At 45.1% G+C, this 576,716-nt stretch overlaps 4 protein-coding genes, 1 long non-coding RNA gene and 3 pseudogenes across 12 annotated transcripts; 4 read left to right on the top strand and 4 right to left on the bottom strand.

The window, feature by feature from the left end:
* Positions 1–16,787: 16,787 nt before the first annotated feature.
* On the bottom strand, positions 16,788–28,154 carry GRM6 (glutamate metabotropic receptor 6). Of its 3 annotated transcripts, none has more exons than XM_036314116.1 (10): positions 27,642–28,154; positions 25,578–25,794; positions 25,142–25,277; positions 24,343–24,497; positions 23,125–23,265; positions 22,830–23,030; positions 21,049–21,194; positions 20,346–20,969; positions 17,779–18,090; positions 16,788–17,096 (listed from the first exon to the last, which is right to left on the bottom strand). In XM_036314116.1, exons 1-10 carry the CDS (start codon positions 28,152–28,154, stop codon positions 16,899–16,901), a joined length of 2,643 nt encoding a protein of 880 aa, XP_036170009.1. In that variant the 3' UTR covers positions 16,788–16,898. The 3 variants fall into 3 exon arrangements, with proteins under 3 accessions (XP_036170009.1, XP_036170010.1, XP_036170011.1); XM_036314117.1 differs by having other exon boundaries at positions 20,346–20,954; positions 21,034–21,194; positions 27,642–28,092; XM_036314118.1 differs by lacking the exon at positions 23,125–23,265 and having other exon boundaries at positions 27,642–28,092.
* A 7,605-nt stretch (positions 28,155–35,759) lies between these two features.
* On the top strand, positions 35,760–36,053 carry LOC118657999 (annotated as a pseudogene).
* A 47,087-nt stretch (positions 36,054–83,140) lies between these two features.
* LOC118659115 lies at positions 83,141–103,770 on the top strand. Its single transcript, XR_004968453.1, has 3 exons — positions 83,141–83,276; positions 85,149–85,173; positions 103,042–103,770. It is a non-coding gene; the product is annotated as an uncharacterized LOC118659115 (long non-coding RNA).
* On the top strand, positions 96,317–97,165 carry LOC118659114 (39S ribosomal protein L13, mitochondrial). Its single transcript, XM_036315178.1, has one exon. It carries the CDS (start codon positions 96,368–96,370, stop codon positions 96,902–96,904), a length of 537 nt encoding a protein of 178 aa, XP_036171071.1. The 5' UTR covers positions 96,317–96,367; the 3' UTR covers positions 96,905–97,165.
* Positions 103,771–118,172: 14,402 nt separating the features above from the next.
* Positions 118,173–119,544, bottom strand: LOC118659161 (annotated as a pseudogene).
* Positions 119,545–124,606: 5,062 nt separating this feature from the next.
* ADAMTS2 (ADAM metallopeptidase with thrombospondin type 1 motif 2) lies at positions 124,607–415,569 on the bottom strand. Of its 6 annotated transcripts, none has more exons than XM_036313181.1 (22): positions 415,309–415,564; positions 413,968–414,362; positions 324,622–324,781; positions 275,272–275,474; positions 241,828–241,911; positions 218,370–218,526; positions 205,117–205,222; positions 204,326–204,469; positions 203,805–203,937; positions 203,277–203,390; positions 183,085–183,230; positions 179,263–179,438; positions 177,945–178,078; positions 144,840–144,963; positions 144,297–144,377; positions 142,448–142,614; positions 140,957–141,116; positions 138,826–138,958; positions 137,824–138,031; positions 136,166–136,295; positions 135,263–135,352; positions 124,607–128,161 (listed from the first exon to the last, which is right to left on the bottom strand). In XM_036313181.1, the coding sequence occupies exons 1-22, from the start codon at positions 415,436–415,438 to the stop codon at positions 127,710–127,712; spliced, it is 3,627 nt and encodes a 1,208-aa protein (XP_036169074.1). In that variant the 5' UTR covers positions 415,439–415,564; the 3' UTR covers positions 124,607–127,709. The 6 variants fall into 6 exon arrangements, with proteins under 6 accessions (XP_036169074.1, XP_036169075.1, XP_036169076.1 ...); XM_036313183.1 differs by having other exon boundaries at positions 127,806–128,161; positions 135,282–135,352; positions 415,309–415,565; XM_036313182.1 differs by lacking the exon at positions 144,297–144,377 and having other exon boundaries at positions 415,309–415,565.
* Positions 170,746–172,933, bottom strand: LOC118658138 (annotated as a pseudogene).
* Positions 415,570–480,164: 64,595 nt separating the features above from the next.
* Positions 480,165–480,929, top strand: LOC118657718 (TCF3 fusion partner-like). Its single transcript, XM_036312142.1, has one exon. It carries the CDS (start codon positions 480,165–480,167, stop codon positions 480,927–480,929), a length of 765 nt encoding a protein of 254 aa, XP_036168035.1.
* The last annotated feature ends 95,787 nt before the right edge of the window (positions 480,930–576,716 follow it).

Here is a 576,716-nt window from a genome sequence, read left to right on the forward strand (position 1 = left end):
TTCTGTACTTTTTGAATTCTAAGTAGTATGGCTCTGCCTGGGCAGTCTGACCTACCCAAGCATCACTTTTTGGCTCATCCCTAGAAATGCATTTTCAAGAACTTTGAGGTAGAGTTACTCAGTTACCTTCTCTACCAACTGATTTGCAAAGTGTTAGACAAGATTTCAGCAATTATTGAGAAGGACTTTACCGTAGGGTTACTCCCTACACATTAGAGATTCCTAAGGACAGTTCATTCTGTACCTCACTTTTCTAGCCTTGCTGACTGGCCACATAGACTCTGATGGACAAAGGTGGGGACCACTGGGACCCACCCTTCGGGGTTACTGAGTCTGGGCTGGTGGTGTGCAGTTCTCAGTACATCCAGCCTATCCCCCACTACTTCCGGCCCCACATAGTTCAGAAGACTTCCCAGCACACCCGCGACTATGCCATTTCCAGATGATGAATATGTGCATGTGGCAGAGGAAGTGCTGGACTTATATGTGAGCCAATCTCCACACCCCATCACCTAGACTGTAGCTAAGCTATGAGCCAGAGAAATGGACCTTGGTCCACCTCTTACAGTACTCTCCTCATGTACTTTGAAGTTGCCAAGTGGGCAAACCCATTGGAAGTGCAAATTGCATTCGGCCTGGGTAACCATTTGAGTAGAGAAATAGCATCTAGACTTTATTACATTCTTCAGTGACTATGGACTCCCATGAACAGCCACTGAAATTGCCTGCTCTCAAGGAGAAAAAAAAATTACTCCAAGTTTCCCCTTTTAAATTCCTTTAATCCTTCTCTCTTGTTAGGTCTTAACTCATCTCCAGCTGACTGAGTTTGCACCTAGGTTCTCCCTGTCCACCTGAGTTTGCCTAACTTTGACAGTGGAATCTCTCTAAGATGTTACCTTCCTTCATATTCAGCAACTGCTTTTAAAATAGCACCCTGACCTTGCATCAGGCTTGGTTTCACAGGTTACTGTGCTTGAGCCCCAGAGTCTTGAAATAAAATAGCCCCAAACTGCATGCATGCCTTAAGTTAAGAAGACAATTCCCTTAAACATGAATTTAAGAATAGGTAGCCTCTAGCTGCCTAATTCTCCTTTCCTCTTTTCCTTTGCACTTGGTGCTTCCCTCCCTTAAAGCACTGGATTAGCCAGTAGGACAGTATGGAAACAAAATTCTCTCACCTGTAGTGGGAGGGTTCCCAGTTTCTTGGCTGATCTCAACTCCTGCTAAATATATTTGCAGTAATATTTTTACTTTTAATATTTTTATACCAGTTTGTGAAGGGAAAAGAAATACAAAGCTTGATTTTCCCCATCACTCAATAACTTCTCAGTTGTGCAAATGGCCCTTCTCCGCAAGTTCCAGGATTTGGTCATGCAGACATATCCTCCCTGTTTTATGTGCTACCCTGTACACCACATATCACTATTCTTAAAAATTGTTGCCATAAAAAGTATTTTTCAGTGTGTCTTTCTGAAAATAATGAGAAAAGTACACAGTGTTCTAAGATGTACAAGTTGCATTTGTGCTGCCTGCTTACCTAATCAGATCTAACTAAAACATGCCAGACTTGTGCTTCCAAGTGTTTTTATATTGTTATGACCAATCTGTACCTAGGTCCACACATGGACATCCAAACCTACCTGAGCACAGAAACCATAGTGTTCCAGCTACATTGCTGGGGAGAACAGTTAACATTTAAGGGCATACCTTGTGCCAGGTACTGTTGTAAGCACCCTGTGTATGAGGAGGAAACTGGTCTTGCAAAGCGTGTCAGGCCATAAAAACTGTGAACAATGCATTGCCCAGCGGCAGGCGGGGGGGGGGGGGGGGGGGGGGGAGGGGCCGGGGGTGTCATTATCACTGGCCTCAGGACAGATCATCGACACCTGGGGGCCTTCCTGTAAGCCACGAAAGGGGGCAGAACCACATCTGCAAGACAGTGACCCCAGAGAGTTATAAAAAGCGAAGCCTCTGCGTGTTACTTCACTCTAATTTGGAAATTATTCCCGGAGTCCACTAGTGTTAATAAATGGGTTCCTCCCTTTCTCCAGGAAGTGTGCTTGGTATTTCTTTGCTCTTCTGTAACATGTATAGTGAGTCACTTAATCCTCACAATTTATATGAGGCTGTTTCTATCATCCCCTCTTGAAGGTTTAAGGAAGGTTTTGTTGACTCGGAAAATAAATGTACCTGTTGAAAAGGGCTCCTAATGGCTAACTGGGCTCAAATTTATAAACAGACTGGCAGCTGTTGCTAAAAGGGGCCTTTCATGCAAGCCACACTTAAGGGAGAAGCCTGCGCTACACTACTTGCCTCTGGCACTAAGCTATTGATCTGCATTGTGTTCCTGTGAGGTGAGCCAACTCTTACAAAGGAGTTCCTGGAATCCTATTTCAACCAATAGACTACCTATCCAGTTGGACCTGTGCAGCTATATCCTCATTAGCATCTTCACCAACCAATTAGAGCAACTCTGTTTTGGCCAATCAGTGCTTTTTGGACCAATCAAATTGTGAGGATTTGGAGTTCGCATTTACATGAGAACAGTCCAATCGTGTGTAGATGTGTATGTTCCCCCACATCCTGCGTGGTTCAGGGTTCAGGATCTGGCAGAGGAGCCGCACACAAATGAAAGAGATGAGATAATTTGGAAATTGGGGGGCCAGGCGAGAGCCCATCCTAAGAGGATGGACTCCGCTTGTGCTCAGGCCTTGCCATCATTTTATTGAGTTTGGGATACACCCAAAGCCCTTAGGCAGGAAAGTTCCAGTAACAGAAAATCTTATCAGTAAGGATTTACATGACTATCTGGTGGGGAAGTTGCTTCAGCTATCATTGTCTCGACTAAACAGTGGGTGCATAGCCCTGACCTTTGCCAGGGCTTCAAGGGTCACCAGCATTCCAGGCTCCTTTGTCCACCCTTTCTGCTAGAGAAGACAATAGGCAGCTTCCCATATAATGGACTAGGGGAGGGGACTTCTCTCTATATGTCAGCTCCCCTTTGGTTTGTGTGTGCACTTTCCCTTTTCACAGAAAATGAAGACTGCATTTCCCTTTGCTGAAGACTAACCAGACTGGAGCAGAAGTGACAATAAGAATAGTAATTGATCAAATCAATCACACATGCTCTTTCAAGTCTGCTTTGCTGGGATTTTTCACAAGGAATCTTTAGATTGACCTTTAATCAGTTCCTCAGGACAAAGAAGCCACGCTACAGTTACCATCAGGTTTTGTCTGCGATACCTGTAGGTCTGTGTAAATTCCTCAAGTCCTTGAGGTTCCAAAAATGTCTTGAGGTTCCTTTCTTGCCATCTTTCAGGGAAGCAACCTTTGTTTCTTACCTGGAAATCACGTGACCAAGGAAGGTAATGGACCATTTCTGCTGTGGGGGCTTTGGAAGTCAATCTCAATCCCTTAAACTTTCTGCTGACATCCAGAGTCCATGCACGTCTATCTCAGACATAGCATTTTAGTTAAAGTCTTAATTAATATACCACAAGTGAAGACTGTTCTTATTGAATTTATGCAAAGAAACATATTGCCAGGATTCACTCATTAAGAACTGCCAAATTCTGGAGTGATAAGGTAGGGAGAAAAACTAAAAGTAAGCAATTAGCATTTCCTAGATTGGCAAACACATTCCTTAACTTCTAGAAACATATCATGTAACAAAAGTCACTGGTGTAGCAAGTCACAGGTGAACTAAGTTAAATTGATTGGCTTAGATAGCTCCTTCCAGAAATCTGCATTCCTAGAGATGGCTCAGATGCGGGTTCTTGGGGAGCAGGTATTAGCACTTTAAAGGCAGACAGCCCTTTTATTGAAAAAAAAAAAAAATCTAGAGTAAGCTTTTTGCCAGCTGAGTATTCACCCAAAGGAGTTTCTTTTGAGGTGCAGTGAATGAGGATTGTATTACCTATTATCTTCAGGGAGAAAAACCTAAAAACCTTTTATCCTCTTAATCAGAGGGAGATGAGGGAGAATGAGCATCCCTATTATTCCCTAGCTCTATCACAGTATAATTTGGGATTGCCTATGACCCCTTAGCCCCCAAGACATCCTATGGCAACCTTGCCTAAGCTGGCTGTGGAATTTGTCCACAGCTCAAAGTCTCTTCCCACGACGGGTCTTCCCTAACTGGAAGTGGTGACACAATTATCCAGGTAGTGTTATTGACCCTGATAGTTGGGTTCACAAAACTTTATGTGAGAGATTTTGATGGCCTCTGACCTTACTGGAGGTTTCCACCCTCCACTGTCAGGTAGAAAAACTCTGGCCTCTAATAGCTGGGCTAGTAACCTGTTTCTTTCCTCTTGTATTTCATGAGACTCAGACTTTCAAGAGGCCTAACAAAGTGAGAAGAAGAGAGAGCATTTCCTGTTAACTTGGCAAAACAGATTTAACACCTGGGCCCTGTGGTTAAATTGTTAGTCTTTTTGTAGGGATAGTAATAAATATTTAGTCAGTCTCCAAGATTAGTCACCAAAAACTTTTCATTTTTCTGAGCACCTGTACATTTGAAGCTTTTCTGTATTACTTATACCTGTGGAAGCATTAACAGGCCGTGGCCGTGTCTGCATGAGTCAAAATCACAGCAGCAGCTGTGAGCATCAGATGGGGCTTTGGCTGTGGTTTCTGTGGCTCCGCCCTCTAGCAATGAGGTTACGGGGAGTGGCAGTTGTGGTTCCCACCCCCTAGCAACATGAGTGGTTGCCAAGAGAATTATCCCGGGGAGCTGGCAGCTAACCGGTGCCTGTCCCCCTCCCCAGCACACAACCACAAGGTCCCAGCCTCATGCCCTAAACCCGCAGGGCTGGGGCGCCCCACGCAGGAATGCCCGAAGGGGGCAAATTTCCAAGCCTTCTGAGTGAGGTCTTAGTCACAGGAAGGTGAAGAGCAGGGAAAGGCACTGTAGTAAAATCCAAGCAGCACTGAGGGTGCACCTGCTCTCCGCTGGTGCTCTGCCGGTTTCAGGCTGCAGAGGCAGGAGTACCGCCAGGGTAGAGGCAGAGGGAAGTGAGAGTTTGGGGACCCTTGGTGCTGGGCTCGAACCATGCCCTAAGTATTCCCCCACCCCTCTCCCCGCTGGGCTTTAGCAGTGTGTGTCTGTGGCCCGCTGCACCCGGGAAGCTGTGAAAAAACTGGCAGGATGGAGGTGAGGAGTTGCAGAAGGGAAGCGGCTGGGCTCCGCAGCTGAAATAGGTTTCTGCTTCTGAGTGCAGTCGCTGTGAATAGAGAAAGGAGTCCGAGGAGCCCCCCCTTCCCCCCCCGCCCCCGCGCCAATGTCTTTCGCACCAGATATAGGACCCACGAAATTAGTACGGGGAGCACGTACACTTCCCTCCCGCCCAGCGGGAAACCACAGCCTCATCTGCCCAGGCAGTGGCACTGAGGGAGCACCGGCTCTGACTCCACTGCTTGCCAGGCCGCAGGCATCTGCAGCCGCAGCCCTGGCCTGGGGCACAGCTGTACACCCTACACCCACGACGTTAGTCCTGGTCCCGAGTCTGAAGGGGCAGTGATTGAGGTGACTGAGGGCAGAAAAAAGGAAGTGAAAAGCCCACACAGGAACCAGGAATGGAGAGAGAGACAGAAACGAATTATAAAACTCCCAGCATAGGATGGTAAGGTTCCATTTCTCACCATAATACAGGCCAGGATTTCCTTCTGCTGTTTCTCCGTCTGAGTACTGCAGCTTCAGAGATTATGAGAAGGGATGCTTTCCAGCTTTCTAGAGCCATTTCTTCTCCTATTGAATTCCCAGCTGAGTTGCAATCCGTTATTGGTGTGGTGTCCTCTATGTCCCCCACTGTTACTGGTGGAAGTGGGCTTCTTGGGGTGCCACTGGAACAATAATTTCCTGAGGCCCACATCAGAGGATCAGTTATCATTGAAAGCTTTATGGATGAGGTAACATTAAGAGACTTCCCTTCCAAAATACCATCTCCCTCCATCCCGCCATGAAAAAATCCAATGTTTTCTTCAGCAGAGGTAGGATTAAAGCTACTGCCAGAGTTGCCACTCCTCACAAAAGCACAGTCTGAGAGACCAGTCGGGAGCTGAAAACCAGGATTACAGGCTTTATTAGGGGAAAGAGACCTGCCAGGCTGTCTCGCAATGGGAGAACAGCAACCGGTGCAGAGGTGAGCACGTCTTTTGAGGGGAAGAATGGGAAGGTATTGGGGTTTAGTGTACTCGGCTCGCGCTGATTGGTGGCTTAATGTATGGTCCATATAGGAACAAGGGCTTAGGGTATTTGGCAGGTGTTGATTGGTGGCTCAATGTATAGTCCATAGAAGGTACATGGTTAGTCACTCAGGTATTTCCGGGCTGCAGGTTATGTCACACTCGGCCCACCAGTTGGGGGAAGGGAGGATCTATCACAGTCCAGTCCAGCTAGCTTAGCATGTGTTCCCAGCTGCAGTCCATTGTGTGTGGGGTCTGCACGACCATGGGCCATGAGGCTCTTTAAAATCACATGGCAGGCTAGCACAGGGGTCACAGAGCAAGCGAGAAACAGGAGCAAAAGAGCCAAGAGGAACAAGAGGGAGAGAATTCAATGGGGATTTTAATTAGGAGCTTATCCAATGAATCCTTCAGCGTTTTGAGAACTTGCAATAGCACACCCCCCCCCCCCCCAGCCAATTATCTTTTTCCCAGGTTCAACTGACCAGCAAGCACCTTCCTTCCATCATCCCAACTTTACGGCATGGGCATCCATCTCCCTCTTCGTTGGACCCCTTACCCCAGAGATTTGCAGGGAATGGACCAGTGGTTCCCTGGGGAGTGTAAAGTTGCAGCTTCCTGGTGAAGCTGCCTAGATGAACATGCTTATAATGTCTGGCCTTCCCTTTGCTTCCTACCTGTTAATTAACAGTAATAACTAGCTAGTTTTGATGGTTACAATTATTCCTTGGGAAGTCATGGTAATCATCAACTTTTCTTACTCGTTTTAGTGGTTTTTATTCCAATCATCATAGCATACTAGATATGTTCACATCATAGGTAATATCATGAGCACTTACTATCAGCCAGGCACTGTGCACTTTACCTACTTTATGCCTTGAAATTTAGACAAAAACCCCAGGTTTGTAGGGGTGGATGATTACCTATCAGCTAGATGTACTCACTTTATAGATGATGTATCTGTGACTTGGAGTAAAAAAAGGAATTTCTGTTTCTAGAAACCAAGTCCTTAAGTACTAAGCCATCCTGCCTTGGGCCTTAGAGAACTGGTCACCCTGGATGCCAGAGTTTTCACTCGCCTCTTCTCTCTCTTTTTATTCTCCTCCCAAAACATAAGGCAGCACCAAAAGGTGTTTCTGAGAATGCTGGCGCACCTATGATTAAGAGCAATATTATTTCAATGAATGAATGTGTTCATCACACTATCCTGCATGTAAAACACTGAAAACAAACACACGCACATAAGATATTTCTAAGATATTGTTGACTGTAATAAATAAAAGAACTATTTATTTTACCCACAATATGCATTTATTCAGGAAAAGCAAAGGAATTGCAATTTGGAACAAGCAAATTATGATGGGCCATAGGCAAGTCTGAAGAACAGAAGAGAGGCAAGGAGGAACCTGGGAAGGATCATTTTGAAGAGTTCAGTGTGGTAATGGCCTCTTATTGGCTGGGCTGTTGCTGGGCAAAGGGAAGTTCTTTCTTCTTCTTGAGTATGTAAAGTAAACATCCTCCTGTTTGGTGTCTGAGTGATAGTGTGTGCGTTCCCTCCTTCATTTTCTTTTTTTTTTTTTAAATAAATTTTTATTGATTTCAGAGAGGAAGGGAGAGGGAGAGATATAAACATCAATGGTGAGAAAGAATCATTGATTGGCTGCCTCCTGCACAACCCTCCACTCTCCCACTGGAGATCAAGCCCACAACCTGGGCATGTGTCCTGACTGGGAATTGAACCATGACCTCCTGGTTCATAGGTTGCACTCAACCACTGAATAATACCAGCCAGCCCCCTTCTTCATTTTAAATGAGGTTTCCTTTATTTATTTTCACAATATTCTCAATACAGTTACCAGAGTGGTCTTTTTAAACTTGTCAGACTATCTCACTGTTCTCTTAAAGTCCTCCAGTGTAACCCTCCAATGTCTCCTTATCTCACCTAGAATAATGGTCTGTGGGGCTCCATATGATATACCCCTGTTATTTCATGTTATAGTTTCTTGTATTTTCTTAGCCAGACCGTAGTCTGTAGTTATTCAATCAACCACTAACCAATGTGTTGCTATAAAGGTATTTTTTAGATATGGTTAGCAGTACAATCAGTTGACTTCAAGTAAAGAGAAGTAATTATCCTCAATAATGTGGGTGGGCCTCATCCAAGGCCTCAGGAGCAAAAATCCAGGTGTCCCAAAAGAGAAGTAATTCTGCCTCAAGACTATAGCATCAACTCTTACCTGAGCTTCCAGCCTGCCACCTGACTTACAGATTCTAGACTTGCCGGCTCACAGTATCATGGGAGCCAATTTCTTAAAATATATCCCTTAAATATATCTATATCTTTATCATATCTACATATATCTTTCTCTATCTCTATCTCTATCTCTATCTATCTCTATCTCTATCTCTATCTCTATCTCTATCTCTATCTCTATCTCTATCTATCATCTTTCCTGTTGGGTGTAGGACAGGTAGATATTATATAGATTATCTATCATTTTCTGTCTGCCTTTGTTTAATATATTATATACAAGACATCCCAAAAATGTATACATAGTTTGAATAATTATTAATTCCAATGGGTTAAATCAGAAAAGAAAGAAACATTAATTGAGCTATCAGCTGTAAAGTGTGTATACATTTTTTTGGGACACCCTGTATATATATTATATATGTACTAGAGACCCGGCGCATGAATTCATGAATGGGTACAGTCTCCAGGCCTGGCCTGTGATCAGAGCCATCTTCCCCAGCTTCCGGCAGCTCCCCCCCCCCCCCCACTGCCACCCACCCCCGTTCTTCATTCACCATCGGGCAATTGGAGCCTGCCGGCCAGGGGGAGGGACTGAGAGGTTGGTCATTCCCGCCCGCTTGGTGGCCCCACACCCACCATGGGTTTCCCTCAGTGTGTGGGGTGACTGGCAGGGTGGGGGCCTTGGCCTAATGCCATCCACGTTCCCCACCATCCACCCCTGGTTCCTCATTCTTCATTGGGCAATGGGAGCCTGCTGGCTGGGGGAAGAGACTGAGAGGTGGTCAGTGCGCCTCATAGTGACTGGTCCAGTGGTCGATCTGGTTGTTCCACCATTAGGGTCAATTTGCATATTACCCTTTTATTATATAGGACTAGAGGCCTGGTGCATGACATTTGTGCAGGGGGGGAGGGTTCCCTCAGCCCAGCCTATACTCTCTTCAACTGGGGACCCCTTGGGGGATGTCCGACTGCCAGGCCTAATCCGGCAGTCGGACATCCCTCTTGCAATCTGGGACCACTGGCTCCTAACCGCTCACCTGCCTGCCTGCCTGATTGCTCCTAACCTCTCTTCCTATCTGCCGGATCGCCCCTAACTGCCTCTGCCTGCCTGCCTGATTGCCCCTAACCACCTCTGCCTGCCAGCTTGATCACTCCTAACTGCTCCCCTGCCAGCCATATTGCTCCCAACTGCTTTCCCCTGCTGAACTGATTGCCCCTAACTGCTCTCCCCTGCCAACATGATCACCCCTAACGCCCCCCCCCCCACTGGCCTGGTCGCCCCCAACTCCTCCCACCCCCCGCCAGCCTGGTCTCCCCTAACTGCCCTCCCCTGCCAGCCTGGTCACCCCCAACTGCCTTCCCCTGCCGATCTGGTTGCCCCCAGTGGCGCTCCCTTGCCTGCCTGGTTGCTCCCAAAGGCCCTCCCTTGCCTGCCTGATCTTGCCCCCAACTCCCCTCCCCTGCCAGACTGATCTCGTCCCCAACTGCTCTCCCCTGCTGGACTGATCTTGCCCCCAACTCCCTTCCCCTGCTGGCCTGGTTGCCCCCAACTGCCCTCCCTTGCTGGCCTGATTGCCCTTAATCCCCTGCTGGCCTGATCTCACCCCCAACTGCCCTCCCCTGCCAGACTGATCACCCCTGACTGCCTCTGCCTCAGCCCCCACCACCATTGCTTTGTTTGGAAGGAAGTCGGACGTCCGGATGATGGCTGGTTGACCTGGTCCAATTAGCATATTACCCTTTTATTAGTATAGATAGATTATATAGAATAGGATTGCTTAAATTGGGGTGGGGGGAAGCCTTTTTCAGCAGGAGGAGATGCTCTTTGCAGACAAAAATACATAATCTCTATATCTGGACTGATAGCCAGCTACATGCCCTATACTACCAAACCAGTTATTAAAAAATTGAACTGCTTTCTTACACCTTACACCAAATAGCTGTTGCCCTTAAAACCCCTCCTCAGCCCCCACCTTAGGTTCTGCCTTTGCAGTTCACCAGATTTGGTTCTGATTGGTCGGTTTCTATGCCTGTTAGCCTCAAAAGCTCTGCCTCCTAGGCAACCATTGGCTTTTCTGGGAAATCCAGAATGGCTCCACTGACAGCTGTCTCTCTCTCTGGGCCTATCTCCAGGCCTTATCTGCAGTTTCCACGGCAGCTGGTGATCAGGACCTGCCTCTCTCTCTGGGCCTCTCTCTGGGTCTGATCCGCAGCAGCCACGGCAATGGCAAGGTCGTTAGGCCTCCGGCCAGGCCCCAGGCTGGAGGTTAATGACCTCACTGTGCCCATCTCACCCCCTGCACCTGCTGCCCTGCCCACCCACCTGCCACCAGCCTTGCTGTGATAGGAGCCTGTGGGCCGTGGGGGAGGGACCGAGAGGTGCTCCATGCACTTCCTGGTGACCGGTCGTCCATCTAGTCATTTAGGTCGTGACGGCCCTAGGCTATTATTAGTATAGATAATATCTGATAGAAGATCTATCTATCATCTATCTATCTATCTATCTATCTATCTATCTATCTATCTATCTATGATTGGGAGTTTCCAGAGAAACCAATATGTCCTGTTGATGCTGTTTCTGCAGAGAACCTTGACTGATACACCTTGTCTCCCTTTCTCATGTGGTTTCTTTCCCTCACCCTACTCCAACCACACAAACCTCATTAGTGGGTCTTCAAATATACCAGGAATGCCCCTGTTCTAGGGCTTCTGCACTGGCTGCTCTATCTGCTGGGCCCTCTATCCTCAGATAACCCCATGGGTCACTCCCAACCTCCTTCAAATGCCACCTTGTCAGTCATACACCTACACTGAACCCCTATATTTAAAATTGCAGCCCATATCCTCTGACCTTCCCCTTTTTTCTTTATTCAACTCTAATATTTTCTTTTTCCACAGTACTTGTCCTCTTCTAACATACTAAGTAATGTATTTTTGTGTTATATATTATTTATTGTTTGTATCCACCACTAGGATGTAAGTCCCGTGAAGGAAACAATTCTTGTCTGTTGTGTAGACTGATGTATCCCAGGTACTCAGCACAGAGAAAACTTCCAATGGTACTTGTTGGAACAAGAGTGAATGAGGAGTCCATGGGGGAGGAGAGTCAGTACATAGGGAGCCCATGGGTCTGAGATGGTGTCTTGGGATTGATCAGCTGAGAGTTTAGCTGAATGAATGGGGTCTGCATGGCAGTAATTGGTAGGACTGGGAGGATCAGTTGTAGGTAAATGGCATCAATGCTTTGGGCATCTCTGTGGGGATCATTAAGGAGACTCTGGCTGTCAGTAACTGTAAGAGAGGCTAATTATCTTGCCCAAGGTCACCCATATAGCAAGTGGCAGAGCTGGAATTGATTTTAAGAAGTCTTAACCTCAACATTGTACAATTTCATAATGTGAAAACTGAATGACAAAAGTATACAGTGTCAGGGGCAAGACAAAGTCTCTGGATCCTGGAAAATTTCCCTGTCTGCAAATCAGAATAGGAAAAAGAATTCAGAAATTGATACTGTGAGTCAGTTCAATATTCAATAGCTCTGGTAAAATAACCTAATGATACTTAATTTGCCAGATTATACCAGGGAACAGCATGTGGGGCCATAATACTCTAGACTGATGTACCCTTCCTGCTATTTGTTTCTGAGTTTGCAGGTAAATATGAGAGTAAATCACAGCCAGATGCAGGTGCTGGGACAGGGCATGGCCCATAGCAATGTTCCTTTAAATGTGGGGAACTGGTGCCCTGTAATGATACTTTTGATATTGGTGTGTAGGATGAAAGGGGAAATATATAGGAAACAGTATAACCAGTTAGTATTCTGCCATGGTGATCCATAAATGAAGCAATGAAGCTTAAAATGTCCAAATCCAGTTCCTTGACAAATCTCTCTCTCTACACCCTTGTCTTCCTTTTGCATCCAGTGATCCCACTCACTCACTTCCCTTTCAGAGCTTTATCCCATTTTGGTTCCTTCCCTTTATGCCACAGGTTGAAAGATCATCTCTGAAACACCCAATCTATTTGTCATCGCGGTCAGTACCCTGCTCTGTCTGTTTATACTGAAGCAGAGTTTCCCTTTCAAAGCCCAAGAGATGGGAAATATTTACACTTGGAAAATTTTCATATTTGGAAACAAAGGTGTCACTATAACAGAATATTCCTGATGAGGTTTCATTCTATAAAATGATGGTGGAAAGATTTGCTTAGAATTGTGCATTTATTCCATTTTCGGAGTCTTGCAAATTGAAAACTATATTTTAAAAAACAACAGAAATCCCAAGTCTAACTTTTGGGGAAATTTACAGCTTATTTAATAAAAGAGAAACATGCAAATCAACTGTACCTCTGTGACACCCACAAGCCATGCCCACAAGCCAATCAGGAGCGAGTATGCAAATAAACCCAACCAAGATGGTGGTGGCCATAGAGCTGGAGTGAACAGGAGGCTTGGGTTGCCCCTGATGATGGAGGAAGCCAAGCTTCCCACCTGCCCTGGCTGGCCATGGGCTCTGCTCAAGGTTACAAAGTTTCAATTATAGAAGATAAATAAATACCAAATACCTGCTTCCAGCTGCTGTGGCCTCTGCTCAAGGAGGGGCTGGGGAGCCTGAGTTTCCTGGGGCCGTGGCCAGCCAGCAAACAGCCATCAGCCTCTCACCGAGGCTTGCCATGCCCCCCAGTGGGAACCCCTACCCTGAGAGGGTGTGGCTAGCCTGAAAATGGCCCTCAGCCCCTCACCCAGGCTGGCCATATCCCCATGGGGTGAGGGTCCCCGCTGGAGGGCTTGGCCAGCCTACAAGCAGCCATCAGCCTCTCACCCTAGTGGGGACACCCACCCTGAATGGAGTGTGGCCAGCCTGCAAACAGCCCTCAGCCCCTCACCCAGGCTGGCCAGGCACCCAAGCAGGGATCCCCACCCTGACGGGGGTGTGGCCAGCCTGAAAACAGCCATCAGCCCCACACCCAGGCTGGCCACACCCTCATGGGGTGAGGGTCCCCATTGGGGGGCTTGGCCAGCCTACAAACAGCCTGCAGCCCCTCACCAAGCCTGGCCAGGCACCCCAGTGGGGACCCCCACCCTGAAAGGGGTGAGGCCAGCATGCAAACAGCCATTAGCCCCTCACCCAGGCTGGCCACGCCCCCCGCAGTGGGGACCCTCACCCCATGGGGGCGTGGTTGGTCTGCAAACTACCACAAGCCCCTCGCCCAGGCTACCCCATGCCCCAAGGGAACCCCCACCCTGATCTGGGACACCCTTCAGGGAAAACCAGGCAGCCCCCACTCATGCACCAGGCCTCTATCTATATTAATAAAACGGTAATATGCTAATTAGACTGGGAGACCTTCCAGGAGACCTTCTGGACATTCTTCTGGACAAAGTCATGGTGGTGGGGCCAAGATAGAGGCGGTTAGAGGCCAAGAGGGGAGGGCAGTTGTGGGTGATCAGGTTGTTGCGGGGCAGGGCTGTTGTGGGTAAGCAGACCAGCAGGGGGGCCAGTTGGGGGCAAGCAGGCCATTAGTGGGGGTCAGTTGGAGGTTATCAGGACAGCGGGGGGGCGGGCAGTTTCAAGTGAGCAGGCCAGCAGGGTGGCAGCTGGGGGCAAGCAGAGTAGTGGGGATGGAAGGTGGGGGCAAGGAGGCTGGCAACGGGGGGCAGTTGGGGGTGAGCAGGTCAGCAGGCAGAGTGGTTAGGGGCAATCAGGCAGGCAGGCAGGCAGGTGAGCAGTTAGGAGCCAGCAGTCCCGGATTGCAAGAGGGATGTCTGACTGCGTTTAGGCCCGATCCCTGTAAACTGGCAGTAGGACATCCTTCGAGGGGTCTCAGATTGGAGAGGGTGCAGGCCAGGCTGAGGAACACCCCCTTCCCCGTGCACAAATTTTGTGCACTGGGCCATTAGTTTATTTAATAAGAATCATTGAATAAAGTGAGAGGCAATGAGTGTAACAAATTTGGGGGAAATTTCTAAAGAACACAGAATGTAATAAATGTGATAAATGTGTCAAAGATTCACACTAATGAAAAGGCATAAGAATATAATTAGTATTAAAATGTGCCCCCTATAGAAGTCACAAAAACATTGCCTTACAAATGGGTGAGTAAAAGCCAAAATGGAATCTTATCCTCAAAGAACTCATATTGGAGAGAAATACTGTGATTATAGTGTAGAAAAGTCTTCAATCCAGATCCTATTTCCACTGGAACATATAATTCATACTGGGGAGAAATCATTAGAAGCCAATGAATGTGAGAGGGCCTACAAGTATAGCTTAGCTTTTATTCAACATAAAAGAAACTATGCAGGTAGAATACTTATAAATTCTAAAAATTTGAAAAATCTTTATTTAGGAGTTCAAATTGATTGATTGGATACCATACATTGTACATAGGGGAAAACCTTCAGGGAATTGTGAATTCCACTGAGCATCAAAGAAATGATCAAAGGGAGAGAACTTATGTAGACATGGAATGTGGGAAAGCCCTCTTCCAGAAGTCAAACCTTTGAATACATTGGAGAATTCAGAAAGGGACCACATAAGTGTACTAAATGTGATAATGCCTTTAGGAATAGAGGATGTCCACTGCACACAGAATGGCTCATGCTGTTGAATCATGGACAGTGGATTAATGTGAGAAGGTTGCATAGAAGAAGACAGAACTCACTGTGCATCAGGGAATTTATGTCAGAGACAGGTAGTAATGAATGTGGGGAGTGTGGAAGTTTTCAGCAGGAAGCCAGGACTCTACTTCACATCATAGATTATATAGGGAGAATTCCTTCAAATGTGGTAAAGCTTTTACTAAGAAATCATCTGAACTCTTGAGTCATAGAGTTCAGAATGGGGAAAACCATTCTCTGACACAAAAAAATGTAACAAATGTGGAAAAATTTTCAACTAGAAATCAAGATTTATAGCACACTAGAGAATTCAGACTGGGAGAAACACCAAGAAAATAGTACATGCAGGAAGACCTTCATTTGGAGATCAGAACTCATTGACTCTCTACAAGGTCATATAGGAGAAAAAAAAACTATAAAAGCACTACTATGGAAAAACCTTCAGCAAGAAAACACAATTCATTATACAAAAGAAAACCCACACAGGGAAGTAACCCTATGAAATAATAAATTTGGGAAATCATTCAGTAATATATAAAACTTCATAATTAACAATGCAGAGAAACAAACCCTGGGAATGCAACATGTGTGAGAAAGGAGAATCTGTATGCTTTGTATGTTACTCTGAGGCGACACCCTATTAATTTAAAGAATGCAGAAACACCTAGTCAAAACTTATATGCACCAGAGAGTATGTATAGGAAATAGTCTCTATGTCATATGAAGTGTGGTTGATCTTCAAATCATTTCCAGACATTAGATACTAGAGAATTCACACTAACAAAAAGAGTCAATTTTAAATTTAAATTCTACCCCAAGGAAATAAATTAAATCACTTAAACCACCCTTTTCCTAAAAAAAAATTACTGAGAAATAAACACCCATGCATCTGTAGTGCAAGCATCTTCCTCCCCATGCCTATGCTTGCCTTTCAAAGGGGACTTCCCAGTGAGTGTTGGAAAAGAAGCATTTTATATTCATTCTACATTATCCACTTGGAATTAATCTTCACTATGTATACAACTCTTTTTGTCACTGGTCCCACCCTGGAACTCCTGAAAACAATCCCTCAGGCATCAGAGGAGGGCAAATGCCATCCTTGTTAGTTTATTCTCACACCACTCACACCACATAAGTGCATCTATTAGAGGTCATTTAAGGAAGTACAGATGGGAAAGGAAAAAAACTGTACTCTGAGTGTGACACCCCTCAGATCCCAGGGGACAAGATTCCAAGGAAAATGCCCTCACACAAGTAACTTCATGGGGTGCACCTGGTACCTCTGCTCACCTCCCTGTCTCTGCAGGCCCATCCTCTCTCACAGGGATCTCACCCAAGGCTCCATCTGCCTGTGCCAAACCCAGGTTGCTCAGTCTAGTATACAGATCCACAGATCTGGTTTTGTGGAAACTGTTCCTCCCCAACTCCAACCCAGTATTTCACTCTGGGGCCTGCACATTCTCACACAGGGCCCAGTCCCTATGTTCTAGTGGTTGAAGAAGGAGTGGAAATATCACTCACAATGGCCAAACCCAGGAAGTCATTGTGATCTCTCAACTTCAAACCAGAGAGTGTAAGTTGAGTCTCTCTCTAGAAATAGAAGCCTTGCCATGGCCATTTCCCACCATGGGTAGAAAGTCTAGTCTGCAGTGAGGAAATATGCCAACATGCACAGAAAAAAAGGGATAACATTGGAATGTGGGCAGGTCTTTCTGGAGGCCAGCCTCAAGATAGGTCCTGCTGGGCATAGCCTCCGTGGACCCCTTCTCTGATTCACTGCATGCCTAGACTCCTCACAATTCCCACTGTGAAGCAAGGGAAAGAAAAGAAGGCTTCTCACTACTTGGGGGCCTCTGTGTCCTCACCCTTGGGTGGGGATGCTGCTGTGGAGGTTGCTTTGAGACTCCGCTTCCGCTTCTGTACGTTCTGCTCCGGGTGGAACAAGATGACATAGGTTTTGGGTGCATAGAGCATGCCGAGGGACACCGATGCGCTCAGGCTCAGGGACACAGTCAGTGTGGTGGTTTGAATGTATATCTGAGACATGGAAAAAGGGACCAGGTGGGACTCAGCCCTGTTTTCTCTTACCCCCACCTCCACATAGCCGTGGAATGAGCACTTAGAAAAGGACAACTGCATAAGCAAAGGCCCTGTGGCATGAAGAAGGGATAGTCACAGTGTGGCTCCAGTGTAGGCAGGATGGAGGGTGAGTGACATGGCACTGAGTGGACCAGCTTCTGAGGGAAGACAGTTTTATTCACAGAAAGTGACACCTGGGGAAATGGTCCATATGGCTAAAAAAGTCTAGAAGATATTAATGAATGAATGGACATGGTTTCAAATGTACAAATGAATGAACAAACTGAGATTGAATAAAGGTAAAAGTGAGCAAACATATAGATGAATAAACAAATGTTCTATACAAATGAATAGATGAGTGAATAATGATCAAACAAATAGATCAATGGATCAGTAGATAGAAAGTATATGAAGTAATAATTAAATGAAAGATTAATCAATGGTTAGAAGTATGGATGAATGAATGGCTGAATGAACAAGCAGAGGGCAATTGAACATGTATTTAATTACAGGAATAAATCAACCAACGAAGCCGGGTTCATATGTGTAACCCAGCTCTTGGGACAATTGAGCCCTTCCTTCTGTGGCAGAAGGTAGGAAACAAATGAGGTAGAGAAACCAAGAAAAGACCCCAAATTACCTTTTCAGCTGACTGTGCAGTGCCAAAGAAGATAGGCACAAAAGCCAGCCAGATGATGCAGGTGGTGTACATGGTGAAGCCAATGGGCTTGGCCTCGTTGAAGGTCTCAGGCACACCACGGGCCTTGATGGCATACACTGTGCATGTGACCATGAGTAGGAGGCTGTAACCCAGGCAGCCGATGAGAGATAGATCTGACATGTCGCACTTGAGCACCCCTCTGGCTTGCTCTGGGTCCACCGTCCGCTGCTCCTCATAGTCGATCACGCTGTGTGGAGGCTGGGCCCCTAGCCATGCCATCACTCCCACCACCTACAGGAGACAACATCATATCAGGGACACACTAAAACTCGCCACCTACTGAGGACTCTGGCAGGTTAGGGTCCCCTGGAGGCTCCTGACCTACTGTGAGGGGATGCTTGGGTCTGAGAGAACCACTATGGAGAGAAGAGGGCCTTCCAGGAGGGGAATACTCAGGCCTGTGACATGGTCCAGTAGAGAGAAGGGGCTGCAGTGGAGGTATGTGCTAACAATGTCAGGGCTGGTTGGGTAAGGGGCCCCTGGACATCCTCTTCCTATATTCCAGCCATTACCAATGTCATTTACTGATCCCTGCAAGGTGCAGTAACTGCAGACAGAATCTGTGGAATTTTGATCCTGAATGTCTTCTCTATCTATAGAATGGGAATCATCATAATCTGTTTTAAGAAAATGATGCCAGCTTGGAGGGGGAATGGTGTATGTACCACTGGTTAAGGGCTAGACCCAGCAGAGATGTTCTCTCCTCACAACCATCCAGTAGGCAGTATCACCTTCAGTCTGTAAATGTGAAACACTAGCTTGTTTCTATATAGCAGCATGGCAAACCTATTTCCTGAGGACCCCCTTTCTTCTCCAGATCCAGAGAACTGTTGAACAGGATGTAATGAAATAATGTGTGAATGCACAATGCAGCCTAAATTGAAGAGGCCCTTAATGGAGAATTGTAAGGATGTTAGGAGTTGATGCTGGGCAGCTGGGAGGTTACCAGAGTAAGACACCGGTCCTAACAATGAGGAAATGGAGCTTCAATTTCCTCAATGACAGGAGATATAACTTTGAGCTAAGGGCAGCTGGGGAGCAGGAAATAAAACACCTGCATAAAGTCAGGACCCTGAAAGGGCTGCCCATACGTTCATTCCCTGCACAAGTGTGTCTGATTTAGGGGGAGGGTATAGGGAGGTGAGGTAGGTCTGTGCACCTGGAGCAGGGCTGTGTGATCCTGGAGGAGGGGATGCTTTATAATAATTTGTACAACCAGAAGGAACATCTTTTTTGTGATCCTCCCAAAGGCAGCAGCTTCATGAACAAGAGACTAATAAAATGTCATCCACTGTTCAAAAGGCAGCATGGAGGCTTTTCTTAGAGCAAGACTCCAGGTGGGGGACAAATGTTTCCCATGAGTAACTAATACTCAAGGCCTGTGATACGCAGGAGTAGCAAGCAAAATGTAGCTCACTGATTTTGCATCCCCGTAATTGATAAAGAATTAGGATCCAACACATGTAACTAACTCCTACAAAATTACAGAAAATGATCAAAGTATAGGAATAGGCATGCCACAGAAGAGAACACTGCAAAGGCCATTGTACTAGCAACGAAGTGAGGCAAATTGAAACAACAGTGAGATACCATTGGACATCCATCATTTTGGTATATAACCTAGTAAAACTGAAAGTATGCCTCTTGGAAAGGGTCCAGGGTTTCTGGAAATGATGGCATAATGTGGGGAGCCCCTGGGTGAGCTGGAGGCACTGATGTATTCTAATAAGCATCTTTGTCTTGTGTCATGGGGTTTTCAGGCAGAGAGGCAGTGAGATGCCTTTTCAGGATGAGCTGGGCACTGAGATTTTGGCCCTGCCTGGTAGAGGAGGCTCAAGCCCTGCATGTGCAGGAAGTGTCTTCCAGCTGCGAACTGCATGGACCGAGGCCTGTGGGTAGGAATGAACATGATACATGCATGGTTGGGTAGGGAGAAGGGCTCACTTGGAATGGAGAGCATGCTGTCCACCTGGCCCTGAGAACTGGGCTAGCTCTACAGTGTCACACAATGTCATACACACCTTTCTCTTAGTACTTTTCTCTTAGTACCCTTTGCACAGAAAACATCCAGGGCTTTCCCAGCCACAGAATCATTTTCAAAGCTGTGGAAAGACCCATAGGAACTCTGCTTTTGCTGCCCATACATCATGAAATTTGGCCATTTATGGAACAAGATGCTCCACTCCACAGTTAGGTACATTACTGAGGCCCTGAGCCTGTCACCAGGGACTGGGCAGCAGTAACTCCCTTTATGGAAACAGATTCTTTGCTTGTGGAAAATGTATCAGATATTTCTTTGCTTTATTTTTTATATGGGAACCCATTTTCCTTCCAGGATGAAGTGGAGGAATGGCTGCTCTTAACTGAGTTCTCCTCATAGGAGAAGGGCAGGGCCCTCTCTCCCAAGGCTAAATGTTTTTCCAAAACAGAAGAGTGACTCTCTGAGTAGAGGTCAGCGCCTCCCCATCTGGAGTCTGGGGACCAACCTGCACGGAGGTGAGGCCGAAGGTGATGACCAGCTGCGAGGTGGGGCTGATGAAGGGCGGGGGCGTGACAGAGCGCTTCCCCTGTTCGAAGATACGGTAGATGCGGTTGGTCTTGGTGAACAGGGCAGAGTAGCTGAGGGTGGTGCCCAGGCCGAGGAAGAGCCTCCGAGCAGCGCAGACGGCCGCCCCAGGCTCGGCCACCATGAGGAAGGTGATGGCATAGATGAGGAAGATGCCGGTGAGCAGCACGTAGCTGAGCTCGCGGCCCGAGGCGCGGACAATGGGTGTGTTGTTGTGCCTTACGAAGGTGGCCACCACTGCGGTGGTGGCCGTGATGCCCAGCACCGCCAGGAGGAGCGGTGGGGCGGCCCAGGGAGAGGCCCAGGTGAGGCGCACCACCGGTGTGGGGCGGCAGCCGGTGTGGTTGCGAAGGGGCCGCATGTCCCCTGGGCAGACCTCGCAGGTGAACTCATCCACCTGGAAATGGTACCCGTCGCAGGCCTCGCAGTGCCAACAGCAGGGCACGCCCTTCACCATCTTCTTCCGCTCCCCAGGCCTACAGGGGAGGCTGCACTGAGATGCCGGCACTTCCCATGGGTCTCCTGACCACTGCAGGGCGTCCATCTGCAACATGGGACACAGGGCCTTTGCCCTCCGCTGCCAGGACTGGCGGGCCCGCCTCCCACACCCCGAGGTCACTCACGTCCAGCCTGAGCGTCTCCGCCCACTGGCCCACGCTCTGGTATCCGCCACTGCCTGCACTGCCGTTGGACGCCTGGTACTGGAAGATGTCATATCTCCCGGGTGCATCTCCGTTCTCATTGAACATTACTGGGGTTCCTGCACTGCCTGGAGGGAGAGCCTGGCATCCTCAGTGGTTCTCCAGCCCATCCCAGCCAGCCTCCTGGAGAGGCCAAAGGCCCCGCCAGGATAAAGGAAGAGCTCAACATGCACACGCAAAGATGCTCAACATCAGGGAAATGCCGAGCAAAACTACAGTGAGATACCACCCCCTGCCCAAATATTAGAAAATACCAAGGATCAGCCAGGACACAGAGAAACTGGAACCTTATGTGTTGCTGGTAGGAACCTTGTGCAGTCAGGTGGAAAACAGTTTGGTGGATCTCAAACAGTATGGTAGAATTACCACATGACCCAGCAATTCCACTTCTAGGTATAAACACAAAGGAACTAAACACAGGAACTCAAAGAGACACTTGAATACTCATGTTCATAGCAGCATTATTCACAACAGCCCAAAGGTGGAAGCGACCATGCGTCATTGGGAGTTGAATGGATAAACAAAAAGTGTTTATCCATACAATGGAATATTAGTCAGCCTTAAAAAAGGAAATTCAGACACATGTACAACATGAATGAACCTTGAGGACATTGTGCTAAGTGAAATAAGCCAGTCACAAAAAGACAAATCCTGCATGATTCCACCAATATGAGGTATCTAGAACAGTCAAATTAATAGAGACAGAAAGTAGAATGGTGGTTGCCATGGGAGGGGGAACTGGAAAGTTGTTTAACAGGATAACAGTTTCTGTTTTGCAAAATGAAAAGAGTTTTGGAGATTGGTTGCATAACAATGTATATGACTACACTGTACACTTAAAAGTAGTTAAGATGGTAAATATACTATATTAAGCTATATGTATGTTACCACAATTATAAAAGAAAATAGAAATCTTAACTGTTCAGGTGAAAGGATGAGTTCAGACTTGAATAAAGGTCTGAGTGTTGACATAAAGTTTGTACTAATTTGGTCAGCTTTAATTCTCTCAGAGGCTTGTTCTGTTAGCTTGTAAGGTTGGTCTGGAGTGAAATTCAGCTGTGCTATTTAGCAGAGAGCGTGGCAAAGAGAAGATTCTCAATATCAGGTGGACGAATAGTTTTAATTTTCTAAAGGACAGTTATTGTACAAGAATTGTATCTCTCCCCACAAACCACAAGCACAGCCATGTCCATTGGGCCTTTTCAGAGCCATGACCATGTGCCAGGCCCTCTGCTGGTACAAGGGGAAACATCAGACTGGTTCCCAGTGCTCAGGCAGTGCAGGAGCTAATTGGGGCAGCATTTGGAAGCTCGAGACTCACAGTGAGCAGCATGTCCGTGTCATAGGCAGTGCCTCTTCACTGTATGCACTGTGCCCTGAGAGACCAGATGCCTTCAAGCTCTGTGCAGTGAAGGGGAGAGTTGTGTGTGACCTGCTGAGGGTTTCAGGCAGAAGGAATCACAGAGAAATTCACCAACACCAACATTTTTCAAGTTGGGAAAGGGGGTGCTGAAGCCTGAGAAAGGAGGAGTGTTAAAAAGAGGTCCTCATAACTTGGCTCAAGTCCCCAGCTCAAAGGTGCAGGTGCTCCCTATACCATGCTGCCTCTCCCATCCCTTTGCTCCCCACTCATCCACGTCCCACAGAGAAATCCATCTCAGGGACTTCCCCTCTCTCACATAGGAGTTCTGGCATCCACTCACCATTGAAGCGGACTGCCCGAATATACTGCAACAGTGTCCGCCCATCGGTGGGCTCCATTGCTGGGCACAGGCCTGTATGCCCAGGACAGAGCGCCTGGTGCATGCTGTGTAGGGCATGGGCAATGGCGTACACTGCGTCGATCACAAACTGCACCTTCCCCTCCTGTTCGTAGGTAGAGTCCCGGCCGATGCGTTCCTCACCTGTCCTAGGGATGCCCAGAGGAAATGCGCCTGGCCCCCAGATACCTAAACTGGCCTCCCACCTTTTCCATCACCTTCCTTGCCACACTCTCACCTGTGCATTTGCGGGTGGATTTGTCTGACTGGGTACCTGAGCTGGTCAGTTTGCAGTTAAAATTCTCTTCCCAGAACTCTGCAAACCAGATGTTCCGGCGGTTGTTCTCCAGGGAGCGTGTCATGAAGTACTGGTCAAATCCTGAGAGGGAGGGGGAGAAGGGTGGTAACCATAGCCAGCACAGTCACCCTGTGTCCCTTCACCAATTGCTCATTTTGCAGCTAGGAAGCGCCATTGAACCAACTTCTGGCCTGTGAGTTCAAAGACATCTGGGGACTCCAGGATAAAATTTGCATCCTGATGTAAACCTGAGCCTCACTACATGAAATACTTTTATGCTGCACATTCTTTCCTGGTTAGGATGCTGCTGTGAACATGTAGTGGGTGGAGCTTCAGCAGCCACTTTGTAAATATGATGCCACAAGCATGAAGCCACAGAGGGTGGTGAAACAGAAGGGAGGACAGAGCTCAGGGCTTTGAGAACATCATTGACTCACTGCCCCAAACCTGAAGTCTTGTGATGAAATGCTTTCATTGCTGAGACTCTTCTGGTAAAGAGTCTAGTTTGCCACTTGCAACTGAATGCATTCTAAAAAAACGCCTGCGGAAAGGATGTGAGGGTGAATATATACCCCAAGAGGTATTAGTGTGGGAGGCAGGGCTCAGTGTTATGAGGGTCCACACTTTACATATAGCCCTGAAGTCTCTCATCAAGTTATCTGCAGTTCATTCAGCCTTTGGGAAAATGAGCAATACTGTTGTAAAGTGGACATCCCTGCTAGATTCTTCCAGATATTCACAGATGGGATAGTGGGAAGGAAAAAGGGAGGGGCGGCCTCATTACTTTGAGCAACAGGACAGTAAGTCCCATCTCCTTGGTTTCTCTCCCACCCGCACCCTAAAATCATAATGCCTTCGACAGAATGAGGAATACAGGTGTTGAATTAAAAAATAAAACAAAACAAAAAACACAAACTAAAAAACAATTTTTTTACCCTGTATGGTGGCTGTGCTTTTCCTTATTTGCCAACTCATTCAAACACTACTGGGAGGGATGTATTTACAGAATCTCAGAATCATAGAACTTGGGAATCTTAGAAGGGACCTGGATCACAGTATAATTTTACCAATGGGGTAAATGAGTGCCTCAAGAGGGATGGTGGAAAAGGATGGGGTGGGGGTAGGGGACAAAGTGGAGGAGGTCATCCCTACACTCACCATCAATGGAAGCTCTTTTGGGCAGGATAGTGATAGCCCCCACTGCTACGTCCTCCAGGTTCAGGATGGGTGAGATCTTGGCTCCCCAGCTGTCTGAGCCAACCCACAGGAAATGGCCAGTCAGGTTGGCCTGGCGTGCAGCCTCGAGGACCCTCCTGGTATAAACACGGCTGAGGGTGAATAAAGTTCTGAGATCTTCCTTCAACTTACCTCTAGTCAGTTCTCATTCTTCTCTCTCCATCTATCTCATTCCACATCACTCATCATATCCTCAATGATCAGGAAAATGGAGCATAGAGTGTTTAGAACACTTGCCCTGGGCTTCTGAGGTGGTCAGGGGTCCAACCAGGCCCTGGTCTGGGCTTGCCCTCTTGCTCCATGCACTATGATGCACTTCACACTGCCTGGAAGTAGGGCCACCTTTCTCTTACAGAGCCTCCTGCTGGCCCTGCCCCAGGGCTCCTTCCCTTTTGCTCATTTTCTGCACTTAGATCTGCCCACAGGTTTCCCCACTATGAATTATAAAAACAGGCATGTATTCTTGTGTGTTTTCCTGGCTAGACTTAGAGCATCTCCTCTTAGAACAGACCAGGCAGAGATTGCAGCAGGAAAAGTGTGTGTGTGTGTGTGTGTGTGTGTGTGTGTGTGTGTGTGTGTGTCGGGGGGTGGGGGTGGGGGGGCACAAGAAAGAAGGAAAGGGAGGAAGAGAGGATGTGCATGTGGGGATGAGTGAGAAGACAAGGCAGGGCCTTCAAGGAGAGTATCCAAAGAATAGTGACTGAGGTTCCATCCATCCCACCTGATGTCATCCTCGTTGGCAAAGATGATGATGCCCCGAGCGTTGGGAGTCTCCATGAGTCGTCTGATAACCTTGTTGAATTCTCCTGGCTTCGGTTCTCTAGGAATCTTGATGGACTGGGCAATACAGACTCCCCCTGAGTGTCCAGGATGTCAAAGTCAGCTTTCATCCATCCCACCACTCACTGGGGCTGCCAGAGTACATGACTCTGCAGTGTGATCACTCAGGAGTCTGGGCCAGGGTTCTTCAGGGGTAAAGCCTAGCCTATGCCCCATCTACCAGGCCATGAGGCAGGATTGAGTCTTCCAAAGGAAAGGGGCGCTGATAGAAGACACATCCAGGCTCCCCACTATGGCCCCAGTGCCCCTATTTCACAGCCCCTGGTTCTCCCCTCTGTAGGTTCCTTGGTGCCTCTGGCTCTCCTGTCCCAACTCACCTGCCTCTCGGGAGATCTGCACAAAAGCTTCAACCCCACTCTCTCCATAGTTGCCCTCAGAGGCCAGTGTGGATACATAGTTCCATCCCAATGCCCGCACGATGTCCACCATGGCCTGGGCCTGGTAGGAATCAGGAGGCACCACACGGGAGAAGAAGTCGTAGCGTGTGGAGTCGCTGAGCTCAGGGGCTGTGGAGGCATAGCTGATCTGGGGAATCTGGAGGGGGAAAGAACACCTAGGCTGTGGAGAGAGGTTCAGTGACCGCAGGAAGGGAGGGCAATGGGGACTCAGGATGCAGGTGGGGGCACAGAAGGTTTGGGGTAGGGAGCTAAGAACCACTGGGAGTGGCAGAAGGTGTGGGGAAAGACCTGCATCTTGTGAATAGGTCAGATGAAATAGGGGAGGTATGAGGGTCTAGGGGAGTGGGCAAGGGCCACCACATCCAGTTGTGCAGGGTGTGTCTGAGCAAAGGAGTGGTGGGTGCTCAAGCCCAGCCTGCAGCCAATCTCGCCTCTAGGCACAGGCTGTGTCTGCCCTGGAGAAGGACATCTTTATCAGTCCCAGAGGAGACAAGTTTTCCTACTTCACACTAAGGGGTGGTCTGTGTGGGTGGGGGCAGCCCCAGGAGGGGTCAGAACAGACAAGAGAGCTAGTGAGGGACACTTGATTCAGGGCTAGTGTCTAAAATCTGTGGTTTCAGCACCACCTCAGTTCTGGGCTGAGCTGGCAGCATTGGGCCCTGGGCTCACAGGGTCCTGCTCATTCAGCTACAGTTCTCACTTGGACCCTGAAGGCCCTTGAGTTTGAGATGCTGCACCTGACCTAGAAGGAGAGACAGAAACCAGAGCTGCAGGCAGGGAAGGAGACAGAGCCTGCCCACAAATGTGAACATACATGAACTGGTGAGACAAAGACACCTCCCCCCCCCCCCCCACAACACTCTCTCTTTCTCTCTCTCTCTCTCTCTCTCTCTCTCTCTCTCTCTCTCTCTCTCGGCAGCCACACAACCTCCCTTGGTGCCATGTAGAAGGTGCATCTGTATGCTCTGCACCAACATTGCCATCCAGCAGAAACTGAGGTATGAGGGATTAAGTGGGTGCAGACGATGGAAGGGTCCCTGAGAAAACCTCCACCTAGTGTCATGGAGACTCAGAGAAACTCAAGAAACAGAGGGCCCCTGCCTAGCCAGATGGAAGCAAAGCCTTCCTCTTTTCTCAGAAAGATAAAAGGTCAGAGATAACCCCCCTCATGGAACCCCAGTAAAACTGTCCCAGAAGCCCTACCCCCAAGTGAATGTACAGAAAATCACCAACTCTACTGTAAAGGCCCCCCAATCCCTGATCCCTATGGCTCCCCAAGTCACTGACCCTCAGATTGCAAGGAAGGTGCTGCCTCCCACAGAAGACGGTTAGCAAGAGATGAGGGCAGGGCGGGGCCTGCCCAAGCTTCTCCTACAGGACAGGGCACTGCAGACGAAAGGAGAGTCCTCTGTGGCCCCTTTCAGAGGCCCCTTAAGAGACCTTTAGAGACAGCCATTTTGATATTGAATTTAAATGATGATCAGAGTAGAGGATCCAAGTACAGGTCCTTACAGACCTACCCACCCCCAGAGCAGCCAGGAACTTGTGCGGCTTGCCACACCGTTAGGAGGGCCCTAATTCCGGGAAAAACTTGCTCCTTGTCACCCAGAGCTCTCCACCAGGGTCCAGGGTCAGGACCTCCATGTATGGTTGTGCAGCGTATGCCCCAAACTAGGACACCAGCGGTGAAGTGGGGTCTAAAGTCCAGGGCGCCCTGCTGTCAGCTAGGGGGTTGGTTTCCTTATTCACACAGCGGGCTGTGTGGGGGCGGCAGCCGCTGGAGGGCGCCAGAGCAGACAAGGGAGGTTGAAGTGGTGGGGACCTGGCTCAGGCTGTGTCTGGCTGGACCCATAGGCTTCTTTTGAAGCAGTTGTTTGTCTTTGTGAATTGGAGTGACTTCTGCAAGGAGACTACACCTCCGCCACCCCAAGGGAAAGGATTGGACGGAGGGGCTGGATACCGAACGCGGCCAGCGGCCCTCACCGCAAACAGACGCAGCACGTTGGCGACCATGATGGAGACTGAGCTGGCCGAAGCTCCCACAACAGCCACCACGCGCTCGGGGGGCGCGGCGCGCAGCGGGGGGACGCCGCCAGGGCAGCGCACGGCTGCCTCCCCGCCGTCGCTGCGGCCACGGATCAGCGCCTGCAGGAAGCTCAGTGCCTGCTCCAGCGCGTACGTGTCCCGGGAGCAAGTGTCGAGCAGCCGCGCCCCCAGACGCACACCTGGCAGCAGCTCGGGGTCTGCGTTGATGCGGTCCAGCGCGTACAGCATGGCCTCCAGCCGATGAATGCCCTGCTCCTTCTTCAGCGGCCCACACGCCCTGCCCGCCGCACCCCGCGCGTGCACCGGGAACAAGCCGCCCAGCGTGAGGCCGCCCGCCAGGCGCACCGAGCCCGCCGCAGCAGCCGAGCCCGCCTGCGCCAGCATCAGCACCAGGATCGGTGGCAGCAGCGCCTGCAGCGGTGGATCCAGGATGCTCCGGGGCCCGGCCATTGGTTCCCCCGCTGCGGGAGGAGACCGGATGGACGGGGAGAACACGGAATCGAAGAATGCTCCGAGTGCCTGCCTGGCCGGGGAGAACTGGGGAGCCCCGGGAGCTAGGGAGAGGGAGGCGCCCAATAAATCTTGGCCGAGCCTATCAGAGAAGAGGTGGGATATCAATTCGGCACTGTCCCAGCCCCGCCCCCGCTGCTCTCAACACCAGTGAGTCTGAACCTTATCACAGGGGCCCCTGCCCGACCATTATCTCCAGCGCGCAAATCCTTCCCCTTCCCGATAGCCCTGGGCCACTCTTCCTGGGGCCCATCCCCAGCGCACCCCCAGGCCCGCCGCCTCTGTAGCCACACTCACCTGTGCCAGCCTCTGCCGGGTCAGAACGCAGCTGTGGCAGATGTGGAGGAGAGAGAGAGAGAGAGAGAGAGAGAGAGAGAGAGAGAGAGAGAGAGAGAGAATATTTAAGGATTGTGGGGAAGGGATGAGAGGCTGTTCTGAGGGCAGAGACCCGTCCTGAGCAGGGATGTGCGAAGAACTGGATCTCTCCACATCTTTCCCTCCCTCTCCTATTCCCTGGGTCTGTTTCTTTCCTGTCTTTGGATGTGTGTTGTCTACCTGACTCTCTGACTGTCTTTCTCTCCGGCTGTCTCTGACACACACTGTCCTCTGTCTCTGGTCTCGTTGCTTCTCTATTTTGGTCTCTACTTTTCTGTCTCTCCCATTCTCTTTTCCCTTTCCGTCTCTCTGCCAATTTTTCTGTATCTTTCTTTGTCTCTCTCTGTCTCTTATCCTTTTTTCTATCTCTTTCTCCCTTTCTTTCCTGACCACCAGTCTTTTGACTCCAGCTGCCTAAGGTACTCCCCAACTTTCTCCTTGCAAAACCCTGCAGTAAACTCAGGAGTAGAAGAAAGGAGCACAGTGAGCTGAGTGGACCTGCACAGAAAGAGGGAGAATAGAGCTGGGCAGGAAGAAGCCATGAGCAAGCCAACCTTTAATATTTTTAAATTATGTTTTTATTGATTTCACAGAGAGGAAGGGAGAGGGAGAGAGAGATATAGAAACATCAGTGATGAGAAAGAATCATTGAGTGGCTGCTACCTGCACACCCCCTACCAGGGATGGAGCCCACAACCCAGACATGTGCCCTGACCTGGAATCTGGTTCATGGGTTGACACTCAACCACTGAGCCACACCAGCTGGGTACAAGCCAATCTTTAATATTAGCAGGGACTCTGCTTAACATACCCTCAACAACCTTGCAAAGAAGAGACTTTTACCATTAGCCCCATTTTGCAGATGAGAAAATAGAGACCTGAAAAAATTAAGTGACCTGCGCAAGGTCACACGGTTGGGGTGTGTCAGCAGCAGGATTTGCACCCAGCTTAGTGTGAAACCACCAGCCTGCAAGCCTCTGATGGAAGAAGGGGACAGGCCAGCTTGCCCTGCAGCTCACACTCCACCTTTTGCAGCTGATAAGGGAGCCCTAAGGAGTTGTTCTGTCATTTATAAAGCCTTCCTGTCTCTGGGAGCAGTGACTCACACCATATGAACTTGAGTTTCCCCATCTCATCTTTGAGGGCCAAAGGTGAGAGGGCTTGGTCAAAAGATACTTGTACCATCATCCCTGTCTGAGGTCCCAGATTTGGCTCTCTGAGGCCAAGAGGGCAAAGCATCCTGGAGACAGGTGGTGAGCTCTCAGCCCCAGAGATTAGCGGGCTCATCCTGCAGGGCCTGAGCTGGCTCGGGTTCCATTAGACAGTGTGGATTAGGGCGGCCACAGGGATTTGGTCAAAGCTGGCAGTGGGAGCAAGCAAAAGCCATGTCACCCTTCTCTCTTCCCCCAACACATATAGTATCTGTTTCCAGAGCTGTCCTGGCACCTCTCCCTGGAGGCCCAGATCAAGTGTGGCTTTACATATTTTAAAAGTTGGGAAGGATGGGGCATTTACTGTACAAATCTGGTGTTTGAGGTGTATGGGTTGGCAGCTGGGCTCGCACAGTCCTTTATAGCTTTTCCTGGCTCAGGACTTTTCAGACAGGGCCACAGCTGACATCACAGAGCACGTTCCGAACTCACAGGATCAGAACATCCCTGTGGCTCCTGAGTGAAGATGGAGCAAGCAGGGGCAGAATCCTTCACAATAGTGCAAGAAGAGGTTGAGAGGATCTGACCAGTATGCTGGAGGTAAAAGAAAGAGAAGTAAGTGGGTTCCTGGCATGGGAAGAAGTAGCTATGAGGCGAGGGAGAAGAAGGCACCATAGTTCAGCACCTGGGAGAAGGGGCAGCATCCCTGAGAATGTGGGGACCAGGACCTGGACAGGGCAGAACCATGAAGAGCAGAAACCAAGAGTTTTATTTTGGACACAGGAAAGCCTAGAATCTTATTTGAGATTTGAAGGGATATGTTAAGCCTATGGTTGGAGTTATGAGTCTGGAACTGAGGGAAGAGGCCAGGGTGGGAGATAAAGCTGAAGTAGCAACAGTGAGTGTGTGGGAGTTAAAGTGTTGGGATGAATAAGCTCACCTGTACAGAGGGTGTGGACAGAGGGTGAGGATGGAGCTCCAGGCATCCCAAGTCTCAACCAGGAGTTTGAACAAAGAGTGGCTACTGGAAGGGGTGGCCAAGGAGGTAGAGCTCCGATGGAGAGTGAGCGGCACAGTGGCCAAAAAACAGGATTGAGGAAGGGAGGAAATTTATCACAATTAATTCAGCCCCATGCAGTAGCAAATGATCATTGTTCACCTCACGCAGATGAGACAACTGAGGCAGAGAGGTGTGGCCACTCCCCCAAGGCCACACAGCACAAGGGGCATGGGACTGCTCAGACAACCTGAGGTTAAAAAAAACCAAAACCCTCAATAACCTTCACTGCTGAGTCTATGATTTCGGCTCTAGCTATTTCAATGGCCAAGATTCAATTAAATTAAAAGCCCAGGGCTGCTGCCTGCTGTATGCTTTCCACATTTCTAATCCCAGAGCTGGATGTTAAATATATATTTTTAGACTAGCCTCCAATTTAACAGCCACATGATTTTTATTACACAATTTGTTGGGGAGCACAAAAGACTTGGTTGGAAAGTTGTAAGGAGGACATTCTGCGAAAAGGGAAGTGTGTGGAAGGCCGCCTGCCCTGTTTATCAGAATTCTGACTTAGGGGAGATTTAGGGGAGTGTTGAAAGCGGCGCCCCTAATTATTCCTTGACCTTTCCAAACAAGCCTGTGCATAGGCAGACCCCGGGTGTTTACTGGAATCCTTATGCTTAACCCCTGGATGCCCTTGCCTAGAGGAAAATGTAAACACATGTGTCCTCCCAAGATTACTCACCTACTGATTGTATCTAAAGATAAAAATTCCAATAAAAGGCTAAGGAGGCAGGCAATCAGGCCATCCCTAAGCCTTCTCTTTCACAGTGAAACTATGTCCGAGTAATCTGTTCATCCATTATTCAGGGGCTGCTGGTCTGCCCAGGCAACAATTAACTGAAAACCACATGTTCTTGCGTTTATTTAATGGTGAGTTTCCAAACTCCTGGGCCCTGGATTGGGTTGTTATATACATTCCACCTACTCTTGTTTAGAGTCTGGGACAGTTTTGTGAGAGAATGGTGCACGTGGCATGGTTTCTGGCACAATGATGTTCAAAAGCATGGTATCAGTACCCGAGAATGTCTCTCACCCCTCCCTGAATGTCCTGCCTTTTGGACAAATGCAAGGCATGGGTGACTTAAGAAGCCTGCCACCCTCTTGCTGCCCTGCCACACCTGGTTCTCACTGGCGCCTTCACCTAACCACCCCCTACACCAGCCGTGGGCAAACTACGGCCAGCGGGCCGGATCCGGCCCGTTTGAAATGAATAAAACTAAAAAAAAAAAAGACCGTACCATTTTATGTAATGATGTTTACTTTGAATTTATATTAGTTCACACAAACACTCCATCCATGCTTTTGTTCCGGCCATCTGGTCCAGTTTAAGAACCCATTGTGGCCCTCTAGTCAAAAAGTTTGCCCACCCCTGCACACACACACACACACACACACACACACACACACACACTCCAGGAACACACCAACACACCCTCTGCTGATCCCAAGGTCTCCACAGCAACAGGATGCACCAGAGGGAGAAGACTGTCCCCAAGCCCCAACATCACCTCCCTCCATGCTTCCTGTTTGTCTCTGACCCCAAGGGATAGCTTCTCTCCTCCATGGGCCAGTGTGTCTCACCAAGCAGTCACTAGAAACCTGCAACTTGCTTATTTTGAACTTGTAGTTTTTGAGCTCCTAAGGATACCAACTCTGAATTCCTTTGGAAGCAAGTGTCTTTCAGCACGTATATGAGTCAGCTCCACTGCCATAATCAAGTGTCACAGACTGGGAAGCTTAAACACAGACATTTATTGTTTCACAGTTCTGGAGCCTAGAAGATGGGAATCAACATGCTGGCAGAGTTAGAACTCCTGTGAAAAAAGAATTTAGTCCGATACAGAAGTCCCAGAGACATATGAAAACATACTCAAAGTCACTAATCATCCCAGAGATGCAAATCAAAACAACAATGAGATACCATCTCACACCTATCAGAATGGCTACCATCAACAAATCAACAAACAAATGCTGGCGAGGATGTGGAGAAAAAGGAACCCTCCTGCACTGCTGGTGGGAATGCAGACTGGTGCAGCCACTGTGGAAAACAGTATGGAGTTTCCTCAAAAAACTAAAAATGGAACTCCCATTTGACCCAGTAATCCCACTTCTAGGACTATATCCCAAGAAACCAGAACATCGCTATGTTCATAGCAGCACAATTTACAATAGCTAAGATTTGGAAACAGCCTAAGTGCCCATCAGCAGAAGAGTGGATTAGAAAACTGTGGTACATCTACTCAATGGAATACTATGCCACTATAAAAAAGAAGAAACTTTTACCATTTGCGACATCATGGAGAGCATTATGCTAAGCGAAATAAGCTGGAGAAAGATAAATATCACATGATCTCACTCATATGTGGGATATAATGATCAACATAATTTGATGAACAAGAATAGACACAGAGACAAATGGTAGGAGGCGGGGGGTTAGAAAGCAACCAAAGGACTTGTATGCATGCATATTAGCATATCCAGTGGACACAGGCACTGGGGCAGTGGGGGCTTGCCTGGGGTGGGAATGGCTGGTGGGGGATGGCAGTCAATTGGGGAAAAAGAAGACATATGTAAAACTTTAGACAATAATAATAAAAAAAGAATTTAGTCCAGATCTCTCTCCTTAACTTGTAGATGACTGTTTTCTCCCTGTGTCTCCATATGGTTTCCCTCTCTGTACTTGTCTGTGTCCAAGTCTCCTTATATGGACACTAGTCATATTGGATTCAGGTCCACCCTAATGATGTAATCTTACCCTGATTATCTCTGTAAAGACCCTATCTCCAAATAAGGTCACATTCGGAGGTCTTACAGGTCAGCACTTCAACACACAAACCAGCCTATAACACCACATAAAAGCCAGTGAGCTTTTGCCCAAGACTGCTATGTTACCATAATAACTGGTCATGGTATGAGGTGACAGAGGTCAGAGCAAACACTGAGTGTGCACTCAGTCCACTCCAGTCTAGCTTGAGCCAACAGTCTGACCCTGGAAACTCTGGCACCACCAGAACAACCTGAATAGGTAGGGCCTATTCCTCTCCACTGACCACCAAATGCAAAGCATTGTTGAGATTGAAATATGAAGTATAATTGAAAGCAACTATTGCAAAATCCTGACGTTCATATTTGGTTAAGTAAGTGACACATAGAAATCTTTGGAACTTGTATTAAAATATGTCTCTCTTCCTGCCCTGGCTGAGTGGCTCAGTTGGTTGGAACATCGTCCAAAATGTTGCAGGTTCAATTCCAGTTCAGGGCACATACCTAGGTTGCAGGTTTGATCCCCAGTCAGGATGCCTGGGATGTGCAGGCAACCAATTGAAGTTTCTCTCTCACATTGATGTGTGTGTGTGTGTGTGTGTGTGTGTGTGTGTGTGTGTGTGTCCCAGTATCTCTCTCTCTAAAAAAAAATCAATAAACATATCCTTTATGCGTATTTTTTTAAAAATGTCCTCTTCCTAAATTACACATGGTACAGTTTTGCCTATTTGTGACATTATGTAAGTGGAGAGGGAGTATTTTCAAAAGGAAAAACTTAAAGTAAATTTGATTACATCTCCAATCTGGTGAGGATTTTTAAAAAAAGGCTTTTGGGATCAATAAATGACCCTGAATGTCCTGGTGGGCCCATGGAATCATAAGGGTCCTTATAAGAGAGAAGGTGATGTGAATATGTTAAATTCTGGTTTTGAAGATGCAGAAAGGAGCCACAAGTCAAGGAATACCACTCTAAAACCTGGAAGAGACAGGGAAATGGCTTCTAGAGTCTTCTAGAGTCTCCTAAGGGGGCACTGTCCCCAGTGAAACTGATTTCAGAACTTTGTAAGAGAATAAATGTGTGTTGTTCTAAACTAAGTTGGTGGCAATTTGCTATACCAGTAGTAAAAAGCGAATACAGGCCAGGCAGTAACATATTAGGCTTTGCAGACCTTATAGTGTCAGTTGTAACTATTTAACTCTGCTGCTGTGACATGAAAACGTTCACAGACAACCTCCAGGGCCAGACTCAGGGTCGTAGAGGAATTGAAACAAGCCACAGGTGGGTTGTGTGAGTGGGATTTCCATTCTTAGTATTAACTTAGGTCAGGAACCCCAACTACTACACCTAAATTGGGGCCTGGAGGGCATGCTGAAACCTCTGCAAAACTGAGGGGGTGGGGCGGAGAAAACTGGCATGGCAGGGCTGTGGGTAAAAGACAATTTTTTCAATAAATGATGTGGGAAAATTGGTTGTCCATACAAAAATGAATGGAACCTGAACTCTACTGATTCCATATGCCAAAACCAATTCTAGATGCATTATTGGCCTACATGGGAAATTCAGACCAATAAAATGGGTAAAAGATTATAAATGAGACTATTTCATCACCTTAGGGAAAGATGTGTTAAGATGATGCCCAGCCAGCAGGGCTCAGTGGTTGAGCGTCCACCTATGAACCAGGAGGTCACAGTTCATTCTGGTTGGGGCACATGTCCGGGGAGGGAGAGGTTTGCGAGGTCAATCCTTAGTAGGGGACATGCAGAAGGCAGTTCTATCTTTCTCTCCCTTCCTCTCTGAAATCAATAAAAAAATTTGAAAAGATGGCCCTAATCAGTTTGGCTCAGTGGATAGAGCATCAGCCTGTGGACGCAAGGTTCGATTCCAGTCAAGGGCATGTACCTTGGTTGCGGGCACATACCCAGTAGAGAGTGTGCAGGAGGCAGCTGATCGATGTTTCTCTCTCATTAATGTTTCTAACTCTCTATCCCTCTCCCTTCCTCTCTGTAAAAAACCAATAAAATATATTTTAAAAAATTTGAAAAGATGAACACAAAAACACTAACAATAAAAGAAAGAACTATAATTTGACAACTTTAAAATTAAGAGCTTTATCACAAGATAAGAGGGTGGGAGAAGCAGGTCAGGCAGCCCAGGTTCACAAAGGCTGTTGGTGCCCCATGGCCCGCAGGCACCAGATGCCCAAGGAGGTCAGCTTGCACAAGGGGGTCGTAAAAGAGGAGCCCAAGAGGAGACTGTCAGCTAAACCTGTTCCTGCAAAATGGGAATGAAGCCAAAAGAAGGTGCAAGAAAAGGATAAACCTGCAGACAAAGAGGTGCAAACAGAAGGGAAAAGGGGAACAAAGGACGAACAGGCCAAAGTGGCCAACCAGGAATCTAAAGAAGATCTACCTGCAGAAAATGGAGAAATTAAAAATGAGGAGAGTCCAGCTTCAGATGAAGCAGGAGAAAGAGAAGCCAAGTCTGATTAATGTCATATGCCATGTCTTACCAGTGGTCCTTGTCTCCCTTTTTGTACAATCCAGAGGAATATTTTTATCAACTATTTTGTACATGCTAAAATTTTAGTAGCTCTAGAAACATTTTTAAGAATGAGGAAATTCCACCTCATCCCATTTTTTTTTTTTAAAGGGTAAATTCTTTTTCTAAAGAGCTGAAATCATTTGCTGGTTGTTTATTTTTTGGTACAACCAGAAAATAGTGGGATATTGAATATGGGAAGTGTTGATTGTCCTGGGTATCAGTTTGATATTCATTCCACAGATGTGGGTAGTTTTTATATCCTATAATACAAAGCATACTAAATGGCAATTTGGAGTCAGTCGTGTATTTAACATGTCTTGAACATTTTAAATTACTTCTATTCCCATGTTTTTGGTAGAAGTGTTTCCTAAAGAAAACCACTCCTTGATCTTGGCTTTCCCTGTCAGAATTTTTTGCATCTGTGACATCTTTGGTGTGGTAGACCAGTTTTTCTAGTAACTTTACGTGCAGGGAAAGACTGAAAATTTGATTATGTAGCATATATGACATTAAATTGTGAATTAGTGGGGCTGATGTAACAGCATATCAACATTTGAAGTACTTACTACTCTATGAAGGAAAATTAGTCTCCAAATTTTAAGCTGGAAAGTCACTGGAATAACGGTTTAGAAAAGAATCACAACTACATGACTATATTTTTGATATGTATGTTAGGAATTGAAATCTCTGTGTACATATCCTCAAAACAAGCAATAAATCTCAATTATGAAAGGAAAAAAGATAACAAGAATAAAGTATTGATGATTATTGAAGCAAGATGATAGTTTTTATATTATTTTCTCCAGAAAATAAAACAAGAGGAGATAATAACAAAAAGAAAGTGAAAAGGCAAGCCACAGAGTGGGAGAAGATATGTATAACTCATATAAACAACAAAGAACTAGTTCCTAGAAGGTAGACAGTACCTCTATGAATCAATAATAAAAAGACAAATTACACATTAGAGAAATGAGCAAAAATATTTGATAATCATTTCACAAAACAAGATATCAAAATATTAATTATCATATGAAAATATAGTCAATCTCATTAAAAATTAAGGAAATTTAAATTAAAATCATAATGAGCAGTGAAGTTTCACTGGTATCCGAAGATTCCATATGTTAAAGCAGATGGGGAATAATAGGAATTCCACATGACTAGTAGAAGGGATAAATTGGTATAATCCTCACAGTGGTTCTCAACCTTCCTAATGCCGCAACCCTTTAATACAGTTCCTCATGTTATGGTGACCCCCAACCATAAAATTATTTTTGTTGCTACTTCATAACTGTAATTTTGCTACTGTTATGAATCGTAATGTAAATATCTGATATGCAGGATGTATTTTCATTGTTCGTGACCCACAGGTTGAGAACCCCTGCTCAAGAACATAGTTTTGCATTAGAACTGAAACTTGCATTATGTATAATATTGAAGATATACACACAGTATTTCTCAATAAATATATTCCATGGAGAAGTAAATGCATAGATGTATGCACAAGAATATTTAAAGTTCCATTATTCATTAGAGAGAGAAAATTAAAACAAATCAAAAGTGCATTAACAGTAGAATGAGTAAATAACTTTTGGTATACTTGTATATTTATGCATTGGAATGGAATATTATACGAAAAAGTGAGTGAACCAAAAACATACATAATGACACAGAGTAATCGTACATATTGTTGACACTGTGATTTCATTTTATACAGTACCCATAAACAGGCAAAGTAAATCTTAGTGTGTATACATGTATACTTCAGTGGTAAAACCACAAAGAAATGCAAGAAAAAATTGTCTTAGGGAAGTGGTTTGTTAGGATGCTTATGGGTTGTTGGAATTATACCAGTGTTTGATTTATACTAATGCATTAAACTTCATATTTATGATCTTGCATTTTAAAAATGTACGTGTTATGCCCTAGATTGTGTTGCTTAATGGTTGGAGCTTTGGCTTATGCACCAAAGGGTCTCAAGTTCAATTCCTAGTCAAGGGTATACACCTGGGTTGCAGGTTCAGTTACTGGCCCTGGTTGGGGTATGTGTGAGAGGCAACCAATTAATGTGTCTCTCTCACATCAATGTTTCTCTCTTACTCCCCCCCTCTCTCTCTTACTCCCTTCCACCGTTCCACTCTCTCTGGAAATCAAGGGAAAAAATATCCTCAGGTGAGGATTAACAACAACAAAAATGTATGTGCTATTTTTCACAATTAAAATATTTTAAAACATGAAAAAGGTAGAACAATTAGCAAAAGTAAGACATGAGATCTAAATTGGAATATGTTAGTAATTAAAATAAATGTAATTGGACTAAATGCTTCAGTTAAAAGACAAATTTTTCAGTTTGGGTAAAACAAAGTCCAGTTTTAAGATGCTTATAAGAGACACACATAAATATAAGGGTACAAAGCTGTCATTATTTGACCTATCTTGTGATTTCTTGGAAGACCCCACTTGAAAGAATTTCCTTTATTTTACCTGATTTAGTGCTTAACTAGTACTAAAAGTCCCTCCCCGGAGGGCATTTGTAAAAAAATCTGTAAGCTGACTAAGGGGATGGATAACAGTTGGTAGAAAAAAATAGACAACTGCAAAAACTTGAAAGAAAAAGCTGACAAATGAGATATCCACTGAAGTTTTGAAAGGCTTTGACAAACTCCGTGGACTCTAGAAGGCTAGACACATGCATAGCTTGTGCTTATACTCAGAAAAGATACAAGAAAGCCCTCTCTCACTCTGGCTGACCTTTAGGCTCTATAGAAGTAGGAAGTAAAGGGAATGGCACAGTTGTCAACTGCCTAACTGAGTGTTGAAGTCATGCCCCTTGGCAAGGACTGGAAGATTTATCAGTTCAAAGCCTCTAAATATCCAATCATCATCAGCTGGCCACTATGCTGGCCAACACACAACAAAGAATAAAGACTGCATAGAATTAGTAAAAAATAGTTATTAAATAAACAAACACAAACAAAAACATTTAGGAAGGAGAAAAATCTAATTCCAAATTATAATATGTTAAATATCAAATTTTTAACAAAAAATCATGAGGCATGCAAAGAAACAAGAAATGGCCCAGTTACAAGAGAAAAATAAAAGCAATTGACTGAATCTGTTTCTGAGAAGCACAGATACTGAAATTTCTAGACAAAAACTTTCTCAGTTATTTCAAATATGTTAAAAGAGCTAAAATAAACCATATATAAAAACTAAAGGCAAACATGACAATGACTGTCTCATTAAACAAAGAATGCCAATAGAGAGATCAAAATTATAAAAAAGGAAATAAATACAAAATCTGGAGCTGGAATGTACAATAATGAAAAGAAAATATTCACTAGAGGGACTCAAGAGCAGAGTTAAAGAAGTAGAAAAAAAGAATCAATAAACTTTCAGATAGGACCATTGAGATTACCCAATATGAAGAAAAAGAGAAAAATGAATAGAGCTCTAGAGATTTGTGTACCATGAAGTAGACCAACATGTAAGATAAATGAAAATACCACATACCAAACTTATGAGATGCAGAAAAAGTAGTGCTTAGGGTAAAACTTATTGTTATAAATAACAATTTAAGAAGAAGACAAGACTTCTGATCAAAATGGCAAAGTAGGTATATTCTGTGCTTGGCTCCTCCCATGACCACGTCAAAATAACAACTAAATTATAGAACCACCACCCTTGAAGACTAGGTGATCAGAATTCCTATAACTAATATATGAAGAAGAAGCCATGTTGAGACTGGTAAGGGGATGGAGACACAAAACAAACTGGTCCTATATCCACACATATAGCTCAGTTGGTTAGAGCATCATCTCAATATGCTAAGGTTGTAGGTTCGATCCTCAAACTGGCACATACAAGAATCAACCAATTAATGCACGAATAAGTGGAACAACAGATCTCTCTCTCTCTCTCTCTCTCTCTCTCTCTCTCTCTCTCTCTCTCTCATCAATAAAAAATTTGGGAGGAATATCTCAGTTGCAGAGATCTTTTTTTGAGGAGTCCCAGACCCACATGAGGCTCCCCAACCTGGACCACCAGTGCTGAGAAGAGCAGTCCCCCAAACATCTGGCTGTAAAAATCAGTGAAGATTCCATCCGGTGAGACAAAAGACTACTGGAGTCTCGGGAATTCTTTTTAAAGGGCCTGTGCATGGACTTACTTACTGATGAACTTACTGGCTCTGAGCTCCAGCACTAGGGTAGCAGCTTGAAAAGAGGAGAACATAAGAGGAGGAAATAAATTGTCTGGCTTTAGGGGAAGGGCTGGAGGGGCCACTCTGGCCAAGACAGAAGTGCTGCCTGGCACTATTGTTCCTTTGTTGACCTCCTCCCCCATCCAGCCTGCAGGCACAGGCAGCTGCCAAATTAGTGTTTCCATCAAACCTGCCCTACCCTGATGATTCCCTAAGAACCCACCTCACCAAACTTCTGCACAGGCTCTTTCAGCAGCTATTACACATAAGCAACCAGCCTCAGCTCACACTGTGGACCTCCCTAAAATGTCTAAAAGAAAATTACAGGGAGGCAGTGGATGGCTTCAACGTGCCCTGTACTCTTGCTAGTGGCCCCAGCCTGGCACTAATGGCAACTAGGCTCATTTCATAGTATGGCCTCTCCCAGGTACCTCCACGATCAGCACAGGCAGCTACCAAGTACAGATCACTTTGTGACTTCTACCAGATATCCCAGGGCTGAGCACAGGCAGCAGCTAACCTGGGCCTGCACTAGAGTCCCTAGCAAGAGACCCAATACCAGCTACATAAGGGTAGATTCAGCAAGCACTAGAGCTCCACTAAGGTGAATCCCATTTTGTGGGGTCAGTTCCCAAACAACAGATAGTCTGCTATAGTCATGGCCAGTCTTCACAGCCAGTCAGCTTGAGGATCAACCTCAGCCACTGTTGTGCCAATGGCTATTCAGTAGTGCTTACATGAGGGATACCCCTGGAGTATGCATCTCAGGGAGACTAAGCCACTGGGCCCCACAGAAAATCTACTATATAAGGCCACCCTGCCAAGGTGGCCTAAAATGTAGAAGCAAACACAGGGAGGCAGCTAAAAAGAAGGGATAAAGACACATTGACCAAATGAAAGAACAGGATAAAGCTCCAAAAAAAGATAACTAAAAAAAGAAAAAGAAAAGGATGCAATAAATCTATCAAATGCAGAGTTAAAAACACTGGTCATAAGGATGCTCAATGAACTTAAAGGAAGAATAGATGAACTTAGTGAGAACTTACACAAAGAAATAAAAACCATGAAAAAGAACCAGTCAGAAATTAAGAATACAATATTTCAATGATCAATAACTATGGAAGAAATTGAAGCAGTCATCAAAAAGCTTCCAACAAATAAAAGCCCGGGGCCATATGGCTTCACAGGGGAGTTTTACAAACATTCAAGGAAGAACTAAAACCTATCCTCCTCAGACTATTCCAACAAATTCAAGAGGAAGGAACACTTCCAAGCACATTCTATGAAGCCAGCATCACCCTAATACCAAAACCAGGTAAAGACAACAGAATGAAAGAGAATTACAGGCCAATATCCCTCATGAACATAGATGCCAAAATCCTCAACAAAATCTTAACAAATCGGATCCAGCAGTACATCAGAAAGATCATACACCATGACCAAGTAGGATTTATCCCAGGGATGCAAGGATGGTACAGTGTCCGCAAATCAATAAACGTGAAACATCACATAAACAAATTGAAAGAAAAAAACCACATGGTCATATCAATTGATGCAGAAAAAGCATTTGACAAAATCCAACACCCATTTTTGATAAAAACTCTCATCAAGGTGGGAATAGAAGGATCATACCTCAACATAATAAAAGCCATATATGGCAGGCCCACAGCCAACATCATACTCAACGGACAAAAACTAACACCATTTCCCCTAAGAACAGGAACAAGACAGGGATGCCCACTCTCACCACTCCTGTTCAACATAGTCCTGGAAGCATTAGCCATTGCAAGTAGACAAGAAGAAGAAATAAAAGGCATCCAAATTGGAAAAGAGGAAGTAAAACTGTCCTTATTTGCAGACGACATGATATTATACATACAAAACCCTAGAGACTCCATCAAAAAACTACTAGACTTATTAAATGAATTTGGCAATGTAGCAGGATATAAAATTAACCCCAAGAAATCGGAGGCATTTCTATACACCAATAGTGAACTTTCAGAAAGAGAGATTATAAAAACAATCCCATTTACCATCGCACCAAAAAAATTAAGCTACCTAGGAATAAACTTAACTAAAGAGGTAAAAGACCTCTACTCAGAAAACTACAGAACGTTGAAAAAAGAGGTAGAGGAAGAATTAAACAGATGGAAGAACATACCGTGTTCATGGATTGGTAGAATCAACATCATTAAAATGTCCATACTACCCAAAGCAATCTATAAATTCAACACACTTCCCATTAAAATACCAACGGCATACTTCAGAGATCTAGAACGAACTCTCCAAAAATTCATCTGAAATAAAAAAAGACCCCGAATAGCTGCAGCAATCCTGAGAAAGAACAAAGTAGGTGGGATCTCAATACCAGATATCAAGCTGTATTACAAAGCCACTATTCTCAAAACTGCCTGGTACTGGCACAAGAACAGACATATAGATCAATGGAATAGAATAGAGAGCCCAGAAATCGGCCCGAACCCATATGCTCAATTAATATTTGACAAAGGAGGCAAGAACATACAATGGAGCCAAGATAGTCTCTTCAATAAATGGTGTTGGGAAAATTGGACTTTGAATATTTCTTGCCACTCCCTTCTGTCCTGCATAGTTTCTATTGAGAAATCAGCTGAAAATCTTATGGGTACTCCCTTGTAGGTAACTAACTGTTTTTCTCTTGCTGCTTTTAAGATTCTCTCTTTGTCTTTTGCTCTTGGCATTTTAATTATGATGTGTCTTGGTGTGGTCTTCTTTGGATTCCTTTTGTTTGGGGTTCTCTGTGCTTCTTGGACTTGGACTTGCTTCTTTCACCAGGTGGGGGAAGTTTTCTGTCATTATTTCTTCAAATAGGTTTTCAATATCTTGCTCTCTCTCTTCTTCTGGAACCCCCATAATTCAGATGTTGGTACGCTTGAAGTTGTCCCAGAGGCTCTTTACACTATCCTCATATTTTTGGATTCTTTTTTCTTTTTGCTTTTCCGGTTGGGTGTTTTTTTGCTTCTTCGTATTTCAAATCTTTGACTTGATTCTTGCGATCCTCTAGTCTGCTGTTGGATCTCTGTATAATATTCTTTATTTCAGTCAGTGTATACTTAATTTCTAGTTGGTCCTTTTTCATATCCTCGAGGGTCTCACTAAATTTATCGGCAGTTTCTAGAAAATTCTTGAAAAACCTTATAACCATGGTTTTGAACTCCATATCCAGTAGTTTGCTTTCCTCCATTTCTTTCATTTGTGACCTGTTTCTTTGTCTCCGCATTTTGATTTCCCTGTGTTGATAGAGTGGCTTTCTGTGCTAGGTGTCCTATAGGGCCCAGTGGCTCAGCCTCCCCAATTACCTGAGGTAGACACTCTTGGTGAATCCCTTTTGTGGGCTTTATACACAGTCTTGTTGTAGTTAAGGATTGATTGTTGTAGGTATCACTGGGAGGAATTGACCTCCAGGCCAATTGGCTGTGAGAGTCAGCTGTGTCTACAGTGAGAGAACTTCTGTGCTGGAGGCACCTTTATGGGGCAAGACTTGCTTCAGTGAGGCTTTGGTGCTCACTGAGTCTGCCCCCTGAGTGTGTCCCTTATGGATCTGAGGAGTTGTAATCTGGATTGTCCTTTGGATGTTCTGGGTCTCTCTGAGCCAGCTGCAGTTTGTTAGGTAATTTTAGAGTGCAAAGAGCCAGGTCATTCATATGCAAAAGCCTCTGTGCCCAGCTTGGGTGGGGCGGGTTCTCAGGGAATCAACAGGGTGGAACAAACAGCTATTGCTGATCCTCAGTCCTGCCCTAAGAGGCCCCGGGTGTCAGTGTCCTGTGGTAATCGCCGTAAGCACCTCTGAGAGAAAGCCACCCTCGAGTTCCGCCAGATGCCAGACAGTCCAGTTTCTCCCCGTATTAGTCTGGGTCCCCAGAGACTAGCTCGGAACTGGAGTTTAGAGCAGGAGCTTGTGTCTCCCTCCCGATTGAAAACGATAACTGCGTCCTCGGTTGCCAGTCCTTTCCGCGTGCGCCTGTGTACCTCTGCACTTTACTTCCATACATCCTCTGGTCTCAGTGTGCTTTTCTCTTTCTTTCTAGTTGTAGAATTTCCACTCAGCCAGCCTTCCTGTGGTTGTGGATGATGTTCGTTTTGTCTTTTAGTTGTATTTTTGAAGTGGTTGTGCAAGGCAGCAATGTCAGGTGTTTACCTATGCCGCCATCTTGGTTTCTCCTAGACTATTTTCTTACACTGTACACATGAATAAACACAAAATGGATTAAATTTGTACATTCTTTAAGATTTATTATAAAGGATCATGTCTTCTATGAATAGAGATAGTTTTACTTTTTTCTTTCCAATTTGCATGTCTAGTTCAATATCTGCAAATCAGTTAATGTGATACATTATGTTTTACAATCCAGCTTTATGTAAAACCTGAAACCATAAAGCTCTGGGGAAAAACATAGACAGTAAACTCTCTGACATTGTTTGTAGCAGTATTTTTTTGAACGTATCTCCTTGGGCAAGGGAAACAAAAAATAAACAAATGGGACTACATCAAACTAAAAAGGTTTTGTATAATAAAGAAAGCTATCAACAAAATGAAAAGACAACCTATTCAATGAGAGAAGATATTCATCAATGATACATCAGATAAGGGATAAATATTCAAAATATATAAGAAAATCTTACAACTTCACACCAAAAAATAAACAATCTAATTAAAATGGGCAGAGGACTTGACTAGATGTTTCTCTAAAGAGGACATGCAAGTGGCCAATCCTATATAATAAAGAGGTAATATGCAAATTAACCCTCATGCCCTCACAAGACGGCTGCCTACAACCAGGCTGGCAGCGGGGGTTAGTGAGGGATGACCAAACGACCGAACAGCAGGCTGTGTGGGGCTACAGTCCGGCGGGGGTGTGGGGGGTTGGGGGAAAGTTGGGGGCGACCAGGATAGCAGGGGGGCAGTTGGGGGTGACCAGGCCAGCAGGGGGCAGTAAGAGGTGACCAGGCTGGTGGGGGGGGCAGTTAGGGTAACCAGGCTGGCAGCGGGGGGTGCAGTTGGGGGTGATTAGGCTGGCAGGGGGGCAGTGAGGGGCAACTAGGTTAGCGGGGGGGGGGCAGTTGGGGATGACCAGACCAGCAGTTAGGGGTGACCAGGCCAGCAGGAGGGGCAGTTGGGGGTAACCAGGCCGGCGGGGTGGGGTGTAGTTGGGGGCAACCAGGCTGGCAGGGGGACAGTTAGGAGCAATTAGGCTGGCAGGGGGGGCAGTGAGGGGTGACTAGGCTGGTGGGGGGAAGTTGGGGGTGACCAGGCTGGTGAGGGGGGGCAGTTAGGAATGACCAGGCTGGCAGGGAGGGGACAGTTGGGGGCGACCTGGCTGGCAGTGGGGGGCAGTTAGGGGTGGTCAGGCCAGCGGGGGGGAGGGGAAGTTAGGGGTGACCAGACAGGCAGGCAGGTGAGCGATTAGGAGCGAGTGGTCTAGGATTGTGAGAGGGATGTCTGACTGCTGGTTTAGGCCTGATCCCTGGGATTGGACCTAAACCAGCAGTTGGACATCCCCCAAGGTGTCCCAGATTGGAGAGGGTGCAGGCTGGGCTGAGGGGACCCCTCCTTCCCCCACCCCAATGCACAAATTTCATGCACCGGGCCTCTAGTAGATATATGAAAAGATGCTCAATATTACTAATCATCAGAAAAATGCAAATTAAAACCACCATGAAATATCACCTCACACCTGTCAGAATGGCTATCAATAGATCAACAAACAATGCTGATGAGGATGTGGAGAAAGGGAAAGCCCTGTGTACCGTTGGTGGGACTGCAGACTGGTGCAGCCACTATGGAAAACAGTATGGAGGTTCTTCAAAAAATTATAAATAGAACTACCTTATGACCCAGCAATCCCACTTCTGGGTATTTACTCAAAGAAACTAAAATATTCACCTAACATTATACTCAATAGTGAAAAATGAATTTTTTTCCAATAAAATCAAAAGTAATATATGTATGCCTGCTTTAACCACTGCTATTGGAAATTGTACTAGAAGTTCTAGCCAGAGCAATTAGGTAACAAAAAGAACTAGACTTGCAAATTGGAAAGAGAAAAGTAAAATCATCTCTATTCACAGAAGACATGATCCAATCTAATAAATCTTAAAGAATGTACAAAAAAACATAGTAGAGCTAACAGGTGAATTTATCAAATATTCAAAATAAAAATCAATACACACAAAAAACCAGTTGTGTTTCTATACACTAACAATGAATAATCTAAAAAAAAGAATTAAAAAATAATTCTGAGTAGACCTGGCCAGGTAGCTCAATTGGTAGAGCATTATCTAGATATGCCAAGGCTGTGGGTTCAATCCCTGGCCAGGGCACATACAAGAATCAACCAATGAATGCATAAATAAGTGGAACAACAACTCTCTTTCTCCCTCTCTCTTCCTTTCTCTCTAAAAATCAGAGCAGGCATCCTGTGTGTGTGTGTGTGTGTGTGTGTGTGTGTGTGTCCCCACTGGGGGTCTGCCCCCAGCCACATTGGAGGCTCAGAGCAGGCACTGTGTGTGTGTGTGTGTGTGTGTGTGTGTCTGCTGGGGGCCTGCCCCCAGCCACACCATGGAGGCTTGGAACAGGAGCCCCTCTGTGTTGATCTCTCAGGCTCCTGGCCTCCACTGCATGTTGTACTCTCCCTTGAGTTATGGCCAGGATGGGGGTGCTGCTTGCAAGCTGGGCTTTCTTGCTCCCGGATCTCCATGGCGACTGGGGAGCAGGCCCAGCTTGGAGCTGCCCACAGGCTGGGCTTGCTCTCCTGCTCCCGGATCCCCATGGCAACCGGGGAGCAGGCCCAGCTGGGGACTGCCGCAGGCCAGGCTTTCCTGCTCCCGTTTCAGGCCCAGCTTGGGGCTGCCCACAGGCCAGGCTTGCTTTCCTGCTCCCGAATCACCATGGCACCTGGGGAGCAGGCAAAGTTTGGGGCTGCCCACAGGCCAGGCTTGCTTTCCTGCTCCCGGATCAGGCCCAGCTGGGGGCTGCCTACAGGCTGCACTTTTCTACTTACCGATGGCCAGATCATCACAGCGACCCAGGGCCCAGTGGCACTTTCCTGCTCTCCAATAGTCATAGGGTCCCGGCTGGGGGCGGGGCTTAGCAGTGTGGGGCTTAGGCGGCATGGGTGTCCTGGCTGGGGGCTCAGATGGCACACAGGGGTCCCGACTGGGGGCGGGGCTTATGCCCCGCTGCCCAGGGCTGCACATGGGGCCCGGATGGCAGCTCATGCTGTCCTGCCCTGCCTGTATTATAGGATAGAGGCCTGGTGCATGGGTGGGGGCCGGCTGGTTTGCCCTGAAGGGTGTCCTGGATCAGGGTGGGGGGTCCCGCTTGGGCGCCTGGCCAGCCTGGATGAGGGGATGATGGCTATTTGCAGCTGGTCACACCCCCTTCAGGGTGGGGGTCCCCACTGGGGTGCCTTGCCAGTCTGGGTGAGGGCCTGAGAGCTGTTTTCAGGCTGGAGGGCAACTTAAGCACCCAGCCTCTCCTTTTTTTCTTTTTTTTAATTCTGGGATTTATTTACCTTCTATGGCTGTCACTGGAGCTGAGAGCTGGCTCCAGCTCTGAGGGCTGAAAGCAGGTTCTGGGTCTGTTTGGTTTCTATAGTGAAACTCTGTTGCCATCACAGCAGCTCTAAGCTCTGAGGCTGAAGCTGGCTGAAAGCAGGTTTCTAGGTTTGTTTGGCTTCTGTAATTGAAACTCTGTTGCCATCACTGCAGCTCTAAGCTCTGAGGCCCGGCTGGCTGAAAGCAGGTCTCTGAAGCTTGTTTAGCTTCTATAATTGCAACATAGTTGCTTAGAGTGCAGCTCAGAGCCCAGCAGCGGCAGGCCGGGAACGTTGGCTTCCTCTGTCACTGGAGCAAGCAAGCCTCCTGTTCGCTTCAGCTGCGTGGCTGCCAGCTGCCATCTTGGTTGGCAGTTAATTTGCATATCCTGCTGATTAGCCAATGGGAAGGGTGTCGGGTTATGGTCAATTTGCATGTTTCTCTTTTATTAGATAGGATATCAGCTATGCTATGCCCATGTGATCAGTTACAGCAATGAGGACTGAAATGATCATGATTTTATTTCTTTGTTATGAACATGTTTGTTTATATTGTTATTTTCTTTTATCTTTTATACCCTTATCATGCAATATAAGATGTATTGACTTTAGAGTACTTAAGTTTTTTTTTACTTTACATCATTGTATTTAAATTGAAATCAAAGAGAAGGGTAAACATCACATAAGGACTTTACCTCTTCTGGCGAAGAGATTAACACATTTTAAATTGTATGCAGGATAGTTGTATCATGTTAGGTGAAGTATGACCTTGTTATTGTCTTTACTTGGAGATTAAGTATGATTTAAGAAGATACATATGGATAATGTCAACTTGTCTATACCATGATGCCAGATATTTGTTCAACATTATTCTGGATGTTACTGTGAAGATGTTTTTGAATAAGATTAATATTCAAATTGAATAAAACAAATTGTCCTCCATAATGTGGGTGAGCTTTATTCACTCAACTGAATAGAACAAAAGACTGACCTTATCTGAGAAAGAGAGAATTCTGCCAGCAAACCACCTTCACATTTAAACTGCAACATTTACTCTCCCTGGATATCCAGCCTGCTGGCCCACCTTGCAGATTTTGGACTTGCCAGTCTCCATAATTGTATGAGCCAATTCATTAAAATCTCTCTCTGTTTCCGATCTCTCTCTCTCTCTCTCTCTCTCTCTCTCTCTCTCTCTCTCTGTTCTGTTTCTCGGAGAACCCTGACTAATACAATATGTTTTCCATTTTCTTGGGTATATACCTAGGAGTAGATTTGTTAGAGCACATGATAATTCTATATTTAACTTTTTAAGGAACTGTAAAACTTTTCTACAGTGTTTGAACCATTTCACACTCCTACCAGCAATGCACAAGGGTTCCAATTTCTCCACATCCTCACCAACACTTATTTCCCATTTTAAAAAAATATCTCCTTCCTATTGTGTGTAAAGTGCTATATTAGTGTGGTTTTCATTTGAATTTCCCTAATAACTAGTGATGTGTTGAGCATTTTTTTCATGTGCTTTTTCCCATTTGCATATCTTCTTTAAAGAAATGACTATTCAAGTACTTTGAAACTTTGTAAATTGGGCTTTTGCCTATGGTTGAATTGTAAGAGCTCTTTACATCTTCTGGATACTATGTTCTCATTTATACTAGTAAAAGGGTAATATACTAATTAGATTGGGAGACCTTCTGGGACACCTTCTGGACATCCTTCCAGACAAAGGCATGGTGGCAGGGCTGAGGCAGAGGCAGTTAGGGGCGATCAGGCCAGGAAGGGAGGGCAGTTGGGAGCGATCAGGCTGGTGTGTGGGTGTGTGTGTGGGGGGCAATTGGGGTTGAGCAGGTCGACAGGGGGGCCAGTTGAGGGTGAGCAGGCTGTCGGGAGGGGGGCAGTTGGGGGTGAGAAGGCCGGTGGCGGGGGGAAGTTGGGAGCAAGCAGGCTGGCATGCAGAGTGGTTAGGGATGATCAGGCTGTAGGCAGGTGAGCAGTTAGGAGCCAGTGGTCCCAGATTGTGAGGGGGTTTAGGCCCGATCCCTGTGGCCTAAAGCAGTAGTCAGACATCCCCCGAGGGGTCCCAGATTGGAGAGGGTGCAGGCTGGGCTGAGGGACACCCCCTCCCCAGTGCATGAATTTCATGCACTGGGCCACTAGTCTATATTATAAAAGGCCTGTGGCCCTAACATCGTAACAACCAAAGACCTGCGCAGGTGGGCGGTGCTGTGCTATTTCACGTGCTGGGCTTTTAGTTATATACATAATTTGCAAATATTTTGTCCCATTTAGTAAGTTTTCTTTCACTCTTTTGAAAATGTCCTTTGGTGCACAAAGGTTTTTCAATTTTGATAAAATCAAAATTATATATTTCCTGATATTTCTTGTGTTTTTGGTATCATTTCTAAGAATCTATTGCCAAATCTGAGATCATGAACATTTATATCTAGGTTTTATTGTCAAATTCTAATAGTTTTAGATTTCACATTTAGGCTTTTGATCCGTGTTGTTAATTTTTGTATATGATGTGTGGTGGGGGTCCAAATTCATACCTTTCACATGGATACCACTTGGATATATAGAAAACCTATATGGTAGGTAATATTTGGACAGAGACCTGACCGAAAAGTGTGATAAAGTAATGTTGATATTTACCAGGCAGAGGGGTCAGCAATTGAAGACTTTATGTACAGAGAAGTGGCACAAATTAATCAATGAATGAATACAAGTGTTTCTGCTGGACTACTGTATATTTATCCCTGAAAATTTTTGTGTTGAGTAAAAACACCAACAAAAATTACCAGGTGTAGCCCTAGTTGGTTTTTCTCAGTGGTTAGAGCATCACTGGAAGACTGGAAGGATCCCAGGTTCAATTCCGGTCAAGGACACAAACCTTGGTAGCATGCTTGATCCCCAGCCCTGGTCGGGGCATGTGCAGGAAGCAACCAATTGATGTGTCTCTCTAACATTAATGTTTCTCCCTCTGTGTCTCTCCCCCTCCTTTTACTCTTTCTAATAATCAATGGAAAATATCCTTGGGTGAGGATTAACAATAACAACAAAATAACTGTTATTATGGGAAGAATAGTGTTTGAATAGACCACTTAAATCATAGCATGTTTGGTACCAGAAAACTAATAAAAACCACTTTCTATTAAAAAATAATGGCATAATTAAAAAGATGTGGTAAATCATTAGATACATAAATACAAACCCAAGAGAAAGAAAGAGATAGAGATAACATCACCTATTAATAAAGGTGAAAGTACCTTGGAAAAAGAGACTGTGATGAAGGATTGATGCCACTGAGTTATGAAGACCACACAGAAGTGTCCTGCGCAAAGCAGGTGGCCACGCTAAGTTAAGAGAGAGATTGTGAGAGTTGAAGGGGTGTCAGGAACAGTCCTATTTTCGCCAGTTGTACTGCTCTCAGCTGTGTGGGCTCATCTGCTTTAAGACCCTTTTATATGGAGTGTAAAATTTAAGGTGGTGGGGAAAATCTTATAAAAACCATGAAATCTCCCAGATAAGATGGAATTAATCCACAATACAGAAGTATGTGTTGTAGCAGAACATATTTTTTCGCAAAAAACTTCAGAATAGGAAAAAGAATACTTTTAGCAATGCATTTTATGAGGCTAAATACATACCTAGAACAAGAAACAAAATTTTAGCCAAACTAAGAAACATAGATCCAAAAATTATGGTAAAACATTTGCAAAATGAATTACATAAAAACATTATGATTAAGCCTGGTTTGTCCCAGAAATGCACTTTAGCAGATGAATGACTTAGAAGATTTATGAATGTAATTTAATTCACCGCATTAACAGATTAAAGGAAGACATGATTATCTAAATGGATGCAGAAAAACATTTGATGACATTGAATGTCCATTCAATCTAGGGATCTTCTTTAATCTGATAAAGTCATCTACTAAAGCCTACAAAAAATATTATATTCACTGATGAGTCATTTCAAGTATTTATTTCCTTTAAAATCAGCATCTCTATCTGCAACTGGCACTTCAAGCACTCTTGGATCTACTCTACTGGCCCAGGTAGTGGAACAGCCTTCTCTTGTTCTGGGCTTCACTCAAAGCCAGCAACTTTTCTGGTCACTTGGTAAATGGTCACTATACATTGTACATCTTTTTTTTTTTTGGTTGTAGGAAAGGCCAGATGCAACAAGTTATTCTCAACATAGAAGGGATATATACAGGGTGTCCCCCCAAAATGTATACATACTTTAACAGCTGATAGCTCAATTTTGAAAAGGAAATGTAGTTTAATAAACACTGCCTTTATAACTATTCAAAGTGGGTGTATATATTTTTTAGGAATATATATTTATATCTCCCCTATCACTGAACTTCTAGAAAGTAGAAGGTCCTTGAATTTTTGTCAGATTTATTTGCCATTCATTACACACAAATATCTCACCAATACTTCTTGCTCCCTAATAGCATAATGTCATCAATGTAATGGAGCAGTGTGATATCTTGTGGAAGGAAAAAGTAATCAAGGTCCTTCCAAAGTAAATGATGATATAGGGCTTTAAGCCGGAGCTACAACAGTGAAGGTGTACTCTGGGCTTGCCAACTGAAAGCAAACTGCTTCTGGTGGGTCTTATTGACAGGGATGGAGTAAATGGCATTTGCCATATCAGTAGCTGCATATGAGGTACCAGGGGATGGGTTAGTTTGCTCAAGCAATGAAACCAAACCTGGTATAGAGGCTGCAGTTAGAGCCACCACCTGAATAAGCCCACAATAATCCACTGTTATTCTTCAAGGCCCACCTGACTTCTTCACAGGCCACATAGGTGAGTTAAATAGGGATGTGGTGGGAATCATCACCCCTCCAACTCTTCATGTTCCATTTTTCCTTTTTATTAGATTTATTGGGGTGACATTGGTTAATAAGATTATATAGATTTCAAATGTACATTTCTGTGATATATGATCTTCATATTGTATTGTGTGCTCACCAACAAAGTCAAATCATTTTATGTCACTATATATTTGACCCCCTTTAGTCTAGAGCTTTCATATTCTTGATGTTGGCACTTACCTCTGCAATGCCTTCAGGAATGTGGTATTTCTTTTTCTCCAAAATAATTACAATAACTTTAATCAACATTACTTATTGGTACAAGTTCTTCTAAAGCAGAGGTTCTCAACCTGTGGGTCGCAAACAATGAAAATACATCCTGCATATCAGATATTTACATTATGATTCATAACAGTAGCAAAATTACAGTTATGAAGTAGCAACGAAAATAATTTTATGGTTGGGGGTCACCACAACATGAGGAACTGTATTAAAGGGTCATGGCATTAGGAAGGTTGAGAACCACTGTAGGGGAGATCTTACTGACTTTAGCTTTGACAATTCCCATTACTCTTTACAAAAGAATAATTTCCTCCAAAATAAAACATATGGAAGCTATTAAAAACACTCAAAAACACTCTGAGACAATACTCAATAATTAATTTCAAATACCTAAAAACAGATATCACACATTTTAAAACAATTATGCTAATAAGAAAACGTAATGTGTCTTAACAGCTCCATTTTGGTTTTGAGATTAAGATTCAATTCACTCATATTTATTTACTTGAAAATAACTGTATTATTTGAAAATAACATTTTAGTAATTATTCAGTTACTACAATGATCCAGACTCACTACTTAGTATAGAATAATAAATAAAACAGATGCTATCTTTATGTAACTTCCAGTCCAATGATGGGACAGAAGTGAAAAACAAATTAAATTACAATTTGTGATATGAGCTAGGTGAAGAGAATACAATTAATACATTAAATAATAGAAAGTATTTAGGGGAGTTCCTGGCCTTTAGAAAATGTTCAGTAAAAGTTATCTATATCCTCAAGTGCACATGGAATAGTCTCAAAGATAGACCACATGTTAGGGCACAAAACAAGTTTATACAAAATCAAGAAGATTGATATAAAAACAAGCATCTTCTCAGATTACAATGGCATGAAGTTAGAATTCAAGTACAATAAAAAAAACTCAAAAACACTCAAATACATGGAAACTAGATGGCATGTTATTAAACAATGAATGGGTTACCAATGAGATCAAGGAAGAAATAAAAAACTTCCTAGAAATAAATGAAAATGAACACACAACCACCCAAAACCTATGGGACACAGCGAAAGCAGTCCTGAGAGGGAAGTTCATAGCGCTACAGGCCTAAATCAAGAAACAAGAAAAAGGACTACTAAACTATCTAACCCTATAACTAAATGAATTAAAGAGAAAGCAGTAAGAAAAGCCCAGAGAAAGTAGAAGGAAGGAAATAATAAAGATCAAAGGAAATAAATGACATAGAGACTAAAAAAACCCACACAGTACAAAAGATCAATAATTCCAAGAGCTGTTCTTTGAAAAGATAAACAAGACTGGTGAACCCCTAGCCAAGTTCATCAAGAAACAAAGAGAAAGGAACCAAGTAAATAAAATTAGAAATGAAAGAAGTGATATAATAATGGACACCACAAAAATACAAAGGAAATGCCATAGATTTTAAGCAAATATTATGAACAAACTGGCCAACCTGGGTGAAATGGACAAATTCCTAGAAATATACAATCTTCCAGAACTCAATCAGGAAGAATCAGAAAACCTGAGTAGGCCAGTAACAACTCATAATATTGAAGCATAATTTAAAAACTTCCAGCAAACAACAGGTGAATTTTTTTTATTATTGTTTAAAGTATTACAAATAGTAGTACATATATCTCCTTTTTTTTCCCCATTGACCTTCACCCAAACTCCCCTACCCCCTGTCGCATGCCCTCATCCCACCCCCACAGTGTCCTGTGTCCATTGGTTGTGCTTATATGCATGCTGACAAATCCTTCGGTTGATCTCTTTCCCCTCCTCCCCAACACTTCCCAGCCTTTCCGCTGTAATTTGACAGTCTGTTCAATGCTTTACTGCCTCTGTATCTATTTTTATTTTCATCAGGTTATAATGTTCTTTATTTTCCAAAAATGAGTGAGATCATGTGGTATTTTTCTTTCATTACCTGGCTTATTTCACTTAGCATAATGCTCTCTAGTTCCATTCATGCTGTTGCAAATGGCAAGAATTCCTTCTTTTTTACCTCAGCGTAGTATTCCATTGTGTAGATGTATCACAGTTTTTCAATCCACTCATCTGCTGATGGGCACTTAGGCTGTTTCCAAATCTTAGCTATGGTGAATTATGCTGCTATGAACATAGGGGTGCATATATCTTTTCTGATTGGTGTTTCTAGCTTCTTGGGATATATTCCTAGAAGTGAGATCACTGGGTCAAATGGGAGTTCCATTTTTAGTTTTTTGAGGAAACTCCATACTGTTCTCCACAGTGCCTGCACCATTCTGGATTCCCACCAGCAGTGCACGAGGGTTCCTTTTTCTCTGCATCCTCACCAGCACTTGTCGTTTGTTGATTCGTTGATGATAGCCATTCTGGCAGGTGTGAGATGATACCGCATTGTCATTTTGATTTGCATCTCTCGGATGATTAGTGACTTTGAGCATATTTTCATGTCTTTCAGCCTTCTGTATGTCCTCTTTTGAAACGTGTCTATTTAGGTCCTTTGCCCATTTTTTGATTCGATTGTTTATCTTCCTTTTGTTAAGTTGTATGAGTTCCCTGTAAATGTTGGAGATTAAACCCTTATTGGTGATAACATTGGCAAATATGTTCTCCCATGCAGTGGGCTTTCTTGTTGTTTTGTTGATGGTTTCTTTTGCTATGCAAAAGCTTTTTATTTTGATGTAGTCCCATTTGTTTATTTTCTCTTTAGTTTCCATTGCCCTAGGAGCGGTATCAGTGAAGAAATTTATTCTGCATATGTTTGCTATTTTGCTGCCTGTGGATTCCTCTAGCATTTTTATGGTTTCCCATCTTATGTTTAAGTCCTTTATCCATTTTGAGTTTATTTTCGTGTATGGTGTGAATTGGTGTCTAGTTTCATCTTTTTGCATGTATCTGTCCAATTTTCCCAACACCGTTTATTGAGGAGACTGTCTTGACTCCATTGTGTGCTCTTGCCTCCTTTGTTGAATATTAATTGGGCATAATGGTTTGGGTCAATTTCTGGGGTCTCTATTATATTCCATTGATCTATATGTCTGTTCTTATGCCAGTACCAGGCTGTTTTAAGAACAGTGGCTTTGTAATACAGCTTGATATCTGCTATTGAGATCTCTTCTACTTTGTTCTTCTTTCTCAGGATTGCTGCAGCTATTCGGGGTCTTTTTTTATTCCAGATGAATTTTTGGAATGTTCATTCTAGATCTGTGAAATATGCCGTTAGTATTTTAATGGGGATTGCATTGAATCGATAGATTGCTTTGGGTAGTATGGATGTTTTGATGATGTTGATTCTACCACTCCATGAACACGGTATGTTCTTCCATCTGTTAATGTCTTCTTCTATCTCTTTTTTCAGTTTCCTATAGTTTTCCGCATATAGGTCTTTTACCTCCTTAGTTAAGTTTTTTCCTAGGTATCTTAATTTTTTTTGGTGTGATGGTAAATGGGATTGCTTTTTTAGTTTCTCTTTCTGTAAGTTCACTGTTGGTGTAAAGAAATGCCATAGAGTTTTTGGTATTAATTTTGTATCCTGCAACATTGCCAAATTCATTTATTAAGTCTAATAATTTTTTGATGGAGTCTTTAGGGTTCTGTATGTACAGTATCATGTCATCTGCAAATAAGGACAGTTTTACTTCTCCTTTTCCAATTTGGATGACTTTTATTTCTTCTTCTTGTCTGATCGCAATGGCTAGTACTTCCAGTACTATGTCAAACAGGAGTGGTGAAAGTGGGTATCCCTGTCTTGTTTATGTTCTTAGGGGAAATGGTTTTAGTTTTTGACTGTTCAGTATGATGTTGGCTGTGGGTTTGTCATATATGGCCTTTATTATGTTGAGGTATGATCCTTCTATTCCTACCTTGCTGAGAGGTTTTTATTTTTTTATTTTTTTATTTTTTTTTTTTATCAAGGAAGTGTGTTGAATTTTGTCAAATGTTTTTTTCTGCATCAATTGATATGACTGTGATTTTTATCTCTCAATTTGTTTATGTGATGTATCACGTTTATTGATTTGCAGATATTGTACCATCCTTGCATCCCTGGGATAATGGTGTATGATCTTTCTGATGTATTGCTGGATCCGATTTGCTAGAATTTGGTTGAGTATTTTGGCATCTATGTTCATGAGGGATATTGGCCTGTAATTCTCTTTCATTGTGTTGTCTTTACCTGGTTTTGGTATTAGGGTGATGCTGGCTTCATAGAATGTGCTTGGAAGTGTTCCTTCCTCTTGAATTTTTTGGAATAGTCTGAGGATGACAGGTTTTAGTTCTTCCTAGACTGTTTGGTAAAACTCCCCTGTGAAGCTGTCTGGTCCCGGGCTTTTGTTTGCTGGAAGCTTTTTGATTACTGCTTCAATTACTTCCATAGTTATTGGCCTATTGAGATTTTTAGAATCTTCCTGATTGAGTTTTGGAAGGTTGTATTTTTCTAGGAATATGTCCATTTCCTTCAGGTTTTCTAGTTTGTTGGAGTAGAGTTGTTCATAGTATTTTTTTTTAACAATTCTTTGTATTTCTGTGGGGTCTGTTGTTATTTAGCCTCTTTCATTTCTGATTTTGTTTATTAGGGTCCTCTCTCTTTGCTTCTTGGTGAGCCTGGCTAGAGGTTCATAAATCTTTTTATCCTTTCAAAGAACCAGCTCTAGGTTTTGTTGATCTTTTGTATTGTTTTTTTTTTGTCTCTATGTCATTTGTCTCCGCTCTGATCTTTATTATTTCCTTCCTTCTGCTTACATTGGGCTTTTCTTGTTGCTCTCTTTCTAATTCTTTGAGTGGTAGGGTTAGGTAGTTTATTACCATTGTTTCTTGATTTTTGCAGTAGGCTTGTAGAGCTCTGAACTTCCCTCTCAAGACTGCTTTCACTGTGTCCCATAGATTTTGGATTGTTGTGTTTTCATTGTCGTTTGTTGCCATGATGTTTTTTATTTATTCTTTGATCTCTCTGGTATCCCAGTTATTTTTTAATAGCATGCTATTTCGTCTCCTTGTGTTTGAGTTTTTTGGATTGTTTTTATTGTAGTTGATTTCCAGTTTTATGCCATTGTGAAATGAGAAGATGTATGATTTCCATCTTTTTGAATTTAAAGAGACTTTGCCTGTGTCCCAATATATGGTCTATCTTTGAAATTGACCCTTTAGGAGAATGTATATTCTGTGGCTTTGAGGTGAAATGTTCTGAAAATGTCAATTAATTCCATCTGATCTAGTGATTCATTTAGGATTGATGTTTCTTTGCTGATTTTTTGTTTAGAGGATTTGTCCAGTGGTGTTAGTGGGGTATTAAAGTCCCCTACTATGATTGTATTGCTGTCAATCTCTCCCTTGATCTCCTCTGGAAGGTTTTTTTTTTATGTATTTGGGTGCTTCTGTATTGGGTGTGTATATGTTTACCAGAGTTATTTCTTCTTGTTAGGTTGCTCCCTTTAGTATTATGAAGTGGCCATCCTTATCTCTTTTTATGTCCTTCACTTTGAGATATAATTTGTCAGATATAAGTATTGCTACCTCCCCCAGCTTTTTTTTTCATTTTCATTCGCCTGAAAAACCCTTTTCCATCTCTTCACCATCAGTCTGTGTGTGTCTTTTTTTCTGAGGTGGGTTTCCTGTAGATATATGGGCATGTTTTCTTATCCACTCAGTTACCCCATGTCTTTTGATTGGGGCATTTAATCCATTTACATTTAAAGTTATTATTGATAGGTACTTGTTTGTTGCTATTTTTATTCTTTACCCCTGTTTATTTCTTTGTTTCCTGTTTCTTCTTTTTACAGCAGGCCTTTTAGCATTTCTTACATTGCTGGTTTGGTGGTAATAAACTCCCTTAGTCCTTTTTTGTCTGTGATGCTCCTGATTTCACCCTCAATTTTGATTGATAGCCTTGCTGGGTACAGTATTCTTGGATTCAGACCCTTCCTTTGCATGACTTTGTATATTTCATTCCATTCCCTTCTTGCCTGAAGTGTTTCTGTTGAGAAATCAGTCACTAGTCTGATGGGGGATCCTTTGTAGGTAACTTTCTGTCTCTCTCTGGTCGCTTTTAAGATTCTTGCTTTGTTGTTGGTGTTTGCCAATTTAATTATAATGTACCTTGACTTCGGTCTTTTGGGGTTCATTTAGTTTGGGAATCTGTGAGCTTCTTGGAGTTGTGTGAGTTTTTTCTTCCCTATATCAGGGAAGTTTTCTGTCATTAGTTCTTCAAACAGGTTTTCTATTCCTTGCTCAGTTTCCTCTCCTTCTGGCACCCCTATTATGCGGATGTTGTTTTGTTTTGTGTTGTCCCAAAATTCTCTTAGGCTCTCCTCCTGCTTTTTAGTTTTTTTTTCTAGAAGCTGCTCTGTTTGGGTATTTTTCCCTACCTTGTCTTCTAGCTCACTGATGTGGTCCTCTGCTTCTTCTGGTCTACTGCTGATGCTTTCTATTGAGTTCTTTATAGCAGTGATGTCATTTTTCATTTCTTCTTGGTTCTTCTTCATTTCCTCTTGGTTCTTACACATATTGTTGAATTTTTCTTCCATTCTTTTCATCTACCTTATGACCATTTCTCTGAATTCTTTCTCTGATAGGTTGCTTGCCTCCATTTCATTTACTTCCTTTTCTGGTGATGCCTGCTTTTCTTTCATATGCGGGTTGTTTCTTTGCCTCCCCATGATCTCTCTTCTTCAGGTGTCTGGTTATGTAGTTCTCTCTCTCATTTCTGTGAGGGGGTGCAAGCTCCTCTGAATCCGTGTGCTCACACTGCTTGGGGACCGGTGTTCCTGAGTTCGCAGCTATTCACTGGATGTTGTTGCTGTAGATTCCTGGGATTTTCAGGCTTTCAACAACATGCACTCTCCCCTTCAAGATGGCATAATCTCCACATCGGAGCTGGTCATTCTAGGAGGGATCCCAGCAGCAGCGGAGGCTGCCCAGTCAGGGGAACCCTCTCTGGCAACCCCCCACAGTCCCCTGGAGTATAGCTGTCCCTCAACTCATAAACAAACACTCCATGTGCGACCACACACTCTCCCTTCATTCTCTCACTCATGCACTATCTTGCAGTCTGCCTTCCCGTCAGCAGCCATCTTCCTCCTACAGGTGAATTTTACCAAACATTCAAAGAAGAACTAAAATCTCCTCAAACTATTTCAAAAGATTCAAGAGAAAGGAACACTTCCAAGCTTTTTATATAAAGCCAGCATTATCCTAATTCCAAAACCAGATGAAGGAACTACAGAGAAAGAAAATTACAGGCCAATATCTCCGATGAACGCAGATGCTAAAATACTCAACAAAATATTAGCAAATCAGATCCAGCAACATATTAAAAAGCTAATACACCATGACCATGTGGGATTTATTCCAGGGATGCAAGGATGATACAGTATTTGCAAATCAATAAATGTGATACATCACATAAACAAAATGAAGGCTAAAAATCACATGATCATATAAATAGATGTAGAAAAAGCATTCAACAAAACCCAGCACTCTTTTTTGATAAAAACTCTCAGTAAAGTGTGAATAGAGGGATCATACCTTGACATAATAAAGGCCATATATGACAAGCCTACAGCCATAATAAAGGTGAAGCTAGGTGAAGAGAATATAGCATTACATGCCTACCTCAAGAAAGAAGAAAATGTTTTGTACTGTGTTTGTTTGTTTGTTTGTCTCTATGTCATTTATTTCCATTCTGATCTTTATTATTTCCTTCCTTCTACTTTCTTTGGGATTTTCTTACTCTTTTCTCTTTAATTCATTTAGTTACAGGATCAGTTAGTTTGTTAGTCACTTTTCTTGTTTCTTGAGGTAGGCTTGTAGTGCTATATGGACAAAAACTCAATGGACAAAAACTAAAAGCGTTTCCCTTAAGAACAGGTAGAAGACACTGATGCCTGCTTTCACCACTCTTATTCAACATAGTACTGGAAGTCATAGACACATCAATCAGACAAAAAGAAGAGATAAAAGGAATCCAAATTGGAACAGAGGAAGTAAAACTGTCATTATTCGCAGATGACATGATATTGTACATAGGAAACCCTAAAGACTCCACCAGGAAACTATTAGACTTACTAAATGAATTCGGTAAGGTAGGCGGATACAAAATCAACATCCACAAATTGATGACATTTTTATACACCAACTTGAGGTCTAATGCACAAAATTCATGCAAGAGTAGGCCTTCCTTCCCCTGGCTGCTGACACCGGCTTCCCTCACAGCCCCAGCTTCATCCGGAAGGTCGTATGGAAGGATGTCCAGTCTAATTAGCATATTATGCTTTTATTATTATAGATAATGAACTCTCACAAAGAGAAACCAAAAAGCAATCCCATTTACCATTGCAACAACAACACAAATAAGATACCTAGGAATAAAATTAACTAAGGAGGTAAAAGACCTGTACTTGGAAAACTATAGGACATTAAAAAAATGAAATAGCAGAAGATACAAATGGAAGCATATATCATGTTCATGGATTAGAAGAATTAACATCATTACAATATCTATACTACCCAAAGCAATCTATAGATTCAATATAATCCCTATTAAAATACCAATGGCATAACTTCACAGAGCTAGAACAAACACTCCAAAAATTTATATGGAACCATGTAAGACCCTGAATAGCTGCAGCAATCTTGAGAAAGAAGAATGAAGTAGGAGGAATCACAATAACAGATATAAAACTATACTACAAAGCTATTGTAACCCAAACAGTCTGATCCTGGCACAAGAACAGGCATATAGAGTCTATATTATAGATCACTGGATCAAAACAGAGACCCCAGAAATTGACCAACGCCATTATAGTCAATTAATATTTGACAAAGGAGGCAAGAATATACAATGTAGTAAAGATAGTCTTTTTAACAAATGGTACTGGGAAAACTGGACACTCACATGCAAAAAGATAAACCTAGACCACCAATTTACATGATATACAAGAATAAACTCAAGGTGGATAAAAGGCTCAAAAGCAAGGCACGAAACCATACAAATCTTAGAGGAGAACACAGGCAGTAAAATCTCAAACATCTCATGTAGAAATACATTTATGGATACATCTCCTAGGGCAGTGGAAACTAAGGAGAAAATAAACAAATGGGACTACATCAAAATAAAAAGCTTCTGCACAGCAAAAGAAACCATCATCAAATTGAAAAGAGAACCCACTGAATGGGAGAACCTACTTGTCAATGATACATCTGAGAAGGGGTTAATATTGAAAATATATAAAGTACTCATACAACTCAACAAAAAGAGGACAAACAATCCAATTAAAAAACAGGCAAAAGACCTGAATAGACATTTCTCCAAAGAGGATATACAAATGGCCAAGAGACACATGAAAAAGTCACTAATCATCAGAGAAATACAAATTTAAACCACCTCACACCTGTCAGAATGGCTGTCATAAAAAAATCAACAAACAACCAGTGCTGGCAAGGATATGGATAAAAGGGAACCCTAATTCACTGCTGGTGGGAATGCAGATTGATGCAGCCACTATGGAAAACAGTATGGAGTTTCCTCAAAATTTAAAAATGGAACTTCCATTTGACCCAGTGATCCCATTTCTGGGAATGTATACTAAAAACTTCAAAACATCAATCAGAAAGAATATATGCACCCTTATGTTCATAGCAGTGTTATTTACAATAGCTAAGATTTGGAAACAGCCCAAGTTCCCATCAGTACATGAATGTATTAATATATAAAAGCTGTGGGACATTTACATATGCAATATTATGCATCTGTAAAAAAAGAGGGAACTCTTACCCTTTGGGGCAGCATGGATAGACCTGGAAAATATTATGCTAAGTGAAATAAGCCAAACTGAGAAAGACAAATATCACATGATCTCACTTACTTGTGGAATATAATGAAAAAATGAATTGACCAACAAAATAAGATATGAAGCAGTGGGGCATGGAACAAACTGACATACCTCAATGTGGGGTTTGGGAGATAAGAAGAGATAAACCAAAGAACTTATATACTTACTAGAGGCCCAGTGCATGAAATTCCTGCATGGGAGGGGGACTTCCCTTAGCCTGGCCTGCACCCTCTTGCAGTCCAGGACCCCTTGGGGAATGTCCAGCAGTCAGACATCCCTCTTGCAGTCTTCTCTCGATCCTTACCACCCGCCTGCTCTCTGCTCCTTACCCTTCAGCTCGATGCTCCTTAGGCTTTTGGCTGAGCACCAGGGGGCAGCTCCTGCGTGAAGCATCTGCCCCCGATGGTCAGTGCGGATCATAGCAACCAGTCATTCCACAGGTTGTTCTGCTGTTCAGTCAATTTGCATATTAGGGTTTTATTATCCTATATAATAAAAGGCTAATATGCAAATAGACCGAATGGTGGAACAACTGAACAACTGGTTGCTATGATGTGTGCTGACCACTAGGGGGAGCATGCGGAACATGGTGGGGTGTCGGCCACAGCGGGGGTGCCAGACCAAGGAAGGGCACTGGTCGCTATCATTGGGGAAAGCCTCTAGTGGTTACTGAAAATTCTTTGCTCCTGTGCGCCGCAGTCTAGCTTGGCACCCACTGCTGGTACTTGGCTCCAGCCATGATCACTCGGTGCTGTCAGCAGGTGAGTGGTGGCTGCTGGCCCTGATCACCCCTGAAGGCTTCTCCACCTCCCCCTAATCCTGAGGGGCGATCAGGGAAGCAGATGCCACTCGCACCTGCTGACGGCACCAGCCCTGCTCACACCTGCTGCTGGAGCCAGCCCCAATCGCTCCTCGCCATTAGAAAGTGTGAGCGGGGCCACCACCATCTGTGCTTGGGAGTGGTGACGGTGGGAGCGGGGCTGCTGGCAGATGGGACCTGGGGCCGTGGCAGGAGGGGCTGGGTGGGGGCATGGAGGATGGGCCAAGACCCATCCTTGTGCCCACCACAGCCTCGCGGCCCACAGTTCCTTTCAAGGTGCACGAATTTGTGCACTGGGCCCCTAGTATAGGATATGCATAGTCCATGGACACAGGCCATAGGGTAGTGAAGACCTGGGGGTGGGTGGGGGCTGGAAGGAGGGGAGGGAAGGAGGGGGAGAAATGGGAGATATCTGTAATAAAAATATATTTAAAAATGAAAAAAGTTATCTATAATAATTTATTATTCAAAATATGATTATAATTAATTGGTTTATTCACGTAAAAAAAAAATCCATCATCTTAAAGTTTCCTGCTCTCTAGTGGGGACTTTGAGTAGTAGCTACACAAACAACCCAGAAAGGTTGAATGTTGATATTTCAGCTGTTTAATGAGCTCTTGCTGATGGGGATACCTGCATGGTAATGGACCACTCAAGACTCTTTCCTACTATAAGGCTCATGTGCCCATAACTTCCTTCAGTGGGCTTCTATATTCATGCTTGGTGACACATGATCTCACCACCCTCCCTAAGCACCATGGATGGCTAATTAGTGGCCGTGAAGTGGCCTGAGTTGGAAACTACTAACTAGGGCTCCTCCTTCAGGAGAATGATAGGCCCAGCTAATCAGCCTTAAAAATAGCACAAGACAGTGCCAATTAACCCGCAAAGAAAATATATGGAAATTATTTGTATAATGATAGCGGAGCATCAGAGTGAAGAACGCCTAGGAACAATTTGATCCCTTGCTCCATATCTTTAAATTTTCCATTAATTAAATCATTGTGAATTTGATCATTGATTGAAAAGTCTTCCTGCAGTTCGGGCCTACATTCTGGAGGATTTTTTAATGTTTTAGCCATAGTCAAATTACTGCAGTATAAACTGATCCAGGGGTTCTCAATTCTGACCACACATTAAGAGGTACTTGAGTAATTTTGTGAAGTTATTTATGCTGGGTCTTTATCCCATACCAACTGCATCGAAATCTTAGAGGGGGAGGGGGGGTGGCATCAATACTTCAATACTTGCCAGAGTACAGTTAAGGCCAAGGATCAATGTAGTATTTCTTCTGGTTTACTAGAAGCAAGCCTAGTGGCTTTCATATGGCCTTTCCCACTATAATAACTCCACAAGTTGAGGAACTAATGTAGGGAGTCTGTCAGCTAGCTGGAGTATGTATTCCCATTATGCATTCTGGAACTTGGAAAATAACCACAAGATGAGTTGAGATGAGGCAAGAAAGTTAGAATAGGGAACAAAGGCCTCAAGCTCTACCCCTGCACTTTTTTCTCTTGGCTGGATCAATGCCATGTGACCTTTCCTGACCACCTGCTTTCCTCCCTTTCCTCTCCCATTTCCTGTAATTGAGAGGAGAAAGAAAGAAAGGGAGGAAGGAAGGGAGGGAGGAAGGGTGGAAGGAAGAAAGAAAGAAAGAAAGAAAGAAAGAAAGAAAGAAAGAAAGTCCTGGACAAGGACGAACCTCATCGATAGTCACCCCACCAGCGTCAGAAGCTGAGGACCATCCTATCCCACACCCCATGTTTAATGAAAACTTTCTACCAGATCCCATTGGTGCATCTCATTCTCTGAGGTTGCCTGCTCTCACTTCTTGAGTATACACTATATATAATAATATATATTATTAGTATAATATGCTAAATATGCTAAATAGACCGGACAGCCAAATGACCTTCTGGGCATCATTCCAGACATCCTTCCAGACAAAGCCACTGTGGCGGGGACTGAGGCAAAGGAGGTTAGGGGCGATCAGGCAGGCAGGCGAGTGGTTAGGGGCAATGAGGCAGGCAGGCAGAGTGGTTAGGAGCCAGTGGTCCTGGGTTGTGAGAGGGATGTCTGACTGGCCTAAATAAAACAGAGAGTGGGATCGGGCCTAAACTGGCAGTCGGACATCCCCTGAGGGGTCCTGGGTGTAGGCTGTGCTGAGGGATTCCCCTCTGTGCACAAATTTCATGCACCGGGTCTCTAGTTACTTTAATAAAGTTACTGTGCATTGCTAAATCTTTCTGTTTTGCTCTAGAATTCCTTTTTGTTCTGTGACAAGAACATGGATTGGGTTGAGGTCTCCCTTGGCCTCCTGGGGTACAGTCCAGTATCAGAAACCTACTGGACCCATTGTGAGGTAGACCTGAGCTAAAAATCCATTGGTCACCTGACAATGGACCACAATGATATTTTGAGTATTCTGGAATTAATATTAGTTCAGAGTCAGTGTACAGTAGTTCCCCAAATGACTGATTGTTTTTCTTCAATGCATAATATAGCCTAGGGAAAGATTAACAGTATACATTTTTGGTAGTGTATTAGGGTCCTTCCTCAAGGGGACTTAGCCTCTCTTTTATTCAAGGGATTCTATGCCTGTAAACTGGCTTAAGTCTGGGAATTGACAGAGGGGTTATTACTCTCTGTTTTATTTAGGCCAGGAGTCCTCAAACTACGGCCCAGCCCGAGGGCCACATGCGGCCCGCCGAAAACATTTATCCGGCCCACTGGATGTTTTTGCCACCACTGCCGGTTGCTTAGCAGCCGACTCCCCCCTTGCCACAGTGCGCATGTGTGGATTGTGCGCTGCACTCTCCGACTCCCCTCCTTCTCTCTGTCTCTCAACTCCTCCTCTCAGTTTCGGGTTCGGACAAATCACAAGCTTGCCTGTGCAGAACCTGCTGCTGCCTGAGGACCGAGGTAAGAACAAGTTAGGATTTTTTTTTTTTTTTTTCATGTTAGGAGGTCTATTTTTTTTTTTTTTTTTGAAGTTAGGAGAGCCTTTTTTTTTTTTTTTGAAGTTTTGTTTCTTTACTTCAAAATAAGATATGTGCAGTGTGCATAGGAATTTGTTCATAGTTTTTTTTAAACTATAGTCTGGCCCTCCAATGGTCTGAGGGACAGTGAACTGGCCCCCTGTTTAAAAAGTTTGAGGACCCCTGATTTAGGCCTTCAATTGATTGGATGAGGCCCACTCACATTAGGGAGGAAAATCTGCTTTACTCAGGTAATCCATTAAGATGTTAATCTCCTCCAGAAACACCCTCAGAGATACACTTAGAATAGTATTTGACCAAATGTCTGGGTATCCTATGACATGTCAAATTAACACATCAACATAAGAAACGTCCAAACCGGTAAGAATTCTTATGAGTTTATTTGAACCAAACTGATGACAGTTGCCGGGAAAATGCGCCAGAGAATGGCAGTTATGAACCTTATTTTATACATTACAATCCAAGGAGGAGTGTAAAGGGGTTACATGAAATTCATTGCTGAGAGATTAGGGAGGCAGGAGAAAACAAAGTGGAGAAAACTATGGGATTGGATAAAAAATAAAACCGATACATACTTCTTTTACATTTGTGGGTATAGGATAGTTAGCAGTCAACAAGTAACATGATAATAATAACAATGAGGGGACTTGTGGTCTTTGCTCTGGTGTTGGTTATGCTTTGAGGGGTTCAGAAAAAAAGAAATTACTTTGATGTATTATTGTAGACTCAAAAAAAAGACATTAGACAGGCTCAGTTAAGGTGAAGATTGACTTTTGTTAAGGAAAACTACCACCTTAGGACATGACTACCTGCCAGGAACTGCCATAAGTTAGAAAGTTTGAATTTCAGACCATCTTATCTATTATCTATCTATCTATCTATCTATCTATCTATCTATCTATCTATCTATCTATCATTTATTTATTTATTTATAATCCTTGCCTGAGTTTTTACTGATTTTTTAGAGAGAGAGGAAGGGAGAGAAAAAGAGAGAGAAACATCAACGTGAGATAGAAACACGGTTCAACTCCCTCCTGTACATGCCTCCACTGGGGATTGAACCTGCAACCTAGGTATATGCCCTGACCAGGAATTGAGCCTACAACATTTTTGGTGCATGGGATGATGCTCCAACTGACTGAATCACCTGGCTGGGGCCTATGTAGTTGCTATAGGTCTCTAAGTTTGTAAAGTCACCACGTAGGCCTCCCCTGAGCTTGTCAGGTTTAGAATATGGCCCCTTTTTTTGTCCACACATACAAATTAACTGTGACACTTACATAAAAGCATTTCAAAAATCATTTGCATTTCTACACATTAGGCACAAATAGTTGGCATATGTAACTTTAAAAGAGACACTCTAGCTGGTGGAAATTGGGTTCTTTCACAGTCACAAGGAAAGCATTCCAAGAGACCCACATATGGGAGGATGTGGTTTAACTGTATGATTTATTTAGATGGAATTAGAAGCCTGCCCCCAGGTTCCCAGTGTCCCATTTCTATCCCTGCCATGAAAAAAATCCAATCCAATCTTTTCTTCATCAGGCCCAGAAATAGGGCCATTGTTCAGAGATTTTAGCCATTTGTCTCCATTTGGCTAGCATAGTCTGTCCCCAGCTGCATCCTGGCTGGCAGTGTGCCCACTCTTTGCTGTGGGCCCCAGGCAGCTGTTAAGGCCACATGGCTGATGGAGAGAGAATGCATAAACAAACAGGGTGAACATTTGTTACTGAGAGAGAGTTCTTTTTTAAGTTGATTATATGACCTCGGGCTTGAGAAGGACCAGGTGCCCTTTCAAATGAACCAATCAACTTCTCAATCTTTCGCATGCTTCTGATACGTTCACCCCCTAACCAATCTATTTTCTAGATCTTCTGGGATTCTGTGTCCCTTATCCAATCTGATCCTTTCCCCAGACTAGACAGGCTGTATGGTCACCATTTTCGCTTCTATTGTTCATGCCGTAAAGTGGAAGAACCTCCCCTTGTGCCATCTTGACTTCTACTGGGCGTGCACTCAGCAGAGGAATTTCCCCTTTATTGTTTTTATTCCTCCCCTAATATGCCTGCTTCAGGGGACTAGGTCCTGAGGGAGGAGGGTACCCTGGGTAGTGTGTGAAGCTGTAACTTCTTAGTAAAGCAAGCAGGCTTATGCTCCTTAGTTTATTATGTTTAACAATGTCTGATTCCCTTGCTCTCTTCCTTTGTTAATATCTAGCTACCTATGCTGACAATACCATTTATTTATTTATTAAATATTTTATTTTTATTTTTTTTATTGCTTAAAGTATTACAAAGGGTATTACATATGTGTCCTTCCCCCCCCTCCCGCCCCCCCCCCCCGACCCTTGACAATCCCCTGGCCTCCCCTACCCCCCAGTGTCTTATGTCCATTGGTTATGCTTATATGCATACATACAAGTACTTCGGTTGATCTCTTACCCCCCTCCCTCCTACTCCCCAAACCTCCCGCTGCAGTTTGACAATCTGTTTGAGGCAGCTCTGCCTCTGTATCTATTATTGTTCAAAAGTTTATAATGGTCTCTATTACCCATGAATGAGTGAGATCATGTGGTATTTTTCCTTCATTGACTGGCTTATTTCACTTAGCATAAAGCTCTCCAGTTCCATCCATGCTGTTGCAAATGGTAAGAGTTCCTTCTTTTTTACAGCAGCATAGTATTCCATCCTGTAGATGTACCACAGTTTTCTAATCCATTCATCTGTTGATGGGCACTTAGGCTGTTTCCAGATCTTAGCTATGGTGAATAGTGCTGCTATGAACATATGGGTGCATATATCCTTTCTGATTGGTGTTTCTGGTTTCTTAGGCTATATTCCTAGAAGTGGGATCACAGGATCAAATGAGAGTTCCATTTTTAGTTTTTTGAGGATACTCCATACTGTCTTCCATAGTGGCTGCACCAGTCTGCATTCCCACCAGCAGTGCAGAAGGGTTCCTTTTCCTCCCCATCCTCTCCAGTACTTGTCATTTGTTGATTTGTTGATGATAGCCAATCTGACAGGTGTGAGATGGTACCTCATTGTTGTTTTGATTTGCATCTCTCGGATGATTAGTGACTTTGAATATGTTTTCATATGTCTGTTGGCTTTCTGAATGTCCTCTTTTGAAAGGTGTCTATTTAGGTCCTTTGCCCATGTTTTGATTGGATTGTTTATCTTCCTTTTGTTAAGTTGTATGAGTTCCCTATAAATTGTGGAGGTTAAGCCCTTATCAGATATGACATTGGCAAATATGTTTTCCCACGCAGTGGGTTGTTTTGTTGATGGTTTCTTTTGCTGTGCAGAAGCTTTTTATTTTGGTGTAGTCCCATTTGTTCATTTTCTCTTTAGTTTCAAGTGCCCTAGGAGCTGTATCAGTGAAGAAATTGCTTCAGCATATGTCTGAGATTTTGTTGCCTTTGGATTTTTCTAGAATTTTTATATGGTTTACCATCGAACATTTAAGTCCTTTATCCATTTTGAGTTTATTTTTGTGTATGGTGTAAGTTGGTGGTCTAGTTTCATTTTCTTGCATATATCTGTCCAATTTTCCCAACACCATTTATTGAAGAGACTATCTTGGCTCCATTGTATGTTCTTGCCTCCTTTGTCAAATATTAATTGAGCATATGGGTTCGGGCCGATTTCTGGGCTCTCTATTCTATTCCATTGATCTATATGTCTGTTCTTGTGCCAGTACCAGGTAGTTTTGAGAACAGTGGATTTGTAATACAACTTGATATCTGGTATTGAGATCCCACCTACTTTGTTTTTTTTCAGGATTGCTGCAGCTATTCGGGGTCTTTTTTTATTCCAGATGAATTTTTGGAGAGTTCATTCTAGATCTCTGAAGTATGCCGTTGGTATTTTAATGGGAAGTGTGTTGAATTTATAGATTGCTTTGGGTAGTATGGACATTTTAATGATGTTGATTCTACCAATCCATGAACACGGTATGTTCTTCCATCTGTTTATGTCTTCCTCTATCTCTTTTTTCAACGTTCTGTAGTTTTCTGAGTAGAGGTCTTTTACCTCTTTAGTTAAGTTTATTCCTAGGTAGCTTAATTTTTATGGTGCGATGGTAAATGGGATTGTTTTTATAATCTCTCTTTCTGAAAGTTCACTATTGGTGTATAGAAATGCCTCAGATTTCTTGAGGTTAATTTTGTATCCTGCTACATTGCCAAATTCATGTATTAAGTCTAGTAGTTTTTTGATGTCGTCTGCAAATAAGGACAGTTTTACTTCCTCTTTTCCAATTTGGATGCCTTTTATTTCTTCTTCTTGTCTAATTGCATTGGCTAATACTTTCAGAACTATGTTGAACAGTTGTGGTGAGAGTGGGCATCCCTGTCTTGTTCCTGTTCTTAGGAGAAATGGTGTTATTTTTTGTCCATTGAGTATGATGTTGGCTGTGGGCCTGTCATATATGGCTTTTATTATGTTGAGGTATGATCCTTCTACTCCCATCTTGCTGAGAGTTTTTATCAAAAATGGGTGTTGGATTTTGTCAAATGCTTTTTCTGCATCAATTGATATGACCATGTGGTTTTTTTCTTTCAATTTATGTGTTGTATCACGTTTATTGATTTGCACATATTGTACCATCCTTGCATCCCTGGGATAAATCCTACTTGGTCCTGGTGTATGATCTTTCTGATGTACTGCTGGATCCGATTTGTTAAGATTTTGTTGAGGATTTTGGCATCTATATTCATGAGGGATATTGGCCTGTAATTCTCTTTCATTGTGTTGTCTTTACCTGGTTTTGGTATTAGGGTGATGCTGGCTTCATAAAATGAGGTTGGAAGTGTTCCTTCCTCTTGAATTTTTTTGGAATAGTCTGAGGAGGATAGGTTTTAGTTCTTCCTTGAATGTTTGGTAAAACCCCCCTGTGAAGCCATCTGGTCCTGGGCTTTTGTTTGCTGGAAGCTTTTTGATGACTGCTTCAATTTCTTCCATAGTTATTGGCCTATTGAGATTTTTAGATTCTTCCTGATTGAGTTTTGGAAGGTTGTATTTTTCTAGGAATATGTCCATTTCCTCCAGGTTGTCTAGTTTGTTGGAGTAGAGCTGTCCATAGTATTTTTTAACAATCATTTGTATTTCTGTGGGGTCTGTTGTTATTTCGCCTCTATCGTTTCTGATTTTGTTCATTTGGGACCTCTCTCTTTGCTTCTTGGTGAGCCTGGCTAGATGTTCATCAATCTTGTTTATCCTTTCAAAGAACCAGCTCTTGGTTTCATTGATTTTCTGTATTGTTTTTTTTTGTTCTCTATGTCATTTATTTCTGCTCTAATCTTTATTATCTCCTTCCTTCTGCTCACTCTGGGGTTTTCTTGTTGCTCTCTTTCTAATTCTTTGAGTTGTAAAGTTAGATGATTTACTACCATTTTTTCTTGTTTTTTGAGATCGGCCTGTAGAGCTATAAACTTCCCTCTCAGGACTGCTTTCATTGTGTCCCATAGGTTTTGGATTGTTGTGTTTTCATTGTCATTAGTATTTATTTATTAAATATTTTTATTGATTTCAGAGAGGAAGGGAGAGGGAGAGAGAGAGAGAAACATCAATGATGAGAGAGAATCATTGATTGGCTGCCTCCTGCATGCCCCCTACTGGGGATCGAGCCCATAACCCAGGCATAGGCCCTTGTCTGGAATCAAACCAGAACTCTGCAGTTCAAAGGCTGACGCTCTATCCACTGAACCAAGCCGGCTAGGGCTAACAATACTATTTATAATAAATAGAAAAATATATAGAATAACTAGAAATTATCTAACCAAAGCCAAACAAAACCTTTAATGAGTCTATTATGACACTTTATTTAAAAAACAACCATAAAGAACTAAATAAATTGGGTGATAGAAAATGTTTATGGATAGGAAGACTCAATACTGTAAAGATCCCAGTGTTCCTCAAATTGATGTACAGATTCAATGTAATCTCAAACAATATCACAAAAGGATTTATATTGACTTCAACAAATGGATTCTAAAATTTATGTAGTAAGTCAAAGGGCTAAGAATAATCAAGTGCCTCTTTGTGGGATAAAACAAGGTGACCTATCAATATATCACAAAGCTATGATAATTAAGGAACGATAATGGTACAACTATAGATTAATAGGTGAGCTACATGGAATAAAGAGTCCTTAAAATGTTATATATATGTGGAAAATTCACATAAGGAAATCCACATATATTTCCATATTCGAGGTGCGGGTGGATGAGGATTTGACTCTGGGTCTCGTGGTGCGCCACAGACTCTGACAGGAGAGAGATTTTCATATACATTTTATTAATTTTCTTTCATCTCTGACACTTCTATTATAGAGAAAGAGCAAATAGCAATATTAAAATATTTCCTCTAATTAATTCCCTTTTAAAGTGCACAAATTTCATGCACTGGGCCACTAGTATTAAAATAAAACTTTACAAATGTTTGAATGTAATCTATGAAAACAGGTTCTTGCTCTAAGTATAGTGAAGGATTTGTTAAATATGATTAAAACCCTAATGATTCTTATTCCATTTCCAGTATGTGAGTTCTTTCCCCACACCTAGTAATTCTCTGACACCAGCTGGATGTCCTACAATTCGAGTCAATTCTGATGCTACCTACCTGGAGATAGGCTCAGACCCCATAGTTAAGCACTCACTCTTACAAGACTCTGCCACCTTCACTCAAATACCAATTATAAGTCCAGGTTGTTACCTGTGCTTTTGACCAACTACAGATTCCAATTGTTATCATAGGTAGCTAGATATTTTAAAAAATATATACTTTATTGCAGATTCAGGAAGATGGCGGCGGTATAGGCAGACGCGTCCCAGGTCGTGTCCCTGAGCAAATGGAGTGAGCAGCTGAAACTAGTAACATCCACCCCGAATTGGCGAAATTCCTCAGCTGGCGAGACGGTTTACATCCGGGAAGAGCAGAACTCCCCTGGAAAGGTAAAAAAACCAGGGATTTGGGCAGGAAAGTTTGCCAGACCTCTGAGCCCAGAGAGTCGGAGGGAGACCGCGTGGCAGACAGCCGCGTCCCTTGGGACAGGCACAGCCCCTAACAGGGGAAAGGAGAACCGCAGGATTCCTGGCGCTGCCGGGGGAATTGAGAGCTCGGTCTGTGATCACAGAGGACTGAGCCTAAAGGGGGCAGCCTGAAGAGCTGATCAGACCATGCAGTCCCGGTAAGAGAAGAAGCTTACAGAAACCAAGCCTTCCCCGTTTCCGCGGCCGGCGTTTGTTTGTTTGTTTTCACTGAATCCTGTTCATGGGACATTTCGGATACAGACACTCACCTGTGCTGAAGAGAGGGAGAGTGTGCGGAGGAGTGGAATCTGGGGAGAGACTGAGGAGAGAAGGGGGGCCGGGAGAGGTGGCAGCGAATTGAGGTGGCAGCCCACGTCTGACGCAGCCATTCTCTCCGGAGAGTGAGACTCCTCCCCCCAGCCCCCAGGCAAGGAGCACAGCCACACCCAGATTCCACCCTGTAGGAGATCAAGGATTAAAATAACCTGATCAGTCCCTGGGAGTTAACAGGGTCTGGCCTATAGAGGGATTTTCAATCCCAGCAACAACACAGCACTGGTAACTCTTACGCAGCCAGCTCTGGGCAGTGAACTTCCACTGGACAGAGAGGCCCTGTAGCCTCAGAGGCCAACCCCAGAACACTGCCACCCAGAGGCTGACCCACAAACTGACTCTTTGCTAAACACAAAATAAGGCAGTCTGGGAAACAAATGCGGCTTGCTTTAAAATAAGGACTGTGGTTTACAACACAGAGGAACAGTGTATCGCAGGGAAACTCAACACTCTCCTGAATACCGGGCAGGTCTAAGGCGAGCCACACTGAAGAATAGAAGAACCGAAGGACCTTCACTACTGCAATATTTTTTTTTTTTCTTTTTTCACCTTTTAACTAAGAAACCAATTTTTTTTTTTTTTTTTTCTTTTTTTTTTTTCTTTTCCTCTTCTTCTTTTTTTTTTTTTCTTCTTTTTTCCATCACCTGATTTTACCCTTTTAATTACTACCTTCTTATTTTTAACCAGTATTATTACTGCTACCATTTTACCATTTTTTTTAAAGTGCCATTTTATTTTCTCTTTATTTTATTTTGGGATTAGTGTTCTCCATTCTATTTTCATCGTTATATTATTGGTTGTTTCTAGTTTGCATTTATCTCCAGGGAGCTGTTGCTGGAATTTGTTGGGATTAATGGCTGTTCTATAGGAGCATTCTCCTCATATAAAAAGTCTCTTCCCCTCTTCCACTTCATTCTCTCTTTTCGCTCTTTTTTTTCTTTTCCTTTCTTTTCTCGCTTTTACTTTCCCCCCTCCTTTTTCCCACTTTCATTTTTGCACTCCTTTTTTTGGTCCCTAATTTTCTTTTCTTTTTTCTCTTTTCTCTTTTTCTCTTCCTTCTTCCTTATCCCCTAATTCTCTTAATTCAGGTGGTCACCTTTATTTGGGGTTATTAATATCGTGAATATATTTGTGTATAGTGCCTGGTACGTGGTGCCTTGTTGTGTTGTATTTTGTGCCTTTAAATCAACACAGCAGATCCAAGCAACAGCAACCTCCTGAGCACCACACCCTCTGCTGAGGAACAGCAGCTGTACGTGAAACCTCGCCCCACCAGCCAGAAGAGCCACCACAGCTGTGAACAGCACCCACCAGAGGAGTTGCTGCCAACTGAAGAGGAGCTGCTACCGCAACCGCCCGAAGAGCAACCGCAGACCAAGGAGTCACTGCCACCAAGGGAGCAGCCACTGAACGACTCAATGTCTAGATATGTCAGTGAGATCAAACATGGGTAGACAAAGAAACCCCCAAAGGAAAGAGAAGGAGGACTCTCCAGAAAAGCAGCTAAGTAATACAGAGGCATGCAACATGACAGAAAAAGAATTCAGAATAAGGGTCCTAGAGTGCATAAACCGGATGGAGGAAAAAATCGACAACCTCAGCAAGAAGCAAGAAGAAACAGATGAAAAAATCGATAACATATGGAAGAAGCTAGAAGAAACAGATGAAAAAATCGATAACATATGGAAGAAGCTAGAAGAAACAGATGAAAAAATCAACAACTTAAGTAAGACCCAAGAAGATATGAAGAGCGATATAGCTGCAATGAAAAACTCCATTGAAAGTATCAACAGTAGACTAGGAGAAGCGGAGGACCGAATTAGTGATTTAGAAGACAAGGAAGCAAAACACACCCAAAATGTACTGCAATTGGAGAAAAAAATGAAAAGACAGGAGGAGAGCCTAAGGGAGCTTTGGGACAACATGAAACGAAACAACATACGAATAATAGGGGTACCAGAACAACAGAAGGATGAACAAGGATTAGAAAACCTATTAGAAGAAATAATATCAGAAAACTTCCCTGAGGTGGGGAAGAAAAAAGTCACACAAGCCCAGAGAGTCCCAAACAAGGTGAACCCAAAAAGACCCACACCAAGACACATCATAATTACCATGGCAAATGTTCAGGACAAAGAGAGAATCTTACAGGCTGCAAGAGAGAGACGGAAAGTTACATACAAGGGATCTCCCATTAGATTGTCAAATGATTTCTCAACAGAAACACATCAGGCCAGAAAAGAATGGACGGAAATTTACAAAGTGATGCAAAGCAAAGGACTGAATCCAAGAATACTCTATCCAGCAAGGCTATCATTCAAACTTGAAGGGGAAATAAGAAGCTTCACAGACAAAAAAAGGCTAAGGGAGTTTATCACCACCAAGCCAGCAATGCAAGGAATGCTAAAGGGACTGGTATAAAAATAAGAAATAAAAAGCTCAGAAAGAAAACAGCCACACAAAAACAGAAATGCCTACAAACAAGTACCTTTCAATAATAACTTTAAACGTAAACGGACTAAATGCTCCAAACAAAAGACATCGAGTGGCTGAATGGATAAAAAAACATGACCCATACATCTGCTGTCTACAAGAAACCCACCTCATTAGAAGGGACTCACACAGACTGAAAGTGAAAGGATGGAAAAATATCTTTCAGGCAAATGGAAAGGAAAAGAAAGCTGGGGTAGCAATACTTATATCGGACAAAATAGACCTCAAAGTGAAGGCCATAACAAGAGATAAGGAAGGCCACTTCATAATACTAAAGGGATCAATACAACAAGAAGATATAATCCTGGTAAACATATATGCACCCAATGCAGGAGCACCCAAATTCATAAAAAAACTCCTGGAAGATATCAAAGGAGACATCGACAACAATACAATCATAGTAGGGGACTTTAATACACCACTGACAGCACTGGATAAGTCCTCTAGACAAATAATCAGCAAAGATACAGCAATCCTAAATGACTCACTAGATCAGATGGACTTAATAGACATCTTCAGAACACTTCACCCGAAAGCCAGGGAATATACATTCTACTCAAATGCTCATAGGACATATTCAAAAATAGACCATATATTGGGTCACAAGCAAAGTATCCCCAAATTCAAGAAAATTGAAATCATAAAAAGCGTCTTCGCAGACCACGATGGCATAATATTAGAAATAAACTACAATAAAAACAACCCAAAATACTCAAACACCTGGAAGCTGAATAGCATGCTATTAAATATTGATTGGGTTACCAATGAAATCAAAGAAGAAATTCGAAACATCCTGGAAACTAATGACAATGAAAACACAACAATCCAAAACCTATGGGACACAATGAAAGCAGTCCTGAGAGGGAAGTTTATAGCTCTACAGGCCTATCTCAAAAAACAAGAAAAAATGGTAGTAAATCATCTAACTCTACAACTCAAAGAATTAGAAAGAGAGCAACAAGAAAACCCCAGAGTGAGCAGAAGGAAGGAGATAATAAAGATTAGAGCAGAAATAAATGACATAGAGACCAAAAAAACAATACAGAAAATCAATGAAACCAAGAGCTGGTTCTTTGAAAGGATAAACAAGATTGACAAACCTCTAGCCAGACTCACCAAGAAGCAAAGAGAGAGGACCCAAATAAACAAAATCAGAAACGATAGAGGCGAAATAACAACAGACCCCACAGAAATACAAATGATTGTTAAAAAATACTATGGACAGCTCTACTCCAACAAACTAGACAACCTGGAGGAAATGGACAAATTCCTAGAAAAATACAACATTCCAAAACTCAATCAGGAAGAATCTAAAAATCTCAACAGGCCAATAACTATGGAAGAAATTGAAGCAGTCATCAAAAAGCTTCCAGCAAACAAAAGCCCAGGACCAGACGGCTTCACAGGGGAGTTTTACCAAACATTCAAGGAAGAACTAAAACCTATCCTCCTCAGACTACTACAAAAAATTCAAGAGGAAGGAACACTTCCAAGCTCATTCTATGAAGCCAGCATCACCCTAATACCAAAATCAGGTAAAGACAACACAATGAAAGAGAATTACAGGCCAATATCCCTCATGAACATAGATGCCAAAATCCTCAACAAAATCTTAGCAAATCGGATCCAGCAGTACATCAGAAAGATCATACACCATGACCAAGTAGGATTTATCCCAGGGATGCAAGGATGGTACAATATCCGCAAATCAATAAACGTGATACATCACATAAACAAATTGAAAGAAAAAAACCACATGGTCATATCAATTGATGCAGAAAAAGCATTTGACAAAATTCAACACCCATTTTTGATAAAAGCTCTCAGCAAGGTGGGAGTAGAAGGATCATACCTCAACATAATAAAAGCCATATATGACAGGCCCACAGCCAACATCATACTCAATGGACAAAAACTAACACCATTTCCCCTAAGAACAGGAACAAGACAGGGATGCCCCCTCTCACCACTCCTGTTCAACATAGTACTGGAAGTGTTAGCCATTGCAATTCGGCAAGAAGAAGAAATAAAAGGCATCCAAATTGGAAAAGAGGAAGTAAAACTGTCCTTATTTGCAGACGACATGATATTATACATACAAAACCCTAGAGACTCCATCCAAAAGCTACTGGACTTAATACATGAATTTGGCAATGTAGCAGGATACAAAATTAACCCCAAGAAATCCGAGGCATTTCTATACACCAATAGTGAACTTTCAGAAAGAGAGATTATAAAAACAATCCCGTTTACCATCGCACCAAAAAAATTAAGCTACCTAGGAATAAACTTAACTAAAGAGGTAAAAGACCTCTACTCAGAAAACTACAGGACGTTGAAAAAAGATATAGAGGAAGACATAAACAGATGGAAGAACATACCGTGTTCATGGATTGGTAGAATCAACATCATTAAAATGTCCATACTACCCAAAGCAATCTATAAATTCAACGCACTTCCCATTAAAATACCAACGGCATACTTCAGAGATCTAGAACGAACTCTCCAAAAATTCATCTGGAATAAAAAAAGACCTCGAATAGCTGCAGCAATCCTGAAAAAGACCAAAGTAGGTGGGATCTCAATACCAGATATCAAGATGTATTACAAAGCCACTGTTCTCAAAACTGCCTGGTACTGGCACAAGAATAGGCATATAGATCAATGGAATAGAATAGAGAGCCCAGAAATCGGCCCGAACCAATATGCTCAATTAATATTTGACAAAGGAGGCAAGAACATACAATGGAGCCAAGATAGTCTCTTCAATAAATGGTGCTGGGAAAATTGGACAGATATATGCAAGAAAATGAAACTAGACCACCAACTTACACCATACACAAAAATAAACTCAAAATGGATAAAGGACTTAAATGTACGACAGGAAACTATAAAAATTCTAGAAGAATCCAAAGGCAACAAAATCTCAGACATATGCCGAAGCAATTTCTTCACTGATACAGCTCCTAGGGCACTTGAAACGAAAGAGAAAATGAACAAATGGGACTACATCAAAATAAAAAGCTTCTGCACAGCAAAAGAAACCATCAACAAAACAACGAGAAAACCCACTGTGTGGGAAAACATATTTGCCAATGTCATATCCGATAAGGGCCTAATCTCCAAAATTTATAGGGAACTCATACAACTTAACAAAAGGAAGATAAACAATCCAATCAAAAAATGGGCAAAGGACCTAAATAGACACCTTTCAAAAGAGGACATTCAGAAAGCCAAGAGACATATGAAAACATGCTCAAAGTCACTAATCATCCGAGAGATGCAAATCAAAACAACAATGAGGTACCATCTCACACCTGTCAGACTGGCTATCATCAACAAATCAACAAACGACAAGTGCTGGAGAGGATGTGGAGAAAAAGGAACACTTGTGCACTGCTGGTGGGAATGCAGACTGGTGCAGCCACTATGGAAGACAGTATGGAGTTTCCTTAAAAAACTGAAAATGGAACTCCCATTTGACCCTGTGATCCCACTTCTAGGAATATATCCCAAGAAACCAGAAACACCAATCAGAAAGGATATATGCACCCCTATGTTCATAGCAGCACAATTCACCATAGCTAAGATCTGGAAACAGCCTAAGTGCCCATCAGTAGATGAATGGATTAGAAAACTGTGGTACATCTACACGATGGAATACTATGCTGCTCTAAAAAGGAAGGAACTCTTACCATTTGCAACGTCATGGATGGAACTGGAGAGCATTATGCTAAGTGAAATAAGCCAGTCAATGAAGGAAAAATACCACATGATCTCACTCATTCATGGATAATAGAGACCATTATAAACTTTTGAACAATAATAGATACAGAGGCAGAGCTGCCTCGAACAGATTGTCAAACTGCAGCAGGAAGGCCGGGGAGGGTTGCGGGGCAGGAGGTAGGGGGGTAAGAGATCAACTAAAGGACTTGTATGCATGCATAGAAGCATAACCAGTGGACATAAGACATTGGGGGATAGGGGAGGCTAGGGGACTGTCTAGGGCGGGGGGATAAAATGGACACATATGTAATACCCTTTGTAATACTTTAAGCAATAAAAAAAAAAAAAAAAAAATATATACTTTATTGATTTTTTTACAGAGAGGAAGGGGGAGGGATAGAGAGTTAGAAACATCGATGAGAGAGAAACATCGATCAGCTGCCTCCTGCATGCCCCCTATCAAGGATGTGCCCACAACCAAGATACATGCCCTTGACTGGAATCGAACCTGGGACCCTTGAGTCCACAGGCTGACGCTCTATCCACTGAGCAAAACCGGTCAGGGCAAGGTAGGTAGCTAGATATTAACAAAGAAAGAGAGCAAAGGGAATCAGACATTATTAAGCATAATAAACTAAGAAGCATAAGCCTGCTTGCTTTGCTAGGAAGTCACAACTTCACTCAGTCCCTAGGGAACCACTGGCCCCTTTCCCACAAATCACTGGGAGAAGGGATTTTTTTTTTGTAGAACTTTCCCACCCCCAGTTATTATGCTCAACACTTTGTATTCTATTTAATCTGAAGACCCAGATATTCTTCAGCTTGAATATGTTTTCTGCTGTATCTCTATCCAGATCTCAATATAATCCATTTGTAATTCTTTTCTCCTCTTCATCTTCTCTTTTCTTCTTCAGAATCTTTATATTAGATGGATTTTGGATATTAGGGCACAATGCTACACGCCTTCCGATATTTTTTCTCAATTTCTGGTGTTTTGATTATTTTTTTATAGGTATTTTCAATTTACTTCTTAGAAAATTATATATGTATTTGTTATTGTTATTTTAAGGAATATTAAGAGAAAAAGGGAGGTGATCATGTATTTAGTCTGCTACCTCATTTTTACTTCCTAAATCCCAACGCTATGTTTTTTTTGTCAATAATGGTTTGTAATTTTTTATATCTTTATTTTGTTTTGTTATTTTATCGTGATAAAATTCATGTGACATAGAATTTACCATTTTAACCATTTTAAGTGTACAGTTCAGTTGCATTAAGAACATACACATTGTGCAACCACCATCCATCTCCAGAACTTTTTCATTATTTCTTTTTTAAAAAAAATATATTTTTATTTATTTCAGAGAGGAAGGAAGAGGGAGAGAGAGAGAAACATGAATGGTGAGAGAGAATCATTGATTAGCTGCCTCCTGCATGCCCCCCACTGGGGATGCAGCCCACAACTTGGGCATGTGCCCTTGACTGGAATCAAACCCAGGACCCTTCAGACTGTAGGTTGATGCTCTATCCACTGGGCCAAACCGGTTTGGGCCTTTTTCATTATTTCAAACTGCAACTTTGTACCCATTAAACAAAAAATCATCATTTTCCTCTTCCTTGAGTTCCTGGTAACCATTATTCTATTTTTTGTCTATAAATCTGACTATTTTAGATACCTCAAATAAGTGGAATTATATAATATTTGTCTTTTTTGAGTCTGCTTTTTTTACTTAGCATGTCTTCAAGATTCATCCATATTTGTAGCATGTTTGAGAACTTCCTTCTTTATATGGCTAAATAATAGTACAGACCATATTTTGTTTATCCATTCATCTCTTCATTGACACGGGTTATTTCCACCTTTGGGCTATTGTGAATAATGCCACTATGTTTAAGCACCTGCATTCAATTCTTCTGGGAATATACCCATAAGTGGAATTGCTGAGTCACATAGTAATTCTATTTTTAATTTTTTGAGAAGCCACCATACTATTTTCCACAGTGGCTGCATCATTTTACACTAGATTTTAGCCAAAAGGCTGAGAAGTGATTGGTTGCATCATTTTATATTCCCACCAGCAAGGCACAAGGATTTCAATTTCTGCAGGTCTTCACCAACACTTGTTTTCTGTATTGCATTGATTTGTTTTCACAGCAACCACACTAATAGGTGTGAACTGATATCCTATTGTGATTTTGATTTGCATTTCTCTAATGGTTAGTAATGTGTAGCTTTTATCAATACAAAACACCTCGTGTCCAATTTAATTATTTTTACTCTGAAATGATGTCTTACTGCAACATTGTGATCCCAGATTTCTTTTTCAAATTATTTTTCTGACCTATTTAGTTAATCTCTTTATTTTCTACCTTCAAGTGCCCTTTATTCAACAGTATTGAGAACATATTATTCAGTACGTACGGTGCCAGTCACAGCGGATACAATTTGAAGAAGGGAACTATAATTAATGATGGAAGACAAGCTTTATGATTACAATGAACCATTTTAAAAGAATGAGTGTCATGAAAAGGAATTACTGGGTTTTTGTTTTTACCTAAACATGTGAATGTCCGATATAATATATCTTTAATAGGTTACAAAACTTGGACATAATTTAGACAAAAATTTGTAACAGATTGTAACACTTCTCTTACCAACCAAGAATAAGCCATCAGGGAGCACCTAATTTTCCACACTTTAAAATACATTATCACTTTTCCCTCTTATTATCATTGCCATTATAATTACGAATAAAAAGAGTGCACGAGAGGATGATAAGGGATTAGAGCTGATGTTCAAAGGAGGTTCAACCTTCTTTGGCTCCTAGCAAGGAGCGTTCTCAACCTCTCGCTACTGGCCCTTCTCGGCCACTGTAGCGGTACCTGCCGCGGCGACGTCAGGGAGGCAGAGTTCCAAAGGGAAAGCACTGCGCTGCGGGGGAGAGGAGAGGAGAGGGCGGCCCACGGCTCTCCGCGGCGCAGGCACGATTACGCCCGGCGGCCTGGCGGCTGTTGATGTTTCTACACTAGGTGTTCCGCTTGCCTGCGGTGAGGTCCGCTGCTTCGCGTGTCCTTCGCGGTGGGCCGGGTACTGACTGCCCGTGAGACAGGCCCCGGGGTGCCCCTCCTGCCGCGGCCCGGACCGCGAGCGCCCGCCCGGGGCGTCCGAGCCCCCGCGGCGCCCGCGGAGGGGGCGTTGCCCGGAGCGGTCCCCCGCGGGGGCCGGAAGTCGGAGCTGCAGCCCGGCCTCGGGCCCTCAGCCTGAGCCGGGCTCCGGGGAAATGGCCTCAGTGGAGGGATTGCAGAAAGCTGTCTTGTTTCAGGGTTCGTGAACCCTGTGGTGGTTTTCCGCTTGGAGCCTTTGTTGGTTCTGCCACTCCCCCAGAGTTATCAACGTTGGCATCGTTTTTTTTCTAGACTAGAGTGATTTAACTACATTATTATTATTTTTGTTTAAAGTAATTTTGTCCCCTTGTTAAATTACTTCCTTTTTTTCTCTTTTTAAACGTTCATTTATAGGCAGTGACGCTATTCCTTCTGTCTTGTATTTTTCGGGGTGGGGAAGGGAAGGTGGATAAGCAATGGTTCCTTTTACATTTAAGGAGCTATGATAACTCTTCTTCATAAAGGAAGCACAGCTTCCCAAAGGGAGTGGAAAGAGGAATTTGTGCTTAGCTAGTTCTTCAATTGACATTTGAAGAGTTAATATAATTATCGAAAGAAACTTCAAAGCCTTAAGAATTTATTTGAGCCAAGATTTTGAGCACAAGCCTGGAAGCAAGATCTCAGTGGATTGGGGAAAATGCCTTGGAGAATGGCAGTCTTAGGGCTCTTTTTATATATTTAGAATCAAAGGAGAACATGTAAGGAAGGTACTAGATTAAGGAGGTGGGAGAAAGCAAAGTGGGGAAATCTCCAGGAAGGATTGGGTAAAAAGTGAAATGGAGAGATGCATCCCAGCTAGTGTGCTCAGTGGTTGAGCATTGACCCATGCACCAAGAGGTCACTGGTTCTATTCCCCATCGGGGCACATGCCCGGGTTTCCTGCTGGATCCCCAGGAGGGGGCATGCAGGAGGCAGCCTAAGGACGTTTCTCTCTGATCCATATTTCTCTCTATCCCTCTCCTCTCTCTAATCAATAAAAACATTTAAAAAAACAACAAAAGGAAATGGAGTGATACATACTGCTTTTACTACAGTGGGCACAAGATAGTTAACATTTAACAGTTACAGGGAAGAGAGATGTTATGTGGGCAACAGGGTGACAACAGGGAGTTTCAGTGTTGTACTCTGCTGCTAGTGGGTCCTTTTGAAGAGTCTGGAAGCAAAAATTACTGACATGCCAAACACAGGTTCTGCTAGATATGCAAGAACAATAGACAGGGCTCCCTTAACATGAGATTAACCTTTTATGAAGGAAGCCATAGTTCTGGGACATGCTACTCACCATGATCTACCCAGTTAGGAGTTAATATTCAGACTATTCTCTTTGGTTACTTTTGGTCACTGGACTTGTCAGGTCTATGTAGCCCTCTTTTTATTTTCATAATTATTATAGATCAAAATATCAAAGTGCAGATATGTGGAATATTTATCATTTTTCATTAATTGTGAGCTCAGTGTGACTGCCCTTTACTCTGTTAATGCACTTCAGATAGTTCTAATCCCTTAATTTGATTCATCTTTATTCATAAAGCACTGGCTGAACAGTAGCAGGCCCAGTGACTGGAAGTATGCTTGCTGCCCACTCCTGGTTTGGTGACCAAGCTGAGGGGCCTTCTCATTTGAGTTTGCCTGGGCTATGCCAGGCTCCCTCTGCAGGGTGCTCAGTGTGGAGTTTGTAACCTGGTCTGGCCTAATGAGGGTGGGAGTGCTGACAGGATGGAGAGATGTCACAGCTTTTATTTTATTTTATTTCAGGTGCCTTCTCCAAGAGGGGCAGCAGGTAAGGAGAAATGGCCACGGTGTTGTTATCAGCTCAGGATCAGGTGAGGAAGGTTCTTGAACACTTTTTGGATTCAGAGGTTCAAGAACCTGCTTCATTCATTGTTGAGCTTACCGAGGCAGTAAGCCCACAGAGGGATCAGAGGGCCTGGCAGGTGAGGAATTGTGGAAGGCAGGTGTTTTCCTTGTCGCAGGGCCAGTCGCATTGTGAATTCTGCACTTAACAGTTACTTGTTGACTAGGAATTGAATGGGCCCTCAGTCCCATGCCACTGTCACACCCAGAGTTTTGTGAGGGACCCAGGGTGTTTTGCTCTATGGAGGGAGAAGACATGGAAGAGTCAGATAATTCCTTCACAACACCAGGGATTCACAGAGAAAAGGCATGGCATTTGCCTTTCCAGTCAACTCTAGCAGTATATAGTAAGGGTCCAGGTGATTTTCTAGGAAGATTTGGGAAAGAAGACCTCTGAGTCAGCAGGTATGGTCAGGGATATTCCTTAGTATTGGGCGATTTTGGACTGACAAGCAATACTGGGCTCATTTAGATGGTGAAAGGAAAAGAGGTCATAACTGTTAACGTAAAAACATTTAAACCTGTAAAGAATTTTTGTGAGTTTATTTGAACCAAACCTGTAAAGAATTTTTGTGAGTTTGAGTAGACAATTGCCGGGAAGCAGTATCTCAACAGGTTGGGATAATGCTCCAGAGAATGGCGGTTTCTTCATTTGTTTTTATACATTGCAATCAATGTATAAAGGAGGGGACCTAGGTGGGTTACGTGAAATCCATTGCTGATAGATTAGAGAAGTGGGAGAAAGCAAAGTGGGGAGACCTCTGATTGGATAAAAAGTAAAATGATAGATACATACTTAGGTGGGTGCAGGATAGCCAACAGTCAACAATTAACATGCTAACAGTGAAGGAATTTGTGGTATCTGTCCTGGTGCCCAGGCACATTAGGTTGTGCCCCAAGGGGTCTGGAAAAAGGAAAGTTACAAGTTACCCAGACATTTCAAGGATATATTATCATAGATGCAAAAAAACAATAGGCTCAGTCAAGGTAAAAATTGACCTCGTCAGGGAAAATATCGGCCTAGGACAGTGGTTGGCAAACTGCGGCTCGCGAGCCACATGTGGCTCTTTGGCCCCTTGAGTGTGGCTCTTCCACGAAATACCACGTGCTGGCACACACATACAGTGCAAAGTTGACTTAAAACTTTAAGTTTATTAAGTTAATTTTAGGGAACGTTGTGGAGTGAAAGAAGATGTAGTGTCGAGGTTTGAGAAAGGTATGTTGAGATGGTGTGGACATATAGAGAGGATGAACAAAGGAGATAGATGAAACAAGTATACAAGATGAGTGTGGATGGGAGAGTTGGAAGGGGTCGACCTCAGCGAACGTACCTCAATCAGATTGAGGACGTTTTTAGCAAAGGCCACCTTAGGAGTACCCTAATTAAGTTAATAACAACGTACCTACCTATATAGTTTAAGTTTAAAAAATTTGGCTCTCAAAAGAAATTTCAATCTTTGTACTGTTAATATTTGGCTTTGTTGACTAATGAGTTTGCCAACCACTGGCCTAGGACATGACTACCCACCATAACTGCTTTTAGTTAAAGTTTTAATTTCAGACCATCCTTTGTGGTTACTTTAGGTCTTTAAGTTTGCAAGACTGCCATGCAGGCCTTCCCTGAGCTTGTCAGGTTAGCTTGTGTCTTTTTTTTTCCTCATCCACACTTGTCCCTTCTGGTCATAAATTAACTTAAATGATGCATTGATGACCAACCTTTTGGTTTATAATGGAGTCTGGAGTCCCACGGTGCTAGGAAGGCTTATTCCTAGGATGACTCAATGTCAGCATTTGTCTTGCTGAATAGAGTGGACCACTGGGGATGGGGTAAGACCATAACCTTAGATGGCATTCAAAGTCAAATTGTTATTCAAATAAGAGGCAGGTAAATGGGAGGCAGTCAGGTCTACATGGTCCTTGTTAAAAAGTATTCTGGATCATTTCTAATTTTTGAGCCACCATGATCCGAGTCTTTTTTTTTTTCTTTTCTCTCTCTTTGAAATTTCTCTTTATTTTTTTTTAATTTATTTATTTATTTATTTATTTATTTATTTTAAATTTTGTTTTATTGCTTAAAGAATTACAAAGAGTATTACATATGTCTCCCTTTTTTTCCCCCCTTGACCTTCCCCCGGCCTCCACTACCCCCCAGTGTCTTGTGTCCATTGGTTATGTTTATATGAATGCATACAAGTCCTTCGGTTGATCTCTTTTTTTTTCCCTTTCTTATATTTATTTTCTTCAAAATGACTTTGTAGTAAATTCTTTTTTTTTCATTTTTTTATTGCTTAAAATATTACTGTTATGCCCAGATTTCAAGATCCCCAATAGACCAACAGGGAGCCAGCCGAGTCCAGTGCAAAAGCAGAGTCTTTATTATTTCAAACCTGGGTCTGGCTCCCCTACCCTCCTTACTGACACAGCAGCAAGTGGCAGAGAGAGAGAGCTAGCCCGGTGGGAAGAGGAGTTTTATAGGGGGGTGGAGTAAGGGGAGGAGAGGTGACTGTGGGCCCTGCCGATTGGCCAGGTGCAAGTCCAGGTGCAAGTCGGGTCTTGTTACACAGGATGTGGTCATATCTATGGTGCGCACCTCTCTTGATTTCTTGATTGTCATTGGTTAGTTTAAAGAAGTCCTGGGTGTGGCTAGCAGAGGCTTGGGCTTCTGGGAAGAAGCCTTGCCGAGCACAAGGCCAAGGTAAGATGGAGGGCGTAGCCCTTACCCTGGGGCAAGATGGAGGGCGTAGCCCTCGCCCTTTCAATTACAAAGAATAGTACATTTGTCTCCTTTTTTTTCCCCCTTGACTTTCCCCCAGCCTCCCCTATCCGCCAGTGTCTTGTGTCTATTGGTTATGCTTATATGCATACATGCATACAAGTCCTTTGGTTGATCTCTTATCCCCTCCCTCCCCAACCCTCCCCAACCTTCCTGCTATAGTTTGACAGTCTGGTTAATGTTGCTCTGTCTCTGTATCTATTTTTGTTCATCAGTTTATAATGCCCTTTATTATCAATAAATGAGTGAGATCATGTGGTATTTTTCTTTCACTGACTGGCTTATTTCACTTAGCATAATGCTCTCTAGTTCCATGCATGCTGTTGCAAATGGTAAGAATTCCTTCTTTTTGGAGCAGCATAGTATTCCATTGTGTATATGTACCACAGTTTTCTAATCCATTCATCTGTTGATGGACTGGATGTTTCCAAATCTTAGCATTGGTAAATTGTGCTGCTATGAACATAGGGATGCATATATCCTTTCTGATTGGTGTTTTCTGGTTTCTTGGGATATGTTCCTAGCAGTGGGATCACTGGGTCAAATGGGAGTTCCATTTTTAACTTTTTGAGGAAACTCCACACTGTCTTCCATAGTGGCTGCACCAGTCTGCATTCCCACCAGCAGTGCACGAGTGTTCCTTTTTCTCCGAATCCTCTCCAGCACTTGTTGTTTGTTGATTTGTTGATGATAGCTATTCTGACAGGTGTGAGATGGTACCTCATTGTTGTTTTGATTTGCATCTCTCGGATGATTAGTGACTTGGAGCATGTTTTCATGCTCTTGGCTTTCTGAGTGTCCTCTTTTAAAAAGTGTCTATTTAGATCCGTTGCCCATTTTTTGATTGGATTGTTTATCTTCCTTTTGTTAAGTTGTATGAGTTCCCTATAAATGTTGGGGATTAAACCTTTATCGGTGATAACATTCGCAAATATGTTCTCCTATGCAGTGGGTTTTCTCGTTGTTTTGTTGATGATTTCTTTTGCTGTGCAGAAGCTTTTTATTTTGATGTAGTTCCATTTGTTTATTTTCTCTTTAGTTTCCAATGCCCTAGGAGCTGTATCGGTGAAGAAATTGCTTCAGCATATGAATGAGATTTTGTTGCCTTTGGATTCCTCTAGTATTTTTATGGTTTCCCATCTTACATTTAAGTCCTTTATCCATTCTGAGTTTATTTTTGTGTATGGTGTAAGTGGGTGGTCTAGTTTCATTTTTTTGCATGTATCTGTCCAATTTTCCCAGCACCATTTATTGAAGAGACTGTCTTGACTCCATTGTATGTTCTTGCCTCCTTTGTCAAATATTAATTGAGCATATTGGTTCGGGTCGATTTTTGAGTTCTCTATTCTATTCCATTGATCTATATGTCTGTTCTTGTGCCAGTACCAGGCTGTTTTGAGAACAGTGCCTTTGTAATACAGCTTGATATCTGGTATTGAGATCCCACCTACTTTGTTCCTCTTTCTCAGGATCGCTGCAGCTATTTGGGGTCTTTTTTTATTCCAGATGAATTTTTGGAGAGTTCCTTCTAGGTCTGTGAAATATGTCGTTGGTATTTTAATGGGGAGTGCGTTGAATTTATAGATTGCTTTGGGTAGTATGGACATTTTAATGATGTTGATTCTACCATTCCATGAACATGGTATGTTCTTCCATCTGTTTATGTCTTCCTCTAGCTCTTTTTTCAACGTCCTTTAGTTTTCTGAGTAGAGGTCTTTTACCTCTTTAGTTAAGTTTATTCCTAGGTATCTTACTTTTTTTGGTGTGATGGTAAATGGGATTGCTTTTTTTTTTTTATTGCTTAAAGTATTACAAAGAGTATTACATATGTCTCCTTTTTTATCCCCTCCGCCCTTGACAATCCCCTGGCCTCCCCTACCCCCCAGTGTCTTATGTCCATTGGTTATGCTTATATGCATGCATACAAGTCCTTTGGTTGATCTCTTACCCACCCCCCTCCTGCCCTCCCACCCTCCCCGGCCTTCCTGCTGTAGTTTGACAGTCTGTTCGAGGCAGCTCTGCCTCTGTATCTATTTTTGTTCATAAGTTTATAATGGTCTTCATTATCCAGAAATGAGTTACATCATGTGGTATTTTTCCTTTATTGTCTGGCTTATTTCACTTAGCATAAAGCTCTCCAGTTCCATCCATGCTGTTGCAAATGGTACGAGTTCCTTCTTTTTTATAGCAGCATAGTATTTCATCATGTAGATGTACCACAGTTTTCTAATCCATTCATCTGTTGATGGGCACTTAGGCTGTTTCCAGAACTTAGCTATGGTGAATAGTGCTGCTATGAACATATGGGTGCATATATCCTTTCTTATTGGTGTTTCTGGTTTCCTGGGATATATTCCTAGAAGTGGGATCACAGGGTCAAATGGGAGTTCCATTTGTAGTTTTTTGAGGAAACTCCATACTGTCTTCCATAGTGGCTGCACCAGTCTGCATTCCCACCAGCAGTGCACAAGTGTTCCTTTTTCTCCACATCCTCTCCAGCACTTGTCGTTTGTTGATTTGTTGATGATAGCCATTCTGACAGGTGTGAGATGGTACCTCATTGTTGTTTTGATTTGCATCTCTCGGATGATTAGTGACTTTGAGCATGTTTTCATATGTCTCTTGGCTTTCTGAATGTCCTCTTTTGAAAGGTGTCTATTTAGATCCTTTGCCCATTTCTTGATTGGATTGTTTATCTTCCTTTTGTTAAGTTGTATGAGTTCCCTATAAATTGTTTAGATTAGGCCCTTATCAGATATGACACTGGCAAATATGTTTTCCCATGCAGTGGGTTTTCTTGTTGTTTTGTTGATGGTTTCTTTTGCTGTGCAGAAGCTTTTTATTTTGATGTAGTTCCATTTGTTTATTTTCTCTTTAGTTTCCAATGCCCTAGGAGCTGTATCGGTGAAGAAATTGCTTCGGCATATGTCTGAGATTTTGTTGCCTTTGGATTCTTCTAGTATTTGTATGGTTTCCCGTCGTATATTTAAGTCCTTTATCCATTTTGAGTTTATTTTTGTGTATGGTGTAAGTTGGTGGTCTAGTTTCATTTTCTTGGATGTATCTGTCCAGTTTCCCCAGCATCTTTTGTTGAAGACACTATCTTTACTCCATTGTATGTTCTTGCCTCCTTTGTCAAATATTAATTGAGCATATTGTTTTGGGCTGATTTCTGGGGTCTCTATTCTATTCCATTGATCTATATGTCTGTTCTTGTGCCAGTACCAGGCTGTTTTGAGAACAGTGCCTTTGTAATACAGCTTGATATCTGGTATTGAGATCCCACCTACTTTGTTCTTTCTCAGGATCACTGCAGATATTTGGGGTCTTTTTTTATTCCAGATGAATTTTTGGAGAGTACGTTCTAGGTCTGTGAAATATGCCATTGGTATTTTAATGGGAAGTGCGTTGAATTTATAGATTGCTTTGGTCAGTATGGACATTTTAATGATGTTGATTCTACCAATCCAAGAACATGGTATGTTCTTCCATTTCTTTATGTCTTCCTCTATCTCTTTTTTCAATGTCCTGTAGTTTTCTGAGAAGAGGTCTTTTACGTCTTTAGTTAAGTTTATTCCTAGGTAGGTTAATTTTTTTGGTGCGATGGTAAATGGGATTGCTTTTTTAGTCTCTCTTTCTGCACATTCACTATTGGTGTATAGAAATGCCATAGATTTCTTGGCGTTAATTTTGTATCCTGCTACATTGCCGAATTCTTTTATTAAGTCTAATAGTTTATTGATGGAGTCTTTAGGGTTTTTTAAGTATAGTATCATGTCATCTTCAAATAAGGACAGTTTTACTTCTTCTTTTCCAATTTGGATGCTTTTTATTTCTTCTTCTTATCTAATTGCAATGGCTAATACTTCCAGTACTATGTCGAACAGGACTGGTGAGAGTGGGCATCCCTGTCTTGTTCCTGTTCTTAGGGGAAATGGTGTTAGTTTTTGTCCGTTGAGTATGATGTTGGCTGTGGGCCTGCCATATATGGCTTTTATTATGTTGAGGTATGATCCTTCAATTCCCACCTTGCTTAGAGTTTTTATCAAAAATGGGTGTTGGATTTTGTCAAACGCTTTTTCTGCATCTATTGATATGACTATGTGGTTTTTTTCTTTCAATTTGTTTATGTGATGTATCACGTTTATTGATTTGCGGATATTGTACCATCCTTGCATCCCTGGGATGAATCCTACTTGGTCGTGGTGTATGATATTTCTGATGTACTGCTGGCTCTGATTTGCTAGGATTTTGTTGAGGATTTTGGCATCTGTGTTCATGAGGGATATTCGCCTATAATTCTCTTTCATTGTGTTGTCTTTACCTGGTTTTGGTATTAGGGTGGTGCTGGCTTCATAGAATGAGCTGGGAAGTGTTCTTCCTCTTGAATTGTTTGGAATAGTCTGAGGAAGATAGGTTTTAGTTCTTTCTTGAATGTTTGGTAAAACTCCCCTGTGAAGCCGTTTTGCCCCAGGCTTTTGTTTGCTGGGAGCTTTTGGATGACTGCTTCAATTTCTTCCATAGTTATTGGCCTATTGAGATTTTTAGAATCTTCCGGATTGAGTTTTGGAAGGTTGTATTTTTCTAGGAATATGTCCATTTCCTCTAGGTTGTCTAGTTTGTTAGAGTAGAGTTGTTTATAGTATTTTTTAACAATTCTTTGAATTTTTGTGGAGTCTGTTGTTATTTCGCCCCTTTCATTTCTGATTTTGTTTATTTGAGTCCTCTCTCTTTGCTTCTTGGTGAGCCTGGCTAGAGGTTCATCAATCTTGTTTATCCTTTCAAAGAACCAGCTCTTGGTTTCATTGATCTTTTGTATTGTGTTTTTGGTCTCTATGTCGTTTATTTCTGCTCTGATCTTTATTATCCCCTCCCTTCTGCTCACTCTGGGCTTTTCTTGTTGCTCTCTTTCTAATTCTTTGAGTTGTAGAGTTAGATGATTTACTATCATTTTTTCTTGTTTTTTTGAGGTAGGCCTGTAGTGCTATAAACTTCCCTCTCAGGACTGCTTTCATTGTGTCCCATAGATTTTGGATTGTTTTGTTTCCATTGTCATTAGCTTCCAGGGTGTTTTTAATTTCTTCTTTGATCTCATTGGTAACCCAATCATTATTTAGTAGCATGCTATTCAGCTTCCAAGTATTTGAGTTTTTTGGATTGTTTTTATTGTAGTTTATTTCTAATATTATGCTATGTGGTCTGAGAAGATGCTTGGTATGATTTCAATCTTCTTGAATTTGGCGATACTTTGCTTATGACCCAATATGTGGTCTATTTTTGAAAATGTCCCATGTGCACTTGAGAAGAACATATATTCCATGGCTTTGGGGTGAAATGTTCTGAGGATGTCAATTAAGTCCATCTGATCTAGTGAGTCATTTAGGCTTGCTGTTTCTTTGCTGATTTTTTTTCTAGAGAATTTATCCAGTGCTGTCAGTGGTGTGTTTAAGTCCCCTACTATGATTTTGTTGTTGCTGAACTCTCCCTTGTTTTTTTCCATGATGTTTTTTACATATTTGGGTGCTTCTGCATTGGGTGCATACATGTTTATCAGGGTTATATCCTCTTGTTGTATCGATCCCTTTTGTATTATGAAGTGGGCTTCCTTATCTCTTGTCATGCCTTCACTTTGAGGTCTATCTTGTCGGATATAAGTATTGCTACCCCAGCTTGTTTTCATTTCCATTTCCTGAAAGAGATTTTTCCATCCCATCACTTTCAGTCTGTGTGAGTCCCTTGTTCTGAAGTGGGTCTCTTGTAGACAGAATATATATGGGTCATGTCCGTTTATCCACTCAGCCACTCGATGTCTTTTGATTGGAGCATTTAGTCCGTTTACATCAAGTTATTATTGAAAGGTACTTATCTGTAGTCATTTCTATTTTTTGTGCCTGTGTTCTTTCTTACCTTTTTATTTCTTCTTTTTACAGCATTCCCTTTAGCATTTCTTGCATTGCTGGCTTGGTAGTGATAAACTCCCTTAGCCTTTTTTTGTTTACAAACTCCTGATTTCCCCTTCAATTTTGATTGATTGTCTTGCTGGATAGAGTATTCTTGGATTCAGTCCTTTGCTTTGCAACACTTTGTATATTTCCTTCCATTCCCTTCTAGCTTGATGTGTTTCTGTTGAGAAATCATTTGATAATCTGATGTGGGATCCTTTGTAGGTAACTCTCTGTCTCTCTCTGCACCCTTTAAGATTTGTTATGTACTCTCTTTGTCATGTACATTTGCCATAGTTATTATGACGTGTCTTGGTGTGGGTCTTTTGGGGTTCATCTTGCTTGGGACTCTCTGTACTTGTGTAACTTTTTTCTTCCCCATATTTGGGAAGTTTTCTGTCATTATTTCTTCAAATAGATTTTCTAATCTTTGCTGCTCTTCTTGTCCTTCTGGCAGCCCTATTATGCGTATGTTACTTTGTTTCATGTTGTCCCAATGCTCCTTAGGCTCTCCTCCTGCTTTTTAATTTTTTTCTCCAGTTGCTGTTCAGATTGAGCTTGTTTCTCTACCTTATCTTCTAACTCACTAATCCAGTCCTCTGCTTCTTCTAGTCTACTGTTGAAACCTTCCATGGTGTTTTTGATTGTAGCTATATCACTTTTTATTTCTTCCTGATTCTTGCATAGGTTGTTGATTTTCTCATCCATCCGGTGAATGAATTATACAACCATTTCTCTGAATTCTTTTTCTGTCATGTTGCATGCTTCAATTTCATTAATTTCCTTTCTTGGCGACTCCTCATTTTCTTTCCTCTTGGAGTTGTGTTGTCTCACCATTCTGACTATCTCCAGATGGTTCAAACATTGAGTTGCATGGGCGTGGACCATGTGCAGTGGGAGCTTCGCACCACCCTAGTGTCACTGGAGAGTTTTGACACTAAGATGTGCGGTTGTCGTGGGTTGGTGGAAACCAGGCTCGCTCAGAGTCAGAGTTACCAGTGCTCAATGTGGCCTCATGTGTGCACTTAGAATCAGGGACCCTGCCTGCACTGTGCTGGAACAGAGACCCCCCTGGAGTGTGTTGAACATCAGAGCACCCTAGTGTGCGCCAGGAGTCAGAGTTCCCCAAAAATACAGTATCAGAGTCTCTGTTGCTTCGTGTGGCCTCGCATTGAGAATCAGGGTCCCTGTGTGCATTGCACCAAGAATTGGAGTCACTGGCTCTTAGTGTGAATGCACAGGGAATCAGGGATCCCAGGCGCAGGTGATAAGAAACACAGTCAAGTCACTGGTGCTTGGTGCTGCCTCCTGCCCACTTAATCAGGGTCCCGGGGTCTGTGCTGCGCAGGACAAGTTCCTGGTGTTCATGCGTTAGCTCCCAGGCCAAGGCTCCTGCAGCCCCTGCTGTGCAGGACAAGTTCCCTGTATTCACGTGCGCGTAAGCTCCCAGGCCAAGGCTCCTATAGCAGCACTGAGGCCCAGGCAAGGGGTGGGTCTATCAGTTACTATGGAGCTGCCCTTGAGCCTGCGGGGAGGGGGATGGGCTCTGTTACTCACAGAGATCTGCCGCGGGTATGTCTGGATTCTTGGTGTCTCTAGGTCTGTAGCTATGGTTGCAGGTCTCTGTCCCCAGTGGCTGCAGGGTCCTGGTTTGCGTCTGAGACCAGACCGGGTGGTGCTGAGGCCAGGATCCTAGTCTCAAGCAGCCCTGTTTCTCAAGAAGGCGTGGTCTCTGTGCCCGCGCTGGCCCCCCAGGATTGTCCATGCTAGGAGCGGGGCTCCGCTGTCTAAGACTGCCCTGTTTAGCAGCCCTTAGAAGACCTGCAGAATCTAGCTGTCCCTAGCTCATACACACACACACACCACACACGTCCACACACTCCTCTATCACTCCCTCGCGCTCTCACACTCTCTCCCTCCCTACCTTCCTGCTGGTCACCATCTTCCTCTCTCCAACTACTGCTTTTGCAAGTTAATTTACAACTCTTGCCTCCCCCCCCCCCAGGCTGTGCCTGTTTCCTGAGCTCTCTGATCACCAGCCACTGGGACTAGGCTTATCCTCCCTGAAGTTAAAGTGAACAAAGTTACTTTTACCCCATCACATGGTACTCACTCACTGTGCTCTGCAGGCCACTTGAAAAAATCAGGCTCTAAGGTCAGATGCTTCTTTCTACAAAAATGGACTATTATATCCTTCAATAAGTTAGTATACTTAAGCATTTCTGAAATGTTAGTAATTTGAGCAGTTATGTCCCAACAGACTAGAATTATTGAACTTGACGGAGGCCAACATTATCTAGTTTTTCCCAGTTTATCAGGAATAGGAAGCACTCAAGGACTGAAATGTCCATTTGTTTAAAAAACACACACAGGAGACTGGAGGACGGCCCTGCGAGTCGGGTAGCATGTCGAGTTTCTCTAGGGCGCCCCAGCAATGGGCCACTTTTGCTCGAGTTTGGTATCTCTTAGATGGGAAAATGCAGCCCCCTGGCAAACTTGCTGCTGTGGCATCAATTAAACTTCAAGGATTGCATAAACCTGTGTATCATCAACTGAGTGACTGTGGTGATCATGTTGTCATAATGAACACAAGGCACATAGCATTTTCTGGAAACAAATGGGAACAAAAAGTATACTCCTCACATACTGGCTACCCAGGTGGATTCACACAAGTAACAGCTGCACAACTTCACCGAAAGGATCCAGTGGCAATTGTAAAACTAGCTATTTATGGCATGCTCCCAAAAAACCTTCACAGGAGGACCATGATGCAGAGACTGCATCTTTTCCCAGATGAGGATATACCAGAAGATATTCTTAAGAATTTAGTGGAAGAGCTTCCACAACCACGAAAAGTACCCAAACGTCTAGATGAGTACACACAAGAAGAAATAGAGGCTTTCCCAAGATTGTGGACTCCACCTGAAGATTACCGGCTATAAAGAAATGAAAATTGCAGAAAATCACAACGAGGTGATTGAAACTTCTTCCTGATGAGTTTCCCCTGACCTGCAGGGCCAAGTGAAGCGCTCCTGCATTGGGGTGGAAGCTGTTATGGGCGCTGAAAGGTGGTGGAGAAAGGTCAGGAAGGGATCTTCCTTCTACAGGAAATTGCAATAGAATACATTATTTTATAGAACTGCTGTCATGTAAATTGGATTTGAATGTTATCAGTAGTGATAAGAATAAAGTTGGCTAACTATTCCAAAAAAAAAAAAAAAAAAAAAAAAACACACACAGGAAAGCTATTGGGGGTAGAGTCTAAGCAAAGCAAAAATCATTGAATTCACTCTTTGCCTCCTGGGACTATTGAATATCATTGTTTTAGACTTGTGAGGAACAAACTTTTCTGAGTCATTTAATGCTCCACCTGCACCTTTTCCCACAACCATTCATTTCAATTCTCTAATTCTTGAGGAAATTTCTAGGAAAATATAACTTCCCTGTGTTAGTCTGTTTGAATTTCTGTAATGAAATATCACAGACTGGGTGGCTTATAAACAAATTTATTCTCACTGTTGAAGGCTGCCAGGTCCAAGATCAAGGCACTAGCATGGTTGTGTTCTGATGGAGACCCTCTATCAGCTTTAAAGCTAGTGCCTTGTGTTAACACATGATGGAAGGGATAATGGGGGACCTCTTAAAAGGACACTAATCACATTTATGAGGCTCCACCCTCATGATAATCACCTCCCAAAGGTTCCATTTTCTAATGCCGTAGCCTGGATTGCCCCTAATTGCTTCTGCTTGCCAGCCTGATCATCCCTAACTGATCCCCTGCTGGCTTGATTGCCCCTAACCATCTCTGCCTCAGCCCAGCACCCGGGACCCAGGATTCCCTCCTCCAGCTGACTATAGGCACCTGGAATCTGGGCTTCCCTCCTTCTGGTCAACCATAGGCACACAGGACCCTGGCTGGGTTTGCCCCCTGGTTGCAGGCGCAGGGGATGGTGGGCTGGTGGCTTCGCCCGGGCTGCAGCTGCAGGTGCTGGCACCTGGGACCACAGGGTGGGCGGCTTCTCTGTCTCCCAGGCCGCAGCCATCCACAGGCACTGGTGCCCGGGACTGCTGGCAGGCAGCTTCGCCTGGGCCCGGCTTTGTCAGGAAGGATGTGCGGGTGGTCGTCCAGAAGACATGTGGTCTAATTAGCATATTACCCTTTTATTAGAATAGATTATGATGTGTTTTTTCTTGCCATCATTAACCATAGTAACTGTTGCTTATGTATTAAAGTTCTGTTCCTGCTAAGTCTAGAAACAGCCTCAGAATCCTTCTCACCATTCATCTTAAGTCTGATGCTTAGTTGATCAGAATTAATACCTGAGGTGAAGCCTCTTACTGTAAATGTATCCCAGAATATATGGCATCCTCTCTGCTTTATGATCCAGCTAATAATACATTGCCTCAATCATGTTGATTGAGGTCATTTTTCCCCTTGCAGTTTCTAGTAGTAGATTACCATCTACTACCTAGGAAGTAAAATTGACTGTCTCCATGTAGATCACAAAATAAGGCATTTTTCCCATCAATAAAATTTCATTCTTTCAGCATGAGTAATTTTGTCAACAACGTTTTGAGGCAGTAACAGTTTATAACAAATTGAATGAATTATTGTTTCAGGTACTGTGCTGTGTCATACACAGATTTCATTTTATCTTTGCAACAACTCCATACAGTAGGTACTATAATGACACAGATGAGAACACTGAGGTATAGAGAGATCAGGTAACTTGACCAGTAAAACCTGAAAGTGGCTGAGTCTCATTTCAAATCCATGAGCCATGCCATTTAACCATTACGCTCCACTCAGTATTGTGCTAGAGCCTGCTCTTACTGGCTCACAAATTTTCAGGAATGTTGCAAGCTGGTTGTTAAACATGGTCATTATTAAAAATTAAATTATGTAATCTTAAAAGTGAATAAATTACATTAAAACCAAAGGTAATACATACTCTAAATTCATCACGCCTTAATTATTTACTATACTTTACTGTTCTGACTCTTGACATTATTTATATATTTTGGGTCTTTCTGGTAGAATATAATAGTGTATTACTGCATTTTTCTCCTCAGCTCTGCATTTAGTGGCATCATATTAGCAGCCAAAATCAGCCATGGAAGGAGAATTTATGCCACAGAAATTGGCCGATACTATAAATCAGGGTTTTGTTTTCTTTGATTGAGAGCCAGTTGTTAAACATTTATTGGCACAACACTGACCACATTGGTGGCGGTGGTCTTGTCAGAATGTGTAATATAATGCAGATGAAAATCTATTTAAACAGACTTGATGTAGATATTTTCAAAGATGGAAGAATTGTCCCTGTCAACTATTTTAGTTGATTCATATCTTCACTAATTGTCATCATTGCAAAGTTTTTAGTCCCCATATGGATTGCTGGATATAATATGTCATGCCCTGTCCCTGTCCCCTCCCTTTGTAGCCCTTGTTACCTTACGGACTCTAGTTTTCTATTTATATGTTTAAGTACCAACCTTACTGGCATAAAAATGTAAGCTTTTAAGACTGCTCTCTCTGTTCTGTATCCTTCAGATGAAAAGTGGAGTTGGGTTGCAGCACAGGAGAGAAGGGGAGTATTGAAGTAATGACTGCAGTAGGAGAAGAGGGAACTTATTTCTCGGGCCACAGGCGCTGGCGCCCTGGACTACAGGGCTGGCAGCTCTTCCAGGTGGCTACAGCCTGGGACCTGGGGGCAGGTGGCTTGTCTGTCTCCTGGGCCGCAGTCAACCACAGGCGCTGGCACCTGGACCGCAGGTGGGCGGCTTCTCTGTGTCCCCTGTGATGCAGTGTGGGCAGCTTCTCCGGCTGGCTGGAGCCTGAGATCACGGGCAGCTTCTCCGGCTGGCTGCAGCCTGGGCTTAAGGGGCAGGCAGCTTCTTTGTCTCCTAGGCTGCAGTCAGCCTCAGGTGCTGGGGCCCAGTTGCTCAGTCTTCCAGAGGACATGGGGTGGGCGGATGTGGGGCAGGCAGCTTCTCCAGCTTGCTGTGGTCTGAGATCCTGGGGCAGGCGGCTTCTTCGTCTCCCAGGCCACAGCCAGTCTCAGGCACTGGGTCCAGGTTCTCTGTCTCCCCTGGGATGCAGTGTGGATGGCTTTGGCTGGCTGTGGCCTGGGATCATGGGGTAGGCAGCTTCTTCATCTCCCAGGCCAAAGCTAGCCTCAGGCGCTAGAGCCGGACTTCTCTGTCTCCCCTGACTTTTGCGTCTCCAACAGGCCTGGAGGGGCCAGAGCCAGGATGTTTGCATGGTAGCTGTGGCTGCAAGCAAGTATCCCAGCTCTGCCCTCCGCCATCTTTGTTGGGTTAATGTGCATATCACTCTGGATTGGCTGGTGGGTGTGGCTGGTGGGCATGGCTTAGCATAGCAGAGGGATGGCTAATTTGCATGTTTATTATTATATAGGATCTCCTTAAAAATGTGAAGGTATTACTGATCTAAGAAATGTTAAGTATTTAACTTGCCACCTAAAATCTAAGGCTTCTAAAAGTTAAAAGTTCAAATTGAATTGGGAAAGATTATATAGTTACAATAATAAAATGCATAAAGTTTAGAAATTCATTTTCAAGAAAAACAATTCTTGTGTTTTCTCTGGAGAAATTAATAGTTCAAAATATATTGTAGTACTTATGTGTACTATGTGTGGTAAAATTACAACCTAGAATATAATATTTTATATGGCCTGATTAAAAAAGAGGATTAATTCTATAGTCTAAACCAAATTTTTAATATAAAAACCAGTTTAAATTTAATATCTTTTAGAATAATTACAAAAAGTGTATAATATAATTTTTGGGTTATATATGTTTGATAGTCTTTCCAAGTTAAATTTCAAGACTTTAACCAAAAAATAGTTTTGGGACTTTTCAAGGGCCCTGAAATGATTCAAGGATTTACTCTCTTCTTAAAAGAAATATCTTTGAACTAAATTAGGCCAATCTAATATACTTGAAATCACGTGGGAAGCTTTATCAAATAAAAATTAATAACTGTATTTTGTTTATATACATACTAGAGGCCCGGGGCAAGAAATTCCCTCAGCCCAGCCTACACCCTCTCACAATCTGGGACCGCTGGCTCCTAACCACTCACCTGCCTGCCTGCCTGATTGCCCTTAACCGCTTCTGCCTGCCAGCCTGATCGCCCCCTAACCACTCCCCTGCCAGCCTGATTGATGCCTAACTGCTCCCCTGCTGGCCTGATCACCCACAACTGCTCTCTCCTGCTGGCCTGATCGCACACAATTGCCCTCCCCTGCCGTGACCCACCGCCTCTGTTGGAACGCGCCTCCTCTGCGCGAGGTGGCGGAGACGCCATGACTGGCCTCCTCCGCGCAATAAGGAGCCACGGGACCCCCAGGCCTCACTGCGTGGAGCGGCTGTTGGGCCCCGCCTCGGCTGTGCACATGGCCTTCTTGTGGTGGCCATCTTGTGGTGGCCATCTTATGATGATGTTGTGCATGAGGGCCACCTAGGCTTTTATTAGTGTAGATATTTAAAATGTTATAAAAGTCTCAACCTCTAAGGGGAGGCAGGACAAAGTTGCTGAATACCTCTTAACCCAAACCAGATTATTTGGCAACAGAATTTTAAAATAAGAAGCCTCAGACAGCCTGCTCTTCAAATAGGCTAGGGGGATGGGGCAGCATCTGTACTTCATAGGTCAAATGTATAAGTTTGCTTACTTTGCTTTTTCAATAAAGATGCCTACTTTAGTTACTTAAATTAGCTTTTTACAATATAATCAATGTCTCATATAAACTCAGTTATATGAGAAGCCAATATTTTATAAGCAATTGATTCTACCAAAATCCAAAGTAAAAATTTGCATACATATGCAAATGAGCACTAGCCAAAAATAATGCTGTTTAAAAGTAAATTTAAAGCTTAATAAAAAGGAGAAATTTTAAAATCTTTCCCACTAATGTTTACAAAATAAACTAAAAGTTATTATTCAAGCATTAAATCTCACCAAAATAAGACACCATAAGTAAAAGAGAGTTACTTTTACTTGATATGTATGCATACCTCTCTCCTATTGGTATTTCTGAAAAGCAACCAAGTTTATTGGTCTGTATAAAAGAAAGAAAAAGGTTTTTAAAAGAAACTCCCTAAGTGTGGCCTAGAAGTTACTCTGGGAGAAAAAACAGGAGATTCCCTTTATATATCTAGAAAACTGTAATTAAAAATCAATGTATTAGGCCTCAAAAAGAAAAGTAAATAATTTACATTTTGCTTCTTTAAACAAAGCTTATGTCAATATTCTCAAGGACTGATAGCAGGAATCCAATTTGTGTCATTAACTGTCCACACCCAAGGACAAATGAAGTTAGAAAATAAGCCTTATTTTAGACTGATTTAAATTGGCCAATTGAAATAAGTGAATATTCAGGGGAACATATTTGTACTAGGCAGGAACCTATTCCTGGAGCATTAGCTATTTTTTACTGATGGCTTCTTTAATGGCAAAGCTGCTTATCATATAATGGATTCACACCAAGTCATCCATACTAGTCACACTTTTATACAAAAAATCGAATTAGAAGCTATCAGGCTGCGCTGCACGATTTATGCTGCTGGCCTGGTAAACAGAATTACAACTGCTCAATTAAAATGGCTCAGTGAACAAAGTCTATTTATACTATTTAAACAAGTCCTGGTCCTTTAACAAAAGGAAATGACTTTATTAAAACAGGCCACAGAATCGCATCAGCTTTTACATCAGCCTACCAAAATATTGTACAGCAGGCAAAACAAATTATCAAAAAAAAAAAAAAATGTCCCCCTTGTATGTTACATCTGCCTCAAGGGCCTGTAAAATCCCAACTTGAAAAACAAAAAAGGGGGAATAGTAGAGAAATCTCCTGTAAGTAAACTACATCAAGCTTTAATTACTTTAAAATTTTTCACTTGTAATGCTGATGGCAAGACACCAATGGAATCACACTGGTGTCAGAATAAGCCAAAGGAAAATGGTCTGGTTAAATGGAAAGATCCTGAGTCTGGGTTATGGAAGGGTCCTTTTTATTAACCTTTGATTGAGGATATACTTGTGTATTTCCAGAAAACTCCAAGCCCATGTGAAAACTTCAACAATGGATCCGAGAGAGGAACTGACCAGACTACTCCAACCACAGATAGCAGTAGCCCCAAGCAACACACTGACGAGACAGAGGAGAAACAGTCCAGAGATGGGGGATGGTAAAGACTCCTTGCCATGTTACCAGTCATCAGCTGTGCGTTGATGCAGGTTGCCCTGGACAAAGCCAAAGAAAGTCAGACCTGCATGCTATTGCCAACTGTTTGTCCATCATCCAGAACTCGAATATCATTGCAGTCATGTCACAGGGGACAGTGATTGGGAAGGGGACTCAAAGAACTGATGGCCCAGAAAGGAGCCTACTACAAACTAATTCCTTAAATGCCTGACAGCAATTTAAAAGGACATGAAAGAACTCAATCCTTTTCATTGAATATTTCTAGTCTGCAGATATGGAATGAAAAGTCTTAAAAGGACTCAAGCCCTGTAAATGGCATACACCTTTCTAAATTTATTAAGAAAACAAAAAGGGGGAAATGCTGGAGGCAAAAAAGAACAGTAGTTAACATATAAATGGAGAAGTCCGCTGGAAGGCTATTGGACTTTGATATTCAACTGAAAAATCAGCATTATATTATCCTGTTGTTGGCTGAATGGCTGAAGGCAATCCCCTAACCCAGTGGTTGGCAAACTGCGGCTCAGCAAACCACGGCTCTCCAGCCACATGCAGCTCTTTGGCCCCTTGAGTGTGGCTCTTCCACAAAATACCGACTTCTGTGCATGGGTCATGAAGTTTTAATTGCACTGTATGTGCGCACCCCCATGTGGTATTTTGTAGAAGAGCCACACTCAAGGGGCCAAGAGCCACAGGTGGCTTGCGAGCCGTGGTTTGCCGACCATGGCCCTAATCTGATAATCCTTTTACTGTTTACCAAACTTTACCTTTGATATGTCTGTTTGCATTCCTAAAGGGCAAATGTGTATTCAAGTAAATAAAAGATGATGGGTCTGGGGTTTCAGCAAGCTTCTCTGCTAGAGGGAAGTTATCCACCTGGCTCCCCATGCCTTCTAAATTTATATTTCTTGTCTAGTGTATCCATATGTGCATCAGCCCTTTCTCCAGACCTTGAACCTTAGCCATGCTGGTTGCAGCTTTAAGCACTTCTCTCTTCTGTCTACACTTGCTCTTCCCATTCATCTCCCTAGATCACCAGAGGAAGAGACTTTTGGCTCCCATCACAAGTAAGGAAACACGAAACCAAAATATGTGTATCATAAGAGAAAGTAGACAAAGTAGACAAAGATGTAACAATCATTAAGTTGTTAACAGATTTTCTTTGTCTAATTTCTCTTATTTTCAAAGAGACTTGTTCAGAATCTAGGCAAAAGAGGAAGATGTACATTTTCATAGTTTCTTAATAGTCCATTTTCAAAGCAACATGAAAAAGAAAAATATAATTTAACTTATAATACTAGTGGCCCGGTGCACAAAATTTGTGCACAGGGGCGGGGGGGTCCCCTCAGTCCAGCCTGCACCCTCTCCAATTGGGGACATCCCTTTCGCAATCTGGGGCCATTGGCTCCTAACTGCTCACCTGCCTGCCTGCCTGATCACCCCTAACTGCCTCTGCCTGATTGCCCCAACCCCTCTGCCTTCCTGCCTAATTGCCCCTAACCTCTCTGCCTGCCTGCCTGATCTCCCCTAACTGCCTCTGCCTGCCTGCCTGATCGCCCCCAAGTGTTCTCCCCTGATAGCCTGATCTCGCCCCCAACTGCCTCTGCCTGTCTGATCACCCTTAACTGCCCTCCCCTGCCAGCCTGATCTCACCCCCAACTGCCCTGCCCTGCCGGCCTGATCTCACCCAGTCTCTGTCTCTCTTTGTTTTTCTCAGCAGTCCTCCAGGCCTCCCTGCCTCCCTGTCTCCCTCTTCCTCTTTCCTGGCTGGGAGGGGGTGGGGCCAGTGGGGGCCACTCCACCCTCTGCTTGCCCTCCCTTCCATCCAGGCCTCTTCAGGCCCAGTCTGTTTTGTTTTCATCTCTCCATCCCAGTCTCTGTCTCTCTTTGTTTTTCTCAGCAGTCCTCCAGGCCTCCCTCCCTGCCTCCCTTTTCCTCTTTCCCAGCTGGGATAGGGCAGGGCCAGTGGTCGCTAGGCAGGTGCTAACTCTGTTGGTGGGGTCCTCCCAGGCCCTCAGCACACAGGGAGCTGGTCTGCCTGCCTTGAAGCCTGTGGTGCCGCCCGCTTCCTCCAGAGCCAGGTGCGCTCGGAGGGTGGGATCTTCACAGAGGCCTCTCCAGAAACAGGTCAGGGAGGGTGCCTCAGGGCCGATGGGACTGAGGGAAGTGTGGCGAGCTGGCAAGCGTGCCCCACAGAGAGCAAACAGCAGGACCTGCTTGCAGGTTGCCGCGGTGACCAGGCGAGCAGGCAAATGGGCCCTACTGTCTGGTCTCTGCAAGGCCGCTGACAGGACCGCTGATAGGCAGGGTTGACAGGACCGGGGGACTCCAGCGGGGCTGAGGGGACGGGGTGCCGCCATCTTGTGGCTTTGGGCACCACCATAGCCCCTCCTTTTTTTTCCCAGCTCCTTGAGCGGAGGCCAGGGCGGGCTGGAAGCCTGGGTTGCCCCCGGCGACCCAAGCCCTAAGCCCCTCCTTGAGCGGAGACCAGGGCAGGCTTCCAGTCACTCCTTGAACAGAGTCCAGGGCCGGTGGGAAGCTTGGCTCCCTCTGTGGCAGGGAGCAACCCAAGCCTCCTGCTCACTCCAGTTCCATGGCCGCCACTGTCTTCAGTCTTCAGTCTTCGCTCAGCGCCTGTGTGTGCAAATTAACCGCCATCTTTGTTGGGTTAATTTGTATAGTCGCTTTGATTGGCTGGTGTGTGTAGTGGAGTGGCGGAGTGACGGAGTGACGGAGTGATGGTTAATTTGCAGATTTCTCTTTTATTAGTGTAGACTAGAGGCCCGGTGCAGGAATTCATGCATGGATGGACTCCCTTGGCCTACCTGGCAATCAGGGCCTATTGGGGCCAATCAGGCCTGCTGGCCAGGGAGAGGAACCATGAGAGGTTGGCTAGCCATGGGAGGTTGGCTGTGGGAGTGCACTGACCACCAGGGGGCAGCTCCTGCATTGACTGTCTGCCCCCTGGTGGTCAGTGTGTGTCATAGCTACCGGCCAGTTGTCCAGTCATAAAGGTCATTTAGGCTTTTATGTGTATAGAAGGCTTTTATCTATAAAGATATAGATGGGCTATGTGTCTGATATATTTACAGTATTTCAAAGTCATTAAGTTATTTGAAATGTATATTTTGTATATTTATCTCTTCAGGTGATTTGGGCTGTTATCTCATTGGTTATCCTATATAATAAAGAGGGAATATGCAAATTGCCCATCACTCCGCCACAAGATGGTGGCGCCTACAGCGGAGGCAGGGGGTTTACATAACACAAGATGGCTGCACCCATAGTAGAGGCCGAGTTCCTGTAACGGGCCTTAACAAGCAATCAGCAGGGACCTGAGGCTGCACACCGCCCCCCCCCCCCCATGGGGCTTGACAAGGGACCTTAGGCCACACTGCCTGCATTGGCACCAGGCTAGGGGACCTCAGGCTGTGCCTCCCACCCAGTGGGGCTTGACAGGGGACCTCAGGCCACGTCCCCCACCCCGGCACCGGGCCAGGGGACCTGAGGCTACGCCCCCCCGCACAGCAGGGCTTGACGGGGTACCTCATGGTGTGCCCCCTGCCCCAGTGATGGGCAGGGCGACCTCAGGCTGCTCCCCCTGCCCCGGTGCCAGGCCAGGAGACCTCAGGCCGAGCCCCCTGCCCCAGCACCCGGCCAGGGAACCTGAGGCCACACCCCCTGCCCTGGCGCTGGGCCGGGGGACCTAAGGCTGTGCTCCCCACCTGGTGGGGTTTGACAGGGGACCTCAGGTCACACCCCCCACCCAGTGGGGCTTGACGGGGGACCTGAGGCTGTGCCCCCTCCCAGCACCAGGCCAGGGGACCTGAGGCTGCGCCCCCCACCCAGCAGGGCTTGACAGGGCATCTCAGGCCGTGTCCCCCACCCGGTAGGGCTTGATGGGGGACCTCAAGTTGTGCCATCCGCCCCCGCCTGAGAAAATCAAATTAAATTGCATGTGCATGGAAACCCACATACATGAGAAAGTCAGAGATGCTGCAAACATGAGAGATTCAGAGACAAACAGGGAAAATGAGGTATATATGGCGTTCTGAGCTAAAGATGAGGCTTGAGGGCTTTAGAGGGAGAAAGGTTATTTCAGGACAATAAGAAGAGCAGATGTTCAGTAATTAGTAATTTGCCTGCCATATAGATAGGTAAAAAAAGGTTAGATCTGATTTCTTTTTATTATGGGCAAAAACCCTAATTTAAATTTTTCTACATAGTTAAAGGGGAGGAGGCAAATGTTTCTCTTGAGCCCACAGGGTCTCTATTGTTTTTAGCCTCAAAATAACCCACATATGGCAGAGACACTTTTATTTATTTATTTATTTATTTATTTATTTATTTATTTATTTATTTATTTATTTTAATCTTTATTGTTAAAAGTATGACATATGTTCCCCTTTATTCCCCATTGACCTCTTCTAGCCTGCCCACTACTCCAGGCTTTCACCACCCTATTCTCTTTGTACATGAGTTATGCACATATGCATACAAGTTCTTTGGTTGATTGTTTCCCACCCACCCACCCTCCCCGCCTTCCCTCTGAAATTTGATAGTCTGTTCCATGCTTTTATGCCTTTGTATCTATTTTGTTCATCAGTTTATTTTGTTCATTAGATTCCACTTATGAGTGAGATCATGTGATACTTATCTGTCTCTGACTGACTTATTTTGCTTAGCATAATATTCTCCAGGCCCATCTATGCTGTTGCAAATAGTAAGAATTTTTTTTTTTTCACAGCACATAGTATTCCATTATGTAAATGTAACACAGCTTTTTAATCTGCTCATCTGCTGATGGACATTTGGTCTGTTTCCAAATCTTAGCTATTACAAATTGTGCTACTGTGAACATAGGGGTGCATATATTCTTTCTGATTGGTGTTTCAGGATTCTTAGGATATATTCCCAAGAGTAGGATTACTGGGTCAAATAGGAATTCCATTTTTAATTTTTTGAGAAAACTCCATACTGTTTTCCACAGGCTGCACCAGTCTGCATTCCCACAAGCAGTGTACTAGGATTCCCTTTTCTCTTCATCTTCACCAACACTTGTCATTTGTTGATGATAGCCATTCCAACAAGTTTAGGATGATACCTCATTGTAGTTTTAATTTGCATGTCTCAGACATGACTGAATTTTTTTTATATGTCTCTTTTTAACATGTCCACTTTGGAGAGTGTCTATTTAGGTCCTTTGCCCATATTTTAATTGGATTTTTTTCTCTCCCTTTTGTTAAGTTGCATGAGTTCCCTATATACTAGTATTTAGGAAATTAACCCCTTATCGGATGAGTAATTGGCAAATATGTTCTCCCATGCTACCTTTTCATTTTGTTGATGGTTTCTTTTGCCATGCAGATGCTTTTGATTTTGGTGTAGTCTCATTTGTTTACTTTTCTCCATAGTTTCCTTTGCTCTAGGAGATGTATTGGTAAACATATTGCTATGAGAGATGTGTGAGATTTTGCTGCCTATAGTTTCTTCTAAGATTTTTATGGTTTCTCGGCTTACATTTAAGTCTTTTATCCACTTTGAGTTTATTTTGTGTATGGTGTAAGTTGGTGGTCTAGGTTCATTTTTTTTGCATGTTCCTGCCCAATTTTCCTAACACCATTTATTGAAGAGATTGTCTTTACTCCATTGTATGCTCTTGCCTCCTTTGTCAGATACTAATTGAGCATAATGGCTCCTTGTCTGTTTCTGGGTTTTCTCTTCTGTCCCATGATCTATATGCCTGTTCTTGTGCCAGTACCAGGTTGTTCTGAATACGGTGGCTTTGTAGTATAACTTGATAGATTGTAATCTGATTCCTCCAACTTTGTTCTTTCTCAAGATTGCTGCAACTATTCATTTTTTTTTTGTTGTTGTTGTTAGTTTGTTTGTTTTTGGTTCCCTAGAAATTTTTGAGTGTTTGTTTTAGATCTGTGAAATATGCCATTCGTATTTTAATAGGGATTGCGTTGAATCTATAGATTGCTAAATGATGTTAAATCTACTAATCCATGAACATGGTATATTCTTCCAATTGTTTATATCTTCCTCTATCTCTTTTTTCAAAGTCCTGTAGTTTTCGGAATGTGGGTCTTTTACCTCCTTGGATAAGTTTATTTCTAAGTATGTTAATTTTTTTGTTGGAATGGTAAATGGAATTTTTAAAGAAAATTTCTCTTTCTGAGAGTTCATTATTGGTATATAAAAATGCCATAGATTTCTGGGTGTTAATTGTGTATCCTGCTACGTTTCCGAATTCATTTATTAAATCTAGTGGTTTTTTGATGGAGTCTTATGGGTTTCTATGTACAATATCATGTCATCTGCAAATAATGACAATTTTACTTCCTCATTTCCAATTTGTATGCCTTTTATTTATTTTTTTTCTTGTCTGATTACTATGGCTAGAAATTTCAATACTATGTTGAACAAGAGTGGTGCAAGTGGTGCCTGTCTTGTTGCTGGTCTTAGGGGAAATGGTTTTAGTACACTCCCATTGAGTATGATGTTGGCTGTAGGTTTGTCATATAAGGCTTTATTATGTTGAGGTATAATCCCTCTATTCCCACTTTGCTGAGAGTTTTTATAAAAAAATGGGTGTTGGATTTTTGTCAAATTATTTTCCTGCATCTATTGATATGATCATGTGATCTTTGTCTTGCAATCTACTTATATAATGTATCACATTTATTGATTTGAAAATATTGTACCAGCCTTGCATCCCTGGAATGAATCCCACTTGGTCATAGTGTATGATCTTTTTAATATATTGCTGGATCTGAGTTGCTAATATTTTGTTGAGGATTTCAGCATCTTTGTTCATCAGGGATATTGGCCTTTAATTCTCTCTTTTTTTGTAGCATCTTTATCTGGTTTTGGAATTAGGGTAATCCTAAGAATGAGCTTGGAAGGGTCCCTTCCTCTTGGATTTTTTGGAATAGTTTGAGGAGGATAGTTGTTAGTTCTTCTTTGAATCTTTCATAAAACTCCCCTGTCAAGTTGTCTAAACCAAGGCTTTTGTTTACTGGAAGTTTTTTATTATTATTATTATTACTGGTTCAATTTCTTCAGTAGTTATCTGCCTATTCAGGTTTTCTGATTCTTCCTAATTGGTTTGCAAGATTGTATTTTTCTAGGAACATGTCCATTTCATCCAGGTTGTCCAGTTTGTTGGAATATAGTTGTTCAGAGTACTTTTTAATGATACTTCATATTTCTATGGGGTCATTTATTACTTCACCTCTTTTGTTTCTGATTTTGTTTATTTGGGTCCTCTCTTCTTTGTTTCTTGATGAGTCTGGCTAGATGTTCATCAATCTTGTTTATCTTTTCAAAGAACCAGCTCTTGGTTTTATTGATTTTTTCTGTCTCTATGTCATTTATTTCCACTCTGATCTTTATTATTTCCTTCATTCTCCTTGCTCTGGATTTTTCTTGTTCTCTTTCTAATTCGTTAAGTTGTAGGGTAAGACAACTTATGAAAAGTTTTTCTTGGTTTTTGAGGTAGGCCTATAGTGCTATGAACTTCCTTCTTAGGACTGCTTTCACTGAGCAGTGTCCCATAATTTTGGGTTGTTGCATGTTCATTTTCACCTGTTTTCAGGATGATTTTTTAAAATTTCTTCTTTGATCTCTTTGGTAACCCATTCATTGTTTAATAGCATGCTATTTAGTCTCCATGTGTTTGAATATTTTTGAGTGTTTTTATTGTAATTGTTTTCTAATTTCATTTAATTGTGATCTGAGAAGATGCTTGGTATGATTTCAATCTTCTTGAACTTTTAGAACTTGTTTTGTGTCCTAACATGTAGTCTACCTTTGAAAATGTTTCTTGTGCACTTGAGAAGAATATATAATCTGTAGCTTTGGGGTGAAATATTCTGAAAATGTCAATTCCATCTGATCTAGTCTGTTGTTTAGGATTTCTGTTTCTTTGGTGATTTCTTTTTGTCTAGATGGTCTATCCAGTGATGTCAGTAGGGTGTTAAAATTCCATACTATGATTGTATTGCTGTTGATCTTTCCCTTAAAATCCTCTAGAAGTTTTTTTTTACATATACTTAGATGCTCCTGTATTGAGTACATATAGGTTTACCAGAGTTATATCCTCTTGTATCCATCCCTATAGTATTAAGAAGTGGCCCTCCTTATTCTTGTTATGACCTTCACTTTGAGTTCTATTTTGTCAGATATAAGTATTGCTACCCAAGCTTTTTTTTCATTCCCATTTTCCTGGAAATTTTTTTCTATCCCTTTACTTTCATTCTGTGTGAATCCTTTGTTCTGAGGTGGGTCTGTACACAGCATATATGTGGGTCATGTTTTCTTATCCATTCAGCTACCCTATGTCTTTTGATTGGTGCATTTAATCTGTTTATATTTAGGGTTATTATTAATAGGTACTTATTTATTGCCATTCTTATTCTTTATGCCTGTGTTCTTCTCTTTCTATTTATTCTTCTTACATCAGTCCCTTTAGCATTTCTTGCAGTGCTAGTTTTGTGGTAATAAATTCTTTTAGACTTTTTTTTTTGTCTGCAAAGCTCTTTATTTCACCTTTAATTTTGAATGATAGCCTTACTGGATAGAGTAGTCTGGGTTCAGTCCCTTGGTTTTCATTTCCTTGCATTCTTCATGCCATTCCCTTCTGGCCTGAAGTGTTTTTATTGTGAAGTCAGCTGACAGTCTAATGGAAGCTCCCTTGTAGGTAACTTCTATCTCCGTCTTGCAGCCTTTAAGATTCTTTCTTTGTCTTTAATGTTTGCCATTTAATTAATATGTGCCTAGGTGTGGGTCTTTTGGGGTTCATTTTAATTGGGACTTTCTGTATTTCCTGAATTTGAGTGACTTTTCCTTCATCAGGTTTGGAAAATTTTCTGCTATTATTTCTTTAAACTGGTTTTCTATTTCTTTCTCAGATTCTGCTCCTTCTGGAACACCTATAATGTGAATGTTGTTACGTTTCATGTTGTCTGAAAGCTCCCTTAAACTTGCCCCCTGGTTTAAAATTTTTTTCCATGTGTTGCTCTGATTGGGTGTTTTTTCTACCTTGTCTCATTTCCAATTGATTCTCGTTTTTTGTTTCAAGATCTCTTTTCATGTTGGTGTAGCTCTCATTGAGACTCTTATAATTCTCATTAGGTTGCTTGTAGTTCTCACTGAATTTTTTGAGCACCCTTATTACCATTACTCTGTATTCTTTATCTGACAAATTGTTTACCTCCATTTCATTTAGTTCATTTTCTGGTGGTTCCTCCTTTTCTTTCATTTGGGGGTTGTTTCTTTGTCTCCCCCTTTTTGCTGTCCCTTTGTTTTTTTGTCTCTCTGTATTAGATCAAACTGCCATGCCTCCCAGATTTTTTGAAGGGTGGTATTATATAGTAGGTGTTTTGTGGGACCCAGTGGTGCAGTCTTATAGATCTCCTGAGCTGGGTGCTCTAGCAGAGTCCCTTACTTGAGTTATTTGTGTTCTATTGCTATAGTTCGGTCTTGAATGTTATTGTTCTATTTTGGGTGGAATCTCCTCTCAGGCCGACTATATGACTCACCACTGACTACGTCATGTGAGCTGTTGTGGAGAGCTGACCGAATAGAACAAAATATAACAAAACAAAACACTAAACAGAAGAAACAAAACCAAAATGTACACAAGATCATACAGCACCAACAAAAAAGAACCACAAGAGGAGAAAGAATAAGGAAAGAAAAAAGAGAGCAAGAATGATAGAAAAAAAAGAAAGAAAAAATATGAGGAGAAAAGAAAACAAAACAAACAAAAAACACAAAAGACAACAAGAAACGGAGGGAAGCATATGTAGATACAGAGCTGAATTAAAGAAAATAAGAATGAAGAATTAGAAGAATATGGGAAGGAAAATGGTTTAAAATAAAGGAGGGAGAAAATAATTGAAAAGATAAGAAACAAATTGAAAAGGAAAATAGAGGAGAAAGCAGATAGACTTAAAATAAGGAAAATAAAAAATATGAGAAATCAGGATTAAAAGAAAAGAGAAAAAACTGGGTAGTGTAAAAAAGAAAAAAAATGAGTAGGAAAATGAAAGAGGAAAATTAGTTATGAAACAACAGAGACCATAATAATAATAATTTAATAAAGCAGATAAAGAAGATAAATTTAAAAAGGTAAGAAAAAGAAAAGAGAAAAAAGAGAAGAAAAAATGGAGAAAAGGGAGAAACCAAGATGGCGGCATAGGTAAACACCTGAAATTGCTGCCTCACACAACCACTTCAAAAATACAACTAAAAGACAAAATGGACATCATACAGAACTACAGGAAGGCTAGCTGAGTGGAAATTGTACAAATAGAAGAAAAGAGAAAAGCACACTGAGTCTCAGAGGAGGTGCAGAAGTAAAGTGCAGAGGTACGGAGGCACACGCGAAAAGGGCTGACAACTGAGGACTCGGTTGTCTTTTTCAATTGGGAGGGAGACACAAGTTCCCGACAGCCCTGTCTCCAGTTCCGGGCAAGTCTCTGGGGACCCAGACTCATATGGGGAGAAACTGGACTGTCTGGCAGTGGTTGGAACTCGAGGGCGGCTTTCTCTCAGAGGTGCTGGCAGCGAATACCGTGGGACACTGAGACCCAGGACCTCTTAAGGCAGGACTGAGGATCAGCCATAGCTGTTTGCTCCACCCTGTTGGTTCCCTGAGAACCCGCCCTACCCAAGCTGTGCACAGAGGCTTTTGCATATGAATGACCTGGCTCTTTGCAATCTAAAATTACCTAACAAACTGCAGCTGGCTCAGAGACACCCAGAACATCCAAAAGAAAGCCCAAGGCCCCACAGCAGCTTGCAGTGCTTCACAGCTGGGCCTCATCTGGGCACCTCCAAACCCCAAACAAAGAAGAGGAATCTGCAGATCTCTCCGTGGCTCCTGCTGGGTAGCCTCAGGCAGAGGCTAAATTAGCACCTCCTTAGAGATCCAAGTGCCAGTGTACCCAGTGGTCAGAGTGGAACCATCCAGATTACCACTCCTCAGACCCATAAGGGACACACTTAGGGGGCAGACTCAGTGAGCACCAAAGCCCCACTGAAGCAAGACACAGCTGATTCACACAGCCAATTGTCCTGGAGGTCAATTCCTCTCAGTGACACCAACAACAATCAAGGCTTAACTATCACAACATTGTGAACACAACCCACAAAGGGGTGCACCAAGAGTGTCCACCTCAGCCAAACCAGTTTGGCTCAGTGGATAGAGCATTGGCCTGCGGACTGAAGGGTCCCGGGTTCGATTCCAGTCAAGGACATGTACCTTGGTTGCTGACACATCCCCAGTAGGAGGTGTGCAGGAGGCAGCTGGTCAATGTTTCTCTCTCATCGATGTTTCTGACTCTCTATCCCTCTCCCTTCCTCTCTGTAAAAAATCAATAAAATATATTTAAAAAAAATAAAAAAAGAGTGTCCACCTCAGGTAATTGGGGAGGCTGAGCCACGGGCCCTTTAGGACATCTGGCATAGAAAGCCACTCTATCAACACAGGGAAGCATAAAAAATGCGGAGACAAAGAAACAGGTCACAAATGACAGAAATAGAGGAAAGCAAACTACTGGATATAGAGTTCAAAACCATGGTTATAAGGTTTTTCAAGAATTTTCTAGAAACCGCCGATAAATTTAGTAAGACCCTCAATAAGTCTAGTGAGACCCTCAAGGATATGAAAAAGGACAAACTAGAAATTAAGCATACACTGACTGAAATAAAGAATATTATACAGAGATCCAACAGCAGACTAGAGGATCGAAGAATCAAGTCAAAGATTTGAAGTACAAAGAAGGAAAAAACACCCAACCGGAAAAGCAAAAAGAAAAAAGAATCCAAAAATATGAGTATAGTGTAAGGAGTCTCTGGGACAACTTCAAGTGTACCAACATCTGAATTATGGGGGTGCCAGAAGAAGAGAGAGAGCAAGATATTGAAAACCTAGTTGAAGAAATAATGACAGAAAACTTCCCCTACCTGGTGAAAGAAATAGACTTACAAGTCCTGGAAGCACAGAGAACCCCAAACAAAAGGAATCCAAAGAGGACCACACCAAGACACATCATAATTAAAATGCCAAGAGCAAAAGACAAAGAGAGAATCTTAAAAGCAGCAAGAGAAAAACAGTTAGTTACCTACAAGGGAGTACCCATATGATTGTCAGTTGATTTCTCAACAGAAACTATGCAAGCCAGTAGGGAGTGGCAAGAAATATTCAAAGTGATGAATAGCAAGAACCTACAACCAAGATTGCTTTACCTAGCAAAGCTATCACTCAGAATTGAAGGTCAGATAAAGAGCTTCACAGATAAGGAAAAGCTAAAGGAGTTCATCACCACCAAACCAGTATTATATGAAATGCTGAAAGGTGTTCTTTAAGAAGAGGAAGAAGAAGAAAAAGGTAAAGATAAAAATTATGAGCAACAAATACATATCTATGAACAAGTGAATCTAAAAATCAAGTGAATAAAAAATCTGATGAACAGAATAAACTGGTGAATATAATAGAATCGGGGGTATAGAAAGGGAGTGGACTGACAATTCTCGGTGGGAAAGGGGTGTGGGGGTGCGGGAAGAGACTTGACAAAAATGGTACATCTATGGATGAAGACAGTGGGGGGGGGTAAGGGCAGAGGGTGGAGTTGGAACTGGGTTGAGGGGAGCTATGGGGGATAAAAGAGGAACAACTATAATAATCTGAACAATAAAGATTAAAAAAATAAAAAAAATGGAGAAAAAGAAAAGAAAAGTAAAAACAAAAGTGAAGTGGTGTTTGTTTCAGCTGAGTTTAGTATCCCAGGGGAGCTTGCTTTGGCTCCCACTCTTCTGTCTGTCAATTCTGGGCTCCCTATTAAGTATTTAGATGCTAACCACTGTTAGGCACTATCTTTTGGCTTTCAGCAACCTGCTTGAATCTCCAAGAAATGCACCAACTCCACCATATATGTTTTTCTCTATAGTCCTTTGTTGAAAGCAGGAAGGGCGAATCTGCCCTTAGAGTAGGTTTGTTAGCAGCAAGGAGCCCAGGGCTGTGTCAGCACACTTCCCGTGGTTCTCCAGGCTCTGTCTCTTTCCACCTTTGCCTGCTAGCCAGCTATCAATCATACTCAATAGTCTGTTTCTGAAAGTGCTTTAGAGGGGGAGGTGTTATTTAGCTTTCAGGAAATATGGTGGGTGTGTTTCCATGTGCCAGAGCTATTCCTCTGCAAGTGGCCCAAAATATTACTCTGCCCTTGGCTGGACAGATACCAAGGAGATCGGCTGGAAACCTGAAGTTTTTTAGTACTCCTGAGTGGGGAAAACATCAGTCTGGTTCCCAGGATATTGGGACAGTTGGCCCCTCCCCCAATCCAGTCACTGAGGGCTCCTGGAGACTGTTTAAACCCATAAGCTTGGCCTCTGCTTTTGTTTCTTCAGAAAAGCTCAAAATGCAGGGTGTGGCATTCAGGGCACCTGTGGGTAGGGTAGGCTGTATCACCTATGGCAGTTTTTTTTTCTTTTACCTGCCCTCTGGCTGCTGGGAGAGGCTAGTTCCTCTCAAGAAAAATGGCTATTTTGGTTTGGGGCCTATGACCTAACTAGAGGCCTGATGCATGAAATCATGCACAGGTGGGGTCCCTCGGCCTGGCTGGCAGTTGGGACTGATCGGGAGGGCTAGCTGGCCAGGTGGAGGGACTGCTGGAGGTTGGCTGGCCATGGGCGGTTGGCTGTTGGAGTGTACTGACCACCAGGGAGTAGCTCCTGCATTGAGCGTTTGCCCTCTGGTGGTCAGTGCACGTCATAGCAACTGATCAACTGGTCATTTAGTCGCTTAGGCTTTTATATACATAGATGTTCCTGGCTGATGTTCCACTGAGTCTCCCACGATGCTTCCCAGGCCTTTTGAGTCCACTTCTTCCTCCCTGCATCATAGCTTCAGGTGAGTAGTTGCAAATGAAAACTCCTGGTCTCTGGGTTTAGACGTGGAAAAAAGAAAAAAAACACACACATAAAAACCCAAAACTGCCACTTTCTCTCCAACTGGCTCCAGTCTATAGGCTCCAGGCTCTGCTGCAGCCAGCAGCCCTGCTGCCTTTCATGGCTAGATGATAAGGGTGCTGCGAGTCTTGGCTTTGGTGCTTTGGGCTGTGGAGCCCAGCCTGGGTTCCTGGCCTCTATCTTCTGAGGAAAGAGACTCTCCTGTAGTGAGGAGTTCCCTCCTCCCTCTCATCCCACTGGCCTGCCGCCCCTGGTTGCTGGGTCAGCTCCTCTCATGACCTCACCCTTCTTTGTGGTCTCCAAGTGTTTTCTGTCCTTCCTTGATATAATTCTCCCCCTCAGCTGGACCTCAGTTGGTAATTCCAGGTGAATGTTTTCCAATTTAGTTGTATTTCCAGTGTGGCTCCGGGACGAGGCGAACGACAGGTCTGCCTATTCGGCCGCCATGTTTTGGTCTCTATAGTATTTTCTTAGAATCTTTTGCAAATATATGGTGTTGTCACTTTTCCACTTTCATTTCTGATTTTATTTACTTGGGTCTTCTCTATTTTTTTCTTGATAACTCTGGTTAAAATTTTATCAATTTTGTTTATCTTTCCAAAGTCCCAGGTCTTGCTTTCATTGATCTTTGGTATTTTTTTTAATTAATTAATTTATTTTTTAAATTTTAATTTCCAAGGTACTTTATTGTTAAAAAGGTCACAACACTAAGCCTCGGGCTGGTTCTGCCAACACACAAGCTACAAATGCTTGCTTGGCAGCTGAGGGGCGATCTGCGGTAGCATGTTTGAGAATTGAATAAAAATCCATATAAAATAAATATTCAAATAGTTTCCATAGGAACACGTAAGTGTGACCCCGTCGCCTAGGCCTTCCACCTTGTTCCATCTGTGCCACCCCCACTTACAAAGACATTCCAAACTAGCAATCATTAAGTTAAGTGGTCCCCCCAAATCCCTTAAGTCAAGCTACACTCGCGTAACAGCTTCAGGAATGGCGTCTACACGTTCACTCGGGCTGATGAGCAGGCTGCTGGGAAGAGCTCCACCCCGCTCTCCCAGGCACAGGACACAGGCAGGGCGCCAGCGTCCTCCTCCGCCTCGGGTGGGAAGTTGCGGTTCTGGATTTGCTGCATCAGTTGCCATGTCGGCCCTGACATCACGTAATAGATCGTTGGCCTCTGGAACCCATTGAAAGTAGAAGCAGCAGCCACGGTATAAGCACCCATGTTTTCAAAGAGCATCCAGTCCCCCACGTGCATCTCGGGCAAGCCGCAGCGCTCCACGATGCGATCGAGGCCGTCACAGGTCGGTCCCAGATGCTGGATGAGTAGTACTTCTCATCTGGTTTGGGCCTCTTCTACAGCAGGGGCTTCACGTGGGCATGATCGTAGAGGATGCAGTTAAATGACCCGTACACTCCGTCGTTCAGAGCCCGTTTGTCCCTTCAAGACCAGCTTTTTGGCAATGATATTAACCGCAAGTGTGAAAGCCGATGCAACATAGTATCTGCCCGGCTCAGCTATGAGTGTCACTCCCGAGTCTGATGGAAAATACTTGTCCAGGGCTGGGTTGATGACACTGGTGATCTCCTCAAATTTAAGCTTTGCATCCTCAGATCCAGGAAAGCCACCGCCAATGTCCAGCAGGTACATGTTGAAACCAACCTCAGCCCCCATGTCTAAGACACAGCGGGCATCAGAGATGGCTTGCACAAAGGTCTCAGTGTCAGTACAGCCACGGCCCACGTGAAAGCTGACACCGATGTCATCGATGTTGAGCTCCCTGGCCCGCTCCAAAAGCAGCCTGCTGGTCTTGAGTGTGGCACCAAATTTAACACTGAGACGACAGACTGCTTTGGAGTCATCGGTGGCAATGCGCAACACCAGCTTTGCCTTTGGATGTGCCCTGGCAACTTTCATCAGCTCGACTTCGCTATCGAAAGTCATCATCTGGACTCCATTATTGGCAGCGTATTTAATCTGAGACACTTGTTTACAAGGGTTTGCATAGATGATCCTCTCTGGAGGAACCCCAAGACTCTGCACCAACTGTATTTCAGTCTTGCTGGCGCAGTCAAACCCCGTCCCGATGGCAGCCAGGGTCTTCACTATGGTCCTGCTGTCATTGCATTTGACTGCATAAAAGAGGGTAACCCGAAGAAGAGCTTTTAGCCACCGCAGATGTTTCTTTAGAATGTCTCCCAGGTCCGCAACATAGAGGCATCCTTGTCGTCTGAAGAAGAGACTTCATTAATTTTCTGGTCCAGGATGTCCTTGGCAGTAAAGCCCTCATCGAGGAAATGGCAGTCAAACTCTTCATCACTAACGTTGTTCATGTTCATGGTTTCTGGATGTTCCGAAACGCAACACAAAGGAAAATGAAGAGACGGGACTTAGGAAGTTATCGCCAGCTGTTCAGAGGCGGCTCTCCAGGAACTCCCAGTCCACTGGACACGGGTCCTCTCTGTGCAGCAGTGGGAATGCCTCGGAGCGCCGGACGCCTCACGCCGACCCCATGGAGCCGCCTCGCGCGCAGGACCGCCGGCGGCCCCAGTCAGCAGCCCACCTGGCCGCCCGCCGCCTCGCTCCCTCCCGCGGAGACCACCTGCCCGAGTGGCGCGGGAGCGCTGGCAGAGGGGCAGCGGCGGCAGAGGCTGAGGGGACTGACCGGTATTTTTTTTTTTAAAGACTATTTTATTTCTTCTCTGATCTTTATCATTACCTTCTTTCTACTCACTTTGGACTTTGTTTGTGCTTCTTTTTATACTTCAGGTGTAAAGGTAGATTGAGAATTTTCTTATTTCTTGAGATACGCCTTATGTTGCTATGAAATTCCTTCCCTCTTAGACCTATCTTTGCTGCATCCTATAAATTTGGAGTCATTGTATTTTCATTATCATTTGTCTCAAGGTATTGTTTGATTTTTTTCCCCTTAATCTCATTGTTAACCCATTAAGGGTTTAGTAGCCTCTGTGGTTATTTAGCCTCCATGTTTTGTGTGTTTCAGTTTTATTCCTGCAGTTGATTTCTAGTTTTTACCATTGGGATCAGAGAAGATGCTTGATGTGATTTCAGTCTTCTTAAACTGATTGAGACTTGTTTTGTGGCCTAACATGTGATCTATCCTGGCAAATGATCCATATGCACTTGAAAAGAATGTATATTCTGCTACCTTGGATGAAAGATTCTAAAAATATCAATTAAATCCATTTGATCTAATGTATCATTTAAGGCCACTGCTTCCTTGTTGAATTTATGTCTGGGTATGCTGTCTTTTGTGGTCAATGGGTTGTTAAAGTCCCCTACTATGATGGTATTATTGTCAATCACTCCCTTAATGTTCATCAGTATTTGCTTTATATATTTAGGTGCTCCTACGTTGGGTGTGTAAATGTTTACAAGGGTTACATACCCTGTTGAGTTGATCATTATAACATGTACGGTGTATATACATATACAATCTATCTATATATAAAAGCCTAAGCGACCAGCTGACTGGTCAACTGGCCAGTAGCTATGACATGCGCTGACCACCAGGGGGCAGACGCTCAACGTAGGCGCTGCTGAGCTGTGGTCACTTGGCATTGTCAGTTCTCCAGTGACACACTCAGAACCAGAGAGAAGAGAGCCTGATTCCGGGGTTCATCACCCGAGAACTGCCCTCTCGCAATCCGGGACCCCTCAGGGGATGTTGGAGAGCTGGTTTCAGCCCGATCCCCACAGGCCAGGCCGAGGGAGCACACGGATTCGTGCATGGGGCCTCTAGTGTGTATATAAATATATACATATTTCAAACATGCCAAATTTTGCACTTACATATGTGCAGTTTATTGTATGTCAGTTATACCTTAAAACTATTTTTAAAATTGAGTGTGTATTTTGTATCTTTGCTTTTTGATTTAATTTTCTATTCCTTTATATTTTATTAGTCCACAGTGAAATAAAAACATTAAAATTTTATCTTTTGTGAGCACTGTTCTAAGGATTTGCATTGGTGAAAAGATGGAGTCATAATATAGGGTGTCCCCCCAAAATATATACATACTTAACAGCTGATATCTCACTTAATTTTGAAAATGAACTATATGTTAATAAATACTGACTTTATAATCATTTAAAGTGTATATACATTTTTTGGGGGGATGCCCTGTAGATTTGATAAGTTAAAAATGCATGTAGTAAAAAAAAAAAAATAAATGCATGTTGCCGAGCTGGAGTGGCTCAATTGGTTGAGCATCGTCCTGTACACTAAAGGGTGGCTGATTTGACTCCTGGTCAGGGCACATGCCTGGGTTGTGGGTTTGATCCCCTGTTGGGGCACATAGGGAAGGCAACTGATCAGTGTTTCTCTTTCACATGGGTCTCTCTCTCTCTCTCTCTCTCTCTCTCTCTCTCTCTCTCTCTCTCTCTTAGCATGTCCTCAGGTGAGAATTAAAAAAAAAAATGCATGTTGAAATTTCTTGAATAATCATTAAAAAAAGAAAAAGCAGTATATATCTTGAAAACTAACCAAGGGCTAAAATGGAACAGTGAAAAAACACTCAATCCAAAAAAAGGCAAGGAAAAAACACACAAACTAGTCAAGACAAATAGCACACAAGAACACTGGTGTCAGTGATGGCAGTAAATGTAAAGGACTAAATAGTCTAATCAAAATTTTATACATGTTAGGCCATATTAAAATATGTTTACAAAGTAAAAATAGAGCACATAGGATATAGAAAATTTTGAAAGTAAAAGAATAGAATTATATTATGCAGCTACTAAACAAAAGGAAGCTGATATAGCTATATTAATGGGGGAGATGTTTCAAGACTGACATTATTTATGGAAATAACATTGATCAATTAATTTAGATAAAGAGATAATGTTACCAAGAATGAAATAATTAGAAATTTGTGTATTCCCATTAATGTGGCCTCAAAATAGTAAAACGATAGGCAAAATACGATAAAACTGCAAGGAGAAATAGAAACATATACAATCGATGCGAGGTATTAAAACTACTTTCTACCATCCTGGTTGATTTGGCTCAGTGGTTATAGTGTTGGCCCATGGACTGAAGGGTTGTGTGTTTGATTTCTGGTCAAGGGCACATTCCTTGGTTGCAGGTTCCCAGTCCCAGTAGGGCGTGTGTGTGGGAGGCAACTAATTGAAGTGTTTCTCTCACGATGATGTTTCTCTCTCTCTCTCTCTCTTTCTCCCCCTCTTCCCTCCCTTCTACTCTCTCTAGAAATCAATGGAAAAAATATCCTTAGGTGAGGATTTAAAAAAACACAAAACTACTTTCTATCAAATTCATAGACCAAGAAGACAACAAAATCAAGATATAAAAGATATGAATAAAAATATAACAAATTTGACATAATGGACATATGTAAGATACTATATCCAACAATTGTCAATTACATATTCTTTTTGAACAAAGTACAATAGTTACAACAATTGACCATATCCTGGGACATAAAGCCAGCTTCAACAAATTTCAAAGGGTAGAAACCTTTCAGAAAATGTTTTCTGACCACAAGAAAATAAGCTAGAAATTTGTAATATTCCATAACTAGACAATTTCCCAATGTTTGGAAAGTAAGCAACATGCTTTAAAATAACACTAGGCCTAAAAGGAAGTCACAACAAAAGTAATAAAATATTTGGAATGGAATGGTAATAAATGTATGAAATATCAAAATTTTAGGGGTACAGCTTAAGCAGTGCTTACAGGGAAATTTATAGCTATAAATGCATAGAATTAAAAAGAAAGGTTGAAAATCAGTAATCTAAGTGTTCATTTAAAGATACTAGAAGAATGTTAGCTGAACTAAAGCATTGGTAACTTTCATGCACTGTGGGGCAGTCACACCCTGTCTTGGTATATTTTTATGTGTACTTGAGGTTGGACTGTCTTGGGGCAGCCTCCACATGACACAGTGTGGAAGTCTCACTCTGACAGGCCCTGGACCCTGCCTGTATAGTCTCCACTTGGTCATGAATGGATGTGAAAGCTTATACATAGGAGAGTTGAGGAGGTAAGCAAAGACCGCCTAGGACAGTGGTTCTCAACCTTCCTAATGCCGCGACCCTTTAATACAATTCCTCATGTTGTGGTGACCCCCAATTTCATTGTTACAAATTGAACATAATTAAAGCATAGTGATTAATCACAAAACAATATGTAATTATATATATATGTTTTCCTATGGTCTTAGGTGACCCCTGTGAAAGGGTCGTTCGACCCCCAGAGGGGTCGCGACCCACAGGTTGAGAACTGCTGGTCTAGGACATGTATAATTTGGGGTGTGCATACAAATATTTGGATATAAAATCATGGGAGTATGGATTATGAGTAATATCACAAGACTGAAGAAAGAACTCTGTGGAACCATGAGGTATAGAGGGTAAGTTACTGGCCACGTGGCCTCTAAGGCTTAGCTGCTCTGTGCCTGTGAGTCAGGGACTTACACAGTGCACAGAGGAGGGGGTGGTGGCCAGAACTTCTGCAATCAAATAATTTAGCTCCTCTTAACCATCTGTCCACATCTTCAGAAAGCACAGATTGGGTTTTCCTTACCACTTCCTGTGTAACCCAGACCTGTTTTCTAAAAGAACTTCTCTGAGCTATCTGGTTATGAATAACCTTTGTAAACATTTCATCTCAGCCACTTCTGCTTACTCAACTGACCTTCCTCCCCTACTCCGAATACACACACACACACACACACACACACACACACACACACTTCCTGTTCCCTGGTGTAAAGGACAACTGTACTATGAAAACAGAGTCCAAACAAATTACAATGAACAAGATGAGAAATCTTGTGCATCCCAAAGCCACCTGCAGCCCCTGTCCAAACTAGTATGATTTCTTGGTACATGTCGTTGGCCTCCTCCTTGGCTGGGGAATTTTGCACCCTTCAGTCTTCCTTCTCCCCAACACCTGTATCAAAGAGGGCCAGAGCGAATGGACTTGTCTTTTATAGGTAGGGTTACCAAATTACAACACAGGATTCTCAGTTAAATTTGAATTTCAGAGAAACAACAAAAAATTTCTAGTATAAAAATGGAACATATACTAAACATTATTTGTTATTCTCTGAAATTCAAGTTTAACACAACATCTAGTATTTTTCCAGGAAGCCCTAACTATAGCAGAGAAGACGATATAATTGGGGAGGAGGAAGTGTCTGGAGAGTCTTCATCTCCTCTTTGAACTAAAGGATTCCTTGGGAGCTGTGGGCTTACTCAAGTCACCTGGAGAGCTGCCTCCATGCACAGCTGGGAGAGGGATGGGTCCCTCTGGCTGCCTCTCACCCTTCACTGGTCCCCTCCTCACCTCTTGGCTTTTTGAGGGCAGCACATCCTTCCATCTGCTCAAGTCCAAGCTGGGAATGGGGACAAGTGTCATCGAGGTAAGAAACAACACAAGCACGGTGTGCAAAAACACAGACGTTTTGACTTTAATAAGTTATAAAATCAAAGAACCAAATTTTACTATACAGAAAACAGATGTATTGTTTGCTGTGATCAGTAAGATAAAATATGATTGGAGTTCAGCACCGTGATGATTTTTTTGTGCTGGCTGCCTGTCACACAGGAGTACACAGTCACCTGATAGACTTTACTATTGAGCACCAATACACTCCAAACAAAGAAACAAGCAAAAAAACAAAAACAAAAAACAAAACTTAAAATACAAATGAAATGCTTATATGTGAAATTCCATGGGTTTTCCAAAAGCAATATATCAGAGAGCCAGGTCCCAAAATGCTAGCACAAGTCTCCCTGTGAACATAAAGTGATCCTCGAGTCCCTCAGCTGGTTTTTTTAGAATTGTGGACAGAGAACATCTGAATCACCTATGGTGTTATGAAACTCAGCTAGAATAGCTGTGTGGCCTTCCCCACGAGGCAGGAGCTTTGAACACAGGGCTGGCCGGCTGGCCGGCCGGCCGGCCAGCCGGACACTGGCTCTGGAAACTCAGCACTGTTGCTAAGCCTGCTCTCCAACTGTCCCAAGCTCAGTGATTTTCAGTTTTTCAGAGCTGCATGGACTGCATTCCTTGGGGAGAGACCTCTGAGGACTGCTTACTTCTGGAGAACTCCGGATATATGGTCCAAGGCACTGAGTATGGCATGTTAGGACATAGCCTTGCTGGCATACAGCTTCCAGAGCACATCTCTCTCCCGCTAGCCAAAGATAGGTACCATGGCAATGTCCCAGCTAGGGGCTCTCCAAAGACTTCCAGCCCCAAGATATGTAGTCCCACTTTGCCAGGATCTGGGAGTAGACCGTTCTGATTCTGAGGCCCCAGGCTGGGTAAACTGAGTAATACTCTCTGGACAGGGTTAATCACCCCAAACTTTCTTTACATCATTCCAAGACAGACCCAAGCAAGAACTGCCCAGTCTTTCAGGCCGTGACTAATACCAGCTGCCATGAGAGAAAGCAGAGGGACCCATTTCCTAATTATAATGACAGGATTGTGAAAGTACTGTATACCACACCTTACTAAAGAAGAAGTGATACTATGAAAGATGTTCAAAACGTTTTCTCCAGTTTAGTTCTTAGGAGTCAGCAAACTCCTTTAGACATTGCACAGTGTCTGAGCATGTGTGGGGCATGGTGGCAGAAAGAGAGGGCAGCTATGCCAGGGGACGAAAAGGCTGGTCATCACTCAGTTGGACAATTAAGTATCATCCCAGATACGGTTCTCACCATGTCCTATACCCTTTCTTTGTCCCTTAGGCTACCCACACAGACACACTCACACACATGCACAGATTCACACACACAGACTGAGCACCTCAAAACTCAATATAAAGTTGCTGTCATGGTGCTTTCTTGAGCCTCAGTATTATTGTCCATATAATGGGGACTTAAACAAAAAAGAGTTCTCTAAGACCTGACTGGCAGGAATAAAAAGGCTCTAGAACTCTTGTGGGTATGAAAAGCCTAAGAATTATGTGTTAAAGGAGGCCCAGCTAAGGAGCTAATGTGCCCCCCAGGTCTTATAATTTTGGGAAATTTAAGCTGCATGTTAATATCTATGCAGGGAGAGGTAAAAATTAGCCATTGTTGTCCCACCCATCCTCACCCACTCCCTTCTTATTTCTCGCTCATTCACATCTTGCTCACAAAGCACCATTCTGCCGAAATAAAAACTGTTACTGTTTGGAAAGAGCAAAAGATACATCGGGCTCTCCCCACCTCCCACCCAATGCCTCCCATCAGAGGACAGATCTGGCAGTTCCTTATTGAAACTTCTAAGGGATGAAAGTGGGGGCAGGGCTGGGGGGCTGGAAGGCTCCAATAGGGCAGGCTTATCCCCCACAAACAAGACTGGTGTTCAGAAGCATACCCAAGACTAAAAAGTCCATTGTAGGTCCCTCAGGCACTCCCACCCCTCTGGGAGAGAGACAGCCTTGACCACTCACTGGACTTCCCAGCACAGTGCATGCCTATCAGCCTTCCCAACTCTTGTGGAAGGGGAGAGCCCCTCTGAGCTGCAGGGCCGAGGCCAGGGTGGCCAGATGGGATAAGCAAGGCCAGGGTTCATGGAGAGGAGAGAGACCTGGGAGTGCACCCCACTGGCCTATCTCGCAGAAAACGTGACCCCCATTTTAGATCAATCCTCAAGCCAGAGTTAAAGGATTCCTGGGACTTTCCCAGGAAGAAATGGGCAGTGTCACAGCTCAGAAATAGCTGAGATAGCACAGCTGGTGAGCACCAAGTGGGTCAGATGGCTTCCCCTAAGTCCTTAATTGGCCAGGCTATGTCAGGCCATGCCTGAGACCAGAGGCTGCAGCCTGGCGGCCCTACACCCTGACAGACTCCTAGCCTCCTCAGAGTATTTTGAGCTGATCTTCAGACAGAATTTTCACATGAAATCTAGACTTCTAGTGAAAAAGCATGCTATCTGGCAGCAGGCCAGTTCTCACAGAGGCAGTAATGCTAGACACTCAGCAGCTCTCAGGTTGGTCCTGGTCCCCAGCTGCCACCACACTCATCCTTACCACCTGCCTGGCATTGAAGGCACTGGAGTCCACAGCCTCAACCTCAATGTGCTCATCTTAGTAACTGGGAAGTTAGTGAATAAATCATTGTTTCCTAAGAGTCCCCATGGGGCTTGTGTCTAGGCCTGGGGATTAGAAGGACATGTCCTGTGTTTCTAGAAGGGTTGTCACTACTGGTTACTGCTCAGAAACTTGAGGCAAATGTCTTCTTTCTCCAAGTTATCCTCCCTCACTGACAAAGGCTGTAGGCTCCACATTCCTCTCTACCCCAGTCCCATAGTTCAGGATTTGGAACATTCTGGGGCTGGGACACCCATGTGCTCTCCTTGTTGCCACATGTTCACAACCATATATATAATACACACATATCTATTTTTATGTGATTCTCCCTCTGTTACCTCAAAACTTTTGGGACTCAGGAATTGTGACTTAATCACCATGACACAGGATTTGCCATCCCATGGAATATCTCTATAAGCAAGAAAAAAAATGCTATTGATGCTACCTTTCCATTTTATTAGAACTATCCGAGGATCTCTTTCTTCCTCATCTCATCAATGAGCTCTTGGATCCTTTGGTTTCTGGTCTTCTCATATGGACTTGGCCGTCGAGGGATTAGGTTGGGTGGCTGGACTTCATTGTTCAGACCATTGATTTTGTAGGGCACGTCAACAGCATTGGTTTCTGGGTGATCCTTAGTGGCATTGGTGCTGGAGGCATTGAGAGGCACCTCCAAGGGCGTGCCTGGCGCAGGCTGCACCTCCATGACTAGAGTGGGGACTGGAAGGGTGGGCATGAGCTCCTCAATGTCATTATGCTTCCCAGGCGGTGGCCTTGCCCTGTCATCCACATCAGTGAGGTTGTCATGCAGGTTACAGGACTTGCAGCACAGCTTGTTGTAGCCTGGGATGGAGCAATAACGAGACAGAACTTCCATCCTACAGAACATTGACTTGTCGCCTTGGCAGTGGCCCTCTGAAAGAGAAAAGTGGGACAAATAACCGAAGGACAAGATAAGGGAAATGTTGTGTTCCTATAGGGAGCAGCTTGCTGCAGGAGACATTTGAAAGAGCCCAGAGACAGTGCACAGGCAAGAGAGCTCACAAGGAAAGTCTATGTGGTTTCCATGTCAGAGGAGTGCCTGCCCTGCCCTGGAGTGCAGCCAACATGCTGTGAGCAATGGTCCCCTCCTCCAAGCAGGCCCCAGCTGAGTCTATATTTTTCACTATCCCTTAGAGTTTGAGACAAAAATGAGACCTGTCTGTTCTTAGGGGGCGGGTGGAGTGATTCCAACTCATTTTAAAGAGTGGGACTTCACCAGATCTTGGAAAGCAGCTATGTTAACCACTATACCACCAACGCCCCTACACCAGATCTTTACATGTGACATCCCTGTGGTAATGGTTGACTCTACAATAATCTATATTCAGTAACTATAACAAAATTAAACCCCAAAGAACCAATTCTAAAACCTGATAGAGCAAACCCAGAGCCTTGGCTGTAACCTCACCACACTCCTCACATTTGTTCCAATCCTCACCAAACTCCCCAGATGATCATTGTTTCTGAAAAGTGCCTAAAGGGAAATTTAAAATGTGGTTTTTCTTCCATTTGCTTTAACTTACCTGAGAGCTTCGTGTCCTGCTCCATCCACCCCATTGCCCTGCTGCACTGCATTTCTAGCCATTTCTCAAGCAACCGGGTCCATAACTTGATGCCTCCACATATGCAAATCCTTCTGCCCAGTACATCCTTCCCTGTCCTTCCTGCCAGGACACTGGTCATCCATAGTCCAGCTTGCATGGGGAGCCTGACCCTTTCCTCGGAGGCCACGTTGTCTCTCTTTCCCCATGCGGCTGCCTTCTCCCTAGCCTAGCTCCAACTCTGTCTGCACCTAGATTAAGTCAACCCATCCAACTCCTCTTGTTTTCATGCCTCCCTCACTCTCTGTGTTCTTTCTAAATTCCCATTTCTCTTCCTTTCCCCCTACCACTGCATTTCACATACAACACAAATACTAAGATGATTTACAAAAATTCATTCAATATGAAGGAATGAGTAATATCACAGGGGGCATTTGATCTTATAAATTCTTGATTACTAACTTCAATGGGCCCCACTATGCCTACTTGTTTCTCTGCTCAGACACTCTGCTTTCCACAGTGAGGCCCCCAACCTTTCCCATACAAACCTCTGCTGTGACCTCTCTTCCCTCACTCTCCTTAGTTGACCTCATCTCCTACTGAGAGGGAGGAAGGAGGCCAGGAAGGGCAGCCATGGGATGGGAACCACATCTACAGTTTCACTCTGTGCACCAATATACAGATTATCTACACCTATATCTGCAGCTATGCCAGCCCATCCAAACTTTCTGCCATAGCAGACAGGCAGGCCCCTCCATTCAGGACTCCTGGTTCTGACATTCACCTGCTGTGTGGCCACTGCTCAAGCCTGTAATTTTCCCTATAGGTGGTGACCACTTAGTTGGACACTAACCCCAAACTCTCCAAGGTTTAGATTCATGGATACAACTTCCTACTAGACATCCCCTAACCCCAACAGTCCCTAAGCTGCCTGAGAATTCACACATGCAGCCCAAACCCACAGCCTTTGCTGGTGCCATCTGTCTCAGAGAATGTCTTTCAGGCACACACCCCATCCAGCCATTTCCAAGTTCATCAGCATTTCCTCCTACACCCTCTCGGATATGTGCATGCTCTCTCCCCTCTCACCTCCACACACTGTGGCCACACTGTGGTTAGAGACACCTTTCTGCCTGCTTATCTACAATCAGAATGTTTTTCAACTGCAAATGTGACAATGTCATTGTCCTGAGTGAAGCCCCTGCTTTGCCCCTTGTTTTCTGAGTGAAGAGCTGTCCCCAACACCTCTCTGGTTTCCCTCAGGCCTTGGACCTCCTTCTCTGTTTGGGGCTCCTTCTGGCCACAAAGCCTTTGCACATACTGAGCCTCTCGCCTCCAGCTGCCCTCTTCTTCTCCTCTAGTCTCAGATGAAACACATCTTCCTCAGACAAGTATCGCCTACCTCCCTTAGGAGGTTAAATCCCACTTGTGTGCGGTCTCCTGGTGCCACAAGTCTCCCCTTCCCAGCACTTCATCCCAGTTGGTAAGCTCACATTTAATTGTCAGGTAAAGTGACTAATGTGTGACTTGTTCATTATCCTGTAAGCACCAAATGGCAGAGGCCCAAGCTATAGTTGAATGCCCCTTTTATCCCAGAGCCTAGAAGAGTGAATGAAAGAAGGAGTAAAGGTACAAATGTAAGCAATACAAATGTGAATAACGGAGGAAGTCCAGAACAGGAAATTTATGCATTTTATAATAGCAACTTTACAGGCAAGAACACATAGAGGCACCTACTAACCAGAGGTGGAACCAATTTGGGTCCTGAGCATCTAAGTGGCCAAACTAGGGAGGAAGCATGACTGGCTTCAGGACCCACAGTGTGAAGAGATAAACACAGATCGGCTGGTCAAGAACAGCCCTGGTCTTCCTAACCTTGAGATTGAGCAACAGGCTCACAACGTGGAGGGGGAAAGACAGACAGGTGGTTGAGGGCCGAGGGTTGATTCCAGAAATCAAGTTAGAAGATCCAGAGATGTTGCTTTCAGGTTTTAAAATTGATAGATGAAATCGTACACAGATGTCCAAAATATGAGACAGATGAAATCAGAGTAGTCTTGTTTGAAACCCACTGGATGGGAGGGGCTCAGAGTCCCTCTCCCTTCCTTCCCCCTCCCTGGCCACTGCCCCTTTTTGGCAGGTGAACTGTGTGAAAAACACTGGTCACAGGCCTCAGGGAGACCCAGTGGTCAGCTGGGGACTGGGGAGGGGCAGAGGCACTGATGAGGAGGGAGCCTGGCCTGGCAGCACTGCTGGGAGTGGGGCCACTCCTGCCACACAACATGCCTTCTCCTGTCACTAGAGCCTTTTTCTTCACTCCTAGCAAGGTTGGTATTAAGCATCTTCCCTCACTTGTCTCCCACTAGGCTGGAATCCTAAGAAGCAGGCATCACATCAGTCTAAGCCAGGGGTTGGCTAACTACATCCTTGGGCCAAGTCAGTCCCTCCAATTGGTTTGGTAAATAAGGTTTTACTGGAATAGGCATGCCATTCACTTATTATCTACAGCTGCTTTCTCACTTCAAAGGCAGAGTTGAGTAGTTGTGGGGGAGACCACATGTCCCCCAATGTTATCTGGCCATTTAGAGTAAAAGTTTGCTGACTTCTGGTCAAGTGCTTGGCAGTGTCCTTAGTGTCCGGGTCAGAGCTTGACACAGAAAGCACTTGGCAACTGTTGCTGAGTGAATGGACACATTGGGATGAGCCGTCCATTTCCCTGACACAAATAGGCTGATGACAGCAGGGGCCAGGCTCCCCCCAGGGTGCCCCCCTTCTACCTGGCTTACATATTGGACTTCTGGGTCTGATTTCCTTTGAATACTTGGCTGCATTGCTTTAAGTTTTTAAAAATTAAAATAAGTCAATGAATGTATAAATAATTGAGAAAGCTACTGGCCAAGAGCTTGGCTATGCTAATATCAGCCTAGATTAATTTCAAAAGAATCATTACCCATCACCCTTAAAAGGATATGAATGGTTGTGGATTTTTAAGTAGCATCTCTGAGCACTGAGACGAAGAAGAGGAAATTATACCACCGAAGGCTGAGCGACATGTACTGAGGCACTGACTGGCCCAGGATTATAACTTCAGTTTCCCAACACTCCATCCTCAGCCATTTCCAGCAGCAGCAATGCACGGCAAGACCTACTGCCTTCCAGTGAACAAACTGGTGAGAATAAACCCATTGTCACAAGTTGAAGTCTGTGTGCCATTCCCACAGCCTTGGCTGTATCTGAATTAATAACCTGTGTGATTATTTGCTTAGTAGTTTTCTCCTTTAAATTACCTCATTTTTCAACTTAAATTTTATTTTAGAAGAAAATTTTACACTACTATTCATGTCAAACTATTGTGGTAAATAAGGTACAAAGAGAAGTTTTAGGTCTTCTTAAGTCAATGTATAAGTCTAATTTTTAATTCTTCAAATTCCAGGGAGAGATTGACCAACCCTGTTATAAGTGAAGGCAAAGGCTCAGGTGACAGGAGAGGGCATTGCTGTGTGGCCTGAGTTGGAAAGAAATGAGCAAGCGTGAGAGATGTCCCCGAGGTGGTCGTGGAGGACAATGAGGACGCTGCGCGTGTACTCAGGCCACATTTACAGGCAACCCGAATCACCTTTGTCCCCCACACTTGGGAAAAGCCTGGGGTGGAAAAAGCTTTGTTTTCTTTTCTCTGCACCATTTCACCTTTCAAAAGATTGTGTGACAAATTAAAGAAGTGGCAGGCATCCCTCGTCTGCCCACACCTCCATCACCTTGGCTGTCCCCAAGCATACAGCACTCTGGGGGTTTCTCCCGATTTGTCCGGAAAGCAGACTGAGTGAATGCAGTTCTGTTAGACAGAGTTGCCTTGATCTCCTTGTCTCTCTTGAGCTGGAATTCCTTTCCATGGCCAGAGCACTGGGCAGGCAGGACTCAAGCCACAACTACCATGACCCCCACCCTGCAAATTGACACCTGGGGCTTGGCACTGTGCCCTGAAAGCCCATATCCATGACTTACGGTAACCCCACATCAAACTTTCTCATTGTTTTCCTCCTCCCTGCCTGGGACCCTTCATAGGAAAGGGAGAAGAGAGATACCTACCCACAGCCAGGGCACCACTCAGGCCCCAGATGCGAGGTCCCTGTGAGACCCTACCCTTCTGTCTGGTCCTTGTTAGCAAGCTGAATAAATGCACAGGCCCTGTGGCTTCTAAGGGCAGGCGTGGCTGAGCACACACAATCGTGACTATTATAGGCCAGATGTCTAGAGCCACCACTACCTTGCCCTTCTCCTGACTCAGACTCTCCTGGGCCCGATGGGCACCTCTCCTTTCCTGAACAGAGAGCTGAGAGATGAAAGCTGCCCTGGGGGCCAGAGTGGTGGCCTGATGGTGGACCAGCACTGTCTTGGATCCTGACCTCACATTTTCACTGCATGGCTCCGATCCCCTCCAAGTGGGGACTGTAAGAGCGCCAACCAGGAGGAGAACACAGGTGTTACTGGAGGTGCTTGTTTAGCACGAATGACTCAGAACTCAAAGTCACAGTGGTGTATCTTCACAGGGGAGGGGTGTGTCTCCACAGTAGAGGAAACTTAAACACCTCATTTGGCAAAGGAAAGGTCAGTAAAGTCCATTGAATCAGAAACCAAGGAACTAATGGGACAGAAGGGCACTCACAGCTCCATGTGCCGTCAGCCATGGAGAGGACGAGAAGGAGCCAGCCAACAGTGTGCCGAACCCAAGTACCCAGTTTCACTGAAATTTTTATTGAGTTTATTTGTGGGCTGCATGACAGGAAGTCCTTCCAGCGTTAGTAAGAATAAAAGGTCATTTTCACAGTCACTTTGGCACACACTCACATGGTCTCATTAAAGAAAAAAAAACACTGGAAAGCAACGACAATGGAACCTATATAATATGCCATAAATACATACAAAACACTAGTAAAATATCCCTGATAAACCAAAGTGCATGTAGACAGAGAGAACAATGCCCAGGAGTGTACGGCACCTTCCCAGAGTCACTCGTGTCACTCGCATGGCCTAGTCAAAGTTGGAAGTTAACAGTCGTGAGAATTAGTACACACCGAGTATTTACATAACAGTAACCAGTGCCAGGAGGCTGGTGTTGGTGGGGATGCTATTATATTCACAGGGGGACAGCGCTGGGGTGTGCAGTGGGAGTGATGGCAGGAATGCTACACGGGTTACTTGAAGGGCCAAGAATGTTGCCCTCTGGAGTAAGGCAGAGCTGTGGGAGTGCCCACAGGGCTCCAGCAACAGTCGGCGCCACTGGCCAGTGGGTGTCCTTCCTATACAGGTGGCCTGAGAGTGCGTGGGTCCCTGCACAGGCCAAGGGGAACAGAGAGCCAGGCCACCTGATTAAGAAACCTTATTCTTGGCCAAAGATGGATAACTTAGACCACCTCCCGCTGGACCTGCCTCCTACCTGGATCATGTCCCCCTCTGAAGCTGGAGTTAGCAGCCAATTCTGTTACCTTTCAACTTTAAGGCATTTTCTACATAGTTTTGTCTAAGCAAAAAAGCAATAAAAATTGAGGTAATTCTGTAGTTGTTCACACTGGCAGGTGGCCGCATCCGCATCAGTCTCTCACTCTCTCATGCTCTCACCCCTGATGGGGCCATGTGTGCATGATAAGGAAAGGCCATTGGAGCTAATGGACCAAGAATGGGAGTGGCAGTGTGTCCCTATGTCCCACTGGAGGGACACATACCAGGCCTCCTCCGTTTGACCTGAACCTGCCTGAGGAGACAGGGCATGGGGGCAAGGGCTGTGTGAGTTGGACACAAAGGCCACAGGAAACAGGCCACAGTCACATGAGTCAGGAGGACACACTCAGCACAGGGTCAGCAGCAGCAGCAGCAGCAGCAGCAGCAGCAGCAGCAGCAGCAGAAGAGGCAGCCGGGAAGCCCCCAGTATAACACTAGACCCTTAGGGCCGGGCTACCCAGCATGGCAGCACAAACTGCAGACCTCAAGAGCCCCAGTCTCTGGGTGGTGGGTGCATTTGAAAGGGGACGGGCAGGCTTCCCCTTGACTTCCCACCTACAGCTCCAGCTTGGAGGATGTGGCCCCACGACGTGGTCACTTAGTGGTCACATTCTCACTTTGGCTGCTGGCCCCACCAGCACCATGACAGATCTTTGACCCTTTACAAGCCATCACCAACCAGGTCCCGGACCCCTCCACAAGAGGCCAGTGCCAGGGCCTTGCCTCTGTAAGGCTGGCCCTCCCGGCCAGGTGGCCAGCAGCTCTGAAGGAGATGGTCGAGCACAGAGGCCCAGGAGAAAACAGAGTCAACCGAGAGCACTCAGCAAGAGTCAGGGGAGTTTTCCATAGAAAGAGAGGAGGGGAGCCCACGGCAAGCTCCACAAGGCGCAGGGCATGCACTGGAGGGCAGAGGCAGAGTTATAAACGGGCCGGTTACTTGACGAAGACTTCTGGACCTGCGAGTCGGGGTCCGGTCGGGACAGCCACTGAACCACATAGCTCTTCTTAGAGGGGTCAGAGATGTTTCCTAGAGGGAAGAGAAAGGGACTGTGGCTGCTGGGGCACCAGCCAGGGCTTCCCAGCCCCCTGCTCCATAGACCCTGGCATCCTTGGGAAGGGCAATGAGGGCATTCAAGGCATACCCTTATAACAGATGGGACTGTGTCTCTCTCCCCAACGCCCTTGCATCCTGGTCTCAGCTATGGAGTAGCTATAGCACACAGGCACTGCTGGCCTCCTGACCTGTGTACTGCTCCTCCACACCCAGTCCTGCTCCCCAGCTGAGCACAAACTGCGTGCTTCAGGAATGCAGGGACCCAGTGAATCAGGATCTACCACCTTTGCCCCCAGCTGGGGTGGGCACACCTGACCCCCCTGAGCTCCCTTCTCTGTAGACAGAACTTGTATAGGGTCTACATCTTGAGCTGTTTCAGGGACCAAAAGAGGTCCCATGTCGAGCATTTGCCAATGTGTCTGTAAGTAGCCGGTATTCTGGTTGTTGTCTGTGCAAGGTACAGGGCATTTGTCTTGTTGAGCCCTGCTGTGTAGTCACTGTGAGTCTGGTTCTATTTCCCAGACCAATAGGGAGTGTCAGGAAGGCAGGAATGGGCTGAGTCGGTTCCATCCTTCGTCAGGGTCTGGCCTGGCCTGAAGATGAGCTGTTCCTTATATTGCCCACTATGGAAAGGGCCCAGCCCTAGCCTGGGAGGCCTCAACTTCTATTTTAAGGTCAGGGACACTGAGTACAGGCCACTTGTGGGAAGAGCATTTGCCTGGACCAACCCCCTGGCCTTGGGGCTTGCACACTGGGGCCCAGGGAACAGTGCAACAGAGGGCTTACTTGGGCAGGGGCCCAGCCTGCAGGTCCTTGCTGTCTCAGGTCGCTCCTCCCGGCAGATCCCAAAGCTGTCGTCTGCTGTCCGGCAGAGTACCGGCCGCTCCTGGGTGCCATTGCCACAGGTCACAGAGCACTGTAGGTGGAGAATCACCAGTCAGGGGCCACCTCCCATGCTGCGGTCCGGAAGAGCCCCTCACGCATGTGACCCCATAACTCGTTTGAGGTGGTGAGGGGCAGCGGGAGAGTGTGGACTAGAGACTGGCCCTGTCTCACCCCAGCCTCGGGTGGCTGCCTCAGTCTTGTTGGGCTCGTAAGAGGGGACACACATACTTATGTCTCAAGTTATTATGAGTTAAAGAGAGCGACTATGCAGGGCCTGGCATAGGGATACCCTGGCATAGGGATACTCTGGCTATGGGATACCCAAGACCCAGAAAAACCTGCTATGCACTGGGGACCACTGGGAAAGCTCTGAGTCCTGGAGGTTTTGGCAGAGGACCATCCCCCTGACCTTTCTCCCCCCAGGCGCCCCCAGGCTCTATACTACCAGCACCCTCAATGGCCCCTCCAGCCCCTGTCCCCTTCTGCCTTCTCCATGGGAGGGGCTAGCAGGAGCAGTCACATCCAGCCTCCTGGCTCGGCTCACAGCTGGCCCAGCCGTGAGCAAGGATAATTCTCAAGTCCTTGCCCTGTGTGTGAGAAAGGGTTGACTCAGCAGACATGGTTGCTTAAACCCTACACAGTCCTAAGAAAGGCCATTTGCAGGGACTGGCCCATGGGCAGCTCCAGGGAACCAAGTCCATGGAATGCTCTGTCTAGTGAGTGTTTTGCATGCCTGAGGCCTTGAATAGCACTGCACCAACAATGTGATTTCTGCTGAGCACCCACTTTGCTGCTGGGGTCTAGAGCTTCGGTAATTGATATGATCACACACACAGGCACCGTTTGCTTATGTGACTACTCCCTAGTGAAAACCCTGGGCACCCAGGCTTGGGTGGGTTGCCTGATTGGCAGTACTTTGTGTGTGTTGCTGCATGTCACTGCTAGGAGAATTAGGTGCATCCGTGGTGAATCCACTGGAAGAAACACCTAGAGGCATGTGCTGGTTTCCTCAGGCTTTGGCCATCCCTTCTTCCCTTCCCGAATTGTGCTCTGAGCATTCCTTGTAATAACCCATAACCATGAGTGCACCAACCTCTGAGTCCTGTGATCCTCCTTGTGAATTATGGACCTTGAGGCTGATCTTGGCTGAGAGCTGGAGGTCAGTGCTTACATCAGCTCTGCCCTCAGAACTGCTCCTCAGTCCCCAAGACCATCCGTATTACTCTTTGCAGCCCAAGTGTAAGCCCTCCTTGGTTTGTGTGCCCTCCTGCCAGCTTAGCTGACCTTCTAGACCACACATCCACCTTCAGAGATAAGAACCTGGAGCCCAGGCTGCCCTCAGCCTCCTGGGAGCCCAGGCTGCCCTGAAGACACACATTCCACTGGGTTTCTGAACAGAGCACTGATTACATGGCACCACTGGTATCCTGAGACCTATGGGATGTGGCCCAGGGCATGAACTGAGTCCAGACAAAGGTGGTATGCCCCAGCCACCTCAGTCCTGCCCAAGCTTGGTTTGGGAATTGAGAACCCAGGACAGGGCCAGGAGACCTACTTACCTGGGACCAGGGTCCGGCCCGCCACTGTCCAGGACAGAGCTCACGATTGCAGGCCCGGCGGCCCTCGGGCCGTGCATCATTGCAGTGCTTGGTGTGCACGGTGCGAGTGGTGTTGTTGTGCAGTGGCTGAATGCAGCGCACGGAGCGGACCTGCATGCCTGTCCGCCCACAGCTCTGACTGCACGGCTCCCATTCGCCCATGACCCATCTGCGAGGGCAGAGTGGCACATGGTCAGTCCCCTGTGGCCATGGTGGATAGAGGGAAGGCCTCCTGCTCTCTGAGGTATGGCCTTCCTTAGTCCCACAAAGGTGCCCCATTAAGTTTGCTGCACCCTTGCCCGAGGTCTTGCAAATAATGAACCCCACACATGCCCACTGATGGGAGCCCTGGTGTGGGTGGCCATGGATCGCCCAGGCCTGAAGGACCCTGTCAGTCTTTGTCCCTTCTGTGGCTCTGGCTCTGCCCTTCGACTTCAGCTTCTGCTGACATCACTGACCCTTCTGGAAGCAGTAGCAAGGCTCTTAGCACCCAACCCCACATGCCCTCACCTAGTACCAACTGTCTTCCCTGCTCAGGACCCAGATATGAAGCCCTGCCAGACCCTGGGCCTGGAGGTCAAGGTTGCAACCACTGCTATGGGCTGCCTTGGAAACATCTCCCTGAGCCTGTTTCCCCCACCTGAGCATTACCACTTGCCATCTCTAAGACGCACAGTAGTGTTTTAGCTTTGCAAATCTGAAGCAGGTGCAGCCTCTTAGACTCCACAAAACATGGTGAGTGACAATGAACCCATACACACCTCAGGAAATATGAAGTCCAGACTACCCCCCATTCCCCCTCCCGCCCCCCCCTCCCATGGACACAGATCCCATACCTCCCTCCACTGCAGCCCCGGGGCGGGGGGGTGGGGGTGCGAGGGAGTTGGGGGGGATCTGTCCTCTACTCCCTCTAGTGGGACCCAGAGACTGCAGCCAGGGAGTTGGGCAACCCCAGGCACTCACACGGGCTGGGAGCACTCCTGTGGGTTGCAAGCCCGGCGGATGGCTTTGGGCTTCGGGAGGGCGTCGCAGAAACTGCGGTGCACCATCTTGAGGTCCAGCCTCCGGCGGCAGCCATACTTGGTGAACTGGGACCCTGAAGATGAGAGCTCAAGGAGGCTCAATGGGGCAGTGTGGCCCCTCTATGGGGTGCAAAGGGGCAGATTCACCTGCATCTTCAGCTGTTCTTCCCAACTTTCTGACGGGGTGGGGTAGTGTGCCTGAGCCAGGCCTTGGAGATGTCTAGCCTGGTGTCCTCCCAGCACCCTAGGCGTGGTCGGCAAATGGAGGCTCGCGAGCCACATGCAGCTTTTTGGCCCCTTGAGTGTGGCTCTTCCTAAGCCTTAGGAGTACTCTAATTAAGTTAATAACAATGTACCTACCTATATAGTTTAAGTTTAAAAATTTGGCTCTCAAAAGAAATTTCAATCCTTGTACTGTTGATATTTGGCTCTGTTGACTAATGAGTTTGCTGACCACTGCCCTTGGGCAAGTGAGGGTGAGAGGCCTGGGAGAGCGACCACCTTCTCCCTGGCCCCTTGATAGCCAAGACAAGAGGGAAGGATTCATTTCCTCTCCCGTTGCTTAGCCATTTGCTCCACATTAAATTAATATGCACCGAGGACCTGGCATGAACCAGGAGTTGGCTAAACATGGGAACATGTCCTAGAGTCTCCTCCCACCACAGTCTAGTGCAGCAGTTCTCAAATGGGGCTGATTTTGCACATGAGAACATCTGGAAATGTCTGGAATACTTAGTTGTTACAACTGGGGGAGTGTTGCTCAACATCCTACAATGCATAGGACAGCCTTCACAATAAAGAATTATAGAGACAGGTATCAGCAGTGCCACGGTCACAGAACTCCAGCTTAGTGGGCAAGACATGAGGGAATATGGTGGGGCAGCCTGATCCAGTCTGGGCATCTGGATATATCACAGGAAGTAGAGGAGGAAGGAAGGGGAGGGGCTCCCAGGGGAGGAGACAGCCTGTGCAAAGGGACTGAGGCAGGAGCATGGCATGTCCAGGAGAAGCATCTAAAGCCAGGGTGAGCAGTGGAGAGGTTTGCAAGCTGCCTGGACCTCAGGAGCCATGAGGAGAATTGTTTTTTATCCTCAGAGCAGAGGGAGCTGCTGAAGGCTATGACACCAGGAGGGACATGGTCTGATCTGCCTCTTTAATAGGTTACTCTGGGGGCAAGTGAACACACAGGGCCAGGGAGGGAGCGAGGGGGTGCCAGGGCTTGGAAGATGGGAATAGCAGATGGGTCTGAGAGATATGTAGAAGCAAGAATCAACAGGACACGCAGAGGAAATCCACAGGGGTTGGGGAGGCTGGGGACACCATTACCCAGGTGGAAGCACTGGGAAGAGAAACCTTTTATCTGTCAGTGACAGGGAGTGGGTGACGAGCCCCTCAGCAAACACCCTTTTGGCATCTGAGGGCAATCTGTCCTGGCCCTGCTTCTGCAGGCTGAGCTGTCATCTCCTGCTTCTGATCTTGTTCACCCCCCAGAAACATTGACCACTCTGGGCAAATCAGAACTTCCTGTATGCCTGCATGTCCTACCCAACTGTGGGCTCCTTGAGGTATGGGGCAGGAGGGACCCCTCTGCACCCAGCACTGCTGGGGAAGGTCTGGGAGGCTTTTCTGAATGAACACAGGGAGAGACCCCTGCAGAGGGGCCTTTCTACCTATCTCCAGCACAGCCTACATCTCCCCTGTGCCCTGCCTCGTGATGCCATAATAGCCCATCCAACCCACTCTCACAACAACTCCCGCCAGGCCAGCTTCTGCCTCCCGCACTGATTTAGGTTCATGTTGGCATCGACCAGACCCCACACATGCCCTCTGGCTGCTGCCCTGAACACCTCCCTCCTGCTCACCCTCTGCTCCCTCCCAGGAAGGGCTAGGCCCTTGTCACCCAGACACAGATCACTGCCTCAACCTCCTTGGGACCCGTCTTCTCATGCCTGGCACATGCCTCTGGCCTGGCAGTCAGCAGGGCACTGGGGGTTCCAGAAGCCCCTCCCCTAGAAGACCCTTCTTATTCAGGCCCCGGCTTTCTCGGGGCCCCACCCTGAGAAGCCTCTCACCTCCACCGCAGGGCTTGGAGCACAGGGACCACTTCTTCAAGGCCCACTCGTAGCCCACCGAGTCCTCTTCCAGGACCTGGTTGTCATCCACATTGAGCGAGTCCTCATGGATCATGTACTTGTACGTCAGCGAGATCCGGGTGTCTCCCTGCGGGATGACCTGTGCCCCCACACGGCCATGAATGTGTCTGCCCAGCTCTCTACCTCCTCGAAACCAGTTTAGAAATGTCAGTCGAGGTAACTTATAGCCCAGTCTTGGTATTCGCTGCAGGTCATTATGGTCTACAAAGTCCCCAACACTGAACCACTGCTCACAGGGAGTTAGGGTCCTGCGAGATTCTGGCCATGGCATTCTCATCTACTATCAACATGTAACCTTATATTTTACGCGTTTTCTATTTAAGGACCTGTACTTAATATATGTTGCTAATTCCCTGCCATCTGACTCCGGGCCAGCGCTCTGTAATGCAGGCCTGCAAGAAGCTCCCCTATGCTGCATGGGCTCCATGGGGCACCCCACAGCTGCTCACCTTGGGGAACTGCACAGAGCCCTTCAGCACTATGCCTGGGGGCCATTTTAAACAGTGAAATCATCCCATTAAAGCACAAAAATGTGGAAAATGTGGCACTAAATACACTGTGAAAAGGACACTGGTTTATAGTAGGAGCTAAAACAAGAAGCAGGGGGTCACCTGGCTCCCCCTCAGCTGGAACATGCATGTCATTGCTCTGCATTTGTCTGTAGATGTCTGTGGAAATCACGCTGAGTTTTTATTTGGGGATTACAGATACATTTTAGCAAGTAGATGAATTTATCAACGCAGAAACTGCAGGTCCCGAGGCCTGCCTGCACCTGCACTGGCAGGCGGGTCCCCAACAGCATCTGGGGGTGAAAGTCCCTGTAGGGGAAGCAATCAGAGGGTATGCCCAGGGATGAGGTGCTGGGGTCTGGGTACCTACCCCCCACCACAGTGAACTCACCTTAGCTTTATCTGTAGTGGTTTGATTGTTTTTACAGATAGAATATAATACTTACATAATTAAAATTGATTTTAAAAAAGTGATTAGAAAATCAAGCCCCTCCTCTGTACTCCCATAACCAGGAGCGGTCCACGCTCATGAACTCAGGAGACCTGGGGTCCAGTAATGCTCAGGGACAAAGTCCAGTGGTCTGGTGGTGTAACATCCTGAGCCCTGTCCGGTACTCCCAGGTGTGGTACAACTGGGATTTGATGGCAGACATGAAGGAGCATGACTAAAGGTGGCTATAGATGTCATTCAGCAGGGAAACCAAAACCCTTATAAGGGAGAGTGCCTGAGGTCACTGGGTGCGATGTAGGGCCCAGAGCCCCACCTGGCAGCTCCATGCTTGTCCCCCACTCTGACACAAGGATGGACTGGCCAGAGAGGCCATTCCAAGCATGGCCTGAAGGATGCAGGAGGCTCCATCCCTTACCCAGTGGCCACTTGCCCCCTGGCCTGGGGACTTACCAGCACAGCGATGGTGCCATGAAGGGGGCCCATGGTCTGCAGCGTCTCACGGCCATCTTCATCCCGGTACTCCCACTCCACACCCATGGCGATGAATGATTTGGAATTGGGATCTATGTCGTTCTCTTCATTTAAAATGAACTTGCCTGTCTCTAAGTTCTTGACAGCTGAAAACAGCAAAAGGGGAGCCCCCACCAAGATTATCAGGGGCAAGATCCAGGCACGCTGAAGGGAGGCCGAGATGGGGGTGGGGTGGTGTGGGGCACACTAGTTTGGGCAGGTGCAGGGAGTGTCCTTGCCAGACAGCCCAATCACCTGAGAGCCTGGCTCCTCCTTTGCCACTTGGCCAGAACTGATGCCTTTCTGCCAGGCCCAGGGTCTTTTCTCGGACCTGCCCCCACAGACCCTGGGTGAGCAGGGGCTCTGCCCAGAAGTGGAAAGGCTCGCTCCCTACAGTCAGCAGGCACTCAGAGCCCCCGCCTGCCGCCTCAACCCCCAGGGTGCAGGGTATCTGCTGGACACTAGGGCACAATGGTGGGGCTTCCTGCCATGGGGTGAGCATATGTCCAGCTGAAAATCAGGGTCTCCCCACCCCATTTGTAATAGTGGCCCTGCCTGGGGTCCCACCAGTTCCCCATACCTCCTGAAGAGGCTTGCCCTGACTAGGGGACCACTCAAGCCATTGCAAAAATGTCTAGGAGCTGAGGACTCAGCTGGCCAGGAAGCCTCACACTTCGCATAGTGTGGAAGGAGTACTGGGGAGCTGCTGGGTAACTTTAGGGAGCCCAGACAGAGCACAGAGTGAGGAAATAACTCCGTACACAAGTCTCTTATAACTCTCTGTCTACATCACAAAGTGAACCTCAGTAGTTGTTATGGGTCCTCAACTTGTCACTAACTCTGTCTTCTCTCCTGCAGAGACAGAGGACCTGGGACCTGGAGTCTTTAGCAGTCTCTTTTGGCAGGGGGGGGGGGGGCACTGACTTTTATATCTGCCTTCTGTTTAAGGCAAGTGGTACTAGTTTTGCATTTTGGGTAACAATATAAATTTTCTTCTTAAAGTAACAACAGAAAAAAAATGACTATTAAAAGAAAATGGACTCTGTCATGTCTTAGCAGGGATGCTGGATGGTGAGGCCCTGAACCAATCTGATCCTGCGGGACACGGAAGAAGGTGGGCCCCAAATTGGGGGAACTTGTCCAGGATCTCCCAGGGGCCCCCTGCATCACTTTTGGGCCTCATGACTACCCAGGAGGTTGGGCACAGATGCCTTTCTGGGGAGTGGGTGAGGATGGGTGGAGCCCCAGCGAAGAGTCCCAGGCAGCTTCAGTGAGCAGAGTCCCTCCCGCAAGGGTTGTCACGTGGGAAGGGGCATCCAGAGTTGTTGGAACATCTGACATTTCAAGAGTGGCCAGAGATCTCTACTCTAGATAGAATCTCAGGAATTTAAAAGTACACTAATGGAAAAATATGCAAATACACTGTGGGAGGCCATCCTCCAGCTCAGACGCTCTGGGTAGTGTGTGTGGGGAGGCTACTCAGGACTCTCCTGCTTGGAGACCTGCCTGCCTTCCAGTGGGTGGGGAGCAGCTCCCATTAGCCTTGAGATGGGGAGTCATTATTGTGGGCTGGGGGTGTGTGACACATATCCCTCCACAGCTGCTGCCAGGAGCCCTCTGATCCAAACACACTGTTTCTCTACCAAAAGGTGAATCCAGAAAAGGTCCACGACATGGGCTGAGCCAGGGACAGGGAGTCTCTCCAATCGAGTTTCCCACCCCAGGGGCTCTGCCCATACCCGGTAAAGCCAGCTGTAGATATGCTGCCTTCCTGGGCTGTGGGACTCACCCAGGTGATGGCTGGTAATGTATGCCTCCTGGATGAGCAGGTGCCTGGCTCCTGTGGGGATCTCAAACATCTTAATGTAACCTTTGTTGGGATGTGGGGAGACAAAGACAAATGAAAGGAGAGGAATCACTGGGGTGCAGACAAGGCACGGAGGGCCTTGCCCTCAAAGATAGTTCCAGAGGCCCCAGTGTTTTGACTGTCCACCCAGAAAGGCAGCTAAGGGACAGGGAGCAAGGGACCCACAGCTGCCTCACAGCCCTAAAAGGCAGGAGAGGGGTGGCCTCAGCAAGCCCCTGCCCTCAAATAGACATCTGAGACCCACCGTATGTACCTATATTTTGGCATCTTCTGCCCTGAACCCTCACCTGGGCCCCCACCCACCCTGGAACTTGGCTCAAGCTGTCCTGTTTAGGTTCTCCCACCACCTCACCCTTCCAGAAGAGTCATGAACCCAGACAGAGCCCCAAGGACAAGCATCCCATGTCCACTGAGCAGGTGCTGTAGACATTCAGGCCCCAGGGCCAGAGGGAGGGGCTCACTCACCCAGCTTCTTAGGTGAGCGTGTGAACATGCCTTTGACCACTTTGCAATGGCTGTTGTCCCCTCCACACACACCGCACTTGTCCTCTTGCTTGTTGGAGCCGATCACTCCATCACAACCCACCTTCTGTGAGGGGGAAGGGGGGTTGCAGTGTACACCAAGGCCCTCCCCACTTGGGCTCTGGCTTGACTGTGCCCCCTGGGCATTAACACCTGTTCCCTGGGTATCCTCTTTTTAGCAGTTCCCAATGCAGAGGAAGGAGACAGGGCTTTGGAGAAAGACAGACCCCATGTGCCCACCTGAGGAACAGTCCTTTCCTCTCACTCATTCACTCATCTAGACAGTATGACTTCAGAGGGCTTGGCACAGCCTAAATAAGGCCACATCCTGAGACTGTCCTGATTTGGCAAGCTGGCCTCAAAATAAACATTCCTGCCCTGAGGGCTATAACTCAGACCTGGTCTCTGTCCCTTGCCCAGGGCCACACAGCAAGGCCCTCCAGCAGCCACTCCAGGGCACCCAACCACAGCTTAGGCCTGGATGCCCCAGCCTTCACATTGCCCACAGGAACACAATGCACTCTTTAGTCTATCTTCAGGTGTCTAGACAGGAGGTGACAAAAGTTGGTAAGAAAACTTTTGCCTTCATTCTCTTGTGGCAGGAGAGTAAGAAGCTAGGGAAATTCCTTGGCAAGTGGAATAAGGGAAATTGAGACAAAATAATTAAATAAGGCCAAATGATTTGAGCAATTTATAGCCAGCTAATGAATCACATGTTTTATCTTCCCTAATCAAAGACACTTAAGAACAATGGTTTACACATTCTAGACTATCCTGGGACAGAACAGCCTTAGTCCTGGTTCCTCTCCAATGATGTTCTTTAAAACTAACTAGATAACCCTGACCCCTCTATACATACATTGTGATGAATGAACACATTCAAGGACACATCTGAAAAGCTAATGAATATTCTGTTAAGACCCTCCCCTAGGATTACAGCCAACTAAAGGAAGATAAGACGTCTCAAGACAAAGGAATCAGAGTCACCCACACCTTGTACCTCTGTTCCTTTTCTCCTAAACTCTAAGGCAGTGGTTCTCAACCTTCGTAATGCTGCGACCCTTTAATACAGTTCCTCATGTTGTGGTGACCCCCAATTTCATTGTTACAAATTGTACATAATTAAAGCATAGTGATTAATCACAAAAACAATATGTAATTACATATGTGTTTTCAGATGGTCTTAGGTGACCCCTGTGAAAGGGTCATTCGACCCCAAAGGGGTCGCGACCCACATGTTGAGAACCACTGCTCTAAGGGACCTCGTGAGACTTGCAACCAGGGTAGTTGTGGGCAGCAGCAGCTCATCCCAGGCTTACTCCCTGAATCTGTCTCCAAGGCCCCCTTTTTCTCTGACTTTCTCCTGTTGCTTCTCCTACCTTAAGCCTTTGTTTCATTGTCCCCAGTTTTAATAAACATACTTTTGAAAACACCTGGACTCATGTTCTGAAATCTTTCCCATAGGAAGTCAAGAACCCATACACTATCAGCAGGCCTGAGGCAGACCTGCTCCAGGTCCAGACCTCATGTGGTAACTCAACAAATACTCTCAACACTGCTCACTCCAGTGGCAAAAATTATTTCACACTGAGTGGGGACCTTCCTTTTCTCAGGGTCACCTGGTAGAGGCAGTAATAAATTCAGGTTCTTTTACTCTCTAAAGCCCTGGCAGCACACCATTCCACAGAAGCTAGAAAAGGAGCAGCCCTTGCATGTTCATGGCTTGACACCATTTTTATACCAATATCCACATCCACAGCTTTTCTAGCTTAGCAGGGACAATGACCTAGAGTGTGCCATAGCATTGCATGTTTTCCCTGGTTGCCAGGAAGCTCGGAGCCAATTCTCCTCTACCACCACCTCTGAAGAGACCCTCTTCCTCCAGCTTTGGTCTTCCATTTCTGACTTTTGTCTCACAAGGACCTTTGAGGACAGGGACTCTAACCCATAAAGGGGCTACAGAGCAGCGGTTCATGCATCTGAATAGAACTTAACAAGTTTTGGTTTTATTGATTTATATGATCATAAGCCTTTTGAATTAATTTTGGAAGTGAGCAAGGTGAAAACAAATAAATAAAACGAACATGCTTATTTTCATTTTAATGATTTATGAGGGAAAAAATTAACAAAGGAAGGGAACAGGATAAATTGGGGGGGGGGGAAATTGATCTTTTAAGGCAGCAGTTCTCAACCTGTGGGTCGCGACCCCTTTGAGGGTCGAATGACCCTTTCACAGGGGTCACCTAAGACCATTGGAAAACACATATATAATTACATAGTTTTTGTTATTAATCACTATGCTTTAATTATGTACAATTTGTAACAATGAAATTGGGGGTCACCACAACATGAGGAACTGTATTAAAGTGTCGCGGCATTAGGAAGGTTGAGAACCACTGTTTTAAGGCATAGAAGTCTGAGCTGAAACCATTAGATCTGTCACTTCCTGGCTATGCAGTCTTAGAGGAACTCTGAGTTTGTTTTCACATCTGTAGCATGGAGTCAGAGCAGCCCACCCTGTCAGGGATATTGTCAGGGTGAGAGGAGATAATTCTTGTAAACAGTCATATGGTGCCTGGCTCAGAGTATGACCTCAGTAAGGGATGGAGGTGATGCTGAGGGGGACAATGGAGAGGAGGAGGATGGGAGAAAACCCCTGTTCAGGCTAGGGCAGTTGTGACATTGTGATCTATACTAATAAAAGAGTAGTATGCTAATTAGACCGGATGTCTTCTGGACGACCATCCAGATGTCCTTCCTGACAAAGCCGGCCAGGCGAAGCCACCCTCCAGCGGTCCTGGGTGCCAGCGCCTGCGGCTGGCTGTGGCCAGGGAGATGGAGAAGCCACCTGCCCCGAGGTCCCAGGCCGCAGCCAGCTGGAGAAGCCACCAGACCTGTGGTCTAGGGCGCCAGCACCTGCGGCCCAGGAGATAGGTTCCCTCTTCCCCCACTGCAGTCATTACTCCAACATTCCCCTTTGAATTTCTCTCTGCTGCCCCGACCCAACTCCACTTTTCATCTGAAGGATGAGGAACAGAGAGAGCAATGTTAAAAAGCTTACATTTTTAAGCAGGTAAGGTTGGTACTTAAACATATAAATGGAAAGCCAGAGTCCTTAAGGTAACAAAGGCTAGAAAGGGAGGGGACAAGGACAGGGCAAGACATATTATATCCCAGCAATCCATGTGGGGACTGAAAACTTTGCAATGATGACAATCAGTGAAGATATGAATCAACTAAAATAGTTGACAGGGACAATTCTTCCATCTTTGAAAGTATCTATATCAAGTCTGTTTAAATAGAATTTCATCTGCATCATATAACACATTCTGACAAGACCACCACCACCAATGTGGTCAGTGTTGTGCTGGTAAATGTTTAACAACTGCTCTCAATCAAAGAAAACAAAACCCTGATTTATAGTATCGGCCAATTTCTGTGGCATAAATTCTCCTTCCATGGCTGATTTTGGCTGCTAATGTGATGCCACTAAATGCAGAGCTGAGGAGAAACATGCAGTAATACATTATTATATTCCACCAGAAAGACCCAAAATATATAAATAATGTCAAGAGTCAGAACAGTAAAGTATAGTAAATAATTAAGGCATGATGAATTTAGAGTATGTATTACCTTTGGTTTTAATGTAATTTATTCACTTTTAAGATTACATAATTTAATTTTTAATAATGACCATGTTTAACAACCAGCTTGCAACATTCCTGAAAATTTGTGAGCCAGTAAGAGCAGGCTCTAGCACAATACTGAGTGGAGCGTAATGGTTAAATGGCATGACTCATGGATTTGAAATGAGACTCAGCCACTTTCAGGTTTTACTGGTCAAGTTACCTGATCTCTCTATACCTCAGTGTTCTCATCTGTGTCATTATAGTACCTACTGTATGGAGTTGTTGCAAAGATAAAATGAAATCTGTGTATGACACAGCACAGTACCTGAAATAATAATTCACTCAATTTGTTATAAACTGTTACTACCTCAATACATTGACAAAATTACTCTACTCATGCTGAAAGAATGAAATTTTATTGATGAGAAAAATATCTTATTTTGTGATCTACATGGAGACAATCAATTTTGCTTCCTAGACAATAGATGGTAATCTACTACTAGAAACTGCAAGGGGAAAAATGACCTCAATCAACATGATTGAGGCAATGTATTATTAGCTGGATCATAAAGCAGAGAGGATGCCATACATTCTGGGATACATTTGCAGTAAGAGGCTTCACCTCAGGTATTAATTCCTTTTTTTTTTTTAAGAGACGGGGTCTCGCATTGTTGCCCAGGCTGGAGTGCAGTGGCTATTCACGGGCGCGATCACACTACTGATCAGCACGGGAGCTTTGACCTGCTCCGTCTCCGACCTGGGCCGGTTCACCCCTCCTTAGGCAACCTGGTGGCCCCCCACTCCCGGGAGGTCACCATATTGATGCCGAACTTAGTGCAGACACCCGATCGGCATAGCGCACTACAGCCCAGAACTCCTGGGCTCAAGCGATCCTCCAGCCTCAGCCTCCTGAGTAGCTGGGACTACAGGCGCGCGCCACCGCGCCCGGCTCAGGTATTAATTCTGATCAACTAAGCATCAGACTTAAGATGAATGGTGAGAAGGATTCTGAGGCTGCTTCTAGACTTAATAGGAATAGAACTTTAATACATAAGCAACAGTTACTATGGTTAATGATGGTGAGAAAAAACACACCATGATACTAATAAAAGGGTAATATGCTAATTAGATCTGCCATCTTCCGGACGACCACCTGCACATCCTTCCTGACAAAGCCAGGCCCAGGCGAAGCCGCCTGCCGGTGGTCCCGGGCACCAGTGCCTGTGGCTGGCTGTGGCCTGGGTGATGGAGAAGCTGCTCACCCCACAGTCTCAGGTGCCAGCACCTGCAGCTGGTTGCGCCTGAGAGACAGAGAAGCTGTCCGCCCTATGGTCCCAGGCCACAGCCAGCCGGAGAAGCTGCCCGCCCCATGGTCCCAGCACCAGCACCTGCAGCCTGGGCAAAATCACCTGCCCACCATCCCCTGTGGCTGCAGCCAGCCCGGGAGAAGCCGGCCTGGGTCCCAGTGCCTATGGCTGGCCAGAGGGAGGGAAGCCCGGGTGCCTGCGGCCGGCTGGAGGAGAAAATCCTGGGTCCTGGGTTTGGGGCCAAGGCAGAGGTGGTTAGGGGCAGACAAGCCAGCAGGGGAGCAGTTAGGGGCGATCAGGCTGGTAGGCAGAAGTGGTTAGGGGCAATCAGGCAGGCAGGCAGGTGAGCAGTTAGGAGCCAGCAGTCCTGGATTTTGAGAGGGATTGGGCTTAAACCAGCAGTTGGACATCCCTCGAGGGGTCCCAGATTGGAGAGGTTGCAGGCCAGGCTGAGGGACACCCGCCCCCCCCCCCCCAAATTTTGTGCACCAGGCCACTAGTTTATAATAAATACATATTTGGTCTTTAGCCATTTCTGGCACAGAGCTAAACTGCTAGGAATTCCCTGTGCTGAGAGCTTCAAAGGTGCGGTTTGTTATGTTAATGAGGTGGCTTTTGGCCCATTTGAGGATGGGGAGCCAGCTACTCAGAGAACCAATCATGTGATGGGGGATGTAAGTTTCATTCCCACTCCTGACCTGCAGGGAGGAGCTGGAGATTGAACCAATCACCAATGGCCAATGATATAATCAACCATATTTTAAAAATATAATAAATGGAGCTATTTTAAAATGGAGCTACAGCTGCCACTCCATGGATACTGTCTTGTAGGTCTTCTTCCTCAAATCTCTGGAATGTTAACATAGGGCAGAATAACTGTGTCCCAGAGAACTGCTCGCAAAGCTAACAAGAAAGCAATTATTATGACTACCAGACTGATGACTATTAGACTGAAAATTAAAAGCACTGTTTAGAATTAACATCACTATTATGTTATCTGTATTAATATAAATGTCTTCCTTCTATTGGTGCAATTGTTCCCCCTCCTTATCTCATAAATACCCTTTGCCTTTGTCTTCTAATTGAAACACTATTGGGTTTCTGCTTGAATCAGTGATTCCAGAATAGCTATTTCTTGATGCTTATTGCCTCTTACATTGAAAGACTTTTTATTTTTAGGTTAGCATATCTGGAATCACAAACAGGATTAAAATAGGTCTCACCTGCGTGATCCAGCATACCTAGAACCAAGTACGATACCAACAAAGTCTCTTTTGGGCTCACTGCTTCCTTGGACTGTGAAGCCTTCTTAGGTTCAGACCGCCCTTGTTTTTTGGTTGAGGTCAAATGTCTTTCTCTGAGACAAGGTTTTTCCTTCAAGGGTGGAGGTGATAGCCCCAGGTACTGGCATGTGGTGTGATACCTCAGGAGTAAAGGGATGCTGTTTCCCTCAATACATTGGCATCATTTAATTGTTCTCCCCTGTTTCCTTTTCTTGTCTCTGTTTGTTATGTTGTTTGTCATAAGAACAATCCTATATAATAAAAGGCTAATATGCAAATTTCTCCCTTGACCGGGAGTTTGACTAGGAGTTCAACCAGGAGTTTGACCAGGGGCCAGGGCCAGCTGGCCAACTGCCTGTGGCGCCTCCCCCCGGCCAGCCTAGCCAGATCAGCCCAGATTGTGGTGGGCAGGCTGGACCTAACCTGTGCACAAATTCGTGCACTGGGCCTCTAGTCTATATAATAAAAGCCTAAGTAACCATTAGGGCAGAACGACCAGTATGACTGGTCATTATGATGCACACTGACCACCAGGGGGCAGATGCTCAATGCAGGAGCTGCCCCCTGGTGGTCAGTGCACTCCCACAGGGGGAGCGCCACTCAGTCAGAAGACGGTACATGGCTGGTGAGCACAGTGGCGTGGCGGGAGCCTCTCCCACCTCCATGGCAGCACTAAGGAGCAGCGAGCCAAGTGGTAAGGAGCAGTGAGCAGGCAGGTGGTAAGGAGCGAGGGGTCCCGGACATCCCCTGAGGGGCCCTGGACTGCGAGAATGTGCAGGTCAGGCTGAGGGATCCCTCCCCTCCAGTGCACGAATTTCGTGCACTGGGCCTCCAGAATTTCCTAAAAGAAGAGGAATACTAACCACTCTGGGACAGTGAAATACATTTAGTTAATTAATAAGTGAAATACATTTAGTTAATTAATAAGTAAAACTGTCTAAATAACTTCTAAGTGAATCATAAAAGAAACTTTTGCCATCTGAGCAGATACTTTAAATTTTCTTATTGTTTGTCCTGCCTAAAATCTGAAAAGATAGTTCAAAGAATCTAATAACTTTATGATCAGAAATTTGGCAAAATTAGAGCCTAATAGAATTTTTTTGAAGTCTTCTCAGTAACTTCCAAAGTCTTCCTGCCGATATCAGAAACGTAAACACAGCCTACAACTGCCTGAAACTAAACAAACCAAAGGGGAAAAAATGGGAAAGAGAGCTTTTAAAAACACAAGAAGCTAGGTTTTCAAGATGGTGGTGTAGTAGGTGAATCTTTCTTAAAACTCCTCCGAGGGCCAAACTGGAAATAAAACTAAATTGGGGAACATTCACCTGGAATTACCAACTATGGACTAGCTGAAGAGGAGACTTTAATAAGGAAGGGCAAAAACCACCTGGACTAGCAGGAAGGGAAGGGTTGCGAGAAGGGCTGGCCCAGCTTCCATGGCAATGGACCAAGGGTGAGGAGGGATCTCTCGGCTGCGGAGATATCCCTGGGGTCCAGGCCCAGATCCCAGGCAGGCTTGCCAGTCCAGAACACCAGAGCCGAGAACAGCAGCCCACGTAACATCCAGCCGTAAAAGGCAGCAAGGCTTCTGGTCACCAGGGAGACCAGAGCAGGTGGGAGATAAAGCCTCATTTTTTTTTCTTCCTTAAAAAAATTAAATAAAAATCCCAGAACACGGGATTTTCATTTAAGGCTTTGGCGGAGGGAGGGCAGTGAGGACTAGAGTTGCCTGAGGAGAGGCTGGGATGGGAAGCATTGTGGGGAGATGTGAAAAAGCAGCAGCCCGGAGACCTGCAATTGGTTGTCCCCCACCCTATACCACAACAGCCATTTTTCTGAGAGGAGCAGGCTCCTCCCAGCCAGCAACATCTTGGGAAAGGGCAGATACCCTACCCTTGGGATGCCGCTCACCCCACCCTCAGGACTCCCACTTGCCCCACCTTGCATCTTGACCCTGTGGAGGAGACAGCAGCAACAGCCAAGCCTATGGGTTTGAAAAGACTCAGGGGGCATCAGTGATTGGTTTTGGGGTGGGGCCATTTCCCCCACTATCACTGGAGAGCTAATAGAAATTCCTGGCTTCCAGCAGGCCCACTGGACTGCATATGAGGGGCTCCACCCTGCCAAGGTCAGAGAACTATTCTGGAACAGTCTCAGATGAGTGACTATGAGAAATGTGAATGGCACCTCCCCCTCATGAGAGAGCCAGAGGTCTCATACTCTAGATTCCACCAAAAGCCTTTCAGAAACAGCCTTTACAGTGACTGGAAGGCAGAGGTGGATGGAGGCAGAGCCCAAGGAGCCTTGGGATGTTTGCTGACCCATCCCTGGACCCTATACTGCTAATCCAGCCCTAGAATGCAACTTGGCCCCATGTTCAGCTAAGCCCTGTGGGGACTTCCATGAACTGTGGATCACTTGAAGCTTTGAACAGGTTGCTGAGAGCCTGGACAGCTTCTGACAGTGGCTAGCACCAAAGTACCACCTGGGAGGCACAGAAACATCAGACAAAAACAGCCTCAGTCAGCATAAGAACAAGCTCCCAAGGGAGCTACCAGGAGGCACTAAACTCTGCTGAGACAGACTCCACTTCACTTTCTTTTTTTTGCATTTATTTTTTTTATTGCTTTGTTATTATTTTTGTTTCTCCCTTTTCTTTCATATCTCTTATTTTTCTCTTTCCTTTTCTAACTCTTTTTTCTTCTTTCTCCTTTTTGCTCTTTATTCCTTTCATTGTTTTTTTTCTTTCTTCTTTCTCTTCTTTTTTCCTTTTCATTCACAATTTTTCCACCCTCTTTTCTTTCATACTATTTTCCTATTCTTCATTCTTATTTTTTCTCTCCATTCTTTCCTTTCATATTTCTTTTTCTTCTACTCTTTTTTCTTCTCATATTTTAAATTTTCTTTTCTTTATTATTCTGTTCTCTTTTCTTTTGTGGTTGTTTTATTTGTTGTAGGGGTCTTTTTGTATGTTTCTGTTTTGTTGTGTTTTATTTTGTTTTGTTCTGTCAGCACTTGTATAACAGGTCGCACAATGTGGTTAGGGTTGAGCCTTACAGTCAGCCAGCCTGAGGGGAGATCCCACTCATGAATGGGACAACAGCAATCAAGACCCAGTTACAACAGGAAAGCCCAAATAACACACACAAGGGACATTCCTAGAGCATCCAGTTCAAGAGATCAAAGAGATTGCACCACTGGGTCCCACAGGACACTTACTGCATAAGGCCACCCATGAAGGCTGGGAGGCATAGCAGATCTAGCTAATACATAGAAACAAATACAAAAGGATAGCAAAAATATTGAGACAAGAAACAACCCCAAATGAAAGAAAAGGAAAAAACTCCAGAAAAAGAGCTAACTGAAATGGAGGCAAGCAATTGATCAGATATAGAGTTCAAAATAATGGTTATAAGGATGCTCAAAGAACTTAGTGAGAATTATAGGGAACAAAGTAGGAACCACAACAGCATAAAAAATAGAAACCATAAATAAGAACCAGTCAGAAATGAAGACTATCATACCTGAAATTAAGTATACACTGGAAGAAGCTTTGGCTGGTGTTGATCAGTGGTTAGGACATCAGCACAAACACCAAAAGATTGCAGGTTCAATTCCCAAACAAGGGCATATACCTGGGTTGCAGGTTCAACTCCCTGCCCCAGGTGAGGTGAGTTCAGGAAGCAACCGGTTGCTGTGTCTCTCTCACAACTCCTCCCTCCCTCCCTCCCTCCATACCACCCTCCCTCCCTTCCTTTATCTCCTTCCCTCCCTCCCTCCATCCCACCCTCACTCCCTTTCTCTCTCTCCTTCCCTCTATTCCACTCTTTCTCAAAATCAATGGAAAAAATATCCTCTGGTGAAGATGAACAACAACAAAAAAGAATACATTGGAAGGAATTAAAAGTAGATTCACTGAAGCACAGGATCATATCAGTGATTTGAAAGACAAGGAAGAACCCCCCCTCCCCCCCAATTAGAGAAGCAAAAAGAAAATTAAAAAGCAGAAGGATAGTTTAAGGGAACTTTGGGATGACATCTGCATCATAGGGGTGCCAGAAAGAGAAGAAAAAAGTCACACAAGTTCAGGAAGCACAGAAGAGTCCCAATAAAGATGAACTGAAAGAGAACCACTCTAAGACATCATAATTATAATGGCAAAGGTTAAAGACAAGAAAGGATCTTAAAGGTAGCAAGAGAGAGACAGAAAGTTACCTACAAGGGAGATCCCATTAATCTGTCAGCTAGTTTCTCAACAGAAACACTTAAGGCCAGAGGGATTGGCATAAAGTACTCAAAAGCAAGGACCTGAATAAAAGACTACTCATTTATAATTGAAGGTGAAATAAAGAGCTCCCCAGACAAAAAAGGCTAAAAGACTACATTACCACCAAACAAACATTGCAAGAAATGTTAAAGGGACTGCTTTAAGAAGAAAGAGAATTAGAGAGAGGAACATAGGTATAAAGAAAAATATGGCAATAAATAAACACCTATCAATAATAACATTAAATGTAAATGGACTAAGTGCTCCAACCTAAAGACATAGAGTAGCTGAATGGATAAGAAAACATGACACTTATATATATATAGTGTTTGCAAGGGACCTACCTCAGAACAAAAGACTCACACAGACTGAAAGTGAAGGGATGGAAAAAATATTACATGCAAATGGATATCTTAAAAAAGCTGGGGTAGGTCTAACCGGTTTGGCTCAGTGGATAGAGCGTCGTCCTGCTGACTGAAGGGTCCCAGGTTTGATCCCAGTCAAGGGCATGTACCTTGGTTGTGGGCACATCTCCAGTAGGGAGTGTGCAGGAGGCAGCTGATCGATGTTTCTCATTCATCAATGTTTCTAACCCTCTATTCCTCTCCCTTCCTCTCTGTAAAAAAAATCAATAAAATATATATTTTTTAAAAAAGCTGGGGTAGTAATAGTCATATCTGACAAAATAGACTTCAAAACAAGAGACAAAGAAGGTCACTATATAATACTAAAGGGATCCATACAACAAGAAATGTAATCTTTGTAAACATATATGCACCAACATTGAAATACCAAAATATATAAAAAAAACTCAAGCAAGACTTTAAGGGAGAGATCAATAGCAATGCAGTCATAGTAGGGGAGTTCAAAACCCCACTCATAGCCCTAACCGGTTTGGTTCAGTGGATAGAGCATCGGCTGCGGACTGAAAGGTCCCAGGTTCGATTCTGGTCAGGGGCGTGTACCTTGGTTGCGGGCACATCCCCAGTGGGAGGTGTGCAGGAGGCAGCTGATCAATGTCTCTCTCCCTCTCATCGATGTTTCTAACTCTCTGTCCCTCTCCCTTCCTCTCTGTAAAAAATCAATAAAATATATATTTAGAAAAGAAACAAACAAACAAAAAACCCCACTCATAGCACTGGAAAGAGCCTCCTGACAAAAAATCAACAAGGAAACAGTGATCTTAAATGGCACACTAGGATCAGATTATTTTAATTGATATTAATGAACATTTTATTCCAAAGCGGCAGAATGTACATTCTTCTCAAGTGCACATGGAGCATTCTCAAAGACAGACCACATGTTAGGACACAAGTAAGTCTTAAAAAATTCAAGAAGATTGAAATCATATCAAGCATCTTCTCAAATCACAATTGCTTGACACTAGAAATCAAATACATTAAAAAAATACAAAAATATTCAAACACATGGAATACAACTAGCATATTATTAAATAAGCAATGAATGGGTTACCAATGAGATCAAGGAAGCAATCAAACACTATCTGGAAACAAATGAAAATGAACACACAACAACTCCAAATCTATGGGATACAGCAAAAGCAGTCCTGAGAGGGAAGTTCATAGCATTACAGGCCTACATCAAGAAATAAAAAAAATCTCAAATAAACAATCTAACCCTACAACTAAAAGAATTAGCAATAGAGGAGCATGAAGATCCCAGAGTAAATAGAAGGAAATAAATAATAAAGATCAGAGAAAAAAATAAATGAAATAGCGACAAAAAACAAAAAACAAAACAAAAGAAAACACCAAAACCACACAAAAAAATACAAAAGATCAAAGAAACCAAGATCTGTCCTTTGAGAAGCTAAACAAGATTAATGAGCCTTTTCCCAGACTTATCAAGAAACAAAGATAAAAAAAATAAATAAAATCTGAAATGAAAGAGGCAAAGTAACAACTGAATTACAGAAATACAAAGGATTGTAAGCAAATACTATGAACAACGATATGCTAACAAACTGGACAATCTGGGTGAAATGGAAAAATTCCTGGAAACATGCAATTTTCCAAAAGTCAATCAGGAAGAATCAGGAAACCTGAAAAGACTGATAAAAACTAATGAAATAGAAGCAGTAAAAAAACCACAAACCTACCAACAAATAAAAGACCTGGACCAATTGACTTCACTGATGAGTTTTACCAAACATTCAAAGAAAAACTAACCTAACCTCCTCAAACTATTAGAAAAAATTCAAGTGGAAGGAAGTCTTTCAAGCTCTTTTTACAAAGCTAGCATTATCCTCATTCCAAAACCAGATAAAGACACTACAAAGAAAGAAAATTACAGGCAAATATCCCTGATGAATATAGATGCTAAAATCCTCAACAAAATATTGCAAATTGTATCCAACAATACATTAAAAAGATCATACATCATGACCAAGCCAGATTTATACCAGGGATCAAAGGTTGGTTCAATATTCCCAAATCAATAAATGTGATACTTCACATAAACAAAATAAAGGATAAAATTACATGATCATTAACAATAGATGCAGAAAAAGCATTTGACAAAATCCAGTACCCTTTTATGATAAAAACTTTCAGCAAGGTGGGAATAGAGGGATCATAATTCAACATAATAAAGGCCATATATGAAAAAACCTATAGCCACATCATACTAAATGGGCAAAAACTAAAAGTGTTTCCTTTAAGACATGTATGTCTGCTTTCACCACTCTTACTCAACATAGTACTGGAAATCCTAGCCACAGTGATCAGAAAAGAAAAAAAAGGCATCCAAATTAAGAAGGAGGAAGTAAAACTGTCGTAGATCACATGATACTGTACACAGATAATCCTAAAGCCTTTACCAAAAACTGCTATGTTTAATAAGTTAATTTGCCTAAGTAGCAGAATACAAAATCAACATCTAAAAATTAATGGCATTTTTATATACCAATAATGAACTCTCAGAAAGAAAAACTAAAAAACCCCACACAATCCATTTACCATTGCAACAAAAAGTAATTAGATAGCTGAGAATAAACTTAACCAAGGAGGAAAAAGACCTGTACTGGAAAACTGTAGGACATTGAAAAAGGAAATAGAGGAAGATACCAACAAGTGAAGCATATACTGTGTTCATGGACTGGAAGAATTAACATCCTTAAACTGTCCTCACTACCCAAAGCAATCTATAGATTCAATGCAATTCCTATCAACCAAAGGACTTGTATGCATGCATATAAGCATAACCAACAGACACAAGACACTGGGGGGTAGGGGAGCTGGGGGAAGGAGACAAATGTGCTACTCTTTGTAATATTTTAAGCAATAAAATAAATAAATAAATAAATATCAACGGCATATTTCACAGATCTAGAACAAATATTCCAAAAATTTATATGGAACCAAAAAGACCCCAAATAGCTTCAGCAATCTTGAGAAAGAAGAACAAGCTTGGAAGGATCACAATACCAGATATCAAAATATATTATAAAGCCATTATAATCAAAACAGCCTGGTACTGGCACCAGAACAGTCATATAGATTAATAGGATAGAACAGAGAGCCCAGGAATGAACACACACCCTTATGGTCAATTAATATTTGATAAAGGAGGCAAGAATATACAATGGAGTAAAGACAGTCTCTTCAATAGATTGTGTTGGGATAATTGGGAAGGTACATGCAAAAAAAAAATAAAGAAACTAGACGACCAGCTTACAACATACACAAGAATAAACTTAAAATGGATAAAAGACTTAAATGTAAATCACAAAACAATAAAAATCATCGAAGAAAACAGGCAGTAAAATCTTAGACATCTCACAGCAGTATTTTCGCAGATACACCTCCTAAGGCAAGGGAAGCAAAGGAAAAATTAAACAAATGGGACTACATCAAACTAAAAAGTTTCTGCACAGCAAAATAAACCATCAACAAAATAAAAGGGGTCCCACTGAATGGGAGAACATATTTGCCAATGATACATGTGATAATCGGTTAATTTTCAAAATATATGAAGCACTCATACAATTCAACAGCAGGAAGACAAACAATCCAATTAAAAAATGGGCAAAGGACCTGAACAGATATTTCTACAAAGAGGACTTACAGATGGCCAATAGACATATGAAAAAAATGCTCACTATCGCTAGAGATACAAATTAAAACTACAATGAAGTATCACCTAACAGGTGCCAGAATGGCTACCTTCAATAAATTAATACATAGCAAGTGCTGGTGAGGATATGGAGAAAAGGGAACTCTAGTGCAATGCTGGTGGGAATGTAGACTGGTACAGCCACTGTGGAAAACAGAATAGAGTTTCCTCAAAAAATGAAAAATGAAACTGGCATTTGACCCAGCAATACCACTTCTTGGAATACATCCTAAGGGTCCTTAAACATCAATCAGAAAGAATATATGCAGCCCTATGTTCGTTGCAGCATTATCTATATACTAGTGGCCAGGTGCACAAAATTCATGCATGGGTAGGTCCCTAGGCCTGGCTGGCAATCAGGACCAATCTGTGGGATCACCGGTGGGGCGATCAGGGGGCCCCCACATGCACCTGCCTTGGCTGGCCTGATGTCACCCACTTGCTGGCCCCACCCCCATCTGCCGCTGGTTGGGGTTGTGGGTTGGGGGCAGCTCCTGTGTTGAGTGTCTTCCCCCTGGTGGTCAGTGCACATCATAGCAACCAGCTGTTTGGTTGATTTGCATATTAGGGTTTTATCCACACTAATAAAAGGCAAAGATGCTAATTGACCATACCTTCACTATGCCCTAAGCCACGCCCACCAGCCAATCAGAGTGACTGTATGCAAATTTACCCAACCAAGATGGCAGCTGGTAGCCATGGAGCTGGAGCAAGCAGGAGGCTTGGTTGCCTGGGCAATGGAGAAAGCCAAGCTTCCCACCTGCTCTGAGCCGGCTGTGGCCTCTGCTAATGCAACAAAGTTTCAATTATAGAAGATAAATAAATCCCAGGTACCTGCTTCCAGCCAGCCTCCACTGGGAGCTTGGGTGGTTGGGGGTTGTGGCCAGCCTGCAAATAGCCATCAGCCCCTAACCCAGGATGGCCACACCCTCGTGGGGTGAGAGTCCCCGCTGGGGGGCTTAGCCAGCCTGAAAACGGCCCTCAGCCCCTCACCCAGACTGGTCAGGCACCCCAGCAAGACCCTCCACCCTGTAGGGGCTGTGGCCAACCTGCAAATGGCCCTCAGCCCCTCACCCAGGATGGCTAGGCACTCCAGGGGGGACCCCCACCCTGAAGGGGCTGTGGCCAGCCTGCAAACAGCCATCAGCCCCTCACCCAGGCTGGACAGGCACTCCTATATAATAAAAGGGTAATATGCAAATTGACCCTAACAGCAGAAAGACTGGGAATGACTGGTCACTATGACACACACTGACCACCAGATGGCAAATGCTCAATGCAGGAGCTGCCCCCTGGTGGTCAGAGCGCTCCCACAGGGGGAGCTTTGCTCAGCCACAAGCCAGGCTGCCGGCTGCCAGTACAGCAGTGGTGGTGGGAGCCTCTCCTGCCTCCTCATCAGCACTAAGGATGTCCAACTGCAGCTTAGGCCTGCTTCCTGCTGGCAAGTGGACATCCCCCGAGGGCTCCCGGACTGCCAGAGGGATGTCTGACTGCCAGCTTAGGTCCATTCCTCCCAGGGAGTGGGCCTAAGCCAGCAGGTGGTCATCCCTTGAGGGGTCCCAGACTGAGAGAGGGCACAGCCTGGGCTGAGGGACCCCCCCCTGAGTGCACAAAGTTTTGTGCACCGGGCCTCTAGTACAGATATAAAACCCTAAGCAACCTTTACGACCAAATGACCAGAATGACTTCAATGACCTGTTGACCAATCGCTATGATGCTCACTGACCACCAGGGGGCAGACGTGGGGCATGGCTACAGTGTTTTGGCCAGGTTCAAGCCTCGGACTAATGAAAGGACAGGGTCCTCTCATTGCCACATGCAAGTCCCAGCTGGAAGGGCAGGGCCCTCCCAGGACAATCATAGCCAACGGCTGTGGTTGTAAGCTTGAACCTATGGTCCGAACACGTGGCCTCACGTGCCTTGTGCTAGAGTTCAGGTGCATGTAGTTGAGTAGGGTTGAAAATCACGAGAATGCTGTAAACAACTTGATCACGCCCCTATTTGCCTCGTGGCATTTGCTATAAAACAAAGACATGGCTTTTGGGCGCTGGCGCTGTCTCCTCATCAGGGAGCAGTGTCCCACCGAGACCCAGCTTTCATTCTCTTGTCTGTCTTTTCTCAATCCTTTCACCCCCCCCCCCTCCCCTCAGGACCACCTTTGGCTGTAACAGCTCAATGCAGGAGCTGCCCCCTGGTGGTCAGTGTGCTCCCACAGCCAACCTCCTGCAGCCCTGATGGGGAAGTTGGCTGGCCAACCTCCCGTGGCCCCTGCCTCCTGCCGGCCAGCCTCCAATGGTCCCTCTCCCTGGCTGGCTGGCCAACCTTTGATAGTCCCTCCCCCCTGCTGGCCAGCCAACCTCCCAGGGTCCCTTCCCCTGGCCATCTGGCCCCCTAATAGGCCTTGATCACCAGCCAAGCCGAGGGACCCCCACACGGGCATGAATCTGTGCACTGGGCCTCTAGTTTACAATAACTAAGATCTGGAAAGAGCCCAAGTGCTCATTAGTAGATGAGTGGATAAAAAAGGTGTGGTATGCCCTAGCCAGTTTGGCTCAGTGGATAGAGCGTCGGCCTGCAGACTGAAGGGTCCCAGGTTCGATTCTGGTCAAGGGCATGTACCTTGGTTGTGGGCACATCCCCAGTAGGAGGTATGCAGGAGGCAGCTGACCGATGTTTCTTTCCCATCAATGTTTCTAACTCTCTATCCCTCTCCCTTCCTCTCTGTAAAAAATCAATAAAATATTTTTTTTAAAAAGCTGTGGTATATTTGCACAATGGAATATTATGTGACTGTAAAAAGGGAGATCTTACCCTTTGCAACAGCATGGATGGACCTGGAGATTATTGTTAAGTGAAATAAGCCAGTTATCGAAAGACAAATATCACATGATCTCACTTATATGTGGAATCTAATAAACAAAATAAAATGACAAACAAAATAAGTCTAGAAGCATGGATGCATGGAATAGAATGACAGATCTCAGTGGGGGAAGGTTGGGGGTGATGAGAAGAGATTAACCAAAGAATATATATGAATCCTAGGGGCCCAGTGTATGAATCGTGCACCTTGAAAGGAAATGTGGGCCATGAGGCTTTGGTGGGCACAGGGGCAGGTCTCAGCAATCCTCTGCACCCCAGCCCACCCCCTCCTGCCACAGCCCCCGGTCCCCTGTCTGCCGGCAGCCCTGCTCCCACCGCTGCTGCTACCACATGCTGACACGGGCTTGTACCCGCTGATGGCGTGGAGCGATTGGGGCCGGCGCCAGTAGCAGGTGTGAGTGGGGCTGGCGCCAGCAGTGGGTGCAAGTGGTGGCTGCTGCCCCGATCACCCCTTAGGAGCAGGGGGAGGTGAAGAAGCCCTCAGGGGCGATCAGGGCCGGCAGCCTCTGCTCACACCCACTGACAGTGCTGAGTGATTGGGACCAGTGCCGGGTGCCGGCAGCAGGTATGAGCGGCGGCTCTGGTGCCAGCTGCGGGTATGAGCGGGGCCATTGCCAGCAGCAGCTGCAAGAGGTGGCTGCCAGCCCCGATCACCCCTCAGGAGCAGGGGGAGGTAGAGAAGCCCTGAGGGTCAATCGGGGCCGGCAGCTGCTGCTCGCACCTGCTGATGGGTGCGAGTGGCGGCTCTGGTGCTGGCAGTGGGTGCAAGCGGGGCCAGCACTGGCAGCAGGTGTGAGTGCCTGGTGGGACCGTGGCACGTGGGAGCAAAGAGTTTTCAGTAACTACCAGAGGCTCGCCCCAATGACAGTGACTGGTGCCCTGCCTTGGTCTGGCATCCTCGCTCACCTGCTCCACCATCCTGCCAAGGCCAATGTCCACCATGTTCTGTGCTCTGTTGCCTGCTGCCAACACCTGCCATGTTCCATGCCTGCCCTCTGGTGGTCAGTGCACGTCATAGCAACTGGTTTTTCAGTCCTTCCGTTGTTCATTCTATTTGCATATTAGGGATATATATATACTAGAGGCCTGGTGCACAAAAATTTGTGCACTCAGTGGGGAGGGGGCAGTCGCTCAGCTGGGCCTGTGCCATCTCGCAGTCTGGGACCCCTTGGGAGATAACGCCCTGCTGGCTTAGGCCTGCTCCTGGGTGGCAGAGGGCAGGCCCAATCCCTAGGTGCAGCCCCTGGTCGGGCTCAGAGCAGGGCCGACTGGGGAGTTGGGGCGCCTTCCCCTGTCATGCACAGAGCAGGGCAGATTGGGAGGTTGCAATGCCACCCTCAGTCACACTCAGGGTAGGGCTGATTGGGGGGTTGGGGCACCGCCCCCTGTCACACTCAAGGCAGGGTCGATGGGGAGGTTGCGGCACCACCCCCTGTCACGCACAGAGCAGGGCCTATCGGGGGGTTGGGGAGCTCCCCCCTGTCACGCACAGAGCAGGGCCGATCAGGGGGTTGAGGAGCTCCCCCCTGTCACTTTCAGAGTAGGGCCGATAGGGGAGTTGGGGCACCGCCCCCTGTCACACTCAGGGCAGGGTGGATCAGGGGGTTGGGGCACCGCCCTCTATCACCCACAGAGCAGGGCCGATCAGAGGGTTGGGGCACCCCCACTGTCACACTCAGGGCAGGGCCGATGGGGAGGTTACGGCTCTACCCCATCACACACAGAGCAGGGCCCGTGGGGTGGGGGGGGGTTGGGGCGCTGCCCTCTATCACCCACAGAGCAGGGCCGATCAGGTGGTTGGGGCACCGCCACTCTCACACTCAGGGCAGGGCCGATGGGGAGGTTGTGGCTCTACCCTGTCACACACAAAGCAGGGCGATCAGGGGGTTGGGGAGCTCCCCCCTATCAGGCACAGAGCAGGGCTGATTAGGGGGTTGGGGCTCCTTCCCCTGTCATGAACAGAGCAGGGCCGATAGGGAGGTTGTGGCCCCACCCCCTGTCACACACAGAGCCGCAGGGCGATCAGGGGGTTTGGGCGCTGCCCCCTGTCACGCTGATCCCGGTGCCGGGAGGCCTTGCGGCTCCGCTGATCCCGGTGCTGGGAGGCATATTACCCTTTTACTATATAGGATAGAGGCCTGGTGCATGGGTGGGGCTGGCTGGTTTGCCCTGAAGGGTGTCCTGGATCAGGGTGGGGGTCCCCAATGGGGTGCCTGGCCAGCCTGGGTGAGGGGATGAGGGCTGTTTTTAGGCCGACTGAAGCTCCCAACTGCTCCTTTTTTTCTTTTTTTTTATTCTGGGCCAGCTTTAGCTCTGGCTCCAGCTCTGAGGCTCCAGCTCTGAGGCCTCTGGTTTGTTTCAGTTCTATAATCGAAACAATGTATAACTCCAGCTCTGAGATCCCGGGCTCACTGAAAGAAGGTTTCTGGGGTTTTGTTTAGCTTCTATATTTGTTACAATGTTTCTTAAGCTGCAAGCTCAGAGGCCGGCAAGGCAGGCGGGGAATGTTGTAGTCCTCCATCACTGAAGCAAGCAATCCTCATGTTAGTTTCAAGCTGCCTGGCTGCCGGCTGCCATCTTGGCTGGCAGTTAATTTGTATATCTCGCTAATTAGCCAATGGGAAGGGTAGCAGTTGTACGCCAATTACCATGTTTCTCTTTTATTAGATAGGAGATTATATATATATATATTTATTAACCCTTTGTGTCCAATTTTATTTTTGGAATTCAAACAGTCTGGTCCAAATTAATTGACAGGATTGAATGTTGAACCGGTTTGCGGTGTTGACCTCAGCCTCGACATTGGACCTGCTCCTAGCACCTGGCCTGTCGAGTCAGCCTCGACGTTGGATCTGCTACTAGTGCCTGGTCTGTTGAGTCAGCCTCAACATTGGACTGAAAAGGGTTAATACATAATCCATGGACACAGATAATAGTATGGGGAAGGCCTGGGTTGGGGCAGGGGCTGGGTGGAGGGTGGTAAAAGGTAGGAAAATGGAGACATCTGTAATACAAGAAAATCTGTCAACAATAAAAAACCCCCACAAGTAGCTATATGGGCTCCTTTGCTAAGCAGCCCCATTCTTTAAAAACTGTAATCAAATCTTAAAGCTTTAGCCATTTGAATGAACAAAGAACTTATTCCAACTATTATAAATTAACTAGAGGCCCAGTGCATGAATTCTAGGTCTGGCCAGCAATCAGGGCCAATTGGGGCCAGGCCAATCAGGGCCAGACTGATTGGGGCCTGCTGGCCTGGGGGAGAGGAGTGGGGAGGGACTATGGGAGGTTGGCTGTCAGCCCCGAGGAGGGAGCTGGCCCCCTGGCCCCCCTGGGAAAGGGGCCGCATCCACTGCCACCCACCCTCGGGGCCCGAAGGCCCCAGTGGGGTTGGGAGAGGAGGCGACAGTTGCTGGGCTGGGCATGGAAGGGACAGATGCTAGATGCTGATGCCGCTGTTGGCGCCCTGCCACCACACGGTTCCCCACCTCCCCCTTCCTCCTTCCTTCACCACTGCACCATCACTGCAGTGGGTGGGCAGCCCCTGGGGAAGGGAGAAGATGGGAGTGAGACAAACCCTTGTGTCAAGGGCTGACTTTCAATAGATTGCAGCGAGGGAGCTGCTCTGCTATGTACAAAACTCTGACCCAGAAGCAGGTCATCTATGAATGGTTTAGCACCAGGGGCAATGGGGGCTGGCTGGCCAGGGGGAGGGACTGTGGGTGGTTGGCTGGCCACGGGAAGTTGGCTGTGGGAGTGCACTGACCACCAGGGGACAGCTCCTGCGTTGAGCGTCTTCCCCCTGGTGGTTAGTGCACGTCATAGCGACTGGTCGACTGGTTGACCTATTGTTCCAGTCATTTGGGTCATTTGTCATAATGGTTGCTTAGGCTTTTATATATGTAGATGGTATTTACTATACCTGTCTCATGGTTAAAAACTTTTTTTAAATGAAGTGATCAGATCTCTGATTATGTCTATGTATATATGTGTATGTAGAGGACATTAATAAAAATTGGTTTATATAAAAAGCTTTGTTTAATTGGCTTAAAGAGCTTAACCACTTATATAAATTAAATATAACAGAAACTAACAAAGCTTTTCAGGATCACGTGATTTGGGAAAAGATTTAATATCAAAATAGATTTAAGTTTGTTGGTTTAATTAAAACAACAATGTTATTAAAGTTAGCAATGTTTAATATAAAATTATATTTTATCTGGGTTTACTAAAAAATAAGTTCACGCTATCTGTTATAGGGTTAGTCAACAGGAAAATAGTTTGGGATAATAATTAAGTGTATCTAATGTCTCATAAAATGTTTGACTAATCTAAATATAATTATTTAAATTTAGTAAATTAAATAGATGTAAATAAAAGTTTTTTTGGTGAAACTTTTCAATAATTGCTTTATGGTATATGTACTTAAAAATTGTTACCCAAAATCTTTTGGTAACTTGAAACTTTACATTTCTATTAAGTTAAATTAAAAGATACAAATAATTGGCCCTGGCCAGTATCACTCAGTGGTTAGAGCATCCTCCCATGCACTGAAGAATTTCAGATTTTATTCTGAGTCAGAGCACATACCTGGGTTGTGGGTTTGATCCCTGGTCAGAGTGTGTGCATAAGGCAACCGATCAATGTTTCTCTCTCACATCAATGTTTCTCTCTCTCCATCTCCTCTCCTCTATTCCTCTCTAAAATCAATGAAAAACATTTCCTCGAATAAGGATTAAAAAAATTAAAAGGCGAAATTGAGACAGAATGTGAGAAGTTAGGAAAATCCCTGGGCAAGTAGAATGGGGAAACTGAGACAAGGAAATTAAACAAGGCCAAACAATTTGAACTGTTTTACAGCCAGCTGGTGAATCCCAAGACTTTATTGCCCATAAACCAAGGACACTCAAGAGAGAGTGTTTTATACTTCTCCTCCCTAACCAGAGAATGCATAGCTTGAATCACCTTGGCCTGGGAAAATAGAGAACAAAGACCCAACTAATGTCATTTGTGCCTGCTAACCCAAGGACAGATGAAGTCAGGAAACAATAGCAAAACCTCGTTAAAAGCTAGACAGACCTTAGATAAAAGTAAAACAGTAAAGCAGATCAAATATTAAAACACATCAGCATATTAAAAATTGCATCTGGAAAGCTGATGAATATTTTGCTGAAACTCTCCCCTAAGATTTTCACCTGCAGAAGAGAGATAAACCCCCCAAACTAAGGATATTAGCGTGGGTTCACTCTAGAGCACACCCATGCTCCTTCCCAAACATGAATTTTTCTTCTTCTTTCTAAACTCTAAGGGTCCCCACGAGACTTGCAGCCGGGGGAGCAGTGGGCAGGGCAGCTTGACCTGGGCTCACTCCCTGATCCTGTCTCCAAGGTCCCCTTTTTCTCTGACCTCCCAGTGAGCCAAGCAGCCCCGCCTTGGCTACTTCTGTGACTGTGACCTTCCCTTCCCAGTGGGCTAACAGCAGCCCCGCCTTGGCTGCCTGCTTTCCTATAACGTTCCAGGGAGCCAAAGCAGAGCCCCACTGAGGCTTCCCCTGCTGCTGCTCCCACACTAAGTGCTTCCTTTGTTTCCCTTCCCCAGCTTCACTAAACACACTCTCAAACCCTCTGGACCCCTCTTGTGAAATCCTTCCAACACGAAGTCAAGGCCCCACACACTACAGGCCGGCCCAAGGCAGACCCGCTCTGGGCCTGTCCCTGTCTGGTAACAAAGTGATTGAATATATAGATCATTTCCAAATTAAGTAAAATACTGAAACATTAATTGCTAAATGAATTTAAATTTATGTACTTTTGGCTTCCTAATACAGAAAAACTAAAGATATTTGGGTCATTTAATAAAATTATTTTTGCTAGGTTAAGGAAACATGTTTCTAAAAATTATAAAATATATTTACTAGTGAAAGAATCTGTATTTCTAGAGATTTTAAAATGTATTCATAAATTTGCTAATCTAATGAATAATAATTGCTTATTAGTTGTCACTAAAATTAAGATTTCTAAGGGTTAAAGATTCTAAATAATGTAGAAGAAATTAATATGTGTTTTCAATAAAAGGTGGTATAAGGTATGGAGATATGTTTTCATTAAGGAAAAGGAAAGTAATTTTGTCCTGTTTATTTCAGAATGGAAAAAGAGAAAGATTTTTAACTCTTATAATTAAACTGGCTAATGTTAAGTTGTTATTATAAAGGTTTTTAAAAGATTAACTAAGCTTTAATATCATTGGTATGCTTATGTAAAGCTAAAATTTAATGTTATTTCTCTACTAAAAGAACAAAATTTTCCTATATTATTGGTATGCTGTTAGTAAGAAATTATAAAGGAAAACAAAGATTTTCTATTTTATTTAGATGGTTTCCTGGACTCTGTATCATCAGGTCTTTAATTGCTTAAGTAAATTGAGACTTCTTAATATTAAAAGAGCTAAATTTGCTTATAACTATTTAACTTTCTGTATTTGCCTGCAAAGCTTTTGTTGCCATGATTAGATTAGTAACTTAAGTATTGTTCTACAATAGCCTATGATCCTATTTGACCAAATGTTTTTAAATTGTTGCTATGTTTGACAAACTTTCCAAGATCAGATTCTAAATTAAATCTTTTGACCTGGGAGTACTATTCCAGAGGGCCCTTGAGCACTTCAGAGATTTGTTCTCTCTCTTTATAAAGGAAAATGTTAAACTAATTAGGCTTATTTGGTATGTCAAATTATATGGGAAGCATTGTGAAATAGATAATGCTAAACATTTCATTATACTTACTTAGATATATTAGTAATAAGTTATAAAAATTATGTAAAATTCTTAAAATGCTAACATATCCTGGTAAAGTTATGTCTCTTATCATGTCTTTAAAATGTAAACATTCATGCCTGGCCAGTGTGGCTTAGTGGTTGAGCATTGACCTATGAACCAGGAGGTCATGGCTCAATTCCTGGTCAGGGCACATGCCTGGGTTTCAGGCTCGATCCCCAGTAGCGGGTGTGCAGGAAGCAGTCAATCAATGATTCTCTCTCATCATTGATGTTTCTATCTCTCCCTCTCCTTTCCTTTCTGAAATCAACAAAAAAAAATATATTTAAAATGTAAACATTCAGGAGCTAACCCAGAAATTGCCTATAGACACTGAAGAGAAAAGAAATGGCCCTTTAAAAGCACAAACCGCTGTGTAAATTACCATGCCAAAATTAATTTATAAAAGAGCTGTGGTTATTTATTTTACAAAACTACTAAAAAAGAATAAGGATAAAATGACTGTATATAGAAAACAAGACATGTTTTCAGTAGAAGGTATAAAGCATGGAGATGCACTTTTGTTGATGAAAAGGAGAATAAAATGTGTTTTTTGGATAAGGAAGACTATAAAGAACATGGGTATTTTTTATGGCAAAGAAAGAAAAAGAAAAAAGAAACTTTGTCCTAAAATAAAATGATTGTCTAAAGAAAAGGGTGGAATGTAAACTGGGATGTTGCAGAAGGTTTGTGGAAGAGGGATCTTGAGAGAAGTTTATATATAGTCAATCTAAGATTAGAATATATAACTAATCAATTACATTCTTTACATGTATGTATGTGAACTAACCAGATCTTTAACCCAGGCCCTTTTTAAGCCTTTTGCCATTTGCATACAATTACTGTTTTACTCTGATGTTTTGGCAAAAAAATATTCCTACCAATGTGTTTCATCTTCAAAGAGATTATAACTGAAAATGTAACACTGAACTGGAAGGAGATTTACAGAACTCTAAGGAAAAACTGGATTCCTAAAACTGCTCACAGGAGGATCAAGATCAGTAAGGATTGATTAATAACATGGGAATGAGTGAATTGCTAAGGATGATTATAATTTTTATGACTTTTGATATGAGATACTCATTTTTTTATCCTTATTCTTCAGATATAAGAATTTTTTCCCTTGCCACATATGTCCTATAGCAATTTGGTAACTTTTACCTTTATAAGCAAAATTAAAACATCATTTATCTTTTCCTTCCCACAAATCCCTTCAAAATTTCAAGTCTTCTTTTTTTGGTGTTGTTCCACTTGTTTTTTAGTTCCTTCAAATCTCACAAATAATATGCGAGACCAAACACTCACTACAATAATTATTGTTTTCTTTTCCCCCCTTAATATCTATCTGGGAAGATAACTCAACATTGGACATCATCACCCTCCCCACCCCCCCGCCCCACAGTCTGTGCAACTTTTATTTCAATCAGAAGTAATCAAATCTATGTACAGTCTAAAAATAGCAAAAAGATGAGTAAAAAGGCCCTGTAGTCCTTCTGGAAGGGGGATGGAAGATGGACTGGGCAAGCATTATACCTGGAGTGTAGAGAGAGGGTATGGGCACTATCCTGGCAGCAATGATGACAGAACCAGACAGAGAGAGACCTGTTGGGTGCAGGATCAGGAGGGCATGCCTGGCCTGGTGAGCCTGCCCACCTATCCCCAAAAGGGCAGGCAAAGACCCTGAGACCAACCTGTCTTGGATAGGCCTAGGGTGGGCCCAGAAGAAGCCAAGACCTGGCCTGGATTCTGTCAACAAGTCCAAACCTTCACAGTGCTGTCCACAGGCCCTGAGAAGAGCCGGCCCTGGGGCACAGCCAGTGTAGTTATACCGCTCTGGTGACACACCAGGATCTGTGTGCAGATCATGTTGTCCATACTCCAGACCCTGGGAGACTGATCATAGGACACGCTGAAGACTGGTCTGGTCTGGTGTTGAGATGACCGCTAGGGCATACATGGTGCCAACATGGCCTGTCAGGGTCTGTACCTGCTCCTTGGACTCGATGTCTCACACATGTATGAGGTTCTCATAGGTGCCACAGACAATGTGGTGATTTGTCATGGCAATAGAGTACGCACTGCCACCAGATGTCTATAGGACATGGATGCAGTTGAGGGTCTGGATATCCCAGATCTTGATTATTTGGTAGGAATCACTGTACAAGTAGCTCTGGGCAGCCACCAAGGCCTGCACCCAGTGGTTTAGGCCTGTTAGCTTCTTCTTCAGCTTCAGATCAGTGCCCAAGGTCCCAGACCTTGATGGCTTTCAGGGAGCCACTAAAGAGCATGTTGTGCGAGGAGACCAGTGTGCACATGGTTGTCATGGGCCCGGATTGTGTTCACCTTATGCAGCTACTGGATATCTCACACAATGATGGTGCAGTCGCTGAGCTGCTGTAGAGCTTGCACCCCTGGATGCAGACTGACAGCACAATGCCATCATGGCCCTCCAGTGTCTTCTGGCACTTGTATGTAGTACACGTGTCCCATACCTTGATGTTCTTGTCAGAGGAGCCACTGGAGTAGACACAGAGACATCAGATGGGGCCCTGGTGGCCCCAAAGTTTCCTTTGTACTTGAAGATCTGCTGTGGGTCATAGGATCCTAGGATGCCCATGTCCAGCCATGAATTGATGTGGGATAAATCATTGTTCAACATGGATGTGTCCCTCCGGAACTCCATGAGGTCCTTGCTCAACTTGCTCTGGTTTTCATCCAGGACATTGAACTTGAACTCTAGGCTCTTCTCCAGCTGGTCAATCTTCTCTGAGAGCTTGCCCAGCATGGAGCACAGGAAGGTGATCTCCTGGTCCTTCTGGGCCCACACCACGTGCATCTCATGGAAGCAGTCATCCATCTCCTGGAGGAACTCCTTCAGGCCCTCAAAGTGGCAGGTCTCCAGATGGGTCTCATACATGTTGTGGTTCCCAATGAACGTGCATGTGTACTTGGAATGGGGACACTTGATGTGCTCACACTCCTTGAGGTGGCTCTCCAGGTTCATCTTGAGAAGGAGCGGGCAGTTGGGGTTGTTGGGACACTGCACAGGCCTGTAGTCACAGCTGTTCTCATGGTCCTTCCAGGCACTGAGCTTAATAATGAAGGGGCACCCTTGGGGGTCCACCTCAAAGATGATGGGCTTCCCGATCCCTGCTGCCTGACAGCATGCTTGCAGTGGATGGAGAGCTCCCCAGGGTTGCTTGGCCATGGCAATGTTGTTCACCACCACTGCAGCTTGGCATTGTTCACAGGACACTTCTCTGACTTCAAGGCACATCTTCGACAGAATGTATGCCCACACATGGTGATCACAGAGTCCTTAAACACACTGTAGCAGAGCTGGCAGCACAGCTTCACTGAGAGCTGCTCAGCAAAGACCAGTGGCTCCAGCTCCTCATTCTCCTCAGGCAGCGAGAACATGGACCATAGTAGTGAATGGAGTGCAGGGAGCGAATGGATATGGCCAAGCCAGAGTGGTGTGGGGTGCTCATGGGGGGCATGTTGTCCTTCTCATCCTGAGGGGAGTAGGCAAGGGTGCTGGAGGAGGAGGTGTCCTGCGGTGCTGTTTGTATGTGCTGGTCCCATCCGCTTTGGTGATAATGGTGACAGCTGAAAAGGCAGGCCAAAGGTCGTTTCCATTCTGGTCCTGGTGATGATGTCTGAGGTGGGAAGATTGGTAGGTCTCCCAGAGAAGCGGTTTTACCAGGCGCTTTTGCCCAAGCTCATGATCTAGAGAAGCATCTAGGGTCCTCCGGTAGCATTCCCCCACCCGCCACCACCCAGGAGTGGCAACACCCTCCCCCTTCAATGTGCCCCTATGGCTGCCGGCCTGAAAAAAGATGGGCATCATCTTTAAACCTATTTTTCATGTCAAAACATGCAACTAGTCACACACATAGTCAAGGATATTCATGCCCGTGATGTCAACCTTAGGGAAGTTACCAGATTTGGAAAACCCCTTTTTCCTTGGGCAACTATTGCAATAACCACCATGGCAATAGCCAATCAGACAAATCTTTAAATTCCTTTGCATGAGTTATATTAGAAAATAAAATTCCTTTTGACCATATCCTAGTTAAGCAAGGTGGTTTGCTCTGTTGTTAATACCTCTTACACTTTGATAAGACACCTGTGGTAAAATAGAGACAAAACTAGATAGAATCAGGGCATAAACCAAATGATTCAATATAGTGTCCACTGACAGCTCATGGTTCTTGAATATCTTGGTTCTTTAACACCTGACTACTCACAGCTTTACTGAGGGTATAAATCCTGGTTCAGATTTATTCTTCAAATTGGACTTGGTATTTTGTTTGTTATTATAGGAAATTTTGCTGTTATAAAACTTTGTTTTGCATAGCTCAGTGTTAAAATGATACCACCCCAATAATGGTTGCTCAACATTTTGAGATGAAGTCTTAGATGAGAAACCTCCAGATGTTGCCTTTAGAGAAACATCATGGTACAGCCTTCCCCTGTTCCAGTGCTCTTGCTGCTCAAATGTGGCCCAGTGTTCCTTTAGGAAAAAGAAACCACTTTCCCTTCTACGCAGGACATGACATACTGGGAATGAGCTTTCCTGGTGACAAGGGACTGGCAATGGCATGATATACTGATAATGAACCTTCCTGACAATGGAGGACCATTGCTTTTAATAACTTATCAGTGCTGCTTTCTGGTAATTGATCAGTGATGTTTTCAAGGAATAATATTCATCAAAATGGGAAAAATGTAACAAAAATAAGGAGCCACTTTAAAATGCAGCTGGAGCTGCTACCCCACAGGAACTGCCTTGCACATCTTATGCCTCAAACCTTGGAATGCTAGAACAGGGCAGAATCACCTTGGGACTGGGCCTAAAGCAACACTGTGCCCCAAGAACTGTTTGCAAAGATAATAAGAAAGCAGTTATTACGACCACTGGACTGAAAATTAAAAAGTTGTTTAGAATTAACATCATTATGTTATGTTACTGGCATCAAAGAAATGCCTTCCTTTTATGGATGTAATTCTTCCCTTTCCCCTTCTCATAAATACCCGTTGCCTTTGTCAGAACACTATTTGGGTTTCTGTCTGAATCAGTTATTCCTGAATAGTTATGCTTTGATCTCAAATAAACGCTTGTTGCCTCTCACTTTGGAAGGTATTTTATCTATAGGTTAACAATACCTATGTAAATGCAACCTCCACAACAACCCCAAAGGGTGAGGCTTGGAGAGTTTGTGGGTTAGTGAACAGGTGAAGTTTTGGAGAGTGGTGCACCTGGACAGGGCATGGAAGCTCCTTGCCTCTTCCCCATACCTGGTCCTATGTTTCTCTTCCATTTGGCTGTTCCTGAGTTATATCCTTTTATCATAAACTAGTGATCAAGTAAGTGAAATAATTCTATGAGTTCTGTGAGGCACTTTACCAAATTAATCAAACCCAAAGAGGGGGTTGTGGGAATCTCCAATCTATAGCCAGTTGGTCAGAAGCACAGGTGACAACTGAACTTTTGATGGCAGTCTGAAGGGGTGGGGGTGGTATTGTAAGACTGAGCCCTTAACCTGTGGGATCTGACATTATCTTCAGGAAGATAGTGTCAGAACTAAGTTGAATTGTAGGACACCCAGCTGTTGTCAGAGAATTGCTTGCTGGTATAGGGAAAAGCCCCCACACTGGAATTGGGTGCGGAAAGTTAGCAGTGTATTCCCTGGAAGGGTTGCTCCAGCCTCTCATTTGAGGGGGATCAATGCTTAGGTTTCTTACAGAATAACTAGAAGTGAAAAGACTCAGAGCTGTAGAGGCAAGTGGATGCCAACGCAGATGTGCACAGAGACCAGTGAAGGACATGGCATCAGGAGGGCACCGTCTCAGACTCTGAAGCCTGACTGACAGGAGCCACCAACAGAGATTGCATGCCTTCGGTGAGAGCAGCTCTTAGGAGTTCTCCATGGACTCCTGTGTTCCCTCTAAAAAGGCTTGCAGCCCATGTACAAAGACAGTATGTGGAAGTCCCACCTGGTTGGATGAGAAGAAGGGTATCTGGACAAGAGAAAATGAAGCAGCATGATGTTTGAGAACAGTTGCTCTGAGCTTTTGTTCTGTGAATCACAGATGATTAACAAAAAAACCCCAGAGTGAATGAACGACTTGATCTGTCAAACTTTGAGAGATATTAAAATATCCTGTCATAATTTCTCCTCCGTTCTAAGACACATTTCATTTCACCTTTTATTGTTTCTGAAATCAGGATGTCTAATAATCACAGTCAAAAGGACCCTCCCTGCTACCTAGAAGAGTGACTCAGCAGATTCTTGCCTGGGCAGCTGCTGGCCAGCTCATCTCAGGTGGTGTGACCATCCAGGTGCAGGCAAGCACCTGGCTCAGGGAACACCTATTTGTCTTTGGTAAGTGTCTACAGACCTTCAGGAGACATAGTGGTCTGAACTGAACTAGGTGGAAATGACTAACCAAGTACAAGAGGCCAGTGAAGCACAGGGTCCTTCTACTGGCCTGAAATCTCACTTTAGATTCTAAAGGGTTAATGGGGCCAATGATAGCTCAGGTTGGGGATGGCCATGTGTCCCTGATTTGCTCTGCATGGCTGCTGTGACCAGGGGAGGCTCACAGCTTGATTCCATTTCAGTTCCAGCCAAGGGGGGAGCTGCTGGTAGTGATAGTGGGTGTCTGTCACATGGCAAGGGGCACAGAACTAAAAGGAGCTGCTTTCCTCCCTTCCCATCTGTTAGGAAATCCTATCAGTGAGCTATCATATCAGATATATGCCAGCTTATTTCAGTTTCTCCTTTTTCATAGCAGTTTTTAAGTGATATATTTGATAGCATGTTATTACTTTATCAAGGTAGTGGATGGTGCCCTTTATCAAAACAAAATGCCCCTATGAGATTCATTTTATTCGTTCTCTTTTGATTCCTTGCGGTGTATGTATGCTACAGGTGCACATATCTTTCATTCTCTGGAACCCTCTTTTAATGTCATTTCACTTTTAACCTTCCCAAGTCATTGTGTTTTGATATTCTCTAATTGACAACATCCATTGGATAATATTTTTTGACCTAGAATTAGATTCTTTTAAAATAAGAATCTCACATTCACCTGTAGTGTTAGGAGTTATATAGTTCATCTTACTACTACCCCATGTCTTTTGTGTTTTCAATCTTTCCTTTTTATCTCCTCTGCTTTCTAAATTTTGCAATATGAGCTTATATAAATGTAAGTATATGCTTGTTCTAATTATGTAAAAATTATCAGCTTGCTGTTACCATTTAAAACCACCATTAATTAATGAAATACTTAACCTCTTCTTAAATTGTCAATGTCAGGAGTGAAGCTGGCTGCTCCCACTAAGATGGTAAGTTAATGCTCTGACTTCTCCGTTATTTTTGCAAGCATTTAGAAGCTGCCATTCAAAGCTTCTTCTACTAAATCTTTCCCATGCTTACTGCCTGTATCAGTCACGTATATGTATTTTTAATTTTATGTGTCTTATGATGTCCTAGGACTAGCCATTCTTAGAGATGGTAAGGGCTGGGGAGCACACCTTTAAGATGCAAATCTGCCTTATCTGTCACAGATCAGAACAATATTTTCCCTGCCCCAAATTGTCCCAGGGCTAGGCAGCAGGCAAATAGAGACCAGCCCTAGAGCTGAAGCCTGCTAGAGTTCCTCAGACTGGCCAGTTATAACCTGCTTCCCCTGTCCTGCTCCCCTTTCCACCAGGAACCCCAATGAAAGCTCTGGCCTAGTCTTCTGCCCCTTTCTGCCCCCCAAACACCTGGTGCTTCCCCATGTGGACCTGCAAGGCATGGCACGCCCTTCTCTTGGAAAATGTAAGTAATAAATTCTTCTTTCAATGGCATTGGCCTCTCTGTGTCCTCACTGTCACCTCCATAAATCAAAGCCCTGTAGGTACAGAGGAGACACTGCTGCCTTCATCGCTGAGGATTTGGTTCCACTGTCTGAGCAGACCGTGTGGCCTGGTCTCCCTGCAAGGTTCAGACTCAGCCAGCCTCCTCCTATCCTAGAGGACGCAGCTCAGGCCATGGTCCTACCTGAGTGGAGGGGCTGACCAACATCCCCACCTTGTGCTTCCAGCCTCATTCCCTCCGCTAGGGGTGACAGCATTCTGGCAGTTTTTCTGAGAGACTCCTTAGGAGAGTCAGTCTGCATGGCACATACACTCAGTCCTGTCTACACAAACTACAGAGTCTTCCAGTTGTTTCAGGGAATCTGGCAGGAGGCAAGTCTGAGTTCAATTATTACTGTATGCTGAGGTTACCCCGCAGTGGTTTCCTGTGTCAGCCTATGATTGAAGCCAAAGACATAATAATGACAACAGAAAACACAGCAGGCATTTCCACAAAGAACCAAACAATGAGAACCCTGGTGGGCCACCCTAGTCAAGAGAAAGCTGTCCAGTGCCCATCAGAGTGCCAGGATGTGGCAGGGTCACTAAGGACTGTGTGTGTTGAAATCACTTGGAGGCTCATAAAAATGCTGCTTTTGGGTCCCAGCCTCAACCTAGGAATTAGAATCTCTCAGGAGGAGCCTCAAGTTCCCCATGTTGCTCTGAGGCATACTAAATGCTGAGAGCCTCCAGCACAGAGGAGGGGCAGGCCCTCATTTGCTGGGGGTCTGCCCTGCTCCAAGTGCTGTGTCTAACACTCTGCATGAGTCCTCTCAAAACTCCCTGAAGCAGAGATCCTGAACTCCACGCTGGCACCGGGGCACTCACCCTGCAGTCCCCTCGCACACAGAGGCTGAAGGCATCCTTGTAGGAGCATCGTGTCCCATCATGCACCATGCGCTTCATGGACACTACCTCCCCGGTTTCCTTGGACTCACAGTAGAGGTGGCACCTCTCTTTGGCTGAAAGGGAAGAGGGGTGTTAGGGAAAAGTGTGGGCTGCTCTGTTCACCTTCTTTCCCAAGTCCACTCATGAGAAATTCCCATGAGGGTCTTCTTAAGACTTACTCCCCTCCTGCACCCTCCTCCTTCCCTCCTCCTTCCCTCCTCCCCCTGCCCCCCCCCCCCCATGCACCTGCCCTGGGGCAGGAAAAGGAAAGGGGCCAGGAGACTGCAACCCCCTTTGAGTTTCTGTCTCAGGGACTTGGGAAGAGCTTTTCCCAGATGAACCAGGATGTTGTTGGAGCAGCCCAGGCCTCAGGCCCCTAAGGCCCTGACACCCAGGGGAAGATAAATGGCTATTTGCCAGCTTTTCAACTGAAGACCCTCTTCAATTAACCTTCTCTAAAACCCCAAATAAGGCTAGACACCACTTGATTCAGTCTTGGGTCCCTGGCATCTTCCCTTCTCAGTATTTCTCTCAGAAGTCACTAAAACACTGGGTCGTTATTTGATGGCTATCCACCCTGCCTGCCAGGCTGCAGCCCACCTCCAGGGGGCCTGTGTCTGTGCTGGCTCCCCTGCCTCCAGGGCACTCTGCTGGTATATCACAGGCAGGATGATGGAGATGGGCCCATTCTGGGAGCCTGCCCCTGCCCAATGCCTGGAAGGAACAAAAACTGCATGTTTAAAATTCCACCATGAGGTAGGGGAACCAAACAGAATACAAACAGGATCATGCCTGAAGCTGGCAGGCATTTTAGTTCCTAGGAGCCAATAAATACCTTTGAGCACATAAAGTAGTTCATGTTACCTTTTCTGACACTTGACTGAGTTCTGACTGTCATCTGAAATATGAGAAGGCTAGAGGTAGCCTGGCTCCTTGGCAAGGTCCACTCAGCTCCTTCCCCACCTCCATCCCTGAGTGGGTTTAATAACACACCTACAGCATCCTCCAACGGATGGAGGCAGCAGAGCCTGGCACTTGCTGAGCCTCCTGGTCTCTCCCGTGCATCCTGGGCCAGGCCCAGTGTTCTGGCCCCTCTGGGACTGTAGTCCTGCCTCAAGCCCCAGCCTCAGTTGTGGAGTGGGCCCCAGTAGCCCATGGCTGACAGCCTTGCTCACACAGACTCACAGGAAGCGCGGTCTCCAGTCTACCCACCCTGATCTGTCCTGAGCCTCACTCTGCCCTCCACTCAGAGCCTCACCATCCCGGTGCTCATGGGGTAGCCAGTGGTGCTGGGCATCACCATGCTCGAAGTACAGGTCCCACTGCCGGCACTGTTCCTCACGGAAGTCGGCCAGTGTGTCAGGACAATCCTGGGAGTTGCAGAGCTGAAAATCGTAGCCAAGACCTGAACAGGTGCGGCCCCCGTTGGCTGGGCTGGAAGAGAAAGCAAAGGACTTGCAGCTCGGTGCCACCAGGAAGATGCCAGTACTTAGCGCTCCACTTGTAGAATTTGGGGGATCCTTGAGTCTCAGGTGTAGGGTTAGCTCTGCTGACTGACGGGACCCAGGCCTGCCCTGTCCTGTCCTGGATACAACACCAAGGCAGAACCACAGCCTCCCAGGCCCCAGAGCATCAGATATAGAGGGCTGGTAATCCTCCCTTAGGGCCCTGTGGTGTCTCCTCTACATTGAGGTCTGTGCCTGTGCCTGACACAGGGTGGGCACTCAAAGAGCAGTTCTGAAATAGCAGAATCCCACTGCACAGGTTCTTCCCAAGTGTGGGGCACACAGTGGACACTCCACCCACCTTCCTCCACCTCAGCGAATTTGGGCTGTTTCTGTAATTCCCTCACTTCACTGAGAACAATCCACAGCAAACTAGCCCCACAGAAAAGGCACTGGCTCTGGTTGGCAGGTGCTTCTGTAAGGTGAAGGATGGGCTGCGGCAGGCCAGAAACTGGGAGGAACTGGGGGGCAATAGTGCTGCCATATGCCAATTATGGTAGAGCCAGACAGAACCCAAGGCCTCACCTGAGACTTGAGCAAGTCATGCTCTGCGTGCAACAAGAAGGGTGAATGCCATGTAGCACAGTAAAGTGGACAAGAAAGAGCTGCCTCTGTGAGGCCGCTCCCATGGCACTGTGTTCTCCAGGGGGTCAGTGGGAATAATATCAGAAAAACTTGTGGATGAACCAAGAGGCCTCAGTGTTCGATAGGAGATTGAAAGAAAGGATAACTCTGAGATTGATGCCAGAGTCACTGATAATATCATAGACCAATGACAATACCAACAAGGTTGTCACCAGGAGAAGGGGGTACAGGCCTGGTTGTAGGTGTGGGAAGCCAGGGCGGCAGCAGCAACCGTGGGGGAAGCAGGAAGGGTCTGCTGTTGCTGGAATCCCTGGCCAGCCCAGGCAGGAGGCATAGTGATTGGAACTGAAATCCATATTGACTCCAAAATAGAGTGAGCTAGAGAATTTGGGGAGTGGAAAAGCAAGTGAAATACTAGAGACTGGATTGTTTGCAGTTTTATAATCACAAGGGTATGAGCAGCGAGAACAGTGGGAACTCAATCCTGCAAGCAGGGTCTAGCAGAGCTGCATGGGAGTCTTCACACTAGTCCCAGTGTCATAGGAAGAACTGGGGACTCACACAGGGAGTATAATAACTAAACTGGGCAGCATGAAGTCCAGCAGTTGTCCCCTGGACAATGAATGAAAGGGTGGCACGTTTTACATTTCTGACAAAGAGGCTGTGTGGAGCCCTTGAGCTCAGAAATGCTCTGGGCTGCAGCTGTGCGTGTCTCCCACAGATGTGCGTGAGGCCCGCGTAAATAAACAGTCGCCATAGCTGCATGCTGTCTGACAGGGAATGCAGGCATTGGGCAGGGCTTGGCTATTCTCTGGGACTGATGGCTTTCAAGAACAGATGGGCTCACAGGCTGTCCTGACAGCTTTGCTCCCATCACTTGCCCTTGTCCCCTGCTGCCATCAAGGAATCTGGGCAAGCCCGAGGGGTAAATTCCTAGAGTGTGCGAGTGAAAAAGGTCAGAATGTGTTCCTCTTCTCCACTGAACCAGGCCAGGGGGTGAGTCTGCTGGAGCCCGAGAACCCAGCATCAGGCAGGAGGAATCAGGGCCTGGATGCCCATGGAGAGTGGGGAAGTCAGGCCGAACCTGCTCTCTCAACTGCACTCTGGGCCCAAGTTACTCCATCAGCATGTGAAGGGGGCAGCTGAGACATTTATTGAGTGCTTGCTGCATGCCAGGCATGCACCACAAGCCGGGAACCCCACAGTCCTTACCCAGAATTCCATGGCCTCTGCAGTTCTAACTTCCTGTCTGGTCAATCTCATCCTGAGGCAAGCATCCCAGGGTTGCATGAGGGGAGTCAGGGGCAGGGCACTTTGGGCCCCTTCCTGCCTCTGCTCCTAGTCAGGATGGAAGCCTAGAGCCCCGGGCAGGAGGTAGTCAGAAATTGGAGGAGAAGGCCCCAGCAGGAGCTGGGGTGACCAGCCCGAGGCACAAGTGACCTTGAGGGACAGGCTCTCCCACTGCTGCAGCCCAGGACACCCGTCCCTTCTTGGCCAACATGGACTTGATTCCTCTACCCAGAGCTATTACTGCTGAGCCCCTTTGGTTCCCTGGTGGCTAGTTCAGGGCATGGCCAGAGAAAATGCAGCAGCCTGGCCGAGCAGAACAGGGGAGCTGCTGCAAAGGCAGAGATGTGGGTGGGCTTAAATTTGGGGGCACAGATTCCTCTGAGAAGTTGATGTGAAGCTAGAGACCTGCTCCCCCAGAAAAATGTTCATACACAGAAAGTCATAATACAATTTTGGATGAGGCCATAGCAGGGTCCAAAGAAGGGTGATGAGGCTTAGGGTCTAGGCACCCCAACTCAAATATCTAGGGGTTCAGGTGGGCAGAGGAGGTGAGTGAAGATGGCTGTGGGGAGGGGGGGGGGCAACCTGAGTTGCCCATTAACCTGTATTGCTATGGTGCCCAATTTGGAAACTAGAAATCTGTTTTCTTTATGTGAAATTCCAAATTTTTAACATTTTCATGTAAATTAAAATCTTTAAAACTCTGGCCAAAGAGAGAAAGACAGAAGCCACATGTCTCCCAGGAGCTGAGGGCTGCTAATGGGCAGGTGGAAGACCAGTGAGTTGACATCTGTGGGGAGTTTTCCTGCACCCAGGTCCTGTTCACATTACTGTATGTGCACTAACAATCACTCCATGAGCAGGCTGCCTGAGGCCCAGGGGGAGGGGCCTAAGTGACCCACCCTGACTTACATGGGGCTGCAGGGGCCCGGGACCCAGGCATTCTGGCTCCACATGGCTCTTTCCATGGGCACTGCCCTGGTGGAGGCCCAGGCTAAGGGTTCAGACAGGAAGAGTGGCCTGGGCATGAATAAGTAAGTAGCTATGGGCCGAGGAGGGGGCATGCACCAGAAAGCCTTTTATAAGGTGGAGTGGGTGGGGGGATGAGAGGGACGGGGAGGGGCTAGGGAGGACAGCACAGCAGGCCCCAAACCTGGGAAGCAGGAAGGGAAGCATGGTTGGCAATAGGAGTCCAGTGGGCATGGGGGCAGACTCTCCAGGTTATCTCTTTCCTGGGTAGCTGGGTTCAGGCAGCATGTTGCTGGCCCTGCCCCTTGCCTGACTACAAATAGTTGCTCCCCCTGCTCAGGTTCCTAGCATCCTGGGGACCAAGAGAGCCCTCCTCCTTCTTATTCTTAATTCCTGTTCTCTGTCCCACCTTATGTCCTTGATACACTTGACCAAGAAGGAGAGAGCAAGCCAGTGTCTAGAGGAGGGTCAAAGCCTGTGGGGGGATGGATAGCAGGCCAGGAGACCAGGTTTTCAGGGCTCCAGGGCTGGCTCTGCTCCCAGCAGGCTGCGCAACCAGGGCCATGAGGCTTCCCTCTCTGAGTCTCACCTTCCTCCCAGCGAACAGGATGCCAGCCCTTGCACCCTCTCCAGAACTGGCATGCAGCAATAGGGACCGTGCAGGATAGGAAGGGGCCTCAGGAACCACAGCTGCCACCCAGGAGAGCTGGGAAACATCAGGGTCAACTTACTGTGGGTTGTCGCACTGGCGGGTCCTGAACTTAACACCTGTACCACAGGTGCGCGAGCAGGAGCCAAATGGACTCCAGGTGCCCCAGTTGCCATCTCGTTTGAGGATGTCAGGCGTCAGCCAGATGCAGTGTCCTTTAAAGCAGTGCTGAAAGACAGGTCATTCCCTTGACCCATGGCCTCCTGCCCTCCCTTCAACTTGCTGTGTCCGTGAGGACTGCCTAGCCCTGGAGGCAAATGGGGAGGCAGACCTACTCACTCATAGAAGCTCGAAGCCCCGCAGGAGACCTAGTGAGATGTTGGCCCACCCAGCTTCCCCCACTATTGCCCTGCCCTCCTACCATCCTCAGCACCTTGTCTAGTCAGAGTCTGCCCTACACCATGTCCCTAGGGTGAAGCCACTGGCATGCCCACACAGGAAACACTAAAAAAATGCAAGTAGCTCATCAAGCCTGGGATTCCAGAGACATATAAGATCTACTGCTTAAATTTTTAAAAAGCCAATTTAAAGAAAATATGGAAGCAGGTCAGGTGGTATGCTGATGTGATAAAAATTTATGAATATAGTCAGGATACACTGGCAAGCAGGGAACACAGTTCCATAACTTGAATCTGATCACACTATCCCACCTCCTCCCATGGGAGGAAGCTTACACAATCTAGGGGCCCATTTTAAGGAAAAAATTTTAAAGTTAAAAATACTAAATTAGGTATAAAATGAAATATTAAATTAGAATAAGAAAATACATCACAAAAAATTAAAAATTGAAAAACTGACTAATATCACAACCAAAAGTAAGTAGAAAGAAGGAAATAATAAAGATCAGAGCAGAAGTAAATGAGATACAATCTAAGAACAATACAAAAGATCAAAGAAACCAAGCACTCTTTGAAAAGACTAACAAGATTGACAAACTGTTAACCAGACTCATCAAGAAAAAAACAGAGAGGACCCAAATAAAGAAAATCAGAAATGAAAGAGGAGAAGTGATAACTGACACCACAGAAATACAAAGGATTATAAGAAAACATATAAAAAATTATACTCTAGCAAATTGGACAAGCTGGAAGAAATGGATAAATTCCTAGAAACAATCTTTTAAGACCAAATCAAGAAGAAACAGAAAATTGGTTCAGACCAATTACTGCCAATGAAATCGAATCAGTAAGTGTCCTGGACCGGATAGCTTCACAGGTAAATTTAAGTATTATAAAAAGAAATAATACCTCTCCTCAAATTATTCCAAAAAATTCAAGAGGAGAGAAGACTCGCAAGTTCATTTTATGAGACCAGCATAATGCTGATTCCAAAACCAACAAATATATTATGAAAAAGAAAATTATAGGCAAATATCCATGATTACATAGATGCAACTATCCTCAACAAAATATTAGCAAACCAAATTCAGCCATACATGAAAAAGGTCACACACCATGATCAAGTGGGGTTTATTCCTGGGATGCAAGGTTAGTTCAATATCTGCAAATCAATTAACATGTTAGACCACATAAACAATATGAAGGATAAAAAACATGTGGTAATATTAATAGATACAGAAGAAGCATGTGACAAAATCCAGCATAATGATAAAAACTCTCAACAATGTGAGAATAGAGGGTATATACCTCAACATAATAAAAAGACATATATATATATATATATATATGACAAACCCATAGCAACTGTCATAATCAATGGAAAACAGCTAAAAGCATTTTCTTAAAATCAGGAATAAGAGAAGGTTGTTTACTTTCACTGAAGTCCTACTCACAACAATCAGACAGGAAATAGAAATTAAAGTCATCCTGATTAGAAAGGAAGAAGTAAAACTGTCATTACTTGCAGATGATGTAATTTTATATAGAGAGAACCCTAAAGAATTCACCAAACAACTATTAGAAATGATAAATGAGTTCAGTAAAATAGCAGGATACAAAATTAATATTCAGAAATCGATTGCAGCCCTGGCCGGTGTGGCTCAGTTGGTTGAATGTTGAATGCACCAGAAGATTGCCAGTTTGATTCCAGGTCAGAGCACATGCCCAGGTTGTGGGCTTGATCCCTGGTAGGGGGGCTTGCAGGGGGAAGCCGGTCAATGTTTGACTCTTACATTGATGTTTTTCTTTTCTTTTCTGAACTACTGTGCTCTTTTATTCCAACTTCCTTTCCCAATCATATGCATTAATACTATATTTCTTAAGAGTATCTGAGAATATTGGCAATCTAGAAAGAAACTGTTCATATATAATTCTTGGTGTATTTAAATACAAAACAGGAAGCTTATGTAAATTTTCTAAGTAGATTCCTTTTTCGTTTTTCATAATCTCATAGTAATTTCTGGCTTCTTTTTGAAATCTAGACAAGCTCCTATAATATATATAGAGAGAACCAGTAGGTCGTTGTTATCTTGTTGCCATTGAATTATTATTATTATTATCATTATTATTATTATTATTATTATTATTATTTTGGCTGGCTGTGTCACAGGTTGCATAATGTAATTTCCAAATAATCTTTTATTTCTCTGAATAAACAAGAGTCTCTATAGTGCTGGTATCTGTGGATGGGTGGTAAGACTTTTTACACAACTTCTCAAGCCAAACTACTGGAAATCTTAGTTCCTTCCTTGTATTTTTTTTCTCAGTTTTTTTTAAAATTAAATCTTTATTGTTCAGATTATTACAGTTGTTCCTCTTTTTCCCCCCTAGCTCCCCTCCACCACGTTCCCACCCCACCCTCTGCCCTTACCGCCCCCCCACCACTGTCCTCACCCATAGGTGTATGATTTTTTTCCAGTCTCTTCCCACACCCCCACACCCCTTCCCCCCGAGAACAGTCAGTCCACTCCCTTTCTATGCCCCTGATTCTATTATATTCACCAGTTTATTCTGTTCATCAGATTTTTTATTCACTTGATTTTTAGATTCACTTGTTGATAGATATGTATTTGTTGTTCATAATTTGTATCTTTACCTTTTTCTTCTTCTTCCTCTTCTTAAAGGTTACCTTTCTTTTTTTTTTTTTTTAAATATATTTTATTGATTTTTTACAGAGAGGAAGGGAGAGAGACAGAGAGTTAGAAACATCGATGAGAGAGAAACATCGATCAGCTGCCTCCTGCACACCTCCTACTGGGGATGTGCCTGCAACCCAGGTACATGCCCTTGACCGGAATCGAACCTAAGACCTTTCAGTCCGCAGGCCGACGCTCTATCCACTGAGCCAAACCGGTTTTGGCTTAAAGGTTACCTTTCAGCATTTCATATAATACTGGTTTGGTGGTGATGAACCCCTTTAGCTTTTCCTTATCTGTGAAGCTCTTTATCTGACCTTCAATTCTGAATGATAGCTTTGCTGGGTAAAGTAATCTTGGTTGTAGGTTCTTGGTATTCATCACTTTGAATATTTCTTGCCACTCCCTTCTGGCCTACATAGTTTCTGTTGAGAAATCAGCTGACAGTAGTATGGGTACTCCCTTGTAGGTAACTGACTTTCTTTCTCTTGCTTTTAAGATTCTCTCTTTGTCTTTTGCTCTTGGCATTTTAATTATGATGTGTCTTGGTGTGGTCCTCTTTGGATTCCTCTTGTTTGGGATTCTCTGCGCTTCCTGGACTTGTAAGTCTATTTCTTTCACCAGGTGGGGGGAAGTTTTCTGTCATTATTTCTTCAAATAGGTTTTCAGTATCTTGCTCTCTCTCTTCTTCTGGCACCCCTATAATTCAGATATGCTTGAAGTTGTCCCAGAGGCTCCTTACACTATCTTCATATTTTTGGATTCTTTTTTTTTTTTTGCTTTTCCGGTTGGGTGTTTTTTACTTATTCGTATTTCAAATCTTTGACTTGATTCTTGCAATCCTCTAGTCTGCTGTTGGATCTCTGTATAATATTTTTTATTTCAGTCAGTGTATGCTTAATTTCTAGTTGGTCCTTTTTCATAACCTCGAGGGTCTCACTAGATTTATTGAGGGTTTCACTAAATTTATCAATGGTTACTAGAAAATTCTTGAAAAACCTTATAACCATGGTTTTGAACTCTATATCCAGTAGTTTGCTTTCCTCTATTTCTGTCATTTGTGACCTGTTTCTTTGTCTCTGCATTTTGGCTGCTTCCCTGTGTTGATAGAGTGGCTTTCTGTGCTAGGTGTCCTATAGGGCCCAGTGGCTCAGCCTCTCCAATTACCTGAGGTGGACACTCTTGGCGCACTCCTTTGTGGGATGTGTGCACAGTCTTGTTGTAGTTAAGCCTTGATTATAGTTGGTATCACTGAGAGGAATTGACCTCCAGGCCAATTGGCTGTGTGAATCAGCTGTGTCTATGGTAGAAGAACTTCTGTGCTGGAGACACCCTTATGGGGCAAGACTTGCTTCAGTGGGGCTTTGGTGCTCACTGAGTCTGCCCCCTGAGTGTGTCCCTTATGGGTCTGAGGAGTTGTAATCTGGATGGTCCCACTCTGACCACTGGGTACACTGGCACTTGGATCTCTAAGGAGGTGCTAATTTAGCCTCTGCCTGAGGCTACCCAGCAGGAGCTACGGAGAGATCTGCAGATTCCTCTTCTTTGTTTGGGGTTTGGAGGTGCCCAGATGAGGCCCAGCTGTGAAGCACTGCAAGCTGCTGTGGGGCCTTGGGCCTTCTTTTGGATGTTCTGGGTGTTTCTCACCCAGCTGCAGTTTGTTAGGTAATTTTAGATTGCAAAGGGCCAGGCCATTCATATGCAAAAGCCTCTGCACACAGCTTGGGTGGAGCGTGGTCTCAGGGAATCAACAGGGTGAGCAAACAACTATGGCTGATCCTTAGTCCTGCCCTAAGAGTCCCCGGGTGTCAGTGTCCTGCGGTAATCACTGCAAGCACCTCTGAGAGAAAGCCGCCCTCGAGTTCCGCCCACTGCCAGACAGTCCAGTTTCTCCCCTTACGAGTCTGGGTCCTCAGAGACTTGCCCGGAGTTGGAGTTCAGAGCGGGAGTTTGTGTCTCCCTCCCGATTGAAAAAGATAACCACGCCCTCTGTTGCCAGCCCTTTCTGCGTGGGCCTCCATACCTCTGCACTTTACTTCTGCACCTCCTCTGAGTCTCAGTGTGCTTTTTATTTCATTCTAGTTGTAGAATTTCCACTCAGCCAGCCTTCCTGTGGTTGTGGATGATGTCCATTTTGTCTTTTAGTTGTATTTTTGAAGTGGTTGTGCGAGGCAGCAATTTCAGGTGTTTACCTATGCCGCCATCTTGGTTTCTCCTTTTCTCTGTTTTTTAAATTTTATTTCAAGAGAAACAATTTTAAATATGATAATGTTACATGCAATAAACAGCAATTATTCAAGAAAAATGACCTTACATATAATAACATTACATGCAATAAAAATTAATATTTCAAGAATAAAAGGATTTTAAGTATAATAATATTACCAAAACTGTATTAACATAGTTGTAGGAAATATTAATAATCTGCAAATAACAGGATTACTTCTATTATATTCTAGAATATTTATTTTCCTCTGGCTTATTTTTGTTTATCAGTTTTATGTTATTCATTATATTCCACAAAAGAGTGAGATCATATGATATTTATCTTTCTCTGACTTGCTTATTTCACTTAGCATGATACTTTTAAAGTCTATTTTGTTGAATATGAGTATTGCCACTCCAGTTTTTTTTTCTTTTCCATTTGCATGGAAATTTTTTTTCCATCCCTTCACTTTCATCCTGTGTGTGTCTTTTGTTTTGAGGTGGGTCTCTTGTAGACAACATATAGTTGGGTTATGTTTTTGTATCCATTCAGCTACCCTACACCTTTTGATTGAAGCATTTAATCCATTACCTTTAGGGTTATTATTGAGAGGTACTAATTTATAGCCATTTTAATTCTGTATGGCTAGGTTTCTCTCTCTGTTTCTTCTTCTCAGCAATCCCTTACAGCAATCCCTTTAGCATTTCTTGTAATGCTGGTATGGTGGTGATAAACTCCTTTTTTTGGTCTGGGAAGTTCTTTATTTGACCATCTATTTTGAATGATAGCCTTGCTGGATATAGTAATCTTGGTCTCAGATCCTTGCTTTCAATTACCTTGAGTACTTCATGCCATTCCCTTCTGGCCTGTAGAGTTCCTGATGAGAAATCAGGTGTCAGCCTTATGGAAACTCCTTTGTAGGTAACAGTTTTCTTTTCTCTTGCTGCCTTTAAGATTCTCTCTTTATCTTCAATTTTTTTGCATTTTAATTATGATGTATCTGGGCAAGGGTCTGTTTGGGTTCTTCTTGTTTGGGGTTCTCTGTGCCTCCTAAACTTGTGTGACTTTTTCATTTACCAGGTTAAGGAAGTTTTCTACCATTATTTCTTCAAACACCTACCTTATTCCTTTCTCCCTTTCTGCCTCTTCTGGCACACCTACTATTCTAATACTAGAGGCTCGATGCATGAAATTCATGTGCGGGTATGGTCCCTAGGTGTGGCCTGTGATCAGGACCATCTTCCCCGGCTGCCCGCAGCTGGCCCTGTATCCCACTGACATGCACCCCTGGTTTCTCATTCACCATCTGTGGGTGCCTGGCCAGCCCTTTCATGCCTCTGCTCCTCCTACCAGTCTCTATGCGGTCTCCACCTTCGGTCCTCCTTGGGTATCAGGGTTCTTTCCTGTGAGGTTTCCATTGATTATTCAGGAAGCTTTTCCATATTTCAGTTGTAATTCCAGCTTGCTCCTGGGAGCATGCCCATGCAGTATCCTCCTACTCTCACATCGATGTTTTTCTCTCTCTCCCTCTCCCTTCCTTTCTCTCTAAATAAAATCAATAAAAAGATTTTAAAAAAGAAATCAATAGCATTTTTATACACCAATAGGAAACTATCAGAAAGAAAAATTTTAAAAAATCCCAGTTACAATTGCATAAAGAATATCTAGGAATAAATTTAACAAAGGAGGTGGAAGACCCATACTAGAAAAATTAAGACACTGAAGAAAGAAATTGAAGATACAAAAAATGGAAGCACATTCCATGCTCATGTATAGGAAGAATGAACATGATTAAAATGTCTATATTACCCAAAGCAATCTATAGATTCAATGCAACCCCTCTCAAAATTGGAGTGACAAAAATGTTCTAAAATTTGATGGCTGTGATGGTAATACAATATCAGATGTATCATTAGCTAATATGTTCTCCCATACAGTGGATTTCCTTTTCATTATGATGGTGGTTTCTTTTGCTGGGCAGAAGTTTTTTATATTGATGTAGTCCCATTTGTTTATTTTCTTCTTAGTTTCCTTTGTCCAAGGAGATGTATCCATACACATATTGCTACGTGAGATGCCTGAGATTTTACTACCTATGTTTTCCTCTAAGATTTTTATAGTTTTATGACTTTCATTTAAGTCTTTTATCCACCTTGAGTTTATTCTTGTGTATGGTATAAGTTGGTAGTCTAGTTTCATCTTTTTGCTTGTGTCTGTCCAGTTTCCCCAGCATCTTTTGTTGAAGAGATTGTCTTTACTCCATTGTATGTTCATGCCTCCTTTGTCAGATATTAATTGACTATAATGGTGTGGTTCAATTTCTGGGATCTCTGTTCTGATTCACTGGTCTATATGCCTGTTTTTGTGCCAGTACCAGGCTGTTTTGGTTATAATGGGTTTGTAGTATAGTTTGATATCCAGTATTGTGATTCCCTCCTACTTTGTTCTCTCTCAAGATTGCTGCAGCTATTCAGGGTCTTTTATGGGTCTATATGCAGTTTTGGAGTATTTGTTCTAGCTCTGTGAAGTATGCTATTGGTATTTTAATAGGGATTGCCTTGGATCTGTAGATTGCTTTGGGTAGTATAGACATTTTAATGATGTTCCTTCTTCCAATCCATGTACATGATATATACTTTCATTTGTTTGTATCTTTCTCTATTTCTTTTTTCAATGTCCTATAGTTTTCCAAGTACAGGTCTTTTACCTCCTTGGTTAAATTTATTCCTAGTTATCCTATTTTTGTTGTTGTTGTAATGGTAAATGAGATTGTTTTTTTAGTTTCTGTTTCTGAAAGTTCATTATTGGTGTATAAAAATGCCATTGATTTCTGGATGTGGATACTGCTACCTTGCTGAATTCACTTAAGTCTAGTAGTTTCCTGGTGGTTTTTTATGTACAAAATCATGTCATCTGTGATTGACAGTTTTACTTCCTCCTTTCCTATTTAGATGCCTTTTTTTTTTTTTTTTTTTTTTTTTAGGACATTACCTGTAAAAAAATTATGTTTATTTTGGCAAATAGTACAGAAAGACATCCCAAGAAGATATATTCTTAGTGTGAGGTTTAAAAACTGAGGTTGGATAAAGAAGAGAGAGTGACATTGGTAGGCAGTCTTTAATCAGTAAAATATCCTTTAAGTAGATGAAAAAAAAATCTATATTGTACATTGGCCAAAAAGTTTCCACTGATTACAAACATATTCCCATTAATAAAAGTGTATGTGTGTGTACATTTTTCTTTTTTTATTGTTTAAAGTATTACAAATAGTAGTACATATGTCTCCTTTTTTCCCCAATTAACCTTCCCCCAGCCTCCCCTACACCCTGGAACATGCCTTCACCCCCCTCCCAGTGTCTTGTGTCCATTGGTTATGCTTATATACATGCATATAAGTCCTTTGGTTGATCTCTTACCTCTTCCTGCCCCCCAACCCTCCCCAGCCTTCCTGCTGTCGTTTGTCAGTCTGTTCGATGCTTCTCTGCCTCTGTATCTATTTTTGTTCATCAGTTTATAATGTTCTTTATTATCCATAAATAAGTGAGATCATGTGGTGTTTTTCTTTCTTGACTGGCTTAATACACTTAGCATAATGCTCTCCACTCTTCTTGTCTGATTGCTGTGCCCATTGCTTTTGCCCATTTAGTATTATGTTGACTGTAGGTTTGTCATATGTGGCCTTTATTGTGCTGAAGTATGATCCCTCTTTTCTGCTGTACTGAGAGGTTTTTATCAAAAAAGGGTTATGGATTTTGTCAAATGCCTTTTCTGCATCAATTGATATGATCATGCAGTTTTTATTTTTCAATTTGTTTATGTGATGCATCACATTTATTGATTTGCAAATATTGTACCAGCCTTGCATCTCTGGTTTTTAAAGCCCGTAGTTATGGGGATTTCTTTTCCCAGCTCTGGAACCCTGGGCTGGGTGTCTGATGTGGGGCTGGGACCCCTTTTTTCAAATGGGCAGCCTCTGCAGGGACGATCTCCCTCCTGATTAAAAAGGCAGTACATGTGGGTGCTAGCCCAGCCCATTCTGCACCTCTGCCCCTTCTACCAGTCTCAATGTGCTTTCTTCTTTACTTCTATAATTTTGAACTTCCATTCAGTCAGCTTTAAGGTGGTTCTGAATGATGGTTTTTCTGTATTTGAGCTGTTTAACCAATTTTGATATGGTTATGGGAGGCGGTGAGTACAGGTGTTTACCTACACCACCATCTTGGTTCCTCCTCTCCTTTTCTTCTTCTTAGTCTCTTTAACATTTCTTGCATTTCTGGTTTGGTGGTAATGAACTCCTTTAACCCTTTTTTTTTGGTCTGGAAAGCTTTATTTCACCTTCAATTTTAAATGATAGCCTTGCTGGATATGGTAATCTTGGATTTAGGCCCTAGCTTTTCATTACTTCAAGTACTTCATGCCACACCCTTCTGGCCTGAAGTATTTTTATTGAAAAGTCAACTGACATTCTAATGGGAACTCCTTTGTAGGTAATTTTCTATTTCTCTCTTGCTGCCTTTAAGATTCTTTCTTAGTCTTTAGTATTTGCCATTTTAATTATAATGTATCTAGGTGTGGGTCTCTTTGTGGTCCTCTTGATTGAGACCTTCTGTACCTCCTGAACTTGTGTGACATTTTCCTTAACCAGGATGGGGAAGTTTTCTGTCACTATTTCTTTAAACAGGTTCTCTGTTCCTTGCTCACCCTCTTCTCCTTCTGGTATTCCTGTAATGCAGATGTTGTTATGTTTCATGTTATTCCAGAGTTCCTTTAAGCTATCTTTCTGATTTTTAATTCTTTTTTCTATTGGCTGCTTTAATTGGTTATTTATTTTTACCTTGTCTTACAAATCACTGATTCGATCCTCTGTTGCATTCAATCTATTTTTAATATCTTCCAATGTGTTCTTGAGACCCAAACTGCTGTTTCTGACTAATTAGAGCAGGCAAATACTCAAAGCCTCCAGAGACCCACTTCTGCCTGAAGACTGATTGGATTCAGTCTGGAATAGCCTCAAGCAATCATCCAGAGGTGGAGTGAGAGGTTTTCTAACAGGGTGGGGCAATTGCTTCTGCCTGGAGGCTGTTACTCTCAATCTCTTAATGGGCCTTAGAAACTCCATAGGGTGGGTTAAGGGCTTTTCCAATATGGTGGGTCAACTATATTCCCTCCAGGCAAAAACTGCCTGGATAGCAAAGATTTGCCTGAGTAAGATGACCTCTGCAATGCGAGAGAATGACTTGGCACAGGAAACAGGGGCGTCTTCCTTCTGAGATCTAACCCCAGATCCCCCCAACCCTTGCTTATGCTTATACAGCTCCAGTCAACTCTGCCCTCCCTTTGCCAGAGCCCAAGGTGAGTGGCTGCACTTGAAATTTTATGTATTGGCCCTTGAAGAGGGTGCCTGCATTTCCAGCCATCTCTCCCTGGCAGACAGCAAACCTGCTACTTTTCACAGCCAAATGTTATGTGGGCACCTTTCTCAGTTCTCATACTCTTTGCTGGGCCTCAGCTTGGTGACTAGATCCCAGAGTTCTCAATGGCCCCCCATACCCGCTGAAGAGCTGAGATATCCCTCTAGAACTTCAGCTGCTATATGTGGGAGCCTAGCCAGCCCTTTTGTGCCTCCGCCCTTCCTACCAGTCTCTATGCACTCTCTACTTTCTGTCACTGGTTATCAGGGTTCTCTCTAGCTAGTCTTTAGTTGATTATTCAGGGTGGTTGTTTTGTACCTTAGTTGTAATTCCAGTTTGGTCCTGGGAGCATATCTGTGAGCTTCCACTTACTCTGCTGCTTTTTTAAATCTTCCGATGTCAACATTTCAGTTAAGACATTTAAATGCTTTTCCAATGTGATCACCAGATTCACTCCTCTTCAATAACTGGATTGTCAAGTGTTTTAAGAGCCTGTATGTTACTTTCCTCCCATAATTACCTCATCTTCCTCCTAATGAATGACTGCTTTTGATCTGAAACCTTTTTCTGTTATAATTAAATTTGTTAAGTCAGATATTTCTATCGACTTCTTTACTCATTTGTCACCTTTTAAAATTTTCCCTTAAATTTTATCTGAAATTTTTAATACATAAATTAAGAAAATGTTAAAAGAGGGTGTGTGTGTGTGTGTATATATATATATATATATATATATATATATCCATCAGCTAATAAAAATGATGAAAGAGGATATATATATATATATATATATACACACACACACACACACATATATATATAATATATATTAGAAGTTTGTAGTTTCTTTACTTTATTATAGCATTCCAAAACAACTTTCAAAATGGTAGTGAAACTAGTGTGTTAAAGCTTTATCAACATTTTGAATAAACTTTTTACATTTCACATGCATTCAGGTTTCCCTTATTTTTTTTGTAACAGGTATGAATGCTTGACAGCTTTGAGACAGGTGCAGCATCTTGTTACACCTTTCTAAAGAAATATCCAAGTTGGGTCTGTGTTTAAAATGTCCCATCTACAAGACAAACTCCAAAAGTAAACAAAAACTGTTGCAAATATAGAAGCAGTCACAACCTCAGGTACAGTTGAGGCAGCTTTTCTCCATTGAGTTGAGGAGAATGGGCTGCACACGGCATGTATCCTGCAATAGCCGTGGGTGAGTTGGCATAATGGCCATAGTTTTTCTGGAAGTTATTCTTACATCTGGACAGATATAGTAATTTAATGACACTTGAGAGATACTGAGGACCATGTAAATAAGCCAATAAATACATCCCAATCTAATTTATCCTGAGCCAAACCCACAAGGCACCCATATGCCAGGCCGCATAGAAGTGTTTCAGAGAGGAAGGTAGAGTGAAAATAGAAGTGATCTTAATTGATTATGTTTAAAATATCTTACCTTCGAATTTATGAAAATATACAACCATGTGAACATATTGTGAGGCCCCTCCCAGGACCTTGAAAGGGGCCCAGGCAAGTGAGGTGCCCCAAAGCTTATCACAAGCTTCACCGTAAATCCAGTTCTGTTCTCCTCAACCCTTCTGTGGGCTCCCCTGCTGCAGAATGAAGATTAAACCCTGGGCCACAGGTAAAGGCTCTGCATGACTTGCTCTACCTCCCACCACCAGGCCAGGCACTGGCAGACTGCCATTTCTTTTCTCCCTCCCTCTGAGTGCCTTTCCTCAGGAGACATCCTGAGCTCCACTTCCTTCCCCCACCCTTGCTGAAGTGGATGCTGTGATGAGACCCTTGCACAGGTCAAGGCTCTTTCTCTTCCAGCGGCCAAGTGTGTTGGTTGCTGGTGGATGGCAGTTGAATCATCACTCTTCTGGACATGCCCTCAGTCAGAGGGCTGCCTAGCCCAGGGTCATGTCCCTTTCCTGGGGACAGTCATGGCCAATGACTCATCAAGTTTGGGAACAACTCTGAAAGGCCAGCCCAGCCCAGCCCAGGGCTCCTGGTGTCAGCTGAGCCCCATGTTATGACCACATGGCTGTTCAATGTCTCACTCTCCTGCAGGTGTTGATCCACATTGTCCCCAGGAAAGTCCCTGCCTGTGGATCTCTGTCTCAGAGTCGATTTCCAGGAGAGCTGTGCTGCCTTCTCCATGCCCAAGTCATCCCCAGGCATCCCTCCTGGTTCTTATCTCTCAGGCAGGCCCTTCCTTGACTCCCTACTTTTGAGCACATGTCTGCATGGAGGCCATCTCTCCTCTTCCTTCCTGACACAGTAGCACTTCCAAGCCTGCCTGACAGACTGTGCCCATTGAAGGCCCTGCAGAAGCTGCCACTCTCAGGGTTCTCCTCCCCAGACTCCAGATAAGTGCTCAAGGGCTCCATCTGGGCACATGGCCAGCAAGCATAGTCACAAACAATCTGGGGTCAGGCAGGCTTAACTGCAGGCCACCAGTGATGCTGGACATGTTCTTCCTGTACATTGGGGACCTCATCGCTCACTCAACCATGGAAGGGAAGGGAAGATCCCACAGAAATGCTGGCTGGTGTCCTCCTCAGCTGAGGGAGCAGGGTGAAGCTGGCAGGCAAGAGAGAGAGCCCAGGTAGGGGAAGGCTGTGAACTGAATATTTGTATCATCCCATAATGCATATGTTGGAGACTGATCCCCACTGAGATGATATTAGAATGTGGGCCTTTGGAAGGTGATTAATGCATGAGGGTGAAGCCCTTAGGAATGATATTAATGCGTTTATAATAAGACATTAGAGAGATGCCTTTTCTTTCCAAAATGTGAGAAGACAGAAAGACAATGGCAGCCTGCAACCTTCACCAGAGCCTGACTATGTGGGCACCCTGATGTCAGGCTTCAAGCCTCCAGAACTGTGAGGAGATATGTGTTGTTTTAAACCCCAGCATTTTTGTTAGAATAGACCAAGCCAACGCAGACGAAGTGAGGGAGTACTCCTGGTACCTCTGAAGGCTATGACTGTGGTTGGGCCTCTAAGTTACTGGTGGCCACGGGAATCAAAGGCCAAGACAATGGAAGAGGCTACACAGTGGTCCCCTTGTTCCCACTGGACACATTGGTGCCAGCATGTAAATGGGGAACTGGGCCCCACAAAACTCAGGATACCACCCAGTCCCATAGTTCAATGGACCAGCTCCCTGTAGACCTGGGTCCAAATGACCAGAGGCAATGCAGGTGCATCAAACAGAAAAATGACAACTCAGCAAAAGTTGAGAAAGAAAGGAAAACACCATGACTCCACCACACAGAACCTGCTCCTCTACACTTTTGGTTTATTTCCTCCTGGACGACTATGAGTACTAAACAGAGGGAAGTTACCCTGAATGAACATGCTTCTACTTTGATACCTCAGTGCTATTATGGGAGAAAGAGTTTAATGTTATTAAAAGGCTATATAACATGTTTAAATGCTTACAAATATTTCATCCAGTAGAGATAGTTAAATATTTAAAAGCACAATTTCACATGTCCTGAGTGAATTTGGAGCTTATCACAGAACCCCGGGACAACCTGACTGGGCTGTGTCATGGGCTAGGTCAGTGGTCAGCAAACTGCGGCTTGGCAAACTGAGGCTTGCGAGTCACAGGCGGCTCTTTGACCCCTTCAGTGCAGCTCTTCCACAAAATACCGACTTCTGTGCATGGGTCACAAAGTTTCAATCTCACTGTACGTGTGCGCCCGCACGTGGTATTTTGTGGAAGAGCCACACTGAAGGGGCCAAAGAGCCGCATGTGGCTCGTGAGCTGTGGTTTGCCGACCACGGTTCTAGGTACTCCGGACAGCGCTGACATACCTAGCAGGCCAGGAACACTGCCTGGTGGGTCTGGAAGCCTGAATGGCAGGCTTTCTGTTTCAGGAAGGGATTATTTAGCATTTCTGAACTGTTGAGGCCCTAGGTCTCCATTCTTCATCCATCAGCATGTCCCCAGTGGATACCATGTGCCAGGAGCTTGGGATGTGAGGATAAGCAAGTTGGGCACTTAGCTGACTCGCCCTAGGAAAGAATGGCACCAGGTCACATGGCGAGGAAGGAGGGACCCAGGGCTTGAACTCTGGGTATCCCTGTCACTATGCCTGTCTGCCAATTCTCAGCTATACAGGAAACATAAGCACAATACAGAAGCATCATGAGGCCTTTGCATCAGGCATGTATCTCTGAAACAGTCCTCAGAAGTTCATGAAAATTAGGGTGGCTGATGCTTCCCCAGGGTGCTTCATGTGGACACAAGAGCACATAGAGGAAGGACCCTTTCCTGCCGAGACACACTGAGGCAGAAGCACCTGGCTGGGCCTGTCTTCCTCCTGTTGCCTTGACCCTGGCTCTGGCAGGGAGGGCAAGGTGAAGCCACCAGCCTGGCCTGTGGGGCATATCCACCTGGGAGGACCCTTTGTACTTTGGCCTGGCCTTGCCTCCCCAGTACATGCATATATGCTTCATGGCTGAAAGCCAAGCCCATCAGAGAGCAGATCTGAGCCAGGTCTCCAGTACACTGGACAGGGCAGCACACCAAGCAGGCACAGGAAACACTTAGATCAGTTAGTCCTTCCCTCTCTCCCACAATCACCCAACCTTCCTGGGAGCCACATGTGTTAACCATGCCTTTTATTTTCTGGACTAGAAGCCCATTGCAGGAGGATTCCTACAATAATAGGGCTTCCGCGGGCCGATCGCACTGCCAAGCCCCGCTGCCCAGGGCCGCTCATGGGGGTCCCATGGGGCTTAGGTGGCTCATTCGCTCTGCCAGGCCCCGCTGCCCAGGGCTGCTCATGGGGGTCCCGCGAGCTTAGGCGGCTCGCCGCACACGGGGGTCCCAGCTGGCGGTGGGGTTTAGGCGGCACACAGGGGCCCGGATGGCGGCTCGCACTGGCCCACCCTGCCTGCAGTATGCAAATTAGCCGCCATCTTTATTGGCAGTTAATTTGCATATTGTGCTGATTAGCCAATGGGAGGCATGGCAAAGGTATGGTCAATTACCATGTTTGTCTATTATTAGATAGGCTTCTGATACTGTGACATCTGGGGTCTTGCTGATTCTGGAGGGGCTGTCCCTCCTGGGGTTGGCTAGTTCCTAGAGATAGTGAACTACTAACCTGAGAACATGCCTTCATATGCAAACCACCTAATCCAGAGCTCCCACCCCAACCACCTCCTCTGCAGGCTCTCACACTCTGGACCACTTGTCCTTATCACCCAGAGACAAGTGCCAGAGGGCTACGGGCAGCTCCTATGCCCCAGTGCCCATTGACATGTTCACACTAGCCAATCCTAAGCCTGCTTACCCGGCTTCAGTGTCCACTGTTTCTTCCTGTGGAAACCACAGTTCCCACGTCCCTCTGCTTCCTGACCCACCCTGCTGCTTTCTGGTGTCTTCCCCCTCTTCCCTGTGTGGCACGCTAGGGGATGGGGGTGGGACACTCCTTTTGAGATCTGTGAGGAAAAACTCCTTTTTCAATAACAATCATCTCCTGCTGGCTTTCCTCTACCTGAGTTTTCAATTAATATACTAACTTTCAAATACCATGCTCTTCTTATCTGCCATGCTCTCCTCAGCACAGTCCACTAAACACACGCTCTCTGCCTGGAGTGCTGCTCCCACTTCTCTACACCCTTGGGCTTCAGCGGGGGTCACTGACTGAGTGTCTCTCTGAGCTCCCTGACAGGCCCCTCCTCATCCCTGTCTTCACTATCATGTCACCACTGCTTCTTCATATTCATGGCCGATGCCCACAGACAACAGGTACCATGGAGGTGGAGCAGGCCTGATACATGGAATGAATGAGCGAATGAATTAATAAATGGATGGGTGTATATGGAGTTGAGGGACATCTAGCTTCTTCAGCCTAATCCTCAGGTGCATTGTCCACTTCCTTGTCCAAGGGCAACATGTTCATATCTCCCTTCTATCCACACCTGCCCACCCATGAGAAAGCTGCACACCCACTGGCCCTGGTTCCTAAGCACCTGACCCTTTCAGCCTTACCTGCCTAAGCACATGGTTCTGAACCACCACAGTGTGCAACTCGGGGCAAACAATGAGTGGACCATGAAACTAAAGGCTTATCTGCTGCTTCTCTACAGATCAAATCTATGTAGAGAACAGAGAGTGTTCTGTTTCTTAGTAATGGTGAACACACAGAACTGTGTGAGCAGGGGTATAATGTGACAGTGAAGGTTGAGAGGGGAGAATGTGCTTGGGATGGTCCACTGGGGAATTTGGACAATGAGGATCCCATCCCAGGCAGTGACCAGAGCCTGAATGCTGGGTGACCCTTGCTGAGGAGCTTGAGGGAAGGGTGGAACAAAGAGGGACAGGAGGGACAGCCCAAGATGATCTGCTATTTCTCCATCCTGGCCAGACTTCACCCCTGCTTCCTCCCCACTCCCTTTCTTCTTGCCCTGGTGGCTTTTCTTGAAGGTAAGAAGTGACTAACTTCCAAATATAAAATTACATTGCAATAACAATTAAAGTATTGAACTTATAAATGCACACAGGTGGAGGATTCTGATAGGCCCCAGGAGGTGCCCACCCCCCTCCTCTCTCCCTTTGCTCCTCCAGCCTCACCCCACACAACAAGAATCCCTGGTTTAGGTCAGATTTCAAACTTTGCTCTTGTGAACCATGCAGGCTGAGTTGAGCCCCAACTCTGGCCCTTCAATCAGCATAGCTCTGTTTTTGTTTTGTTTTTTAATACAAAATGACAATTTTATTTACTGGGCTAAATTAACAAAGGGTCCTACTACCAAAATGAGTGAAGGGCCATGGCTGGGTCAGTCGTTTCTGTGAGGATGGGGCTTTTTGGCCACATCTGCCCATCTTCCTCACCATACTCCACCATCCCACAGGAGAAGGGAGCCAATCAGTTGGGGGTGTAAGCATCCTTTGACCCACATTCTCCCAGTGGCCAGGTGACTGTGGGTGAAGACCAGCCACACACTCCAGGTGAGCACACCTGGGAAGGGCTTGCCTCCTGCTCTATCCACCGTCTCTCTGCCCACTGTGGATTGGGAAGGGTGGCTGGGGGAGGAAGCCATGCTGAGGTAGTCTCATCCTCCAGCTCAGAGTGTACTGAGGCCCTCACTGGGGTAATGGCAAATGCTTCAGGGCCCTGTTCCCTTTGTCAAGCTCCTGTGGGGTTAGAGGGCTATGTGGTTAGTACTGATATCATTAGGTTCCTGGCATTTATTACCAACTAGCGGCCCAGTGCATAAATTCGTGCACCAGTGGGGTCCCTTGGCCTGGCCTTTGGGATTGGGCTGAAACCAGCTCTTCGGCATCCCCTGAGGGGTCCCAGACTTCGAGAGGGTGCAGGCCAGGCCGAGGGACCCCACTGGTGCATGATCGGGTCCGGAGGGGGACACAGGAAGTTGGCCAGCAAGGGAGGGGACCATAGGAGGGCTCCAGGGCATGTCCAGCCTGTATTGCTCAGTGTCAATTGGCTGGATCCCAGCAGCAAGGTAACCTACCGGTCAGAGTGTCTGCCCCCTGGTGGTTAGTACACATCATAGCGAGCGGTTGAGCGGCCTTAGATTATCATTAGCATATTATGCTTTGATTGGTTGAACGGCCCACTGGCCTACTGGACACTTAGCATATTAGGCTTTTATTATATAGGATATCCCACCTCCAACTTCTAAGAATTCATTAAGTCTGGGGGCACAGCCAAATCACCTGGGCATCTCTTAAAAATACCAAGTCCTAGGTCAGTGATGGCGAACCTTTTGAGCTCGGCGTGTCAGCATTTTGAAAAACCCTAACTTAACTCTGGTGCTGTGTCACATATAGAAATTTTTTTATATTTGCAACCATAGTAAAACAAAGATGTATATTTTTGATATTTATTTTATATATTTAAATGCCATTTAACAAAGAAAAATCAACCAAAAAAATGAGTTCACGTGTCACCTCTGACACGCGTGTCATGGGTTCGCCATCACTGTCCTAGGTCTTCAAACAAAATATGCTCGTGAATGTCCACAGCAGCACATTCACAAATGCCAGAAGATGGAATCAACGCAAATGCTCACTAATGGACAAACATCCACAGAATGTGGTCCATTTAGACAGTGGGACATTACACAGCCACAACAAGTTATGAAGCACTGACACAGGCCACAACATGGAACCTTGGACACGTTATGCTGAGTGAAAGACGACGTATATACTAGTAAAAGGCCACATAATATATGATTCCAGTTATAGGAAATTCCAGAACAGGCAAATACACAGAGACTGAGAGTATATCAGTGGTTGCCAGGGGCTGGAGAGAGGAAGGAAATGGAGACTCAATGCTTAATGGGGTCTTCTTTTGGGGTGGTGAAAAAGTTCTGGAACTCTAAAGTAGTGATGTAACTAAACATCTCTGAATTGTATACTTTAAAGTGGTTAAAACAGCACGTTTTATGTTACTTAGATTTCACCATAATTTAAAAAATAGCAAAAACAATTCCCGATCCTTATTGCAAACCAAAACCTGCAGAGGGGTGGGCCTGAGAATCTGTAGATTTAAGAAGCTCCACCACAAACAAAATAAAATTAAGCAGAATTTAAGACCCACCTGGAAGAACCTCAGGCCCAGTCTATCTGGGGACTTTTCAGGCCTGGGTTGGGGGAACCTGCATTGGAGTCCACGACCCTCCCCCACAGAGTAGGTATACACAGCCTCAGTGGGTTGAGCCCTGGGGGGCTGTGACCCAGGTTTAGGCACATCTGCAAAAGCCAGCCCCGTTGCAAGTTACTGGCTGAGAGGTAGGTATGAGACTTCATCGGAGCCGATGAAAATTAGGCTGGGGGTTAGGAGAAAAGTACTGGGAGAGAAAAGCTTGTTTTTCTGGCAATTTGCTGGAGGTGAGAAGTGGGCCTGGGATAGCCATGGGCAAACTATGGCCCGTTTGAAATGAATAAAACTAAAAAAAAAAAAAAAGACTGTACCCTTTTATGTAATGATGTTTACTTTGAATTTATATTAGTTCACTCAAACACTCCATCCATGCTTTTGTTCTGGCCCTCTGGTCCAGTTTAAGAACCCATTGTGGACCTCGAGTCAAAAAGTTTGCCCACCCCTAGCCTGGGAGGATGGCAGGTGATGGTGGGTGACTACTGAGCAACCTCAAGGGACAAGTTGGCCCTCTAAGGGGCAAACACCAAATTCTAGAGTCTAAGCCTGAAGCTAGGCCTGGGGACCCAGCAGCCACCTGACTCCACTGTTGGCCTCAAGGTGAAGTGACCCAGTCACGCACAGTGTGCAGGGGGGACTGAGTCTGCTGGAATCCCCCAGCTGCTCCTCAGAGGAGGGAGTTCTCTAGGCAGAGGGTTGAAGCATAGACAGGTGCTCTGAGACATCAGGTTTGCTCTGAAAATAAAAAACAGTGTGTGGGAAGCACAAGGGCAGAAGCTTGGAGAGTGGGGATTATTAGAAAGGAGGCAGGAAAAGCCCCCAGCTCCACCCCAAGGGCTCTGAAGGGACTGTCCCTGGATATCTGAGAGTGTCATGGGGCCTGCCGTCTGCCCTGACTCACCTTGCCAGGTGCACACATGGTCCCATCCAGTGGGGGGCCCTTCTTGGTCTTGCAAAAGTAGGGATTGTCAGGGTGGCTGCACCACAGCTGCTTGCAGGGATCGAAGGTCCGGAACTGGAAGAGAACACCAGCCACTGGTCAGGGTGCTTCCCACTGTGGGGACCCTATTGCCCAGAGACCTCTTGGACAGCTGTGCAACTGGCACAGCTTGACTGCCTGTGATAGGCTTGTGTGGCCAGTGGGTGCCCTGAGTACCATGTGATTCTGAGGCCATAATTTCTGCCTTCTGGAATGCCCTGTCCTCCCATTCAACCTTTACACCTTGCTTCTTCCTAGGGAAGCCCTCTTGAATTCTGCAGACCACGCAGGGGCCACACCATGCCCACACCATCCCTTGATGCTCCCCAGATTACAGCCCTTGTCAGCTGTGTGCTCCCTGCCCAGGACCAAGTCTAGATGGGCAGGGTGGGCACTGTGTGACTGGGTGCAGAGGGAGATGCTGCCCCAGGTGCCGGCTCCGACACTCACCGCGGTGCACATCATGTAGCCCAGGCCGAAGTCGAAGCGGCACTGCTCGTTCATGGAGTAGTGCAGCCCAGGAAGCTGGGGCAGCGCCGGCCAGTCGTGGGCGAAGGGGTCATCCCGCAGGCAGTCATAGGAGCTGTGAGGGGACACGTGGGCACTGCAAGCTGCCTTCAGCCGGACTGGCCATCCAGTCTGTGGGGCTGCTGAGGCCCCTTCTGGAGCTGTGATGATGGGCCTGTCTGCACACCCCAGCTCTCAGCTGGGCTGCCTCAGTTTCCCTGCTGCATCTCTGTTTCTTTGTGTGAACTACCCAGGACCTGATTTGCCCAGATCCCAAGTGTCCTTTAAAGGTGCTCCCCAACAGTGGGATCCCCCACACTGACCTGCACTGCTCTTTCCCTCTCACCTCCCCTGTACCTCAAATTGGAGGACCCAAGGTCTGGGGATTTGCATTGGGCCCAGGAACACTGGGACACGCACCCCAGGGTTTCAGGTTGTCCTTGGGGGACATGGGTGGTACTCACTGCAGGTAGCGGCTCAGCTCTTGCTGGCTGCAGCGGGACCAGTGGAAGCGGTGGAAGGCTGCCTGCACCAGGGGTGCCATGATGCTGCCCAGCCGTACCTCGTCGCCACAGCGGTTGCCCTGCCCATCGTGCTCCATGCCTAGCCTGTTCAGGGAGCCAAGACAGCCTCACTGGACCCTCACCTGGCTTTACTAACCTGTCAGCTCTACCCCACCCAAATGTTGGGAGGGCCCCCCAACCTCCCTCCACTGGGCCCTCCTGGACCTTTGCTGTTTTGGTCTGCCCTAAGCCAGGTGATACCAAATTTCCATTGGTAGAATCTGAAAGGCAGGGGCACACTGGGGAGATGGCATCCAGCAGCATGCCTCTCAGTGTCCTGTCCCCAAGGCAGGGGGCTGTGACATGAGATTGCAGTGGAGCCCAGCTCTTCAGGTATCTTCTTGGCACACTCCCCACACAGGCCCAGCGGCCCTGTGGTGCTTCCCATCAGTATCTGTCCAGCCTGGAGATTTAGGTGGTGCCTGGGGCATGTTCCAGGGCCAGGGTCCCTCAAAGCCTCAGTTACTCATCTGTAAAGTGGGGTAATCCAGGGAAGATCCCCAGCACCCACTTGGCTCTTTCTTTGTTATGCTTCCTCAATAGAAAGTGAACCTTGGGTCTGCCCTATGCAGTGCTGGGAGGACAGGCCATCATATCTTTTTCATATGGGTCTGTGCCTCTCAGGGTTCAGAGAAGTGGGGTCCCTCAAACCCCAACCTTCTCCAGACAACCAGGACTGTGAGGCCACTTACACGTGGCCGGTCTCGTGGGCTACCACAAATGCCGAGGAGAAGCCGTCCTCATGGTTCAGGGTGCAACTGCGAACAGGGTGGCACATCCCGGTGACAGGAGCATAGCCTAGGAGGAGACAAAGGGTGGCTCCAGCTCCCAGTGACCTCACCATCCCCAAATGAGCAGAGTTGACTGCTCCAGGCTGGCACAGCTCAGAAGACTCTCACCCTAGGCAGCAGGCCTCAGTTCTGCCCCTCAGTTTCCCAAGCCCAGATCTCACCTGGGAGAACTATCTGCCACCTGGGCACCCTCCCACTTGCCATTCTCTTGCACACAACCTCCCACCTCCCAACTCTGCTGGGTGACCTGTAAGACTCCAGCTAGACCTACTTTCATAAGACACAGAGGGCTGCGGCGAGGGTGGTCCTCAAAGCTGCTCAGAGGCAGAGCCAGGCAATGAATACTAATTAATGTTCCACCCTGCCCTGCTGGCCACAGAGGGGATGAGCCAAGTAGTCTGAGGGCACGCAGCTATTACTCAGCTAACTCTGAGCTTTGGCTGAGAAGATTCTGAGCCACATTCCTACCAAAGGGTCTCTTCCATCAGGAGTTTAAGGGAAAGGTGCACCCAGAGATGGAAGGCAGAGAGTAGGAGGGGTGGTGGTAGCAGGGCACATCCCCCCCTGACATTGATGCACAGTGACCCTCCAGCCACCCCACCCAGTCAAACGGCTTTGAAAGACACTGAATTCACAGAAAACAGGGAGGAGATGCAGTGCATTTTGCCAGTCTATTGACACTGTGTGGCCCTGTGGAGACCCACAGAAAGCAAGGCAGGGCTGAGGAACAAGGAGGGTGGGAAAGCCTGCAGAGGAGGACTGAGCCCTGCTGGGTTGAGCCTAATCACTGGGTTTCTTCAGAAGTCCCAGGGAAGCCTCCAGAACCAACTGCACAACCACTGACAGGAAGGGGGTGGGTGGGACGCCCTACCCCATCTAAAACAGCAAAACCAGAAAATGGGACCTGCCATTTGGCCCTGGGCAAGATAAAGAAGTGCATGCAGAGCTGCCTGTGCCAAGTGGGGCCTCTGCTATGATACCTGGGGGTTTGAGAGGCCCACAAAGCCAGGGGCCCCAGCTCTAGGAGCCCCGATCTAGTCTCACTCCCCTAACTCCCATGGGGAGATACCAGGACAAGTTTTCCAAAGAGAAAAGTTGAGAAGAAGGAGAAAAAGTGTGATTTTAAACTTGTCTGTACAAGTACAGAAATCTTTTTCACTTGGAATAAACAAGAAAATCTGTATCTTCAAGTATTTTTTGCTCTGTGGATTTTGAGATGATTGTTCTTGAATCAGGGTGCCAGAGCAAAACTTGGGAGATCTTCCCTCTGTCCTTTGTATACAAACCTTGCCTATGAATGTGCCTTGTGCAAGTATTTCTCACTCACCCTGCTTAGCATTATGTGAGTCTTTATGATCTGGAGATTTGAAAAAGTATCTTTATCTTTATATTCTTCCCTTTTATTTTATTTAGCTGCTGTTCTCTCTTTCTGGAAATCTTAGATACATATTGGACATCCTGAATTATCTACATCTCCTAACTTTTCTCTCATATTTTAATATTTTTGGATGCTCTTGACTTTTTACTTCAGCTTTTGAATTTTCTATTTTACCCATCACATCTTTAATTTCATAAAAACTCTTCTTCATTTTCTAATTCTTCTTAGCAACCTGTTCTGGGCTTATGGGCAAATTTTTCTAAACATTCTTGAAATATTACTTTTTAAAAAGTTCTTTTTCATTTTCTAAATTGTCTGTTTCCTCTGGAGTCAGTTTTCTGATTTTGTTTTTCAATGTGGTCCATTTTTTTTAATGTCTAATAATCCTTAGCTGTCCTTTCACATTTTTTATTTATTTATTTATTTATTTATTTATTTATTTATTTATTTATTTGGGGGACTAATTTTATTGTATGATAATTATTAAAACAAATGAAAATAAAAACACATACAGAATCTTCTGGGGTGGGGGGTGGGTGGGTGGTGGGGTTCTGGCTACAGATGTTTATGGCTTCCCATAGAGGGTGAAGGGAAGAGAAGGAAAAGGTTTGCTTTGTAAAGACCAGCCTGCTTATAAGTCCTTTATGTGCTTCTCAGATGTTGTTCAGACAAACTGACCCTCCACTTCCTTTAGTCACTCCAAACTGTTGATCCTTTCACATATTTATTTTATTTTTAAAATATATTTTTATTGATTTCAGAAAGAAAGGGAGAAGGAGATCAAGCCCTCAGGAATCTAACTGTGACCTCCTGGTTCATAGGTTGATGCTCAACCACTGAGCCACACCAGCTGGGCTCCTTTCACTTTTTTTTTTATCCTCATCCAAGGATATTTTTTCTATTGATTTTTAGAAAGAGTGGAAGAGAAAGGGAGAGACAGAGAGAAACATTGATGTGAGAGAGAGACACCAATTGGTTGCCTCCTGCATGCCCCTACCAGGGCCAGGATACTGCAACCGAGATATGTGCCCTTGACTGGAATCGAACCGAGGACCCTTCAGTCCGCAGGCCAACACTCTATCCACTGAACCAAACCATCTAGGGCTTCTTTCATATTTTTAAATGAAGGATGAGGTCACTTAATATAAAAGCTTCCTCTTCTATGGGACAGTTTCCTCTCCTGTGGAACAGTTCTGCTTCCCATTAGCGCTCTTGCCTGGACAACAAGACTGACAGAGTGCTCTATTAGTCAGCTGTAGACCTTGAAGGGGTGAGAGCAACCCTTTGATCTGTGCTGAATGGGCTGGAGTCACATTCCCTGTTCCAACCTGCGTCCCATTGTGGTGCTGAAAGGGAGCCACTCTAGTGTCAGAGATAGTTTATTAACATAAATGAATCTTAGCCTGACCAGCATCACTGGAGAAGTCTCCCTAGTAATGCAAATATGGGCAAGTGGTCAGCACAGAGAGTGGAATGAGAAGCAGAGAAGTGCATGTAATAATTCAGGGAAGAAAGTGGTGAGAGGAATAAGTATAAATATGCTTGTGTTTATAAGAAGGATTACTGGAATGATCAACCAGAAACTAATAAAAATGACTATCCATAGAGGATGAGGTGGGTGAAAGGAGTCCACTCCTCTGAATAATTATCCTATATAATAAAAGCCTAATATGCTAAGTGTCTGGTCAACTGGTCGGTCATTCAACCAATCAAAGTGTAATATGCTAGTGATATGCTAAGGCCGCTCAACCACTTGCTATGATGTGCACTGACCACCAGGGGCCAGACAGTCTACCGGTTGAGCAGTCGCTATGACATGCACTGACCACCAGGAAACAGACTCTCTGACCAGTAGGTTAGCTTGTTGCTGGGGCCTGGACACGCCCTGGAGCCCTCCTGCGGTCCCTCGCTGGATGGCTAACCTCCTGCATCCCTCCCTGGCCCCGACCATGCTCCAGTGGGGTCCCTTGACCTGGCCTGTGCCCTCTTGTAATCCGGGACCCCTTGGGGATGTTGGAGAGCCAGTTTTGGCCTGATCCTGCAGGCCAGGACAAGGGACCCCACTGGTGCACAAATTTATGCACTGGGCCTCTAGTTTCTATATAGATTGCTCAAGTTCTTTCTTTTGAAGTGCAACAAATGTCCATAAAAATGCACAAGTAATAAGGATACAACTAGAGAATTATCACAAAGTGATCACACCCACATGGACACCTACCTGGTCATGAAATAAAACTGTACTTACAATGCAGAAGCCCCTTCTTGGGACTCCCCTCCTTCCCTAACTTTTAACAACACAGATCAGTTTTGCTCACTTACAAAGCCGAAGTAAATGGAATCCTAAGTATATATTCTTCTCTGTCAAGCTTTTCACTCAGCATTCCATGTGTGAGATTCATCTCCAGTGTGGTATGTACCTGTAGTTCTGATTACTGTGTTAATATATCTTCATCTGCTCCCTGTTGATGGATTTAAGTAACTCTGTGTTTAAGAATTATTGTAAGTAATGCTGCCCTGAATGTTCCTGCATCATCTTTCGGTGCACATGTGTGTGCACTTCTGGTGGGAGCATATCTGGGAGTGTCACTGCAGGGTGGGTTTTTGTTCAGCTTTAAATAATACTGCTGAACAGTTTTCCAAAGTAGCTGTACCAATTTATATTCCTACCAGAGGAGTATGAAAATGCATATCCCCATCCTCAGCAAGATGAGGGGTTTTCAGTCTTTTTTATTTTAGCCATTCTATTAGGCGTGGTCTGGATTTTGATTGTGGTTTTGATTGAATTTCCCTAATGTTAACTGAGGCTGAACATCTTTTCATATATTTATGAATCATTCATGTTCTGTTAAGAGCCTGAGAAAGTCTCTTGCCAATGTTCCACTAGGTTGTTTGATTATTATTATCATTGACATTGTCTTATTGATTTGTCAGAGTTCATATATTTCAGATATAAGTTCTTTATTAGATACAGGATATGTATTATGAATATTTTCCCTCAATAGATTAATGATGTCATTTTTTTAGTGTAGAGATTCATTTGTATTTTATTTATTTATTTAATTTTTATTTAATTTTTATTCTTGAACGCACACATGGACTGGAATTCGTACATTCCATTCATAACTTTCTTGCCAGCAGGAGAAGAGAGGACAAAGCCAGAGAGTTAGTGACTAAAAGTGAAGAAGAAAGAGTCTGCTTGTAGCTGTGACTTCCAATGGCCAGATGCATGAGCACATGAGCAATTCACCCAGCAGCCTGGTGGCTGTCTGCATAGGACTGGGGTGATGCCAGAGCCTTGAGGTTGCTCCCTCTCACAGGAGACCTTTATGGTTGTGTGTGGCTGGAAAAGGTGCCATGGAGCAGTGAGAGTCAGAGACAGCCAGGGTATCTTTGGGCAACAGAAGCACCCCATAGGTTGCTTGTGTAGTAGGTTTTTAATTTTTTTTTAAAATTTTATTTATTATTATTTTTTTATTGTTTAAAGTATTACATATAGTATTACATATGTCTCTTTTTCCTCCCATTGACTTCCCCCCAGTCACCTCCACCTCCCAGCACATGCCCTCACCCCCTTAGTGTCTGTGTCCATTAGTTATGCTTATGTGCATGCATACAAGTCCTTTGGTTGATCTCTAAATCCCCGCCCGCACCTTCCCACTGAAGTTTGAAAGTCTGTTCAATGCTTCTCTGTCTCTGTATCTATTTTTGTTCATCAGTTTATGATGTTCATTATATTCTGCAAATGAATGAGATCATGTGATATTTATCTTTCTCTGACTGGCTTATTTTGCTTAGCATAATGCTCTCCAGGTCCATCCATGCTGTTGGGAATGGTAAAAGTTCTTTCTTTTTAACAGCAGCATAGTATTCCATTGTGTAGATGTACCATAGTTTTTTTTAATACAAAGGTGAAATTTTATTTTGCCAAACTAACACATATCAATAACTACTTGGTTTTTTATTTCATTATATATTTATTTTTATGTTTTAATTTTTTTAATTAAATCTTTATTGTTCAGATTATTACAGTTGTCCCTCTTTCCCCTCCCCCCCCATAGCTCCCCTCCACCTGGTTCCCACCCCACCCTCTGCCCTTACCCCCCCTCCACTGTCCTCATCCATAGGTGTACGATTTTTGTCAAGTCTCTTCCTGCAGCCCCACACCCCTTTCCCCCGAGAATTGTCAGTCCACTCCCTTTCTATACCCCTGATTCTATTATATTCACCAGTTTATTCTGTTCATCAGATTTTTTATTCACTTGATTTTTAGATTCACTTGTTGATAGATATGTATTTGTTGTTCATAATTTGTATCTTTACCTTTTTCTTCTTCTTCCTCTTCTTAAAGAACACCTTTCAGCATTTCATATAATATTGGTTTGGTGGTGATGAACTCCTTTAGCTTTTTCTTATCTGTGAAGCTCTTTATCTGACCTTCAATTCTGAATGATAGCTTTGCTGGGTAAAGTAATCTTGGTTGTAGGTTCTTGGTATTCATCACTTTGAATATTTCTTGCCACTCCCTTCTGGCCTACATAGTTTCTGTTGAGAAATCAGCTGACAGTCGTATGGGTACTCCCTTGTAGGTAACTGACTGTTTTTCTCTTGCTGCTTTTAAGATTCTCTCTTTGTCTTTTGCTCTTGGCATTTTAATTATGATGTGTCTTGGTGTGGTCCTCTTTGGATTCCTTTTGTTTGAGTCTCTCTGCACTTCCTGGACTTGTAAGTCTATTTCTTTCACCAGGTAGGGGAAGTTTTCTGTCATTATTTCTTAGCCCCATAATTCAGATGTTGATACGCTTGAAGTTGTCCCAGAGGCTCCTTACACTATCTTCATATTCTTGGATTCTTTTTTCTTTTTGCTTTTCTAGTTGGGTGTTTTTTGCTTCTTCGTATTTCAAATCTTTGACCTGATTCTTGCGATCCTCTAGTCTGCTGTTGGATCTCTGTATAATATTCTTTATTTCAGTCAGTGTATGCCTAATTTCTAGTTGGTCCTTGTTCATATCCTCGAGGGTCTCACTAGATTTATCGAGGGTCTCACTAAATTTATCGGCGGTTTCTAGAAAATTCTTGAAAAACCTTATAACCGTGGTTTTGAACTCTATATCCAGTAGTTTGCTTTCCTCCATTTCTGTCATTTGTGACCTGTTTCTTTGTCTCTGCATTTTGGCTGCTTCCCTGTGTTGATAGAGTGGCTTTCTGTGCTAGGTGTCCTATAGGGCCCAGTGGCTCAGCCTCTCCAATTACCTGAGGTGGACACTCTTGGTGCACCCCTTTGTGGGCTTTGTGCACAGTACTGTTGTAATTAAGCCTTGATTGTTGTAGGTATCACTGGGAGGAATTGACCTCCAGGCCAATTGGCTGTGTGAATCAGCTGTGTCTATGGTAGAAGAACTTCTGTGCTGGAGACACCCTTATGGGGCAAGACTTGCTTCAGTGGGGCTTTGGTGCTCAACTGAGTCTGCCCCTGAGTCTGTCCCTTATGGATCTGAGGAGTTGTAATCTGGATGGTCCCACTCTGACCACTGGGTACACTGGCACTTGGATCTCTAAGGAGGTGCTAATTTAGCCTCTGCCTGAGGCTACCCAGCAAGAGTTACGGAGAGATCTGCAGATTCCTCTTCTTTGTTTGGGGTTTGGAGGTGCCCAGATGAGGCCCAGCTGTGAAGCAATACAAGCCGCTGTGGGGCCTTGAGCCTTCTTTTGTATGTTCTGGGTGTCTCTGACCCAGCTGCAGTTTGTTAGGTAATTTTAGGTTGCAAAGGGCCAGGCCATTCATATGCAAAAGCCTCTGCACACAGCTTGGGTGGGGCGGGGTCTCAGGGAATCAATAGGGCAGAGCAAACAGCTATGGTTGATCCTCAGTCCTGCCCTAAGAGGTCCTGGGTCTCAGTGTCCTGTGGTAATCGCTGCAAGCACCTCTGAGAGAAAGCTGTCCTCGAGTTCCCCTGGATGCCAGACAGTCCAATTTCTCCCCGTATGAGTCTGTGTCCCCAGAGACTCACCCAGAACTGGAGTTCAGAAAAAAAAAACCGCGTCCCCAGTTGACAGCCCTTTCTGCGTGCACCTCCGTACCTCTGCACTTTATTTCCGCACCTCCTCTGAATCTCAGTGTGCTTTTCCCTTTCCTTCCAGTTGTAGAATTTCCACTCTGCCAGCCTTCCTGTGGTTGTGGATGATGTCCATTTTGTCTTTTAGTTGTATTTTTGAAGTGGTTGTACGAGGCAGCAATTTCCGGTGTTTACCTATGCCGCCATCTTGGTTTCTCTCGTACCACAGTTTTTTAATCCACTCATCTACTGATGGGCACTTAGGTTGTTTCCAAATCTTAGCTATTGTAAATTGTGCTGCTATGAACATACGGGTGCATATGTCCTTTCTGATTGGTGTTTCTGATCTCTTGGGATATATTCCTAGAAGTGGGATTACTGGGTCAAGTGGAAGTTCCATTTTTAGTTTTTTTTAAGGAACCTCCATACTGTTTTCCACCATGGCTGCACCATTCTGAATTCCCACCAGCTTTGCAAGAGGGTTCCTTTTTCTCTGCTTCCTCACCAGCACTTGCCATTTATTGATTTGTTGATGACAGCCATTCTGAAGGTGTGAGATGGTATCTCATTGTCATTTTGATTTGCATCTCTTGGATGATTAGTGACTTAGAGCATGTTTTCATATATCTCTTGCCCTTCTGTATGTAAACTTTTGCAAGGTGTCTATTTACATCCTTTGCCCATTTTTTGATTGGATTGTTTATCTTCGTTTCGGTAAGATGTATGAGTTACCTATGAATTTTGGAGATTATAACATTGGCAAATGTGTTTTTCCATGCAGTGGGCTTTCTTGTTCTTTTGTTGATTGTTTCTTTTGCTGTGCAGAAGCTTTCTATTTTGATGTAGTCCCATTTGTTTATTTTCTCCTTAGTTTCCATTATCATAGGAGCTGTATCGGTAAACTATCGCTATGACATACGTCTGATATTTTGCTGCCTGTGGATGCTCCTAAGATTTTATGGTTTCCCATCTTACATTTAAGTCCTTTATCCATTTTGAATTTATTTTTGTGTATGGTGTAAGTTGGTGGTCTAGTTTCATTTTTTTTTTGCAAGTATGTGTCCAATTTTCCCAACACCATTTATTGAAGAGTCTTTCTTGACTGCATTGTATGCTCTTGCCTCCTTTGTCAAATATTAATTGAGCATAATGGCTGGGGTCAATTTCTGGGATCTCTGTTTTGTTCTATTGGTCTATATGCCCGTTCTTATGGCAGTACAAGGCAGTTTTGAGAACAGTGGCTTTGTAATATAGCTTAATATCTGGTATTGTGATCCCTCCAACTTTGTTCTTCTTTCTCAAGATTGCTGTGACTATTTGGGGTCTTTTAAAAAAAATTCCATATGAACTTTTGGAGAGTTCATTCTAGGTCTGTGAAATATTCCATTGGCATCTTAATGGGTATTGCACTGAATCTATAGATTGCTTTGGGTAGTGTGGACATTTTAATGATGTTGATTCTATCAATCCATGAACACGGTATATTCTTCCATTTGTCTATATCTTCCTCTATCTCTTTTTTCAATTTCCTGTAGTTTTCTGAGTACAGGTCTTTTACTTCCTTAGTTAAGTTTATTCCTAGGTATCTTTAATGATATCTTTAATGAACTAAAGTTTTTAATGTTAATGTGGTACTAGTTATATATTCCATTGTGTTTGGTGCTTTTTTATCTCTTTTTAAAGAAATCTGCTCTTACTCCAAAAATATGGAAATATTCTATATTATTTTCTATAAGTATTATTATTTCACCTTTCATATGTAGATCTAAAATCCACTAAGATCTAGAATATCCACAAATATGATGTTTGTATACAAAGAAGGTGTGTCAGCTTAATTTTTCCTCCAATTTGGATAGTCAATTGACCTAATACCATTTGTTAAAAGACCATCATTCTCATCTACCTTGCAGTGCCACCTTTGCAATAAAGCAAGTGTTTGTGCTTAAGTTCAACTCTCCACTCTGTTCTGTTCTAATGACATATTTGTCAATCCTTGCATCAAACTTACAGTCTTTAACTAATTTATTCTTATAAGTATTGAGTACTTTGATCATCTTCTTCAATTGTTCTCGACCCACTGCATTTCTGTATGAACACAAGAATCAACTTTTCAATACCCTCAAAATATCCTGCTGGAACTGAGCACAGCAGCATCAACCTATAGAGCAATTTGGAGAAATTCATATCTGTACAATAGTGAGTCTCCCCATCCATAAGCACGGTATACCCCTTTATTGATTTAATCTTTTATAATATCTGTCAACATGTCTTTCAGTTTTATGGTCGAGGTCTTGGACATATTTTCTTAAGACATAATCCTAGGTATTTGCTGCTTTTATTCTATTGTAAGTGGTACTAACTTTTAATTTGTTTGTTGTTAGAATACAGACATTCAATTGATTTTTATATAGTGACACTAGAGGCCCGGTGCACGAAATTTGTGCACGGGGGTGTGTGTCACTCAGCCCAGCCTGCACCCTCTCCAATCTGGGACCCCTCTGGGATCGGGCCTAAATGGGCAGTCGGACATCCCTCTCACAATCCAGGACTGCAGGCTCCCAACTGCTCACCTGTCTGCCTGATTGCCCCTAACTGCTTCTGCCTGCCAGCCTGATCACCCCCTAACCACTCCCCTGCCAGCCTGATAGATGCCTACCTGCTCCCCTTCCAGCCCAATTGCCGCTAACTGCCCTCCCCTGCTGGACTGGTTGCCCCCAACTGCCCTCCCTTGCCGGCCTGGTCAGCCTTAACTTCCCTCCCTTGCTGGCCCAATTGCCCCTAACTGGCCTCCCCTGCAGGCCCGATTGCCTCTAACTGGCCTCCCCTGTTGGCCTGGTCACCCCCAACTGCTTTCCCCTGCTGGCCATCTTGGGTTGACCATCTTGTGTCCATATGGGGGCAGCCATCTTTGACCACATGGGGCGGCCATCTTGTGTGTTGGAGTGATGGTCAATTTGCATATTACTCTTTTATTAGATAGGATGTTACAAAAATTAGTTAATAATTTTAATAATTTATTTGTATATTCTTTTGGAATTTCTGTGCACACAAGTATATTATTTTCAAATAAGAGTCTGTGATTTTTTTCCTTTCTGACACTGATATTTTTATTTTTTTCATTGTCTTATTTCAGTGCTTTGGACCTCCACTACAACGTTGAAGAAAAGTGGTGATAGCAGGCATTCTTGACCTTTCTCAATCTAGGAAAAATGTTTTCAACATGTCACCATTATATATGATGCTTATTATAATTTTTTTTTGAGGGGGGAATATCCATTACCACATTAAGAAAGTTCTTCTAGTCCTAATTCAAAAGGACATTTGATCATAAATGGATCTTTATTTTTGTCAAATACTTTTTCTGGATCAATTGAGATTATCCTATAAATTTTTCTCCTTTATTCTGTTAATGTGATAAATTACAATGATTGATTTTCAAATGTTAAACCAACATTACATTTCTAGAATACATTGAAATTTGTAACATACAACTTTTTTAAAATATAGCACCAAATTTGTTTTGCTAATATTTTGTTTGAGATTTTGTATCTATATTCATGAGAGAGACTGACCTATACTTTTGTTCTTAGAATGTCCTTAGATTTTGGTTTCAGTGTTAGCAGGCCTCCTAGAAGTTGGAACAATGCACCTTCTTTTTTCATTGTGTGGGAGTTTGTATATGATTGGTATGATTCTTCATTAGAACTTATAAAGAATTCTTGGGTCAAGCTATCAAATCCAGGAGTTAACATCTTTAATTGACATGAGTATTCATATTTTCTATTTTTTTTCTCAGATTTTTTTTGTCAAGTAATTTGTACCATTTATCTAAATTGACAAATTTATTGATACAAAGCTGTTCAAAATACCTTCTCATTATCTTTTTAAAGTAAAATTTATAATGCTGTCCTTTTACATTTGTGATTTTAGTAAATTTTAATTTTTTTCTTTTTAAAAATTAGTATTGATAAAGGCTCTTCTGTTTTTTTTTTAAATAAGAATTTTTTCCCTTTATTGAATAAGATATTACAAATGTGTCCTTATCCCCCCAATGTCCCCTCATCCCCCCAATCCTGCCCTCACCCTCACCCCCTGTTGTCCACATCCATCACTTATGCTTATATGCATGCATACAAGTCCTTTGGTTGATCTCTCCCCCTTACCCCCACTCTCCCCAGCTTTCCCTCCAAGTTTTGAGCATCTGATCGATGCTTCTCTTTCTCTACATCTGTTTTGGTTCATTGGTTTACGTTGTTCATTATAATCCACAAATAAGTGAGAGCATGTGATATTTATCTTTCTCTGACTGGCTTATTTCACTTAGCATAATGCTCTCCAGCTCCATCCATGCTGTTGCAAATGGTAGGAGTTCCTTCCTTTTTACAGCAGCATAGTATTCCATTGTGTAGATGTGCCAAAGTTTTTTAATCCATTCATCTGCTGATGGGCACTTAGGCTGATTCCAAATCTTAGCTATTGTAAATTGTGCTGCTGTGAACATAGGGGTGCATATATCCTTTCTGATTGGTGTTTCTGGTTTCTTGGGATGTATTCCTAGAAGTGGGATCACTGGGTCAAATGGAAGTCCCATTTTTAATTTTTTGAGGAAACTCCATACTGTTCTCCACAGTGGCTGCAAGGGCTCGTCTGTTTTAATCCATGCTTTTCAAAGAAGCAAATTTTGGTTTTATTTATTTTCTCTACTGCACTATTGTTTTTAATTTTAACTCTTTATAATTTGTGGAGTTTAGCTTGATGTTCTTTTTCAAATTTCTTGATATAAATATTTCTATGATTAATTTTTCAGCCTTTTTCTTCTAATAAACTCCTTAAGGCTACAAACATCAATCTAATAATTGTTAGTTACATCCACAAGTTTTCATGTCAGATTGTCATTACCATTCAGTTTAAAAATATATTCTAATTTCTACCGTTACTTCTTTGAACTATGAATTATTTATGAGTATGTTATTTAATTTCCAGGCATGCATAAGTTTTCAAGTTATCTTTCTTTTCCAGTCTCATCAGGGAACATATTCTGTGTGATTTCGATCTTTTGCATTTTGTTGAGACTGTCCTATGACCCAGCATAGCCTGTTTGGATCTGTTTTCATGTGTGCTCATACAGATTGGGTATTCTCAAGTAGTTTGGTGCAGTTTTCTATATATATATCAACTAGGTCCACTTTTTTAATTCAAATCTTCTGTATCCTTAGTAATTTTCTTATCTGTTGTTTTTTCTATTACTAAGTAAAATACATTAAAATCTTTGACTATGATGGTAGACTTGTCAATTTCTTCTTTTAGATCTGTCAGTTTTACATAGTTTGAATTTTAAAGTAAAATCTGTAAAATTGCAATGGTTGAAATCTTATTCAAAAAATTTTTTTTTTAAATGGGGGCAACCAACAACTCTGAAACTCAGTCTCAGATCCTACCTGATGTCTCAGGTGCCAGCCCTAGACTCTGCCCACTTCACCAACTCTGATCTTCAGTGTTTCCCCTGGGCATGAGGTTTCCTGGGGGGAAATGGCAGAGGCCCTGGTGGTTTTTGAGAGCCAGGGCTCATCAGCCCTGACCTATGTTCTTCTAGGGAAGAAGTGGCCACAGCCCCCTGCCCTGACACCCTTTCCTGGCCTGGCCAAGGCTTCCAGGACCCCTGTAGGGCCAGTGGCTCATACTCAGCCTCCTTCCTTTCTGAACCATTGTACGAGAAACCTCACCTTGCATGCCTGAAGGCCCAAAGTCTTGCCGTGTGAGGAAGATGGCGTGATCATGGTATTCATCGTGGTCTGTGTCCGGCTTCTGCTGGAGGTAAGCCCACCGGCAGACATTCTCCAGGCTTTGAGAAGGGTTTCCAATCTCAATAAGGCTCATGGACTGTAGGGAAGGAGAGATGAAAGAGGGGTTAGTGTTTTGTGGACTAACTGGGGGGCTGGGAAGGCCATAGTGTTGACAGACTCCTTCCATTGGGGGTCTGGTCCAGGTGGCACAGTGGTCCCTGCCCAGTCCTCTCAGGACTTGCTTTCCACTTGATTCAATTCTTGGCTCCCCAGTGAGTTTCCACACAAAGTCACTGTGCAGTTTTCAGGTGAGATGTGAGTTTTCAGGGCCTCAAATAGGTCCATTCAGCCCACCCCATTTACAGAGCTCCCTGCATTCTATCAGGCACGAACTGTGTGCAGGCCTTGGACAGGAGGTCAACTTGGGAAGGGTTCAGGGTAGGGGGGAAAGGAATTCCAATGTGGTGTGCCAGCCCATAGAAGGGGAGAGAACCCTATGTTTGAAGACATTTACAGAAAATGACACAATAGAGGGGGAAAGCTACAGCAGATTACAGCAAAGGAGCCCCATAAAGAACAGGGGCACAGAGCCGATTCCCTTAGGAGCCACAGAGAAGAGCAGTCACATGCCGTTTATGTGGTGCCCATGGCTAGCCACACTCTGCACGGTGGCATTGCCATTCAGGCTTCACAGTCAGCCTGAGAAGAGGAAACTGCGGCTGGGAGAAGTCAAGTAACTTCCCTCAGGTCACACAGCTAGAAAGCAGAGTTGAGATCCCAACCCAGGAAGCCTAAATCCAAAGTCTGTGTTCAATCCCCTGGCCTAGACTGCTTCCCTAAGAAAAATGCACAGCCTCTCAGAAGGGAGGCTACTACAGGCAGCATGCTGCCCTTGCTCTCTCAGTCCTCATGGCATTTCCGTTTCTGCTTCCACCACACACTCCCATCACCACAGTGCTTTCCTCCAAGAGAAGAGTCCTGGACATGTTCTTTTCCTCTTCTTTTTAAAAAAGATTTGTTGATTGATTTTAGAGAGAGGGAAGGGGGAAGAGGGAGAGAGAAACGTTGGTTTGTTGTTCCACTTATTTATGCATTCATTGGTTGCTTCTTATATGTGCGCTGGCCATGTATCAAACCCACAACCTTGGCGTCCTGGGACAAAGTTCTAACCAAGTGAGCTATTTGGCCAGGGCTGCTTCATCTCTCTTTAAATACATCTGTCTGTAAAGTAGAGTGATATGCACTCCTTGCTGGACATGTGCTGGCATTCTGTTTCTTTTCTCCCATAAATATGTCCATCAAGCATAGCCACACATCTCTCCTTGTGTGGATGAGGCCTAGGGTATTGCTGATAAGTCAGGATGTTTCACAGAAGAAAGAACAATCCAGGGCCAGGGAGGGGCTGGTCATTGCCAGGAATCTCATGTGTCATCTAAGTCAGTGACTTACAAGATGGCAGAACAGTTCCCAGGTCCCATGCACAGAGCCAAATGTGCCTGGAGATGAAACTGTTATAAAAAGCTATATTAGATCCTAGTGAAGTAAGTCACTGACCGGAGTAGTGCAAGAACAAGAAGGAAGTTTTCTGGCAATGGGGTCTTTGCGGGAGGCATGGGGGGAGGACCGAAAACTAGCAGGGTAGGTATGGGGTTTGCAGTGCCGAGGGACACAGTAATGGGATGGTCTTTTTGGGCCCAGCTTGCTCGCTCAGGAGGAGCTTTATTTTGTGGAGCTCTCCCACTTCTCGGGAGGCAGCTTATGGGTGATCAGTCCAGGTGCTCTGTCCACTCCTTCTCAGAGCTGGCCTGAGACTCAAGTTAGGTCAGTGGAGCAGAGGTTCAAAAGGCTCAAGTAGCTTTGCCTAGCCTGGTGGCAGTCCCCAAACAAAAACCCATGAGATCCTGCCTCCTGTAGCCCAGGCCCTACTTTTCTTTGACCTACTTGTCCCACTTCCGGAACACCACTCCCTGATCTTCTCACATGCTTCAAAGGCTCCTCACAGAGGTGTCCAGAGACAGGGGGCAGCCGGGCAGGCCTGGGGCCCAGGAGGGAGGTCTAAACTACATGGGTCACTTGGGCTATAGTGCCCCGACCCAACCTTCTTCAAGTTCTTCTGCGACCTGCTTGCGCCCATGCAGCCCTCAGATGGGCCACCCTCTCTGGGGTACCTCAGGTCCTGCCATTCTGTGCCCTTGCCAGGTATCACAGCATATGAGCAGTGGCTCTCCTCTGAGCCAGGATAGGAGACTCATCTATTTCTCCTTCAGAAATGACAGAGAGGCTGAGGGATCTGCTTGTGGCAGCTGCATTTATCTTTGCCCAATGGCCTCTGTCTTCTGGCTGCTTGCTCCTCTCTACTCTACATGGGCTCTAAGAAAGCTTCTCTGAGAGACTGAGCCTATTCCCACTTGTGCTGGGCTGGGGACCATGTGTGAGCTCAGCAAGGGGATGGCCAAGGAATCATCATGGAACTCATAGACCACCAGCCCTCCCCAGAGGGAGCCAAGGCACAGCTGTCCAGTGGATGGGATATGTCTGCATCCTGGGCTGGGGGCGGCTGTGGGGTCCTGTACCAGGGTCACTATGAGCTGATTACAGGGTTCCAAGTTTACATGCATCCTCTAATTTAAACCATAAAACTGTCATAATATATAGGTGCTGTCATTTTCCTGTTTTCAGGATGAGGAACCATGTCTCAGACAATTGAACTGCCCCGCCCAACCACTAGAAAGGGGTAGATAGTGGGTCACAGGAGAGGCAGGGCAGCCCTAAGGCAGTCACAAGGTGGCGCTGCTGCCTAAGTCTGCAAGGCCAGGCTGGGCTGGCCGTGGAGCCCCAGGCTTGGGCTGCAGCTCTGAGCCTAGTTGGCACCCAGCAGCGGGAACTTCAGAAGCTGGAGACAGCCTCTGGGGTCCCACACTGGAAAAGCCAATTAAAACCTGCCCTAAATGCTCTGTTGCAATCACTGCACTCTGACATTTCCATTGTTTGCTCCAGACTGAGCTGAGTTATTTAAGCTCTTCCCTCCTTCAGTCCAGGAGATGGAGACAAACCTGCAGTCTCCGCCCCCACCTGCTCCAGGCCAGGGACAGCTCTGCCTAAGAGTCCCTAAGCCCTTCCAGCAGTTCACCAGGGCACCCGCAGGTGACAGGTGGGGGCTCATCTGGGTAGCATGAGAGCACTGGGATGTGAGACTTGCTCATCCTTTATCTGCTTCATGTTCTTAGACAAGTTACCTCACTGTCCCGAGCTTGCCATCTGAAAAATGGATACAATCCAGTGCAGAGGCAGGAGTATAGTGGCTTCTGACCATAACCATCAATGCCTACAAATATTCCTTGTCCTGTCACTGTCATGACAAAATGATGATAAAGATGGAGGTATGATTCCAGTCCCTGGAGGAGCCAGTGTACCCAAAGGGGTCGCCTGAAGCTCTGGAGGCTCATGCCCTAGACCAGTGGTTCTCAACCTTCTGGCCCTTTAAATACAGTTCCTCATGTTGTGACCCAACCATAACATTATTTTCGTTGCTACTTCATAACTGTAATGTTACTACTGTTATGAATCGTAATGTAAATATCTGATCTGCAGGATGGTCTTAGGAGACCTCTGTGAAAGGGTCGTTCAACCGCCAAAGAAGTCGTGACCCACAGGTTGAGAACCACTGCCCTAGAGGGTTGGCTTCAGTCTGCCAAAGCCTTTCAACTGCTCTGGCCCTACCCTCTAAAACACACAGGAAATGAGACAGCTTGCACAGAGCCCAGGCCTGGTAACAGGGAGGGCTCACTGAGTTCAGGAAAGCAGAGGCTACCCCACCTCTGCTCTGCTGACAGCTGGGCCAGGACTTCTCTGTTGGGCGGATTATCCTGTGCACTCTAGGGTGTGAAACAGCATTCCAGTCTCTACCTATCAGATGCCATTAGCATCCCCTTTGGGAGGTAGCAAAACTGCCCTCCGTGGGGACCACCAGCATGCAGGAACTCTTAAGGGGAACAAGGCACAAGCAGCCTGGAGCTCACTCTCCCCAGCCTTTGGAGTAACCGTGTCTGGCCCCTCCTTCCCAGAGCAAAGTGGCTTGCTAATGGGTGACTCTGGCAGGTCACTCTGCCTCTTGGTGCCAGAGTCCTCACTGTCAGGTGGGCCTGATGGTGTGACTATCCCATAGAGCTGATGTTTTGGGAAATGAAGTCACCTAAGGGGTAACAGACAGGGCCTTCCCCCAAGGGGACACTGCAGACAGCAACTCACATGAACCTCCTCCTTGCTGCTATAGTTGCTAGTATGTGCTCATCTTACTTACACTTACGCTCAATGGTGGTACATAACTTGCTGAAGGATCAACATGGGCAAAAATCACACTGCAACCCTGCTGGGGCAGCGTGGGCTCCCCTGAGGCTGGGGGTCTTCTCCCTGCAGCTCCAGCTTCTGGGAGCTCAGATATCAAGTGACACCAGAAGGTGAGCTCCTCATTTCTCTGCTGGGACTCCATGTCATTAGGGCATGTTTTAGAAATCCTTCTTTCCCAAGGCTGGGAGTCTATTGCCAGAGACAGCCAAGCACAGGGGTCTCAGCAAGACCCTTCCCAGGCTTAGCCACAGCTGGCCTCCCAGAGTAGGGTCCAGTGCAATATGCCCTCATCCCTCTCTGCACCCTGGCAGGTCCAGCTCACCAGGGAGCTGGCATGACCAGGGCCTCCCACCAGCAGGTTGGGGGTTGGGCCCAGACTCTGGGGAGAACAGGGGGCTATCCCGGGGTTGCTCTGAAATCCTACACTGCCCCTCACACAGGTAAAGAAGTGGAGGTCCAGAGCAGGCGGGTGGTGGTCAGGACACAGTACGAGGACAGTGGCACTGAGCCCTTGGACACTGTGGCTCTGGGCATGCCGAGTCCTCACCCCCAGAACTCTGTTCTCTTGCCTTCCACCAAGAGACTCAGAAAGAATTTATTCGACCTTTCCTTTCCAATGCTGAAAATTTCCTAGGAGTGTTCGTCTTGACCTGGTCTTTCATGGCAGGAAACCTGTTGTTCTCTGATTGTCCCCAAGTCTCTAGTTCCCATTTGCTTTGATTTTCATCATCCTAGGAAATATTTAAAGTGAGAACAGTTCAGTACTTTGGTGACTTCTCAAAAAATCAATCGAAAAGCAGTTGCTATGCAACCCTCAAGTGTGGATGTTCTGCTCCCTGGCTGATGGCATATTGTATAAAATAAGCTTATGTTTTTCTTCTGCTTTTTTTTTTTTTTTTTTTTAAGAAATGAAGAAAAACGTTGTTTTAGGAAAAACTTGAGATAACTCACGAGCTTCTCATAAGCTGGAAGACAAACATGTCTTAGACAAAAGTGCTACCAATTTTATCTCCACTGGAGCTGGTGGGTGGGTTGAGTGGGGACTGGACTGGGGATAGGCATGGGGGAGATGGTCTGTTTCTGTTACGAATTGGAATGAATAATGGGATATTCTGAACACCTGAGTCACTTTCTGCTCCAAGTCTGGGTCTCAGCCTCACAGCAACCCATAGTCCCCATGGACCTTGGGAGGATGCAGTGCAGGCACCTCTCCTCATCGGGGTCCTGGCTACAGTCTCCTTGGCTTTACCAAGTTTAAACCCTTTCAGGATGGAGGCATCTGCTCTGAACAGAATACATTTTCACAGACCTCCATTGCTGTGCCTCTAGCCCAGGGGTCCTCAAACTTTTTAAACAGGGGGCCAGTTCACTGTCCCTCAGACCGTTGGAGGGCCAGACTATAGTTTAAAAAAAAAAACTATGAACAAATTCCTATGCACACTGCACATATCTTATTTTGAAGTAAAAAAACAAAACGGGAACAAATACAATATTTGTATTTGCATGTGGCCCACGGGCCGTAGTTTGAGGACCCCTGCCTAGCCCCTCAGAGCCCGGCTGGGCTGCACCTGCCTGGGTGACCCACTCCACCAGGTCACCCTCACCAGCTCTGTTTCCTTCCTGGTGCCTACTCTGAAATTATCTTGTTTACTCGTGACTTCACAGGGCCTTGTGCTCCACTCCTGGGGAGCAGGTAGGTCCCAGGATCAGTCTGGATGGGCCTGGAGCAGGTGCTTGGGACACATCTCCTCCTGCTTCCCAGGACATAGGTCCCTCAGAGACCTGTACACAGGGCTTTGCCTGGGTGCTGTGCAAAGTGGAGTCTGTGGCCGGTGGACAAAAACTGTTACAGCCCACAACAATACAAACAGACAATAAGAAACGTTTCTAGCAATTTGATGGGGAGGCTTTATGGAATTTAATAATAAAAAGTCAAGGCTGGGTTTTTTGCAGACCTCCTAACTCTAGTATCCTCTGTTTACACTTCTGCAGCCTGCCTTCCTTAAGGAAACTGACACACACCCAGGATTTCACCTCGCCTTCACAATTCAGTGACTCTGCAAAGGAGAACAGAGCATCAGTCTGGCCCTATAACGTTCTAGAATCTCCTGGGACAAAGAGGCCTGATGGGTGTCAGACTTCCCCAGGGACCTACCACGGCCTCATGGGGCCTGACATGGGCCATGGGCTTCCAGGAGAAAGTGGGCAGAGCAGGGAATGAACTTTGCTACAAGAGATCAGTCAGCCGGCTGTATCCCCAGGGCTGGCAGAGGGGCCAGCAGCATGATGTCCCTTCTGGCCAGGTTGAAGAGACCAGGGATGACATGGGGCCGGCATACCCACAGTCTGGTACATCTTCTATTCTGATTCCTCCGAGGCCATCAGCAGAGGTCTGCCTGGGGTGCAGTGGGCACTGTCTGGATTTAGCCCTGGAAGCATTCATCTAGCCCGTTTTCCCTTTCAGTCTCCTTGCCATCATAGATTTCCAAATCTCTCCCAGTGGGAAGACAGAGAGGTGAGGAGGATGTTGGTCCCTTTCTGCCCACTCATTTCTCACTGTACTGGTCCTGCTCTCACCGAAGCTATCCCACTGCCCAAGTGCCCTTGGCCACCTCCTTGCTGACTATGGGCTCCAGGCAGCCCCATGGTCGTGCAGGTCCCCATACTGTCTCCAACTCCCGGGGAGTAGGCTGTACCCTGACAAAACGGTCCATGCTCACTCCCCTCTTCCCCACTCTCTATAGGTAACTTGGGGTAGGGTACAAATGTGGCCCATAGAAAGCACAACCCTTCCCCAAGAAGAGCACATAGGGACAGTACCATGGCCATGGCTGTGAGGGATGTACCTGCACACCTGGATGATGCGGCCTCACTTTGATCAAATGTTCCCCATGCATACAGGTGCCAGAGTCTCCAGGCTGGGACACAGGAAAGGTAAGACGGTGCCTGCAGGGCAGAAGAACCCCTCCCCATCCATTCCCAAACTTCCACAGAGATGAGGTGCCAGGAGAAAGCATGAAGTCCCTTCTGTGTCCTCCTTCAAGTGAGAAATAAAATGTTGGTCATGACAGAGCCGGGTGGCCTGCCACTGGAGACCCTCTTTAGGTGCTGTCATTAAGTTAAACAGCATTACTTGAACTCCACCATTTTTAAAAGTTTTTTTTTTTAATTTAAACTATTCTTCATAATTAAAAATACACTGTTTTGTTATAAAAGAAACATGCTTATCATGATAAATTAAGGAAAGTCAATAAAGAATAAATAAATTAAAAATCAATGACCTACTTCCTACTGTTTTATTTTATGCCAGTCCCTCAATAAATATATTTGTATGTAAAATTAAGATCACACTGTAATTTGTATCCTTTTTTTAAAAAACAACAATAACCATGAACAAACTCACTTGCCATATGTTGTAATCCTTTCCCAGTGCCCTTCAACAGACTTTGAAATGGGTCCTGCTGGTCACCGAGTCTCCCACAGATGCACTGTACTGACCTAACTAGACTCCACCATGGGCCAATCTGGATCATTTCCAATTGCTTATACTTTATTTTTATTTTTTAAAAACATATATTTATTAATTTCAGAGAGTTAGGGAGAGGGAGAGAGATAGAAACATCAATGATGAGAGAGAATCATTGATCGGCTGCCTCCTGCATGCCCCCCACTGGGGGATCAAGCCCGTCACCCGGGCATGTGCCCTTGACTGGAATGGAACCTGGGACCCTTCAGTCCGCAGGCCGATGCTCTCTATCTACTGAACCAAACCAGCTAGGGCCCAGTTGTTTATACTTTAGCATCAAACAACGTGACCACTGATTTGGTGCTAAAACTTCATCCACAGCTCTGATAACTGCTTTGGGATAGAGGTGGAGAAATGAATGAAATCATGAAGGACCTTGGAGGACAGTGACAAATACTGTCACAGTTCCTTCTAGAAATGTGTACACATTTATCCTCAGGCCAAAGAGCATACTGTCTTATTCACCCAAACAGCAGTAAATCCCGCTTCTTAATCTTAATACAGTTAACACTTTTCAAATGGTCAATTGTCTTATTTCCTTGATTAACAGTGAAGTTAAGTATTTTTCCCTTTTTAGGCCACTTGTATTTTTTCTTCTGCTACCTGTTTATTTCCATTGCCAATTATGTTTTCCTATAATTTAGAAGAGCTCTTCATATATTAAGATATTTTCACCATATTGCAAATGTTTTTCCTGCTTAGGTTTGTCTTTCCATTGTGTTTTTTGACAGAAGTTGTATATTTTAAGTACTTAAATATAGTTATCTCCTCTTTAAAATTCCCTTCTACTGTATTTATGCTTAAGAAGCCCTTGATAACCAATACTACTTTCTTGGATTGTATGGTTTAAATAGTTGTTTTTTTCTCTTAGCCTATATTTATATGACATATTTAATTCACTATATGTGAAATTTATATTGATGATATATTTATTTATAAGCCTTAACTATACTATTTATATTTATCACATGTTAAGTTATTCATATGAAGGGTGTTTTGAGAGCTATATATTTTATTCAATTGATCTGTTAATACTTATCCAAATACAGTATGCTTTAATTTTTATTTATTTATTTATTTATTTATTTATTTATTTATTTATTTTTATTGTCTAAAGTTTTACATATGTTTCCTTTTTCCCCAATTGACCCCCCTCTCCCCCCAGCCATTACCACCCTGGGCAAGCCCTCACAGTATGCTTTTAAATATTTTCACTTTACAAAGCTTTTGAAGCAAATCCCTTTTTATTTGATTGGCTTTCAAGGCTTTCTCAGCCATTCTTGACTGTTTCTAGGTGAACCTTAGAGTTATTTCATCAAATTTCCAATTATTAATCTGGAAAAAATCCACATCTCTACTATGTTGCCAGTCTTCCTGGAAGGAATAGCAGATGTCTCTTCCTTTACTTTTATTTTTTCCCTATCAACAATGTGAAATTTTCATCCCATGGGCCCTGTGTCTATCTTATTAGGTCAATTCTAGGTATTTTATATTTTGGTTACTATGGTAAAGGGAACTTTACTTTCCCTATTACCCCTACTACCAGGGCATTGTGGGCTTAGACAGAAATTACTAATTTTTGTATAATTGTCTTATATTTGACCATGCCACAAAAATCCTTTATTAACTCTAAAAACTTTACAATGGATTCCTTTGGGTTTTCCAGGCACATAATTATCAGCAAATAATTGTAATTTTATCTGCTCTTTTCCAACATTGGTTTCATGTCATTTGACATTGTCTAGAATTTCCAAAACATCAGTAACAAAGTTATGTGTCTCTCTATTGCTTCCAATTTTACTGTGACTGCCTCAAGGGCAGCATTTCCCAAAGCAAGTTATGTAGAAAGCTGATTATATGAGAAAAAGGGTTCTGTTGAGAAATAGGTTTGAGAAACTGCGTGCTGATCCAGTTCTTGGAGCTTCACCGTGCACATTTCCATAGTGAAGTCTCTGAGAAATTTTGCTGCCAGGAATACCTGTTTTACTTTGTTTTGCAAACATTTTTCAGATGTAAGCAATTGATCATGGAACCCCTCTATTTCCTGTGTTAATATCTATGAACATCTAAGAATGAGCTATGCAGAACATTTTTAGAGACATTTGATTCTTTTTCTACCTTTAAACATCTTGGTTGTCATGTTACCATCTGTTACCATCTGTGCACAAAGTCCCCAACTAGTCCCTAATGGGCTTCATAGCGACTAGTTTTCAGATTTTTAAAAAATCAAGAGATACCTTCTTAGCTCCTATTGAGCATTCAGGCCCCTTGCTCTGCCTGTGCCTTCTGTGCCCAGGGCTATCTCAGACTCCCCCCACTTGGCATGCCTCCCTTACAGTACTCCAATGTCTTCGAAAACAGCGCTCACCTCTGACACAGGGCTGCAGACCCCTATGTCAGCCTCTCCTAGCCATCCCCCCTGGGATGGCACCCAACCATTTCCAGCTGAACTCGCCTTCTTCCCCGCACCCTGTTTCTCATGGTCCGCATCACCATCTACTTGGTGGCCCAAGGCAGAGACTCAGTGCCTCTCCACTTTCATCCACTTACCACCCACACTTCTCTGATTTTGCCCCCGAAGTTCTCTTTTGTCTGCCCTCCTTCTCCATCCCTGTGGCCATGGTCCCAGCACAGGCCACCATAGTCCTCCTTTCAATGGTGCCCATACTCTCCTAAGCCACAGCCCCCCACCTACCAGTTCTGAACACAGGAGAAATGCAAATCAGGGTGCATATATTTTTACAAATTAGTGGTTTTTGTCTCCCCCGCCCCCAGATAAATATGCAGAAATGGGATTGCTGGGTCATATGGTAATTCTATTTTTAGTTTTTTGAGGAATTTCCCTTCTGTTTTCCACAGTGGCTGCACCAGTCTGCAGTCCCACAACAGTGCACAGGGACTCCCTTTTCTCAGCATCCTCACCATATTATACTGAGATAAGTCAGACAGAGAAAGACACTGTATGGTTTCATTTATATGGAATATAAAAAACAACAAAAACCAAAACCAAACAAAAAGAGACTCATACAGAGACCAAAGGGATGGCTACCAGAAGGGAGATGTTAAAATAGCGAGGCTTTGTGACCAATACTGTGAAGGACTCAGACACTTTCAAGCCGAGTAAGAGCCAACACAATGCCAGTACAGTTAGCAAGGAGCCTTGTGCAATTCCCAGGTTCTCTCTTACATCAATATGGGAGCAACCTGGGAAACATCATCTGTCACCAGTGCCCACACCAATGAATGCTTCTTCTCCCCTTTCTACTCCCAGGACCCCAAGTTTCCCATTTTTTGTCTCCAGTGGTAGAAAGAAATAGGGAGGGGATAGAACTATGCCAATCCCTCATTCTAAAATCCAGAGAATTCCTCAGACACAGGAGGGTTGTGGGGAGGGGCCCCAGGCTGGAAGGGATGGAAGGACCAGACCTGGGGAGAGGAAGGAATCAGGGGAAGAGGGAACATGTTGATGGCTACTCCACAAGGGATAAGGGAAAGTCCAGAAGGACATTCCAAAGACCCCTGCCTGTGAATAGAGGCTAGACTGGATTGCCAGGCATGGGCCTCCCCAGGCTTCCCTTCCCTGAATCTGTGTGTCTAGAGTACACAGCCACTGGCCTTAATACCAGGCTGAGTACCTGTAGCAGCTCTCCTGGCCAGTCAACTGGTGAAGGAAGGTGTGCACAACGTCCCCAACTAGTCCCTAATGGGCTTCATAGTGACCAGGTGGGAGAAGAGCCAGGTGGAGCTCTCTCAGAGCTGCCCGTGCCCATAGCTCCTGTGCTTCCTCTTCTGCCCACAAAAGCACCCAGGTGCAGGTTACATGATAACACACACACTTAGCTTGGCTTCCTCTCTTTTGTTTCTAGATTAAATATGCTAGAGGTTTGTTTTTCACAAGGCTCTCTATTTTTTTTTTCAGTAACATACAAACCTCACAGCCTACTAACTGGGTATTATTATTATTATTGCATTTTCTTTTATTTTTTTAAAATTTCTTTATTGATTAAGGTATTCCAAATGTGCCCTTATCCTCCCATTGCGCGCCCCCCCCCCCATCCCACACTCATGCCCTCACTCCCCTGTTGTCTCTGCCCATTGGTTAGGCTTATATGCATGCATATAAGTTCTTTGGTTGATCTCTCCCCTTTACCCCCACCCTTTCCTACCTTCCCTCTGAGGTTTGATGGTGTGATCATTGCTTCTCTGACTCTGGATCTGTTTATGTTCATCAGTTTATGTTGTTCATTATATTCTATAAATGAGATCATATGATATTTATCTTTCTCTGACTGGCTTATTTCACTTAGTATAATGCTCTCCAGTTCCATCCATGCTGTTGCAAATGGTAAGAATTCCTCCTTTTTTATCGCAGTGTAGTATTTCATTGTGTAGATGTACCACAGTTTTTTAATCCATTCATCTGCTGATGGGCACTTAGGCTATTTCCAAATCTTAGCTATGGTGAATTGTGCTACTATGAACATAGGGGTGCATATATCCTTTCTGATTGGTGTTTCTGATTTCTTAGGATATATTCCTAGAAGTGGGATCACTGGGTCAAATGGGAGTTCCATTTTTAGTTTTTTGAGGAAACTCCATACTGTTCTCCACAGTGCCTGCACCATTCTGGATTTCCACCAGCAGTGCATGAGAGGGTTCCTTTTTCTCTGCATCCTCACCAGCACTTGTCGTTTGTTGATTTGTTGATGATAGCCATTCTGACAGGTGTGAGATGGTACCATATTGTCGTTTTGATTTGCATCTCTCAGATAGTGACTTTGAGCATGTTTTCATATGTCTCTTGGCCTTCCTTCTGTCTTCCTTTGAAAAGTATCTATTTAGGTCTGTTGCCCATTTTTTTATTGGGTTGTTTATGTTCCTTTTGTTAAGTTGTATGAGTTCCCTGTAAATGTTGGAGAGTAAACCCTTATTGGTGATAACGTTGGCAAATATGTTCTCCCATGCAGTGGGCTTTCTTGTTGTTTTGTTGATAGTTTCCTTTGTTGTGCAAAAGCTTTTTGTTTTGATGTAGTCCCATTTGTTTATTTTCTCTTTAGTTTCCATTGCCCTAGGAGCAGTATAGGTGAGGAAATTGCTTTGGCATATGTCTGAGATTTTGCTGCGTGTGGATTCCTCTAGTATTTTTATGATTTCCTGTCTTATGTTTAAATCTTTTATCCATTTTGAGTTTATTTTTGTGTATGGTGTAAGTGGGTGGTCTAATTCATTTTTTTTTTTGCATGTATCTGTCCAATTTTTCCAATACCATGTATTGAAGAGACTGTCTTGGCTCCATTGTATGCTCTTGCCTCCTTTGTCAAATATTAATTGAGCATAGTGGTTTGGGTCGATTTCTGGGTTCTCTATTCTATTCCATTGATTGATATGTCTCTTCTTGTGCCAGTACCAGGCTGTTTTGAGAACAGTGGCTTTGTAATACAGCTTGATATCTGGTATTGAGATCCCACCTACTTTGTTCTTCTTTCTCAGGATTGCTGCAGCTATTTGGGGTCTTTTTTTATTCCAGATGAATTTTTGGAAAGTTCATTCTAGGTCTGTGTAATATGCCATTGGTATTTTAATGGGGAGTGCATTGAATCTGTAGGTTGCTTTGGGTAGTATGGACATTTTATTTATTTATTTATTTATTTACTTACTTATTTATTTTACTTTTTAAAAATATATTGTATTGATTTTTTTTTTACAGAGAAGAAGGGAGAGGAATAGAGAGTTAGAAATATCGATGAGAGAGGAATATTGATCAGCTGCCTCCTGCACACCCCTTATTGGGAATGTGCCCGCAACCAAAGTACCTGCCCCTGACCGGAATCTGAGCCAAACCGTTTAGGGCTAGTATGGACATTTTAATGATGTTGATTCTACCAATCCATGAACACGGTATGTTCTTCCATCTGTTTATGTCTTCCTCTATCTCTTTTTTCAGTGTCCTGTAGTTTTCCGTGTATAGGTCTTTTATCTCCTTAGTTAAGTTTATTCCTAGGTATCTTAATTTTTTTGGTGCAATGGTAAATGGGATTGCTTTTTAGTCTCTCTTTCTGTAAGTTTACTATTGGTGTATAGAAACGACATAGATTTCTTGGTGTTAATTTTGGATCCTGCTACATTGCCGAATTCATTTATTAAGTCTAATAGTTTTTTGGTGGAGTCTTTAGGGTTTTCTATGTACAGTATCATGTCATCTATGAATAAGGACAGTTTTTTATATTTTATTGATTTTTTTACAGAGAGGACGGGACAGGAATAGTTAGAAACATCGATGAGAGAGAAACATCAATCAGCTGCCTCCTGCACACCCCCTGCTGGGTATGTGCCTGCAACCAAGGTACATGCCCTTGACTGGAATCGAACCCAGGACCTTTCAGTCTGTAGGCCGACGCTCTATCCACTGAGCCAAATCGGTTAGGGTGAATAAGGACAGTTTTACTTCTTTTCCAATTTGGATGCCTTTTATTTCTTCTTCTTGTCTAATCGCAATGGCTAGTATTTCCAGTACTATATCGAACAGGAGTGGTGAGAGTGGGCATCCTTGTCTTGTTCCCGTTCTTAGGGGAAATGGTTTAAGTTTTTTTCCCATTGAGTATGATGTTGGCTGTGGGTTTGCTATATATGGCTTTTATTCCCACTTTGCTGAGAGTTTTTATCAAGAAAGGGTGTTGGATTTTGTCAAATGTTTTTTATGCATCAGTTGACATGACACTAATTTTTATCTCTCAATTTGTTTATGTGATGCGGATATTGTACCATCCTTGCATCTCCAGGATAAATCCTACTTGGTCATGGTGTATGATCTTTCTGATGTACTGCTGGATCCAATTTGCTAAGATTTTGTGGAGGATTTTGGCATCTATGTTCATGAGGGATATTGGCCTATAATTCTCTTTCATTGTGTTGTATTTATCTGGTTTTGGTATTAGGGTGATGCTGGCTTCACAGAATGAGCTTGGAAGTGTTCCTTCCTCTTGAATTTTTTGGAATAGTTTGAGGAGGATAGGTTTTAGTTCTTCCTTGAATGTTTGGTAAAACTCCCCCGTGAAGCCATCTGGCCCCCGGCTTTTGTTTGCTGGAAGCTTTTTTTTTTTTTTTTTTTTTTTTATTGCTTAAAGTATTACAAAGGGTATTACATATGTGTCCATTTTCCCCCCCACCCTAGACAGTCCCCTAGCCTCCCCTATCCCCCAGTGTCTTATGTCCATTGGTTATGCTTATATGCATGCACACAAGTCCTTTAGTTGAACTCTAACCCCCCTACCTCATGCCCCGCAACCCTCCCCGGCCTTCCCGCTGCAGTTTGACAATCTGTTTGAGGCAGCTCTGCCTCTGTATCTATTATTGTTCAAAAGTTTATAATGGTCTCTATTATCCATGAATGAGTGAGATCATGTGGTATTTTTCCTTCATTGACTGGCTTATTTCACTTAGCATAATGCTCTCCAGTTCCATCCATGACGTTGCAAATGGTAAGAGTTCCTTCCTTTTTAGAGCAGCATAGTATTCCATCGTGCAGATGTACCACAGTTTTCCAATCCATTCATCTACTGATGGGAACTTAGGCTGTTTCCAGATCTTAGCTATGGTGAATTGTGCTGCTAGAAACATAGGGGTGCATATATCCTTTCTGATTGGTATTTCTGGTTTCTTGGGATATATTCCTAGAAGTGGGATCACAGGGTCAAATGGGAGTTCCATTTTCAGTTTTTTAAGGAAACTCCATACTGTCTTCCATAGTGGCTGCACCAGTCTGCATTCCCACCAGCAGTGCACAAGTGTTCCTTTTTCTCCACATCCTCTCCAGCACTTGTCGTTTGTTGATTTGTTGATGATAGCCAGTCTGACAGGTGTGAGATGGTACCTCATTGTTGTTTTGATTTGCATCTCTCGGATGATTAGTGACTTTGAGCATGTTTTCATATGTCTCTTGGCTTTCTGAATGTCTTCTTTTGAAAGGTGTCTATTTAGGTCCTTTGCCCATTTTTTGATTGGATTGTTTATGTTCCTTTTGTTAAGTTGTATGAGTTCCCTATAAATTTTGGAGATTAGGCCCTTATCAGATATGACATTGGCAAATATGTTTTCCCACACAGTGGGTTTTCTTGTTGTTTTGTTGATGGTTTCTTTTGCTGTGCAGAAGCTTTTTATTTTGATGTAGTCCCATTTGTTCATTTTTTCTTTAGTTTCAAGTGCCCTAGGAGCTGTATCAGTGAAGAAATTGCTTCGGCATATGTCTGAGATTTTGTTGCTTTTGGATTCTTCTAGAATTTTTATGGTTTCCTGTCATACCTTTAAGTCCTTTATCCATTTTGAGTTTATTTTTGTGTATGGTGTAAGTTGGTGGTCTAGTTTCATTTTCTTGCATATATCTGTCCAATTTTCCCAACACCATTTATTGAAGAGACTATCTTGGCTCCATTGTATGTTCGTGCCTCCTTTGTCAAATATTAACTGAGCATATTGGTTCGGGCCGATTTCTGGGCTCTCTATTCTATTCCATTGATCTATATGCCTATTCTTGTGCCAGTACCAGGCAGTTTTGAGAACAGTGGCTTTGTAATACAACTTGATATCTGGTATTGAGATCCCACCTACTTTGTTTTTTTTTCAGGATTGCTGCAGCTATTCAGGGTCTTTTTTTATTCCAGATGAATTTTTGGAGAGTTCATTCTGTGAAGTATGCCATTGGTATTTTAATGGGAAGTGTGTTGAATTTATAGATTGCTTTGGGTAGTATGGACATTTTAATGATGTTGAGTCTACCAATCCATGAACACGGTATGTTCTTCCATCTGTTTATGTCTTCCTCTATATCTTTTTTCAACGTCCTGTAGTTTTCTGAGTAGAGGTCTTTTACCTCTTTAGTTAAGTTTATTCCTAGGTAGCTTAATTTTTTTGGTGCGATGGTAAACGGGATTGTTTTTATAATCTCTCTTTCTGAAAGTTCACTATTGGTGTATAGAAATGCCTCAGATTTCTTGGGGTTAATTTTGTATCCTGCTACATTGCCAAATTCATGTATTAAGTCTAGTAGCTTTTTGATGGAGTCTCTAGGGTTTTGTATGTATAATATCATGTCGTCTGCAAATAAGGACAGTTTTACTTCCTCTTTTCCAATTTGGATGCCTTTTATTTCTTCTTCTTGCCGAATTGCAATGGCTAACACTTCCAGTACTATGTTGAACAGGAGTGGTGAGAGGGGGCATCCCTGTCTTGTTCCTGTTCTTAGGGGAAATGGTGTTAGTTTTTGTCCATTGAGTATGATGTTGGCTGTGGGCCTGTCATATATGGCTTTTATTATGTTGAGGTATGATACTTCTACTCCCGCCTTACTGAGAGTTTTTATCAAAAATGGGTGTTGAATTTTGTCAAATGCTTTTTCTGCATCAATTGATATGACCATGTGGTTTTTTTCTTTCAATTTGTTTATGTGATGTATCATGTTTATTGATTTTCGGATATTGTACCATCCTTGCATCCCTGGGATAAATCCTACTTGGTCATGGTGTATGATCTTTCTGATGTACTGCTGGATCCGATTTGCTAAGATTTTGTTGAGGATTTTGGCATCTATGTTCATGAGGGATATTGGTCTGTAATTCTCTTTCATTGTGTTGTCTTTACCTGGTTTTGGTATTAGGGTGATGCTGGCTTCATAGAATGAGCTTGGAAGTGTTCCTTCCTCTTGAATTTTTTGTAGTAGTCTGAGGAGGATAGGTTTTAGTTCTTCCTTGAATGTTTGGTAAAACTCCCCTGTGAAGCCGTCTGGTCCTGGGCTTTTGTTTGATGGAAGCTTTTTGATGACTGCTTCAATTTCTTCCATAGTTATTGGCCTGTTGAGATTTTTAGATTCTTCCTGATTGAGTTTTGGAATGTTGTATTTTTCTAGGAATTTGTCCATTTCCTCCATGTTGTCTAGTTTGTTGGGGTAGAGCTGTCCATAGTATTTTTTAACAATCATTTGTATTTCTGTGGGGTCTGTTGTTATTTCGCTTCTATCATTTCTGATTTTGTTTATTTGGGTCCTCTCTCTTTGCTTCTTGGTGAGTCTGGCTAGAGGTTTGTCAATCTTGTTTATCCTTTCAAAGAACCAGCTCTTGGTTTCATTGATTTTCTGTATTGTTTTTTTGGTCTCTATTTATTTCTGCTCTAATCTTTATTATCTCCTTCCTTCTGATCACTCTGGGGTTTTCTTGTTGCTCTCTTTCTAATTCTTTAAGTTGTAGAGTTAGATGATTTAGTACCATTTTTTCTTGTTTTTTTGAGGTAGGCCTGTAGAGCTATAAACTTCCCTCTCAGGACTGCTTTCATTGTGTCCCATAGATTTTGGATTGTTGTGTTTTTATTTTTATTATTTTTCAGGATGTTTTTAATTTCTTTTTTGATCTCTTTGGTAACACAATCATTGTTTAATAGCATGCTATTCTGCTTCCAAGTGTTTGAATTTTTTGGATTGTTTTTATTATAGTTTATTTCTAATATTATGCCATTGTGGTCTGAGAAGATGCTTGATATGATTTCAATCTTCTTGAATTTGGGGAGACTTTGCTTGTGACCCAAAATGTGGTCTATTTTTGAAAATGTCCCATGTGCACTTGAGAAGAACGTATATTCCATGGCTTTGGGGTGAAATGTTCTGAAGATGTCAGTTAAGTCCATCTGATCTAGTGAGACATTTAGGATTGCTGTTTCTTTCCTGATTTTTTTGTCTATAGGATTTATCCAGTGATGTCAGTGGTGTATTAAAGTCCCCTACTATGATTGTATTGTTGTCAATCTCTCTCTTGATATCTTCCAGGAGTGTTTTATTTTATTTATTTATTTATTTTTTTATGTGTTTGGGTGTTCCAGCATTGGGTGCATATATGTTTATCAGTGTTATATCCTCTTGTTGTTTCGATCCCTTTAGTAGTATGAAGTGGCTTTCCTTATCTCTTGCTATGGCCTTCACTTTGAGGTCTATTTTGTCAGGTTTAAGTATTGCTACTCCAGCCTTTTTTCATTTCCATTTGTCTGAAAGATTTTTCCATCCCTTCACTTTCAGTCTGTGTGAATCCCTTGTTCTGAGGTGGGTCTCTTATAGACAGCATATATATGGGTCATGTTTTTTCATCCATTCAGCCACTTGATATCTTTTTATTGGAGCATTTAGTCCATTTATGTTTAAAGTTATTATTTATTAGAGTCCCAGTTCACAAAATTTGTGCACGGGGGTGGGGCGGTACCCTCAGTTCAGCCTGCATCCTCTTCAATCTGGGACCCCTTGGGGGATGTCTGACTACTGTTTTAGGCGCCATCTCCATGACCACTCACAATTCTGGACTGCTGCCTCCTAATCGCTTACCTGCCTGCCTGCCTGGTTGTCTCTCACTGTTTCTGCGTGTCTGCCTGAATGCCCCTAACTGCCACCCTGCTGCCAGCCAATTTGCCCACAACTGCCCCATCCCTGACAGCCTGGTTGCCTCCAACTCCCCGCTCCCCCGCCACTGGCCTGGTCACTCCCAACTGCCTCCCCTCCTGGCCTGGTCTCCCCTCATGGCCCCCCCGCTGGCCTGGTTGCCCCATGCAGCCTGCTTGTTTAGTCATTTGGTTGTCTCTCACTAATCCCCCTGCCGGTCTGGTCATAGGCACCCATCTTGTGAGGGTGTGAGGGTTAATTTGCATATCACCTCTTTATTATATAGGATAGGTACTTGTTTGTAGCCATTTTCAATTTTTGTGCCTTTGTTCCTTCTTACCTTTTCATTTCTTCTTTTTACACCAGTCTCTTAGCATTTCTTGCATTGCTGGCTTGGTAGTGATAAACTCCCTTAGCCTTTTTTTGTCTGTGAAGCTCCTTATTTCCTCTTTAATTTTGAATGATAGCCTTGCTAGACAGAGTATTCTTGGATGCAGTCCCTTGCTTTGCATAACTTTGTAAATTTCCTTCCATTCTCTTCTGGCCTGATGTGTTTCTGTTGAGAAATCACTTGCTAATCTAATGGAAGATCCCTTGTACATAACTTTCTGTCTCTCTCTTGTAGCTTTTAAGATTCTCTTTTTGTCCTGAATATTTGCCAATGTAATTATGATGTGTCTTGGTGTGGGTCTTTTCGGGTTCATCTTATTTGGGACTCTCTGTGCTTGTGTGACTTTTTTCTTCCCCACATCAGGGAAGTTTTCTGACATTATTTTTTCAAATAGGTTTTCTAACCCTTGCTCCTCTTCCTGTTGTTCTGGCACCCCTATTATTTGTATGTTCCTTTGTTTCATGTTGTCCCATAGCTCCCTTAAGCTCTCCTCCTGTCTTTTAATTTTTTCTCCAATTGCAGTTCAGTTTGGGTGTGTTTTGCTTCCCTGTCTTCTAATTCGCTAATTCAGTCCTCCACTTCTTCTAGTCTACTGTTGAAACTTTCCATGGTGTTTTTTATTGCAGCTATATCATTCTTTATTTGTTCTTGATTCTTACATAAGTTGTTGATTTTTTCATCCATCTGGTTTATGAACTGTATGACCCTTATTCTGAATTGTTTTTCTGACATATTGCATGCCTCTGTTTCACTTTAGCCGCTTTTCTGGCAATTCCTCCTTTTATTTTCTTTGGGGGTTTTGTTGTCTACCCATTTTTTATCTCACTGAGGAATCTAGATGTTGAGTCATGCAGGGGATGCTCCTTGGGTGGCAGTGGCTCCTCAGGGTGCGGTTGCTACTTGGGCGGTCACGGCAGCAGCTGCTCCTCATTTGGCAGTGGATCCTCTGTTGGGTGCTGTTCGCAGCAGTGGTGGCTCCTCTGGCTGTGGGGGGAGGCTGCTCGCACAGCTGCTGCTCCTCAGATTGAGGTGCACTGATCACGAGGCTTCTGCTCCTCGGATGGGATTGGGTTGTGTGCAGGTGCTGCTTCTTGGACAGGGGTGGGCTGCTCATGTGGCTGCTGCTCCTCAGATGGGGTTGGACTGCTCATGTGGCTGCTGCTCCTTGGATGGGGGCTGCCTGCTTGTGGCTGCTGCTCCTCAGACGGGGCGGGCTGCTCACGTGGTCGCAGTGCCCTGGGCTTTCTCCAGGTGTCCTCTGCCCTTCCTGGTTGCAAATTGTCTCACCAGCTGAGTCTCCTTCACCAATTCAGGGTGGATGTTACTCGTTTCAGCTGCTCATTCTATCTGTTCTGGGATAAGGCTCGGGAGACATCTGTCTATTCCACTGCCATTTTCTCCATAGTTTCTTTGGGTCAGGAGTTCAGGAGAAGCTCAGCTGATTCTTGTTCAATTTCATGAGATTGCAGTCCAGATATCAGCTCAGGCTTTAGTCATCTGAAGGCCTGATTGGGGCTAGAATATCCACCTCCAAAATTGCTTCCTTACCTAGCTACTGGAAGGAGGCTGTGGTTCCTTGATTATGGACCTCCCCATAGAGCTGCTTAATGGTCCTCACAGCATGGCAGCTGGCTTCTCCAAGACTGAGTGATCCACAAGGCTCTCTTCTTGATTGATTCTATAATTTATTTCTATTTTCTAATTTATTGATACCTGCTTTTTCTGAATGATGTCTTTGGTTTTGCTTTCTTTAGGTTGTGGTTTGGGTTGTTCACATGTGTTCAAACTTACCTTGCATTCCTTCTCTCCTGTTCATCTTGGAAAGCACCTATGCAGGTGCCTGTGATCTGTAGTGCATGGTTCTTCTTTCTCCAAATACTCTCATTCTTCTTCCTAAGAGCTGTTTTGATTTTCAAAGGAGTTGAATCTTCCATTTATGCACCATTCTTCTTCCTCATTTTGGGGCATTGAGTCAGAGTCTAGAGGCAGGCAGTTTTTTGCTATATAAAAGTTGCCAAAATTTTCTTTATGACCTAAAGTACTTTTGTAATTTTAAAGTGTCCTATGATACCTCAAAAAAACAGCACAGCTTCTTTCTGTAGGGCAAAGGAAAATTATATAACTACTAATTTAACTTTATTCATTCTATCACTTGAAACTTTTATGCTTATTAAAATGTAACGTGTTAAAGGTCTTGATAAGGCATGAAAGAAGACTGCAGGTAGGTTTTCACCAATATCCTTGTTTTGATGGATGCTCTGGCAGATTCTATGCTCTCTGTGGGTCTGTGGCTGGTGTCCTTACAGTGTCTACTTCCCTCACTTTAGAGAAACATGCTTCCCAGGGTAAGGAGGGTGGGTTCAAGTGCCCTATTTCTGGAATTCACTACACCAAATGAGCCCTTCATTGTCATTTTGATACTGATCACCTTGTAAGTTGTGTGAAGTGGAATTTTATTTTTTGAGGCAGAGACTCTCTGTCTTCAAGTGGAGGAGTTAACAACCCTTCACCTAATGACTACACCTGAGGAGCCTGATCTTATTACAATTTTATTTTCAACACACTGAGTAAGGTTGACAAGGGACTCCAGAATTCAGTTGCCAGAATCGGAAGCCCAACTTCCCAGGAGTCAAATGCCTTTGGCCACTCACCTGGCACATCACTGTACTGCATTAAGCCTCAGTGTGCTTCTCTGTGAAATGGGGATCATCATAGCTCCCGCTCCCATCTGTCCTGGCATTGAGTTAACGTGTATAAAGTGTTTCTGAGATGCCTGGTGTAGGCTCATGCTCAGTCCCAGCTGGCAGGCACTACAGGCACTTTCTTTCCTCACATCTCTCCTTATCTTCCATCTCAGCTATCTGCGGTGGGGCTTTCTCTTCCAATGCACAACACATGCATAGACCCATGCACATTGCTGGGAAAAGTAGATCCAAGTTTTACAGTGAGAGGAGGTAGAGAGGGCAGGACAGCCCAATTGGGGCATAGGGTGTGCAGTATGAGAAGAGGAGGGCACATGTTGAAGATATGGATAGGCATCAAAATGAGTTATGTGTTAACTGTGTTTCTGATGCTCTGATATCAGGGCCTTGCTGACCCTGGTGGAACTGCCCTCCTAGGGTGAGCCATGTCCTAGAGATAATCAAGGACTCACTATGGAGTGTGCTTCTCAAATGCAAACCAAGCAAGCAATCCAGGGTCCAGCCCAAGCACCTCCTCCTCAGGGTTTCACATTCTGGGCCACTATCCCCGGCCCTGATCAACCCAGGGTGAGGAACCACACAAATAGAAACAGCCCTATACTGCACAGCTTGATGAAATTATTCAAATCAGTCAATCCTATACCTGACTCGCCCATTCCTTCCTACAGAAACCAGTGAAGGCTCTCATCCATGTTTTTCCCTCCCTCCACCTACCTCCTGACTGACCCAGGTGCTTCCCTGTGTGACCCTGCATGGCGGGGTCTGTGGGTAATAAACCATCTTTTCCATGGCAGTCACCACACTAGAATAATAACAAAACCTACATTTGAAAATGAGGGGTGAGGGTGAAAGGGGAGCAGGACAATGGGATGGCTCACAAGCTCCTTGTTTCTTACAGAAAGTACAGGGCAGCCAGGAGAGGCAGACTTGTTGGGCAGACATATACACTTTTAAAGAAGCCCGTGTCTCACTGGGGAGCCCACCATCCCCCAGCACATGGGGTTCTGGCCTGGGTGCTCACTTACCTTCCCATAGCTGAGCAGGATTATCCGCACCAGAACCACATTGATGTGGGCCCCCAAGGACTCGTCATGGTAGATTTCATTGACCTGAAAGACAACCAGGGAGATGTCATCAGCACGCATCTCAGGCCCAAGGACAAGCCCTGGCTTTGCAAATGACAACACCAGCCCCCAGGCCAGAACATGTGTACCCGCCACACTCCTTTCTCTTTCCCACAGTTTATACCCCAGCATCACCTCAACTCTGAATCCAGCCCTTCCTTCTGTGCCACATGCCTTGCAGCCACTGTCCCTACCTGGATTGTGGCCACCCCCTCCTCAGTGCTTCCTCCTGCCAGCACAGGCATTCTCCTCCTGGAGCCTGAACTTGGGCACTGACCCCTCTATTCGCACTAGCCTCTAACTGCATGTGGCCTTTCCTTCAAGGGTGACCATAGGCTACAAACTCCAGAGGCATGGACAGTGCCAGGGCTGTCACCAGTAGAAATCACTCTACAGTTGCTGCTGCTGGTTATGAAAAGTCCTCTGTGTTCATCACTATTTGGAAGGGGGTCAGTGTAGACCATTCACCTGGTCTTATTTAATGTGTTGATAAAGAACAGACACTACCCTGTTACAAAGGTGCTTTATTGCCATAGTTAGCTAAATAGTAATAAGAAGGAAGAGAGCAAGGTAAGTCAGACATTGTTAAGAACAGTCAGCAGGGGACACTGAGCCTGTCTGCTTCACCAGGAAGCTACAGCCTCACACACACTGCAGGGGATCCCAGCATTGCTCCCCAAGGATTAACACCCCCCTTTCCCTCTTCTGGTATTAGTACTGGATTGTCTGGGAAGCAAAAGGAGATAAGGATAATCACAATAGAAGTCAAAAGGTGCGGGCGGAAGAACTTGACCAAGAGGACTGTCAGTCTAATCTGGGAAAGGGATCATTGACTAGGGGTAGACCCATCAGAAGTCTGTGAAAGCTTGGGAAGTTGATTGGTTATTTTGACAAAGCTCCTGGTTCTGTGAATACATAATCTCAGGTGAAGAATCTCCTTCCCTCCCTCCCTTTCTCTCACTCTTTACAACTCACACTCCCCCCTTTCATTCATTCTCTCCCTCCAGAACCATGCAACCATGCAGATCTAGTGGTCACTTGGGACCCATAGAAGACTGCACAGTCTCCAGAGGAATATGAAGCAGAAACTCTGGACACTGGCCTTTGTCTTGCTGAAGACAAGATTGGACTTCTCCATGGCGGAGTGGAGGAGAATGGGATATTGAATATCCAGTGGATGAAATGGGGCCACATGCTAACTTGACTAGCTCAGGGAAGGCCTGTGTGGCAGCCTTGCAAACTCAGACCACAAAGGATGGTCTGAAATTAAAACTTTAACTAAAAACAGTTTATGGTGAGTAGTCATGTCTTAGGCTGGTATCTTCCCTGACAAAGGTTAATCTTTACCTTAACCGACCCTGCCTATTGACTTTTGCATCTATGATAACATATCCTTGGAATGTCAAAGTAATTTTCCTTTTTCCAGACCCTTTCACAGGCACCATGCTGCAAAAATCACAAATTCCCTCATTGTCACGGAGTTAACTGTTGACTGTTAACTACCCTGCACCCACCTAAGTGAAAAAGTATGTGTCTATAATTTTACTTTTTATCCAATTCCAGAGGTTTTCCCACTTTGTTTTCTCCCACCTCCCTAATCTATCACCAATGAATTTCATTTAACCCACTTATGTCTCCTCTTTTGATTGTACCGTATAAACCAAGGTGCAAAACTGCCATTCTCCGGAGCATTATCTCAATCCATCAAGATTCTGTTTCCCAGCAATTGTCAACAGTTTGGCTCAAATAAACTCACAAAAATTCTTCACAGGTTTGAATGTTTCTTACATTAACACCTGGAGGGGCACTCCTTTGATTTGCATCACGAATAAACCCAGCCACACCTCAATCACCTGTGCATGGATCCTTGCAATGCTTTTCTTGTGATCTGGGGAAGAGCCTGATTCCCACCACTACCACCACTTTTTGTGCTCTGTTTTGATACCAGTGGCTCATATCATTGGCTTCTTTTGTATTTTATCACTGGTTTATTCACATTTTGTTTTTTTGCATTTAAAAACATTACTCCAAACAGGTGCCCATGGGCTTCACCAGATGGCACAAGAAGGTGAGGGGATCCCACTCCCCACAGCACAGTGAGTATGACCTTCTGGAAATGCTAATCAGGTTATCCCAGGTTCAGAGCTGACAGAGCCTTCCTTCCCCTTGGCCCCACCCCACACACTCTCAATATTATGCCTGAAATGGCTCCTCACTGCCACCTCTTTTGCTGGCTGAACAAACCCTCTCCTCCAGGCAGCCCAACCCCTGGTCACTTTCTCTCAGAAGGGCCTCCCCGGGTCTGATCTGCTTCTCAGCAAGTACACATGTGTGGCAAGCCAGCACAGCCATGGCATACTCAGCCCCAGGGCACCTTATGTGCCATGCCAGCTCAGCCTCGTTTAGTGACCCTGAGAGGGGGCGGTGAAGGACTTAGAAATGACAGACAAGAGAATGAAAGCTGGGTCTCGATGGGACACTGCTCCTGGATGGAGAGACAGCGCCAACAACCACAAGCCGTGTCTTTTTTTTTTTACAGCAGATGCCATGAAGCAACATAAGGGTGTGATCAAGATGTTTACAACATTCTCATGGGTTTCAATCCTACTCAACTACATGCACCTGAACTGTATCACTTAGGCACATGGGGCCATGTGTTCAGACCATAGGTTCAAGCTTACAACTATAGCTGTTGGCTATAATTGTGCTGGGAGGGCTCTGCCCTCCAAACTGGGACTTGCATGTGGCCACGAGAGGACTGTGCCTTCTCATCAGTCTAAGACTTGAACCTGTCCAAAACATGTATCTGTGCCCCACATATCCCCCTTTTCTTTTGTTTTTAAACACATCTATTTACATTATCAAAAACTCTAAACAAATTATTCAGCATAATCAAAACATCAAAACAAACATCTGGCTATTAACAAAATCATAAACACAGCAATGTCAATACAGCAACAAGAGAACAAAACTCTGGCTATTAATAACACAATAACAAAATATTGCCAATGCAAAACTAAACTACAAACATGTTAACGTTTTCAGGATATCTTATTCAGAGTCCTTAGATTTAGCTCCTCAAGATTTTACAGAAAACTGGCAGTTCACCAACGCTAGCATAGCTTCCACTTGCTTTTCTAACACCTGCTTGGGCTCAGTCGCCATCTTCTTCAGCTGACTCCATGTTGATACCTTGGTCACTTGCGTAGTAAGATGCCGCCGATGCAAAGATGTCGTTGATGCAAAACTAGTCCCCTGGATCAGGCTGTCTGGATGGTTGGCCTTGACACTGAGTCAGCACCAGTCCTAGTCAAATCAGCCCCGTCCGCACCAGTGGAAGTTTGGTCCCTTCTCAGCTTCTTTCTTTAGACGCAGCTGCATGGAAACGAGCAGCCCTCGGTCTTGCAGAGCTGGAGACCTCCAACTCTGAGTCTGGGGTCTCACACAGACCCAAAGTCCCAGGGAGCTATCAGGTCACACAAGCAAAGATAACCAAAGCCCAGAAACAATGCAACTGCTGCAAGAGTTTACAGTCTAGGTCAGAAATAAAAGTTACTTCCTTAATATCAACCACAGCCATTTTTTGCTTTATAGTGGCTTAAACAAACCCTAGGAGATTTCTACCTTATTTGTATGTATTTACTTCTTTCTACCTACTATTTCTACCACTTTCTACCACTTGTTTTCTACCGCTTATTTCTACCGCTTATTTCCTACTGCTTATTTCTTCTTATTTCTCTATTTCTACAGCTTATTTCCTATCACTTAGTTTCTAATGTCTACCGCTTACTTTCTACCGCTTACTTCTCTATTCTACTGCTTATTTCTACTTATTTTCTACCTCTATCTGTGAACTATAGGTAGGCTTGGCTTCCCCTGCCCAAACCTTCCTGGGTTACAACCCCCATAAATTCCACATCTTAACTGAACCCGCAAAACCCCACGAGGTCCAGTGCCTATGAGCAAATAAGGAAAATCTTACTTGTACTATCTTCTACTTCTTGTTTTCCACTTAATCTGTATCTATCTTATTTTCTATTTTCTATATTCCATTTTCTGCTTATTTTCTCCTTAAGAAATTTAAAAATGCTTCAGTAAGCATTGTTTTTAGGGATTCCCTTCCTAGGATCCTGAATTTCCCAAGTTTTACACCGAGCTATTACCACACCTCGGTTCCCTACCTTACTTTCTGCACACGCCTCAAGGGAGCCTCCTTTCACCTGACCACTGCAGTTCCCCCAAACTCAGGTCCTAGTTCTCATAACTCAGCCCCCAGTCCCAGAACTCAGTCCCTGGTTGCAGAACTCAGTTTCTGGTCGGGTGCCATATGTGGCGAGCTGGCATGGCCATGGCATACTCAGCCCAGGGTGCCTTATGTGCCATGCCAGCTCAGCCTGGTTCAATGACCCTGAGAGAGGGCCACAAAGGACTTAGAAATGACAGACAAGAGAATGAAAGCTGGGTCTTGGTGGGACGCTGCTTCTCTGATGGAGAGACAGCACCAACACCCACAACCTGTGTCTTTATTTTATAGCAGATGCCACGAGGCAACGTAAGGGTGTGATCAAGATGTTTACAACATTCTCATGGGTTTCAATCCTACTCAACTACATGCACCTGAACTGTATCACTCAGGCACGTGGGGCCATGTGTTCAGACTATAGGTTCAAGCTTACAACTATAGCTCTTGGCTATAATTGTGCTGGGAGGGAGGGCTCTACCCTCCAAGCTGGGACTTGCACATGGCCACGAGAGGGCTGTGCCTTCTCATCAGTCCAAGGCTTGAACCTATCCAAAACACTGTGGCCACGCCCCACACCCATGTCCATTACTTCTTGAGCTCTGTGTCCCCCACAGCTGTGAGCTGCACAGGAACCTTTATTTTCCCTGCATGTCCCCAGCAGCACACAGCAGGTGCTCAGAACTGTGAAGGAGTCAATCCATTCAGGCCGTCACTCAGTGGAAGGGCATGACCTGGCGGTATACCCCTCTCTGGGTGCACTACAAGCCCAGGGGCTGCTGATGGCCCTCTGTGAGGGCAGATCTACTCCACCGTCTCAGGCCAGCACTATACTGGCTCTGAACCCCAACTTTTACAGTCTCTATCTGAGCAATGATAATTGCTACCTATGAGTAGAAAAATCCTTTGAGAAATCTGAGAGTTAACAAGGAAAATCAAATACTAATGGATCAAATACTTTCCTTCAGGGAAAGGGCAACTGATAGACCTGCAGGAGAATATATGTCACCAGAACACGAGTCTGGAGAGGGTGGCTTGGTAGGTAGAGCCCTGTAGGCTCTGCCAACTCATCCACACTTTGTCATCACCTCTGTAAAACAAGGGTAAGAGTCCCTACCTCACAGAGCTTCTGAGGACTGCATTTCCACACATGAGAGAAGAAATGATTGTGAAAATGGAAAACTGCTGTTTTGTCACTGCCGGTAGCTCATATTGCCCTGCAGGACCCCCGAGGTTCAGAGGCAGGGTACACAGCCCTAAAACACAGACATCCTTGCCCAGCATAGAGGGTCAAACTAGATATTTCAGTCCATAGAAAGACAATAGCCCTAAAAGCCAAGTTTTTCTTAAGAGAGAAAATGTTTTTTGTTTTTTTTTCTTCTTCTTCAAAGCAGTTGCTTTATCCATTACCAGCAAAACTGGCCAATTTGGCTCCTAGAGTTAGACTGAGAGGCGTGGTGTAAAAATATAGAAGGCAGTGATACAGGGAGGTCCCTCTGCAGCTGGAGGGACAGAAAGGGGGTGGGGGTAGGGAGAGGTCAGGATGGTATAAAAACAGCCTTGATAGTTGAGGAAATGATAGGAGGAAGAGCTTGAACCTCCGTCCCTGCCTGCTGGCTGGAATCTGGAGGACAGGTTCAAATTTTGGGGTGGCTTCAGAGAGCAGAAATGGAGTAATGAGCAACTTCAGCAGCAAGAAGCCTGCAAGGGCAGCCAAGCTCCCAGATATGTGCAGGGGATCCAGGGACAGTGAGCAGAATACCTGGGGGACACAGCTAGGCCTCAAAGAGAGCCCAGGGTGCTGGATTGTAGGAGGGGAGGATAGACCTCCTTGCAGAGAGAGAATAAACTCTGAGGTGTGAAGCCTGGAGGGCCACTGCCCAGAGCAGAGCATGCTGGGACAGATGTGTGCAGATGCAGGGCAGCCATGCCATGCACACACACCTTCCCAGAGGGAGGAGAGACAAGTGATGAACTCATAGTTGAAACCCAACCCCAATGTAATGGTGTGAGGAAATGGGGCCTTTTGGAGGTGATTAGGATTAAATGAGGTCATGAGGGGGAGGACTCCTATGATGGGACTTTGGCAGTGAAAATGGGGCTCTTTCAAGGGTTTGCAAGGAAAGCACTCCGGGAAACCCACATCTAGGAGGTTGAGGCTTCATGGTGAGACTTATTGTAGAAGCAAAATCAAAGGACTGCCCCTGAGTTCCCTGTCTGCCCCACCAGGGAAAAAGTCCAATCTTGTCTTCGTCAGCCCCAGAAATAGGGCCAATGCCCAGAGATTTTTGTGCCATTTGTTCAGTCCATGTCTGCCCCCATTTGGCTAGCATAGTCTGCTTTCAGTTGTGAGCCACCTGATGGGGCCACAGGCCTCAGGTGGCTGCTAGGGCCACATGGCTGCTTTGCAGAAAGAACATGCTAATGAATGGGGCACACATGTAGGAGAGAGAGAGAGAGAGAGAGAGAGAGAGAGAGAGAGAGAGAGAGAGAGAGAATATTCTTCGTTAGGCTGATTATCTCAGACCTGGGAAGGACCACTTTTTAAAAATAACCAATCAACTTTCCAAGCTTTTGCAGGCTTGCACTGGGCCTTCCCTCTAACAAATCCATTTCCTAGCTCTTCCAAGGTTTCGTGTCCCTTATCCAATTTGATCCCTTTCCCAGGCTAGATTAATAGGCCTTTATGGTCTACATCTTGGGTTCTACCACACATGCCTCAGAGTAGAAGCATCTCCCCCTGTGCCATTTTGACTTCTCCTGCTGTTTTTCATTCCTCCCTTGGTAATCTGGGACTTAGAGGTCCCCTGAGAAGTCTGTGAAGCTGTAGCTTCCTAGTGGAGCAAGCAGGCTCCATATCCCATTTAGCTCCCCAGTTTATTAGGCTTAACAATGTTGGATTCCCTTTGCTTCCTTCCTTTATTAATATTTAATTACCTCCACTAACAGGATTAGTGCCATTATAAGAAGAGATGCTAGAAAGCTGTCTCTCTTCCTTTTTCTCTCTCTGCAATGTCTGCAAGCCAGGATGAGCGCTCTCACCAGGAACTGAATTAGTTGGCTTTCAAACTCCAAACTGTATGATGTAATTGGGTGTTGGTTAAGCCACTCAGTCTATGGTATTTTGTTACAGTGGTCAGAGCTGACTATGACAAGCACAGAGTCGAAGCTTCATTTCTGATCTGAGTCATACCCCTAACAGCTTTTAAATAGGAAAAGCCTAAGCCATCTCTCACAGGCTAGGTTACACTTTTCTTTCTATCCTATGATGAGGGCAGCATCAGTCACAAGAACTAAAGAAAGTTGCACTTTTCCACATGTTTGAGCTTTGGTGTGTAAATGTCCATCCCACCATACACATAACCGCCCAGCCCAATGACAGGCCTGTCATAGGTTCTTAGTGGAAGTCTCAAACTTAAGTACACATGGCGTCTCTCTCAGAGCTCATCCACCGGGGTCCAGAATTGCATGGCCTGGCCTCCCCTTCTCCACAGTCCTTGGCAAGCAGAGAGCTGTTGGCCCTGCTGTATGCCTGGCACAGTGTTACCACTGAGGATTCAGCAGTGAATCAGCATGGCCCTCTGTCAGTAGGTGGAAAGGAAAACTTGAAAGTAACAAAAACAGCTCCATGAGCATGATGACATTGAGGGCTACAAGGAAAAGGTGGAGAACTAGAAGGTATATTAATGGGGACTCTGCCCTGTGGGTGAGATTTTTGGGCCTCCTAGGGACATGGCATTTCATTTCAGAGCTGAGAAATAAAAATGAGTAAGCTCAGCAAAGCAGGGATGGTGCTCCTGACAGAGGGAACAGTATGTGCAAATGTCCTGGGTCAGAAGCAGTGAAGGTGTTGCTAGCAGAGGGGACTAGTAGGGGAAGAGACCCAGGAGAGAAGGTGGGAGAAGGCTCCTAGGCCATTCAGGAGGTTTCCAACTCTACTCAAGGAGCAATGGACAATACCGGGGCCAAGACACTGCATTTTACAAAGATTACTCTGGCTCCTTTATGGAAAGTAGATTGAAGTGCCCAGTGCCACGGTTGAGATGTAGGAGTGTGGGGTTGGATTTGGGATTAGTGGAGAGAAGGGACAGACATGAGGAGTAACTTGGATTGGAATGGGGGAGGCACCTCCCCCACAGCCCTGTGATACTCAGGGTACACTCAGCCCTGTCACCTCACTGAAAAAGCGAGGCAGTTCACCTTTGTTTTGCATGGAGCGGGGGAGGGAGAAAGGTCCTGGTGTTATCGCTCAGAGCCTCCCCAGAAAATGAGGGGCTTGGGGTTCCTTCAACACCCTGACAGCACTCTGAAGCCCATGCTCTGACTATACTTATCAGAGCTAGTCTGGGGTGAACCTTGAGGGCTCCTGCCCCTGGTATGCACGATGAGGCTCTGAGCCCATGTTCACAATCCCTCTGGAAGACAGAAAGCCCGCTTTGTTATCTGGAAGGAATCCAGGGTTGAGTGTCTGGAATTATCTCATGTTATGCTCTCAACAGCCCTCGAGGCCAGGAGTAGAGGTGGTCAGCCCACCTGAGTGATGGAGAAGCTGAGGCTGGTCCCCACAGGGAGGGAGGAGATGTAGGGCTGGCCCTTCTAGTTCTTGGTCCAGACAGACCCTGCCCATCAGGGCCTAGGACCCTCCTATTCTCCTGGCCCTGCCACTGAGCCTTAGGGTGGCCACTCTCATCTCACGTCCTTCTTGGACACTGGGCAGGTCTGACCCTGACTCCTGACTCAGAGCAGGAGGTAACCAGAACCCTAGGAACCCCCTGTTCAGTTTAAAGCTCCTGAGGGCAGAGACCCACATCCAGCTGGAGGTGGGGCAAGGTCACCAGAGCCCAAGGAGTCAGGCTGTTGAGTGAGGGTCCAGCCTGGGAGGCTCTGTCTTTAGGGCTGCCCATCAGATGCCAGTTCCCATCAGCTGAGCTGGGTGCCCTGACTCTGACCTTGGAGATGAACTGGGCCTCCTTGGGCTGCCGAGGAGCTAGATAGGGCACATTCAGAGTGTCCAGCAGAAAACCAGGGAGGCCAGGCCTAGGTCAGGCTGGCAGCCAAGCCTGCTCTCAAGACCCCCTCAGCCCTGCCCACCCAGGTAGGACTGCACTGTGGGGCTCCTTTCATTGATTTCTGCCATAGGAAGCCTCTGTCTCTTCTACATGGGGACACAGCCAGCTATGCCTTGGCCTCACTCTGTGACATTCCCAGTGGCTGCTGGGCCTTTGGGGTGGCCCCCAACCTGATATCCATGTGGCCCCTGAGGTCAGGCCCCAGCAGCCCCCTCCCAGAGAGTGGGACCCCCATAGTGACCACTGGCCTGGGCAGAGTTCTTGCTCATTGGTGTGTTGTGACAGAGGCCCCAAACTGGCAAAGAGGTTCCCTTTTGGTGCTAACTCCCAGTCCCCACACTGTGCTAAGTAGAGGGCCCACCACCCTTGTCCTTCACTGGCCTGAGGCATGGCTCTGCCCTGACCGCCAGAGCCATGCCAACTTTCTAGGGGGCTGTGAAATTGCCAGCCGACTCCCTCCCCCCACAGGATGCTGCTGAGATGCTGTTGTGAAGCAGGAAGCCTGTGGTGCCCAAGTGGGCATGTACCACTGGGAATAATGTGTAAAATCCTCAGTAAAACACTCACATCCTTAATAGGGACACAGCTACAACATTTCTGCTGAGCAAAGAGCTGATAGATATGGCAAAAGGAGAAACCAAAGACAGGGGTTGGTCTCCAAACAGCTCTTTCACATCTTTCCTCCTCCCTGTACCTCCACCTAATCTCCAAGATAGGCATGCAGGTGGCAGGGCTCCGGAGTGCCTTCCAACCTCCTGTCTTGCTCACATCACCCACACACCATTCTTCACCACTCAGTCACCACTTAGAGCAGATTTGACCTCCTTTCTCTGCCTGAAACCCTCAAGGGCTCCCCAGTGCCTCCAGGAACAGGCTCTTGAGGGCCCCTGCTAGGCTGGCCTGGCTGGCTTCTCTGTGATCCACTTCAGCTACCTTATTCCATCAACTCTCAGTCCCAATAGCTCTGCCTTCTTGAAGCCTGGCTGCCTCTCCTGCTGCTTGTGCAAATGCTCAGGCCTGGAATTCCTTCCCCTCTCCTCCAGCCCCTGAATTCTTGAAATATCTGAAGAGCATTTAAAGAAACAAAGTCAAAGTAATAAATGCATTTCAAAGGAGCGGGGCAGTTACTCCCCTGTTTAACCTCATACCCCGAACCCAAGGCCCTCCCATTGCAACTGGAATGAAGTCAAACCCTGATGCCTCTTCTCAGATTGGCCCGGTCTGGCCTAGGTTTCTTGCACAGGAAGCTCAACCCCACCTCAGAGCCGTGGCACTTGCTGTGCCCTCTGGCTTTTCATGTTCTTTCCCCAGCACTAACTGTCTCCTGCTCAAAGCAAGCCCCTAAAACACCCGCTAAAGTAGTTGCTCTCCTGTATTATTTGATACAGGAGACACCTTTCTTCCTTGCTCACTGCTCTTTCCCCAGTAGAATCAAGCACATAGTGAGTGGGCAGTAAAGAGTGTTAAATAAATGAATGAGCAGATAACTTTAGAGAATGTAGACTAATAGGAGATGGGTAGAATGTGTGACAGCAATGAGCCCATGATGCCCTGTAGTGACATAGGCCTCAAGTAAGTGCCCAAATGCCCACCCCCACCCTGCCTTCCTTGAGGCCCCTGTGCTAGGTTCTCCTCAGCCCAGAGCGCAGGGGGCAGGGAAGCTGGAACATGTCCTTGAGTCCTGTCTGAGAAATTGATCCAGGAATCTTTAAACATTGGGGGAAAATGTTCAAAGCGGCAGCCTTTCTCTGCATGGAGAGAGGCCAAAGACTCTCTTGTTGGGGAAAATACATTGTAATGCACCTTTTGCTTATTGAAAGACACAGCCCAGTTTCTGTTCTGGAATAAGCAATAAGGAAGGACTGGCTCTGCATGACAATGTGAAAGTTTGCCTTCTTTGTGGAAGAGTTATACCCTGGGCAGCTGTCAGCCCTGGCTCCCTGACCAGAGCTCTGGACCCAGCTTGGAGGGAGGCCCCTCCCAGGGAGACCACAGGCATTCTCCTCTCCCCCACCAGTCTCAGAGCCTGTGGGCACGATCTCCACCCCTGAGAGATGATCTGTCACCTGTGTCCAACAGGACACAACGATGTCATTGAAAAAAGTGATTTTTCATTCCTCTTGTAATTCTTATTTTTCTTCTGTCCTACTACCATTTCCACCCAAGGAAAGAGAGACAGGCAATGACATCATGATGGCGGGAGCCATGGCTCATGAGAAGTCCCCAGGGACAGGAGTAGGGTAGAGAAAACATCCTGGTTGACCAAGGAGGTCTGAGGAGGTGGCAGAGCAGAGGCAGGAAGTTAGACCCAGAGTTATGGCCCCCACCCCTGCTGTTGCTCCCCACACACCATTAAGGTCAAACAGACCCCGAGGGCTATGGGCCCTGCTTCCCACTTGGACCCTAAGATGAGACTACACATCAAGAGCAGGGTCCACTCCCTATGTAGCGCTATGTGGAGGTGAGAAAGGGATGGGCTCCTGTCAGTGAACAGACCCAGTAGCAGCCAGGCTCCCAGGCCCAGAGGGGTTGGGTGGGGTGGGGTCCAGAAGCTACCAGCTGTACTGGTTGGGGGTGGAGGTAACTAGCCTGGGACAGGGTGAGGCTGTGGACAGATAGCCATGGCACTAGACCTGAACTTGGACCAGCCAGCACACCTGAGCAGCCCAGGAAAAGAGCTGAAGCTAGACCTGCTTACCTCCACCCCTTGCAAAAATGGTGAGGATTCAGGCCAGCCATCCCACTTGCCACCAGGGCCCCAGGGGTCCCCAAATGATGAGGAGACCCTGCCCAGAAGGTGTATGCCCCGAAAAGAATGAGGAAACCATGACAGATTGTTACTTGTGCCCTCGCACAGGCAGGAGGCTCAATTCGGGGCTCCCAGCAAAATTCAGAAGCCTCTGTGCAGCCCTACTTGCAGCTCACTACCCAGACTCTGCTGTGAGCATATCCCTTCCGGAGTGAAAGCATGTAGTGGACACAGTAGAAAATGGGTTAGTCCTTCCATACCAGCCACGTGACCAGCTCAGAACAGGCATCTGAAGTGTGGAGCAAGGGGACAAATGCAGAGGAGAAGATGGGCGAGCGTACTGCTGCAAAGGGAGCCCAGACCAAAGGGAGAGGGGCTGAGCTCATGGAGGCACAAGACTCCTGCAGATCATTTCTGGGTATGAAAAGCCACAGGGAGCCCATAGGCCCTCGTCAGAACCAGGCTGCTGTGTCCTGAGTATGGGGACATTCTCAGGGACTCACTATGCTAACACAGATGCTGCTCCCTCCAGGCCATCCCTCTGCCATGCCAGCCAGTCTCAAGTCTTTTCATTTGTTAGATTGTTACCTGCCCCTCCTTCCACCACACCTGTGCTCCTGTGAACTAGGGCCTTTCTGCATCCTCAGTGCCGAGACTCTGGCTGGCCCCCAAAGCACCCCACCCACTCACCCCATCTGGTCAGCCTGGTCCCTCAGAGGTCTCCCTGCCCCAAATCCATGAGCCTGCCACACTCCAGGCCTCCCACTCCAGGGACCTGCTGAGGGTGTGACAGCTCTGCATGGAATGGCACCAAGTCTGCTGTCAAAACCAGCTTGGGCTCGCCTCTGCTGTCACCTGCTCCCCGCCCAGCATAGGCAATGGCCACGGGGCTACTACAGCTCTTATCCTTGCTGCCCTAAGGCAGGCAAATGTGTCCTCATGAGAGCCATGCTTCTCGGTCCAAGAGCTGGCTGACTGGGCAAATGTCACAGACACAAAGGAATGACTGTAGCACATCACCAGTCAATCCGACCTTGCCAGACCTGTGCCAGGCATCTCCCCATGTCTTTAACTGTCACCTCCTACATCCTGCCAGGGAGCATTATGACACCTGTTTCACCAGTGAGGAAACCTGACTCAGTAGAATTGAGAAGCTTGCTCATATGAGCATGAGTGGAAATCGGGACAAAGGCTTTCGAAGGCAATTTGGGAAACCAGCTGAGATTACAGTCATTTGCCCTGTGACTCAGCTTTTCAAACATCCAGCATCTGTGATGCAGAAAAGCCTTGGGCATAAGAAAGAAAGGAAAAGGGACACTCAGGCTTCTGGGACTTCTTTTCCATGGGCAGGTGGAGTCTATTTTTTCATGGCAGTCTCTGGGGCCATATCACTTTATGGGAATTAATTTACTCACTTATTCATTCAAAAGATGTTTAATCAATACCTACTATGTGCTGGGCCTTTGGCCAGGTAGTAAACATGCATATCAGCTAAGTGGACTCCTAGAACCTCACATTGAACTTGGGGCTCCTTGTGTGAATCCCTAACCCTTCCAAGACACACTGGCAAGCCCCCCCCCCCTCCAGCAGGGGAGCAGGACCCCAGGTTGCTGGATTGCACCTGAGCACTGGGTGCAGGAGGAGTGACAGCCCACACCAGCCCAGACTACAGCCCCGGGCTGTGACACACTCTCTGCTTTTCTGGATCAGCTGTCACTGCCTTGCTGGAGTCTGCATGAGACAAGCTCTGCAGCTGCCTCAAGCTGTCACTGAGGAGTGTGGACACCTCGCCCTCCTGGTCCAAATACTTTGTAACAAATACTTTGACAGCCAACAGATCCCCCAGGGAATCCAAGGACAGGCTGCTCTGAGGCTTCCTTATCAGGAGGCCTCCCCCAGGGGGCAGGGAGGTGGGGGGAATGGAGGGAGGTAGAGGCAGAGACAAGCACAGCCCTGGCACCCACCTCAGGACCTTCTCCATCTTCATTGTCATCAATGGTGGGTTATGGTTGACCCTATCACTACTGGAATGGGCTGCATTCAGGCAGGACCCTAGGCTCACTCACCACCACATTTCTAGCACCTATATACTGTCTAGCACGTAGTAAGTGCTCTATAGACATATGCTGAATGAACAAGGGACAGAGTGGGTGAGTAAACCTTAGAACGGGAAGACAGCATGGGTGGATAAGCCAAGGAGAAAACCAGAAGAGTCATAGAACCAGCTAGAAAGGAAACTGGGATGTGGGCCAGTGTCATCAAATGCTGTTGGGGAGGTCAGAGAGGTTAAGGTGAGAACACACTTTAGAGCAGGCTTCCGCAGGGATTCAGGGGTGCTTGTTCTTCAGGCTGGACCAGTGGGGAGAGGATGTCACCTGGGCCAGGTCCCTGAGGAGGATCTGCCTTTCCACAGGGACAGAAATTCCAACTACCATGCCCGAGTCATGCCATCACCCTCTCTGAGCCTCGATGATCTTGTGCAGGAAAGGGACTCTCGTGGGGCTACTGGGACAACATAGATACATCACACAAATGCCTCCTTGCACAGAGCCAGCATGTGTGAACTCAGGCCCCTCAGGCTCTGGGCAGAGGCATTTCTGATAATAGAAGGCATAAACCCCAAACTCCTAAAGACAGATGTTTCTCTTCTGAGATGCAAAACCAACCTTATCACTCCCTTGTAATATTGCAGTGGATCCTAGGCCCCTTAGTCTGGCACAGAAGGCTTTGTCAATCTCATGTCCTGCCTTTCCTCTAGCACCCTACACTCCAGCAGGGGTCAAGCATGCCCAGTGATGTAGTGATGCCACTGGGCCTTTGCACGTGCCGTTCTTCCACCTGCAGCAGCACCAACACACTCCAAGCTCTTCCCCAGGCTAGCCCCTGCCTCTATGTTAGGGGCACTCTTCCCTGTCACCCCGTAGTGCCCTATATTTATTGTGATTAGTATGCGTGTTAACCAGGGTATAATTACTCACTCCTTGCCCTGCTCCCCAATCCTCCCATGCTCCAAGCTCTCTGAGCACAGAGACACGACTGTTCAGTTCTATACCCAGAGTCCCGAATGGGGCCAATTTAGACCAGGTATTCAGAGTGCGCTCATGAACTGATATGTGAGCAGGGATGGCCCACATTTGTGGGACACCCCACATGCGCCCAGCATTCTGGTTAGCATTTTTTCTGCTGTTTAACTTGAGTCATGCTCACAACAGCCCTGGGGGGTACATAATTGCCCCATCACAGGACACAGCTAGGCAGGCAATTGCCTCCTTTCTCCTAAGCCACTCACTGACTGGCCAGACTTGCCTACAGTTGTGTTCTGATTCACTTGTATAGTGTGAGGCCTTAATTTCAATTACCTGACATTAACAAATAATTAGATTTCCTATAAAAGTTGGATTTCCAGCCTCCCATGGGAAAAAGAGCTGACAACATGGGGCCTGCTTATCCTATATAATAAAAGCCTAATATGCTAAGTGTCTGGTCATCCAGTCATCCGTTCAACCAATCAAAGCGTAATATGCTAATGATATGCTAAGGCCACTCAACCACTCGCTATGACGTGCACTCAGCACCAAGGGGCAGACATTCAATGCAGGAGCTGCCCCCTGGTGGTCAGTGTGCTCCCACAGGGGGAGCACCACTCAGCCAGAAGCCGGGCTCACGGCTGGTGAGCACAGCAGTGGTGGCGTGAGACTGTCCTACCTCTGCAGCAGTGCTAAGGATGTCCGACTGATGGCTTAGGCCTGCTCCCTGCTATCAGCTGGACATCCCGCGAGGGCTCCCAGACTGCGAGAGGGCATAGGCAGGGTTGAGGGACCCCTCCAAGTGCACAAATTTTGTGCACTGGGCCTCTAGTTCCTACGTAAGTGAGTGGGACACAGGAAGGGATCTCCAGACATAGTGTCTCCAGTCACCCCAACCCCCATCACTCTGTATTGCCCACAGCCACCCTGGCCCCTGACTATGCCTCCTGCCTGATTCCCACCAAGATCTGAGAGTGCTCCCCTTTTATAAGCAGTGTAGCAATCTCACACTCTGGCCTTGCCAGCCCTATCTCCTGGTGGCACACAGGGACAGGCACAAGGAGCAGGGACAGTGCTAGCACACCTTGTTAGGGACCATGGTACCAGCAGACCCTGGGACCTGGGGCACTGTGTGTGGCAATGGAACTTCTGCTCCCTGTCCTCTCCTCCTGTGCCGTGGCCAGGCCCAAACTCAAGTATGTCCCCTTGTCCAGGAGCTTTGTCTGATTCCCTTCAACTTAAGGGAACCAAGGGTTAGTGTCCAGATTCAGAGATGTTTTCTCTTTACCAAGATCCAGAGGCAGAGACACGTGAATAGGACTTGGGATTGTGCCTCCCTCTGGCTTGTTTGGAGCTCTGTGGCCATTTCCGAGATATGCCCCTCCCCAGGACCAGCAGAAAACATTCCTGCTCCCCACCCCCACCCTGGCTGCTCTCCACCATCACCACATGGCCCCAACATTCCTGGAAGCTGGCGAGAAATGGAGCCCATATGTCTCTGATTGTTTGCAAACTCTGGCAAAGCTTTGGTAAACCCAGGCCAACTGCTGGATTAAATTGGAAAAGAAAAGAGGAAAAAAATCTGAATACTGGCACAGAGAGAAACCATTCATTCAACAAACACTGTTTAAGAACATACTGTACAGAGGACTGTTTCCATGCTCAGAGGAGTCTGAGGGTATAGCCTCGATTCCGAAAACTCAGGCTCTTGGGATCCCATGTTCTTCATGGGCCTAAGGAGCATCTACCCTCAGCAGGAGAAATGTCTTGGGGGCTCGGGGGTTAACACAGCTGGGAGAGAGAGCTCTCCTGCCCAGAAATCTGCTTCTCCTGTTCCATTGTTTAAAAATGGATATTAAGATCAGCTCATTCAATTGCTTTGAAAAGAATCCTCAAAGTGACCTCACATGTGCACTAAGTTGGTAAGGCTGAGGTGGAGGTGGGTTGGGCTGGGGTCTGAGCAGGGAGAGGGTGAAGCTTGGCTCAGGTGCAAGGTCCCTGAAATGGCCTGAGGAAGGGCTGCTCCAGCTGCAGGGGCTGGGAAGAGCTGAAGAGGCAAAAGGAAGCTTGTTTCCTGGGACCACCTCTTGTCAGGGACTATGCCAGCCTTTATGGACCCTCAGAGTGTTTGGGAGGTATTGAGGAAGCCAAGTTCAGGGCAAGGCAGGAACTTTGCCAGGTGGGTAAAAGCCAAGATTAGCTGCTTCTGACTTTAAAGCTGGTCCTCAAGCTATGCCCAGTGCTCTCTTAACATGAATACCCAAGGGCACTGATGAAATGGGATGAAATGCAATTCAAGGAGGACACTAAGCAAGTAGATATCTTCAGAGCCTGATAGCAAATATTTCTTTAACATCAGGTAGTGACTACTTTTAGCTTTATTGGCCACATTGTTCCTGTCCCAGCCATTCCATTCCACCCCACATGAATGAGCTAAGACATGAATGAGTGGGCGTGGCTGCATGCCAATAAAAGTTTATTTATGCAAACAGGTGGTGGGCCAGATTTCGCCCTTGGGCTGTAGTTTTGGCGACCCTGTTTTCAAATCTCCAGTGTATCTGGAAAAATACATGTGGATAGTGACATGTCCAAGTTTACTTTACTATAACATTGATGTTTTAAAATGCTTGCTGTCTAAAAGGAGTGGCACTTTGAGGAAGGCACCTCATCTCTGTTCTTTGACCTCAGTGGCCTCTAGCACGCCTCCTGAGAGTATGAGATCCAAGGAGCAAAGGACAATCACAGGCCACCTTCAAGGGTGGGCTTCCGTCTACAAGCACCAACATATATAAGAAGAGGAAATTAAGAATGATATAGCTACAATAAAAAACACAATGGAATGTTCCAACAGTAGACTAGAAGAAGCAAAGGACCAAATCAGCTAGTTAGAAGACAGGGTAGAAAAACACCTAATCTGAACAGCAATTGAGAAAAAAAATGAGAAAGCAGGAGAAGAGCTCAAGGGAGCTTTGGGATAACATGAAACGAAGTAATATCTGTATAATAGGGGTTCCAGAAGGACAAGAAGAGGAGCAAGGATTAGAAAACCTATATAAGAAATAATGACAGAAAATTTCCCTGCCTTGGGGAAGAAAAAAGTCACACAAACAGGGAGTCCCAAACAAGATGAACCAAAAGATGCACAATAAGACATGTCATAATAACAATGGCAAACATTAACGACAAAGAGAGAATCTTAAAGGCTGCAAGAGAGAGACAGAGAGTTACTTACAAAGGCTCTACCATTAGATTATCAAATGATTTCTCAACAGAAACAAATCAGGCCAGAAGAGAATGGAATGAAATATACAAAGTGATGCAAAGCAAGGGACTGAATCCAAGAATACTCTGTCTAGAAGGCTATTATTCAAAATTGAAGGGGAAATAAGGAGCTTCACAGACAAAAAGAGGCTAAGGGGGTTTATTGCTACCAAGCCAGTAATACAAGAAATGCTAAAGCAGTGGTTCTTAACCTTCTGGCCCTTTAAATACAGTTCCTCATGTTGTGACCCAACCATAAAATTATTTTCGTTGCTACTTCATAACTGTAATGTTGCTACTGTTATGAATCGTAATGTAAATATCTGATATGCAGGATGGTCTTAGGCGACCCCTGTGAAAGGGTCGTTTGACCGCCAAAGGGGTCGTGACCCACAGGTTGAGAACTACTGTGCTAAAGGGACTGTAATAAAAAGAAGAAATAGAAAGGGAAGAAGGAATACAGGCATAAAGAATAAAAATGGCTATAAATGGGTACTTATCAATAATAACCTTAATCATAAATGGACTAAATGCTCCAATCAAAAGACATCAGGTGGCTGAATAGATAAGAAAACATGACCCATATATATGCTGTTTACAAGAGACCCACCTCAGAACAAGGGACTCACACAGATGAAAGCGAAGGGATTAAAAAAAATGTTTTTTTTTCAGGCAGAAGGAAATGAAGAAAAAGCTGGGGTGGCAATATTTATATCTGACAAAATAGACCTCAAAGTGAAGGCCATAACAAGAGATAATGAAGGCCACTTCATGATACTAAAGTGATCAATACAACAAGAGGATATAACTCTGGTAAACGTATATGCACCAAATGTAGGAGCACCCAAATACATAAAAAACTGCTGGAAGATATCAAGGGAGAGATTAACAGCAATAAAATCATAGTAGGAGACTTTGTTACCCCATTGATATCACTGGATAAATCCTCTAGACAAAAAATCAAAGAAACAGCAATCTTAAATGACTCACTAGATCAGATGGAATTAATTGACATCTTCAGAACATTTCACCCCAAAGCTACAGAATGTACATTCTTCTGAGGTGCACAGGGGACATTTTCAAAGTTAGACCACATATTAGGACACAGGCTAAGTTGATAAATTCAAGAAGATTAAAAGACTACCAAGCATCTTCTCAGATCACAATGGCATAGAATTAGAAATCAACTGCAATAAAAACAAAAAAAATCAAACACTTGGAGGCTAAATAGCATGCTATTAAACAGTGACTGGGTTACCAGAGAGATCAAAGAAGAAATAAAAAACATCCTGGAAATGAATGACAATAAAAACACAACAATCCCAGATCAATGGGACACAGTGAAAGCAGTCCTAGAGGGAAGTTTATAGGCCTACTTAAAAAAACACCAAGAAAAATTGGTAATAAATTATTTAACCCTGCAACTTAAAAATTAGAAAGAGAGCAACAAAAAAAGCCCAGAGAGAGCAGAAGGAAGGAAATAATAAAGATCCGAGCAGAAAAAAATGACATAGAAACCAAAAAAAGAAAACAGTCCAAAAGATCAAAAAATCAAGAGCTGGTACTTTGAAAAGTTAAACAAGATTGATGAACCTCTAGCCAGGCTCACCAAGAATCAGAGAGGACCCAAATAAACAAAATCAGAAATGAAAAAGGTGAAGTAACAACCACTATAAACTTACTTTGTAAAAAAATACTATGAACAATGCTATTCCAACAAACTGAACAAGCTAGATGAAATGGATATATTCCTAGAAAAATACAATCTTCCAAAACTCAAACAGGAAGAATAAAAAAATCTGAATAGGTCGATAATTATAGAGGAAATTGATGCAGTAATAAAAAATACTTCTAGTCAACAAAAGTCCTGCACTGGATGGCTTCACAGGGGAGTTTTACCAAACATTCAAAGGAGATTTAAAACCTATCCTCCTCAGAATATTCCAAAAAATTCAAGAGGAAGGAACACTTCAAAGCTTTTTCTATGAAGCCAGCATTACCCTAATCTCCAAACCAGATAAAGGCACTACAAAGAAAGAGAATTACAGGCCAGTATCCCTGATGAACATAGATGCTAAAATCTTCAACAAAATATTAGCAAATAGGATCCAGCATTACATTAGAAAGATCATACATCATGACCAAGTGGAATTTATTCTGGGGATGCAAGGGTGATATGATATCTGCAAATTAATAAACGTGATACATCACATAAACAAATTGAGACAAAAATCACATAATCATATCAATTGATGCAGAAAAAGCATTTGACAAAATCCAACACCCTTGCCTGATAAAAACTCTCATCAAAGTGGGAACAGAGGGTTTATACCTCAACACGATAAAGGCCATATATGACATGCCTACAGCCAACATCATACTCAATGGGCAAAAACTAAAACAATTTCCCCTAAGAACAGGAACAAGATAAGAATGCCCACTTTCACCACTCCTGTTTGACATAGTACTGGAAGAGCTAGCCATAGTTATCAGTCAAGAAAAAGAAGTAAAAGGCATCCAAATTGGAAAAGAAGAAGTAAAACCGTTGTTATTTGCAGATGACATGATATTGCACATAGAAAACCCTAAAGACTCCATCAAAAAACTACTAAACTTAATAAATGAATTTGGCAATGTAGCAGGGTAGAAAATTAACACTCAGAAATCTATGGCTTTTTTCCTACATCAATAATAAACTCACAGAAAAAGAAACTAAAATAACAATCCCATTTATCATTGCAACAAAAAATTAAGATACCTAGGAATAAACTTAACTTAGGAGGTAAACAACCTATACTTGGAAAACTACAGGACGTTGAAAAAAAGAGATAGAGGAAGACATAAACAAATGGAAGAATATACTGTGCTCATGGATTGGTAGAATCAACATCATTAAAATGTCTATACTCCCCAAAGCAATCTATAGATTCAATGCAAGCCCTTTTAAAATACCAATGGCATATTTCACAGACCTAGAACAAACTCTCTAAAAATTCATCCTATATAGTAAAAGGCTAATATGCAAATAGAACAAATGGCGGAACAACCGAACAACCGGCCACTATGACGTGTGCTAACCACCAGGGGATGTGCACGGAACATGGTGGCATCAGCAGCAGGCGGCAGAGCGCAAAACATGGCAGGTATCAGCTGCAGCAGAATGGTGGAGCAGGTGAGCCTGGACGCCAGATCAAGGCAGGGAGCCGGTTGCTGTCATTGGGGCAAGTTTCTGGTGGTTACTGAAAATTCTTAGCTCCCGCGCACTGCGGTCCTGCCCGGCGCTTGCATCTGCTGCTGGCACCAGAGCTGCAGCTCACACCTGCAGCCACCACTGAGCGCCAGCAGCCCCGCTCCCACCCGCTGCTGGCACCAGGCCCAATTGCTCCATGCCATCAGTGGATGGGAGCGGGGCCAGCACTGTCATTGCATGGGAGCAGCAGTGGTGGGAGAGGGGCTGCTAGCAGACAGGGGGCCAGGGGCGGTGGTGGGAGTGGCCAGGCAGGGTGCGGAGGATGGACCGAGACCCGCCTATGTGCTCATTGCAGCCTTGTGGCCCAGAGTTCCTTTCAAGGTGCATGAATTCGTACACTGCGCCCCTAGTGTGGAATAAAAAAAGACCCTGAATAGCTGCAGCAATTCTGAGAAAGAAGAACAAAATTGCAGGGAACCACAATACGAGATATCAAGCTATTTTACAAAGCCACTTTTCTCAAAACTGCCTGGTACTGGCACAAGGACAGATATATAGATAAATGGAACAGAACAGAGATCCCAGAAATCGACCCAAGCCATTATGCTCAATTAATATTTGACAACAGAGGCAAGAGCATACAATGCAGTCAAGACAGTCTCTTCAATAAATGGTGTTGGGAAAATTGGAGAGATAAATGCAAAAAAAAAAAAAAAAGAAAAGAAACTAGACCACCAACTTACACCATATACAAAAATAAACTCAAAATGTATAAAGGACTTAAATGTAAGACGGAAAACATAAAAATCTTAGGAGAATCCATAGGCAGCAAAATATCAGACATATGTCATAGCAATATCTTTACCAATAGAGCTCCTAGGACAATGGAAACTAAGGAGAAAATAAACAAATGGGACTACATCAAAATAAAAAGCTTCTGCACAGCAAAAGAAACCATCAACAGAATAACAAGAAAGCCCACTGCATGGGAGAACATATTTGCCAATGTTATCACCGATAAGGCTTTAATCTCCAACATTTATAAGGAACTCATACAACTTAACAAAAGGAAGATAAACAATCCAATCAAAAAATGGGCAAAGGACCTAAATAGACACCTTTCAAAAGAGGACATTCAGAAAGCCAAGAGACATATGAAAACATGCTCAAAGTCACTAATCATCTGAGAGATGCAAATCAAAATAACAATGAGGTACCATCTCACACCTGTCAGAATGGCTATCATCAACAAATCAACAAATGACAAGTGCTGGAGAGGATGTGGAGAAAAAGGAACACTCGTGCACTGCTGGTGGGAATGCATTGGTGCAGCCACTATGGAAGACAGTATGGAGTTTCCTCAAAAAACTAAAAATGGAAATCCCATTTGACCCCATGATCCCACTTCTAGGACTATATCCCAAGAAACCAGAAATACCAATCAGAAAGGATATATGCACCCCTATGTTCATAGCAGCACAATTCACCATAGCTAAGATCTGGAAACAGCCTAAGTGCCCATCATAGATGAATGGATTAGAAAACTGTGGTACATCTACACGATGGAATACTATGCTGCTGTAAAAAAGAAGGAACTCTTACCATTTGCAACAGCATGGATGGAGCTGGAGAGCATTATGCTAAGCGAAATAAGCCAGTCAGTGAAGGAAAAATACCATATGATCTCACTCATTTATGGATAATAAAGACCATTATCCTATCTAATAAAAGAGAAACATGGTAATTGGCGTACGGCCGCTACCCTTCCTATTGGCTAATCAGTGAGATATGCAAATTAACTGCCAGCCAAGATGGCGGCCGGCAGCCAGGCAGCTTGAAACTAACATGAGGCTTGCTTGCTTCAGTGACGGAGGACTCCAACATTCCCCGCCTGCCTTGCTGGCCTCTGAGCCTGCAGTTTAAGAAACACTGTAACAAATATAGAAGCTAAACAAAACCCCAGAAACCAGCTTTCAGCAAGCTGGGATCTCAGAGCTGGAGTTATACATTGTTTCGATTATAGAACCTAAACAAACCAGATACCTTCTTTCAGCAGCAGAGGCCTCAGAGCTGGAGCCAGAACTAAAGCTGGCCCAGAATAAAAAAGAAAAAAGAAAAAAGAAAAAAAGGAGCAGTTGGGAGCTTCAGTCCCAGCCTGAAAACAGCCCTCAGCCCCTCACCCAGACTGGCCAGGCACCCCAGTGGGGACCCCCACGCTGAAGGGTGTGTGACCAGCTGCAAACAGCCATCATCCTCTCATCCAGGCTGGCCAGGCACCCCAGGGGGACCCCCACTCTGATCCAGGGCACCCTTTAGGGCAAACCAGCCAGCCCCCACCCATGCACCAGGCCTCTATTCTATATAGTAAAAGGGTAATATGCCTCCCAGCACCGGGATCAGTGGAGCCGCGAGGTTTCCTGGCACCGGCACCGGGATCAGCATGACGGGGGCAGCGTTCAAACCCCCTGATCGCCCTGTGGCTCTGTGTGTGACAGGGGGCGGGGCCACAACCTCCCTATCGGCCCTGCTCTGTTCCTGACAGGGGAAGGCGCCCCAACCCCCTGATCGGCCCTGCTCTGTACCTGATAGAGGGGAGCTCCCCAACCCTCTGATCGCCCTGCGACTCTGTGTGTGACAGGGTGCGGTGCCCCCCCCCCCTCCTCCACGGGCCCTGCTCTGAGTGTGACAGGGTGCGGCGCCCCAACCCCCCTTCCCCATGGGCCCTGCTCTGTGTGTGACAGGGTAGAGCCATAACCTCCCCATCGACCCTGCCCTGAGTGTGACAGTGACAGCGCCCCAACCCCCTGATTGGCCCTGCTCTGTGTGTGACAGGGGGCGGTGCCCCAACTCCCCTATCGGCCCTACTCTGTGAGTGACAGGGGGGAGCTCCTCAACCCCCTGATGGTCCCTGCTCTGTGCATGATGGGGGGAGCTCCCCAACCCCCTGATTGACCCTGCTCTGTGCATGACAGGGGGGAGCTCCCCAACCCCCTGATCGGCCCTGCTCTGTGCGTGACAGGGGGCAGCACCCCAACCCCCTGATTGCCCCTGCTCTGTGTGTGACAGGGGGTGGTGCTGCAACCTCCCCATCAACCCTGCCTTGAGTGTGACAGGGGGCGGTGCCCCAACCCCCCAATCGGCCCTACCCTGAGCGTGACTGAGGGTGGCATCGCAACCTCCCAATCCGCCCTGCTCTGTGCATGACAGGGGGCGGCGCCCCAACTCCCCAGTCAGCCCTGCTCTGAGCCCGACCAGGGGCTGCACCCAGGGATTAGGCCTGCCCTCTGCCACCAGGGAGCAGACCTAAGCCAGCAGGTCGTTATCTCCCAAGGGGTCCCAGACTGCGCGAGGGCACAGGCCAGGCTGAGGGACCGCCCCCCTACCCCCCGAGTGCACAAATTTTTGTGCATCAGGCCTCTAGTAAACTTATAAACAAAAATAGATACAGAGGCAGAGCAGCCTCGAACAGGCTGTCAAACTACAGTGGGAAGGCCGGGGAGGGTTGGGGGGCAGGAGGGGAGGGTAAGAGATCAATCGAAGGACTTGTATGCATGCATATAAGCATAACCAATGGACATAGACACTGGGGGGTAGGGGAGGCCAGGAGATTGTCAAGGGCGAGAAAATAAGGAGATATATGTAATACTCTTTGTAATACTTTAAGCAATAAAACAATTAAAAAAATAAAGTCACTAATCATCTGAGAGATGCAAATCAAAACGACAATTAGGTACCATCTCACACATGTCAGAATGGCTATCATCAACAAATCAACAATCGACAAGTGCTGGCGAGGATGTGGAGAAAAAGGAACCCTTGTGCACCGCTGGTGGGAATGCAGACTGGTGCATGGAACTCCCAAGTGACCTAGTAATCCCACTTCTAGGTATATATCCCAAGAAATCAGAAACACCAATCAGAAAGGATATACACACCCCTATGTTCATAGCTACACAATTTACAATAGCTAAGATTTGGAAACAGCCTAAGTATCCATCAGCAGATGAATGAATTAAAAACCTGTGGTATATCTACACAATGGAATACTACGCTGCTATAAAAAAGAAGGAACTCTTAACAGCATAGATGGATCTGGAGAGTATTATGCTAAGCGAAATAAGCCAGTCGAAGAAAGATAAATATCACACGACCTCACTTATTTGTGTAATATAATGAACAAGATAAACTTCTGAATAAAAATAGATCCAGAGACAGAGAAGCATCAAAAAGACCATCCAACCTCAGAGGGAAGGCATGAGAGGGTAGGAGGGGTGGTAAGAGATCAACCGAAGGACTTGTATGCATGCACATAAGCATAACCAATGGACACAGTCAGTAGGGGTGGGTAAGGGCATGTAGTGAAGGGTTGGAGTCTGGGTAGAGGTCAACGGGGGAAACAGGAGGCATACGTAATACTTTAAACAATAAAGATTTAAAAATAATTGCTCCGGTTTCCCCTAGAGCAGCGGTTCTCAACCTGTGGGTCGTGACCCCTTTGGGAGTTGAACAACTTTCACAGGGGTTGCCTAAGACCATCAGAAAACACATATATAATTACATATTGCTTTTGTGATTAATCACTATGCTTTAATTATGTTCAATTTGTAACAATGAAATTGGGGGTCACCACAACATGAGGAACTGTATTAAGGGGTCGCGGCCTTAGGAAGGTTGAGAACCACTGCCCTAGAGCATGTATCCATACCTGGCTTCACAGGAACCTGAGCTGGGGGAGCAGAGCCACCATCCATGCCTGATCATCCAAGGTAACCAGAGATGCCACGAGCACAGGGGATGCATCTCAGCCAACCTTCTTGGGAGCTGCCACAGCAGAGAGCTCGTGAGCAGACGGCAGCTCAGGTGCTGGCACAGAAAGTCTGAAAAATGGTAATTCCCTAAGCATAGGTCAGCAGCAGGTGTGTTCAGGAGTGTTGGCTGCATCCTATCCTAGGAAGACCATACACAGCAGTGAGCATTTTTCCAAGGAGGAACAGTGAAACAGGACAGTGGCTCCCAGCACACAGAGGAGCCAGGCAGAGGTGAGCTCCTGGTCCTTAGGGCTAGGCCTGATGGAGGCCAGAAGAGACTGTGGAAGGTTGGGAGGAGCAGGCGCAGGGTGACAGCAGAAGGAAGCCAGCTATGCAGAGCCATGTGGGAGCAGGGAGTCCAAGAGAAGCCCAGAACAAGTGTGGGGGCCAGGCCTGGAGATCCAGCAGGGCTGGATGGATTACACATCAAACAGGTGGTTGAGGCTATCTGGCAGCCTTCCCTGGAGTCCTAGCCTCTTTGAGCAGGTTAAGGGCCCCTGGGCCAAGGGGACCAAGCTCAGAGTGGGGGCAGCTTTAAGAGGAGTCTCTGGATGGGCAAGGATGGGAAAGAGCCCTGGAGAATGGGCCTTAGGCAGATAGTGCAGGGAATGTGGTGCTGGAGTTGATGGCAGGGTCCAGTGCAGGACTGATGGTCCTGGGTTTATGGGAAATAAGCCAGCCTGTGCTCAGAAGGACCCCACTTTTAGGACTTAATACTGGGCACTTGCCAGTCTTGAAATTCTTCATTTTACACTTTGAAGTAAGTCAAGGTGGATGGGACAGGAAAGCCTTGGCTCATATGCCTAGGACAGGTTCTTGGCTACCTGCTCTCTACCCTGTAACCACTGCTGACCTCTGCCCCTGGCAGGGGCCTGGATGCAGTTGCCCAAAGGGTCAAGGTGGGTGCATGTGCCACATAGCATTTCAAGCCAGGGCATGGCTGTGGCCATCTCAGCCTTGGCAGCAACCCCACACAAGTCTCAGAGGAAGTGAGATCCAGGTGCTGAGGTGTGAAGAGCCTTGGCCATCTGCCCTGGATTGAAGCACTGGGCCCATGGGAAGGGGAGCTGGCAGGCTCACTGTCCCCAGACCCTCTGGGCAGGGCACAGAGCCATGGGTTCCTCCAGTGGTGCCTGTCAACCCAGACAGGACAGCTGTCAGGTCCCAGGAGTCCCGAAACTGCCCAAGGCCCATGTGGGAATCTGTGCCCAGGGGAGCACTCCCTCTGTGGGCTCTGTCCCTGGGGCTCCCATCTTCTTCCTTCCACTTCCTGAGTCTGGCTTGTGCTTTGCCTGAAGTTCTGGCCACCTTGAGGCACCCTCTGCCATTAACCACAAAATACTTTGATGATTCTCCATACAAGTTAAATACTCTAATATGTGCATTTAAAACAGACTTTGTATAAAGATAAATGGTAAAATTCATGCTAATAATTTAACATTCTAATTGTTCTTTACTTACAGTCAATAAAGAGAAAACTTTAAAATCTTGACAAGTTGAGAGAGAGACTGCAGGAAAAAGAAAAAGGATTTAATATGTACATTTTATGGTACTCTTTCCTGCTTTTTGAATAAGAGAATCACATTTTCATTTTGGCCCTGAAGTTTTGTGCCAGGAGACCTTCTGGGTGTGGTTCTGCTGGGGCTGGCCAGTGTGACAAGAATGGCCAGGTAGTCTGTGAGGGCTGAGGTTTGTTTGGGGAATGATGCTGCTGACAATAGGCCTGGGGGGAAGGGGGGAAGGGGGGAAGGGGGGAGGGAGGGGAAGGGAGGTCACTGTTGGGGCGACCAGAGTAAAATCCCAGAAGATTGAGTTCCAGGGAGGCATGGAGTGCCGAACACAGCACCCAAAGTAAAACTGGGGAGCCCAAGGCCTCAGAACATGACTACACACAAATATGCGAGCCATCAAAAAACAATCCCACACAAAACAAAACAATGGCAAACCACAAAACTGGGAAGACTATTTCCCACCCAGGCAACAGCCAAAAAGTTAAGCTATCTATACTAATAAAAGGGTAATATGCTAATTAGACCAGATTGACTGGATGTCTTCTGGACGTCCGACTTCCTCCCTCACAAAGCCACGGTGGTAGGGGGTGAGGCAGAGGCAGTTAGGCATGGTGGCAGGGGCCAAGGCAGAGGTGGTTAGGGGCAATCAGGCCAGCAGGGGTGCAAGCAGTTAGGGTTTAGATCAGGAGAGACCAGGCTGGCAGGGGACCAGTTAGGGGGCGATCAGGCAGGCAGGTAGAGTGGTTAGGGGTGATCAGGCAGGCAGGCAGGTGAGTGGTTAGGAGCCAGCAGTCCTGGATTGTGAGAGGGATGTCCGACTGCGGGTTTAGACCCGACCCCTGTGGGATTAGGCCTAAACTGGCAGTCGGACATCCCCTGAGGGGTCCCGGATTGGAGAGGATGCAGGCTAGGCTGAGGGACTGCCCCCCCCCCCATGCACGAATTTTGTGCACTGGGCCTTTAGTCCAATATAATAAAAGCCTAACATGATATGTGTCTGACTGTTCGACCATTCGACCAGTCGCTATGACGTGCACTGACCACCAGGGGGTAGATGCTCCGACTGGTAGTGTAGCTTGCTTCTGGGGTCCAGCCGATTGGGACTGGGTGAGATGTGCCGGACACGCCCTGGAGCCCTCCTGCAGTCCCTTTCTGGCCCTGATTGTGCCTGTGCCCTGTGCCCTCTTGCAATTCGGGACCCCTCGGGGGATGTTGGAGAGCCGGTTTTGGCCCGGTCAGGCCGCGGGACCCCACTGGTGCACGAATCCATGCACTGGGCCTCTAGTTTAAATATAAAACTTCTTCAAAGTAACAAGAAAGAAATTCAACTCCCAGTAAAATAAAGGACATAAGTTAGCCAATCATAAAACTATAAGATAATCACTGTTTTAAAATATACATATTTTTTTAAGTGCAACCTCATTACTATCAAATAAATATAACTTACAACAAAAGCCTATCCTGGTTGTGGCTCTCAATGTACCACAGTTAAGAAGGACTTGGTGCTATGAGCAGTTAGGAGTTAGGCAATGGATCCAAGGAGCATGAATAGGTGAAATAACAGAGAACATTCTAGCACTGAGAGCTTTAAAATGCACATATTGTTAACCAGGGATTGAACTTTTGAAATTCAGCTTAAGGAAAAAGTAAAGGAAGAGGAGGAGAGGATATGCCGGTTCTTAACTGCCTCGGCCAGAAGGTGACACATGTCAATTCCTGGCACACAGCCCCAAATTAAGTGCACAGTAGGCTGGGAAACAGAAGGGAAAAGGGGAGCACATGGATATTTGATGAACCTAAAATGTCTATGTCACATGAAGACACACATTGCAGCCTGGGCTCTGCCACAGAGAGATCCCAATGGGAGCCTTATAGGAAGGAGCACCTTGAGCGACAGAAGAAACCAAAGGAACTGAGAGCTGCCAAGGTCCAGCCACACCTGTGTCCAGCTCACTTGGGCCTTTCCTCCTCTTTGCACCATCCATTCCTAGATCCCTTACCCTAGGGGCCCCTACCATAGGGATCCATACCACGGCATCCTACTCCCAGGGTGGGCCTCCATGGCCTTTCTCAGGGGACAAACTGGGTCCACCCAGGCCTGGTCCCACAGTCTTGATGCTGGGAGCACTTTGCCCTGGCCTTGGCTGTCCTCACAGCTGACCAAATGCCTCACTTGGAATGCAGTATGGGCTGGCTGCTACCACATCTGTCCCCCATGTCATTGACTTTGGATCCAACACAGCCCAGTAACCAGCTCACTTATAAGAAGAGGGAGATGTGCCCTGGCCAGGCCTCCTCAAGTTACTCAGGACTCTGGTTGCAGCCTCAGGTGAGCCAGCACCTTCATGGGTCCAGGCCCCACACGGAGGCTTCCCACACTGCTGTTTAGCACCATAGGCCTGGTCAAGTTCAGAGGAAGGGGACAGCAGGCAGTCCCCTTGTGCACAACTCTTTTGGGATTGCATTAAATCACCAGTCTGCATATGGAAGCCTCTAGCCACATGGGTGATTTAAATGCTAATTCAAATTAATTACAAATATTAACTTACCCATTAGGATGGCTGTTATCACAGATAACAAGTGTTGGTGGGAATGTGGAGATGTGGGAACACTTGGGCCCTATTGGTAGGAATGTAAAATGATGCAGGTACTGTGGAAAAAAGTATAGAGGGTCCTCAAAAAATTAAAAACAGAATTGCTTTATGTTCCAGCAATTCCACTTTTGGGTATAGACACAAAAGAACTAAAAGCAGGAACAAGAACAGACAGACACTGTACACCCAGGTGCACAGCAGCATATTTACAACAGCCAGAAGGTAGAAGCAATCCAAGTGTCCATCAATAGATAAATGGGTACACAGAATGTGGTCTGTCTAAACAATGGAATCTTATTCAGCCTTAAAAAGGACAGAAATCCTGACACCTACTACAATACGCATGAACCTTGAAGACACGTGCTAAGTGAAAGAAGCCAGTCACAAAAGGACATATACTGTATAATATGTTCCACTTATATGGGGTCCCTAGAGCAGTAAAATTCATAGAGACAGGCAGCAGAGTAGTGTTTCCTAGGGACTTGGGGGAGAAGAGAATGGGGACAGAATTTCAGTTTTGCAAGATGAAAAGAGTCCTGGGCATGGATGGTGGTGATGGTTGCATAACAATATAAATGTACTAAACACCACTAAACTGTGTATACTTAAAAATGGTGAAGATAGTAAGGTTTATGTTACATGTATTTTACCAGAATTTTAAAAAACTTTAAATTAAAAAAAATTCTATTGAAAAAAATTTAATATTTCAATTCTGCCATCACACCAACCACATTTCAAGTGTTCAAGGGTGGGGGTCGCTGGTGGCTGTTGAATGGATGGCAGAATTAGAGCATCTCCTGGACTGCAGAAAGCTCTATTAGACAGTCTTGCTCTGGAAGGTCCTTTCTCACATATTCACTTTTCCTCTATCCCCTCCTCCCCAAGAGGACTCTGTGTGTCTTAGATCAACCCACAGGACTCTCTCCTGGGTGAGCAGCCCTAAATGAGGATACAGAGCCCAGAGGGTATTAATTGTCAGGGTAACACATGCCTCAAGAACCCATCTCATCTCCTTCCACCATACTGCACTCAAGGTGGGAGGCAGAGCTCAGATCCCTCCATTGCCCTGTGCCTTGGACAAGCATGTGTCCAATGGACACTTGAAACAGGGAAAAAGACACAGCCCAACTACTCTTTCTTATAGCTCCTTGAATTATCTCCTAAAATCCTTTTTTGTTATGATAAAATTTGTTTCAATTTAAGAATTTTTACATTTCTTATGCTTTTCAAGAAATGAACCCAACCATCCCATTATTTAAAATTGAGGTACAGTTGGATCATGAGGTACAGTTGGATCAGTAAATAAATAAACTGAAGTTAACTGGCAAAACCAAGAGAAAGTTCTAGACTTCCTCCTACAGGCTTCTGCTGCAGCAGGTGTATGTGACAGAGGGACCCACTACACCAAGGCGAATTCGTTCCACCAGCCTCAGGAAGATTTCATCTGGGATACTCCCAACTTCCAAGTCCTTGGCATACTTCTCAAGGATAATTCCAGATGTGCTGCTGATGAATTAAGTACTGTTACCATCATGATAGCAAAACCACATTTTATTTAGTAGCTGAACTGTTCACCTCCCATTTAATCTTCACTCTGAAATGGAAATTATCAATCCATTTTTTAAAAAATATATATTTTATTGATTTTTTACAGAGAGGAAGAGAGAGGGATAGAGAGTTAGAAACATCGATGAGAGAGAAACATTGATCAGCTGCCTCTTGCACACCTCCTACTGGGGATGTGCCCGCAACCAAGGTACATGCCCTTGGCCGGAATAGAACCTGGGACCCTTCAGTCCACAGGCCGATGCTCTATCCACTGAGCCAAACCAGCTAGGGCTATCAATCCATTTTAAAGATGAGAAAACCAAGGCTCATAAGACTGGGGTACACAGCCCCACTGCTTTCCAATTCCCCAGCTTTGGGCTTCCCTGCCCACCTCCCCCCTGCAAAGGCCTACTCCTTTCACAAATCTGTACTTCCCACCAAGGTCCTACACACAGGATGAACCCTGCTCCTCCCTCCCACCCTAGCTCTCAGGACTGGGCTCAGCTGAGCTTAACGCTGCCCCTAGTGCTTGCACTTTGGATACTGGATGCCTCACATCCTCAAGGTGACCCTGACCAAGCATCAAGCAATGAGGGGGAAGGCTCTCCATACCACACAGGGAAGAGGTAGGACTGCGCCCTCTGCTGGCCAATTAGGCAGCATCCCCATGCCTCCTGGGGTGGGGTGTGGGGACTGTAATGTGGAGACAACTCCTTAATCTCTCCTGTTGGGTAAACAAGGGGGTGACACCTTAATCTCTCCGCATTGGGTAGACAAGGGGCAAGTGCCTCATCATGCCCGAGAAGGCACGTGTGGCACACAAATACCCCATTACATAGCACAGCTTCGCAGGGAGAAATGGATCCCCTCTTCAAGCTTCCATTCCTCTGCCTACTCCAGGAGAAGCCTGGATGGGTGTTAGTCTGTCTGTCCCCTTGGGGGACACACACCAATATCTCTTTTTTATTGCGTTACGTTTTACTTTTAGGTTACCTTTATGTAAAGTGAGCTTTCCTTTGTAAATAATTTTAAGTTTTAAAAAGTCAGTTCATTTATAGGAAAATACACAGTCCAGGCACAATACAGTATGGCAAAAATAAAGAAAACTGAGACAAATGACTGGAGTTTGGGGAAATGGCCTCAGTGTGTAAACAGCCTTGCCAAGTCAGAATATGCCCCATTTACAGATGAGAAAACTCAGGTTCAGTTTGGCTGATGGGAAGTTTACATTTTCTCACCTGTGGACCCAGAGAACTTCCCTGTAGCCACATAACTCATCCCTAGATCCACTAGGAAACCACAGAAAGCACAGGTGCCCACCTGCACCTCCTTCACCCCGCCCCACTTACAATGTTCATGAGTGTGAGCAGGTACTTCTGCACGTGTTCCTTCCCGTGGAACTGGACCACAGAATCATCCACACCCAGCAGGACCTCAATGTTGTAGTCGTCATCGGCAGCATGTCTGCGTGCCCTGCGCCTTGAACTGTTGATCCGTTCCTCCAGGATGCCCAGGGTATGGCTGAGGCTGTCCAGGCTGCCAAGGGAGGCCCCTGAAAAACAGAGGGCATAGTGTGCAGCTGCAGCCGGGCTCACCAGGGACACATCAGCAGCAGGACAAACTCGGCACCAGCCCGGCACCAGCTTGGCCATCACCATGTTGCAAACTTACATTCTTGTCCCATTTTACAAAATCACAAACTGCATTTCAGAGATAGCAGTATGTGTGCCAAGTCAGCTCAAACCCAGCAGTGTACAAATCTACTCCTTGGCCATTGCATAGCCCTGGTCTGGCACCCAGTGACAAACAGAGGCCAGGAAGCTGGGCTGCCCAGCCAGGAGTAGGTTCAGGGTGGCAGAGCCAGATTCTTTCACCCATTCACACACTCAAAACTTGAGAAGGGTTGCCCAGGTGCCAAAGGACTGGTCTCCCAAGTGTGGCCACCCTTGTTATTTTTTAAAATATGTTTTATTGATTTTAGAGAGAGGAAGATGAGAAGGAGAGAGCTAGAAACATCAATGATGAGAGAGAGTCATTGGTGAGCTGCCTCCTGCACACCCCCCTACTAGGGATTAAACCCTAACCCGGGCATGTGCTCAACCTGGAATCGAACTAGTGACCTCTTGGTTCATGGGCTAACCCTCAACCATTGAGCCACACTGGCTGGGCAAGGCCCCCCTGGAGAAACTGAGGCCCAGTCCAGGTGGTGTATGTTCACAGTATCTTCTCAGGAAGCTCCCTTTCAGAACTGCCTGCTCAGTCCTCCACTGAAGCAAGGCCCCTCACTCTGGGCCAGGTCTACCCATCCCACTCCATGGTCAAGACCTCCCATAAGCACCTTCCCCAGGTGAACAGTGTATGGCTGGTCCCAAGCCAAGTAGAGGGGTGGTTGCCTGAATGAACTGTGCAGGGACCAGGACAAGACCTCATGACAGCTCCCTCACAGTCTTCTGGGCCAAGGTCTCGCCTCCAGCCCCCACAGGTTTGACACCTGGCCTGGGTTGGGGGAGTAGGGCCTAAGGGGCCTCAGCTGAGAGGTCCAGGGCCCCAGAATGTTATTTCAGCATCTGAACAGCTGTAGCTGCCACCTCAGTTCCTATGTTGGTGCTCTTGTCCCATCATCAAGAAGGGTTCAGGAATCTAGAGAAGGCTGTGCGTAGATGTTAAATAAGAGTCCGGAGACGAGATATAATTTTGAAAGGCATTTGGGGGTCAGAGGAGTTTAGCTAAAGGAGCTAAGTTCTAAGGTCTTATGTCTAAGGTCTTAGGTTCTCAGGTCTTAGGTTCTCCTTTGCCCCAGGACCCCATGCTTTTTTTTAACACAACTTGTCCTGAGGTAAGGCAGAGATATACACTTCAAAGGGTGTACAGAAACATTGTTAGAATGGGGGAATTAGCCTACGGCTGTTCAGGTGTTTGGACAGTAGGAGGCAATAACATGTAGATTAAGATGCCTTTCAGCTGTCTGGCAGCCAATAAATCAATTTAATGTATCCTATTCAGGTTTGGGGAAATGCCTTTAGCCATTCCCAGATGCAGCCCTGTTGTCATGCTGGAATTGGTCTCCGGCAAGTTCCCTTCTCCTTTCCCACTGGGCTCGGATCCGCCCTGGACTGTTCCCTGACCCCAGGGTCCTGCTTCTTGGCATTCCCTGAGTGTGAGGGAAGCGTTTTCAGAGACTCCTGCCTTTGGAAGGACCTTGGACCTCAGGTCATCGTGACATCAACAACCAAGGGGGTGGTGTCCAGGCCCTGTGGCCCATGAAGGTGAAGGTGGTGCTGAGAACCCAGATCAGCTTTCAGTACCTCTGAATAGCACCCCTCTTAAGAGTCTTCCAGCAAAGTCTTCTCACTTCGCCCCAAAGCCTTTCGTCTGCTGCCTCCTCCATGCGGGGACAGGACTCCCCGCATGTCACAGTGCTGCATGACAGGGCTTCTGAAAACAGTATGGCCACTCATGGACAGGTTGGGCAGCCTGCCACTGGGTGGGTCCTGCTCCACCACTCAGCCCTGCACAGATGTCACTCACACAGTACAGGCAACAGGCATTTTTGGTGTGCATAATTGTCCCCATTTTATAGACAGGAGGACTGATGGAACCCCCAGCATGGCTGACTCGTAGCCAGGAGCTTTCTCCTTTACACCTGCTGTCTGTTAGCTTTGAGGCGCAAATCTGCAACTAGGTCACAGCACAGAGACCAAGCAGAGAAAGTAGACTCCATGGTGCTCTAAGAAAAAGTGGGATGTGGGAGTTACAGGAGAAGCAGAGTGTGGAGAAACAGAGAAGAGGAATCAGTTGGGTCAGGACTGAGTAGCATCTTGCATTCCTGTATGTCCTGGGGTTCTTGTGTTCCCCCTCCCCGCCCTGCAGTCCCCTGCGCACTGAGTATGTGTGCACACACGTGCATGCGGCCAGGGCAGCTCTGGGGAGGCAGGTGTGCAGCATCCCCTGAAGAGCCAGTGCCCTGCTGGGCTTCTTGGAGATGATTCAGGAACATCCTTGTTGCTCCCAGAGGACAGATCGGTGACTTAAATCTGATGGGGGTTTGAGGAATTGCTATTCTATTTTTACACATTTATTTCTTTGCATTTCTAACAAGCAGGGACAGCTCACCTTCAGAACCACCTTGGTAAGCACAAAAATAGTAATAATCCATGAAACTCTTCCCTGGGGAAGAGGCTAGATATCGTCTGCCCCTGAGGAGCCAGGGGTCACTGATGGGTGGTCCTTGGGCAAAACCAGCCCAGAAAGGCACTTGTTAGGGCCATGCAGTATTTTAAAAATACCTTACTTTGTTGACAGTATTTAAAAATTGGGAAACATATTGTTAAACAAAATATAGCCAGTTTCTCTGGGGAATTAGAAGATGGGATCATGGGATATGTGGGTGGTTATCATGTCAACACTAGGCTGTGGAGTGATGATCACACCTGGAGACAGGACACACAGGACCATGTCTCCAGGCCACCTGGCTTGATGCCCTCCTGGTCCCCTAACCCAAAGAGTCACATATAGGTCAGTGACCGCTGGGGGAGGGGGTCGAGGGGGTGGGCAATGGGGCTGCCATTGGGGCAGAGCTGTCTGGGCCAGACCTTATAGCTGCTTTTGCCAAGCAAGTACGGTTTTTAATTATGTTACAGTTCAATAAAAAACAATGCTTTCTAAATATTCATTAGATGTTAAATTATTATTTTAGTAATGATTATTTGGGGGGTAAATTGAACCTAGTGTTCTAGAACACTCCAATCCCCAAAGGCCCAGCCCCTGTAGAGATGCCTCAAAGTGGAGGTCAAGGTACAGACCAGGAAAGGAAGACAGGGTCCCTCAGGCCTCCTGACAAGTGATAACCCCGTCCTGCCACCCAGTCCCTGGAAGCCCCAGTGGTATGCAGACCTGGAAGGGTATAGGGAGTAGTCCCAATGTGATTAATGTCTGCCAAGCGAACGGCCACGGGAGCACTGATGGAACCCATCAGCTGTCAATCTTGAATGCCTCTTTAGTTTCCCTATCGTGGGATTGATCCTGAAGCTTAAGCCATGCAGAGATCCCAACCACACCCTGATCCTAGGAGGCCTGTCCCTCAAGCTGAGTCCTACTGCAAGGAACTTGAGCCAGGGGCAGGCTCCTGCCCAGGCCTGGGTGGGAGACCATGGGATTCCCTGACACCAACTCCGTCCTTCGAGGCCACCTACCTGTACTGATAGCCTACCTGATCTAAAGGCCTCTGCTCCTCCTGGTCCCTGGGGGCCCGGGGAGGGCTCTCATCCACTCTTCCCTCCTCCCTGTAGCTCCTGTAGCTCATAGGCAGCCTGCTAAGCAGGTGGCATGCGCTCACCCAGCCCTTTGACTCCAGCCCTCATTACTGGCCCAGGCCCAGATAATAAGCTGTCAGTATTGCCCATCTCTTGTTGTCCCTGTGCATAGCCTCCCCCTGCCATGAGGAGAAGTCACTAGTCCTTCCAGCCGTTCGAGGCAGATGGAGAAGACTTGGCCCCTGAGCAGAGGCTCCCCTACCTTTCCAGTGGGTAACCATGGGATTTAATTTCCTGGCATTCCCTGTTTTGAGTGACCCTCCTGATAGGCAGCTGAAACTATTTTTCCTCATGTGTCAGGAGGCAGTCCCTGTTTTTTTTTTTTTTTTTTTAAATATATATTTTTAAAAATTTATTTCAGTGAGGAAGGGAGAGGGAGAGAGATATAGAAACATCAATGACGAGAGATTATCATTAATTGTCTGCTTCCTGCACGCCCCCCACACTGGGGATTGAGCCCGAAACTCAGGCATGAGCCCTTGACCGGAATTGAACCCGAGACCCTTCAGTCCCAGGCCGATGCTCTATCCACTGAGCCAAACCCCACTGAGCCAAACCGGCTAGGGCTGTCCCCGGTTGTACTCTCTAGAAATCGAACAGCGTCCTCAAAGAGTCGATTGACATGGTAGAGAGAATGGGATGAGGGAGTAGAACTGTGTTAAGGGAAGCTACAGCGGGTCCGCAGTGGTCGGCAAACTGAGGCTTGGCAAACTGAGGCTTGGCAAACTGCGGCTCGTGAGCCACATGCGGCTCTTTGGCCCCTTGAGTGTGGCTCTTCCACAAAATACTGGCTCTTCCACAAAATACTGACTTCTGCACATGGGCCACGAAGTTTCAATTGCAGTTTATGTGCGCACCTGCACGTGGTATTTTGTGGAAGAGCCACACTGAAGGGGCCAAAGAGCCGCATGTGGCTCGAGAGCCACGGTTTGCTGACCACGGCTCTAGGGGAATGAGCAGGTCACAGTGGACAAGTTCATCCACAGCCCCTGGAGCAGAGCGCTCTGCTTGCCCTGTTCCCCTGCATCTGGGGTTGGTAGGGCATGTGCATAGCCCTTCACAATAACAAAGCTCTGTCACCCCCAGTAGCCATCTGACCCCATTTTAGCATCAGGGAACCCCAGCAGCAGGAAGGTTAAGTGACTGGGACAAGTCACATGGCAGAGGAGAAGCAGGGACCCAGGCTGGGTCCTGGGATCCAAAAGTGTTAACATGGCCAAGCGGGTCCTGTACACCAGCACCGAGATAGAGTTTGAAAAAAACCTAAACTGGTAGAAACAGCATGTTTAGCCTGAAGAAGAGAAACCCTGCTGTTCTGAGTCTTCAGGGTTCAGGCCACCAGGTTTGCTAACCCCATGCAAACTGTATGTCCAGGCCTTTACTGGGCTGGCCTCTTCACCTACGGTGCCTTTTCTGCTGCTGCTGCTGTTCCTGCCCAGATTTAACACCCCTACCAGGCCCAGCAGGAGCCTCCCAAAAGGCCCAGAAGGAAGGGACTCCACAATCCTTGGTGTGCCACTGCCTCCTGCACTGAATTTAGAGGCAACTCTGGTCCTTGTTTGTCTCCCCCATAGAGTCAGCTGCACACCTGGGGAAGGGGTACATATAGCCTTGAGAAGCCACTGTGCAGTCGCAGGGGGAGACTGCTGTCCCTGGTCCAAGGAACTACTTCCCTCTCATCCTTCAGGTGTCAGCTGAAAAGTCATCTCCTCAGGAAACTTGCCTATTTCACCCTAAATTAAAACAGGCTCTCCCTCTCCCAGTGTCTCCTTGACAGCAACCCATTTTCTTCCTTCATGGAATATACCACCATCTTAAGTTCTAGTCTCACCTCTGAAAGTGTTTCAGTATTAACTATCTTTCCCTCTTTGTTTTTTTAAAATATATTTTTAAAATATATTTTTATTGATTTTAGAGAGGAAGTGAGAGGGAGAGAGAGATAGAAACATCAATGATGAGAGAGAATCATTGATCGACTGCCTCCTGCACACACCCCACAACAAGAGATGGGCAACACTGACAGCTCATTATCTGGTTGCATATGCAACCCAGGCTATGCCCTGACCAGGAATCGAACCATGACCTCCTGGTTCATAGGTTGATGCTCAACCACTGAGCCACACCAGCCGGGCTCTCTTTCCCACTTTGGATGGGGTCTTGCATGCCTCAGTTTCCTCAGTGCCTCACAGATAATTAACTGCAGGGCTATGAGGAGCCAGGTAAAGAGGCAATAAGAGAAAACACAGAACCCAGCAAGGAGAGTCAGGTTGTCCCCTTGGGAGCTGAGAGCTGGGCTGGAAGGAGAGGTAGGTGAGCAGGGCCACTGGGTGGGAGAGCAGAAGCTAACCTGAGGTAACTGGAAGAAGAGCAGAAGCCAGCGCCAAAGCCAGCTGTAAGTCACTCACAGACATAACTAAAGCCCTGTCTGGTTTGGCTCAGAGGATAGAGCATTGGCCTTTGGACTGAAGAGTCTTGGATTCGATTCCAGTCAGGGGCATATTTCTGTGTTGTGGGCTCGATCCCCTGTGGGGAGTGTGTAGGAGGCAGCCGATCCATGATGCTCTCTCATCATTGATGTTTCTATCTCTCTCTCCCTCTCCCTTCCTCTCTGAAATCAATAAATATATATATTTTAAAAAGGTCACTCACAGACATAACTAAAAGAAAATGATGCAGGAGGAGTTAACACAAATGGTGTGATGAGAGATACCATTAACTGCCAATAAAAAGAAAACCAGGTGTAACAACATTTATAAGATAAAATATAATCCAAGGTATTAAAGGGACCAACTGATAAATAATTCATTGAGAAGATGTAAAAATTACAAAACAATGCACCTGGTGGAGCATCAATCTGATACAAGGAGAAATAGACATGCCAGAGTTCTATGTGCATTTTAATACATCTATTCCAGAAAACAACAGATCAATTAGATGAAAGATGAGGTGGGGCTGGAGAGGATATGAATTACTAAAATTAATTAATGTTTAAGCCCAACAATCAGAAAACATGCCCTTTTCAAGTACACACGGAAAAAAGCCCCAAGTTCTACACATTAGGACAAAAAGAAAACTTAAGAATTGTATCTTCAGTCACTACCAGGACAAAATCAGAGAAAAGAAGGAAAGCCCTCAAACCCTAAACAACATAAATTAAAAACAGACTTCTAACAAGCCTAGACCAAATAAATAGAAAATATAAATTCTAATCATTGGCTCAAGTACAAAACCTGAATAAACCTCAGAAGAAATTCCAAAAGTAGTAAAAAAAAAAAAAAAAAAAAAAAAAAAAAGCCCAGGTTTTATGGGAGAGTTTTTCTAAAGCCACAAGGAATCAACATTTCTCATCATACACACAACATTTCCTGGTATATATTTTCATGTATATAGCAATAACCATCTAGGAAACAAAATGGAAAAAAGGGCTTATCAATTATAGCAACAAAGCCCACAAAATATCTAGAAAGAAACAAAATGAATGAAAGTACAAAGACCACACAAAGAGTAACATAGCACAGGCTAAAACTCTCCAAAAAACACACATGGAGACACACACACTCTGCTGGATCACAAGCTGATTCTCCTCCAAATTAATCTATACATTTAACACAATCTTCATCAAAGAACTGCTGAAACCTAAAAAAGTAATTCCAAAATTCAACAGGAGGACGACATATAATACAATAGCCAGAGATATACTGAAAAAGGACAGAGATGAGGGGGTACTTACCTTGCAAACAGAACATATTACAAAATAACATTAATTAGAAACTAGTGGCACTGTGCCATGGAAGACAGGGCAATGGAACTGAATGCAAAGTCCAAAAACAAAGTTTAAGCATAAGAGAAGCTTCTGAGTACAAATGATTAGATTGAACACAGACATCCAATTCCGCTCCCTCTTGGCACCCTATGACACCTTTAGTAAAGGGATTTTAAAAAAAAATCACAAGCCTACAAGGACATAGAAATCAAGAGAAGAAAATGACAGTTAGAGGTTGGACAGCACATGACCATGTGGCCATAGACTTCATATATCTGAGAAAGTTGGACCCCAACCTGGCCATGAACAGAGCCAGGACTTTACACAGTAGAATCCTCAAAAAAGCACCAAGTTCTGCCAAACCGGTTTGGCTCAGTGGATAGAGCATAGGCCTGTAGACTCAGGGGTCCCAGGTTCGATTCCGGTCAAGGGCATGTTCCTTGGTTGCGGGCACATCCCCACTGGAGGGTGTGCAGGAGGCAGCTGATCGATCTCTCTCATTGATGTTTCTGGCTCTCTATCCCTCTCCCTTCTTCTCTGTAAAAAATCAATAAAATATATATTTTTTTAAAAAAGCACCAAGTTCTGCAAGTGGGAGTGAAGGGAAGATTGGCATAAGTAAGACTAGTTGATAGCTATCCCCCCACCACACATATCCTGTGCCCCAGTGACAGCCGCAATAATAACACTGGATTGTTCTGGAAGCTCATTCTCTCTTGAAAATGTGAGAGAGAGGAATCTCTGGGCTGCTTAGAGACCTGTACGAGCATGCCCACACAGGGGAGTCTCTCAGGCACCAGTTGTAGTTGAGAGCATAGGTACAATGCTACAAACAGGAGGACTGAAAGAAGGCTGAGACACTAGTCTGCTTCCACCATTCAACCCCCACAATGCTGGTCCTCAGGCCTTTACCCCTCAGACAGGAGGTTGGGAAGGGTCTTGTCTAGTGAATCTGACTAACCAAAGACCAAAAGGCAGTATCAGCGTCCATGGTTCCCCAACCGACAAGAGGCACCTTTTCTGCTGCCCAACATTATGCATGAGCAGCCCATCAAGCATCACCAACTTTCAGGGGGGAGCCCCAGGCTTGGCATATGGAGAACAAGTTAAAGCAAAATAGCTAAAAAGAGGAAAATGGAAGAAATCAAGTGCACAGGAAGGTGGCGGAAACCTGTCATTAGTAAGCTCTGAAAGTATTACATCCATTAAACAAGAGCAGAATGAGGACAATGAAAAGGCTGCTTGGAAACTAGAAGAGCTCCAGTAGAAATGGTAAACTCAGTGGAAGGACTGGGATGATAAAGAGGAAAAAAACCCCAGAAAGTAAAAAGTAAGACAAAGACCTGAACAATCAGGAAAGAAGATAAGAAAATTAGAAGATCAGATCCGAGGTGTATCATCCATTTAATAGAAGCTCCATAAAGACAGGAAGAAAAAAACAGAAAGGAATTAATAAAATAATTCCGAAAAGTTTCACACAACTGGAAAGTGTTCCCAGACTAAATGGCCCAGCTAGTACCCTATATAGTAGATAAAAACAGACCCACACCATGGCACATCATCATGAAATTTCAAAACACAGAGAATATTCTATAGACTTTCACAGAGAATAAGATGGGGCTGAGGAAGGCAGTTACTGAAAAGGTCACAAAGGATTAGCAGTGATTCTCTACCTTCTGGCCCTTTAAATACAGTTCCTCATGTTGTGAACCAACCATAAAATTATTTTCGTTGCTACTTCATAACTGTAATGTTGCTACTGTTATGAATCATAATGTAAATATCTGATATGCAGGATGATCTTAGGCGACCACTGTTAAAGGGTCGTTTGACTGCCAAAGGGGTCGCAACCCACAGGTTTAGAACCGCTGGATTAGAGTCAGCATGCTTCAGACTTCCCCAAAAAAGACCTCAAAATTCTAAAGGAAAACTTTCTCAATTGGAAAGCTATATCCCAACAAAGTTTCAGTCAAGTATGAAAGTGGAATAAAGACATTGACAGACATAAAAGTTCTCAAAAGTTTTACCTGTCTAGCACTGTTTCTGAAGAAGCTACTGAAGGATGTACACCTTCAAAACAAAAGAGGCAACCAAGAAAGTAGAAGAACAGAGAGACAGAAAGCAGGAGACCAACATGAGTGGAGGAGGACCCCTTGGTGGAGGGTGAAAGGTGAACCCAGGATTTCAGCCCTGCACCAGATTGGAGGGCAACTGACCACACTGCAGCAGTGTTACCTCAGAGATAGACCATCACCACCAGAACCCCCACTTCCATTGGGTCAGCTTCTCAACCTGAGGACAGATGCCCAGGAGAACCTGGCCCTGATTCTCAGCAGTACTTGGTTTGTGATCATGTGCTGACAAGAGTCTCTCTCCTTGTGCTGTGCTGAGGACACACGTCACTCACAGAAGTTCTCAACTCTCCCTGGGAGCTGGGCCAGTGTAGGTGCAGGAGCAGGGAGTACAGAGAAGCCCACTCCCTCTGACGACCCTCCTGCTGCATGTCAAGTGCCTGGTCCACATGGCTATGTGCCCGATGATGGAGAAACGTGTTCCCCAAGACTCACTCATGACCTTGCTCACGACTTCCCCAGATGTGGCTTGTCACTTCCCAGAGAAGTGGAAGCGGACTACAACTCCGCTCACCTCCTCCTGTAGCTTCTGTCCAGTGGGAACAGTGCTGCCCTCTCCTTGCACTGCTGGTGTGTGCCTGCCCTCTGTTTTAATATTAATGTCCTTTGATATTAATTTATATGTAAACTAGAGGGCCGGTGCACTAAAATTTGTGCACTGGGGCGGGGGGTCCCTGAGCCGGGCCTGTGCCCTCTCGAAGTCTGGTACCCCTCAGGGGATGACCACCTGCTGGCTTAGTCCCGCTCCCCAGGGGATTGTGCCTAAGCTGGCAATCAGACATCCCTCTGGCAGCCCTCGGGGGATGTCCACTTGCCAGCGGGGAGCAGACCTAAGTTGCAGTCGGACATCCTTAGCGCTGCTGAGGAGGCGGGAGAGGCTCCCAACACCACTGCCACCGCTGTACTGGCAGCTGTCAGCCTGGCTTATGGCTGAGCAGAGCTCCCCCTGTGGGAGCGCACTGACCACCAGGGGGCAGCTCCTGCATTGAGCATCTGCCCCCTGGTGGTCAGTGTGTGTCATAGTGACCAGTCATTCCCAGTCTTTGCATATTAACCTTTTATTATATAGGATTTTAAATAGCTGATCAAATAATAAAAATAGTAAATAAAGTTGGTAAATGATAAGGTAGCAATTCAAAATCGGGCGATTTGGCGAATAGTAGAAGTGGAGCAGGTATGGACATTGGGGTGAGCTGACAGTACTTAATTATGTGCAGGAGCACATGATAGCCCAGCATTTCCACTTTTGGATCTAGGTCCTAAAGACATAGGATGCTTATAAGCTCTCCTAGTCTCCTCCTCAAACCGACCTTGCTTTGTGAGCCATTTCTGCTCCTCTGGATGGGGTGTGCAGATGGGTATGCTCCTACAGGTCTCAAAGCAGCTGCTGCTTATGGCAGCATGGCTTGGATAGGTTGAGGGAGCTGGAGGTAACCTGGGTGTCATTAGTAGGGGAGCAGAGAGGCTAAATTCGGTGGGTGCATGCCACACAATGTTAGGAAGAGGTTAAAAGGGTGACACACACATAGATGAGTGGATCTTAAAAACAGAGTGCTGAGTACAAAAAGTAAGAAACATCATGAGATATAAAATGCAGCACAGGTTATGTCAATTAAAAACACACACTCAAGAAGCAATGCTGGTTTTGCAAAAATATACACTGATAAAAGGATACACCTCAAAATGGTTATTCACTGCAGGAGAAAGGGGAGGAGAGAAAGTGGGTGGTAGAGATTAAGTGGTTTCTTCTTCTTTTTGGTAATACTCACCCAAGGATATGTTTTAATTGATTTTAGAGAGAGGAAGGGAGAGGGAGAGAGAGAAAAACATCTATGTTAGAGAGAAACATCAATCATTTTCCTTCCATAGATGCCCCGACTGGGGATCTCCCGGGGATGGAACCCCCAACCTGGGTATGTGCCCTCACTGGGAATTGAACTCATGACTCTTTGATGTACAGGATGATGATCCAACCAACCGAGCCACCCTGGCCATGGCAAGTGGTTTCTTCTTTTAATGGTGTAGGTCAACTGCTTAGATGGAGAAGGCAATGATCAAATCCTGTCTCACATCTTAAGCAAAAACAAATTCTAGGTACATTGGGGGCCTGGGATGATGAAATGAAATCATATAAGTGCTTTTTTATGATCGCAGTGTTGGGCAGGCTTTGGACTTCAAGGCCAATGTACCTTCTGCTCCCCCCCCCCCCACAAGCCCCCATAACTACTCCCTGCCAGTGTTTCATTCTGCAAGAGCTATGATCTGCTGCCCCCCTGCCATCAAGCATGTGGATGACCACACATCGTCCCCTCTCCCCCCCATGCTCAGACTCAAAAGCTTAAATCCCTATAACCACTCTGTGCAGAAGGGAGCGTGAGACTCAGGGAACTAGACTGAGGCCATGAGGAAAGAGCACCAGTCAAGCTCTCCTACAACCTCTGCAGGCCCTTGCAAAGTAGCAGGCCATACCTCAGGTGTATTATCCATTTAACAGAAGCGCCAGGGAGACCTAAATCCTAGGCGCCAGAAGCCTTGAGGAGCATGCTGCACCCCCAGACTGGGGAGGTAATCTGGAGGAAAGCCATCCCTCCATTTGTTAACGACCAGGAGACAATCCCTCTGTGACTGCAAATTCCCCTAAAGATGATCATTAAGATAAAATATGTTTATGTAAAAGCATAATCAGGACATGGCAGAAGCCCTTTTTGGAGGCAGGCAGGCTCTTAGGCTCTGGGAAACAGAAAGCAGACTCAGCCCCGTGGGGGCCATCACCACAGGCCCCTTTGGTGAGCTTTATTAAAAGAAGCTCATTAGGTTTATTTCATTTAGCCCTTTATAACTTTATTATAGAATTGGAATTACTTTTTACAGTGCAGACAGGCATAGCTCATCCAGTGTGGGAGTGGAGTGAGGGAATTGGGAGAGGGCTCTTTGGGCCACATATGTAACAGTTGTACTGAATCTCAGACAAGAGCTAGGGAGGCCATATTACCTTGATTCCCAAGCCTGCTTATTATTCCAGCACTTCGGGCTCTGATATTCTCACAACCCCAGACACATCCCTGGGAAGTAAGGGGATCTATGTGATGCCACTGTGGCCCAGCAGGTGTTGAGGTCACTGACATTGGGCCCAGGCAGCTGGGCCGTGCTGAATAACCAGGGTTCTCATGGTCTCTCCTGGGCTCCATGCATCAGGGTTTGGAACCGGTAGTCCGCAGCCCTTACACAGCATCCCAACACCCTACCCTGCTGCCCTGCCCTCCGACAGCAGCCAAATGGCCTAGAATCCTCTCCACCTTTCCACTCTCCCCAACTCCTTATACCCCCTCTGCTGGCTTCTGAAGACCACCCCAGGAAGAGCTCCTTCAGCAACCAGGTCTCTTGGGGTTTGGACAGGGGGGTTTAGACACAAAGAACAGTAGGCAATGGGCCATCTGTCCTGTCAGAGCTCTCTTCCCCTCAGAACTTCCTATCCTCCTGCAAGGTCCACAGCACAGTTTGAGGTGGAAGGGCCCATGCATGTGTACCCCCAGAGCATGCATGTACTTGCAGAGGCCATGTGAAGGTCACCCCATCCCTGGAGCTATGCAGGGCACCATAGTGCAGAGTGCCTCTGGGGTGGGCCGGAGATATCTGGAGGGGCAGGCACCTTAGATGAGCCCAGAGAACAGCTCCACATGCTTGTCCCTTCCCAGGTCCTCTTACCTGAGTCCTGCTGGCCCAGGAACCTACCCCAAGAGGTGAGTCTGGCTCAGGCAAACTCCTAGCCAATGCAGGGCAGGTGACTGAGGCCAGGCAGCCTGCAAGGCACCTCTGTGGCCATCAGCAGGAAAGATGTGCTGGTCTCCAGTTACCTCCTCACTGCTGCTCCCCAGCACGCAGCAGCCAGATGGCTGGATACAATGTGAGACTGGCAGATTGTTTAATGCAAATATTTACTGTGAACTTCACAACAAAACACAGACACCTAATGGTCCCAACAGAAGGTAGGATTCCCTAGGATTTCATTTTGGAGGTAGGAGACGTGGGAAGCTGCCACTGGGTAATGACAGCTAACGTCCATGCACAGGTGGTACCTGCATGCCAGGCCAGGATTCCCATCACCAACCCTGAACACACACTGGAGCCCTAGATTTGGACATCCAGCAGCCTCCTTAGCATTGGTCCCCACTGAGTTGATGTGGAAGGCCCTCAGGCACCCCATAGTCAGAATTAAGGACTGAATGTCTCCTCTGCCCAAGCCTAAACCTACAACTATACCATCCATCTTGGGGCCTGGCATCTGTGTCCACCCCAGGAGTAGGGCCTGCTTCTCCCCCAACCACAATGTCGGCATGCCCCTCACCATTAGGGTCTCTGAACCTGTCCCCCATCCTCTCTGCCTTTGCCCTAGATCAGTGATGGCGAACCTATGACATGCGTGTCAGAGGTGACACGCGAACTCATATTTTTGGTTGATTTTTCTTTGTTAAATGGCATTTAAATATATAAAATAAATATCAAAAATATAAGTCTTTGTTTTACTATGGTTGCAAATATCAAAAAATTTCTCTATGCGACACAGCACCAAAGTTAAGTTAGGGTTTTTCAAAATGCTGACACGCCGAGCTCAAAAGGTTCACCATCACTGCCCTAGATCAAGCTCCACCAGAAACCAGATCCTATGAATCCACATTCCAAGGTATTTCTCTCCAGTTTCCAGCCTCAGTTTCACCTATTGGCCCTTCATGTTCTCAGATGTTGAGCAGTGCAGCATACCAGGTGGGCAAGAGCACTGTAGGATATGGGTCCTGTGCTTTGGGCTAATGCTAATAAATGCAGGAGGTAGGGGATGCTGCTCAGCCCTGCACAAGGCCCTCCCTTGCTAGGCCATACAAGACGTACAGATGCTCAGCAGCCTGCCTGCGCTCCCAACCCTAGCCTAGAGCTGGACTGTCCCCAGTTTCCCCCAAACTTCCTGCATCCTTTCCGACGCCACCCAGAGCCTGGACACAGAGGTGCTGGAGCCAGGACACATGTCTCCTCTGGGCTGATGCTGGGACTCAGAGTGGCACTGTAGCACAGGCAACACTGTCCTACCAAGCCGCCTTCCCTGAAGGGAGAATTCTAGACCTCCTCCTTACCAGCAAGAGAGGAAAAAGCACCCTCTGTTGACAATAAAGATGACCTTGGCAACATGGGGTGTGGGGCTTTACAGATTTCCCAGGGAACAGGAATGGACTCCCCCTAATGCAGATGGAGAGATGAGCCCCAGAAGGTCCCTCTCTGCCCAGGTCTTCCCAGCAGCCAGGCAGTAAGGTGTCTGCCTCTGGAACCCAGCTGTGCCTAATGCACCTGAGCCCCTGAGTCTCCAACAAGCTAAGGCCGTGGTTGGCAAACTGTGGCTCGCGAGCCACATGTGGCTCTTTGGCCCCTTGAGTGTGGCTCTTCCTAAGCCTTAGGAGTACCCTAATTAAGTTAATAATAATGTACCTACCTAAATAGTTTAATTTTAAAAAATTTGGCTCTCAAAATAAATTTCAGTCATACTGTTGATATTTGGCTCTGTTGACTAATGAGTTTGCCGACCACTGAGCTAGGGCAAGGACAGAGAGGAGAAGCAGGAAGAGTTTGTGGCAGCATTAAGAAGCCTGAGCTTCTTGGCACCCTGAAGGGCCTCTTGACTTGTATTGTTGGTGGCTTGCTATGAACTGGACTTTTCAGATGCTCTAAATGGCATGTGTGCTGCACTATAGGAGGGGGACCTCAGGGGCCATTTTCAGGGTCACTGTGCACCACGTTGCCCTGCATAGCTCCAGGGATGGGGTGACCTTCACATGGCCTCTGCAAGTACATGCATGCTCTGGGGGTACACATGCATGGGCCCTTCCACCTCAAACCGTGCTGTGGACCTTGCAGGAGGATAGGAATATCCCAAAGTTCTGAGGGGAAGAGAGCTCTGACAGGACAGATGCCCCATTGCCTACTGTTCTTTGTGTCTATCCCTGTCCAAAGCCAGACCAAGGAGCAGAAGTGACCAGGACTGTCCCTATCCCCCATGCCTGGGATCAGAAGGGCAGAGGGGTGACCCTGGGGCACTGGAGTCTTTTGACTGACAGTTGGGGACACCCATGGGACTCTCATATGCCCCACTGCCTCTGGGGTGGGTGGGAGACATCTGGAGGGGCAGGCACCTTAGATGAGCCCAGAGAACAGCTCCACATGCTTGTCCCTTCCCAGGTCCTCTTACTTGAGTCCTGCTGGCCCAGGAACTTGACAAGTGTCAGAAACACGCTGACCCTCCCAGGTCCTTCCTGTCGGGCACAGGAGTGTATGCTGAGCTTCTCCTCTCAGACCCACCTCTCCTAGGGTTAAAGCCCACAGTGCAGATGGGGGCAGTGCTGGGAGGCCATGGCCATAGCATCCAGTCCTGAAGGCATGGCTTATCTTCTGGTGTGAGCTCAGTGGCTTCAGAAGCTGTGGGGGAAGGGAGGAGGGAGGGCGGGGAGCACTGATTAGCCCTGATGGACCTCACAATCCCTCTTCATGATGTTTCCTGCCTTAGAAAGACCACACCTGCAGTCACTGAAGAGGAAGTGAGGGGACCTCCTGCTCTCGAGAGACTGGAGCAGCCAGGCTTCCACAGCGGTCACCGAGACAGACACGCTGTGCTCCCCACACAGCATCCAGCCTCCTGTCAGACCATGGTGCTGATGGGGTTTAATTGGATCAGCTCCATTTTGAGAAGGGAGGAAATGAAAAATCAGAGCAAATGCTGAATTCTTATAAATTTAATCCAAGAGGCCACATCACACGGGCTTTTCCTATCAGGATGGGGTGGTTGTGGGGCGAGAAATGCACTCCACACTTGGATCTCTTGGCCACCAAGGGCAGTCCTTGCAGAAAGGATGGTGCAGGGCCAGGTCCCCAGGCCCCTAGCTGCCCTGGACACTGCAAGGGCTCCAGGGGACAGGACGGGTAGCTGATTGGGCAGAGACTATAAGCTTCATATCATACTCTCCTTTAAAGGCCTGGGTTTCATTCCTGGTTAGAAGTAGATGCACCCTAGTCAGGTAGGTCTCTGCTCATCAGCTCCTGGACTACAGTGCTCCTGCCTTGGCCCTGCAAGGGTGCCAGGCCACCAGCGCAATGAGTGTTGTGGATCATACAGCAGGACTCACTCAGAGGCACCTCAAGGACTTTGGGGACTGCTGCGCCCAGCTCCCGCAGTGCCAAATGGGGTGGGAAGGCCCTGCATGCCCCAGCCTTGCTCACTGCCCACCTTGCCTGCTGACTTGTTCCAGCCCTGAAGCTCACACAGGCAGCTCCTCGAGGTAGGAACACACTACTCAGGGTGCCCGACCTGGCTACTGCTGTCTGCCTGGCCACCTGCCTCCCCAAGACCTTCACCAGGCCAAGTTTGTGACTCCTTCCTGGGCTCCCAAAACCTTCACTTCATTTGTTCTTCCATTAGTCAAATTTTCCAGTACCTACTCTCTTCCAAACCCCATACAACACAATCTCCATTATAGCACCGTCACACATTTGCTGATTTGCTCTAATTTGTCCCCCCCCACCACACACACTCCCACGTGCATGCACAAAAACACTCACACACATACATGTACAAGCGCATACATGCTTACCACTCACATATACACAAGTTCCCCCACTCACACACATGCTCATATACATGCACACATGCTTATTCACACACACACTCAGCAGTGAATTCATGAAAGATGGAGGTCCCTTTTAAGCCTCTCCAGGTGCCCAAGACACCTGTGAGGGCCTTGGCAAAAATAAATCAGTAAACTGGGGCCAAAACTGCCTCCGGGATGTATGGACACCACTGTTACCCTCAGGGTACTTATGAGCAAACCGAGGTTGGGAGGGCAGGGAGCGGCTGCCGGTGTGGAAGCAGCCACAGTGAACACTTGCTGGGCATAAACAGTCCTGAGCAGCATGTGGAGGTGCATGTGCTTCTTTCCAGGCTGTTGTCTAGGGGGTGGAGGATGGGGCAGCCAAGCCCAGGTGGCTGTGAGGGTGGGGCAGGTGGGTATTGCACATTCGTGCCAGCCTGGCGTGTGGTGGGTGCTTCTTTCTGCTACTGACCTTCTCCCTCCTCCTGGAAGAGCCGTTGCCATGGCTCCCAGCACATCCTGGCAATCTGCAGATACCGCCTGACAACATGCTGCTGGCCCAAGCCACAGGCTATACATCATCATGCTAAAGTGACCCTCATGAGGGTATCCCTGATCCTTGGGTTCCCTGCTATGCCAGCCACAGGATTCAGTGCCTGCAGGGCTGGTGTGTAGTTGACAGGATATGTTTCACCATGACCCCTTTTCTTTCTTTGACCCAAACACACCTTGTTTACTATTAAACACAGAAAAATGGTATTTTCAAAAAGAAATATGCTCTCTCATTTTTCCTTGAAACATGGGCTACTCTTGGCTTATCTTTTATTTTTTACTCTTAACTGAGAAATAGTTTTCTCCCATAAGAAAAGTCATATGGAAGTGGGTTGGGGGGCTAGGGGTTACCAGGGAGAGCTGGAGCCTAAGGTGGGCAGCAGTGATGTGGAGGGTGGACAGGCCCATGTGGCGGGGCCTTATCTTTGCAAAGAAGTCTGAAATCTGGATTGCATGTGAGGTCTCTGATCTTTAGATATCAGAAAGCAATCTTTAAATAATGTAAACACAGTGCTTCCTGAGGGAACGAGCCAAAGGTGAGCTCCTGGGTCAGTCTGCCTCAGTGCCATACCACTCTACTCATTGTCCTGACGCCCTCTTCCGACCCATGGGGGAACCTGTGGAATGGCAGGTTCTCAGGAACAAGGGAGAGCTGCCTCATAGCCTGCAGCCCCACAATGGCTGAACCTTTCCTGACTGAAGCTCATGCCCACTGTTTACTGACTCCCTTTCTTCTGAAGCTAGCATACATGAGACCCCAGTGAATGCCTGCTGGTTATCCACACCACCACACTCAGTGTGCTCCAGGCTTCTTCTCTCTCAGGAGTCTCTACTTAGCCCCACATGCTGCCAAGGGGCTCACCCAACATCTGTGCAGTTATACACAGATGGTTGTTCCGTCAATATGCAAAGCCTCCTTCAAATCAATAAGATACAACCCAGCAATCAGAAAAAAAAGTAGGGAAACTGGTATAATGGACAGTTTTCAGAAAAGAAAAATCAAACAACTAATATATGAAAAGATGCTTGATTTTCCCCTTAATAAAAGAAATACCTGTATTAGATTATAAACATGAAAATGTACTGGTCAGGGCACGTGTGGGTAGAAGTCTATCAGGGTGTGGTGAGAAATGTAAGCAGGGTGTGATACAGAGCGCTGAGGAGGGCAGAGGCAACAGCCTGGCCTAGTATGTTCTCAAGCAGCCCCAGTTTCTTTGAGGAGGTGGGATGGGGTGGCAGGTGTGCCCAATGCAGCAAGTGACAATCACACAGAGGGCTGAAGAGCAGCATCATAGTTGTGATGTGATGCAGGGAGTGGAAGCTGAGCTGGGCCACCCTCTACCCAGGAAGCCCCTTGCTATAGGGGGACCTTGGTTGTGATCCCCTGGAGGAGGGGAGTCCAGTGGGGCATGTTGAGGCAAGTTGGGCCTAAGCCTCCTGTAGGGACCCCAAAGATAGATGTCCACACTACCCTCTCTACTCTAGCCAATCAGCCCCTCCCTCACCAAACACAAGTCTTGAGCCAGGCAGTCAGGAGAGGGAAAGGCTGTGGGTCATCAATACATTCACAGCTGTCTAGCCCTTCCTGCTGCCAGAACCCCTAGAGACCTGGCTTCCAGGTCCTTCCCCAGACCGGCCTCTGCCTTCCCCGAAGCTCTGTGGATGTCTACTCTTCTCCCAGTTACTTTGCCCTGGTTTAGGGCAGCCAGGCTCCACTCATGCTATCTACTAGCACAGGCCCTCCCTGACACAGGGCAACCCCCACAGGCACCCAGGGACATCACCATCCCAGGCCCAGGCACTACAGGGCTTGATCCTTATTCTGCAAAAATTCTGGCTGCCCTGAGTCACATTGTTAGGTGTGACTTTCATAGCACCCTGCACCTTCTTCTGTTAAAATACATTTTATAGAATTGTAAATACACAAGTTTCCAAAGGATGTTTTGGATTCATCTCTAGGCCAACAGTCCTGGCAGAGCGGAGGATCTCAGTGAAGGCTTATGATGATGGGATCCAGGGATACCACAAAATGCTCAGATAACATCTTTTGCATCTATGGAACCCCGTGCACAATTATCTATGTAAGTCTGAGTTCTGCCAACTTCAACTGGCCAGATGAAGCAGAAGTCAGGTGGACCCCAAAGAGAGTAAGCTGGGGAGGCTTAAAGACACACACTGGCCTGGCCGGTATGGCTCAGTTGGTTGAAGCATCATTCTATGCATGGATAGGTTACTGGTTCCATTCCGTCAGGGCACATACCTAGGTTGTGGGTTCTATCCCCAGTGGGGGCATGTAAGGGAGGCAACCGATCAATTTTTCTCATACATCGCTGTTTCTCTCTCCCTCTCCCTCCCTCTTTCTCTAAAACCAGTAATACATATTTTCAGGCACAGATAAAAAAAAACAACACTCACATGACCCCTTTGTCTCAGGTTCTAGGAGTCGGTGCTACAGAAAAGTTCAAATAATGGGGAGAGGGCCTTGTTCCCATTCTGGCCCCAGGCATCTGGACGGGGCCAGAGAAAGGGTTCATGGGAGAGGAAAGGGAGAGAGGTGGCAGGTGGGAAGGAGAGGGCCTCTTCCCAGACCAAAGATAGTATCCTATACAGACACCCACCAATTTGGTCCTCTTTGTTGGGAGGCCTCCACATGAGCCCAACACATAACTCTTAGTGGGTCTTGGGGGAAACCTTTGACTAGGGTTGCTCCAACATCCCTCCCCTAACTCCAGGGCATAGGTTGCCCCCTTATCTGGCTTAGACATCTTTTAGTTCCACCCTGCCTCCGGCCCCCCCTGTGTTCACTGGGCTTAGTCTTGGTCCCAGATACCCTCCTGTTTCAGCTGTCCTGGCCCTGAAACAGGGCTCAGCTGCACAGTCCCCTGCCACATCCCTGCTTGCTGAAAGATGTTGACCTGTCAGGTGACTGCATCCTGCCCAGCCCTCTGCCCACTGTTGTGGATCCCCTGGTAGGGTAGGGGCTGCCCCAGGGTAGGAGACAGGCATCTACTCTCTGTGTGGGTTTGGAGCCTCTGACACTCATCAGTCATCACAACCAAGAACCACAAACGCTGCCCCTCTTTGAGCACAGAAAGAGAAAACATTATCTCATTGGACTCAGGGAAGAGGGACATCATGCCTGATGGATCCAGCTGGCCCCCAGGGACAAAAACAGGGTCTAACCAAAACCAACCTCTAGGCCCTGTGACCCCAACAAGAAATATAGAGACAAAATGTGAGGTGTCAGTGGAAACAATAGAAGGGCCTTCAAAGACCTCTGACATAAGGCTTTGCAAAAAAGGCTTTCCCTTTTGGAGATCCATCAGTTACCTTGAAGAAAGTCTTCCTACATCTGTACCCAGTTATGTCAGTGAAGTGTTGCCTCACAAGAGTAGGGCAATGTGGGTGCTGCTGTGTGAGGCCCAGCGATGGACGATCATAAGCCACCCCATTAGAACATCTGAGTTGCATGCATATCCTGCTAATGGACTTGAAGAAGATGGAACGTGATAAGGGGCTTCTGGGCCTCTCCCTCTGTCCTGTGGGTCTGATTTGATTTGCAAAATGTTAAGGAAAGGAGGCATCTCAGAGCAGGGGTGTCCCCTGGTTTTGCCTCCTACCTGAATGCATCAGGACACAAGAGCCCAGTGCATCTCATCCTGCAAGGTGTTGACAAAGGTGGCTGCTATCATGAGAGTGTTGATGATAAAAGATGGTTACTTAATCAAAACTTGGAGCTGTTTCCCAATGAAAGCCTTGAACATCCTACAACAGACAGTCCTTGGTGAAGCTGTCGGTTCTGGAAACAACCAAGCTGCTCATTGGCTCGGAAGACACAAGAAGTTTCATCATCTCTGGGGCAGGGAGGCGCCTCCTGAAGCAGAAGGGGAGCTGCGGCTGTTCTCTAAACAGCAGGTGAACAACTGGCACTTCTTTCTGGAGCCGAGTCCTGGCTTTTACCTGCTACTGTGCACCCCCAGCTACTGAAGATCTTGCTGAAAGGAAACATATGAGCAAAGACTTGAATGAGATGGTGGAGGGGGTCCTGGAGAGACCAGGTGAGGAGAGAGCATCAGGCAGCAGAAAGGGCCCATGCAGAACCAGGAGGTCAGAGTGATTAGGCAGAAACAACAAGCAGCAGGTAAAGGGCCAGGGAGGGTCTCTAGACTGTAGGGATGCTGCCTCTTAGGCTGAGTGCAGTGGTGTCCACTGTGGGGTTCTGAGCAGAGGATAGACATGATTTCACTGAAGACATTAAAGAATCATGAATGAGGACCACACAGTGTCAGATTCCATTTACACAAAATGCTCAGAATGGGCAAACACACAGACAGGAGAAAATTGGCTGATGCCTAGAGATGGGAGAAGGAGAAATGAGGTTGACACTTAAGGAGTGTGGGGTCTTCTGGATATGATGGAGTATTCTAAATTGATTGTGCTCATAGTTGCAACTCTGTGGATATTTCAAAGCCACTTTGAATATTCCAAAAGCCACTGAATCATACACTTAAAGGGTGAATTGTATGATGTGTGAATTCAATCTCAATTAAGCTGTCCCTGATGCTGCACTGAGGCTAATTTGGCGTGCAGGGAGATCCTGAAGAGGCTACTGCAGCCATCCAAGCAGAGGAGGGGTCTTGGCCCAAGTTAGGGCCATTGGAAGTAGTGAAAGTTAGTCAGGTTCTGGTGAATTTTGAAAGTGAAGCCTGCAGATATTCTGACAGTCTGCATGCAGTCTGAGAGAAAGAGAGGAGACAGTGGTAACTCAAGCCCTTGGCTATGCACATGGAGAAACCTGAGCCACTGCCACCTGGCTAAACCACTACAGTGAGGCTTATTTCCCCAGCAGTATGAAGCCTCTGATACTCATCTTCAGAGGGCACAGCCTTGGGCATGTGCACAGACACTCTGATCTTTAAGCTATCTGCTTCTTTGGTATCACACCCAGCTGTTAATCTCTATTAATTCATGGCTGATTGATCTTTAATTTTTAACAATGCCATGGAGCATAAATTGCTACATAGTCTGATCCAACTGAATTTCTGCAAAGATAATTTTTGAGGCCAGCCTGAGATTTGTTCTACCCAGAGGAGGAGACTTCATAACTGTCTATTTTCCTGGCTCTGACTAGTAAATTAGCTGGCCTAGCTCTATAGCTTGTTGCTCTCAGAGAGCCACCAGCCTCTTGGTAAATGCTTACCATCGAAACCTTTATTGGTTTTGAGAGCATGCTTAGGCTTGAACTTGTCCACATCCTGACTCAAAAAATCAATCTTTTGGGAAGTGTTTCATCATTCTCTGTTCTTAGGGATTGCTTCTCTCCATAGGAAAAATCTGAGCCACTGCTGTAAGTCCTGGGCAGGGAAGGGAGCCTCTGATCTTTTTGGCTTGCCTTTCCTAGCCTGGAACCCTTTTTCTGTAAATAGGCTGGAGTGAGTGTGATTGTCTCACCCCAGTAGTCTCACCTTGCTGCACCTGGGGTAGAGCCTCTGCCCTATGCATGGGGGCTGGGTGGAGGAAGGGGCCACTGACTTGTCAGTCATCAGGAGTTTCCCTCTGCAACTTGGAGTTGGAGAGGATAAGTGCTGACAGTAAGCCTATCCCAGAGAGATCCTGTGTCCCTTGATTGGAGAGGGAGCCCTCATTTTCTTGGCTACACCCACCCCTCTTTGAACTGGTAGGAATGGGGTGGGGATGGAGAAGCAAGTTATGGTTTAAGTGCCTCAGACTCTCGTTGATCTTACTTTTTTTTAAATCAAGATTTAGTAGATTTTATTTTTGAATAAATTATGCTTCTTCATTTGCTGTATGCCCTTAGGACAATTTCCACAGACTGAATTATTGTTGTTGGTTTTCTCTTAATTACTTTCACTAGTTTTGGTTGTTTTGCTGGAGAATGGGCCCATGGGGTTCCTCATGCCACCATTCCAGAAGTGAATCTCTTGGGACAGGTCATTTTATTTATTTTTTATTTTTTAATCCTCACCTGAGGACATGCTGAGAGAGAGAGAGAGAGAGAGAGAGAGAGAGAGAGAGAGAGAGAGATGAGAGAAACAGCAATCAGTTGTCTTATATATGCTTCCTGACTGGGGATGGAACCCACAACCCATGCCATGTGCCCTTGATCCAGAATCAAACTGGCAACCTTTCAGTACATTAAGATGACGCTTAAATAACCGAGCCACTCTGGCCAGGCAGGGGCAGGCCATTTTAAAACTTACTGTAGGGCCATAGCAGTGACAAAGGTAGAGGACCCTGTATCTGTCAGGGTACTTCAAATTATAAGAGATGGAGACACAAACCTAATTAATCCCCCCCCCAAAAAAAATGTTTTGGTACAGATGCAGCTGCCCAGGCTCTATCTCTCCATCCCTATCCAACTTGGCTGCACCTGGGTAGAGCCTCTGCCCTATGCATAGGGGCTGCACAGACATCCCTGTCCACCTTGGATCAGGGTCACATAGAAAGGCTGCCTGAGACAGGGGAGTGTCCACCTGTCCTGCGGGGTTTCCAGGTGTTTGCACACTGTCTTGGCTGACATAGAGACGTGACTTCATTGCTCAGCCCTGCCTACAGGGGCCTGGCCCCGGCTCTGAAAAGTTCACCCCTCTCTTCTCACACTGCAGTTTTTTCTCAGCCAAAGGACACCACTGTTCTCCACCAGCTTCCACAAGGGGCCTGGGTTTACCTCATCCATGAGGCTAAACCCATCAGTGAAATCAAAACTCAAGCTAAAGCCTTCCATCAAATTTTCCTGAGAGTTGGGTCCCCTCCTCTCTTACCAACCCCCAAGATCCTCTCCTGACTGGCTGAGCTCATCAAAGTTGTCCTCCGGGAGGTTCATTCAGCTCTGCCAGGAGAGTCCAACTCCTAGTTCTATGCCCCTTTCTTGACAAGACCACCAGAAGAGGTAAGACTTAAGGACTTAAAATATACAGATAAAGAGATAAGAAAATAATCAAAACAATACATTAGAAAAAAAACCCAAACACAAAAGAAGGCAGTATTGGAGGAATTGAGTAAAAAATATATGACATAGAAAACAAATGGCAAGTGGCAGAAGTAAGTTCTTTCTTATCAATAATTACTTTAAGTGTAAATGGATTAAATTGAAAAGCAGAGATTGGCAGAATGGATTTTTCAAAAACACATGATCCAACTCTATACTGTCTATAAGAGACCCAATTAGATCCCCAAACACAACTGGGTTGAAAGTAAAAGGATGTAAAAAGAAATTCTGTGCAAAGAGTAAGCAAAAGAGATCTCTAATAGTCATACTAATATCAGACAAAAGAGTTTAACTAAAAAAATTATAACAGAGAAACATTATACATTGAAGAGTCATTAAGAAGATATAACAATTATAAACATATATATATGGACCTATTAGAGAGTCCCAAAATATTTAAAGCAAAAACACAATTGAAGGGAGAAATAGAGTTCTAAAATAATAGTGGGAAACTTCAATACTCCACTTTCAATAATAGATAGATCAACCAGCCAAGAAATCAATAAGGAAGCAGAGAACTTGAATACCATCTAAAGTAACTAGATTTAACAGACATATATAGGACACCCCACCCCAAAACAACAGAATGTACATTTTTCTCATGTACAATGAAACATTCTCTAAGGTAGACCATATATTAGGCTAGAAACGAGTCTCAATAAAGTCTGAAAGACTGAAATTAAAAGAAATTTCTTCTCTAATCACAATAGACTAAAACTAGAATCAATATCAGAAAAAAACTGGAATATTTACAAATATGTGGAAACTAAACGACCGTCTTATAAATTTTTTTCAATTACAGTTTACATTCAATATTATTTTTTTATCAGTTTCAGGTGTACAGCATAGTGGTTAGACAATCACATGCTTTACAAAGTGCTCAACACTTCCCCCCCCAATATTTCCTGTAACCACCTGGAACCATACATAGTTATTACAATATTTATTGACTACATTTCCAGTGCTGTACTTTTACATCACCATGGCAATTTTGTAACTACCAATCTGTACTTCTTAATACCTTCACCTTTTTCACTCCATCCACCAACCCCCCTCTCCTATGGCAACCACCAGTCTGCTCTCTATGAATTTGTTTCTGTTTCCTTTGTTCATTTATATTGTTCTTTAGGTTCCACAAGTAAGTGAAATCATATGGTAGTTGTCTTTTTCTGATGGACTTCTTTCACTTAGCAAAATACCCTCTAGGTCAGTGATGGCGAACCTATGACACGCTGTCAGAGGTGACACGCGAACTCATTTTTTTGGTTGATTTTTCTTTGTTAAATAGCATTTAAATATATAAAATAAATATCAAAAATATAAGTCTTTGTTTTACTATGGTTGCAAATATCAAAAAATTTCTATATGTGACACGGCACCAGAGTTAAGTTAGGGTTTTTAAAAATGCTGACACGCCGAGCTCAAAAGGTTTGCCATCACTGCTCTAGGTCCATCCACCCTGTCACAAATGGTAAGATTACATTTGTTTTTATGACCAAGTAATATTCCATTGTATATGTGTACCACAGCTTTATCTATTCTCCTGTTTATGGGTACTTGTATTGCTTCCATATCTTGGCTATTGTAAATAATGCTATGATGAATACATTCTTTTGAATTAGTGTTCTGAGTTCCTTCAGATATATATTCTGAAGTGAAATCACTGGGTCATAAGGCAGTTACATTTTTACCTTGTTTTGTTTGTTAATCCTCACTGAAGGATTTTTTTTTCATTAAATATTTTTTTTAGAGGGAGTGGAGGGAGAGAGGAGGGGAAGAGAAAGAGAGAAACATTGATGTGAGACAGACACATCAATTGGTTGCCTCCTGCATGAACCCCATCTGGGGCCTGGGATTGACCCTGCAACCTAGGTACGTGCCCTTGACCAGGAATTGAACCTGAGACCCTTCAGTTTGCTGGATGATGCACTTAGCAACTCCAACCAAGGCCATTTTTTAATTTTTTGAGGTAACTCATACTGTTTTCCACAGTGGCTGCACCAATATGCATTCATACCAAGAGTACATGATGGTTCCCTTTTCTCCACATCCTCACCAACACTGGTTGTTTGTTGATTTATTGATGATAGCCATTCTGATGGGTATGTTGATATATCACTGTGGTTTACTTTGCATTTCTCTGGTATTCAGTGATGTTGAGCAACTTCTCACATATCTATTGGCCATCTGTATGTCTTCTTTGAAGAAGTGTCTATTCAGGTCCTTTGACCATTTTAAAATTGGACTGTTGTGTTTTTTGGTGTTGAGTTTTATGAGTTCTTTATAAATTTTGGATATTAACCCCTTACCAGATACATCATTAGTGAATATGTTCTCCCATTTAGTAGATTATCTTTTCATTTTGTTGATGATTTCCTTTGCTGTGCAAAAACTCTTTTAGTTTGATGTGGTCTCATTTGTTTATTTTTCCTTTGTTTCCCTTGCCCAAGAAGATAAACCAGAAGAATATATTACTAAGAGAAATGTCTGAGATTTTCCTGCCTATTATTTCTTCTATAATTTTTATGGTTTCGAGTCTTACATTTAAGTCTTTAAACCATTTTGAGTTTATTCTTGTATATGGTGTAAAAACGTGGTCTAGTTTTATTTTATTGCAGGTATCTGTCCAATTATCCCAACACCATTTATAGACTGTCTTTACCCCATCATATATTTTTGCTTCCTTTGTCAAATATTAATGACTATCCTGTGGATTTATTCTGGGCGCTCTATTCTGTTCCACTGACCTATATGTCCACTTTCATGCCAGTACTATGCATTTTTTTTTATTGCTATAGCCTTGTAGTATAGTTTGATATTAGGTAGTGTGATATTTCCAACTTTGTTATTCTTTCTCAAGATTGCTGTGGCTATTTGGGGTCTTTTGCGGTTCCATATAAATTTTTGGATTATTTGTTCTAGTTCTGTGAAGTATGCCATTGCTATTTTGATAGAAATTGCATTGAATATCTATAGATTGCTTTGGGTAGTATGGACATTTTAGCAATGTTAATTCTTCGTATCCATGAGCATGGTATATAATTTCATTTATTGTATCTTCTTTCATTTCTTTCTTCAATATCCTATCATTTTCTAAGTACAGGTCGTTTATTCCTAGGTATATACATACATACATACATACATACATACATACATACATAAATAAATAATTTTTTTTTGTTAATCTTGACCTGAGGATATTTTTTCCCAATGATTTTTAGAGGTAGTGGGAGACAGGGCAGGGGATTGGGGTTGGGGGGAGAGAAAGAGAGAGAGAGAGAGAGAGAGAGAGAGAGAGAGAGAGAGAGAGAGAGAGAGAGAGAGAGAGACATCGATGTGAGAGAGACACATCAACTGGTTGACTTCAGCTTGCACTCTGACTGAGGCCTGGGATCAAACCTGCAACCCAGGTAGGTGCCCTTGACCAGGAATCGAACCTGTGATCTTTTGGTGCATTGGCCAACACTCTAGCCACTGAGCAGCACCAGCCAGATTAGTATTTTATTTTTGATGCAATTGTAAATTAGATTGTTGTCTTATACTTTCTGGTGGTTCATTATTGGTGTATATAAATGCAACTGATTTCTGGACATTTATTTGGCATCCTGCTACTTTTATCAGTTCTAGTAGTTTTTAGGAAATTCATAAATATGTGAATACTAAATAACATAGCCTTAAATAATCAACAGGTCAAAGAAGAAATTACAAGAAAAATTAGAAAATTTCTTGAAAGAAATGAAAGCTAAAACACAGCATACCCAAAGCTATGGGATGTAGCAAAAGCAGGGCTCAAAGAAAAATTTATAGCTGTTAACCCCTACATTAAAAAAGAAGAAAGCTCTCAAATCAATAATCCAACTTACATCTTTGGAATCTAGAAGAAGAGAAACAATACCCAAAGCTAGCAGAAGAAAGGATATAATAGAGATTAGTGCAGATAAACAAAACAGAGAAAAGAAAATAGGGAAAGTCAACAAAACCAAAAGTTGGTTCTTTATAAGATCAACAAAACGGACAAACACTTAGCTAGACTGACCAAGATAAAAAGAAAGAAGGTTCAAATTACTAAAATCAGAAACAAAAGTGGGAAATTAGGATTGAGTTTACAGAAATAAAAAAGGACGATAATACTATGAACAATTATATGCTAACAAATTAGATCATCTAGATGAAATGAAAAAAAATCCCGGAAACAGACAAAAATCTTGGAAACAGACAAACTTCCAAAATTTAGTCAAGGATTAATAGAACATTTGAACAGACCTATAATAAGTAAAGAGATTAAATCAGTAATCAAAATCTCCAAGTAAAGAAAAACCAAGGACCAGATGCCTTTACTACTAAATTCTACCAAACATATCTATTCTTCTCAAACTCTTCCAAAAATGTAAAGAGGAGAGGACACTTCTTAGCTCATTCTATGAGGCTCACATTACCCTGATACCAAAGCTAGACAAAGGCACATTAAGAAAACTATAGATCAATACTGCTTATAAATGTAGACACAAAAATTCTCAACAATATACTAGCAAACCAAACTCAGCAGCAGATTAAAAGCCTGTACACAATGACCAGGTAAGATGTATTCCAGATGGTCCAACCTTTGAAAATCAATCAATATAATACAACACATTAACAGAATGAAGGAAAATAAACCACGTGATCATCTCAACTGATACAGAAAAAGCATTTGGCAAAATCCAACACCCTTCTTGATAAAAGCACTCAATAGACTAGGAATAGAAGGGAACTTCCTCAACATGATAAAAGGTTTTTCTGAAAAACCCACTGTAATGTCATACTCCATGTGAATGACAGAAATCTTTTCCTCCAAGATCACGAACAAGACAAGGAAGCCTGCTTTTGCCAGTGTTGCTCAACATAATACTGGAATTTCTAGCCAGAGCAATTAGGCAAGAAAAGGAAATAAAAGGCATCAAACTGGAAAGGAAACAGTAAATCTCTTGAGGGGAATGAGGAATGAGCGCTCATGAGCATGAGGTTTCTCTTTGGGCCGATGAAAATGTTCAGAGTTGATTATGATGATGGTTGCCCAACTCTGTGACTGTATTATAAAACTAGAACTGTGTACTTAGAATGGGTAAATTAGATCATATGAATGATATCTCAATCAATCTATTATAAAGAAAAAAAAAAGAATGATCTGACCTTGACTTCACATTTCTCAGAGCCATTCCCAGCCAGGCCAGTTCCCAGGTGACACTTGGTGGTAACCCACATGAATGTCACACTTTAAGCGCCAGTTAACAGGGCCTCTTGGTCCTGCTTTGTGGCTGCCAGTGTGGCAGAGTGCAAGGCCCTGCAAGACCACTGGGTTAGTGGTGTTCTCATAAAGAAGGGGAGTGACTCCCCTGGTGAGGGACAAGTATACTCATCCTTGCTCCACTAACTCTATTGTGGCCAATAGCCACAAAAATCAGCCCCTGAGTGCCTTCCACTCTGCCCTCTGAGGTAGCCTCTGCCAGCCGGGTCCTGGCTGACTGTTCCCCCAGGGGCAGGAGCAAAGGCTTTATCAGCTTGTCCTCTTGTTCATTCCATGGGGGCTTAGGAAGCACCTGAAGCTCAAGTAGCAGGAAGAGCCCACATCCTGCATCAGACAGGCCAGAGTTTGAGTCTCAGCTCCTTCATTTTCTAATTTTGCCATCTTTGGGCTTTCCACTTTTGATCCATCAATGGGGCTCTTTCCACCCCTCTAGGCCCTTGTGAGAATATCTGTATGTGAGAATGACATCCACATGACACTGAACGTAAATCTGTGAAAAGGCTCAGTGGCCAGAGGGGGTTTGAGCTTGCTACCCCAGAAAAGCCACAGGGATTGTATTTCTGTCAAGGAGGGATGCACTCTAGCAAAGACCTAATGTAGAGATCATTCTCTAGTCAAAAGAAGCAGAGCTCAACTCCCCTTCCACTACCTCTTCATTTTCTGGATAAAACCAAAAGTAGGGGCCTAAGAACATGGAGTCCTCAGTTGAGAGACAGAAACCAGCAGGACTCTCCCCCATCCCGCTACACACACAGCAAGAGGCCAGTTCTTGCTCATGACGACAAGCAGCAGGCCTTCTTCGGTGTTGCACTGGAGCCTGAGGATGGAGTGTGAGAACTCACAGCTAGTTGCACACAAGACATCCACAGAGCTGGGACTGTTCTGTGATGGTAACCATCCAGGGGTAGTGGACACCATGCTCAGGACAGTGTGGTATTTCTTCAAAAGGTTAAACATAGAGTTACCATGTGACCCATCAATTCTTCTAGTTGCATACTTAATGAAACCACATGTCCATAAAAAAACACATATGTGGATGCTCATGGAGAAGTCACATCCCAGAAGCAGCACTGGGAGCAAAGCAGCCATTTTCCTCCTGTCACCCCAGTTACATTGGGAGGTGAGCACTGTGTCAGCTGTTAAGAGAAGGCATACCTCCATAAAGACAAGCACAGGCCAAATTCAGCCAACACACATTTTGTTTCCCACATCGCATTTTTTTTCATGCAAAAATTCTTTGTGGAATTACAAATTTCTGACTTCGCTTGAAAATCTTAAGAGCAACAGTGATCAGAACTGAGAGGTTTTCAGTTTCATTGATTTCAGATCTTATTTTTATTATCTTTTTCTTTTCTTTTACATCCTTAGGGGAATTTTGCTTTTTCTGACCTTTAGAAATTTATTTACTACACAGTCTTTTTCTTTTCTAATATAAATTTCCACCCAAGTTTTGGTATTTAGTGATTTTATTATCATTCACTTTTAAGTATTTTTAAAGTTTCATTTTATAAATTACTTAAAAGTTTTTTTTAAATTTTCAAATAATGGGAATATTTATTTTGGGTATTATTAATTTCTACCTTAAAGGCATGATGGTGCAGGAATAGGATCTGCATCATAACTATTCTTTTAATTTTTGTGAAACTTGCACTAAATTGATACATTTTTTCCATGAGCATCACATACGTGCTTGAGAAGAATGAGGGACCTCTAACTGTCAAAACAAAATTTATCTACAACTATTACATGAAGCCCATTATTTATGTTATTCTGAACTTCCCTTTCTTGCTGATTTCTTCATCTACTTAATCTAACACTAACTGAAAAAGAATAGCTGAAATCTTCCCAAAATGATGATAGATTTGTCAGTTTCTCTATTTCTAACAAAGTTTACATCAAATACATTGAGGCTGCTTTATTGAGTAAATGGAACTTTTTGGAACTGCTCTGTCATCTGGGAAAATGACCTGCTCTCATTAGATGGTGATCCATCTTTCCCTGGCAAGACCTGGAGTCTATTGAATTTGAGATTGATACAAACAGCAGCTGCCTTTGGCTGCCTGGTATTTCTGTTTCCATACTTTTCCTTTCAACCTTCTCTTATCTTTACACTTTGGTTGTATATCTGGAAATAGCACATAGCTGGATTTTGGATTTAGGTTTGATTTGGTTAATCTACTATGACAACAACTGTCCACTGGTGAGTTTTTCCTCTCCCATCTTACTCTATTATTTTAATTTTGGTTTCACTGTTCTCTTTCTAACTTTTCTTATAACACATCTTCTCATGGCTCTGCTGGCCAACCTGGCCCCAGCTGCTGCCCATGGACATGTGCACACATGTGTTCACACAGACACGCACAGCCACACCAGTTCCAGATCTGCACATAAGCACTAGGTCAGTTTCTGCAGGTGGTTCTCATGGTTTTGCTTTTTCCTTTTGGAGTGGCGGTAAGGTGGAGGTATGTGTTACTTCTCATATTCCACATTTTAATTTTAGAGCTCCTCCAGAGTTGGTCAACACCCAGGATAGCATGCCACCTTGGGGGAACCTGAAGTGCCATCTCAGTCAACACTGAGCTCATTTCAGGAGTGAAGAGTACCCCTTTGGTGGGAGAATGTGCTAGATGTTTTGTACCACAGTCCCCACTGCTCCCTATTGTATTATGCCCCTGGGCTTCACAAAAGCAAGTTGCTGCCTATTTTAAGCATGTGAAATGAAAAGATGAATAAAAGCCTCTTCATCCCTGTTTCTGGAGGGGACCTAAAGCTAGTAGAGAAGTGGCCATGGTCACAGACAAGTCGGAAGAGGAGGCCAGGAGGTCAGGAGACAAGGCCATGGCCCCTGCCAGGAGTCTGAAGAATGGCCAGTGGCACAGGCATGCACAACAAGGCCAGAGCTCCACAGAGTGAGAGCACAGGAGAGAGTCTCAGAGGACAAGATGGGGCTGGCATGGGCATGGGGGAACTGTATGCGGAACCATGAGCCTGCACACCAGCAAGAAAGATCACCTTAAAAGATCAGGGGCAAAGCCAGATCCAGAAGGCCACATAGTGTAAGATCCCATTTCTAATAAATATCCAGAACAGGCAGAACCATGGAGATAGGAAGTAGATTACTAGCTGCCAGGGGCTGGGGAGGGAGAATGGGAGTGACTGCTAAAGGTACAGTTTCTGTTTGAGAGGATGAAGTGTTCCAGGACTAAACTGTACTGATGGTTGCAACAGCATTGTGAATACTATTCTAGAACCACTGGATTATACATTTTTAAATGGTTAAAATGGCAAATCTTATGTTAAATGAACTATATGTAAAAAAAAAGTGGGCCAAGGGTAGCACCTCAAATGCTTATAGGAACCATGGGGAGACAAATGAGTGATGCCAGTGAGGGGTTTCAAATTAAATGCTAAGAATACTCTATGCCACCAGGTCACACATATTCTCCCTCTCAAAGGCCCTCTCTGCCTGGCTGTCCTGTATCAGCTGGTGATAGTGTCAAGAACACAGAGAAATATATTTCGGCTGAAAGAAAGACAACAGAGCACAACAATGAAGGATCTCAGGCTGGGGGGTCAGTGGAGATGGTGGGACTGGGAAGGAATGCATGTACCCTACTCAGGGCCCCTTGGAATCCACCCAAGGAGGCCCTATAGGTCTCAGAGCTACCAGAGGTTCCGATTTCTCACAGAGCTATAAATCCTCTTAAGTATTAGCTCAATTTGTTCTGCAATAGTGTGTGGAAAAGCAACATATCACGGTGTCTGACAAAGCCTCTGTCTGGTAGTTCTGATCTTCCACTCAGCTTATGCAAGTCCCAGATACACAGTAGCCTCTGTGAGGTGGCTCTGTACCCCTGTCTCTCAGGACCACCCAGTACCACTCTTTCCAGGATGCCTGTCTTGGTTCACCAGGCTGAGTTGATGACCCCCAGGGTTCCTGCAGGTCCTTATTGCCCCGCTACCTCAGGCCCTATCACCCATGCTATACTCGCTTCCCATGCTGGACCTGGCAAGGCAGGAGGGCACACTGGTCTGGTCCACAACTGCCCCATCCTGAGACCATCTGAGATGAGCACCAACAGTAGCCCAACAAACATCTGCTGAAGAAGAGTGATGTGGGCAGCAACCTGTGGGAAGGAGCCTGACTGTCTAGTAGCAGTAGCTGAAGGTGGGCTTTCCACACTTGTGCTCAGGACACCACTGTGTTACTTAGCACACACCAGGCCCACAGTGGGCTCTTCATAAGTCTGATGAGGCCTAATCCTCCCCACAACCCTACCAGGTGGAAATTCCTTATCTCCATTTTTCTGATGAGGAAACAGAGGCACAAAGAGTGAGGGAGAAGCCAACACCTCAGAATGTGTGCTTGGAGCCAGTACACTCTGGCCTTGTCCCTGGAGTTCCCCCACAGCCACTCAGCCTTGGGACCTGGCAACGCCATTGTGATGAGCCTCCTGGAGTTCATCTTGACCAGGGCAATGTCAGCTGCCTCAGTCCTTTCTAGGGTGTTAGCCGCATGTGTTACTGTCAGTCCCCTTATCTGTATCTCCCCCCAACCAGGATTCCTCAGTGGCAGAGACCACAATGTGCATGCTCAACACCCAGAACAAGCCTTGCAAACACTTGTTGGATGGATGGATGGATGAATGAATGAATGAAATAATGAATGAATTAATGAATGGACCCTGACACTGGACAGTGAATCCATCATGTACATGGCAACTGAGCCAGGCAAAAAAGTTAGGGACGAGAATGGTGGCAATGCCTTCTCTAGGTAATTTAGGGGTAGAATTGGTCAGACTTGTCCACAGATGAGCTTGAGAGAGTGAAGGAGAGCTGAACGTAACAGCCCAGATTTCTGTGCCATACACTTCAAGGATTTTAAAACTAAGGCCAGTCACTAAAGCAGGACAGAAGCTCACCTATAAGGGAGGGGATTAAAACTTGAATTAAGCTGGCTGGTATCCACTCTATAGCAGCCCTGAAGACCCCTCTCTCCCTGAATTTGAATCCACAGCAACTCACAGCAGCAAGGCAGGCCACCACCACAGCCTGAGGAGGGAGCAGGGGACTATTCAATGGCTCAGAATCAGGGTTTGGATTGAGATGGGGTGTCTGACCCAAGGTTAGAGTACTCCTGACACCTGTGAAATCCTCCAGGAGGGTGTCAGGGAGTGGGACTGAAGCTGGGGGGAGGGGACAGGGCAGGACAATGGACTGGATTTATAGCCCCCATCTTCCTTCTGTCCCTTCACCAGTGAGGTCAGACACTTCCCACCATTCAGCCTCTGGGTCCCCACCATGTCTGTTTCATCTCCTGAGAGCCAGTTAGTGCCTGGCTTAAAGATGCATCAGCAAGGCTGGAGGAAAGGCCAACTCCCAAGACTTTGGCACTGGAGCTTACCCCACCTCCTTTTGAGGGGCACCAGGTAGGAAAACCACCATGTTCCCCCAGGATTGGTCCTCAGCCACTGTTGGAGACACACTTGATACAAATGCTCCATCGGTCCTGTTATCAGCATCTGTAGGGTTCTATAGGAGTGGATGTGGGGACAGGCTGCCAGGGCCTGGATGCAGAATGCAGCCGTGGAATGAATGAGCACACTCATTTTCCACCTGCCAGGTAACTGCCCCACTGAGCCCCTTTGCACAGATGAGGCAGGTCTGGGAACTGGCTCCTATTCCATCAGTCAATCTGGGTTCTGGGTGCTGCCTCTACCCTGCACCTGGGCTTTGGCAAGTTGTCCACCAGCTTTTTATCCACTGTCCCCCAGTCTCCCCCACAGCATGGTGAGTGCTCTCTGAAGCTGTCTTCTTCCCCAGAGCACTGTGGCCCTGAGACCCCTGCAGGTGGGAGAAGAAGTGCCTCTCGCCCAGGTCCCAGGTGTCTGGTCTTGTGACTCCTCACTTGGACAACAGGTTCCCAAAGGGGAAGGGTCCTGGTACCTACTGATAAAGACCACAGTGTCAGAGGGTCTATGAACCAAGGCCCAGAGGCAGGACTATCAAAAGCCTGTTCAGAGCTTTGCTCAGCTAGGGGAAATGCCTCAGGATCCCACAGCTCATTCCAAGAAGATGTAAATATGCCTGCTCTGTAACACATATGCATGTGTACATGTGTGTGCACGTGTGAGAGAGACAGAAACAGAGGCAGAGAACATTAGTAACTATCTCCGGAGGTAATCTTTGGCCCAGAGACTCCCTCCATGGCCAAGCGGGGCCAGCAGGAACAGAGTGAGTGGGTGACCAGATGAGAAACAGTGAGGAGAGGGCCTGTGGATGCCCATCTAGAAGAGGCGTGGTACCTCCCACTAAATATTGCTTGCAGGAACAGGCCCTTCTGATATTTCTGAGAAACTGAAAATTGAAATTTTAATGTGAAACCTTGTGATTCTTAATTGTAAATTCACAGTTTTGGAAGACATGGTGCAAGTCAAATAAAACATGTGTGGGGTGGTTGTGGGGACACAGCCTGGGAATCACTGGGTAAGGCCTGGCTTTAGTCCAACACCCTCACTTTTACAAATGGGGAAACTGAGGCCAGAGCAGGGACCAGCAAGCCAGGGTCATGCAAAGACCCCAGCTCCCTTGCCCTTTCCTGGGCTACCTAGTCCTTAGGGAGCACCCACACTTTCCAGGCACCAAGGACACCGAGAGAGAGAGATGTGAGCCCTGGAGTCTCCATCACTAAGTGCCCAAACTGAGTTTTCAGAAGTGGCCCAAGATGGTCCTGCAGGGCTGGCCTCTTCTCCACATGTGAAGACCCTGTGCCCCTCCCAGCCCATGTCTCAGAACAATACGTGCCCCATTTTGTCCTACTGATGATGAAGGCCAAGAATGTAAGTAGCTCCTGAGGCATCACTTAGATAAAGGAGCTCAGCTATCTGACCAGTTCCTCTTGCACCTACATTTGATCATTTTCTCCCTAAGCTGCAGGGACTCTGAAAATGGCAGAGTATGCCAGGGAAGCAGAGCCTCAAGGCCCTGGCACCTGGTGCCAGACACAACAGCTACAGGTTCTGCACAATTCAGCCTGTCCGGCCTGGACAATGAGGTGGGGCCATCCCAGTGGTTTGTGGGCAGGGGGCCATTTCCAGGGGTCTAGGGGCTAATCCCACCCAAACAGCCACCCCACCCAGGTTATGTCTGGAGGCCTGGAAAGAGCCTCCCCCCACCCTGTCCTGCTAATGCTCTACAGATGCGCTTCCCCACTGGCTTCCAAGAAAAACATGATCACCACAGATCTCTCCTCACAAAAACGAAGCTGCTGGGAAGCTCTCTGTGATATTCCCGAAATGAAAATAAAAATTCCTCTGAAGTACATTTCCACTCCAGGCAGTGCTGGCCACATCCAGAGGCTTGTCTGGCCATTGTGTTTCTCCTGGGCAGTGGAGCCACCTATGACCCTCTCACTCTCACTGCCACCCAGGGTCTGCTTGGCCCATATGTGGTTTTTGAAAAAATTGAATTAGCTACCAACATTTGAAAATGAAGAGGTTTTACTTAAAATAACAATTTCCAGCTTCTCTTGAGAAATCAGAAGTCTTCCTGCCACTGACCCCACGTTGGCCTGCATCCCACAGATGATGGCATCAGACACCTTGCAGAGATGTGCCCCTCACTGCCCTCCATGGACACCTGACCATCAGGCTCTGGGCAAGGTTACACAGATACAAGCTCCCATCCTTTGGGGCTCTAACCCATCAGGGATCTCTCCTGAGCCTGGGCACTGGGCACAGGCCCACTTATGCACACCCTCCAGCCTGTGGCCACCGACAATTGTGGATCTGGGTTGGGTGGGCAAGGTCAATCAGGCCATCATTGCCTTTGTCCTCAGTCTGAGACCCCTGGAATCCTCAAATCAAACTACCTGTACTGAACTTTGGTCACTCAGCCCCCTGAATCCCACTCCCTACAGCCCACTGTGTGCTCGAGCCTGTGGTCTTGGGATCTTGGGTGGCCCTTGTTCCTTCACCTTGTTGAACATCACCTGGTCAGACTTGCCTGGCGCCTCAACTCTGTTCAGCTAAGGTGACTCAATCACCTGCTTAGCTTACTTGTCCCCACAAGTTTGGCCATCCCAGCCCAACCCTGGCTCATAACTGTCAAAGCACTGAGAATAAAGAGGATGATACCAGCCCCTGTGACACACCCCAGAGTCCCTGAAGTTGTTCAAAGAAAGGCTCCAAGCCCCAGGCAGCATTTTTCTCTACTAAGAATCTGATCTTGGACACCTGATCTTGGACATGCTAGCGCCCTCATCCTGTATCCCTGCCTCTGACCCTCTATACCCGCTCCACGAAAACCAGGCCACATTGCTGCTTCTCCACTTACAGCAGGGTGCTGGCCCAGTCCTAAGACTGAGACCACCGTACCCACTTTGATCTGCCCTTTGGGCCCCTCTTGCTGGACCCCCAAACAGACCAAGTCTATTCCTCTCAGGATTCTCCTTCCTGTTGCTCCCAGCTCGTCCTCTCTCCAAATGAACTGCAATCCATAGTTCAGATCTCCACTTCGACCTTCAGTTACTGTGCTTACTTAGTAGCATTTTTCACAATTCTAACTGCAGGTACTTGTGGGCCTACAGTTACCATGAGCTATACAAGGTTGGGGTGCTATGTCTGTCTTGTTTCCGGGGTTGCAAAGCTTGGCCCCGTGCAGGGACCTCTGTAGGCAATAGGTGAACATCTGGTGAAGGATTTGATAAAACAAGAACTAAGTGAACAAAGGGTATAGTTTTCAAGGGCATTTTATATTCAAAGATAATGCTCAGTGACCAGCAGTGAGAGGGCATTGGGAGCAGTTAGGCTGGTCTTCCTAGTTTCCGGTGACTGCTGCCTAGACTGTCCCCCCACTTCAGCTATAAAGGCCCCAGGGGGCCATGGACCCAGCAACGTCCCATGTCCCATCTGCATGAAACCCAAGAATTGCAGCCAGCAGTGTAGGAGCTATTGCAACAATAAAAGTGGGCTTCGGTGGTAAGCCCTCCAACACCTACCAAAAACAACTGCTTCTCCAGGAAGGAGGTCCATCTGGCTAGGCTTCCTAGGTAAGCAGCATTCATTCTTTCTTTTCATGGATATTTACTAGTAAGTACCAACTGTGGCCAGGCACTGTACCCAATGCTGGCAATTCCATAGCAAAAGATTTTCTCTACAGCTGGTGTGCTGAGTGACTTGAGACTCTTCCTCACACCCTTGCTGGGCCTCAGTTTCTGAATCTAGTAAGCAGAACCTCGATGCTTAGGAGGTCCCCTGTGTTCTAAGGACCGGCAGCCTATAGGAGGGTCCAAGACTGCTAGCCTCGTCAGCCCAGGCTGTGGGCATGGACAGTCAGCTCTGCACAGGAGGCTGTTCACCCTGTGTTCTAGCTTGCTCCTTCCTGCCTCAATAAGGGTTGGTGGCTTCAGTTGTGGCTCTACAACTTACAGGCTGTGCGCCCACCTGCACCTCAGTTTCCTCATCTATAAAGTGGGCACAATGATAGCACCAACCATGTCCATGGGGTTCCTACAAGAACTCAAGGGTGGTGTGCCTGCCATGCTCTGGGGAGTGCCTGCGGGGTGAGCTCTCCTCCAGTGCTGCTCTCTCTTCCATGCACTCTCAGGACTGCCTGGGCAGCAGTGCTCTGAGGCCAAGATTCTCTGCAGGCTGATTAAAGGACACATGGAGGCAGATACCGTCCTTGTGTAGACCCTCACTAAACGTGCTGTCCCTGAGCAGCTCCAGGGGCAGGAGAAGAATCATCCACAGACTGGGCTACAGAAAGGCTGGCTTTTATGCAACAAAAATGAACAAAACTGAAAAGGAAAGGGGAACTATAGCCTGGGGAAAGGCTGGCATGAAACATGACAGAAAGTCAATATCTAAAACAGATAAAGGGCTTATCTCAATATATGAGACACCAGGAGATGAATGGGCAAAGGACTTAAATGGGGAGAGGAGATATACAAAGTAATCAAATGCTGGCAGATCATTTATTCTCTTCAGCAATCAAAGAAGCACAAATTAAAGCAAAAAGTAGCAATGCTCCACTGCAGGAACAGCTAAATATCAGCTGGCAAACCCCCTTGCTGGTGAGGATTTGAAGACTCTGGGAGCTCCAGTGCAAAGCTGGTCTGGCTCTGGCCCAGAGATGTTTGTCCTGCACTGGGATCCCAACATTCTCCTATTCTCTCAGGAAGTGCTCCCTTGCAGCTGCTCAGACATGAGGCTCCAGGGCTGGCTCAGGCCAAGGCCTGCAAGGTCAACACCAGAAGAAGAACCCAAGGTCTCCTGCCAGGAGATCCCCAAGCCCAAATTCCAAGAGAGGCTGCACTAGAGGTGGACAGCCCACACCCTGCATGCTATCACAAGTTTCCATCCATTCTACCAGGTTTGGGCCCCTCCCCAAAGTGACTGGGGAAGGAGGACCTGGCCTGTCAGAGAGGCATGGACATATCCATGTCTGCAGGAACCCTGGATGTCACACTGCACGTCATACTGTCCCCAAAAACTCTGACTCACAGAGCAGGGCCTCTGTCTCTCAGGGCGAGAGGAACTGCAGTGCACCCTAGAGCCTGTTTACCTGGGAGGCCATGTCTGAAGTCTGTGCCCTCCATCCCAAGAGTCTGGAAGCCAATGGGCTTGCTGGGGCCAACACAATCTCTCCTGGGAAATCCTGTCCTCTGAGCCAGGGTAGCAAGGAACAGGGGAAGGGCTGAGCTCTGAAGCCAGAAGAAAGACCCCAATTCTGGCTTTGGTACTTGGTCAGGCTACCTGGCCTCCACCAGCATCCTTCCCTCAGTCTTCGTCGCAGCCATCCACCATATTCCCAGGTGCTCAGGCCTTTCAAAAGCCAGGAGCCATCCTTGATTCCTTTCCTCACACCCATGTCCTGGGAGCTCCACCTCCAAATACATATGAACCCACCTACTAAGACCACTAGGGTCCTTCATGGCCTCCCTGCTTCTACTCCTTCCACTGAGAGTCCTCCCACTGCTGGAAGAACAACACCCTGCCTCACACAAGAACTCCATGTGAACTAGGTTTTCCCATCTCTCTGGCCCAGCGGCCGTCCCCTCGATCTGGAGCACATTTCCCAGGTCTGGGTCTTCCCACAAGCTAGATTCATATCATTTCCAACCTGAAGCAGCTCCTCCTTTACTTGATTTCTCACTCCACCCTTTTCCCAGCCTTTGCTTTGTTCATGTATTTACCCCTCTCTGCAGCATCTGCTCATGTGTCTCCACCAGTTGCCAGTGAGCTCTGAAAGATTCCATCTGGCTCATTCCCTGTTGTATCCCCAACCCAATCCAGCCCAAGGCAAAGGTGGACACATAGGAAGAATGTGTTGAATAAATGAATGATAGAACGAATGAATGAGAGAAGAAAGGTGCTCACTCTGAGCCTGTGTCCCATCTCAGCATACAATGGTTATTTGTATTACTCCCCCATTATTGGGGAGCATCACCAGGCACCTGGTCCCTTCCAGCCCAGATCAGCACCATCCCCCACCCTACACAGGACCAGCTCCCAGGCCACCTCCTCTGCCAGGTCCCAACTCCAGACACCTCAGATCCCTGCTGTCCTGAAAGTTCTCCCCTGAGCCCTGATCTGGTCTCAAGTGCACCATCTCCCTGCCTGGACATCTTTTGAGAGGCACTCCAGCTGGACCCCAGTGCCAGGTTCTCTCATCAAATCCAGACATATTCCCCGAGGCTTTGCCTAGGGCCAACCCACAGCCCAGGCCAATGTGGACACGTCCAGAGCTCTGAGAGAGACACAGCAACTCAGAATGTGCACATGCTCGTGTGTGTGTGTGTGTATGTGTGTGTGTGAGAGAGAGAGAGATATAGAGAGAGAGAGAGAGAGAGAGAGAGAGAGAGAGAGAGAGAGAGAGAGAGAGATTGAGAGAGAGAAATGGAGGGAGATAAAAAGCCTGAGAGCCAGAGAAAGAGTGAGCAGACACTAACATTTCCACTTAATGTGGCACCTTTACCCAGCTGAGCATTCCTGCAGGGCCAAGTGCACAGCGCTGCTTGGTATTAATTTCAAAGAAAAATGGGTCAAGGAAAATTGGAAATTTTCATAGAAAACGCTCCAGGCTTGGATCTAGCTGAAGTGTTTGCTGACCTGCAGAACATTCTGAGAGGAGATGGGGCCTCTACCTAGTACAAATTGGCAGAGTCTGAACCTCAGGCCTAAATCCAGTTTCTGCTTCTGAAGAAGAGCCTTTTGTCTCCTTCAGACGTCCTTGGAGCTGTCTCGGGAGCTCCATTCCTCTGAGGCTGGGACCCTGCACTTCTCACCTGCCATCAGGACACTCTGCATCCTCAGGAGGCCTCTGTGTGGGTACGGGCTGTGGGAAATCTGTCCTTCTGATCCATCATGTAGACACAGCATTCAGAGGATGCCTGGGTTGTGGAGGCAGGGTTCATGGAGTCCCCATGGATATGCAGGCCAGCTGCTCCTGCCCTGACAGGCCAGCTGACACATGTGAAGCACAAATGCCACAGATGTGTTAAGCAGCCCCTGTTTGCTGCATATCTCTCCCAGAAACATCCCAGTCTGTTGTGCTGGGGAACCCCAAAGAGCAGTACTTGGAGCCCATGGCCAACAAGGCAACCAGGCACACTGCTCTTGCTAATTAAACATCAGAAGCACCAAAGTACCACATGTTACCTGAAGACATGTGTGGGTACTGCATGCCAACAGAAAGCTCTTTGGGGTACATTCACAGCACAAGTCCAAGGGAAGGAAAGACAGAGCATTAGGTTAACTGTCTGTAGAAGAGAGAGCCATGCCAAGTCAGACCTGATAACTCTGGGCCTCAGAGAATGGGCAGGGGACCCTCCCAAATGAGCCCACGTCACCACACTGGCATCTCCAACCACTGTCTAGGTGGCCAGCCAAAGAGTGGTGGAGCACTGAGGCCCCTGCCAAGGGTGCACACAGTTTGAAACAGGCCTCCGGAGCCAGCCAGCAGCCTCAGGTTTCACAAATGCTTCTCCATGGGATTCCTCTGGTCCCAAGCTGCAGGCACCAGGCAAAATGAGGAGGAGGAGCTGAGAGCACCCAGGGAATCAAACCCTGAGGCACCCAGGCCTTTAGCTGAAACTCAGTGAGCTGGCAGCTGCCAGCTGTGCTGGGCTGGGCAGGACACTGGCCAAATCTAGTGCAAGAGCCCCAGTCACCACCCGAGTGGGCCAGGCCAGGCCCCAGAGCTTCACTGAGAGGCTCAGAAATGCCTGGGCTAAGGACACAGAGAGAGGTCCCTGCTCTGAGACACTGGCCAGGCTTGGGGCTCTGTGTGCAAAGGCAGCCAAGCGCTTCTCTCTCCCCGACTCCAGGTCCTCAGGCTTCAACCATTAGATAACGGGCAGGCTGAATCATGGCCCCAGAACGTCCATGGCCTCATCCCCAGGACCTGTGTTATCTTACAAGGCAAAAGCAACTTTGCAGCTGTAAGTTAAGAATGCTGAGATGGAAAATTATGCTGATTATCCCAGAAAGGAAAATGTAATCATAAGGATCCTTGTAAGAAGGGGCCAGAAGGAGGCTTGACTGGGGAGGAAAGTGAGTCATGTGAACACAAAGCAGAGGTCAGAGTGACATGGCCATGAGCCAAGGGACTCCAGTAGCCACCAGAAGCTGAGAGAGGTGAGGAAGGGATTCTTCCCTTGAGCCTCCAGGGGAAACCAGCTCTACTGATACCTTAAATTTAGCCTCTTAAGATCCATTTTGGATTTCCAACCTCCAGAACTCTAAAAGAACAAACCTGAGTTATTTAAAGCCACTAAGTTTGTGGCAACTTGTTACAGGGGCCAACAAACTGACATCAACTGCTTCAGGGCCAAGAGCTTCCCTGACCTGGCCTACTCCACACATACTCCATGATTGCCCCCTCACCCCTACCAGGCCTTGGCAGGGCCCCCTTTGTCACCCATTACATCACTGCATCTCTGAAGCCTAATGATTTGTCTGTCCTTACAGGGCTCCATTCTCTCCCACCCACAGCTCTGGCCTCCTTGCCTCCAGCCTGGACCAGAGCAGCTGGCTATAATGCAGCCCTAGCTGCCAGGCCCCTTTCTCTTGGAGGCTGCTCACTGCCTGCAGGAAGCCATCCTGTCTCGGCTCTAACATTCCAGGAGGTAGCCCCTGGGAGCCACCAGCATTATTAGCTCCAGTCATCTGGTTCCTGGCCTTGCTCACCTACCACAAGCTTCACTCCCAAGGCAGCACCTCAGAAACCTGGAAAACCTGCAGCAGGTGAGCAGGGGAGGAAGAACTGGGGGCTGCTGGGTGAAAACTCCAGTGCTAACGCTGTTCTCTCTCTCTCTCACAGGCTTTCCTTGGCAGTGGCAGGGAAAGCACTCCTCAGGGCAGGTGACATTCCAACTCTGCCCACCAGGGAGGACGCCACAGTCTGATGGCAGTGGGCAGAGGCTTGGCACTGGCTGCTTCCAGGAGGAGTCAGCCAAGGTCAAGGGCACTGAGCTGTCTGACTGCTCTTCCTTCAGCCAGAGCTCAGGGTAAGGTGGAGTGGGAGGGTACAGTGGCCCAGAGTCAGTTCTAGGAACCCATAGCCACCTGTCTAGAAGGAGCTGACAGCCCCTCCTCTGTTCCAAGGCTCAGAAGAGCAACCCCAGGGGGTTCAGAGGACACTTTGCTGCAGTATCTCACAAGCACAGGTGTCCAATGGGGGGCTGTGTTTTATTGGGCCCATATGATACTTTTCATAAATTTGAAGCAACATTTGAAAATCTGGAGAGTTCACATAAAATTTTAATGTCTAGATTCTCTTGGCAGTAAGAGGATCACTGCCCCAAGCCCACACTCCCACCAGGTCACCCTCAGAAGCCAAGTAAGGGTCTCTGCTCTGCCCTGCACCCTCAGTGAGGCCGGGCAGAGGCCATGTGCTGCTGCATTCCCATTTCTGTTCCTCTTTTAGCAGAGACATATTCTGTGTCCACATCTATGTCAAAAGCAGGGAAACAAAATCCAGGCCAAGGGTGGTGTAATTATTTTTTTGGCCCCTGGGGCCATCCTCATTGGCACTGCCTGCTGGGCCCTGCAGGCTTCTGAACTTGCAGCCCTTGTCTTGGGATGGCAAGATTTTCCAGAAAGTCACTGTGTACCTGACAGAGAGACCACATGCCCAGCACAGAACCCAGGGATCTTTCCCTCCCCGAGTTCAAAGCCCCTCCCACTTAACAGCCAGGCATTTGGAGGAACACTCTACTCTGTGCACTTGGCCTTGAGATCAGCCTAACCACAGCACAACCCAGTCACAGCACAGCCCAGCCTCTCAGGGCCCCACAGCCTGGATGAGGGTCCAGCAGAGGCAGAAGGTTAAGGGGCTTGCCTGGGCTATGCCTGAACATTATCCCGAGAAGTGAGCGAGGCCTCAAGCATCACTCCTGACAGATGTGAACCCTTCACTGCATAGCCACCCTACAGGGGAGTACTGATTCACTCCCTGTATAAGCTGAATGGTGGCCCTCCAAGATACAGGGTCCTAAGTCTTGGGACCTATGAATGTTACCATATATGACAAAAAAGGACTTTGAAGATATAATTAGATTATGGATCTTGTGATGGGGGATATCGCCATGTATGATCTGGGTGGATGCAATCACATGCATTCTGACAGCAGGGAGACTCACACACACAGAAAAGAGGAGGAGGCAATGTGGCCACAGAGACAGAGATCAGGGTGATGTGGCCACAAGCCAAGGGATGCCAGCAGCCACCAGGAGCTGGGAATGGTGAGGAATGGATTCCTCCACAGGGCCTCTGGAAGGAGCATGGCCCTGCCAACACCTTGATTTCAGCCCAGTAATATTCATTTCAAACTTCTGCCCTTCAGAACTGTGAGAGAATAAACTGATGTTGTTTGGAACTACCCAGTTGGTGGTGGTATGTTGAAGTAGCCTGAGACTAGGAGGGGAGTGATATGCCAGGATCAATAGGCTAGGGTTTCTCTTCCCACCTACCAGCCCATGGCTTCCCTTCAAAAACCTCAGACAATGGGTTGACAGATGGCAACTGGGGCAGGGCTCAGGCAAGAGCGCAGAACTTGGAGTGGGGCCCTGTGCAAGTATGTGGGCAGGTGCAAACACATACACACACACACACACACACACACACACACACACACACACACACCAGAGATGCCACTATCACACAGTACCCGTATCCCCAACATACTGCCCTGGGGGCACAGGGCTGGTTCTAGGGGAGACAGAGAATGGGACTTTCGGTGCCTGAGAGAGGCCTCTCCCCTAAAGGCCACCCTAGCTCCCTAGCCTCCGAGTTCTGCCCTCCTACCCTGGCTAGGCTCCTGGACTCAGCAGAGTATAGCAGAGCAGCTTTTGCCACACCTGCAAGGCCAGTGAGGAGGGAGGAGTCCTTTCCCTTTCCCTGTTCACCCTATACCCTACCTTTCAGGCCCCCAAAATGACACTGGTGGCACTAAGCTGCTAAGTGCACACTCGGTGTTGGCCGAGTCCTTGAAGATATGTTAAAACCTTCATTTTCCACCTGTTTCTGTGGGCAATCCGAAACCCTGCAACTAACCTCAGGTGATGGAGACTATTAGTAAGGCCTTGAGACACTCCAGGAAGCCTGCTGGCTGCTCAGGGCAAACAGGGAAATGTATCTCAGCATGCTGGAGTAGCCATGGGAAACATACCCACCCCACCCCACCTCCAGCCAGACCAGCAGGGCAAGGGACCCATCACACTCACTGCCCATAAATAAATGGCTGAGGGCAGCGTTCAAATGTGCTTCCAGGAGTAGGTAAGAGGAATGGGGACGGGGGAGGTTGGAAGCTTCCTGCCTGCTTTAGCCAGAGCTACATTGATGTCAGGGTCCCCATCAGAATTCACCAGGAAAAAGGATCCCCTACCACGCACGTACACAGAGGTCCTGGGCTCCATATTCTCTTGCAGGAAAGGGCAAGGAGCAAATGTACCCAGCCAAAGACACTACTTTCCCATTTGTCCCAGCTGTACTGTGGGCCCTAACTGGGCCCAGGCTGATGGTGAATGGGTCCAAACCATCTGATGTCACCTTGGGCTCTTAGCCTAGCCCAATATAACGTGCATCTGAACTCCTCCAGCCAGTGAATAGGCCTCAGCTCTAGGCCAAGTGTGAACAATTAAGCACATTCAGGAAGAAATATGCTTTCTGTGAGTGAAGTCACCCACACAGGGTCGTGCTGACACTGGGCAGGCCCATAAAGGAAAGGGGACTTGGCCCTAGACCTGTGGCCTAGATCCTACACACTCACAGCCCAGGGCTGAGGCCCAGAGCTCAGCCTGGGACAGGCTCCCCTTTCCCTCTTCCAGCATAGCCTCAGCCCCCAAATGGTGTAATTGGCCTTTCCCAGTATCTTCGAAGCCAGTGGTTTCTGGGCTTAGTCTGAGTTTGAAATTTCTTAAGTTCTGAATTCCAAGCTCTCACCAAAGTAGGTGGATAAGGGAGAGGGAAAGGGGAAGATTTAACAGAAGATGCCCAAAGACTAACAGAAGCACAGCTAATAATGCAAGGCCAGCCAGGCCATGGTGGAGGGCTGTCATGTTTAGGACAAGCACCACATGGAATGTGGGATTGGAAACTCACCTAAGGTATCTGGCAGCCCCTCACCCAGCATAAGCCAGACTCCAGGCACCACCAGTAGAGGCTAGCCCAGAAGCCCCAGGTCCAAAGCACAAAGTTCCAGGCCCTCAGTTCTTTGAGATACAGGCTTTTCTAGCCCCACTGGACAGATGAGAGGACAGAGGCCCAAACTTGCCCAAGAGCAACAGGCCATCAAGGAACAAGGCCAGGGTCTTGGTCTGAGGTACTTCCCCTGCCCCATTATCACTCACAGCCACACCCTATGGGGTTACCCTTCATTCCTTCCCCTGCAGAGAAGCTCAAGGGTGGGAAAGAGGCAGGAGGGGCTGAGGCTGGGGGAAGTGGGGCAGCGAGGCACTGCTGTTCACAGCCCAGGCAGACAGCAATTTATCACCTGGACCAAGGGACCACCAGAGTACTGATCAGCTCCAGACAGTGCTAGGCTTCCTGAGGGAGCAATTCCTTTGTAAAGATATGTGACACCGCTCCTTGAAATTAGAATGGTGCCCTGCCAGGCTGCACCCAATTTATCTGTCAAGCTGGGATGTCACAGATCTAAGATAAATGAGCCAGGATTGCTCAGGGTGAGGAGAGAGTCTCTGCAAATCACAGCCCAGGTGGGCTAGCCCAGTGGGGCCTCTGGGGCTCACTTAAACATGCAGATGTGCCTGACCCAAGGCCCAGGCCTCTGTGCCTGCTGCCACCTGCCACTAGCCAGGGATCTAGGACCTCAGGCTGAGGCCTGGCCTCACTGTAATCCACGACCTGAGATCATGAAAATGCTGGAGAGGTTTGGGATGGTCAGTGAGTCTGGCCTCCTGGAAGGCTCTGAGGGGCTGTCATCATGCCGTCCCACAGTTCCTTCCACACTCCTGGGCCCAGAAGGCACTTTGGTTCTAAGTTGAAAAAGACAAAACGATGTAAATCTGCACAGGCTGTTGAGGCTGCTGGGAGAAGCCCCGGGCCTTCGTGGTGCACTTCCTTCTCCTCTCAGAGTACTCAGGGGCTTTCTCTGAAACCAGCCAAGAGGAGCAGTCACCCTGGCAGGGAAAGGGGGCAGCAAACAGGTGGGGGACAGAGGCTGTTTGGGGGCAGCAGGCATCTTCAGAGGCACAGGGTCACAGACATGGGTTCAGGACTTGGGCCTCCTTTGCTTCCCGACACATGCAAGCCCTTGGGCAGAGAAAGGAGGACTCTGAGGCAGCTTTTACTGTCCTCTATGGAGGCCCCAGACTTGCAGGTTGTGGCCCACATACACCCAGAGCAGTGGCCCCTTCCCCTGTACCCACACTGTGCTATGTCGTCCACAAGGGCAGGGCTCAGGCTCAGCCTAGGACCAGGCCTGCAGAAGGGGTGCCTTGGGTCCCACAGGGTGGACATCCAGGGCTTACCACACAGCCTGCCCACCTGCAGCAGCCTTACCTGTGTCCAGGGCCTGTGGCACCCCGAGAGAAGGGAGCCTGGAGTTAGATGGCCGGCGATATACCACATGCACACGACCCTGCTCAGCTTCCTTCGCTGCCAGCCCCTTCTCCAGGGGCTCGATAAAGAACTCCTCCTCCTCCATACGAATCAGGCCAGCCTGCAGGGCAAAGATGAGATGGTTCAGATGCCCAGAGCACAACAGACAAGGTGAGGGAGCAGTGAGGAGGGTCCCAGAGGGCAGAATCTCCCACTTGGCAGAGCGAGGTGCTGGGCTGAAAGGTCATGGACGGGCCTTCGGGGCACCATCTGCCCAGAGTCTTCAATTCTAGTCACTAAGGCCAGAGCCGCTGGACTATGCTGAGCCCTGGCTAGGGAAGGGACTCTGCCTGTCATTCCCACCCCCATCTTCCAACCCGGGGCTTGTGAGGCCAAACTGTCGAAAATAGCCTGAAGGAACTGAAGTACACTGAGCGTCTGTGTGGCCCCCAGGGGGACACCAAGATACACCAAATATGGACCAATGTCACCCCACCCTCAGGAGTCCTAAGTCCAGGGCAAAGATAAAAACTGTCAGCCAGGGCTGAATCTGCCCACAGAAATGCTCAGTTTACCCCAAACAGTGTTTTCAAGTTGTGAACCCAATACTCAAAATGATCAGATTTCATGTTTCAAAATTGGAATTTCAGCTTTCCTTGGAAAATGCATGCTCAAACCACAGTGGGCTTCACATTGCCTGGCAGGGGTACCATAGATGGAACCTGTACCCCTGCATCCTTTATCCACATTGGTCACCAGCCCAACTGAACTGCTGCCTCCTTTTTTTTTTTTAAATATATTTTATTGATTTTTTACAGAGAGGAAGGGAGAGAGATAGAGAGTTAGAAACATCGATGAGAGAGAAACATCGATCAGCTGCCTCCGGCACATCTCCTACTGGGGATGTGCCCGCAACCCAGGTACATGCCCTTGACCAGAATCGAACCTGGGACCTTTCAGTCCGCAGGCCGATGCTCTATCCACTGAGCCAAACCGGTTTTGGCTGAACTGCTGCCTCTTTATAGGACCACCCCGGTGCTTCTTTCTGAACCCGTCTCCATCAGAATTCAAGCTGCACTGCACTCCGACATCCAAGGCTCTCTGCCTGCCTTCCCTGGCCCCAGCTCACACATGTTACACCAGACTCTGGGACAGCCTGGCCTTCCTACATGGGGTGCACAGCCAGGCCTCCCTGCCCCTGAATTGACCTAACCCTCAGCTTGGCTATCAGGTAAACTCTGATTCTCCCCTCAATAACTGGCTCAGGACCCCCCCAACTACCACCTCCATATGGCCCTTCCCTTCCCTTGACCATGCGTGGTCACAGCCCCATCGTCCAGCTCCCACACTTTGGTTTTTTGCTCCAGTATCTATAAACCAGTGGTTTCACACTGGGGACCCCACTGTGTCAACCTGCAGATATATTTCCTTTAGATCACATACCTAAGACTCATTCAGGGATGTATTTCGCTGTTTAAAAACTACTTTATTGAGGTATTATCAACATGTGAAAAGCTGCACATGTTTAATGTATATAATTCCATGAATTTGGGAATCAGTATACACTTGTGAAACCATCACCACAATCAAAAGCATGTCTATTACATCTCAAAGTTTCCTCCCATCCCCTTTATTATTACCATTAAAAAAAATCTTCACCCAAGGAAATTTTTTCCATTGCTTTTTAGAGAGTGGAAGGAAGGCAGGGAGGGAGGCAGAGAGAGAGAGAGAGATTGGTTGCCTCCTGCACACACCCCAACCAGGATTGGGGGGGAGGGCAGTTAGGGGTGACCAGGCTGGCAGGGAGGGCAGTTAGGGGTGACCAGGCCTACAGGGGATGGCAGTTAGGGGGCGACCAGGCCGGCAGGGGAGGGCAATTAGGGGTAACCAGGGCAGCAGGAGAGGACAGTTGGGGGGGACCCAGCCTGCAGGGGAGGGCAGTGAGGGGCAACCAGGCTGGCAGGGGAGGGAAGTTGGGGTGATCAGGCTGACAGGAGGGGGCAATTGGGGTGATCGGGCCGGCAGGGGAGCAGTTAGGCATCCATCAGGCTGGCAGGGGAGTGGTTCGGGGGTGATCAGGCTGGCAGGCAGAAGCGGTTAGGGGCAATCACGCAGGCAGGCAGGCGAGCGGTTGGGAGCCAGCAGTCCCAGATTGTGAGAGGGATGTCTAACTGCTGATTTAGGCCCGATCCCACAGGGATCCTAAACCGGCAGTCAGACATCCTCTGAGGGGTCCCAGATTGGAGAGGGCACAGGCTGGGCTGAGGGACACCCTCCCACCTCCCAGTGCACAAATTTTGTGCACCGGGCCTCTAGTATCCTATCTAATAAAAGAGAAACATGGTAATTAGCTGTACCTCCGCTACCCTTCCCATTGGCTAATCAGGGCGATATGCAAATTAACTGCCAGCCAAGATGGCGGCCGGCAGCCAGGCAGCTTGAAGCGAACATGAGGCTTGCTTGCTTCAGTGATGGAGGACTCCAACATTCCCGCCTACTGCTGCCGGCCTCTGAGCTTGCAGTTTGAAACACTGTTACAAATATAGAAGCAAAACAAAACCCTAGAAACCTGCTTTCAGCCAGCCCGGGATCTCAGAGCTGGAGTTGAAACAGTGTTTCGATTATAGAACCAAAACAAACCAGATACCTGCTTTCAGCAGCCGAGGTCTAAGAGCTGGAGCCAAGCCTCAGAGCTAAAGCTGGCCCAGAATAAAAAAGAAAAGAAAAAAGGAGCAGTTAGGAGCTTCAGTTACCCGCCAGCCTGAAAACAGCCCTCAGCCCCTCACCCAGACTGGCCAGGCAGCCCAGTGGGGACCCCCACCCTGATCCAGGACACCCTTCAGGGCAAACCAGCCGGCCCCCACCCGTGCACCAGGCCTCTATCCTATATAGTAAAAGGGTACTATGCCTCCCAGCACCGGGATCAGCGGAGCCACGAGGCCTCCCAGCACCGGGATCAGTGTGACAGAGGGCAGTGCCCAAACGCCCTGATCGCCCTGCAGCTCTGTGTGTGACAGGGGGCGGGGCCACAACCTCCCTATCCACCCTGCTCTGTTCGTGACAGGGGAAGGCGCCCCAACCCCCTGATCAGCCCTGCTCTGTGCCTGATGGGGGGAGCTCCCCAACCCTCTGATCGCCCTGCGGCTCTGTGTGTTACAGGGTGCGGCACCCCAACCCCCTGATCGGCCCTGCTCTGTGTGTAACAGGGTGCGGCGCCCCAACCCCCCCCACGGGCTCTGCTCTGTGTGTGACGGGGTCGAGCCATAACCTCCCCATCGGCCCTGCCCTGAGTGTGACAGTGGCAGCACCCCAACCCCCTGATCTGCCCTGCTCTGTGTGTGACAGGGGGCAGTGCCCCAACTCGCCTATCGGCCGTACTCTGTGAGTGACAGGGGGAGCTCCTCAACCCCCAGATCGGCCCTGCTCTGTGCGTGACAGGGGGGAGCTCCCCAACCCTCTGATCGACCCTGCTCTGTGCGTGACAGGGTACGGAGCCCGAACCCCCCTGATGGGCCCTTCTTTGTGAGTGACAGGGGGCAGCACCCCGACCCCCTGATCGGCCCTGCTCTGTGCGTGACAGGGGGCAGTGCCCCAACCCCCTGATCAGCTGGCTCTGTATGTGACAGGGGTGGCACCACAAACCCCTGATGGGCCCTGCTCTTTGCGTGACAGGGGATGGCGCCACAACCTCCCCATCGACCCTGCCTTGAGTGTGACGGGGTATCGCCCCAACCCCCCAATCAGACCTACCCTGAGCGTGACTGAAGGTGGCATCACAACCTCCTGATCCCCCCTGCTCTGTGCATGACAGGGGGCGGCGCCCCAACTCCCCAATCGGCCCTGCTCTGAGCCCAACCAGGAGCTGTGGGGCAGGCACCTAGGGATTGGGCCTGCCCTCTGCCACCCGGGAGAGGGCCTAAGCCAGCAGGTTGTTATCTCCCGAGGGGTCCCAGACTGTGAGAGGGCACAAGTGGGGCTGAGGGACACTCCCCCCGCCAGTGCACAAATTTTTGTGCACCGGGCCTCTAGTTATTTACATATATATATATATTAGAGGTCCGGTGCACAAGTTTGTGCACCAGTGGGGTGCCTCAGCCTGGCCTGCGGGATTGGGCTGAAACTGGCTCTCCGACATACCCCAAGGGGTCCTGGATTGCAAGAGGGTGTGGGACAGGCTGAGGGACCCCACCGGTGCACGATCAGGGCCAGGGAGGGATGCGGGAGGTTGGCCAGCCAGGGAGGGACTGTGGGAGGGCTCCAGGGTGAGTCTGGCCCTTCTTGCTCAGTCCCAATTGGCCGGACCCCAGCAGCAAGCTAACTTACTGGTCAGAGCATCTGCCCCCTGGTGGTCAGTGCACATCATAGCGAGTGGTTGAGCGGCCTTAGCATATCATTAGCATATTATGCTTTGATTGGTTGAACAGCTGACCGGTCAACCAGACACTTAACATATTAGGCTTTTATTATATAGGACTAGAGGCCCGGTGCACAAAAATTTGTGCACTCGGGGGGGAGAGGGGTCCCTCAGCCTGGCCTGTGCCCTCTCGCAGTCTGCAACCCCTCAGGAGATAACGACCTGCTGGCTTAGGCCTGCTCCCGGGTGGCAGAGGGCAGGCCCAAACCCTAGGTGCAGCCCCTGGTCAGGCTCAGAGCAGGGCAGATTGGAAGTTGTGATGCCACCCTCAGTCACGCTCAGGGTAGGGCTGATTGGGGAGTTGGGGCACCGCCCCCTGTCACACTCAAGGCAGGTTCGATGGGGAGGTTGCAGCGCCACCCTGTCACGCACAGAGCAGGGCCCATCAGGGGGTTGGGGTGCTGCCCCCTGTCACACACAGAGCAGGGCCGATCAGGGGGTAGGATAGCTCCCCCCTGTCACGCACAGAGCAGGGTCAATCAGGGGGTTGGGGAGCTCCCCCCTGTCATGCACAGAGCAGGGACCATCAGGGGGTTGAGGAGCTCCCCCCTGTCACTCACAGAGTAGGGCCGATAGGGGAGTTGGGGCACCGCCCCCTGTCACACTCAGGGCAGGGCGGATCAGGGGGTTGGGGCGCTGCCCTCTATCACCCACAGAGCAGGGCCGATCAGGTGGTTTGGGCACCACCACTGTCACACTCAGGGCAGGGCCGATGGGGAGGTTATGGCTCGACCCCGTCACACACAGAGCAGGGCCCGTGGTGGTGGGGGTTATGCGCTGCACCCTGTGACACACAGAGCAGGGCCGATCAGGGGGTTGGGGCGCCACACCCTGTCACACACAGAGCCGCAGGGCAATCAGGGGGTTGGGGAGCTCCCCCATATCAGGCACAGAGCAGGGCCGATCAGGGGGTTGGGGCCCCTTCCCCTGTCACGAACAGAGCAGGGCGGATAGGGAGGTTGTGGCCCTGCCCCCTGTCACACACAGAGCCGCAGGGCGATCAGGGGGTTTGGGCGCTGCCCCCTGTCATGCTGATCCTGGTGCCGGGAGGCCTCGCGGCTCCTCTGATCCCGGTGCTTGGAGGCCTCGCGGCTCTGCTGATCCCGGTGCTGGGAGGCATATTACCCTTTTACTATATAGGATAGAGGCCTGGTGCATGGTTGAGGCTGGCTGGTTTGCCCTGAAGGGTGTCCTGGATCAGGGTGGGGGTCCCCACTGGGCTGCCTGTCCAGCCTGGGTGAGGGGATGATGGCTGTTTGCAGCTGGTCACACACCCTTCATGGTGGGAGTCCCCACTGGGGTGCCTGGCCAGTCTGGGTGAGGGGCTGAGGGCTGTTTTCAGGCTGATTCCAACTGTTCCTTTTTTTCTTTTTTTTTTTCTTTTTTATTCTGGGCCAAGTTTAGCTCTGGCTTCAGCTCTGAGGATTCCGCTGCTGAAAGCAGGTATCTGGTTTGTTTCGGTTCTATAATCAAAACATTGTATAACTCCAGCTCCGAGATCCCGGCTCGCTGAAAGCAGGTTTCTGGGGTTTTGTTTAGCTTCTATATTCATTACAATGTTTCTTAAACTGCAGGCTCAGAGGCCAGCAAGGCAGGCGGGGAACGTTGGAGTCCTCTGTCACTGAAGCAAGCAAGCCTCATGTTAGTTTCAAGCTGCCTGGCTGCCGGCCGCCATCTTGGCTGGCAGTTAATTTGCATATCTCACTGATTAGCCAATGGGAAGGGTAGCGGTCGTACGCCAATTACCATGTTTCTCTTTTATTAGATAGGATAAGTGAGGTCATGCTGTATTTGTCTTTCTGTGTCTGGCTTATTTCACTTAGCATAATGTTCCTCAGTTTCCTCCATTTTGTCACAAATGATAGGAATTCCTTTTTTGTAAAGTCTGAATAATATTCCATTGTACATATGTACCATATTTCTTTATCAATTAGTTGTCCAAAGATGTACATGTAGGTTGCTTCCATGTCCATTGTGAAAAATGCTAAAATGAACATGAGAATGCAAGTATCTCTTTGATCTCTTTCATTTTCTTTGGCTATAAACCCAGGAGGACTGCTGAGTCATATGGTAGCTCTATTTTTAATTTTTTAAGGAACTTCCATACTATTTTCCATAGTGACTTAACCAATTCACATTTCTACCAACAGTGCACAAGCGTTCCCTTATCTCCTCATCCTTGCCAACATTGTTAACTTTATGATAATGGCCATTCTAACAGGTGTGAACTGACATCTCGTTGTGGTTTTGATTTGCATTTCCCTGATGATTAGTGACATTGAGCCATTCATATGCCTTTGGAAAAAATGTCTATTCATATCTTTTGCCCATTCTAAATCTAATTATTTGTTTTATCAGCTATTGAGTTGAATGAGTTTTTTAAAGATTTTGAATATTAACTACTTGTCCAGTATATGTCTTGAAATTATTTCTTCCAATCTATAGGTTTCCTTTTAATTTTATTTCTTTTGCTGTGCAGAAACTTTTAAATTTAATATAGTCCCATTTGTTGATTTTTGTTTTTGTTGCCTGTGCAATTGGTTTAATGGTTTCAGGCCTTATTTTAAGACCTTAATCCAATTCAAGTGAAATTTCATGAGGTACAGAATAGGGGTCCAATTTCATTCTTCTGCATGTGAATGTTCAGTTTATCCAACACCAAATATTTTTTAAAATGTATCTTTATTGTTGAAAATATTACAGATGTCCCTTTTATTTCCCCATTGATGCCCCTCCTCCCCACTCCTGTCCCTTCCAAAAACTACCCTTTCCTCTTTAAGTATTCTTGGCTCCCTTATAAAATACACAGTGACCACATATGTGCATGGGTTTATTTCTGGGCTCTCAATTCTGTTTCAGTAAATGTCTGTTTTTATTTCAGTACCTTACTGTTTTGATTAATATAGCTTTGTAACATAATTAAAATTAAAATGTGTGATGTCTCCAGATTTGTTCTCTCTCAAGATTGCTTAGGCTATTCATGGTCTTAAATATGTTAGGATTGTTTTTTATTCTTTTGGATTGCATTGAGTCTATAGATGGCTTTGGGTAGTATGAACATTTGAATAATATTATCTCCTCTATTCCATGAACAAAGTATATCTTTCTATTTATTTGTGCTTTCTTTAATTTCTTTCACCAATATCTTATAATTGAAATATTTCAATTCCTTGGATAAATTAATTGCTAAGTATTTTAGTATTTTAGATGCAATTATAAATGAGCTTGTTTTCATTATTTCTTTTTCAGATAGTTTACAGAAATGTAACTGATTTCTGTATGTTGATTTTGGATTCTTTTGGACTTTTTATATACCAGATCTGTCATCGGGAAACAGAGACAATTTTATTTCTTCCTTTCCAATTCTGATGCCTTTCATTTCTTTTTCTTGCCTGATTGCTCTGGCTAGGACTTCCAATACTATCCTATATAATAAAAGGCTAATATGCAAATTGTCCCCTCCTCAACCAGGAGTTTGACCAGGGAGTGGGGACAGCTGGCCAACTGTCTTGTGGCCCTTCCCCCCAGCCGGCCCTGTCAGATCAGCCCCGATTGATTGGGGCAGGCCAGCCAGACCCCACCTGTGCACAAATTCATGCACTGGGCCTCTAGTGTTGAATAAGAGTGGTGAGGGTGGGCACACTTGGCTTGTTCCTGATCTTAGGGGGAAAGTTTTCAACCTTTCACCATTAAGTATGATGTTAGCTGTGGGATTATCATGTATGGATTTTATTATCATGAGGTATGTTCTTTCTATATCCAATTTGTTGAGAGTTATTATTATGAAAGGAGGTTGAATTTATCAAATACTTTTCTGCATCTATTGAGATTATCATATGATTTTTATCTTTCATTCTATTAATGAAATGTATCACACTTATTAATTTGCATGTGTTGACTCATCCTTGGATCCAAAGGGTAAATCCCTCTTGATCATAGTGTATGATCTCTTTTATGTACAGTGGGGCCTTGACTTACGAGTGTCCCGACTAACGAGATTTTCCGAGATACGAACCATCTCTCAGCCGATTTTTTGCTTTGAGTTGCGAGATAAAATTCGGGTTACGAGCCAGCTTCAGATACCCCACTGCTAGTTGGCGCAGCGAACGTCACAGTGAACACCACAACATCAGCCCAGCATCACATGTCTCACTCATTCACTTTTTGATTTGACATACGAGTAATTTGAGTTACGAGCTCCGTCACAGAATGAATTAAACTCGTAAGTCAAGGCCCCACTGTACTGTTGGATTAAATTTGGTCATTTTTATTGGAATATTTGCATCTATATCCATCAAGGATGTGGGCCTTAGTTTTCATTTCGTGTATCCTTATCTGGCTTTGGTATCAGGGTAATGCTGGCCTTGTAGAATGAATTTGGAAGGGTTCCCTCCTCTTCAATTATTTGGAAGAGTTTGAGGAGGATAGGAGTTAATTCTTCTTTAAATGTTTCATAAAATTCACTAGTAAAGCCATCTGCTCCTGGGCTTTTCTTTGTTAGGAGACTGATTACTGATTTAATTCCCTTACTTGTTATTGGTCTATTCGGCTTTTCTATTTCTTCAAGATTTAGTCTTGGTAGGTTGCATGATTCAAGAATTTACCCATTTCTTCTAGGTTGTCCAATTTGTTAGTGTATAATTGTTATAGTAGTTTCTTACGATCCTTTGTATTTCTGTGATTTCAAGTACAGTATCTCCTTTTTGATTTATAATTTTATTTGAGTCCTCTCTCTTCTTGGTAAGTCTACTAAATGATTTGTCAATTTTGTTTACCTTTAAAAAATACCCAGCTCTTAATATCATTGATCTTTTGTCTTTCTGGTTTCTATTTCATTTATTTCTGCTCTGATTTTTGTTATCTCCCTCCATCTTCTAATTTTGCACATAATCTATTCTTTTTTCTAGCTTCTTTAGGTGTAATGTTAGATTGTTTATTTGAAATATCTCTTTTTAATTGTAGACATTTATCACTATAAATTTTTCTGTTAGAATTGCTTTTGCAGTATCTCATAAGTTTTGGTGTACTGTTTCAATTTTAGTTTGTTTTAAGATATTTTTTATTTCCCTTTTGATTTCTTCTTTGGCCCATAGGTTGTTTAGGAGTGTGTTAATTTCCACATATTTGTAAATTTTTGGTTTTCCTCCTGCTATTGATTTCTAATTTCATACCATTGTAGTAAAAAAAGATAACTGGTATGATTTTATTCTTTTACATTTGCTACTACTTTTTTTTTTTTACTTACCATATACACTTGAGGAGAATGTGTATTCTGCTGCTATTAGATGGAATACTCTTTTAGGGTAATTTGGGGTAAAGCTCAGTTCAAATCCAATGTTTCCTTATTGATTATCTATCTGAATGATCTATCTACTGTTAAAAGTGGGGCACTGAAGTCTCCCACTGTTATTGTATTCTTGTTTCTCTCTTCAGGTCTGTTAGTATTTGATTAATGTATTTAGGTGCTCTGATGTTGGGTGCATATATATTTACAATTGTTACTATTCTCTTTATTAATTGACCTCTTTATGATTGCATAATGACTTTATGGCATCTTGCTACAGATTTTGACTTAAAGTTAATTTTGTTTGACATAAGTTTAGCTACCCCTATTCTCTTTTGGTTCCCATTTAGGTGGAATACTTTTTCCATCCCTTCACGTTGAGTCCATGTGTATCCTTAAAGCTGAAGTGAATGTCTTATATGCAGCATATAGTTAGAGCTTGTGTTTTTATTCATTCAGTCATTCTATACCTTTGACTGAAAAATTTAACCCATTTACATTTAAAGCAATTGCATTGGTAAGGACTTACTTATGCCATTGTGTTGTTTTATGACTATTTGATAGTTCCTTTGCTCCTTTATTTTTCTCTTGATGATTTTCTACAGTGGCATAATACAATTCCCTTCTCTTTATCTTGTATGTATCTATATACAATAGATTTTTTTTTGGTGGTACCTTGAGGCTAACTTGAACTATATTATAGATATAACAATCTGTTTTTAGTTGATAACAACTTAACTATGATCTCATACAAAAACTTTATCCTTTTATTCTCACACATTTTATGTTTTTGATGTCACAATCATATATTTTTTAAAAATATGTTTTTATTGATTTTTAGAGAGAGAGGAAGAGAGAGGGATAGAGAGAAACATCGATGAGAAAAAAACATCATCGATCAGCTGCCTCCTGCACATCCCCCACTGGGGATCAAGCCCACAACCTGAGCGTGTGTCCTGATCAGAAATTGAACAGTGACCTCTTGGTTTCCTGGGTTGATGCTCAACCACTCAGCCACACTGGTCAGGCACAATCACATCTTTTTATTTTGTGTAGCCATTAACATATTATTGTAGCAATAGCTATTTTTATACTTTTGTCTTTAACTTGTATACTAGAGTTAAGTGGTTAACACACAATGTTACAATATTCAAATATTCTGAACTTGACCATGTACTTACCTTTACAGTGTTTTGTATATTTCACATTTTCATGTTACTGATTAGCATTTTTATGTCTCAGCATGAAGAACCCATTTTATCAATTCTTGTAAGGCAGTTCTAATGGTGATGAACTCTCAGCTTTTGTTTGTTTGGAAAATTCCTTATCTCATTCTCATTTCTGAAGGAAAATTTTGCCAGGTAAAGTATTCTTGGTTAGTAATTTTTTCTTCAGACTTTGAATAAATCATTTCACTCTCCTAGCTTACAAGGTTTCTGCTGAGAAAAAGACAGATATTCTTTCCCTCGTATAAGAAAAATGTATTCTTTTTACTGATTTTTAAATTATCTCTTTGCTTTAATTTTAGATAGTTTTATTATGTGTCTTAGAGAAGATCATTGGATTAATATCTGGGGGTAATCTATTGGCTTCATAAACTTGGATGTTAAAATCTCTCCCAGGTTTGAGAAATTCTCAACCATTATTTCTTTAAATATGCTCTCTGCTTCTTTCTCCCTTTCTTCTCCTGGGATTCCAAAAATAATGCATAGATTATTTCTCTTTAACGCTGTCTTATAAGTTCCATGGACTTTCTTCACTCTTTTTCATTCTTTTTATTCCTCTTACTGCATAATTTCAAATTATGTCTTTGAGTTCATTGATTTATTCTGCTTGGTCCAGTTTGCTGTTGAAGATCTCTATTGAAGTCTTTATTTCAGTCATTGTATTCTTTAGCTCCAAATTTTGTTTGGTTCTTTTTTATTTTCTATCTCTGTTGAACATTTTATACTTTTCCTGATTTTGTTAAATTCTAGCTCTCTCGGCATCTTTGGAATAATTATTTTGAATTCTTTGTCAGGCAATTAATGTATTTCCATTTCTTTGGAGTTGTTCTGAAAGTTTACTATGTTCCTTTAGTGGTGTCATGTTCCCCTGATTCTTCATGATCCTGGTAGTCTTGAGTAGATGTCTGCACATTTACTAACTTCAGTAAGAAAAGACCCTCACCTGCCAGTGGAGTGAATGCTGTGACCTGGATCTAGTGGTGTAGGGTACCAAGTGTGGGGTGTGTGGCAGCTCTGGGTCTGGGTTGAGGAGAAACATGATGGTTTATTGGCTCAGGCTGGTAGGGTCTATGATATTAATAACTCCATGGTCCTTGTAGGTTGCTATAGGAGTTCCACAGTGGCTACAAGGGCTGTTTGGGCCTTTAGCAATATTTCCAGATCCAGTGGCTAAGTACCAAGGCAAGCAGTAGTGGTGGCCAGACCTAGTGGTGTAATACACTTGCTGCAGGTGCCTGTGTGGTGGCAGGGACCGGTTGCTAATATTGATGTAGTGAGGAGGAACAGGGTCAGCAGTCAGAACTCGGACCAACTGTGGGTACACAAGTGGTCACAGGGCTGTGGCTGTCAGTGTGTACTCCCAGGGGGGCAAGGTCTCACAATAGGTATGCACATGGCAGTGGAGGCTGATGACAGGAGTCAGGTTGGTGGCACCTGTGCACAGCTGGAGAAGCGAGCTCTGAGCACTTGCACAGTGGTAGGGTTCAGCTACAGGGGTCTAAGCTAGTATTATGTACTCACACAGTCACAGAGGTCAGGAAGTGAGGACAAGGGATGGAGGAAGAGGAATTCAGGCATCTGGTATCTATGAATATGAAAATCTATGAGAAGAAAACCTCAGCAATGAAATCTTTAGGATTGTGGTGGCTGTGATGGTCAATGGGGTTTTTAGCAGTAAAAGCTGCTAGGGTCCTCTGTAAGAACAGATCATGGGAAAGCACAGTCATACCCTCTGTGTGTCTGATACTGGCGGCCCATCCCCTCGTTCCTTGTTCCCAACCATCTCTATACATCTCAGCTTTGCCTATTCCTGAGTGGAGTGAAACTGAAGCAGGTCCTTTGTGTGGTGCCCCAAAAGTCTGGGAAAGCTGGTAACTCACCCCACTCTCTTCCTTTCTCAGTGAGAACGCTTTCTGGACAGGGAGCTCCCTCTTGATGTTGAGCAGTATCATTCTGGGGGCTGGGATGATGCTGGCAAAATGGAGTTGTTCTTCCTTCCTGTTTGTGAGATTATTCTCAGGTATTTTGTTCCACTGCATTGCTGGACTCCTGAGCTCTCCAGAGCTGTTTTGTTTATGGGTAGCTGCCTAATTGTTGATCCTTGCTGAGGGACAGGCTCTTCTACTCTGCAAACTTGATGACCTCACTCAGGAGCTTTTAAAAGACCAGAGCTGTGCGTGGTGAGGAGCTCTCTACAAGGAAAGAGGGGTTCATTTTGTCTTTTGATTTTCAATTATTTTAGTAAGCATCCCAGGAATAATCTGTCTAAAAATCTGAAAAAAAATTTTTTTTGACAAGAAAACAAGGCATAGATTGTGGGCTATGTTTTGCTGACTTTTTTTTCTAGGAATCTTATTTTCCTGCTACCAGCAGCATGTGTATCTGTTTGTGCATATAATTTTTATTAATAAGAACCAGTTTCCTCTCCCAACTCTATAAATATTAAAGAAATCCCTGAAGTACACTGTTCTAAAGGGATTCAGTCAAGAGTGCTGAACAGCCTGGTGCTCCGTGGAGGGGGACTCTGTGACTGTCTGCCCAACCCCACAAGAAGAGAGGCTCAGGGAGTATAGAGAGGTTGTCCCTGATCTTCTGTAGCCACTGCAGGGGCTCAGAACCTGGTAGTTCTCTGGTCATCAGATCAAATCACCAGTTTCAGATCTTGGTAAATTATAAGATACCTATCTACCTCTCTTCTATTGTGCCCTGTCCTTTTGCTGTTTGGTTTAGGATGAAATAGTCACTAGAAGTGGAAATAAAAAGTTAAAATTTTTTTTAAAAATCCAAAGGCTTAACAGCTATTCTGTTACTTTGAATTTTAAAGTGTTCAAAACATTGACACTCTCAGAGTTGGTGTGTCACAGGAAAGCAAGTGAGCATTCTGCCCCCATCTGTAGGTGCCCAGTTTGCTGAGCTCACTGGCTTCTTCCATGGAAGCCACAGGCTACAGCATGTGGCAGCCTCCCACTAGTTCATAACCCGCACCAGATCTGTCACTCAGTGTTGTCATTTTTGCAACCTCTGGCACTAAGACTGTGAGGTGCCTGTCAAGGTAGCAGTGGTAACAATCAGAATAAAAAGAAAACAGGAAGCTGATCCAAAAACAGAAGGATCCAGACTTTGACAGAGGACAGTAGCATGCATCTGCATTAGCTCACTGTCTCCAAACTTGACCTTGCTCTGAAACACACACGTGCACTTGCCACAGGAATCCCCAAACATGCTGGCATCTGGTAAAATTCCAGTTCCTTGAGCTATTTAGCTCTGAGAGCAATGTATCCTTTCATCCCTTCTTTTTTTTTTATTTTACAGATCCTGCCTCAGGTTTATTTGTACAAATAGCACAGGAGGACACCAGCCACATGCAGATAGCAGCCCCGGGTCACACCAGTCCTTCCGTCCTCACATCAGCAGACAAAGGCCTCTACTCTAGAGCCTTCATGAGGGCCTGGGCAACTTTGGGAGCCGGAGCCTGAGGTGTAGCCTGAGCCCCGGAGCTGTAGTGCAGCCTGGGTCTTGGACTTGGTCCCACAGAGCCTGACATCCTTGGTGATGTGGGCATCAGCACATTTCCCAAGCTTGGAGTGAGTGATGTAGGGAAGTTGGTCAAGCTTGTGGCTGCCACCCCTTGGGATTGGGCTTGACCTCCTTGGGCTTTGCGTGGGCCTTGATAGCCTCAGCACATGCTTTCATGGCCTTGGCATTGTTGGCCAGCACCTTTTTTAGACCTTTCTTATTGTTTCTTGGGAAAGCGCATGTTTCTCAGGAACTTTGGGTCCACCCCCTTAAGAGATTTGTATCTTTGTGATCTGGGTTTCTTGATGCCATCTTTGTGCCATTTTTGGGACTAGTTGTGTGTGGTGTGGTTATTGTACTTGGCCATGTCTGCACCAAAGCCTGTGGCTCCTGAAATGCCTGGGATCAGAAGAGAAAGCCATCCCTTCTTCCTTTTGGAAAAGGATCTGTAAGATTCCGTTGGGCTACAGGGCAAAGGCATCAGCCTGCCCTGGCCTGGTCTAATGATGGTCTAGTACAGTGGTCGCCAACTGGTGGTCCGAGGACCACTGGTGGTCCGTGAGGTCCGAAAGGTTGGCAATCGCTGGTTTAGTGGGTGCATTGCCAAAACCAGGTCTGCCACTTAAGAGCATCTCCCAACAGCCTGGGGAGACCAAGGCAACCCTGGAAGTTTTACAGGGAGGAGCCTGATCCAATCGCTTAAGTCACAGGTGTAAGAACTAAAGTCTCTTCAGATTGAAGCCAATTTGTCCTAACCAGGCTCCTTCACAGCTCAGCATCAATCACAGAGGATGTTTTGCATGTTGCTTTTTCCACTTTTCCAAAAGGAACAGCAACCTTCAGTGGGGAAACTGGCCACCAGCAAATGAGAACAATCCTGTGGGTTAGGAAGCATCTGTTCTCTCCCCTGCATCTCCATCTGCTTCTGCTCCATGATTTCCAGAATACTCTCTTTTGGAGGGGTCTCTCTGTGGACACCTTATGGCAGAGTCCCTGTCTCCCTTAATCTCTGCCTCATTCAGGTGGACACAGGTTGTCTTCATGTGCCATCCACACCCGTCCTTTTTCTTGGGGAGCTGCCTCTCCCACTGGTATGCAAAGCTTGTCCTCCCAGATCAGAGGGGAGGCTGTGGCCAGAACTGAGGGACCATAGACAGGGTTGTCTCTGAGTACCATAGAGCCCCCATGAGTTCACCTCGCAGGCCCTGCCCCTACTTGGGCCTGGTTTCAGGCCCTCTAGGTCCTTTGCTTCAAAAAGTCCCCTTTTTGCCCTAAGCTATCCAGAGTCAATTTCTGAGGCTTGAGACCACGATGCCCCAATGGACATGTGCCCCCAGTGCTGAGCCCCATGCCGAGCCATGTGCTAAAGAAAGCTGGACCCCACTTTGATGAGCAGGTGGATAAAGAGACCTCAGAGGGAACAAGCTTGGATGCAGAGACAAAAGGCCTGGTTTCAAGTTCTGGTCTTGGGCCAGTCCTGTTCCCTTTGCAGCCCCGTTCCCTCACCTGAGAAGTGAGGAGTTAGGCAGGTAACCTATGAATTAGGTACCAGTTATCCTTCTGTAATTCCAATAGGATCAACCCTGGAAGTTTTACAGGGAGGGGCCTGAGAGCAAACTACAAGCAAGAAATCTGTTCCTCTCCTAGACCATCGTCTCTGCCTGCAAAATAAAGGCCAAGGTCTCCTTGGGGCCACAGCATCCCACTGTCTGCATCCAGCTCCCTTTGCACATCTCCCATAGCATCTGGACTTCATTCCTAAGAGACCTGTGGCACCTGAAGAAGCCCCAGGTTTGAGTCCCCATTTTTAGCTAGGTGTGATGTATGGGGCTTCAAATTCAAATTCCCTCAAAATTCTACACGGCAGAATTCTCCATCTCCAGACTTTAAGGCACAAAGAAGTTAAGCTAATAGCTCAGATTTTTCAGCAGACAGTAGAAGGCTTAGGAATATAGCCCTTCCCAACCCCTATAACCCTGACACCGGCCCCCAGGAGATTCAGCATGGGGTAACCAACTCCAGCACTTCTTCACCACTATCACAGTTTTGCCTTATGTAGTTTTGGTAAATTCTAGTTGGATACTCCTGTCTGCTAAGATGCTGTACCTGATTCCTAACCTCTCTGTTATAAAAAATTATACAGGTATTAAAGATCTATTAGCATCAAATTGAGACTCCTTGACTCAGTCAGAAAGTTTAAAATAGGATCAAAAGGAAAATAGTTTTCTCACTATGAGATTCATGTGTTTTTTTTTTAATGGCTAATAGCTTATCTGAGCTATAATTCACATATCATACAATTCACCCACTCACAGTGTCACAGTGTACAGTTCACTCATTACCAAAATCAACCTTAAAACATCATCACCCCGAAATGAAACCCATAGACATTAGCAGTCCTCCTCATTTCCTCCCAACCGCCTACATACATACCAGCCCTTGGAAACCACCAATCATCTTTCTGTTTTCATGGATTTGCTTATTCTGGACATTTCATAGATAGAATCATACAGTATGTAATCTTTTATGACTGATTTCATTAACCTAGTAAAGTGTTTTCAAGATGCTTATGTTGTAGAATATGTCAGTACCCAAATTCCTTTTTTGTTGTCAAATAATATTTCATTGAACAGATATACCACTTTTTATTTATCCATTCACTGCTTAATAGACATTTATGAATAATATCTTATGAATAATGCTGCTTTGAAGATTCATGCACAATTTTTTTGTGTGTGAACATATATGTCTTCATTTCTATTGGGTACCTCCCTAGGAGTAAAATTGCTGGTTCCTAAGTTAACCCAATGCCAGACTTTCCCAGAGCAGCTGCATCATTTTATGTTCCCGCCAATATTGTGTGTGAGAGTTGCAATTTCTGTGTGGAAAGTTTCTCCACATTCTCACCAATGCTTATCTTTTTTCTTCTAGCCATCTTCATGTATGTTGAGTGGTATTGCATTGTGGTTTTGTTTTAATTTCTCTGATGACTAAGGATGTTGAGCATCTTTTCACATGCTCATTTATCATTTCTCTTCTTTGGAAAATGACTATTCAAACTCGTTGCTCACTTTTAATTACATTATTTTCATTTTTACTGAGTTGTAAGAGTTCTTTATGTATTCTAGATATAAGTCATATTAGATATTTGAATTGCAAACAATTTCTCTCATTCTGTAGGCTGCCTTTTCACTTTCTTGATGGTGTTCTTTGATGTTATAAAAAACTTTCTATTTTTGTTTTTGCCATTTGTACTTTTGGTGTCATATCTAAGGCTTTGCCTAACCCAAAGTAACCCCTATATTTTTAAATAGTGTTAGAGTTTTAGTACTTATATTCAGATATATTATCCACATTGAGTTAATATTTTATCTGGTGTGAGGAAAGGGTCCAACATCATTCTTTTACATGTGGATATCTAGTTGTCCAGCACCATTTGTTGAAAAGACTGTTCTTTCCTCTATTGAATTGTTTTAGCATTCTTGTAAAAAATCAGTGTAAGGACTTATTTCTGGATCCTGAGTTCTGTTTCGTTGATCTATCTGTCTGTCCTTCTGTCAGTACACACAATACGATTTCTGTACCTTTGGATTAAGCCTTGAAATCAGAAGGTGTGAGTTCTCTAATTTGGTTCTTCTTTTTTCAATATTGCTTTGTCTATTATGGGTCTCTTTTATTTCCATATAAATTTTAAAATCAGCTTGTCGGTTTTTGCCAATAAAGCCAGCTGGGATTTTTTTAGGATCCAATGTTTTAATGCAATGTTTGGTGCCATACTAAGTTACCTTTTATGCCAACCCTCAGGGAACAAGAGATTAGAATGAGAGCCCAGACTGCATAACCAGGTGTGTGACCTTGAGCAAGTCAGAGCCTTGAAGAGTGGAGAAGCAGAGAGGCACGGTATCCAGCTCTGCTGCTAAAGGGAATCCTTTCAACAGCACCTGCCTCAGTTCTGCTTCATGTCTCTCTCCATCATTCCCCACCTGCCATTTATGTAGCCCAGATCTGATTTCAAAACCAAATCCCCACAAGTGGGGAAATAAAAAATTGAAAGTACCAGAATTGACCTCTGTATCCATTCCATTGTGATCATTATAATTACTAACAAAGCCATTTGCCATATATTCTAGAAAGGAAAGCTATGCAATGTAAAAATAATTCATAACTAAACTCTAATAAATTGGGGCAAAATTGTTAATAAAAATTAAAGAGAGGATAGAGGAAGAACAAAATAAGTAGTTTAACTGTATTCATTTCTTAATCTTCCATAGAAGGACAGCAGTTTTTGATAAGCTGCTAAAGTTGATAGATATAAGTTTAAGAATACTATTTGAATTTATAAAAGCCAGAACTAATAAAAGTAATATATACTTTCCAAATAACTGAAGGTGGATAGACCATATAGTAAATATGGAAGACTAGAAAAACAGCAAAAAAGGATAAAAACAAACATAAATAAGATGACAGAAGTAACAATAAATATAACAAAAAACAAATGGTCAGATTGTTTTCAAATATTTCTATGACTTGGAAACAAATGTTGAAATTTTTGCAAGGCCAGAAGAATTTTATAGACAAGACTTTCCATTATTTAAGGAAAAAACATGTCCACAACATTACAGACTAAGGAAGGTAGGCCTAGCCCCAGTATGATGCCCTGATGTAAAGTGATGTATGTCTCTGTGCCAAATGTCAACAGAGCCTAGCCATTAATAGCATGGCCCCCAGGTTACTCTGCTTCTGTTGTCACTCTGAGCACCGGCTGTGTGGACTCTCTGTTCCTGTGTTAAATGAGGATGAGAACAGCATGTGCATAGTTATTGTGAGGTTTAAACATTTTCAAGCACCTGGAATCATTTCTAATAAACTAGGTCGTTATTATCAGTATCATTATTAGTAACATGAAATGCGGCTTATCTAGAAACATCTGTAATAAACAGTTAACAGACGGTTTCAAGATGGAGGCAGAGTAGGAGAAAGCTACCCTCACTTGGAATTACAACCAAATTAAAAAACAATCATCCTGAATAAACAACTGAAGACTAGTTGAAGAGGAGTCTTATAACCAAGGATTTACAGAAGAAGCCACATCAAGATTGAAAAAAGAGAGGGGATGCAAAGGGCTGGCTCTGCTCCCACAAGTGGCGGCTGAGGTTCTGGACAGATATCTCAGCTGTGGGAGTTTCCCCTGAGAAGTGTGGTGCCCAAACCCCAAGCCAGGCTCCCCAGCCCAGAGCACCAGAGCCAGGAAGGGGTGCCCATATAACATCCAGTTGTGAAAAGCAGTAGGATTTGTGTCCACCATGGAGAGATGGAGTCCACTGGGGACAAAGGCACCCCCTTAAAGGGCCAACACACAAAATTTCATTCACAATCACTCATCCTGGACTCTGGTGAAAGGAAGATGGAGTGAACTAGGATTGCGTGAGAAGGGACAGGGGTTTGTGGATCTGGGGAGGAAGATGGTGGGATAGCCACCAGGATGCCTGTGCTGAGTCATTCTCTGATATTGCAGTTACCATCTTTATCGGGTGGAACACTCCCCTCCTTTTGGCATCTGTATGAGGGAAAGCAATTGCCCCACATTCTTGCATCACCTTGGGGAGCTGATGCCATGCTGAGGAGTCAGCTGCCTTGGCCAGGGCATAGAGTTCTAGAAAAACTCAGGAGGTGTCAGTGACTAAGATTTTTGGCTTTGGGGCAGGGACCATTTACCCCATTTTCTAGTGAATCGGACTGGCACTTCCCCCTCACAGAAGATCTGATAGGACAATTGCCCCGAGCTTCCAAAGGACCCAACCTCCAGGCCCTGGAGGCCCTGCCAAACAGAGTCAAAACCATGACAGTCTGAGTTGTGTGGCTCTGTGGCAGGGACACACCCAGCCTAAACAGCACCTCTCCCTCACAGAAGATCCACTAGCCCCATCATCCCAACTTTTTTAGAGGCTCTTTCAGCGACTGAGCCTCACAGGGAGCTTGCAGGCAAAGGCAGATTTCAAGGTGCCTTGGACTTTTGCTGACCTGTACCCAGCCCCAGGGCTAATTAAAGCTGGCCTTTGTGTGTAGCTTGGTTCTGCCCAGGTGCACCCAAGCACAGCAGAGGCAGCCACAGACTGTTGATTGCTTGTAGCTCCAAACAGGTTGCCGAGGGCCAGGCACAGAGAGTATCTGACATTGCGCTGCACTAGAGTCCCTCCCAAGAGACTGAGAACCAATGCACCCAGTGGCCACGTTCAGACAACATCAGAGCAGGATCCAATAAGTTTCACAAACAGCATACACAAAGGGAACTCTCAGCAGGCACTAAAGCCTGCTGAAGGGAATTCTGCTTCGTGTGTCAGCATCTGCATAGTAGCTAGCACTCCGTGGTCAGAGTTGAGCCTCACAGTCAGCCTGAAGGTTGATCCCATGCATGAATAGGCCAATAGTAATCAAGACTCACAACAGGAGGGCCCACATAACCCACACAAAGGACATTCCCAGAGCACTCAGCTCAGGTGATCAAGGAGACTGTGCCACTGGGTACCACAGGACGCCTACTGCATAAGGCCACCTCACAAAGACTGGGAGTCAGAGCCAATCTATTTAATACATAGAAACAAACACAAAGAAGCAGCCAAAATGAGGAGACAAAGAAACAGGCCTCAAATGAAAGACAGGAGAAATTTCCAGAAAATAGCTAAAGAAAATGAAGATAATCAATTTATCAGATATAGAATTAAAAGTAACGGTTATAATGATGCTCAAGGAACTTAGTGAAACAAAATGAAAAAGGAGATTAAAAAACACATAAAAAAGAACCGGACATAAATAAAGAATACCATATTAGACATCAAGAATACACTGGAAGGGAGAACATATTCGCCAATGATACATCTAATATCTAAAATGTATAAGTAACTTATAAAACTCAATATCAAAAAACAAACAATCCAATTAAGGAATGGATAAAGGACCTGAATTGACACTTCTCCAAAGAGGACATATAGATGGCCAATAGACATATGAAAAGATACTCATCATCCCTAATTATCAGAACAATGCAAGTTAAAATCACAATGAGATACTACCTCACACCTGTCAGAGTGGCTACCACCAATAAATCAACAAACAATAAGTGCTGGCAAGGATGTGGAAAAAAGAGAACCCTAGTACACTGCTGGTGGGAATGCAGACTGGTGCAGCCACTGTGGAAAACAGTATGGAGTTACCTCAAAAAATTACAAATGGAACTGCCATTTGACCCAGCAAACCCACTTTTGGGAATATATCCAAAGAAACCCGAAACACTAATTCTAAAGAATATATGCACCCCTATGTTCATTGCAGTGTTATTTATAATAGGCAAGATCTGGAAGCAACCCAAGTGCCCATCAGTAGATGAGTGGTGGTACATTTACACGATAATAAAAGATAAAAAAGTGGTGGTTCCATTTACACGATGGAATACTATACGGTTTTAAAAAAGAAGGAAATCTTACCTTTTGTGACAGCATGGCTATCCACCTGGAGAGTATTATGTTAAATGAACCAGTCAGAGAAAGACAAAGACCATATGATTTCACTCCTATGTAGAATGTAATGAACAAAATAAACTAATAAACAAAGTGGAGCCAGACTCATAAATATAGAGAATAGACTGATAGCTGTCGGGGGTGGGGGTTGGGAGCTGGGTGAGAAGGGTGTAGGGATTAAGCAAATAAAAAAAAGAAAGACTCATGGACACAGACAACAGTATGGTGATTGCCAGAGGAAGGGTGCATGGAAGGAGGTAGAAGATGGTAAAGGGGGGATACATAGTGATGGAAGGAGACTTGACTTGGGGTGGTAAACACATAATACAACATCCAGATAATGTATTGTAGAATTGTATACCTGAAACCTGTATAATTTTATTAAACTATGCCACCACAATAAATTCAATAGAAAGAGTTAATAGAGGTAAAGTTTGGGTGAGTTGCTTTGTTAGTGTTTTCTGTATTTCTGAGATTTTTGCAAAGGGCAATATATCAATCAAAACAGACAATTTGGAGAAGAGACTAGTAGACCAGGGAAGGGGTTATGGGAAGAAAGAGAAGAATAAAGAGAGGAAAATGAAATAAACCAGGTTCCCACAAGAGTGCCTTGGGGGTTATGTAGGGGCTGGGCTGACAGTCCTCCCACTAAGTTGGGCAGCACCAGGGTGGCTCTTGCAGGAGTTAGCCTCTTCAGCCTGTCCTATGCTCAGCCCCTGAGCACCCCAGCACTGGGAAGTCCTCCAGGAAATACAGCTAGCCTCTCAGCCAGGACAGAGGGGTCAGCAGGTCAGGCCCAGACCCTGAGGCCATGATGAGCCTGCTCATCTGTCACAAAAACTGACACTCACTCCTATCACATGTGCCTGCTGACATTTTCCAGGGCTTGCTCCGCACAAAGACTGCGTTGGTGAATGTCCCCAGTCACAAATTAACATTCACATAAATAACAGGGCGATCTCCACTAAAGAAGAAAAATGACTCTTATTGCAGGAACACTTGCCAAAATGGCAAAAAATGGAATTTTTGTTTCTGAGCTCCTAAATCTCACTAGCTGGGTGCCAGCATACTGTGGCCTTGAGATGTGAGGTAGAGGAGAGATCAGAGAATAAAGTCCAAGTTTCTCATTCAAGGTCCTACTGACAGCCCCTTCCCTGGGCTGGCACTCAGCCCTGGGGCAGCCCAGCCTGCAGAGCACACATGCCAGCTGGAACCCAAAACCTTTGTGCTCTATTCCCAGCAGGCCACCCTGCCTGCCAGAGGCCATGCACACCCCGCCCTTCCTCCCATCGTCTGATGTGGCTAGGCCAGCGTGCCTGAGCTACACCACATTAGCCTGTCCAGACAGAACATGTATAATTTGGTCAGGGGGCTGGTGTGGCAGGGGCACTAATCTAGGAGTGCCGTGTATGCTTTTCCCCTCGATGTGTGTTATTTGAGGTGCTGAGGACAATTATGAGGGGATAATACCCCCATAACCAATGTCATTTGTATCAGGGTCCTTGGGTCAAGGTGTCACCAGTCACCTGCACCGCAAAGCCCCAGGTCTCATAGACATTGCCACTTAGCCACCCCAGAGCCCCAGGAGACTCACACTAGTGACAAAGTCCCCAGTGTCCTGCTGCGAGGCCCACAGGCCTGGAGACTCCATGCCTTCCCTCAGCATTCACACAGCTTTACCCCACTTCTGCTGGCTTTGATGCTTCGAGAGGAAGCTGCCAAAACATCTACCCACACGAGGCTGGGCCAGTGCCTTCTCCAGGCCTGTCCTAGTCCACTGAGTCATCATAACAAAGTTCCACAGACTGGGGGCTTCACCAATACACAATTATTTCCTTGCAGTCCTGGAGATCGGAGGTTCTAGATCAAGGCATCGACAAAGTTGGTTCCTTCTGAGGCCTCTCTTCTCAGCTTGGAGAGGCCACATTCTGTGTCCTCACATGGTCCACCCCTCTTACATGTCTAAGTTTTAATCTCTTCTTATAAGGGCATCAGTCACAGTGGATTAGTGTCTCACTCTTATGACCTCATTTTAAGCTAACCTCTGGAAAGACCCACCTCCAAATACAGTCCCATTTGGAGGTACTAAGAGACAGGATTTGGACATATACATGGAGAAGGCATAATTTACGCCAGAACAGCCACTGTGCTTCTACATCACCTGGATTTGGAGCTGCCTACAGCAGAGTGCCAGATGGTCCTTGGGCCCAGAATGATAGAACTGGGTGAGGCTGCTGTGGAGAGAGCATCTCTGGACTATAGGAAGGAGGGGAACTTAGCAGGCTAGAATTAGGCAGGAGAAAGGTTGGGACTCCAATAATGGAGCAAACCCAGGCTGGCATGTGGGACTCTCCATGCTCCCTGATTCTACAGTGGGCATTCCCACTCTTAGGACAGCAATGAGTGCAGGAGATAAAAATGCTGCACAGCAGCCAATGAGGAGCAGGCATGAGGACCTGCCTTCCAACTGAAACCCCTGTCTGGGGACCAAGGGGAGCCCCGCTCCAGAGCCCCACCGGTGGCTGCTCCAGGCTTATGTCATTCCTCCACTCCTAGGGAGAGACTGGATATATAATCGAGATCAGTTAGGGCTCCTGCCAAGGGCTCCCCACATGCCCACAACATCCTAGAATTTTCTGGGGATCCTAAGGCTGAGCCTCTACAGCTGCTGGAAAACAGGAGTTGCAATTCTACAACCGCCCTATCCCGAAACAAAGCCTGGTCTGGATGCCCAGGAGGCCGTGTCCTGCTCCCCACGTGGGATGTTCCTCCAGGACAGCACAGAAGGCCAGAGGGGAGACACCAGCTCAACCAGGACAGGTGGGCAGGATTGCTAACCAGAGAGCTGAGGAGCAACTTGACCTGGAACACCCTTAACCCAGGCCTGTTCAATATAGGGACAGGGCAAGGACAATCAAAGGCCACAGCAGAAAGCGACATTGGAACCCTGGTGAGAAAAGTGACATCAGAGCCCTGGCCGGTTTGGCTCAGTAGATAGAGCATTGGTCTGTGAACTGAAGGGTCCCCAATTTGATTTCAGTCAAGAGCACATGCCTGGGTTGTAGGCCTGATCCCCAGTAGTGGGCATGCAGGAGGCAGTCAATGGATGTTCTCTCTCATCATTGATGTTTCTATCCCTTTCTTCCTCTCCCTTCTTCTCTGAAATCAATAAAAATATATTTTAAAAAAATGGGGATGCCAGGCCATGCTGACAGCTGTGAAGGGAAGGTGTTCTGCCCAGTGGATATGTCCTTCAGAGGCATGGCAGAAACAAACATCCTGATGGGGGACACCACGCAGACCATGCCAGTGCAAGTTCTGTGATTCCCTGTGCAACACTGGCTCAGCCTTCCTCTCCCTAAGCCTTAGTTTCACCAAAGGCAGAATGATGTATTGGGAGGTTAAGACTTGGGGGACTATGGGTGGGCACGGGGGAAGGGGAGGGTGTTCCATGTCTGCATGTGCTGGGCTCAGGTCTGGAAATTTCAAGGCAAAGGAGCCTGGCTTTCACCTCTTACCATGGGCCTCACTGCCCTGGGTCCCTGGGCCACCACTCCACTCTCAGCAGCTCAGGCTAAGCTGCCCTGCCTTACTTTGTTTTCTTTCAAATCTGGCTTCTTTTTCTGCTCCGATCTCTGGGGCCCTCTGTAGTATCCGGGGCAGGCTGACCGCCGATTGTCCTCTGCCCAGCAGGCAGCCATGCCAGGGCCCAAGGCCCTCTGCTGCCCCTTCTTATCCAGATTTCCTAAACAAAAATCAGGCCACACCATCTGACAAAGGATCTCGTCTAGTTTATTTTTGGGAAGAGAGAGCATTAAGGGCCAGGTTCTCTGGGCCTTGGCCAGGCTGCTCCACAGGCCTTCAGACACTGCCCCTGCTGTGTCCTCACTTGTCGAGCATTGATCCAGGGTGAGGGGCTGGGCCCCAGCGCCAATGACCTTGGAATGGTTATTAATTCTAGAAATGGGATGGCAGCCCACATAGCCCTGGGCCCCTGTATGAGCCATCAGAGCCCAGACAGGGAGCCCGAGAAGCAAGGCCAGCAATAACTAAAAGCACAGAATAAATGTAGGCTCAGTGGGTCCATAGTCACCAGACACTGCAGGGAATTCTGGTGCTCCCCTCCCCCTCGGGATCCTTCAAATCTGGCTTCCTACAAGAGACTGGGTCACCAGGCATCACACTGGGAGACAGTGCCAGAGTCTCAGGGTGAGGAAAGTGACATCAGGCAGATGTCCAGCACGCTTCCATACTCCAAATGCCCCCACAGACATCCAAGGCACAGCATGGCATCCATGCATGGCAACACAGTGCACTCGCCAACAGTGCTGAGACTGGAAGCCAAGCAACTACCAACCCCATGCACCTAGGCTATCCCTGAGAGAGGCTACTTCTATGCTGGCTCTCACCACCATGGACTGCCTCTCTCCTTTAAAACTCCCTTGCAAGCAATGCACCCTCCTCCGAGGCAGCTTACCTTACCACACCATGTGAAATGGAGCTGCCATTCTGGAAAAACAGTGTGGAGGTTCCTCAAAAATTAAAACCAGAATTCCCATATGACCCAGCAATTCCATTTTTGGGTATATACCCCAAAGAACTGAAAGCAGGGTCTCAAAGAGATATTTGTACACTCCTGTTCACAGTAGAATTATTCACAATAGCATGGAAGTAACCCAAGTGTCTATCAGCAAATAAATGGATGAGCAAAATGTGGTATATCATATAATGGAATATCATTCAGCCTTAAAAAGAAAGAAAATTCTGTGGGTGTCATAAGTCAGTCACAAAAGGAGAAATACTGCATAATTCCACTTATATGAGGTAACTAGAGTAGTCAAATTCATGAAGACACAAAGTATAATGAAGGTTCCCAGGGACTGGTGGAGTAAGAGGGGGAGTTGGTGTTTAATGGGTACAGAGTGTCAGTTTTATAAGATGAAAAGAATTTTCAGGATGGATGCTGGTGATGGTTGAACAATGATGTGAATGTATTCAATACCACTGAACTGTTCACTCAGAAATGGGTAAGATGGTAAATTTTATGTAAAATATATTTACCACAATTAAAGATAAATTTTTAATAAACATTCAAGCAAAGCATTTAACTTGAATGTGTCCTTGTTGGCCAAATCTGGGATAATTTGAACAAAATAATAAATAATGATAATAAGGGATTATAACCCATAGATTAAGTAAATATACAGAATGTGCACTGGTATAAATACATAAACTATAATAATAAAAGCATAATATGTTAATTGGACCAGACTTTGTTCCGGACGCCCTTCCAGACGACCTTCTGGACAAAGCCAGGGTTGTGAGGGAAGCCCGAGAAGCCCAGTCCTGGGTGCCTGCTGGCAGCCGGAAGGAAGCCCAGGTCCTGGATGCCTACCAGCAGCCAGAGGGAAGCCTGGATTCCAGGTGCCAGAGGGAAGCCAGTGCCAGCAGCCAGGGGAAGGAAGGCCTACTCTTGCATGAATTTCGTGCATTGGGCCTCTAGTAGAATAATAAATGGGGCAGTAGGAACAGCTCTTCCTCAAAGTGGGTTTCAGTTGATATGTGTAGAAGAAATGATGGAAAGTGAAAACTGCCAAGATAAATATCACAGTAAGGATTATAGCAGATAAGGCTCATCTATGGAATATAAAACCAGTGGGCAAAAGTATGACAAGAAACAGAATGCTTGCATAATCTGAAAGTGTCTCCCAAGACATTTATGAATTAGAATATATATATATATATATATATATATATATATATATATATATATATATATGCCTGGAAAGACAGACTGAGGAGCTTCTCTCTGACTGGAGGACACTGAATAGACACAACAATTAAATGCCATGTTGGAGCCTGCATGGGATCCTGAATCAGAAAAAATGACAGGAGTTGGAAAATGGGCAAAATTTAGATGCAGTCTGGAGTCTAAGGCGACTCTCCTAATGTCAATCACTGCTCCAAGTTACACAGGATGTTAATACCAGCAGAAGCTGAGTGAGGGGTGTACAGGAAATCTCTATGTTGTTCTTACAACTTTACTCTAGGTCTAAAGTTATTTTAAGATAAAAAGTTTAAACATACAAGATTAAAACTTCACCCCAGGCTGCTCTTGGCACCCTCTGGCCAGTTTATTCTTCACCGTGCACTGGTTCCCTGCTGGGCATGGGTTGGCTGCCTTCTCCTGGAACAAACGCAATGAACAGGATTTTTTGGGGGCATCCCCATGTCTAGGGTCAGCCCTGAATGAACAGGAGTTCTAGGGGATATAGCAGCAAGTACGAAGGCCAGAGGAGGAAGTGAGTCCAGAAAATTCCAGAAACACCAAGGGAAGTAGTGTGGCCAAGGCAGCAATCTTAGGCAGAGGCCAGGCCTGACCAGACCATGTGAGCCCTGTTGCTGCCTTCTGGACATTCTCTAACCCTCCACACTGCACTACAGACCAACAGGTGCCCGAGGGCTCCAGGACTCATGCTATGAGGTTGTTCCAGGGTCCTGGGCAAGCAAGCCATTCCTGCTGGCCGAAGGGATGTTTTCTTTTGTGGACATGCATGGAATTAAGCCACCAAAGCTATGGTGACACCTTGGTTTTGGGGGACTCTCACTCACATCTGACAGAATGAGTTCAAGCCCTGGGCTCTGATGCCCACAGCTGGGTCTTGAGCTTGACGGGCATGTGTACGCCTGTGAGTTGGCTCGTGTTCTCCCATGCTCCAAGTGCAGTGCCACCCTGACTACAACACTCGGTGCTGAGCGGATGAGAGCAGGACTGCTTTGTCCTTTGCACCCAGGGCAGTGGCCCCACCCATACACTCAAGGCTCCAGGCCACCAAAGGGTACCCCTTAGCTCTGAAGGTTTTCTCAGAAATGTTGCTCTGTTCTCTTTTGCCTCCAAGCAATGCTAAATGTCATGTTTCTCCAGGCTGGTCTACTGAGAGATGGCACAAATGGAGCCACTCCTCTCACCTGCCTGCAGGTGGTAGTGTGAAGGCAGGAGGAGATCATGTTCTAGGACAGTGATGGGCAAACTTTTTGACTCAAGGGCCACAATGGGTTCTTAAACTGGACCGGAGGACCGGGACAAAAGCATGGATGGAGTGTTTGTATGAACTAATATAAATTCAAAGTAAACATCATTACATAAAAGGGTACGGTCTTTTTTTTTTTAGTTTTATTCATTTCAAACGGGCCGGATTCGGCCCGCGGGCCATAGTTTGCCCATGGCTGTTCTAGGAGTACAGTCTAAGGACTGCAAAAAATATAGCTGGAAGGTGTGTTATTCTTCACTAACACCAAAAAGTTCTAAACAGTCAACTTAACATGACTAGAGATGAACCGTGGCTCACAGTTTTCTGCATACAGATCTGCATGATCTCGTGGTCATCATCAACAAAGCACTCGTGACCTGATAGGATCCAGGCCAGGACATGCTCTGGAATTGGCCTTCTAAGGTGGTCTTTGTTTTGTTATTTTTGGTGCATCCTGATCTCTCAGGTTAATGCCTGGGACCTGGTAGCCTGCAGCCAGAGCTAACAGTCAATTAATTTAAACTGATGCCCTTTCCTTAGAAATTTGATCCCACGAACAGGGATGACATGAGCCTGTGGCTAGATGCTCCATCTGGATACTGAGTGCTGTCTCAGCAGGCCCATGCTTGGTGCTGAGCCTAGCCTGACCTAGGGGCTGCCAAGCAGTCCCAGGCACGGCCTCAGCATGGTCTTGGGTGTACATCTGTGGAGTCAGGAGTGGTGACCTTGAGATCCCCACCTTCAGTACCACATGCTCTGGGAAGTGGCAGGCTTCCTCAGACCCTGGCTCTGTCCACACCCAAAGCATTGCTGCAGGGCTCCATCAAACGCACAGCATGGCCTCTGCATAACATTCCAGCTCCAGGGCCAAGTGGGAAAGGGCCAGCTAGAGTCTGCAGGAAATGTCAAGATTATGCCTGAAAATCCCTCATTTCTCTATCAAGTCGAGTAGCTATGGGTTTTGTGGACATCTAATACCATAACTCTTTTCCACACCAAATGTGGAGGCCCAGCAAGGTGGTCTAAAGAAGGAAGAACAAAATGCCCACATGCAAACATCAGTGCTGAGAAACTTTCTGTCTTCCTATCACTGTTGCCTCCTGTGCAAGTGGGGCAGGAGTGGGCAGCCTGGAAGACTCCTGCTGCACAGCCCATTGGTTTCGGCTCCATAACTAGGCCCCTAGCACCCTCTTGGAGGCTGCTGGTTGAGTCACCCTCATGATTTGACAAGACCCAGCACAAGGCCCAGCATGTACAAGAGTTGAATAAATAGACTCAGGTTTGGGAAGGAACACTGGCTTTGAAAAGACACAGATAATTGCAGCCTCTGCTCTCTCCCTTCCGGATGACACTCAGTGCTGGTTGCTTTCCAGTCCCCTTCACCTCTGTTCTGCCTTGCACCAGAGGCTGGCTGGACTGGCAGCCCCTCCCTGGCTCTCAGCAAAGGGAGGCACCAACAAGAAGTCAGAGGCTGCAGAGAGAGAGAGGCTTTTCCAGGGGTTGTCCCCAAGTCCCACCCACCCCCGTGGGTTCCCTTATCCTGCATGCATCTTAATAAGACATGCCTTAGCCCTGACCGGTTTGGCTCAGTGGATAGAGCGTTGGCCTGCGGACTGGGGGGTCCCGGGTTCAATTCCAGTCAAGGGCATGCACCTTGGTTGCGGGCACATCCCTATTGGGGTGGGGGGCAGGGTGCAGGAGGCAGCTGGTCGATGTTTCTCTCTCATCGATGTTTCTAATTCTCTATCCCTCTCCCTTCCTCTCTGTAAAAAATCAATAAAATATATTTTTTTTTCAAAATAAGACATGTCTTCATTCCACTCCCTTCCAATGGAATATCCAAATGGACCCTGGGTCCTCCAGGTCTCTGATTGATGGGGGTTGTCCACTGAGCAGTGCCCAACTTCATGGTGATGATCCCATCTGTTGGGTCTTGGATGAGACCTCCACACTCCAGTCTAATTCTCACTCTGTAGCCCACAGGGTTAGCTTGCTCTAACCACCTCTCAGGCAGACAAAATCCAAGACCTGCCTAGAACATTCTGAGCCAGGTACACAAGCTCCTCTTACTGCAGTTGGCCATCCTGAACAGGAGTAAAGAGTCAATGTAGACAGTAGGCAGGATGTTCTGGAAGGACTTTAGGAACAGTTCACTGAGATACACCCTAACTTCCCTTCCAACTGAAACAAGTCTATCGGTCTATGTTGTGAATGAGGGGATATATAGGCCACAGACCTTGGAAACAGGCTGCCATGTAGGGGGTAAGACCCTCCAACCCAGGAAACCCCATCTGGGAGGGAATACCCTCTGGGCCAGTGTAGGGACTACCATATGCATGTATACCACAGGCCTACTGAGGCCCCCTCTGCTAAGGGTATTATACCAGGCAGAGAAGGTTGCTGGCCTTACTATGCAAGCTGGTACCTCACCACTGGGAAGGCCCCTACCAGCTGGGGGAGGAAAGAGAATGAGGAGAATATAGACAAGGAAGGCTCAGGCCAGAGTAATGACAGCAAACAGCTGCCCTGGACCAGTTAGGTCTAAGTCATCCTGAACATGGTTATGAAACTTAATAGAAAAATCAAAGCCAGCTCTTGAAAAAGACGACATTTTTAAAAATATAGTAGTGATAACAAGTGATAAGAAGCCTGAATTCTATCACAATAAAATCTGTTAGGTATAGCCCTGGCCTATGTGGCTAAGTGGTTAGAGTGTCAGCCCACACACCAAAGGGTTCCAGGTTCTCCCAGTCAAGGGCTCGTAGTTGGGTTACAGGTTTGATCCCCAGCCATAGTTGGGACACATGCGGGAGTCAAGCAATTAATGTGCCTCTCTCACTTTTTCCCTCCTCTCTCTCTCTTTTTCCACTCTCTCTAAAAGTCAATGGAAAAAAATATCCTCAGATGAGTATTAACAAAAAAAAATTCTGTTTGGTGTATATATGATTGAGCGTAAGATGCTCCAATCCTCTTGAATAGACGTGGTCCATGGATATTGGTTGTTTTCTGGCTGATTCTTAAAGAAACAAGTTTTAAAACTGAAAGGTAATAGCTAACAAGATAAAAATAGAGTACATCTTCTAAATTACTGCAGGGAAAAAAACACATGTAGAAAACAGTCTAGGTAGCAAAATACAAGAAAATTTCTTTAAATTATTAATTAAGCAGGTTTTTGTTGAGATGGAAGGAAGAAGTCAGAGGTGTGAAGTCTTCAGGAAGTGGGGAGTGGTGGGAGGGCTGATGGGTGGTCCTCTGAGTGATGGCAGCCACCAGAGTGCTTTGAGGAGAGGAGGGAGTGGTCTGACCCTGCTTCAAGAAACCCTTCTGAGGCAGCATGAGGAGACTTGCAAAGGACCAGGAGGGGCAAGGAGGGTGGAGATCAAGACCAGGGCCAAGCTCCCTAGAGCACTGCCCTGCATGAGGGATACCCTTTATCAAGATGATGAAAGCTCCAAGCTTGGAGGCAGAACTGAGGTCCTGTTTGGTTTTGATTTGGGGGCTGGGTGGGAGTCAAGAGCTGGATGGAGTTGTTGGCTTTGAGACAGTCAGGAGTGGGCTGAAAGACAAGTCTAGATCACAGGGAAAGGCTGCCAAGCCATCAAGAGCTGGATGGTCATCAAGGTTCCTGGACTTCCATCATGTCCAGGTGGGTAGAAAAAGACACAGTGGAGGGAGACAAAAACCAGGAAAATAGAGAGGAAGCATGTGAGGTCAATGAATGATGACACCCCAATGTCAGAGGGACCTTGCGAGGACACTTTCATTGACAACAGGGGGCAGTGAAGGAAATAGAGGACAGAAGCAACACTTCTGAGAAATGTGGGAGTGTGCTGTAGCTTCAGGGACATGCAGGGCCATGGTTCAGGGACAGCACCAGGGTCTGGCATGCAGTGAGGAGGGCCATGGTCTCCGCAGAGAGCTACGGAGCAGTATTTGGGCAGGTAGGCCTGGAGCAGGGAGAGGGGACGTGAACAAGCTGGAGCCCGCATTTAGGAATTTAAAGGTAGATCCTTCAGCTAGGTTGGGGACTTTCTCCTGCTTGGAGGCAGGAAAGTAAGAGGATGACTGGGTGGGGTTTGGCAAAGGATTCAGTAATGAAGATAGGAACTGGGAAGTTGAAATATGAAGATGGTCTGTGGTGTCCTAATTTGATGAGGAAGGCCTAGAAGGCAGGGTGGGTGGAGATGGGGTTGGGCAGGCTGAGTCTACAGGGGGCAGCCTGAGCAAGGGGGCAGGATGGAGAGCAGGAGGGCTGGCTTCAGAGTGATGGTCAGGGTGCAGTGCCTCATAGGACCAGCTCCCCTGTGTGTCCCTGAGGGAGGGCAGCTGGACATGGGGGGTTTGGGTAGGGGGTGACAAGTCATACAGAGAGGCAGACCAAGAAATGATAACATCAGGACCATGTGCATCATTGATAATTAGCAATGAGGTTAAGTGTGCGGTTAAAGATCAATCAGTTCATGGTTGTTGTTTTTACTTGGTTTTATTAAGATATAATTGAAGTGCAGCACTGAGCAAGATTAAGGTGTGCAGTATCATGATTTGACTGACATATTACAAAACTATTCCCACAATAACTTAACACCCGTCACCTCATATAGATACAAAAACAGTTTTTTTCTTATAACGAAATAGTTTGAGTTTAAAAGAATAAATGCCATGCTGTTTTAAAGATAAGTTAAAGTGCCCCCAACAATGCACTTGAAAAAAACAGGTCTTTAATATCATAAGAAGGAAATTCAGCCAAAACCGGTTTGGCTCAGTGGATAGAGCGTCGGCCTGCGGACTGAAGGGTCCCGGGTTTGATTCCGGTCAAGGGCATGTACCTGGGTTGCGGGCACATCCCCAGTGGGAGATGTGCAGGAGGCAGCTGATCGATGCTTCTCTCTCATCGATGTTTCTAACTTTCTATCTCTCTCCCTTCCTCTCTGTAAAAAATCAATAAAATATATTAAAAAAAAAAAAGAAGGAAATTCAGATCAAAAAGTTTGAAAGGACTGTAAGAGACCCTGTTTATTGACAATTCATGGTGAAAATACACAGTCACACAGTTTGCAAACCAAGTAACACAGCATCTGCCACTGTTACAGAAATAAGGGGAGAGAGTGACAAAAAGGCGGTGTTGGAGGGAGACTTTCCAGGCTTCTTGCAGCTGACTACAGGTCTCCTGATTGAAGCACTAGGGCATAAGTTGTTTTCATAATGAAACAAGCAGGGCTGATTTATGGGTGGACGTGACAGCTGATAACTGAAAGTACAATGGAACATTTATCTTGGCCTCTCCTGCTAGTCCAGCCTGAATGCCCTGATCTGTCTCCCTGGTCCCTTAAGCCCCCCACTCTCAGCCTCCTGCCCCCTACCAGCAAAACCACACTCCAGAACCCTGTCAGATGCTGCTTCTTAAGAGGTATGTGTGTGTGGGGGGGACCTCACTAGTCCCCTGCCCTGCCCACATTCTCTGGCCAGAATACCCCAGCAAAGCCTACCATGTCTGTCTCTTGACTATGTTCTCCTCACACCCAGGCCCCAACATTTAGAGCCTGGATGGTTTCTAGCCACCGCGCCCCCCCCCCACCACCACCACCAAGAGCCCTGGCTTCACTTAGGCTCCAGCATCAAGGGGACATCATGCCCAACTCTCCACCTCCTAACTGATACTGCTGGTGATTTGACCCCCCTGACCCTCTTTCCTGCAATCTCAGATGAGGAAAAGCTCCAATCCACATTTCTTCCCCTCGCCCCCACTTACTCAAGAATCTCATTGTGTCCCTTGTCCTTTCCCCCACCTACATCTTCAGCTACTTCCTCTCCAGGACTTCTTTTTCTCTGCCTAGCATCTCACCTGAGTCTCTTTCCAATTCTAAGCAAGAAGACCCTCCACTTACCACCAAAACCTCTGTTACCCTTCACACCTACCTCTCCCATCAGGTTGGCTTGCACTGCCCTCTACCTATGTTTCCTGTCCCTGGCACCCAGCACCATGGCCCCAACCCCACTTCCCCTGAGCCATCAGGGACCTTCACACCATCCTCTTTCAGCTTCTCTCTGGCCGACTCTGGTTTCCATGGCACCAGAGGCTCATACTTCACTGGCCTTATTGACACAGAACACTCATTCCCTTCAAAAGCCCCCCCCGTCCCCTAACAATTACAAAGCTGAGCAAACACCTGAAGACAAAAACAATTTCAAAAATTCCCCAAGGCTCAGAGCATCCAGGTCGTCTGTCATCTCGCAACTCAATGTCTGGCCTGGACCTGACATCTGTACCAAATCTCCATGGAGACTGCTCTTCTCCTTCCTCCTGGCAACTGTGGAAAGTGCCTGAAGTTCCGCAGAGCCCTGGGGGACTGGGCGGGAGTTGATGGATGCCCAGAAGACATACCTGACAAGAGGGTACAGATGGACTCTCTGTAACTGAGATAGAACTGGAGATGCCAAGAAATGTTTGAGGGGGTGGGATTGAAGGAAGGCAAAGCAGGCTTTGCAGAAAACCAAGTCTGGGGTGATTAGAGGTGTGGGTGATTTAACCCTGCTGAAAACATTTGGGTTGTACTAGGAATTAACACCAAAGGAACAACCTAACACCCAACCACTCTAAAACATTTTAAACTTTCCTCTAAATAAGTTAGGTTATTGGAATAAAAAGCACAAATACTTTTTAAAATGAACAATGAGAATTCAATGCATTAAGACTTTTGGATGTTGAGACCAAAGCTGGCACCAGAAGCAAATTCACAGCCTTATATGCTCCATAATTACACAACAGAATGAAAATAAAGTGAGCACTGAAGAAGGCAGAAGAGAGCCCCCCCCCATTAAGTAATAAAAATAGTGTGTACAGTATGATCCCATTTATAAAATAATACATGTAGTTAAAAAGATGAAAAATGGTCCCCAAAATATCAGGGGTGGCTGCTTTGTTTTTATGACTAGTGTAACCAGTTACTGCAGGCACAGTGTTTTACTGTTCTAGAGGTCCAATATGGGTCTCACTGGGCTAAAATGTGAGTGTTAGCAGGGCTAAGTTCCTTCCAGAAGCTTTAGGAGAGCATGTGTTTCCTTGTCTCTTCCAGCTTCTAGAGGCACTGCATTCCTTGACTTGTGACCCCTTCCTCCATCTTTTTTCTTTTTTAATCCTCACCCAAGGACTGAGGATATTTTTTCTATTGATTTTTTAGATAAAGTGGAAGAGAGGGGGGAGGAGAAGAGAGAGAGGAACATCAATGTAGCAGAGACACATCGACTGGTTGCCCCACACATGCCCCGACTGGACACAGGGATCAGACATGCAACCCAGGTACATGTTCTGGACCAGGAATCAAACCACAACTCTGGTGCACAGGCCAAGGCTCTAACTACTGAGCCATGCTGGCCAGGGCCCCTTCCTCCATCTCTAAAGCCTGCAGTGTAACATCTTCAAACCTCTCTCTGATCTCTTCTACCTGGGGCACTGGATAATCCAGGGTAGTCTCTGTGTGGTAAATTCAGCTGACTAGAACCTTAGTTCTACCTGCAACTTTAATTCTCCTTTGCCAAGTAACAGAATGTGTCCACAGACCCTGGGAATTTGGACAAGGACTCTTTGGAGGCCAGGTTTTTGTCTCTTGCAGTGGCTGGGTGAGAGTGGTAGATTTTCATGGTTTTCATTTTCTTCCTTATACTTTTCGGCACCATTGGATGTTGTGGTTTACAAAGAACATATATTTTATATGCTAAAAAAATAAATGTTAATTGTAAACGTAACAGAAAACCAAAAGAGAATAAAAAAGAATAGCATCCCTCTTGCAGGCCCCATTGATGTTGTAACGCCATTTTTAACCAGTCTTTTGTCTTTCTCCCCTGACTGTGCCCACAGGACAGGAGAGGACAGGACAGGACCCTTTCCCTTCTGTGTCCCTAGCACTGAACACATGCCTTTTAGCACAGCAGGCTGAAACTAATGTTTCTTGAACTTCCTTGGTCTGGGGGAATGATGTGAACATTCAAAAATGTACTTTCAAGCCAAAATCCAAATAAACACAAGATATGACTGAAAAGTCCTCATACATAAACTTAACTCAGGAATGATCTGGGAAAGGCCAGCCAGCAGAAAGATACAGCATTAATGCTCCAACCCTAGAAAAAAAGCCTTTCTCTGTGCAAAGCCAGAGAGAGATGCTAAAAGCCAGGGAGGCCCCACAAAGCACAAGCCCCGAACACTGGCTGAGACCTGCATTGGCGAACACCCAGCTGCTCACCCTGGCCAAAAAGCACAAGCTGGTCCCATTGCAAGAATGCCCCACTGTGACCTGGGCTGAGGCTCTGAGGGGCCTCACATGCACCTGTCCCTGCATCCTAGGAAGAAACCTCAGAAAGAACAGGGACACAACCTAGCTACACCATCCCTGAATACCCTCTGAGGGAAGAAGACCAGAATTTGAAGTACCACCAAACCAGCGCTAATAAGTTTACTAATTTTTATCTTCCAGTATCCCTCAGCCTGGATACCAGGCAGTTCAAATCCCAGAAGGAGGCACTAGATTGCAGACAAAGAAAGAATGTTCTAATACACAGAGAATAGACGGAAAACCCATTTCTATTTATTTCCTTTTTCTTTTCTCCATCCTCTCACACTCCAGTCTATGGCAGCTCACAGGCACCTCAAACTCTGAGGGAAAGGAGCCTTACTCTCCGATTGGAACAGCTGTGATCCCGGGAAGCTGGAGCAAACCCCTGTTGCTTTTTTCTCTGTGCCCTTTCATGCAGTTGCACGAAATATGCAACAGAACATGATAAACAGAGCTCCAACTTTCTGGCCAGAGAGTATTATGGAGACTCAGAACTGGAAAATACTTGAGAGATAATGGGCACAGTGAAGCTTGGGGAACTGATGTCATACAGTTGTTTATAATCTCCTGGGCTCACCCCCAAGCTGTGCATGTATAAACTGTGGGAATGGAGTGATGAGATAGACTAATGCCCTGGTCCCACAGGGGGTGCATAAAAAGGACTGAACTGTAAAGTAATGCAAAGGCTTTGAAAGTGAACTTGACATTGAAACCACAATTTGTAGAAGGCAGGTTGCAACTTGTAACCTGAACTCAACTAGGGAAATTATCTGAAAAAATAAAAATATCAATCTTGTCCATAGGGTTTAAATAAGCATTTAAAGAAGACCCAAAGTCTCATAGCATAGTATCAAAATGTCCAGGATACAATTCAAAATTACTTGGCATATGGGGGAAAAAACAGAAAAAATCTCATCTCCCATGGAAAAATACAATCAACAAATATAAAGACTAAGATGAAACATATGTTGGAATTATTTGACAGGATTTTAAAGTAACTATTATAAAAATACTCTACAAAGGGCAAAAACTTTTTCAACTAGTGGAAAGACAGTGGTAGCAATAAATAGAAAATATTTAAAAAGAACCAAACCAAAACTTTAGAACTGAAAAATAAAATAACTAAAAAAATCAAACAAATACAACCACTGAATATACTCAATGACAGAATGAAGATAACAGAGGAGTGAGTCAGTGAATGTGAAGATAGATCCATAAAAATTATCCAATTTGAAAAGCAGAGAGAAAAAATTATTTTAATAATACAAAGAGCCTTAGAGACCAATGGGAAAATACCAAAAGATGTAACATTGATGTCATCACTGTTCCAGAAGGAGAGGAAAAAGAGTGCAGTAATGAAAAAATAATGAAGAAATAATGGCTGAAAATTTGCCAAATTTGGTGAAAGATACAAACCTACAAATTAAAAGCATAGGAAATCTCAAACAGATTAAATCCAAAGAAATCTATTCCCACACATGTTATAATCACACTGCTGAAATCTTCAGACAAAAGTAAAATAATTGAAGCAGCGAGAAAAGAATGGTGCATTACTTCTAAGGGGTAAAAATGAATCAAATGACTACAGATTTATCATCAAAATCATGGCTTTCAAAAGAAGTGAGCATAATGTTAATATGCTCAAAGAAAAGAACTACCAACCCAGAATTTTTTTTTTTAATGATTGACTTTTTTTTAGAGAGTGAGAGGAAGGAAGAGAAAGAGAAACATCGATTTGCTGTTCCATTGTTGTTCCACTTATTTATGCATTCATTGGTTGCCTCTTGTATGTGACCTGACTGGGTCTTGAACCTGCAACCTTAGTGTATAAGGACAATGCTCCAATCAAATGAGCTACCTTAAAGGTGTGGACAGAGTCGGTGAAGACTATCCACCCTCTTCCTACGGTGGAGTCCTATCCGGACCAAGTGCGGGGCACTTACTTAGGGGTCCCTGTTCGGGCGCCAGATGCTGGGGTCCAACCCCAGCAGGTCCAGGGGTCCCCAAAGGTGTGGATGGAGTCGGCGAAGAAGGAATGACACCGAGACAGAGTTCAGTTGATCAGCAGCCTAGCCAGGATCTCTAGCCAAGTTCCGGTCAGGATCTCCAGCAAAGTTCTGGTTTGGTTCTCTCACTAGATTCTCCAGCCAGGTTCTCCAGGTTCTCCAGCCAGGTTCAGTCGCCAGATTCTGTAGCCAGGTTCTGTCCAGGATCTTTTGCCATGTTCTCTTGCTAGGTTCTGTCTCTAGGTTCTGTGTATTGTTGTCTTGTTACATCTGTATTTATACCAGTTGATTCCAATCCTATCAATCTCTATTCCACAGGTTAGGGTGTTTCTTATCTCAATTCCAGGGAGTAAAGATTATGTAGCTTAAGCATGATTGTTCGTAGTTAAAGTGATTAACTACCCGCCTGGCACTTAAGGGGTTTTATTCCCTCCCTAACTTTAGGGGAAAATCCCTACCTGGGGAAACAACCTTTCTCGGAGAGGTGACCTTGGTTAAAACACATAGCACCAAGAAGGTTAGCAAACATATTAAGAACAGTATGCCATATACATCAGGTTCCTTGAAACATATGCTGTGCAGATGTTTCTTTCCTGCAGCGACTGTGTCAAGCAGCAAGGATGGACCGGCTTCCAGCACAGGGCCCAATCCAGAATTTTATTTTCAGCAAAAATATTCTTCAATAATGATGGAGAAAGATAAATGCTGTGCTTGCCTTCTCCCATGACCACATCAAAATTACAACTAAATTATAGAGCAACCATCCTTGAGAACCACTTGAGGTCTAGCTGAACATAAATCCTACAATGAAGAATATGAAGAAGAAGAAACATAAAGACTGATAGGAGGGGAGGAGATGGGAAATAAGGTGGTCCCACATCCACTATGGCAGTTGAGAATCAGGAGGAATAGCTCAGCTTCAGAAGTCCCCCAGGAAGAGTGAGGAATCTCAGGTACACATCAGGCTTCCCAGCCTGAAGTACCAGTGCCAGAAAGAAAACTCCCCACAACATCTGGCTGTGAAAATCAACACAGATGTTGTCCAGATGAGATAGAGAGCTGCTTGAAATGCAGGCATCCTCTAAATTCAATAGAGTAGCAGGATGCAAAATTAATATTCAATATTAGTTGCATTTTTGTACACCAATAACAAACTATCAGAAATAATTAAGAAAACAATTCCATTTACAATTGCATCAAAAAATAAGATACCCAGGAATAAATTTAACCAGGAGGTAAAAGACCTGTACTTGGAATACTATAAGAAAGTGAAAAAGAAACAAATTGAAGAAAATACAAATAAATGGAAGCATATACCATGCTCAAAGATTGGAAGAATTAACATAGTTAAATGTCCATACTACCCAAAGTATATTCAATGCAAATCCTATAAAAATATCAATGCCAAGGGGGAAGAAAATGGTGGCCGAATAGGCAGAAGTGCCATGCACCTCCTCCTGGGGCCAGGCCAGAAAAGCAACTAACTTGGAGAACATCCACCAGAATTAACAAATTAGACACAGCTGAGGAGACAATTTTCAATAAGTAAGGACAGAGTACACCTAGAGAACACCACCTTCCAGCAATAACCTGCATGGAACCACCAACGTACCCTGGCAGTGAGTGGCACAGTACCTCCTGGAAGGCTCCCAGATGTCTGCAATGAGCGCTTGCCAGAATGACGTCCCTGACCAGGCTTTTTCACCAGCCCATCAGGACCATGCATCACAGGATCTAGCTCCAGGATCCTGAAGTGAGTGCAAGCCGGGGGCTGGGGGTGGGGGGCTGTGCTCCACCCCTGCCCCAGGACCTAGAACCATGCTACCAGCCTGACCCAGAGCCACTTGGTGCCTGCTCCACTCTGAGCTCTGGGACCTGCTGTGTGCACCCTACCCTGGGCCACGGGAAAGCAAGAAATATATAACCCAGAGCAACCCATGCCCACTCCAACTCAAGCCCAGAGACTTACTGCCAAGGCAACCTGGAGCAACCCAGCATGCTCCCCACTCTGAGCCAGAGGAGAGCGTTGCTGGGGCAAATCGGAGCAATCTGGTATGCCCAGCCAGGGGTCACAGGACCACCCTGTAAGTGCACTGCCAGAGGGAACTAGGGAGCCACCTTGCCAAGGGTGCCAGGGCCACTCAGCAATTTGCATTCCAGAGGGCTCTGGGTCCTTACAGGGAATTGCACACAGAGGAACTGAGCACGTGCTCCCGCCACCCTGAGCATCTGAAGCAGACAACTGAGGGACCAGATCCTTGAAAGAAGAGGATATAACTCAGAGCAAAGACAGTAAAGGTGTGAGACTCAAGGCAGACACAGCCTCTGGGCTAACGATTTCCAGATCATTGGACTGATAGGGTCTTCAACCTCTCAAAACCCAAGCAGGGTGCCCAGGGCCAGAAAGAGGGAGCAAAAATGGGGAGACAAAGAACAAACCACCAAAGGAAAGAAAAGAAGGAATCACCAGAAAAGGAATGAAATGAAATGGAGGCAAGCAATATGTCAGAGAAAGAATTCAGAGTAAGGTTCATAAAGTTCCTAAACCGGCTAGATGAGACAATCAACAACACATGTGAGAATCAAGAGGAAATGAAGAATGATAAAGCTGAAAACAAACAAACAAACAAAAATACAACATCCCACAATAAAAGGTTTAAACAGTAGACTAGAAGAAGCAGAGGACCGAATCAACAAGTTAGAAGACAGGTTAGAAATAAACAACCAATCTAAACAGCAATTGAAAAATAAAAATTAAAAGCAGGAGAAGAGTTTAAAGGAGCTCTGGGACCACATGAAATGAAGCAACATCCACATAATAGGGGTACCAGAGGGTCAAGAAGAGGATCAAGGAATAGAAAACCTATTTGAAGAAATAATTAAGAAAACTTCCCTGCCTTAGGGAAGAAAAAAGTCACACAAGCAGAGAGAGTCCAAGCAAGATGAACCCAAAAAGACCCACACCAAGGCACGTCATAATTATAATGGCAAATGTTAATGACAAAAACAGAATCTTAAGGGGTGCAAGAGAGAGACTGAGAGTTACCTACAAGGGATTTCCCATTACTATCAAATGATTTCTCAACAGAAACACATTAGGCCAGATAGGAATGGAATGAAGTATACAAAGTGATGCAAAGCAAGGGACTGAATCCAAGAATACTCTGTCCAGCAAGGCTATCAATCAAATTTGAAGGTGAAATCAGCAGCTTCCAGGACAAAAAATTGCTAGGGGAGTTTATTTCCACCAAGCCAGCAATGCAAGAAATGCTAAAGGGATTTTGTAAAAAGACAAAATAGAAAGGGAAGAAGGAAGACAGGCATAAAGAATAAAAATGGCAACAAACAAGTACCTATCAATAATAACCTTAAATGTAAATTGGATTAAATGCTCCAATCAAAAGACATAAGGTGACTGAATGGATAAGAAAACATGACTCTTATATATGCTCTCTACAAGAGACCCCCCTCAGAACAAAGGACTCACACAGACTGGAAGTGAAGGGATGACAAAAAATTTTTTTCAGGCAAACAGAAATGAAAAAATAAAAAAAATACTGGGGTGGCATTACTTTATCTGACAAAATAGACCTCAAAGTGAAGACCATAATAAGAGATAAGGAAGGCCACTTCATAATACTAAAGGGATCAATACAACAAGAGGATATAACTCTGGTAAATATTCATGCACCCAATAGAGGAGCACCCAAATACATAGAAGAACTTTTGGAAGATATCAAGGGAGAGATCAATAGCAATACAATCATAGTAGGGGACTTCAATACCCTGTGACATCACTGGAAAAATCTAGACAAAAAATCAAACAAAGAATCAGCAATCCTAAATGACTCACTAGATCAGACGGAACTAATTGACATCTTCAGAACATTTCACCCCAAAGCGATGGAATATACATTCTTCTAGAGTGCACATGGGACATTTTCAAAGACAGACCACATATTAGGACACAGGCTAAGTCTCTTCAAATTCAAGAAGATGGAAATAATATCAAGCATCTTCTCAGATCACAATAGTATAAAATTAGAAATCAACTACAAAAACAATAAAAAAATCAAATACTTGGAGGCTAAATAGCACGCTATTAAACAATGATTGGGTAACCAAAGAGATCAAAGAAGAAATAAAAAGCATCTTGGAAACAAATGACAATGAAAACACAATAATCCAAAATCTATGGGACACAGTAAAAGCAGTCCTGAGAATTCATAGCATTACAGGCCTACCTCAAAACAAACAAACAAACAAACATACAAACAAACAACAATTAAAAAAAACACAAGGAAAACTGGTAATAAATTATCTAATGCTACAACTTAAATGACTAGAAAGAGATCAACAAGAAAAGCCCAGGTTAAGCAGAAGGAAAGAAATAATAAAGATCAGGGTGGAAATGAATGACACAGAGACCAAAAGAGAGAGAGAGAGAGAGAGAGAGAGAGAGAGAGAGAGAGAGAGAGAGAGAAACATATAAAAGATTACTAAAACCAAGAGCTGGTTCTTTGAAAGGATAAACAAGATTGATGAACCTCTAGCCAGGCTCACCAAGAAACAAAGGGAGAGGACCCATATAAACAAAATCAGAAATGAAAGAAGTGAAGTAACAACCAACTCCACAGACATACAAAGGATTGTAAAAAAAAAAAAAAAATACCACAAACAACACTACTCCAGAAAACTGAACAATCAAGATGAAATAGACATATTCCTAGAAAAATACAATCTTCCAAAATTCAATCAGGAATAATTAATAAACCTGTATAGGCTGATAACTACTGATGAAATAGAAGCAGTAATCAAAAAATTTCTAACAAACAAAAGTCCTGGTCTGGAAGGCTTCCCGGGGAATTTTATCAAACATTCAAAGAAGAACTAACACTGATCCTCCTCAGAGTATTCCAAAAAATTCAAGAGGAAGGAACACTTCAAAGCTCTTTCTATGAAGCCAGGATTACCCTAATCCCAAAACCAGAGAAAGACACTACAAAGAAAGACAATTCCAGGCCAATATCCCTGATGAACATAGATGCTAAAATCCTCAACAAAATATTAGCAAATAGGATCCAGCATTTGCTGGAAGATCATACACCATGACCAAGTGGGATTTATTCCAGGGATGCAAGGATGGTACGACATCCGCAAATCAATAAACATGATGCATCACACAAACAAACTGAGAGACAAAAATCACATAATCATATAAATTGATGCAGAAAAAGCATTTGACAATATCCAACACCGTTTTTTTATTAAAACTCTCAGCAAAGTGGGAATAGAGGGATCATACCTCAACAAAATAAAAGCATTATATGACAAACTTATAGCAAACATCATATTCAACAGGAAAAAAACTAAAACCATTTCCCCTAAGAACAGGAAGAAGACAGGGATGCCCACTTTCACCACTCCCGTCCCACATAGTACTGGAAGTGCTAGTCACAGCGCTCAGACAAGAAGAAGAAATAAAAGGCATCCAAATTTGATAAGAAGAAGTAAAACTGTTGTTATTAGCAAATGACATATTATATGTAGGAAACCCTAAAGACTCCATCAAAAAACTGCTAGACTTAATAAATGAATTTCACAATGCAGCAGTATACAAAATTAACACCCAGAAACCTATGGCCTTTTTATACACCAATGATGAACTCACAGAAAGAAAAACTAAAAACAAAAAAACTAAAAACAATCCCATTTACCATTGCAACAAAAAAATTAAGATACCTAGAAATAAACTTAACTAAGGAGGTAAAAGACCTGCACTTTGAAAACTACAGGACATTGGAAAAAGAGGTAGAGGAAGACATAAACAAATGGAAAAACATACCATGTTCATGGATTGGTAGAATCAACATCATTAGAATGTCCATACTACCCAGAGCAATCTATAGATTCAATGCAATCCTCATTAAAATACCAACAGCATATTTTACAGATCTAGAACAAACTCTTCAAAAATTCATCTGGAATAAAAAAAGACACTGAATAGCCACAGCAATCCTGAGAAAGAAGAACAAAGTTGGAGGGATCACAATACCAGATATCAAGCTATATTACAAAACCACTGTTCTCAGAACTGCCTGGTATTGGCAGAAGAGCAAACATAGACCAATGGAACAGAACGGAGAACCCAAAAATTGACCTAAGCCTTTATGCTCAATTAATATTTGACAAAGGAGGCAAGAGCATACAAGAGAATCAAGACAGTCTCTTCAATAAATGGAGTTGGGAATATTGGACAGATACATACAAAAAAATGAAACTACATCACCATCTTATACCATACACACAAATAAACTCAAAATGGATAAAGGAATTAAATGTAAGATGGGAAACCATAAAAATTTTAGAAGAATCCATAGGCAGCAAAATATCAGACGTATGTCGTAGCAATATCTTTACTGATACAGCTCCTAGGACAATGGAAACTAAGGAGAAAATAAGCAAATGGGACTACATCAAGATAAAAAGCTTCTGCACAGCAAAAGAAACCATCAACAAAACAACAAGGAAGCCCACTGCATGGGAGAACATATTTGCCAATATTATATCCAATAAGGATATAATCTCCAAAATTTTAGGGAGCTCATACAACTTAACAAAAGGAAGATAAACAATTCAGCCAAAACCGGTTTGGCTCAGTGGATAGAGCATTGGCCTGCGGACTAGAGGGTCCCAGGTTCGATTCCGGTCAAGGGCATGTACCTGGGTTGCGGGCACACCCCCAGTGGGAGATGTGCAGGAGGCAGCTGATCGATGTTTCTCTCTCATTGATGTTTCTAACTCTCTATCTCTCTCCCTTCCTCTCTGTGGAAAATCAATAAAAAAAAAAAAAGATAAACAATTCAATTAAAAAAATGGGCAAAGGACTTAAATAAACACTTTTGAAAAGTGGACATACAGAAGGCCAAGAGACATATGAAAACATGCTCAAAGTCACTAATCATCCGAGAGAGGTACCATCTCACACCTGTTGGAATGGCTATCATCAACAAATCAATGAACGACAACTGCTGGCAAGCACTTGTGGAAAAAAAGGAACACTCATGCACTGCTGGTGGGATGCAGACTGGTGAAGCCGCTCTTGAAAACAGTATGGAGTTTCCTCAAAAAATTAAAACTGGAGATTCCATTTGACTCAGTAATCCCACTTCTAGGAATATATCCCAAGGAATCAGAAACATCAGTCAGAAAGTATATATGTACCCCTATGTTCATAGCAGCCCTATTTACAATAACTAAGATTTGTAAACAGCCTAAATGTCCATCAGCAGATGAATGGATAAAAAAACTATGGTACATCTACACAATGGAATACTATGCTGCTGTAAAAAGAAAGAACTCTTACCATTCGCAACAGCACGGATGGATCTGGAGAGTATTATGCTAAGTGAAATAAGCCAGTTGGAGAAAGATAAGTATCACATGATCTCACTCATTTGTGGAATATAATGAACAACATAAACTGATGAACAAAAATAGATCCAGAGACATAGAAGGTTGGACAAACAGCATGTCCAACCTCAGAGGGAAGGCAGGGGAGGGGGAAAGAGATCAACCAAAGGTCTTGTATGCATGCATATGAGCATAAGCAATGGGCACAGACAGTAGGGGGTGATGGCATGTGTTGGGGGGTGGGAGTGGCTAGGGAGAGGTCAATGGGGGAAAATGGAGACATATATAATACTTTAAACAATAAGGAATTGAAATTAAAAATAATATCAATGCCAGTTTTCACAGAACTTGGACAAATAATACTAAAATTTATATAAAACCACAATAACCCCAAATAACTGCAACAATCTTGAGGAAGAAGAACAAAGTTCTGATATCAAACTATACTACAAGACTATAGCAATCAAAACAGCATGTTAGTAGCATAAAAAGACATACACACAGTCTCTTCAACAAATAGTGTTCAGAAAACTGGACAGATACATGGGAAAAATTAAAATTAGACCACCTTCTCACACCATATACAAGAATAAACCCAAAATAGATTAAAGATTAAAATGTAAGACCTGGAACTATAAAACTCCTAGAAAAAAACATGGGCACTAACTCTCTGACATTGGTCTTGGTAATATTTCTTTTTGGATGTTTCCTTGGTCAAGGGAAATGAGAAAAAAATAAACAAATGGACTACACCAAACTAAAAAGATTTTACATAGCAAAGGACCATTAACAAAACAAAAACAACCTACTGAATGGGTGAAGATATTTGCTAATGATAACATCCATTGGGGGGTTAGTATCTAAAATACATAAGGCACTCACAGAACTTCACACCAAAAAGACAAACAATCCAATTTAAAAATAGGCAGAGGACCTGAATAGACATTTCTCCAAAAAGGACATATAGATGGCCAATAGACATATGAGAAGATGCTCAATTCACTAGTCATCAGAAAGAAACATATTAAAACCACAATGAGGTATCACCTCACACCTGCCAGAATGATTATCATCAATAAATCAACAAACAACAAATCTTGGCTAGGATGTAAAGAAAAGGGAACTCTTTAACATTGTTGGTGGGATTGCAAATTGGTACAACCACTATGGAAAATAGTAGGGATGCTTCTCAAAAAAACTGTAAATAGAACTCCTATATGACCTTAAGAATCTCACTTCTAGACATTTATCCGATATCCAAAACACTAATTTAAAAAAATATATGCATCCTTATGTTCATTGCAGCATTATTTACAATAGCCAAGACAACCTAAGTGCCCATTAACAGACAACTGAATAAAGAATATATGGTACATATATACAATGGAATATTACTTGGTCATAAAAAGAATAAAATCTTACCATTTGTGACAACTTGGATGAATCTAGAAGGTATTATGCTAAATGAAATAAGTCAGACAGAGAAAGACAGATACAATATGATTTCACTTATATGAAAACAAAATAAAGAACAAACGAAACAGAAGCAAACTCATTGATACAGAGAACAAATTGATGGTTACCAGATGGGAAGGGAGTTGGGGGGCTGGGTAAAAAAATGGTGAAGGGATTAAGAAGTACAAATTGGCAGTTACAAAATAGTTAGGGGGATGTAAAGTAAAGCATAGGGAATATTGTCATTAGCACTGTAATAACTACTTATGGTACCAGGTGGGTACAGACTTATCAGGGATCATTTTGTTAATTATAAAGAAACTCATGTGATTCAAATTGAGTTGTAAAAATATTAATTCTAAATATATAGTGAAAAGCTAGATATGATTATTGTAATTCCTAGAGGAACCACTCAGTCAAACACCCAGATAAATTAAAATGAGATACTAGCCCTGGACGGCTTGGCTCAGTAGTTAGAGTGTTGACCTAGACCGAAGGGTCACAGGTTCAATTCCCAGCCCCACCTCCCAGCCCCACCCCACAGGGCATGTGCAGGAGGCAACCAATCATGTGTCTCTCTCATATTGATTTTTCTCTCTCTCTCTCTCTCTCTCTCTCTCTCTCTCTCTCTCTCTCTCTCTCCCTCCCTCTCTCTCTAAAAATCAATGAAAAAATATCCTTCAGTGAGGATTAACTAAAAAAGAAAATTAGATACTAAAAAATATTCAAAAGTTTGAAACGCAAGAGCAAAATAAACCCAAAGGAAGCAGAAGGAAGGAAATTTAAAAATAGAAAGAAATAGAATAAAAACCAATGAACCTGAATACAAAAACGTAATAGAGAAATCAATTAAACCAAATTCTGGTTCTTTACAAAGATCAATAAAATTCCTAAATTTCTATCAATACTGACATTAAAAAAAGAAAATACTAATTAATAATATTAGAAATTTTAAAAAATATCACTAAAGAATTCACAAACAACTAAAGAATACTACAAACAACTCTATGAACATAAGTTCATCTTTGAAGAAATGCATGCTTTCCTCAAAAACTACAAACTACTGAAACTCACCCCAAGATGAAAGAGATAACCCGAAAAGTCCTGTAACTATGAAAGACATTTAATTCATTGTTTAAAAAAGAAATTTCCAGACCCAGGTTGTTTTACTGGAAAATTCTACTAAAAATTTATAGAAGAAATGATACCAATTCTACACAATCTCTTTTAGAAAATATAAGAGGGGGTAACACATTTCTAACTCATTTTACAAAAGCTGACATTACCCTGGTACTAAAACTAGACAAAGATATTTCAAGGGAAAAATATTATAGAATATAATAGAACACAGATACACAAATCCTCAACCAAATATTGACAAATGTAATCCAGCAATGCATAAAAAGTTTAATACACTACAAACAAGTGGAACTTATTCTGGAATGAAGGCTGGCACAATATTTAAAAGCCAATGTAACCTACCATATTAACAGACTAGATAAGAAAAAACACATGATCATATCAACTGATGCAGAAAAAGCATTCAATAAAATTCAACATATATTTATGAGTAAAAATAAAAACTCTAAGCTAACTAATATAGAAAGGAACTTTCTTAACTCGGTAAAGATCATCTACAAGAAACCTAAAGCTAACGTGATAATCATGAAAGACCGAATGTTCCACCCACCTAAGGGAACATTCTTACTACTCCTATTCAACATTTTAGTGGATGTCCGAGACAGAGCAATAAGGCAAGAAATGTAAATGCAAGGCCTACAGATTTGGAAGGAAGAAATACACTGTCCAGACAACATAATGGTCTACGTAAAAATTCCCCAGGAATCTATAAAAGAAACTTCCCAAAATAATAAATGAGTTTAATAAGGTCACAGGATACAAGTTCAAAACACAATAAGCCAATCATATTTCTATATTCTGGCAATAAACTCTTAGAAACCAAAAAAATTTAGAAGTAAGTCATTTACAACACTTAAACAAAAGCAAAATACTTAGATATACCTTTTAAATCTTAAAAACATATGCAGGATTTGTATCCTGAAAACTAAGAAATGCTGAGAAAAAGTAATTTTTAAAGGCCCAAATAAATGGAGAGATATATTATGTTCATGGATTGAAAAACTAAACATAGTAAAGATGTCAATTCTCCATCAATGGATCCATAGCTTTAAGGAAATCCCATTCAAATTTTGTGCAGGAATTTTCATAGATATAGACAAGGTTATTCTAACATTTATATGGAAAGGCAAAGAAATTAAAATTAGCTGTGAAAATTTTGAAAAAGAAGCATAAAGTGGAGACCATCATTCTGCCCAATATGGAAGCCCAATATAAGCTATAGCAATCAAGACAGTGAGGTGCTGGCTAAAGGATAAACACATAGAACAATGTAGCTAGGGTGACGAGGGCTCTGCAGACAGAAAATATGACCAGGGCTTAGGTTTGTATTCCCAGAAAACTCCAACCATGTACCTCAGCCCAAAGCACAACCCCCAAGGTGGTGCAGCTGATAGTGAAAGGTGTGACACCAGGAGGGTGGTGCTGACTGATTTGGAATAAGCCTGAGAAGTTGGAGATAACCCAAGTACCCAATCAAAGCAGCCATTAAATATTCTGTGAGATATTCATCCTATATAATAAAGAAGTAATATGAAAATTAACGCACACGCCCTCACAAGATGGCTGCCTAGGAGGCGGAGCTTTTGACACTGACGGGCATAGAAACTGACCAATCAGAACAAAATCTGGGTGAACTGCAAGGAGCCAATGGCTGCCTAGGAGGAAGAGCTTTTGATGCTGACTGGCATAGAAACAGACCGACCAGAACCTAATCTGGGTGAACTGTGAAGGCAGAACCTAAGGTAGGGGCTGAGGAGGGGTTTTAAGAACAACAGCTGTTTGGTGTAAGGTTTAAGAAAGTGGGTCAATTTTTTAATAACCAGTTTGACAGTATAATGCATATGGCTGGCTATCAGTCCAGATATAGAGATTATGTATTTTTGTCTGCAAAAAGCATCTCCTCCTGCTAAAAAAGGCTTTCTCCCCCTCCACCCATTTAAGCAATCTTATCCTATATAATCTATCTATACTAATAATCTATACTAATAAAAGGGTAATATGCTAATTAGATTGGGTCAACCGGCCATCTTCTGGATGTCCGACTTCCTTCTGGATAAAGCCATGGTAGTGGGGGCCGAAGCAGAGGCAGTTAGGGGTGATCAAGCTGGCAGGGGAGGGCAGTTGGGGGCGAGATCAGGCCGGCAGGGGGTTAGGGGCAATTAGGCCGATAGGGGAGGGCAGTTGGGGGTGAGAGCAGGCCAGCAGAGGAGGGCAATTAGGGGAGAACAGGCAGGCAGAGGCAGTTAGGGGTGATCATGCCAGCAGAGGAGAGCAGTTAGAGGCAAGATCAGGCCTGCCGGGGAGGGCAGTTAGGGGTGATCAGGCAGGCAGGCAGGTGAGCCGTTAGGAGCCAGTGGTCCCAGATTGCGAGAGGGATGTCCAACTGCTAGTTTAGGCCCAATCCCAGGCAGTCGGGCATCCCCCAAGGGGTCCCCGATTAGAGAGGGTGCAGGCTGGGCTGAGGGACTGCCCCCCCCCCCCCCCGCACAAATTTCGTGCACTGGGCCACTAGTGTGATAGAATGCTGGTTAAGGGGTTATAAAAAGAGCTCAATCTCAGCACATCAATATGGCTGGGTCCCTATTATGTATTTTTGAGTGAAAAATGCTAATTATAGAATAGCAATTATATAATGTGTTTTAAATATATATGTGATATTTTTTAAAGGAAGAAGAGAAATACACAAACAATTCTATATATTTTCTCATAATACATTTAGGTACATGCAAACACACAGAAAAAGGTCTAGAAGAGTATTTTTCTGAAGATCCCATTACTTCAGAGGGGTGGTGGCAAAGAGATCCAGAGCAGGGCCAGCCAGGCCTTCTGTCGAATCCACAGGGCTGTAGGTTTTACAAGAACATATTCAAAAGACTTAAATGGCTAAAATACAATGAAAGCAGCCATAACCAGTTTGGCTCAGTAGATAGAGCTTCGGCCTGCTGACCAAAGGGTCCCAAGTTTGATTCCAGTCAAGGGCATGTACCTTGGTTGCAGGCTCCTCCCTGGCCCAGGCTCTGGTCGAGGCGTGTGCAGTGTGCAGGAGGCAACCAATCAATGTGTTTCTCTCACATCGATATTTCTCTCTGTCTTTCCCTCTCTCTAAAAATCAATGGAAAAATATCGAGTGAGGATGAAAAAAATTATATATATATATATATATATATATATATATATATATATATATATATATACACACACACACACACACACACACACACACACACACACACACTAGAGCCCCGGCGCATGAAATTCGTGCACAGGTACAGTTCCTAGGCCTGGCCTGCGATCAGAGCCATCTTCCCCAGCTGCCCACAGCCGGCCTCATCCCCTGAACCACCCATCCCTGGTTCCCCATTCACCATTGTGTGATCAGTGCCTGGCGGCCGGGAGAAGGAACCAAGAGGTCGGCTGTTCCTGCCAGCTCGCTGGCCCTGCCTCCGCTGTGAGTGGCATCAGGCGAATGGAGCCTGCTGGCCAGGGAAAGGGACCAAGAGGTGGTCAGTGTGCCTCATAGTGACTGGTCCAGCGGTCATTCTGCCATTAGGGTCAATTTGCATATTACCTTTTTATTATATAGAATAGAGGCCTGGTGCATGGGTGGGGACCGGCTGACCTGCCCTGAAGAGGACCCTGGATCAGGTGGGGGGGTCCCTGCTGGGGGTGGGGCCGGCCTGGGCAAGGGGCTACGGGTGGTTTGCAGGCTAGTCATGCCCCCCGCTTTGTCAGAAGGACATTCGGAATGATGTCTGGAAGACATCCGGTCTATCCAGTCTAATTAGCATATTACCCTTTTATTAGTATAGATAATGAAAGCAGATGAATTCACTGAAATTAGAATATTTTTCAAAAGAGAAGACCCTGCTGTGAAATTTCCAAGGCTGACCTTGGTGGCCAGGGGCCTAGGGTGAGGGCAGTGTGCACACTCAGGACTGCAGTCCTTGCCCTTATCTGCCATGGGACCATGCCAGCCCAGGAGTGAGGACAGCTCAGTGCTGGGCCCCACCCCAGTCCCCTGGGCACAACTGGAGTTGTCTGGCAGTGAGCCAGCCTGGTGGCTTTGAACACACACATGCATACATATTCACAAGCACATATACATAATCCACACACATGATCACACATACACACAAACACACATACACAGACTCCACTCAAATACAAACACTCACATGGACACACACAAAATACACTGAGACTTCTCATACCTCATTCCTTCACAAGGTCGCTATCTCACACATGGGCCAAGTTCACTGCCTTCTGGTGTGAGCAGATATGTACAAAAGGAAGTGTAAAAGAAGTGTTTATATTGAGAATTCTGGTGCTCTGATTTCTATCTGGTTTATAAACCACTTGGGTTGCTAGTTTAGAGATGGGAAGCTTTCTGACACGGTCTGTCTTAGGAGTCGGAGACTCTCAAAAATCTTTGGAGGCTACAGGGTTGCCTGACAAATGACCACCTTGGGGATGCACAGAACTCAGCTGCCAAGGAGAGTGCACTTGAAATGCCAGCTGAAAGAGGAGCTGCATAGCCCCATGGGCTGGCAGAAGGTAGGCATAGGTGGCTGCCACTGCTCTCAGAACAAGGGTACAGTGGGCAAGGGGCTGCAGGAACCCCCTTAAAGGTGATAATTAGCCCTGCAGGCCCCTTGCAATATTTCACCTCATTTTCTTTTCCTAGACAAATACTTTGGGAGAAATTTCTTTTTTAACTGCACTCATAGAATAAATTCTTCCAAAATAACATCCATGTGCACAGGACAGATAGGGATTGGGGGTAATGCCCAAACCCTTCCAGAGAAGTGCCTCCTTCTGAGCAGTTCCAGACCACGTGCGTCACTTGGGAGTTTGTGTGAAATGCAGAATCTAGTTCTATCCATATCTGAGAAAGAAAACCTGCATTTTTGCAAGTTCCCAGGTGATCTGATGCTGGTTCAAGTCTGGGGTATAGTTTCGTGTGTGTGTGTGTGTGTGTGTGTGTGTGTGTGTGAGAGAGAGAGAGAGAGAGAGAGAGAGAGAGAGAGAGAGAGAGAGAGAGAGGTGAGGATACTCGAAATCTATTCTTTTAGCCAATTTCCTGTACTCAATACAGCATGATTAACTACAATGTACACAGTGTACATAAGATCTCCAGTCACATTCATCCTATATAACTCTTAGTTTATACCTCTGCCCATCTTCCCAACCCCACCTCTATGCCCCTAGTCATCACTGTTCTTTCTATTCTTTGCTTCCTTGATTTTGACTTTTTTAAGTTCCACATATCAGTGATATCATGCAGTATTTGTCTTTCTGTGTCTGGCTTATTCCACTGAGCACAATGTCCTCCAGGTTCATCTCTATTGTCACAAATGGCAGGATCTCTTCCATATTTTTAAATCAAATAATATTCTGCTGTATATATAGAGTGTCCCAAAAATGTATACACACAGTTTGAATAATTACAAAGGCAGTGTTTATTAAAATACACTTCATTTTCAAAATTGAGCTATCAACTGTTAAAGTGTGTATATAATTTGGGGGACACCCTGTACATACCACAAGTCTTTCTCCATCCATCCCTCCATGGACAATGTAAGAATTATTTAAATATCAAATCATCATGTTGTATACCTTAAATATATACAATTTTTATTTTTAAAAGTGGAAGTTAATTTAAAATAAGTCTGGGACTTCCTCTAAACCCTCCAGGGCCCTGCTACACACACTGTATGGTTTGGGTAGTTAAACTCTTCCTGCTAGCCAAGCCTCCTCACTTTCTGGGCTATAAAATAGGAGAAATAGCTCAGTTTGGCAAAGGCATTGGGAGGACTAAGACCAGGAGGCTGGGAAGCCCTTGGGGAATGGAGCCTCCAGGGCCTTGGTAGTCTCCCTGCTCCCGTGACAGTGAGAAGGTCATTACACAACACTGCAGCCACACTGTAAACTCAGGGAGACCTTGACCAGTCAGGCTGCCCACTCCACTGTACAGCACAGGATGGTGTGGCCTCCCACTTACAGGCTCATTCCTCTGAGTCCTCAGCCCTTCTCTGCCACCTCAGGATAGGCCAAGGACCCCTGAGGGAAGGACCAAGGCTTGCCATCACCAACATCTCAACAACAACATGAAATACTTTTTCTAAACCACTTTCCAAACTAGATTATAAGAGAGAAAGATGCACATGTTCAACAGATGTTTACTCAGATGCTGGTCCTTCCCAGCCGTCCGAGAGGAAAGCCTGGCTTTCCAAGCTGTCCAGAGCTGCCAGTACCTCCTGTGTGTTCTCTCATATCTTTGTGTAGGGCAATGAGGGTTAGAGACACAGGGATTGGCCATGGTTTGCTAGCTGTGAGCAGCACCCAAAGAACCAGAGTAAAGGAAATCTGATGGCACAGGTTAGCCACCACTAAGAATGTGAACAGCAGACACTTTGCCATGCAGAAGGGAGAGTAGAGGTGATGGAAGTGGAGAGGGTAGAGTAGGGATACTGGGACCTCACCACACAGAGGCAGGTCTACAGACACAATTCTCATGGTAGAAGCAGAAAATGTGAAAATATGATATTTAAAGGTCCATGGGGTGTAGTCAGCTAAAATGTGGCCTCCAGAGATATGTCCTGGTTCTAATCCCTTGAATCTGTAAATGTGGACTTCTGTTGTTAAAAAAAAAAAAAAAAGGAGCTTGTAGAAGAGATTAAGGGTCCAGAGATGGCAGGTGATCCTGAATTATCAGAGTGAGTGGGCCTTAACACAATCACATGCCAATATCCTTGTAAGAGAGAGGCAGAGAGGTTAGACAGAAAAAAGTCCACATGCAGACAAAGATGGCAGGCAGACTGAAGATGGCAACCTAAAAGACCAGAGTGATGCAGCCACAAGCCCAGGCACACCAGGAGCAGCCAGAAGCTGGCAGAGGCAAGGACATTATTCTCCCCCTGGAACCGCTGGAAGGAGCCTGAGCCTATGACACCTTGACTTCTGCCTCCAGAACCAACCAGGAGCAAAATGTTTCTCTTATTTAAGCCAATAAATTTGTGGTAAGTTGTTATACCAGCCACAGGAGATTGATGATAGGAACCACAATATGGACTAGAACAGTGACAGAGCTATTCCAGAAGACTGGGACATGGAGAGCATCAGGGAGCTACTTCACATCCTCACCTTCCCTAACAGGAAGTCAAAAGATAATGGCAAAACCTGGCACATCAAGAAGTGGAGCTAGGACAGTATTTGAGGACAAAATGGAAGCTGCCAGAAACCAATGGCCTAAACCCTGCATAGGCTCCCTTCCTGGGAATAGCCTGTGAGAAAGATGCATGTATGTGCACACTCACACACAGACACACATTCATACACACACATGCTTTCACTCGCACATGCACAAACATTCCCACACCCACACATGCACAGTCATGTGTGTGCACGCTCTTGCACACTCATGCACACATTCCTGTGCATCACCACATTCATACACTCATGCATGCACATCTCACACACAAATTCACATACATGCTCATGCTCATGCTCACTCACATGCTTACACTGGTGTACAGCCTCATATTTATGCACATTCACACCCACATTTGCACTCACAAACATGCACACACTCTCATACACCCTCACACACATGCACACATTCTCACATACACTCAGACATATACAAACACACTCTCAAGCACTCATATGAGTTTACTGTGCACTTTCAAATTCACATACATGCAAACTCTCATAGTCATACATTCAAAATGCATTCTCACACTTACATGTATCCTCACATCCATATTCACACATACACACACTCATGCACATGTACACACTCACACGTAATCAGAGGGAGAGAGCAGGGAGGATCTGGCTAAATTCAGTGTCAGCTCTGGGACCAGGGATTCCCAGCCAGAACCTGATGGGGAATTCCCACACTCCACACATACACTGACACCGTGGCCCACAAGTCAAGCCTTATGTTCCTTTACCCACTCGGAGGCCTCTGATGAGATGAAGCCTTAAAGCAGAGGCAGGGCTGTGCCAGAGCCAGGGCCAGAGAGGGCACTCCCAGCCCCTTCCTGTACCCTCCCCACCCTGTCCTTGTCTTGCTCTCCTCCTCTGGGGAAGCACCTCCACCTCCACCAGCCATTTGGGGCTTGGCTGGGCCTCCACCTCCTGCTGCCACATCTCATTCAGAGTTGGGCAGATGCCAGCTCTGAGCTAAGTGAGTGCAAGGAGGGAATGGAAGAGGGTACAGGGATCTGAGTAGGGACAGAGCTCTTCCCCACCCACACTGTGGCCAGAACAGATGCTGTTTTCCCCTTTCCTTTTTTTTAAACATATATATATTTTATTGTTGATAGTTTTCCAGATGTCTCCTGTTTACCCCTCCTTGTCCACCTCCTCCCAGCCTCTAGCTACCCTCCCACCCCCAGGTCTTCACCCCCCTACTTGCCCATGTGCATGGAGTATGCATATAACTACATAAGTTCTTTGGTTTATCTCTTCTCGTCTCACCAACTCCACATCGAGGTATGTCAGTCTATTCCATGCCTCCCTGCTTTGGGTCTTATTTTGTTGGTCAATTCATTTTGTTTATTAGATTCCAGAAATAAGTGAGATCATTTGATATTTGTCTTTCTCAGATTGGCTTATTTAACTTACCATAATATTCTCCAGGTTCATCCATGCTGTCCCAAAGGGTAAGAGATCCCTCTTTTTTTATAGCTGCATTGTATTCCACTGTGTAAATGTCCCACAGTTTTTGAAACAAGAATAATATAGCCACGATGCTTTGCTCAGAGCCCACTGCCCGCCACTCCTGCCTGTTCACCCTTCTGCAGCCTTGGGGCCATGTTCTTCCTCTACTGGGCATGTACACTGCTACATCCCCACTGGACTATGCTCCTATTTCACATACGAGGGAAATGAGGCTAGCAGAGACGAATGCACCTGCCAGGTCACAGAGCCCATCAGGGGTGGTCCCAGCCAGAACACAAACCCCTTGGTTTGGGGGATAGCCCTTTTCCTCCCAGCCCTCATGGTCTCCATGCACCCAGATGTGTCCTGCCTCATCCTCAATGCCATGGGCAGGGGTCCCCACACCTCCCTACATCATGGTCAAGAGCTGAAGGGACACAGGAATGCCCCCTCAGCAGGGCCCTGGGAACCTCGAGCCCAGCAGGTCCATGCAGGAACTCATTCTTCTCCTCCCTGCTCTTCTCTCTCCAAGAACCTAATCACAGGCAGCCACACACCTCTTCCTGGTCATGCAGGCCAGAAGCCTGGAGGTCATCCTGCCTTTCTCCTCCCTCCCACTAACCTCCCCAAGCCTCGGACTCCCACTTCCTAATTATATCTCACGGCCCTCTCGCCTCCCCACCACTCCTTCCCCTGTCCCTGACTTGGCACAGGCTTCACATCTCTCTCTTCTATTCTTCCCGGGGTCCCTGATGCAGGCCCTCCCCTCTAGCACAGCCTTTACCCTAACCCAGGGAGCTTTTCCTAAGATATGCACCCCGAGAAGACCAGGAACAAGACTAAATACCTGCCTTCTGGGATGCACTGAGAGAAGATCACTGTCTGAGGGTCATGTCAAAGTCCTGGGGCCAGTCATCTGCACCCCTGTTGGTGAAGTTGGGGTGTCTCCAATGCACATTTGTTCCCCACCATCATTAACTCAGGAAGGCAGAATCCTGGGTCAGGAAATGGGAGATGGGGTTGGTAGATGCACAAAGGGGTGAGAGAAAAGCCAGCTCCAAGACTTTCCTCCCCACTCCCTTTGTCCTGCTCACTAGGTGGGGCATGAGCCACCCACCCCACATAACTGGCCACAGCCACTTACACTCCCTGGGGAATAACAGTTCACATCTGGCCGAAACCGGTTTGGCTCAGTGGATAGAGCGTCGGCCTGCAGACTGAAAGGTCCCAGGTTCGATTCCAGTCAAGGGCATGTACCTGGGTTGCGGGCACATCCCCAGTAGGAGATGTACAGGAGGCAGCTGATTGATGTTTCTCTCTCATCAATGTTTCTAACTCTCTATCTCTCTCCCTTCCTCTCTGTAAAAAATCAATAAAATATATTTAAACAAACAAACAAACAAAAAACAGTTCACATCTGAGTGGCACTTGTGTTATAAAAGAAAGATCACACTCAGAATAGCCTATTGCAGAGGAGGGAAAACTGAAGTAACCATAATATGTATTCTCAAAGAGGTGAAGAAAACATTGGGATCGGGGAGCAGGAATGAACAGCTACAAAGCAGAACTGCTTAGGACAAGCACTTGTAACTGGGAAAAGGATGCAGCTACTGAACTGAAGAGCAGAACAAAAGAGCCAAACAACCAACACAGATGCTGAGAGATTTGGTTGGAGCTCTTACTCTGGATGCCCAGGGATGCAGAGAGAAGGCATGAGTGAAAAGTGAAGCTACGTAGATAAAGCCCAAAAATAGAAAAGAGGCGGGGGAGAAAAGAAATAATGGCCAAGAATTTCCCAAAATTAGATGGAAGATTTCAACTCAAATTGATTCATAGAACCCTCACCAGTGGCTCCATTGGTTGGAGTATCATTCCATACATTGAGAGGTGCTGGGTTCAATTCCCAGTCAGGGCACATACCCTACTTGTAGGTTTAATCCCTGGTCAGGGTGCATAAGGGAGGCAACCCATTCATGTCTCTCTCTCTCTCTCCTCCTTTCTCTGAAATCAATTTAAAAATTGATTCATACAGCCCTATGAATCAATTGGCTCAGTGGATACAGCCTTGGCCCTTGGACTGAGGGTTTGTGGGTTCGATTCCGGTCAAGGGCACATACCTCAGTTGCAGGCTCAATCGCCAGCCCCAGTTGGGGTGCATACCGAAGGCAACCAATCCATGTGTCTCTCTCGCAGCAATGTTTCTCTCTGTTTCTTCCCCTCCCTTCCACTCTCTCTAAAAATCAATGGAAAAATATCCTCAGGTGAGGACTAACAAAAAAATTGATCCATAGAGAGCTGATCAAAATATATTTAAGAAAAAAACCCTCCCCTAGACACATATCATGAAACCCAAGAGCAATTAAAGACGAAGAGAAAGCTCTGATAGGTCCCAGACAGAGAGAGCAAGCAGATCACTACAAAGAAAACTGAGATGGTCATCTAACTCCAGGGTCAGGAAACAGCACCAGAACAGCAGATAAGAGACAAGAGCATCAGGAAGTCATATTTGCAAAGAATTCTAGAAAAGAATCTAGCCTCGGGGGGAGAGATTGCCCTTTTCCTGAGGCCAGAGTGACAGCAGCTGACAGCAGAGGACATCTGAGTCCCCAACTAAGGTGGTCAGCGGTGGGGGCCATACCGGAACAGAAGAAACCCAGCAACTCAGCTGGGCAGCACCTTGGGGGGTACTTATACAGCTGGGGTAGAGGGACTTGTGGGGTGCCCTAGCCAATGGTATCGGGGGCTCATACCATTGTAGGCATATCAGGCTCCAGCCTAAGTCCTTTAGAGGCTCCCCACCCCACAGAGTACCCCTTTCTCTCTGGATGGCATCTGAAATCCTCCTTGTGTATCTCTCCAGGAAGCCATGTGCTCCTGGAGAACAGGACTGGGCTCTGGCTTGTCTGTGTCTCCACACAGCCTGAGCAGAGAAGGATAGAGAAATGTCATTGAATGAAGGAGTGAGGACAAAGGAAGAAAAGAGAAAGAAGGGAGAAAGAGGAAGGGAGGGAAGAAAGGTGAGAAGGAAAGATGGAAGGAAGAAACCAAGAAAGGAAAAGAAGAAAGACATTTCAGCTAATTCTAGGCACCACACAGCGTTGGAATTCTGGGACACAGCCCCAGCCCTGTGGCTGCTGTGATTCCATGGCCTCAGCCTTCCTGCCAGCTCTGCCCAGGCCACTTGTGAACCCTGGAGCCAGTCCAAAGCCCGCAGCAGGGCCAACTCCTTAGGGCATCCCTTTCTCCTAGCACTTTGGTATCTTTATCCTGATGGCTTCCTGGTAATGCCTCAGGAATCTGTGCTTGAACTCTGCCTAGAGTAGCCCTTGTCCCTGAAGACTGGCTCAGCTGACAGAGCAGCTGATATCACACTGGGAGGCCAGCCTGCTTGGCTGGAACACTTCAGACCCCAATTCTGTCACCAGCACAACAGGGAAGGAGCATGAAGAGCCCAGAAGCCTGCAGCACAGCTTCACATAGAGGTAGAGAGACACAAACATGTGGGGGTCCAGGGAAGTAGTGACTCTGGTCATCAAGAAACCTGTACACAGGGAGGAAAAACCCATTGTGTGGTTAGGACTTGTCAGAGTACCTGAGCAGGTAAGGAGAGTGGTGCAGGCATTAGGGTGGAGATGGGGCTGGGTACATGAGTCAGGGAGGCAGATGTGGTCTGGGCTGGGGGAAGATTCTAGGCTCCCTGGAAGCCCAACCCAGGACTGGCACAGAGCTGAGATTTGAGTAATGGGCAATAGTGAGTCCAAGGCCCTGCCCTCAGCAGGATTCTCACCTGCAAGCCCTCCCCAGGTCAGGGCAGATTGAGCCTGGGACAGACAGCTGCCCTGCTACCGGCAAATGGGCCCTCCCTGGCCGAGGTGAAGTCAGGCCAGCTCTTCTGCCCTTCCAGCCCAGCACCTGGCCCAACACAAAGATCCCAACTGAAACTCAGGCCAAGACATTGCCAGCAGAAAGGGCCATTCATCTCAGAACTTAACTAGCCTCTTCCAATTAGTAAGGAATAAAATGGCAGCATCGACTCTGAAAAACCGCAGTGTGAGATTATTAATTAAATGCAGTGCTGCTGAGCAGTGCACACAGGAGGCCAGGCCCTCATTAAATCAGATGAGACTGAAGCAAGCAGGAGGAGAGGTAGAGTGCGAGCCAGACATGAGATGGGGAGAGAAGGGGATGAGTAGGTGGGTGAGACAAAGGAGGAGGAGAGAGGACCATGGTGGTCCTGTCAGGGTGACCAGCCTTACTGCAAATGGTGTTTGGAGATTGTGCATGCTCTAGCTCCGTGGTTGGCAAACCGTGGCTCTCGAGCCACATGAGGCTCTTTGGTCCCTTGAGTGTGGCCACGAAGTTTCAATCGCACTGTACGTGCGCGCCCGCACGTGGTATTTTGTGGAAGAGCCACACTCAAGGGGCCGCAGTTTGCCGACCACTGCTCTAGCTGCTTCAAGCCCTTTGTCAACAAGGGTGGAAAGTGGGAATAGACAAAACCCCCACAGTGAGTGCTCTTGCTGATGCTGGGCCTCCTCTTTTTGAAATCTTGATGGTGAAAGACAAGGGCACAGGCTAGCAGCTGCTGTTAGTCCCTATGTGGCACAGGACAGCTCCAGCCCTGGACCCAGGTGGGACAGAACCAAAACCCACCTTGGCCCAAAGTGAGACTGCTGAGGTGACTCTCTTTGTCCGAGATGGGGAAGCCTGGCCTCTTAGGAGTAAGGCCTGAAGGGCCATCCAGGTCACAGACAGGGCCAGCTTCTGGGCAAAAAACCCTCTTCAACCAGGCATTTGAAGGACAGGGGCACCGCTTGCCATATTGACTTTGCTTTTCCCATGCATATTATTTCTCTCCTTTTTCCTCTAGATGTGAGGGCTTGTGAAAGACGACAAGTTGTTCCCAGCAGCTATGCCCTTGTTATACACATGTGCCACGTTCACCACATGCATGCACTCACACAAGCCCTTGCACACACACACACACTCATGTGTACTCCACATGCATCATATATACACCCATATGCACCAGGCATACACTTACACACATACATTGTATGCACATGCATCACTTGTGCAAATGCATCTTGTGCACCCACGTGCACATTATACACATGTGCACACACCATCATGTGCCAGTATACCCACACATGTGCATGCTGTTCATACATGTGTCACAAGTGCACCTCCTTGTATTTGCATGCATACTCACCTATGAACTGTTCTTGGCCTTGTTATCTGTTTACTTACTTTCATGGTTCTTACAACTATCGGAAATGTTTCTTTCCATCTCCACCATCCTACTCTACCCACCTTCATCCAATAGAACAGAACTCCCACCCTCTGCTAGGCAGGGCTGATCCTCTTTTCACCAGAGGCCACACATGTTTGCAGACTACATAAAGCATGTCCACAGGCTGGATTCAGTTATCCTCTCCTGGGCAGAGTGGCTCCCTGGTGCTCTCACCTGGCTCTCTGCTGGCCAGCATGGTCCTGCCCAGTGTGCTGCACCTCTGGTTGGCTCTGGAGATAGGAGGACTGCCCTGCCTGGCCCACATTTGCTTGTCTGCTTTCAGGACACTCCTTCAGCCTGGCCTGAGGATTCCCAAGGCTGCCAGTGATCAGTCAACCTCCATCAGGCTGATGCTTTCCTTTTAGGGGCAGCCAACTCCCAGGAGAACTACAGAGCCTGCTCAGCAACCTCAGGTTCTCTGCTGTACCCAGTGAGCTGGGGGACACCACAGAGGGAACTTCATCCTGCCCTGCCCCATATCTGCCTCTACATTTATCCCGATTCCTTTTGTCTTGCAGGACAGCATTGTCTCCTCCAGCCACCCAGAGCTCCTAATACTTGCCTGCCCTCTTCCCCAGGGACATGGGGCCTGCCTGGTCCAAGTTCAGGCCTTCTGTATAATACACCCCCTGTCTTCCTCAGTAGTCACTCCACCTCCCTCGGGTCACATTGAGGGGAAAAGGGTACATGAACCAGACCAGACAAATTTTATCACAGTGAACACAATTCATGGACAAGGATTTCCTACAACTTAGTTCATCAGGTTAAATCCAGAAATTATTGCTGAAACCATTAGAAAAGAAATGTTGTTTCTCTTGTGGCTGCTAAACTGAGGATGTGAGGTGGCAGCTGTGGGCTGTCATTTTCCTTCTTGTGGGAAGAGCATGAGTAAAATTAACACATAGGAGTGTGGAGCCAAGAGATAGAGAAAGTAAAACAGAGACTGTAAATATACTTGCATCTACATCCAGTCATACCTGAAGCTAGATAGCCTTGAATTTTTTTCAGGTTTATAAACCAACTAGAGGCCCGACGCACAAAATTCACGCACGGGGCTCGGCCCTCGCAGCCGCAGCGGCTTGCCTCAGCTCTCGTAGCTGAGTTGGCTTGCCTCGGCCCTCGCAGCCCCAGCTTCATCCAGAAGGTCATCCAGAAGGACCTTTGGAAGGTTGTTCAGCTGTCTGGTCTAATAGGCATATTACACTTTTATTATAGATAAATTTTTTTTTGGTTTAAACCAGTTTCATTTTGGTTTCTGATACTTGCAGAATAACTCCTGATTAATACACTGTCTCTTACATATCTTCAACTTTGCCTCTCCCCTAGATCCTCATCTTCAGTCTATGAACACACTTGAGTCACCAAAAATACTCTGTGCAAAGAGGCAGAGCTCAAACACACATCTACATATGTGCACACATAAATACTACATGCATAAGTGTTCACTCAAATCTCCCCAGGAGGAAAAGTCCTCTTTAACCAGGGATCTGCCCCTGCTACAGGGTCTGTCCCATATGCACCTTCTTTCTTCCATGTCCTTGCTTCTCACTGGCCACTCACCTCATTAGTCCAGTGCACACCCACTCCCCAGAGCCCTGGGCCTGATGGTAGCAGAGCCCCCTCTCTGATATTGGCCCCCCACAAACTGTCACCCCCTCAGTCTCTTATCTATTAGCACAGGAGTAGCTCCAGTCAGATCTTCACTCGTCTTCTATGTGGTAGGGGACCAGTGAGCACTTTTCCTTCTGCCTATCTCTTCCCTTGGCCACTCACCTCACTAGTCCTCCTCTCCAGGAGATGGTACACACAATCCCCCAACTTGAGCTCCACTCAGGCCCTGTTCCTGCACACAGAACTTGCCTTGGGACCCCTCCCAGAGACTGCCCAGTGACCCACCTGTCTCCATGGGCCTTCAAGAGTGAGACCAAGGAGGAACACCCTAGGCCTCTCACTTGGGTAGATGGGAAGAGTAGGTGCTGGCACCCTTGTTCCCAGGCCCATGAACACCTAGTGTCCAGTGATCCTGGTCTCTTCACATTTCCTCAGTAGATCCTGCTGCCTCTGGTCAAAGACGTTAGGTAGAACATTAAATGACCTAGAAATATGTCTGTTATATACACAGCAAACAAAGGCAGGTCAAAGAGAAAGTATGGTATGCCTAGTCTTTTAAAGTGTGTTTTTGCACACATGCACATATGTGAAAGACATGCACTCGAATGTTGGTGGGACTACAGGGGATTGCAATCTTCTTCCTTCAGTTTATTTCTGCATTTGGTTAGATAGGCAGTCTTGGATTTAGAAAACCACAAAAAAACATTGTAAAGCATTGTAATCTATTCCAGGACTGCTGGTGCCGGGCATCCCAGGATCTGACAGGACCCAGAACTGGAGAGATGACCTGCAGCTGTGCCTCCACCCTATTCCTTCCTCAGATTGGTCCCTACTGGAAACCTCATGGTTGAGGCCCTAGGCCAGCCGTGGGCAAACTGCTGGCCGGATCAGGCCCGTTTGAAATGAATAAAACGAAAAAAAAAAAAAAAAGACCATACCCTTTTATGTAATGATGTTTACTTTGAATTTATATTAGTTCACACAAACACTCCATCCATGCTTTTGTTCCGGCCCTCCAGTCCAGTTTAAGAACCCATTGTGGCCCTCAAGTTCAAAAAGTTTGCCCACCCCTGCCCTAGGCTCTGAGAAGTGAAGTAATTGCCCAAGGTCACAGAGGAGGAGCACAAAGTCCATGTCTCCCTCCATCAACAGGCCCCCACCACAGGCTGTGATCCACCCCTCGATTCAGGGTAACCCTGAGTGCTCCGGCAGGCCCTGAAATGAGCTGCACTGTCATATAAGACTCCCCAGAGACAGGAAGAGGCCAGTAGCCAATTATAGATGGCTTGGCAAAGCCACTGCCAGCCACAAAGTCAGGACAGCCTCTGGCTGCCTCTGAAATACAAGAAGCAAGACAAGAGGCCCCTCTGGGAGGGCACCCTACAAGGACTTTGGCAGCTTCACGGGCAGGTAGGGCCCAGGCCATACAACAATAACCCAAGTGCAGCAGGCAAGAGAGCTGGAAAGGCTGCGGTTGCTCCCAGTGGGGGCCTCGGAGGGAGCTCCAGGGAGACTTGGTTTCTCACACACAGGTTGAAGTCCAGCCCTTAACTGCAGGTGTCCCCACAGAAGAGAACCTGTCAAGGGATCACCCGGCTATGGGTGCTCTCTCTCCCAAGTGCCCACATGGGGCCAGGAGGATTGGATCCTGTCCCTAGACAGAGATGGACAGCAGGCAGGAGGACCCAAGCCTCCTCGGGCAAGACCATAATGGAGACAGAAACCTAGCCTCTACACAACCAAGGAACCCAGCAGGGACCCAGCTGGTGGCAGGGGGCCAGGTCTGCGTCTGAGGTAAAGTCCATGGTGGCCCCTGCTTACAGGCCTTTGGCTGTATTCCCTTTTAAGTACAGTGAGGCCTTGACTTACGTGAGTTTTTTGAGATACCAGCTGTCTCTTGGCTGATTTTTTGCATTGAATTGATAGAGTAATTTGAGTTAACGAGCTCCTTAACGAGCTCAGTCTCTGAATGAATTAAACTTGTAAGTCAAGGCCCCACTGTAGCTGTGAAGGAAAATGGCCTGGCAAGAGGGAAACAATGTGGAGAGGGGGTCCTAGCAGTCCAGTAGAGGGCCCACACCCTCAAACTACAGGCCTCCCAAGCTAGGGACATAGATGGCTGGGAGAGAAAAAGGGAGAACACCACCCTCAAAATGGGCAGCACATTGTGACTGAGAACAGAGCAGGCCAGCCACCACTTTGCTCTAGACCCCTTGTTCCGCCACAGCACTCACCAGGGTCTCGAGCACCCATAGCAAGAGCCTGCCACTGCCCTCACGGCACTCCCTACCTGGAAGGCCCTTAACCTGGGGGCTCTATGACCTAGGAGAGAAATCATGTCACCCTCACTATCCATTTTTTCCAAGCTAGATGGAAACATCCAGCCCAGCAAATGATCAGCACCTGTGCCCATCGCCACAGACATGACAGGGACTTGCATCTCTCACTGCCTCTGGTACAGATAAGACCAAGTGGCATTTACACTCAGCATGACTCAAATGCCAGAGGTTGTGACATGTGCTGCTAGGTCCTGCTATTTCACACATTAATGGAAAAACACATGAAAAACTGGTACACAAATGTTCCTAGTGGCATTATTTATAAGAGTGAAAATGTGAAAACCACCCAAATACTCATCGACTGATAAATGGATTTTTAAAGTTGTGGTATATCCATGTAATGAAATATTATTTGTCCATAAAATGTAATGTTCTGACACATGCTGCAACCTAGAGGAAACTCGAAATCATCACATTAACTGAAAAAAGTCAGACACAAAAGGGAAAATATTGTGTGATTCCATTTACATAAAATGTCCAAAATAGGGAAATCTTTAGAGACAGAAAGTAGCAGATTAGTTGTTGCCAAAGGCTGAGCAATGGGTACTGATAGCCAGTGGGTATGGGGTATCTTTTGGGGGCAAACATATTCTAAAACTGACTGGGTTGTACAACTCTGTAAATATACTAAAGCCACTGAATTTTACATTTTAAATGGGTAAAATATATGGTACGTCAATTATATCTCAAGCTGTCACCAAACAAAAAGGCATAGATGACTATAAAAAATTGAAAACCACATGTGTTGTTGTGTTGTAAATTTTTTCAGTGTTGGTAGCTTCATATAAACAGAATTTGTGTCCTTTATATATTTTATATTATGCATCAGAAACATTATTGTGATAAGGGGCCCATGGGCCTTACCAGACTGCCAAGAGGGTTCATGCCGCAGAAGGGATGAGGGGAGGCAGACCAGCAAATGGGTGCTGCAGTGCAGCTGTGTTATGTGCCTTGAGGAGGAGGACAAAAAGGGCTTCCTAGAAGAGGATGGTGACAGTAGGTAACCAGGCATATGGGGTTCCCAGCACTTCAAAGACCCAGAGGCCTCCAGGAAGCCCCAGTCTGTCTGTGCTGCTCCTGCAAGCTCCCTCATCACACCTTTGATATTTTAGGCCCTGGTGTACTCACATCCCCAGAGAGGTTTTAGGTTCAGTTGCAGCTAAGACAACCAGTCCCCTCCTAGTCCTGCGACAGGACTGTTCTCAGCGTAGGCAGAGCGGACACTGGACAGGAACTTATGTCTTTCAGAGCTCCTTCCCAGGGCCCACAGAATGAAGGGGCAGGGAGAATAAGGTCTGTAGAAGAAGCCGGAAATGCTGACTGGTCAGGAGGGGCCTTGAATGCTGGTCTCAAGGTCTGAGCTTACCCAGAGGTGGAAGCACTTGGAAAGGGGACAAGGCAGGCAGGCCAGGGGAAAGGCAGAAGGCAGCAGAGGTCTGGGAGGCAGAGAAGGCAGCAGTGTCCACTGCTCCCCTGACACAGCAGTCTGGCTTTCCACTGGGCCCCCATCCATTCTCCTCTGGGTCCCCCCCCCATTTCAGACCACAGACTCTTCCCCTGAAGCTAGTGGTCATGTGACCAGACCTGGCTCATAGAAGTCCTGCTTGCTGCCCTGGCCACAGTGATTCACTCAAAGATTGACATGTGACCCAGCCTGACCCAATGAGAACCAGCTCTGAGACTTGCTGAAACCCCAAGAGAAAAGGAAGGTCTTTCTGCCGGGCTGGTAGTTTGTGAGCCTGTGGCTTCTCACAGGGAAGAACCTTTTGAAGCCAGGCCAGGGGAGGGAGGCAGAGATGGAACAGGGCAGGATGCCTGAGCATCCCCTTTTGACTCAAGCCAGTTTGCAATGGGTTTCCTGTCCTTTACAGTGGCGGGAGACTGGACATAGGGACAGAATCCCAGGAGGGACAGGGCAGCAGGTACCAATTACACAGGTGTTGACCAGGAGCAAGTCCCCCACAGCCTCTTGGTTGTACCCTCCAGATTCACAGTCAAGGGAGAAATTAGGGGACAGGCTCCCTATCCACAGATGATAGAGGAAGGACCATGTGCTTCACCCTTCCCTGGCCAGCAGCTCCAGACAGTTCTCCATCAAAGCTGCTCCTCTGTCTTGCAGAGTCCACTTGCCATCCAGGTGTGCATCTCTCTTCCCTGGCCTGCCTGCCAACAAGACTCTCTTCTCTCCTTCCAGGCTGTAAATCTTTTCTACATCCTGGCTAATTATGTTCAGGTGGGGAAATCTGGTGGAAGAAAAAGTGTGTGTGTGCATGTGTGCATGTGTGTGTGCATGTGTGTGTGTGTGTGTACACCCCCAGCCCTTGAATCTGCCTCAGTAATGCTGCCTCAGAAAAAAGGACAGAGGACCCTCGGCCTCAGCACCCTGTGTCCTGACCGGCTCCCAGTGATGTCAGCAACTCTTGGCTTCATCTAGTCAACATCTGTTCTCCTTATTCTGACCCAGGCATTCCATTTCAGAACAGTCACAGCCTCATCTGGCAACGCATCCCAGGTCGGTTATAGGCTCCCCAGGGCCTGCCCTCCCTAGTCCTGCCTCCCTACTCCGGTACCCAACCACAGCCCCAGTGCAGCCTGGGGAGTAGTCCACAGTAATTCATATCTGCAAAGCACTTCATACGTCTCCAGTGACTCACACACTTCGTCTCCTCCTAGCAGGGACATGAGGGAAATATTACCTCTTAATAAGAAGGACTATTTGCTACCAAGTACCAGCCACAAGCCTTCATTTAATCCTCACCAAAACCCACCAACCCACCAGTGTAGTCACTGCCATCCACTTTCACCTTTCACAGATGAGATACAAGAGGCACCCACCTCAGCATAAGAGCAAGTCGCAGGTAAGGTCACAGGGACCACACAGGAAATGAGAGCTCATGAGGTGGGCCAGGGTGATCACAAGGAACAGTGAGAACCTTCTGGGGTCTTCTGTCCCTGCTGATGAGACAGGCCTCACAGCTCTCCCAGGTTCTCAAGGGAAACCTCTAGACCTTCGTGAGAAATTTGTCAAACACTGGGATGGCCAAACAAAACTCATGTGTGGGTGGATATGGCACCCAGCCCACCAGTTTGCAGACTCCACCCTGCATAAGGAGAACACACATCCAGAAATGATTTCACTGGTGAGGGGCAAGGCTGGGACTCCAATGGTTCTCTCAAATCGACATTCATTCAGGGCTTCATGTTATACAAATGGATCCAGCTGACTGCCAGTCTCCTCCTGCAAGTGTCTCACTGAACCCTGTTCCTGCTGAAACTCAGGGCGATCTCTGGAAGACCTGGTGGCCAGGTACATTGCTTTCCTGAGACAGGGAACATCTAGCAGTCCACAGGGATGAATGAGGCTCCCTGACCTAATGGATGCCTGCCAGTCACTGCTACCCACTCCCTACAAAACACCACAGCTGCCTTGTGTCAGCTCCACCTGATGCAACAGAGCAGGGAGAGAAAAGCTGCCCCACGTGGATGAGTGAAGTCCAGAGAGCCACCGTGGCCAAGACTTGTCTGCCAGCACCACTCACAGAGAGAGAAGCAGGACCTGGTTCTCGTTTCCCTTCCATGGCTGTGGTCCAGATGCTTGGAATACATGGTGTGGCTCTCGCACAAAATCACTAAAATTCAATTTTACACTGTCACCAATGTAATGACACAAAATAAATAAATATCGAAAAAGAAGATACACAAATATTAGGAATTGCAGAAGATAATTGTATATTCCAAAAGTCCCCCCCAAAAAAAATCCACAATAAAGGGAAAAATAATAAGGAAGTTCATGAAATGCCTAGATGCAAAATAAATATAGAAACTGGCATATCTGGGAATGCAAACATGGGAAACATCCAAGAGAGATTTATTTTAGAAGGATTTTTTGCAATCATCCATGGTTTGCATGCATGCCACTGTAATAACAGACTTTGCTAAAGCAAAGAGGAGGATGGGTATCACTGAGAGCAAAGAAAGAGAAATAAGTGGAGCCTGAGTGGGGCTCGGGTTTGCTGGGTCAATGATGGTTGTCAGTGTTTACCTGGAGTGGTACAGGTGCATATATAAATTGTATTAACATGCTGTTCTTTGCCCTCTTGCTCTTTGGGAATGAAAGAACCTAATCTCTGAGTATATTGTTAATCTTGACTAAGTGGGTTGAAGGTATTCTGAGTAAATGGTCACCTGCTGTATCTAAATTAAGTATTGCCCGGCTGGTGTGGCTAAGTGGTTGAGCGTCCGCCTATGAACCAGGAGGTCGAGGTTCAATTCCCAGTCAAGAAACATGCCCAGGTAGGGGGCGAGCAGGAGGCAACTGATCAATGATTCTCTCTCATTGTTGATGTTTCTATCTCTAGCTCTCTTTCCTCTCTCTGAAATCAATTAAAAAAACTATTTAGATTAAGTGTTCCTACATATCTCTAATAACATAATGGAAAAGGTCCTATTTGTGATGGCAATAAAATTCTAAAGTTCTTACTAATAAGCCTACTGGAATATATTTTGAAAGATTTAAACCAATGTTCTTATTTCCCTGAGAAAATTGAACATCAGGAAGTTGTCATTCTCTTGTTCAGCAAAGGTTTGCTGAGGTCTGCTGTATCCTAGACACCACTGGGCCATTCATATCATCCAAAATAAGGGACCTCTTGTGGTTTTGTTTAAGATCATAAGAAAACAAACCCCAAATCCATTTGGAAAATGGGCAAAAATAGCCAAAACATTTAAGTCACAATGTGATATTTGCCATATCATTAAGCAACAAAGATTAAAAAGCTTATTGTTGGTATAAAAAAACAAAACAAAACACAAAACATCAACAGAGAGGGTAAAAAGAAACCAGATCACCTTCATGAACTTCATAGATGAGGGAATACATGTCCCAAAGTCCAAGGAAAGGGTGAATTAGTAAAAGAATGGTGCTGACACAACAGAGTAGCAATTTAGAAAAAATTATATACGTAAAACCAACATCTTACACAGTACAGGAAACACATTTCACTTGTATTAAAGGAGTTAAATATTTTAAAAAGTCAAATCTGAAAAAAAAGTTAAAACATATAATGAAGTACTTTGAAAGGCTCATTATTTTCTAGAGCCTAAGTAAACAGAAGGAACCAACATGAGAGGCCTGACAGCAAGGTAAACTGCAATGGGAACTCAGAATATAAATCCACCCAAGCTAACAAAGGGTTAAGGTCTAGGCCCATGGAAGGCCTGTCATCTGGGGTGAGAGTTGGAGAGAACAACCATCAGTTATCACAGAAACTTGGTAGGACTGAGTTTCAACAGCCATGAGATTGTACCCTCCCCGTATCATTAGCCCAAAGTGAATGCTCATGATGAGGGCTCCATGCCAGACCAGCCGAAGCAGCCTCCTGCACTCTTGGGACCCAGGTCCACAGGAACCAGGGGACCTTGCAGGCCCCTAGGAGAGGGCTACAAGGCCCCTGGCCCCAGGGGCCAATTAGGACAGGCCAACACTAGGACAGAGCCAGACTACTGTCTGACCTCCCTGATCATGCCCAGTCCCAGTATAATCACCCAGGCCACCAGAGCCACCCTCCACAACCAGCAGCTTCCCTGCAGCTTCCCTTGGCTTTTGTTCTTGTGCTACAAGTCCTGAGTATCCAGGAGGTTTTTCAAAGAAATGAATGCAGCAACGTGATCTTGACGGTGGGGCAAATGCCTGGCACACCCTTCACGCCCTCCTGTATCCATCCACTCAGCTTTGGCCACTCTGCCCTCTACTCCATCAACTCCCAGACACTGAACAGAGGCTGGCCTCATTCACCCTCTGCCCAGGTGCCCTTGTGCAGGATACCACTTGTACAACCTCCATGGCACGGCACAGCCTGGTCCTACCAGCCTTCCCAGTAAGGACAGCCAGAGAGGTCCTGGGCACCCCAACATCAAAAACAGCACCCAAAGGCCAGGCTACCCCATCTGAGGTGGAGACTACTCTGGTAGGACAGTGGTGCAAGCCTTGCCCTTGGTGGCTGGGAAGTGCACCAAGAACTCAGTCCCCAAGGAGAGGAGAAACTCCCCTTCCCCTATAGTAATTAACCCTGCTAATGTGAGTGGGGGCTGATGTGCACCACTGAGGACAGCAAAGGTTTTGTGTGGAGCTCAAGCTGCAGTGGAAGGAGTCCAGGATCTGAGCTCTGTGTGACCTGGGGTAGGTCACACCCTCTCTCCCAGCCCAGATTTCCTCCTATACTGTGGGATGATGCTACTTATTCCCAGAGTGCAGTGAGTGCTTGTGAGTGTCAAAGGAGGTGATGTGTAAATAGGGACATGCAGGCACAGCTTGGGCAGAGTGTGTGGCCAGCAATGAAGAGCCAACTGCCCAGGAAGGATCACTGAAGAGTCTTGGAGGACAAAGAGGTGGGGGTCCACTCATACTAGGAAAGAAGGGAGGACAGACAGGGGAGAGCAAGGGGGAAGGGAGGAGAAAAAGAGAAAGGAGGAGGATGAAGAGAGAAAAGAAAAGCGGAAAGAGGAGGAGAGGGAGGGAAGGGAGAGAAGAGAGAAGAGAACAAGGGAGAGAGAGAGGGAATAGGGGAAGCAGGGAGAAGGGAAGAGAGAGGAAGAGAAGGAAGGCCATCAGAGGGAAGGAAAGGGAGGGCTCTAAGCCAGGATCCAGCACTACCCCAACAACCTCCCAGCCCTCCCTGTGACAGCTGTCCCTGGAGCTGCATTTGGGGGCTGCTCAGGAAACACAGGACTTCCCTGTCAGCTGAGCTGAGCTGAGCCCTAGCTGGGGACCTCTTCTCACCCTGAGTGTTCTGTGCTCACCAGGAGCACAGGCCTCTGCTCAGGACTAGTAAGCCCAGAACAATGCCCGGAATCTGGCTGGGGGTACCAAGGAGCACCCAGGAGGATGTGGCCCCTGCCCCTACCCTGCCAGGCAGGGTCTACAGAATCAATGCACAATGACCACTGAGTTCCAGGCACCTGCTTTGTGAATAGCCAGCCTCAGGGATGACGATGCAAGGGGGTTACCCTCCCTCTGCCAGGTCTGAATTTGCAGGTGAGGAATTAGAGGGCAGAAAGGGTCAGTATTAGCTTCCCTGGTCCCAGGCTGCCTGGAGGCCTGACCATTCCTCTGGGCCAGCATCTAATTCCACTCTCATCTTCCCATGATATTCTTTTGGGCTGAGGCCAGCCAGCTTTATTCTTCTCCATTTCCTCAAGGACACACCCTTTGAGGCAGGCAGTATTACAATTAGGGAAACTGAGGGTCACAGGCCAGCAAGAGGGGAGCCAGGCCCTGAACCTGGTTCTGTCTGACCTCATGCCTCATGATCTTTCTCTAGGTCAGTGGGTGTCTATCTGTCATGCATAAGACTCTCCCATGTGGCTCTTGAAAAATACAGACCACCCCCATGTCCCATCAGGTATGAGAAATCAGAATCTCATGAGGCAAGGACTAGGCACAGGCATTATTCAAAGCTGTCCCAATCCCATGCCTGTCTACTGGCAGACAGATCTGCTGCAGGACGGGCCACAGATTTCCTTTAAGGCATCAATGGTCTTTGTTTGGGAAAAGACCTTCTGGAAGTCTGTGGAAGTAAAGGTAACAGTGGAACACTGTGTGGACATGTCCTAGGCCTCAATGAGGGGACACAGTCTTTGAATGATTCAGAAGGGGACTCAGGAGGTCTGCCCCTTGGGAGAATACCCACAGAGAGGAGAACCTGGCTCATCAAAGTGCCAGTGCCCTCCCAAGTCAGACCTCGTTCTATGGAAGCCACCTAAACAGCTGCCAGGGCAGCCTCCTCTACCTTCCTAAACAAAGCTCCTCCTCCCCCCCAAATGTTTCCTGTATGTGGGGTCCAACACCTGTAAATGGGGGGCTGGCTTGCATTTGGGGGCCAACAAGAAGACAAGTGGGGGAACTCCAAGGCTTAGGTCAGCAGGAGACACAGCTCCTGGGAATTACAAGGTCTTTGGCTTTTGGGGGACAGTGATGTTGGTGTGGGGTATTAGACTTATCTAGATTTCACCTCCTTTGCTAATAAAAATGGGATCTTAGAAAACTAGAATTCAGAGGATCTTACAAACTCGAAATCCATTTTAGTCCATAAGCAAGCATTTTATTAAACAGAGAAACTCCAGGGTGTTCCTACCAGAATTGGGTGCAGATGCAGATATGCAAAGCCACTACTGTTACTTAACATTACCCTGCAGGTTCTAGCAGATTGGAAATGAACCTCCAAAATTATCGTTGTCTCAGACAGTACAACTGTATACCTAGAAACCCCAACGGAATCCACAAAGACATATTGGAATTACTGAGTTCAATCAAGCTGCTTGATAAAAGATAATTATATAAAAATCAATAGCCTTCCTGTATACCAGCAATAGATGGAAACGATTCAATTCACAATGGCAAAAAGAAAAAATATCCTTGAAATGACCCTGATTAAAAACAATGGGAAACCTGTATAAAAAGTGCATAATACTTCACTGAGCAGCATCAAAACAGAATTGAAAAACACCATGTTCCTGTCAAATATTATAAATTATGTCAATACCTGCTTTAATTGGTTTCTAAGTTTAATTTAATGTCAATCAAATTCACTGGGGATCTTTTCAAGCTGACAGAACAATTCTAAAATTCAATTGGAAGAATAAACAGATGTGACCAGTCAACAAAATTTTGCAAAAGAATAACAGCAAAAGGGGCGTATTCAGCCAGATGTTTCAAAGCAGCTCTGCCCCACAGAAATGGAATGTGAACTTCATATGCTGCCAGGTTAAAAAAAAAAAAAAAACAACAACAGGCGAAATTATTTCAGCAATATATCTTATTTAACCCAATATATCCAAAGTATTATCATTTTAGCCTGTAATTAACACTGTAAAATGACCAATGAAATATTTGATATCCTTTTTTTTTTTTTTGGTACTAACTCCTTGAAATCTGTTGTGTATTTTACTCTCAGAGCACCTCTCAGCTCAGACCAGCCACATTTCAGGTAGTCAGTAGCCTCACATAGTTCATAGCTACTACCACAGCACACCTGTAAAGAAGCTGACACTTTAGATATTAGAGCTTTAAAGCTCTCATGATGAACACATGAGAGCTTTAAAGCAGGTACAAAAACAAACAGACAGAAAAATAAAGTTTATATGTGATATCACTTAACCTGAGGTTGCCTTTGCAACTGACTAGAGATGATATGTTGCATAATACATTTTATATATACAATTGATCCTTGAACAACATGGATTTGAACTGTGTGGGTCCATGGAATTTTTTCAATTGACCTGCACAGTTCAGAACTGCACAGCTCAAACCTGCATCATTCAAGGGTGAACTGGTAGTTGGAAATCTGTGTATGTGGAGAGCCAACTTAAGGCATACAAAGATTTTTCCACTGCATGGGCAGTGGGCACCCCAATCACCAGGTGTTCAAGAGTCAACTATAGGTCCTGGCTGGGTAACTCAATTGGTTAGAGCATTGTCCCAATACACTCAGGTTGTGGTTCCATCCCCCCATCAGGGCCTATATAAGAATCAACCAATCAATACATAAATAAGTGGAACAACAAATCGATGTTTCTCTCTCTCTCTCTCTTCCTCTCTCTCTCTCTCCTCCTTCCTCTCTCTCTAAAATCAATAAATTTATTAAAAAAGAGTCAACTGTATATTCCTATTGTTAACAGCTTTGAACCACTTTTTCTTATACCTTCAGAAGCTCTGTCCCAGTTGGACTGGCCACTACTGAGCCTTAGACCAACCTTGCATGAAACAAAAATACATCTTATTTGCCATGTGGTCTCAATCGCTGCTATCAAAGGAGAAATGCCCTGGTTCAAAATGAATGCTTGAATGTTCTGCTCCCACAGTGGGCAAGGGCTTGCTCCTTTGGTGTGAATGGCTGGCTTCTGCCACTGCCCTGTTTCCCCAGCCTGGGAGTTTTATGTCAAATCTCAGCACCAAAGTCATTTGTATCATCATCATCATCATCATCATCATCATCATCATCACCATCATAAAACTGAATGTTCAGGTTCTAAGACACACATATGCCACATTTATCATCTGAACTTGGAATAAAATTAGTGAGTCTTATCTCTGCTAGCAGCCACATATGCTGGCTGTCACTGGCTGGTAGGCAACTAATTTGGCCATGGCATTTTGTACTGCTATCCTGCACCTGAGTCATATGTGGGGTCAGCACTTCTTGTTTTGAGACCCTTACCACTCAGATGTCTTTAAAATGTCACAGTGTGTATAGAAAAAGGCATGTATAGGAAGGCACAGAGATAGCAGTCTGTTTGGTTTTGGTGAGGAATGTTCCTGGTGACCTCCTACTTTACTAGAGAGAGGAAGGCACCCAGAAGTGGATGAAGCCAGTCATGCACTAAGCAAGCAAAGCGAATGAGGTGGGCGAAACAAGCCACAGCTTATAGCAACTAGGGGCAGGGTGGCTAGTGCCAACACCTGGTGGGACTGTGGCTAAGGTGCTGGGTGTATCTCCTCTTTCTTGATATATCCAATCCCTGATGGCACCTTAGACCCCCAAAAATACAGAAACAGCCAACATTTCCCAAACCCTGGCCTGGGCTAAGGGCTTGTCATGCACTCATCCTTCCAAGCACCCCAAGAGGTGGGTGTGGATGGATACCTCTTTGCTTTTGGTTCAGTGGGAGATGCTGCCCTGGTCCAGGTCACCCAGCTGCATGGGGCAGAGCTGACAGTGTGACATTCCAGTCTCCAGCCCACACTAAGTCCACTGCTCATTACTGAAGTGTGCAGAACCAGGTAGGCAGCACCAAGCCTTCCTGGTCTCTTGGCACTGCTTGGGCCTAGAGTCCTGGATGCTAGAGTTTCTTCTGCCTCCAAGCAAAAGTGCCTCAATCCACAGGCCCTGGAGTAGACGTGCAGTGTAATTAAAATTCATGGATGAGTCCAAGGAGCTGGCTCCAGGCTCAATAATAACTTCTCCATATTAATGACAGCACCACAGACCCCATGGACAGCTGACATTTAATATGAAGCATATACAGCAAAGCCAGAGGCTCCTAACTGAGCCCTCTCATTCCAGAGTGCCTGCCATGAGTAGTTTAAGGTGGTACCAAAATTCAGAGGACTGAGGTCTTCCTCTCCTCTCAGTACCTCCACTCCACCTCAGTTCCATCCCCTGCAGGAAACCCTGCCAAGAACACACACATGCACACTCACACAAGAATGTACAGACTCACTCAAATGCACACACATATACACCTACTCAAGACACACACACGCACAGGCTCACATGTCCCACATATAGATATGCAAGTACACACACATTTATGTGTACACATTCGCCTGCATGCACACATTTTCACATACACATATGCACTCCCATGTACAGATGCACAAACATGCACACGTGTTCACATATGCCCTGCAGCCTTGTATGTTCTGACAGCAGCACAGAAACCTCCCCACCTTCAGCTGACTGAGCCGAGGAGGGCAGTGGAGACAATGACATGTCTGCCTGCCAGTACAGACCCAGCATCCTAAGAGAGGCCCCCCACACACAACTGCCCCTGTAGATCTCAGAGACCAGAGCAGGAGACCCCAGCCACAGCTAAGACCATTATGTACAAAGCCAGCCTCCATGCTGAGCGTCCCAGTTGCTCAGGTCAAATGAGCCCCTCAATGACTCCTTTGTTGTGGTGCTACCTGATGTGCTTCGGTCCTCACAGCAGGAATGGGTGGGACCCAGCCTTCCCCACATCCCAGCTAATCCTGGGTGAGGGTCTTCACCTGCTAAGTGCCAGGGACACTGAGGAATGGGCAGCCAAGGCTGGCCATAGGGCAGGAGGAACCTGGAACCTGCCAACATCTGAATGAGCAGCTTCATTACACTCAGCAATCAGTGCTAGAAACACAGGGCCCTGTAAGGGAATCAGAGTAGAGGGCAACAAGTGACAGGGGATGGCCTCTGAAGAGGTGGCTGCCCTGGGCTCAGGCTTGGAAACCAGCAACCAACAAGGCTGGCCTTCCTGAGAGGCCAAGTCAGACTTCACTATGCTCTACCCTAAAGGATTCCAAGGGGAAGGTGACCCCCCACACTGTGAAAGCCTTGTAGATCTGAGTATCTGAGAGCCCTGGGTTTCCTCATCTGTAAAATGAGGAAAACAGGGGTTGGCTTCCAAGACAACTGCAGGGATAGGGCACATGTTGCGAGCAGAGGTAGAAAGTGTACACGATGACCCTTTTTTGGCCCCTTCTAGAGGAATAGCAGTGGCTTCCATGAGTCCTCAGGCACCTCTCTGCAGGACCCTCACTGGCAAAGCAGCCTGGAGGTGAGGAGCCATAGTATCTCTTTCCTGGGTAGGGATGGAGCATGTGACGCAAGCCACAACCAACCAGGACATCACATCCCTGGGCACAGTGAGTGACTATGGAAAGGTTCCATGACTTATGCCTGTCCAATCAGAGTGAAGCTCAGAAATGTGGCAGGGACCTTCAAAGAATAGACTGCTTCCAATGCCACCAGGCTGTCTCTGGGGGCAAGAATGGTATGGAGTCACCATAGGCACTGATCACCCAAAGAAAAAGGTTACACAGGGGAGGAAAAGCTGGGCCAACAAGGTTCAAGGGATACCACCCCATCCCTTAATTACCTACTCAATCCCAGGAATCCTCGGATGTCTTTTTAAATTGTGGTAAAATACATATAAAATTTACCATCTTTATCATTTTTAAATTGTACAGTTCAATGTTATTAAATATATTCATAATATTGTCCAATCATTGCCACCATCCATCTCCAGAACTCTTTTCTCCTTGGAAACCTGAAACTCTATGCCTATTAAACACTAATTCCCCATTCCCAGGCCCCTGCACCCACCACTCTACTGCTTTTCTCTATGATTTTTGACTTCTCTAAGTGCCTTCACATGCCTTACTCACTGAAGAAATGAGTCTGGGTTTTAGACCACAAACGCATTTACACCATTCTGAATGGCTGCCATGAGACAGGTAGGGGCTACAGGCTGCTGCTCTGCCACCTGGAGCACAAACCTCTGACAAGTCAACCTCCACCATGGCAACCACTGGCCAGTGCACATCATTTCCCCGCCCTGCCAGGCAAGAGTGCCTGGAAAGCCCCTTCCCTTCCACCAAGTCAACCCCTAGAGCAGTGGTGCTCAACCTTCCTAATGCCATGACCCTTTAATACAGTTCCTCATGTTGTGGTGACCCCCAACCATAAAATAATTTTCATTGCTACTTCATAACTGTAATTTTGCTACTGTTATGAATTGTAATGTAAATATCTGATATGCAGGATGTATTTTCATTGTTACAAATTGAACATAATTAAAGCATAGTGATTAATCACAAAAACAATATATAATTATATGTGTTTTCCGATGGTCTTAGGCAACCCCTGTGAAAGGGTCATTCGACCCCCAAAGGGGTCGCGACCCACAGGTTGAGAACCGCTGCCCTAGAAGAAGTGATGGTGAGGCCAGACAGAAGGATACGAATACCCTGGGGACAGGTGCATGGGGTGGCCATGATGAAGGCTGGATTCTCAGCAAGCTCCTGTCAATGCTGAGAATGAATGTGCCTGTTAAGGACTCCTGATGGTTAGTTGGGCTCAAATTTATAAACAGAGTCTAACAATCATTGCTCCCTGTGCTTCACTGAAAAGCTGCATTGAGCAGTCTGCATCTTGCCCAGTGTTCCTACCATCTGAGCACACCCTTCCTTACAAAGGAGCTCCTAGGGTCCTAAATCAGTTAATGGGCCAAAGACCTACCCTGGCCAATCAGGGCTTCACAGCTATAGCCTCATTTGCATCTTTGTTGATCAATCAAAGCAGGTCCATTCTGGTCAATCAGGACAGTGCTATCTGAGCCAATCAAACTGTGCTTATTTGGAGTTCTTTATTTGCATAGAAATAGACCAATCTGGGACTAGAGGTGAGCATTCTTCTCTATAAGCCAGCTTCACCTCTGCCTCAACAGAGTACACTTTCAGTTGCCATTAAAGACTATGTTTACCTGTGATATGGAAACCACTTTGCCTGAGTTGCTTCACCTGGGTCGCTTTAACTGAGCTGTTCCACAGCTGAGCCATATCACAATTGATGTTTCACAACTGAGCTGTTTCACAACTGATCTGATTTCACCAAATAGTTTCACAACTGAGCTGTTTTCACCAAATAGTCTCCCCCACCTCACTGCACCCCAAATCAGGGACCCCGTTGGCATTGAATGGTAACCACAGCCTTCAGTTGACATTTCCCCAGTATAGTCCCTGCTTGCATGGCCCACCTAACCATCCTGCTATCAGCACAGCTCCCAATAATTCCACATTGACCTGCAAAGGCCCCTTCAGGGGACCTCAAAGCCCATTCAGGTTCTTCACATGCCAACAGACTCAGAAATGCAGCTTCTCTGAAGAAACATTGGAGGCAGCAAGGAGCCCACACTCCCTAGGCACAACAATCTATCAAGAAAGGCAGGACAGCCCTGACTGGGTAGCTAAGTCAGTTGGAGCATTGTCCCTTGTACCAAAAGCTTTCAGGTTCAATTTCTACTCAGGGCAATTAGGTCCCCATTTGGGATGTGTATGGGAGGCAACTGATCGATGTTTCTCTCTCTCTATCTCTCTCTCTCTCTTCCTCTCTCTCCCCTTCCTTCCCTCCCTCCCTCCTGCCCTTCTTCCTTCCTTCCTTCCCTCCCTCCCTCCCTCCTTCCCTTCCTTCCTTTCTCTCTCTAAAATCAATATAAACATGTCCTTGGGTGAGGGTTAAGAAAAGAAGAAGAGAAGAAGAAACTCAGGACATGGACTCACCAGAGTTCCCTCTGCTAACTGTGTCCCCTCACTTGTGTCTGCTCCCCATATGGCCCCTAAGACACCTGGAATTGCCTGGATAGGACCTAGAAATGGTTGGCTCCAGCCTCCACTTTCCACCTGGACAAACTGAGGCTGATGGCAGTATTTGCCCAGGGTTACATGGTAACTTGCCAGAGCCGAGTCCAAGGTCTCCTCAGCCCAACCCAACACTTCTCCATACAGGCACAGGGATGCTTTCCCTCCCTTATTTAGTTTGATTTAAACCAGGTGTTTTCAACTTGAGTTTCAGAGACCACAAAGGGATGAGGAAGACAAAAAACGTGTAAAACCACATGTGTACACAAGTGCTTTCCTATGGAAAAGGAGACAGAACTTTTGGCCATTCTCCAAGGGGGCCTGCCCCACTGAATATGGACATTCTGGGGTCTGCAGCAGAGCAGACAGGGATAGGTGGGCCAGCTCTAGGCACTGGGGGTACAGAGTCTCCTGGTGATTCTCCTTCAAGTCCCTGCACTGGCCTCTGGCCCTGCCTCCCAGGCACTCACATTTCATGGCCCCCAGCTGAGCTTTGCCCCGCTGGAGCTGGGTCTTGTGGACATAGCCAGGTACAAGTTTCCCATGCACAAGTTACCAAGAACCACAGAGTGCAACATGGCATGTGAATGTCTGGAGGCTTCCTGGATGAAGTGCCATTTAGCTGAAACCTACAGAGTGAACCAGGCGAAGAGAGAAGGATGAGAGTGTTCCAGGTGAGGGCACAGCCTATGCACAGGTGCTGAGCTGGAGTGTATAGTGTGACTGTAGCACAGGCATGAGGGGTACATAGTGACAAATAAGGCTGGAGACCACTGGGCTAGGTCATGGAGGACCTTGAATGCTTGGTCAGTGGTTTGGATTTTTTGGGGGGGTGGGGGGCGGTGCCAGGATTGCGTGTGTGTGTGTGTGTGTGTGTGGTTAAGGTTAATAAAATCCATTGAAAAGTCTTAAGCAAAGGAGTGACATGATTTAATGTGTGGTTTATAAAAACCTGGCTGCTGTGTAGCAAAAGAGTAGCTGGGGAAAGGGCAGTTATGAAAAGCTGAGGAACACAGGAGCTAAAGACAGGGCTTAGGGTCTGGCATGGTGGAGAGTTGGGGACTGGGATAAAGTCCAGAGACATCTAGGATTCTAGGATTCCAGTCCAAGTAAAGGGTGATATCTGGAGGAAAGGAGAGAGACCCACATTCCATCTCAGAAGCATAGGGTCACCAAGGGAAGAAGCCTTAGAGATAGCTGGGTAGACAAGTCTGGAGGAGATCTGGGCCAGACATGGGAGTCTAGAGCCCAGGTGGAGTGTGGCAACAACCATTTTCATCTGCCTGGCATACTGTCCTTCTTGCTTTTATGATAAAACCCCAACCAATTCCAAAATTTGGGGATCTGTCCCTCACTCTCAACCCCAAAAGTGAGCAAAAGACTTGGACCAGGCCCACATCACAGTGATTGGTTTAAAGATGGGTCTGTACCCTACACAAAATCCATCAGAGCAGTCCCCAGGACTGTAGCAGGAACCACCCATAAAGGAGAACTCTCCATTTCTGAGAGATTTCTACCATAGAAAACAAATTAAGCCGGAACTGCTGGTGCCCCTACATAAAGAGGGCCATCCTGAAATAAACACAGAGAGTCATAGACCTGAAAGGCAGAGAGAGCATGTTCTGAAACCATCCCCAAGCCCCTGGATCCAACCATGCCTAAAGCTGGCCCTCCTAGGGATCCCAAGGATAGGATCCCTATAATGTCCCCTGCTTGTTTCATCCATTGTAAGCTGATTTTCTGTCACTTAAAATGAATGAGTTTTAAAAAAGGAATGTAATAAGCCATGGAGGAAACTGTGACTACCCTGGGCAACTGTGTGGATTGCTAAGAGCAGGGACTAAGCAGGTGCCTCTGCTCCTCTGACCTGAGGAATTCCAACACCCAGGGAACCAGGAAGTTCCCACAGCCCTTCTTTGGTGTGCCTGAGACCCTCCCACTTCCCTCCAGCTAGTGCCAAGGGAGGATGGGAGAAGGAAGACCCTGCAAGTCCCAGACACTTTGCATCCCCAGCCCCACAGCCTAAGCCTGCCACACCTGTCAACCCCACTCTAGCATCTGAGCCAGCTGGAGCCGAGTATGTGGTCACAAAGGCAGCAGCCTTGTTATGAAAAATAAAACTCATCTTGGTCTCTTAGGCCAGCGAATGACTTCTCTCCGTAGCCTTAGTGACTCTTATTGTCCAGCAAGACTAAACAGAGAGGGTGCCTGGCAAAGATGGCAGTCCAGCAGGATAGTCCCAGCCCACAAGACAGCAGCCTCTCTGAATCTAAGCTATACAAGGGGACACTGCATCACAGAATCACAGGGGGTGTACACTGCCCTCCTCAGGCTCCAAAATGGGAAAAGGTTTCAGAGGTTATATACTTCCCACTACTCAACCCTTGGAGGTTTCCATCACTGGCCCTGGCTGGTCAGAGATGCCAGGCTGGAGTGGTCCTCAGAGCTGCACTGACAGGGGACAGAGGGAGGACAGGGTGCTTCTATTCTACTGGTGTTCCCACTGCCATTACTGAGCCATGAAAACTCAGGCTGCCTGAAGGGAGTGCAGAGCAGGTCAGTAGCTTATCAGTAGGCCACTTGACCACTAGGCCTGCTCCCAGCTCCCACTCACTCACTGACAATGGTCAACACCCCTGACTCAGAAGACCTCCAGGAGTCAAAGAAGAAGGGTAGGAATGTTTCAAAGAAATGCATCTCTCATTTTTATCCTTTTTGTTGGTCCGCAAACAAAGGTAATAAAATGTGGTGAACATGATCTTGGAGTCAGACAGACAAGCATCCAAATAGTGGCTACAAAGCTTGGAGCAAGCTGTCTTGGCTTTGGAGCCTTAGTTTATTCATCTGTAGAATGGAGATCATATCAGACACTAGCCATGGGTGCTGAGGATTAAACTGCATACGGTGCTCAGCTGGGAGCATGGTGCAGAGTTGGGGCTTGTGACCTGTGATATACTATTATTACTTTTCATGCCAACAGCCTTCTCATTGGGTGTTTAATGAGCATATTAGGATGATGTGAGATCAGTACACCTGTCCTGTGGCCCAAGAAGTGCAAGAAAAGTCTTCCATAGCAACATGATGTACAGGAACCCTGTGTTAAGCAGTATTTCCTCAGGCATCATGAAAAGGCAAACTTTAACCTTTTCCTGTAAATATTATGAACAACGTCTGTACAGTGGCTATGAAAGAACCTGGGCACTTTCCATTTCTCAGCCTCTCTGAAAATAAAGGGCTCAATGTCTTATGAAGCGAGTCTTCATCTGGCATTTCTCTTTAAAATAAATGTTTTTATTGATTTCAGAGAGATATAGAAACATCAATGATGAAGTAAATTACTGATAGGCTGCCTCCTACTGGGAATCAAGCCTGCAACCGAGGCATGTGCCCTGACCAGGAACAAATCGTGACCTCCTGGTTCTGGGTCGACGCACAACCACTGAGCCACACTGGCTGGGCCATCTGGGATTTCTTTTTTTTTTTTTTTTTTTTTTTTTTTAAATATATTTTATTGATTTTTTACAGAGAGGAAGGGAGAGAGATAGAGAGTTAGAAACATCGATGAGAGAGAAACATCGATCAGCTGCCTCCTGCACACCCCCTACTGGGGATGTGCCCGCAACCCAGGTACATGCCCTTGACCGGAATCGAACCTGGGACCTTTCAGTCCGCAGGCCGACGCTCTATCCACTGAGCCAAACCGGCTTCGGCCATCTGGGATTTCTTGAGTCTCCATCTCCACCTGACTACAATAGAATTTGCATATTGGCAGGCCCAGGGTCCCAACCTCATACCACTTGGGGGAGCAACACCTCTTACACTCTCCATCTATGGGGTTCTGCAGACCCCATGTCCTGATTCTCATTGGAGCATCTGATGCCAGGTTGGCCAGACTGACATTTCAGGACTCAGCTGGAATAACTAGAAAATGATGTCAGTCTGGTACTGTTGAAGCCCCTTGACTTGCCACAGAGGATTCCATCTGAGAACAAAGCCAACAAATACAAAGGAATGTAGAGGCAAGAGACAGCAAGGGTCTTCATAACCTGGTGGGAGCACCTGGATCCAGTCATGCCTGAAGGCTTACCATTATGTGAGCTAATAACTTCCCATTTCTGTTTAAACTAATCTGACTTGAGTTTTCTGTCACTTGTAACTAAGAGGAGCCTGACATATACAGTGACATAAGAATCCATTTGTACTAAATAAATTAGGAGACTGCTGTCTGTGGTAAACAAAGCTACTACTGCCTTCTTTTAAAGTAGAGAAACAAACTCAGGGGAACAGGCAAGTAGATGTGTGTCCAATCCAGGGGAAGAACAAAAGGCCTAAAAAGTTCTGTGGCTCCCCTAAGTATCTAAACTTAAACTGTGAGACCACAGCTGCTCGCTGAGCCCTGCTCCATGGTTTTTCCATGTCTCCTAGGAAAGCTAGTTCAACATGTTCTGCAGAGCAGGGTTCCCTGGTTCCATCTGTGTGAGAGTGCTGAATTCACAGAGTTCAAAATGTTTCTTTATTACAGAAATTCTCCAAGAGTCCCATGGGCCCCTTGAATCTCCCAGGTGAATGCAAGGCCCAGTATTTCCCACACTGGTGGTCCACTGAACCCTATTTGCTCAGAGCAACTTAAGGTGTAAACCCACAGAGCTCTCTTGCAGAATTTGGGCTGTAGAGCCTTGCTTCTGAAAGTGTAGTCTGAGGCCAAGGAGCATCAACCAGGGAGCTCATGAGAAGCTCAGAACCTGGGAGGTGGGGAAAAAGAAGGAAAGTAGGGAGGGTGCATGGGTGCTGAATCAGAATCTGTATTTTAACAAGTGTGATCTGCACCACACTTGCTTGGGCATGTTTCACTACCAATGAAGGAAGAGCAAGAGCTGCCCAGGAAGGGGCTACATGAGGCATGTTGGTTTAGAGCCAGGGCTGCTGGAAGGATGCTGTGCACTTAGCCGTAGAAGACCTACTGAGGAGCGTGCACAGGAAGTACACCTTGGATCATATATCAGTGTCTTTCACCCACCAGACTTGGGAGCACCATGGAAGAAGAGCTGGAGAGAACCAAGCCAGACTCCTGCCATCAAGGGCTGAGCCTCAGCTGCCCAGCTGTAAACCAGGCATGAAGACCTTTCTCCTGCAGGGTCACTGTTGAGGACCAGACACTTGATGCATGAAGCCCTTAGCATATGAGCCTATCATTGATGCACAGAGAGACTTTAAAGGTTAAGAAATTAATTGGTATAAAATCAGAACAGTTGCACACAGCAAAGAGAAAGAAAAAGAAAAGAAGTCATGATGCTGCCCCACTATCTCCAGGCCATTTCACTGACCGCATTCATGGCCATTCTGGGAGGCCCCAGCCCCTCTTCCAACTCCAGTCTTCGTTTCAGCCCTGCAAGCATGTCCAGGACATCTGCCTATCCTGATTGGGCCAAGGCACACCTGGTACCTCTTCTCTCTGCTAGGATTGCCAACCCGTGTGGCTGCCTACCGACAAAGCATTCTTCAGGTAGCCTCCAGGAGTATGTTTTCAGGCCCCAGCAAGAGTGCTCCTCAGCCTATCAACTGCCCTGAGTGTGTGAGACCCAGAGGGACACCAGGCCAGACCTATTTCTGACCAGCACAATGGAAAAACACACTAGAGTACTAGAGGTGCTGGTTGAAGAAATGAATCACTGACCAGATGAATGAATGATCCCTAAAAAAAAAGCATCCCTAAAATGCTTTCCATTGAGAATTAACCAGTACACAGAAGTTGGTTCACCAACAAATGCATCCATGTCACTCTTCCCAGCCCACCTACCCCATCCTGAAGTCCCCAGGACCTATTTCCTCTAATTTAGGTGATTCACCTCTAGAGTAAAATGAGGCACACCCGTGAGCCCAAGGACATCCTCAGAGACAACTGGACATAGAGGGCTGCACCATGTTAACCCAACTCCTCCAAGGACATTGACAGTTGTCTGCAATACGCCCAGGTTCTAACCAAAGGCAGTGATTTTCTGAAGCAACAAGTGACATTTCCTGTGTCTCCATAAAAAGAATACCAGCGGTTGTGGGGCTCTGGAGTAATTGCTGGCTCTGTAGCTAACAGGATGAACCTGAGGACAGGGGCTGCAGGGCTGGGAGAGCGGCCACTCCCTTGGAGCAGGAGTCTTCTGAGCTGCAATTAGAGCAGAACCCTTGGTGGGCGGTCTAGATGACTTGCTAGCACAGCCAGCCTGACCACCACACATCCTATCCAAAATAGAAAACTGCAGTGGCTTCTGCTGAGTGCCAGGTCCCTGGGTGGCGGGACAGAACACTGCCAATGTCAGCCTCCTCCCTGAGCATTGATCCAGGCTTCCTCCAAGGCTCTTATGTCAAGCCATGGTCCCTCTGGGCCCCCCAAAATAGGAGAACTTTCCAGGGCTCCAGGAACCCCCAGGCAGCCTCAGGAGAGGACCTCCCCCAGCCTCTCTCCTGTCCTTCAGGGGCTGCCCATGGGCACCAGAGCCTGCATTTCCCAATGTTCCCCTTGGTTCTAATATAGAGAGAAAACATTTTGTAAATAGCCAGCTTAAGTTCACAGGAACCCACAGCATAAAAATCAGTGGGTGCCAGTCAGCCAGGGGGCAGAGGATAACTGGGCATTTCAGCATCACTGCCTGCCCCCTGGGCTGGGACCACCTGCATACACAGAGACAAGGAGACTGACTGCCAATACCTGTGCCCTCCACACATATGACACATACTAAAATGCACAGGGCACACACTCAACTGACACACAAATGAGCAGAAACCTACAGATACACATGTGCATAAGACACACAAGGGCACATTCATATGTTCACACAGGTGTCCAGACACGTGTACACATTAACATTCCAAACACATGTGCACACACTCACAGACATATACACACCTGTGCCTGCAGGCCTAAAGGAGACACATGGCTACTTGACCAGCCCTTTGGAGACCCTGGGCCTTCTCCTGCATAAATCACCCCTCAACTGTCAATCAAAATAACTTGCCTTCCAGCCAACCCCTTCAATCCAGCCACCCCCTCAGTGTATGCCCTGTGGTCCCTAAGCAGAGAAGGTCCTCAATGCAGGCCCTGCCCTCCCAGGGGACACCCAGGTAACAGGCTTCTGAAGCTCAGGCAAGAAGAGCCATGGACAGAAAGGGGTGGAGAAGTGTCTACTCACCAGCCCATCGCAGGTGCTGAGCGCCACGGAGGAGGCTTCACTCACGCCGGCCACGTCTCCAATGTAGAGGCAGGTTCCAAGCAGGGGCTCCACGCGAGTGGTGCCTGACTCACCCTGCCACTCCACTGTGGCCCCGGGTGCCACAAGGCGAGAGTTGGGCTGCAGCCGCAGGTGCAGGTCTCGGCTGAAGACAGTGATGTTGTAGAATAGGCGGCGGTCAGGGTCCTCCTCACTGCCTCCAGGGAAGCCCAGGGTCTGGGCGGGGGCAGCCCTGCGGGCCCGAACCCCGGCCTGGGCGGTCGTCACCGACACCACGCGAGACACCAAGCGGCCCTGGGCGTCAGTGCGTACGGGCACCGCCAGGATGCGCTCGGCTCCGTGCCCCAGGGGTCCGCCTGCAATGGGAAGGAGCATTGGAACCGCAGGGACTTGGGAGCTCCCAAGATCGGCAGAGCCCGCATCACCCCGAGGCCCGCCCCCAATGCGAAGGGAAGGACATTCCTCCAGGCAACCCTCAGAAACTAGCCTGCACCTCCCCTGCATCTGCCAACCCGGAAGGGTAGTTAATACCGCCGCCCCGGCGGTCCCGCTCTGGGACCCTGCAAGCCAAGATCATTTCCCTTGCCCCATCTGGGTTGGGGCTCCGCGGGCTCCTCACAGTTCCCCAAGGGACAGCCACCTCAGAGCGTCCCCGCCACCGTGAACCTACCGTCCTTGGCAGGATGTGGGCCGCTCCGAAGCCATTCCCGGTTGTCGTCCACCCGCCCCCCCTCCCCGCCCCCACCACCCGCGAGCCTCCACCCTTCAGTGGCCCCTGGGGCGGCGAGGACTCGGCTCCCCTCGCACAGGCGACCTCTGATTACAGTATCCCGTCCCCGGAGGGGTGGAGCAGGGTCCCTCGGATCTTCGGGGATCCCCTTTGAGGGGCCCCAAACGATCCTCAGGGCCCCAGGCGCGGTCGGCATTCGGCTCCTCCGGAGCATCCCCGGACGCCAGCCCAGGAGCAGCCCGGCCCTGGCTCCCCAGGACCCGCTGGGGCAGGCTCTAGGAGATTTCGCCGCGGGGCATTTCTGGCCCTCCACCGCCACGCTTAACGTCCGGAGCGCCGCGAGAGCTCCAAGCTCCCCACCGCCCGGGGAGTCCGGGTGCGCCGCGAGGGGCGCCCCCTGCGCGACCAATCCGGCCCGAAGTTGGACAACTTGGCCCCTGACGGGGCGCTCGGAGTTTGCCCAAGTCCAGCAGGACGCTCCTGGTACAAGGGGGAGGGGGAGGGGGGAGGCGCGCGGGGCGGGGCGGGGCCGACCAATGGGGGTCGTAGGGGTGGGGGCGGGCCGCCCCTACCTGGGGGGTCCGCAGCAGCAGCGAGCCAGGCGGCGGCGGGCGGCGGCGGTGGCGGCGGCAGCAGCAGCAGCAGCAGCAGGAGCGGTGAAAGGCAGAGCAGGCAGCGAACGGCGCCAGCTGGCGAATCCATGGCAGCCGGACCGCAGCCGGGCCCCGCACTCGCAGCCGGCGCGAAAGTTCCCCGCGCTCTGCCCAGCCCACATCTGGGGCAGCTGGAGCCGCCGGCAGCTGCAGCACCGCAGGGCGCTGGGCGGAGGAGGCGAGGCGCGCAGGGGAGGGCGGGGAGCTCTGAGGAGAGGCGGGGAGAGGGAAGGAGCGTGCGAGGGAGGCGGGCAGGCGGGAGGGAGAAGGAGAACGCAGGGAGGGCGGGGACGGCGGGCGCCTCAGCCTGCGGTGACCCGGCGCTTCTTGGCGGGGCCGCCGCCGCCCTCTCGCAGCGAAGCAGAGACACCCGGCGGCGGCGGCAGAGTAGCACCTGGGAGCCCAGCCGCTGGCCACACTGGGCTTGCCCCGCGCCCTTGTGGCACACTGCCTGGAAGGAGCGTGCCCCCCACCCCCCCCCGCCCCGCCCCCAGCATCCCCATTCAGAGAATCCTTCTTGGGGCCCACCAGTGAGCCATGGGGCTCAAGAGACAGTCTAGCCCTATTTTTGCGCCCTGGGCAGGACAGGGTTCAGGATGGGGGTGGGGAAGGTGGGGAAGACCTAAGATGGAGACCTCAGAGGCCAGAAGATGCTTTTACCTAAGGGTGTACTCACTGCAGGGGCTATCCCAAAGATCAACTTTTACCCTTCCAGACAGAGGCAAGATACCCTCAATCCCCACCTTCTTTTTGCCTGAAGTCTCTGTCTCCCTCCATCTGCCTCCCAACCCCTCCTTTGGAACCTGAGAACACAGCCTCCTCCAGCCAGATCTGGCCCTCCTTCCTAGAGCACTGGCAGAGTTGCAGCCCTCACCTGTCCTGAATCCCAGCTGGGCATCTAGCCTCCTGGACTTTCCTCTCCTCCAGGCCCCGCTTAAAATAACCTTTCTACTCTCTACTCACCTTTTCCAATTCAGAATACCAGGCATACGTCTCCATCCTGGATCAAGTCTACCGTCAAAGCCCATTGCCAGTTGGAATCTCTCCTCTCCAGCAAGGTTTTGAGCCTGGAGTCACTCTCCTACCAAGCCTGCTGCCCCGAACACAGTGACCTTTCTTCCCAGGTCCTGCCTGAGAACCTCCTTCCAGGCATGTGTCTATTGGAACATCTCTGCTGTGTGAGCCCAGATTTCTGCCCCATTCCTGTCTCTTTGGATCTCATTCACAGTGCTCCAGGCCTGTGTAACCAGGACTTGGGATTTGGCTCTGGTCCCTCAGGGCCCCCTTGCCAGCCAGGAGGGCCGGGTCTTATAGGGAAACGCATGACTTTTACAACCTGCTTTAGCTATGGTTTCCTCTCCTCAGTTCCTTCATTTTCAGGACCTGGGCTTGAGGGCACTGCAACTTGATGGCCATCTTCACCTGCCCGCTTCCCTCTGTGTCATCTGATGGTGCTGAGGCAGGCATGGTGAACATTTATTGTGAACATTAAAAATAGTGAAATTTCACATAAGAACTTAGATATCTGACTTTTCTTGAGAAATTGGAACATGTGGTCACACTGGGCCCACATTTCTGCTATTAATCCTTAAATGTGGCATATGCCTTGCAGCTTGCTGTATCCCCAAGAAGCATCTACTATTGTGACCTCTGCAAACACAGCTGGTTCCAGAGAAAGGTGGATGGTGATCGGTGCATGGAAAGAGATCACTCCAGAGGCAGCCATCCTGGAGGACTTCTGTAAGAAGCAGCATGGGTTGAATCCTGAAGGCTAAGGGAGTCCAGCAATGTTTTAGAACCTATGGCATTCTTCCACTCATTCCTCTTGGTGGTGGTTGTGCTTTTGTGCTCCTCGAAGGATGAATGACACCCAACTAGCAGCCTCACAGCCTTCAAGGGTCATGCCCTATAATCTCACACACTTCCCTGCCAGGCTGATGGCATTACCTCAATCCTCTTCTCACTACCATCATTATTTCTTTATTCAGTACTTCATCCTGAACTTAAATTTTTAAAGGATACTTTAAATCATTGAATGAAAAGCCAACATTTCTCCATAAGTCAAAAGTATCTGTCAAAAATAAATAAAATGAAAAAAATGTTTTATGTCAAATTCTAGATACTGCTCACTGCAAAAGGCACTGATGCTGAAACTGATTAGCAAGTGTTGGGAAAGTGATGAGACAGATGAGCAAGAGCAGGGACCTTCCCTTTGATGCAATGAGAGGGGCAAAAGGAAAAGTGAGAAGGAGTGACACTCACTGGGTGATACATGAATTGTCCTAATAGGTCCATGTACGATATTATCTACACACTTGGGAATACCTGTTCTAGGATATTTTTTGTAAAGAGGCTTTGTCTCCCTGACACACATGCATCACCCCTGGCACCTGTTCCTGCCCACATCACCCCCAGGTTTCTGGGACTCCACCCAGATAGAGATTCCCCATGAGTGGGAAGCGGACCACCGCTCTTGACCAACCCATCTTTTAGTCCCCACAACGACACTCTGAATGGAGGAGTGGATGAATTGGGCAAACATCCATAAAAATGTATGATTGAATCCTCCATGCAGGGAGTCCTTACGGGCTTCTCCCAGCTTTGTGATCACCTGACCTCAACTACAAACAGCAACAACAAATAGACACCTACTTCTTCACATCTCCATGGCTCATATCTCTCTTCCTTTTCTAGAAAATGCTGCTCCAGCCACTTGTCTTTGCCTCTCCCTCAGGTCCACCTCTTCCTCATTTCTTGCTCATCTGTTTATTCATTCTAGACCCCAAAGACTACAGGCCAACTCAGCTCCAACACTTGCTTTGTGTGTGTTATGTGTGTTTGCTTTGATTTGAACTTAAATGTCTTTAGGTCTGGCTTCTACTCTCTTGCTTGATAGAGTCCCCACCACTCCTTATTGTCCTCCATCTGCCTATTGCTCAGGTTTGTTACTAGCATGGTCCCTGAAGGCCTGGAGTTACAACCCGAATCTAGAACAGCTGCGTGTTGAGGGGGAGAGATGAGGGCAATTCAGGATGAGCTTGGGCCCTCTTCCCCCTAAAAAGCTTCCCAAGGATGTGAGGTACAGAAAGAGATGGGGGTCTAACATGGTCATCTTGGGTGTCAAAAATTACCATGCATGCCTAAGAGCAGGGGCATTAAGAAAAAACAATGTTTTCCTCTATGCCCTCCCCAGCTCTCATTGGGAATGGAGCTCTGCCATAGTCTGAAGGGAGGGGAAGGGCTCTCTGCTCCACCCCTAGTTTCCAGGCCACATGTGCCAGCACAGGCTTCATCAGAGCCATCGGCCCCTGGTGGCCACACAGAAACCAGAAGTCCTTCTGCCCTTTGATGAGGTCACAATCTTTGGCAGGTCCTTCCCTCACTGCATGCTATAAGCAGACCAGATGGAGGCAGTGAGGTTTCACTGTCCTCCCTCTAGACAAGCAAGCTAGGAGCAGTTGGAGGATGGACCTAGACTCTTCCAGCCCCCTGGGGACCTGGATTCAGAGGATAAGAAACTGTAAGGTCTTAGTGACCTTGTCAAGGGACCTATAAAGACAGCAACTCTGTCCTCCTCCACTGTTGGCAAACAGCAGTCACAGTGGCCTCCTCAGATGCACTGACAGAATCCTGGCCAGGAGTGGCCTTGGTAAGCAATATATCAGGGGAATGCTGATTGAACAGAACATGGCAGCCAGATGGACTTCGGGGGTTCTTGCTGTTTTTTGAGCATCCCTCCACACACACACCCTGACAAGGAGCTGTGTCAGGCAAAACAGGAAAAACGTAGGTGTTTCTAGGCAGCAATTTTTTTCATTGCCATGTTTCACACAGAGTTGTCTTACCACCATTGGAATCAGTTCTGCCTAGAAATAAAAGACAAAGTACTTGCAGTTTGGAGGCTAAGGGATCCAGGAGCAGTCAACACAAGCTATAAGTAACTGTCCATTTGCACCTATGCTCAGCTTATCAGAGAGGGAGAGGCCCTCCAATTTTCAAGGGATTGTCTGGGTGTAGCAGGGAGTACTGTCCTGGGCCCACTTGCATCTGGATCTAGGCCCCTGGGTCCACCTGTGCCTAACCTCTCACAGAAGTCAGTAGGGCCATCTGAGAAAGGCCTGTGGGTCTCTTAAGATAACCTTGGCTGCTAGTAACACAGCCACCTTAAACATAAGAAAATGCATGATGTCACATACCAGGTCTGCAAGTATGACAACTCCAGAGCTCAATCTGCCACCTAGGTCTGTGACCTGGACTAGACAAGCATGTCAAACTCATGGCCGGCGGGCCAAGTGCCTTATTTAAATAAATGAAGCATGAGGCCCGCTGTCAGCGAGTTTGATATGCTTGAAGTAGAAGAATAGCCAGACCACATACAGGTTTTCTGCCCTCTCCTAGAAGGGCTGAATGACTCCCTCTTGTCTATGGGCCAAAGTTGGGTCATATGATCATTGCTGAACCAGCTGCTAACTAGGGGCAAGAGCTATTACTGAGACAAACCTGGATTAACTCTCTGGGACACAATGAATGTTAGGGTTCAGCCCCATGGCCCCAGTCCCAGCACCTCATTTGCCTATATTTCCAAATGAAATCTCAGTGCCCATTTATAAGTGTATCACAGTCCCAGGTTACCCCTGCCCTGGTCCTCACATGATTTTATGTTTATCTCCCATTCCCAGACGACATCATCCGTAGAGCATGGAGGATTGATTTCTTTACATATAAATCCTGCACGTAGTTTATGACGGGCACAATCCTGTTACATTGCAGGGTTTTGTGTTCAAATCCTTTGTAAGCCTGACTGGGTATTTCATCATTTATAATCCATTGCTGACCCTGGCCAAGGCCTTGCTAGACCCCAGGATCCCTGGCCTCTGGGGCTTTATTCTTTTTAGATCACCCTCCCTTCCTGTCATGTTCCTTCCATCCAGTCCTGCTGTCAGCCAATGGTTTTCAGCACCAATTCAAGGCCAGCAGAAACCCCCAATTTGGGGTGCAGTGAAGAAGGAAACTTTAGTGCAAAACATCTCAATTGTCATACAGCACAGCTGTAAAACAGCATAGTTGTGAGGCAGCCCCGGGATCAGTCCTCTCTCCAGCTCTGTCCTGTGCCAGTCTGCTCTGGCCTTCTCAAGTGAGATACCTTTGGTGGAGAGGGAAAGTGCACTCTCAGAATCTGAGGGGATCTGGCTTATATGGACAGATATCCCTGCCTCTGGTCCCTGTTTAGTCTGTCCTCATGCAAACAAGGACTCCAAATCCTCACAGTTGGATTGGTCTAAAAGGTACTTGTCTTGATTAATCAGAATAGAGCCTCTCTGGTTGGTCAGAGCTGTGCCGTTTCAATTGGGTGGGGAAAGCCTCAGTCCTATAGGTTGATATAGGATTCTAGGAAGTCCTTCATAAGGGCTGGCTCAGATGGCAGAAACACAGTGCAGGCAGGAAGTTCAGTGCATGGTTCTCTCTGAAGTACAGTTTGCATGAGAGGCCCAACCTTGCCCAGTTTACAGTATCTAAGTGTGGGTTTTAAAATGGCCAAAGTTTCTGGCTGGGTCTGGCAATGGCACTAACCATGGGATTATAAAGGCTGAGACACAATGGGAAGAAACTCTGGATGCAGAGTTGAAGGCCTTTGGCCATCACTGCAGCCACTGGGGACTCCCTGGGGACCCCATTGCTCCTTCCTGGGGTGCCAGGAGGCCTTTCCTTCATTTGAGGGTTCATCACCAGTAGGATGATGCTTTTTGGCTGGTTCCCTTCCAGCAGCTCCAGATGGTCCCTCCTCCTGTGTAGTAACACTGAGATCTGATATGAAGCCCCCAGGACATGTAAAGTGGAGTTCATAGAGAAAGTGGTCACCTCTGCTCCTTGCAAAATAGTGTCCCCTTATCATCATTCCAGCAAAAAAAAAAAGAAGAAGAAGAAGAAGAAGAAAGATATACCTGTACCTTTTTAAAATTTATATGAGAGAGAGAGAGAGAGAGAGAGAGAGAGAGAGAGAGAGAGAGAGAGAGAGAGAGAAGAAGAAGAAGAAGAAGAAGAAGAAGAGGAAGGGAATATGTGTGAGAGAGAAACATTGATTTGTTGTTTCACTTATTCATGCATTCATTGGTTGAATCCTATACTTGCCCTGACTGGGGATCAAACCTGAAACTTTGGCATTTTGGGACAATGCTCTAACCATCTGAGCTACCCATTCAGAGCACACCTCCTGCACACCTCCTACTGGGGATGTGCTCGCAACCAAAGTACATGCCCTTGACTGGAATCGAACCTGGGACCCTTCAGTCCCCAGGCCGATGCTCTATCCAATGAGCCAAACCAGCCAGGGCTTCAATGACATTCTTTAAACATGAAACTAACCGGAAAATAACGCTAATATCTCTACACATACATTTTGGTAAACCAACATATTGAAGAACGCATCTGAAATGCTAATGAATATTCTGTTGAGACCCTCCCCTGAAATCTCTCCTGGGATTCCCTCAGGCTAAAGAAAGATAAAAAGCCTCAAGACAGGGGACTCTTCTCTTGCTAGAGCATGCCCAAGTCTTGTAACTCTTAGGTCTGTATCTCTGCTCTCTTGCTCCTAAACTCTACGCCTCCTCACAAGATTTGAAACCAGGGGAACAGTGGGCAGCCACAGCTCATCCTGAGTTTATTCCATGAACCTGTCTCCAAGGCTTCCTTTTTCTCTGACTTTCCAGTGAGCCAACAGCAGCCCCACCTCGGCTCACTTCTGTTAGGGTTTGACTGGTGGTGTGGACTGTGAAAGAATTCACAACTAAAAGAAGAGATGAAGAGAGGAAGTTTATTCTACTTTCCATGAAGGGAAACGACCAATTACTGCCAATTAATACACAGCAGGGGACAAAAAATGGCTTCCCCTTTTCAAGAGTAATGGCTGGTGTTGCTAGGTGACAAGGAAGGGAAGGGTTTGTGTTGTGTTGAAGTTGATCAGATACCAGGGGGAGCTATCTTGAAAAGTTACAGTTTCCTTGCTTTCTAGGAGACAGTTTGGCAGATGTCCTAGCAGAGCAAAACTTATGAACAGTTCAAAAGAGGCTTGTTTGAAGGTGAGAAAGGAAGGATTTTCTACTAACTAGAGACTCCTTGGTGAGTATTATCCCTGAATTCTGAAAACAGCAGGAAGGAGGGAGAATGTAAGACTGTAGCCTTGAGAGTAGCTTTTCTTATCTGCAGTTTGAACAGAGGGATTGTTTGAATCAGAGGAGCTAACAATCTTGGGGGTTAATTACCAGGTGCTTCTCACAAATTGTGCAAGGCCACAGCAAAGAAAAAGAAAAACTTTTTTCCTGTTTTTACATCTTCTTTTACTGTGACTTTCATTTATCAGTGAGCCCAAACAGCCCTGCCTAGGCTCTCTCCTGTTGCTTCTTCCATCCTAAGTCCTTTCTTGTTTCACTGTATGTTTCAATAATAAACACTCTTAAAATCATCTGGACTTGTGTTGTGAAATCTTTCCTGCATGAAGTCAAGAACCCACACACTACTGGTTGGCCCAAGGCAGACCTGCCCTGGGCCCAGTCCCTATTCAGTAACACTTGTGCCTCAGTTTCTTAAACTGTATAATGGGCATAACAACATCACCTACTTCATAGGGTGGTTTTGAGAATTAAATGATGTAACAAATATGAAAGCTCAAAACTGGACATCTTAGCTAGTACTGTTCTCCATCACTGCCTTTACCCAGCTACACATTGTACAGTATTGGGCTGTAGACACAAAACTGTGTTCACTGGAAAATTTCTAGAGTATTCTGACTACATGCTTTTTTTCATTTCATCACTGACTTTAGAACCAAACCCAGTTGTATTGCAGGACCTGGGTGGTACCCATACCAAGGTGGATTTTGGCCTGATAAACAAACTTGCTGAAAGATTGCAAAAAAATATTGTGGTTAACAAAGCATAGCGTAGCACATAGTAGGTGCTCAAAAAAATTTGTGCCCTAGCTGGTTTTGCCCATTGAATAGAGCATTGGCATGTGGACTAAAAGGTTCTGAGTTCAATTCCAGTCAAGGGCACATGCCTGGGTTGTGGGCTCGATCCCCAGCAGGGGGAGTGCAGGAGGCAGCCAATCAATAATTCTCTCTCATCATTGATGTTTCTCTCTCTTTCTCTCTCCCCTCCTCTCTGAAATCAATACATATATATATATTTACCAAATGAATCAGCAATATAACTACCAAAAATAAATTCTATAAAAAAAATAAAAAGAGCCCTGGCCAGGTCGCACATTTGGTTGGAGCATTGTCTTGTACACCAAAAGGTTGCAGGTTCAAGTTCTTGTCAGGGCACATACCTAGGTTGAGGGTTTGATCCCTGGTCAGAGCACTTTCAGAGGCAATGGATTGATGTTTCTCTCTCACATTGATATTTCTCTCTCTTTCTCTTTCTCTCCCACTTCCTCTCTCTCTAAAATCAATAAACATATCCTCAGATGAGGATTTAAAAAAAGAAAAGAAAAAGAAATAAGTGATTCACAATGCATGGGACAAGGAGGGGAGATGAGTGAGGGTTTAGGCTAAAAGTTGATGGGAAAGAAGTTACCAGGAGTGGGCAGTCACAACTTAAGATAAGCATCTCAAACACAAAGACCAACATGTGCAGAGGCCTCTGGTTAGGAGAGCTTTTTCTCTGCTCCAGGGAAAGAAGAGCAGCAAAGCCATAGGGTGGTAAAGAAGGAAGAGAAGGAAGAGTGCAGTGAGAGAGGCAACCAGGGCTTTGTTGATTTTGGCCAGTGCTTGCATTTTGTTCTAAATGGAGAATTTAAACAAGAGAATGAAGAAAGATTGTGTTCAGCTCTGGAAACTGAGAGCCCCCACTGGGACACTAATCAGGAATTTCCAGGCTCCCTTCTCAGGAGAAAGATCACACACATCTATGTCTGATGACCAGTCCCATATGCCCTGGTGACTGGCCTGGCTGAGGCCCTGGAGTGGAAAGATATGGTAAAACCCTGGGCTCAGTGTGACAAAGGGGCAGCTCTGCTCATGAATTAGCAAAGATCTTAGTTAAATCATCTCCCTTGTGTTACCAAACTCAAGGTGTTTACCTCTTGGAGTGCTGTATTCAAGAATGAGACACAGTTGTCCATTTGGCACAAAGTAGGTTTATTTATTTGTAGCAAGTAAAGGAGACAGGATTCACATTCAAAGCTCTGTTGCCCCAAAGAGAAGCTTAGACATTGCTTGTCAACACTATTTGGACAATTACACTTTTAAAAAATCTTTATTGTTGCGATTATTACAAATATCCCTCTTATTCTCCTCCATTGCCCCCCTCCACCCGGTTCCCACCCTGCCCCAGGTCTTCACCACCCTATTGTCTGTGTCCATAGGTAATGCATATATGCATACAAGATATTTGTTTAATCTCTTCCTGCCCCCTGCCTTCCCTCTGAGAATCATCATTCTGTTCCATTTCCATGCCTCTGCTTCTATTTTATTCATCAGTTTATTCTGTTTATTAGATTTCTTATTCGTTTATTTTGATTTTTAGATTCAATTGTTGATAGGTATGTATTTGTTGCCATTTGTTGTTCATATTTTTGATCTTTTTCTTCTTCTGCCTCTTCTTAAAGAATATCCTTCAACATTTCCTATAATATTGGTTTGGTGGTGATGAACTCCTTTAGCTTTTTCTTGTCTGTGAAGCTCTTTATATGACCTTCAAGTCTAAATGATAGCTTTGCTGGATAAAGTAATCTTGGTTGTAGGTCTTTGCTATTCATCACTTTGAATATTTCTTGCCACTCCCTTCTGGCCTATGTAATTTCTGTTGAGAAATCAGCTGACAGTCATATGGGCATTCCCTTGTAGATAATTAACTGCTTTTCTCTTGCTGTTTTTAAGATTCTTTCTTTGTCTTTAGGCCTTGGCATTTTAATTATGATGTGTCTTGGTATGGTCCTCTTTGGGTTCCTCTTTTTTGGGAACTCTCTGTGCTTCCTGGACTTGTAAGTCTATTTCTTTCACCAGTTAGGGAAAATTTTCTGTCATTATTTCTTCAAATAAGTTTTTAATATCTTGCTCTCTCTCTTCTTCTGGAACCCCCAAAATGTGAACGTTGGTACACTTGAAGTTGTCCCAGAGGCTCCTTACACTATCTTCATATTTTTTGGATTCTTTTTGCTCTTCTGGTTGGATGTTTTTTGCTTCCTCATATTTCAAATCATTGATATGATTCTCAGAATCCTGTACTCTACTGTTGAATCCCTGTATATTATTCTTTATTTCAGTCAGTGTATGCTTAATTTCTGACTGGTCCTTTTCCATTTTTTTTGGAGGCATCTAGAAGATTCTTGAGTAACCTTATAACCATGGTTTTAAACTCTACATCCAGTAGTTTGCTTTCTTCCATTTCTTTCATTTGTGACATGTTTCTTTGTCTCCTCATTTTGGTTGCTTTCCATGTTTGTTTTTATGTATTGGGTAGAGCTTCTATGTCTTCTCGAGTTAATAGAGTGGCCTTGTGTAGTAGGTGTCCTGTAGGGCCCAGTGGCTCAGCCTCCCCAGTCACCCAAGCTGGGCACTTTAGGTGCACCCCTTTGTGGGCTGTGTGCACAGACTTGTTGTAGTTGAGACTCAATTGCTGTTGTGTCACTGGGAGGAATTGACCTCTAGGCCAATTGGCTGTGAGAACCAGGTGCAACTACAGTGGGAGAGCTGCTGTGCAGGAGACACCCCTATGAAGCAGGACTTGCTTCAGTGGGGCTTTGGTGCTCACTGAGTCTGCCCCTTGAGTGTGTCTCTTATGAATGTGTCTAGTTGTAATCTGGTATGGCCTGACAATGACCACTGGGTACACTGGCTCTTGGGTCTCCAGGGAGGTGCAAAGTCAGCCACTGCCTGGGGCCACGCAGCAGGAGTTACAGAGAGATATGCAGATTCCTCCTCTTTGTATCAGGTTTGGAAGTGCCCAGATGATGCCCAGCTATGAAGCAAGGAAGGCTGGTGCTGGTGCCAGGTCTTGGGCCTTTTGCCTTTTACTGATAGGTTTGGGGCTCCTTGACCCAGCTGCAGCTTGTTTGAGAGATTTTAACCTGAGCAAGGGCAGGCCATTCATATGCAAAAGCCACTGCACACAGCTTGAGTGGGGTTGTAAATTTGATGAGGTAGGGCAGAGCAAAGAGAAATGGCTGCCAGTTAGCCATGCAACTGGAGAGGTCCCAGCATAGGAACAATGATCCCTGTGAGCACCTCTGTCTGGGAGAAAGCCGCCCCAGGGTTCCTGCCCCGATGCCAGACAATCCAGTTCCTCCTCATATGTACCTGTGTTCCTCAGAGCCTTGCCCTGGTGCTGGAGCTCAGAGAAAGCGGGACCTTCCTGGTGCAGGCCTTTTAAGAGCAGCCTCTGTGCCACTCAGCCCCAATCTGCACTGGTTTTTACAGCCCATAGTTCTTACTGCCTATAGGGACTTCTTTTCCCAGCTCTGGGACCCTGGGCTGGGCGTCTGGTGTGGGGCTGGGACCCCTTGCTCCTCTGGGTGGCCTCTGCAGAGGCGATCTGCCTCCCGATTAAAAAGGTGGCACAGGTGGGTGCTGGACTAGCCCGTTCCACACCTCCATACCTCCTACCAGTCTCAGTGTGCTTTCTTCTTTACTTCTCTAGTTGTAGGACTTCCATTTAGCCAGCTTTCCAGTGGTTCTGGATGATGGTTGTTCTGTATTTTAGTTGTAATTTTGATGTGGTTGTGGGAGGCGGTGAGTACAGGCATTTACCTATGCCACCATCTTCAAATCTCCTGGTCATTATACTTTGATTTCGTCTTTGCAATTGCCTACATTTATCCTTTGAATTTGTCAAGCTCATCCTGTTTACAGCTGGTCTACAAAATACATTTTAACATTTAGCAAGGATAACATTGAGTAATAACATTTAGAATTGCTCAGACCTTGAGAGCCTTATGCTATCTAACACTTGGTCCTCATGACATCAGAGGAAGAAGCTGAAGCTTATGCATTGGGATGGTGGTCACCAGAGGGCTGGGGCCAGGTGAGTCCCCACCAGCTGCCTCTAGAACATAAGCACTCACTGCCCACAAGTATTCCTCTAGACTAGCCATGGGCAAACTATGGCCCGCAGGCCGGATCCAGCCCATTTGAAATGAATAAAACTAAAAAAAAAAAGACTGTACCATTTTATGTAATGATGTTTACTTTGAATTTATATTAGTTCACACAAACACTCCATCCATGTTTTTGTTCCGGCCCTCTGGTCCAGTTTAAGAACCCACTGTGGCCCTCGAGTCAAAAAGTTTGCCCACCCCTGCTCTAGACCCTGGCTTTCTGGGATTCAGTTATAGAAGAATCCCTACTCTGTGCCTAAAGTCGCAGAGTCATTGCTTATAAACTCAAGTATTATAACTGACACACGAAGGCTGCCAATTGATAGTCCACAGAGTTTTATATTTGAACTCAAATTACTTGCTAAGATTTTTAAAAATAAAAAGATTTCCCATGAAAATATGCATGTCTTGGGAGAATAGGCTTATCTTGGCCAGGGGGAGGACGGATGGAAGAGCACATCATCTGACCACACTGGGCCTGACACAAACTGCAGCAGAGGAGCAACATGGCCTGCAGATGCTGCCCCAACCCTCACTGTCCTCTACCAGATGCCTTCTTCATATGGGGAGGCTGGGACTCAGGCCTCTGCCCTCAGGTGGCCCCTGCATAGCCTGTGAGGCACACCCAGCCCGTAGAGGGGGCAACTCTCCAGCGTAACCCGCCTTTGCATCTCATCCCCAACCCCAGGCTTCTCTGCTCTCTCACACAAGACCTCTATTAGTCTCAGATTGTTGGAACTTTCCAAATGCTCCTTTTCATGGTCTCCACATAGCTCCAGGGCCCTCCAAACATGAGTCTGAAAGCACAGGCAACTGGGAGTGCCTGTGGAGGGGATGTAGGGTGTGGGAGAGGGGGATGCCACAGGAGAACTACCATGTCAAGGTTGGGAGACTTGACATGTGGATGGAAAGCAGGAAGCAATTCTGGGCACTTGACAGAAAGCTGTGCTGGGAGGTGGAAGGCAAGGGCACTCATCTGCACATTCATGCTCATACACACACCAGGTCCCACAGCTGACCCAGCCCACGAACACCCACAGACCCAGACACACCAAAACGCCCCAGTGCCCATGCAACGCCTCTCTAATTGCATTTCTGAAAATGAGAAAGAGGAACTCAAATGACACTTAGGCCACGGCTATTCCCCATGACCATTTCCCATCTCCCATCTGAGCAACCGAGGCAATGAGCAGCCTGAGTTCTCGGCTGAGCCCCAGACTCCTTAGCAATCCTCAGCAAGGTCCAAGCAGAGCTTGGTCTGGTCTGGCTGACCTGTGGGCTCTGCCATGTCCTCATCTGCCCTGACCATGAAGGCTGTGGACAGGAGCAGCCGGCTCACGTGGGGGGTTACAGTCAAGGTAGGAGGGTCACAGTAAAGGTAGAAGCAGTGGAGACAATCCTCTTCCAACAAGTTTTCATGGAACACTCAGGGTCCCAGCTTTTCACCATCATTATTGAGCCCAGGGGTCCTTCCACATGCCTCCAAGCATCCTGGAATCCTATGCCAAAGGCTGGGCAGCAGCTTTCTAAAGGATCTCTCCCCCATGGGTCTGTGCTATGGTGTCCATCTTCCCCCTGACCCATTCTGAAGGCCCTCTGATGTGGATCCAGGCTCTCTATTCCACATGGCATCTTTGACAGAGCTCTGATGGAAGACCACTGTTTGCCATAATGTTGTTTTTAATTTTTTTGAGCAGGCAAATTGCATTATCAGCTAGCTACCCTGTTATACTATTATACCTGAGGTCAACTGAGACCATCAGATTTTTTTTATAGCAGTATAGTAAAGCCTTCCCCCACCCCTGAAATTGAAAATGAAGATTTTAAATGTGATTACGGGTTTCACAGTTTTCTTTTATTGTTTCTAATCTATTAGACAATGAGATGAACAGCTGAGGGAGAGCAGGGTCAAGGGATGACCCAGCCCTCCCTGGTCTGGAGGTCCAGGTCCTACTCTCCTGAATCTTCCAAAAGCACAAGAAAGATATGAGAATTGCAGAGTTAGGGTAGTCCTGGACAGACACAAAAATCCTGAGCTCTGAGAGAAGCAGGCAATGGGGACAATGTGGCTCAAGGTCTATTAGAGGCTCTCTATCTGCCAGGACCTCCCAACACAGGGTAGCAGGGAAATGGATGCCTCCAAAAGGCCGATCTTTTCTCACTAGAAACTGGGCCTTGGCCTCACTAGACCCTGGCCTCCACTTTGTAGGCACTGGATTTCAGCCTCACTGGACCCCCCAGCCTTGGTCTCACAGGACTGTGGGTGTGGCTCTCATCCCTTCAGCAGAGCCCTCCTCCCCTGGCTATAGTCTCTGTGCCAGCTTGGCCCTCCCCATCTCAAGGAGGCTGAGGTTCCTGAGGGCATGCCTTCTGCAGGATGCCAGCTATACCCAGCAAGCTGTCATCCTTCAGGGCATGGGGGGTACCCTCCAGCCTCACTTATAACAAACTTGGTCTGTTGTGCAACCTCACAGTGCAGAATGTACATGTGCCCAACTTCTCCACTGTTGCACGATTTTCCAGCTGTTTTCAGGATTGTTTCATCCTTCATCTGGCATATTTAGGAGGCCATCTATAAATGTTAGACATATGTAAATACAAAGTTGAGCATATGTATGAAATGACAAATAGAAGTAAAGGAAAGGAGGTGGGGGACCAGGACTTAGCAAAAAAGCAGATGAAACAAGTGTAAACATACTGAATGTTTACACTTCTAGAACTCTGGGAGACGAAATGAATTTGGACTCAATTTAAATTTAAAGTGAGGTGTTTGTCCTGTAAAATCAATTTCAACTTGTGGTGTTTGGCCTTTTCTCCAATAGTTTTTTTTTTTCTTAAAGAACAATCCCTAAAACCCCACCACTTAAAAAATAAAAAAGAAATTCTATAGGCATTTTCTTGCCAAATATATATTTTTAAATATATATATATATATATATATATATATATATATATATATATATATATATATATTGATTTCAGAGGAAGGGAGAGGGAGAGAGAGATAGAAACATCAATGACGAGAGAGAATCATTGATTGGCTGCCTCTTGCATGCCCCCTCCTGGGATTGAGCCCGCAACCTAGGCATGTGCCCTTGACTGGAATCAAACTCAGAAACGTTTAGTCCGCATGTGGATGCTCTATCCACTGAGTCAAACCAGCTAGGGCTTGCCAAGTGTTTTTAACAGCATAAACCAAGATGCCCTTGTAAGGGGCAGAAAGGCATGGAGATGACGAATCCCCCACATTGCTTCTTCCTCTGTGCGGACCATCGGCTGCACTTCCTTCGAGTTGGAATCCTGGATGGCATGCCTGGGTTCTTTATTTCACGGGAGTGTTCTGGGTTTTGCCAGTGACAGGGCTGTGAAAGAACTCACAGCTGAGAGAAGAGATATGTGCAAAGAGAGAGGGAGTTTATTTTACTTTCCATGGGAGGAAAAGGCCAGTACGTTGCTAATCAATACAGGCGCAAGAAATAAAAGGTGGCTTCCCCTTTTAAAGGGCAATGGATGCTGTTGCTAGGTGACATGGGAGGGAGGGAGATTTGAGGCTGAAGTAGCTTGTTTCTCAGAAGACAATCCAGGCAGATGTACTTAGAAAGGTGTCTTGTCGGTATTTTCCCCAAACCTATAACACATGCTTAGCGCAAAAGTTCTGAAGAGTTCAAAAGAGGCCTGTTTGAAGGGGAAAGGAAAAGAGAACTTTCTATTAATAGAGACTTTTGGTGCTAATTATCCCTGAGTTGTAAAAATAGGAGGAGGGGGATGCAAGAATGTAACCTTGAGAGTAGCTTACCTTGTCTTGCAGTTTGAACAGAGGCACCAACAATTTGCATCAGAGGAGCCAACAATATTGGGGTTTAATTAGCAGGTACTTCTCACAAATTATGGAAAGCCACAGCAAAGAAAAAGAAAGGCTTTTTTCTTGTCCTCACAAGGGTGACCCTCTCTTCGTGGAACCAGGATCTTCCCAGGATGGCACCTGTGACTGGACAGCTGAGCAGAGGGACCTTCCAGAACCAGCTAGTCTTTACCCCAGGCCACAAGCTAGGGGCTTGCAGGCAGGATCCTGCCCATAAGCCTGTTTGGTTGGGACTACACAGTAACTTTATTTTAAAATTGTATAATATATATATACATATACAATTAGGAGATTTTGGATTATAAATCTAGATTTTGGGCCCCTTTTGGTAAAATAAAATACCCTGGCAACACTGGGTTCATATCCAGCATGGCAGCTGGAGCAGAGCTTACAAGAGGCTGTCCCCATGGTTTCTGTTCTTTCTTCACTCATAACAGCCAATTTTTGCTTCATGAACCACCCTAAAACCTAGTAGAGTAAGATGAGAGTTATCTCCAGATACATAGCTCTGCAGATTGGCCTAGGCAGCTCTCCTGACAGGGCAGGTGTGGAGTGGCTGGAGCATTGCTGTCCCCAACCCCCCACCTCCCAGGTGCAGGGACACCAGCTCCCAGAAGAAGCTCACCTCATGGAGGAAGCCAGAAGCTTCTAGAAGGTGAGCATGAAAGCACAATGCCTCTGAGACCTGGGCTCCAAACTGGCACATTGTCTCTTCCAGCCACCTTCCCTTGATCAGAAGGGATATATGTCCCAGCCCACATGAAGGGACAGAGAAACTGAAGACACACAAGGTGTGGATACAGGGACATGTACTGGATTGAATAGTGTTCTTACCCAAATGAAGGATGCCTAGAACCTCAAAAAAGGGGTCTTATTTGAAAATGGGGCCTTTGCAGATGTAATTAGTTAAGTGAGGTGATATGGAATTAGAGTGGGCCTCTAATCCAATGTGACTGGTGTCCTTACAGGAAGAGAAATGGAGACACAGAAACAGAGACACACAGGGAAAGCAACACATGACAATGGAAGCAGAGATTGGATGGATGTGTTTATAAGTCAAGAAGTGCCAAGGATTGCAGGCAACTACCAGAAGCCAGGAGAGAGGCAGAAAACAGATTCTATCTCAGAGAGAAAACTAATCTTGCCAACACCTTGATTTTGTATTTGTGGCCTCCAGATCCACACACAAGAAATTGCTGTTGTTGTAAGTCATCCAAGTTTGTGATAATTTGCTACTGACAACCCTAGGAAACTATCATAGAATGGATGAGGAATTGGGCACAATGATACATATTGTGTCCTTCTTGGACACAATTATGGAAGACTTTTCTACTTGCAAAATATACTCATCCATGCTCTAGACACCCAATTAGGGCATCAAGCGACATGTCCAGAATCTCGTATTCTATGGCAAATCTGGATGCAGCTCCTCTTGCTATCGAGACCTATGGACAAAGCAGAAACTGTCTGCACACCTCCCCCATCACACTCCTCCCCCACATGTAAAGCAGGAACAGGATCACTTAAGAAACATTGCCATTCTGGAGAACAGAAGGCCCAAATAGCCCCTGGTCCACAGCAATTCTTAAGTCCTGCTGGAGAAACATTGCCAGGAACTGCTACCCTGGGGTAGGAATGCTCTGTGATTAGGCTCTAGTCCACTGCTGAGAGCTGGGCCCTCAGTCCTTCATTGTCAGTGGCTTTTGGCTCTAATCTCTAGAAGACCCTTTCTGCTACACTATTCTCCTTGGTCACTTCAGAAAATGACACTGGAAATTATGCCCTTTCTAAGCAGCTGAAGATTTTCTCAGCCTGCATTTTGTCCATCAAAAATTAGTGGCCCAGAGACTTTTTTGAATAGTCTCAGTCTTTTTTAGTCAATAGTGTGGGCTTTTCCAATACAGCTTTCTCAAAAATTGACGGTTTCTTATGTATTTGATTGCCTGGGCCAAAAGCTATATTTACAATTCATTTTAAGACATGTCTCTCTCTGCGCTTAATTACAGGTACTGTGGGCAGCGCAGGCTATTGCAGGATCATTGATCTTTCTGGTAACTACTACACACCATTTAATTCTTCCAGAGATCTTCAGAGGGGTGTGAGAGCTATGTCTCTTATTTGCTCTATGCTCCCAAGCTATATCTTTATAGCCATGCCCATGATTTGACTTTTCTCTCAGGCTACATTTTAATTTGAGAATCTTTTATTGAATGGCAAGTCTGGAGATTAGAAATTGTTTTATTTTTCAACCCAGCAAGCTCCAGATTTTCTGTGCTTTCTCCCTTTCTTCTCAATTCTTTCTGATATCTGGCCATGTTGTCCCTGAGCTATCGCCTCTTTATAATTATTTTTTTAAAAAAATATGTTTTTATTGATTTCAGAGAGGAAGGGAGAAGGAGAGCGAGATAGAAACATCAATGATGAGAGATCATCATTGATGGGCTGCCTCTTTCATACCCCACACTGGGGACCAAACCCACAACCAGGGCATGTTCCCTGACCAGGAATCAAATTGTGACCTCCTGGTTCATAGATTGATGCTCCACCACCGAGCCATGCTGGCTGGGCTCCTCTTTATAATTCTTTATGAAATACAGGCATCAGGAACCCACTCAAGCCTGCAAATTCTACCTGGACACTCCCAGCCAAGAAAAAGCAAGTATCTCTTCACTTAGAACCTCCCACTTGTCTTTCTGGAATGAGAGAATGGAGCAGAGAATGCCCAGGGAAGGGGGAGCTCCAGCTGTAGGAGTTGGCCCTGCTTTCCACCTGTAGGACACAGAATGCTCTTTCCACTCTTATAAACAAAACTCAGGTTTGGCTGCTTGCAACAACAAAAGCCAAACTCATGAGACAGGTGCCGATGAGAAGAAAAGTGTTTTATTCAAGTGCTGGCAACCTGAGAAGATGTGGGACTCTCATCCCAAAGCTCATCTCAACATCTCAGTACAGGTAGAGGTTTTTATAAGAAGGTAGAGGGAAAGCAGAACAAAGTGATCAAGGGGAGGTTGTTGAAAAGTTCTCTCTGTGCAGACCAGCACAGTCTATTCCAATAAGGACCTCAAAACTGGTCAAGTGGTGGTCTAGTGGGCATCATCCTGGTTTTTGTCATCCTGGTTTTACATAATCCTGATTTTAGAGTTGAAAGTGAGCAAATCTCCCAGAGCTTGGATGACTGAAGGTCAGAGTTTGTATCTTTTGAAGTTAGTTCCTAGAAACCTTATACAAACATGCTGGCTATCTGTAGTCACACATCAACCAGATTCATCATCCACAGAAACAATGGTGGGAGTGGGTTACAATTACCTATTGTTACATCCTCTTCCCACTTCTGGAGGCTGCCAGTGTCCCTTGGCTTGTGGTCACATTCCTCTAGTCTCTGCCTCCATGGTCTCATTGTCCCCTTTTCTTCTGTGTTTGTTTGTGTCAGATCTCCTTCTGTCTCCTTCTTATAAGGATCCTTGTGGTTGCATTTAAGGTCCACTCAGATAAACCAGGAAAATCTCATCTCAAAGTCTTCAATTTACTCAGACCTTTTGCCAAATCAGGTCAAATTTACATTTTTGCAACCAATCATTCCTGGCAAACACATGGGAGTTGGCCAAGACCACACCCAGAATAGGTTAGATGCAAGCCAGTAAGATTGGGGTCTTGCTTGCTAAAAGCAGAGGGAAGGCATCCAGGGCGAGACAGCTGCATGAACGCAGGTGAGAGGAATGAGCATGCATGGTATCTATCTATATAATAAAAACCCAGTGGTCATAACGCTGTAATGACCAAAGATGGGTTGCCAGGAAATGTGCATTGATAGATCTTGTGGTGCCAGCGGGACTTGATGCTGGGTCCCACGGCACGCTGGGTCTGTGTCTTGTGTGATTTCACACACTGGGCCTCTAGTGTTCAATAAATTACTCCAGATGTCAGCTCTATTGCCTCCTCAGGGACCAGGAGGGATCCCTCAAGAGCGCAAGCATTTCCTTTCTGTTCTCTGAACCTAAGCACCACTTTTCCCTAATGTATATGTTTTTTATAGGTATAGCTGACCCTGTAAAAAAAGACCTACTTTGATGAAACCAGTCCTTTAAAATGAAACATTTTATCAAAAGCTATAACATGATCCCTGTGAAATTAAACTAAGAAGGCAGGCCCCCTGACATTGGTTTTGATTTTTTAAATTATCAGTTAAATTAACGTTGGGCCACGGAGACTCAATACTCGGGTTGCCTTTCTGGAGGGAAATGTTCTTACCCCCTACCCCACCCCCACTCCCAACCAGGTGTCTTGGAGATTGGATGCAATTGTTGCCTGTAGGCCCATTTCAGCTCTGGGCTAGAAGTCAGGAAGACACCTGGGGGACCAGAACTATTCTCTGGATAAGTGGCATGCCCACTCTGTATCGGACCCTGTCTCCGGACAGGGGAGAGGTCTTGCCCAGGCACATGAAGGCTCAAAGGTTGAAAAGAATGGGTGGATCAATCATGATTATATGGCAGGTGACAGAAACAGATTTGGGCTAAATTAGGCAAAAGGGGAATTTATTGTTTCTCAAAATTAAACATTGGCCTTGGACATCTGCAACAATGTTCCCAGAACTGTTTCTTTCCCTCCAACTTTCTTGCCTGCCTTCCTTTGGTTTACTCCCTTCTTAGACAATAAGTCTCTTCATGGTGCCAAAGGGGCTGCTGCAGCTCCAACTTCACATTCTCACAACTTTAAGCTTCTGGGGAAAATAGACTACTGTTCTCAAGAGCTCAGATTGAGTCCTAGGTATCTGATGGGTCCAAGCAAGGTTAAATGCCCACCCCCTGAACCCAACCCATGATGAAATTTACTGAGGAGCCGTTTGATCCATCCTTAAATCCAGGCCTGGGTCAGCTTCACCCACAGCTATATGACCCACCGGGGAGAGGTATGAGTGGCCACAGACCAGTAAGTGTCCCATAGACCACCCTAACAATTCTGACTCAGAGTATGCCTGTTAAGTCACAAAAGAAGTTAATTCTTATAACTTGGACTGTCCATTTTAATGGTTGTATTAATCAGCTGGGGCTGCCCTGTGAGGGATGCCAGTGGCAGAGCTATAAACCTGTGATGCCATTAACAGACAATAACAACAAAAGCACACTCCTCTCCCTCCTCCTCCTTCTCTTCCTCTCCTCCCTCCTTCCCACCTCCACATCCCATACCTCCTGCTCCCCCCTTTGTCTTTTCTTTCTCCTCTTCCTCTACCTTCTGCTCCTTTTACTGCTCTGCCTCCTTTTTCTGCTCCTGATCCTGATCCTCCTCCTGCCCCTCCTTCTGCTCCTCCAACCTTTCCTGTTTTTCTTCTTCCTGTTCTTTCTCCTCTTCTAGTTTCTCCTCCTTCTCCTGTTTCTACTCCTCCTCATGCTCCTCTTCCTTCTTCTGTTTCCCCACCTCCTTCTCCTCTTGCTCATTTTCCTCCTGCTTCTCCTGCTCCTCCTCCTCCATGGCCCAGCTCCATGGCCACACCCATTGGAACCCACCACTCTCTCAACACAGAGGCCCTTGACTCACTGCCTGGGGTGCTGTTCACTCTTGCTACAAGCCTCACTTTATAGGGTTATCTACTTCTGCGGATTTCAACCACAAATCCCCTTGTGCCTGCTGTGTGTCCCTGGGCTGAATGTTGGGGCATGGAGATAACAACAATAGTTAACACTTGCATTATTTCACCTGTACTGCCATACAAAGTACCAGACTAGGAGGCTGGTGAAAGGGGGCGGGGCAGTGTGGCTTGAACAACAGAACTCTCTTTCCTCAAGGTTCTAGAAGGTGTTGGCAGGGTTGGTTTCTTCTGAGGCCCCTCTCTGTGGCTTGTGGATGGCCATCTTCTCACTCTGTTTTCACATGGTCTTTATTCTGTGAGTGTCTGTGAATCTACTCTTTTTACAAGGACACCAGTCACACTAGTTTAGGGCCCACCCTACTGACCTAATTTTAACTTCACCATTTCTTCAAATACTCTATTTAACGTCACTATTTCTTCACCTGTCTCCAAATATTCTAAGGTACTATGTGGTTAGAACTTCAAATATGAATTGGGAGGGTGTGTGTGACACAATTCAGCCCATAACACTTGTCACACTTTTTACGAAGGAGGCAATTTATAAGTGCCTTATCTCTTAACTCATTTAATTATCTCAACAACCCTCTGAGATGCACACTGTTTTTATCATCTTCATGTTACAAATAAGAAAACAGAGGCTTATAGAGGTTAGGACAATTGTCCAAGATCACCCAGCATACCATGCTATCAGCCTCCCATCACTGCAGTTGCTTCTCCTCTCAGCACCTGCACTGTGTGTGCCTGTCACCCTGCTAAAGTAGAAGTGGATTACTTCCTCCCTGATGCCTGGCACAGAGAAGGTGCTGGATGAGGAAGTGATGACCAGAGAGGAGGGCATGTTCTGGTAATGTGGTCCTGCCCTTTAAGAACTGCAGCCCCCCAAGGCGCTTATCTTTCAAAGCTTGGCTTGGAGCTGGGCCCCCCTGGTATCCAGCCTCAGCTCCCTTGGCCCTAGGCCTTCCCAGACACACGAGCCTTCAGAGCCCTTCGGTAAAAATCAATGCTATGGCTGGCAAGCAGCTGGGCCTTGCTTCACAGGGCTCCACCGTATCCCAGCAACAACACGTGCATCCCCTCAACTGCAGGCTCCTGAGAAGATGCTACTCTCAGACCTCAGAGCCCAGCCGTCCCTTGCTCAAGCTACAGAGTTCACTGCCTCCCCTGGGGGCTTCTGTGACCTCACCTCCTGAGCTGGAGACCTACCCCATCTCATCCAGGGGAGGGACTGAGAAAGGTATTCAGGTCATGAACCCTGACCAGGTAGGGACCTATTTTTTGGCAGTGAATTCCTAAGATCAGGGCAAATGTCAGGGAGGCCTGTGTGAAATATGAGCTGCTAAGATTTGACAGGAGTCTGCAAATAGATGCATGAGCAGGATGCATTATGAATATGCAGCTACTTAAATCAGGAAGCTATTATCCTCCTGCCTAGAGATCAGCTACAGACCTGAGAAATCACCAAGACCCACTGGAGAGTCCGGACAGTCCCTGCCCTGTCTGATCATAGCTACTGTGAGGCATCAGCTTGTGTGGTCAGCAACCCAATTCCAAAGCACAGGGAGCCTGGCCAGCAGTGAGGCCTTCTTTGGCACTCTGCCAGGTGGGGCTACCAGCCCCCAGCCCCTGTGGGAGGAGGTGTGTAGCCAGAGATCCTTGTTCCTCCTGAGTTCATCCAACACTTGCCATCCTGTCCATCCTGAGTCACATACTTTTAATTACCCTGTTATACAATTTCTTCTGTCTTGTTTGTTCCACTAGCTAAAGCTGTTTACTTTTGTACTTTTAACTTTAAAAAATCTTAATTTTTCTTTTCCTGTTTTATCTCAGCCTTTTGGAAGCTGTTAACTCATTTCATCATGCTCATTTGTTTTCCTATTCTTTTATTATAATTTATTGTTTGAATTCTAAGAACCTTTTCAATGTGGCCTCTTCCACGGTCAGCAGTGTCTGTGAGGAAAGAGCCTGGTGGACCCTGGCTTAGCTATCACTCTGGTGAGGCTGCTTACCTGGCCTCTTAGGGTCACTTCAGGTCTCAGAGCCTCCGTTTTTTCATATGAAAAAAGGCAACAGTCATACAAATGGGAAGATTCAAACCTGTATAGAGTTATCATGAGAATGACAACTATCTAATTTAAATCACCTGGCCCAGAGCCTGCCCACTGTGGTAACCAATCACTCTCAGTAGAGGTTAAACTGACATCAGGAGTCTGGGATTCTTTTGTGTCCTTCACAGTTATGGGATCTGCGAAGCTGTGAGGGCAGTCCCAGACACAAGCTGAGAAACTTGGACACAGGTGTTTGGGACAGCACAGCCCACTTTTTGCCTTCTGGGAAACTGCCCTGCTCTGGTTGGGAGGGGAGGTGCTAGTCAAACAAAGCACCACACCCCTTGCTGCAGGCGTGGACATGGCACCCAAGATGGACCAATAAGCATCCTATCCTAGTGCTTTTTAACAGGATGGAAGGCCAGAGGCTATTTCTCCCTGGTGGAGAGATGGTAAAACATAACTGCAGGTGTCAGGAGCTTAAAGGGGCAGAAGTTGAGCTGGGGGAGCCCCGAAAGGCAGAGAGGGAAGGGTACCTCATGCTGATCCTAGGACCAGAGTCCAGTTTGGTTCTAAAAGCCTTTGAACTGGTTTGATCTGCTTTCTGACACTTGCAACTAAGAATCTTAACTCAAAAACCTATAGCTCTTTTAGGTCCCCAAAGATGAATTCCCATAACCTAAGCCCCTTGCCCACTTCAGGCAGACTCTGGGGTCACCCCAGGGGCCACATTGGTGAACCCACCTTCCAGGTACACTGGCTTCTTTCTCCAGGAGAGCACCTTCTATGAACTGGCTCATGGGCTGAAGCCCTGGGTGGTTTCCACACCCCTCACCAGGCAGGCTCCTTCGGAGCACATGGAGGACACCTGGCAGGTGGTCCCCAGGAGGAGGGGCCACAGGCCTGAGTAGGGACAGCATCTGAGTCTCAGCCCCCAGAAGATGAGAGCCAGAAACATGGCAGGAGTGTGGTTGGGGTTGGGGGCAGTTCCCAGAGCTATGCCCAATCAGATCATCAGCCTCATGACCCAGGGGAGGGCCCTTCCTCACAGCAAGCCCTGGCCAATCAAATCCCCAAGAGGGAGGACAGAGGCAGAGGGTTGGGAAATAGAGGGAGAAGCCCAGTCAGGTATATGGCTGGTGGTCAGCATGAGGTAAGGAGGAAGGAGACAATGCATGCCCAGGACTGCAGCAAGTCCATCAGGGGATTCTTTGCCCAGTTCAGAAATGCCATCATACCATTCAACTAACCAGTCACTGTCAAAGCAGGCAGCCTCATCAGCAAGGTGGAAGTCATAGAGGATGTTGGGGTCCTCTTCAAATCACCACAGAGGACAGTCATGGCAAGTTGAACACACTACCAGGATAGTGGCATGGGGGCTTCTAAAGGGCAGAGAGTGTCATGTTCCTCTTTGACCTGAATCAGGGGTGATGGGCAGGGCTCTCAGCTGCAGGGAGAGGGAGGCATCCTGGGAAATGGAGTGTGGCAGGGCCAGGCAGCAGCTCCAGGACCCTTTCCTGGCTTAGGGTGCTAGAGCCTTGCCTTCCTCATGCCACTTAACAGCCCTCAGGAGAAGACCATGGCCAGTTGCCTGGAGGACAGATAAGAGTTACAGCGGCCCCTCCCTGTAAGTTCTGATCTCAGCCCAGGGCCTTATCACTGTTCTGTCCCCCTGTCCCACAGGCTGCCAGCTTGCCATCCCAGCTGGAATTAGTCGGGGAGTAAACCTATGTGCATTCTCCAGAAGGCAGCCACCTCTACACAGGGCTTTTCCTCTACACGATGTCCTCATGAGCCAGACCCTCAGCTGTGACACCACGTGGCAGTGAGTAGCCCTGAAGTCATCTCTCTCTCTCTCTCTCTCTCTCTCTCTCTCTCTTTCTCTCTCTCTCTCACCAACATCCATTCCACTAAGCAAAGCTTGTTAGCCCCACCTTGAAAATTGATCTAGACCCTAATCATATCTCCCATGTGCACTGCTCTACACTGGTGCAGGTCACCACTGCCACTTGCTGGATTGAAGCAATACCTCCACTCCCACCCACATTGCCTCAATTCAGCCCAGTAGCCAGAATAAAACTGCTAAGATGTAGGCCTGATATCCTCAGTCTTCTGCTCAAGACCCTCCGTCTCACTCTGAGTAAAAGCCAAAGTTTTTCCAACAGTGTTCAACCCTACCTAAACAGCAGCTGCCTTTATGAGCCCTCTCTGCCTCTGCCATTCTCCTGGTCCACCCTGCTGTTCCTCTGGTTTTTCTGCTCTTTCTTGAGTAGGCCTTGCCCATCGCATCTTCTCTGCCTGAAACCTTCTCCCATTAGAAACCCAGATGACCACTTCTTCCTTTTTCCAATTATTACTTCAATTGTGACCTTTTTAGTGAGGCCTTGCCTGGCCATCTCACACAAAAATCACCACTTTCTACCCCACTGTAAGTGCAGAACCAACTTCCCCTCTGCCTATGTTTTCTTAGCCCATGCACCACCTCACAGTCTACTTATTTGTGTCTTTGCTTGTTGTCCGTCTGCACCACCAGAATGTATCTTTTCTGCAGGCCAGACTTGCACTTTTCACTGCTGTATGCACAATATCTGGGACCTAGAAAAGACTCTTATTCATTTGTTCAGTGAATGAGTGAAAGGTGTATTGAGGAGGGGGCCTCCTGACAAGGCTCTTTTGCATACAAGTGAGTGTAGGGAGTGAGTCAGAAGGTGAGGATGGAGCCATGGCTGGCATGGCTAAGTGGTTAGACTCTTAGTTGAACCCACAACCCTCGTTGAACCCACAATCCTTCAGTGCGTGGGCTGACACTCTAACGGTTAGTGTCAGCCCACGCACTGAAGGGTTGTGGGTTCAACTCCTGGTCAAGGATATTTACCTGGGTTGCAGGCTCATCCCTGACTCCAGTAAGGGAGATGCTTCTCTCTCACATCAATGTTTCTCTCCCTCTCTTTATCTCTCTCTCCCCCACCCCCTCCATACTTTCTCCCTTTCTATTGTGAATTTCAATGGAAAAAAAATTCTCAGGCGAGGATTTTTCTTAAAAAGTGGTGAGGAGCCCTGACCGGTTTGGCTCAGTGGCTAGACCATCGGCCTGCGGACTGAAGGGTCCCAGGTTTGATTCCAGTCAAGGGCATGTACCTTGGTTGCGGGCACATCCCCAGTAGAAGGTGTGCAGGAGGCAGCTGATCAATGTTTCTCTCTCATCGATGTTTCTAACTCTCTATCTCTCTCCCTTCCTCTGTAAAAAAATCAATAAAATATATCTTTAAAAAAATAAAAATAAATGGTGAGGATTTAGCTGCAGGAGAGGGCACTGTAGGACATGGTGAGGTGTTTGGGGTTTATTCTGGGAGGTGTTGCAAAACCTTTGGAGGATCTTCAGCAGGACAGTGAGCTAATCTGATTCACATTTTTAAAATGTCATTTTGGCTCCTGTATGAATAGTGCAGTACACAGTGCCCAAAGCTGAAGTGAGAAATCAGTGGAGAGGCCACAGAGATGGGTCAGGTAAGCCAGGTAAGCCTAACCCAGCCCAGGATGGGAGAAGAGCAACTGGGTGGGCTGGAGAACCTGGGAATGGCAGGCACAGGCCCACAACCAATAGGCATGCTCCCAGAGCAAGCACTGTCCCAGTTTGGTATTTTATCCCAGCGCCTTTGGAATCTGAAAGAAGCTTCTGGCTGCTCTAAAGGATGGTTAGAGCTCTGGGAGGGCTTCATTGAGGAGTGAGCATCTGTAGCTATAAAAAGCCTATTCACACAGTGTCCATGGTGTTCCTCCACATCAAGGCCTATTACACTCAACATTCAGGTCAGGCCCAGGGGATAGCCAGTGAGTTCAGAAGTTCAGGCCCCAACTCTGAGACTCTAAGCCCCTCTTATTGTGCTGTGAGGTCCAGGGGAAGAATGAGAGGAGGAGCCCAGTTGGGCAGGGAAGGAGGGAGAGGAGAAACCCAGCTGGGGCAGGGGAGGAAGGGGAGACTCTCAGCCCTGGAGACTGAGCTGGTGGCCAATCTGAGGAGAGGGTGAGGGTAGTCCTTGCAGAAAGACAACCCCCCTTCACCTTTGCTGCTTGAGGACAGCTACTAGCCAGACTAGTCGTATCCACACTATCAGGTCCTACCCAAAAGCTCACAGAGGTGTGGGTGGTGGAGCATCTGTGCCTCACTCTCCAGCAAGAGGATTGGAGTTCAGCACTCACCATCATGAGGGGGCAGCTGGCTGTCCTGTGGTTGCAGGGAAGGAGGGGCTGCTCACTCAGGCAAAGCCAACTGGGGCCAGACCAGAGCTCCCAGACAGGGCCTCCTCTCAGGCTGCAGAGGCTCTTCTAGAAGCAGCCTTGTTGGAAGAGGGAAGAGTCCCTCATTCATATTCATTTAATACAGCACTCCCTTTCTCTCCAAAGATCAACTGTGTCTACAAAGGGCCAGGTGGTTTTTAAAGTCACTCAGAAAATCTGTCTGCATTGTCCTGTACCAGAACCTTGAAAATGTCTCCTTCCCATTGACATAAGTGAGGGAGACCTTCAACACAGAGCAAGAGACTTGCCTGTGAAGTGGGTGGGGAAGGCCTCAGACAATCTAAAAGGTTGAGTGCTAACCTGAAGGATTTTGTCAGGAATTCAGGAGAAGAATTGAATGTCCTGAATTTAACCAAAATTCTCCATTGTTCCAGGAAAGGACACCCTAGACCTCACATGATTGTTTGGGAAAATTTTCTCATCCACTTAGCAGGCTAGTGAGCAGTACACAGAGGAGACTGACAACAGTTTGCAGGACACAGGATGCAGGACCAGGACATAGGACATGAAACAGACACAGGATGCCTCCCAATCTGGAACAGAGGACATGTATTGCTTCAAGCATGATAGCATGTGAAATGTCAGGGACTAAATGTGAATGTGCCCACAGAGCTCAATGTTGAGTCCAGCTGGGCAAAGGCTCTGCCTCCATAACAAGTTCAGGCAAACTGGAGACACTGGTCATGACAAAACCAGCGACATACTCCCAGGGGCCACCATAATCTTCCTACCTGGAACCTTTAGCACCCACCATCTCTTATCCACCCTCCCAGAGCCCTGACATTCTCTCCAAACCTGGAACTGATCCCTTCACTTCCTTGTTGAAAACCTGCTAACCGTTCCCCATGTCCTACAAGATAAAGAGCAACTGCCTTACCCTGACCTTTAAGGCCTGTTATCCTGCCTGGACCACCCTTCCTATGAGCACCACCAACCCCAGCTCCACATGCCCTCCTGTTCTTCAAGCTTAGAATAGTTGTGCCATGGTCTGCTGACCTTTGTGTTCCTGAGAGGCGAGTGGGCTATTGTGTAACCATTAGGAAGCAGTAGAGTGGCAGGTTCTTCAGACATGGGTCTCTATCCACGAACTCCTGGTGCAGCCTTAAGCAAAGCAGTTACCTACCTTCCTGTAGAATGGGGAGGTGATGTGATGCTGTATAAAATCACACTTCTGCAGTATGGGTGAGATTTCCACTGCTTCCTCTGCTCTTCACATTGCTGGTCACCTTCCCCAATATCCCTCCATCAGGACAAAGCAGGAACTGGGATCTAAGATGGACAGCACAATGCATGTCTCTGGCCCCAGGAATTAGCCCAATGTTGTTAGTGGGTCAAATCAGAATGTGCCTCAGGGTTGGAAAGTCCCTCTATCCCATGGATGCCTCAGGAAGAAATAGTGCTCTCCTCCAGGAGAATGAGGTGAAAAAGTGGGTGGTTTGGAGCTTATTCAGCTATTTACTGCAATGGTTGGAGCTAAGCTAAGGAAGAATTGGCATTCAGAATAGCAGAGCCAAGATAATCCCAGAAGACGAGCTGTTTTTTAGTAACACCATAGAATGGTTGCATCAACCTGAAGCCTGTTATCTCTAGACTTGTCAGTAACATGAGCTGATAAATTCCCTTTAGAGTTCAAGTCAGTATAAGTGGAATTTTCTGCCACTTAGAATGCAGATCCCCCCTGGCTGGGGTGGCTCAGTGGTTGAGTGTCAACCTATGAACCAGGAGGGCACATATCTGGGTTGTGTGCTTGATCCCCAGTTGGGGGTGTGCAATAAGTAGCCTATCAATGATTCTCTTTCATCATTAATATTTCTCTCTCTCTCGCTCCCTCTCCTTTCCTCTCTAAAATCAATAAAAACATTTTAAAAGAAAGAATGCAGATTCCTAGTGGGCCCTGCAGCCTACCCCTGGGCATGGGCCTGAAACCCATAATGTCAATGGGCACCTACTGCATGACTCTTATTCTGGAGTCATTGGGCACATACCTTCTTTGCCACCTTATTCCACCCCACCCTACCATTCTGTCTGCTTCCTTGAATGCTCAAGACAGAGGCCATATCAGGGGCACCTTTGCACACTCAGAACCTTCCTGTGGTGTGCTCAACACACTCTAGTGCTCAAACATATACGCTAAATTAATTCGGTCACTCCCAGAGAGAATTCAAAAGTAGGTGAGCACCCCAAAATCAGCCTGCATGTCAGTTTCTACTGAGCCTCTTACCAACTAGGAGAACATAAAGGTGCTGAGAGAGGAGTTTGAAGAAGGGACACTTAGGGGTACATTTATTGAAAAAGAGCCATTGCTATGCTATGAATGAGGAGGATGAGTGTGGGGAGCTGTCTCCTTCACTTCTAGTTTAGTGAAGGCGCTTTCAAGGGCAACTTGGAGGCTTTGGACACTGAGAATGAGGACTAATCTCTCTATGGGAGCCAGTGCCAGCCGAATCATTGTTGTGAAAGAGATTGAGAGGGAGGTGCTACACTGTAATTGGCCTATCTCCCCAAGTTTCCCATGGCTAAGGATGTAGGATGCCCTTGGGGACCAGATGTAGTGAGCCTTGAACCCCTATCCCTAGAGGATGAGGGGCTCATGGGGAGTCTTCATGTAATGAACCTGCAGTTAACCAGAAGCTGAGGACACCAGGAGGGGCTGTCCAGGAAGAGGGTGTGGTTCACCTGCTGAACACCTGCAGCAGGACTGACCACCCACCCCACACAACCCCTCTAGGAGAAGAGCACTATTTATTCCTAAGGCATCCATGCAATGACTTCCTATCCCAGGAACCCAAGATCACAGAGACTGACAAGAGGCCAACAGGGAACCTTCTAGAACCCCAGAACCATCAAACAGCCTACATGAGAGAGACAACTCAACACCCACTTTGCATGAGTGTCTCTCTCTCCTACACTCTCATCAGCATGGAGTTTTATGGTATGCACATTTTAAAAATATAACTTAACAACTGTGTCAGATGATAATGCATTACTGGTTGGCATATCTTTAATGACTTCCAAAGTGAAACACTTCTTAAGACATTGGTTTATTGCTTTGGTTCCCTTTTAAATAAAGTCCCTTTCACTTGCTTTAGACACCTTGCCCTAGAATTAGAGTTGTTATAAGTCCTCATATTTATATTAATTTTCTTTATAATTGTTTTTTCTTAATTTCCCCCATCACTATTTATCCCCCCTATACCCTCTTACACCCATCCCCCGCTCCCCTCCGCCCCCCTCACCCCCTGTAATCACCACTTTGTGGTCCTTGTCAATGAGTTCTTTCTCTCTCTTTTATTTATTTTATTTTTTTTGAATTTTTGTGAGTTTATTGAGCCAAACTGTCGACATATGCCGGGAAGCAGGACCTCAACAAATTGAGATAATACTCCGGAGAATGGCAGGTTACATTTGTATTTATACACTGCAATCAAAGGAGGGACTTAGGTGGATTACATGAAATTCATTGGTAATAGATTAAGGAGGTGGGATAAAGCAAAGCTGGGGAAACCCCTGGGATTGGATAAAAAGTAAAATGATGGACACATACTTAGATGGGTGCAGGGACAATTAACATGATAATGAAGGAATTTGTGGTATCTGTCCTGGCACCCAGCACATTTGGTTGTGCCCCAGGGGCTCCAGAAAAAGGGAAGTTACAAGTTACTCAGACATTTCAAGGGTATGTTATCATAGATGCAAAAAGACTCAGTTAAGGTAAAGGTTGACCTTGTCAGTTAAGATAACCGGCCTATGACATAATTGCCAACCATAACTGCTTTTAATTAAAGTTTAACTTCAGACCATCCTTTGTGGTTACTTTAGGTCTCTGAGTTTGTAAGACTGCCATGCAGACCTCCCCTGATCTTGTCAGGTCAGCATGTGGCCTCTTTCGTCCAAAGGTATATACATTTGTCAAAGCTCATAGAAATATATCCCAAGAAACACCAATTAGAAAGGATATATGCACCCCTATATTCATAGCAGCACAATTCATCATAGCTAAGATTTGGAAACAGCCTTAATGCCCATCAGTAGATGAGAGGATTTAAAAACTGTGGTACATCTACACAATGGAATACTATGCTGCGGTAAAAGGAGTTCTTACCATTTGCAACAGCATGGATGGAACTAGAGAGCATTATGCTAAGTGAAATAAGCCAGTCAGAGAAAGATAACTATCACATGATCTCACTCATTTATGGAATATAATGAACAACATAAACTGATGAAGAAAAACAGATGTAGAGACAGAGAAGCATCAATCAGACCGTCAAACCTCAGAGGGAAGGTAGGGGAGGGTGGGGGTAAGGGGGAGAGATCAACCAAAGGACTTATATGCAAGCATATAGGCCTAACCAATGGACACAGACAACAGGGGGGTGAGGGCATGAGTGAGGGGGGAGGATGGGGGGTAACGTGGGGATAAGGACGCATATGTAATAACTTAATAAAAAAAGAATTTCAATGAAAAATAAAAATAAAATAAAATCAACTTCATGGAGGTCTTTCTCTCTCTTTTAAAAATCCATCTTTATAAAACCCATTATTTTCTATCTGTGGCTGCTTTTTGTCTTGGTTGTGTCCCATTTCATTTTATGAAGCCACTTGTGTTTTGCTGCTTCTTAACCTTTGTCATACCACTGGGTTAAGGCCACATTCTCAGGCAGATGGCCTGAATTCCAAGCCATCTTGCTTCCACTTTTTCCTACAAGGTCCTGACCTCCCTGTTCAAGAGCATCACCTGTAAAATGGAAAGAGTTGCTGATGGCCATGAGCAGTAAGGAGAATCACCTACGTAAAATTTATTACACAGTATCTAGCTCCTAACACATAAAAATTATACTTCTATATTATCACCAGTCACTTTCTTCCAGAGTTCAGACAACATGGATCTACTTTTCCACTTCGCTTTTTTTTTTGTTTTGTTACTAATCCTCACCCAAGTATATATATTTTTTCATTCATTTTAGAAAGAGTGGAAGGGAGGGAGATAGAGAGACAGAGAGAAACATCAATGTGAGAGAGATACAATGATTAGTTGCCTCCCACACACGCCCTGATAGGGGCAGATGGACCTAGTCAGGTACCTGACCAGGAATTAAACCTGTGATCTGTCGGTGCACAGGCTAACACTCTACCTGATGAGCCACACTGGATAGGGCTCATTTTTGCTTTTTAAAATTAGACAGTATTTCAAATGATGAGGAATTCATTATGATGTGTGGGATATAATTGGATTAAAATCCAATTTTACTATCTACATTTATTTGATGGTTCCTCTGTAGAGGAACGAATGATTTTGTGAATTTATTTTAAAACCTGGACTTTGCTTGACTATTCACTTCTTTGTTTATTTGGACCTCAGCTGTACAGATTTGTGCTAAAGCCATGCTCTTCAGATCACAGCTTTGTTAACACAGATGCATGGCTTATTTTTTCCACCTAACTGTTCCCTTCTTTCCATCTCCTCATTCTTATGGCTTCCCTCAATGGGCACATTCTCTAACATGGCCAGTCCAGCCTCAAACTTGCACACTTCCCATGAAGCATGCAGGCTGTGCTGTGCATGATTGTTGTCTCACATAAACTGTGTTGGGCTACAGACTCCATTCTGTTCCCACGTTCCTCTCTTCACACTGTCTGAGGGCACAACTCACTCAGGTATTCTTCCTGCTACATCATGTAGGCTGCCATTTGCAGCTGCCCTGTGGAACCTGTAACATTCCTGTGGCAGTGACCCCAAAGCCTGTCTCCAGCATTCTGCAATCAGAACAGCGCCAGAAGAAGTATACAAATCCCCTCAGGTATCCTTATGAACGTTTATCCAGCATTCCTGGGTCAAAGGGTGCATGCACTCAAAAGCTATGCAGTTCATCCCAGAATGACTGCCCTTATCCACACTCCAACTAGCTGAGTCTGGACCAGATGTCAGGGCATATTGGAGGTTGTAGTCTTGGTGGAGGGGCAGACTAACATATCAATAGCATGCAATGGAAAGCTCAAAACAGACCCAATGTACATGGGGACTTGGTATAGGACACATCACACTGAAATTTCACAATAAGCTTGTTGATTTCCATGCCCCCCCCACACGCACACACTGAACTATTGATCCAGATTGCATTTAATACCTATGTGAATCTGGGAGACTAGGGGACTTGTAACATTAAGATATCTATCCATGCATACATAATCTCCCCATTTAGCAACGTCTCCTTTTATGTCTTTTACTAAAGTTTCAATTTTTCTACAGAACAGTCTTTTGCATTATTTGTTAGATTGACTTCAGTGTGCTTTTTTTTTGCCATTGCAAATGGTGACCTTTTTTCCCCCCAATTTCTTCATTACTTTTCATAAAGAATTTGTTCTTAAAAAGCATTTTATGGTACTTTTGAATGTCAACATTTTAACGTTTTCACAGTACATTTCCTACATATATGATCCTTCATTTTATTTTCCAGGAAAGCTAATTTATTTGGTTGTCAATGCCTCATCATTTGATAAGACCAAAAAAGAGTTTGGATATTAGCGAGCTGTTTTTAGATTGTTTAAAAGAACACTGTAAATTTGTGGTCCAAGGATAATTCTGTTGTTGCTTCAATATTTTGAATTTCAAGTAAGTATTACTTCACTTACAAAACCATGTATGACAAAGAGTCTTCTGTATTTTATACTCTAAAATTGAATCAATTAAAAAAGCTCCATTTTTTAGAAAGGTATTTAGAGGCTTGGTCTTCAATCTGTTTACTGGCTTCTTATAAAGGACAACTCAGGAGCAGCTGAATGAAAGATGCATGAGGCAAGGTATGGGGAAAAGACAAAGAACTTCCTCTGTGGGTGCACCACCTGCCTAGCACTTTCACGGAGCTGCGTGACCAATTTTTTAGTTGGTTGTTGCTGATACAGGGGGAGGTTGCTTGTGTCTGTAAGCTGATCATGAATATAGAAACCTTGCTTCAGCTCCTTGGTAGTTCTGTTCCTTTCTCTGTTGACTCATTTGAGTTTAACATATGTGTTAACATCAGCATATACTGAGCATATAATCTTTTTCTTTTTAATTCTGACAGGCCTGGTGTCATTTCCATTCCTTAGAGCATTGCCTGAAACCCAATATGATATTAACAGTGTGGATGGAATGGGGCTGATTGCCCAGTCCTGCTCACAGTGAGGTGTCCAAAACATCTTCACCTGGTATCTTGTTTGCTGCAGGTTATTCAAATATAGTTGTTATAAAGCTAAGGAAGTTTCTGTCTAGTCCTAGTTTTTTGATAGTTAAAAAAAAAATCATATGTAAGCACTGGGCTGTGTTTTTCTGAATCTAGTAAGAGAATTAAAATCAACATTCTTAAAAATATAATGTTTAAAAACCAAGCATCCAAATTTTTCTCATGAACACTTGGAAAAACCCAAGGAAATCAAAAGGACACTGTAAGGTAAACAATCAGGTGAAGAGGATGAGGAACCCCCTGGGCCACTGGCTCCTCCCCAGCCCCATTGGGCACCCCTTGCCAAATGAGAAGCCTCTGAATGTGAAGAACTAAATGAAGACTGCAGGAAAGAGAGGGTGTCTCTGGCTGCACGTTGAAGGCACACAGCTGCCAGGGTGGGGGAGGGCTGTGTATTGTGGTCAAGGATTGGGGTAGGGATTCAGTGTGATCTTTTTTCTTGGCACCATGGGCTCAGGTAGACCATTGCCTGTCCCCATCTCTCCCTGTTCACACCCAGAACTGTAGCAGCTGTGTGTACCACCTGCAGGGATGGGGGAAGAGTCAGGTCAGTGCTGAGAGATGACCCTGGGGCTTCCTTCATTCCCCTCCACAGTCTCTGCATTCACTGAGCACCAGACAACTCCCAATAAAAAGAGAAAAGCTCTCAGAAGAGCACAGTCTATAGGCTGGCAGTCCATGAGGGCAGGGGCAGGAGGCAGTTCAGACCAGCCATCATGTCAACACCATAGAGCTTACACTGAGCTCTTTGTCCAGGAATGGCCAAGCTACAGAGACTAGGCCCCTTTACACTGTGCACATTGTGACAAGATAACTGATGCACCCACAGGAAAGCTGTCAATGATGTCTTTCATTGAACTAATAAAGACCTTCAGCCAGAATATGCAGAATATGTACATTGGCTGTCCACAGGCAAACCCAAGTGTGGCTTTGTTTGACTAGCTCAATGTTTTAAACGTCTGGAAACCACTTTCCCACCCAGGGAATGTGGTTGATAGTAGCCATCCCCTTTTGCTCCCTTTTGCTCAACATCTGGTCTGATTCATTTGTCATATTATCTGGCCCCTCTGGGCATATGAGTGTGCAAATGGCACTTTTATGCCTTTACGGATCCAATAGTGGTTGGTCTGGTTTTCTGCATAGAGCCCCATTGGGGGATAAGCCACATGATCTCTATTTAGGATAGAGTATATTCCTTCTCTTTCAGAACCCCTAGACAGGCTGATGTGGGAGCTGAATCAGATTATGACTCTGATGTGTGTGAAGAAGGGTCCCGCTCCTCTTTGAGTTTTCTTTCAGTGACTTGTTACTGAAGGGTCTTCCTACCAGAGCCTTTGGAAAGTGAATAGCATCTGACTGGGCTCAGGCAATTACATCAGAGTCAGCCCTCAGGGAGCCTGTTCATTTAATTACCTGGTCATAGCTGTGTGGCTGATGCAGCTCAGTGATTCCCCAGGGGATGTGTTGATTCAGACCAAACAGGCTTTATTTATGGACAAGACAGAGGACACTAAGACATTTCTTTTCTCTGGGTCTCATCTGCTCCCAAGGCCTCTAAATTTCAGTTGGAAAAGTGTCACCAACTGAAATTGACAAAGACAAGTGAGGTTGGACATGTGTGATAAAGACCACACTGTCAACTCAGTATATCTTTCTATTTTGTAAGATTTGGGTTCATAGAAATGAGAAAAACAACAGTATAAGTGTGAAGATGAGTGGCAACTATCAATCTGAACAAATACTGCTGTTTGTCAACCCCAGGTTGACAGATATGATTTTCAAGAGTAGTGGAGAGATTCGTTTTTAAATGAAATCATCTGATTTTTTTATGTCGGTTCCTTAAAAAAACTAAAACAAACAACAACAAAAAACAAAAACACCTCACTATGTTAGGGAATGTCTACTTGCATCTATGATGGAGTAATTGGCATCATACTGGTTCTTCTGCCTTAAACAGATAGAATGAGACAAAATACATCAGGCAAATGTCAGGCATTGGACAACAGCCAGATCAGGATTGCAGCTCCTGAGAGAAGGAAGCACAAGTGAGTCCCTTGTACCCTCTGGTTCTTGATCTAGCACGATTTTCTGACCAAAATAAAAATGGTTCCAGCATACCCAGCAGAGAGAGGACAGATGCTGACTTGAGACATATATTAGAGTTTGGGGCTGTTGAAGCACCTAAAATGTTGAGCTAGGTAGCATAGAGGAGGAGTATTGCAGATTTCTGGCTAAGAGCTGGGCTGCAAGGTCTTTCTCTACCCGAAAGCAGATGACACACAGTTGAAAGAAGATGTTAAAGGTCACACAGTGCTAGGAGTCATTGGAGTTCTGGCCCAACCAGAATAAAGGAGACCTCATTAAGATATTCATCAGAGACACAATATATATTCCACATATCATGAGTGAAAACCACATTCTAGATAAGTGGTTCTTAATTGGAAGGGAAGGGTAATTTTGCCCATTCCCCCATGCCCACCCCCCAAATTGGCAAAATTTGAATACCTTTTTTGCTGTCATGACAGGAACTACTACTGCCATCTAGTGGGTAGAGACTAGAGATGCTAAACATCCTATAATACATAAGTTTCCTACAACAAAGAATTTCCAGCCCAAAATGTTAATAGTGTCATAGTTGAGAAATCCCTCCCTAGAGTACATGCTACTTTAGACCTCCTGCAGCAGCTGGTAGCCAACCTTCTAGTTCCCAATGATCTTCACCTATTAATATCCCTGTACAGTCCCCACAAGGAGAAGCCCTAGTGAAGAGAGATAGAGGCCTCTGTTAATAGCCAGCAATGAGCATAGGTCTGCCAACAAGCACATGAGTGAAATTGAAAGCATATTTTACAGCCAAGTGTAGCCTTAGATAACTATATCTCCAAATGACAGCTTGACGGTAGCCTCATGAAAGAACCTAGTCCAGACCACCAAGCCAATTCACTCCCAGAATCCTGATCCTCAAAAATGGTTTGACAATAAATTTTATCCTTTTAAAGTGCAAAGTTTTGGAGTAATTTGTTACACAGCAGTTGATAACTACAATACTTCCCTAGCAAAGCCTAAACCCAAATCTTGACAGGATCAAAGAGAGCTGCCAATAAAGTCATGATCTATCAGAACAAAACTTTTTATTTTTTTATTGTTTTACTGCTTAAAGTATTACAAAGAGTATTACATATGTCTCCTTTTTCCCCCAGCCCTTGACGATCCCATGGCCTCCCCTACCCCCCAGTGTCTTATGTCCATTGGTTATGCTTATATGGATGCATACAAGTCCTTCGGTTGATCTCTTACCGCCCCACCCCGCCCCGCCCCCCAACCTTCCCCAGCCTTCCCGCTGTAGTTTGACAGTCTGTTCGAGGCAGCTCTGCCTCTGTATCTATTTTTGTTCATAAGTTTATAATGGTCTTTATTATCCATGAATGAGTGAGATCATGTGGTATTTTTCCTTCATTGACTGGCTTATTTCACTTAGTATAATGCTCTCCAGTTCCATACATGCTATTGCAAATGGTAAGAATTCCTTCTTTTTTACAGCAGCATAGTATTCCATCGTGTAGATGTACCACAGTTTTCTAATCCATTCATCTACTGATGGGCACTTAGGCTGTTTTCAGATCTTAGCTATGGTGAATTGTGCTGCTATGAACATAGGGGTGCATATACCCTTTCTGATTAGTGTTTCTGTTTTCTTGGGATATATTCCTAGAAGTGGGATCACTGGGTCAAATGGGAGTTCCATTTTTAGTTTTTTGAGGAAACTCCATACTGTCTTCCATAGTGGCTGCACCAGTCTGTATTCCCACCAGCAGTGCATGAGTGTTCCTTTTTCTCCACATCCTCTCCAGCACTTGTCATTTGTTGATTTGCTGATGATAGCCATTCTGACAGGTGTAAGATGGTACCTCATTGTTGTTTTGGTTTGCATCTCTTGGATGATTAGTGACTTTGAGCATGTTTCATATGTCTCTTGGCTTTCTGAATGTCCTCTTTTGAAAGGTGTCTATTTAGGTCCTTTGCCCATTTTTTGATTGGATTGTTTATCTTCCTTTTGTAAAATTGTATGATTTCCCTGTAAATGTTGGAGATTAAATCCCTGTCAGTGATAACATTGGCAAATATGTTCTCCCATGCAGTGGGCTTTCTTATTGTTTTGTTGATGGTTTCTTTTGTTGTGCAGAAGCTTTTTATTTTGATGCAGTCCCATTTGTTTATTTTCTTTTTAGTTTCAAGTGTCCTAGGAGCTGTATCAGTGAAGAAATTGCTTCGGCATATGTCTGAGATTTTGTTGCCTTTGGATTCTTCTAGTATTTTCATGGTTTCCCATCGTATATTTAAGTCCTTTATCCATTTTGAGTTTATTTTTGTGTATGGTGTAAATTGTGGTCTAGTTTCATTTTCTTGCATGTATCTGTCCAATTTTCCCAACACCATTTATTGAAGACACTATCTTGACTCCATTGTATGTTCTTGCCTTCTTTGTCAAATATTAATTGAGCATATTGATTCGGGCTAATTTCTGGGCTCTCTATTCTATACCATTGATCTGTATGTCTATTCTTGTGCCAGTACCAGGCAGTTTTGAGAACAGTGGCTTTGTAATACAGCTTAATATCTGGTATTGAGATCCCACCTACTTTGTTCTTTCACAGGATCGCTGCAGCTATTCGGGGTCTTTTTTTTTTATTTCAGATGAATTTTTGGAGAGTTCCTTCTAGGTCTGTGAAATATGCCGTTGGTATTTTAATGGGAAGTGTGTTGAATTTATAGATTGCTTTGGGTAGTATGGACATTTTAATGATGTTGATTCTACCAATCCAAGAACATGGTATGTTCTTCCATCTGTTTATGTCTTCCTCTATCTCTTTTTTCAACATCCTGTAGTTTTCTGAGTAGAGGTCTTTTACCCCCTTAGTTAAGTTTATTCCTAGGTAGCCTAATTTTTTTTGGTGCTATGGTAATTGGGATTGTTTTTTTAGTCTCTCTTTCTGTAAGTTCACTATTGGTGTATAGAAATGCCATAGATTTCTTGGCATTAATTTTGTATCCTGCTACATTGCCAAATTTATTTATTAAGTCTAATAGTTTTTTGATGGAGTCTTTAGGGTTTTTTATGTATAATATCATGTCATCTGCAAATGAGGACAGTTTTACTTCTTTTCCAATTTGGATGCCTTTTATTTCTTCTTCTTGTCTAATTGCAATGGCTGATACTTCCAGTACTATGTCAAACAGGAGTGGTGAGAGTGGGCATCCCTGTCTTGTTCCTGTTCTTAGGGGAAATGGTCTTAGTTTTTGTCCATTGAGTGTGATGTTGTCTGTGGGTTTGTCATATATGGCTTTTATTATGTTGAGGTATGATCCTTCTAATCCCACCTTGCTGAGAGTTTTTATCAAAAATGGGTGTTGGATTTTGTCAAATGCTTTTTCTGCAACAATTGGTATGACTATGTGGTTTTTTTCTTTCAATTTGTTTATGTGATGTATCACGTTTATTGATTTTCGGATATTGTACCATCCTTGCATCCCTGGGATAAATCCTACTTGGTCATGGTGTATGATCTTTCTGATGCTGGATCTGATTTGCTAAGATTTTGTTGAGGATTTTGGCATCTATGTTCATGAGGGATATTGTCCTGTAATTCTCTTTCATTGTGTTGTCTTTACCTGGTTTTGGTATTAGGGTGATGCTGGCTTCATAGAATGAGCTTGGGAGTGTTCCTTCCTCTTGAATTTTCTGTAGTAGTCTGAGGAGGGTAGGTTTTAGTTCTTCCTTGAATGTTTGGTAAAACTGCCCTGTGAAACCGTCTGGTCTTGGGCTTTTGTTTACTGGAAGCTTTTTGATGACTGCTTCAATTTTTCCTATAGTTATTGGCCTATTGAGATTTTTACATTCTTCCTGATTGAATTTTGGAAAGTTGTATTTTTCTAGGAATATGTCCATTTCCTCCAGGTTGTCTAGTTTGTTGGAATAGAGTTGTTCATAATATTTTTTAACAATCCTTTGTATTTCTGTGGGGTCTGTTGTTATTTTGCCTCTTTAATTTCTAATTTTGTTTATTTGGGTCCTCTCTCTTTGCTTCTTGGTGAGCCTGGCTAGAGGTTCATCAATCTTGTTTATCCTTTCAAAGAACCACCTCTTGGTTTCATTGATTCTCTGTATTTTTTTTTTGGTCTCTATGTCATTTATTTCTGCTCTAATCTTTTTTACCTCCTTCCTTCTTCTCACTCTGGGATTTTATTGTTGCTGTCTTTCTAATTCTTTGAGATGTAGATTTAGATGATTTACTACCATTTTTTCTTGTTTGTTGAGATAGGCCTGTAGAGCTATAAACTTCCCTCTCAGGACTGCTTTCATTTTGTCCCATAGGTTTTGGATTGTTGTGTTTTCATTGTCATTGGTTTCCAGGATGTTTTTAATTTCTTCTTTGATCTCATTGGTAACCCAATCAATATTTAATAACATGCTGTTCAGCTTCCAAGTGTTTGAGTGTTTTGAGTTGTTTTTATTGTAGTTTATTTCTAATATTATGCCCCTGTGGTCTGAGAAGATGCTTGGTATGATTTCAATCTTCTTGAATTTGGGGAGACTTTGTTTGTTACCCAATATGTGGTCTATTTTTGAATATGTCCCATGAGCACTTGAGAAGAACGTATATTTCGTGGCTTTGGGGTGAAATGTTCTGAAGATGTCAATTAAGTCTATCTGATCTAGTGAGTCATTTAGGATTGCTGTTTCTTTGCCGATTTTTTTGTCTAGAGGATTTATCCAGTGATGTCAGTGGTGTATTAAAGTCCCCTACTATGATTGTATTGTTGTCGATCTCTCCCTTGATATCTTCCAGAAGTTTTTTTTTTATGTATTTGGGTGCTCCTGCATTGGGTGCATGTATGTTTATCAGGGTTATATCCTCTTGTTGTATTGATCCCTTTAGTATTATGAAGTGGCCTTCCTTATCTCTTGTTATGGCGTTCCCTTTGATGTCTATTTTGTCCGATATAAGTATTGCTACCCCAGCTTTTTTTTCATTTCCATTTGCCTGAAAGATATTTTTCCATCTCTTCACTTTCAGTCTATATGAGTCCCTTCTTCTGAGGTGGGTCTCTTGTAGACAGCAACTGTATGGGTCATGTTTTTTTTATCCATTCAGCCACTCGATGTCTTTTGATTGGAGCATTTAGTCCATTTACGTTTAAAGTTATTATTGAAAGGTACTTGTTTATAGCCATTTCTGTTTTTTGTGGCTGTTTTCTTTCTGAGCTTTTTATTTCCTCTTTTTACACCAGTCCCTTTAGCATTTCTTGCATTGCTGTCTTGGTGGTGATAAACTCCTTTAACCTTTTTTTTTTTGTATGTGAAGCTTTTTATTTCCCCTTCAATTTTGAATGATAGCCTTGCTGAATAGAGTATTCTTGGATTCAGTCCTTTGCTTTGCATCACTTTGTAAATTTCTGTCCATTCTTTTCTGGCCTGATGTGTTTCTGTTGAGAAATCATTTGATAATCTAATGGGAGATCCCTTGTATGTAACTTTCCATCTCCCTCTTTCAGCCTTCAAGATTCTCTCTTTGTCCTGAACATTTGCCATGGTAATTTTATGATGTGTCTTGGTGTGGGTCTTTTTGGGTTCACCTTGTTTGGAACTCTCTGTGCTTGTGTGACTTTTTCTTCCCCACCTCAGGGAAGTTTTCTGATATTATTTCTTCAAATAGGTTTTCTAGGTCTTTTTCCCCTTTCTGTTGTTCTGGCACCCCTATTATTCATATGTTGTTTTGTTTCATGTTGTCCCATAGCTCCCTTAGGCTCTCCTCCTGTATTTTAATTTTTTTCTTCAATTGCAGTTCAGTTTGGGTGTGTCTTGTTTCCCTGTCTTCTAATTCGCTAACTCGGTCCTCCACTTCTTCTAGTCTACTGTTGAAACTTTCAATAGTGTTTTTTATTGCAGCTATATCACTCTTCATTTCTTCTTGGTTCTTACAGAATTTATTGATTTTTTTCATCTGTTTCTTCTTGCTTCTTGAATAAGTTGTTGATTTTTTCCTCCATCCAGTTTATGCATTCTAGGACCCTTAATCTGAATTCTTTTTCTGTCATGCTGCATGCCTCTGTTTCACTTAGCTGCTTTTCTGGCGAGTCCTCCTATTCTTTCCTTTGGGGGTTTCTTTGTCTACCCATGTTTGATCTCACCAACATATTTAGATTTTTTGCGTCGTTCAGGGACTGCTCCTTGGGTGGCAGTGGCTCCTCGGGCTGTGGTTGTTCCCCTGGTGGTTGTTGTAGCAGCTGCTCCTCAGTTGGCAGGAGCTCCTGTGGTGGGTGCTGATCACCACTGTAGTGGCTCCTCTGGCGGGTGGGGGGAGGCTTCACAAACAGATGCTATTCCTCAGACAGCGGATGTGCTGATCACGAAGCTGCTGTTCCTTGGATGTGGCAGGCTACACACGCAGCTGCTACTCCTTGAACTGGGGTGGACTGCTCACGTGGCTGCTGATCCTTGAATGGGGACTGGCTGAATGCTGCTGTTGTTCCTCTGATGTGGTGGACTGCTTGTGGGGCTACTACTCCTAGGACCGGCTGCGGCTCGTTGGACGAGTGCAGGCTGTTGTGACTCTGCTCCTCGGACCGGTGCGTGCTGCGTAGAGCTGCCACTCCTCGGATGTGGGCGGTCTGCTTGTGTGGTTGCTGCTCCTCAGACCGGTGTTGGCCGCCACTGCTCCTTGAATGGGGTCAGGCCGCTCGCAGAACTGCTGCTCCTCGGATGGGGGCAGGCTGCTCACATAGCTGCTGTTCCTCAGATTGGGCAGGCTGCTCGTGTGGCTGCTGCTGCTTGGGCAAGGGCAAGATGCTTGTGCAGCTGCTGCTCCTCGGATGGGGGTGGGCTGCACAAGGCTGCCTCTCCTCAGGCACAGGAAGACTGCTCGTGCGGCTGCTGCTCCTTGGACAGGTTGGACTGCTTGCATGGTTGCTGCTCTTCGGACAGGGAAGTGGGCTGCTTACACAGCTGCTGCTCCTTGGACAGGGGAAGGCCAATGAGGCTGCTGCTCTTAGGCTCGAGGCAGGCTGCTCACGGGGCTGATGCTCATGTGGTTGAAAAAATATCGTCCAGAACAAAACTTTTTAGAAGAAGAAAAAATAAGCCAGATTACTTAAAATGTATAATTTACAATATTTAGGGTACAGTAAAAAATAACTGGGCATGCAATAAGCATAACCAATGGACATAAGACACTAGGGGGTAGGGGAGGCCAGGGGATTGTCAAGGGCGGGGGGAAAAAAAGGACACATATGTAATACCCTTTGTAATACTTTAACCAATTAAAAAAAAACTGGGCATGCAAAGAGGCAATATATATCTACACTAATAAAAGAGAAACATGCAAATTAACCATCACTCCACCACTCTGCTACACCCACAAGCCATGCCCACCAACCAATCAGGAGCAAGTATGCAAATTAACCCAACTAAGATGGCGGCGGCCATGGAGCTGGAGCGAGCAGGAAGCTTGGGTTGCCCCCAGAGATGGAGGAAGCCAAGCTGCCCACCTGCCCTGCCCAGCCCTGGGCTCTGCTCAAGGCTACAAAGTTTCAATTATAGAAGATAAATAAATCCCAGATACCTGCTTCAGAGAGGCTGGGAGCTTGGGTCACTGGGGGCCGTGGCCAGCCTGAAAATTGCCATCAGCCCCTCACCCAGGCTGGCCAGGCACCCAAGCGGGACCCCCACCCTGATCCAGGACACCCTTCAGGGCAAACCAGCTGGCCCCCACCCATGCACCAGGCCTCTAACCTATATAGTAAAAGGGTAATATGCAAACTGACCCTAACAGCAGAAAGACTGGGAATGACTGGTCACTATGACACACACTGCCCACAAGGGGTCAGATCTCAATGCAGGAGCTGCCCTCTGATGGTCAGTGCACTCCCACATGGGGGAGCTCTGTTCAGCCACAAGCCAGACTGATGGCTGCCAGTACAGTGGTGGTGGTGGGAGCCTCTCTTGCCTCCTCAGCAGCGCTAAGGATGTCCGACTGCAGTTTAGGTCTGCTCCCTGCTGGCAAGTGGACATCCCCCAAGGGCTGCCGGGCTGCCAGAGGAATGTCTGATTGCCAGCTTAGGCCCAATTCCCCGGGGAGCAGGCCTAAGCCAGGAGGTGGTCATCCCCTGAGGGGTCCCAGACTGTGAGAGGGCACAGGCCAGGCTGAGGGAGCCCCTCCCCTGGCGAGTGCACAAATTTTTGTGCACTGGGCCTCTAGTTAAATTATAAAAGAGATATAAATGGTTGATAAAAACATGAAAAGTTGCTCAACATCATTAGTGATTAGGAAAATGCAAATCAAACCACCAAGATACAATATAGCAGCCACTAAGATGGCTATAAAAGAAAAGCTAAAAGGAAGAAAGAGAGGAAGAAAGGGAGGAAAGGAGGAAGGGAGGAAGGGAAGAAGAAAAATGGAAGGAAATAGATAAATAAATAAATAAATAAATAAATAAATAGCAAATGTTGGGGGAGGATGTAGAAACATTGGAACCCTGTACATTGCTGGTGGGATTGTAAAATGATTCAGCTGTTGTGGAAAAACAGTGTGATAGTTCCTCAGTTAAGCACAGAGTTGCCACTCAACTCAGTCCTTCCATCCTTCCATTCTTAGGACTATACTAATGAAAATTGAAAACATGTTTATACAAACACTTGCACATGAATATTCATAACGGCACAATGATTAATAGACAAAAGTGAAAACAAATCAAATGCCCAGCAACTGATGAATGGATACATGGCATAACCATACAATGGAATATTTTTTTCAGCTGTAAAAAAGAATTAAGTATTTTTACATGCTACAAGGGAATGAACTTTGAAAACATTATCCTAAGTGAAAAAATCCAGACATAAGAAGCCACATACTGTATGATTTCATTTATATGAAATGTTCAGAATAAGCAAATTCATAGAAAAAGAAAGTAGATTAGTGGTTGCCAAAGGATGAGCAGAGGGGAACATTGGAATTGACTGCTAATGAGAGTAGGGTTTCTCTTTGGGGGTGATGAAAGTGTTCCAGAATTATATAGTGGGGATAGTGGTATAGCGTAGTGAATATACTAAAAACCACTGACTTGTATACTTTAAAATAGCGAGCTTTATGTTATGTGAATTATATCTCAATAAAAAACTAAATGGGAAAAAATAATGTGTTTGTGAATTGTACCATTATTTAGCAATACCTATGTGTGTGAGAAGACATGTTAAAAAATGCAATACATAAAATATCATTACTGATCAGCATTTGCAGGATTTTGATGATAAGGAACATAACTTTAAACCCAAATTAAGTACAAATATTATCCTCTCCAAAATAAAATTTCATTTCTTTCATTAGTAGATTGCAAAAATTTTTATTAAATCATTATTAATTTTGAATGCTGTCAATTAAGAAAAATGAGACTACAAAACTTCTTGAGAAAAATGGTAGGAATCTTCATGACTTTAATATAATTAAAAATTTCCTAGGTAGAAAACAATAGCACTAAAGATAAAATTTTTTAATTGATTTATAAAAATTAGAAACAACCTTTCCAAATATGACTATTAATAAAATATAAAGGAAAGCCACAAATAAGGAGAAAGTATTTGAAATACATATACTTGACAAAGGTCTTGTATCCAGAATATACACAGAACTCTTGCAACTTAATAATGAGACACACACACACACGCACACACACACACACACAATTGCAAAGGTTGTCAATTCTTAAATGGGCAAAATATTTGAATGGACATTCCATGAAAGAACATACATGAATTGCCAATAAGCACATTACAAGATTGCTCAACATTCTCATCAATGAAATGCAAAATAAAATAACAATGAAATGTTAGTACACACTCACTAGAATGGCTAAATCCAAAAACAGTGACAATCTCAAATATTGGAAGGGATATAAAATAATTGGGACTGTCATACTTTTCTGATGAGAATGGAAAATTGGGACAACCACTTGGAGAAACAGTTTGACAGTTTCTCAGGAAATTGAACTTGTACTTTCCCTATCACCCAGCATTTTACCCCCAGGTATTTAACAAAACAAAACAAAAAAGAAAGTGTATGTCTTACACCAGAATTTTTATGCCAGCCTTATTCATAATAGCCAAAAACTGGAAACAATCAAACGTCTACCATCAAGTAAACAGATAAATTGTAGTGTAGTCATACAATATGAAACACACTGGTATTATACATGCACTAACATGGGTGCTGAGTGAGAGAAGGCAGGTGCATAAGAGTACTTCTCAATTCACTGATGGGAAGCTCTGGGATAGCAAAGCTAGTCTGTGGTAGAGGAGAGAACCATACTGCCCCTGGAAAAAGGGGGTTTAACTGGGTTTATCTGGGAAGTGGTGCCAGGAAACTTCCTAGGATGATAGAAATGTTCTGTCTTGAGTGAGGTAGCAATTATGTGTGTGTGTGTGTTTGTGTGTGTGTTTACATTTATATATATTATTAAAGTAAAATGCAAAATGGAGGCCAACTTAAAAATTGCCTAAGCAAACAAAATCATTTGAACCACATAAGTGAAACAATTTAGCTTATTTTGCAAAATAAGCAAAACTTAAGTTGTACCAATTCTTGTAAATTTCTCTGAAAATGATAAACAAAATGCAAACTGCTCCCCATTGGCATGAGGTAACCACTTTTAACCAATCCCCTATCCCTAGGAAGACTATAAAGCTATAACCAGTCACTGTGAAGAATAAACAGCCTCTGCATTTTCACTATACAAGCTGTCCTATCACAATATACCTCTGAGCCTCATTCCACTCTTGCTCTGAGAGCTCCCAGTTTGAAAAGTGCTCTTATATGCACAATAAACCCTTAAGTACTATTTTTTGGTGGTTATAATTTTGAAATGTCTTGGTTTTTGATGTATATACACACACTTTTTGAATTGTAAACTTACATATAATTATACCTGAATACATTTGATTTTTTAGAAATACCATACAGGTCAAATAACGCATATGTTACTAGTTTGCAAACTGAGCTAGAGAATCAAATGGGGAAAGAACCAGCCTTCCCCAACCCCTTGACTCCATACATGTGGGTCATTATTGCATTACTAGAGGCCCAGTGCACAAATTTGTGCACCAGTGGGGTCCCCCAACCTGGCCTGCGGGTTCGGGCCAAAACCGGCTCTCTGACATCCCCCAAGGGGTTCTGGATTGCAAGAGGGCACAGGCCAGGCTGAGGGACCCCACCAGTGCATGACCAGGGCTGGGGAGGGTTGTGGGAGGTTGGTCATCCAGGGAGGGACCTCCGGAGGTCTCCAGGGCATGTCTGGCCCATCTTGCTCAGTCCCGATTTGTCGGACCCCAACAGCAAGCTAACCGACTAGTCAGAGCGTCTGCCTCCTTGTGGTCAGTGCACATCATAGCGAGTGGTTGAGTGGCTTTAGCATATTATTAGCATATTATGCTTTGATTGGTTGAATAGACAACTGGATGACCAGACACTTAGCGTATTAAGCTTTTATTATATAGGATCTGTTGTTAGCTCCATTTTTAAGGATCTCTTATTGAATGCAGAGGCAGGAAGGAAAGAAGAAAGGAAGGAAGGAAACAAAGACATCAATTACCATCTGTCACAATTCTTTATTTGGTCTATTAAATAAAGGCCCTTCTCAGAGCCCAGAGTCTTCCCCTTGAGACCAGTGTCTCCTGCAGTAGATACAGTGAAAATAACCCCTTTGCCCAAAGTTGACGCCCCAGGAACCTAGGCTTGTAGCCAGGCATCACCTTAAGAAACAAAAGAAGATAAATAAATCCCAGAGACCTGCTTCCAGCCAGCCTCCACTGGAAGCTTGGGTGGCTGGGGGCTGTGGCAAGCCTGCAAACAGCCATCAGCCCCTCACCCAGGCTGGCCACACCCCCATAGGGTGAGGGTCCCCACTGGGGGACTTGGCCAGCCTGCAAACAGCCATCAGCCACTCACCCAGGCTGGCCAGGCACTCCAGGTGGGACCCCTACCCTGAAGGGGCAGTGGCCAGACTGCAAACAGCCATCAGCCCCTCACCCAGGTTGGCCAGGCACCCCAGTGGGGACCCCCACCCTGAAGGGACTGTGGCCAGCCTTAAAATGGCCCTCAGCCCCTCACCCAGGCTGGCCAGGTGCCCCAGCGGGACTCCCACCCTGATCCAGGACACCCTTCAGGGCAAACCAGCTGGCCCCCATTCATACACCAGGCCTCTATCCTATATAATAAAAGGGCAATATGCAAATTGACCCTAACAGCAGAATGACTGGGAATGACTTGTCACTATGACACACACTGACCACTAGGGGGCAGATGTTCAATGCAGAAGCTGCCCCCTGGTGGTCAGTGCGCTCCCACAGAGGGAGTTCTGCTCAGCCACAAGCCAGGCTGATGGCTGCCAGTAGAGCAGTGGTGGTGGGAGCCTCTCCCACTCTTCAGTAGCGCTAAGGATGTCCGACTGCAGCTTAGGCCTGCTCCCTGCTGGCAAGTGGACATCCCCAAGGGCTCCCGGGCTGCCAGAGGGATGTCTGACTGCCAGCTTAGGCCCAATCCCCCGGGAAGCGGGCCTAAGCCAGCAGGTGGTCATCCCCCAAGGGGTCCCAGACTGCGAGAGGGCACAGGCCGGGCTGAAGGACACCCCGGAGTGCACAAATTTTTGTGCACTGGGCCTCTAGTTCCTCAATAATGACAGAAACGTGGTCACTGCTCACACAATCTACTACTTCTTCCTGGACACATAGGAAGACCACATTCCAGTCTCCCTTGACGTTGGGTTGGGGCCATGTGACTAAATTTTGGCCAATAACATGTGGGCAAGAGGACTGCGCACCACTTCTAGAACTGGTCATAATAAAAAATATCCTGTGTTTTCCTCTCTGCCTCTTTTCTCTCCACAGCTACTTTGGAGACCATGTCACCCGAGCCTTTGGACAGAAGGTATCCAGATTCCACAGCCACTCCTTGGCAAAAGATGCTGGAAAGAACCACCCAACACACTTCCGGGTTTGTGTGAGCCCAAAATAAATGTTTATTGAGAATTGGGAGTTGTTATAGCAGCTTTTAGTACTTAGCATTTTACCTGGTATGGGCATGTTACACGGACTTCTGGACATGTATGAACTTTGATCACTGCAAAATATATCAAAGATAAAGGAAAAGTTTAGTGGCTCTTGTTATGTATATTTTACTACAATTAAAAAAACCTGAACATTAAAAAGAATAATTATAAAATAGACAAAAGATATGAGCAGATATTTCACCTAAGGTTGCCCATGAAAATGTGTTAAGCACCATTAGGAAATGCAAATTAAAACCAGAATAAGGTATCACTACACATGTATTAAAACAAGTATAAAAAAAATAGTGATAACACAAAATGCTAGCAAGAATGCAGAGAAATTGGATCTCTCATCCATTGCTGGGGAGAATGTAAAATGGTACAGCCACTCTGGAAAATTTTTCATCAGTTTCTCACAAAACAAAACATGCACTTAGAACAGAGCCCAGCCCTCAAACTTGGATACTTATCCCAGAGAAATGAAAACCGATTCTCTCACAAAAACCTGTACATAAAATATTTGTAGAATCTTTATTTGTAATGGCTGAACAAACTGGTATATCCATACAGTGGAACAATGTTCAGCAATGAAAAGGAATAAAACCTGATACAATCCAAGAGAATTATGTCAAGTGGGAAAAAAGCCAGTCTCAACGAGTACATATTATATCATTCCATTTATATAACATTCTCAAAATGACAGAATGTCAGGGCTAGAAGACAGATCAGTAGTTGCTAAGGGACAGACACAGCGAGGGGATGGATTGTATTTTAATCTTTGCTGTGCCTGAACACATGATAAACACTACTAGGTATTTGGTATTATTATTTATTTTATAGGGTATTTCCCCTACAATAATTACAATAAAGCTATTTTATTATGCATCTTTGTTCTTCATACACACATAATACATTAAATGATGTAAGTAAAAAATATAATCTGAAAAACAAAATGAAAATTGAATATTACATTCTTAGACAAACCTGGCAATCCTATATAATAAAAGCATAATATGCAAATTGACCAAACTGTGGGACAACCGGTCACTATGACACGCACTGACCACAAGGGGCAGATGCTCAACACAGGAGCTGCTCCCTGGTGGGAAGCACCACTTAGCAAGAAGCTGGGCTCATGGCTGGTGAGCACTGTGGTGGTGGTGGGAGCCTCTCCAGCCTCCACTGCAGGCAGGCAGTAAGGAGTGAGGGGTCCCCGACTGTGAGAGCCCAGGACTGCAAGAGGGATGTCTGACTGCTGGCTTAGGCCTGATCCCCAGGGATCTCATGCACTGAGTGCCTAGTTATTTAATAATGGACTGTCTTCCACAGGAACTAGTCTTATTTTGCATAAATTGTGTAGCTTGTGGTTATTTCTTGGTACTGTTAATACCAAGAATTTTTTATGTGCCCAGGAATACAGCCACTGGCATCTCACAGCTCTGTCTTTTTTCTAAGTTATTTATTGATTTTAGAGAGAAAAAGAGAGAGAAAAAAACATTTGTTGTTCCACTTCTTTATACATTCATTGATTGATTTTTATATGTACTCTGATTGCGGGTCGAACTTGTAACCTGAGTTACAAGTTCTAACGAACTGACCTACTCAGCCAGGGCCAGTTCTATGTCTTGATTATGGTGGTGATTACTGGATCTATATAATCTAATAAAAGAGAAACATGCAAATTGACCATAACTTTGCTACGCCCCAAGCCAAGCCAACTAGCCAGTCAGAGCGACTATATGCAAATTAACCCAACCAAGATGGCGGTGGGAAGCCTCAGAACTGGAGCAAGCAGGATGCTTGGTTGCCCTGGCAATGGAGGAAGCCAAGCTTCACGCAGGCCTCCACTAAAGGCAACAAAGTTTCAATTGTGGAAGATAAATAAATCCCAGAGACCTGCTTCCAGCCAGCCTCCACTGGGAGCTTGGGTGGCTGGGGGCCGTGGCAAGCTTGCAAACAGCCATCAGCCCCTCACCCAGGCTGGCCAGGTACCCAGCGGGGACCCCCACCCTGAAGGGGCTGTAGCCAGCCTGCAAACAGCCATCAGCCCCTCACCAAGGCTGGCCACACCCTCATGGGGTGATGATCCCCACTAGGGGCCTTGGTCAGCCTGCAAACAGCCATCAGCCCCTCACCAAGGCTTGCCACACCATCATGGGGTGAGGGTCCCCGCTGGGGGGCTTGGCCAGCCTGCAAACAGCCATCAGCCCCTCATCCAGGCTGGCCAGGCACCCCAGCAGGACCCCCCTCCCTGAAGGAGGTGTGGCCAGCCTGAAAATGGCCCTCAGCCCCTCACCCAGGCTGGCCAGGCGCCCTAGCTGGACCCCCACCCTGATCCAGTACACCCTTCAGGGCAAACCAGCCTGCCCCCACCTGTGCACCAGGCCTCTATCCTATATAATAAAAGGGCAATATGCAAATTGACCCTAACAGCAGAACGACTGGGAATGACTTGTCACTATGACACACACTGATCACCAGGGGGCAGACGCTCAATGCAGAAGCTGCCCCCTGGTGGTCTGTGTGCTCCCACAGGGGGAGGCCTGCTCAGCCATAAGCCAGACTAACGGCTGTCAGTACAGCAGTGGTGGTGGGAGCCTCTCTTGCCTCCTCAGCAGTGCTAAGGATGTCCGACAGCAGCTTAGGCCTGCTCCCCGCTGGCAAGTGGACATTCCCCAAGGGCTCCTGGGCTGCCAGAGGGATGTCTGACTGCCAGCCTAGGCCCTATCCCTTAGGGAGCAGGCCTAAGCCAGCAGGTGGTCATCTCCCAAGGGGTCCCAGACTGCGAGAGAGCACAGGCTGGGCTGAGGAACTCCCCCCCGCCCCCCACCGAGTGCACCAATTTTTGTGCACCAGGCCTCTAGTACACAGCATAAAATTGCATAGAACTTTACACACACACACACACACACACACACACACACACACACAGATGACTGCAAGTTTAAACATGGTGAAAACTGAATAAGGTCTGCAGTCTAGTGAACAGTGTATACCAGTGTCAGTTTCCTAGCTTTAATATTATACTGTAGCTACATAAGATGTCAGCACTGGGGGAAGCTGGGCAAGCCTACAAGGCACTCTTTGATATTAATGTATAATTTTTGCAACCTCCTGTGATTATTTCAAAATTAAAAGTTAAAAGAAAGGTACGGGACATGACACATGCAGAGGTAGTTCTAACCATGGACTACACATTTGGTTGCCCTGTGGATGACGCACTGGTGTTCTCATGTCGATTCCCCCTTCTTTGACAAGCCAGTAACTCCTCTCTGGTTTAAATAACAAGAAGATGTTGTTTATTGCCCCCCCCCCCCAGTGTTAACCTAAACATAAAAGGACTTTCAAGGTGAGAGGCAAAAGCATTTATTTGAGATCAAAGGATAGCTATTTGGGATGCACTGATTCAGTCAGAAGCCCAAATAGTGTTCTGATTAGGAGACAAAGGCAAAAGCTATTTATGAGAACTGAAGGGGAACAGTTTCAGAAATAGAAGGAAGGCATTTCTATTGATGTAGATAGCATAATAGTGATGTTAATTCTAAACAATGTTTTCTGTTTTTTAAATAAAATTTTTATTGATTTTTTCAGAAAGAGAGATAGGGAGAGGGATAGAGAAATAAAAACATCGATGATCCATCATTGATTGACTGCCTTCTGCACACCCCCTTCTGGGGATTGAGCCTGCAACCCAGGCATGTGCCCTGACTAGGAATCAAACTGGTGACCTTTTGGTTCCTGGCTCTATGCTCAACCGCTGAGCCACACCAGCCAGGCCAAACAATATTTTTAATTTTCAGGCATACAATCATAGTCATATCTGCTTTCTTGTTATCCTTGCAAACAGTTATTTGGGTCACAATGTTGCTTAGGCCCTATCTAAAGGTTCTTTTGCCAAAAATTTGAGGTATAAGTGAAAGGCAGCTCCTCTGGTATAGCAGCTCTGACTTCATTTTAAAATAGCTCTGTTTATTATTATTTTTACACCAGTAAGCCAAAAATAGCAGCAATAATCTCCACCATCCAGTGTCGTGAAATCTGCCTCTAGAAGCAAAGCTCATCCACTCGGTCCTGTTGGGACACCAAGACAGCTCTGTTCCTCCACAACACAAATGATAACTGTGCTCACTGCAGAGTGGAAAACACACTCAAGAGGATACAGGAGATTAGATAGAGGCTACTGCAGAGTCCAGTAGAGAGAGAAGGATGACTTGACCCAGACGGTCATACTAAAGAGGAGATCTACCTGAGAGGTAAAATAAACAGGACATGGGGGTTGTTTGGGTGTGAGCAGTTATAGAAGCAGGTGTCCAGGAAGACTCCCTGGTCTACCCACTCAGGCTCTGTAATAAGGGTAAGGGGAAGAGCCAGCACTTCAATATTAATATCTCCTTGCTTGGGTACTAAGGAGCCCCAAATCCTTTGGATTCCTTTCTCCTGTCTCAGCTCTATGCACTCAGAATCCCTCTTCTTGGTGCCTATTGGAGGTTATTATCTGGTACAGATAATAAGAGCCAGGAGTTGTGACCCTGGCTATCTCTATCCCAGGGCAAATATGCTTTGAGCTATGCCTATGCAAAATCTGGGAACACTACAGCACTGAGCCCCCAGGTGGTAATCCCCATGCAGGTCACAGAAGTGGTTGGTGTGGGCCTGTGAGAGGTTTCTAGAGGGAGCAACTAGTGGATTTGATTACCTCAGGGAGACAGGAGGAGAAGCAGTGAGAGAGGGAAAAGCAAGTTTAAGTTTGGAATCTGCTGAGATGTCAAGTGGGCAAGTCCAAAGCTCAAGGGAGAGTTGAGGGTTATTAGCTTACAGATGGTCTCACAGCCATGCTGGACAGCTTTGTCTGGGGATGGTTTAAAGTGAGAAGTAAAAAGAGAAGGAGTGAGGTCCAGTTTAAGGCTTGTATAAAGGAGGATGAGGCAGAAAGAGAGTCTGAGAAAAAGTAGTCAATAAGAGTAGAAAGAAACATGGCAGGATGCTGTGTCAGGGATCTCAAAAGAAGAAAAAATGCCAAGACAAAGAAACTATTTGGAGGGTCTGTGAGCTGAGAAATGAGAGTACATATGTGTCTGTGAGTTTCAGACCTTCCATCTCTTGTCACACATACGTACAGGAAAGTACATGGCCTTCAGGCCACTCGATCCATAGATACCTGACCATGCTGACATTGTCCTGGGGGGTGGGAGCCACCAGCATTTAGAAAGTGGCTTCCTGTCTCCCAGAAAGGGCACCCTCTCCCTGCATGCCTGGTTGCCCTATGGGCCCCTTGAGGCCTGACCTGCAGTGAGCTTTTGGAAGTGGGCACCAGAAGTTCTGGAGGCTTTGAGTGTCTCTGCTCAAGGATGACTTTGCGTTGGATCTACTAGTACCCATGGCCCTTGACTTCCATAGTTGTGTCACCAGTGTGATTGACCCCATCCCCCAGCTCAGGATGAGCATGACCAGTGGTCCCAGTTAGGAGATGAATCTTATTGGTGGGACATTTCCTGGGAAGTTCTAGGCAACAAGCCTTGTCTACCCACTGGGATGAGTAAGCTAGAGGAGGCAGAGCTCCAGAGGTCCTGCTTGGGGATCATGTCCCTGTGGAAGAAGATGTAGAAAGGACTGGAGGACCAACCCTTGCTAACAGTGTGGGAGCCCTTGGCCCAGCTGTTTCTGACTCACTTTCCTTCTTAAGCCTGCTAGGGATGGGTCTCTGAGAATGAACTTACATGGCCTCACATCCTTCTGAACAGATAGGCTTCATCTGGACTCCCGGTAGCCACTGTCCATGTCCCCACTCAAGTTCTATAGACCTAATGACTGAGCACCACAGCCTGGCCCCTATCTCACCCACCTCATCAGCCTTTTCCCAAACAAAATTTGGGGAGAAGGACTGACACCTCCTCCATGGGAGAATTTTGTCCCCAACACTCAATTTAGGCTTTCAAAAGATGAAACCTAATGTGCTAGTCCCTTTCCATGAAATGTCTTGTCCCATGGACTCAAAAATTAGGCAGAAAACTCTCCACTGAAAATTTGAAGGCACCATCTCTGCTAATTCTCTGATCCTGAGAGGTCTTCACATCTCATTAGACACACCAGAACAGATATGATCTCCTTCAATGAACCTGTGCGGCTCAACCCAGGAAGTACTTGGCCATAAATGCACATACTGTGGGGTACGACAGGGAAATAGCATTTATGGTGGATCCTAGTAATTTTTTTAATCCTCACCTGAAAATGTTTTTAATGATTTTAGAGAAAGAGGAAGTGAGAGGGAGAGAGAGAAAAAACAAACTAACAAACATCAATTACTTGCCCCCAGTACTCACCCCAACAAGGGTTTGAACCTGCAACCTGGGTATGTGCCCTGACCAAGAATTGAACCTGAGACCTTCCAGCCAACTGAGCCACACCAGCATGGCTGGATCCTAGTTTTTAATACAGCCTAGCAGGCACTCTTCCAGCTGAGCCAAGAGAAATACCACCTGCAGGGGTGGGCGTTGAGCAGGACAGGACACCATGCCACTGGCTTCTCTCACACAGCAGCATTCTCTCTGTACTGCTTCTTCAGCCCCACCTGTCACCCTGCTCCCAGCCTGGCTCCCATGGCATCCAGCACCCATCCCAGGGCTATGTGGACAGAGGCCTAGCCAGCTCTCCCTCCTAGAGCTGTAGGACCAAACAGAGTCCTTATGGGAGGCCCAAGGGTTTCTCCAGGAAGTGCTCACAGCAGGAAGGATGGGGTCCCATGGAGGGCCCCAGGACATACTGCTCCTGCCCTCCACTGGGCAGTGACATCCCCAGGGATGTGCACTTCCAGAACATGCCAGACTTTTTGGCTGAGGCACCAGAACTGTCCAAGAGCCAAGTCATGGGTTGGGCCCTGCCACTGAACCCAGGAAAGCTGAATGGTCTTGTTCCCCCACTCCCTCAAGTGTTGGCTGAGCAGGCTACCACCAGGCATGGCCCCTCCACCCTGGTGTCAGGCCTAGAGCACCCACTAGGAGGCCACAGGAGAAGCTGCCCAGCTTCAGCCTTCTTGCTGGGACTCTCTGCACCCACCTCAGTCTGCTCTGGGAAAGTTGGGCCTTCAGGCTCATTTGTAGGGTAAGTCCTGGGCTCAGGGCAGGCTCTACAAGTCCTCACCCTGGTGGGTGCCACAGTGCTGAACTGGTTCCATGTCTGCTGATGGCCACACCTCAGCTGCTGCTAGCACCTTTCCCTTCTGCTAGTATGCAGATAGCACCCACAGCTTGCCCTTGCTCTCCAACTGGTCAGCATCCTGTTCTAGAAAGCAGACCATGTGCTCTCTGTGAGTTAGACCGGAGCTGGAGTCAGGAGCTGTGCATGTTGTCACAGAGCAAACAGCTCCTGCCTCCCCAGCCTCTTGCCAGTCTTTGAGTCATGGAACTTAGAAAATAAGACATATTTTCATGCAGTTTTACCACATTTATTAAGGAGAAATGTGTTTAATTGACTGACTCAAACCTGCCTTCCCATCAGGCGGGTGGCTTATGCTCCGCCCATCTGTTCCTTTAAATTGGTTTCAATCTTTCCTGGATCTGGGTCAAAAACTCTAAACTGCTCAGACAATCAAAGTAACTAGACAACTCGCTTCCAAGTGACTTTTTCTCCAAGAGCCATTTCTTTCCAGTCTCATTTCAGAGCCTTTCCCCCACTATCTTGCTTCCACAATCCTGAGGCTCAAGCAATTAAAATAAAATCTTATAGTGTCTAGATGTTTACTAGACCAGCTGGTGATGAACGGGGCAGGAACTTCTGTTATATAAAGGAAAAGAAGAAAGAATTAGAAATATAGAAGACTTTCAAATGTCTTAATTAGTGCTTCTATCTGTAAACAAAGTTTCTCCATAACTAACAGCTGCCCTCAGAGGCCTATCTTGGGAAGCCACAGTCCCTGGAGCCCCAGTGTGGACAGCAGCAGCAGCCACAACACCCACCCTGGTAGCCAGCATGGCTTAAGATCTACCAACAGGAATCCCAGGACCTGGGGGCAGAAGAGGGCGGCAGGGTTCCCCAGCTGGGTCAGAGCTGTGCTTGGACTCTGGGGAGGGTAGAGATAGGGCCTGTGAGTAGATGTAGTCAAGATGAAGCCGAGCCCTGGGATCCTGATGGCTCCTTGGTGGGAATGTCTTGGTTGCAGTCCTTGCCATACCAGTGAGACTATCTCCAGAAACCTCTCCAGCTCTGGCCTCTTCCTCACTGTCCTTGAGGTCCATTTGTATTGCCTCTCAGCCTCCCCTGAAACCCAAGCACCAGAAAGCTCAAAGGATGGATGTGCCTCAGACACTGCCCTTCACCTTAGGGCCACACTCTGGACCCACCAGGCTTTCCTTTCCACAGAGGTCTGGCAGCAGAGCTGGGCTCCTGTATGAAGAGGGACATACATGATGGTGGAAAAGGAAGATACTGAACAGGTCACAGAGACAGGCTGAGCATGTGGCCTCCATATACAGTCTATCCATGCCCACTCAGTGATATAATCCCAGACAACTTCATAATAAACACAGCCTTGTGTCCCCAGTCCCACATGATATGAGGCTTCATGCTAAGCACTCCATTACATTCACCCTCTTTACAGATGATAGAGTCAAGGTACAGAGAGGGGAACAGCTATTTCATCCAGCCAGCAGGTGATAGAGCCAGGATTTGAACCCTTGTCTCTCTGAGGCCAGAGAGCTTTGTGTCCAGCACACGCCCATGCTGCCTCCTCCAGGCAGCAACCATCCTCAGCCTCCTAGACTTGGCCCAGGCACCCTGGCCTTTTGGGACACCCTGAAACCATCAACTCCCACTTCCCCCACCAGAGGGTGAGCAGCCCCATTGCTGGAAGTAGGTCTCACACTGGAAACAGAAACCTCTGAACACACAAATGGAAGCTCAGCACCCAGCATGGGCCTGACTCGAGCACAGGTTCAGGAAATATAGGCTGAACTTAATTGCCGTAATTGTCTTTTAATCTTAAATTAAAAGATAATAATTGACTTTTTTTACAGTCAGGGAATGAGAGAGAAAAAAGAAAAAACAATTGACATGAGTAGCCTTGGGCTTCCAGCATGTTCAATTTAGTGGCTCAAGAAGTTTTTACTGTTGACACATAATTCTTTCCTATAAGGCATCTTGGTATAACATTGGACAAATTCCTCTGAAATGAGCTAAGCCAGTTCCCTGCATTTATGGGTCTTAGGTCTTAAACATTTGAAAGAAAACATCAAAGATATTGGACCCTTAGGGGTTACCTCCCTCAATAGTCAATTGTCTGAGACACCAGAACTTTAAACATCTAATCTTCAATTTGATTCAACAAACTTTTTGAATTTCTACAAGAAGAATTAGTCAGTGCTCCCATCCTGGAAGAGCCCATGGGAGAGGAGAATGCAAAGTCAAACCATGGAAGTGAGTGAAAGTACATGGGTGGCTGCAGTGGGAACCAGCAGAGAGAATGAGGAGAAGGCTTGATCTTAGTAAAGGTCAACAAGACAGGATATTTCACATAGAGGGAAGAGCATGAGTAAGGGCCAAATGACATGAAACCACTGGCATGTTGAGACCAAAGGGAAGACATGAGTGTGTCTGGGAGCTAGAACAAAAGGGGCAGGGGAGGCAGAGAAGGAGCTGGCACAAGACTTCAAACTGGCCACCTCCTCTGGTAAGCAAGACTATCTCGGATCCTTCCAACAGCACAGCATACTTGGCTCTGCTGTGACCAGCTCCACACTTCAATGCCTTTATGTTTCTCTATCTGCTTTTATTGGCTTTTCCCTTTCTATTTTCTCTCTTACATATCAACAAATACTTTTCCTTCTTTGCTGCAATTATTAATGTATTTATTCATTAAAGCATTTACTCCACAGAGATTTTTGGATGAACTACGAGGTGCAAGATCCCAGAGAAAGTAGGGAGGAATCAATGACCCCAATTGGGCCCCTCAATCCAACACTAAGGATGGGTGGGGTGGGGATCCCTTTATTCAAGGCCAGGCCCCACTGGTGGAAGAAGTGGGGGCCTGAAAAGACTGTCCCAGGGAAACACACTGTTGTATACACACACACACACACACACACACACACACACACACACACACACACACACACAGGTGATGCTTCTAAACCCCTGCAAAACCATTTGCGAAACTTGATGGAAGTACATGTTATTAAAATTTGCCCAGTCAGCCCTGGCTGGTGTTTCTCGGTGGTTAGAATGTCAGCCTGTGCACCAAAGGGTTGTAAGTTTGATTCTCAGTCAAGGGCACCTGGGTTGCAGACTCGATCCCCAGACCCGGCTGGGCACATGAGGGGAAGGCAAACCATCAATGTGTTTCTCTCACATCCATGTTCTCTCTCTCTCTCTCTCTCTCTCTCTCTCTCTCTCTCTCTCTCTCTCTTCTCCACTCCCTTTGACTCTCTAAAAATCAATGGAAAAATATCCTTGGTGAGGATTAACACCACCACCACCACCACCATCACCAACAACAACAATAACAAAGTTGCCCTGTCAACTCTGCTTCCTCTCTTGGCCCTGCCAACCTGTAATGGTCGTGCATGGCTCCATATGTTGCAGCTCCCTAGACCGCCCCCCACCCCCGCCACACACACCTCCATGGTTGCCTTCATTCACTTCCCTTCATTTGCTTCAACTGAGTGGACCCTGTGACTTACAAGAAGACTGACTACTCCAAATTGCCCATTGAAAGAGGTCTGATGGGTCATCAGGTTTACAACATTCCAGCAGGCATGTAACCAAAAACGCAGGGTTGGCTGCCTGCCTCAATGAAAGCCAAACTCCTGAGACAGGTTCTGGTACAAAAGGAAAGAGATTTTATTCAGGTGCCATGACCTGGGAGAATGATGGACTCCAATCTCAAAGACTATCACCCCTTCCTGCTCAAATCTAAGATTCTTATAGGAATAGGAGGAGAGGGCTTTTTTAATCTATCCAATTATTTGCTAGCTTTTGGCCCATTCCAGCCCTGTCTATTAATCTTTCTAGCTTTTGTCATTCTGGGTGTAAGAACCTCGTCCTTATCCATCATGGCCAACAGGAAGCTTTTTCGGTGCTCTCTGACTGTCTGCAGTAGGACCTGCCGTCAGGAAGCCTAGAGAGGCTGCAACCCTCAGAACACCTCCTGATCTGGACATGGCATCCACACATCCAGGGAATCCAATTGGAGTCTGAAGGGCATCCCTGGATCCTGGTGTACCTGCATCCTTTGCGCAGCCCCTGCATGGCCCATCCCTCTGCAGACGTGAGCTCCAATTTATGGCAGTATATGGTAACTATTCTCCTCTTTAAAACTCTGGATCCTTGTAATCTTACAGTGGCAAATGGATGGAGGTCTCATCTTCTGTAGTTTCTTTTTGTTGTCAAAGAGTATAGTCTTACCTATCCCCAAGTCCAGAGATTCTTGATATCTACTAAAGGAAGAAGGGGTCAAGAATGGAGGGAAGAAGTATTGTTGTTTTTGGAAGGTAGTATACACGGTGTTTAGAAGATGACATTGCTGAACAAAGCTGATAGATTGCTTCATATTTCAAGAGATGGTGTTGTCTATGGGCTTCCAAAGTAAAACCTATTGTGCAGACAAACGTTCAAGTGTTTAGTGAGAGATATGCCTAGTAGTGTAGGGGGCATTGTAGTGAAATCAGAAACTGGGGAGACTAAAGGATCCCCATGATCTAATCCTGAGCAGGGCTTTGGGTGGCAGGATAAGTTTAACCAGGAAGCCACTATCTGGGAAATTTGGACAAAGGCGTTATCAGTCCAAGCATGGATATAAAGTATAGCAATTTCCAAAAAATGATAAAAAAAAAAAATAAAGTCACTTTGCTGTGGGAGGCGCTGTACCTTTCTGAAAGAGGAATTTTAAATATTTTTCAAGAGTGCAGGTCCTGCTTTCCCTTGCAGTATAAACAGCAGCAGCAAGATCTGAATCCTTCTCAGGCGGTACCCACTTTATCTGTGTGGTGCTTCCTATGAGCTTTACAAAAGAGTGTGTTATCAGTAGGATGTCATAGGGGCCAGTACATTGCTTGGCTAACTGCTGTTCAGGACCTTGAGTCTTCCTGGTTGTTACGAATTGGTCTTCTGGCTGCAATGGGTATCAGGGCTCGTCAGACAGGTAGATGGACCTACAATGAGCAAACTTGTGCTAAGTTGTTAACATTTGCCCTAAATGTTGTATATAGTGTTTGATTTTTTATTCATATTCTAATTCTAAAAGGGGTGTTTCTAAAACTGAAACTTTGAAGGATCTCCCACAAACTATTTCAAAAGGGCTTAATTTAAAGCCCTTTTGGGGGCACTACCCTAATCTGAAGCAAGGCAATAGGGGGTATATGGTCCCATTTCAAATATTTCCTGGCATATTTTTGCCAATGGATTTTTTATTGAATGCTTCATTTTCTCAGTCTTCCTCATTGATTGGGGTCTCCAGGATGCATCTAGTTTCCATTGAATCTGTAGTTTCTGTTCTAGGGATTATTTCTTTGAGTAGAAGTTTAATACTTCAGTTCCCTACTCTGTTGTAGTGGGGTATGCCTCTACCCATCCAGAAAAAGTGTCTGCAAAAACTAACAAAAATTTAAAGTTTCCTATGGTTTTTTTTTTTTTTTTTTTTTTTAGTTACTATTATTTATTTATTTATTTATTTATTTATTTTTGATTAAGGTATTACATATGTGTCCTATCCCCCCCCCCCCCCCATTGCCTGCCCCTCGTTCATGCCCTCACCGCCCTGGTGTCTGTGTCCATTGGTTATGCTTATATGCATGCATACAAGTCCTTTGGCTGATCTCTCCCCCTTACCCCCATCCTCCCCTACCTTCCCTCTGAGCTTTGATCATCTGATCGATGCTTTTCTGTCTCTGGATCTGTTTATGTTCATAGCAGCACAATTTATAATAGCTAAGATTTGGACACAGTCTAAGTGCCCACCAGCAGATGAGTGGATTAAAAACGTGGTACACAATGGACTACTACGCTGCTGTAAAATCGAAGGAACTCTTATGGTTTTAAACATCTGTGTAAGGTCAGTTAACTTGCTATTCCTCAAGTGAGCATATCCCTTTATATTGTATTTCTTTTCCTGTTGGAGCACATTCTGTTTTAGGAATATTTTTAGTACATATCTGACAGGATTAGATAATCTGCTGAATGGCCTTTTGTAAATGAGAATCCTTCGAATGTGGTCTAATGTGGTCCATTAAAGCATCCCTTCCATAATGGGTTCCTTCATGTAGGTGTTTGAGGATGGGATATACTAGAGCTAGAGGGAGTAAGATCATACCATGAGTGTAGATCTTCCACATAGAATTAGAGTTAGTGTTAGAGAATCCCCATTCATGGGCGCGTTGCTCATCATATTCTGAGTAATGTGGTTTAAATTCTGAAGAGTCCAGGTGGGGAATTAAAGTCCCAAGAAGTGGTCACCCATGGGAGGCTTGTCTTGCTGCTTTGTCAGCAGTTTGGTTTCCCTGGCTTGTTTGGGAATTGTCCTTCTAGTGTCCTGGGCAGTGCTTTAAGCAATATGGTTTGGTAGATTCACTGCCTCTAGCAACTTTAAAATCTCTTTTACATATTTAATGTCCTTATTCCCAGAGTTTAAGAGCTTTCTTTCCTTCCATATTGCCCCAGGGGCATGGAATGCCATGAAGGCATATTTAGAGTCAGTGTAGATGTCAACATTATTTCCCTGGGATAATTCTAAGGCTCTGGTGAGGGCTATCAGTTCAGCCTTTTGTGCCAAGGTTCCTATGGCAAGGGCTTGGGCTTCTATTACCTTGGGCTTCTATGGTGACCACCACATACCCAGCTTATTGTTGATCATTCCCCGTGAAGTTGCTCCCATCTAATCTAATAAAAGACAGAAAGGGTAATTAACCATACCTCCGCTACACTTCCCATTGGCTAATCAAGGCGATATGCAAATTAACTGCCAAGAAAGATGGCGGTTAATTTGCATACATAGGCACAATGATGGGAGGCGAAAGGGGAAGGATGGAAGAAGCTGCCTGCCGCTGACGGAACCCAGATGGCAGCCAAGAGCCAGAGAACCGGGCCGCCTTTATGATTGGGGAAGCCGGGTGCCTTTGCCGGCTTCTGTGATTGGAGAACTGGGCTCTTCCCTGCCCCGCCTGGCTTCTCAGATCACTGATCACCAGTGATTGGAGAACACCCAGAGGTGGGGCCAGAGGCCGGGCTGCGTGGCTGCCTGGTGATGTGATCTGGTCCCCAGGGGCAATGCAGCCAGGCCCCAGAAGGAGACCCAGGGGCCTCCCAAGAGGAGAGTCTCCGTGGTCAGATGGTGCGGTGTCGGGACAGGAATAAAGACCGAGGTGACTCAGATGCCTGGCCGAGGCATTAGACCAGCGAGCAGGGCCTTTCAGCCAGGACTCGGGGTCGGGGTGGAGTGAGGGAGGCAAGCGGGAAATAGAGAACTACAACTCTCAGGAGGCTTAGTGGCCGGGCCCTGGGTGCCTGGCCATGAAATCGGATGGGGCCTGTTGTTTTGCACTTGAAGAGGCTTGCAAGTTTGGAAGTTCTGCACTGGGAGCCAGGGAGAAATGGAGCTGGAGCAGAGAGAGGGGTCCATGGCAGCTGTGGGCTTTGAGGAGTTCTCAGCACCTCCCGGCTTGGAGCTGGAACTGCCTCTGCTGTTCAGTGGTCACATCCTGGAGAGTGAGCTTGAGACCGAAGTGGAGTTTGTGTCTGGGGGTCTGGGCAGCTCTAGCCTCCAGGAGCAAGACGAAGAGGAGGAGGCAGCCCAAGGCCGGCGGCGGCAGTACCAACGGGAACTCAATCGCAGGAAGTACCAGGCACTGGGTCGGTGCTGCAGGGAGATCGAACAGGTGAATGAGCGGGTCCTGAACAGGCTCCATCAGATACAGAGGATAACACAGAGAGTCCAGCAGGAGTGGAGGTTCCTCATGAGGGTGCTGGACTCCTACAGTGACGACTACCGGGCCAGCCAGTTCACCATCTTACTGGAGGACAAGGGCAGCCAGGGCACAGACGCCCCCACCCCAGGCAACACTGAGAACGAGCCTTTGGAGAAAGAGGGGCTGTCCCCGCCCAGGAGGACGCCAGCAGCCGCAGAAGCCAGCAGCCCAGCCTCTGGCGAGGGGCCCAGTGGTTGGAAAAGGCAGCTAGTGCCATGGGAAGGGCGCCGGGCGGGAGCCCCGCTGACTCTGGAGCTGGCCCCCATGAAGATAAAGGTAGAGGAAGACTTTGGCTTCGAAGCCGTCGAGGCTCTGGACTCAAGTTGGGTTTCTCAGGGGCCAGACAAGCTGCTGCCCTACCCCACCCTAGCCAGCTCCCCCTTTGACTGACCCCCCAATAAACAGACCCCATGCTCTCCTCGGCAAAAAAACAAACAAACAAACAAACAAAAAAACCTTATAGAGGCATGCTTATAGGATCAAATAGTATAAATATAGATGTAATAGGACAATAAAAAGAGAACCTGGCTATGATGATCACCTGAACGCTGCCTTTTCTTCGCCAACTCCGTCCACAACTTTGGGAACCCCTGAACCTGCTGGGGCTGGACCCCAACATTCCTCTTCTTATAAGGACTTCAGTGAGATGGGCCAAGGGTCCCACTGGAACTGCCTCAATTTAATGTAATCCCCTCTTTAAAGATCTTACCTCCTTATACAGGTACATTCTGAGGTTCTGGGGATTAGGATTTTAATATACATTTTGTTGATTACCCAAATCAGCCCTTAACAACCAGCATGTTTCAGAAAGTAGATTCCTACAGGGTTATTTATCAAACATTCAGAAGTATTTTTAAAAGAGCTAAGCCCCTCGCCCACCACGCGGGCCCCTCCCAACAAAGAGCGAAGGCCTGGGTTCCGGGCACCGGAGGAAAACTGGTGCCAGCAGCCAGGGGAAGGGGCCCCCAAGGGGCTCCAGATTGCGAGAGGGCACAGGCCTGGCTGAGGTACCCACCCGAGTGCACAAATTTTTGTGCACCGGGCCTCTAGTTTCTATATAATTCCCAGCCAGGTTCTGTTGGAGGCTAGGCCAATAGATCTGTGCCGGGGTCCAACCCCAGCAGGTCCAGGGGTCCCCAAAGGTGTGGACGGAGTCAGCGAAGAAGGAATGACATGGAGAGGGCGTTCAGATGATCATCATAGCAAGGTTCTCTAGCCACGTTCTGGTCAGGATCTCCAGAGAGGTTCTGCTTAGGATCTCCAGCCAGGATATGTGTCCATGTTCTCTTGCTAGGTTCTCCAGGTCCTCCAGCCAGGTTCTGTAGCCATGTTCCCTCGCTAGGTTCTCCAGCCAGGTTCTGTCCAGGTTATCCAGCCAGGTTCAGTCACCAGGTTCTAGTCAGGTTCTCTTGCCAATTTCTGTAGTCAGGTTCAGTCCAGGATCTTTTGCCATGTTCTCTTGCTAGGTTCTGTCTCTAGGTTCTGAGGCCAGTTTCTGTCCAGTATCTTTTGCCATGTTCTCTCCAGCGAAGTTCTTCTGTCTCTAGAGAACATTCTGTGTAGGTTCTGTGCCTAGGTTCCGTCTCTCTTGGTTCCGTATTCTAAGTTCTGTGTCTTACTGTCTTATTACATCTGTATTTATACCAGTTGATTCAATCCTATCAATCTCTATTACAAAGGTTAGGGCGTTTCTTATCTCCATTCCAGGGAGTAAAGATTATGTAGCTTAAGCATGATTGTTCGTAGTTAAAGTGATTAATTACCCACCTGGCACTAGTTAAGAGGTTTTATTCCCTCCCTAACTTCAGGGGAAAATCCCTACCTGGGGCAACAACCTTTCTCAGAGACCTTGGTTAAAACACATAGTGCCAAGAAGGTGAGCAAACATATTAAGAACAGTATGCCATATATGCCAGGTCCCTTGAAACAGCAAGCATGGACCGGCTCCCGGCAGATCTGATCTGCTGGAATAAAACTTTGCCAGTGATTTCTAAGCAATCATATTGAAGGCCTGAGCTTCCCTCTGAGTCTGGGAGTAGGGTGGCTGGGTTTAAGGTAGTGGTAGTTTGTAAGTAACATTTAGGTTGTCTAATAAAATGGCCTGATGTTTTCCCATGTGCCCTGCTATTAGCTAATACCCTCCTTTCTGTTCCAGGGTTAGGACCTGGTGTAGTAGAAATACCACAGTAGGTTGCCCCAGAGAGTGAATTTCTCTGCTTCCTATAAGATGTCACAGGTAGTTGTTATTGCCTGGAGGCATGGAGGCCATATTTTTGTCATGTGATCTAGTTTATTTGAAAGATAACTTTTCCTGGTTAGATTTGTATTTAGCACTGAGTATGTAGTTCCCATATTTTGTTCCTCACTGTCAATTATAGCTGGGGCTTCTGTAGGAAAATAGTAATAGGAAGAATGTGTCTAGGGGATCCCCTGGGCCTCCTTGTTTGTCATTGGATTCTTCATTCCTTTCTAACATTTCTCAGTGAGTGTTTCTATCCTTTTTCTTTTTCTTTTTCTTTTTCTTTTTCTTTTTCTTTTTCTTTTTCTTTTTCTTTTTCTTTTTCTTTTTCTTTTTCTTTTTGAGTTCTGGGAAGTTCTTTCTCCAATGTCCTTTCTCTTTGCAATAGGTGCATTAATTGATGCCTAGTGGGTCTTTTCCTTTTCCATTTGGTTCCCGCCTCTCCTGGTTTCCCTGCACTATTTCTATGAAAATGGCATGTTTTAATTTCCTTGTTTCCTGGTCAAGGCTCTGGGAGGGATTTATTCCCAATGCTCTGATTAAACATTGGAGCTTCCTTCTGATATCCAGAGCACTTAGACTAATAAAAGTCATTTTTACCACCCAGACATTTTCTGCTCCCTGTGGATTAGCATCATTGAACTTCCAATATGCTTGATAGATCATTTTAAAAAATTCAGAAGGATCTTTGTTTGGTGTCTGTTGAATGGCCTGTATCATATTTAGGCTCTTTTGTTTAGCCACCTCTTTCTTAAGCCCTTTCAATATGCACCTTTTGTAAAGTTCTAGGATGGCTCAGTCCCTGCTATTTGAGTCCCAGTTGGGTTCCATCAAGGAAATTGCCCCAATTGGGGTTCCCATTGATGAGCCCCTAATTAACCTTATTTATTTTTTATTTTTGTTAATCCTCACCCAAGGATATTTTTCCATTGATTTTCTGAGAGAGTGGAATGGATAGGGAGAGGGAGAGGGAGAAGGAGAGGAAGAGGAGAAGAGAGAAGAGGAGAGAGAGAGAGAGAGAGAGAGAGAGAGAGAGAGAGAGAGAGAGAGAGAGAGAGAAACATTGATGTGAGAGAGACACATCAATTGTTTAACTCCTGCATGCACCCCAACCGGGACTGTGGATCAAACCTGCAACCCAGGTTCATGCACTTGACCAGGAATCAAATTCACTACCCTTCAGTACAGGGATTGATGTTTTAACTACTTAGAAACACTGACCTTGTTTATAACTAGCTACCTTTCATCTGCTTTTAGCAGGATGTTAAAGAAAGCCTGTATACCTGTGTAGTTTGTATAGTGAATAGCAACAATGGAGGTAATAAGATCTGTAATTTTTTGAGGATCCTCCCTATATGAGGGGTTAGAATTCTTCCAATTCAGTACATTTGAAGCGGAAAATTAAGTATGGGCCAGTAGTGGCCAGTGGGCTGGCCTTCCTGGCTTATTCTGCCTATAGGTTATTACTTCAAAGGAAAGTATCCTGATCTGAATAAGGATGCTGCCCTTTGGCCAAATTGGGTGTCCTGCTGGGACTTCAATGGGAAGACTATTCCTCATCATACACGGGTGGGGCTATCATCTCTCTGGTCCCTATGTCAGGGGTATCTAGCAGCAAGAGTAATTATGGGGAAAATATTCCTGCTGCTAATTCTGGGTCACCTGGGTTCAGGTTTTACTTTTTTTTATTTTAATTTCTCTATTGATTAAGTTATTACATATGTGTCCTTATCCCCACATTATCCCCATCGCCCCACTAATGCCATCACCCCCCTGTTGTCTGTGTCTATTGGTTAGGCCTATATTCATGCACATAAATCCTTTGGTTGATCTCTCCCCCTTACCCCCACCCTCCCCTACCTTCCCTCTGAAGTTTGACAGTCTGATCAATGTTTCTCACTCTGTGGATTTGTTTTTGTTCATCAGTGTATTTTGTTCATTATATTCCATAAATGAGTGAGATCATGTGATATTTATCTTTCTCTGACTGCCTTATTTCACTTAGCATAATGCTCTCCAGTTCCATCCATGCTGTTGCAAATGGTAAGAACTCCTTTTTTACAGCAGCGTAGTATTCCATTGTGTAGATGTACCACAGGTTTTTTAATCCACTCATCTACTGATGGGCACTTAGGTTGTTTCCAAATCTTAGCTATTGTGAATTGTGCTGCTATGAACATAGGGGTGCATATATCCTTTCTGATTGGTGTTTCTGGATTCTTGGGATATATTCCTAGAAGTGGGACCACTGGGTCAAATGGGAGTTCCATTTTTAGTGTTTTGAGAAAACTCCATACTGTTCTCCACAGTGGCTGCACCAGTCTGCATTCCCACTAGCAGTGCACAAGGGTTACTTTTTCTCTGCATTCTCGCCAGCACTTGTTTATTGATTTGTTGATGATAGCCATTCTGACAGGTGTGAGGTGGTACCTCATTGTTGTTTTGACTTGCATCTATTGGATAATTAGTGACTGACCATGTTTTCATATGTCTCTTAGCCTTTCTTCTGTCTTCTTTCGAAAGTATGAAAGTACCTATTTTGGCCTGTTGCCCATTTTTTGATAGGGTTGTTTATCTTCCTTTTGTTAAGTTGTATGAGTTCCCTGTAAATGTTGGAGATTAAATCCTTATTGGTGATAACATTGGCAAATATATTCTCCCATGCAATGGGCTTTCTTATTGTTTTGTTGATGATTTCTTTTGCTGTGCAAAAGCTTTCTATTTTGATGTAGTCCAATTTCTTTATTTTCTCTTTAGTTTCCATTGCCCTAGGAGCAGTATCAGTGAAGAAATTGCTTCAGCATATGTCTGAGATTTTGCTTCCTGTGGAATCCACTAGTATTTTTATGGTTTCCCATCTTACGTTTAAGTCCTTTATCCATTTTGAGTTTATTTTTGTGTATGGTGTAAGTTGGTGGTCTAGTTTCATTTTTTTGCATGTATCTGTCCGATTTTCCCAACATCATTTATTGAAGAGGCTGTCTTAATTCCATTGTATGTTTTTGTCTCCTTTGTCAAATATTAATTGAGCATAGTGGTTTGGGTCAACTTCTGGGTTCTGTATTCTATTCCATTGATCTATATGTCTGTTCTTGTGCCAGTACCACTGTTTTTAGAACAGTGGCTTTGTAATACAACTTGATATCTGGTATTAAGATCCCACCTACTTTGTTCTTCTTTCTCAGGATTGCTGTGGCTATTTGGGGTCTTATTTAATTCCAGATGAATTTTTGGAGTGTTTGTTTTAGGTCTGTGAAATATGCTCTTGGTATTTTAATGGGGAGTGCATTGAATCTATAGATTGCTTTGAGTAGTATCGACATTTTGAGGATGTTGATTCTACCAATCCATGAACACGGTATGTTCTTCCATCTGTTTATGTCTTCCTCTATCTCTTTTTTCAGTGTTTTGTAGTTTTCTGTGTATAGATCTTGTACCTCCTTAGTTAAGTATATTCCTAGGTATCTTAATTTTTTTGTGTGCAATGGTAAATGGGATTGCTTTACTAATCTCTCTTTCTGTAAGTTTGTTGTGGATTTTGGCATGTATGTTCATGAGGGATATTAGCCTGCAATTCTCTTTCATTGTGTTATCTTTATCTGGTTTTGGTATTAGGATAATGCTGGCTTCATACAATGAGTTTGGAAGGGTTCCTTCCTCTTGAAATTTTTGGAATAGTCTGAGGAGAATAGGTTTTAGTTCTTCCTTGAATGTTTGGTAAAACTCCCTCTGTAAAGCCATCTGGCCCTGAGCTTTTGTCTGCTGGAAGCTTTTTGATGACTGCTTCAATTTCTTCCATAGTTATTGGCCTATTGAGATTTTTGGAATCTTACTGATTGAGTTTTGGAAGATTATATTTTTCTAGGAATATGTCCATTTCCTCCAGGTTGTCTAGTTTGTTAGAATAGGGTTGTTCATAGTATTTTTTAACAACCCTCTGTGTTTCTGTGGGGTCTGTTATTATTTTGCCCTGTTTTTCTGATTTTGTTTATTTGGGTCCTCTCTCTTAGCTTCTTGGTGAGCCTGGCTAGAGGCTTATCAGTCTTGTTTACCCTTTCACAGAACCAGCTCTTGGTTTTATTAATCTTTTGTATTTTTTTTTTTGGTCTCTATGTTATTCATTTTTGCTCTGATCTTTATTATCTCCTTCCTTCTGCTCATTCTGGGCTTTTCTTGTGGCGTTCTTTCTAATTCTTTGAGTTTTAGTGTTAGATGATTTATTACCATTTTTCTTGTTTTTTGAGGTAAGCCTGTAGAGCTTTGAACTTCCCTCTCAGGACTGCTTTCATTGTGTCCCATAGATTTTGGATTGTTGTGCTTTTATTGTCATTAGTTTCCAGGATGTTTTTAATTTCTTCTTTGATCTCTTTGGTAACCCAATCATTGTTTAATAGTATGCTTTTCAGCTTCCAAGTTTTTGAATTTTTTGGATTGTTTTTATTGTAGTTTTTTTCTAATATTATGCCATTGTTGTCTGAGAAAATGCTTGATATGATTTCAATCTTCTTGAATTTGGGGAGACTTTGTGACCCAATATGTGGTCTATTTTGAAAATGTCCCATGTGATCTTGAGAAGAACATATATTCCGTGGCTTTGGGATGAAATGTTCTGGAGATGTCAATTAAGTCCATCTGATCTAGTGAGTCATTTAGGAATGCTGTTTCTTTGCTGAATTTTTGTCTAGAGGATTTATCCAGTGATGTCAGTGGTGTATTAAAGTCCCCTACTATGATTTTATTGTTGTCGATCTCTTCCTTGATATCTTCCAGGAGTTTTTTTTTATGTATTTGGGTACTCTTGCATTGGGTGCATATATGTTTAATTAGGGTTATATCCTTTTGTTGTATTGATCCCTTTAGTATTATGAAGTGGCCTTCCTTATCTCTTGTTATGGCCTTCCCTTTGAGGTCTATTTAGTCAGGTATAAGTATTGCTACCCCAGCTTTTTTTTCATTTCCATTTGCCTGTAAGATATTTTTCCATCCCCTCACTTTCCATCTGTGTGAGTCACTTATTCTGAAGTGGGTCTCTTGTAGACAGCATATATATGGGTCATGTTTTTTTATCCATTCAGCCACTCGATGTCTTTTGATTGGAGCATTTAGTTCATTTACATTTAAAGTTATTATTGAAAGGTACTTGTGTGTAGCCATTTTTATTTTTTGTGCCTGTTTTCTTTCTTAGCTTTTTATTTCCTCTTTTTACACCAGTCCCTTTAGCATTTCTTGAATTGCTGGCTTGGTGGTGATAAACTCCCTTAGCCTTTTTTTTTTGTCTGTGAAGCTCTTTATTTCCTTTCAATTTTGAATGATAGCATTGCTGGATACAGTATTCTTGGATTCAGTCTCTTGCTTTGCAAATTTCCGTCCATTCTTTTCTGGCCTGATTTGCTTCTGTTGATAAATCATTTGATTATCTAATGGGAGATCCTTGTATGTAACTTTCTGTCTCTCTCTTGCAGCCTTTAAGATTCTCTTTGTCCTGAACATTTGCCATCATAATTATGCTGTGTCTTGGTGTGGGTCTTTTCGGGTTCATCTTATTTAGGATTCTTTGTGCTTGTGTGACATTTTTCTTCCCCACATCAGGAACGTTTTCTGACATTATTTCTTCAAATACGTTTTCTAACCCTTGTTACTCTTCCTGTTGTTCTGGCACCCCTATTATTCGTATGTTGCTTTGTTTCATGTTGTCCCATAGTTCCCTTAGGCTCTCCTCCTGTCTTTTAATTTTTTTCTCCAATTGAAGTCCCGTTTGGGTGTGTTTTGCTTCCCTGTCTTCTAATTCACTAATTTGGTCCTCTGCTTCTTGTCGTCTACTGTTGAAATTTTCCATGGTGTTTTTAATTGCAGCTATATCACTCTTCATTTCTTCTTGATTCCTACATAAGTTATTGATTTTTTCATCCATTTCTTCTTGATTCTTACATAAGTTGCTGATTTTTTTCATCCATTGGTTTATTAACTGTATGACCCTTATTCTTAATTCTTTTTCTGACATATTCCATGCCTCTGTTTCACTTAGCTGCTTTTCTGGCGCGTCCTTTTCTTTCCTTTGGGCGTTTCTTTGTCTACCCATTTTTGGTCTCACTGACTGATCTAGATGTCGAGTCATGCAGGGGCTGCTCCTTGGGTGGCAGTAGCTCCTCAGGCTGTGGTTGCTCCTCAGGTGGTCACGGAAGTGGCTGCTCCTTAGTTAGCAGTGGCTCCTCTGGTGGGTGCTATCCGTAGCAATGGTGTCTCCTCTGGCTGTTGGGGGAGGCTCTTCTCACACAGCTGCTGTTCCTGCTGATCATGAGGCTGCTGCTCCTCGGATGCAGCTGGGCTGAGTGTGGCTGCTGCTCCTTGGACAGGGGCAGGCCACATCAGGTTGCTGCTATTAGGCCTGAGGCAGGCTGCTTGCAGGGCTGCTACTCCTTGGACAGGAGCAGGCTGCTCACTTGTCTGCTGCATGCGTGGTTGCAGTGCCCTGGGCTAAAGTGTTGGGCTGGTCAGAGGGGAGCGTGCTTCAGAACTCACAGGAGCCTGTGCCCAGGGTGGCTGCAGACTCGTTGACTGTGGGACCACAGCTGAGGTAGCAGGTCCCTGGAAGGGGTGGCTGTAGAGTCCCAGGTGTTATCTGAGGGCACCCTGCGTGGAGGCAAGGCTGGGCTTCCAGTTACAGAAGATCTTCCCTTCAAAAAGGCTAGGCCTCTGAGGATGATCCAGCCTCTCAGTACTGTTTACAATGGTAGCAGAGGCTGCCTAGTTAGGCGAGCCAAGTTAGCCTGCTCCCGAAGGTCCTGCAGGATCTAACTGTGCCTCACTCACATACACACACACACCCCACATGACCACACACTCCTCTTTTGCTCCCTCACTCATGCTCTCTCCTTCACTGCTGCCTTCTTCCTGCCTCTGTAGTTGGGTCTGGGGTATTATTGACCCGTTCGTGGATGGAGTTTCCTCTCCAGGTGTCTGGTTATGTGGCTTGCTCTCTAGCACCTGGCCAGACAGGATAAAATTCACCTGAACAAGACACAACACAAAGGGAACAAAGCATGTATGTACTCTTGACACCAATAACTCCACAATAAGTGACCACCTGAGAAAAGAGAATTAGGGGAGAGAAAAGAGAGCACAAATGATATTGAAGAGAAAGAAAAAGATAAGAATAAAAAGAAAAAGGAAGAAAAAGGAGAAATATATATATATATGTATGAAAAAACCATACCACCAATAGCTAAACAAAACAAAAACAAACAAAAAATACAAGCACCAAACCTCCAGCAAAGACTGTGGGGGCAGAATCTGTAGAGGCTGATCTTATATACAGAAAATAAGGTTAAGAATTGGATGACTATGAAGAGGACCTCAGTTCAGTATAGAGCAGCAGTTCTCAACCTGTGGGTCGCGACCCCTTTGGCAATCTAACGACCCTTTCACAGGGGTCGCCTAAGACCATCCTGATTATCAGATATTTACATTACGATTCATAACAGTAGAAACATTACAGTTATGAAGTAGCAACGAAAATGATTTTATGGTTGGGTCACAACATAAGGAACTGCATTTAAAGGGCCAGAAGGTTGAGAACCACTGGTATAGAGGAAGTAGAAAGGGGATGGGTGGATAAGAAGAAAGAGAAAGAGAATAAAATAATAATAATAATAATGATAATAATAATAATAATAATAATAAATTTACAAAAAATTGATTTCAAAAATGGTATAAAAAATAAAAAATAGAAAATAAAAATAAAATAAAACAGAATGATGGAAAAATAATATGAAAAGAAATAGAAAATAAAGCAACAAACAAAAACCGGAAAACAAAGAAAAAACAAGAAAAAACGAGATAACAAAAAGTGAAGTGGTGTTCCTTTGGCTGGCTTAAGATCCCAGTCTTCTGTATTGCACTGTTTTTTAGGTTCCTGTTGCTGGGACTGAAGGTCTCTCTTTAGGCCAGTCCCTTTGGACTCTCAGGGACTATTTAGATTTTTTAAAAACCTTTTTACCATTCAGGGTGGAATCTGGATGTGGCTGATTGGTTTCCTGGATACTGGAGGGAGGGACTATCTCTTCAGGAAAAAATGGCTGCCCAGGTCCTGGGCTCAGGTATGACTCAGCGCCAGACTTGCTGCCACTTTTCCTGGACCCCTCCTCTCCCCAGATTCCACAAGTCCACACCTTCTCCCACACCTCAGCCACAGGTAAGTGTCTGTATCCAAAAGGTCCTATGAACTAGGTTTAGAGAAGAAAGGCACAGGCCACAGAGAGGGGAAAGAGATGCCCATCTGCGAGCTCCTCTCCTGCTGGCATTGCGTGGTCTGGTCAGCCCTTCAGGCTGCCCACTCTGGGTTCAGCCTTTTGTGACTATGGACCCATATCTAGAATCCCCTGCCGTCCAGCAGTCCTGCAGAGCTCCCTTCCACAGTCAGACACTGTGCCTGTCCCAAGGGATGCAGCTGGGTGCTGTGCGGATTCCCTTTGACTCTGGGCTCAGAGGTCTGGCAGATTCTCCTGCCCAGATCCCTGATTTTACCTTTTTCCAGGGATCCTCTGCCCTTCCCAGTTGCAAACTGTCTCCCAGCTGTGTCTCCTTTGCCAGTTCGGGTTGGATGTTATTCGTTTCAGCTGCTGATTCTATTTGCTCCAGGACAAGGGTCGGGACATGTCCATCTATTCTGCTGCCATTTTGTCTCTCTCCTGGGTTCAGGTTTTAGAGACACATCTCCTCATTTCCTTTTCTTTCCTGTGCTTTATTGTCAGGGAGGGGTTTTGAAGCCAATTCCCTACTTTGCATCATTAGGTTGTCCTCTTTCTTTTATTTATTTATTTTTATTATTTTCTTTATTAATTAAGGTATTACATATGTGTTCTTATCCCCCCCCCCATAGCTCCCACACACCCCCACTCATGCCCTCCCCCAACCCTCGTGTCTGTGTCCTTTGGTTAGACTTATATGCATGCATACAAGGCCTTTGGTTGATCTTTCCCCCTTACCACCACCCTCCCCTATCTTCCCTCTGAAGTTTGACAGTCTGATCAATGCTTCTCTGTATCTAGGTCTGTTTTTGTTCATCAGTTTATGTTGTTCATTATATTCCATAAATGAGTGAGATCATGTGATATTTATCTTTCTCTGACTGCTTATTTTGCTTAGCAAAATGCTCTCCAGTTCTATCCATGCTGTTGAAAATGGTAAGAATTCCTTTCTTTTGACAGCAGCATACTATTCCATTGTGTACATGTACCACAGTTCTTTAATCCACGCATCTGCTGATGGGCACTTTGGCTGTTTCCAAATCTTAGCTATGGGGAATTGTGCTGCTATGAACATAGGGGTGCATATATCCTTTCTGATTGGTGTTTCTAGTTTCTTGGGATATATTCCTAGAAGTGGGATCACTGGGTCAAATGGGAGTTCCATTTTTAGTTTTTTTTGAAGAAACTCCATACTGTTTACCAGTCTGCATTCCCACCAGCAGTGCACAAGGGTTACTTTTTCTCTGCATCCTCACCAGCACTTGTCATTTGTTGATTTGTTGGTGATAGACATTCTGACAGGTGTGAGGTGGTACCTCATTGTTGTTTTGATTTGCATCTCTCAGATGATTAGTGACTTTGAGCATGTTTTCATTTGTCTCTTGGCCTTCCTTATATCCTCTTTTGAAAAGTATCTACTTAGGTCTATTGCCCATTTTTTGATTGGGTTGTTTATCTTCCTTTTCTTAAGTTGTATGAGTTCCTTGTAAATGTTGGAGATTAAACCTTATTGGTGATAACATTGGCAAATATGTTCTCCCAAGCTTTCTTGTTGTTTTGTTAATGGTTTCTTTTGCTGTACAGAAGCTTTTTATTTTTATGTAGTTCCATTTCTTTATTTTCTCCTTAGTTTCCATTGACCTAGGAGCTGTATTAGTGAAATATTGTTTCAGCATATGTCTGAGATTTTGCTGCCTGTGGATTCCTCTAGTATTTTTATGGTGTCCCATCTTACGTTTAAGTCCTTTATCCATTTTGAGTTTATTTTTGTGTATGGTATAAGTTGGTGGTTTAGTTTCATTTTTTTGCATGTATCTGTCCAATTTTCCCAACTCCATTTATTGAAGAGGCTGTCTTGATTCCATTGTATGTTTTTGTCTCCTTTGTCAAATATTAATTGAGCATAGTGGTTTGGGTCAATTTCTGGGTTCTGTATTCTATTCCATTGATCTATATGTCTGTTCTTGTGCCAGTACCACTGTTTTTAGAACAGTGGCTTTGTAATACAACTTGATATCTGGTATTGAGATCCCTCCTACTTTGTTCTTCTTTCTCAGGATTGCTGCAGCTATTTGGGGTCTTATTTAATTCCAAATGAATTTTTGGAGTGTTCGTTCTAGGGCTATGAAATATGCCATTGGTATTTTAATGGGGAGTGCATTGATTCTATAGATTGCTTTGGGTAGTATGGACATTTTAATGATGTTGATTCTACCAATCCATGAACACAGTATGTTCTTCCATCTGTTTATGGCTTCCTCTATCCTTTTTTTCAGTGTCCTGTAGTTTCCCACGTATAGGTATTTTACCTCCTTAGTTAAGTTTATACCTAGGTATCTTAATTTTTTGTGTGTGATGGTAAATGGGATTGTTTTTTTAATCTCTCTTTCTGTAAGTTCAGTATTTGTGTATAAAAATGCCATAGATTTCTTGGCATTAATTTTGTATCCTGCTACATTGCTGAATTCATTTATGAAGTCTAATAATTTTTTGATGTAGTCTTTAGGGTTTTCTATGTACAGTATCATTTCCTCTGTGAATAATGACAGTTTTACGTCTACTTTTCCAATTTGGATGCCTTCTATTTCTTCTTCTTGTCTAATTGATATGGCTAGTACTTCCAGTACTATGTCAACAGGAGTGGTGAAAGTAGGCATCCCTGTCTCATTCCTGTTTTTAGGTAAAATGGTTTTAGTTTTTGCCCACTGAGTAGGATGTTGGCTGTTGGTTTGTCATATAAGGCTTTAATTATGTTGAGGTATGGTCCCTCTATTCCCAATTTGCTGAAGGTGTTTATCAATAAAGGGTGTTGGAATTTGTCAAATGCTTTTTCTGCATCCATTTATATGACTATGTGATTTTTATCTCTCAATTTGTTTATGTGATGCATCATGTTTATAGCTTTGCAGATATTATACGATCATTGCATCCCTGAGATAAATCCTACTTGGTCATGGTGTATGATCTTTCTGATGTAATGCTGGATCCGATTTGCTAGAATTTTGTTGTGGATTTTGGCATGTATGTTCATGAGGGATATTGGCTTGTAATTCTCTTTCATTGTGTTGTTTTGTCTGGTTTTGGTATTAGGGTAATGCTGGCTTCATAGAATCAGCTTGGAAGAGTTCCTTCCTCTTAAATTTTTTGGAATAGTCTGAGGAGGACAAGTTTTAGGTTTTTGAATGTGTAGTAAAACTCCCCTGCGAAGCTGTCTGCCCCCGGGCTTTTGTTTGCTGGGAGATTTTTGATGACTGCTTCAATTTCCCTCATAATTATTGGCCTATTGGGATTTTTAGATTCTTCCTGATTGAGTTTTGGAAGGTTGTATTTTTCTAGGAATATGTCCATTTCCTCTAGGTTATCTAGTTTGTTGGAATAGAGTTGTTTATAGTATTTTTTAACAATCCTTTGTGTTTCTGTGGGGTCTGTTGTTATTTTGCCTCTTTTATATCTGATTTTGTTTATTTGGGTCTTCTCTCTTTGCTTCTTTGTGAGCCTGGCTAGAGATTCTTCGATCTTGTTTATCCTTTCAAAGAATCAGCTCTTGGTTTCATTGATCTTTTTTTATTGTTTTTTTTTTAAATTTATTTGTTTGTTTTATTTGTTTGTTTGTTTGTTTTGGTCTCCATGTAATTTATTTCTGCTTTGATCTTAGGTTGTCCCCTTTCTTTGCTGAATCCTTATTGTGTAAAGATATAAACTTCAGGACACAGGGGATTTTATCTCATTTCCCTGACCATTGGCAAAAAAATTCCCATTGCATGATGGTGTAGTAATTTAGGGAACAATTTAGAGGCCATTTCTCCAGTAGTTTAAAGCATACATAGACCAAGCAGTGTTACAATAGAAAACCAATTCTCTCTTAGTCATTTGGAGCATAGCTATACATAGACCAACCTGCTAAAATTTCAGCCCAGTGGGCTCCCTTTGGGAGTTAAAACTGAGTAACCCCTGATGGCACAAAAGTACAAACCTAAAACCATAACCACAGAAACAAAGCAGATAAAGTGGTAACATATGAATAAAATTTGGATCCATAATTCCATTAATCCAAACAAGCACTCACAAGTAAGTCTTAGCATCTTATCTCCTGCAAAGTGCAAGTGGTCTTGGCTGGACCTAAATGGCATGAAGTCCAAGTGGCACAAAACCCAAGTAGCAGGGATAGCCTAGAATAGACTACTAACCTATACCACAAATGGTCTTAACTGGACCCAAGTGGCACAATGCCCAAGTGGCACAATGCCCAAGTGGCACAAAGCCCTAATGGCAGGGAGAGATGGCTGGCTAATCAAAACTTTGCCATCAGCTGTCCATGATCTCTCAGCTGCAGCAATTTTCAGAAGTTAGCAGTGTCCCAGTCCTTAATTTCACATGGCTGGCTCATCAAAACTTTGCCAGAAGCTGTCAGTGGCACAAAGCCCAAGCAGCAGGGATAGAGGACCCTCAGTGTGCATGTTGGTTTGAGTTACCCAGTCTTGAGGTCTGTATACTCTCCAAAAACTTGTTTCTTTTCACAAGCCAACCATTTCTGGCAGCTGACGGCTAGAAACATGCTTCCATTTACCAGCCAAGAGTTTCAGGTGGCTGACGCCTTGAGAAGGAATGCGGGGAAATTCTCTGAGAAAAGCTCATGGCAACTTCTGGGAAATCCCCACAGTCTCACTCTGGGGTCAGCCTGCCACAAGAAGCTGGGATCCCAGCTTGGGACCTCTGGGACTTACCAAGATCCACACTGTCCCATCTGGGTCACCAAAAACTGTAACTGAAAACACACATTTGCTTCATGCCTCAATGAAAGCCAAACTCCCAAGACAAGTGCTGGTACAAAAGGAAAGAGGTTTTATTCAGGTGCCAAGACCTGAGAGAATGGTGGACTCCCATCTCAAAGACCAGCCCCACTTCCTGCTCTATCCCATGGTTTTTATAGGGATAGGGAGAGGAGGGCTTTTTTTTTTTTTTTTCTATCCAGTTATCTTGCTAACTTTGAGCCCTCTTGGGCCTTGTCCATTCATCTTTCTGGGTTTTGGTGTGCTTTGGCCCGGTCCATTCATCTTTATAGTTTTTGGTGTCCTGGGTGTAAGAACTTACCCCTGCACCATCTTGGCCAGTGGGTGAGACTCCCTGACATTCCCTGACTGTCTATGGTAGTGGGAAGGGGGTAATGCAGGACCTGCCACCAGGAAGCCTGGAGATGCCATAGCCCTCAGCTTGCATCCCGACAGTGGACATGAGCCCGTACATATGGGGGAGCTGGTTGGAGTCCATGGGGCAACCCTGGATCCTGATGCACCCACATCCTATGTGCAACCCTCACACGGCCCACCACTCTGAAGTGGTCAGCCAGGACTGTGCTCTGACTGATGGCTTCCTACAGTAACAAGAGCTGGCTGACTCAGAAGAGTGGTGTGGTCCTTACAGGCTCCAGGTGGCAGAGCCATAGCCAACCAGGCTGGGTGGATGTCCCCTTCCTATTATCCCCAAACTCAGGGGCCTTCTATGTCTGACACTGAGCACAAGTCTGCTTTCCCCAGGGAGCCTAAGGATCAGGACCTCAAAGGTGGCACTGAGGCTAAGTGGGAGGGGAGATGCTTATTGTTGCCATGAAAGCCCCACTGACCTGGGCCAGGCAGAAGTGAGAGCTCATGTCCCACATCCTATCCCACATTCTGGAGGGGAAACCTGGCCTGAGATTGCTCTGCAGTGTGGACTGGACTAGGCCTGCCCCTCTGCCTCTCTCCTCTCTTCTGGGGTGGGGTGTTGCCTTCTTCTCAAACTAAAGGAGCTGGGACAGAGAGAAAAAGAGAAACAAAGCAACAGAGCAGGCAGGTCCAGCAGCCTCAGAACAGGCCCAGACGGAAGCTACCTGGGTCCAGGTCACCTAGCCAGGGTGGTGGTACAGTTTACATTGACAAAATAGGCTGGACAATCTCTCTGGGTGGCCGAGGGTGGAGGTGGAGACCACAGCTGGCCCTGGTAGAAGCTTCAGGATTAGAGAGCCAGACCCAGACCAGAACTTAGGGTCCCACCTGAGCTCACCTCAGGAGTCAGGAACAGCTGCTGAAGATGTGACAGCACTACACTTCCCAGCAGCCCAAGTGAGTCAGAATTTCCCTGGGGTCTGCTCAGCTGCGTAAGGCCAGGAGAGGCCAGCCCCATCCCTGCAAGAAGGAATAAAGTTGTTTCAATTGTAATGGGAAAAAAATACACGAAGGAACAGGATACTCCACCAGGTCTGCAATCACCATCATGTTTATTGAGTTTGCTGGCCCCCAGCATTTAGACTCTAAATTTTAGAGGCTCTGAGCTCAGTGTATTCCATCACAGCTTCATTAATACTCTAGGATGCTGGCAGCCTTCCCACCAGGCCCTTACCTGGAGCCTTGGACTGACAAGCCCTCAATGAGGGAGCCAGCAGGAGCCCCACACCCAGTCTGACCATTGCCCCCTGGCTTCGGTGACCTTCCCAAGTGCCCTCTAAGTCTCAGCTCTCTTATCTGTAAAACAGGGACATTAATGCATAGGCTGGGGTTGGTCCCAAGTGTGATGGCACAAATGAAAGCATCCAGGATGTGTTATTCCACTGCTGTGAATAGAAGCTATCAGAAGCTGTGTAACTCCCAAATGACCTTGAACCCAAGAACCCCAAAGCAGCAGGCAGGAGGATGGCTCTGGGAAAGCAGGAAGGTAGGGACCAAATCAAGAGAGACATCCTCAGCTCCAAGGAGCAGAGTCATACGACGCAGCCACCTCCTGGATACTGAACTCCAGCCTGAGCCCTGGCCCTAATGCAGCAGTTCTCAACCTGTGGTTCGCGACCCCTTTGGGTAGCCTAAGATCATTGGAAAACATAATAATTACATATTGTTTTTGTGATTAATCACTATGCTTTAATTATGTTCAATTTGTAACAATGAAATTGGGGGTCACCACAACATGAGGAACTGTATTAAAGGGTCGCAGCATTAAGAAGGTTGAGAACCACTGCCCTAATTTGACAAAAGGGAGTCCTGAGACCCAAAGGCATAAACAGCGTTTGCGATGGGGCCTATACCCTGTTTATGGAGTCATATAGGATTAAATAACAATTCCAACTTGGACTTGAGTTTGGAGAATCAGTGGTGTGCACAAGATGAGGGGAGCCGGCCACCAGCTGCTTGACTCATGGAGGGTCCAAACAGAGGGGCCCTCAGTGCCTGCCACCACCAAGTCTGAGTCCACACAGCTTTGGTGGCTCCTATGCCTACCTAACCTGGCCACCCACAGACCTGCTTCCAACTCCACATGCATGCATACTTGGCTCCAGCCCTTTGCATTCTCCTGGGCTTCAATGTTAAACTCTCCAACTCTGCTTCTTGACACTCTTCTCTCCTTGACCATCTGCTGACCTCAGTGTCACCTCATAAGTCCTTTCTCTGCATGGCTTTCTTTTGAGTAGTATCAATCATGAGATCTACAGCTACTTGCTTGTTTGTTTGCCATGTTTGGGCTTCCAAAAGGAGGGTGTTACGTTCAGATTCCTCAGTCTGTGACCTTCATCCCATGAGGATTCACAGGCCCCTGCCTACTTTTATTGCTCTCTGGGTCCCTTGGTATCCCGCCCACTCTGGCCAGCATCCCATGACTTTGCACTTTGACCTTGTGATATGGGGAACTCACTGCTGGGTGGTCTCTTATTGACACTCCATATGGAATAATCTCCTGTTTCTGACTTTCCCACTTGACCCTAAGTGAAGGTCCAGCCACAGCACTGGATTCACCACTTCTCACTGTTGCAGAGCTCCAGGTGGCACAAACACCCCCACAGAAGATTCCCAAGCAAGTCAGGACAAGTGTCACCCAGAGCAACATTGCAGGAACACTTGCCACACTCAATCTGACTGGCAGTATCCCTTTGTTCTCCTGAGAGCTATGCCTGTCTCCATCCCATCCCATAGGAGAGCCACCAGGATTCTTTACCCCACACCAGGCACTCCAGGGCTTTCTAATGTTGACCATTTAGCTGGGTCAGAGGGCATCTGCTTTCAGATTGGACAATAATGCCATGAAGGCAGGGCCTCATTCATCTGTTGGTCGGTCAAAGCCGTATCCCAAGCAGGACAGCAGTGCCTGAGACCAGGCCACACACTGCCTGCCCTTCTTATATACCCTTTCCCAAGCAACACTTACTAGTAAGGTTTTCATTGTGGCCTCCTGCTGGCTCTGCAGCCCTGGTGCCCACTGCCAGACTCTTGGTCTCTCTGGCGCCTGGGGCAGAGGTGGAACTCAGAGTCAGGTCAGTAAATAAATTCCATGGAGGGGGCTCAGGTAACACTGGTCTTCTTAGTGGGCCTTGCAGCACAATTTCAAAATACAAATATAAATAAATAAAGAGGACTGGCTCACTTCTACCCAGTCCCCAATGCCTCTGCCTTGGGAGCCAAAATGGAGCAGGGTGGGGAAGGCCCTCACAGATAGGGGCCAGCAGAGTAGAGCCTGCTTTGGTCTGTGTGCTTGGTTGGGTTCAGGAGAGGAGCTCATGGTATGCTCCCTCCAGAACATTCTGGGGCCATTCTCCAAGAAATGAGGTACTATGGTGCCTATCCTCTGAGGGTTTGTGAAAGGATAGAAGAGAATATGAATTGTGAAAAGTAGATACACTGTGGACCTGCACTGCCTTACTCCTCTGCTCTCCAAGGCTCTCCTACCTTCCAGGGCAACCAGGCCCCCCATGGATGCCTCCCTGCACACCTCCCAACAATCACTGAACTAGAACCCAAGAGTTGCAATCTACCAGTGGTCACTTCAAGCCTTACTAGAAGCCAAATTTGCTCTGGGCTCAGCACCCCAAGGCTGAATAAGGTACAAAGGTGTTGGCTGCTTCCCCAGCAGATATTCTACCCTTCCTAACATGACCCCAAAATTTCCAGCTCAAGTTGGTTCCTTATTGGTGCTGGTTAGTCAGGGCATCTCAGTCCCCTGACATAGGAATTGGTCCAAGGGTAGGCACATGACCCAAGTCAGGCCAATGAGACAGGATGAGATATTTGCTGCGGATGTTCCAGGAAAAGTGCTTTCCTAGTCCACAGGAACTTTGGAGAAAAACATTCTCTGTTAGTAAGAAAGAGCCTGGCTCTAGTTATTACTGGCAGCCACTGTACCACCAAGAAGAGAGCCAACCTGAGGATGATGCCAATACCTTAGGAAGTGATATCATTAAGTGCTTGATCAAGCCTCTCTGGAAGTCCATACCATTCCTACAGATTTTTGAATATATGAATTAATAAATTATCTTCAAGTGCAGCTGGATTTGGGGATTCAAAACAACATCTTCAGTCCCTAATTTCTGTCTATTTCTTTTCTCCAGCATACTCTGTGTGGACAAAAGGAGCCACATGCTAACCTGGTAAGCTCAGGGAAGGCCTGCATTGCAGTCATGCAAACTCAAAGACTAAAGTAACCACAAATGATGGTCTGAAATTAAACTTTAACTAAAAGCAGTTAATGGTAGGTGGTCACCTTCTAGGCTGGTATCTTCCCTGACAAGGTCAACCTTTACCTTAACTGAGCCTATATGTCTTTTTGCATCTATGATAACATATCCTTGAAATGTCAGGGTAACTTGTAACTTTCCTTTTTTCCAGACCCCGTAGGGTACAACCAAATGCACCTCAGCACCAGAACAGAGACCATAAATTTCTTCATTGTTATTATCATGCTAATTGTTGACTGTTAACTATCCTGCACCCACCTGAGTAAAAGAAGTATGTGTCAAAACAACAAGAAAGCCCACTGCATGGGAGAACATATTTTCCAATGTTATCACCGATAAGGGTTTAATCTCTAATATTTACAGGGAACTCATACAACTCAACAAAAGGAAGATAAACAACCTTATCAAAAAATGGGCAATGGACCAAAATAGATACTTTTTGAAAGAAGACAGAAGAAAGGTCAAGAGACATATGAAAACATGGTCAAAGTCACTAATTATCCAATAGATGCAAATCAAAACAACACTGTGGTATCATCTCACACCTGTCAGAATGGCTATCATCAACAAATCAACAAATGACAAGTGTTGGTGAGGATGCGGAGAAAAAGGAACCCTTTTGCACTGCTGGTGGGAATGCAGACTGGTGCAGCCACTGTGGAGAACAGTATGGAGTTTCCTCAGAAAACTAAAAATGGAACTCCCATTTGACCCAGTGATCCCACTTCTAAGAATATATCCCAAGAAACTAGAAACATCAATCAGAAATGATATATGCACCTCTATGTATATAGCAGCACAATTCCCCATAGCTAAGATTTGGAAACAGCCAAAGTGCCCATCAGCAGATGGGTGGATTAAAAAACTGTGGTATATCTACACAACGGAATACTATGCTTCTGTAAAAAAGAAGGAATTCTTACTATTTGCAACAACATGGATGGAACTGGAGAGCATTATGCTAAGTGAAATAAAGCAGTCAGAGAAAGATAAATACCACATGATCTCACTCATTTATGGAATATAATGAACAACATAAACTGATGAACAAAAACAGATCCAGAGACAGAGAAGCATCGATCAGACTGTCAAACCTCAGAGGGAAGGTAGGGGAGGGTGAGGGTAAGGGGGAGAGATCAACCAAAGGCCTTGTATGCATGCATATAAGCCTAACCAATGGATATAGACAATAGGGGGGTGAGGGCATAGGTGGGGGGGGGCGTTGGGGGAGTAATGGGGGGATGAGGACACATATGTAATTATATATCCTATTTAATAATAGACAAACATGGTAATTAACCATACCTCCAACACGCTTCCCATTGGCTAATCAGGGTGATATGCAAATTAACTGCCAACCAAGATGGTGGCCGGCAGCTAGGCAGCTGAAGCAAACAGGAGGCTTGCTTGCTCCAGTGAAGGAGGAAGCCAAGGTTCCCCACCTGCCACTGCAGGCCTCTGAGCTGCAGTCTAAGAAACAATGTTGTAATTATAGAAGCTAAACAAAACCCCAGTAACCTGCTTTCAGCCGTCAGAGCTGGAGTGAGCAGGACCAAAACAATGTTGCAATTATAGAACCCAAACAAACCCAGATACCTGCTTTCAGCAGCCAAGGCCTCAAGCTGGAGCCAGCCTCAGAGCTAAAGCCCGCTCTCAGTTCCAGTGACAGCCATAGAAGGTAAATAAATCCCAGAATAAAAGAAAAAAAGGAGAGGTTGGGAGCTTCAGTCACCCGCCAGCCTGAAAATGGCCCTCAGGCCCTCACCCAGACTGGCCAGGCACCCCAGTGGGGACCCCCACCCTGAAGGAGGTGTGACCACCTTCAAACAGCCATCATCCCCTCATCCAGGCTGGCCAGGCACCCCAGTGGGGACCCCCACCCTGAAGCAACAAGATGGCAGCTAATTTGCATACTGAAGGTGGGCGGCAGTGGGCAAAGCTGTCCGCAGTCTGGGACCCAGATCCGTGACCTGCTGGGCGGGGGGAAATGCTTGAGGCTGTCCACGGGACCAAGACACGGATCTGTGACCCTGCTGGGTGGAGGGAAGTGCTTGAGGCTGTCCGTGGTCTGGGACCTGGATCTGTGACCTGGCGGGCGGGGGGCACCGCGGGAGGCTGTCTGTGGTCTGGGACCCAGATCTGTGACCTGCTGGGTGGGGGGCAGTGCTTGAGGCTGTCCACGGGACCAAGACATGGATCTGTGACTGGGCAGGGGGCAGCGCTTGAGGCTGTCTGCGGTCCCGGGACCCGGATCCATGACCCTTCTCAGCAGGGCAGCAGCTCACACAGAAGCGGATCAGCCAGGGTTGGGCAGGGCAAGATGCCTGGCTTCCGCCCAGCCCCAGTCACTCTGGGCAGGTGAGCAGCGCAGAGAGCCTCTGGACAGAGGAGGCAGGCCGGCAGAGGGCGGCCTGTACTCCCCACATGGTGGTGGTGACAGCTGTGAGCGCGCCAAGCGGAGCCTGAAGGCTGAGCTGAAGTAGCGCCTGCAGGCCATCAGCGCCCAGGAGTGGCTGCGCAAGATCTGCCTCCTGGCCCAGAAGGTGCAGGATCACAGGGACAGCCACCATGGAGGGCCATACTAATGTCCTCCTGGCCGCACCATGGGGGTTTGCAGATCTGCAAAGCCAGAGGCCTCCGGTGTGCATATCCCCCCCTGGTGTGCGAACATCCCCCAGCACACTGTCACCCTCCCATGCCTGCAACAGTTACAAACCAAGGTGTGCACATGTTCCCCCCGCCTCTCCACCGCACTTCCATCAACCCAGCATGCCTAACATCCCCACAGGATGTGCACACATCCCCTCTGATATGCTCATGTCCTTTGGAGAGTGTCTGGGTGTTCTGGGTGCTGAGGGTGGGCGCCTGTGAGATGACAGTGAGAGGGCAGAGTGGAGATGCCCTGTTCCCATGGAGGCCAGTGCAGCTACGAGATCACCTCTGGGGGGTTAATGCAGGTGCTGAGGTGGGAGCAGGTGCAGGTAGACACACCTGGTGGGCATGGGTGGCCCTCGCTGAGGTGCCTTCGGTCAGTGTTCAAGATCAAGAACCCAGAGGCAGAGAGGAATTCTGTCCTCTCAGTGAAACAGTGGGATAGTCGGGGCAACTGTAGAGGAGGAATGTGCACTTTGGGTGCCAGCACCCATGAGTGAAGGCTGCCCTGACTGAGCCTCGCTTGCTTGGGGCCTAGCGCACTCCTGCCGGGCAGTGGGTGACAGGACGTTCTTTTCCAAATTAATGAGAGAAAACATTGATTCTCCTGCTGCCCACGAAGATGGAAAGTGAAGTGGGGAGACATGTGGGGAGTGAGCGAGGTTCCCTGTCTGGGGGTTCCAAATCTGCTGTTGGTTTCTTTCACCGTTGACTAGAGATATACAGGGTGTCCCCCCAAAATGTATACACATTTTGAATACCTACTAATTCCAATGGTTTTAAGCATAAGAAAGAAACAACAATGGAGCTGTTATCTGTTAAAAGTGTGGGCACAAACAGGTAGTTGGACATTCCCTGAGGGGTCTCAGATTGGAGAGGGTGAAGGCCAGACTGAGGGGCCCCTTTCCTCCTACCCCAGTGCACAAATTTCGTGCACCAGGCTACTAATTATATATATATATATATATATATATATATATATATATATATATATATATATATATATATATAAATTTACTTTTTATCCAATCTCAGAAGTTTCCCCACTTTGCTTTCTCTCGCCTCTCTAATCTAATTTCATGTAACCCACTTGTGTCTCCTCCTTTGATTGCAATGTATAAAAATAGATGAAAAACTGCCATTCTCCAGAGCATTATCCCAATCTGTTGAGTTCTGCTTCCTGGCAATTGTCAATGGTTTGGCTCAAATAAACTCACAAAAATTCTTTACAAGTTTGAATGTTTTATGTTTACATCTGGATGGTTTTGCTTTCAGCCTCCTCATGCTGACAACATGGTAGCCGGTATTTCCAGGCCTTTATATTCCCAGATTCAAATTCAAAAAAGAGAGGGAGAGGGAGAAGGAAAGAAGGAGAGAGGGAGAGGGAGGTCGGGGAGAGATAAATAGATAGAGATAGAGATGATAGAGATAGAGATAGAGATAGAGATAGAGATAGAGATAGAGAGAGCATTCCAACTTGGTGGATGGGCTTACCATGAACTGTTGGCTGTGACCATATCTGTTCTTACAATGAAGCTATGGGAAAAGGGGTGGCATCCTACTGAAACCATATAATCTGAGAATGAAAGTGGTAGGGGAGGCAGATTCCCAAAGGCATCTGAGCACAGTCCCTAGAAAAAGAATGGCAATGTCTATAGACATGACCACAATGCCTTGGACCAGCCCAGGAAGACTGCCACACCCTACTCACTGACTCACCCTGCCACTGCTATCCCCAAGAAGGGGTCAGCATTCATAGGAGTGACCTGTACATAAGACTAGTGGCCTTCCTGCTACACTACTTCAGCCAACCTCTCCCATTGTCAATCTTCTCATCACTAGGATAGAACCACCTTTGAGAAGTGATCCTGAAATTTGCACTGAAATTTCTCTGAGATCCCATGCACTCTCCTCACTTAAGCCTGGATCTTGTCATGACCCCAGCCTCTCATCTTTCCCTGCTCAGCCTGGAGCTCTCAGCTACTCTCTTGCCAACACCACAGCAACCTTTTGCTTCCAACCTTCTGCCAAACAAGTGTAGAGGAACTGCTATCCCAGCTCAGTGGAAATTGCCTTTTCTCAAATATCTAGAGCAAGCATGTCAAACTCAAAGGCTAACAAGGGCCAAATAAACAAGGTTTAAGTTTATGTGGGCCGCAAAAAAAAAAAGCTTCAATTTTCATAAAAATGTAGGTTTATTTTGATAGAGATGTGCTGAATACAAAGGGCTGAAATAAATGAGTAATCATTAACATAAAATAATAGAACATTTAAATAAAAATTAATATTTTTCTTGAACATTAACTTATCAGACACTGAATAACTGCACAAATTAATAAGCACAACGCAAATAAACCTATTTTTCTTGTTCTCTGAAAGCGAAATATTTCCTGTTGTACACACCAAACAAGTCAGTACAAGATTTATGATGTGGCAATTGGCTGCTAAAATATTCGCTGCTAGTGTTAGTGGAAAGAACTGGTGCACCTGCACGTAAGGCACATAAGGGAAATGAATGCAACATGATTATAGTAATCAGTCATTAGCAAATGTTGTAGTTCATTATTAATAATTATGTATAACAGGATATTGTAAAAATTAAGTTACAAAATTTTTATTAAACAGTTTCTTACATACTATTATATTGGCTGGTCTGCAAAAATATACATAGTGGGCTGCATGCAGCCCATGGGTTGCGAGTTTGACATGCTTGATCTAGAGGGCTGAGGCTGCTAAAGAGTCACCCCACAGACACCTCAGCAATGTTCTCAGCAGCCCTCAGCAATGCTCATACCCAGTCCTGCCTCCTTCTGTCTCCCACTCTCAGTAGAGGTGACTCTCCCTCTACTTCCCTCAGAGCCTCTCCATGGGCTTGTAAGGGAAGCTTCTGGACCCCACAGGCCATTCTTCTCAGGAGCCAGAGTCCTGCCTGCTAGGTAAGGGTTAATTACACTGGCTGTCACTGAGATGTTAACTCACCTTCAGACTCCAGATGAAGATAGAAATGGTATTTAGAATTTCTAACCAATGTTCCTGGAAAGGACTTAAGATGCTCACAAGGATACCCATAACAAGATTTCATACATTAAATTAGAGAGCCCAAATAGAAAGAAAAAACAAGGGTAGGGACAAAACCCTGAGCAAGGAAGGAGGCTAACCTGCAAACAAAGGCCAGATTGAGCTCCAAGCTTGTTCTGGGCAGGTGAGCCACAAATGTGGCCCCAAACTTTTAGCAACTCAAGGCAAAAACAAACTTGTCTGCTGGAAGCTCTGTGGTTGTACACATGGTTACCGAGGAGACATGCCATGGTATGTATCCCAGGGGCAAGGACAATGGGAGGATGGGGAATGGAAGTTCTTTCTTCCAGGCTGGGGGCTTGAAAATCAGGGATGGAGAATGAGTAGCAGGGACAGGAATGGTTCTAGCCCCACTGCTGCTCACACCTGGACAAAGAGAAGACTCTACATTTCCACACCTTGGCGATGGCACCCTAGCTAGCCTGCCCCTGCCCTTGGAATGGCATCCTGCTGTACTGGGCTGCATATCTGGCACTTCGGCCAGACGGGGCGTGCTATACTCTCTGTTCCTAGAACACATAGATAGGAAAGTAGTCACTGTATGATGCTATACTGTGTCGAGAACTAATTATGTAAACAAGGCTTTGTAACTTTGTGGTTTTTGCAAATAAAAATTCTGTAATTCCTTAGTCTGGGCTGCAGTTCGGCCTCTGTTCTGGCAGGGTGCTATAGCTGTAGTTGCTGGCCATGGAAGTTGGCACTGCAGTTCAGCCTCTGCTTCGGCAGGGTGCTGTAACTGTAGTCAATTGGCCAGCTTAATAAAGGCTCTTAAATTTAAATTCTGAGTCGGTGGTCTATCTTGCTGAGTGAACCCATAACACTGCCCTTTGGGGAGAGCCCTCTAGTGATTATGTCTTAGGGACCATTCCTTCTGGGTTGAGTGTAACTCTAGCCAGCCCGCTCAAAGCATCCCTGGACTCAGCAAGTCCCATTCACTCCTGCTTTGGATCTCAACTCTTCACTCCCTCATATGTTTAGTCCAAAAGCATTTACTAAGCACTTACTGCATGCAGCTATTTCAGCCTTTCAGGAAGTGCCGGGAGAACCAAGATGGCGGCATAGGTTAACGCCGGAGTTTGCTGCCTCGAACAACCACTTCAAAAGTGAAACTAAAAGACAGAACGGACATCACCCAGAACCACAGGAACGCTGGCTGAGTGGAAGTCCTACAACTAGGAGGAAAGAGAAACGCATACTGACACTCGGAGGAGGCGCAGTGCTGAAGTCAAATACTGAGGTTGGAGTGCATGCAGAGCGGGCTGGTGGCTGAGGGCATGGTTGGCGTTTTCAATTGGGAGGGAGTCGCAGACTCTGAGCTCCAGATCCGGGCGAGTCTTTAGGGACCCAGACTCAAACGGGAGAAGCGGGACTGTCTGGCTTCGGTCGGAGCGAGTGCAGCTTTCTCTCTGAGGTTTGCAGCGGTTGCTGGGACTCAGAGAGGCAGAGCCCCTAGGGACAGAACTGAGAGCAGCCATAACTGCTTGCTCCGGCCGCTCTGTTTGATCCAGTGCGACCCACCCGCCCCGCCCAAGCCCTGCACAGAGGCATTTGCCGGATAGCCTCAGGCAAACGCCAGATTAGCACCTCCCTAGAGGACAGAAGTTCTCTCACTGCAGACACAGCTGATTCTCACAGCCACTTGGCCTGGAGGTCAAATCCCCCCTAGTATTAGCTACAACAATCAAGGCTTAACTACAAGACTGCGCACAAAGACCACTAGGGGGTGCACCAAGAAAGCATAACAAAATGCGGAGACAAAGAAACAGGACAAAATTGTCAATGGAAGATATAGAGCTCAGAACCACACTTTTAAGGTCTCTCAAGAACTGTCTAGAAGCCGCCGATAAACTTAATGAGATTCTCGAGAAATCTAATGAGACCCTCAATGTTGTGATAAAGAACCAACTAGAAATTAAGCATACACTGACTGAAATGAAGAATACCATACAGACTCCCAACAGCAGACCAGAGGAGCGCAAGAATCAAGTCAAAGATTTGAAATGTGAAGAAGCAAAAAACACCCAACCGGAAAAGCAAAATGAAAAAAGAATCCGAAAATACGAAGATAGTGTAAGGAGCCTCTGGGACAGCTTCAAGCGTACCAACATCAGAATTATAGGGGTGCCAGAAGATGAGAGAGAGCAAGATATTGAAAACCTATTTGAAGAAATAATGACAGAAAACTTCCCCCACCTGGTGAAAGAAATAGACTTACAGGTCCAAGAAGTGCAGAGAACCCCAAACAAAAGGAATCCAAAGAGGACCACACCAAGACACATCATAATTAAAATGCCAAGAGCAAAAGACAAAGAGAGAATCTTAAAAGCAGCAAGAGAAAGACAGTCAGTTACCTACAAGGGAATACCCATACGACTGTCAGCTGATTTCTCAACAGAAACTTTGCAGGCCAGAAGGGAGTGGCAAGAAATATTCAAAGTGATGAATACCAAGAACCTACAACCAAGATTACTTTATCCAGCAAAGCTATCATTCAGAATTGAAGGTCAGATAAAGAGCTTCACAGGTAAGGAAAAGCTAAAAGAGTTCATCACCACCAAACCAGGATTATATGAAATGCTGAAAGGTATCCTTTAAGAAGAGGAAGAGGAAGAAAAAGGTAAAGATACAAATTATGAACAACAAATATGCATCTATCAACAAGTGAATCTAAGAATCAAGTGAATAAATAATCTGATGAACAGAATGAACTGGTGATTATAATAGAATCAGGGACATAGAAAGGGAATGGACTGACTATTCTTCGGGGGGAAAGGGGTGTGGGAGATGTGGGAAGAGACTGGACAAAAATCGTGCACCTATGGATGAGGACAGTGGGTAGGGAGTGAGGGCGGAGGGTGGGGCGGGAACTGGGAGGAGGGGAGTTATAGGGGGGACAAAGAGGAACAAATGTAATAATCTGAACAATAAAGATTTAAGAAAAAAAAAAAAACGAAAAAAGGAAAAAAAAAGGAAGTGCCACAGAGTCAAGGAGTTGGCCAGCTCTCATGACTCAAGTCTCAGGAGGTTCCCTGAGGATCAGAGGCAGTATAATGCATAGGGCAGCGGTTCTCAACCTGTGGGTCGTGACCCCTTTGGGGGTCGAACAACCCTTTCACAGGGGTCGCCTAAGACCATCGGAAAACACATATATAATTACATATTGTTTTTGTGATTAATACTATGCTTTAATTATGTTCAATTTGTAACAATGAAATTGGGGGTCACCACAACAAGAACTGTATTTAAGGGTCACGGCATTAGGAAGGTTGAGAACCACTGGCATAGGGGAAGCATGGTAAAGAGGTTCAAGATTGCAGAGGCCAGCAGCACAGGACATTGTGGACTGAAAGGTGAAGACCCTTTGGAATACAGAAATAGCTAGGGAGAAAATGGATGAGGTCAAGATCCTAGGGTCTGCAGTAGCCAGGTGGGAAGGAGATGGGAGCCAAACCCAGTTGGGTTTAATGCAAAGTGACTTTGTTAGCATAGGTAGCTAGATATTAATAAAAGAGAAGGAAGCAAAACTGGCTGAGCTTAATTTGGTCCAAGCTACAGCTTCACATACTCCAGTAGATAGCTGCATTACCCTACAGAAGGAGATTATCATCCCTCTAACTCCCCCTCCCACAGCCCCATGTAGGGATGAAGGAGTGACTTTCCAATCACCCTGGGGTAGTGTTATGGCAGAAATCAGACTGGTGCGAAGCGACAAACCAAAGGCACTCAGAAATTCAGAAAAGGACTGTTTTATTCGCACTGGTGCTGGCTCAGCAGAGTCCCCTCCAGCGGCTGAGCCCCGAATGAAGTGGGGCCTGGTCTTTTATCCACACTAGCTCCTTTGTCTCCCAAATATGGACTAAGCTTTCGAAAGTTTAGGGAGCTTTCCAGTTTAGGCAGTTTGACTGATGATTAAGCGAGATTACAGGATCCATGGATGTGGTCAGGGTAGGATGATTAGAAAATAAATTTCCTTTTTCAATAGGACTAGTCATTAGCTTGGATAACTGAGGATGGGGTAAAACAGCAGGGAAATCCCTCCCTCTGCTGGGCACATGTGCAGTATGAGCCAACATAGTGACCATAAGGGGGAGGTGTCTAATATAGGAAAAATACTGAATTAATTAAGGGGAGGGCCTATAACAAGCCCGATAAGGATTGGGGAAGCAATTAATCAGTTTTAAAGCCTGAGGTAATATAATCAAAGCTTAACAAAGGCCTCTCATTGGATAGCATGTGTTCACCCATTCAGCTTCATGCATCCTCTCTCCCTAGCACCATGCAGGTCTAGCAGCCATGTGGGCCCATGCACAGGCTCCAAGGGCAGCTTCAAGTCCTAGCCTGGCATCCAGGTGGGTTCAAAATGCAGCTATATGTGCATTTAGCACATATAGCAATGCAACACTAGCCAGAGCACAGCCAAGAACAAGGACTTTCCTAGCCATATGGGGACAAAGACTTATCTGGACTAAGCTTTGGCATAGACAGAACTGATGGCACAGAATTTTTGGACCCTGGTCCTTTCTTTGGGCTTGATGAAGATAAAGTTGGACTTCTTCCATAGTGGGACAGAGCTGAACTACCTGGCTGTGGTTGAGACACAGACTAAGAGCTCCTGGGGACAGTCCTTTGTGTTTGTTCCAACTTCAAGAAATCTTACCACTCCCACCTCATCCTCCCATGTGTGGTCCCTGACATGCTTTTCTTGCACCATACCTATTTCCACCAGCAACAACTTCACGGATACCTCAGGCACTTGAGGCATTGGGCAGTCCTGCTAAGATGAACAGCTCTGTTTTTATGCCATATGCTATTTTTTTTCTGATTACAAAAGTAATATATCCTCTATACAAAAAAACCCCCAAACTTAAAAATGCAAACAACATGAAAATTAGCCATAATTTTATCATTTATTGTAATTAGGGCTGCTCTCATTTTGGTGTACAACTTTCTCATCTATTTTAATTAAACATACACATTTTGGAAACTTCTGAATGGCAAAACAACTATAGACAAACTGGGGAAAATGTTTACAACTCAAATTTTCCAATACACAAAAAGATCCTAGAAATTGTGAGGAAGATGGTTAAGTATATGACAGTATTTAATGTATAAGTTGGGAGTGGAGTAAATGACATTTAATTGTTCCATAGTCTTTGTGTCATCTAGGAAGAAAATGAGGGTATTGATAGTTAAGGACATAAAATGATTTTAAGGGTGACTCCTAAAAAAATAGAACTATCATAGAATTCAGGAGAATGGCTACCCATGGGAGAAGAGGGAGGTAAGACAGGAGAGGTTGTACACAGTGCGAGTGGTGGGTCCTGAGTACTGGTCTGTTTTAATTTCTGATCTGCTTATTGGTTTTCTGAGAATTTAACTCATAATTATTCACTTTACCTTATAAACATGTTATGAACTACTTGGTATATTGCTATGCTTCATGATTTTAAAAAAGAATATAAAAGATAATCGCATTAATAATAGGTAAAACAATTTAAAATTATTTTTTAAAGGTTGGGAAGTCAGGCCCAGACACTGTGGCTCAGTGGTGAGTATTGACCTATGAACCAGGAGGTCAGGGTTCAATTTCCGGTCAGGGCACATGCCTGGGTTGTGCCCAGTGTGGGGCATGCAGGAGGCAGCCGATCAATGATTATCTCTCATCATTGATGTTTCTATCTCTCTCTCCTTCTCCTGTCCTCTCTGAAATCAATAAAAATATATTTTTAAAAAAGATGTTCATTAAATAAAAAAAATGATTGGGAAGTCTGAGAATTCACTGTGTTGTTAAGGTATTAGAGAAACGAGTGTTCCTGCATAGTTTATGGGCTCTAAATTGGTGCATCCTCCATGAAGGATACTTTGGTGATTTCAACCTCATTTTCCAGGATACAAAGCTTTGCCCACTTTTTAAGATCTCATCCTTCTGATGTCATCACACACGTGCAAGTTTATTTGTGCAAAAGCTTTTTTATTGTAATAGCAAAATATGGGGAAATACCTAAACATCCATCCTATGTAATAAAAGCCTAATATGCTAAGTGTCGTCCAGTCGGCTGTTCAACCAATCAAAGCATAATATGCTAATAATATGCTAAGGCTGCACAACTGCTCGCAATGATGTGCACTGACCACCAGGGGGAAGACGCTTTGACCAGTAGGCAAGCTTGCTGCTGGGGTCTGGCCGATCGGGACTGGAGTCTTTCCACAGTCCCTCCTTGGCCGGCCAACCTCCTGCATCCCTCCCCAGCTCAGATCATGCACTGGTGGTGTCCCTTGGCCTGTCCTGTGCCCTCTCACAATCTGGGATCCCTTGAGGGATGTTGGAGAGCCAGTTTTGGCCCCATCCTGCTCAACGCAAGAGCTGCCCCCTGGTGTTCAGTGTGCTCCCACAGGGGGAGAGCCATTTATCCAGAAGCCAGGCTTACAGCTGGTGAGTGCAGAGGCAGTGGTGGGGAGCAGGCCTAAGTTGGCAGTCGGCCGTCCCCTGAGGGCTCCTGGACTGCAAGAGGGCACAGGCTGGGCTGAGGGGACCTTCCCTCTTCCGCCCCCCAACCCTGAGTGCACAAATTCATGCACCAGGCCTCTAGTTGTTAAATAAATGATGGTGCTTTCATATAGTGGAATATTATGCAGCTATAAAAAGTACACTTTCCATGGACCAGGATGCAATTATTATCAAGTCATACCATGAAGTATAAAGAAAGATGCAGAGCAGCATATACAATGTGCTACCAGTTGTGTGAAAACACATGGGGGATATTACACACATGAAATTGCCTGAATATTCATCAAATTTCTAAAATAAAAAAATCTCTGGAAGGTTACATAAGAAACTAATAATACTGGGTGGTTCTGTTAGCATAGGTAGGTAGATATTAATAAAAAAGAAGAGAGCAAAATAGGTAAGCTTAATTAGGTAAGAAGCTACAGCTGCACACATTTTAGGGGATAGCCACATGGCCCTGCCAAGGGAATTACCATCCCCCCAGACTAGCTTTCCGATCTCCCCAGGGAACCACTTGTTCCCTGCAGATTACTGATAGGGTTGGTGGAGGAGGGGAGGGCGGGGAATAAAACAGTAAGAGAAAATCCTCTGCTGGGCACATGAGCAGTAGGAGCCAAGACGGTGACCATAAGGGGGAGGTGTCTAATCTGGGGGGAAAAATCTAGATTGGTTAGGGGGAGAGTCTAGAAAAGCCTGCCAAGGATTGGGAAGGTGATTGGTCAGTTTGAAATCCTGAGGTAATATAAGCAAAGGCCTCTTGCTAGGTAATGCGTTTTCCCATTTATTCCTGTGCTGCGTTCTCTCTCCATAGAGGGCATATGGGCCTACAGCTGTGTGGGCCCAAGTGTGGGCTCCAAGAGTCGCTCCAAGTGTGGATCCAGCAGCCACGGGGACCCAAGTATGGGCTTGGATACAGCAGTGCAGTGCCAGTCAGAGTGAGCTAGGAACAGAGACTAAGCTAGCCAGATGGGACAGAGACTGAACTGGACTAAGCCTTGGCATGGACCTAACCGATGACAGAATTTCTGGACTCTGTCTCTTCTGGGCTTGCTGAAGATCAGGCTGGACTTCTTCCATAGCAGGATGAAGATGAACCATCTGTCTGTGGATGAGATAAGGACTCTGGGCACCTGGAGACAGTCCTTTGCATTTGCTCCAGCTTCAATAAACCTTACCACTGCACCTCATCCTCTTACGTGGGTTCCCGCAATGCTTTTCTTGCAATTCTGTGGAAGAACCCCATTTTCACCGGCAACAGTTTTGATGGGCTAAAAGACATAATTTGAAATCATATTTTTCACTCTACCCCTTTTGGCTTTTTAAACTTTAAAACAAAAATAAATATTCAAAAATAAAAGCAAAAATTATGGTGGGGTTGGGGAATACATGAACTTTGCCTGAGCCTATCCACCTCTCTGCCCATGAAGATTTCAAGAAAGCTAGTGTCTGGGAAATGACACCAACAGATTTGCATTCTAGAGAGCATGTTGACAGCCTCTGGACAGCAGACCAGAAAGACCCCTAGCAAGAAGGAGCATTGTTGCAATTCAAGAAGGAGGAGGAGGTGGCCCATTTGGGAATGTGCCATGTAGATAAAGGGAATTGAGAGGACTAAGCATGGAGTGAGCAGTAGACAGAAGGGTTGCAGAGTGGCAGTGGTGTGTGCTGCCACAGTGGGAGATGAGGGCCTTGGAGGAACAATTGGTGAGGTTTGGTCACACAGTGTAGGAAGAAAGTCAATAGGCTCAGTTGGGGCACATTGAGTTTTAGGTGTTTGTGGAACATGGTGATGTCCAATAGGCAAGATGGGTGGGTTCCTTTGAGTACAGAATGTTATCTCAGGCTTGCTGGATGCCTGATGCCTGCACCTAGCTACACCCTGGACTAAGATGTGGACCTACCTCCTTGGGAGCCCCCACAGTCAAAGAGAAAGACAGCTCTCTAATAATCACATGGATAAAGTACAGTGACCTCAAGAGCAGAGGCCTATCAGAGGATGAGGAGGAGAGGGATGAGGCCCTGGGACCAAAACAGTGGTTTCCTGGGGAAGAGTGTCAGAGGCACGAGCAGCCCCCAAAGAGCCAAACTAATAAATGAGGTAGGGAGAAATTGGCAGTCTTCTGAGAAAAGACCAGGTGAGATCTACATCTCACACTGTATATCAGAATAATATCTGAATGGATAAAAGATTTAAATGTATAAATGAAACCATAGAAGTATGGGAAGAAGCAAGTTTTACAAGCTGGAATCCCAGTTTTTTGAACTATGACTCAAAATTTAACAATTTAACAGAGTGAGCGAGGATAGGCATCAGAGAGACAGAGAGATAGAGTGGCTGGCTTACATCTCACATCATGAGTATGGGTGCCTAAAAACATGATTTTATTCTTTCTTATCCAATTCTGAACACTGGCTAGCTGAAAAATAATGTGAACTTGCCAGATAAAGGCACTGCATGTCCAGAGTGCCATTGGATGTTCACCTGTTGGAGGACGGAAGGGAGGAAGCCCAAGTAAACGAAGAAAGTGGAACTTATATGCTTTCAACCTGCAGTTTGCAAATGCAAGTTTTAAAAGCACCTGAAACACTGAAAAGAAGCAATGAGATGAAACCACCGTATATTAAACCTTCTTAAGGGACCAAAATTCTGCCACCCCGAGGCTGCTTTTTGAGATATTGATTTTAAGCTGTTAATTAGGAAACAAAAGACTCAGAAAGAACCCTAACCCTCCCCTCTTTCATGCCCAAGAGATTCAGAGAAAACAGCTTCAAGAAGATTTTAGGATGCTCCCCTTAGCCTGATTTGAATTAAGTGTGGTAAACAAAAGGGCTCCAGGAAGGTGCCTGTTGGCTAGAGACCCCCTTGTCCCACTGTTTCTGAGTTACCTAGTAAGGATTTCCTGCCATGTGTGTTCTGCTCTTCCTCAGTGATCCGTAAATCACCCATTCGTACTTCTGAAATCTAATACCCCATAACTCCCCTTTTCTCCTTTGTCCAAAATGTCTTATATACCTAATGTTGCCTCACTGTTTTTGGAATATGCATGAATTTATCTTGTCTATGTGAATTATCTTGTCTATGTGAATTCCTCATGCACATGTATTCAACTTTTTTTTTTCTGTTAATCTGTTTCTGTTAGTTTGGTTATTAGCCCAGCCAGAAGAATTTAGAAGGTGGAAAGAAAAGCATTAATATTTTTTTTAGCTCCCACACTTCATGTCTTTGTCTGACACAATTATGACAGACAAAGAGAGCAGATACAGACTCAGACACATACAGGTTTAGTCAATCAAAAGTGTCTCATTTGGTAAAAAGGAACCACTTCTTTAATAAGTGATGTAGGGAGAAATTGGCAGTCTTATGAGAAAAGACCAGGTGAGATCTACATCTCACACTGTATATCAGAATAATATCTGAATGGATCAAAGATTTAAATGTATAAATGAAACCATAGAAGTATGGGAAGAAGCAAGTTTTACAAGCTGGAATCCCAATTTTTTGAACTATGACTCAAAATTTAACAAAGGTTAAAAACTTCTGTAGAGCAAAAACCACTGATAAGCAAAGTTAAGACTTCAATTGGAAAAAATACTTGCAACTCAGACCATGGTCAGAGGGCTAGTACTAATAAGTAAAACATAAAAAATTCAATAAGCAAAAAATGATGAGTCATAGACAGTGAAACACAAAGGGGCTTCAGACAAGTGTGAAGATATCCAACTCACTCAGAGCAAGAGAAATACAAATTAGTTTTGCAGAGGCTTCTCACTTCAGATTAGCAGAAATGCAAATTTGACAGCACCCCTTGTTAGTGAAACTACCATGGGAAGAGGTCCAACTCCATGAACCAATTTAGCAAGACTATCAAAAGCCAATGCATTTAGTTTGACCTAGCAATTTTGCTTTGGGGAAATTAGCTTTTAGCTATACCTGCATGTATAAGAGCAACAGATTGGAAATCTAAGTAAAACCACTCATTTAAGAAAAAACAACAACAACAAACATATACTGCACACCAATATCTGGCAGGCCCTGTGAACACCTAGAGCAGTGATGGCGAACCTATGACACGCGAACTCATTTTTTTGGTTGATTTTTCTTTGTTAAGTGGCATTTAAATATATAAAATACATATCAAAAATATAAATCTTTGTTTTACTATGGTTGCAAATATTAAAAAAATTCTATATGTGACACGGCACCAGAGTTAAGTTAGGGTTTTTCAAAATGCTGACACGCCGAGCTCAAAAGGTTCGCCATCACTGACCTAGAGGCTTCCATTTGACTGTCCAGAATCACTGTTCACCCTTTACCCTGCTCGAGCCCCTGGAGGCTGTGTGTGACACTCCCTTGCCCTCTAACTTCAGGTCTAGTTCAGCCATCAGAGATGGAGTGGGAGGAGAAAGACAGGCTATTTACTCCCTCCTGCAGGGTCACTTGAGGCCAACCGTCCCTTTGCCCAACAGTCATGACTCTTGCCAGGTGGGCTCGTTGTCCCATCTCTTCCCCTCTCCCTGTGCCCCTCAGGCCTCGGGCCTCCTGCCCACACCTCTGTAAAGAATGCCTTTTAGTAAATGCTCTTCAAATTGCCCAACCTGAGCAAGCCATCTGTTTCCTGCCAAGCCCTAACTGAGGCAGCAGCTATTTATGAAAAGGACAAGGATCCGCTCTGGGTATCACTTTGGAATTGTTTTTAGTGGAAATAGGGTCCTTTCACAGAGTCCTGAGAAAAGAATTTCAGGAGATCCACATATGGGAGTGGTAAGGTTTATTGGAATAGAAATAGAAGGTTTCCTGCGCATCTCTGTCCATCCCACTGTGGAAAAAGTGCAGCCTTGTCTCATCAAGCCCAGAGGAAATGTCAGGGTCCACCAATTCTGTGCCATTGGTTCAGTCCATGTCAAAGCTTAGTCTAGTTAAGCCTTTGTTCCTGTCCTGTCCAGATTATTTCCAGTGGGAAATAATCTCTATTTCCCACTGTACTCTGGCTGGTGCTGCATTGTCCTACGCAGCCTTGCACTTGGAGCCTGAACTTGGAGACCATACAGCTGCTGGGGCCCAGGCAACTGTTAGGCCCACAATGGCTGTTGAGGGGTCGAGGGGAGAGCTTTCCTTTGTTAGACTCTCATTATATTATCTCAAGTTTGGAAAGGGATAGGCACTCTTTCAAATTAACCAATCCATTTCCTATATCTTCTGGGGTTCTGTGAACCTTATCCAATCCAATCTCTTCCCAGGCAGGACTGCTACAGGCCTTTATGGTTGCCATCTTGGCTCCTACTGTGCATGCACCCAGCAGAGGAATGTCCCCTTCATTGTTTTATCTCTCCCTTGGTAATTCTGGATAATGAGCAATAAGGATCCTTCCTGTCTGCTTAGGGGATTAGGTCTGGAGGGTAGAGGATGCAGTGGACTCCTGGGAAGTATGTGAAGCTGTAGCTTCCTAATGCGGCAGGCTTATTATCCAATTCAGCTCCCTAGTAGATTAGGCTTCTTAATATCTGAGTCTCTTTGCTCCCTTTTTAAAAAAATTAATATCTAACTATCTATGCTAACAGAAGGATATAGTAGTTACCTGTCAGATGAGGATGCATGAGGGAGAGAGAGAGTCTGCAACTGTCCCTGAAAGGGACCACAGGAGGTTGATAGGGGTGGGTGTGAGTTGGAGGAGGGAGTGGTCTCCTGCTCAGCTGGATAGAACTCTGATCTGCCATGGGCACCTGGACCTGGGTAGGACCTGATGATTTCCTAAGAATAGCTGGTGCCCTTGGGGTTTGGGGGTAGGGGAAGCCAGAGAGCTCACAAGGGATGAAGAAGACTTCCACTTGCAAGTCTGCAAACAGGAACCAGCAGGGAGACACAAGGAAAGATGCCCAAATTCCACTCCTGGGACTAAAGCATCCCCTAAACCTTAATTCACTGAATCTCCTCATAGTACTAGTAATTATCTTTGAAGAAAAATATCACTTCCAGTCTCTGAACCTCTCTGGGGACCCTAATAGGAGAGATGCTGCAGAACATTCTGAGTATCATTTCTGAGCCCCTTGGAGGGGTTTCTCCAGGGCTCCACATAGGCATACATTTCCTTGTCAACTCCCTCCTTTGACCCATACTTGAGTGAAAGTTCCTCCTGAGCATCCTGCCTATATCTCAAAGGGACCCTGGTATAGTCACTATGAACCTGGGGACTAGGCTAGCCTTCAAATTCATCTCTCTGCTTTTGCAAGGCATCATCACAAGCAGGGCACCAACTTCCCTGGCATTCAGGGTCTTATCTGTACAGTGGAGGGCATTCTAGCCCCCCACTTCCCAAGTTTGTGGGAGCAGTGACTGAGATACCATAGATGAGGCCCTTTGCACAAATAATAAATGTTCATATGAAGAGGGAGTAATGCCAGGAGCAACAGACCAGACAGAAAGGGCTAGCCTGGGTGGGACCTAGATTGTCTTTGTGAGGAGTTCGCCCAACAACAGTTTTCCTTGCTCTTCCATAGACCTGACAAGTTCTTTTGGCCCCAGACCTAGGCTGGGCACTTACTAATATAGCTCTTAGCTTATTGATGTATAGCCTCATCTCAATGTAAATGTTACTGTCCCCATTCCATAGATGGAAAAGTGGAGGCTACAGCAGGCAGTCTGTACACAGCCTCAGACACATATCTATGATGAGTCTATAGCCTCCCTGGGCCCTGCAGAGCCTTCCTGGGGTCTGCCCTGTGCTTAGGACCAGCAACAAGCTCTCACATCCTGCCTGTCCTTGCCACCTGGCTCACCAGGAGCCTGCTACTCACTGCCTATTGGATGAGCTGCGCATCTGAACAGTTTTGGGTGGCCAGCTACCAGCTACCCTGTTGCTACCCTTCTCGTCACGCTGAGGGACAGCCAATCTGCCTCCAGCTTGTCTCTGATTCAGGTAGGCTCCTGCACTGACTTCCCATGCTGCCCAGTACCCTGGCCTCACACCCGAACCCGACAGCTCACTTAGGCAGCAGGGCACATGCTTGGGTACAGCCCCTTCCAGCTGGTGGGAAGGAGAAAGGGCAACCAGGCAAGACTGAACCTAAATTGCTGCTCAGGCTAGTGAGGAGATGAGACTCTCACCCAGGTGTCTCAGACAAAACAGAGTTCTGGGCTGGATCCCAGGAGGTTGTGAGACTGGGGGGTGCGGGGGGCGGGGGACACCATTAAGGCTGGAAGGTGCCCTGGTGATTCTCATTAGAGCAAGGCCCAGCGAGTGACCAGATCCAAGCACCATCAAGCAAGCTGGGGCACAGCGCAAACTAGCAGGCTATCAGGACACAAGCGACTGGTCCTGTGTATGGAGCCTGAGGGCAGTGATGGGGCTGCTTCCAATCCAAGATGCCCAGGATGCTGGCATCATGTACAGACAAGGCTCTGCCTCCCACAGAGCCAGCTGAAGCCTCCCGCCTCAGCTGTCTGGGGCCCAGGCCCTGGGAACACCAGGGCATCTGGAAAAGGAAGCAGCATAAGCTTCCTGTGCATTCACACTGCAGGACAGACAAGTGAGGAGTGCAGCTGCCTGCCTGAGGCTATGACTTCCACCTTCCCAGGAGCACAGGACCAGAGAGGGGCAGGATGAAGCTACCGAAGTGATTTCTGGACAAAGGAAGCCAACAATTCACTCTTTACTTCCTGTCCTCCAGGCCCTCAGGAGAGGGAAATAATGAGTCCATTTGTTATTTTCTGCTTAATTCTATTTTTGGTGGCTAGAAAGGGATTCAGGATTGTTTCCACTTTCTCTGTGTAAGTGTGACAGTAATTTAAGACCCCTATTGAAGTGAGCATGGCAGGGATGGTCACAGTACTTAATATGTCACAGGCACCTGCCCACACTAGCCATCAACACTGGGAGCATCACCCAGCACCCCCTCCACACCTGGAGCAGAACCTTCTTAAACACTAGGAGTACTGCCCACTGCCTCCCTCTGTACTCCACACAGAGAGCATCTCCAAGCACCTTGTCCACACTGGGAACACAGCCCACCACCCCAGTCCACACTGGGAACACAACCCACCACCCCTATGGACACAGCTCTAGTGCTTACCTTCAGCATTTGATCTCAGTAAGCGTTTGAGTAGAAAGGCACAGTTGTAATGTGCCTAGTTACTTGATATCCTCAAACCATTTGAAACATTACAGATAAAACCATAGGTATCCTTAAGCAACCCAAGCCCAGTGTTCCCTTTGCAGAGCTCTATATGTGTATCTGGACGTTTGTCTAAATGTTTACACACCATGTGGAAAACACTGCAGCCAAGATCCATGTACGTGATTCACACATTAAAACAACTATTTTGTCAGTAACTATGGCAGGGGTAGGCAAACTTTTTGACTCGAGGGCCACAGTGGGTTCTTAAACTGGACCGGAGGGCCGGAACAAAAGCATGGATGGAGTGTTTGTGTGAACTAATATAAATTCAAAGTAAACATCATTACATAAAAGGGTACAGTCTTTTTTTTTTAGTTTTATTCATTTCAAATAGGCCGAATCCGGCCCGCGGGCTGTAGTTTGCCCACGGCTGAACTATGGCATTACAGGCACAGCTGTAGGTGTTGAGCGAGAGTCCCCTGTGCACATAAAGAAGCATTAGAACAGGAACTGCTTTAACCATCATAAACAGCCTTAATGCCCACCAGCATGCCTATGTCAGTCTGCTTGGGCCACCACAGCAGAGCACCACAGACTGGGGAAATTCAAGAGAAGACGTGTATATGCTTGCAGCGCTGGAGGATAGAAGTCCAAGATCAAGGTGGGAGCAGGGTTGTTTGCTTCTGAGACCCTTTCCTTGGCTTGTAGATGGCCATCTTCCAGCTGTGTCCTCACATAGTGCCCCTGTGGCTGTGTCCTATCTCCCCTTGTAATAAGGACACTAATGATATTGGATTAGGACCCACTCATATGATGTCATTTTAACTTAATACAATTATACTCAGAGATACTATAGTTAAGACTTCAACATATGAATTTGGGGGGACACAATCCAGCTCAGAAGAGTATCTGTGCTCACCTATATCCTGCCCCAATTAGGACTCAATTTGGCTATGCGTAATAGGAACTGAAAACAAACAAGATTGTAGGCCACTCTCACATTAGAGGTAGGCGAGGGCTTTGAGCAGCTCTGCTCTTTGAAGTCCCCAGAGACCAGCTGGTGGCTCCCTCACACCTGTCTGCCATTCACTACGTCTCCTGATTGATGCTGAGGTTCCAGCCATCACAGCTGCATTTGCAGCATTTGGAAGTTGGAAAGGGGTGGGCAAACTTTTTGACTCGAGGGCCACAATGGGTTCTTAAACTGGACCGGAGGGCCGGAACAAAAGCATGGATGGAGTGTTTGTGTGAACTAATATAAATTCAAAGTAAACATCATTACATAAAAGGGTACAGTCTTTTTTTTTTTTTTTTTTTTTTTTTTTTTTTTTTTTTTTAGTTTTATTCATTTCAAACGGGCTGGATCCGGCCAGCAGTTTGCCCACGGCTGGCATAGAAGAAGGTCAAGGGTACCCACCCACTATCTTTCAAGTAAGATTCCAGAAATTGCCCCTTTCTCCTTCTCCTTAGATGTTATTGCCTAAAGCTGGTCACATGGCTACCTTCTAATTTCAGAGGAGACTGAAGTTTGGAGGCCCTGTGCCCAGCTAAAAATGTGGGGTCTGGTCTCTATTGGATGAAGGGCCATAGGTAATGGGGGTATGTTTCCGTCTCCATCCCACACCCCACCAACAATTGTTTATCTGAAAATGGTATCTCACTGTTGTTTTAATTTTCATTTTTCCAATAACTAGTGCAGTCGGCCATCACTTCATTTTTATTGTCTATTTGTAGTTACCTATCTTAGAATTTCTTGAATATTCTCTTCTTGGATGCCAGTTTTCATTTTGCGTTGGTTTGCCTTTTTATCATCGATTTGTAGAGCTGCTTACACAGTCTAGTATTAATCTGTTGTCCTTTTTAAAAGTTGCGAAAATTGTCTCCTTGTCTGTCGTGTTTCTCATTTTTTTAATGGCATTGGTTGCCATAAAGATTTTCAGTTTCATATCACAAACTGTATTAGCCCTTTCTTTGGTTTCTATTGTTTATTTTTAACTTGTGTGTTCTTTAACCATATTCTATTTTATTTCCTTAATACTTTGATTGATCTGAAATTTATTATTTGGAAGCTATGATATAGGGATCTAACTATTTTTCATCCTGAGAATGATTCACCATTCTTGGCCTCTTGGCCTCCAGCTCTGTCCAAACAGGCTACATTTCCCATTGCCACCATGTCACCTGGCTTCCAGCTGGGCTTGGGCCACAGAAGGCACAGGACAGAAATTGAAAAGCAGATGGAAAGGATAGCCCTGCCCACTCTGTCCAAGTGAATTTTCCAGAAAGAATTTCATCTGTTCCCTTAGGAAGAATGCTATGCTCCCAGCCTCTGCTATCTGACCCCAATGCACTTAGTCCTCCAACCTAGACTGGGCCTGGCTGCCTCCCTGTCCCCTGCTGGTTTCTTTGCTCTTCTATCACCTGTGTAACCAGTTTCCGACATTGAGTTCCTTCTACTTTGAGTACTTTCTTCATTTCCTGAGTATGTCCTCTTGGGCTGATACAAAGAGCCATTTGACCCTATTCTATTTATTAAAAGAGAAAAGAAAAGCCCTAACCAGTTTGGCTCAGTGGATAGTGCGTCGGCCTGCGGACTGAAGGGTCCCAGGTTCGATTCTGGTCAAGGGCATGTACCTTGGTTATGGGCACATCCCCAGTAGGGGGTGTGCAGGAGGCAGCTGATCAATGTTTCTCTCTCATTGATGTTTCTAACTCTCTATCCCTCTCCCTTCCTCTCTGTAAAAAATCAATAAAATATACTTTTTTTAAAAAAAGAGAAAAGAAAAATTGCTCTTCCACTTATTGGAGTTGTCACCTCTGTCTTGCAGTAAATTCCCATAAATTCGTGAGTCATTTCGCCTCTCTCATAGCCACATGGCTGTTGCCTCTCTTGTGCCACCACACTATTCCATGTTCTAGAGATCCTAACATTCCATAGACACCAGGCACATCCCCACCGCTACTCTATTTAGAAACATTACTCTTCTTGCACATGTTGTATCCCATATGAATTTTGGGATAAGTTTGAGATGTTTCATGAAAAATCCTCCTTACTGAGATTTTGGTTGAGATTTTTATTGAACTTACATTAATTGAAGAGAATGAAATCTTCAGGATATTTGATATTTCCATTATTGAATGTGATACTTCTCATCATTGACTGAGATTCTCTATAAGGTTTAATGATTTCCAACATACAAAGCCTCCCTTTCTCATGAGAGGTAGTCTCAGACATTTCCTTGATTCTGTGACTCTTGCCATTGCCATCTTGTTTCGATTATGCTTTTAACTAGTTATTGCTGCAGTTTGGAGCTGTTGGCTTTACATTAATCTTTCTTTTTGCCGTCTTGCCGAACTCTCTAATTAACTCTAGTGATTTGACAGGTAATTGAATTTTTTGGATTTTTCAGAAAGAGGATCATAGCTATCTACATAATTACAGTTGTTTTTTTCAGATAGAGGGTCATAGCTATTTAAATAATTACAGTTTTTTTTCTCTTCCTTGACAATTTTAGCTTTTTATTGCCAGGCCTCCACTTTTTAGCAAAAGCAGTGACAGAAAATTTGAACTTATCTCAATCCTGACCTTTAATAAGAATACATCTAATATTTCACCATTAAATGTGATAGTTGCTTTAGAGTTCTGGCAGACATTCTTTATTAAGTTAATGATATTTTTTTGTTCCTAACGATCTAGGTTGTCTGCTTCCAGTAATGGTGGGTATATAATTTGTACCAATGTCACACTGAGGAAAAGAAGAAAAGCTAGACCAAAAATTTAAATATCTGTTTGAAAATATCAAAATGTTAACAAGATAATCCCTGTGCCAGGACCTGAGGGAGAATGGAGGCTCAGGACATAACCCAGATCTTTGGAGGATATGGTAGCCAGAATTCTAAGACAGTTTCTAGATCTCTGCACTCTTCTCCAGCTTATTCAATCAGACATGCATCTTGGTGCTTCTGTGAAAATATTTTGCAAATGTAATTAAGGTCCCAAATCAATTGACTTTAACATAGGGAGATTATCCTTTGTGGGCATGACCAAATCAGGTGAGCCCTTACAAGTAACAAGGTTATTTCCTGGCAAAGGAGAGTCAATGCGTGAGAAAGAATCAAGATGGGCAATAGTCCCTGTTGCTGGCTTGGAAGATGGAGGAGGCCACTGAGCAAGAAATTCAGGCAGCCTCTTGGATCTGAGGGCAGCCACTGGCTGACAGCATGAAAAGAAACAGGGACCTCAGGAGCTGAATTCTGCCAATAACCTGAATGAGCCTGAAAGCTGACTGAGCTCCAGGGGAGATGCAGCCTGGCTGACATGCTGATTGCAGCCTGGTGAGACCCTGAGAAGAAACTAGTCCTATAATGTAGACGTCTGACCTATACACTTGTGACCTAATAAACAACAGTGTTGTTGCAAGCCACTAAATTTATAGTAATTTGTTACACAACATAGAAAACAAATACACTTGCTGCTTCCTGAGGGCACCACTGCAAGCCTGAGTGACACAGAAAGGTTTGCAGGTGCAAGGACAGGGAATTTGGGCCAGGGTCTGCTGCTGGGAAATTGAAAAACACACAATGAAATAATCCAGGGGAAAAATAAAAAATTCCAGTGTAAGTTAGAAAGTATGTTGAACTTGATGATAATGAAAATAGCACATATCAAGATTTGTGAGATTGCAAATGAGGCTGTTTTTACTGGGAAATGTAGTTTTAAACACAACTTTTAGAAAATATAAGGCTGAAAATGACAGCAAAATAAACAGAAAGTAATGATAAAATATAAGCATAAGTTAATTAATTTTAAGGCATCCAATTAAGAGGATCAGCTAAGCCAAAACTTGTTGTGTGTGTGTGTGTGTGTGTGTGTGTGTGTGTGTGTGTGTGTGTGTTTTAAATAAAATTGAATAACCCTGCAAAGCTTAGCACTGAGATGCATGTCTTATTGTGGAAAAGTGATGGAGAAGGTGCAAGAAAATAGCTAGAAATGGAAAAGTAGGTAGTGCTGTAGATCTCACAGATGTTTAAGAGATAAGAGGATAAAAAGGTAAACATGGCTTTACCATATGACACAATTCCACTCCCCGGGACCTGCCCAAAAGAACTGAAAACACCTTTGCACAAAATCTGTACACGGTTGTTCATAGCAGCACAGTCACGGTAGCCAAAAAAGGGAGGACGACACAAATGTCTACCAACTGACTAATGGATCAACAAAATGCAGCCTATCCATACAATGGGTTATTATTCAGCCATAGAAAGGAAAGAATCACTGACACAGGCTATAGCATGGATGAAGCTTGAAAACATTATGCTCAGTGGAAGAAACCAGACACAAACGGCCACACATTGCATGACTCCATTTATTTATTTATTTTTGATAATCCTCATCTGAGAATATTTTTTCCATTGATTTTTAGAGAGAGTGGGAAGGAGGATGGAGAGAGAGAGAGAAACATCGATGTGAGAGAGATACATCGATTAATTGTCTCTTACACATGCCCTGGCCAGGATGGGGATCAAACTTGCAACCCAGGTACCTGCCCTTGACCAGGAATTGAACCTGAGACCCTTTGGTGCATGGGCCAACACTCTAACCACTTACCTACACCAGCCAGGGTGCATGAATCCCTTTATATGAAATGTTCGGGATAGGTAAACCTATAGGGAGAGAATGTATAGGAATGGTCTCTAGGAGCTGGAGGAGGGCAAATGGAAAGTGACTGGTAATGGAGATGGAGACTCATTTGGGGATGAAGAAAACGTTAGTGGTGAAGGTTGCACAACATTGTGAATACACTACAAACCACAGAATTGTATACTTTAAAATAGTGAATTTTATGTTATGTGACTTTTGACTCAATAAAAAAATTTCACAAAAGCAATAAGAGATTATTACGAATGAGTTTATGCCAATGTATTTGAGGGCCACAGGCAGTCCCTCCTTTCTGTGCCTCTCTGATTGTGTGATGTAGAACAGGGGCCTGAGTTCGCTGCACCTCTGCTAATCAACTAGCCCAGGCTCAATGAGAATCCTCTTCAATTTATAGACTCCCAGGAGAAAGCATCAGCTTGGCTAAGATCAAATGTGGCCAAGGTGACAGGACCATGTGGTATAAACTTAGCTGTCATAACCCATTCTTGGGAGGGGTGGAAAGGAGTTATTCCCCACCTCATCAGTCATATGTCAATGACCATGTTCATACAGCCTGGGACAAGCCACTGTTCTATAAAGACTGACATGTCAGATGCCCTATGGCCCTGTGGCCTGAAGTTACCCTGCCTTGTGCTGACTTTGCACCAGACTGGATCCCCCAATGACCTGCTATCACATCTCATCACCAGGCTCCATCCTCCACTCAGGATGGCTCTGTGCCCCATCCCTATCTTCCATAACCTTCTCTAGCATTCAGGTTAGCTTGTAGGCATCTCCCAGGCCAACCTCCATAAGCCACCATGTTCCTTTGCCGGTTCCCAGGAGCTGGGCCTGGTGTGAGCACTCTTGGAGTAACTCTGGGGTGGACAGAGGAAAGCAGGGTGGGTACAATGGAGGATTGGCCATACCAATGAGGAGATGCCATCATGATCCTCAGATTGTTTCCCTGGGGCTCCTGAGACAAAGAGCTTGCCTCCACTTGCCATCTCCAGTGCCAAGGCTCCAGCATGACCCCCCTTCCCTTAGGACCTCTGGACTCATGTGAGACCCCTAAGCCTTCTGAACTCTACCTCAACCCTAGGCCCAGCTCAGTCTTAGACCCAGTCTTAGACTCCAATGCGCAGTCAGAGATGCTGGAGATCTCATAGGACTCAGGACGTGTTGGTGACCTAGTGACACGGTGAACTTGACTGAACCCAGCACACACCACTTCCAAATGAGTCCAGCACAGGTAGTGGGTGACCTCAGCAACTGCTCCTTTGGGAGAGGGCAGTGGGGCCTTGTTGGAGAACCTCAATGTGGCTGTGAGAAACAAAGAGACAAGAGATTTGTTCTGTCAACAAGCACAGGGTTGGGAGTGTATGTGGAGGGCTAGGCAAGAAGGACAATGTGCCAGACCCAGCCTGACCAGTGCTCACTCCACGGCACCCCCCCAGAGTGAAAGTCAGAGTCAGATCTGCTGTTGCATTGCTTCAGGGGAGACCATATCAATGACCCCAGAACCACTCAGTGTCTCCCCAGCTCTGAGTGGGGTCTATTCTGTCTGTCCATCCTGGGGATCTCATAGGCAGAGACTAGGTCCAATTCATTTCTGGGTTCCAGTAGCCATTATGTGGTAAATGCCCAATAATATTTTTGTAGAGAAGGAAGGAGGATGAAAGGGAGGTAGGGAGAAAACAAAGAAGGAAGCAAGAAAGGGTGTAAGTGGATGAAACCATGTAGCCCAGTCCTCTCCAGTTCTAGGTGAAAACACTAAAGTCATCTCTCCCTCGTAGCCCCACCTCCAAGTAAACACCAAAAGAGCAGATTTTGAAATCAGACACACCACAGTTCTGTGTTGCTGTATGATTCTGGGAGAGTCACCTATCCTCTCTGTGCTTCAGTTTCCCCTCTGTAAAATAGGAGTGGTAGCAGTACCCATCTCACAGCTTGCAAGTCAATGGGAGAGCCTTCACCTCAGCTCCCAGCAAATGGAAATCACTGAAGAGACCCTCGATTTGATCCTCTTGCTGTCCCCTTTACTCCCTGGGCCTCTCCACTCCCTCAGAGGACCTTGGAGAAGTATTGATTCCAGCTCTGACACTTGATCTGTTCCCATGCTGGTGGGAGATATGGCCCAACATTGTGACCCTCGGGAGCATGAGATACCTGGAAGTCTGACTTGGGAGGGGGTGTCTTTCAAGCTCCTGGGCCAGCTGCCCACCCCTACATGGCCCAGGGCTAGGGTTAGCATTAGCCTCAGAGCTAGCAGCCCTCCAGGCCCTGTGTTCCTCCCAAGGAGAGGAAGTGGCTGAAGCCCCAGCAGATTACACAGAGGGTGTGTTTGCTGGGGTGGGGGCAGGTGCAACTGGCTAGGAGCCCAGAACTAGGGCCCTAAACAACTCTCTTTCCCTCACCTCACTAAGCTGTGACTGGAAAGTGGTATGGGAAGTGCCAGGCCACTGGGGCATGTGTGTACTGGGCCCACTTTCCCTGTAGGAGACAAGCACTTGCAAGGCTGCTGTGGGGGGCAGGCAGCACATATTCCAGCCCTTCAAACAGCTCCACACAGTTGGGAGCATGAAGGGAATGTGCCTGACCCAGCAAGCCAGGGCCACAGGGCCTGGAATGTCTAGCTAACAAGCTTGAACCTTTTCCCCAGAGAAACAGGTAGGTACTCTGGGAGGGTCTGAAACAGGGGAGCGCTGTGGCTCAGGGAGTGTATCCCACATGCTCTGTGGTAGTAGGTAGTATGGCCTGAATGGAGATGATGGGAGCAGAGTTTTGGGGTACAGGAGCATAACCAGGTGCTGAACACAGGAGCTCTGCAGGGCTACAAGACCCAGAGCTCAGGAACAGACATCAAGGGGGCCTGCAACACAGGAGGGTGAAGGCTATGAGAGCCCTAACTGCCCAGGCAGAGTTCCCAGGTCCTGAGCACTCAGGGAGGTTTTGCTTTAAAGGAAAGATGGTTCCAGCAGCCTTGACAGTGTCCTGGGCCAGCATGTCCCAGAGCCACACACCCAGGTGCCCTTCTGCTGCTCTGAATTATTAAATTATTCCTAGGGAAATTAGGGAGGAGGCATAAATAATTCAAAACAAAGGATAAAATCAAATCTAATCAATGCTGTCTGCTGGCTTAAACTCTGCAATGACCACCAGCGCCTGTGAGAGCCTGCTAAGAGCCTGAAATAAGAATCCAGGTCCAAGATTTGCACTCTTGAAATATTAGAGGAAGCTCTGCTATGAAGTTCCAAATCGTGGTTGCAAACCTCCCAGCCTCTCTCATTGATCCTCATTGCCCTTCAGAGGACAGCTTGGTGGCTGAGGCTGCACCACCCAGGCACTCTTTAGCCATATCGCCTCAGGAAAGTGCACAGCCATGCCAGGCCTCAATTTCTTTGTCCATAAAATGCAATCCGCCTCATGAAGCTGTTTGGTGCATTCAGTGAAATGACATTCAAGCAAGGAGGGAGTCCTTACCCAAAACACTTGCCTTGCTTGTCAGTTCAACATTCCACATTATATTGACTAAAATGTATTTATATATGTATGCATTTATATGATGGCTGAAAGACATCTTTCTGATAAATGAACTACACATCCACTTAAAAGTTCAAGGGAATGGAGTTTACTATTTTCCCACAAATGTCTGCATAGTTCCATGGATTTTGAAATGATAAATGATGGAGACATAGACGCTGCCCAAACACTTGTCATGAATGCTGACAGGGCTGACCTCATCAAAGCAAGGTCATGGGTGAACTCAGTGTTGGTGGCTGGTGGCTCCCACCTGCTCAGGCAATATCTCTAGGTCCCTGTAAACTCCCCTGAGGGTAGGGGTTCTCATGAACAAGCCATCTGTCTACACCATTCCAACCACCCAGGACAGCCCCACCAGACCTGTAGCCTATCTGTTGAACTGTCACTATGAGCCAAATGTGGTGGATGCTGCCTACATATGACATGCCGGGAGCCGGTCCATGCTTGCTGTTTCAAGGGACCTGGCATATATGGCATACTGTTCTTAATATGTTTGCTCACCTTCTTGGCACTATGTGTTTTAACCAAGGTCTCTGAGAAAGGTTGTTTCCCCAGGTAGGGATTTTCCCCTGAAGTTAGGGAGGGAATAAAACCTCTTAACTAAGTGCCAGGCGGGTAATTAATCACTTTAACTATGAACAATCATGCTTAAGCTACATAATCTTTACTCCCTGGAATGGAGATAAGAAACGCCCTAACCTTTGTAATAGAGATTAATAGGATTGAATCAACTGGTATAAATACAGATGTAATAAGACAGCAAGAGTCAGAACTTAGAATACAGAGCTTAGAACACAGAACTAAGAAGACAGAACCTACACAGAACCTACAGACAGAAGAACTTCGCTGGAGAGAACATGGCAAAAGATCCTGGACTGAACCTGACTACAGAAATTGGCAAGAGAACCTGACTAGAACCTGGTGACTGAACCTGGCTGGAGAACCTAGTGAGGGAACATGGCTACAGAACCTGGCTGGAGAACCTGGAGAACCTAGCAAGAGAACATGGACACTGAACCTGGCTGGAGATCTGAAGCAGAACCTCTCTGGAGATCCAGACCAGAACTTGGCTGGAGATCCTGGCTGGAGATCCTGGCTAGGCTGCTGATCAACTGAACGCTGCCTCCATGTCATTCCTTCTTCGCCGACTCCATCCACACCTTTGGGGACCCCTGGACCTGCTGGGGCAGGACCCCAGCAATGACAGTCTGATGTGCTTGGCCACTCAAACAGCTTCCCCAGTTCCCTGCCAAGTGTACCATGAATCCTCCAGGCACAGTGGGTGCTGATGCTGTATCTGGAACTCCCAAACCCCACTGCCATGCCCAGTTGTGGTCCAGGCTCCATGCTTGAAGTTCCTAGGAGGGATCACCCAGTACCACTGTCAGGTGCAGGGTTGCAGCCCTGTTTGAAGTAAAACTGGACCCCAGAGATAAACCTGAGGAAGGACTGCTCAGGTAAACTGCCTGTTCCTCAGAGCAAGACAAGTGCCTCTCTCTGCCTCCTCAGCTGCAAAATTGAGGGTGATGACTCCATCCCAGTGCTGGCTTTCAGTAACTGTTCTTAGCTGAATTGTGCCCCTGACTCATAGATTGAAACCCTAACGCCCATTACTCCAGAATGACTATATTTGGAGATAGGGCCTTTCAGGAGGTAATTGAGGTAAAATGAGGTCCCGTGGATGGAGTCTAATCTAGTGTGACTGGTATTCTCATATGAAGAGGAAATTAGGACAGAAACATGCACTCTCACAGAGGGAAGACCTGTGAGGACGCAGAAGAAGGTAGCCATTCATAAGCTGAGGAGAGGAGCCTCAGAGGGGCAACAACCCCGCCCATACCTTGACCTTGGACTTTCAGCCTCTAGAAGTGTGAGAAAATAAATTTCTGTTGCTTAAGACCCTGGCTTGAGCAGACTAACACAGGCATTGGAACTCTTTCTGTAGCAGTTTCTCCCATTGACTCTGCCTGGACACCTGGGGTTACACAGCATGCAAGCCCAGCCCCCACAGAACTTAGTCTAGGGGTGCCTGGCACTTCCCAACAAATCCACAAGGAAGGCTGTCAGGAAGATGCTCCCTGACCTCTGAAGTTTGTAACAAGCATGTGCTGCCCTGGGCACCACCCAAGGTCAGGACATTGGGCAGGAAGGAGCCTGCCTAGCATCTTAGGTTTTCCAGATTCTTTTGAGATCTGGGAGACTCTGGAAGGTGGCAAGCCTTCCACATAATCCAACCCCGGGGCCAAAATGCATAAAGAGATGCCAGAGGGAGCTGGCAGTGGGGTGAGACAGACCCCTCTCATAGCCTTAGAACCAAGCAGAGCTGTGTTAAATGGTGAGAATTAGAAGAAAAGTAAAGGATGGGACTCTATAAGGGAGACCTCTGGAGAGAAGGCATGAAGGTAGGAATGTGTACGTGCAGACCCCCAGGCTGATCTAAAACCCACCTGGCCAAGATGTGGGTTCACATCCAAGTATTGGACCCTAGCTGGGATGCCCACTGGGGCCAGGAAGGCCAGCAGGAAGGGAGGCAGGTTGACCCAGGACTGGGAAGCTGCAGGGCACTGAGTCTTCCAATGGACAGCTTCCCCCACCCTCACCCCATCACCCCACCATCCATGAGCCAGCTGTTGTCTACCTGGGTTGGTTGTAAAGTTAGCAATTTCTCACCATGGCTGATGTCTGGAAAACAGTTCTTCCATCCAGGTCTGGCATATGCACTGCTATTGTAAAGCACAAGAGACTTGTTGGAAAGTTTGTAAGGAGGACATTCTGAAAAGGGAAGTGCTAAAGACGGCACACCCTGTTTATCGGCATTCAACTTAGGGGAGTGCTGAAGGCGGCTGCCCCTAATTATTCCTTGACCTTTCCAAACAAGTTTGTGCACGTGCAGACCCCCGGGTGTTTACTGGAATCCTTATGCTTAATCTTTGGGTGTCTTTGCCTAAAGGACACTGCAAACACATGTGTCCTCCCAAAATTACTTACCCTACTGACTGTATCTAAAAGATAAACTTTATCTCAAACTGCTGTTGCAATAAAAGCCTAACGAGGCAGGTGATTGAGGCTGCCTGGTTCCTTTAGTCAGGCAGTCCTTTAGCTTCTCTTTAACAGCAAATGTGTTGGAGTAATCCATTCATCCATCACTCAGGGTCTGCTGGTCAGCCCCAGCTAAGTGGTGCCCCATATGAAGACCAAGGAATGCAACGAGATGTGGTTGAAACCTCAAAGAAAAGAGTAAGAAAATGAAGAGTAACTGCACAGTAAGTCATTGGAACCTCCTTGGGATTTCCAAGTTCAAGGGTATGTTTTTAAGCTAAGGTTTCACAGTAGGACAGCAGCTGTCTACCGAGTAACAGATCTCATTGTTACTTAAAAAGTTATTAAAAGCAAAAGGTGCCTCTGTTATGGAAGAACAATTAAAGAGCCTGTTGTACTATTATAATTTATAATCCTTGGTTACCTTGGGATTTCCAAGTTTGAGGGAATTGTTTTTCAGCTAAGATTTCATAATGGGACAGAAGTCGTCCATAAAACAACAATATATAACAGTGCTTAAACAGATGCTAAAAGCGAATGGTGCCTCGGTTACCAAGAAACAATTAACAGCTTTTTGCAGACTGTTATAACTAATAATCCTCGGTTACCTGATGCTGGAACATTAGATCTTGATCTCTGGGAACAAGTAGGTAGGAATTTAAAGAGAAATCAGGAGTGGATAGAGCATTGGCCTGCGGACTCAAGGGTCCTGGGTTCGATTCCAGTCAAGGGCATGTACCTTGGCTGCAGGCACATCCCCAGTGGGGAGTGTGCAGGAGGCGGCTGATCGATGTTTCTCTCTCATCGATGTTTCTGACTCCCTATCCCTCTCCCTTCCTCTCAGTAAAAAATCAATAATATATATATATATATACACACATATATATATATATATATATATATATATATATTTAAAAAATAAATAAATAAAATTACCTAAAAAACTGCAGCTGGGTCAGAAAGACCCAGAACATTCAAAAGAAGGCCCAAGGCCTCACAGCAGCTTGCATTGCTTCACAGCTGGGCCTCATCTGTGCACCTCCAAAACCCAAACAAGGAAGAGGAACCTGCAGATCTCTCCATAGCTCCTGCTGGGTAGCCTCAGGCAGAGGCTAAATTAACACCTCCTTAGAGATCCAAGTGGTTATATTGTGTACCCAGTGGTTATATTGGGACCATCCAGATTACAACTCCTCATCCATAAGGGACACACTCAGGGGACAGACTCAGTGAGCACCAAAGCCCCACTGAAGCAAGTCTTGCCCCAGAAGGGTGTCTTCAGCACAGAAGTTCTCCCACTGTAGACACACTGATTCTCACAGCCAATTGGCCTGGTGGTAAATTCCTCCCAGTGATACTTACAACAATCAAGGCTTAACTACAACAAGATTATGCACACAGCCCACAAAGGGGTGCACCAAGAGTGTCCACCCCAGGTAATTGTGGAGGCTGAGCCACTGGGCCTTATAGGACACCTAGCACACAAAGCCACTCTATCAACACAGGGAAGCATAAAAAATGTGGAGACAAAGAAACAGATCACAAATTACAGAAATGGAGGAAAGTGAACTACTGGATATAGAGTTCAAAACCACGGTTATAAGGTTTTTCAAGAATTTTCTAGAAACCACCAATAAATTTAGGCCCTCGAGGATATGAAAAAGGAGCAACTAGAAATTAAGCATACACTGACTGAAATAAAGAATAATATACAAAGATCCAACACCAGACAAGAGGATCCCAAGAATCAAGTCAAAGATTTGAAATACGAAGAAGTAAAAAACACCCAACCAGAAAAGCAAAAAGAAAAAAGAATCCCAAAATATCAAGATAGTGTAAGAAGCCTCTGGGACAACTTCAAGCATACTAACATCCGAATTATAGAGGTGCCAGAAGAAGAGAGAGAGCAAGATATTGAAAACCTATTTGAAGAAATAATGACAGAAAACTTCCCCTATCTGGTGAAAGAAATAGACTTACAAGTCCAGGAAGTGCAGAGAACCCCAAACAAAAGGAATCCAAAGAGGACCACACCAAGACACATCATAATTAAAATGCCAAGAGCAAAAGACAAAGAGAATCTTAAAAGCAGCAAGAGAAAAAAAAGTCAGTCACCTACAAGGGAGCACCCATACGATTGTCAGCTGATTTCTCAACAGAAACTATGCAGGCCAGAAGGGAGTGACAAGAAAAATCAAAGTGATGAATACCAAGAACCTACAACCAAGATTACTTTATCCAGCAAAGCTATCATTCAGAATTGAAGGTCAGATAAAGAGCTTCACTGATAAGAGAAAGCTAAAGGAATTCATACCACCAAGCCAGTATTATATGAAATGCTGAAAGGTATTCTATAAGAAGAAGAAGAAGAAAAAGGTAAAGATAAAAATTATGAACAACAAATACATATCTATCAACAAGTGAATCTAAAAATAAAGTGAATAAAAATTCTGATGAATAGGGTAAACTGGTGAATATAATAGAATCAGGGGCATAGAAAGGGAGTGGAGTGACAATTCTCGGGTTGGGGGAAAGGGGTGTGGGGTGTGTTGGAAGAGACTGGACAAAAATCGTACACCTATGGATGAGGACGGGGGAGGGGGGTAAGGGCAGAGGGTGGGGTGGGAACTGGGTGGAGGGGAGCTATGGGGGGAAAAAAAGGAACAACTGTAATAATCTGAACAATAAAGATTTATTTTAAAAAATAAAAAAATAAAAAGCACGTAAACTTTCTGTTTGATAAAAAAAAAAAATAAAATAAAAAATAAAGAGAAATCAGGCCCAGGGAAAATGAGTGCCTTTGTCACTTTAACTATGTGGGCTCTTGTTTGAGCTGCGCTATGCCCACTTCATATTAAGGATCAAAAGCCTACAGAATGACAGGAGGATTTATCACCACCCCCTCTGCCTGAAGTAGAGCCTGCAAAGCCTGTAATACCTAAGGCCCCACCACTTGAGGAAATATTTCCTGATCCTCTGCCTCCACTGTGGGAAGGCTCATTAACTAGATCCTCAGTTATGGGATCATGTGTCAGGCAAGCTATGTTAGAAGGAGAGCTTTTGGCTTGCCCAATTATGCAGGATGAGCAAGGTAATAGGATACATAACTACTCTCCCTTAATACCTTTAAAGAAATAAGGAAAAGTATTAGAGAAAATGGGGCTACTAGTCCATTTACAAAAGGACTCCTTAATGCTTTGTCTGAAAATTACCATATGATGCCTTGGGACTGGCAGATTTTAGCCAAAACAACTTTGGACACCAGTCAATATTTGCTATGGAGAGCAGAATATAAGATCTGTGAACAACAGGCTGCTTGTGGGTGTTCACTGGCGACCCCACCTGGGAGCCCTATGGGCCGCATTCTGGCTGTAAGTTGCAGGCATTATAAGACATCTTCTGAAAGATCCATGAAAAGGACTCTGTGGGTATTCACGCCCATAAATATCGTATATAAGAGTGTCTGTTTTATGGTGTCTTTGTTGTTTGGTTTAGTTTGTTTAAGGATGAGGCATATTTCACTTTGCTAGAGGCCCCAACTACTTGTGGCAGGCTGAACACCTGGCAGGGATTGCAGGAATTTCCCAGCAGCTGCCAAGAATTCTTAATCTTGGTGACCCTTCCTGCTCTCCCTCTCAAGACATCAGCCACTGAAAACTCAAAGCTAGTGAAAGTTCTTGTCTGTGTGTAATGTAACTTGGTTACTGACTGATGTTCTTTGCTTGCTTTCTTATCTGCTCTTTGCCATTTTATGAACATAGGGATTCCTCTGCCTCTGATGTTTGGGCTTTGCACCATTCAGAACCCATTGGCTGTGCTGGGTTAGTGTGAGATAAGATTCTAAGGCTAATGCCCCAGGCCACTCATTTATTTACTGTAGGGTTTTTTCTGTTTCTGTTTTTAAGATCTCTTCTTATATATAAGATTTCATATTGTTATCTACTCAGGAAGAAAAAATATGGAAAATGAAATCTTCTAAACCCTCCAAGTCTTTTTCCTAGGAGGATTAGACCTGTAGAAGTGCCCTCCAGCAGGCTGCAGAAATAGCAGTGTGGGGGCCACTCCCATTTTTGTAAAAAAAATAAATAAATAATAGTACTTTAACATTAAAGCCAGTGAGTTATCCCTTTTACAAAATATACCAAGAAAATGCCTTGGATAATAATAATTGGCTTTAAAATCTCAAAATTGTTAAGGCAAAATAAATATAACCAAAATGAAGGATGTATGATAAAGCTTTTTCAGTGGTAATTATATATGCCTAAACATAGTTTTCCAAAGTCTTTGGTAACTTAAAACTTTGGAGTTTGCTGAATTAAAAAATAAAAATTATTAAATATCTAGGTATTTAGAAATAACAGGATACTGAAATATTAGTCTGAATTTGCCTCGTATGTAGAATCTAAAGGATGGATTTGAATCTGTTAATGAATAACTCTTGTATTTTATTTGAAATATCTCTTAAAATTTGAACATATTGCTAATCTGAAGAATGTTATTTATTTACTTGTCACCTAAAAATTAAGGTTTCTAAGGCTTAAGAATTCCAACTAATTGGAAAGAAAGTATGGCTTTGGTGTAACAGAAGGCATGAGGCATGGAGATGCATTTTGAAGGGAAAAGAAAGTGGATTTTAAAGCTGGTTATTTCTGAAAGTTGTAAGGTTTTGAAGAAAGGTTTGTGAAAGCTGTAGAATTTTGTAAAGAAAAATGTTGAAAGGAAATTGTATAACTGACACAGTCCAGTAAACCAGGAGTAGTAGAATAGGGGAAGTAAGATGGTTAAACAGCAATTTGGAGCCATCTAGTAAATCCTATCTTCCCTAAACCAAGGAAACTTAAGAGTAAATATTTGTATTTTGCCTCCCTAACCAGAGGGTAAATATCATATCTCAATGTACTCAGGGAGACAGATATCAGAAATCCAATTAGTGTCATTTGTTGACCACACCCAAGGACAAATGAAGTTAGAGAATAAACCTTATTTTGCTTAGTCGTTTTCTGGTCTGTTAAAAGGGAAAAGATTTTTCCTGGTTTTCTACCCAGGAAGCAAAAGTTCTATAAAATGGTTATATGTCATATTAATCAAGTTTGCTTTTTTTTTTTTTTTTTAAAGCCATCTTTTAATCATGGGAACTGAATTTTACTAGCCTATGTTTGTGACTAATACACTTGTGATATGTGATCTTTTGGTAAAATAAGTTTGACAATCCTTCCAGTGTTGGGGTTTTTAAAACAAATTTTCTTGACCTAGAATTGGCTTTAGGTCATTCCAATAGGCTCTGCGATGCCTCAAGTATTTGTTTTCTCTCTCATGAAGGAACATTTTCTGCTTAAGGTATATGGGAAGCTTTGTCAAATAATAATAATTATATTATGCTTTCATTTATAGCTCTAATTGTTATACTGGAATATTGTGTTTTGCAGAAAGGGCAAGATTCCATATCGTTTGCAAGTATTGCTGATTCTTAAACTTTTTGTTTTTCAGGAAGCATTTTTAAAGCAACTTTGTAAATTATATATTCCTCCCACCCGTCCCTCCAGTATTTGGCAATTCTTAATAAGTGGCAATCCATTTCTTTGCATGTATTCAATAAGACCTGTTTCCAATTGTAGCTATATTGACGAAGATAAACTGAAATTGGGCCTGCTTATAGCAGCCTGGCTTCACAGCCTTTTGCAGAACTTGGTTCATCCAGCATTCCACAGGAATCTCTTACATTCCACAAGGGCAGGCCATCATAGAACTTGCCCATGTTACCCTGAAGGGTATGCTAGTAAAATGAAAAAGGGGAATATGGGACTCAAGAATCCTGCTATACTACTGTTTAAAGCATTCTTTACCCTTAATTTTTTAAAACCTGAATGATCATTTTCAGTCTTCAATAACCCCACCTCAGAAATCACAAGTCTTATGGTGAGATGTGGACACTAATAACTGGATGCGGCTCAATGAATTAACGGGGGGGAGGGGGATGATATACATGTCTTTCTACCCCCACAGGGCCGCTGTGGATTCTGGCTTGCTGGATTAAACCCTATCATGGCATGGCATGGGACCAATCCTTTTCCAGAAATGAAGAATTTGAGCCTAGGGACCTTGCAGCCCTGAACAATGTGCCTCCTTGGGCCACATAGCCCCGGTAATAACCTGGCAAATGATGAGGCTAATGGCAGAGGCTGAGCAATTATTGGAGCGTACTCACACTCCAAGCATCCCAGATAACTAACCATTGCTCTTTTTCTTATAGTCTGTAAAATCAGAATTGGAGCAGTAAATGTGCTTCACAGACCCTGACATTCCAAAGCAGGAAGCTCACCTGCCTTCTACATTCAGCAAAACAAAAAAGGGGGAGGTGTTAGGAAGCTTGGGAGACTTGGTTGGAAAGTTTGTAAGGAGGACATTCTGAAAATGGAAGTGCTGAAGGCAGCACACCCTGTTTATCGGAATTCTGACTTAGGGGAGTGCTGAAGGTGGCTGCCCCTAATTATTCCTTGACCTTTCCAAACAAGTCTGTGCACGTGCAGACCCCTGGGTGTTTACTGGAATCATTATGCTTAATCTTTGGGTGTCCTTGCCTAAAGGACACTGCAAACACATGTGTCCTCCCAAAATTACTTACCCTACTGATTGTATCTAAAAGATAAATTTTATCTCAGACTGTTGTTACAATAAAAGTCTAATGAGGCAGGCGATCGAGGCTGTCTGGTTCCTTTAGCCAGGCAGTCCCTTAGCCTCTCTTTCACAGCAAACGTTGTTGTGTTGGAGTAATCATTCATCCATGTCTTAGGGTCTGCTGGTCAGCCCAAGCACACTGCCTCTTCCTGTTATGCTGCTATCCTCTCTGTCCTCCAAGACTGGGCAATCATGAGCCTTGAGATGGGCCTCAGGGTGGGGGCACACATTGTTCCCCTTCCCTGAGCTGCAAGGTGGCTCCAGAGTCTCACTTCGCAGGTGTCTTGCTCTCTTTGGCTCCCTGATGCACCCTGTCAAGTGTTCAGCTCAGTAAAGGGCAGCATTCTTTCTGACATTTCCCAGAGAAGTGGATACTTGTATTCTGGAATTTAGAAGCAACCTTATCTGAAGTCTGGGAGAAAGCATCTGTCACCAATGCGAAGCTTCCACTCCTGGGCTCTCTGCACACATTGAATCTGTCCTCAAAGATAGCCAGTGTCTGGTACAGGCTGTCCATGATGACTGGGAATGCCAGACCTGGCCACTGCTGACCATGCAGGCCCCCACAGAACATGGGCATACAGAGACATGGGCCAGTCCCTCAATTCCTCAGTGCTTGGCACAGAGAAGAGAAAAGCAGAGAGCAGTCAAGGGGAGTGAAGACCAACAGTCTGTTCAGAGGTTGTGCTGGCAAAAAGGGAGTGGGGCAAGAGAGCAAGGGAAGATGGTGGGGTGCTTGGCATTTACTGGTACCCAGTAAACAGCTGTGGGCTACTGCAGATGAGGATATGCAGCCCAGGGCGGGGGGTAGTGTCTCTGTCTATGTGACTGTTTGGGTCACCCTAAGTCAGCATGTCATCACCATTCTGGCAGCCCAACCTCACATGTTCTCACTAAAGAAAGACCACATGGGCCAGCAGGAGCCATCTGCTCACTAGGCCACCTTCCCAGAACCAGGGCCAACATATAATGAGCCTGCATCTTATGAGCATCAACCTGAGTCCAGGTGCTCCTTGAGACATTCGGTCAACCCCAAACATTGGGTGCAAGGCCAGATAGTGCCCCATGGAGAGAAATAGTGTCCAGGGCCCATTCAAGTCCTGTTCAGGCTTGCAGATTCCCAACCACCCTGATTGCAGAGACCCTAGGTATGAAACCAGGGAGTCCCTATAGCCGCCCTTATAGTGGGTGGAGGAAGGCTGGTCTCAGACGGAAGGGAAATTAGAGGTAGGCAGTCCCTGAAGCCAGGACTAAGTATTGAGGGCAAGCCTGCAGGGAGCATCACCTCTATACATCCCAGACACTGTGCTATTCAAAGTGTAAATGCCTCCTCATCTTAAACCACTCCCAGCTGCCCTGTTGGGCCCCCTTCCGGCCAGGACAGGGCCATGCCCCCTTTGTCAGACCCTGGACCTTTGCAGACATCTTCTCCCTGAGACTCTGCCCAGAAATACAGGAGGCTTTCTCTACAGACCAGCAGGCCAGACAGTTTTTATCTCTCAGTGTCAATAAACCCCAAGTCTCCAGGGCAATGACTTTTACTCGGTAAATAATAGGCATGCTGGGACTGTAGGTACAAACCCCAGCCTAGAACTGAAGTCAGTTCTGCCACGTATTGATCTGTATTCCTCTGAGGCAATGTTACTGCAGAGATGAGTGGATGGGGAGTCTGAAAGGACCCTCACCCACAGGGACAGGGGGAGCAAGCCATGGCTTTTCTCCAGCTGCATGAGGTGGCCCAGAACAGGAGACAGAGCCAGACCTCTGGGGTATAACCTATGTAGGGAGGTAACAGCTGGTGCTAAAATCCATCCTAGCATATAGCATGAGCTATGCCCACTTGTTAGCAGTTGGAGAGAAGCAATGGTGGATCCAAGGACAGATTCCAGATGGTGGCTCTGCTGGCAGGACTCCTGCCCAAGGGTGAACATGTGCTGTCCTCTCCCAGCTTCCCTTACTTTGCGATGGCCACTCAACCATTACATGGAAATTCTGGTCACGGCTTTAAGTTTGGAGGTTTGAACCCATCTCCCTGGCCCCAAGGTGGCTGTGTCTCAAGTTTGGCCCATTTGCGTACCTATCTCCTTTACATTTGGCACTGCCTCTTCTGTGAGTGTCAGGGACCCAAGTTTAGTGACTGTTGGAAACTCCCAGACTTATGAGAAGCAGAGAAGTGTTCCCCTCATGATCTGTTGGCTCCGGGGTTGGGGTAGTTCTGGGCCTGTTGGCAAGGTCATGGGGTCTTCCTCATTGGGATGCAGATCTCTCAAATATATCCAAAGTCAAGCCTTGATGCAAAGTGAAGATTCACTCTCCATTATCAAGTCTCTATGAGAAGTTAATATTGTTCCTAGCCATTATTGACACCCCCCCCCGGTGAACTAACAACCATATTGCTCCTTTGGCTAAGGGAGTTGACATACCTTTGTCTACTGCATTAAGCTACAGTGACTTGCTTCACTAAACTATCATTGAAAGGGGCCAGGGCAGAGCCTGTTCCCATACCACTGAATTTCTAATGACCCCACCCCCTTTGTCTCCACATGACCTCTATTAGACCTGGCTCCTTTCAGGGAGCTAACATCCAAATATATACTGGATGGATAAATAGCTGGGTAGATGAGTGGAATAATAGATGAATAGATGGATGTGTGATTGAATGGATGGAGAGATGGATGATTGAGATAGATGAATGGAAGGATGGGTGGATGGATGGATGGATAAATAAATGGATATTACTCAGGAGAAAGTAAACTTTTTGAAGTTAGGTCTGTGCTTTCACTTCCTTGTTTTCACTCACAGTTAATTCCACAAAACAAGCTTTACAATGTATTTTTTTCAAACTACTCTTTTTTATTGTTTAAAGTATTACATGAGTCTCCTTTTCCCCCCATTGACCACACCTCTACCACCCCCTCCCCCAAGCACATGCCCTCACCCCCCTACTGTCTTTGTCCATTGGTTTTGCTCATATGCATGCATACAAGTCCTTTGGTTGATCTCTTACCCCTCAGCCCCCACCTTCTCTCATCAGTTGTATAGTCTGTTTGATGCTTCTATATCTCTGGTTCTATTTTTGTTCATCAGTTTATGTTGTTCATTATATTCCATAAATGAATGAGATCATATGGTATTTTTGTTTCATTGACTGGCTTATTTCACTTAGCATAATGCTCTCCAGTTCCATCCATGCTGTTGCAAATGGTAAGAATTCCTTCTTTTTATAGCAGCATAGTATTCTATTGTGTAGATGTATCACAGTTTTCTAATCCACTCGTCTGCTGATGGGCACTTAGGCTGTCTCAAAATCTTAGCTATTGTGAATTGTGCTGCTATATACATAGGGGTGCATATATCCTTTCTGATTGGTGTTTCTGGTTTCTTGGGATATATTCCTAGAAGTGTAATTACTGGGTCAAATGGGAGTTCCATTTTTAATTTTTGAGGAAATACCATATTGTTCTCTACAGTGGCTGCACCAATCTGCATTTCCACTAGCAGTGCAAGAGGATTCCTTTTTCTCCGCATCCTCTCCAGCAATTGTTTATTGATTTGTTGATGATAGCCATTCTGACAATGTGAGATGGTACCCCATTTTGTTTTGATTTGCAACTCTCAGATGATTAGTGACTTTGAGCATGTATATACCTCTTGGCCTTCTGTATGTCCTCTTTTGAAAAGTGACTATTTAGGTCCTTTGCCCATTATTTTTATTGGATTGTTTATCTTCCTTTTGTTAAGTTGTATGAGTTCCCCATAAACTTTGGAGATTAAACCCTTATTGGAGATAACACTGGCAAATATGTTCTCCCATGCAGTGGCCTTCCTTGTTGTTTTGTTGATGGTTTCTTTTGCTGTGCAGAAGCTTTTTATTTTGATGTAGTTCCATTTGTTTATTTTATTCTTAGTTTCCATTGCCCTAGGAGCTGTATTGCTAAAGATATTGCTACGACATATGTCTGCTATTTTGCTGCCTATGGAGTCTTGTAGGATTTTTATGGTTTCCCATCTTATGTTTAAGTCCTTTATCCATTTTGAATTTACTTTTGTGTATGGTGTAAGTTGGTGTACTAGTTTCATTTTTTGCAAGTATCTGTCCAATTTTCCCAACACCATTTATTAAAGAGACTGTTTTGACTCCATTGTATGCTCTTGCCTCCTTTGTCAAATAGTTATTGAGCATAATGTTTTGGATCGAACTCTGGGTTCTCTGTTCTGTTCCATTGGTTTATATGTCTGTCCTTGTGCCAGTACCAGGCAGTTTTGAGAACCATGGCTTGATAATATAGCTTGATATCTGGGATTGTGATCCCTCCAACTTTGTTCTTCTTTAACAGGATTGCTGTGGCTATTCAGGGTCTTTTTTTATTCCAGATGAAGTTTTGAAGAGTTTGTTCTAGGTCTGTTAAATATGCCATTGGTATTTTAATCTATAGATTGCTTTGGGTAGTATGGACATTTTAATGATGTTGATTCTACCAATTCATGAATATGGTATATTCTTCCATTTGTTTATGTCTACCTCTATCTCTTTTTTCAGCGTCCTGTAATTTTCTTAGTACAGGTCCTTTACCTGCTTGGTTAAATTTATTCTTAGGTATCTTGATTTTTTTTGTTGCAATGGTAAATGGGATTATTTTTTTTTTTTAAGTTTCTTTTTCTTTGAGTTCATTACTGGTGTATAAAAAAGCCATAGGTTTCTGGGTGTTAATTTTGTATCCTGCTACATTGCCAAATTCATTTATTAAGTCTAGTCATTTTTGGATGGAGTATTTGGATTTTTAATGTACAGTGTCATGTCATCAGTGAATAAGGGCAGTTTTACTTCTTCTTTTCCAATTTAGATGCCTTTTATTTCTTTTTCTTGTCTGATCACTATAGCTGGCAATTCCAGTACTTTATTGACATGAGTGGTGAAAGAGGGCATTCCTGTCTTGTTCCTGTTCTTGTTCTTAGGGGAAATTGTTTTATTTTTTGCCCATTGAGTATGATGTTGGCTATAGGTTTGTCATATAAGGTTTTTATTATGTTGAAGTATGATCCCTCTAGTCCCACTTTGCTGAGAGTTTTTATCAGAAAAGGGTGTTGGATTTTGTCAAATGCTTTTGTTCATCAATTGATATGATTATGTGATTTTTGTCTCTCAATTTGTCTATGTGATGTATCATGTTTATTGATTTATGGATATTGTACCATCCTTGCATCCCTGGAATGAATCCCACTTGATCATGGTTTATGATCTTTCTAATGTAATGCTGAATCAGGTTTGCTACAATTTTGTTGAGGATTTTAGCATCTATGTTCATCAGGGGTACTGGCCTGTAAATCTCTTTCTTTGTAGTGTCTTTATCTGGTTTTGGGATTAGGGTAATGCTGGCTTCATAGAAAGAGCTTGGAAGAGTTCTTTCCTCTTGTATTTTTTGGAATAGTTTGAGAAGGATTGGTTTTAGTTCTTCTTTGAATGTTTGTTATAATTCCCCTGTAAAGCCATCCAGTCCAGGACTTTTGTTTGCTAGAAGCTTTTTGATTATTGTTTCCATTTCATCAGTAGTTATTGGCCTATTCAGATTTTTTTATTCTTCCTGATTGAGTTTTGGAAGCTTGCATTTTTCTAGGAATATGTCCATTTCACCGAGGTTGTCCAGTTTGTTGGACCAGAGTTGTTCATAGTATTATTGACAATCCTTTGTATGTCTGTGAGGTTGGTTGTTACTTCATCTCTTTCATTTCCAATTTCGCTTATTTGGGACCTCTCTCTTTGTTTCGTGGTGAGCCTGGCTAGAGGTTCATTGATCTTGTTTATCTTTTCAAAGAACCAGATCTTGATTTCCTTGATCTTTTGTATTTTTTTCTTTTTTTGGTCTCTATGACATTTATTTCTGCTTTGATCTTTATTATTTCCTTCCTTCTGGTTACTCTGGCCTTTTGTTGTTGCTCTCTTTCTAATTATTTAAGTTGCAAGGTCGGACAACTTATTACCATTTTCTTGTTTTTTGAGGTAGGCCTGCAAGGCTATGAACTTCCCACTCAGGACTGCTTTCATTATGTCCCATAGATTTCGGATTGTTGTGTTTTCATTGTCATTTGTTTCCAGGATGCTATATATTTCTTCTTTGGTAACCCAATGCATTGTTTAATAGCATGCTATTTAGCATCCAAATGTTTGATTTTTTTCATTGTTTTTATTGTAGTTTATTTCTAAGTTTATGCCATTGTGATCTGAGAAGATGCTTGGTATGATTCCTATCTCCTTGAATTTGAAGAGAATTTTCCCATGTCCTAATATGTGGTCTATCTTTGAAAATGTCCTGTGTGCACTTGAGAAGAATGTATATTCTGGAGTTTGGAGTAAAATGTTCTGATGATGCCAATTAAGTCCATCTGATCTAGTGAGTCATTTAGGATTGATGTTTCTTTGTTGATTTTTTTGTTTAGAGGATTTATCCAGTGGTATCAGTGGGGTATCAAAGTCCCCTACTATGATTGTATTACTGTCTATCTCTCCCTTGATATCTTGCAGAAGTTTTTTTTATGTATTTGGGTGTTCCTCAATTGGGTGCATATATGTTTACCAGAGTTATATATTCTTGTTGAATTGATCCCTTTAGTATTATGAAGTGGCCCTCCTTATCTCATATTATGACCTTTCCTTTGAGGTCTGTTTTGTCAGAAATAAATATTGCAACCCAAGCTTTTTTTTTTTCCATTTCTATTTGCCTGAAAAAATTTGTCTCCATCCCTTCACTATCAGTCTGTGTGAGTCCTTTATTCTGAGATGAGTCTCTTGCAGACAGAAAATATATGGGTTATGTTTTCTGATCCATTCAGCTATCCTAGGTCTTTTGTTTGGAGCAGGGGTCCTCAAACTATGCCCCGCAGGCCACATGCAAATACAAATATTGTATTTGTTCCCATTTTGTTTGTTTTTTTACTTCAAAATAGCATATGTGCAGTGTGCATAGGAATTTGTTCATAGTTTTTTTTTTAAACTATAGTACGGCCCTCTAATGGTCTGAGGAACAGTGAACTGGTCCCCTGTTTAAAAAGTTTGAGGACCCCTGGTTTGGAGCATTAATCCATTTATGTTTAATGTTAGTATTGATAAGTACTTGTTTGTCACCATTTTTATTCTTTATGCTTATGTTCCTTCTTGCCTTTCTATTTCTTTTTTTTTTATTATTATTAGTTAAGGTATTACAAATGTGTCCTCATCCCCCCCATTAACCCCCAACCTCCCCCCCACACACACTCATGCTCCCATCCCCCTGTTGTCCATGTCCATTGGTATGGCTTATATACATGTATACAAGTCCTTCGGTTGATCTCTTCCCCTTACCCCCGCCCTCCCCTACTTTCCTTCTGGGGATTGATAGCCTGATTGCTGTTTCTCAGTCTTTGAGTCTGTCCTTTTTCATCAGTCTATGTTGTTCTCTATAATCCACAAATGAGTGAGATCATGTGGTATTTATCTTTCTCTGACTGGCTTATTTCACTTAGCATAATGCTCTCCAGTTCCATCCATGCTGTTGCAAAAGGCAAGAGTTCCTTTTTTTTTACCGCAGCATAGTATTCCATTGTGTATATGTACCACAGTTTTCTAATCCACTCATCTGCTGATGGGCACTTAGGCTGTTTCCAAATCTTAGCTATGGTGAATTGTGCTGCTATGAACATAGGGGTGCATATATCCTTTCTGATTGGCATTTCTGGTTTCTTGGGATATATTCCTAGTAGTGGGATCACTGGGTCAAATGGGAGTTCCATTTTTAGTCTTCTGAGGTAGCTCCATACTGTTCTCCACAGTGGCTGCACCAGTCTGCATTCCCACCAGCAGTGCAGAAGGGTTCCTTTTTCTCCACATCCTCTCCAACACTTGTTGTTTGTTGATTTGTTGATGATAGCCATTCTGACAGGTGTGAGATGATAACGCATCGTCGTTTTGATTTGCATCTCTCGTATAATTAGTGACTTTGAGCAGGTTTTCATATGTCTTTCGGCCTTCTGTATGTCCTCTTTCGAAAAGTGTCTATCTAGGTCCGTTGCCCATTTTTTTATTGGATTGTTTATCTTCCTTTTGTTAAGTTTCATGAGATCCCTGTAAATGTTGGAAATTAAACCCTTATCGGTGGTATCATTGGCAAATATGTTCTCCCATGTAGTGGGTCTTCTTGTTGTTTTGTTGATGGTTTCCTTTGCTGTGCAAAAGCTTTTTATTTTGATGTAGTCCCATTTGTTTATTTTCTCTTTAGTTTCCATTGCCCTAGGAGCATTATCAGAGAAGAAATTTCTTCGGCATATGTTTGCGATTTCGCTGCCTGTGGATTCCTCTAGTATTTTTATGGTTTCCCGTCTTACGTTTAAGTCTTTTATCCATTTTGAGTTTATTTTTGTGTATGGTGTGAGTTGGTGATCTAGTTTCATCCTTTTGCATATATCTGTCCAATTTTCCCAACACCATTTATTGAAAAGACTGTCTTGACTCCATTGTATGTTCTTGCCTCCTTTGTCGAATATTAATTGGGCATAGTGGTTTGGGTTGATTTCTGGGGTCTCTATTCTATTCCATTGATCTATATGTCTGTTCTTGTGCCAGTACCAAGCTGTTTTAAGAACAGTGGCTTTGTAATACAGTTTGATATCTGGTATTGAGATCCCACCTACTTTGTTCTTTCTGAGGATTGTTGCAGCTATTCGGGGTCTTTTTTTATTCCAGATGAATTTTTGGAACGTTCGTTCTAGATCTGTGAAATATGCTGTTGGTAATTTAATGGGGATTGCATTGAATCTATAAATTGCTTTGGGTAGTATGGACATTTTGATGACGTTGATTCTACCAATCCATGAACACGGTATATTCTTCCATCTGTTTATGTCTTCCTCTATCTCTTTTTTCAGTGTCCTGTAGTTTTCAGCATATAAGTCTTTTACCTCCTTAGTTAAGTTTATTCCTAGGCATTTTAATTTTTTTTGGTGCAATGGTAAATGGGATTGCTTCTGTAGTTTCACTTTCTGTAAGTTCACTATTGGTGTAAAGAAATGCCATGGATTTCTTAGCATTAATTTTGTATCCTGCTACATTGCCGAATTCATTTATTAAGTCTAATAATTTTTTGATGGAGTCTTTAGGGTTCTGTATGTACAGTATCATGTCATCTGCAAATAAGGACAGTTTTACTTCTTCTTTTCCAATCTGGATGCCTTTTATTTCTTCTTCGTGTCTGATCGCAATGGCTAGTACTTCCAGTACTATGTTGAACAGGAGTGGTGAGAGGGGGCATCCCTGTCTTGTTCCTGTTTTTAGGGGGAATGGTTTTAGTTTTTGCCCATTGATTATGATGTTGGCTGTGGGTTTGTCATATATGGCTTTTATTATGTTGAGGTATGATCCCTCAATTCCTATCTTGCTGAGAGTTTTTATCAAGAAAGGGTGTTGGATTTTGTCAAATGCTTTTTCCGCATCAATTGATATGACTATGTGGTTTTTCTCTCTCAATTTGTTTATGTGATGTATCACATTTATTGATTTGCGGATATTGTACCATCCTTGCATCCCTGGGATAAATCCTACTTGGTCATGGTGTATGATCTTTTTGATGTGCTGCTGGATCCGATTTGCTAGGATTTTGTTGAGGATTTTGGCATCTATGTTCATGAGGGATATTGGCCTGTAATTCTCTTTCATTGTATTGTCTTTATCTGGTTTTGGGATTAGGGTGATGTTGGCTTCATAGAATGAGCTGGGAAGTGTTCCTTCCTCTTGGATCTTTTGACATAGTCTGAGGAGGATAGGTTTTAGGTCTTCCTTGAATGTTTGGTAAAACTCCCCTGTGAAGCCATCTGGCCCCGGGCTTTTGTTTGCTGGAAGCTTTTTGATTACTGCTTCGATTTCCTTCATAGTTATTGGCCTATTGAGATTTTTAGATTCTTCCTGGTTAAGTTTTGGAAGGTTGTATTTATCTAGGAATATGTCCATTTCCTCCAGGTTGTCTAGTGTGTTGGAGTAGAGTTGTTCATAGTATTTTCTAACAATCCTTTGTGTTTCTATGGGGTCTTTTGTTATTTCTCCTCTTTCTTTTCTGATTTTGTTTATTTGGGTCCTCTCTCTTTGTTTCTTGGTGAGCCTGGCTAGAGGTGTATCAATCTTGTTTATCCTTTCAAAGAACCAGCTCTTGGTTTTGTTGATCTTTTGTATTGTTTTTTTGGTCTCTATGTCGTTTATCTCCGCTCTGATCTTTGTTATTTCCTTCCTTCTGCTTACAGTGGGCTTTTTTTGTTGCTCTCTTTCTAATTCTTCGAGTTGTAGAGTTAGGTCATTTATTCTCATTGTTTCTTGTTTCTTGCAGTAGGCTTGTAGAGCTATGAACTTCCCTCTCAAGACTGCTTTTGCTGTGTCCCATAGGTTTTGGATTGTTGTGTTTTCATTGTCATTTGTTGCCATGATGTTTTTTATTTCTTCTTTGATCTCACTGGTGACCCAGTCGTTGTTTAATAGCATGCTATTTAGTCTCCATGTGTTTGATTTTTTTGGATTGTTTTTGTTGTAGTTGATTTCCAGTTTTATGCCTTTGCGATCTGAGAAGATACTTGATATGATTTCAATTTTCTTGAATTTGAAGAGACTTTGTCTGTGACCCAATATATGGTCTATCTTTGAAGATGACAAATGTGCACCCGAGGAGAATGTATATTCTGTGACTTTGGGGTGAAATGTTCTGAAGATGTCAATTAATTCCATCTGATCTAGTGAGTCATTTAGGATTGATGTTTCTTTGCTGAGTTTCTGTTTAGAGGATTTGTCCAGTGGAGATAATGGGGTGTTAAGATCCCCTACTATGATTGTATTGCTGTCAATCTCTCCCCTGATCTTCTCCAGAAGATTTCTTACGTATTTGGGTGCTCCTATATTGGGTGCATATATATTTACCAGAGTTATTTCTTCTTGTTGGACTGCTCCCTTTAGTATTATGAAGTGGCCTTCTTGATCTCTTTTTATGTCCTTCACTTTGAGATCTAATTTGTCAGATATAAGTATTGCTACCCCGGCTTTTTTTTCACTTCCATTGGCCTGAAAAACCTTTTTCCATCCCTTCACCATCAGTCTGTGTGCGTCTTTTTTTGTGAGGTGGGTTTCCTGTAGACAGCAGATATATGGGTCATGTTTTCTTATCCACTCATTTACCCTATGCCTTTTGACTGGGGAATTTAATCCATTTACATTTAAAGTTATTATTGATAGAAACTTGTTAGTCGCCATTTTTGTTCTTTACCGCTGCGTTCCTTCTTTGTTTCCTGTTTTTTCTATTTACAGCAGACCCTGTAGCATTTCTTGCATTGCTGGTTTGGTTGTAATAAACTCCCGTAGACCGTTTTTGTCTGTGAAGCTCCTGATTTGACCCTCAATTTTGATTGATAGCCTCGCTGGGTATAGTATTCTTGGATTCAGACCCTTCCTTTGCATGACTTTGTATATTTCATTCCATTCCCTTCTTGCCTGATGTGTTTCTGTTGAGAAATCGGTCGCTAGTCTGATGGGGGATCCTTTGTAGGTAACTTTCTGTCTCTCTCTGGCTGCTTTTAAGATTCTTGCTTTGTCGTTGGTGTTTGCCAATTTAATTATTATGTGCCTTGGTGTCGGTCTTTTCGGGTTCATTTTGTTTGGGACTCTGTGAGCTTCTTGGATTTGTGTGAGTTTTTTCCTCCCTATATCAGGGAAATTTTCTGTAACTATTTTTTCAAACAGGTTTTCTATTCCTTGTTCAGTTTCCTCTCCTTCTGGCACCCCTATTATTCGGATGTTGTTTCGTTTAGCATTGTCCCAGAGTTCTCTTAGGCTCTCCTCCTGCTTTTTAATTTTTTTTTCTAGAAGCTGTTCTGTTTGGGTATTTTTTTTCTACCTTGTCTTCTAGCTCGCTGATGCGGTCCTCTGCTTCTTCTAGTCTACTGTTGATGCTTTCTATTGAGTTCTTTATGGCAGTGATGTCGTTTTTCATTTCTTCTTGGTTTCTCTTCATTTCCTCTTGGTTCTTCTTCATTTCCTCTTGGTTCCTACACATATTGTTGAATTGGTCTTCCATTTTTTTCATCCACCTTATGACCATTACTCTGAATTCTTTCTCTGACAGGTTGCTTGCCTCCATTGCCTCCATTTCGTTTACTTCCTTTTCTGATGATGCCTGTTTTTCTCTCATATTTGGGTTGGTTCTTTGTTTCACCATGATTTCTCTTCTCAAGGTGTTTGGTTATGTAGTTCTCTCTCTGCTGCGCTGATTCAAAGGCACAAAATACAACACAACAAGGCACAACGTACAAGGCAACAAACTAAATGCATTCACGATATTAATAACCCCAAATAAAGGTGACCCCCCGAGCGAAGAGAATTAGGGGATATAGAAGAAAAAAGAGAAAAAGATTAAAGAGAAAAATAAAAAACAAAAAGGAGTGCCGAAATGAGATTGGGAAAAGGGAGAGAAGAAAAAAAAAATACAAAAAAAAAAAGTAAGAGAATGAAATAGAGGTGGGGAAGTGGCTATTTGTATGGGGAGAGCGAGGGATTGGAAATTAGATATAGAAGTAGGGTGAAATTTAGACAGTGGTTAGAAAGAAGGAATAGGTAAAATCCAAAGCAGGAATAGGGTAAGAGAAACAGAACAACAAAAGGGGAAAAGTGAGGAAGAGAGTTTTGGCTTAAGGGTAAATGTGAGCTAGAGAGAAATGATGCTAAAGGAATGATGAAAATAGTGTGTATAACACTAATCCCAAAATAAAATAAAGAAAAATTAAAAAAATAACAAAAAATAAAATGACACTTGAAAAAATGGTAAAAGGATAGCAATAATACTGGTTAAAAAAATGTAGTAATTAAAAAGGTAAAATCAAGTGATGAAAAAAATAAAAAATAAAAAATAAAAAAAATAAAATAGGTTCTTAATGAAATGGTGAAAAAAGAATTAAAAAAAAATATATATATATATAAAAATATTCGGAAGTGAAGGTGCTTCAGATCTTCCACTGTTCTTTTTGGGATGCCTCAGTCCTGCTAGGCATTCAGGGGAGTGTTGACCTTCCCTGCGATACACTGTCCCTCCGTGCAGTAAACCAAAGACCTGATTTTAAGGCAGCTTGTATTTGTTTACCAGACTGCCTTTATTTGTGATCGCAGAAGAGACAGTTCGTGGCTCTGCCTCTGGGTGGCAGTGTGTCTGGATTGACCTCCGAGGCTATAAGTCCTCTCTATCAGTAGGGTTTTTTTTTTTCCTCTATGGTATTGGGAACTGATTCAGGAAAGACCACTGCCCAGAGCTGGTTCCTTGCCACTGCCCGCTGTTTCCCAGGCTCCCCAAAAAGAACTTTCCCCTACAGGCTCTGTGAATGACCCCAACTGGGGAATCCCATGCACTGGGTTTAATAATCAAATGCACGGATCTAAGGGGAACTGTAACAAGAGCCTGATAGTTGTGCGAATTCGCAAGCCTCCACCTTCCAGGTCTGCGCACAGTCTCCGCGCGCAGTCTCCGCACGCTCACTCGCCCCTGGCACCAAGCAGCCAGCAGATTGGCAAAGTCCAAGGCTGCTCCCTTACATCCAGTCCAGCTATGGGCTCATTTTTCGCGTTCCCTTCTGCCAGCAGCCCTGTGGGGCCCCTTCCCCACTCGCGGGTCACGCTGGTCCCAACGGCTGCAGACTCTGTGGGGCGCAGATTCCGCCCTGCGCGCGCACGCGAGCTCAGTCCTCCCTCCAACCCGAACTGCAAACCGCACCTTTAGGGGATGTCCAACCTTTCCGTGAGAAGAAGCAGTGCTCGTCTGAGTTCAGGCAGTCACGCTGCTTGAGATCCCTTGTTTCCAGGTTAGTAGCTGGTCTCTGGATGCCGGCAACAACCACCCAAGATGGCGCAGTCTCCGCTGCTTAGCTGGCGCACCACGAGAGGCTTCAGCCGCAGTCTCCAACCGTCCTTTTTTTCCTGGGGGTTCTCGGTCTTTCCTAGCTGCAGACAGTCTCTCAGCTGAAAATCCTCTGCCTATTCGGGCTGCATGTTACCCGTTTCAGCTGCTCACCCTTATCTGCTCCAGGACAAGGCACAGGACACGTCCGTTTATACCGCCGCCATTTTTCCTCCCGCCTTTCTATTTCTTTTTGCAGCATTTATTACACTGCTGGCTTGGTGGTAATAAACTCTCTCAGCCCTTTTTTGTCTGTGAAGCTCCTGATTCCACCTTAAATTTTGAATTATAGCCTTCCAGGTATAGTATTCTTGGATTCAGTCCCTTGCTTTGCATCACTTTGTATATTTCATTCCATCCCCTCTGGCCTGGTGTGTTTCTCTTGAGAAATCAGTTGATATTCTAATGGGAGATCCATTTTAGGTAACTTCCTGTCTCTCTCTGGCAGCCTTTAAGATTCTTACTTTGTTGTTGATGTTTGCCAATTTAATTATGAATTGTCTTAGTGTCAGTCTTTTGGGGTTCATCTTGTTTGGGACTCTATGTGCTTCTTGAAATTGTGTGGTTTTTTTCTTGCTTACAGAAGATCCACCACAGAACGAAGAACACAGACTGATGGTGAAGGGATGGAAAAATGTTGTAGGTAACTTTCAGTCTCTCTCTGGCAGCCTTTAAAATTCTTACTTTGTCATTGGTGTTTGCCAATTTAATTATAATGTGTCTTTGTGTTGGTTTTTTTTTTTTTTTTTTTTTTGGTTCATCTTATTTGGGACTCTGTGAGCTTCTTATGTGAGTTTTTTCTTCTTCCCAATATCAGGGAATTATTCTGTTATTATTTTTTCAAACAGTTTTTCTATTCCTTGCTCAGTTTCCTCTCCTTCTGGCACCCCTATTATGCAGATGTTGTTTCATTTCGTGTTGTCCCAAAGGTTTCTTAGGCTCTCCTGTTTTTTAAGTTTTTTTCTAGTTGCTGCTCTGCTTGGGTATTTTTTCCTAGCTTGTCTTCTAGCTCACTGATGCAGTCCTCCACTTCTTCTATTCTACTGTTGATGCTTTCTATTGATTTCCTTTTTTATGGTAATGTGCCTGGGGAGGGGGTGGGAAGGGGGAGGGAAAGGAGGGAGAGGGAAGGGTGTGATCCCTGGAGAGAGAACCTCTGTTGACTTCTTTATTGCAGCAATGTCATTTTTCATTTCTTCTTGGTTTTTCTTCATTTCCTCTTGGTTCTTACATGTATTGTTGATTTTTTCTTCCATCCTTTTCAGCATCCTTATGACCATTGCTCTGAATTGTTTCTCTGACATACTGCTTGCCTCCATTTCATTTACTTCCTTTTCCAGTGATTACTCCTTTTCTTTTGTATATGTGGACTGTTTCTTTGTCTCCCCATGATTGCTCCTCTTAGGTGTCTGGTTATGTAGCTCTCTCTCTCCTGCATTGATTTAAAGGCACAAAATACAACACAACAAGACACAATGTACAAGGCATCAAACACAAATGTATTCACTACTAATAACCCCAAATAAAGGGGATTTGGTGGAGAGAAAAGAGTGCAAAAGTGATATTGAGAAAAGGAAAAAAAATGTGAGAGAGAAAAGAAAGAGAAGAAAAAAGAAGGGGAAAAATATATGTATATGGGGAGAAAACTCCAAAAAACCAACAACTAATTCAAAAAATGCAAATAACAAACACCTAGAGATGAATGCAAACAACAAACAATAATTAATTAAAGAAATACAAACTACAAACACTCAAACAACAAACACCCAGATGAATCTGAGGAGGCAGAGCTTATTTCCAGAAGGTAAGGTCAAGGAATTGAATTAATAGGGAAATTGCCACAATTCAGTATAGAGGAGGTAGAAAGAGAATGAGTGTATAAGAAGAAAATTAAAACACATACACACACACACACACACACATATGTATGAAATAATATATATATATATATATATATATATATATATATATATATATATCCCTTTCTTTAATCTATCTATCTATGTATTCATCTATTTTTGGAAAAGGAGAATAGAGAGTAGATAGGCCTGAGTTGGTGATTGGAATTAATTAGCCTATTAGTAGAAGAAGAGAACAAGCAAGGAGAGGAAAAACAGAAGCAAAAAAAGAAAAAACAAACTAACAAACAAGCAAACAAATAACAACAAGAAGACAGAAAGAAAGAAAATGGAAAAAAGGAAGAACAAAAATTTGGATAGTGAAGAAAGAGAAGAGAGAAGTGTACGTGGACTTGGTGCAGGGGAGAGGAAATTAGATATATGAGTAAGATCAATTTTTAACAGGGAGTAAAAAGAAAGGATAGAAAAAAACTAAAGCAGGAACAGGATAATATAAATAGGATGAAAAGGAGAAAAGTGAAGAAGAGAGTGTTGGCATAAAGGAAAAATTGAAGTAGAATACATTAATGCTAAAAGAAAAAGAAAAATAGAATGTAGAACACTAATCTCAAAATAAAATAAAGGAACAAATAAAATAAAACTCAAAAAGGTAAAATAATAGTAGTAGTAATAATAATAATTAAAAATAAAAATATAATAATAAAAAAGTAAAATCAAGTGAGAAAAAAATTTAGTTTCTTTAGTAGAAGATAAAAATAAAAAAAATGAAGTAGTAAAGGTTGTACACTTCCTCTACTGTTCTGCTTGGCATGTCTGTTTCCTGTCAGATAGTCAGCACAGTGTTGAAATTCCCTGCAAGCCACCACTCCTCTGTGTCATAAGCCACAACTTTGTTTTCAAGCAGGCAGGATCTCTCTGCTCACTTTGTTTCTCTGCCTGCCTTCAGTTGTTTTTACACAAGAGTCAATTTCTGACACAACTCCTACGTGTCAATGTTTCCGTATTAATTTCTGGGACTAAATGGCCCCTCTACCCAGTGTTTAGATTCTTCTTCCCCTGCCACACTTAATACTGGATTGGAGGGATGGACTGACCCAGAGCTGGTTTCCTGCTTGTCTCTCCTTATTCTGATCCCCAGTTTCTACAAAAACAACTTTCCCCTGCAGTCTCAGTGAGTGTTTTTAATTGAAAGATCCTATATACTGGACTTAGCAAGCAAAAGCAAGGAGGAAAAAAAATAAAGACAAAGAAACCACACTGACTCGTGTCTTTTTCCCCTGGCACTGCGCAGCTTGTATAGAACTTCAGGCTGCCTTTCTGGGCACAGATTCCCACAGCTGTGGTCTTATAACTAGAGTCCCCTTTTGCCAGCAGCCCTGTGGACCCCCTCCCACTTTTGAGGGCTACACTGACCCCAAGGACCACAGGTTTGGTGGAGCAGAGTCTCCCTCTGAGACTCTAGTCCAGTGATGGCGAAGCTATGATACGCGTGTCAGAGGTGACACGCGAACACATTTTTTGGTTGATTTTTCTTTGTTAAATGGCATTTAAATATATAAAATACATATCAAAATATAAATCTTTGTTTTACTATGGTTGAAAATATTAAAAAAATTTCTATATGTGACACCGCACCAGAGTTAAGTTAGGGTTTTTCAAAATGCTGACACACCGAGCTCAAAAGTTTCGCCATCACTGCTCTAGTCCCTGCTGTGCATGTTTCTCCCTCCAGCCTGGATCCCAGATCTCGCCTCTCTAGGTGATCTTCGACCTTTCTGTCCACAGATAGCCTCACCAGCTATGTTTAATTCACCAATTCCAGGTGGATGTTATTTGATTCAGCTGTTCCTTCTATCTGCTCTATGAGAAGGCTCAGGGCCCATCTGTGTATTCGGCGCCACTTTGTTTCCCCGGAATGAACATTTTAGGTGCCTGTGGTTGGGGAGGCTGGAGTCTCAGTGTTTGTGGGTTCACAGCTGAGGTATGTGGGTTCCATGGGCATTTTGGCTGTAGGGTCCCAGGAGGTATCCAAGGTCTCCCTGGTTGAAGGTGAGGCTGGGTTTCTGATCACAGCCACTCTTCCCTTCAAGATATCATGGTCTCTGCGGCAGACCTGGAGGATGCTCTGGGAGAGATTTCAGTAGTAGTAGAGGCTGCTCGGCCAGGGGAGCCTGGCCTGTCAGTCCCCATCAATCCTGTGGAATATAGCTGTTCCTCACTCACAAATACAGACACTCCCTGCATGTCCATGCACTCTCCTTTCACTGTCTCACTCACACACTATCTTGAAGCCTCTGTCCCATTGGCAGCCATCTTGGATTCCCTGTCTCCCCCTTTTTTGCTGTAATGTTTTAATTGTTTCTATGTCTTAGATCCAACTGCTTTGCTACCCAGGTTATTTTGGGGGTGGTGCTATGAAGTTGGTGATTTTTGGGACACAGTGGTGTGGTCTCTAGGTCTCCTGGGCTTGGTGATCTAGCAGAGCTCCCTACTTGAACTATTTGGGTTCTCTTGATGTAGTGGGGTCTTGAGTGTTAGTTTCTTATTTATGGATGAGGTCTTGTCATGGATTCGCAATGTGACTCACCCCCGGCTTCGTTGTGCAAACTGTTTTGGATGTGATTGTGGTTCTAGCTCTTGTGGAAAGGGTTGCCTGAGGTCTCACTGGTATGTGCTCACTGTGGGTTCCCAGAGTCCATGGCCTGGGAGGAAGGAGTCTCTGGGCCTGAGGCTCAGGTACTGTGACTTTGGCCAGTTTTGTGTGACTCTTGCTGGAGTATCGTCACTCTGCAACTCACTATGAGGGTCCTGGGGCCTGTGACAGTTGAGGGGGCAGGTGTCTCATAGTCTGTGGTTGAGGCAGTGGGGCTCTGGCCAAAGTGATTTCCCTCTATGAATCACGAGGGATTTCAGGCACCAGCAGCTGGGGATGTGTGTATCTCAGAGTCTGTGGCTGAAACAATGTGACCTTGTCCAGGGAGGCGAGTCCTCAGTAACTCACCAAGGTGTCCAGTGGTAGGCAGCTAGGAGGGGGATGTCCTGAATCCTGCTGAGGGTGCTGTGCGTCCTTGGTTGGAGAGGCACATGCCCAGTGGCAGCTCACAGAAGGGCCCAGGACCCATCTCCAAGGGTGTGTGCTCATGGGGCCCACAGGCTGTATCAGAGCAATTGTGGTGTGCCACCAGCCTCATGGAGGGAGAAGTCCTGGTTTCTGATTTGGGAGATATGCTTCCTTGGTTGGATCCATGAACCCAGTGGTTGCTTACAGAGGTGCCTAGGAGCTGTCTGCTGGGGCAGTGGTCTCTGGGGGCCTGTGTGCTGGAGTGGTACTACCCCAGGGACTGGATGCTGTCAGCCAGGGTTGTGCCTTGCAGCAGCTCAGAGAGGCACCCTGGGGCTGCCTGCTAGGGCAGCGGGTTCAGGGGACTTGCATGTTGGATCGGTGCGACTGCGGTGACTGGATGTCAGCCGCCAAGGAGGGGGAAGTTCGAGTTTCTGCTCCCAAGGCCTTGCGTCCTTGGTTGGATATGAGTGTGCATAGTGGAAACTCACAGAGGCACCTGGAAGTCGCCTGCTGGGACAGTGGACTCAGAGGCCCTGTGTGCTGAAACCAAGCAACCATGGTGTCTGTGGGCAGGAAGCTTGGAAGGGGGAAGTCCGAATTTCTGCTTCCAGGGCCATGCACCCTTGTTTGGATGCAAGTGCATCCAGCGGGGGCTCAAAGAGGCACCCAGGAGCCACCTATAGGGGCAGTAGGCTCAGGAGGCCTGCATGCTGGAAAGGTGCAATTGCGGAGTCCAGAGGTCAGCAGCCGAGAAGGGGGGAGTTGCAATTTTTGCTGCCTTGCTCCCTTGGTTAAATTCGCACAAGGCACCCAAGAGTCACCTGTGGGGCAGTGGGCTCAGAAGGCCTGAACACTGGGAAGGTGCAACTGAGTTGCCTGGAAGTTGGCAGCCAGGGACGGGGAAGTTGCTCTTACTGCTGCAGGAGCTGTGCACTCTTGGAGGTGGATGTCCTAGGGCAGTGATGGCGAACCTTTTGAGTTCGGCGTGTCAGCATTTTGAAAAACCCTAACTTAACTCTGGTGCCGTGTCACATATAGAAATATTCATAATTTTTTTTTGATATTTGCAACCATAGTAAAAAAAGATTTATATTTTTGATATTTATTTATATATTTAAATGCCACTTAACAAAGAAAAATCAACCAAAAAAATGTATAAAATGAACAAAAACAGAAAAACAATATACATTTAGGAAAAAATAATAATAAAAACAATGATAATCAAATGGTACGAAAACTAGAAATTAGTGACTTTTTTGGTGCTGAAGTTTGTCTGCTAAATCTTCAATTGCAGGTTCATACTTGGTGCACTTCAAGGCCAACCAAGTGCCACTAACTTCATCTGTTAGCTGGTTTTTTTTGTTCGTTTTAAAATTATTTAATGCTGAGAACGAAGTCTCACAAAAATACGTTGATGAAAAAAATTGTTAGCAAAGCCATGCCTAGATTTTTTACGTCACTAAAAGTGTCAGGTACTCTGTTCCAAGCACTCAACATTTCTTGTTTCTAGTTGCACTCTTCTTCATTATTCAAACAATTTCATTCCAGATTTTCAAGTTTCAACCTTAAGTCGACAAACACATGAGTCCAAATGCTACCTTGAAAATCTGCAAGTTGCATCTCTAAATTGTCAATTTGCATCCATTGGAAATCCTTTAATTCCAAAGTACTGTAAAGAACTACATCGGATACTTAATTATTTTAATGGTCTGTTCTAGGCTTCTAAATTGGTCGAATCTTTCAACTGTTCAAATAACGAGTTTACTATATTCTGGTACATAAGTATGGACTCCATTACACTTGTTGTAGTGGCCTTCTCAAAATACATTTTTATCCGAGGAAAATACTTATAAGTTTTAGTTTCAATATCTCGCTTGAAAATTTTAAGTTTACTCTCAAAAGATTTGATGTATCCAAACATAACATCAACTAGAGGTCCGGTGCACAAAAATCTGTGCACTGGTGTGTGTGGGGGGTTGTCCTTCAGCCCCACTTGTGCCCTCTCACAGACTGGGACCCCTCGGGAGATAACGACCTGCTGGCTTAGGCCTGCTCCTGGGTGGCAGAGGGCAGGCCCAATCCCTAGGTGCAGCCCCTGGTTGGGCTCAGAGCAGGGCCGATTGGGGAGTTGGGGTGCCACCTTCTGTCATGCACAGAGCAGGGCTGATCAGGGTGTTGGGGAGCTCCCCCCTGTCACACTCAGGGCAGGGCTGATGGGGAGGTTGCGGCTCCACTCCATCACACACAGAGCAGGGCCCATGGGGGGGTTGGGGCGCCGCACCCTGTCACACACAGAGCAGGGTCGATCAGGGGGTTGGGGAGCTCTCCCCTATCAGGCACAGAGCAGGGCCAATCAGGGGGTTGGGGCACCTTCCCCTGTCACGAAAAGAGCAGGGCAGATAAGGAGGTTGTGGCCCCGCCCCCATCACACACAGAGCCACAGGGCGATCAGGGGGTTTGGGCGCTGCCCCCTGTCATGCTGCTCCAGGGGCCAGGAGGCCTCATGGCTCCGCTTGACAAAGGGACAGTGAGGCCTCACTGCTCCACTGATCCTGGTGCTGGGAGGCTCCACTGATCCCGGTGCTGGGAGGCATATTACCTTTTTACTATATGGGATAGAGGCCTGGTGCACGGGTGGGGGCCAGCTGGGTTGCCCTGAAGGGTGTCCTGGATCAGGGTGGGGGTCCTGCTTGGGTGCCTGGCCAGCCTGGATGAGGGGATGATGGCTGTTTGCAGCTGGTCACACCCCCTTCAGGGTCGGGGTCCCCACTGGGGTGCCTGGCCAGTCTAGGTGAGGGGCTGAGGGCTGTTTTCAGGCTGGCGGGTGACTGAAGCTCCCAACCTCTCCTTTTTTTCTTTTTTCTTTTTTATTCTGGGGTTTATTTACCTTCTATGGCTGTCACTGGAACTGAGAGCCAGCTTTAGCTCTGAGACTCGGCTCCAGCTCTGAGACCTCGGCTGCTGAAAGCAGGTATCTGGTTTGTTTGGCTTCTATAATTGAAACACTGTTGCAACTCTAGCTCGGCCGGCTGGCTGAAAGCATGGGCTTTGTTTAGCTTCTATAATTGCAACATAGTTGCTTAGAGTGCACCTAAGAGCACAGCAGCGGCAGGCAGGGAACCTTGGCTTCCTCCATCACTGGAGCAAGCAAGTCTCCTGTTTGGTTCAGCTGCCTGGCTGCCGGCCACGGGCCACCATCTTGGTTGGCAGTTAATTTGCATATCGCCCTGATTAGCCAATGGGAAGCATGTTGGAGGTACAGTTAATTACCATGTTTGTCAATTATTAGATAGGATACTTTTGCCAAAACCTTATAATTTTAAGTTCAGTTCATTCATATGAACAGAGAGATCTGTAAAAAACATCAAAATGCTGACCCACTTATGATCATTGATCTGAGGAAAGTTTTCCAGATCCTTGTTCTTAATAAGTACCGTAATTTCTTCAAAGCACTCCACACATCGCTCAAGTACTTTACCTCGACTCAGCCATTTCACATTATTGAACATCAGTAGTCCACTGTACGTTGAATCAACTTCCTGTAAAAGTGCAGAAAATTCTCGCTTGTGAAGGGGTCGAGAAGCTATAAAATTCACAATTTTTGTTACAACTGACCTTATATCATTCAATTCTGAGAATCCCGATTTGGCACACAACACCTCCTGATGGATAATGCAATGAAAAGGTACAAGTGGGTGTCAGCTTCCATAAACAATTCCAGGAATCCCACCTTTTTTCCCACCATATTTGGTGCCCCATCTGTCGTGACTGACACAGTTTTAGAGATATCAATGTTTAGGTCACTGAATGTTTTTATAACAACCTCACATATTTCATTTCCTGGTGTACTTATTGGCACTGATTCTAACTTTATCAACTCTTCTCTTATTGTGAGACCATCAGAATATCTAGCAATAATGGCCAACTGAGCATTTGATGTGACATCAGTACTTTCATCAAGAGAAATTGAAAAATATTTATAACTATTTAAGTCTTTTTTAAATTGATGTTGTACGTTTTTGTTAAGATCTATTATTCTGTCTTTGATAGTATTTCTACTGAGTGGTAACTCAGAAATTCTTTTAATAATATCATCTTTATTTTTCATATCATGAAATAGAGCTGGTGCACATCTTAAAAATGTTTCCTTAATAAATTCTCCATCACTGAGGGCTTTTCCATGCTGAGCTATGGAGTGAGCAATACAGTAACTTTCTGATGTTAAATTTGTAGAGCATCTTAAGTGAAATAAGCCAGTCAATGAAGGAAAAATACCACATGATCTCACTCATTCATGGATAATAGAGACCATTATAAACTTTTGAACAATAATAGATACAGAGGCAGAGCTGCCTCAAACAGATTGTCAAACTGCAGCGGGAAGGCCGGGGAGGGTTGGGGGGCAGGAGGTAGGGGGGTAAGAGATCAACTAAAGGACTTGTATGCATGCATATAAGCATAACCAATGGACATAAGACACTGGGGGACAGGGGAGGCTAGGGGACTGTCTAGGGCGGGGGGATAAAATGGACACATATGTAATACCCTTTGTAATACTTTGAGCAATAAATTTAAAAAATAAAAAATAAATAAATAAATAAATAAAAGAAAATTATATCAATTATCTATTGCTATATAACAAATAACCTCAAAACCCACAAACATTTATTATCTCAAACAAGTATATATCATCATGTATATGTCTACAAGTCAGGTAGGGGTTGACTGCTTTAGGCAGGACTCTGCTAAAAAAAAAAAAATTTGTAGAGCATCTTACAAATTTAATGATGGAATTTGGTTGACTTTTATAGAGGTGTAGCTGCCTAGAAATGTATTCCTTCCTTTCATCGATACTTTTTATCAAGAGCTGACAATGGTTAGTTTCAAAATGTCTCTCTACATTCCACGTTCTGCTTACTACCGTTTCATTACACAGTATGCACAATGATCTGTTGTTTCTGTCGACAATCCCATACATCTCGGTCCATATGTCTTGAAAGGGTCTGCTACTGCTACTTCCACTTCCTTTATCATTCAATCTTGCTTTTATATTTTTTTGATTCTCCATCACAAGGCTGCAAAAATAAATAAATATAAATCACGGCATTTTTTATAAAAGGTTGATACATTTCTTACCTATTAACTTTTTGCAGTGTTGTTGCTCTGACTCCTGGTGCAAAACAATTCAAAGATAGTATGTATAACCAACAAATATATGGTGCTGTAATCAATTATCCGACATGCAGAATGTCTCGTCAAGCACTGTTGTACTATATATCTTTTTCTTCTAACCCTCCCACTCCTGTCTCCTAACAAACATGGCGATCAAGTGCATCCATTTGCTGAATGCACCCGAATGCATGGGAAGCTTACCTGAGGCACATGTTGACAAAAATGAGGCTGTTTCCAGAATTGGGCATTTTGTCACTCGAGTAAAAATAAATTGTCATGAGTAAAGATTAATCTTTTTATAGTGCAATCCTTAACCTTTTTATATTAATGTCAATATTGGAACAATGTATCTTGGATGTTTTCACTATGTATCTTTGCTATGCAAAACCGATGTACATGTTTACATCCGGTGTTAGAATTGCATTATTGGTCATGAGTAATGTGAGTAATAATATTACTCGAGTGATGCCCAACTCTGGCCGTTGCGAGAGACAAATATTTGAATTATGCAATTTTTTGTCTCTGTCGATTAGTGTCACCCAAAATGAGTTCGAGTGTCACCTCTGACGCGCATGTCATAGGTTCGCCATCACTGTCCTAGAGTCTGCCAGTCTGCGGGCGGGGCAGCAGGATTTTGGCTGGAGTGGTTGAAGGTCACAGGCGGTGTCCAAGGCCAGTCTGGGTGGTGGTGCTGATGAGTTCCTAGAAGAGGCCACTCTCCCCTTCAAGATGGTGTGGGCCGCACAGTCCGGGAAGTGCCCGCAGTGGTGGTAGGTGCTCTCTGTTCAGGAGAACCTGGTCTGCCAGCCTCTGATACTCCTGCCGGATTTAACTGTCCCTCACTCACTCTCACACACATCACACACAACCACACACTCTCCTTTCACCTTTTTACTCACTCACCTCCATCCTGCCAGCCGCCATCTTCCAACTCTACAATGTATTTTTTAACAGTAATGAACTCTGTTCAGGCAGCTCTCACAGGGTTATTGCCTTAGAACCCTACATGTACCATGTAACATTCATAGGAAAATTGGGTAAAATCAGTGGGAGTGATTTTGTAATGGCCAGCCTCCAAAAGTTACACTTAGAAGCTATTTTCTGAAAGTTGCTGTAAGATGGTTATACTCTTTAAAATATGTTTTGAATATGTAACTGATTAAAAATATTTACATTTATATAATCTTTGGGAATAATAATAAGACATCTAAGCAGGAGAGAAATAGTTGTATTTTCTATTTAGTATGAGCCTGATTCCCTTGGTTCCTGTGCTAAATAGAGAGCAACATCTATCTCTTTAAGAAAGAAATTTCATAAATATTTCTACTCATTTTACCAATAAAAGAAAAAGCTATTTTCTCTAACCAACCAATTAAGCCCACACAACATAAATGTCATCAGGGTCACATCAGCAATTTGAAATCATTGACTCTTGGAACAAACATGACACTCAGGAGAGCACTCTGGGATACATCTCTCAACACCTCTAACCTTACATGCAAGAAAATGGAGGACAGGAGAAGGGAAGTGGCCAGCCAGAGTCACAAAGGGCCCTAAGGGCAGATATAGAGAACAAGGGCTCCAGTACTGACCTGGAATCTTATATTCAATCAGCAAGCCTTTATACTATGTGCTGAGTGCTCAGAACCAACTCTCTGCCTTTCTCCCAGACCTTCTTCTAGCTGTATCCCTCTTCATGAGATGAGGTGTCCACAGGGTCAAGAGGAGGTGCCTACCCAGAGCCCACTCCCTCACCCTCATGCTCTGGTTCCCCCAGACTCTGAAGGAACCTTTACAAACAGCCCAACCTCGATTGTAGAACCCAGTGCAGACCTCTTGCATGGATGCATCCTAGAGGGTGGACCACATAACCAATAGGACTCAGGGCTGACCAAGAAATATCTGTTTTCAGGGTGGCTGAAGCCTGGGTGAGAAGAGAAAGGGTAATGACATGCTTGCTACAGGTGCCCTCTCCACCACTTTCCAGCATAGAACTAGGAGTCCAAGAATTCTAAATTTAATCTGCATTTCCAGGACATTTTAAAGATATATTTTTAAAAACTGGAGCCAAAGAGTATTTTATTTATTAATATATTAGCTTGATTTATAACTGTTAAATATAGAAACCAGCATTTCTCAAATTTTTGGTCTCAAGGCTCCTTTATACTCTTAAAAATTATTGAGAACCCTAAATAGTTTTTGTTTTGTGAGTGATATCAATCAATGTTTGATTTTTAAAGAGATTAAACCTTTAAAAAGGGATTTTATTTTTAATGTTTTATTAATTGAATTTATTAGAATGATGATGGTTCACAAAACCACACAGGTTTCAAGTGTACAACTCAATAAAACATCATATGCACACTGCCTCATGCATCCATTGCTCCAAGCAAAATCTCTTTCCATCACCATTTCCCCCATTTGGCCATCTCCACCTACCTCCTCTCCCCTTCCTTCTAACTATCACCTCACCATTGTCTGTGTCTATGTGTTATATCTGCTTTGGAGAAGTGTCTATTTAGGTCCTTTGCCCATTTTTTAATTGGGTTGTTGGTCTTCCTTTTGTTAAGTTGTATGAGTTCCTTATATATTTTGGAAATTAACCCTTTATCAGATGTATCATGGCAAAATATGTACTCCATACAGTGGGCTCCCACTTCATTTTGTTGATGGTTTCTTTTGTTGTGCAGAAGCTTTTTATTTTGATGTAGTCCCATTTATTTATTTTCTCCTTAGTTTCCTTTGTCCTAGGAAATGTATCTGTAAATATATTGCTATGAGAGATGTATGAGCTTTTGCTGCTTATGGTTTCTTCTAGGATTTTTATGGTTTCACGTCGTACATTTAAGTCTTTTATCCATTTTGAATTTATTCCTGTGTATGATGTAAGTTGGTGGTCTAGTTTCATTTTCTTGCATGTATCTGCCCAATTTTCCCAATACCTTTTTTTTTAAAAAAATATATTTTATTGATTTTTCACAGAGAGGATTCCCAATACCTTTTTTAAAAAAATATATATTTTATTGATTTTTCACAGAGAGGAAGGGAGAGAGATAGAGAGAGTTAGAAACATCGATGAGAGAGAAACATCGATCAGCTGCCTCTTGCACATCCCCCACCGGGGATGTGCCCGCAACCCAGGTACATGCCCTTGACCGGAATCGAACCCGGGACCTCTCAGTCCACAGGCTGACGCTCTATCCACTGAGCCAAACCGGTTTTGGCTTCCCAATACCTTTTATTGAAGAGACTGTCTTAACTCCATTATATGCTCTTGCCTCCTTTGTCAAATATTAATTGAGCATAATGGCTTGGGTAGATGTCTGGGTTTTCTGTTCTGTTCTCTTGGTCTGTATGCCTGTTATTGTGCCTGTACCAGGCCGTTTTTATTACAGTGCCTTTGTAGTATAACTTGATATCTGATACTGTAATTTCTCCAACTTTGTTCTTCTTTCTTAAGATTGCTGCAGCTATTTGGGGTCTTTTTTGGTTCCATATAAATATTTGGAGTATTTGCTCTAGATCTGTGGCATATGCCATTCGTATTTTGATAGGGAGTTCATTGAATCTATAGATTGCTTTGGGTAGTATTGTTATATTGTAAATCAGCGAGCTTAACAGAAGACGCCTTAGTGAGCCAATTAATTAGGAGTCTTTATTACCTCGGCAGGCTCATAGGAATATGTCTCTCAAATTCTGAGCAAAAACATGAAGGAAGCCCTCTCCTTTTTATCTTTCCAGATCTTTGTCTGCCAAATATGGGGGTTCCAGTCCCCTTTGCAAGTTTTCAAAGAGCCCTATGTATGCTTGGTAGCTATCTTGCTGTAAGCCTGCAACCTTGAGTATGACACAGTTCTATTCAGATAACTTAAATATCTGGCATGAGAGTATGGGAGTATCAATCCCTAGCCTACAAGGTCAGACACCTAAGTTTATCTTCCCTATTATTCAAATAAGCTAAAAAGTAAAGTTAATTTACAGAATAAAGGACTGTCTAAAAATAACAGAGTTGACTCATAGAATAAGGGACTATCTAAAAATAGCAGAGACTTTCAAACAGCAGTTTCACAAAACAGATTATTATGCTTCAGTATGAACATTTTAATGATGTTAATTCTACTAATCCATGAACATAGTATATTCTTTCATTGTTCATATCTTCCTCTATCTCTCTTTTTCAACACCCTGTAGTTTTCTGAGTATAAGTCTTTTACCTCCATGGTTAAGTTTATACCTAGGTATCTTAATATTTTTTTTGTTACTATGTAAATGGGATTGTTTGTTTGGTTTCTCTTTCTGAGAATTCATTAATGGTCTATAAAAATGTCATTTATTTCTGGGTGTTAATTTTGTATCTTGCTACATTGCTGAATTCATTTGTTAAATCTAGTAGTTTTTTTTTTTTTTTAAGGTGGGGTCTTTAGAGTTTTCTATGTACAATATGATGTTATCTGCATATAATGACAGTTTTACTTCCTAGGTACTGCACCTTACATTTCTGCCTCAGGGCACATGATGTTCCCTTCTGTTCTGACTGATCTTCCCATAGAATACTTCCACTCCTACACATTCAGGGAATCTATTTTAAAAAGCACTTTCTCAGAGAGTCCTGCTCTGATTACCTGGCCTCTGGAAACCGCTCCCACACATTCACTATATGCCCTCACCCTACTTTATTTTCTCCTTTGTGCGCGTATATAATTTCTTGAAATTATATGATTTACTTTCCTGCTTATTTGCTATCTATGCTTTTCCAGCTAGCATCACCACTAGAATGCAGCTTCTAGTGGGTTGCCATCCAGCACCTAGGAAATAACCTAGGCTCAAGAACTATTTGCTAAATCAGTTGGAGAACACCTGTCACAAGGTACCAGGCTCAAGGAGACTGAGATACACAACATACACAGTTGCAACTTGTAAGACACTTGCAATTTACTTCATAAATGCAAAAGAGTCAAATGACAATGAACTGTGTTATTCTATGAGAAATAGGTGCAGAAAGGGAGAACTTAGTTAAACAAATAATTAAACTAAAAAACCCATCTACAAAGGCATGGGTAAAGAAATTGTGAAATATAATGGAATACTATGGGAAGAGGAGGAGAGGAGAGATAGAAAGAGAGAGAGAGAGAGAGAGAGAGAGAGAGAGAGAGAGAGAGAGAGAGAGAGAAACAGTGGTTACCCCTTGGGATGGAGGAGATACACAGTAGCAAGGGACATGGGGGGGCATATTGAAATGGGATTTTATTTTAATCAGATCTGAAAAGGTGACAGACACAGAGACAACTGCCTTTGAAATAAAAGTTTGCTAGTTCCAATTCCCAAATAAATAGGCATACCAGGCCACACATGGCCACATGGGACAGGACCAGAGTCAGTCAGAGGGCAGAAGGAGCCAAGAGAAAGCATGACCAGAGCCCATACTGTAATTTACAAGGGAAGAAATGATAGAAGCAGGGAGGCAAGTTTAGAATTAGATAGCTTAAATAATTTTGGCAGGCTCTAGACCAGCGGTTCTCAACTTGTGGGTCGTGACCCCTTGGGGTCGAACGACCCTTTCACAGGGGTTGCCTAAGACCATCATAAAACATATATATAATTACATATTGTTTTTGTGATTAATCACTATGCTTTAATTATGTTCAATTTGTAACAATGAAAATACATCCTGCCTATCAGATATTTACATTACGATTCATAACAGTAACAAAATTACAGTTATGAAGTAGCAATGAAAATAATTTTATGGTTGGGGGTCACCACAACATGAGGAACTGTATTAAAGGGTCGCAGTATTAGGAAGGTTGAGAACCACTGCTCTAGACTATGGCAGTGGTCTCTAGTTGTTTGGTGCCTGGCCCTGGAGTGATTTGAGGCAGGGGGATATTGTCCTGGTTTTAGAGTTAGATAAAGGAGACCACCGTGAGTGCAACTTTGAATTGGTTGGTTTGCATATAAAAGCTGTACTTGCTGGCAAATTGTTTTCAGTCTCTAAGAATTAGCTACCCCTGGGAGGGGAAGTCTCCCCCAGACTGCAAAACATTTGAAGATGTCAAAGCACCATAAAATAAAGAAAATTAAAGAAAAACATGATTAATACAGGAGATTTTTGGAGTGTGGCTGATAAGCTTCTCTACAGATGTGTAGAGATTTGATTAATATCAGTGAACTTCATTCACTTGGTTATGTCATATTCAATGTTTAAAAAAACACAAACACAGAATTTAATTGGAAGAAAACACACAAGCAAAGTTCCTCACTAGCTCTCAGTAGTCACCACGCAGGCTCCTCATGCTCTTTTCAGTATCAGAATCTTCATTCTCATGCCCAGACTTCAGTCCCAGGGAGCCAAGCTCTTTTCCATGCCCTTCCATCCTCAGGGCAGCTTGGCACATCCATGCCACCTTCAGTGTTTCTCCAGCTGCTAGCTTAGAACTTAGCAGATTTTCCCTTTGACCTATTATTTCTCCTGAACCTTCTGTAGCAAAGCAAAAAGGAGGGACAATGCAGTCCAAGACACCATACCTTCTGAGTCATTGACCCTGCAACCAACATTCCCTCCACCCTCCTGGGACACCTGAGGGCTCCATCATCCCTTCCTGGAAACTGTCCATTGAGCAGCATGGTTTTTTCCCTATTACTTGAATTGAGGCTTCTTGAGGATAGAAATACTCACTAAGCAGGAATTACTCTTGGGTAAGTGTGAGACAGGAGAAGAGTCAGGATGGCCACAATCCAGCCAAACAGTCGTATAGTCTCAGGGGAGTGCTTATGTCCTCGGTTTCCCCACCCCTACCCCCACCCCCACAGGCGGGAGCCTTCACCTCTTCTCCTGAGGCCAGTGCAGAGCCTGCTTGGCACAAAGGGGCTTACCTTCGTTGGTGGTTGAGAGGTTAGTGTGGGGATCATCACAGTGACAACTGAGAGGTCAGGACCGATTTTCTGGGATGTTACCTCTAATGTAGCCCAGCTAAGCACTGCTTAGAGATGAGGTTCCAGAAAATAGATTCCATGACACTTTATTACAAGATTTGAGTCTGTTCAGCCTGAGACAAGCTCAACCAAGTGGCCACAGGACTTCTCCAGGCTTGATTTTACAATTATTACTATGAACTGCAAAGGACAGTCTGGGAGAGGTAGGGCTGGCCCAGACGGCCCACACAGATGGGTGGCAGATGAGAAGGCCAGCAGCCTGGGAGTTGGCTCTGGCCCACTGTGAAGAACTCTGGACCAGGGGCTGTCAGGAGCCTGTTCAGCCAGGCCTTCCTTGGCCCTGAAAGAAAACAGCCTAATAGGCTCTCAGCCAAGAGGAGAACTGCACTGCCAGATGGGCCTGCTCATTAGGATGGGAGTGTGTTATTTCTTATGCAAATGAGCGCAAATAAAACCATCTGAAAAATGTGAACAACAAACATGAACAAAAGAGTGGACTTTGAGGGTACTGGCTGACAGGAGAAAGAAGAAAGAGAGGGGCTGGGGAGACCACCACCCTGGGCACTTCCAGCCCAGGTGTTTTGATTTTGCCTGCCCAGGCTGCCCAAGAGGGAAACCGAGGCCTCTGGGGCCACCACATCCAAGGCCAAACACAAGGACACCATGAGTTAGACAGGCACAAGGCCTGGTCCACAATGGCCAAACCCACCTCCAGTAGCTCCAGCAATCTAGCATATAGCTGGTCACACATAGCCACAACCAAGAGGCCAAGGATAGGACCACCAGGGCTAAGTCCATGCGACTACCCTCGGGAGGCAGACCTCTCCAGATATCCTAAAAATGGCTCTTGCCCCAGGAAAGGAGTTCCTACTTCATTCTTGCCCGATATTACAACCAGTCCAGACCTAGGGGGTTTCTCAGACTCTCCCTGGTCCTCCTCCCAGTGTCCTGCCTACCACTCAGTCCCGCCAGCTCTACTCCTAGTTGTCCTCAGCACACCCACCCCTGCTCCATCACTACCACCTCCTCTCTGCCCGAAGCAGCAGGCACATGCCAGTGAAGGACCTCACATCCCACCTACCTCTGCCCAAAATTTACCTTCTCAACTAGGCCTAACCTGACCACCCTTTTTAATACCCAAATCTGCCTCTTCAGACCTTTGCCCTTATTTTCCTTCTGGAGTGCTGATCATATTCTAGTATCTTACGTGATTTGCTCAGTAATCATGTTTAGTGGTTAATACCTGTCTTTCCCACTGAAATGTGAGTTCTGTGAGGGCAGGATTACTGTCTGTGTTGACCCTGATGTATCCTGACAGCTGTTGTCCATTGCAGGTGCTCAGTACATATTTTAAGAATGGTAAACATGAAATGCCCCATGACCATTCTGTTTTGAACACCAGGTGAGAACAGCTCTGGGTCTAACTAGCTTCTCAAGTTTGACATAAGATGGAGATTAATAGGGTAGGTATTTTTTAAGTGTCTTTTAGTTGCAGGTGGAAACTGATCTCAAGATGACTTAACCAAAAAGGTCTTTATTGGTTCATATAACATAAAAATCTAAGAGTAGCTAGTTGTAGGCATGGCTAAATCCACATGAGCTGCCCTCATGACTTGTCTCATTATTGCTGGCTAGACAGGCTATTCTTAAGTGTGACCCCAAACTTTCAGGCCAATTCTCTCTCCATTCTTTAAAAAGAGTTCCAAACAAATAAACAAACAAAACAGAAACAGTCCCATAGATATAGAGAACATTTTGATGTTTGGCAAATGGAAGGGGGGATGGATTGGGTGAAAAAGATGAAGGGATTAAGAAGCACAAATTGGTAGTTACAAACTAATCATCAACTGAAGGACTTGCATCATGCATATAAGCATAACCAATGGACACAGGACACTGAGAGGTAGGGGAGGCCGGGGGAAGTTCAAGGGGGGAGGGGATGAAGGAGACATATGTAATACTCTTTGTAATACTTTAAGCAAAAAACAAAATTAAAAAAATAAAATAAATAAAGTACAGCATAGAGAATATAGTCAATAATCTATAATAATAAATGGATAATATGCTAATTAGACTGGATGTCTTCTGGACATCATTCCAGATGTCTTCCTAATGAAGCCAGGGCCAGAGGGAAGCCAGCCGGGTCCCAGTTGCCTGCAGGCGGCCTGAGGAGGGAAGCAGCCTGGGTCCTGGGTGCCTGCCGTAAGCCAGGGGATGAAAGGCCTACTCTTGCACGAATTTTCGTGCATTAGGCCTCTAGTATTATAGTAACTATGTAGAGAACCACATGGGTACTAGACTTATCTGGGGGACCACTTCACAACATATAAATGTCTAACCACTAGGCTCCACACCTGAAACTAATATAAAATTGAATGTCAAATGTAATTGAAAAATGAAAATAAAGAGTTTCAAAATTAGCTTGCCTGGGTTTGGCTTGAATTAGGTGCAAAACCTGAGCCCTGCCTCCAACCAACTGGCATTCCTAGGGAATGGAACCCAGTGACTATCCAGACCTGGAGAGCTGGAGTCAGGCTAAACTATATGGACACAGGTGGAAAGGAGTGAGGTCTGTTACCAAAGTAGGGGCCATGGATGCAGAACAGGCATGAGCAGCTGTCCACCGAGTGCCTGCCAGGGCTGTAGGAACAGTTCCCAGGCAGCCTGTTGGATCCTGGCACTGACAGTGATTGACCTGAGGAGTGACCTGGCTCTTCCAGAAAACTTGAACTCTCCTCTTGCCACCACAGGGTTCGTTTAGATGAGATGTAATGCAAGGAGGTCAACATGTATAACAAAATACCCCCTTAGCCAGTCCAGCCTCAGTTGTAAAGCAGGGTACTTCCTACACATTCTCCAGACTCTACTCTCCACCAGTCCCCTAAAACAGAAACCATTAAGTCAGGACTCAGAATGATGGCCACTATCATTATCATCATGTAATATTGTTCTAGAACTATGAGACCTTAAAATTAGACATAAGAACAAAATACAAAATTTATATGTTCAAAAACAGTTGGCAATAGTATCATCATTTGCAGATGATATAATTACAAACCTGGAAAGCTCAAAGAACTGACTGAAAGGTTTAAAAATAATAATATAATTCAGTGAGTTATAAAATTTATATCCAAAAGAAAATGGATTTCTATAATCTTATATTTTTTTCTAGGAAATCAAAATAATACCAGCTAGATTATGTAACAAAAGAAACTATTTCATTCACAAAAGAAAAAAAAATAACCAGGACTAAACTCTATGAAAAAACATATACATGACATTAAAATGACTTGAATAAATAGACACACCTTCTTCTTGAATATAATATTGGTACAAATTTTAAAGAAGGTCTACTGGGTTTGATAGTAACCCCACAGAATTCATGTCATTCCTAAAACCTCATAATGTGACTTGATTGAAAATAGGGTCATTGCAGATGTAATTAGTTAAGATGGGTTCCTACTAGGATAGGTGAGTCCTTAATCTAAAATGACTGATATCCTTATAGGAGGAGGGAAGAGACAGAGAGACGCAGGGAGGATGCCATGTAGTAACTGAGACAGAGACTAGGATGATGTGTCCACAAGTCAAGAAATGCCAAGGATTTACAGCAACACCAGATGCTAAGAAGAGAGACATGAAGCAGGTTTCTTCCTAGAGCCTGTAGAAAGAACATGCCTGCCAACATCTTAACCTTTGATTTCTGGCCTCCAAAACTATGAGAGAATAAATTTCTGTTGTTCTAAGCCACATAGTTTATGGTCATTTGTTATTGCAATCTTAGGAATTAAAACAGATGTCAATTCTCTTCCACATCAACTGTAAGCTTAATTCAATCAAAATAAAAATCCTAACAAGATTTGAGGTTTGGTTTGGTTTGGTGTTTTGTTTTGGAGGGAAAGAATAGGATAGTATTTTGTTTCATGTTTTCTTCTCATTGTTTTTGGAAGGGGAAGATATTTAAAAGTCTGTCTATCAGAATGAAAATAAAGTTATATCCAGTAAATTTGTGAAAAGTAAGAGCAGAGCTAACATTTTCTCCCAGGCATGACGAACTCTGTGACATGACTGCCAAGAGTGAGGGGCCAGGGCATGAAAGGGCATTCAGAAACAGTCTAAGCATAGGCAGGGTTTAATGCATGACAGAGGAGAAACACTGAATCAGTGGGCAAACATAGATCATTCAATAAAAGGAACTGAGACAACTGAGAAGCTGATCAGTTAAGATAATACTAACAAAAATTGATGCAGGTCACAGTTGTATTCCTTTCACTAAAATCAAACCCTGATGGACCAAAATTTTAAAACCCAATGATTCAGAGATGTTCAATTCAAGATGGTAGGCCATGCTCCTATTATATCCCCTATTCCAAAATAGCTGAGCAATGGCAGATAAACCAGCATTTTCATATGAAGAACCTCCCGGGAGTATTGGGGGGGTGGGGTGATGTTCTTGGTAAATCATATACTTTGAGGAATTTCTGGAAAATAGAAAGCAAATGAGATCTGACTTACAAGAGAAATCAAAGCAAAGAAAATTCCATGTTGGGGCAAGAATTTATTTTTCTCACTGAACCTCTTGGTGCTTCTTTGCAAAGGGATACCCAACACCCAGATGTCCCTGAGACTGTGGGATGTGCCCACACAGTTACACTTATAAGGATTCTCAATATGAAATGCAACATTCTAACAAAGAAAGATATTACTGATCAAGTAAAATTGTTTATTTATCTTATAAACTATCTTTCATCTGCAAAAACTTTAGAAAACTGAAGCAAACTCAGGAATTCCTAAAATCCAAAGGCTTTTATTCGAGAAAAGTAATGTATAGGACATATCTCACATGTACAAGACACTGTAAACCAATATGAAACTCCCTGGTTTGTACTCCTGCCACACCCAGCACCATTTGCCATGTTTAGCTCAGAGCTCTGCCCAAAAGAGGGAAAAAACAACCAGATTGCAGTCATTGCACAGACACCCCACAAAATAAGGATGTAAAAGACTCAGGCAAACCCAAATTCCCTTCTCCTTCTCTCCCCTTTCACAGATACCTTCTAGTTCTTGGGCTTTTTTTAAGCCATCCTCAAAGGACCTTCTTCTGTTGAAATGGAATTGAGTCCTGATGGTGTTCCAGAGCCCAGTGGGTCCTTTGAGATGGTTCCAGAAGGTGTGATTGATTTTCATTTATCACTTCCTCATACCTTCTCAGGCAGCCTGCAGGAACAGAGCGGTCCCGTGGTGGGACGGAACACCTAGGCCTTTGCTGCACAGTTGGAGATTGTGCTTGTTCTTAAAGATGATGTGGAAGCCAAACCCTGTGTCCCAATTCCCCACAGAACCAGGAAGCAGCCCCCCTGGGCAAGAGCTAAGGAATAAACATAGTTATCACCATGCAGCAGGAAAATAGTCTGTAACAAGAAAATTCATAGACATTTGCACCCCTTGATATTAAATTTAAAGCAATATTAAAGTTTCACTTTACACCCACTAAATTAGCAAAGAATAGGAAAGTCCAATGATGCTGGATGCTGGTGATGGAACAGTAAACTCCGCAGCTCACACAGGGAACTACTGGGTAGGGGCCTACCCCCAGAAGCCTAGGGACCCTTTAGTTCTCCAATTTCCCTCAGCTACTCAAATTGTCTCTGTCCCCTGTAACCAGAATCCTGACTAAAGTGAAGACTGAACACAGAGATGCTCAATCTTTGTGATATTAGCAACAGCTCCAGCTTATCATATAAGATTTACTTAAAAAATGCTGATACATAAGCACAATAGGACAGAATGTGGCCTTAAAAATATATAGACTAAGAAGCACACATATCAAATAATTATGTTGTACAGTAAAACTAGTATTGTCATATATCAATTATATCTTAATAAAAATAAATTTTAAGACCCTTTTGAATTGTCAGAAAAATACACATAAAAAGACAAAAATGAATAAAACAGATCTTATAGGGAGTTTTATTAAAGCCCTAAAAACTAAATTATATGACAATTA

The sequence above is a fragment of the Myotis myotis genome, unplaced genomic scaffold, assembly GCF_014108235.1.
Source record: "Myotis myotis isolate mMyoMyo1 unplaced genomic scaffold, mMyoMyo1.p scaffold_m19_p_6, whole genome shotgun sequence".
NCBI classification, from domain to species: Eukaryota; Metazoa; Chordata; class Mammalia; order Chiroptera; family Vespertilionidae; genus Myotis; species Myotis myotis.

What these genes read in the sequence shown, in the direction of transcription:
- GRM6 (XM_036314116.1), bottom strand. Translation starts at nt 28,154, where the DNA reads ATGGCCGGGCCCCGGAGCATCCTGGATCCACCGCTGCAGGCGCTGCTG. An exon ending in ATCCACCCGCAAATGCACAG is followed by an intron (nt 23,031 to 23,124) that starts GTGAGAGTGTGG and finishes TCCCTAGGACAG; the next exon opens with GTGAGGAACGCATCGGCCGG. An exon ending in CTGCACAGTCAGCTGAAAAG is followed by an intron (nt 17,097 to 17,778) that starts GTAATTTGGGGT and finishes TCCATGTCTCAG; the next exon opens with ATATACATTCAAACCACCAC.
- LOC118659114 (XM_036315178.1), top strand. Translation starts at nt 96,368, where the DNA reads ATGTCGAGTTTCTCTAGGGCGCCCCAGCAATGGGCCACTTTTGCTCGA.
- ADAMTS2 (XM_036313181.1), bottom strand. Translation starts at nt 415,438, where the DNA reads ATGGATTCGCCAGCTGGCGCCGTTCGCTGCCTGCTCTGCCTTTCACCG. An exon ending in GTGTGCGAGGGGACTGCAGG is followed by an intron (nt 144,964 to 177,944) that starts GTGAGTGCCCCG and finishes TCCCCCTCACAG; the next exon opens with AAGGTGGGTTGTGATGGAGT. An exon ending in GGGCCGGACCCTGGTCCCAG is followed by an intron (nt 136,296 to 137,823) that starts GTAAGTAGGTCT and finishes CTCCACCTACAG; the next exon opens with TGCTCTGTGACCTGTGGCAA.
- LOC118657718 (XM_036312142.1), top strand. Translation starts at nt 480,165, where the DNA reads ATGGAGCTGGAGCAGAGAGAGGGGTCCATGGCAGCTGTGGGCTTTGAG.